This window comes from Mixophyes fleayi, chromosome 12, assembly GCF_038048845.1.
Source record: "Mixophyes fleayi isolate aMixFle1 chromosome 12, aMixFle1.hap1, whole genome shotgun sequence".
Lineage (NCBI taxonomy): Eukaryota > Metazoa > Chordata > Amphibia > Anura > Limnodynastidae > Mixophyes > Mixophyes fleayi.
Genome location: NC_134413.1, coordinates 8,826,301 through 9,390,634, shown reverse-complemented (window position 1 = coordinate 9,390,634; position 564,334 = coordinate 8,826,301). Strand labels below are relative to the sequence as shown.

General features: G+C 40.9%; 5 protein-coding genes and 1 pseudogene across 15 annotated transcripts; 3 read left to right on the top strand and 3 right to left on the bottom strand.

Moving 5' to 3' along the window:
- The first annotated feature begins 82,633 nt into the window (after window positions 1–82,633).
- BEGAIN (brain enriched guanylate kinase associated) lies at window positions 82,634–446,091 on the top strand. 9 transcript variants are annotated; one of them, XM_075191897.1, is made up of 12 exons: window positions 82,634–82,716; window positions 155,507–155,634; window positions 241,219–241,324; window positions 282,533–282,623; window positions 310,259–310,287; window positions 367,423–367,512; window positions 398,634–398,795; window positions 407,089–407,155; window positions 440,617–440,724; window positions 441,458–441,541; window positions 443,245–443,268; window positions 443,365–446,091. In XM_075191897.1, exons 5-12 carry the CDS (start codon window positions 310,274–310,276, stop codon window positions 444,622–444,624), a joined length of 1,809 nt encoding a protein of 602 aa, XP_075047998.1. In that variant the 5' UTR covers window positions 82,634–82,716; window positions 155,507–155,634; window positions 241,219–241,324; window positions 282,533–282,623; window positions 310,259–310,273; the 3' UTR covers window positions 444,625–446,091. The 9 variants fall into 9 exon arrangements, with proteins under 9 accessions (XP_075047998.1, XP_075047992.1, XP_075047989.1 ...); XM_075191891.1 differs by adding an exon at window positions 141,003–141,119 and having other exon boundaries at window positions 443,245–446,091; XM_075191888.1 differs by having other exon boundaries at window positions 443,245–446,091.
- DLK1 (delta like non-canonical Notch ligand 1) lies at window positions 204,155–219,085 on the bottom strand. Its single transcript, XM_075191839.1, has 6 exons — window positions 218,634–219,085; window positions 218,454–218,539; window positions 213,157–213,217; window positions 212,103–212,233; window positions 210,018–210,159; window positions 204,155–206,163 (listed from the first exon to the last, which is right to left on the bottom strand). Exons 2-6 carry the CDS (start codon window positions 218,518–218,520, stop codon window positions 205,455–205,457), a joined length of 1,110 nt encoding a protein of 369 aa, XP_075047940.1. The 5' UTR covers window positions 218,521–218,539; window positions 218,634–219,085; the 3' UTR covers window positions 204,155–205,454.
- On the top strand, window positions 225,058–228,143 carry LOC142108469 (protein kinase C iota type-like; annotated as a pseudogene).
- Window positions 446,092–452,579: 6,488 nt separating the features above from the next.
- On the bottom strand, window positions 452,580–529,471 carry WDR25 (WD repeat domain 25). The gene is made up of 7 exons (XM_075191898.1): window positions 529,367–529,471; window positions 525,708–526,349; window positions 485,720–485,867; window positions 480,078–480,208; window positions 459,461–459,631; window positions 456,382–456,522; window positions 452,580–453,522 (listed from the first exon to the last, which is right to left on the bottom strand). The coding sequence occupies exons 2-7, from the start codon at window positions 526,323–526,325 to the stop codon at window positions 453,301–453,303; spliced, it is 1,431 nt and encodes a 476-aa protein (XP_075047999.1). The 5' UTR covers window positions 526,326–526,349; window positions 529,367–529,471; the 3' UTR covers window positions 452,580–453,300.
- A 232-nt stretch (window positions 529,472–529,703) lies between these two features.
- WARS1 (tryptophanyl-tRNA synthetase 1) lies at window positions 529,704–540,945 on the top strand. 3 transcript variants are annotated; one of them, XM_075191900.1, is made up of 11 exons: window positions 529,704–529,789; window positions 531,818–532,016; window positions 532,919–533,132; window positions 534,094–534,202; window positions 534,714–534,833; window positions 535,886–536,068; window positions 536,625–536,725; window positions 536,921–537,033; window positions 537,891–538,064; window positions 539,916–540,056; window positions 540,603–540,945. In XM_075191900.1, exons 2-11 carry the CDS (start codon window positions 531,903–531,905, stop codon window positions 540,759–540,761), a joined length of 1,428 nt encoding a protein of 475 aa, XP_075048001.1. In that variant the 5' UTR covers window positions 529,704–529,789; window positions 531,818–531,902; the 3' UTR covers window positions 540,762–540,945. The 3 variants fall into 3 exon arrangements, with proteins under 3 accessions (XP_075048001.1, XP_075048000.1, XP_075048002.1); XM_075191899.1 differs by having other exon boundaries at window positions 529,735–529,837; XM_075191901.1 differs by having other exon boundaries at window positions 529,768–529,811.
- A 1,112-nt stretch (window positions 540,946–542,057) lies between these two features.
- Window positions 542,058–554,191, bottom strand: SLC25A47 (solute carrier family 25 member 47). The gene is made up of 6 exons (XM_075191902.1): window positions 554,022–554,191; window positions 550,422–550,465; window positions 548,436–548,507; window positions 548,174–548,356; window positions 545,726–546,002; window positions 542,058–542,940 (listed from the first exon to the last, which is right to left on the bottom strand). Exons 1-6 carry the CDS (start codon window positions 554,050–554,052, stop codon window positions 542,660–542,662), a joined length of 888 nt encoding a protein of 295 aa, XP_075048003.1. The 5' UTR covers window positions 554,053–554,191; the 3' UTR covers window positions 542,058–542,659.
- Between the last annotated feature and the right edge of the window lie 10,143 nt (window positions 554,192–564,334).

The following is a 564,334-nucleotide window of genomic DNA, read 5'->3' as shown; positions in this document are numbered from 1 at the left end:
TTAGTAAACTGTTTTTCTGCTTTCAATTCAAAGGTGCAATGTCACATAGATATTAAGCATCAGGTGGTCACACAAAGTAATATGAAGCTATTAGTTGCAAAATCGCTCTATTCGGGACAGTTATGTGGCTACCACTGCATTTGGCTCCAGCACTCAAACATGTTAATGAATAGAGTGTAATCTGAACCAGAGCCAGTCAGTCAGGGAGCTCCTCAGTGGTAATGTGAAGGGAGGAAGAGGGATTATGCTGTAAACGTGCAAGCAGAGAAGAAGGGTGTTCCAAAGCTTCTCTGCTCTTTAAATCATATGTCACGTGACTGTGGTTGCCATAGTAGTCACATGAGACTTAGCAAACTGCAAATCAGTAATAACAGCTTGAAGAAAATTAGTTGTGGAAATAGTGGCGCTATATAAATAGCTGCTGCTTATAATGATCACCAGCTTTATAAGCCTGAATTGTAGTGAGTTGGAGTGTGGGATGCTGTGGAGTGAAAGCGCTGGTCTAGATTCAATGTTTGGCAGTGGCGAAAGGGTTAAACACAGTCCCTTTGAAAATTGTTTTTGTTGTTGCATAACAGTATTTTTAATGTAGAGTTATTCCAACTTTTCTTGGCCAACCTCTGTAACTGTTCCTGTGCAAAAACAGGAAAGTATCCCTTCTTATTTTTTCATTTATTTTGCTAAACAGCATGCCAAAAAAAGAACTCTTTATTTTCAATTTGTTTTTTGTTTTTAATTATGTATTTATCTCGCTGTGATGAGTAGATAGATATCTGTCAATTTTTTTGCACATTTTACTTTGGCATCAAAGGCTATACTATCATAGTTTATCAGTTTACTGGGGAACCGTGACTTGGGGAGGGGGGTAAATAATTAACTTCTATGTCAAGGCTGTCTTTTTTTTTTTTTTTTTTTTGCGGCACGCTCGGTTAAGCTAAAATTTAATTGCAGAGAAAAGTTGAAAACATGTTTGTAACAAACATCTCCATGACTCAGTCCTCATCTCAATGAACACTCAGTTTGTTCATGTTGTGTAATTTGGTATCGATCGCCAAACTACATGTTAGCAGTTGGCATGTCAGACATCACTGCTGAGCCAAACTCACCATTTTTTCTGACTATTAACCTTTGACTGAGATTGTTTTTGTTTTGTTTTTTTCACGTTCAAACTGTAGTAGAGATTTCAATACAACCTGAAATTGCTGCGTACTAAGATTTGGCCATCTCAATCCCAACAAATGTGAACTTGTCACCAAAGCTCTTGTCTGGAGATGTAGATTCCCGTTGAGATCTTTACATGCGGAGTGTGTGAAAATAGCATGGTTGGTTGAGCCATTAATTTGTGGGACTTTGGACAAAACACTATCTTCCCATGTCTTGGGCACTTAAATTAGGTAGCAAGCTCTTCTTCCGGCTCGTGTTCTCTACGCAGATTTTTAATAAGAACTGTTACATAATTAGTATTGTAATAAAGAGTCTTTCCTGTATAGGGTTGTTTGGAAAATTCCTGTCACATAAATGTATCAGTTTAAACCTTTTTGGGGGGGCGACAAAGGCCATACTCCCTTTCACAAAGTAGGGAACACTCCAGTTAATGCTCCCTCTTCAACCACTTGTCTCATTTAAATTATCCTGTTGGGCAACATTAAAATATTGCTTTTGGGCTTCCGCTCAAATGAAGGCATATTCAAACGTCTAATCTGCGCTTACCTCCCTCTACAAATCCTGCATTTGCCCCTGGAATGTGGACCTCACCAGCCAAGCTGAACGAGCAGAGGTGAGACATCAGATCCTGTGAATATTCTCGATCTCAGGACAACCCTAGCTCAATTCGAAAGCCCTGTGACATTTGGGAGATCAATCTGTCCTTATTGACAGCTAAACTCCACTGTGGGTGGTGAGAGCTATGTGGAAAAAGGTTTACAATATTCTGCGTAAGACAATAATGTGTGCATTTTCATGAGGGGATCTATCAAGACTGAAATTCCCCATATTCCTCAATGTGTTCCCTCACGCACACCCAGTCTTAACTAAGTAAGTAGTGACTCTGGTTTTATTTCCTATTTTATTTTCTGAAACCTATTTGTGCAACATATTGTATGTCTTGTTATTATTTTTTTTGCAACTAAGCCTTGGAAACATTTTTCAGATTAAATACATTTTATCTAGAGTATTCTCCATGATTCTTTGTGAACTTACGAAGCCCAGGGAGTCTCATGCTACATGTGTACGTGATTTAAGTGTGAAACATCAATAAGTGGTTTAAGTGAACATAAGGACACCATAATAAATCCTTTGTGGTGGGAGAAAAGGTGTATTCATTGCTAAGTGACTAAGGTGATGCTAGTCACGGGCAGCTGCTCAGATTGCTGTATCTGGGATAGGTTGGGCGTTCATGACAGCCTTCGATCCGCTCAACGTCTTTGTTCAACCTAATGGGGATATTCATTATAGATTCGTAAACAGAATTTGGCTCTGCATTACATACTCATCACTGTAATAGGCCTCTGCATTGTATACTGGACATCGGAATAGGGATCTGCTTTATAAACTGGTCAACAGAATGGGGCTATGTGATATATACTGTTCACCATCATGGGGTATGGTCTATTGGTGAACAGAATTTGGCTCTGCATTAAACATGCATGTCGACATGACCCAGTCCTCTCAAAACATGTTACTTTGCTCCTGAATGAGGTGTCATATTAATATAAAACTCTTTATAAATGCCATTTTGTTCATGCATTTCAGTTGCCATGTAAAACAGCTCCTACAAACCAGTAAGCCAGTCTTGCCTATATATGTTGGGCTTCGAGGACCGAACCGGTTGAGAGCCATTGGCATAGACTCAAATGTTACTGTGGACGCAAATATGCGGTCAGACAGTTCTGCTTCCCTGGTTTAATGTGTTCTTTTGGCTTTCACAGGATGTCCACTTTAATTTGCTATTATTGAATTATGATTGTTTTTGTTATTCTAAAAAGTACAGCTCGTTCAGTTGTACTATATTGTTATGTAACACAAACACTGTTCAGGTTGGAAAACTCCCACGGTGTGAATCTGGTAGTCTGGGGTGGTCAGTGGAAGCAACGTACACAGAATCACGAACAATATTTATTACTTTAATTTACAGATCATTTGTTATGTATTTGTATGTAGTACTGTAATTACTCCAAAGACTTAGATGAATGGGTGCTTGAAGATATTCTGTTACCTGTGTTATTTGTATTAGCTAACATTCATCTATATTAGACAGGCTGAAAATATCAATGGTAGAGAAAGTACACTAGAAAGCACTCAACAAAGAACATAAGGAAGCGAGAAATAGAAATACATAAGAAAGCACATAAGGAAACATGTATGTGGCAAGCACTAGTCTAGTTTTGTCTATCTGTGTTCCCTCAATTATACTTCTTTGAAGTTCTGTTAGAACCTAGGGCGAAGTAAGCAGAACACAGAGGTGATTTCACATGTTCAAATGTGAGGCACCCATACAACGTTTTATCTCCTGCTTTTTAAATCCTATCAGGCACAAAGTCAATGGTGAAAAAAAGCTCATAATAGGCTGTAGGGTCTTTATTTTTCTCTTGATATCTATTTCTGAGACAGGGACTTGTGTTTTAGGAATGTACTTCCACTTGCTGCCTCAACAGAAGGACTTTCAGCCTGTTCTGAAAAAGGGACTTCTACTTTCAACCTCTTCTGATCCAAGGACTGAGAATGTTATCCTATTTTGAGACAAGAACGTGGACTGATAGCCTCTTCTGGGGGTAGGACGGGCACTGTTGTCCACTTTTGAGACAAGGACTTGGACTGTTAGCATCTTCTGAGACAAGGACATGGACTGCTATCCTCTTCTGAGACAGCATGGAATGTTTTCCTATTTCGAGACAAGAACGTGGACTGCTAGCCTCTTCTTAGGTTAGGACTGGTACTGTTATCCATTTCTGAGACAAGGACTTGAACTGCTAGCCTCTTCTGAGATTATGACTGGCACTGTTATCCACTTCTGAGACAAGAATAATGACTATTAGCATATTCTGAGACAAGAACATGGACTGCTAGCCTCTTCTGATATAGGACATGGACTGCTAGCCTCCTCTGAGACAAGTGCTTGGAATGTTGGCTTCTTCTGTTGCAATGACTTGGATTTCTAGCCTCTTCTGAGACAAGGACATGGAATGTTATCCTATTTTAAGACAAGAACCTGGACTGCTAGCCTCTTCTGAGATTAGGACAGGCACTGTTATCCACTTCTGAGACAAGGACTTGGACTTGCAGCCTCTTCTGAGATTAGGACTGGCACTGTTATCCACCTCTGAGACAAGGACTTGGACTGTTAGCCTCTTCTGAGACAAGGACTTGGACTGCTAAACTCTTCTGTGGCTCATTGGAGGTTGAGCATTGTTATTAGTATTACATATCTACCAGTAAATGAGGATATTCAATGTTCCTGCTTTTTTCTTGCCCCACTTGGGCAACAGTGAGGCCTGAAAATTATTTACCTCAACTTACTGGTTCTAGTTCCCCATAAGCAAAATAAAAGTAACATTAATGTCTATTCGTTATCAATGAAAAATATGAATAGAAGGAACAGTTGCTGGGGTATAAATGATACCCACGGGGTAAATTCTTAATATGAAATGAAACAGCTTTATAAATTATCTCTCTAAATCGTAACTTTCCCTGACAGTACAGATCTTTGAGACTTTTATGTAATATATCATGACCTTGTTGGAACATATAATACTGTTTTACAAAGATTTGAAGGACACTCACGCTTTGCTCGGGACCTGGGGATAATTCAGTTTATATTGAGGGGAAGAGCAATTATAAGAAGGGAAACAAGGTAGTATAGATCCAAAGATTGAGGATAGATAACAGGAGCAAATGCAGGATTTGCAGAGGGGGGTTTCCACACCACGCTGCCAGTGGGCATGACCAGCATGCATGGGGGCATGGCCATAATTTTAGAGAGTGATTGGCTGCTCTCCAACTCTCCCCGTCCCCATAATATACATGGGCAATTCTGTGTGCACTACTGTTAGGTGCACGCAGCTCTCCCTTTTCGAGCAGAGCCGTGTGAAGTGGGGGCATGGTCCAGTCACCTCAATTATACAGTGCCCCAGGCTTGGAGGGGGGTTTCCAGGCACTAGAACCCCTCCCCCCCTCGGTTTTCCTACGGATAAAGGAGAGTACAAGATGGAGAACAAAGGGTTGGATGTGAGTGTAAGGGATGCTAAAAAGTTGAGGAAAATGGAAGTAAGTAAAATGAGGGAAGTAAATGGAACGAGAAAAAATAGGAGTAATCTCTCCATGGTTAAATAAATCGTATAAAAATTAAACTTAGAGCCTGGTTCAAATCCCAGCGTTGGCTCCTTCTGACCAGGAAAAATATAACGTTATATCCTTGTGATAAAAGCAACATAACTAAAGGTTAATTGGCCAGGAGAGTTGCAGCCAGAACGTTTTATTTATAGCATTGTAGAAAATGTTATACACTATATAATATATATATATATATATATATAAAAAATAACCATCAAATATTAACAATTCTAAAAGAAAGTTCCTAATTCCATGTGACATTTATGTCTTTATATTGTGCTACGATAACATTTTTTTCTTTCCTACTTGGTGTCCTTAGAAATGTATTTGTCTTTTTCCTGTATCCTTTCCCAGGTTGGTCTCTTCTAATATGTCTATGAGACAGATATTTCATATGGAGAGAGAGAGAGGGATTTTATTTTAAACAGGGGAGATGTCATATAGCGTTCAGGAATCTGTTTGATGTATGTAACAGCTCTAACGCAATCCATATGCATTACTCCCAGTATCTCGTTTTCTGTCTACAAATTCCCATTTGTATGCTTGTTCTTTTATATGTATATATTTCTGGACGCAGTTTGAGATTTGGCAGCCGGGGCAAATTATTTATTACCCTTCTGATACATAACAATGAAGAACTGACTGTAGCAATATGATTCTATACATTAAATTCGGGCGCCAACTTGATCCGGTTGAGCCAAGTTCAGCCCCCAAGGTACTTGGAGGGGTCCTTAGTCTGCCTGACCATGCTAATTTAATAGTAGTAACTCAGGAAGCTGAGCGCACTTTATTTTACTACTGAAACTTGTTTTTAGAATGTGAATGTGCGTAAAACGGGAGGAATGGGACGGTGGCAATATATGAGGTCAATAGGTAGGATGAGAAATACGGTTTCCTTTGTAAAGATGGAAATTTTTCCTTAATAAGATTTGCTGCTCTCCCTCTATTGTTAAACAACTCCAAACCAGTATTTTCAGGGGTCTGGCTGGGATGGGGTCAGGGGGGCATCTGTTCCCCAGGCCGGTCTGACCCCTACGGACTAAAAACTGCCAGCCAGTCCCTAATTCTCAGATATATACATTTTAGGGATACTTTTTTGGGGACATCACACGTCTTCTTGCGTGCTTACTCGTAGAGTACAGAAGAGAGTACAGTCCTTTTTGCACCAACTTTAAAAAAAAGAGGAGACTAATTAAATGACATAAAGTGATTTAGAAGATACAGTTACAGGGGGTGTTCCCTGCTTTTGAATAGGGAACAGCGCCATTTTCTCCCGTTCGCTTTTCCAACATTTCTGATGGGGTAGAGGTCGCCCCTATATCCAGCGCCGGTGCTAGGGTTCACGGCGCCCTAGGCAAAATAACGCCGCCGCCGCTCGCCCCCCGCCCCCCGCTCACCCCCCGCTCACCAGATAAAAGAATAATTAATTAAAATTTAAATGTTACTTACCTTTTCTTCCTCTAGCTGCTCCTCGCGATGCATGCTGAGAGGGGAGGGGAGAACGCAGAGGCGCCGCCGGACAGACTATCACATGATCACTGACGTCGATTCCATGACCTTATCCATGCGGAGTTTGTATGTTCTCCCCGTGTTTGCGTGGGTTTCCTCCGGGTGCTCCGGTTTCCTCCCACACTCCAAAAACATACTGGTAGGTTAATTGGCTGCTATTAAATTGCCCTTAGTCTCTCTCTGTCTGTGTGTGTCTGTGTGTGTGTGTTAGGAAATTTAGACTGTAAGCTCCAATGGGGCAGGGACTGATGTGAATGACTTCTCTGTACAGCGCTGCGGAATTAGTAGCGCTATATAAATAGCTGATGATGATGATAATGTTATCTCACTATTATGTAATTGAGTCTGGGGAAATGTGGCTGTATCAATTTTTTAAAGATCAGTAAGGACATCTCCTGGTAGAGCTTTAAAATCTAAAACATATGTTAATCCATTAGTTCATAAAGAAGTATTTTGATAATATATTCCCTTAGAAATAATATATGTACAAAAGGTGAATAGGGTTACTATCACAAATTCACTTTAACTGTTTGTGTGGAACTATATTAGAGTGGTGTTGTTGCCCGTAGCAACCGATCGGATTCTAGCTATCATTTATCTTGCACATTCTAAAAATTGTTAGCTAGAACCTGATTGGTTGCTATGGGCCACCTTTCCTCTTTAGAAAGTTTAATACATCAACACCCAAGTTTTTCTGAAGGGTACTCTAAGGTTACTTTTCGTTAAGTATACTTGAGGTCATCATTTCAGTATTTAAAAGAAAAAAATGTTCACAATAAGAAGCAATATCCCCCCTATTATAAATTATAAGGATATTAAAAATCATTTGGGAGTTCTGGGACATATAGAAAATAGTTCTTTATTGACTTCAACATTTTTAGTCGATGATCTCAGATACCAGTTAATTGTTTTATGATATTATATTTTAGTTTAGAGCTTTACTAATTAGCCATTTACCCTCCATTTTTAACTTTGCTTAAGCCAATGTATGTTATATATCGCCCTATACCTTTGTAGTTTTATACTTAATTTGTTTGGGCAGATCGGGTGACCCAAATAGTTCTTATCTGCTGAAATTTATGTATCTATCATGTTTCTCCCAAATTTACTGCATGCATATCGTGCCAAATATTTATAATGTATATGAAACACATTATGTAGATTAATCAAAATCAGCACTATAGTTTCTCCTAAATGAAACACAATGATTGCATCAAGATGTTTTCTCTGTTACCGGTTCACAGAAATTCACCCATGCAAGCGATTTGCAAAACAGAAAACCCGTGTTGGCATCCACCAAACTTCATTTTATTTTTCTCTCTATCATAGATAATGATTAACGCAGTACTGAAATATCTACTGTTTGGAAATCCACGTAGAGACATTTGCTTGTTTCATTTCATTTTCAGCCTTATCTCACTACTTAAATATTTATCTAAATGTTAAACTGGTCTTGCCAAAAGTCTTACTCAGTTCTATAGTCAGAGAAATTCCTGTCCAATTCTCATGGGCAGCGTGATGTAACGGAATCTAAACTTTCTCAATAAATGATCAATCGTTCTTGTATGGCGGTCTAGTCATTAAGACATTTTATGATCCTTGTGGTTGATTATATGCTTCAAAATAAAAGTTGGTTTTTTTTTGTTAAAAAATGTTTTAATATGTAACAGAATTACATCTAAGGGAACGAACCTTGAAGGCAAACCAGGAGAGCTAAAATAGCCTAAGTCACATGCTGTAGTTTTGATCTTTATAATATAACCTATATGTTTGCGTTTAGTTTACGGGAAGGTAATTCAAAATAAACAGTTACTTGCGATGTACATAACCGGGACTGATTAATAACCGAACACAACTTGCATGTAAGTTGGGTTTTAAAAACAGCACGAAACTTGTGCATAGTTCTGACTGTATTTGAATCCAAGTGGATCTCAAAATACTTTTTTATTTGAATTTGGGTGTAAGTACGCACTCTCTAAGCGGTGCTTGCCGTACCTAGAAAGACATAACAGAATGCAGTATAGGCACAAACGTATGTATAATAAATATTCACATCAGAATGCATAAAACTTTTATTTGATCATAAAGTAAAATAACAACTATTATCAGTACATATATGTTGATTTTAAAATATATTTAACTTATTCTTTTTACATTAAAAGTGTACTGTACATACAATACATTTATAAATCATCATCATCACCATTTATTTATATAGCGCCACTAATTCCGCAGCGCTGTACAGAGAACTCACGCACATCAGTCCCTGCCCCATTGGGGCTTACAGTTTAAATTCCCTAACACACACACACACACACACAGACAGAGAGAGACTAAGGTCAATTTGATAGCAGCCAATTAACCTACTAGTATGTTTTTGGAGTGTGGGAGGAAACCCACACAAACACGGGGAGAACATACAAACTCCTCACAGATAAGGCCATGGTCGGGAATTGAACTCATCACCCCAGTGCTGTGAGGCAGAAGTTGCGTTCATTGGCATAAGGTCTGTTTTCAGAGGATGCGCAGAGCTGTTTCATGCAAGATACAGCGCGCAGACGGACTTACATTCAAAGATGAATCGGGCCCATAATGAGCAAATCTTAGAAGCCAGGCTAAATAAGAGCTAATACTTGTGTTAAAAACAAAGCTAGTTAAAGCATAGACAAATCCTTGTATTTTGTTCTCGCTTTTAACTGAGCATTTGAAGCATGTTCCTAAAGCTTCCCTGCAGCAAAGTGCATTATGTACTAAGGGCAGAGGCAGAACACTGTTACGCGAGGCACCTTAGCAAAGTGTGGGTAGGGTAGCAGGGGTAACACAAGGGGCAAACACAAGATTTCTAGAGGGGGGTTTCCAAATATTTGGCTTCAGAAAAAAGCCTTTAAAAAAACAACACTTGCTGTAATAATAATAATAATAATAATAATAATATTAATAATAATAAAGAGCAATGTATATATGTAATTGTAATAGCATATGATAAATAAATAATATGAAATGTGGGCAGCACGGTGGCGTAGTGGTTGGGGTCATGAATTTGATTCTCGACCATGGCCTTATCTGTGTGGAGTGTGTATGTTCTCCCTGTGTTTGCGTGGGTTTCCTCCGGACGCTCCAGTTTCCTCCCACACTCCAAAAACATAATGGTAGGAAAATTGGCTGCTATTAAATTGACCTTAGTTTCTCACAGTCTGTGAGTGTGTGTATGTTAGACTGTAAGCTCCTATGGGGCAGGGACTGATGTGAGTGAGTTCTCTGTACAGCGCTGCAGAATTAGTGGCGATATATAAATAGCTGCTGCTGATGATGATGTAACACCTTGTAAAGTAATACAACTCTACAAACTGAATATTAATCTCCCCCTCAGATCCAATTAAATAAAACAACAATTACATTTAGTGTTACAGTTACTCACCCAACACTTAATATCTCTCTTAGCAGCCAGGAAACTGCAGAATATCACAAGTTACTGCATTCCCACTAGAGCCAAAAGTAAAAACGGTCATGGCAGCCATTTTGTTGAAGCCTAACTTCATTAAAACAATATTAGATCCCCACAAAAAATGGGTCTCAGACTTTAGACTTTGTTGTAGTTGTTTATGCAGATAGGAGTATAAGGTATCTATAAGTGATTCCATTTTCTAAGCCACAGAACTTCTGTAATTTGAGTGTCGGGAGGTTTCTGGGCAATTGGAAACTGCCCCGCTAAGAGCGTCACTGGGTCCCTGGCAACACAGCTGTAACCCCCAAACTTGTAATCCTGACATTCGCCTGGCGTAGAAATACTGCTGTATTTGAGCTGGAATTATCTGGAGAAATGTAAGACTCAACATACACGTGTAAAAGGTTTTTTTGCGACAGAATCTTTATATGTATGTTCAAATCAATCCAACAGAACACCATTGTATTTTACAGCAATAATGGTTTCAAATGCAGCGGGAAACGTCAGAACAGGCTCGAAACAAATGGTTGCCAGAAAGTGTTTGTGTACATGTCATTAGCTGACATTAGTTTTGGACTCTTAGGGGTATATTTACTAAACTATTTGGTAAACTGAAGATGTTGCCTATAGCAACCAATCAGATTCTGGTTGTCATTTTGTAAAATGGACTAAATAAATGATAACTAGAATCTGATTGGTTGCTATAGGCAACAACTCCACTTTTTTTAAACCCGCAGTTTAGTAAATATACCCCTTAGCATCATTAGGCTTTTTAAGAATTTGCATTAAGCATTGAAAATTAACACCTGTGTTACTAGGTCTAAAAGGCAGGACAGAAAATAATAAATGATAAACTTTGCAAGGCTGGAAAGAAGTTTTGCTCACTGCAGTTTCTCTAAAGTGTGCAAAACAAATGTGTTTGTTCAGTTTGTAAGAAACTTTGCCGTTCAAGTTTATGTGGTGCGGAAACTTAGCTCAATGATGGTTACTCATAAACTGATAGTTGGTCTCTACATGCGTATTGCTCCACACCACAAAATGGCTGCTCCACTCTGTGTTTACACAACAGATCTACTACTAAACCCAAAATAGAGATGTTTGACCGTTGACCAGGTCTCTTTTTCATTTGTTGCTCCTAATGTTTTTTATACATCATTATTCAGTTTGGCACCGAGACTTGGAGGTCACCGGACTCCGGCCACCAGAGACTGTCCATCTTGCAAAACACTGGCTTGTGACAGACAGTGACTCTGTCCTATATCATGCACGCTTCGCTCTATGGCCTGATTATCCGATGGGCTGAATAGGCTGCAGCCTAGGGTGCAAGGGCTATTGGGGAGCAAAACATTTTTTGTTCTAGACACTTTTAATTGATTGCATACCATCTCAGTGTAAGCCTGTCACACGGTCCCGGCTATATGGTTGTACTGTATATATGAATACTGCCATAGATTTGCTTACAAAACTTTAAGTGCAGACAACAGGTAATAGGAAAAAAGAGAATTGACCACCTGCTGGCTACAAGCGGTACTGCAACAGTCTTTGCACACGGGCAATGAAAAAAAAACGGCTCTTAAAAGTGAAGACAAAACCTTGTACCTCGTCCTTTGGTGATCGTTGCCGCCAGTGTTGAAATTGATGCAAAGTCAACGTGTGTCTATAAGTGCAGTCGCTCACATTTTTGGAATGTCAGGTCATTTAACAGGTTTTAAGAACACCCATTGAGCGCCTGATTCGAACGCCCATGTGTACGATCCTATACAGTGCTGAATTTATTTTTTGCTTCCGACACAAGCATTTTTTAGTTGAAGTGATTCCCTATAGTGATCTGTAAAAATGCATATGGGTGGCAGACTTGCATGTTCATTCGCTTGTATATAGTTTTTTGGGTATATCGTTAAATTTCCATTTGGACGACGTTTCCCATTTGAGAAGGGGATGCAACACATGTTTGTGATTAATTCCATATTTTTTTAATTACATTTTACATTGAAAGTGTGACCTTCATATTTATTAATAAGTGTCCAGACAATATTTTCTCTTGTAGATATGACAATTCATTACATTATTATATTGTGTAAGAGAGGGTAATATGACTTTAGACTTTACGCACATTTAAATGTCTGACGTACATTAGAGCTTTTGAGCTGATTCCAGCTTGACATGTGTCCAGCTTAATATATCCACTTTAATTTTTATGTGCATCTATTCCCAAATACACTGCGTCCACTTCTAAATAACCCTATTTATGTGTATATATAAATGTTCCTATAGATATGAATATTCGGTCATATCCACCTGATATGAACTAGCACTGCCCGACACTAAAAATGAGGGATTTAACCCCCATTTAAAGACTTGTGGACAGAGATGTGTAAATTGGTACTTATATGTCCTTATTGGTTAATTCCATATTCAGAACTTCAGGTATCTCAGCTCAGGTACAGCCAGATATGTAGATTTATGCAGAATACAGCACTTTAAGGCATATTAGATAGGGACCAAAATGTTTTACTGTGTATGCAAGTTGTAATTGTAGCGCACCTATATACAATAAGTGCCCGATTCATCAAGGAACGCAAGGTGAACGTAATTTGCAATTTTTTTCAAGTACAAGCGGATCTGAGGAAGCATGTCCGGATGAATATATTGAAGAAAAAAGTTAACATTTTTTTTTTGCATGAAATACATATATCATGGTGTTATTAATGCCTACTGTACATAAAATGCATTTATACAGTTGCTCTTAATTGCAAACACATGTTCTAGCATGTATACGGGACCGTCATCACTATCAATTGGCGCTTGCATCCGACCTGTAGCTGGTGCAACTGACACAGGTAATAACCGCTTGCCCAGAGCTTGAATGTGCGCGGCCTCAACCTTGGCACGCCATCACCGTACATTGCTTACGTGCAGACGCCCCTTCGCTCCCCCGTTCGGACCTTTAAGTTGTTGGCAATCGGAAGTGCCATTCGCTTCTGAAGATGAATTGCATGCACTTGCGTTCACTGGCGTGCAGCCGAATTTGAGCATGCGCACAGGAATTACGGCATTACAACGGGATTTGCTTTTCTACTTCCCCTAAATCTTTTAATGACTATAAATGAAACAAGTTATATTATATGTTTATAGAATATTTAGTGACTGACCTTTATTAAGCCAGTGCTGGGTTTTGAGTTAATAAATTCTAGCCTGCGCTGTGTGCATCCTCAGTATCAGAATCTGTTTCACATCTGTTCCTGTAATCATTATATTTCTCTGATGATGAACAACTTCCATGGAGCTGGGGAATATATTTGCGTGACTCGGTAACACTAAACAAGCGAACAGTCATGTTTAGTAGTAGGAGGTAATAAATAGTTGTGGTCGCTCTGGTTTGAATTTTTTCCTCCACTTTCTCTGTATCTCACACCGGCATTTAGCGATCAAAGACATTTTCATTCCATTACAATTAAACAGATGACCCCTTCTTAGGGCTATCCTCTTTGTACAGTGGGACTTGCCAAAAAGTATTACTTCATGGACTTATCTTTCTTACATAGTAAATAAATCACCTAACAAAGACATTCAGCAGACTTTCCATAGTATATTGTGTATGTTTCAATAGGCTCAGCTCGCCTATTGCATTCATTTTGCAAAACTGGTCACACACGGACAGGCGGTTAAGTGGGCGGGGCCAGAGCAACCGGAATGTTTACAGCAACGCATATTATTTGCAACTCAGCCAACTCATGTGTGTCCATTTGTAAGGAATAAGTATCCAAACTGAGCATCTAAACACATATAGCATCATAGTTACTAACATTTTACAATGTTTACAAGGTGGCAGGTTATGTATGATCCTGTTTTGGCTGACCTAGCAGCATGAAAATGTTAGGGTTAGAGAAAGTGTCAATAATGCACTTCTTTTGCACCAAGAAAAATTTCCAGGATCTCATAATATAAAATTATCAAGGAAACGTCATTGATCTTAAGAAAATAATAATAATGCACACAATAAAAGTACAAGAACAATAAAATGGAGATCAGTGGCCATTTTTCTTGGCCTGTCACAGTAAGATCTGGAACTTCTTTGCAGCGTCTCTGCACAGGGTTTTCCCTGGGTTCTAGTGTCTCTCCTATAATACCCTGTGACACCATCCTGCTCCACAGGATCCTAATGTCACACAGTTTCCAGGTATCACAAAAACACTAAAATGTGTGGTCATCCATTCAGCTTCCATCCTACACTCAATATCTGTACCCACATGGGGACGACTCACAATTTACAAGATACCCACCTGAGAAGGTTTCGGTCACAATGGCCCTCTATACAACTCTAAGGCATCATGAGACGTGAGACACAGACAGTGCCAGAAAATAAACCCCAATATCTATCTTGCTAACAGTTTGCCATTCATAAGATATCTGGTGGAGTGCAGACATTTAAAGGGAAATATATTACAAGTTCAACCTTTAAGGATAATATTGCAAAATTATGATGTACACTGTTAACTATAAAATATGTCAGTCAACTATAACACATACACTTGTTCTTGACTTAAAAAATATATATGCGGTGATATGATATTTCAAAAAATCATGAAATAATGTTGAAAAACAAACTAGGTAAATACAACTTGGAGGCAATGTCCATCTAAAAGAAGGTTTTCAACTAACCCCTTTCAAAGAAGGTAATGGAAGCCATTTCTGAAGACTGGTGCAAATTAAATAAGTGGTATTCCCCAACCTCTAGTAGAAAAATTACAGTAAGAATCTGACTGGATGCTACGGGCAACATCTCCTTTTTCCTTCAACCTCCAGAAGTTATGAACTATGATTTTGATTTAGTTTGCACCCAAGTAGGTTGTAATTCATCTCTGGTAGATCTTCTGCAGTGGATATTGAACTATCATGGCCAGGGGTAAAGAATTTTGGAGGCCAGTGCAAAATTTTGAAGGGGCCTTCAAAGCTCTACCCACCCCTCACTTACCGTAACGAGCTATCCGGCGCTGCAGTGCCCCTTATGAATGCCACTTCCTGCTCAAAAAGCTTTCCCTTCCTCTCTGAGCAGAAGTAATCTCTTGCGGCGTTGGTTTATTTTGCTCCCTGTTGACCGCCAAAACCATAGAGGAGAGCAAGGTCTGAAAGCAGCATGGGTGGCAGCTACACAGAACCCAGTAGATGAGGGCCCATGATGGGACCTCTCAGCTGCTGGGCCCCGTAGACGCCGTTGAGGCCCTTTATCAAGACCACTGTAGCATTACGGAGAAGGTGTTGTGGGCATCACGGTGGCTCAGTGGTAAGCAATTCTGCCTCATAGCACTGGGTTCCATTCCCGACAATGGCCTTATCTGTGTGGAGTTTGTATGTTCTCCTAGTATTTGTGTGGGGTTTCCTCCGGGTGCTTCGGTTTCCTCCCACACTCCAAAAACTTACTGATAGGTTAATTTACTGCTTTTAAATTGCCCTTAGTCACTCTCGGTCTGTGTGTGTATGTTAGGGGATTTAGATTGTAAGCTCCAATGGGGCAGGGACTGTTGTGAGTGAGTGCTCTGTACAGAGCTGCGGAATTAGTGGCGCTATATAAATAAATAGATGATGATGATGCCTACGTTGGCCGATCTTCACAACAGAGGCATCTGCAGAATCGAGCTAGGAGCAAAGGCGCAATGATGATGGGTACAAAGCATCCACATTAAGTTTACAAATCATTAAATGTGACTGTTTTTGTTACTACGGTGGCAAAAACTGGTTTTTTTTTTTAGTTTGTTAAACACATATAGCTTTGATATATCCGATAACATGATTGGGTACACAAACGTAATCTCCTTTGGCCTCCTGGATTTATTTTGGCCATGGCTGGCCCCCAAATGTTTAACTTTCCTTGTTTGCACTTTTTCTGCCCTGTTAAGAGAGCCTCATGTCTGCTAGACATGCCAGCAAACCAGCCGTTCATATCAAAGTGTTCTGTTTGTTCACACGGTATTACAGACTATTTCAGATAAAATATACTTCTTACCATCACTGCTGCCAGGAATCCACAGGCTGCTTTCATAAAAACAATTCTCTAGACTTATATTTTGTTTTTAACGGGGATGCTTATAAATCTTTGCACTTCGAACTCACAATGGACACATTTAGTTGTTCCTACTGCAATGTTGGCCAAAATAGTGGCATTTTATTTTACCAGCATGCTCAGCAGTGGAGTAATCTACACTGTACTTGTATGTATAATATATGTGTGTTATGCTGATATAAAAAGTGTGGTTTGGAAATGGACAAAAGCTAAGTTTGGGATGGAGGCGATGAATATATTTTGATTGCTCCTGTGATAGTTCCCCATTTCACTTCAATAGTATTTGTGTTGGGTGTGACGAGATGTTGTTGAAAAGAGGGATTTATCACCTGGGTCTGTATCCATAACCTCCTAACATATAGAATCCATCCAGAATGCAGCACGAAATAAGAACCACCCCATTCCACCCAAACCCTGCTCACAAATATGCATACATATATATTTATATATATATATATATATATATATATATATATCTATCTAAGAGATGTTCACTTAATCCCGTGTTTTGACTTTGGTTTTGGTTTTGGATGTAGATTAACTTCGTGTTTTGGTTTTATCAAAACTGCCCTCGTGTGTTTTGGTTTTGGATCCCGATTTTTTCTAAGATCCCTATTTTTTATTTTATTTTTATAAAATCACATAATTAAGCTCTTTTTTTATCCCTACATTATTATTAATCTCAATAACATTAATTTCCAATTATTTCCAATCAAGAACACTGCTACCCCTGTTTCTGTGTGAGCAATGGCGCTGGATCTCCTGGGGAGGGAGGTACTTATGGAATCCAAAACCCGCGGGATCCCACAACGCAACAATGACGTTTTGCCTCTATTCAGATCTGAGGACACCCAAAAGTAATAATAAAAAGTGTATTTATATTATTTTCTTTCAAAGGCTGGCAGCTTTACCTTAAAAACAAACAAACAAACAAACTTCCTTTATATAATATATATATTATTTTGTTTGTTTGTTTGTAAGATAAAGCTGCCAGCCTTTGAAAGAAAATAATATTACTGTTGAGGGAAGGAGCCACAGTGTATGTGTTTTTGTATGAGTGGTGGAGAAAATAGAGGAAATCAGATAGAAAAAAACAGCTAATGAACTGGAGTGAGACAACAGCAGGGAACAAGAAAATTGATAGAGTGACAGAGGAGCAGCAGTGAACAAAGCTGGTGAGATACAGTGGGAATGAAATCTGGCATTAAAAACTGTGAGAGAGATAGCATTATAAAGAGGAATTGATGCTTTTTCATGAAACTTAGTGATGAATAGGGTTTAGACCACAGCTGAAAGTGCGAAGTCTTTCCAGGTTATCATCATCATCATCATCATCAGTTATTTATATAGCGCCACTAATTCCGCAGCGCTGTACAGAGAACTCATTCACATCAGTCCCTGCCCCATTGGAGCTTACAGTCTAAATTCCCTACTATAGACACACACACAGACAGACACACACACTAGGGTCAATTTAATAGAAGCCAATTAACCTACCAGTATGTTTTTGGAGTGTGGGAGGAAACCGGAGCACCTGGAGGAAACCCACGCAAAAACAGGGAGAACATACAAACTCCACACAGATAAGGCCATGGTCGGGAATCAAACTCATGACCCCAGTGCTGTAAGGGAGAAGTGCCAACCACTGAGCCACCGTGCTCACCATAAAGATAATCCCCAGCTGACTAAAGTCAAAAGAAAATACAATAACTCTAAAGTTTGTGTTCCAATTTTGGGTATTCATAAAATGAATTACGTAAAAGTTCATCCCTGAAGTTAGCACCGTCTATATTCTCCTTGATTATCTTCATTTCCAACGTCAACCCCCATAATGTCCCCAACTGAACCAGATCAGTTTTTTTGGCCACAATTGTCAAATGAGCTGATTTGTAGCCGGATCGCCCCCATGCCTTTAGGGACAAATTGGAGAGATCCAGTAATTTGGTGGAGTGACACAAATATAATTATTCCAAATGATTAAATTGAAACCCAACCAGGATTTAATGGGCTGCTTGGCCAAAGATCTGGTTGGTCAATGACTCCTATCTGTGTAGACATCAGTTGACGTAGGAAGAGGCCCTTCCTATCTGCCTCCAACTGCCTGATGACAGCGCAAAAACGCCCATGGGAATCATTGACCAACTAGATCTTCCAGGAAGCTTAGTTAAATTTCATTGGATACGATTATTACAGTTTAACTGATCACACAATAAGCAGAATCTGGCTAATATGGCCAACAGGCTTATTGTTGAGACATGAATAACTCAACGGAGGTTCTTGAAGACAAGTTTATTCAATTAGACCCCAAATGAGAACAGTCGTTTCTTCAAAACCCTCATTTCAGTACCTGTAAGAGACCTCAACTCGAACTTGGACATTATTATTATTATTATTATTATTCTTAATATTGTATATGTCAAGAAAATGGGTCAATTGCCTGGGACAAATTAAGCATAATATCCTCAGTTGTGAGACTTGGAACCATCACTCATATCATCTGGATGATTTTGTTGCTATTGTTAATAGTTTGGCAAAGTCTGAATGCAGCTGCGGTCCTGAAAACACATGTTCGTTGGACCTTTTAATTAGTGATCTAGTCAAAGGAAACAAACAAAATTTATAGAGAGAATGACCAGCAGGGGGCAGGTGTCAATGATCCTAAGACGACTAAAAATGTCGCTTTGTCTACAAAACAATAAAGTAAGATTGCAAATCATGAACATTGCTGGAGGCAGATGAAAATTGTTTATCAGTTAGAAGTAGAGAAGCAAATATAGTTGTACAAATATGATAATTAAATGCATGCCTAACATCTTTGGAGATATAATATCACAAGGTGGCCTTGAAGAGACTAAGGGCAAGATTTACTAAACTGCGGGTTTGCGAAAGTGGAGATGTTGCCTATAGAAACCAATCAGATTCTAGCTGTCATTTATTTAGTGCATTCTACGAAATGACACTTAGAATCTGATTGGTTGCCGTAGGCAACATCTCCACTTTTTCAAACCCGCAGTTTAGTAAATATAGCCCTAAAAGCTTAATTTCACATTCATCTCTAGTGTGTACGTGTTTGGATCAATGGCTTGCCAAATATAAATGAAAAATACAAATACATGAAATACCCTATTATTTTTCCTGTATTTGTGTAATATAAATACTAAGAGAAATATACAATATTTGTGTTGCACCACTTTACCTAGCTTCTACAGATGTGTTATTAGCTCGAGGGAAGCTAAATTTTGCAGAGTACCATTGCTTTGATATCTGCCCTATAATTCCTTTATCACCTCTTACAACCAACCGGTTAGAGTTTTGCCTTTAAACACATTGAGCCTGATTCATTAAGGAAAGTAAAGCAAAAAAAATGAGTAACTTTGAACCTTGACAAAACCATGTTGCAATGAAAGGGTTGCAAATGGGTTTATTACTTTGCACATAAGGAAAATACTGTCTGTTTTGTCATGTAGGACACAAATACTTGATAGCTTTATTTTTACACTGACATTAAAAGGTTATCTAGGATATGCTCTACCCCAATTATAAATCTGTCCTCACATTTTAAATTTGCCTCCCCATCCAATACAACATGGTTTTGCCACTGTTCAAAATTACTCATGTTTTTAAATTACTTTCCTTAATGAATCAGGCCCTTTACCATTTTAAAATTGTCCGGCAAAGTCGCCGAATATTGGCGATTTGGTAGAACCGTAGATTAATACATTTACCCCCCATATGTTGTCACTTAGCAGATAAGAAAATTAAGGTCCAATGAAATTAATGTAAAACAAAAAACTATAAAAAGCTATCTTTCACTAGCAGATTAAAAAATGCTCATGAAAATAATCCTAAAAAAAATTTCAGCATTTGTAACCAGCAGAATTAAGTTACTTTTAAAAAAAACAGGCATGACATTATCCCTAAGGGGCTTGGACTAGTAACGAAAATTACAAGGGGATTTCCTAGCAAACGCCGGATCTATATCAGTTCTTTGGCATAATTCACATAAAGGAACATGGAGAAATACTATTTTATTTGATCGTAAAGTCTCAAAACCATTCCAACATTCTCTCCACAATGTTCTATAATCCCTACTTTAGGGGAATTTCAACAAAGTGGTTCACAGAAAACAATTAAACAAAAAAACATTAGCCAGATTAAAATAAAAACCAAAACAAAACAGAATATATACAGCTCTATAGGGTTTTTCTTCTCTGAAGTAGAGTACAAACTAGAACAGGGGATATTTAAAAAAAAAACAACTGAGTACAGAGTAAAATATTGCTAAATATGGATATACGTATTTAATAACTTTGGAGTATTTTAATCCATCTTTATTCCCTATAGAAATGGACCCAATTTACCGGGTAGATTTATTAAAACGTCTAAAAAGGAGAGGTGGAGGTGTTGCCCATAGTAACCAATCAGATTATAGCTATCATTTATCTAGTACATTCTAGAAAATGATAGCTAGAATCTGATTGGTTACTATGGGCAACACCTCCACTTTTATCGCATGAGACAATTCTCTGTAGGAAGGAATTCGTCTGTGTAGTCATGTGACACAATGGGTTAGGGATAGGGCTAGGGTAATGTGTAGGGTTAGGGATAGGGTTAGGGTTATGTGTAGGGTTAGGGTTATGTGTAGGGTCAGGGATGGGGTTCGAGTTATATGTAGGCTTAGGGATAGGGATATAGTTAGTGTTATGTGTAGGGTTAGGGATAGGGTTATGTGTAGGGTTAGGGATAGGGATATAGTTAGTGTTATGTGTAGGGTTAGGGTTATGTGTAGGGTTAGGGTTATGTGTAGGGTTAGGGATAGGGTTATGTGTAGGCTTAGGGATAGGGATATAGTTAGTGTTATGTGTAGGGTTAGGGTTATGTGTAGGGTTAGGGTTATGTGTAGGGTTAGGGATAGGGATATAGTTAGTGTTATGTGTAGGGTTAGGGATAGTGTTATGTGTAGGGTTAGGGATAGGGTTATGTGTAGGGATAGGGTTAGGGTTATGTGTAGGGATAGGGTTAGGGTTATGTGTAGGGTTAGAGTATTATGTAGGGATAGGGTTAGGGTTTGGAATAGGGTTAGGGCTATGTGTAGGGTTAGGGTTATATGTAGGGTTAGGCTTATATGTAGGATTAGGGATAGGATTAGGGTTAAGGATAGGGTCAGGATATGGTTAGGGTTGGGGAAAGGGTTACGGTTAGGGATAGGGTTAGGGTTAATAATAGGGTTTGGGTTAGGGTTACGTGCAGGGTTAGAGATAGGGTAGGGGTTAGAATTAGGGATAGGGTTAGGGATAGGATTAGGTGTAGGGTTAAGATAGGGATAAGGATAGGGATAGTTTTAGGGATATTATTGTCTACCTAATAATACTGACTACATTTCCATTGTTGACCTAATAATACTGTCTACATTTCAATTGTTGACCTAATAATACTGTCTATATTTCAATTGTTGACCTAATAATACTGTCTATATTTCAATTGTTGACCTAATAATACTGTCTATATTTCAATTGTTGACCTAATAATACTGTCGTTGTTGCTATTTTCAACTTTCCAACCCTGTCTATATTATGGTATTAATAGAAATATAAATGTCTATCATGTAACTGATGAACATCTGTATCACACAGGGGAAGTGTGTGCACCAGCATTATCAACCACCAATATTTTTTTATAGTTTATTTAAAGTGATCCAAGTCTTTTGCATACCCCATTGTCTGCCTTTCAGTCTTCCACATACCCCCTTATCTACTATTCAGTTAGGGGTATCTACTGTGATGTCACCAGATTTTCCATGTACTAAAAAAAGCAACATTCCGCACTAAGACGGCGAGGAGCCTTTATTTCTGGACTTAGGTTTGTTTTCACGGCTTTATTTAAGAATTTACACCTTTACTTAACATTTATAACTTACAGTTTGAATTCTAGCAGTTGAAATTGTGTAAATCAGTTTTGTTAAAGAGTCTCTACTTTTGTAACGCTAGTAAATTTACTACCAATTCATTTGTCTAACTAAGTCAAGATGGAATTAATTTCCAGTCATTGCTTTTCTGTGCTTTCCTTACAGATCCAAAGGCAAAAGCAATTCTAGTTTAGGCAGTAATCAGCACAACTCCATTGTCTAACTGATTGATTAAAAAAAAAAAAGAGGGGGTACAAATAGTACAGGTACTAGAATCAACATAGTAAAGTGATATGGTGCTTGCATACAGTCGCTGTCTCCAAAAGACTGTTTCTGACTATATTTGATTGTCTCTCTGCCTTTCTCTAAAGTCAGGGCTGCCAGAGTCAACCGCTCGCTAAGGAAACCTCTCCTACTTGTTTTCTGTATCCTGCCTAGGTTGGTACTACTGGGTGGACAGTCTCACACACCCTCCTCAGGATGCCACTCAGAGTGGACACCCACACTCCTAACATGCTACTCTCAAGGCTGACAGCACTTCCGAGGCTTGGATTCACCTCTGATCTCTCACCCCTATGCACAGAGGTATTGCTCATGTCTCTCTGCCTCTCACTGGGTCCCGGAATCATCCTCATAGAAGTCATACTGGCTTATACTTGTTACCCAGTGGCTGGCACTATCTCAACACACTACTACACTACATGCCCCAAAGGTGGTTCCATTTTTGGCACATCACTTAGAGGCATCAATGAAGCACATATATACTTCATGTTTATGTTTATATTTTATATTTTTACTAACCTGATTGGTCCAGCTTCCAGGATGCCCCCTGTATTAAAACAGGACTGCTGTCAGGGTGCCATGCTGCTAAGAACAAGCCCTGTCACCCAATTTAATTTGTTTATGCATGATTACGACAAAGTCCCTCACCGATAAATCACTTCTCGGCTGAGAGTATTTGACTGCGAGTCTCATTTATAATAAAACGTTCTGCAACTAATTAATCCACCTGGACATTGTATAACTATGTAAATTCTGGAGACATCAGCTCTTCTATGCCAGTGCCCATGACCATCCCTAAACCTTGGCATTGGTACGTTGCTGTCCAGGTTTAAGACACCACTGACCTGGTGTGAGATTCTAAAAATGACCACAGGGTCTTCTAAAGTTGAGTTTTAGAAGTTAAACTAAATTACTTTTGGAAATTTAAACCTTTCTGGATCATGTTCAGATCAATCCTGCTGAGTATGAAGTAGATGCTCAGGTGCCAGCTACCCACAGGTTGGGCACACAATAGGTCCATTGTTTATTTGCCAACCACAACAAACCAATTAAGCAAGAACATTAATTTCAGCAAAAAGGAAAAGTGATGTGATTGAGGCTGGTGGACTTGTACATGAGTCGAAATGAAATTTCCAAAGAACAGCTTAAAGACAGATGAACGAAAGCTTTTGTTTGCAGATAGCAGATCTTTGCAGTAACCGCTAAAGAATGTAACCTTGGCTCACAGCAAGAAGAGTGTGTGCGCTGTCCAGCACGCTTATCTAGAAGATCTAAATTAAAAAGAAAACAACTCACCAGTGATACTGAAGAAGGTCCTCAGTCAATTGCTTGTAATGACTTGAATGTGACTCTATAGAGCAATTGCAATTACTTAGAGAGCAATTATTGAAAAATATTACCAGGCTCTTGCCTTGCATCTCGGTCCTTGGTACCTGAAAAATGCAACCTAGTTTGCAGCAGACCCTAATCTCCATTACTCTTCGGACAAGACCTAAGTTCCCCAGCAGCACCCTGTCCCAACATATATCTACAACATGACCCTCACTCTTCAGCAGCCTAACCCTACTCATCTACCTAGATCCTAGACTTAATCTCCGCTGTACAGATTAACCTCTCTTAATGAAACCTGGGATATCTACGAGTGTCAGCTGGACAGGCGAAATAAGCAATGGTAATAATTTCTCATGAAAAAATGTCCCACAATTTTGCAAGCAACTTTCTTTGGGAACAACACAGGGAATTATCTGCAAGCTTGTAAAGAATGACTAATTTTGGAGAGCTGATAAGGTCTTTCAGTGCACGCTGGATACACACTACAGAAAATTTCTCAGCGATATCGTTAACGATTTTACCAACCACTGAAAGTCCTGATGAGCATGTCGACACACTATACACCTTCAGATCTGTGCTCTTCATCTGTCATAACCATCAGTTGAACAGATTATAGAGATCTGCCTATATTGCTGGCTGTGAGTGCCTACACACTGCAGAATTTGCCCGACATCATTCCATCTATTATATTTCCAAAATTCCACATAGTATAATTCCTCGTTTTGTATATGAGTGCAATTTTAATGATCTATTCTTATAGTTAATATTTATTGAAAAGGACTATAAAGAATACAGAAAAATGTCATTATAATTACATCTTGTGAACACATCAGTAAGGGGTTTGTAATACAGTCCACTTAGACCAGTGATAGGCAACAAGTGACACGTCCTCTGAGTCCTGCTGTAGTGTCAGATGTGTTTGTTCTATCTCAGGGGTCAGGGGACTATTTTACCTTTTACCCCAAAATATATTTAGATACGCTGACGTTACCCCCTTGATTTGAAAGGAAGGAAATCATATATTATTAATTACTAGAATTCAAAATTTTATTGAATCTATTCAAAATTTCTTTGGAAGCTTCAACTTCAAAACTTCAGGTTTTGGAGAAATGATGTTGCTTCATTTTTGATACAAGAGCATCAATATTGGGGCATTTTGATGTCAGAGTAATTTTGATACAGTCTTCAGCATCCAATAGATTTCTCTGCTTTGTTTTTATGTTCTTTAGAGTGGAAAATCTTTGTTTGCAAAGGTAGGTTGTTGCAAAAGGCAGCAACTTTTTGACTGCCTCCTCATGTGCAATTTTGATGCCTTTGCAGCTGTTGACATCCAAAAATATGACAGATCTGCTTTGTTTTCAAATGCAATACGTGCTTCATAATTGCATCGACGCTCAAGAAGTGTCTCTGCCAACCCTTGAGGCTCTTCTGGTACAACAGCAATTTCACATTTAAAGGGATCTACAATTCAACTGACAGCATGTGAATCGGTAGCATTACCCCCAGGAATTTTATTTTTACCCCATTTGGGGTAATTTACCCCTGTTCCCTGACCACTGTTCTAGCTCATAACATTTGTTTTAAATACCTGCTGATATGTTAATACCGATATCTCTTTCTCTCATTAAATGTATTGTTTCATCTTATTACTGAGATTACGGGTAATGTATTGCCCTTTTGAAAGTTGGGGGGCCGTACTGTGCAGCCTCTAAATTGTAATCACTGACCAGTCGGTACCAGCAGGAAAGTCCCTAGAAATGATTTTAAAAACCTCTCCATATAAATACAGTATAGCAGTGATAAGATGGTTTTACTGATAAATGATAATGTCCGTACACTTTTACTGACTGTCAGTAAATCTATATACATGGTTGGCAATCCTGTAAGGAGTTGATTAGACCTTTCTCTTTCTCTCTCTCTCTCTCTCTTTCTCTCTCTCTCTCTCTCTCTCTCTTAAGAATCTCTTTCCATTGTGTAAAAAAAGGTTACTGGCTAGATTGGAAAACTGAATTGTTTCGTGGAAACGACAAAGGGACTCGACAGATTGTCAAAACACGATTACACTTCCTGGTCTCAGCTGCTCAAGCACCGAGCACGTTCACACAAGGACACAAGAGTTGGCGCGCCCTGTAAAAAGAGGTCACCTGACCACGGAGAAGCTTAGCTATAGCTTAGTGATCTTTCTGGAATACCCCCGAGGTTGTGGATTTCTGAGAAGCTCGTAAGGACATCTCATTCCCGTGCTGTGTTGTTCGTACTCTCAGCTCGCGCCCAAACTTATCGTACCATGGATCTTGTGTCTCAGCTGCAATCACTCGCACCTAAAAAGGCATAAGAACCCACTGTACCATTCTGGAAAACAACAAAAAAAGAAGGATAGTATCATGAGAACACGATTAGGAAGGAAAATAAGTGTTACTCATGTATTGTCATGACAAATGAGAACACAGTGTGTACTGCTATAACGGATCTGTGCTATGTGATGACCTCACAACCATCAATTAATCACCTGTCCCGGACACGTTAGCTTTCTGCCCTAGCACCAGATTATAAACACTGTTGATATATAACAAAAATGACCACACAAGAAATAAAAACAAACAAACAATTTCTAACTTCAAATACAGATGTAGGGGTGAGATTTACCAAAGTGCGGTTGTTGCCAAAACGCATGCTTTATTGATGTGCGGTTTAGGAGCCGTGAATTTTACTGAAGGCCAAACTGCACATCAAAAAGCGCCGTTTAAAACTGCCGGACCTGAAACCGCCAGAATTCACACAGGCCTTATTCACTTAAGTTCTTCAATAATAGTGTTCCGCAAGCTGCCACCAATTTGTCACAAATAAGTCCCATCTGGGCTTCCATCAAGGGTGGATGTGAAAGAGTTAATCAAACAAGACCACCTGACCTGTCTGAAAAACGACTAAAGTCCTTCAAAATTATACCTCACACTCACTGTTAAGCAGAAAGTCCGACACCGCTAAAATCTAACAATCCCAACTGGATAATAAGTACATATTAAGTCACTCCCAGATTTGACCGAAACATGCCCTGACCCGCCAATGACACACACATTTCCTGTGAGGTCATACCCACTTTGATCTCTGAGAATTGGGTCTTTCCTGCAAAAAATGGGACTCTTGGGCAGTATTATAGAAAACTATAGTATATTGATTATTAGTGGCTGAAGTGGACATTTAGAAGTGGTGGTATGGAAAATTTAATGGGAATGTAAGTGAATGGAATTTGGAATTTTACCAGGAATGAGGGAGAGATTATTTGGCTGAAAGAGAGGTAGATGTTCAGAAACTGGGTCATAACTAGAGATGCTCAGGCTCGGTTGCTCGAGAACCGAACACACCCGAACTTAGGGGACCCGAGTCGGCTTGCGAGCCAGCTCAGTACTCTCGCACGCCCTCGGATTTGAAAACGAGGCAAAACGTCATTGTGACATAGTGGGATCTCGGATCTCGCCAGTTTTTAAACTCCAACATCACGGGGGGTGGGAGTTTGGGTGGACCCCCATTTATCTTTTCTGCCACTGCTGTGTGCCAATGTGTCCTAGATGTGCTAGGAACTGCCGTGTGTTTGTGTCGTTGCTCTGTCGCTTACCATCCAGCCAGGTCGCTGCAGTATTTGTCCAAAAGTGAATGAAAATAATAATGTGACCTGGGAGGTGGTCAAAATTCACTGCAAATGACTTGCAATTAGCGTTATTGAGGTTAATAAGAATGTAGGAACAAAAAAAAAGGAAAATTATGTCATTTTAGCATATTTTATTATTTTTTTTTTAAAAAATCCAAAACCAAAACACAAAGCTAATCCAGATCCAAAACCAAAACCACTTCACGGGGGTCAGTGAGCATCTCTAGTCATAGCCATGTGACATATACATGCAATCTCCAAATTGAAACACAACATAATCCCCGGCCCATACACAGAGAGCGATAGCATGCATAGAGGTTTTGGTTGCTTAATATGAATGTAGCAAAGGACAGATCAGTCCCCAGTGCAGTCTAGACAATGCCAGTCTGTTTGTGGCTACATGCCTGTATATGAGAATATGGAGGGCACCTAGATTTAATGACATCACCTCTAATTAAATAAATTGGAGTCTCTGGCATTCCCGTTGTCCAAGAGTGGTGGCACAAAGAGGCGGAACTAGGGAGTTGTGGGCCCCGCTGTAGTTCACCTGCTCAGGGGCAAATGCAGGATTTGTACAGGGGGGATCACACACTATGCCACCAGTGGGCGTGACCAGCATGCATGGGGGAGTGGCTATAATTTTAGACAGTGCTCGGCTGCTCTCCAACTCTCCCTATCCCCAAAATATACATGGGCAATGCTGTGTGCACTACTGTTAGGTGCATGCAGTTCTCCCTTTTCAAGCAGAGCCGTGTGAAGCGGGAGCAGGGTCCAGCCACCTCAATTATACAGTGCCCCAGGCTTGGAGAGGGGTTTCCAGGCACTAGGAACCCCCCCCCCCCCCCTGGGTTTGCCTAAGCTGCTGTACCGTTGGTAGTTCTGCCACTGGTCGCACAAGCCTTTTTCCTATGCCAGATGGACTGGAAGTGTCACGTGAGAACTGACAGCTCTTCCAAGTGATGACAATCTACTTATAATGGTTGTCAATGTAGGGAGGCAATAAAACCTATTACTTATACTGTGTTTAGAGCTGGGGCATTGTGATGCCTCCTTTCAAACTTATAGGATCAAGACTCCTGGCAAGGATGGGGGCAAGTCTGATGGAGCTTAGAGCCTAAGGTGACTGCTTCAGTATCCTTACCCACGAGCCCTTGCTGTAAACCCTTGCGTGTAAACCTGTTTAGATTAGATTACAGCAAACCGTTCTTCATTTCTCAGTGCAACTGATTGAGCTGGCTTTATGTTGTATTCTATTACCGAGAACAAGCTAATAAATACAGTGTTCTCTCTTCCCTTTGGCCAGTTCTCCTGCTCCGTTCATCCTGCCAGGTGTTTGTGTTGACAGTACACCACGATTGCACGTATCCTCCGTCCTCGGATAGTTCCTCACTCAAAGGAAGAGACAGAGGAATAGAACACAGAGGAATTATTTAGTGATATGTCCTGCCTAATATCCTGTGGGGCTTAACATCCCCATCTCCTTCATGTACTAAGTGCTTTCTATGACATATTACACATATTTAGCCACTCTTAATTAAAATCATTTTTTTTACGGGAAAGGATGTAATGTCGTCTTTTATATATCCCCTGAATAAAAATGTTTTCCGCAATTGCTTTGAACTGTGTCCAGACACTCTGCAGATGTTTACTCAATGCTATTCAATAATAGTCAGTAATGTTTGTTTCCAACTTCTGGCTATATTGTGATTTTTGCTTATCTTGTGACATAATTCATTTGGCTGATTGGTTCATTTTTTTGTGCCTAGTAGTGGCAAATGCCCTGTCTCTCTCCCGCTATCATGTGCATGTTAATATGAATAAGTATGAATTAGTATTTTAAATGAATGCATTTAAAAAAAAGCCTGTACACTGTTGAGCAAAGTTATACCATAACATCTGTATATTTTAACAAGATCTGCCCAGCATCTTGTTATATCCTTTCACTGAAGGCTGACATGGGAGGTGTGGCCTATGGCATTGTCTTAATGATTGGCTTGCAGCCTTTTATGAAACAGAAATGCTTTGGGCCAGCTGAGTTATCTATATTAATGTTGTTTAGATGTAACTTCACACCCTCCTGTGTTAGACAAGGAAAATGCAATGATGTATATAGACTTGGTATGTTTTTCTCTTTTGTGAATACTGATGGAAAAAATACATATTTCAAAGATCAGTTTGCTCTCAACCTCCTTCAATAATTTCCCCACTTTATCATGTAGTGGCTTAATATTCTAAGTTTTATTTTTTGGGCTGTTTATCTACTTGAAAAATGTTTTGGGATTAGACAAACTGGGCCAAATGTCAAGTTGACGCCAACTTGCGAAGTGTAAATTACAAACAATTTTGTAGAATGTACTAAATAAATGATAACTGGAATCTGATTGGTTGCTATAGGCAACATCTCCACTTTTTCAATCCCACAGCTTGTTAAATTTACCTCCTGGAATGCTCATCCATATCAGCTGAAGTTATCATAACTTCTGGTGAGTTTAATTTTGAGATCCTTCTATATGTTTGCACCAAATACCGAATTTTTATGGTCATGTCAAACTGACGACTGACCTACCATGTAATTTATATGCAATATGTGATGCACACAAATATTTAAAAGTGTCAATGATTAATTCTGTGTGATAATTAGTCACTGTCACAAAACTGTACGGGGCCAGTTTTTACCAGAAATGAAAAATGACATAATGATATAACGCTATTAATCAATAAACTGAACACCCACAATACAACTATGCCATAAAGATCTTCCAGGATTTGGAGAATAGAGGACAGTTAAAAATTCACCGTTAGGAATTAACGGGTTTCCTCCCAAGTGTCACATGATCTAAAAATAAAGACAATATTTCATATTTTAGCAAGCTTTTATAAACCTTCCCTTATGTGACGTTTATATTCAGATAATAAAACATTCATAGGTCTAATAGTGTTTCCAATGTAAATCTTACCAGAAGGACAAATGAAGCTCCAGCATTTGAAGCTCAAAAATCAAAAGGCGGTCAAAAAAACCAAAGTGATAGTCCAGGCTATCACTTACATTCCACTGCAGCTATTTATACCGCTTTCATACTGCCGCCCCCGGCAATATCCCGGGTTTATCAAGCTGGGTTTTTGCCGGGGCTCGGAGCGTCCCAGCTCAGAAACACCATTCATACTGCACCTCGGACCCGGGAATTTCCCGGGTTGACCCCATTCATACTGCACAAGTCTGTGCCCTGGCAATTTGTGGGAGTCATCACCAGAGTAGTTTTCATTGGCTGAAAAATGAAGACTGGATGCTGCTCCAGTATTTAAATCCTTGCAGAAAAACCTGAACTTTGCTTCCTTTCACACAATTAGTATTTCCCAGACTTTGTACCTCTGTAATGTGGGATATCAGCTACATCAGACACCCAAATAAATACACAGCACTGCACTTTAATCAGGACAAGTAACCTTTAAAGGGAAATATACTCTATCTATTAGCATGATTTATATATATAAAAAAGTACAATCGTGATGGTATGCCTTCTCTATATATCTCCAATCATGTATACCCAATGGTATATTTATGTATGTAATAGCCATTAATAAAATTTCTGTAAACTGCCCTTCTTTTCATATACATTCTTTGTATTCTCCTGCTTTAAATCCTCCAGAGACAGGCAGACAGCCAATCATCTTGTTTTCTGTGCAACCCGGGTTGAAAAACCCGGGTTGCACCATTTATAGTGCAGGCAACCCGGGTCCGACCCGGGAATTACCCCTCGATAAATCCCGGGTTGAAGACCTGGGGTTTTAGACCCAGGATTTTTGACTTGTACCATTCATACTGCACCAAGACCCGGGTCGTTTGAGCTCGCCCCGGGAAAAACCCGGGATTTTGGTGCAGTATGAATGGGGTATTATAAAGTAAAGTTTAATAGCGTATAACATCCCCACTCCATTACAGACTGCTGAAGCTCTTCCTACATCTTTAGGACAGTGTGCTAATGGGATCTAATTAAAGTTGTCACTCAGGGCTTTAATTATTGACACGTGTAAATTATTCGGGTTCTGTGGATAATCAGATACAGATTAGCTCCAATCAGCCACAAATCCCTAATAATCTAAATCATGGTTATTATATAATCTTTGTTTCATTGGCGCAGTGCCTGAATTGGGTCTCTCGTTTGGACTACAACGGATCAAGAAAAAAGAAAGAGGAAAAGAAGATTTTTTTTCCTCCCATTTGGACTATAATGGCTCAAGAAAGAAGAAAAGAAGATTTTATTATTATTGAATAAAGTCTTGAATGAGGATTTTTATTTCATTAAAGTTTATTTGAAAACTAAAAATATTCGGAAGAATTTTTTACTTTTTTGGGGCAGGGATCCTAGGGACCAATTATATTCAGATCTTCACTGGTCCCTGTCTTTATCAGAGAGGGTAATTTTGTAGGAAGTGTAATACATGTGCTTCTCCTCCAAACGGGTTTTATTAAAAGCATAGGGTAAAAACTGTCTTTGGCAAAGAAGTGCATTTTACATTGAAAAGTGTTGTACTAAAGACTTTGATATGGCATTTACATTTTTGTACACATCCTAAATATTTTTTTTCGTCTCTCCGCACATAAAGCCTCAATTTTAGTTGCAGGGTTGCTCTCAAGACTGGAGAGGCCAACTGGGTACCAACTGTGGAGCTTCAACGTTGCAAAACCAAGGCGTACTGCAGTCCAACTTGGATGCATTTCGGAAGTTACCTCCTCAGTCTCTTCCCCGCTGTTTGCTCATCGGATCTGTGTCAAGCTGGGATAAAATAAATTACATTTTATTGTAGATTTGGAAACCTATTTTCAAAAGATTATTCATTCACATTGTATCTAATGGAGAGTAAAAATGTTTTATTATTAAGATGTGTGTTTGTAATCACTAAAGCAATACTAGGTACATCATCCCATCATCCAAAAAGCACAAATCTTTTATATGTTGTGTCATTAAATCTTATGTTGTGGCGGTAAGAACTGGTTTCAACTACTTAATTAGTCTGTTTTACCTTCTAATATATTCTCTTTTACAGAATTGTTTGTTTTCAAATGAGTAATTGTTCCTCAGATCCTGTCAAGGATTAATACATTCAGCTCGAGAATTTATTGCAATAAAAATCTTTTATGTACTATTGGCAAAACATTTATGGTGTAATTCAATTCTTTGATTTAAAGTCAGTTCTACAGTGCCAAAGACTGAAATAATGGTCTACTTAGCTGTTATAGATATGTGTTATTGCTACGTTGTATCCTGTATCACACTAGATGTTCTTGACTCCAACGTTCCGTCTTCCAGTAGAATGGAACCATCATTTTACATGGTAGATGCTTCACCGAGCAGTAATATCATCTAACTCCTAATTCCAGGTTGGTGTACTATTTGCAGGGCATTTCCAAGGGTAATTGACCCAGCCTTTAACTGTTGTTACATCGTTGCTAATAATCAGTTTCAGAAATCTCTCTCCTTGATTAATGTTACTTACACATCCTGTTTTTGAACACGTCTTGGAAGAGAAATTCCCTTGATTTCTAGTTCAACTCTGGACGCTCAACGTAGCTACAAAGTACAGTTGAAAAAAAAGACAGGTCTGTCAAGTTCAACCTTTCATAAATCCATATTGTGTTGTTCCAGAGGAGGGTTAAACAAGACCCTCAGAGCGACAGTTGTCAATTTAGCCTGAAATAAATGAAAAAAAACCTTCCCAACCCCCAAGATGACAACCAATTCCTATTCTCATGGTGAAACCTCATTTCCACCATTTACAACTGTTCACATCTTATCCTCTATCTGTATGTACCACTGTTGGTTTTATTTCAACATTGGAAGCTGCAGTGATGATAACTTGATTACTTATCATTAGTCATCTCAACCCTTCCTGCATTGGAACAATTGTTAATGATGATGGGCAGCACGTTGGCTTAGTGGTTAGCACTTCTGCCTTACAGCACTGGGGTCATGAGTTCAATTCCCGACCATGTCCTTATCTGTGAGGAGTTTGTATGTTCTCCCCGTGTTTGCGTGGGTTTCCTCCGGGCGCTCCGGTTTCCTCCCACACTCCAAAAACATACTGGTAGGTTAATTGGCTGCTATCAAATTGACCCTAGTCTGTGTGTATGTGTGTGTGTGTTAGGGAATTTAGACTGTGAGCTCCAATGGAGCAGGGACTGATGCAAGTGAATTATCTGTACAGCGCTGCGGAATTAGTGGCGCTATATAAATAAATGGTGATGATGATGAATGTGTATGGACTTTTGAAATCCACTTGTTTCATGGCTGAACACAAACTATCGTCCCTCCACTGAAAAGAACACAAGAGAAAAAGGTAAATTGATGTGTTAATTAAAAAATATATAGCATGCCCCAATACTATATAAGGTTAGTAAACAAGTATATTAAGTGGCGACAATGAACTTGGAGGGTACAGATATTTGGCATCTTTGCTACTCTGGACGTTGTGACTATTTCTGCAGAATGGAATGTACCAAGGGATTACTTCACTTCTTGGCATCAAAAACGTTCCCAGTAGGATCGGAATTTGAAAGATGTAAGAAAAATACCTGATGGACCATGAGCTGTAAAATGCTGTTTTTGGAGGAAATCTTAAGATCCAACTCATCATTACGTCCCTTTTTTTTGTCATTAATATCTGTATTTTCTTCTAAGATGGACCGAAAACTTCCATTTCCAAAGAAATTTCGCAAGATGTCAAAAGTGTTCTGGTGTTATAAAAACTTTTAACACCTCTTAATTTTTTTTTTATAGTGCAGTTATTCCAAAGCCAATTAATATGTTCTTGACCTTTGATTGATTCTAATTTTATCTTTCATGTTTGTAAAGCAAGAAAAAAAAAAAAATAACATTTGGAGTGGAGATTTAAAACGTTGACTCACCACCGAAGCCACAGAGTGTGATTTAAAGATTTCATGAATGGAAGCAGTTACGTACACAGAGTAAACACAAAGCTATAAATATCCGTAGGTTTGAGCCAAACCCTAAATTCGCATCTTTACATCTTTCTGGAATGTGCTACATGCCGGATTAAATATCTAGCGTTATACAGCAGCCACGGAAATGCGTAATCATGTTTTGTAAAAGAAAACTTGGCAGATCCTTTTAAAACTTAATATATGGATTTTGGTTTGGACAATGATTGAGCAATTGCGCCAGAATGCCACACTTCCTCTTATAAATCTGCTATGGCCAAAATATTATTTTGCTGTATTACTTGTCTGTCATTTGAAGGTGTATACCCAATTCCTGGTCCCTGGTCCTAGAACAACCCCCCTTAATTTATATCAGCTTTTAAATTTTCTCTAATGATTCATTTAGTTTAATGTATGCCTTACTAAATGACTGCCATTATTACATGTGTGATTGTTAGAATAATGCTAATTCACATACTTATTGTAACAACTACTCTACTGTATGTGAATTGTAGTTTTCATAAGTTGTTAATAAAGCTTTATTTTAGGTATAGAATATAGGAAATTAGAACGCTTACATTGTATCTTTGTCCGGAATGTTGGCAGGAATGTATGGCTCACTGCTGCTCTGCATATCAATGTAGTTGTGTATGGGCAATATAGGAGAGCTTCAGTAACAAGCTATAGAGCCTTGAAAGCATTATTATGCTATTAAATAATAATTTAAAAATAATTTAAAAATAAAAATAAACCCAGGTGAGCTGAAATCTCTTCAGGTCATAAAATCCACCTAATATTCTTGAGTTCCAATTAAGGTAAAATAGCTTTAGAGACCTATCCCAATGTATCCTGTTCATTTAATTGCTTCAGGAGCATGGGAGGAACACGTCATTGATGGGCCACATAGGAAAATTTGGGTGAGGGCCGGCTTTTCCAAATGGAGCACCACTTGCAATGTCGGAAGTTCCAGAGGTAATCTGGAGTCGGATTAATGGGAAAATAGGGATTGTGAGTATACATTTTTGGTAAAAAATAAAGGGACTTCCCTCCAAAATGTTTGGGATTCCGCACTTAACTCACTCAATTTTTTTATGTTTATTTTATTTAAAAAAAAAGCAATGTGCACGCAAACCTGTGCGTGTTAAATGTGTATGTACGCTTCAGTGTGTCAATGTAGACATTCTTACACAGAAGGCATAGATTATATTTTATATTGTGCTTTCCTTTTCAGCTCAAATTGAATGGGTTTTAAATTAGACTTAAAGTGGTTCTTTGGAGCTATTTTTGAAAACATTGGTGCCATTAAGGTTATGTTGGTCTAGATCTGAACAGGGCTTAGTGCCCGCCATTGTGTAAGCTCTGGCACTCTCCGGTTATGGCCCACGCGCCCATGGACTGTTGACTCGTGTTTCCTGGCTTTCGCTCACTGTTTCCTCTAGCAGGATCCTTTGCTTGGCCTGCGTTCAGTTTGCAACGTCCCTCCCGAGTGTGTGAAATGATATAAGCAGACTGGAATTAAAATATTCTGGAAAAAAAAATGAGTTTATGAGACAACTGCTGGAATGCAAACACATGAAATCAAAGGTATGGAAAAAGAAATGTATCAGAGCGGCACCATGAAATGGAATGTTCCGTGTTATATGCACCAATACTCTGGTTGTGCTAAGATGCTACATGCCCGGGAGGAGCAATAGGTGCAGCTACACCTGATGATGTCATCAGGCCCCACCCTTTTAAGGAAGTACTGGAAATAAAGTCAGACAGAGGATGTCACATTGGACTGCTTGAGAGAGCAGGTAGCTGGCGTGTTTGTAATCAGTGTTTCAATGTTGCTGCAGCCTAGCAGGACGATATTAGGTATTCATACCTCCGGACATTTTAAAAGGGGGACAAAATTATTATCCACTGAAAACAAGACTTGATCTGCTCAAATCACGCCTCTATACAGCCAAACCAAGCTTAGATCCGCACTGCCATACCCACTTTCTCATGACCCACTCTGAGTCCAGGAATCTGGACAGTCCGGACAGAATCTAGACTGTTGGGAGAAATAGGTATTAGGCTGCTTCAGTACTAGGAACGCACCAGGCTAGCTGCCCAGTAAACAGCTCATTGCCCTCTAGTGAAGATATGGATAGATGTTTAATATAAGTGTATTATAATTATGCTCTTTTATGTGTCCAGAGACTCATAGGCAAACCGAAGGGGGGTTTCCTAGTGCCTGTAAACCCCCCTTCAAGCCTGGTGCACTGTATAATTGAGGTGGCTGGACCCTGCCCCCGCTTCACACGGCTCTGCTCGAAAAGAGAGCTGCATGCACCTAACAGTAGTGCACGCAGCATTGCCCATGTATATTATGGAGATAGGGAGAGTTGGAGAGCAGCTAAGCACTGTCTAAAATTATAGCCACGCCCCCATGCATGTTGGTCACGCCCATTGGCGGCATGGTGCGGAAACCCCCCCCTCTGCAAATCCTGCGTTTGCCCCTGAGACTGTATCACTACCAGCCTGAGACTCCCTATGCTGCATTACAGAGTATTACTGCCCTGAGAGACAGATCATCTGACAACAGCCTGAGCAAGTGAGGCATTGTTGGGAGGTCTTCAACCTACACATCGCTATCCGGTTGTAGTACTGGCCTGCATCTAGAGGTGGCGCCACACTAGGACATTTGAACACTGGAGACTTTTGTTACAGGTGCCCACAAGCCACAGGGGATGGGTGTCCCTAGTGGGATTGACATGCATTGGTGTTTATGTACATGTAGCTTTATTATTTTATGTTATTGGAATTGTACTATGGAGAGTGCTGGAAAGAGTAGAAACCTACCAGATTAAATATTAAATAAATAAAAGTCTATATTGCACTTGAAGTGATTTAAGGCTTAGTAGAACCACTGTTATCCGTACAGAAGAATAATGAATCAACTTGGTATTGTAGAGTTGCTGAAATTAAGGAGGAGGCCTCCAAATGCAAGATGAAAAGTATTGGATATATATATAAATGGCACTAACAATGTCTCTGTAGTAATCAGCATTTAGACATTCTCTGTTGTTTGCAGTAATTGATGATTCAGCCAGGATTATATAAAATGTAATAAAATTGATGTGCCAAACTTTCATTTTATTATTTTTATTTTAGAGAACACATTGTAACAACCTATTAGAAGTCTTTATAAATTATGATTGATGATCTTCCTACTGAACATCTGTTTAGTATGAACCCATTACCCAGGGACTGTGCCCAATATATCAGCCATGTGCTTCAATTACCCAACACGTACAAACATCTCACCACCTATACCCACTTCTGCACCATAAAACTATACATATCCCCAACAAACACCAGACCACATACACAACAACAATCTCCCTCCACGTCCACAACAGCCTATGAAACTCAAGCGTCTGGGGATATCAGCCCTCTACTTGCCCATCATCCTCTGAACAAAACTCCTATTTCCAAAACCTTTACGTTTCGGAATTTGCAACAATAATTTCCTAGTTGTCTTTCTTGTCTGTTATTGTTAACTTTTTATATACGGACAAAATGTTGTTTATTTTTGTTGAAGAAAAAGCATTTTTTTGGAAAAATATTTCATTTCTTTATATAAAACAATTAGTACATAATATTATTTAAACAAATGTACAATAATAATGATATATTTGAAAGTAACGTGTTATTATATTCCCAGGGTCAATGTAGGACAACACAATATGGGGCAGGTTTGTGGGTTAAGTTGAGTGTTTGTCTGTGATTCACATCAGTCGTCCAATTCTCTATGTATGGGCACTTCTTTAGCGGATGGGGAGGGGTTTCTGGAGACCCAGAACCCCCCCCCTGCGTGCGCCCCTGGTGAAGATACGTAGTTCCCAAATCACTTGGACATGGAATTAGGGGGAAAATAGAAGGATGATTTATTCTGCAGAACAGGATTAAATACAGCACGTCCCCGTAATGATAGCAGGTCCAACAAGTGAGGAAATCAGTTCAAATAAATCCAGTGAGATACCGTATTTCCCCATGTATAGGACGCTCCACTGTATAAGACGCACCTATATAAATCATGTGAAAAAATGAAGATAAACAGTATTTGTGCAGCTTATACAGAGGAGAGACAACGCTATAGTGAATTCTGATTTACCCTGTCAGATGATTTCTCTGTCTGGTAAAGTCTTCTGTCTTCTCTCTGTCTGATCCTGATGCTGGAAACCCGATTAAGGTCCTCTCTGTGATGTCCGGATGTCCTTTCAGGACCTTGTCAAGGTCCTGAAAGGACATCCGGACATCGCAGAGAGGATCTTAATCGGGTTTCCAGCATTAGGATCAGACAGAGAGAAGACTTTACCAGACAGAGGAATCATCTGATAGGGTAAGTGCTACTACCCCTGTATAAGACGCACCCAGTTATTAGACCCAACATTTTGGGGAAAAAGGTGCGTCTTATACATGGGGAAATACGGTATGTTCCACAGCGCATCTCTGGCAGAGCATCACCTCTTGGCCAAAAGTTAGTTACACATGTCCAGCTCCCAGGGTAGCCTCTTTTATCACCTCCTAATCCCACCTTGGGATCTGCCTGTCCAGGGGAGTTGCAAAAGGTCTCGATTGGTGGGCTGCTTACACTATCCAGCCCCCTCCCCTACCTCCCCAGGTGTCTTCTCTCAGGTGACCCCTGCTGGGTCCGGCTCCTGGCTGGCTGTAGAGCTCACTAGTGGACAATAGGGAGCAAACAGAAATAACAGAAATAACAATGATAGCTTAACTCACTTAACTCCTGAGTGTTCCCTGTGGAGGTGGAATTTAACCCCTGAAGTACTTTTCCAAGGATATGTTATAATTACATCACTGATACTTTCTGATAACAACATGGCTAAAAAGTGCAGTTCAGGTATGGATTAGATTAAGGGGTTGTAACACCATACACCATGCCCGTTGCTTAGTTTATAGTATACAATTTTAAAATGATAACAACTGCTATTCCAAGAATTGAAAATTATTTATTGTAGTTGTAAAACTTTGAACCACTTCTAATATCTGGATGTGATTGGAGCCCGATGGCATGACTGATAGCTCGCCACACATTCTACATAAGGACCTGGCATTACTTTGCTACCTCCAGATGGTTTGGATGTCTCCTACACAATCTCACAAATTGTCATCTTCCTATGAAGAAAGTGAAAACGGAGCGAGGTAAAACTTTCTTCGCTCATCAGATATCTAAAATGTAAAAAAAATAAGTTAAGAAAATAACATTTCTCTATTCACAAAAATACTTGCATAACTATTTTACTTCAACCTCCTTCCTTTCAGGCAAAGAAATACTGATTACTCCTCTGTGGTTGACACAAAGCAGAGGTCCACTTTGTATGGTTGCAATCAGAAGCACTGACAAAGGTAATAGCACTACAGAGAAATGTTTATGGTTCATATTGGTTCAAATTTCCACTCAGTCAAACTTAAAACCTAAATTCATTTTATTATATAACATAGCAACAATAGAACAACCTTGACAAAACCATCTCTTTTTAGTTTCAAATTAAATGTACTGTACAGAATCATGAATCTTCTAGGGGAAAATAAAATGAGACATCACTGCAGTCATTTAAGACTTTTAATTGAGAATGAGGGTAGATAGGTTATGCCTCTATTACATATGGCCCATTTGTGTGTTCAAAGCTTTCCTTACTCTGGGTAATGGGCAAACTATAGATATGCGCCATCACCGAAGTGCAACATGGGGCCACAAAATGGGTCCCATTCATTGGCTGGCTGTACTGGGGGGGGGGGGGGGCAGTGGGGCTACCTTGGGTGGGGTCACTGGGTTACCTGCATTTTTGTCCCTTTAAAGTGTTCCTAAGAGGCTGTTGAGCTGAGTCTCGCCCCCAGGCTAAAATTTGCCAGCCAGTCCCTGGTCCCATTATAAGTCCCGGTCTGTTGGCAAAGATGTGTCCGGGCCTCACAGATTTATGTTGGAGGTGTAATTTGGCATCTGGTTCCCCACTACACATTTGGGAATGCTCTTCGCTCCTTCCAGGAGGCAGTGATAGGCACATCCAAAGCTATCACCGGGAGTGAGGTCTTGGATTGTCCCAGGTTTTGGCTGATCAATACAACTAATACTACTACTAATACAAGAAATCTAAAGTATCTCAACTGTGATGTGAAGACTGTGATATTGGTCCATTGAAGGCCCCCAAGGCTTCTGTTCATAAAGGAATGGTTTCCAGTACTGGACTTGTATATACCCAGGGATGATTTGATCCTATGCTCCAAAGATAAGAGTTGCGACTATTGTGCCACATGGTATGACCGGACAGGATTCAAAGACACGTCCTTGTTTGCTCACTGAAACAGTTGAGTCTCGTACTCTATACATCTTGTTGGCTCTTTACCACTTTACCCTAGTTAGTCAATGTCAGAATTACTCTGTGGAATTGATGATACCTGCCAGCAGTTGGCGCTACTGAGTACTGAGGCGCGGAGTCTCACACGCCCCTGGTTTTCACCAGGAACCCCCGCAAGGAGGTATGGACTTCGCTGCATGGGACGCGCAGGTCGCGTCCCTCAGTATCAGTCAGCTGGCGAGGTAACAATTGAGGCAGCGGTGACAGCCCACCAGGGTGCAGGATGGAAGAGTAGTGAACAAGCCGGGTCACAACCAAAGGAACGGATATAGCCAAATCAGAAGCAGGAGAATGGTCCGGAAACCTCAAACTCTATTTGATCCTACCACCTCTGATGGGAGCTATTCCACTTATCCACTACCCTTTCTGTGAAATCGTTTTTTCTCCCATTTCCTCTGAACCTACTTCCCCCCAGTGTCAGTACATGTCCTCGTGTTCTAATACTTCTCTTCCCCCCAATGTCAGTACATGTACTCGTGTTCTAATACGTCTCTTCCCCCCAGTGTCAGTACATGTCCTCGTGTTCTAATACGTCTCTTCCCCCCAGTGTCAGTACATGTCCTCGTGTTCTAATACTTCTCTTCCCCCCAGTGTCAGTACATGTCCTCCTGTTCTAATACTTCTCTTCCCCCCAGTGTCAGTTCATGTCCTCGTGTTATAATACTTCTCTTCCCCCCAGTGTCAGTGCATGTCCTCGTGTTCTAATACTTCTCTTCCGCCCAGTGTCAGTACATGTCCTCGTGTTCTAATACTTCTCTGCCCTCCAGTGTCAGTACATGTCCTCGTGTTCTAATACTTCTCTTCCCCCCAGTGTCAGTGCATGTCCTCGTGTTCTAATACTTCTCTTCCCCCCAGTGTCAGTACATGTCCTCGTGTTCTAATACTTCTCTTCCCCCCAGTGTCAGTACATGTCCTCGTGTTCTAATACTTCTCTTCCCCCCAGTGTCAGTACATGTCCTCGTGTTCTAATACTTCTCTTCCCCCCAGTGTCAGTACATGTCCTCGTGTTCTAATACGTCTCTTCCCCCCAGTGTCAGTACATGTCCTCGTGTTCTAATACGTCTCTTCCCCCCAGTGTCAGTGCATGTCCTCGTGTTCTAATACTTCTCTTCCCCCCAGTGTCAGTACATGTCCTCGTGTTCTAATACGTCTTTTCCCCCCAGTGTCAGTACATGTCCTCGTGTTCTAATACGTCTCTTCCCCCCAGTGTCAGTGCATGTCCTCGTGTTCTAATACTTCTCTTCCCCCCAGTGTCAGTACATGTCCTCCTGTTCTAATACTTCTCTTCCCTCCAGTGTCAGTACATGTCCTCGTGTTCTAATACTTCTCTTCCCCCCAGTGTCAGTACATGTCCTCGTGTTCTAATACGTCTCTTCCCCCCAGTGTCAGTGCATGTCCTCGTGTTCTAATACTTCTCTTCCCCCCAGTGTCAGTACATGTCCTCCTGTTCTAATACTTCTCTTCCCTCCAGTGTCAGTTCATGTCCTCGTGTTCTAATACTTCTCTTCCCCCCAGTGTCAGTACATGTCCTCGTGTTCTAATACTTCTCTTCCCTCCAGTGTCAGTACATGTCCTCGTGTTCTAATACTTCTCTTCCCTCCAGTGTCAGTACATGTCCTCGTGTTCTAATACTTCTCTTCCCCCCAGTGTCAGTACATGTCCTCGTGTTCTAATACTTCTCTTCCCGCCAGTGTCAGTACATGTCCTCATGTTCTAATACTTCTCTTCCCTCCAGTGTCAGTACATGTCCTCGTGTTCTACTACTTCTCTTCCCCCCAGTGTCAGTACATGTCCTCCTGTTCTAATACTTCTCTTCCCCCCAGTGTCAGTACATGTCCTCGTGTTCTAATACTTCTCTTCCCCCCAGTGTCAGTACATGTCCTCCTGTTCTAATACTTCTCTTCCCCCCAGTGTCAGTACATGTCCTCGTGTTCTAATACTTCTCTTCCCCCCAGTGTCAGTGCATGTCCTTGTATTCTAATACTTCTCTTCCCCCCAGTGTCAGTGCATGTCCTCGTGTTCTAATACTTCTCTTCCCTCCAGTGTCAGTACATGTCCTCGTGTTCTAATACTTCTCTTCCCCCCAGTGTCATTACATGTCCTCATGTTCTAATACTTCTCTTCCCCCAGTGTCAGTACATGTCCTCCTGTTCTAATACTTCTCTCCCTTTGTAGAATGTTTCCCTCCTGTACCTTTGTCAAACTCTTGATATATTTAAAAGTTTCTATCATGTCCCCCGTTCCCTGCTCTGCTCCAAACTATACATATTAAGATCTTTTAGTCTTTCTGGGTAAGTTTTGTGCTGTAGACCATGCACCATTTTAGTTGCCCTTCTTTGTATAGTTTATCCTTCTGGAGATATGGCCTCCAGAACTGAACACAGTATTCCAGATGAGGCCGTACCAATGACCTATACAGTGATATTATTACTTCTTTCTTTCTGCTACTGATTCCGCTCCCTATACAACCAAGCATCTGACTTGCCTTCCTCATTGCTTTGTTACATTGCTTACCTGCCTTTATGTCACCTGAAATAGTGACTCTTAAATCCCTTTCCTCCTCCGTATTTTTCATTATAGTGCATTTTTAGTCATTATATTGTAGTTGCAGCTCTCATGTACATTCCTCTATGCACAAGTATTTCATGATCTAATTCTGCAGTTGAGCTAATGATATCTCGCATCATGATAATACTGTATTGTTGGTGGGCCTATGTGCCAACTCGTTCTTGGGTAATACTGAGACCGTACCACTTTCTATAAAAACAATAAAAAGCATAAAACACAATAAAAACAATAAAAACAGATTGGAAAAAAAAAAGGTAGAGACCCGAAGACTGCAGCTCAGAGCTGGAGAAAAATTCATCTCTTTTTGTACAGTTGAAACGCCCCTCCACAACGCAAGGAATGGCACTTAAAGAATATTATCTCATTTTAAGAATCTTGCTCTGCAAAAGTGAGGGTCTTTTTTAAATGCTCCTGAAGATTAGGATCTGTACATTGCAAGGAACGCTCTAACTGCCCAAACCCTCCTCTCAACCTGAGCAAACTTCCTCTCCTCCGCAAGCGCCCCCCATTTTGCTCTGCAGACCTAGGCACGTGGTCGAATATTGAGGTGCATTGCGGGGCCAATGCTAATTTTGCACGAGGTTCTGTGCTTTGCAAATGATCTATTAGGAGGGGAAAAGCTCTTTAATATAAATGTCTCTCAAATTATGGAGATTTATTTCAGAAGGAGAACAATCTTAGCACCACTCAGACAATGTCACCCGAAAGCTCATGGTCAGCAAGTCATGGCTAGCAAGATGCACATTATAAGCTGATTATCCTACATAATCAGTATATCATTTTAGTCATTTTCACTTATTTACAAGATGAAAAACATGTCAGGGTTATTGATGGCAAATGTACTTAAGGTGATGTACTCGGGGAAAGTTTAATTCCTCCCAAACTTTCCTATTAAGAAAGTTCCATTCCTCACATACCCTACTGCTCGGACAAAGTTCCAGTCTTTATATATCCTTCTTCTCGGGGAATGTTCCATTCATCACAAACCTTTCTAAGCACAGGATCCACCCCCCACATTCCCTACTCATAGGCAAACCGATGGGGGTTTCCTAGTGCCTAGAAACCCCCTCCAAGCCTGGGGCACTGTATAATTGAGGTGGCTGGACCCTGCCCCCGCTTCACATGGCTCTGCTTGAAAAGGAAGAGCTGCGTGCACCTAACAGTAGTGCATGCAGCATTGCCCATATATATTATGGGGATAAGAAGAGTTGGAGAACAGCCAAGCACTGTCTAAAATTATAGCTACTACCCCATGCATGCTGGTCATGAACTGAGCCACCGTCATAATCCGTGGTAAGACGGTTCACGGGTAACAGGTGATTCCGAGAAGGACCCTATTTGCAATACATGAGAGGCAATATTAATTAAGCAAGTATAGTGCACGACCCCTTTAAACAAGATGAAATGACAGCATGGTAAAACTTTCTATTTTGTCCAAGCTTTTCCGGCACCATCACTTTGTACGTGTTTAGAAATGTGTCTCAGCTGATGTATTAGTTATTTGTTGATTAGACGTTGCTGGTTTGCAGTTATTTTTTAACGTTCTATCTTGCTTTTTTTCCTTGTGCGAAGCATTGGAACAGTTTGTTTAGTCTGTGCGTGTTTTTTGTTTTTTTTTGTTTCAATACAGCACTTACAAATAATTTCTATCAGTAACCAGAACGCTTGAGCATAATTTTTTAATACATCATGGAGTCTGCAAGGATTCCGACATGGCAAAGGTACTGTAAGTCCGGCTAAGTCCTCTATCAAATTGCAATTATATATGCATTGTCACATTTTGTAGTTAATGCTTTGTAGGAGTCTTACTGCTCTGTGCTCTGTGCGATGCTCATTAGAAGCAGGTTCAGCTGAGGTAACAGACGTCGTCCCACCTCAGGCATTCATGCTGGTTTGCTGCTGTGTTGTAAGTACATCTACCCTGTCTTATTACCAAAATAGCAACCTCCTTAATCTTTTGCTGAGAGGAACAATGCTCCGATTCAGGCTACAGCAGAAATAGGATCTTATGAAAGCGCTGGCAAACAAAAGTGTTGTTATTTTTGTTAGAAAATGGAAGGGAAAAAAAAAAAAGGAATTCACTGATCTATGTTAGATTAAAGAGTTTATTGTTTTGAAATTAATCGGATTGGTTTGGGCCTCGGTTAAAATATTCCTTGATTTAAAATCCTTCTTTGGTTCGAGATAAAACAATTAGACTGAATCTTGATTTGGATGAATTAAAGAGCGTAAACAAAGGCAGGTCTGGTTGTATTAAGAAGGCATCGACGTTACAATTCAACCTCTGAGCGTGGAACAGCCCAACTTTTGTGCATCTACGATACGGTTCCTTTTCATGGGCTGAGCCACTGGGGCCTGGCAGAGGATGGCTGAGGTGCCAGTAAAGAAACAACTCGATTGTTAAATTGAAGGCATCACCTATGCAGAATGGGGGAATCCATTTTGGTTGGCTGAAATTATATTGCAATAGAGAAGGAAGTCTATTAATTCACTAGAAACTTCTGACATCGCTAAAACATGAGACGTTTTCATAGGCAAACCGATAGGGGGGGGTTCCTAGTGCCTGGAAACCCCCCTCCAAGCCTGGGGCACTGTATAATTGAGGTGGCTGGACCCTGCTCCGGCTTTACACAGCTCTGCTTGAAAAGGGAGAGCTGCGTGCACCTAACAGTAGTGCATGCAGCATTGCGCATGTATATTATGGGGATAGGAAGGGTTGGAGAGCAGCCAAGCACTGTCTAATATTATAGCCACGCCCACATGCATGCTGGTCACGTCTACTGGTGGCGTGGTGTGGAAACCCCCCTCTACAACGGTGGTAGTCAGCATATCGATGCTGACTACCCCGACACTAGTCACCCTGACGTGGAGAAATCAAAGGGCTCCTTCCACGACCAGCGTGCAGGACGACTTCTGTGTAAACCGCCTGGAAATCATGGCGATCCATGAAGAAGCCGGCGCCAGCTGATAACATCACTGATAACCGCGACGCAGTCATCGGTGCTGTGAAGGGGGTAATGTATTGGACTTTGGTTGTTAAATAAAAGGCTTGAAAGCTATGAGATAATTTGATTGGCTATGCTCTCCACACTCTGGTGATCTGATTGGCTAGAGGTTGTTCTATCATCAGATCAGCAGAGAGTGACGTCAAGGTGCTCAGACTCAAGTCAAATGCACCTTTTTATTTTTTTAAACAACAATGTGACATTAAACTATAGGTAAGTTATCAGTTTGGATATTACTCATGGGACAATAGCTATTGCATAAACCTAAATACTCGAAGCCCTTTGGACACGTCTGAGGTCTGGAACCCACAGGGGGCAGAGTTGGTTGTGAAAACTCTGGTGGATCAAATTGTCGAACTTATTTTCCAACTTTTGGTGTCATCTACAAAGAATTTCTCCTCCTCTAAGCGACCAACTCATGCACTGAAAAGTTAATTTAGGTCATAAATACCATTGACGAACATTGTGCAACAGACTTTATGTATTGTCATTGAAGCTGTCAGACTAACCATTATTCCCCTGCAAAATCTCTTTGCAAACATTTTCCGTCATCTGAATAAAATATTACTAGCAAGCAGAACATCATCACCAACACATTTTATCCAGAAGACAGAAAATATTGAGATTTAGTTCAAAGCACATCATAAATGTCTATCGGTAGGGGTAACTAAGCAAATGGAATCAAAAAAATAATAAAAATATATTGGATTTTGTTGTTTTACTGAGCAATTGAAACCTCATACTCTATATTTGACTTGCAAACTATGAGGTAGAATTTCTACACCAGGGGTTGGCAACCTTTTTCTATCGGAGTGCCGGCTAAAATCTAGTCAAGCCCAGGTGTGCCAGTTGTGTGTGTGTGTGTGTATGTATATATATATATATATACAAGTTAACCCGTGCATGATACTCATGCATTTTTTTGTCAAATAATGTCAGTATACCAAATTTCAGGTCATTCGGATGAGTCCATTCTGAGAAAATAGTTTTTTCCACAGACACACACACACACTAACACACGCCGCTACCCATGCAGGGGCGGATCTATAAAATGTTTGTTCCCCGGGGGGATGTTAGGGCGGGGCATTTTAGGCCCCGCCCCCTTTCCGACTTCTGAGGCTGCCGGGGGCTGCACAGTATGTGCAGGTCCGCTCGGCAGTGACAGGCAGGGACAGTGTGTTTAAAACACAATCAGAGCAGCCCGGCAGCACACTGTCACTGCCAAACGGACCTGCACATACTGTGCAGCCGTCGGCAGCAAACCCCTGCTAGGGGGGGCCGATTGCCCCGATCGCACCCCCCTGGATCCGCCACTGTACACATGTGTGTTCATGAGGTAAAATTACCTCACGAAAATGAGTTTGACCCCTCAACTCGTCAATAATGTCAGTATACCAAATTTCAGCCCTTTTTGAGTTTTTTTTCCCACACACACTAAGGGCTAGATTTACTAAGCTGCGGGTTTGAAAAAGTGGGGATGTTGCCTATAGCAACCAATCAGATTCTAGCTGTCATTTTGTAGAAGGTACTAAATAAATGAAAGCTAGAATCTTATTGGTTGCTATAGGCAACATCCCCACTTTTTCAAACCCGCAGCTTAGTAAATCTAGCCCTAAGAATTTAGTAGGTCAGTTAACCCGTGCATGATACTCATGCATTCTAGTCAAATCAAGCTACTTAAGGTGTTAAAAACTCCCCACTGTCACCCCCGGCAACCACCAACCACTCCCAACTGTCACTTCTCCTTCAAGAAATATATAGGTCAGTGTATAACTCTGCCCAGCAGGTGGCGATGCAGCTTGGTTTTTTTTTTCCCCACACGGACAGACTAACACACGCCACTAGACATTTATATTATAGATATATATATGCACACACACACACACACACACACACACACACACACACACATACAGAGCTGCCTAGAGAAATTCATGGCCCCAGTACAGCAACTCCATGGGTCCTCCCTTATAATTAAGCATGGTTAAAAAAAATGTTGTGCCGTCGCTTTGCGGCGGCACAACATTTTTTTACCATGCAAGTGGTCGTACAATTGGGGGTGTGGCAGTACATCATTGGGGGCATGTCTAGCAGGTGAAAGGGGGGTGCAGTGGGTGTGATGCGGAGGGGGGTGCAGTGGGTGTGATGCGGAGGGGGGTGCAGTGGGTGTGATGCGGAGGGGGGTGCAGTGGGTGTGATGCAGAGGGGGGTGCAGTGGGTGTGATGCGGAGGGGGGTGCAGTGGGTGTGATGCGGAGGGGGGTGCAGTGGGTGTGATGCAGAGGGGGGTGCAGTGGGTGTGATGCGGAGGGGGGTGCAGTGGGTGTGATGCGGAGGGGGGTGCAGTGGGTGTGATGCGGAAGGGGGTGCAGTGGTGTGATGCAGGAGCATATGTGTAATGAAGGGACATGTTAGGACCGTTCATTGCCTTTAACAAGTGCATAATTCATAGACTTATTGTGTCAAGTTTTTTGTTCCGAAATATAACACCTGGATACCTCCCCTCTATAAATCCTGTGTCTGCAGTGGAGTCTGGACAGCGTTCTGCATCAAACATCACTGGATCTGGACCACTGCAGGAGGTAAGGCTTATCTTTTTTTTCTTTTTTTTTAAACACAAAAGCACAAAGTCAAGTATGTAAAGGTCTGTGAGGGGGGTATTTGGTTTGTTTTCCGGGAGGGTGGGGTGGGGTGTATTTTGAAATTCTTCCTAGGGAGCCGAAAACCCTTGCACCGGCCCTGGGTAGGTCAGCCACTATAACCAGTCTAGATGTGGTCTTCTACTTTAGCCCACATCATCATCATCATCATCATCATCATTTATTTATTTATATAGCGCCATCATATTCCGAAGCGCCCACCTTCCCATACAACTTAATATGTTCATTGGTGCTCCGTTGCACTCTGGTCTTGTACGTGTAGCTACAGTAGCTGACCATTATGGCTGAAACCAATATCTAACAAAGTAGAGAATGGTCAGGTAAGCTGGATCGGGTTGGGTACGTCTAACCGATGCCGACATTGCCGACAGAGTAAATTCCTACAAATTAATGCCGATTGTAATAAACACGATAAAAAGAAAATGCAGACTTAACTTAAAAAAAGACACAGTACATCCCCGACATGTCCGGTACATGACTGGTATATTTTGCGATTGAAGGAAATGACAGGACTTGCTACTAACATCACTGATCTGCGTGACAGTTACAGTTCCCGACTTAAAATGCCAATACTATCACTGGCATCGCTCGCAAACATCCACGGATGTCCTAGATGTAGGACATATTTCATGCCCTTCCATCTTAATTTAATTTGCAATTTAAGGTTTGGATCTGATTTTGGTCTTCAGCGGGATCTTTTGATAAGAGGATTTGGTTTTGGTCCTAACCATATTATATGGGTTTGGTGCATCCGTAGATTATATAACTACTTACACCGTATTGGCTGCTGGATTTACAAAAGAGCTATTATTGATAATCTCATGTTATAATATTTTATATTCTATTCAATCATTACCCTCGGAAGGATATGCCATATTTTGCTGGATTTTGTAATGCTTTCATCAACTAAATCTAGACGTAATTATGTAGCCATAAGACATGTGTCGAAACTAAAGGAGGGGTAATTAATGATGTTGTTTTAAGATGAAACAGTTGAACTGAAAAAAAAATAGGACAAGGAGTTTATCAACGGGCAGTCTGTGAAAACTGATATTTACGCTAATAATTACTCTTTCTTTTTTTTAATGTACATCATATATTGTAATGCATCTGTAAACAATTAAATATGACAAACTTAACTAGTCACCACTTGATATCCTTAACTTGATATCATAACTTTAATACAAAACAGGAAATTATGTTCGTAGGCACAGTTACATAAGTGAGTCGTGGCTTTGTACACTTTACTAAGAAAATAGTTCCCTTAATTGGTTTGAGACATAGGGGAACAGCTTGGGTAAAATAAGTAGCTAAATCTGAGCAGGTTAAAGAATGAATAAATGCTAAAATTCAAATGTTCACATACGAACCTTGAAAAGCCAAATGCATTATCCAGTGTTAATTTTTTTTACAATTTAACCTTCCTCATTTCCTGACAGACAGCTAAAGCCCCCCACCCCATATTTTTAGGACAGTGTCCTGTTGGGATCTGCTACAGGTCAAAAAGATGAAAAATGCCAGCCCCACCCCCTGTCTCTCATCCAATCCAGGCTGTGTAGTTTTGTGAATCAAGACTGTCAAACTGTCAGTCACTGCTTGCCTGCTCCATCCTCCTCAAATAGCAATCTGCTGCAGAAAAGTGAAAGAGAGCATGATGAACATATTTAATATAAACCCTTCAGGCATTTCATGATTATTAGTCAGTATATATATATATATATATATATATATATAAATATATATATAGGGATATGCTTCCCCTTTATTCTTACTCCTAGCAAATTAATCCTATTTGCCTCTTTAGCTAAATAACTAATGAGCTTTTTCGGTGCCAAGACTTTATTCCTTCCCGGTCTTTGATCTTTTCAGCTTAATGTAATTTTCCGTTTTGTGTGACAGACAAACAAACAAAATTATCCTTAATATCTGCCCAATAAGTGAAGCACGGCGAAGAGCCCGCAAGGAAGATGACATAGACTGATTATTATTATTTTTTAAACTTAGCTTGTTTTGCAGATTCTGACATATTTTCAGTTCTCTCTTGTAACCACCAGTGTTAATGATCACTAACATTTATCACATCGAACGGAGTCTTATATCAATGTAATTCAGGCATCGACATTCAAATTCCAATAAAATGGAGAAAGATTTTAATAAGATGATATAAATTTTGGATGAATAACAATATTTTCGAAAGAATTGTTTAATTAATAGCACTTGAGAGCTCAACAATGGTTATTAAAATGTCTTAATACTATAAGTAAAATCCGTATAAATCTGTTGTATTTTACAACATAATTTGCTCTTATTTTTATTACTTGTGAATAAGTTTTTGATAATTATTTAGCATGTTTTTATTTTTTAAAATATGATTTAGAGAAAAAAAAATGCTGATGTTTTTTCATAGTAGAATATGTTCCGATGAATAAAATCATTAGTAAGGTGTCTTATGTGGTTCTTATAGTCACTGTGCTGGAAAATGAACAGATTATTCATCATTAGAAGAAAGTGCTGAACGGAATGTCTGCAAATTAGTATCTATTAACTGGTTATTTAACACAATTATAAAAATAAACAATAGAAAAACATCAGCAGGATTTTGATAACGATACAAAAATGTTATATAGGCCATTGAGTATGAATGGTACTTATTGGACTGTCAATATTACATGGAGCTATATTATAAGGACATACTTGCCCTTCAGGAGATAGGGAGGTATGAAATTAAAGAATTGGGCACGACGAGGGGGTACAATTTGGCTCATCAAATGAATCGGGGCAAGGCATATGAATTGAGCAAAAATTGCCTGCTCCCTCGGAAATCTGAAAGTCTCCCCTTAATTTCGGGGCTCCTGGAAATTCTGCGAGGTTAGGCAGCTATACTATAGGATCTGCTTAATAGTGACACACTACACAGTTTTCATCCAATAACCGGCTAAATCAGCTAACATACGACCGCTTGTTCAAAAGTCGGGTCAGTGTGTACAGTGACACGATGGTCGAAAGTCTGCCCAAATGGACGATTGTCGCCTCATTTGGTTGGTCGTACCGTTTAATATTTTCGTTCCAATTTCATTTTCGTTGTGTAGTGTGTATAAAATTCCGACCGATCAACAACAGTGAGTACGAAATTACAGTCATTGCTCACGACAACATGGCTGTAAAAAGTCGCTAAAGGGACTTTCGCTCTTCCCTTTATCGTCCTAAACAAGGCTAGTGTGTATGCAGTCCATGGACTGAGCGATCGGAACATCGATCGCATGTAAAATTGATCGGCATAAAAAGTTGGTGGAAAATTCTGTAGTGTGTACCCAGCTTTACCAATGCAGGAGTTAAAATGGGGGAAAGACTTACCAAAAAATATCCCACTGCTGGTTACCGCTGGTGGGATCTGACGAGGAGGGTGGGGTCTTGCTGACATCATCAAGCCCCACCCCATTCCCGACAGATACACTACAGACAATTCTAAAGAGCCATGAGGTGGGGGAGGGCACTAAAAGTGCCCTATCTCCCAGATCCTGGAACCCACAGACTCAAGGGTACCCTTGATTGAAAGAGGGGAGTGTATGCTTGAGCAATTGAGGGAAAAGTGGGAGCAAACCAGTATTTATCCTATATTAAAAGAATATCATTTCTTCTTGTTAGTGTGGATCATACCATGTGAGCCAAACAAGATAGAAAGCATCTACGGGCCATTGGCTTCTGTATCCAAGGGCATTTGTAGAGGGAGGTTTCCACACCACGCCGCCAGTGGGCGTGACCAGCATGCTTGGGGGCGTGGCTATAATTTTATAGAGTGCTTGGCTGCTCTTTAACTCTTCCTATCCCCATAATATACATGGGCAATGCTGCGTGCACTACTTTTAGGTGCATTCAGCTCTCTCTTTTCAAACAGAGCCATGTGAAGTGGGGGCAGGGTCCAGCCACCTCAAGTATACAGTGCCCCAGGCTTGGAGGGGGTTTCCAGGCACTAGAAAACCCCCCCCCCTCGGTTTGTCTATGGTATCGGGTGTCTCCACACACCCTCATTGTTCTGGAAGTAACCTTTTCCCAGATGTTTTATCCTTGTGAACAAAAAGATGATGGTCCCCGTGTCACGTGTCACGTCTGCGCTTCCTTGGCATATTCAAAATAAGAATGATATGTGTGTGTGGCAAGAGGTAAACAAACCTTATACCGGCAATATTATTACAATACTCTGCTTTTGTGGGTTTTATTTAATAACCTCTTTGCAGATATTTTCAACTTCAAATTTCCCTAAGCCATGGAAAATTTCCACTCTGTTGTGTAAACTGTAGTAGGAGTTAATTAATCACAATGTTAATGACTGAGCAATGTGTGAGACTCTAGCTGAGGTTACTGAGAAATATTTCAGCGTGTGTGGTCTCTGTAGTTGTGTCTGCGGCTATGGAACGGGGAGCAGGTGTGTTATTCAATTGTTTTCTTTAATTTATTAAATTAAACTGATACCGAATGTCACTTGTTTTAAAAATAATTGTGGCCATTTGCGAAAATTGGTGCCTAGGAAAAAGCTGCTCTACTGCATAGCAGCTAAACGAGCTGTTTGATTAATTTTCTAAATGTTACTTTAAACAATATATTATATGATTAGCTGATAGGGGGCCCCGCCAGCCCCTCTGAGCTGAAAAAAACATATTTTATTCGGCACCAGTGCCTGCCCCCCTTACCATCTGAGCCAGGGATTGGAATAGACACATAGGTGTGAGGGACTGGAGTATGTGCAAACTCTTGCAAGGCCAGCGATGGAGTTTCCAGCACCAGCTCTGATAGTACTGTATGATTTTCGGTCTCTCTCTTGTCGAAGTCAGCAAATTGGATAAAGTCATTTCAATTAATATCGAGCAAACTTGGTTGTCTTTGTCTGAAAATATGCGTAGAGCACTCTACGGTGTGGAATGGCTTATCCAGCCGCAACACGTAGCAATAACAGTTTTTACACTTTTATACATATTCACATGCACACAGTCATTTGTAATTAGTACACATTAATTGTAGTTGCAACACATAGTTATTTATGTCAGAATATAGCAGTATTTATGTTTAGTATTATAAGTTATATTCATGTTGGTGAAACATAAGGTTCAGGTTATAGGAAATGTGCTATGTTTGGTATAATTTTAATCCCCTATTCATCAGCAGTTGTTCGGTTCTATCGCCGAAGAGATCGCACATTGCATACTCTAGTTGGCGATATTAGGGAATAAATGTTTAAAGTGATACTGACTATAAAATGCAAATAGACTAGTTGAAACTGGATTCTTGGCGGGAAAGTCGGAGCACATCCCCTGGAGAGATGACCCCCACCTTTGGATATTTTGGTTTGAACTGGCCTATGATCTGTAGTACACTGGACCTTCCTGAAACCTGGACCAATAGAAGCAAGCCACATCATCTGCATTGTTTTACTGTATTCACTGACTGCATATAAGCAGGGGCTCTGGACCTAGTGACCAGTCTTCTTTGACCACAGACTTCAGACCTGAATGACTGTTCACTGGATCCAGGGCGCCTGCGATAAGTAACGGCTGTACTTCTTATTATTTCGCTTGAATTATTCTGATACTTTTGGATAATAAATTACTTTGTGCTTTGGAAACACAAATCAAGATTCGACAATCGTTATTGGATAGCGACAAAACGTGCATAATACTCTCCTCTCCAAGGGGAACAACTATGTACAAAGGGTTACTCTAACGTTTCATTGGTCCAAATAATTGACTCGAATATTCATAGGTAACAGAAATTATTTGTACTAATGATGTGGCTTTAAACCCATAGCTGCAGCCAGAGATGTCACCAAACATGTAAGAGGTCGGCTGTGTGGACATTGTTTCATATAGAGCCATGTTCAAAACATGTATTGAGGGACATTTATGGAAACTATTGGAAATAAAAATGTGACGTTGGTCGTTGCAAACAATTCAATTCTGAGGCGGATTCTATAGAGGAGGAGGAGTGGAAATTGTATCTTAAATCATCTTTGGAACTGTCCTCCTTTGTACCTCTGTCCTCCACATTCTATAATGTCACATCGCTATTTTTTCTGCCGGTTCCACCTCTTCTTTTGCTAGTTCAGTGTAATTTAGTTTACGCCAAAATAAAACATCACTTTAATATAATTATATGTAGTCTAAGTATTTTTTTTCTGTCAAAATCAGTATTTCAAATAACAAAATAAGGCATTAATCCTGTCTGGGGAGAATAGATGATAAAATAAATGATTTGATAACCTAAGTAAATAAATTTTAATATAATTTCTGATTTCTTAACTTCTATAGAAGACCCTCCTCCCTCCAGCTGTAGCACAATTAAGGAAGTAAAAAGACAATGTGATTTTTATTTTCATAAATATCTCCCATTAATTTTGGTCTTTCAATTGTCTATGACAGATTGATCTGTTATCATTTGTAATATGAATGTACTAATGCTGTGAAGTTAGTCTAGTCCTGTGAACATTCTAATGCTCTGATTGGCTACGTGCTGATCTAGTCCTGTGAACATTCTAATGCTCTGATTGGCTACGTGCTGATCTAGTCCTGTGAACATTCTAATGCTCTGATTGGCTACGTGCTGATCTAGTCCTGTGAACATTCTAATGCTCTGATTGGCTACGTGCTGATCTAATCCTGTGAACAATCTAATGCTCTGATTGGCTACGTGCTGATCTAGTCCTGTGAACATTCTAATGCTCTGATTGGCTACGTGCTGATCTAATCCTGTGAACAATCTAATGCTCTGATTGGCTACGTGCTGATCTAGTCCTGTGAACAATCTAATGCTCTGATTGGCTACGTGCTGATCTAATCCTGTGAACAATCTAATGCTCTGATTGGCTACGTGCTGATCTAGTCCTGTGAACAATCTAATGCTCTGATTGGCTACCTGCTGATCTAGTCCTGTGAACAATCTAATGCTCTGATTGGCTACGTGCTGATCTAGTCCTGTGAACATTCTAATGCTCTGATTGGCTACGTGCTGATCTAGTCCTGTGAAAATTCTAATGCTCTGATTGGCTACGTGCTGATCTAGTTCTGTGAACATTCCAATGGTCTGATTGGCTACCATTAAAATAGGTCCCAACCGCCGATAAAAACGGGAGGGGGGGGCGGGGGCAACCGCAAGTGGAAAGCGGGGCAAAACGCGGGCCAGCCAATCAGAGTAAAGGAGGGGCGTGATTATGCAAAATCGCCCCCCCTAAACATAAAGTCTAGGTCCGCCCCTGGGCTGCGGGTGGGAGTTACTTTGTACCCCCCCCCCCATCTCAAAGACTTTAAAGTTGTAAAATGCAGAAAATTAGGGCTGTATGGTTGAGAGTAAATGTTACAGTAAATAGTCAGGGGTGATATATTTAACCCCTTTAACATGGTGCTAAATTATTGCACTTATGGTGTGACAACATACAGTTGAATGTGCGCTTATTTCCTTAATTGGAAGCCGGTGAAGCTTTTCTCTTATTTGTATAATCTGTTTTTATTGAGGAGAAGATGTAACAGATGAAACAATTCCCAATTGTAATATCTGGGACAAATAGTTCATCCTCAAACTTTCAAAGAAGTCAAACAATGAAAATAAGACAATGGTAAGTAAACAAATTGGACAAAAAAAATAGGGAAAAGAAGTTAAGGGAAAGAAAGGGGGAGTTGGATAAAGGAAGACTCCTTGGGGCAATAAATAAATAAAATATAAGTAGAACAATATATGGGTTTTAATAATCCAAAGTCAACAATGAAAATTCCTATATTTACTCGAGTTAAGAGCCTCATTCACAAGCCAGGAGTGAGCAGAAGGGGATTCTTTAAATTCAATCCAACGTAACCATAGTGCTGGGTATTCTGGCAATTTTCCTTGATTGGACATAGTAAATTCATCCATAAGTCTATATAAATCAATCCGTCTAAACCATTCCTTCATACTTGGGAGATTTCTTTTGCTTTATTTTTGAGCACAAATTACTAACATTGCAACGAGGTGCACAATTCAACCAATCAGATGCTTGCTTTCATTGTTTAACTTGCACTAGTCAAACAAAAGCTAATTGCTGGTTGGCTGTGGTTTAGTGTAAATGAAATGCTATTAAGTAAGCCCTACTGACATCCTGGACTAGGAAAGGTGTCAAAATGCCAACACATGACAAGGATTTTCCCAAAAATATTCTGTCCGCTCCATATCCCTGTTTGCTCCAATTTGCCTAAATGTTCCCCACTATTTAACAGGATATTTATTTATTTGAAATAATATATTTTTTTTCATGGTGCAATGAATCTGCCTCTAAGAGACTTCTAAGAATTGAACAATACCATACATAAGTTACTTCAGCTCATAAATACTTTGCGTAAAGTTATATTTGCCTACTCACGAATTTCTGTGAGTCCTCCCGTACTACCGGAAGAGCAGGGCAACCTCTTGGCTCCCACCCACTTCGCTAGTGAAGTGGGTGGGGGCGGGGCTTAGTGATGCAATTCGCGCGTCATCATGGGCACAATGAGACCAAAACAAAGAGGTTATCATGTATGAGTAAAGTGGATAAAAATAACAATAACAGAAGTCATCTCACTAGGTTACCCTATTACCACCCTCTACACAGGTAACACAAGACAACAAACCACTGACCAACACTGCTACACACACAGCCCACTCAATACTTTTACCTTTGCATTCTAGCTGGTCCATTGTGCAATATGATGTAGCACGTGCCCTTGTATTTCAAACTCCCATAGTCCTATAGATTGTAAGCTGTGAGCAGGGCCCTCTTACCTCTCTGTCTGTATGTATTACCCAGTATTGTTGTATTAATGTTTGTTCCCAATTGTAAAGCGCTACGGAATTTGCTGGCGCTATATAAATAAATGTTGATGATGATGAAACTGCAAAATTGCGTCCCTGTTTTACGTCGCTATGGGGCGTATTCAATTGTGAGCGTTAACGCTGCAAAACGAGCGCTCGTAAAATATTACCGTTTATACGGTAATATTGCGCGCGCAAAGCGTTAATACGGTAGTTTACTCGCGGAATTTCAGCTCAGGGAGCGGCGAGCTGAAATTCCGCGAGTAATTACCGTATTAACGGTAAGATTTTTCGAGCGCTCGTTTGTTAGCGTTAATGCTAACAATTGAATACGCCCCTATGTGTCTATTTTTGTACAAATATTCCTGTCCGTATAAGGATTGATCGATCTACTCATTCAAGATGTGGCGTTGCGCATGTTTGTGCCGTGTGGTGGGCATGTGTCCGAGCGCCCAGTGGGCATATGCATTAGCGCAAAATGAGACATGCGGAGGGGTTGCATTTTCTCCCCCAGGTTCAGAAATGAGCCCCTGTGGCTGTTGAATTCTTAATTGAAAACAATGAGCAGCGTGCGCACATGCAAGCTCATTAAACGCGATGATTTAAATCATCTGAACATTATTTACATCTCTAATTCCCTTTTATGTGCATAGCTTGTCTGCATCACCCTTATGGTTCCCATTTACATTTTGCACGCTTATCTGCGTCGTACATCACTTAAAAGGGAAGGAAATGGTTGTGTTTGGATTATGAGACGTCAGGGGAGAGTTTGCCATATGGAGAGGGCAGTAAATTTCGGTATGTAATGAATACAAATAGCTAAGCCAGAGAGCAATATATTTTCGGGAGACATATGTACAATGTATAATTTGATATATATGTAGCTGTATCAAAATGAAAACAGGAGACACCTATTGACAAATTGCATTACCTTGCCATGTGGTCCGTGCAATCACTTTATAAATATGCTCCGCATTTCTGGAGAGTGACTCCATACACAATTCCCTCTGTAATCAGTGGGGGGAAATATTGTTCTGTCTTCCATCTGGTCCTTTTACTACAAAGCCGACTTCCAATACATGTGTGTGTATATATATATATATATATATATATATATATATATATATATATTGCTTTCAGTGTAATATTTGCTTAATCCAGTATTTGGCTGTGGGGTATTGCACATTTCTCCAGGAAAATTTGGCATTCCATACGAAATTTATTCTATCATTTTTGTTGCACCTATTGCAATTCTCATTTGCGTGACACTTGGGGGTAGATTCAGTGCTTTATTTTGTAAGAAAAAAGGTGCCGGAACTCACATCACATAGTCAATCACTGTACACACAATCACACACGTCAGTTGTGTAACGAAACATACCGGTCGCCGCCAGCAGTAAGCTCTCAGCGCGGGACCATGCGACCAATCACAAGCTGAGCAGCGCCCCAAGCCCAGCAGCGCCATCACAACCAGCGGTCAAGGTACGCATGCATCGGACTGGACACACAAGCAGCCCGCATGCACCGTTTTAACGATTTTGCCGCCGACCTGCTACGCTCGACAGGGTGATTCAAGTCCACGTGGACCAAACATCAAATGTTTAAAAGCTACTTTTAAAACTTGGAAAATCTGTTGAAAAAAGGTGCCGGAACTCGGTTCTGTGAGTTCTATGACACAAAAAGCACTGGATAGATTTATCAAACCATCTAAACCATCTCTTTGGAGGTGATGCCCAGAACAACCAATCAGATTCTAGCTATTATGGGCCTGATTTATTAAGGAAAGTAAGTCCATTTAAGTGGTGTAATTTGCATATCTTGATTCTGCACAAAACCTAGGGCCTGATTCATTAGTGATCTTATCTTGTGCAAAAGTTAAGATGCTTATTTTAAGAAGAATCAGGGAGATAAGAGTGAAGTTAAGATGATTTTCATCTTAACTTAAGAAATTCTTCACTTACGCAGTGGATTTTGATTCTTATATCCCTTTTCTGGGCATGAACAGAGTGGATTTGCTTAAGATAAGCAAAAAATGGCAGATAAGATCACTAATGAATCAGGCCCCTAGACTTGCAACAAAGTTACGCAATTCATGTACGCACGTGAATGACACTTATGACTGCTTACGATTTGAAGGGTGGAAGGCGGGGGCACTAACATAGGCAATGTACAGTAAGGGTGTGCCCAGCTCGAACCCATGCAGCAGCGTCCGATTCCAGCTTAGGGCATCTCTCAGGTTCATGTTTTTCAGTCGTATCACTTGCACCAGGTAGAGGTCAGGTGTAAGTGCCTAATGATACTGATGACGATCACGTATACATGCTAGAACATGTGTTTGAAGTCATTAGCAACTGTAAAAATTATTTTATATACAGTAGACGTTTATAACATCCGGAGAAATGGATTTCATGCAAAAAAGACCCCCCTCAGTTTACTTAATGAATATATCGTTAAACAGGTGTCAATCATTGGAAATATTTTTTTTCTCTGTGCTTTCTTTTGGGAATTTATGTTCCACGTATGTATTGTTAGTATTCTGCAATGTGTTGTGTCTGTCTTAATGCGGTAAGTACCTTATATGCAGAGAGTACCTAGACCCATATACAACAAGAGACGATTCTTCACATCTGTTTGTAGTTGAATATTGATATGTGTATACCAGAAATACCTGCATTTTGCATCCCTTAATGAAGTAGTGTCTAGGAGAGATGCTCACTGACCCCCGTGAACTGGTTTTGGTTTTGGAACTGGATTAGCTTCGTGTTTTGGCAAAACCGCCCTCATGTGCTTTGGTTTTGGTTTTGGATGTTTTAGAAAAAATCCTAAAATATGCTAAAATCACATAAGTTTGCTCTTTTTTTGTTCCTACATTATTATTAACCTCAATAACACTAATTTCAAGTCATTTCCAGTCAATTTTGACCACCTCACAGGTCACAATATTATTTTCATACACTTTCGGACAAATACTGCAGCAACCTGGCTGGATGGTAAGCGACAGAGCAATGACACAAACATACGGCAGTTCCTAGCACATCTAGGACACATTGGCACACAGCAGTGGCAGAAAAAAAACATGGTGCAAGATGGAATTGTACTTGGGCCCTAACAGTTATGTTGGATCTTAAAAAGGAATCCAAAAATTGCGAGATCTGAGATCCGATGACGTAATGATGACGTTTTGCCTCGTTTTCGATTCCGAGGGCGCGAAAGTACACATCCAGCTCGACTCGGTACTCGGGTCTGCTAAGTTCGGGTGTGTTCGGTTCTCGAAGAACCGAGCCTGAACATCTCTAGTGTCTAGTGTCTTCTAGAACATGATAGCTAGAATCTGAATGGTTGCTATGGGTAACACCTCTACTTTTCCTTTTTAGACGGTTTGATAAATCTTCCCCTTGGACCTCTCCGCTATCATACCCCAACTACACCACAGAGCAGAATGATTTGACACCATAGTTTTCCCAGCTCTATTTATATACTAAAAATTCTGAAATTTAGAAATACAATGCTGAATGCCTCAAACGTGGAACTCATCGATTGTACCACCGAAGCTTTGCGCCACCGGGAAACGCTGTTATGCAGCAAAATTCAACACATTTTGTGAAATTCCACTCCATCTCTAATATATAGGGGTTTTTTGTTTTTGCGTGATGTAGACACAGGAAGATACATTTCTAAAAATGTTGTATGAGCTATTTTGGAGTGATTAGGTTTTTTATTTTATTTTGCACTATATTTACCAACCGTCACCATTGTCTATACCATCATCGCCATTTATTTATATAGCCCCACTGATTCCGCAGCGCTGTACAGAGAACTCATTGATATCAGTCCCTGCCCCATTGGAGCTTACAGTCTAAATTCCCTAATCACACACACAGGCCGAGAGAGAGACTAGGGTCAGCCAATTAACCTACTAGTATGTTTTTGGAGTGTGGGAGGAAACCGGAGCACCCGGAGGAAACCCACACAAACACAGGGAGAACATACAAACTCCACACAGATAAGGCCATGGTCTGGAATTGAACTCATGACCCCAGCGCTGTGAGGCAGAAGTGCTAACCACTGGGCCACCGTGCTGACCATACCATGTGTTTAAAATTTGTACCCAAAAAAACTTCTGAGCTGGTATGATCCAGCGCAGGTGCCGTCCAGAGAAAACTCTGCTTTGGTTTTTTCAGCAAGCATCTAATTGGTTGCTACAATTTAGTGCAGTGCTCCTCAAGGGGAGGGGTGCCTGGGGGCGAGGGGAACAGGTATTACCACGCCCCCTCACCTCTGGGCTCCCTGCACCCACAGTAGTTCTGCAAATGAGCACTGCAATACCATTTATGTCATCTTTACTGAATTTCACTACAGCCTGTTTTGGGGGATTTTAAGGAAATTAGAGATAGTTGACAGAGACATGGTATCAAGACTTGTCTTGCAATGTCCTATTACCGTGTCTTATTTAGAGACACTTTAAAATGTCATTAGATTGTGTGATTTTTTTTCTAGACCCGAGAACATTTTAGAAACGTTCCTTATTATGTCTGAGAATTGTCTCTGCCCCTCTCAGTACTGCTTCTGCCCTCTAGTGGATCTACAGCTCCTGTTCTACACATTTAAACAAATGAAATATTTATGGACGTCTGCAAAGACATCGCTCTGCTTGGTCTCAGTCCGACAAAACCATTGTAAAAACACAACCAAGAAAAATGATGGCTTATACCAATCCCTTCTTAGTTTTACACAAATACGCTTTTCAGGATTTGGGCAGCTAAACTGGCTGACACAATGCCTTACAGTTTAGACAGTCTTAGATTACACGGCGCTTTCAAGTAAAGGCAGACAGAGGAGTTAGTTTATAGAAACAAAAACCTGATTGAGGACGGGATATCTAGGTAGTTTTCTAATCTCTGCAAATCTCGCAAACCTAGAAAAGACTTTAAATTATTCGGAAGCCTGCGTCACGCAACGACACTGCTGGCGTAAGAGATCTCCGGCAACTCTTGCGAATTAGCGATGAGTAAATGATGACTCACGGGGGGAAACCTGAAAATGTCGTTTTATGGTAATATTTATATTTGATGTTATGTTTATGAAGCTCAGTGGAGATGATTAAATCTACCCAAAGGCATGAAGATTAGAAAATACTGCCAGACAATTTCCTAGCATAGTCTTATAACGTCCTCATCTGTGAAGTACACATACATGGCTTGTACACTGAGCTGTACTTTCTAACCATTTAACGTGCATCCTTATATCCTATTTGGTGAACTTTGACGCTGATAAAAAAATGCAAAATTGATTCTTTATGAATCAGACCCTCTGTTTCTGTTGCAAAAAATGCATATCTCCATAAACGGTCAGCTGACAGCACAGCAGTATTCGCACTTCAGACGTACCAATGTCCCACGACAGCGTAGAACTGCGACTTGACAGTGTTCGCAGTCCATGCTAAAGTCGCATTACCCTACTCGTACGTAATATAATGCAATGAGGTGTGTACAGAAGAGAGAAGAGTGTATTGACTGTTATTAATAAGTGCCAAAGTCCCATTTTCCATATAAAACGTAATGAAATACAACACATCCGTTATTTATCACTTCATAAATCAAATGGAAATCTAACCCTGGAGTAGTCCAAACAGAAATGACAAATATATAATGTGAATCGATGGTCGAAACGTGACATAATATAGCCGCAATGCTGATGAATTAAACGCGATCAGCTGGAGGGGGTCAAAATGCCCTTGTTACATCTCTACAGGCGTAAAAGGCCACAAGTCTAAGTGCAGACAAGTCTAGGCACGGGCGCAGTTTGGTTTGAAAGCAGAGTACAGAAATGGCACAAAAATGTTTAAAACGACCAACTCCGAGGTCCCAAGTACACCGTACGCTATACTGCAGGGAATATTGAAGTAGAGTTAATAAATGCGCTTCTAAAGCTCTGCTGGAGTTAAGTTCAAGGTTTTGTCTACACTTTAACAACACGCACAGGAAAGCATAATATATACCCATGTGATGAAAGCACCAATCAGCATCAACGGAACATTCACAAACAGCCAATCAGCAATATTGCTGGTCCTCCGCTATTTAGACCTGGCCTTGACCATTTGCAAATAATAGCCCTCCTCTGTCCCGCGTCTCCAAGTGTAAGCGGGTGTAAGTGCCAGATTCACGAGAACCAGTAGTACTCACTCTCCATCGCCCCCTATGTGTCTATTATAAATATACATCGAGAGCATTTATAGATGGGCAAAACTGTTAAGCAGATTTCAAATTTAAAATGTTTAGCAAACAAAGAATAACTATGTGGATTAAAAAATGAAAAATTACTAGAAAAAATTCTGCAGAAATAAAAAAGTTTTAAAAAAAGTTACTTTTTAAAAACAAATTCTATAACAAATTTACGTTATTGATAACTTAGTATACTAATAAAAGGCATTCTGAAATTATTACATTTTTTTAGATATTTGTGAATCAAAAATAAGACTTTTAACCCAAAATGCCAAATCATTCCCTGTATCGAATTACAGGAGATTTTCTAAATTTAAACATGTTATAATATATGTTACATTTTAGTGCTACGTCCGAGGTTTGATATATGTGAATTTGAAGTAACTAAAGCTAAAACGTTAACTCCGGCTTAGATGTAATTGTTACACAACATTTTCCTAACTAGCAGAACTTTGTGGATCCATGGTGAGGACTCTTATAGTCCAGGAAAAGACTAAATTTTAAGTGCGCCTGGTTGTCAATGACCGGACAAGAAGCGTTTCTGCTCAGACAGGTGTAAGTTCTCCCAACTGTGGGGGTCCTTGGCATGGAAGTTGGGGTGAGGGGGAGTGTCAGGTAAAAATTACATTTTAGCCAAAGTTACTCCATGGCAGAGCATTAAAAGCCATAAGATCAACAGCCATGAAATATATTTAAAGCAATTAAAAGAACAGAGTACAGATAATTAATGCTTATTTTACTAATCTGAACTTTCCTTTGCTTGGAAAAGAAAAATAAACCTTCAATAAGATACTGATTTACTGTAAATGAAAATAAATCTTCGTCCTCTCTGTGCTTTTGCTTTTCCAGTAAGTTTCTAAGAAGTTACGTTATTTGACTGGAGAATGCAGATTAAACCATTTACTTGGTGTGGGAAATATAAGCATTTTACATAAGCTAAAAGGTCTTTGGCAGGCTTTGCGCCTTAGGACTAGAAATGAGAGTACAGTGTTTATCTAAGAATTTACGTAACTCTTTTTTTTTTCTCTTCTTACATTACTGGCTTAGGAAAACACAACTGTTGTATAATAAAAATTGGAATTTTGTCACGTGAAAAATTTGGAGCCTGTTGTATAGAATTGGGTGCCACAAATGTGACCGTTGTGTGCACGCAAAAGTGTGTGCAACTTTAAATCTAGCATCTGGATACATTTACCGCCAAGATGTGTCTGTCGTCATCATCAACACGGAAAATTATACCAGGCGCAAATATATGCATCCTATGTGTAAATCCCAATTGGACGCATCTCTAAGGGCCGTGGTTGACTTGTGTTCTGAACTTACACGTGAACACCCAATCACTGAAGCACAAGTCCAGAATGCACTCAGCTAAATACATGGACGTAAGTTGTGTGCATGCGCAGAGTGGCCAACTTTACATTAATCCCACTTTCACATGGCGCAAATGCTCTTGCATCTCTATATCAGGTTTCCTTATGTAGTGTATCATGGTATATTTGAGTGAATATGAAGTTTGACATGGGTACAGACAATGGATTTTTTAACATATGTCCTTTTGGTTAAATTTTATTATTGCCTCTGAATGGTGCTACTTTATACTATATGTCTATCTATATACAACCCTTTGGTTAATTATAGATTTTAAATGCACCGGATGTGTTGCCCATAGCAACCAATCAGAATCTAGCTATCATTTATCTAGCACATTCGAGAAAATGATAGTTAGAATCCGATTGGTTGCTATGGGCAACACCTCTTTTCCTTTTTAAAAAGTTTGATCAATCTACCCCCATGTACAACACTGCAAAGAAAGTCGCTGCTTTAGTAATAGAAAGCCTTTATATATTATGTTTTTACTATTTAATTACAACAAGAACAATAACGACAAAAGACCCGCATGCCAAAAAAAACATCATTTTGAAAAGTACCTTGGAAAGAACAGACCCATGTGTTATTTAGAAGCAACATTATTGCGTTAAATCATGGCACTATTACACATCCATGTGCTAAGAGTCATAAAGGGGAAAAAATACAACAACCACCAAACAAATTAGAACAATTGTAAATCTCATGTGTTACATATTTGCAGCAACCTTTAATAAAATCATTTTTTCCCTCTGAAAAGCTATTGAGTTATTTGAGGTAGGACTGCCAGCAGCCAAGCTGTATTGTCTGCGAGTTTTGTGGCCTTGTTTGACCTCGACTCTTACAGAGATGCCTGCTGACTGTATCAGCGCATATCCTACAGGGCTGGGAAATGTACTGAATGATTCAGAAATTGCTGAGGCATTATTGCGCGGGTGTGATGTGAAAAATGCATTCTCCCAATGAATTATACAAAATGTGGACAGTCACAGATATTTTTTTTTTTGTTTTGTTTTGTTTTGTTTTTAATAGTTGAATAATTGTTGAATTATAGCGCAGGCATTCCGCAGGAAGTAGTGTACAGTGGAACATCTAAATCACTTTGACATGATAAAGTACACATACTTGAGTCCAAAAGACTCGTTCGCTGCAAAAAATAATGCGTGCAAATTACATTGAATACATTTTTATGCATAAATCTTCCTTACAAGAGAGACTTTAAGTATACATTATAATGTCTGGAAGAGATTTCTGAGAGCAAAAGGCTAATCTTTAAATGCACTACGTCAAATGATACATGTTTTCGGCTATTAGCAAGCAAGTGTCTCAGAACCTGAAAAATATGACGATTTAAAAAATGCAAAATTTGTAAATGAAGTCTCTATTAGGACTATGTAAAACTATATATCATCCGGACAAATCCTAGATGCGGGACTTACAATCATATACACAGTATATAGTAATCTAATTTCAGTCACTTACACACAGATTATGCTATACATTCATACAGTGCGAATAAATACTCATATATACACTTAAAAACATATGACATATTATAGGGGCATAGATACTTATATCAGGAAAGACTGCACACAAATGTGTCTTTATTTGAGATGTTATATATATATTCTTATGGAAATCTTTAATAACAAGCTTACATGTAAAACAAAACAAAGTAGCACAGATGGTATAACACAACATCAAGTTGCTATGAATTCTAGGGTAAAAATGCTATATAAGCCAGGAATAGTACCCCAGGGACTTCAAATGCACATTTTTCTAACTGGGCAAATAAAGTTAACATTTTTATATGACCAGGATTACATGTCTATGTGATAATTGTCTGATATCTAGAGTATACATTTTAACAGAGATGTCTAGAGAAACAAACGATACTTTAACATTCAGCAAAAGAATATTCAAGATTACCAGCAGCAATACACTCCAGAAAGGAAGAACTAGATTTATAAGAACATTTGCACAAAATTCCAGCAGGTACTGTAATAACAATTTATCTTTATTTAAGAAAAACAGCTTGTCTAGATGAGCTTCCCCAGGCACATATAGGCACTGAAGTCTCCCTGTTCAACAAATTGGACTTTTCCTCCGTCTTATAAACCAAGATCCAAACAGCAGCGTTGTTGTTCTCTTCTAGTGTTAGTTTTGAGGCTCTGATCGGCATTGACGTTCACTGAGTTTACAACAGAACTGACGATTGCAGGATAATTGATAGTTTGCACAGAAAAGTATAACAAACCACGTTCCTGTTTCTTTCCTCTTGATCCTTTGCCAACTTTAATAGAAAGTTACATTGCCGACTCCAAAAATTCAGCCAAAGGGTGATGGACCAAACTGTCATTTATAGATTCAGAAAGACCTGAGCAGTTCTTGATGTGAAGAGATAAATTGTTCTAGTTGCAATCCATGACCCAACGATGGACTTTTGAGCTGTATCATGTGGTTTTATCGCCTTATTTATGCCAAAGAAGGATTGAGTCTCAAGTTTGAAGGTCTCCTATTAGCATGACCCCCACTCTTTGTCCCTCTGTACCAGAAGTTCTAGGTCTTAGTTTAAAGTAGAGTTTACAACTATCACTGAAATCTTTAAAAAGCTTAAATGCCTAGTGAATCAGTCCACTAGATTTATCTTGGTTTGAAGGACCAAAGCTGGGGATGGAAGATAATTTCGGATGGCATCCTCCTATGTGGCAACCGAGTGGAGAGCTCATTGACCATCTGCATCAGAACTTGGAGTTGGTAGCCCAAAACTTGAGCTGAACTTGTCTCCACCATAGCAGCCCATTATACTGTAATGCTCGACTAATCAAACCCCTTTCTATAAACACCAGAAATCAGAGATCGATAAATATCACTGGTACTTTGTTGCTCACAATGTTTCTACGGCACAGTTTTGGTGAATACCACGTAGGGTTACAGTATAGACAATGGAAGATACAATGCCAGACACTGTAGGGTCAAGCAGCAGTTCAATAAGGATTGTACAACAGCAGACACAAGCCAACAAGATGGCATCTGCACTGTATAGTCCGTGCTATTTCTAGCCTCTTCAGGCTACCAGGATCCTGGGAGTATAATGACTCAACCACGAAGCAAGTCTTGGACTTGCTGGGCAGCTCTTCATCGTCAGGCAACACCAACAGGTCCATGACTAATAATAGTAATAATAATATTGGATTGTCAGTTACTATTGAATTTATTAAGGTCTTTTAGAACCACCCTCTTTATAAAATTAAAAAAGAAGAAACAATGTAACCTACTGCATGCAGGGGAGGGTTGGGATATGTAGGAAGAGACAGGGTCCCAAGTCCGAAATTTTCACCAGGATCCCTTGGCTGCCAGTTACAACATTGTAGTTGAGACAGGTTCAGACCTATGTTTTCCCCACCTGCGCACCTTAGAGTACATCAAATAGACAGGAGAGGTGACATTTTGAAATTAACGTCCCCAGGTATATAAGGAATAGTCCTAAAAGTGATGGATAATGAGGACAAAACTTACTGTATCACTGGGGAAATTCAATTCATGTTCCAGCTGTGTTAAACAAAAATCCATCAAAGTGATGTTCCTTCCTGTTGCTAACTGATGGGAAGGCAGCGGGGCTGAAATATCCAGATAAACTTTAATTTATCATTAGGAGAGTTAAAACATTTGCAATTCCACAAAACCAGTCCAGCTGAAGTCTTGGAGGTCTTATGAAATTCTTAACAAATTGTTCTCCTCTTGAAACAGTAGGTAAACGTGTAACTTGTTGTGTTACGTATGCAAACACATGGGGATAGAACATGGAACAGGAAGGAAAAGAATGCAGATACTCAATAAAAACATCTTCCAGTGTAAATAGATTTTGTTGCAAAGCCAGCATATGTTTTCTATTACCTAACATCTTCCCCCTAAGTTGACCTTCTGTTGGGCCCTAACATTAGCGCTACGCATTACAAATTGCTATGTTCTCATACAAGGTATTATATAAGCCTCAAAATATCCTTTCCTAGACCAGCTCTTAAAGTGCTCTCACAATTATTCTTAGCTTTCCATTTATTTTCAAGTGGTCCAGAAATAAACGTTGCTCTTTATGTTACGTCTCATTAAGGCTGTGGAAGCTATTCAATCGGTGCCCTGTTCTGAGAACAAGTTTAAATGATACTTGATATTTAAAATACTTTTTTATATGCAGGTGATTACCTCAGTCATTACCTCATTCTACTATTTTGTTATTTGCAATGGGTTATTTTTAAGCAGCAGGTTTGTTGCAGAGGTTGGATCTTTCACTAGGTGGAACTTCAATTTCTCAGTAGCAGATAAAGTCCAATAATTCAGTAGAAGCAGAAATTTGATCGTTCATTAGCAGCAGAGATTTAATCATTTAGTAGCTTCAGAAGTTTGATGAGTGAGTAGCGGCAGACGTTTGTTCATTCTGGATTGAGTGGCGTTTGGTCATTCTGTAGCTAGAACTTTGATTATTCAGCAGCTGCTAAGGTCCGATAATTCAGTCGAAGTCGAAGTTTGATCATTAAGTGGCTGCAGTGTTTTGGTGTTTAAGTAGCTACTGAAGTCTGGTTATTGTTTAAGAGTTTAATCACCCAGAGGTTTCTTTATTCATTAGCTGCCAAACTGTTTTATAATTCAGTAACTGCAAAAGATGAACCATTCAATAGCTGCAGAAATTTGATAATTCAGTAGATGGAAAGGATGGATAATGCAATATCTGATGAGATTTTATCATTCAGTATAGCAATACCTAACTTACCTGATCTAGGTCCCCAGCGAGCACAGCACTTTCTCTTCGCTTAGTCGTGTCATTCTTGCTGGTCCTGGTTTTGCATACGGGCGCTCGTGTTGTCAGTTTGAAATGACATCATGCGATAGTCTCTGCAACCACTGCTCTGAGAGATTTTTGCAATCCTCCTGCTTTGAGCACTTATTTTCAGCAATCCTTGCTGCTACTGAGCAGTAGCTGTGAAGACTCCTCTGCCTTTGGTTATTCTGCTGCTGAACTTTGGCCTGATTGACCACCCTGTTTTCTCCAACTCTTGACCTTGGCTGATGACCTCAGCTTTTCTCCTTTTTTCCAATCCTGATCATGGCTTGTTACAGTGATTATCCTGCCTTCTCTGATTCCTGACTCTGGCTAGTCTTTTTTGCTATTCATCTCTTTGTATTTACTTTACCTGGATCATGAAACACTACATAGTTTCCAAGTCAATTATGATAATCGCTATGTGTGCTTGGTTAGTTCTACTCCTGTCTGTAATAAGCAGCATTATGCATTTAACATGGGCCTCATGCAGGTAGGGCCTGCTTTCTTCTCCCAAGTATAACTTCTGGGACTTCATGATTTCTTCATGCACTCCCTTGTGTTCCACATGATCCAACAAGGGACCTTTTACCTGAAACACCACTGCAACAGCCATTACAAGGGAACTTTGTATTCTGAAGCCTCTCTGTTTCCATGAAAACCCACATTCCTGCCGAGACGTCCTCAATCACTTCTCCAGCCAATTGAAGCTTCAGCCACCCATATTCCAGTCTCCCATTTCCCTTGTAGGATACACAATGTCGCTACTTACCAAGGAATCTTTGAAATGGGCATCACCTTTGTCGGAGAAAGACTGACCCCTTGTCAACAACTATACTGAAATACTGTTTACCTTTCACCAAGTCTTCACTGCCCCAATTTGCGCCTCATAAGTTGCTGCTAGACTCCTGCACATCAGTAAGGGGGACCTCACTGTGGGACAGTATACTTTTGAATTTCACACCCTTTATACTGAGACCATCTGGAATATTGTGGCCTTATTAGCTGATTTTTTGACAAGGACTTTCTTAACTCCTTAAGATTAGATGACCTGTAAAGATTGAGAGATCCAACGGTGAGAGCTTATTGCCCTTTTTAATTAATTAAATCTTCACGCCAGGGAAGGACATATCTAGAAGAACGTCTTGTATCCACCAGGTCCCCAGTTTCCAAGTTCACATGCCCACACTTTGCTTTGAGGAGGAACCTATGCATCTAGCAAGCATTCTATCAAAGAAAGACAGTACAGTCCTTCTTGGGACTTTGTTTATACTGTCGGCCTACAAGCCATCGTATTCTCACCTGCCCGACTTCCCAGCAAGAAACTTCCTGTAAGGAGACCACGCCGCTCTCTAGAACACTACTTCATATAATTTGTCTTTGTTTCTCCTATAAACACTTTCAAGCATAATACCATTATCCCATTATCAACTGATGCTCGGTCAAATTACCTCTTGGAGCAATTCTTGTACAGGATCCTGTTGGTAGGTCCCCATACATGTTTATTCCTCATCTCCGCCTAGAGCTTCCAGCTTTAGTCTTTTTCTTCAATAATCATCCTACCATCCATAACAATCCGCTGATGTTTTCATAAACAACAAGCAGAAGTTCTCCCACCACTGTGTTATTGACCTGTTGTCGGACTTTATTCCTCCACATTGTAGAACATACCCTCTTTCTGAGATAGAGAACGGGGTCATTGACAGTTATTGAGAACCTTGAAATGTTATTCATCCGTACCTCTGTGAGCAGAGGCTAGATTGTTTTTGTGAAAAAACAGAAGGTACACTCAACTCAACTCACCTAAACTTAGATATCTTTTCCCTCTGGTCACTGAGCCGTTTGACCATCTACATTGACTTTATTTCCTTGCTAGACTGGATTTAATAATATCCTCATTTACTTGAAGGATTTACATTAACATCAAGAACAGACCAGAGGAGTCCTTCACAGACTACAGGAGCATTGCTTATTTGCAAAAATTGAATGCCAATTCTAATAGGGAAATCCTCTTCTTGGGACACCATTTCTGAAACAAATTTCAGATGGACCCTGCCAAGAACTCATCAGATCTGGATTGGCCTACTCTTAGTGACACTAAAACTATGCAACATTTTTTTGGAGATTCATCCAAAATGTATCTAAAAGTAAGCTCCAATCACTTCCATCAATAAGCCTTCATTTGAGCCTTCCGTCTAGACTGTAGGTGCTGAAAAATATTTTCTCAAACCAAAGAGAGTATTTTCCTCTGCTCCTATCCAAATTCACCTATTTTTTTTCTTAGAAGTTGATGCCTTTGCCACTTGGGTTGGAGCTTTCCTCTCATAGAGCAAAGATCTTCAAGGGAAATTACAAACTTGTACCTTCTTTTCCAAGAGGCTTTCTGCTCCCTAACGAAATTACGATGTGAGCAACAGGAAACTCCTGGCTATCAAGAGTGCTCTGAAGTTGTGAAGGAATTCAATCCTGATAATAATCCTATTGTACCACAAAATATTTGAATACATCAAGAAGGTCGAGAGACTTAATCCCAGCCAAACTCCTTGGGCCTTTTGTGTATCTGGTTTAAATGTATTATTTCCATCCAGGTGCAATAAAACAGATTCTATCTCAAGATAGTTCTCTTGTCAGAATCTTCTTCTGTGGACTCATTAAATTCTCATTAACCCTCTTCATGGCTTCAATTCATTGCAAAATTCTGAAGCTCAACCTAATTCTCTACCTGCTCCTTATAGGAAAATGTTTGTTTCATTCCTAAAGACCCCAGTGGGCAAACAATTCTGAATTGGGAAAAAAAATCCATCCAGTATTCAGTGTGGTTCTCCTCAAAACACGCATGACCAATTCTGTTTTACTACTGACCATTGCCGCTCCTTCTCCTCTTCTAGTGGAATATCATCTGGAGTATGACGTACACTGACTCATGTATTCTAGTATCTCTTGGAGAAAACTTCACTTTTTAATATACTGGCCAGGTGACAGCCCAGAAGAGAAATTTTTGGTTGAGACCACAAATTGTCACACTCCTAAGTTGACAGGAGCGTTTCAATCCAAAAATATTATCGAGATATCTATAGGTCACCTGGAGGTTGCCCCTGGAGGAATAAGTGATGTAAAATATCTAATTACCTGCTTCTTTGCATAGTCTTGTTATCATTGCTAATCTTAGTGTAACAGTCGACTGTGACGTCAATATGTAATGACGTCGTGAGATAGTACCTGTAATTGTTCCTCTGAGAGTTTTCTATAATTGCAATGGGATTATCACATCACACCATCTACATTCCTCCTATTTAGGTCACCTATTCTCAGCACTTCCACCCTGAGCAAGGTATTCGTACTGAGCATTAACTGTGAGAACTCCTTTTCATGTGGAACTTTGGATCACTCTGTTTTGTCCAACTACTGATCTTTGCAAGTGACGTTGAACATTTTATTCTCTCCAACTCTCACCTAGGCTTGTCGCTTTGACTTTTCTGCCGTTGGCAGTTCCTGACCTTGGCTAATGTGTTCAGCTATTTTTCTGGCTGGATCTACTTCCTAGAAGTCTGATAGCTCAATAGCTTTAGAAGTCGGGTAGTTCAGTAGCTGCAGAAGTCTGATAGTTCAGTAGCTGCAGAAGTCTGATAGTTCAGTAGCTGCAGAAGTCTGATAGTTCAGCAGCTGCAGAAGTCTGATAGTTCAGTAGCTGCAGAAGTCTGATAGTTCAGTAGCTGCAGAAGTCTGATAGTTCAGTGGCTGCAGAAGTCTGATAGTTCAGTAGCTGCAGAAGTCTGATAGTTCAGTAGCTGCAGAAGTCTGATAGTTTAGTAGCTGCAGAAGTCTGATAGTTCAGTAGCTGCAGAAGTCTAATAGTTCAGTAGCTGCAGAAGTCTGATAGTTTAGTAGCTGCAGAAGTCTGATAGTTTAGTAGCTACAGAAGTCTGATAGTTTAGTAGCTGCAGAAGTCTGATAGTTCAGTAGCTGCAGAAGACTGATAGTTCTATAGCTGGAGTAGTCTGATAGTCCAGTAGCTGCAGAAGTCTGATAGTTCTATAGCTGCAGAAGTCTGATAGTTCAGTGGCTGCAGAAGACTGATAGTTCAGTAGCTGCAGAAGACTGATAGTTCTATAGCTGCAGAAGTCTGATAGTTCAGTAGCTTTAGAAGTCTAATAGTTCAGTAGCTGCAGTAGTTTGATAGTTCAGTAGCTGCAGAAGTCTGATAGTTTAGTAGCTTCAGAACTCTGATTGTTCAGTAGCTGCAGAATGTTTGATAATGTATATGTTGTAGAGCTTGAGTCATTTGGTAGCTGCAGAGATTAAATTATTCAGCAGCTGCAGATGTTGTATCATTCAATATCTGCACATAATATATCATTCAGTAGCTGCAGAAGTTTGATCACTCAGCAGATGCAGAGATTTGATAATTCAATAGCTACAGACATTTGATTATTCAGTATCTGTAGACCTTTAGGCATGCAATAGCTGCACATGATTGTATCATTTATTAAGTGCAGAAGTGCATTCATTAGCTGCAGAGGTTGAACCGTTCAGTAGCTAGAGAGGTTTGGTTATTCAGAAGCAAAGGGATTTTTTATTTGGTAGCTGCAGAGGATTGATTATTAAGTAGTTGCACAGGATGAATCATTCATAGCCTGCAGACATGTAACTATTTAGTAACTGTAGAGGTTTAATAATTCAGTCTATGCAGAAGTTTGATTATTCAGTAACTACACTGGTTTTATCAGTCAGTAGCTACTGAGGTTGGATCAATTTACAGATGCAGAGGTTGGATCATTCAGTAGCTGCAGAGATTTAAATGTCCAGTTGCTACACATAACTGATTACTCAATATATGACAAGGTTGGATCATTGAAAAGCTGCAGAGCTTTGACCATTCATTGGCTGCTAAATTATGATAATTAAGATCCTGCGACCATTCATAAATGGTACAGGTTTGATCATTCATTGAATCAGGCCCTCATTCATTAGAAGTTTGATAATGCAATGGCTGTAGAAGTTCCACCATTTACTGCAGGTCTGAGTTCTGATTGCTCAGCAGGTACAGAGGTAGCTGGTGAAGTCTGATTATTCAGTATTTATCATTAGTAGCAGAAGAAGAGTGATTATTCAGTAACATTTATTTGTCGGATCACTCACTAGCTGCAGAGTTTTGATTGTGTAGTGGCTGCTAAAGTCTGATAACTCTACAGAAATCTGAACATCCAGAAGCTGCAGAAGTTCAATAATTCCATAACTGCAGAGGATTCTCTGTCTGTTAGTTGCAGAGATTTGATTATTTAAGTAGCTGCAGAGGTGGTTGAATAATCATACCCAGGGCTGCCATCAGAAACTGTGGGGTCCAGTACTAATTTATCTGGCAGGGCCCCCCTCCCCATACATGTGCCCCCCTTCTTCTTCGCCATACATGCCCCCCCCAACAGTACATTCCCCCACTCCCTCATCACAGTTAATGTCCCCTCTCCCTCCTGAATCACAGTTAATGTCTCCTGCCCCCCCAATCACAGTTAATATCCCCCTCTCCCCCCTGAATCACAGTTACTGTCCCCCTCTCCCCACCAATCACAGTTAATGTCCCCCTCTCCCCCCTGAATCCCAGTTAATGTCCCCCTCTCTCTCCCCCAATCACAGTTAAGGCCCCCCTTCCCCCCCCCAATCACAGTTAAGGTTCCCCCTCTCCACCCCACAGTTAATGTCCCCTCTCTCCCCCCACAGTTAATGTCCCCCTCTCTTCCCCCCAATCACAGTTAATGTCGTCCCCCCACAATTAATGTCTCCTTCTTCACCCACTCCTTCATCACAGTTAATGTCCCCTCTCCATCCTGAATCACAGTTAATGTCTCCTGCCCCCCCATTTACAGTTAATGTCCCCCTCTCCCCGCCAATCACAGTTAATGTCCCCCTCTCCCCTCTGAATCCCAGTTAATGTCCCCCTCTACACCCCAATCACAGTTAATGTCCCCCTCTCCCCCCTGAATCCCAGTTAATGTCCCCCTCTACCCCCCAATCACAGTTAAGGCCCCCCTTTCTCCCCCCAATCACAGTTAAGGCTCCCCCTCTCCACCCCACTGTTAATGTCCTCTCTCTCCCCCCACAGTTAATGTCCCCCTCTCTTCCCCCCGATCACAGTTAATGTCCGCCCGTCCCCCACAATTAATGTCTCCTTCTTCACCCCCCTCCCAGGCACAGTCAGTGGCGGATCCAGGGGGGGGGGGGGGCGATCGGGGCGATCGCCCCCCCCCTAGCAGGGGCTTGCTGCCGGCGGCCTCACATTATGTGCAGGTCCATTCAGCAGTGACAGGCAGGGCCAGCGTGCTGCCCGGCCGCTCTGATTGTGTTTTAAACACAATCAGAGCATCCGGGCAGCACACTGTCCCTGCCTGTCACTGCTGAACGGACCTGCACATAGTATGCAGCCGCCGGCAGCCTCAGATGTCAAAAAGGGGGCGGGGCCTAAATCCCCCCCCCCCCTACATCGCCCCGGGTAGCAGTATTCTCTAGATCCGCCCCTGGGCACAGTTAATGTCCCCTCTTCTATCTGCCCCTCTCCTTTAAAATGAATACCTAATTAACTTACCTTCTTCTTCGCAATGCTGCAGCTCCCAGCCACTGATACACTGGGAGCGCGGCGCACAGTGATGATGTCACCGCACCACTCTCCCAGCCTATCAGAGGCTGGGAGGCAGAGCTGCAGGATCGCAGGTAAGAAGGGAGAGCACGTTCAGTCAGACTGAGAGTCTCGGACAGTCCAGGGAGCCCGGACAGATGGAGAGGTCTGTCCGGGCCCCCTACACTGTCCGGGTCTCTCACAGCAGTACTGGCCGTACCCCCATGATGGTGGCCCTGACCATACCTCCCAACATAGCGAATATCCAAAACGGGACACTGCTCCAAAAGGGGGCGTGCCTGTGTCAATTTAGGGGGCATGGCCACGGTGCAATAGGCATGATTACACAACCTGGGGGTGTGTCCTATGCTCTTAAGTGCTAGGCCACCCCCAACACCCCTCCCGTCCCCAAAAATCGCCCTTCACTTGCTGCAGGCACCAGAGACACTGGCTCACCATGGCATACCACCCAACTTTCCAATCTATCAGGATAAATCTGTCCCGATCAGGGTGGTGGGACAGAGCCGTCAAATCAGGACTGTCCCATCGAAATCGGGAAAGTTTGGGGGTATGGAATAACTGCGAAAGTGTCATCACTCAGTTGCTGCAGAGGTTAGATCATTACGTACCTACAAAGATTAAACCATTCTTTAGCAACAGAGCTTTGATTGCATAATACAGGTCTGGACAAACTGTGGCTCTGCAGGTGTTGTGGAACTACAAGCCCCAGCATGCTTTGCCAGCCGATAGCCAGCCAATAGCTGGGAGGATATGCTGTGACTTGTAGTTCCACAACACCTGGAGTGCCACAGGTTGTCCTGGCCCGATCTAGTAGCTGCCATGCTTTGATCATTCAGTAGCAACAGCAGTTTGATCTTTCCGTAGCTGCTATGGTTCCATAATTAGCAACAGAGGTTTGATTATTAAAAATCTGCAGAGTAGAGATGCTCACTGTCCGTACGTGAACTGGTTTTAGTTTTGGATCTAGATTAGCTTCGTGTTTTGGTCTTGGCCATACCGCCCTTGTGTGTTTTGGTTTTGGTTTTGGATTTTTTAGAAAAAGTCCTAAAACATGCTAAAATCACATAATTTTGCTCTTTTTTTTCTTCCTACATTATTATTATTAACCTCAATAACACTAATTTCAAGTCATTTGCAGTCAATTTTGACCACATCACAGATCTCAATATTATTTTCATACACTTTCGGACAAATACTGCAGCGACCTGGCTGGATGATAAGCGACAGAGCAATGACACAAACACACGGCAGTTCCTAGCACATCTAGGACACATTGGCACACAGCAGTGGCAGAAAAGAAAAATGGTGCAAGATGGAATTGTCCTGTGGCCCGCCCTCCCTGGGTCCGCCCTTCCCTGGGTCCGCCCTCCCTCCCACAAACCGTTATGTTGGATCTTAAAAAGGAATTAAAAAATTGTGAGATCCGAGATCCGACGACGTAACGATGACGTTTTGCCTCGTTTTCAAATCCGAAAAAGCGCGAAAGTACCGAGATGGCTTGGCTCGGTACTCGGATCTGCTAAGTTTGGGTATGTGCGGTTCTCGGGGAACCGAGCCTGAGCATCTCTACTGCAGAGGTTGATTATTCAGTAGCTGCACAAGTTTGATCACTGAGAAGCTACAAAAATCCAATCACTCAGTAGCTGTAAATGGCCGCTAAAGTTTAATCATTTGATAACTACTGAGAATGGATCATTTAGTAGCTGCTGAGGTCTGATAATTCAATAGCTACAGAAGATTTAACATTAGCTACTTGCAGAAGTTTGATCACTCCGTAGCTGCCAGCGCAGTATTCGCAGAAGTGTTATCATTTAATAGCTGCTGAGATCTAACAGTTTAATAGCTGTTGATCATTCAGTATCTTCAGAAGATTGATTATCCAGGGCCTAATTCATTGAAGAACGTAAATGACGTCACGTGCCGTATTTTGCATTAAATTGCTCTGCGCATTCTCTGAAACAGACTATACGCCAGTCAACGCAAGTGTATGGGATTAATCTTCAAGCGCAAAGGACACATACGACAGGCTACGATTTTATTGGGGTGGGGAACCGTCGTATGTACGTAGTCAATGTACAGTAAGGGTGTGCCAAGCTCAAGCGCATGCAGCAACATCTGATTAAAGCTTTGGACATCTCTAAGGTGTGTGTTTTATTGTCATATCACTTGCACCAGCTACAGGTCAGGTGTAAGTCCAGCGTTATTATGATGTTGCGTATACATGCTAGAACATGTGTTTGCAATTAGGAGCAACTGTAAAAATGCATTTTATGTACATTAGACATTAACAACATTATGATAAATTTAATTAATTATAAAAAAAGTTATTATATTATTAACTACATTATTAACAGGTGATAGTAATTGAATACTTTTTTTTCTGTGCGCTCTGTTGAGACTTTATATTCCACATATGTATTGGACGTATCATGCTGTGTGTTTTGTTTGTCTCAATATGACAAGTGCCGTATAAGCAGAGCGCACCTAGACCCGTAATCAGCAAGAGATGTTTCTTCAGATGCGCTTCTCGTGCGTATTCCTGTGCGTGCGTTTAAATAAAACGCACAATACGTTTGTTTTGTGTGTCTTAATGAATAAGGCCCTCTGGTCTACAGAAACTTGCTAATTCAGTAATTGCAAAGCATCGATTATTCAGTGACTACAGGGGCCCTATTATTAAAGCCCATAGGCGGAGCAAAAGGGCTATAGCCCTGGGACCCTAAAATATTAATCAATGCTGCTGAGCACTTTCACTGCGGTCCTTCCCTGACGCGCTGTATCCTCCTTACTGAGGAGATCTCATGAGTCTCACTCTCACGAGATCTCCTCAGTAAAGAGCGTACAGCACGCTGGGGAAGGAAGTAAGTCGCTTGGGGGCGGCTCGGATCACCGAGGGAGCGGCTCGGATCAACGGGGGGGGAGGTCGACCCTCACGGGGGAATGGAGGCCCTCTTAGCCCAGGGGCCTCCATCCCCTTAATCCGGCCCTGATTGTCACTGCATATAAATCCCTCCAAATTTCCATGTAATCACACATCTTGACCTAACTTTTACTTTAACTAGGAATTTTTCCAGCAAATATATTTCCTTGTTTCGTGTATCAGCAAAAATATGTAACATATGTAAGAAACAAATGTCACTTGTCTACCTTCTGTAAGCTCTACCGGGTTTATAAAAATGTAACAATGTAATAATTCTATTTTGGACATCAAATTGTAATTATTTTTCTCTTTGAGGAGTAACATTTATTTATTTTTTTAAACAATAACTTCAAAATCTAATCTTTGAAACCAGAACTAGCTTTTGAGACACAAACAGGCTCTGTCTCTCCTTCAAGGTCTGGACAGTCAATGTTTATGGACAGAAAAATCGTACTCTAAACATTCTTAACAGTTGATATCACTGTGTTCCAAAAAGCTTCAGATTCTTAACCTCACATCATCCCTCGCAACCATTTCACAAGAACAAGATGGAGATCAGCCCAGAGCAGAGACATCGAAGGAGGAGATGGTTGTGGCCATTAAAAATATTAACCAAACTGTGTTACATTTATGTTTATAAGGACAGCTTATTTGATTTTAATAAAGATAATAACAGCACGTAATTTGGTTTGGAAGACACAATTTTTAAATCAAACCTTAAAATTACTTAACAAACAAAAAGTTCAATACTCAGTAAACTAAATGTAACGGTTTAATAAATAACTTAACGGTCTGAGACCGATCTCCGAGAAATGGCAACTATTTCCGTTTTAATTTGCTGGGGGAGTAGCAAATGATTGTCAGAGTTCTCTCACCAGGCTGTAAGATATTCCTTTTGTCTGTGATACACACACAGCATGTACACAATATCAAAATGTCATTTGTTCTGCAGCCCACAGGATGGCCCTCACCAACTGCTCAGTTTAAATGTGCCAGAGGCGAATGCCTCATTCTTATTCTTCTTATGTATTTATATAACACCAATGCAGACAATGTTTATTCATTCCAATTCCATCCTGCTCCAATGGAGCTTGCAATATAATTTCCCTACTACAGACACACAAATGCACACAGGGCCGATTTAGTTAGGAGTCATTTCACCTAACGGATTTAAGCCCAAGGTCCCAGCGTTGTAAATTGGAAAAGCAATACCGAAAGAAGGGGTACAGATTTACACATGATATTCTCTAGAATTGTATGCAGGTGGCAATAAAGTATAAAACCTTTCAATTATGCATGACAGGTATATTTTATCTTGTTACATATCATCATCATTATCAGCTATTTACATAGCGCCACTCAGGGCTGGATTTACCACTAGGCAACCTAGGCAATTGCCTAGGGCCCAGCGGTCACCAGAGGGCCCTCCCAGGGCCGGCGGTGAGACCAACCTTTAAAAATGGGCCGCTACTTATGGGACAGTGCTATGTGCTTGCCCCCCTGGGCTAAAGTCTGCCAGCAGTCTGCTATGGATTTTTTCAGGGAGGGGGCCCCAAACCAGGCAACTAGGGCCCCATGAGGTCTAAATCTGGATCTGGCGCCATTGATTCCGCAGCGCTGTACAGAGAACTCATTCACATCAGTCCCTGCCCCACTGGAGATTACAGTCTAATTTCCCTAACATACACACATACTAGGGTCAATTTGTTAGCAGCCAATTAACCTACCAGTATGTTTTTGGAGTGTGGGAGGAAACTGGAGCACCCGGAAGAAACCCATGCAAACACGGGGAGAACATACAAACTTCACACAGATAAGATCATGGTTGGAATCGAACTCACGACCCCAGTGCTGTGAGGCAGAAGTGCTAACCACTAAGCCACCGTACTGCCCCATGTTACAATGCAAAGGGTGCAAATTAGTGTATTATATTGCACTCAAGTTAAAAACTGGCTGTCTTTTCATCTAACACATAAATACTTGATAACATTATTTTTACACTGAAATTTAAAGTTGATGTAGGACATGCCCTATCCCAACTATAAATCTGTCCCCACATTTTAAATTTACCTCCACCTCCAATGCAACATGGTTTTGCCCAGGTGCAAAAAGTAACTCCTTTTTTTTTATACTTTGCTGTCCTTAATGATTCAGGCCCTTTACATGATGAATGTGTTTTGCCTAGAGGCGTGTAGTGTGCATATCCAGCTCTGTGTGCTAATAATCTGGCTTTGAACACAACAGACAACTAGTATATACCTAATTAGCTGTTAATTTTATGGGTTCGTTTTTATTTTGTTTTATTTTGTATGGTATTTTTGGAAATGATTTGCTGACATTAAGGCAATGTAAAAAAAACCCAGCAATTTACATATATCTAATTATTTTACACCTACAGCAGTGTCTCCCAAGCCCAGTGACCAGTGATATAATTATATCACCTGTGGACCTGTTACAATGTATCAGTCAGTAATGAATAAAAACTGTGCTCCAGCAAGGAGATATGGAAAGCGACACTATTAGGGCTCTCTGAGGACCGGATTTGGTAAACACTGACCTACAATGTTTTAAGGAAGAATTGCCCCCAAAAAGTTAAAATGCATAATGTTTGTAACTGAATCTTATTCAAGTGCCATTCTGCAAAAGATTAAGACAGGTCATCCAGCACCATGTTTTATTGTGTGCCCAAATCTTGCGTGAGCTCCCCCTGGTGGCCAGCCACGGTATCTCACATACTGTCCAGCAGTGTTTTGACCCTCTGAGGTATCCATACTTTCACTGAGAGGAACACAAGTGCATCCTGGGAGTAATAAACTTTATTCTGTCAGACTGGGCTGTGATGAAGAAACAACGTCTTCCCTTGTGGCAGCATCGCTGGTAAGCTCATAGCCCTATATCTGTTACTACTACCTCTGCCAGCAGCTTTGGGAACTCTGACATTTAATATTAGTGCATCCCTAACCGCTCTGCAGCAGCCACACGCTGACATGTGCTCACTTATATTGGCTCATATGCTTATGTTACACATGCATCCTGAATTATGTTTTCTGCATGGTTTATTGTGATGTTCCCATGTTGTCATTGCATCTCCACTTCACTATCATCATCATCAACAGCATTTATTTATATAGCGCCAACATATTCCATAGCGCTTTACAATAAAGTAATAAAACAATACTGGGTAATACAGACAGACAGAGAGGTAAGAGGGCCCTGCCTGCAAGCTTACATTCTATGGGACAATGGGAGATTGATACATGAGGATAAGTACTACATTTTGCATATTGGTCCAGCCAGACTGCAAAGGTAAAAAGTGCTTAGTGGGCTGTATGATACAGCCACACGGCAATGTTGGTCAGAGGGTTGTTGTCTTGTGTGAACTGTGTAAAGGCTGGTAATAGTGTAACCTAGAGGGGTTAAAATATGGTTGAGGAATATTATAAGCTTGTCTGAAGAGGTGGGTTTTCAGAGAACTCTTGAAGGTTTGAAGTCTTATTGTGCGAAGAAGGGAAGGAAGTGGGTGCATCCTGAAAAAAGTCCTGTAGCCGAGAATGGGAGGATGTGATGAGGATGGATGAGAGACTCAGATCAATAAATTAAAGCAGAACTTCAAAATTCAGTACAGGCACAGTTCTTCAAACCTCTTCTTCTAGTCTGGGTCATTGGAGAGAAGGAAGGCTTACCTACATGTCAGTGTAGCGAGCGCAAAACAGAGCCATTGTTAAGAATTATCTGTAGACCAATATGTGGAACTTGGGGCAGCATGGTGGCTTAGTGGTTAGCACTTCTGCCTCACAGCACTGAGGTCATGAGTTTATTCCCGCCCATGGCCTTATCTGTGTGGAGTTTGTATGTTTTCCCCGTCTTTGCATGATTTTCCTCTCTGTGCTACGGTTTCCCCCCACACTCCAAAAACATACTGGTAGGTTAATTGGCCGCTGACAAATATTAACCCTAGTCTGTGTGTGTGTGTGTTAGGGAATTTAGACTGTAAGCTCCAATGGGTGCAGGGACTGATGTGATTGACAAATATTCTCTGTAAGTTTTTTTTCATGCTTCCCTAGACCCTTTATTTCAGTGTGGCTGACAGCAAGACAAATATACACCCTCGTGAATAATCTGTGCACTCCACACTGAGCAATGTATTACTGCTATATACGAAAAAAATGAAATACCCAGGTAAAAGGAATGCAACGTGTTCAAGACTGAAGTTTGAGGACACGCATAAAAATGGACCATCCCTGGGGGCTGTAAATGAAAGCTTTCTACATTAAAATAACCCTTGTCCAATTTGGATGATATTTAAACATGTCCTAATGAAATGCAGCTGTAAGTCAGGGTGGAGACCCCTCTTGAGCGTGTTGTCACCGCGTTCAATAAACCATCCCGGATTGGCAATAATTCTGCATGTCCACTGTTTATTGTATGTCCAGGCTTAGGTTACCTTTTGCAATTATTGCACAACAGGGTACATAATCATATACATATCTCTATCTCAGTTTGTCAGTTTCTGAATCTACTCCATCCTCTCTTAAATATCTGGCTATACCCTCAAAGCCCAAAAAATACAAACCTAACCCTTTTAAATCTTGGACGCCTGAAAACTTGCAGCTAAGGCCAGCCAACCTTAAAAATTCTCCTGATGCAAACCTGGCTCAACGATACAAAGGTTTTAGAGGCTCAAAGAACATTTTTCCTAGACATGAAAAATACATCAAGAGCAACAGTCTATTAGGCAATGATGCCTGGAGTGATTACTGTCAGAGTAGCAACGAGCAACGCATTCATTTCACTGCTTCGGCAGACAAATTTGTTTTCTATGTTTTTTTGGTATTGCGCCAAGGAGGATCTGATAGGGTGGCTAGTCGTACCAGGAAGGTAATATGTGTGTTTTCTGCAGCCTATATTCACTTGCAGTGAGATCCTTCTCAAACACTTTCTAGACATTCTGTGGTTTTTGGCTCTCTAGGAATTTTGGAACCTTCGATGAACTGCCTGAGTACTCTGGATTCTATACATAGAAAACCGCTTCTCAGCAGACTAGACATATTGTGGTTTTGATTATAATTGTGCACACATATTGCTAGGCTTCATTTTAGTATCAGACACTCTTACTGTTAATTTTATACTCAAATTTCAATCACATGGGCTGGCTTTGACTTTCAATGGATTTTAGAAGTTGTTATTCCAGTAGCGATTTTAGGCAGACAGATTATGCAGCAAAGGCACCTTAATTTGTTACATTAAATATACAGATTGCATAAAGATTCTATGGCTACTTATATTTCATTAAAGATTTACAATGCACAGTCTAGGGCAGGCATGGGCAGCCAGAAAAGTTTTGGGGAGCCGCATGGTGTGGCCCTCAAACCTTGAGTATAGCCACACATTACCCATATCCCAGTAATAAGTAAAATCAATAAATTTAATCAAAGAAAGAGGCACCTATCTGCAGTAATATATCACATACTTGCCAACTCTCCCTGAATGTCAGGGAGACTCCCTGAATGTCAGGGAGACTCCCTGAACTAGTGGTGATCTCCCTCACTCCCTGAAGAGTCTGGCATTCTCCCTGATGCTGAGCCAGTACAAGACGTGGTTGGCTTCGCCATCTGTGGCATGATGACACAGTTCAGAAATTGTTTCCTATGTCCATGTATTGATGCCTATGGAGGTGGCCATTTTCATGGAGACCAAGATTTAATCAAAGACTGACAGGTAAGACAACATGACTTCAGTAATGGAGGCAGAAATGTAAAAGACACTTCAGTCTCTGGAGATTCATTAGCTGCTTTTCTTTAATGCATAGCTGCCTACTCTCCCGGAATGTCTGGGAGACTCCTGCATTTCTGGGAGATCTCCCGGGAGAGCAGGGCAACCTCCCGGTTCTCGCCCCAGCAATAGATAAGGTGGGGGCGGGGCTTAATGATGCAAATATTGTGTCATCTTAGCCCTGCCCCTGCTGTAATTGGCCAAAACTGTGACAATTGTTTAGGGGTGGGACCAAAATGATGCAATTCATCAAGCCCTGCCCCCGCACGCCCACCTCCCCCAGGATCTCCCTGAAGCCAACAAAGAAAATTTGGCAAGTATGATATATCAACAATTATTTAAACGATTGTTTCAAGTTATAACAGACAAATTTGACAATAAAGCAGGAAGGAGCTGGGGGCCGTAGGGGAAGCTCGGAGGGCCGCCTGTTGCTCATCACTGGTGTAGGGTACGCACAGCCTACTAAGTCCAAACAGTATACAAACATCCAACATATTGTGAGAAATTATATATTTCTGAAGAACATATATTTTATACTGTAAATACAAAATAATCTACACTATTAGCATGCATGGCTGTTTCTAAGGCATAAAAGGTAACTTTTTGTATATTTTCGTTGTATAAAATGTGCTACTTGGAACCAAGAGATTCGCTTCAAGAACATTGAAAGAGGGTAGAGATATTATCAATGGGTAATTTTCAAATGTTCTCAAAAGTAGAAACTATCAAGTTTGTATTAGAGCAGGTAAGGTGATGCTACTTGTGTTATTTATGAATAAGTAGATTTTTAGTTCAGTAAGGTTTGGTAAAATATATGAAAATAATGTGAAAAATAAAAAATAAATATTAATGATAACACATTTGCAATATTTAGGAATTAATGAGGTTTGGGTATGATGGGGCGTCTTTAGGAAAGTTGTTTTTTTAAATCAAAAAGTGATTGATGATCAAAGGTTTGAGATGACATGGGGCAGCACTGTGGCTCAGTGGTTAGCATTTCTGCCTCACAGCACTGGGGTCATGAGTTCAATTCCCGATCATGGATCATGTGTGGAGTTTGAATGTTCTCCCCATGTTTGCGTGGGTTTCCTCCGGGTGCTCTGGTTTCCTCCCACACTCCAAAAAATACTAGTAGGTTAATTGGCTGCTATCAAAAAATTGCTGTTGTCTGTGTGTGTGTGTGTAGGAATTTAGACTGCAAGTTCCAATGGGACAAGGACTGATGTGACTGGGTTCTCTGTAGAGCGCTGCAGAATTAGTGGCGCTATATAAATAGCGGATGATGATGACTCTGGAAACGAGTAGAGTAGCTTCAAGTAGAAAGTAACAGGATTAACACTTTCCTTATAAGGTCTGGTACACCAAGGAGCTACTTTAAAATAGGATATTTTGAGCTTGATATTTGAACCAGTGAGGAAGATATTTATTTGACAAAAATTGCACAAAAGCTTCAATTGGAAACCTCTGAAAGGAACAAAGATACTTTAGAAAATTGGAATGTTGGTAACAAAGTCCAAAGTTTTATTGGAATTGGAAGAGAAAGGCAGGACCCACTGGAACTTGTCAAGGGACTTTCGATATGTACAGGACTAGCTGAGAGACATTGTTCTTTAAAATGGGCCAACAAATGATCAGATCTTGGTCTTCTTCATACCAGGATGACCAGAGAGCTTCAACTAACTGTGGCAAGAAAAGTTTTTTTCTCTAGAAGGTATTTTCCAAGTGTTGATGGAAAGTAGCTGTTGGTGTCCCAGAGTAGGATCAATGATATGAATAGGCTCTTGAAGCCAGAATACAAACCAAAGGTTTGGTTTCCGAGTCGAGAGGGATGGTCAGAAACAGGCCAGATTGGTAACGAGTGGTCAAAAATCAGACAGCAGGTACGACGATGGTCAGGAACAAGCCAAATTAGTAAAAGGTAATCGGGTAAGCACATAGACAGCAGAAATGGATAGCAAAAATGAAATAATTTCAAATAACCTCAGCCAAGACATTCACCAGAATGTGCAAGTTCTTTCTCAATGGATGCAGTAACAAAGCTTCAGTAGTGTTGGAGCACACCCAACCTGCCAGCCAGCCACTACTTCAGATAGAACATTATAACACTGCCCCACTTCCATTGGTGAACAATCTTTTTACCCAGGAGCTAAGGCATTGGTCTAGTTGCAGGGTCTTCTTGAGCCATTAACTGGTCTAGTTGTAGGGTCTTCTGGAGCCAAGTCACTGATCTAGTTGCAGGGTCTTCTGGAGCCAAGTCACTGGTCTAGTTGCAGGGTCTTCTGGAGCCAAGTCACTGGTCTAGTTGCAGGGTCTTCTGGAGCCAAGTCACTGGTCTAGTTGCAGGGTCTTCTGGAGCCATGGCACTGGTCTAGTTGCAGGGTCTTCTGGAGCCATGGCACTGGTCTAGTTGCAGGGTCTTCTGGAGCCATGGCACTGGTCTAGTTGCAGGGTCTTCTGGAGCCAAGGCACTGGTCTAGTTGCAGGGTCTTCTGGAGCCAAGGCACTGGTCTAGTTGCATGGGCCTTCTGGAGCCAAGGCACTGGTCTAGTTGCAGGGTCTTCTGGAGTGTATACTGATATGCTAGACAGGAACAACAATCCATAAATTCTACTGCAGCTTTTCGTTGGCTCCTTTTTTGTGCTCCTGAGATTCATGTACAAAGCATAACTTATGTGGAGTAACCCAATGACAGATGAGATTCAGAAGTATTCAGCAAAATTAGTAATTATACTAAATACGTTTTATGTTTGTGTTAATTTTACTATAGCCTGATTACAGTCAGAATAAAATAGTCTGGCCATTAGTGAAAAAAACATGTTCGGAAGATGGCAAAGCCTAAAAACAAAAAAAGCTGCTGTCAGTGATTAAAACTTTATGGCATAATCACCTCCCTAAAATGGTGTAGCTACAGGAATGTGACGTCTTGCAGTGCTGAAAGCCTCTTGCTGTACAATGTGTGCTGTACATGTACTGTGATGTGTGTGTCAAGTTTAGCACATTTTAGTTCTTTTTTTTTTTTTAATTTTATGACTCCTGTGTCTATTAATTGTTAAGTTGTGACGCACCAACATTGTCTCTTGTGTACTACAAAAGGAGGAGATGCCTGTAATTGCTGCACAGTGTGAGAATTAGACAAGAATGTGCCAAGAACCAGCAGCTCAACCATGTTCCCTAACTTGCAATTAATGCTGAATAGCCTAAAACTTGCTGAGTGAAATGTAAAGAAATTAACAGGACTGTATTAAATAGGTCAAACATTACAATTGTTTTTGTGTTAGGCAATAATGATTTTCTTTAGCTAATAAACATTGGGATTATAAATAATTTAACATACATAGGGCCTAATGCTGAGTTAATCTTATATTAGTTTGTGTAATGTAAATTCTGAAAATTTGCACGGTGTATGTCCAGAGAGAGAGCCCACGCCTATGCGTGCATGCAGAGTTGTACGTGTTTGACACTTGCTCCTCCTTACAACTGGAGAGGCGGAACGGTGGAGGGAATTGGCGGTCTAACGCAGGCTGAGTCCAGTAAGGGGCTTGTCCGTGCAAATGCAGCTGAGGCACACTGGCACGGTGATGCATGTATATCTGTCAGTAGCAGTATCTTTTGCACCTGCTAGCGTGCAGGTGAAAATCCATGCTGAGGAGGAAGGTGACTGGTACCATTAGCTAGTCACTTCTTATTGGATAATTATGGATTCACCCCTCTCATACCACTTCCTCTCAGCTATATTGCAGGATTGAACAGACACTTAGTTGTGACTTTTTATGGTCAGATTGGAGTTCTGTACAAGTATGTACATTTATTTTATTTGTGTTTTTATTGCGCCAAATAGTGAATGCATGTCTCATTAGTTAACATTTCTGCTTAGGGCACTACATTATAATTGTGTTTGCTATTTTTTTCACTTTGTGTAAAGCTATATGCTGCTGATAATAGCAGCTTAAATATTGTAGTATATGAATTGACATAATATATAAATTAGTGGGGGAGGGAATCACATATAGTACATACTGTGATACTGAAGCCCGGCAGATGAGAGACACAGACAACTTCTTGCTTGAATAAATAGTGCTTTTATTGTTGACATCAACAATAAGACAGCATACTTTCGCCAGGATGACACAAGGAGACCCTAACTCTGGCTAGACACGGTCCTTCTTCCTAGTCACCGGGCAACTAGCTGGCACCGGTCGCACTGCATAATGGAACAATACAGGTTTAAATACAATAAACTCCTCCCTTTGGTCTAATTACCTCATTAGACGCTGTCCACCACCTGTGTATGTTCAACCTAGGAGTCTGTAAGAACTTAACCCCTTGGACCTCACCTGTACCTGTGCAGGAGAGGTGTGGCAAATAACCCTCTTTGTCATAGTACATTGTACATTGACTACATTGTGAGAATAAGGATGACAAGTAAAGTACAAACCTGAACATTTTCTTTATTGTTTACCTTTATTCATTTAGTGTGAAGGCTGCTGGCCAACATACTTGCAGCTTCTCATCCCCAATCCATAGAACTAAAATTCTGCTCGCTCCAGTGTCTGTACGTTGGTGACTGTGACCGCAGAAGAACAAATGACGAAATCATAGGAAGGGCTGTTATCTGAAGACAATAGCTGAAGAAATGGGGGGGGGATGAATGAACAGCGCACAAATTAATGGAATGGATGGGTGGGCGAACAGTAAACCAATTAGTGGAAGGATATCAGATTAACACTACACAACTCTTTTCCTGTAAAGTTGCTCAATGACCGGGGGAGGGAAGGGGGAGTAGAAAGAGAACAACAGATTAATGTGAAATAACCTAGTTAGCATTACATGACAGGAATGAGTGAGCGACTAACGGAAGCCCCGAGCACTTGAGGTCACAGTACGGTAATTAATAAACTGTACACAACACAGAAACACGTCAAGGCACCTAACCACTTTCTTTAGAGCAACATTGCGACTTAGATTGAATGAGAGTTTTCAAACGTATCTATAACACCGCATCACCTGGCACAGACGTGGAACAATTCTTGGCAAACCTGTCAACAGCCGGCTCAGAATACACCTGTGGGATTCACTTCTCCAGCTAATAAGACTTCATATCCAGATTTGTGGATTCAGTATTCCTCCGGCTAACGGGACATCGCGTCCGGAGCTGCTTTAAAAATCAAGGGCCTGAGTCATTAGGACACGTATTCGCGCTCCTCACTTCAGTATTCTACCCATGTATTTAGGCTTTTCGAACTCACACATTCAACAAGGTACGGAACTCAAGATACGTGCGCTGATGAATTCGGGTGTGGGTCTGCTGTGCTCTAATACACAAGACGATGCAGGATAAGTCCAATTCCAATATAGATTATAAATTCGCAAAATGAACGTACAAGAAAAAAAAAAAAAATTGAATTAATGTCACATGGTAATAATAAAGCCGTTAATGATAAAACAGTTTAAAAAAAAAAGTGTTTTTTTTTTCTTTTACATTTTTTTTTTCAATGAAACACATTTATTAGAATGTTGTTAATGTCTGCTGAACATAAAAATAAAGTTTACAGTTGCTCGTGATTGAAAACTCATATTACAGCATGCATACAGACTGTCATCATTGATCGGGACTTAGACTCGCCTTTTAGGTGGAGCAAGAGATACAACACAAAAACAAGTAATTCTGACATGCGTAGGGCGTTTCAGACGTGGCTGCATGCGCTCGAGTTTTGGCACACCCGTACATTAACGACGGCAAAATGCCCCTTTCCCGTCCAGTTCACTCCCAGAAATCGTACAATAGGCTCAAAATCGGCAGAAACATAACTTGATGAATCAGGCCCCAAAAAGTGAGATTGTAGTTCTACTATAAGCCAACAATTTTGGTAATTGGATACAATTGGTTTACAACACTCACCGGTAACAATATTCTCTGTGAATGCCCTCCGGAGTAGTCTTTCTGATATGATCATATCCCACAAATTTTATATATAACAGCCTGCGCCTGTTGCCATAAAACAGAGTTCCAATACAGCTACATTCTTTATTCATATGTACCAATTATGCATTAATTGTTTGCTTTTAGCAAGTGTATAGTTTTGGAATATTTATTGTATTTTCCAATCAAGTCTCCTGCTCTTTAAACCGTATTCCTCCCTTCTCTAAGCATTCACCAATAGTCGCTGCAAGGGCTTCGACCATTTCTGTTTCTTTTCCATTGTTTGGACGATTCTCATGTCTCCCCATGATCGGTCCACCCTTTCTTCTTTACCCGTCCATATACTTGTATTCACCATCCTGGACCTCCATTCATGTAGATCATCATCACCATTTATTTATATAGCGCCACTAATTCCGCGGCGCTGTACAGAGAACTCACTCGCATCAGTCCCTGCCCCATTGGGGCTTACAGTCTAAATTCCTTAACATACACACACACACAGACTAGGGTCAATTTGTTAGCAACCAATTAACCTACCAGTATGTTTTTGGAGTGTGGGAGGAAACCGGAGCACCCGGAGGAAACCCATGCAAACACGGGGAGAACATACAAGCTCCACCCAGATAAGGCCATGGTCGAGAATTGAACTCATGACCGCAGTGCTGAGAGGCAGAAGTGCTAACCACTGAGCAGTTGCCTTGTTCTATCTATTTATAGCTGTTTCTAGTACAATGTTTCACTCAGATTTGTCTTCTGACCATACATCGGCTGTCAGTCATCCCTAATTCTATCCATTATGATCATGTTCTTTCTTAAATCTTTAATCGTTTCATGCATTTCCTTCTCCTACATGCATTTTAGGTTTCTTATTTCAAACTTATGTTTTCATTGCCTAATCATTCAATTTAACACTCCAATCTCTACAGTTCCCTCATTCATATATCCGTTTGATTCTTATATCAGTTCAAATGACCCTACTTGCGACATATAGGTCTATATTCCTCAGTCTTTCATTCTATGACATAACACTTTCCCCATCCCCAAGTCATACATGTCCTTCTCAGTCCATATTTGAGTCATTGTACCATTGCCTTATTCAATACCAGTGTCCCCTGTCCTTTATTCAATATGTATTCCAATTTAAACAGTATTTTATGGTATTAATATACTTGTTCTCCAGTCTCTTGTCTTTTATTTGCATACTTGTTTCATCTATTAATTTTTTTAGATTGACATATCCATTCCCCCCAGTCCTCATCAAATATATACCCATATAGGTTTACCCAAGTCCATATTCATTGTTTGCCAATTTTTTCCAGTCCATCACTCCATTCAAATACCAGTCCATATTTCATTTACACCCATTTCTTCATTCAAATTGTATACCAATTGCCCTAACCCTTAAAGTCTTTCATTCAGATTGTGTATCCACATCCACAGTCCATCTTTCGCTCTATATAGCAGTTTCTCTTCAGTCTTTCATTAGATTCTCATATCTATTGCTCAGTGTCCTTACTATTCCATTTCTATACTTTGATTCATAAACCTACTTTCCATTCAATGATATACACGATGGCTCAGTGGTTAGCACCTCTGCCTCACAGTACTGGGGTCGTGAGTTCACTTCTCGACCATGGCCTTATCTGTGTGGAGTTTGTATGTTCTCCCAGTGTTTGTGTGGGTTTCCTCCGGGTGCTCCGGTTTGCTCCCATACTCCAAAAACATACAAGTAGGTGAATTGGCTGCTATCAAAATTGACCCTAGTCTCTCTCTCTCTGTCTGTATATGTATGTTAGGGAATTTAGACTGTAAGCTCCAATGGGGCAGGGACTGATGTGAATGAGTTCTCTATACAGCGCTGCGGAATCAGTGGCGCTATATAAATAGTGATGATGATGATGATCATCCTCTAGTCCTTATTAATTCATATGGCTGTCTTGTCTTACTGTTATTCCTATATCACCAGTCCTTAGATTCATCTACCCACTTCCCCAAGTTTGTTTTTTTCTTTGCTCAGATCATTTACTTATCTTGCCATTCCTTTTCTACCGTAGATTGCTTTTTCAGTCTTAATCCTAATTTAAATCTCTACTTCCTAGGCTCCCGTATGAAGATAGAAAACATTGCATATCGAGATCACTTACTTCAGCAGATTAGGGACTTAGAGACGACACATAAATCCAACATGTCTAGGGACCTGTTAAACAAGCTCAAGGAGACGAGGGCGGCACTTAACAAATTACTTTATGATAAAGTGAAACTTGACTTCCAGAGATGTCGCCATCGTTTCTTTCGCTGGGGAAACAGCCCGGGAACAATGTTGGCTAGGGCTCTGCATAAACAGCGAGCTAAGGCTTACATTGCCATGATTAAGGATAACAATCACCGGGAGTGCAAATTAACTGCTGACATAGCTGGTGCATTCCACACATACTACACCAAATTATATAATCTCGAAACTCAAGAACCTGCCCCTATAGATGCCACACGCTCAGCTCAGATTGAGGCATATTTAAAGGAGATCAGTTTTCCCACTCTCTCAAGATCAGATAGAGATAAACTGGGACAACCTTTCACTGAAGGGGAGTTGAGGGAGGCAATTAAATCAACACCTTCGGGTAAAAGTCCGGGCCCTGATGGCTTTTCCATGGCATACTCGCACCCTACCCTAGGGCTCACTCTTATTAAATGGTCTAAGTTAAGAACTCTTACTCATATATCATCTTTAATATCCCCACTAACGCCATTGTTCAATAACCCTAAGTTCCCCCCTGGAACTACTCCATTAGCGTTTAACCTGTGGTTGCGAGCAGGAATCCATCGTGTCGGCCAGTTGGTGGGAGCTACTGGGGTCCTCTCATTTGTAGAGATTCAATCTAAGTGGAAACTACCGAATATAGAGATCTGGCGATATCTCCAGCTTAAACATTTTCTCTCCTTTAGTCTCTCAAAACATGATATTAATAGGAATCTGACAGTCTTTGAATCCCTTTGTAGCAAACCTCACCACACCCCACACTCCTTATCGACTATCTACAAACTCTTAATCGAGTTTCGCTTTAGATCTCCCCTGAAATTCCTCTCAGAATGGGAAAGGGATCTAGAAATAGAACTACGAGAGACTGATTGGTCGAAAATTTTCCAGGCAATCCATGCCTGCTCACCGAACGTCTCAATATTAGAGACCCACTTTAAGGTTCTTACCAGGTGGTACAGATGCCCGAAACATCTTGCAAAAATGTTTCGCGGACTGTCTAGTGCCTGCTGGAGATGTAGTTCAGGACCAGGATCTTTGTTACATATCTGGTGGGATTGCCCCGTACTACAACCCTTTTGGTCGCAGGTTATAGACATCACACGGAAGATGCTTGGCCAGGCTATTCCCGATACCCCGGTGTACTGGCTCCTCAATAAAGTAGATATGCCCATTTCCTGCTTTAAAAAATCTCTGTTAAAATTTGTGATATTAGCCGCCAAGGCAGTCATACCTGTGAGATGGAAAACAACCACGCCACCAAATGTTCGGGATTGGATCAGGAGATTAGAATATTACAGGTCCATGGAAGAATTATATTTGTCAGATAGGGACTCTTTTGTAACATAATATACTATATGGAGACCTTGGTTGGACTTTATAGATTCGCCAGAGTTTGCGGCTTTGGTTACATCCGTCTGAAACATGTATCTTTAGGTTACAAGGGTGAACCAGCCGTCTGTAATGGTTGGATTAGACTATGTTCTATATCTCCTCTGTATATGCTGTAGGCCTTTTATTATTATTATGATGACTTGCATCATGCCATCCCCCATTCTTTCCTTATGTTTCTTTGTTATATCCCCCCCCCTGTTTGTCTCTATGTTTTATATGTCAGGTCAGCTATACCCACCTTTCGTGGATGGGAATGTTCGCACTCTCTGACACATTTAGCCATCTTTGGCTTAGTGCTATGTTGTTATGATGTTATAATCTCTTTATCACTCGCCATCCAAAGCGAATACTGTTGAAAATTACATATATGTAACCTGTGTTTGTTGCTAAAAACCTCAATAAAAACTTATTTTAAAAAAAAATAAAAAATCTACTTCCACAAATCATTATTTGTCTTATATCTAAATCAACATTTCACTTTGCCCCCAGTAGACAAACCATTTCTACTTTACCATCCTAACAACTCTCCAAAGTTTTTGTTTCCCCTTCTGTCATACCCACATAAATCGGAAAAGACTTCTCAAATTAAACAGTATCAAATTTACTTTTCCATATACCAACCTGTGTTCTCCTCACTAGCATTTAATAATGAAATGTTTTTCCATGCGGGTGGTCTTGATTTGGCTGGCAGAGCACAGTGATTCTTACTAGGGATATCTGTGGCACGAGGGTCTGCAAGTTTGTGGCTGAAACACATCTTTGTGAAGTCAATGTACAATTAAATTGGAATTTTGTAGAACTGTTCAAACAATACCCCATAAATAACCAAACTTCACATCCACTCACATTCCATATTCCCGCTATACTTTACCATAATATATAGTCTCCATTTTTACCTGTCTAAGTCCCAGAAGGAGTAAGTACACAAGGATATAGTTCTTCACAGGTTTCCTCTCACTGCAGGTTCTTTCCTCCCCTGTGTGCCAAAAACTATCTATTTTTACATTCGTAACTTTTGACTTTTTGGCCTGGTTTTTATGCTGTCTGTTTAAATTGTTAGTTTTGGCCAATGTTTTAAAGTCATCTTCTTAATGCCACTCCCACAATTGGGGTAATGTTAGGGGCTGAGTGCGTTAATATACCCCCCCCCCCCCCCTCCTTCCTTCTCATATTGAAGTTTGGGGCAGTTACACCCTTCACCTATCTTTAAGTTTTCTTTGGGTCTTTTCAGACTGTTTGAGCCATTCAATTTGGCAAAAGGATTCCTTGTCCCCCCCCCCCCCCCCATCTTCTCCACTACTACTTCTGTGTATATTTGTGTTGACCCTAGGCCAAAATGAATGACTCAGACAGGCAGCTCGAAAAAATAGGCCACCCAGAGAAGTATTAAAGAGTAAGATAGAGAGGGAGTAAGATGTATGTTTTTCGTCCAGATCTGGCATTACCTCGAACGCTGTCATTTCTCATTAATTTTTAAAAATGTTACATTTTACATAAAAACACACTGCCGGAACTAAGATTAGTGGTAGCAATGTATTTTGCAGTGAACTGTACGTTTTCGTGACAAGTTTTCTATGTTAATATTCTGCTGAGATTGCCTTCACAACATATTTCGTGGTTTGCTTGGCTAAGAGAGTTCAAAACATCAATTTAATCACTTTCCGTGTAACTAGAAGTGGAACACATTAGCCGTTGTGGTTGGTCAGGAGCTTGTAATATTGAAAAAATATCACACTAACTTTGCCATGGAGCTGTAAGCCCCCACAGCAACATTTGGGGTTGGTCTAGGCACAGTAAAGCCCATATGGTATTGTCGGATCACTCTCCCTAGGCCACTGCTCTACAGTAGGGGCTTCTTCTGAGAGCACAGAGGGGTCCTCCGGAAGGGTAACCCAGCAATGCATGATACCCCTGTAAAGGCTGTACCCCCTGTAGGGTGGTCGTTATGGAGAGAGTTTCAAACAAGCAACAGTTTTGTCATTGACTTTAACATGTGAATTTCTCATCACGGGTGGATTATTTCACACATCTTTCATTACTTTCTTAAACAAAAGAACATTTTAAAAGCAACATTAGGGGATCAGACAATTTGTCGCTCTTTGTGGACAACCTGCAGCAACGCTTACAAACCCAGTCATCTAGGTACCTAACTTGGTTTTGGGGCAAACTTTCCAACTTCAAAGTAAGCTATACATAATAGTGGCCCTCAGTGTCTCTACCCTGAGTGGTTTGATGATCTGAAACAAGACTTTTACTTTGTTTGGCATCCATCCTATCTTAAATACTTGCAAGTCAGTATTACAAAGGCTCTTACCAAAGCCAATTTTTCACAGCTATTAACTAAATTGCACAGGGAGCTTGGCGGTTGGAAATCTAAAAGCTTTGCCTGGATCGGGAGGATCCGTATTGTAAAAACGAACTTTCCACCTAAAATATTATATTTATCACAGACCTGCCCTATGCATATCTTTTCAATGTGGTTTGTGTACATCCAGGAAGTGATAAGAAAGGTCATTGGGGTGAATAGAAACCACATTGCAAATTAAATGTGCTATACAGATGTAAACATCTGGTGTTCTCCAACTTCCTCACATACCAAGTTATTGCTATGTCAACATTCTAAATATAATTCTGGAGTGTACTAGGGCCATGGACACCAAGCATTGTATAGATTCCAGTTATGGTGGTTCCAAGGATACCAAACCCACCTCCACTCAATCACCCAATGGTTACGCCCACTCTTGCATGTTACAGGTCATTAGCATCTTGTCTGATGTCCAATGTGACTTGCTTGCATTTCCCTGTTGGGTCAGATTTATTGGCTTTTAAGAGGTAGCTGATAGCAGGGGTTTATAGGTTCGGACAGCATCAGACTTGGTGACATCTAAGCTAAATGGAAGCTTGCCCCGTCGCACAAAGACATTGGAGAGGGATCTCAAAATATTAGCCAATGAAGGAAATTTGGCCAAAATCTTTCAGATGGCAAGCTAGCTCTCTAAGCATGTCTGTGTTTGAAACACGATTAAAAATATTACCACGATTGTACATGTGCCCATGTATCTTGAGTATAATGTACCCTGGTCTTCTGAACTTTTAGTAGTCAGCACATCGATGCTGACTACCACGACAACACTTAGCCCAACATGATGACTTCGAAGGGCTCCTTTCCGATGAGGATCAATGACAACTGCTGTGGAAAGCGACTGCAACCATTCCCGATGACGGAAGAATCCGGCCCGACTTCATGACGTCACTTACATCCGCGACGCTGTTATTGCTGCTGTTAAGTGGATAATGTAAGTATGCAGCCATGGACAATCTACAACGCTTTGTAAAGTAGATTGTTTAGGGGCGCATACTTACATTACCCCCTTAACAGCGTCGCGGATGTAAGTGTTGTCATGAAGTCGCATCGGATTCTTCAGTTGTCAGGATTGGTTGCAGTCGCTTTCCACAGCAGTCGTCGTCGATCCTCGTCGGAAAGGAGCCCTTCGGAGTCATTATGTTGGGGTAAGTTTTGTCGGGTTAGTCATTGTCATTAGAACGTACCCCACCCTTCTGAATTCCTGCTGGAGGTGTAACAAGGCTCTAGGTAACCCAATACATAATTGTGGGAGCACCCCAAAAGGGTGCCTTTTATGGGTCAGTGTGAAAGGAGATATTTGGGAGGGGGGAATAAAGATCTAAGATGGGGATTCCCATGCAAGGGAGATACCCTTGACTATTACATAAAGATGGATGATATCTCGGTGGCAGGAGACAGATACGAAGCATCAACAGTTGGCTAGAAATCTGAGTCCTATAAAACAGTGTGATTTGATATGGTATATATTATCATCATTTATTTATAAAGCGCCAACATATTCCGTAGACCTGGGAAGATAAACGTAGTGAGACAGTGGACATGTAGAGTTTGGGAAAAAGTAAGAAAACATACGCAGTGATTAACTCCTGGGTTTCTGGATTGGCTTGCCCTGTAGATGCTACATTGTGGGAAGAGATCTGGGTAAGTTAGGCTAAGTCCTTTATCGGAAGGTGTCTAGACAGCCACCCCCCATTCCCCCTGCCAGCATATTCCATACAAAGACTATGGGGTATATTTACTAAACTGCGTGATTGAAAAAGTGGAGATGTTGCCTATAGCAACCAATCAGATCCTAGTTCTCATTTATTTAGTACATTCTGCAAAATGACAACTAGAATCTTATTGGTTGCTGTAGGCAACATCTCCACTTTTTCAAACCCACAGTGTAGTAGATATACCCCTAAGAGTTTTGTTATGCCGTTTGAGAAGAAAATTTACTCCGTTATATAAGTACTTGTAAACTGTCATGTGTAGAAGATTCAATAAAGAAAGTTTAAACAACAACGAAGCAACTCTCAGGGTACAAAAAGTCATTCACAGTGCCACGCATTTTACTTTTTTGAATAGGAATCATTTTTTAAAAAAAAAACATTTTAAAATACAATCTTGCTCCAATTTCTCAATTTTCTTTCAGTGTGACATTTCTGAAATGATTTGCTCTCTCTGAGTCACCGAAATTCAAGAAGATATTGAGTTGTGAGAAATCAATTCTTTCATCTCGATTCCTGAACCATTCTACTTATCTCTTGTAAATAGAATGTGTTACATCGCATCTGTGTTTGCCACAAAATGAAGATAATATCTGGAGCTAGCCTAATTACTTTTGTTTGCTGAATGGAAAAGACGCTTTGAGATGTAGTGTTAAAAAAAAGGAGAACAATCTTTGCAATCTCCTGAGACATTTGTTGCACAATTTGAAATGTTCAGAAAACACAATATGGTGGATCCATTTGCAAGTCCACTGAAAGCACTTAAACCCTGCTGGTCTTTTGTGATGTAACGTAAAGGGAATACTGCTGTTAATGATTTGTTTGCCATCTGTATTATAACCCACTTTGAGGACGACTATGAAGGCCTGAGTAATGATTTGCCATCAGAACCTACTCCTCTTGTTTTCATTTAATAGGGTTTGAAGAAAGAAAAAGCGATGGGATATGGAAAGTGATCATCTGGTAGACTAAAAAGACAACATGAAGTGATGACTGAATATTCATTTATCTCTCATCAAAGTAGTGTTTTCTTTTACAACTTTCCATCTTTATCTTCTGTCCCTGTCTGGGTGAAGAACAGAAGGATATAAACCATGAAATGAATAAAACATATTCTTTATTTTTCTTTTTACAACTGGATTTATAATTTTCACGTGCCGGTAGTCCTAGAAGCTATGTCCTGATTCTGAGGTGAACTTAACGTCACTTTGCGTAGCGTAAAAAATTACAAAATCTGCACTGTGCATGGCCGCAAAGAGAGGCAACGCATATGCAGGTTCAAATACATGGCAATGTTGCTGACAGTCGCCAGGGCTAGCTAGCTGCTTCTGATTGGCTGGTTGCAAATTCACCTCTGAAGCTGATAGGTGCTTTGATCGTGCTCTTTTACTCCGATTGGATTAAGCTGCAAGCATTGCACTGAATCTCAGTAACTAATCAACAATTGGCTTTTATCTGCCAAGTGCAAGTTAGACAATGAAAGCAAGCGCTTAATTGGTGGTTGTTCTGTGCAAATTTTACACCTAAGTGCAATATAAATGAGTCCTTATATTTCATTATTGACAGGTTGTTAATTACCCGATGCTTGGAAACATACTGAATAAATTGATCGTATACATTAGATAAGTAACATTAATGTCATAAGATTTCAGATCACACTTTTTGATTTAATATACTTTGGCCATCTGTCGACCTTTTCTGGTTCTGGGTTATACGTTCAACTCTTCCATTAGTTTGTGTATTTAGTTTATTTGGACATATTCACTCTTTGGGCCTCGTTTACATAGCACAAAACTGTGGAGTGATGGCACAAAATCCTCTTTGGTGTTGCTATGTGCTTCGATTTGTGTTAGGAGGACGAAGGGATGAATAGATACACTACTAGGTGTACATACACCCTTCACACACAAAAATACCACATGTAATAAAGCACTATTAATAATAATAATAATAATAATAATATTATTCTTTATAGGGCGCCACATGAGGTCCGCAGCGCTGTACAGAGGACAAACAACAAGACAGTACAGGGTATAACAGTACATTACAGTAAAACCAATAACACTATAAATCTCAACACAGCTACTGGGGTACAAGGGGTATATTCAGCACAGGCTGAAACCTGTGCCCATTAGCGTGGGCGCAACTAACAGGATTAGAGCCACTGACAGAGGTGAGAAGACAATGGAGGAGAGGAGACAATGGGCAGAGAGCCCAAGGAGGAGGTGCTCAGTGTAGATGGTGAGCAAAAGTTATAGGTAATAAGAACAGGAGGTAAGAGGGCCCTGATCACCAGAGCTTACAATCTAAAGATTGTATTATTAGCTTAAAGTCATAAATGCGGGAAAGCCAAGTAGTATTTTCAGAGAAAACCAGAAATGTTTCATTAATGAAAGCCCTAGTTCTACAGTGGTCAGAGAATAGACTTTGAATGTTATGTTTAATATTTTTGCACAGCCCACCCTTTGGGATATATCTCCATGCACCTATGCATGTGGTGAATGTCTAGATTTGTGAGTTGGCTTCAGAGAATGAGCAGGTGTGGGGTCTGATTCAATAATGGTCGCATACTGAGCGTAATGTGCATTCATTTTTTTTTTAAATGCACGTTCATCAGGTATTCACACGTCCAAATTCAACAAGGAGCGGATCTGACGATACGTGTGGTGATGGATACGGTTGTAGGTCTGCTCTGCGCTACTACGCAAGATTCTACATATGTGGAATATAAACTCACAAAAGAACACACACAAAAACAAAAACTATTTAACTACTGTCATTTGTTAATTAATCAGGCCCTTCTAATTAACAACAAGTAAAGAATGAATGTAGACTATTGGATAAGTGCCCTTTAAATGCCTCAGCCCCACCAGCTAGCCCTACAAGGGAACATACTTTTTATACATTAAGTACAGTATCTTGTCAAAACTTTTAAAAGCATAAAATATATATAAATATGTTTTTTAAATAATTTCTTTAAGCTTTTGTCTCTTTAATGAACATATTAGATTATCCTGTGTTACTTCTATTTCTGGTCCTAATATTATTTCCATCAGTTGACAAATGACTAATAATATTTTCTTAAATGATTTCATATTTTCTAAAAATGTGCTGATAAAACGGACAGCATGTTCCCTCTTCTGTTGTCAGTCCTGGGGGAGCCATAAAATTTCTGTCAAGTTTGGAGAATTCCCTGAATACGATACCAGAGGATCAGCATTAGAACATTTGTTTGCATTCCCGTCGTGTAAACACTTTATTTGTGTCTCTCTCCTTTTACTCTTCCTAATCATGAGCATGTTTATTATAGTGTAATAAGTGCTGCGTACACTGTAGGTTCTCATTGATGGAATTTTATGGAAGGGTCTTACTAAAATCTATATATATATATATGTATGTACGTACGTACGTACGAGGTATGTCTATTAAATAACGAGACTGATTAAATAACTTGCCTATATTTATTGGTATTACAAATTTAATGTTTGTCCCCTGCAATATACTCCCCATTTGCACTATGATATCGCTGTAGTCTTGTTTTCCACCGGTTGAAGTCATGGAGCAAATTAATTTCTGTCACTTGTTTCAACATATCTGCCGTTTTCTTCTTTACAACATCAACTGACTCACTGTGTCCCTTTAAGCACTGATTTAACTTTTGGGAAAAGATAAAAATCGCAAGGTGCTAAATCGGGCGAATATGGAGGATGTTCAAGTGTAGTAATGTGTTTGTCGGTCAAAAACTGCTTCACAGAAAGTGCTGTGTGAGCAGGCGCATTGTCCTGGTGAAGAAAGAAACCATTTTTCCACAGTTGCTGCCGTTTCTTTCTGACTCTTACACTCAGCTTTTGCAAAACTTCCTTATAATAATGCCGATTAACTGTTGTGCCTTCTGAAACCCATTCTTCCAAAATTACATATATCGAAAAAAACAATGAGCATTGCTTCAAATTTTGACTTGCTTTGACAAGCTTTTTTCATTCTTGGTGATGACGGTGTTTTCCAGTGCCTTGACTGACTTTTGGTTTCATAATCATTCTGGAAGATCCAGGTCTCATCACAAGTGATTACTTTATGAAACAGGTTTGGGTCTGTGTCAAGTTGCTGCAGAATGTCAACACAACCTTCCTTGCGACGTTCTTTTTGCTCTGGTGTGAGAACCCTTGGGACTATCTTTGCACAAACTTTCGTCATGTTAAGATCCTCACGCAAAATTTTCCATACGGTGTCTTTGTCAATGTTCAGATTCAGCTATCATTCGAACACTGAGTCGGCGGTCTTTTCGAACAATTTGACTGATTTTTTTTTTTTCTTCTTGAAGGTTCTTGAAGTGCAAGGTCGTCCAAGGCGTTCATCATCTTCGACATTCTCAATTCCCTCACTAAATCTTTTGTGCCACTCAAACATGCGCAGGAGACAGGCAGACATTCCCATAGGCCGTAGTAAGCATTTGAAAACATTCTGTTGGTGTTTTGTGCAATGTTACTAAAAATTTCAAATTGACACGTTGTTCAACTTTTAAACTTAGCATTTTTTCAGCACTCTACAGAAAATACAACCAAACTAAATGGCGACTCACAATCAACTGAACGTCATAGTGTTGCAGATTGTCATGCAGGTTCAGAGCGGTTCAAGGCCACTACGTATGCAGTTATAACCGGATCTGACTGCTTTGTTTACTAGGTGGAATCAGTCTCGTTATCTAATAGATATACTGTGTGTATGTGTATGTGTATGTGTGTGTGTGTGTATATATATATATATATATATATATATATATATATATATATATGTATGTATGTATGTATGTATGTATGTGTGTGTATGTATATGTGTGTGTGTATATATATATGTATGTATGTGTGTGTATGTGTGTATGTATATATATATATATATATATATATATATACACTCAAAGACATACAGCACCATTTACAATAGACACATTTTCTTCACTGTCTACATCAGAAACAGATTCAATAGATATGTTGGGGGGGGGGGGGGGGGAATTAAGACTTAGAGAATATTTCCCACTAAATATGGAAGAAAAAAACATCCAATCTAATTTGGGTCCAAAAAAGAAAAATAACAGTACATTTGACCCCCAATCAAATAATCCAAGTATAAAAACCTTTCTTAGATCATTAGGTCAGGAAATTAAGACTAAAAATAAATCTGATCATTATTTTGATAATCTAACTAGAGAGCAGAGAGTGGCCTTAAAGTCTCTTATAAATAATGAAGAGATTGTGATACCACCTGCTGACAAAGGAGGTGCAATTGTGATCCAAGGTATTAAGGATTATGATATGGAGATTTCTAAACAACTGGCAGATGTAACAGTGTATAAAAAAATTAAACTACAATCCTACACAAATGATAAAAACTAAGGCAGATCACCTTATAGACCAAGGGATACAATGTGGCTGGATAGATGAAATAGTTGGGGAATGTTTAAAAACTGAACATCCAAAGTGCCCGATCATCTATACAGTCCCAAAAATACATAAAACAATGGACCACCCTCCTGGTCGCCCTATTATATCGGCAATTCTATATTACAACCAATTGCAAAGCATTTAGATGCATATTTTCAGATGTATGTTAAAGAGATTCCAAGCTATTTAAAGGAAACAGCAGATTTACTCAAAAAAATCTATGAATTGATAGACATAGCGACAGAAGCCTGGCTAGTTACAATGGATGTAGCTTCACTATATTCTATTATACCACATGAAGCTGGCATTGAAGCAGTAAGAAAGATAATGACTGGTAGAAGAACAACTAACCCTCCAACTGATTTTTTTTATTAAATCTGTTGAAAATAGTTTTGGAATATAATTATTTCAAATATGGAGATACTTACTATATACAATTAGCAGGTACTGCCATCGGGTCTATCCTGGCACCAGCATATGCCAATCTATATATGTCAGAATTCGAAAAAAATCATATTTATCCTAATTATGGTTCAAAAATGCTATAATACAAGATATATATATATATATATATAGATGATTTTTTTTATTTGGTTGGATACAAAGGAGGAATTTATTAGATGTATAAATGACATTAACATGTTAGATACACCTGTAAAATTCACATACAATGGGGATAGACATAAAATAGATTTTTTGGATATCACAACTTTTCGAAAAACTATTGGTCTGGGCACGACACTTTATCGAAAACCATCTGACCGGAATACAATTTTACATGCTACCTGCCATCACCGCAAAGCATTGAAGGAGAGTCTACACATTTCACAGTTCATACGTGTATTAAGAAATAATACAGAGTTTGATATTGCAGAAGAACAACTTAAAGAAATGAGACTACGTTTCCTCCAAAGGGGATACAGTAAAAAAATGATAGAGAGGTGCCTCACCAAAACCAAAAAACAATATAACCTGTGAGAAAAAAGACATAATAAAAATAAAGATCTTACAGACCAGATAGTCTTTTCAACAGCCTTTGACACACAATCCTATAGGGTTAAAAAGGCCATAAAACAATACTGGCCAATTGTTGCCACAGATCCTTTACTGAAAGAAAAATGTAAAAAAACCACCATTTGTATCCTACCGTAAGGGCTCCAACCTTAAACAACAACTGATGAGACCAGAAATGAAATCTACTATAGAAAAAAAAACTAGAAACTGGCTGAGAGCTGGAAAGCCAGGATACTACAGATGCATAAATTGCATGACATGTGGAAGTATGAATATAGGAACAACATTCTCACATCCACAAAATGGAAGAAAAATCAGAATTAAACACAGATTGACATGTACAATGGACCATGTGATTTATCTTCTAACATGTCCATGCAGCCTAAGTTATGTGGACATGACCACTAGGATATTCCGTGAACGTATGGCCAATCACAGATCATCAATCAGACAAGCAGTGGACACGGGCCAAACTGATAAACCAGTGGCGAAACATTTCCTCCAAAAGAAACATCAATTGTCAACATTGAGATGTATTCTTATAGATTGGGTGCCACCACTAACCAGAGGAGGTGATAGAGAACTAATGCTAAAAAAGAAAGAGGCTAGATGGATTCACCAGTTGAACACTATAATGCCAAAAGGACTTAATGAAAATAACCCTCCTAAATGTATTCTTGAGGGATTAAGAAGTCTAAATCTGGATACACTATATTGTTTTCTAACAAGAAAGAACTTGGTTATGCATGGCTATTAGATCTACCTATAGAGTCCTATATATTCACAAGATTTTGTTCTATTGTTTTTAATGAAAAACATATATATAATAATTCCCTGACGAAAGAGTATAGATGACATGTTGAAATGTATAAAGGATATCCGAGAATATAGTGCTATCTGCTGAATGCTACAATACTTAGGGTTGTGTAATAATAAAGATCAATTGAATCATAGATATCAGAAACCATAATGGCAATTATTGGCTACTGTAATATTTGGGGCTGTGCAATATTTAATAATATAGTGTAGGAACCATAAAGGTACTATATTATATATTGGTGAAGAAATATGATGACACTATATACATTGCCAAATGCCACAAACTTTACTGTCAATTACTATTACTGTAAGTGCATTGTGATGCCCCCTACTGTGTATTCCAGGGTGGAACCCATAGCAATTATGCCTAGGATTGGATATTGCCAATTAAATGTGTTTCATTCATACTGATGTCCATTCCTAGTTTTTATTATTAGGATTAGATTCAATGCATTTGGATTATACATATAGGGTTTTTATTTGCAATATTAGATCATTTGTTCCTGTGGATACGTTCTGCTCTTTTCTTTGTTTACATGTCAAACAGCCTGGAGAAGTAATCGAGCAATGGTTAACTCCAGTGGGTGGATTAGATCTGACTTTATTGAAAGGATAGGCGGAGAGTGTAATCAATCAAACTAGTAAATATGACGTATTCCTCCCCCTATCAGACGACGACATGTCATACAAGTGGGAGTGACTTACTGTATAATATCCTCCCACAGCCAAGGAGGGCCCGACTTCCCTTTCAAAGCTCCATATATATGTGAATTTTTCTTCATTGGGTGGTAGATGTGGGTCCTCATCAAATTTTTGTTGTGGGGCCCACAAATGTTACCTTCTAATGTGATAATAAGCAGTAATGTGACTTACATTTCTAGAGTGTACACATAGAAATATGTAAGTCTTATTCTAAAAGAGCGCAAGGGTAAAAACATTACGCTCTTTGCTGTATTCACAAAAACAAAACATTCATGTGGAAAAACTTTTGCTGGAAAGCACGATTAAAATGACCTAGAGACTGAACACCATTGTAACGCTAAGAAAGAGGCCTGACCTACTGTATAAGAAAGAGGTAATCCACTTGTCGGCTATATCTTTACACAATCGCTTAATTATATATGACCTGCGCGTTGACATAATCCGTTGCATAAATATTCATCATGTGAGCCAGATTAGATTTAAAGCCATGGATAATAGTATGTAATAAAATATATGATGTCTAATTCATTCACCTCCAGAGCTTGACCTACATATTTTAGCCATGCCTAAGAAATATCTTACTAAATGACCGTGTTTTTATTTCTTATTTAATGTTTCTAATGTCTGTATCCATCGGGAGAAGTTTAAGAGGGAATATTATAAGTCTCCAAAGTTCTTAAACTTTTATGTGACTACTAAACAGTCTTACAAGCTTTGCCAGGAGCAAATGAGACATATTTGTGTCTAAACTTTTTCTGTAACTGCTGAAGCAGCTCTGAGATTTGCAGGTCAGCACTTTCTTGTTTGGCATGAGCGGAGGTGACTTTCATAGCTGAAGTTTGTAAAGGGGGGACCTGCAGGAAGCTGGTCTCAGTGTGTAGGTCTTCCAGCATGTAGTTTATTTTCCTGTCTGATTCGGATTGGCTGGGGTGACCCAATGGGCCATGTATCTGAATTACACATATTACATGGCTGCACTGCTATTGGCATGCCTGCATAGAGCAAACTGCAGGGCCACCAAGAGGTACTGAAGCTGCAGCTCCTTGGCCCCACCCCTGAGGATCGCGCAAACTGGGAAGTGTGTCACGACCAATTGGAAGCCACAAGCCCTCTGCTACAGGCCAGAGTGGTACCTATCCCTGTTTTATTTATTCAGCCTCTACACAACCCCATGATGAATGGGACCAAAAGCACTGGACCCTCTACTGCCACCGCTGTGGGCCTAAGATTGGATTAGGTTTGAATATAGGACTTGGGGTGAGGATGAATACAATTCTAATAGGTGTGTGTTTTTTTAATTGACCCTTCGGGTCATCTGGGTCAACCGGCTCATTTGAAAGAGTTGACTCCTCTCTCTCTGGGGGTTTTTCAAGGCCACCAAGAGGCAGTTTTATAGCCTCTACCATCTAGGCTCCATTGGTCTGATGGTGGGACTCCCGATGCATCTGGGGAGCCTAGGGTCGAATGCTATTTTTGCCGCTTGATAAAAACATCCCTCTGGCTTCTCTCTTTCACAAAATGCATGCAGGTGTACAGTAGATAAACAGCAGCTGGTAATGTTTCATTTTTTAGAAGCGCTAGGTAAGGGGTCTGTTTAACCCTTCCCACATTTTAAAAGTGTGTTAACGTAAAACACAGGAAAGTGAAATAACTACATTTCTGGAATATAGATAAAATATGATATACAGATTTAAAGTTCAATTTATTTTGCTACTTTCCTTATACATGATGGGGAATATTATGTCAGATCCCAGAGGGGACTTGAAGCTGCAAAGGGGAAGGGGGGTGGCAGTGCTCTGCAAGTTGCATCATTTGGCCTCACCGTGCTGTGATGCAATACTGCAATTGTGAGATTTCACTGCGGGGGCTGGTCCAAAATGACACCATTCCCTATGAATCACATCATGGCGGCCTCCACGTCGCCCGCTAGTAAGTTAGCAGGATGCGGTAGAATTGCTTACTCTCCCGAGAGTCCGGGAGACCCACCTGGAATTTCGTGAGTCTTCCTTTGGCAAGTATGGTGTATGTATGCCTGACGTAAACCTGATGCATATGCTACTAACGCAGAGATGGATCCATCATGCAGTGCGTACGTGCGTGTGGGTACCCTTGGCATGAGAGACGTAAAAATACGTTAATTTCACATGCAACTTTTTAGAGCTTAATTATTGGATGCATCCATCTAATACCACGCATGCAATAAATTGGGTCAGTGAAACACTGTGAAAACACTCACTTTATAGAGATTACATTTTATATCTCATAAATATCTTTGGCTGATCCATCACAAGAAACAGAATAAAACTGATGATCTTTATTCTAAAATAAATGTTATATGTATAGTGCAAAGTCTTCTATATACTTGGAATAATGAACTGTAAAAGCCCTTACATAAGACTAGTAGAAGTCAACAATACACAGAGAGTTTGGGCCCAGAGCCGGATTTAGACCTCATGGGTCCCTAGGCAGGATACTGGTTTTGGGCCCCCTCCCTGAAACAATCCATAGCACTATATTTTTGTAGCCTACCATATACCCCTATAGTTAATATAAGTGAAAGTATGTGCTGCCGCCAAAGGTGGTGGGGGCGTGGCTTGCATCTTTGGGGGCGTACCTAACATGTGAAAAGAGCAAGGCTACAGAAAAAGGCAGCCGATAATTACCGAGCAGTCCCGGTTTTTAAGTAGTTGGGTCAAAACAACCTAATAAGTATTTAAGACAGAAATACTTATTAAGTTGTTTGCAAAAATAATACACATAAATCCAAGGATGTGCCCTTGTCACTTTTGTCCATCAATCATCAAACTATGCCCATTTATTGCCACTTTTGCCCCTTCATTGTATTACCCCTGTGCCCCTTCACTGTATCACCTCTGTGCCCCTTCATTGTATTACCCCTGTGCCCCTTCATTGTATTACCCCTGTGCCCCTTCATTGTATTACTCCTGTGCCCCTTCATTGTATTACCCCTGTGCCCCTTCATTGTATTACCCCTGTGCCCCTTCATTGTATTACCCCTGTGCCCCTTCATTGTATTACTCCTGTGCCCCTTCATTGTATTACCCCTGTGCCCCTTCATTATATTACCCCTGTGCCCCTTCATTGTATTACCCCTGTGCCCCTTCATTATGTCACCTCTGTCTATGTGCCTCCGTTTTACTTACCTGTCTTTTTCTCTTTTGTATTCCTCTTTTCTGTCTTCTGGTCTTCTTTCTTCTCCCGCGCAGCTCCTCGATGTTAGTCCTCCTCACAGTGGCCGGAAACAGACTAAAAAAAAACAAAACAAAAAAAAAAACAGTCACGTGATCGCGCGACAGGTCCCGGCAGTCTCTCCTCCTCATTTAGTGGGAGCAGAGAGCAGGAGAGACTGCCGGGAGCCGGGCATGCGATCACATGACTGGTTTGTCTTTTACTCTGTTTCCGGCAGCAGCTTACTTTAGTATGTCGGCGGACAGAGAGGGATGGCAGGCGGAGGGGAGCGCCCCTCCGCCTTGCCTACCCCGCTCACTGCCAGTCCTGACTGGGCCCTCTGGGTACCGCTTGGCCCTAGGCAGTTGCCTAGGTTGCCTAGCGGTAAATCCGGCCCTGTTTGGGCCTCACTAGTACTTTGTAAATAAGCGTTGTAGGGAACAGATCTCTCCTCTTGGGATACGCAATATTTTAGGAGGAAAGACCTGGAAATGTTTCATTTTAATAAAGGGGGTTACTCTGATGTGACAGTAGACAATATTTTACTGTGGTATCTTTTTAATTTTTGTCAATATCTTCTTTACAGTCACAGACCGTAAATCTAGAAATTGTCACACCAAGCTTCTACTTATACTGAGCAAGACAAATGCAGAAAGGGGTATACACCCATGTGTGCCCTGTGGACTGAAAGGGCATTAAAGACATGTACTGTACAGCTGTATTTGTTTTCTGTTCATAAATGACCCCCAGGGAATTTTCAGCAGAACCCTTGTATGAACATTGGCAACTACAGCCGTTACAGTAAGTGGCACTAAGTATTCCTGCACACACTGGATCGGATTCATTAAGGAAAGTAAGGCAAGACAATGAGTAAGCTTTCTCCTGGACAAAACCATGTTACAATGTAAGGGGTGCAAATTAGTTTATTATTTTGCACATAAGTTAAATACTGGCTGTTTTTTCATGTAGCACACAAATACTTGATAGCTTTTTTTGTACACTGAAGTTTAAAGTTGATCTAGCACATGTCCTACCCCAACTATAAATCTGCCATCACATCTGCCTCATTGTCCAATGCAACATGGTTTTACCCAGGTGCAAAGTTACTCCCTTTTTTTTTGCTTTCCTTTCCTTAATGAATCCATTCCAAAATGATTGTGAAACAAGGAAATATTAACCCCTTCACACAATAAAGTTTAGCAACATAAGGTTAGATTTAATAAACCTTCTAAAAAGGAAAATAACATTCTAGATATAATTTTCTACAATTTTAAATGATCGCTCAAAACTGATTGGTTGCTATAGGCAACACCTCCACTTGAAGGTTTGATAAATCTACCCCATAGAATCCAATGTTATTTTTTAATGTCATAAAGGAGATGAGGGGAAAGCCCTCCTTTGTGATCGCTCACCCCCCTGGCTGCAGGCGTCAGTAAGAGGGGCCAAGAACTTTGTAATTCAGTTCCTGTTCCTTTCATGAGTACAAACAGCTGAAACTGAGTTCAAAAACTGAACTGTTGTTTGTACAATTCAAAAGAATTGAAGTGTTTCCATATTGTCGAAAACAAACAAACAAGATAGATCCAAGGTCCAACAAAGATTTTCTCCTTGCAACAATCTTGCATGGCATATCTGAATCAGCCATACCATGCAAGGCAAGGCATTACTATTGGACTGATAATAACATGATCGTTAGTAATAGTTACTCTTATTGTAGTTTTTAATACATCCAGTTTGTATTTGATATATTGGTAACAAAAAAGGGGCGACCTACTTGAATCTCTGACACCTTGGGGTAAATGTATTATAGTCCGATTTCTGCAAGTCGCCGTAAATCGGCGACTTTGCTGTGAAAATTTAAAGGGGCGATGGCTTGTAAAGGCAAAATTACCTTTACAAGCCATCGCTGCTTTAAATATTCACTGCAAAGTCGCCAATTTCCGGCGTGTTGCAGAAATCGGACTATAATACATTTATCCCCTAGTGTCTTCCCCAGGTCAAAAAATGTGAAAAATTAAAGTAAAAATAATAATATTAAAAAAAACACTTTCTATCCCTGTATCTCCCCGAGACGTTGATTAAAAGTACACATATTAGTTTACAAAATGTCAAGGCCCTCAGCGGATTGATTTGGAGGCCTCCTGCTGTCGTATATCGTCATTAGGTTCAACTTAGGGGTCCCAATGGGCGCCAGATCCCTCTGGCTGAGATCTCACCCTGTGGCCCTTTTCACATGTCAGATTTCGGATTATTGCAAGCTTCACTTCAAGACTACCTCCACTCATTCACCTATAACTCCTCTCTGGGAAAATCCCACCTTTATCCCAGGGCAATGCTCCTCTCGTTTCAAGGCCTGGCAGGAGAGGGATATCAGGATGGTGGGGGACATCTTGCATGCAAACCAATGTATTTCACTGCCGATGCTACGGGAGAAATTTGACTTTCCTAATGTTATCCGTTTGCTTATCTCCAAATGAAACACTATATTGACACCCTTCCTAAACCTGATATAACAAGACCTTTAACCCCCCTGGAATCCTTGTGTGCACACTCGCCTCTTCAGTGTGCACGCAAGGATTCCACACCTTATAATCTCCTTATCTTGGGCAGACCACCAGATGTGGGCACTTGGGCAACAATTAGAGAGTCTCCAAGACATCCATCTCATCTCTTGTGAAGGAAAATGCCTACAAAATATATTATCGTTTGTACCTTGTCCCCACCAGGCTGAAAATAATCTATGATCTATGGTTCCACTTCTGACTTATGTTGGAGAGGTTGTGGGGAACAGGGGTCCTTTCTCCACGTCTGATGGTCCTGCCCACAAATCACCTCTTTCTGGGGCAAAGTCATTAAGGAGAGCAAAGCATAAAAAAGGAGTAAGTTTTAACCTGGGCAATACCATGTTGCATTGGAGGGGGAGGTAAATTTAAAATGTGGGGACAGACTTCTAGTTGAGGTAGGGCATGTCCTAAATCAACTTTAAATTTCAGTGTAAAAATAAAGCTATCAAGTATTTGTGTGCTAGATGGAAAAACAGCCCGTGTTTAACTTATGTGCAAAATAATAAAACTAATTTGCACCCCTTGCATTGTAACATGGTTTGTTCCGGATAACATTTACTCATTTTTTTGCCTTACTTTCCTTAATGACTCCACATTGCATAAATAGCCCCCACTTGCAGACATATTATATCAATATAATATTAATATAATACCCTGATTGGGATTTATTAATACCCCCATTACATTAATATCCCCCACCAACTGCCACATTGCATTATAACTCCCCACCAGCCTTGACAGCATTAATAGTACCACTACAATAATACTCTCCGAACACACACACACATTGCATTACTTCCCAAACACAACATTTCTATTAATATCCCACTTAAAAATGACATTAATAAACTTACACACACATATATAAATACACTCCTCCACACATTACATTAATAGCCCCCACACACACATTACATGAATACCACACCACTACCACTACACTTGCCTGATCTGCAAAGCTTGATTGTTATGGAATGCAGACTCGTCTTCTTCCTGCAGGGTGGCTCATCCCAGGCCAGGGTCACTTTTTTCCCCCCCTCTTAATTCCAGCAAGATTGTGGGTGCAGGGTGGGCAAATAAGTCAGATGTCTGGTGAGGGGCCCCTTGCCTCATGGTCCCATGTGCACAACACACTCTAAATCCATGGTTAATACGCCACTGTGTTTATTCATTTTAACATCTCCAGCATTAGTGGGGGTTGAACTTCCCAGGCACTGGACCCCTGCAGTTTTAAAATTTGGAAAGATTGGGGTTAATCATTTTAAAATAAAAAAAATGTATATTTGAAGTGCTTCTTTATACTATTTCTCCTTCAAATACAATACAGCTCTAAAAAATCTGGATAGCAAAAGCCTCTCTGTCACAGATTCCGAGTACAGTAGTTCCCATATGGTAACTTTTACATTTGCGGCTTCTATATATCAACTAAATTGACTGGTGATCAGTGATATTTCAGGATTGTGCAATTTAGTTGATCCCTGATGAAAAGAAAAGCAAAGTCTTGTGATATAGGATCTGGCAACTGTCATTCATATGCTCCAAGCATTATCTAACCGCAGCAATGAAACAGATCAGTAGATGCCCAATAGTTATTTTTAGTTTAGATTGATATTTTTACCATCAGTCACTTACATGTTTACATATATTTGTAGCTGGAGGTCAGTAACTGGAAACGCTTATTTTCTAACCATGAATTGCTGATACAGGTAAACTCCTAAGACCATTTTCCTATATCACAATCCTAGAAAATAGAGAGCAATCATGGGCCCTGAAGCTAGAGATTGTTCCAGACCACACTCCCCTTTATCATCCACGTATATAGTCTTAATCGCTCTCACTTTCTTATATATTATATTATATGACTAAACATCACATTAATAGTCTTCACCAGCCGCCACATTACATAGATAGCCAAAGACATATCACATCAATACCCCGATTGAGACATTTCAGGATTGTGCAATTTCCACCTCATCGGACCTGCTCTGTCAAATCATTTCAACCATGCAGCTCTAGCATACAGACAGGTTTCCAGTGTCATACTGTATTCCAGCATAGCATAGCTGTCGCTTGCAGACCAGAACCGCTTTAATTCACATATACACGAACACGATGGGTTCACACACGAAACATTATTTTACCTTTTATTCAGATAATTATTAAGGGACCTCTGAGTTCTAGCTTGAAGGCCCTTTCCTGTCAAGCAGCAGATTTGGGGAGGTTAGCAGCAATGTACTATAAATATTCTACTATATATAAGGGGTAGGAATGTGTCATTGAGAAGTCACCATAGATAGACTGCAACCATCTCTTATATATTCAGCACAATCTTGGAACGGGCTATACAAGAATTAAGAAGATCTGGGTTTAAGTAGGAAGGCATTGACATTGGGAGCTTGCAGACATGATGAATCGCATTCCAGCAAAGATGCTCCAGAAATGAGCAGCAAGGATTTAAGAATTAGGATTTCTGCCTATATGCCAGAAGATCTGGATTTAATCCCCTGAATAGATAAGGATGATACGGCAGCATCTTGACCCATAAATTATTGCTATCAAAACCTCCTGTTAGTCTAGTGCTCTGAATATTAAATAAACTGTCCGTGACTATTTTCATTATGGATATAAGGAGTACATTTTTCATGCCTTCTAAAATGAAAAAGTGGAGGTGTTGCCCATTGCAACCAATCAGATTGTATCTGTCATTTGTTTGATAAATGACAGCTACAATATGATTGGTTGCCACGGTCCTGTGCTAGATAAATGATAACTACAACCTGATTGGTTGCTATGGGCAACACTTCCACTTTAGAAGGTTTGCCAAATCTAAGTAATCTATACATCCTGCTGAACGGATCAGCAGAATTTTCCAGGGGTTGGATGCTGTTAAAAGAACCTCTAAAACCTAAAGTTTAAGCTGTCTTGTAGAAGACATGGGCAGATATTTATGTAAAAGTTTCAGGAGGTTATTATAAATAAAAATACCTGACATGAATCCACATTCATCAGGAAAAAATTTCCCTGTGCTCACCAGGCTTCTAGCGTTTAAATCTATTTAAGACCACAGACTGTTGTTCTCAAATTATAGATTGTACTGACTCTTGTATTCAGTAGCTTTATAAAGACGAAAACATTGGCAGCCCTATTACTGTATGCCAACTTCTATGTACATATTAGATAAGATTATCTGTAGTTTAAGTAGGATAGTCCTGCTGCTACTGCATCTTTAGTTATTGAGCTAATAATCACTGTGTTCTGTCACAGTACAGAAAAAGCAGCATTTGAATAGAACTAGCAGTCATTGCTGGCAGTAATCTGTGTCTCTCTTGGCGCCTTCTAAAATACTTTCCCAGAACTGTTTGTTCTTGTGTGAAAATTACCTGTATTGATGCCAAGGTCAAACCCAATATCTTGAGTTTCTAAAGCATAATTAATACACATGTTTGTAAAACTCTGCTTTGGAACCATCCTGACTTATTAACTGTACTCTCAGCACTGTCTCCTTATCTCCTGTTTTATTGGCACCCCCTTTGCCATATCCCAATATTCAGTTTGGCTCCTACAGCTAAGCAAATACTTGATCCTTTGCAAGGAGTAATAAGTTCTTCCAAAATCTGCTTGGGTTTTTACGTATCCATGTAATGAGCTGAAACTAGATGAATTAATAATGTTCCCGTGCTGTGATCTCAGCCTTGTTTCTGTCTGCTCTTCAGATATCTCCGTGTTCTGAATTACCGCAGATATTTACATTTACAAATGAAGCTGCCATTGGTGCCCACATCACAGCTGCGCCCATTCATTCCAGGGGAAAAGAAGACTTAATAATCTCTTCTGGAGGTGATGAGATGGGTGATGTAATTATTATAACCTAACCTGTTTTATTTGCATAATACAGTTTAGTTCAAAGAAGCTAAACTGCTAATCTGTAGGTGGCATGAAAGCCCCATGGAGCTATGCCTTTAGAAAGACTCAGCAATACCCTTTAATGACAAAAGATATAGGAGGGTTGACGGTAACTCATAATTACAGTACAAGCACCAATAAATATTCCCACAGCATGGCAGATGTTCTCTAATTTGCTCAAAAGATCTTATATTCCATGGCGGAACTACAAGGGTGCGACTGCAACAAGGCCCATTGGTGGGGGGTGTCCGCCAATGCAAGGTATAGCCCCTCTAATGCCCCTGCTCCCCCTAGACTCCTGTTCTGTTGTTCATGCTCAGAAGAGGTCCCCCAAATTTTATTATGGAGCTTGGTGGTTTACTCCTCTGCTACTGTTTATATTACAGGTATTACATCAGCTCCGTGTGTATGTTACGTTGCAAGTTCCTGATTTGTCCACTCTAAGGGGGAGAATCAATTCAGCGTGATGTGGGCATCAGGGTGGCTCAGTGGTTAGCACTTCTGCCTCACAGTGCTGGGGTCATGAGTTCAATTCCCATCCATGGCCTTATCTGTGTGGAGTTTGTATGTTCTCCCTGTGTTTGCGTGGGTTTCCTCCGGGTGCTCCGGTTTCCTCCCACACTCCAAAAACATACTGGTAGGTTAATTGGCTACTTTCAAAATTGACTCTAGTCTCTCTCTCTCTCTCTCTCTCTCTCTCTCTCTCTCTCTCTCTCTCTCTCTCTCTCTCTCTCTCTCTCTCGGCATTGACTGATGTGAGTTCTCTGTACAGCACTGCGGTATCAGTGGCGCTATATAAATAAATGATGATGTGTGTCTGAACATCCACGGAGACCCATCGCGCAGATGTTATGGCGGGAATCTCTGATCAATTTTTCTCCCACCACATAGAGGTGCACAGAACAATGACTGGAGATTCCTACCCTTATGGCTGGCAATGTGTCCGCAGCTGGACATCGACAGCAATTCTGTCTCCCCCTTAATGCCTGGTCTATGTAGGTGGTTATGCATCTAAAGTATATAGGGACAGGTTTTGCTGGCAAAAACCCAGACGCTTATTTTCACTTTCACTCAATACATCAAAGGACAAAAAATCGTTTAAAAAATGCTTCATACTTAGAATAAATTTGCAATTTCAGTACCGCAGAGCAAGTTATCTTATATAAAACAATGGTAACAAGCCTGGCAAAGCTGCAAATTACCTCTCTGGGGCAATATCGCTGGGCAACGGAGTACTATTCAGGTATCGTGGCAATATTTTTTTATTTTTTTTTATAAAATATGGTGATAAATTATTTTTATCACTGCGATAAGTGCAGATAAAATAATCCTATTATTGCCACGATCGGGCACATTTTCATACGTATGCTACATAGTTAGAAAATACCCACTTAAGTTTTCTAGCTTAGTTTCAGTTAGATTTTTAAAAGATGGGTATAATACAAGTTCTCATTGTGTGAAAAAATATTTGTTTTAATATACAGTATGTTAATTATGTTACCACTAGTAAAATGTGACCCAATTGTTAAATGCTACAAAATCATATTTGTAATAATGTAACTATAGAATAATTGTAGTTTACTACGGGGTCTATTTAACAAACTGCGATAGCCCAAAAAACCAATAATGTCTATAGCAGGTCTTTTCTTAATTTATCAAGCAGTTAACATTTCTCCGGCATTAATCTACTCTTCATTGGTTAACGCAGCCCCCATGGAACTCTCTGGGGATTGTAATGTAATTTATCAAACAGAGAAAAGTAGATATGCATAGGATAACTGAAGAGAAGTATAAGTAAAACTATAATAAGATAAATGAAATAGAGAAATATTAAATATGTAAAATATAAAAAAAAAAAATTGAATCATTTTGAAAATAAATAAAAATTTATTAAACAATTATTATTACATAAATATAAATAGGCAATAATAAATCAATCAATGAATAGATAAATAATAATATGCAAGATAGATGAATAAATAAGTGACAATAAGCATGATAACTCAGACTTGGTTAGGAGTCTTCCTTCCTTGTTCATAACGCGTTTCGCCACAATAGTCAGTTACCCTGTAAGCAGTTAGCAATTAGCAACTGATGCACTTACATACACACACATAATAATATATAAGTGCAAGTAACAGGTTTTTTTACTGACATGTTAAATGTGGATTCTTTTTATTGGGAATTACACAGCAATCATGACACATACTAATTTTCCAAATAATCATTTTGCGTTTTTTTTACATTTCACGATTACTGATCGATGAAAGAAGAATTACCCTGTACAATAGCTTTTACTTCCTACGTGTAGAAAACAATCTTACTCTGCAACTATCAGGAGAAAATATAAACTTTGATTTTCACTTACCACCAAATTGGTTTTAAGGAGAAGGAGTGTACCCCATGATATCTTAACACCAGTCATGACAAAATATAATACCACTAGGTGTTGCGGATGAAGAGTAACCAACAATGAATATAGATTTTCAACTTTGATATTTCTAAAATGTATTTTCAGACTTCATAAAAACAAACACTTCTTTTTTTTTCCACAAACAGAGGTTAGAATAAATTCTATGGACAATTTTTTCAGACAGTGGAGAACTTTTCTGGACAGCTGAGTCCATTTGTTAAATTTGGGTCACATATGACATTCCCACCACACTCTGCCTTTCCGTCAAATAGTTTTCTCATTTCCTGAAAGCCAGAGAAATTCCTCACCAGCTATATTCATCTAGTAGTCGATTTCTTGGCAGACGAATTCTGCCTTTTTGCTTACCATGTGCTGGATGAAGTAACTCCCTTTCCAATAGCTGTAAAAACATTGCTCTGTTTTAATAGTTTCTATCAGGAATCCCCCTACCCTAAAGGACTGTTGCTACCCTGACATAGCACATTACTAAACTCCTATTAACACTTTATAAAAAAAATAAAAAATGTATTGGGTTTTTGTTGTCGTTATTCAGAATACATTTTGCAAAATGTTTTAGATTTTTAGTTTTCCTAACTGTTACATACTTTTGTCCCACATGAGAGCTGGGACTAAGCACTTTCTGTAGCCACATAACACATACTAATCCAATCAGAGTACAGCTCTGTCCATTTGTTGTTTTTTTTTTTAGGTTCTTGGTCCAAATACAAATTTGAAATGTTGGAAGCTATAAATGTGGGTTTAAACAGTCAGAACATGCTGTACAACTGAAGTGCTAACAGAAAACGTAAACAGTTACAATCTGCTATTGGGAAATACTACCGTTGCTAGTTCAAATGTTATGAAGCAAAACAAAAAAAATAAAATACAATATTTGTACAATATCACACTAATACTAATGGGCTAGGACCAGGCTGTTGTCACATTTCTAAGTGCCAGACACTTCTCCCAGGAACATCTTTAATAAAACCATGAAAATCACAGAGGAGGAAATCTTGCTTCACTTGCAGGTTAAGCCAGGACACTGGGTTTTATTTCCCCCCGCAAAGTGGAAAATACTACAAATAATAGCATTCACCTCAAAATACAGGCTGAAATTGTAAGTGGGCATTATAAAATGAGATTGGTGGGCACTTTTTGAGCCCCCTCCCGATATGGATGACTGTAACAAAGGAAAATAAGATAGCAGTATTTCGAAATAACCCAATTCCATGAGAAACAGACGTACAAGTTTAATGCTTGCATTTTACAGGTTGTACTTTGGCCAATATATTATATACTATTTATAGTTTTGCAGAAAACGTAGTGCTTTTCCAGTACTGTAAATGAGAAATGTACATCAACAGTTTTTGGCTATTAAAGTAGTTTCCCACTTTAAGTTGACTTTATAGCCTTGAATATATACACTACTGCAACTTTTACTGTAGATTGCATTACTGTGCTTTTAAACCTTGCATATATATTATCAGGTCGGAGATGTTTATTGTTGTTGCCCTAGTATATGATACAAAGTTGCTCTCTGGGTACAACCGTATCCAATGCAAGCATCATTAAGGTCCCGTCCCATCGCAAAATAAAATACATGACAAATAAATGGTTCATGTAATGACAATTCATGGTTTATTATTTTAGCATATCTATATAGCGTGTTCTGGGTAACTGACGTAAACTAATCCACGTTGCTAACATATGATTACGTAATCCCCAACATTTACTTCTGCTAAACCAGACACAGCCACTACAGCTCGGAAAAGGCTGCGTGTCTGCATTACATTGGGGAGTAATCCAACGTCGCAATGGGCGTGTCCGCACAAGCAGCTGTGTCTCTAGAGCTTTTGAATCTTTTCTGTTTGGCCTCATTTGTGTCTTAAATCGGTTATGAGGAGAGAGGACATCAGGTCTGTCTTTATTGCACGTGTGTCACTATTGTTTGTTTGAGTGTTTTTATTACAATGCACGACACAAGTGCAACTGGAAGGTAGAAAATACGTCCCCTAATACCGGGATGAATTTGGTTTTCTGGCACCCCGGACAAGCCGGAGAATTTGAGTTGTTTTGTGGTGAGGAAAAGGCCGTTTACCTACCCCTAAAATGGAGGGCACCTCCGAAATGCACCTTCTCCACTCCTGCCGGATCTATCAAACAACCCCATCCTGCAAAGTTAAATGTCTTTTTTCGACTCAAGCACAAAACTAGGCGTGGAGAAGTGAGAATGGTTAATTGCACCAATTTCAAAATCTACGGAATCAAAGCAATCAACTGAAAACTAAACAGATTAGCCCACATCTTGATGGCCTTAGTGGAAAACAGATCAGCAAAAAAATTGGTAGAGGATTTGGAAAGTGTTGTGATTACAGAAGTGTAGCATGTTAAGTTTAGCTTAGTGCCCTGTCATCATGTCACCAAGACACCAATTCTTCATCAATAATCCCCCTCCATATCATCATCATTATTATCAATCCCCCAAATAAAATAATCATCAATCAATCTTAATATCCCATTAAGTCCTACATCAATCCCCATCAATATTATGATGTTCTCCATCTAATCTCTTACACCAAACCCCATATCAACTTGTCCATCATCACTCCAATATAGCATCATGTCCCCATTGCTCCCCAACATCACCAAGTCACCCATCTATCATCCATATCATCATGGCCCCATCAATAGCTCAACGTGTCAGGTGGCGGTGTATTGTCAACAGTGACAACAGGACATTCTTTTTCACCTACTGATATCACCACCTTGGTAATAGTCAAGTTAATTTGGGCAAAGAGACCTCCGCTGTATACAGCCTTTATAAGGTCCTCACTCCTGGCAATGTTTGCACGAACGAAGATGAAATTTAGTTTCTCTGCTGGTTCTTCTAGAGTCCTGTTTGGTTCGCCTGTTTATCGACTTCGGTTTCAAGATTCTACCTTCTCCAACCCATCAACTTCAGATTTCCCCCCCCATGACTCATCCTCTCAAGACTAAGCGACTTTGCTGGTTGTGGTGTGTGTCTGATAGCTCCCCCTGCCAAGTGGGAGTTACCAACACCATGATGATATGGTACAGATACAAGTAGAAGATTAAAAGAAAGGAAGGAAAGGAACAGAACTGCAAAACATTGTTCAACTAGATGGCAAGCTCTGGTCACTGCACAATTATAAAATGCAAATATTCATACTGCGTATTATTATTAATATTGGTCTATTTTCTATTCTTGAATAGAAAAAGCAAGTTGTACACAATTTTTGATTTCCTGAAAAACTATAAGAATAATAGTATAAAACAATTATTGCCACCCGGGTTACACAACACAATCCTCTCGAGAAAACACAAAGAATCTGACATTATTAACGACGCAACATTAAATATTATTCGTCATAAGCCCACTGCATATAGGCAACGATACGCTTTAATTAGAATTGATAGCAGGAGGATACACATGTAGAATAAGGGATTATATTACAGTGGACGGAATAAAACATCCTGGAAATGTTTAGTGCAATAATAAAAAAAAAAATGCTTACGTGCACAAGCAGCTGAATAGATAATGAAAGTTTAACGGTGATAGATTGAGAATCTTTATAATAGGAAACCATATGTGCTCCCGGCGCTGTGTGCCGGACTGCTGATTAATGCTGACACGACTGTAATTATCAGTGTGGTTTCACTGTGGCAGTAACAGCTGTGTGAGCCAAATGTTCGATTGATCTTATGTACAAATAAGCACATGTGTTCTCTTCTGGAAGTTTTGCATGTATTTATCAAGGGTGTTTTTTCCATACCTACTTAGCTGCGTTTGATCCCACTGAGTAGACATGTAGATGACTGCAGAGTTGATTTTAATCATTTTGGATGTGGAGACAGAGAGGCGCATCTCATTTGTATCTAGATTAATTCAACACACATTATGGATTCTACGAAGCCTTGGGCAAGACTATCATGGAACGATACGGTTACGGTACTGGTCTATTATTTTCCATTGGAGACAAGACGACGTCTGTCACACGGACTGTGTAACCTCTGGTCATTTTGTTAAGACATTCAGTCAACATTTCCGAACATAGAAAAGCGTCATTGCTGTTTTTATTTATCTTTGGCGATGTCATGTGGCTATTATTGTGGGATCTAATTTCTACTGGTACATGCGCTGTTTAGAGCATCAAAAGCTCTCTTCATCCTGAAAAACCATAAGACAAACTTAACATAAGAAATGAAACGCTGAAAAAACAAGGGGGGTTTATTTCCCTAATATAACTACAGTTAACGGTCAGTTCACCAATACCTAAACGTACGGCCTCACCCCTGCTAACTCCACTCACGTATGCCTTTGCTGCTATCCCCAATCTGCTGCCTACACAGAGATCACAATTCTCAACTCTATGCAGGGGACCACTCATTTTGGGTGCGAATGCCGGGGAAGCAAAAGGACACTTCAACTAAACTTGGCACGATCACCTGTCACTGACTTTTCTTTCTACATTTGCTGTTTAGGGTTCTATCTATATATCTCCCAATATTCTAGATTTACCTAATAGGGGTGGCCATGCATGGGAAGGGTGTGTGTCCTGCTACAGGGGGTGTGGCCGCATTACTTTGTGGCATGCCACATCCCCTGGGGTTGTGTCTAACATTTCGGAATCTCTGGGCTATCCCCATCACCCTGTCATGATGCTAGAAGCTCCCAGGAAAGAGCCACTTGACTGGGGTAGCTATTAGAGACGAACCATTTCTGGCAAAGATGCTTGGACCGGAGAGGATTGTTCATGAGATACAAGCTGAAGTCCATGTATTGTAGAAGGTAGAATAGTGATGGATAAAGCCGAAGTCAAGGGATTAGAAAAGGTGCAATAGTGGGGGGCGAAGCCAAGGTCAACCGATTGGAGAAAGTAGAATAGTGATGGACAAAGCCGAAGTTAAGACATTGCAAAAGGTATATTAGTGGGGGGACGCTAAATTCAATGGATTGGGGCGGTAGAATATTGGGGAGGGGAAGCCGTGGTGGAATGATGGTAGAAGGTAGAATAGTGATGGACAAAACCGAAACTGAGGTCGAAGGATTGGCAAAGGTAGAACCGTAATGTACAGTCCAACAAAACAAGTCTTCTTCAAAGCACAAAATGAAAAATACAAAATAAACTTTGTTCCTGCAAAGGTTTGGTAGAACTGAGGGACTTTATAATGGCTACAAATAGGTGAGATGAATTGTTCTGATTGACTTGACCCTTTCGTTGAAGGACTGATTGCAGAGTAAGGATAGTTGTGCAGTAGTCCAGGTGAGGAGACTAGCTAGATTGCTGTTCTAAGCAGAGTGCTAATTACAGGAATTGAGAGCAGGTGTTTGTAGCTGTCATTGTAAATAGTTATCTGACAGCTGTCATCTGGAGCTAGTGTTGTGAATCCTCACAGTAATTGTTTTCTGTCAGCTGGAGCTAGTATTGTGAATCCTCACAGTGACTGTTCTCTGTCAGCTGGAGCTAGTGTTGTGAATCCTCACAGTAATTGTTTTCTGTCAGCTGGAGCTAGTGTTGTGAATCCTCACACACCCTTTCCATCCCCTAAAAACACCATTTTAATGCTGCAACCACCTTCAATGCTACGTGCAGCACTGAAACAGCACCTGCTAGTGGCACACATCTCCTAACTGTCCTGGAATTGGGACAAAAGTTCCCAATGTAGCCCTAAAGTGAATCTAATGCTTCAAAGAATCCAGCGCAGGCCGGCCCCAAAACAGAACAAAAAACAATAAGGTGTCTGACATTCAAAGAAATTTGATCACACGTATTTTCAGCTCAGGAACTCGCCTATCATAGATATCAAAAACATATTGTACACTGTGTTAGGAGGAAATCTTACTTGTGAATAAATATCCACTCACCTCGTTCAAGGCGAGAAGCAAACCTTTCATTTTTTATTGGTGACGCTACATGGTAAGTTGTTGTGTTGCTATTGGCTTATTTCTGTGCATTTTCCTGGTTTGATTCTAAAAGTGAATATTTTTTTATTCGCTAGTTCTCCAAGTCAGTCCTGATTATTATTTCTGTGTGTCCAATTTTATGACATTCATTCACATTTCAGCTTTGGACATATAAATGTGCTACACTCTAAATAGACTAGTGCTCAGGATTTTGCTTCCTATTTTAAGGACAAGATTGATAAGACCAGAAATGGTATCATCTCCCTCGAAAAGGACTCAGCTCAATTCCTTTGTAGCACCCTCTGACACCCTCTCTTCATTTGATCCCACAAAAGAAGAGGAAGTTTCTACTCTCTTTTTATCTTCCTCCTCTACCTCCTGTCCTCTTGATCCCATAACTTCACAAATTGGTAGGTTCCTGCCTCCTGTGCTCATTCCACCTCTAACTAAAATCTGTAATCTCTCTCTCTCTCTCTCTCTCTCTCTCTCTCTCTCTCTACTGGTATTTTTCCATCACTATTCAAGCACGCAGTGATTACTCCTATTCTGAAAAAACAAAATTCTGACCCAAGCGCTCTCTCAAAGTACCGCCCCATCTCTCAGCTCCCATGCCCCTCCAAGATTCTATAGAGAATTGCCTACACTCGCCTCACACACTTTATTACAGCAAACAATCTACTGGATTCCCTTCAGTCAGACTTTCGCTCTCAACACTCCACAGAGACTGTGCTGATCAAGTTTGTCAATAAATTGATCACAGCTAAAACTGAAGGCCATTACTCTCTGCTAATTCTCCTGGATCTCTCTGCTGCATTTGGCACTGTTGAACACTCTCTCCTTATACAAACGCTACAATCCCTAGGTCTTGAAGGCAGTATCCAATCCTTGTTCCTATCCTATCTAGTCGCTCTTTCAGTGTTAATTTCTCTGGATCCACCTCAGCTCCGCTTCTTTTATCAGTTGGAGTACCACAAGGCTCAGTCCTAGATATTCTGCTATTCTCTATCTACACCACTTCTCTTGGAAAAGTAATAAGCTCCTTTGGATTTCAGTATCATCTCTATGCGGATGATACACAAATTTATCTATCCTCTCCTGATCTCTCACCATCTGTGTCGTCTCGCGTTACTAACTGTCTTTCTGCCATTTCATCTTGGATGTCTTCTCGCCAACTCAAACTCAATCTTTCAAAAACTGAATTAATAATATTCCCACCCAAAAACAGAAGCTTACTGCCTGACATTTCTATTTCTGTTGATAACATGACCATAAATCCCACCCCGCAAGCTCGCTGTCTAGGTGTAATTCTTGACTTGCAACTATCCTTTGTTCCCCTCATCGACTCTATATTTACATCATGCTGTATATATCTAAAGAACATTTCTAGAATACGAACATATCTCACACAAGACACTGTAAAAACCTTAATTCATGCACTCATCATCTGACGCATCGACTATTGCAATTCCCTCATTATTGGTCTTCCCAAAATCAGACTCAAACCCCTATTTTGCACGCAGCAGCTAGATTGATTTTCCTTGCAAACCGTTCTTCCTCTGCTGAGTCACTCTTGTCAGTCTCTACATTGGTTGCCTGTTTTTCAACAAATCCAATATAAAATTCTTCTACTAACATACATGGCCGTCAACAAAACTGCACCAACATCTCCTCACTTGTCTCAAAATATCTCCCAACTCGACACCTCCGTTCTGCACAAGATCTGCCTCTCTCTTCCACTCTCAACACATCCTCCCATTCCCGGTTACAGGACTTTTTTCAGACTGCACCCACTTTGTGGAATCCTCTCCCTCGCATAATAAGACTTTCCTTTGGTCTTCAAACCTTCATGGTCTATCATTTTTAGAGCGTCATTGCAAACAGAACAGTCCAGTTAGGATCCGTATGGAAAGGAGAACGTTGGGATCTTATTGAATCTGTTATGCTAGGCATAAGGCCAACATAATCAGCAATTAAAAACTATCAGTGTGAAAGGAACGGTAACCGAAAGATATCGTCTTACTTCTAAGGCAGACACCACACTTAATATTGGAATTACACGGCCATAAAACAGTGGGAATTTGGAAAAGGAGATAGCGCTGTCAAACATGAAATACTGGAACACTACAGCTTTCTGAGCTGGCAGTGAAAACGCTGTAAAACTGGAAAGAGAAAAAAAAATAACTTGAAAAGACAATAAAGAATGTACATCGCACAGTGCTAAGTTGTCATATACAGTAAATGTTATCATCTTGGGAAATATTTCCTTTAGCAATATAGTTTTTGATCCGTAAATGAAATCACATCGCTTCTCCAGCTATTTACGCCGTGGGATCAGATCGTTTTTCCAGATGTGTACGACATCTAAACAGCTGACCAGGGTCATATAATACCTCCTGTTATTTCATTTAGCAGATTTCTAGGTACTGTAAAACAGAACATTTGGCAAACAGGTGTTACCAATAGTTGCTATGTACATGACTTATCTAGTTAGATGTTATTTGAGTCTTCAGTCCTTGTTTTATAGTATTTGCACCTTATCTTGATATCTGATCATTACCAATTTGTTCCTCATACCAGCACCTCATTGAGATCTAGGAAGTCCTCTTTATATTAGTACATAGACAATGACTTAAAAGTACTCCCGCTTTCAGGCAACATTAATTTATTGTTTTAAGATACTATTGCTGCATTTACTAAAATATATTGCTAGATATTATTAGCATTCTATGTCCTTAGAACCTGAGACAGAATTATTTATTTATGTGTATTATTATATTGAATACAAGTAAGCTCCGCTCTGTGCGCTGAATACAATGTTGTTTTCACTGTGTAAACGGAGTAGCTTTGTGTTGTATCCAAGGGCTGTCAGATAAACTTCTCTGGGCAGCACAGTGGCCTAGTGGTTAGCACTTCTGCCTTACAGCACTGGGGTCATGTGTTTGATTCCCGACCATGGCCTTATCTGTGTGGAGTTTGTATGTTCTCCCTGTGTTTGCGTGGGTTTCCTCCAGGTGCTCTGGTTTCCTCCCACACTCCAAAAACATACTGATAGGTTAATTGGCTGTTATCAAAAATTGACCCTAGTCTCTGTCCGTCTGTGTGTGTCTATATTAGGGGATTTAGACTGTAAGCTCCAATGGTGCAGGGGCTGATGTGAATGAGTTCTCTGTACAGTGTGGCGGTATATAAATAAATGATGATGATGATGACTAGAATATATAGGATGCGAAATAAAGATGGAAGTCCGAAAGATGATGTAACATTATATTTAGTCAAAGTTAAAGGAGGCCATGTACAAACTAAAAATGTAATTGTCCTCTAATAGTGAACAACCCCTGGCAGGATAATCTCCTAATTGTTAGTATAAGAGAACAGTCTTTTTGCGCCGAATACTGTTCCCACGATACACACACCTCTGTAACTTGTGATGCTGATTACTTAGAAAGCACACAGAGATAGGCGAAACGCGTGGGTCCCAGCAGAGCGCTTGCAGCCCTCTCTTACCTCTTCATTGGTTTACCCTTTGGCACCTCAAGAAGTAATATACAGATGAAGTAATTTGGCCACTTGACTTGTCACCTTTTTAAACCTCTTATTTAGTATTTTATACTTCATACTTACGCTCATTTCTTTTGTGATAATTTCTTAATGGCTGTCTTCATCATTATTCAAATCATTTTGCCCCTCTCATTCCCATCCAGTTACTTCTGTACTCCAAGGGTTTTGGAAGAAACTGTAAATACTTTAATACCAAGTAATCAGTGAAATCAAACATTATCTACATCTCTAATTACAAACATTTATGCCACACTTCCTAGAAACATGGCACCCATGGGAGCTTTGTAACGTGCTTATGGAGCGATATAGTCACAATTAGGAACTCAAAACCACCAAGCGCCTCTACGTGACAAATCAGCAGCTGCAGCAACAGTGATGATTAATCTGGGAAGCTGTGTCTGCAAAATCTACATCGTGTTTCAGTTTTGTGTAAAACTTTAAATGGAAAGGAGCCTTTTGGCATAAAAGTTTAAAAGCAAATGAACAAAACAAAACAAAAACAGCTTCCGAAAGTGAGAGGTAATCGTTAAATAAAATAGGCGATGCAGGGAGGCCAGATCGGGTCCAAATCAATGTTGTGACCAATGGTTTATTGTGATTTAGCGCTGCTTGTTGTCCATAACTGTGGTAGAGTCTCAATTGCATCTTCAGTTTCAAACAATTCATTATTACAGAGAACAGCATGTTAAAAAAACAATCATAACGGATAATTAATTTAGAAATGTTTGGTTCACTGTGTTTTATTCTATCTAATTCTAACCGGGCAGCACAATGGTTAAGTGGTTAGCACTTCTGCTTTACAGCACTGGGGTCATGAGTTTGATTCCTGACCATGGCCTTATCTGTGAGGAGTTTGCATGGGTTTCCTCTGGGTGCTCCGGTTTCCTCCCACACTCCAAAAAACATACTGGTAGGTTAATTGGCTGCTATCAAATTGACCCTAGTCTGTGTGTGTGTGTGTGTGTGTGTGTGTGTGTTAGGGAATTTAGACTGTAAGCCCCAATGGGGCAGGGACTGATGTGAATGAGTTCTCTGTACAGCGCTGTGGAATTAGTGGCGCTATATAAATAAATGGTAATAATAATAATTGTATTTCATTGTAGTTGTTTAAATGTATGCCATTGTAGTCAGGTATAGTCAATATTAACTAATTGATTAGGCTACAGATTATAGTCACAAGAAACCAACATAGGTCGGGTGGTTACTGCTTTATAAGGACTCCTGACAAGGACTATGATAGGTAAGGCTGGGTGCAAACTACAGAAAACTTCTCCAGATGCGATATCTTTAACGATTTTACCAACGACTGAAAGTCCCGATCAGCATGCTGATTCATGTGTACACTATATACATGTTTTACACGATTTACCATCAGATCTCTCCCCTTCATCTGTCATAACCAGCGGCTGAAAAGATCGTGACTCTGCACACTCCATATAGGTCTATGGACACTGCCGGTCGTGAGTGCATACACACTGCAGAATCGGAACGACATTGTTCCATCGTTGAATGACATTTTTAGTCCATTTATAAAGTCAAATGAAATGATACGATGTGCTTTGGAATGATTATCGTTCATCGCTGGAGTGTACACACGAATGCAATATCTGGCCAAATGGTCGTTTATCTTGTGATTGTCCTGATAACCAGGGGGAAAATCTGTAGTGTACACCCAGCTTTAGCAATTATCTACCATTATCATGAAAGCACAATTTTATTGTGCATTTTTAAATAATAGTTAATTACCACCATTGTTTTTGTTTTTGATTGCCACCAATGAAACGTTTATTTGATAAGTGATTACATTTAGATACATCAATATTTTAGTTTGATTGTACTAATCTGTTTGTTTATTTGCATGAGCCGAACGCCCCATTATCTTATATTATGCAATTGTTTCCTTTGGACCTGACTGGAGTTTGGAATCACGGAAGATGCTGACAGTTTTGTGAAACCCTTTAGCGATGCTCCCGATTCATGTACTTATATTGTACTTTAATTAAATTACTTTTTCTTTTAAACTATGTTCTTTATTCTCATCACGGCATCCTAACTTGAAAGGGTTTCTGTGCAATGTTGTATTAATCATGCGTCAACCTAACCCAATTCTCCTTGTGGATATCTGTCTGTTCCATACAAACGAACTTGTGACCTAACCCGGGTTCACTACGTTAATTAAAGTAAAACACGTCTTTGGAAGGAAATGCCTCAGAAATTAGAGAAACACAAACATATTACCCAACTTATAATAAGACATCTTGAACTTTATTTTTATTATTTTTTCTGCTGAATGCTGGTAGAAAAATCTGCACATATGAAAGTTTCTCTAAAAATATCCGCTTGTTGTTACGACTTACACTGGAAACCAGATAATCTCTTAGAACGAGGCAATGAGTGGTTAGAGCAAGCTAGCTGCCTTTCCTGTAGAGAGCGATAAGCTCACAGGTACTCAGATGCCCCCAGGTCTTGTACTCAGAGTTGTAAGAGTTTAACTTGTAAACCAGGTAGCGATGGATAATGGAGGCTAGGAATAGTAGTGCACCAGATGATATACAGAGAATAACCAGAAACGATGTAAATGGTTGCGGGCAGTTGGCAAACAAGAATACCAAGGTCAAGCCAGAAGGTCAGGGCAGGCAGCGAGCAAGGAGATTCCAAAATGAAAAACCCAAGAGTGGAGACGAGCAGTGGGTAATCAAGCAATGGAGTCAACACAACAGGATTCACGCAATGCAGGGCAAAAACTATATAACTGGCAGGGAAGCCTTTTAAACTGATAAGGGCCAACCACAACGCTCTCCTGGAGCCGAGCCTCCCCCCCCCCCCCCCCACAGCCATAGGTGATTGCAGTCGCAAGACTGAAATCCGGATGAGAGCGGCACGGAAGCTCACCAACAAGCCGGCAGAGAGAATGTAGCGCCCCAGGCTGTTTAGCAACAGCCGGGACGAAGGAACTTGGTGTGAGCCATTGCAAGTAGGGTGACGGGTCATAATACTTGTGAGCTGGAGATTTCACCTGTCATTTATCAAGTGAGTTTGAAAAGATATCAGCGCAAGCTCTCAAAGTTGACATCTCTTTAAACTTGTCAGGGCTACAGGTGCACATGAATAGACATGACATCGATGAATCAGCCTAGAGGTAGACATTGATAGATTAAATACCCACAAGCTGATCACAGAAACGTTGTGTGATTTCAGGCGCACTCTGTTATTCCATCACCGAGGTTTGTCAACCTTCTCCTAAATCCCAAGATGAAAACATGAAATGTCAACTCGGAACTGTCAATGAGCATCTGCAGCACTAAAATTCAGACTTAGCAGGGAATCTGACTCTGCGTTCTGTGTGCTTAATTTTCATAAACTTAACAAGTATACAAATGCAACTCCTTTTTGTTAATAGAGATTGATTCAAAACAACAGTAGAGCTGATGTGCTTTGCCGTCCAACAGTGTTGCTTCACTCTCTGTCATTGAGAATTCCAGAACACAAGATTGTTCTCGGACATTGTGTACTAGATGTATCTTCCAAGCTGCAATTTATTGAGGGGGATCCGGAAAACAAGAGCGAGGAAACAAAAGACAGTAGACTCTAAGGGGTTTGGTGAATTATGCTTTTGGGCTGAATGCTCATTTTTTTGGCAGTTTTCATTGGAGCGAAGGTTTCCTATCGGGAGTCAGTGCAACATTTTGATATATTTATTTCAGTGAAATATGTTACTATATCACTCTCCAAAATGAGTTAATAATCACATCCAGCAGTACATTTATCTGTGTAGACATTACATGTGATAAAAATTGAATGACTTTGTGAAAACTATGTGGCTTTGCAAAGTATATTGGTGCTGTACACTCATACATGTGGCCCTGATTTATTTTCGGACATAAGTCCCGTTGCGTTCCGTTTCTTGCCTGAAATTACACTGTGCATGCTCCGAAAAGGAGCATGCACAGTGCAATTTTTGGCACTTTTTGGCAGTGAACGCAATTGCATGCCCACGTTAATGATGGAGGGAAGCGGACGTATACATGTCGACAATGTACAGTAAGGGCGTGCCGAAGCCGAGCGCAAGCACATTCGACCAACTCAAGCTCTGGGCATCTCTTAGGTACATGTATCACTTGCACCAGATACAGGTCGGGTGTAAGTGCCGACTGATAGTGATGACTATACAGATGCGTGCCAGAACATGTGTTAGCAAGTAAGAGAAAGTGTAAAAATGCATTTTATGTACATTAGGCATTAATAACATCCTGATCAATAAATTTTATATAAAAGGAAATTAAATCTTTTTTTTGTGTTTTTATTAATGATTATAGTATTAAGAGATGTTAATGTGTATCCTGCAGTCAGTTGTGTCTATTTGCATACAGCACGTAACAGGGCCATCTAAACAGCATTAGCAATGTAATGGGGCCCCAACCTACAACTAAAATCAATGTTTGAACATTAAAAAACATGCTGTACAACTCTTACCTCGCTGCTATATCCAGCGGAGGAGGGTTCAAAGGGCGACATATAGTCTCTTCATAGTACTTCGCAATCGCTGTGGAGGGAACTGTTGAAGTAGGGATATAAAAAGTCATAAACGGCCAACATACCCATCATTCCGCTCCACATGCCAAGGAACCTAACTAATTGCCCCTTGCATGCCCATCGGATCTCTTCATATGCCCCTTGCATCCACATCAGCTGCTTTTGCTCCCCTTCATCTGTCTCCCCTATTTCACACTGTGCCCTCCATTATGCTTCTTTTGTAAAAAATCATCTTTCTTGCGGGCCCCGTCCATGGGGCGTACCCATGCGAAAAGACAGTTTTGCCAAGTAATATAGAGCCAAAGCGTAATGGAAACATTTCTTGAGATGCGCTTGTACTTGAATACAGGCGTACATGCGTGCAATTCACGTCCTTTCACATTGCATTCCAAGATGAATCAGCCTGTGTTATTTGAATATAAATGTGTAAACATCAATCGATAATGGGGTTGAGACATATTGTTCTGTGCTGTTGGGACAAAATTGGTATCATCTTCCTTTGTATATATTTTTATATATATTACCTCAAGAAGAAAGGCAGAGACAGATCAGGCTGTTGCAAAATAGGAGCGGAGGAGAATGCCCTTTTTAAAGACTAGAAGGCACTGAGAGCCTTATGAGAACATGATTTGGATCGTCCCTTGCAGGTGAGAGCAGGTATTGGGGAGATGAGAGAGGAGAAATCTTGGATAAAATGCCTATAATAATTGGAGAACCCAATAATACATTGAATCGCCTTGAGACCCAAGGGTTGTGGCCAATTGAGGAAGGCGGCAACTTTTCCCGGATCCATGGATAGGCTGGCATGAGACACAATATAACCCAGGAAATGTACCTGAGAAACCTCAAAGACATACTTCTCCAGTTTGCAATATAGATGGTTGAGACGTAGTCGAGAGAGCACTTCCTTGACGTGACCTCGATGAGACCCTAGATCCTTGGAGAATATCAAAATATCATCTAGGTAGAGAGATATAATAAATCTCGCAAAATTTCATTAATGAACTCCTGGAAGACCGCCGGGGCATTGCACAGGCCAAAAGGCATCACTATATATTCGTAGTGGCTATCCCGGGTGTTAAAGGCGGTCTTCCATTCATCATTCTCACGGATCCTAATCAAATTGTAGGCCTCTCGAATAAATCCTTTCAGGTTCTCAGAGACATATTTAGTCGTAGCTCGAGTCTCGGGAAGGGAAAAAGAGTAGGTTCTGCCCCGAAGAACCTTCTTTCCCAGAATAAGCTCAATGGGACAATCCCGGGAGCGGTGGGGTGGAAGAATCTCAGCGGCAGTCTTGCTGAAGACATCTTCGAAGGAGGCGTACTCTGACAAAAGTCTGACCTAGGTTTCAAAACTTGACATCCACTAGGGAGGGCACGTAAACATCGATCTCTGCAGAGCGGAGCCCAAGAGGTAACTTGAGCTCGTTGCCAATCAAATTGTAGTGAGTGATCCCTTAACCAAGGTAACCCTAAAATTATTGGATTAATAGTCTGTGGAAGAACCAGAAAGGAGATCCACTCAAAATGGAGAAGACCAAACTGGAATTGAATAGAACGAGTGGTCTGAGAAATAGATCCATTAGCAACTCTGTTGCCATCCACTGCAGCCAGAGCCAGGGGTTGCAACAATGGTTCCAGGGGTAAGAATTCTCTGAAGGGTATCCAGACGTGTAGTTAATCCCTGTAAACACTGCACGAGTTGCTTCTGATTAGCCTCCTGTTGATCGACACGTCGTTCCAGGTGCTGCAGGAGATCAGCTGTGGAGAGGTCACCAGTGACTTCGGTACTTGACATGGCCAGAGTATACTGTCACAACTACGAGGATGAAGATGGTGACACCTACCAGCAGTTGGCGCTACTGAGTACTAAGACGCGGAGTCTAACACGCCTCTGGTTTTCACCAGGGACCCCCGCAAGGAGGTATGGACTCTGCTGCAAGAGGCATGCAGGTCACAGCCCTCAGTATCAGTTAGCTGGAGTGATGTCCAATGAGGCAGGGGGGATGGAGCACCAGAGTACTGAAAGAAAGTCTGGATGCAGCAGTGCACAGAGTAGTCAGCAAATCAGGATCAAAATCAGAGAGACAATCACAGCCAAAATCAGAAGCAGGAGAATGGTCAGGAAGCCGAGTCAGGACCAGGAATCACTCTAAGACAGAATCAGGGACCAAAGGAGAAGTCGGGAACAAGCCGGGGTCAGAATCCATATGTGCAAGATACACAAGAACAAACGCTGGAGCAAGGCAGAAGACCAAATACTCTGGAACCCAAATGGAGTCAGAGTGATCTTTAAATAGAGGGAAGTGTTCCCTGATAGGTGCTGCAATTTTCGGCGGGAGGAAAGCAACCAACCGCTAGACAGGAAGAGAGTGTTTCTTGTTGCTATGCGACAGAACGCGATGCCCTGTGCGTGCGTTCGGGTCAAAAGTGAAGAAGGTCTCTTTTCACTATGCGAAGGAATACCAAGCTCTGCGTATGCATGCGAATAAAAACAGAGAGTGTCCCGTCGCTATGCAACAGGACGCGGGCATCGCAAGTGGGCAGGCGCCCGTCTAAAGGCAGAAGCAGGACGACGCCTTACAACTGTTTAGAATTTGATTGAATCATATTGTTGCGTGTGTACTGTAATCGTACAATTAGTCATTGTAATGTGCATTTTCTGCAAAGATTAATAGCAAAATCTTTGCATAGGTGGAGTAATGTTTTTAGATGCTATCCAGTTCTTTTCTAATTAAATCTCATAAAACCGTAGCACACTGTGTGAGGGGATGCAAAACAATTGGTACAATCCCAAATGTTCTTTGGTTAAGGATTAAGGATTTTTACACTTATTCATTAACTTGTAATATTTGTGTTTATGAGTTTCGTATTTTTGTTACATTTTTGGCATTGTCTCATTTTAGTTTCCATTTAGTAATGTAGTGAAAAATAGGGCTAATCTCAGCAGTCCATTACCATTTCAGTATACTGTGTATTTTTCTATTTGTGTCTGCATCAAAGACAATTTCCAATGAATTATTTACGAACAATAAAAGTAGGAAATATATATTCATAAATATTTTACCTAGTTACTGCAATTGGACCGCACATAATGATACTTATAATTTGTGATAACGTGTCAGTACATTTTGATCATTTTTGATAACTTTTCAGCAGAACATATTTGAAATGATTGGCAATCGAACGGTCTTTGGAAGCTAATCATCATCATCATCATCATCATCATCATCATCACCATTTATTTATATAGCGCCACTAATTCTGCAGTTCTGTACAGTGAACTCACTCACATCTGTCCCTGCCCCATTGGGGCTTACAGTTTAAATTCCTTGACACAGACAGACACAGACGAGGGTCAATTTGTTAGCAGCCAAATAACATACCAGTATGTTTGTTTTTTTTGAAGTGTGGGAGGAAACCGGAGCACCCGGAGGAAACCCACGCAAACACGAGGAGAATATACAAACTCCTCACAGATAAGGCCCTAATCCTTTGCTAATGAAGTTGATACTGATTTAGTTACAATGGAGGAGTTATAACAGTATGTACCAAAATCCAGACCCTGGACATTTGCAAACTCTACTGGATGCAACTGGCAAATCACTTTCGCACTAGTATATCTAAATGATCTTCCCAATGCATTTTAAGATACACCCCAGTTCTACACCCTCTGCAAGCTGCAAGTGTACATGTGTTACCGTCACATCAAAGTGCAGCCTTCTATCCACTTTAAAACCATCACTCCCATTAAATGTAACTTCAGTTTTTCTTATGCTTGGTTTAGACAAAGTAGAAATTCTCCGCCATGGTGCAACATGCTACCCCCAAAATGTGAAGGTCGAGGCCTGATCTCTACCAGTTCACAGCTGGTACAATTTTTTTTAGTAACCGCAGTCTACAAAATGAAATCTTATTTCTACACTGCTCCTCAAAACTGGGCACCCAAGAAGTCTTGAACACCCTTATTGTAGACTGTCAAGCTAGACATGAGAATCGGGCTCACCTGCAGGTATTGTCGCAGCTAGTCCCAGGAGGCGTGGAGTCTAACGTGCCCCAGGTCTTCGCCAGGGACCCCCGCAAGGAAATTTGGGCTTCCCGGCAGAGACACGCAGGTTGCGGCCCTCCTGGGCAGCCACCCGCGAGATGAGAGAGAGGTCAGACAAAAGAGCCGTGCAGGAATACAGAACCAAGGGAGCAGGCAAAATCAGAGTCAGGAATGCAGGAGTCAAGCCGGGAGATCCAATATGAGCCAAAAGGGTATTCCAGAAACAGGGTCAACAATCCGGGTCACGAGCCAAAAGTAGTCAGGATCCTAGGAAGTACAGAAGCTAGAGACAAGATGGACCTTAATACTCTGGCCCAGAATGGTGCCAGCGCATTCCTTAAATAAGTGTGAGAGAGCTGTCATTGGTGGCGGTCAGCGGAGGCCTGGAAGATGCGTCCCGTTGCCTAGACAACGGGACGTGACTACTTAGAAGGGAAATGCGCCTGACATAGACGACTCCTACTATTGGACGGTGCAAACTTCTACCCCCTCCACAAATGGAGATACAGATTTAGATGCGTTTCACCCCAAAAAATGATTTTACATTCTACCTTGACCTTAGCCAGAAATTAACAAAAAACAAACCTATGTAGACTAACTGGAATGTTCATTATACTAGCAGTTTTACCCCATGTAAGACTTCTGTGCACGACTTAAAGGTGATGTTTCCTTCAGGTCAGTCCTGGCCCTCCCATGTAACAATTCCGGAAGGCTCAGGGAGGGAACATAATTATCATCGGACTGTGGTGTTGGAGAAGGATATTCCTCGCATTTCTACTCCTGAAATGTCGCCCCTTTCATCCCTTATGCAAACTGCCATAAACATTTTCATAAGAACTGAATGCATTTTAAAAGAAAAAATACTGTCATGTCTAAGCATTATTGTATCTACAGACAGGGTAAATGTCAGCATATTTAATTCCCTTTATTCTGCTTTATTTACCATTTTTTTGGCCTTGTATAGAATTTGTTTATGTCATTGTCCCCTCAATGTACAGTGCTGTGTAATATGTCAGCACTTATAATAATAATAATTCTGTTAACCCCCCCCAAAGCTGGATGAGACAGCTGCCTCTTTAAAGATATATCCCCCTGGTCAGAATTCACGTTTCAGCGGTAGAACACACTACGGGGTGGGCGAGTTCAAACCACTTATGAACAACAGGTGTGCACTGAACGTGGTCCCTAATTGGATGGCTGCAGTACCGGTCCAATTAGGTGCACTATTCACCTGTACGTTCATGTCAAAAGCAGAATCAATCCCAGTTCCATTTCCCTAATGTAGACCTCTATCTTCTGCCCAGTGTGCGTTGCTTTTAATTATATTGTGCTAATCCTATAGAATTGCTGAATGGGGCAGGAAACGATAAACTGCAGAAGGGCGCGTAGTTGTCCAAAAATGGACAACCTCTTTAGGTCAATGAGAATATTGGACTTGAAGTAGAAATAATCTCAAGGGGCCTGATTCATTAGTGATCTTATCTTGTGCAAAAGTTAAGATGCTTATTTTTAAGAAGAAACGGGGAGATAAGAGTGAAGTTAAGATGGATTTTCATCTTAACTTAAATTCTTTACTTACGCAGTGGATTTTGCTTCTTATCTCCCTTTTCTGAGCATGCACAGAGTGGATTTGCTTAAGCTTAGCAAAAAACAGCAGATAAGATCACTAATGAATCCGGCCCAATGTCATTAATATGAAATACAAAATATAGATGAATTCTGTTTTAGAGGGTGAGAGTTATCCTGACTCTTGTTAGGTTCATGATAAAACAGTGCTGCGAATTAGTATTACATATTTCATTCCTATGAAGTGCTCTCGAGACCACCTGTTTCCCACTTATTCCGCAGCAGGCTGGATGCGTTGTCCTACGTGTGAAAATCCGTGTAACGATCAGTTCCCCAGAAGGACGTTTCATAATTGACCTAGACAGCATACTAATGATCGTTTCCCTTTGTCTCCAGAGTCATAAATAAATCAATTCTTAAATATTTCATGAACCCTGTCTGACATGTTGCGATGGTACAGCTGGAATAATGTAGAATAGGGACACCGTCTCCCAGTGATAAAGTCAGTGATGAAATGTATGCAGCCCTTTGTGTAGCTTCAGCAACACTATATCTCTCGTCATAACTGGAAACAGACATGGTAGCAATAAATGTACACTGGACACAAGGGAAATAAGAATTATAGTAGCCGTATGTCCATTTGGGGAACATTTGCCACAGCAGCGTGAGAAGGCCGAGAACAAACTTGACAAGGAGGAATCAGCATCAAAAATTCATGTGGTGTCAGTCTCTCCCCGCCAGACAAATTTTTGTGCCAAGCAAAACCACATCAATGTTAGGGATGCTCTTTGCTCTGACACTAGAAAACATCTGGTTTAATATTTAATTTTTCTGCCAGACAAGTGTTTTTATTCATAAAACATGTGGATGGGGATGATCTGGGGGACAGCTAGAGAACTGGGTGGTCACTAATCTCCATCTCTTGGACATTTGAAACCCAAAATGGAAAAGTCATAGTGTAAAATTAAAGGACAAGTGTAGGTGTGGCCCATAGCAACCAATCAGATTCTAGCTATCGTTTATTTAGTACATTTTAGAAAATGACAGCAACCAATCAGATTCTAGCTATGGGCAACACCTCCACTTTTCCTTTTTGATAAATCTACCCCTAAGGAGTAAGTGTAAGACAATATACTTGGTTTCCATGTATGAATGTATTAAGAAACTGATTAACTGCAGAGGTTCAAAGAGATTACTTTGTCTAATAATGGAGTCCTCCACTTTGGTGCAGCCAGTGCTTGCACAAAAACATTAACCCCCCCCCCCCCCTCTCAAAACAGCCCCGAACACAAACATCACAGCTCTTTGGATCATAAATGTTTCATCCATGCTACACAGTTTGAGGCGGAGGAATGAACATATTTTAGTAGACAATCGGCCTAACTACCTGCCCAACATTGTATCACAAAGAGAGATATATGGAAAATCATAGGCAAAATTCACACACACACCGACATGTTCAACATTGAGGATGGGCCCAGGGTTGGTGTAAAAGATAACAGGATATGTGAGGAAATCATTAGAGGTATGAAATTTCGAGATCTACACAATAAGATCAAGGTGGGGGCACACCCAGAGGTGTGAGATTGAGGGCTGCAGGTGAGGCAGTGTCTGATCATGTTACCCATGGTTCCGTGTTTGCGTGGATTTCCTCCGGGTGCTCCCGTTTCCTCCCACACTCCAAAAACATACTAGTAGGTTAATTGGCTGCTAACATATTGACCTTAGTTTCTGTCTCCAATGGGGCAGGAACTAATATCAGTGAGTTCTCTGTTCAGCGCTGCGGAATTAGTGGCGATATATAAATAAATGGTGATGATAATACATATGTGGGTGCGACCTGGATTTGGTGATATAACATCCGCTAATAAAAGAAGAAAGATGATTATAAGATGTGATGATTATAAGCTGTGGGACCTTTTATGTCCTGGCGACAGGGAGAGGGTGTTCGAGTTAGTGAATATAGCTAGAAAAAAGGTTAATGAGTAGAGGGGAGAGTCGTACAAATAACATATTCATTATTGGTATATTTTAATAAATATTTTAATAAATGTACTATGGGAACACTTGCAGAAAGCATTACTAATGAACCACAAGTGCTGAAGATGACAACGAGACGAGATTTGAGACTCCGGAAAAGGTTTAGAACTCCGACACTGCGGCACGAAGCATAAAACATTCACTATAAAGGTAAGAGATGACATCAGAAGTCACTGTTTATACATATATCATTTATAGAACTTTATATATACAGTATGTTATCAGCACCTATGCGCTATACTAACGTATACTAAAAATATTTAGTATGCAAAAAGGATGTTCCTTTCAAATTCAATAAACTTGACATGCTGGGTATTTTAGTTCTCCATGGTACAGCAAAAAGGTTTGGCGTCTAACTTCCTGCGATGCATCGGCTCAGAGACTAAGGCATTCAGCGGTTGACACGTAGCAGCAACAAATCTTTTTTTTTAATCTTGAACACCCAATATTAAATGTTTTGGTTGGGGGTTATTTTTCAAGGATAATAGTAAAGATAAATTGAGCAATTGTCTTCTACCTGGAAATTAATCTGTACACAGTCCTTTTCTGGTCAATTAAAATAGGGTTTTTGTTTTGTTTTGTTTTGTTTTGTTTTGTTTTTTACTATTTTGTTTTTCTCAGTCAGAATATTTCCTGACGGCGCTTCTAGTAGTAGAACAAGAGGGAACCACATCCTCAGTTCCGTGTTTACATTTCTGTGGTTTTCAAAGGCTGACATACAGGAGCTGCCAAGGGGAACATGATTCAGAGAAATCTTAACAGCTTGTCATTTACATGTATACATTGTACTTATGTGGTTGAGAGTGATTAGGCGCTATCTTTCCTGTCAGATCTCGGAGACTAGAGACTAGAAATTGTGGGCACAGGTGCTGAAGACAATAACTGCTGAGTAGGCTATCAAAAGTCACTTTTTAGGAATGTATGAACATCACATTTAGTGATTTGCATGGCGCATTTTGTTTATTTTATTTTGTATATATTAACATAGCAAATATCATAACCCTACAACTGAAATTCAGAGGAAACATTATTATCAATATTAGTTACTATTATTATTATTATTATTATTATCTATGTATTAATAGCATAAGTACAACTTTCATGAGTGGCTTATTTCCATAATGCTGTTGTCTGAGCATCATATATCAAATTAAAGGTCTTGGTATGTAGATTTGCAGAATATTGGCATTGTAATCGCTTGCATCGTTTCAGAGTTATTTCACAAAACGTCTGCCCACCATTTACAACAATGCATTACCATTGTCCTCTGGAAAATGTGACAGTTAGCAATACACCTGTGCACTCGCTGGTTGCTCTGGAAACTGTAACAGTTAGTGAACTCTCCCTGTGCACCTGCTGGGTAACCTTGAGCATGTGACCTGCTGGGTGGTCTGGAGACTGTGAAAGCTATTTGTAGCCACATATATCAGCGTGTCTTGCGGGGACCATTCCCTGCAATGTAACTTCGATGGAAGAACTTATACATATATTGTAGTGTACACAGGAATTCTTTAGTTCCTATAATAAAGTGATTGATAATATAGTTATTTATTCATTAGACTCCGTTGTTAAAATTTCTACATGCAATGTAGTGTATAAACATATAATTGAATTCTGTTAACAAAAGTACTTAAGTCATTACATTTCCGTTTAATTTAAGGCGGTTACCGCCAGGTTTCTCTAGTTCTTCTTATTATTATTTATATGTACTTCTATAGTGACTTTTTTTCCGTAGAACTTAACAATCGGCAACAAACACAACAATAAAACAAGACTGGGTATTAACAAACAAAGAGGTTTGAGGGCCTAGCTCGCCAACTTACAAGTGTATGTAGATATACTGTATTTTGCCATTGTTAACACTTTTTCATGTAGTGATTGAATTACTGTAGTTAAAGTGGCTACTTACATTTTCCACCTTCACACAACTTAATTCCCTCCAACAACTTGAGCTAAGTGCAGTGTTTTTCAGCAAGGCTTTCGTGTCATCCAGGTAAAGCGCTTTGTTGTCATTGACCTTTGACACAACACAGAATTACTCTGAAGATCCAGTGCTTTTTAGTGCAGAGATCAAAACTGATCTCCATGACAGATGAAAAGGTCTTGGTGAAAATCATAGGAAAGTCAGAAAGATTCAAATAAAATATTTGGTAAAAAGGTGCAAATGCAAACAACTAACTATGTGGATTGACGGTGCAGTTCATTCTGACAATAATTCATTAGCTTTAAAGCAGCCTATCCTATGATCTTTTCTGTTTTTAAATTGCATAGCTTTATATAAATATGTGACAATTAGCAGAATTAGACACCAACACAGTGTAACCAAATATTGTGTGGACTGAACCAATATTTTGGAGAATGAGGCCTGTCAATTCACTATGAACCAAAGCTTCAAGGACAATAATAAATTCACTTCCATCCCCATTACATTTTTCATACCGCCACTTCTCATTTTCAAGTTCGACCGCTGAACATGATCAATTAGTAACCAAATCATAAAAGTGTATGGAAGACATATCTAAAATTTAAGATGAGTAGTTTTAGGATTGGTCCAATATTCAAGGACATTCTTGAATATTCAAGTTGTTTTAAAACTTTGCGGTTTAAGCAACTGATGTTTTTAACATGTATTAGCACTGGATAGAAAGCTATGTTTAAACCACTAACTTCTAACTTGGTCTGTTTGGGCAAAGTTGTGTTCCTGGCTTTTTCAAACACTGGGAATTTCGGAATGTTCAGACTGGTTCCCAAATTCGCCCACCTCATTTTGTGGAATGTACATATTTTACTGTCAACGTAACAGAGTTTGTTTTGTAACAACATAAAAACACAGTAAGAAAAAAAGAAAAAAAAAAAGAGTTTGGTTTTAGGGACAGACTGATAAAAAAAAAGAGCCTGCATAATGTCACGATCTGATTTATGTTATGAAAACGCTCAACTCCGTTCCTTAAATCCTCTGCCAGGCCGATCCAGTTCTGTTTGACTTCCCTTCCTGCCCTCATATTTGAACTGGACGTAATATCTAGTTAAATAAATAGATAGCTGAAGTGGAAGTTTTTTACAGGATGGGGAATTCAGGGAAATATTTTGTTGTTGGCTTTGCAAAGATGTTTTTGTGCAGAAGTCTAATCTGCTCTAGTGATGTTCACATATTTTTATTACGCGCTCGCAAAAACAGTCTAGAAATTGACTTAAAAAAGAAATCCACCTAAAATTGAAAATGTAATTTTCACAAGACATCAGTTGGTGATATCATGTATATAACATTGCCTTTCGTGTTGGCAACCTTTATCTGGAAGGACCCCCGAAGACTTCAACGTTCTAGCACTAAAATCCTCTTTCCTACTACTGATTTCCTTTTTCAACCAGGCAATGGTGTCATCCATGTGATTGGGAAGTTAAGAGGTGTAAGGTATGGACACCCGCTCAATTCTCAATTGTCAGGTGGAGAACACATGAAAAAAATCTGTACAAAATTGGCCCAATAAAATGTAACTTGCCACATCTAATCCAAAGACAACTAGATATGTCTTAATCGGGCAGAGACTAACTTAATCCCCAACATCACTAGATAATAAAACGGGTCCTGATTCATTAAGGATCTTAACTTAGGAAACTTCTTATTTCAGTCTCCTGGACAAAACCATGTTACAATGCAAGGGGTGCAAATTAGTATTCTGTTTTGCACATAAGTTAAATACTGACTGTTTTTTCATGTAGCACACAAATACTTGATAGCTTATTTGTACACTGAAATTTAAAGTTGATATTTGTGTGCTACATGAAAACAGTCAGTATTTAACTTATGTGCAAAACAGAATACTAATTTGAACCCCTTGCATTGTAACATGGTTTTGTCCAGGAGACTGAAATAAGAAGTTTCCTAAGTTAAGATCCTTAATGAATCAGGCCCACGGTTTCCAACCTGTCATGGGAAATCTTAGGAAGATCTTATCACTTTCAAAGAAAATGGGATTCATATCTAATTCCTGAACTCTTATAAAGAGAAATGTCTACTTGTCAGGAGTCACCTCGGACTAGAATAAAATTCCAAAAACAGAAGTTTTTGAAAAATCACAATGTATATTGATAAAGAGATTCCCAATGTTTGGTTCACCATTTGGGAACCAAATTCTAAAATTACATAGTGACAAAAACGGGGAGAATTGTGTATAGCTGCTGCGGAATTTAGAGGATTTATTCCATGACAGTCTTCCGTCAATGTAGGAATGTAAACCAGGTGAGGGAAAAGAGGGCACATTTACCAACTGGCACACCTGGGTTATTTTCAATGAAAAAATAAGAACTCATTGAGGACATTGAAAACTTAGAAACTTCAAAATTAGTGTGCCAGCAAAATTGAAAAATAAAACAAGAATGTAACCAAAATACATTTGAAAACAAAATTTGTAAGATTTATTCCTCTCTTATAACTTGAGATGTTCACTGACCCCTGTTTTGGTTTTGGATCTGGATTAACTTCGTGTTTTGGTTTTGGCAAAACCGCCCTTGAGTGTTTTGGTTTTGGATCCCTATTTTTTTCTAAAAACCCTATTTTATTTTCTAAAATCACATAATTTGCCTCTTTTTTTTTTGTTCCTACATTATTATTAACCTCAATAACATTAATTTCCAGTCATTTCCAGTCAATTTTTGTCAAGTAAGAAGAACACTGCTACCCCTCCTGTTTCTGTATGAACAATGGCACTGAGCAATGTCACTGGAGAATGGAGAGTGACAAGAACACTGCTACCCCTCCTGTTTCTGTGTGAGCTATGGCACTGGAGACTGGAGAGTAACAAGAACACTGCTAACCCTGTTTCTGTGTGAGCAATGGCGCTGAGCAATGTCACTGGAGAATGGAGAGTGACAAGAACACTGCTACCCCTGTTTCTGTGTGAGCAATGGCACTGGATCTCCTGGGGAGGGAGCTACTTATGGAATCCAAAACCCACGAGATCCGACAACGCAACGGGGATGTTTTGCGTCAATTCAGATCCGAGGACGCGCAAAAGTACCGAGCTGGCTCGCAAGCCTATTCGGATCCCCTAAGTTCGGCTGAGCTCGGTTTTCAGAAGCCCGAGCATTTCTACTTATAGCTCATCTCACTGCTTCCTGTTTTCCTTACGGCACTGTTATGGGGACTACCCAAGGCTGGTAGAGATTTCTTTAAAAAGTGCTGCATCCAATTCAAGTTGTGGCTACTTACCTTTGTCCCATAAATGAAGCACTATATATTGTAGTGCCCTTAATTAGGTCTCTTCTCTCTAGGAACAAGACTATTATCTGATCTTATTTTATTTAAGTCTTCTGGACGAATCCTTTATGGCTTCCCAGTTTGCTATACACTAAGCTGGAGAAATGCCTAGCTCAGTCTACGGGCAGAACAGTCTGTCATTCCCAGGAAAGTGAAGTTGCTTTTTAGGAGGCCAGAATGTAGAATTTAGTGGTCACTGTTTAGCTGTGATTCTGTAACCGTTATAGAAATGATTAACTAACATCTTAGTTTTCATCGATATTGGGTTATAAATTATTTCAACAACTAAACTGGCAAACCTAATGTCTTTGCGGGCTGAGTAGGTTGCAGTGAGTCAGAGGTATTCTTTGGCAAAACATCTAATAATTTGAATAGGTTTCCAAGTCACTAAACATAAGAACTTGGTAGTCTTAAAAAAAAAACGCTGCTTCAGTGTCAAAAATTGCAAATTCTGTACCAAACATTCCGAGAAAAAGTCATGTGGTGAATTTTTAGAAGTTAGACCCTTTTCTAGGAACTCTGACTCCTGGGACGTTTTTCTTTACTTAAACATCTTCAGCCCAAGGCTTGGTCCAAGGATCATAAAATTAGTCAAACAGTTTTTATGAGATAATTATTCTTTTCAAAACAGCAACGGTAATTACTGTGCCTGCAGGTCACTTGTAGACCTCTGATCTAGGACATAATCCTTGCTGGGCAAAAAAATAAATAAATACATGGTTAAACTTATCTACATAAAGGCCATTTCAATTTCCCGTTTTCATACATGATAATGCTGCATATGTAAAAATGTGATACAATTCCTCTACTTCACCCGCTATCTCAGCCCAAAAGGACTTTTCGCACTTGTTATTTCCCCATAGGAAATTTAGGGCAAACGTCAAGTTCTTCTTGCGCAATATTTTGATGTGAAAACGGATTATAATTATCGAATTTTCTCACCACATTTCGGGTGGTAAAAATATTCAGGGATAGTTAGAGTCAAGCATATAATGGGCAGCACGGTGGCTTAGTGGTTAGCACTTCTGCCTTACAGCACTGGGGTCACGAGTTCAATTCCCGACCATGGCCTTATCTGTGTGGAGTTTGTATGTTCTCCCCCCGTGTTTGCGTGCGTTTCCTCCGGGTGCTTCGGTTTCCTCCCACACTGCAAAAACATACTAGTAGGTTAATTGGCTGCTATCAAAATTGACCCTAGTCTCTCTCTCTCTCTCTCTCTCTCTCTCTCTCTCTCTCTCTCTCTGTCTGTGTGTATATTAGGGAATTTAGACTGTAAGCCCCAATGGGGAAGGGACTGATGTGAGTGAGTTCTCTGTACAGCGCTGCGGAACAAGTGTCGCTATATAAATAGATGATGATGATGATACACATTTTGTTCCTGCGCATGCATACAAGAAAATGTACGTATACTTCCATATGAAGATTTTGGCACATCTTACACTTACGACTCCCTAAGCTTGGAGAGGAGTAATGGGGAAAGGAAAGGGCAGGCCAAGGTGAGCTGAGTACAATAAGGGCGCAATCAGATGGACGCAGATACAACTCTTGGGAGGAATATCTTTTTTTTTTTGGTGCGACGACGCGCAATGATGGTGATGCTGACCTGTAGTAATATCTAGCTGACACTGATTGGTTGATTGTCTATTGGCGCAACACCTGCCCACGGATGACTTATTGGGCCTGATTCATTAAGGAAAGTAAGGCAAAAAAATGAGTAAATTTTCTCCTGGACAAAACCATGTTACAATGCAAGGGGTGAAAATGAGTTTATTATATTGCACATAAGGAAAATAATGGCTGTTTTTTCATCCAGAACACACATACTTGATAGCTTTATTATTAAACTGACATTTGAAGTCGATCTAGGACATGTCCTACCCCAATTATAAATCTGTCCCCACATTTTAAATGTATCTCCCCCTCCCAAGCAACATGGTTCTGCCCAGGTGAAAAGTTACTCATTTTTTTTTCTTTCCTTTCCTTAATGAATCAGGCCCATTGTCTTCAGCTTTTACCATGGGAATACATCAAGATTAAAACCTTAATCATTTTTTTTTTCATTCTGAAGAACAACTATTCTCCTATATGTTAAAATGAATTTCAGTTTATACCTCTCCGTGTCACAATTTTGAGCCCCCCCCCCCCCCAAATCCTTGCGCTCTAGGCCGCATCCTCGTCAGCCTATGGGATAATCAGACCCTAGTTGCTCGTCTCCTGATTAAGTATATTCTGAAGTGTTTCCCAAGACATAGCTGGGAGGAAGCTCAAAGGCCTCAGGGGTCTTCTTAGAAAGAGAATAAATAATTTTATTTCTGAGTCGTTGGCCCAGTCACACAAGGTTTCCGAAATCATCCACGCACCATGTAGTAGTAGACAGAAATTTACAATATATCTGCATAGGTTGCATAAGGGCAATAAAATAGACAGCTTTTGCATAAAACCTTTAGCATAACCCACATTAATGTTGTTTTCTGAGATTCCTGGAAAGAACTTAGAATGTCACTTTCAGGTTGCTGATTTAGCATTTGCTCAGGAAACAGAGAGTATTAAAAGCACATGGCAGGACAGCTGTGTAAGGGAGTCCCATCTGAGATTACCCAATCTATATATACAATGATAAATTAAAGGTCGGGTATAGAGTTGCAGAGCAAAAAGCCTTTTCTCAATATGTTTATCGATTAAATGTCCTACAGGCAGACAATTGCGCATAATATTATACCACATATTTATTGTAATAAATCATTAAACCACACTTTCGACTCACCAGAAGTTTTGTGTCATATATAGCACATTTTTAATTTTACTCTATTTAAGACGGAGATAAGGCTTAATAATCATTGCAGCAAATCCAAAAATAAAAGTGCAGTGGGGTCTTTAAGTCATTAAATGAAAATGTATGTAATGTATTGTGTGTTTGCAACCGAAATCTTGGCCACCATTGTCATACAGGCTTTCAGCTTGCATCTGAATCTAGCCCCTCCCCCTCATTTGCATAGAGTGCCGTAGGCATTAGGAAGGCGTTGCAATTGAGTGTGGAATATCACACTTTCTTGTGAGGAATGCAGAGTTCCCACATAGGTTTTTGTTCCACCAAACACACCACAGAGCAGAATGAATTGATCAATTTCCCAGGTCTTTTTATAGACTTTAAATTTTGCTACTTAAAAATTTTACAAATACAGCCAAAAATTGGACTCGACCGCAAAGCAAACCTTTGCGAAAAGGCAGACAAACATTTTCTTCAATCTATCTACAGTGGCTGCAGATACAAGTCCATTCCATAGTTCTGCTCTTATTGGAACTTTTTTTGCAGTTGGAGATTGAATATTGTTTCCTCCACCCAAAAAGGGGTGACAATGATTCCTCTGCAGGGATCTATATTGCCAGAACATTTTCTGTATGAGCCACTACTGCAATGATAGATAGCGATTATATCTGAAAACCCACCTCTTCAGGCAAGCTTAAATTATTCCTCAACCACCCTCTTAACCTCACTATGTTACACTATTACCACCTTTATACTCTGGCTGGACCGAAATCCAATATGTAGCACTTAACCTCGTGTATCCAACTCCCATTGTCCTATAGCAGGCTTGGCTAATCTGTGGCACTCAAGGTGTTGTGAAACTACAAGTCCCAGCATACCCTTCCAGCAATAAGCAATATATTGGCAAAGCATGCTGGGGGTTGTAGTTTCACAACACTGTATTGTTTATTACTGTGTTTGTCCCCAATTGGAAAGCGCTATGGAATGTGCTGGCACTTTATAAATAAATGTTGATGTTGACATCTATGCTAATTGTCACTTCTTGACACAAACCATGGCAGTAGTGGTTCCTGTGTATGTACAACAGCATAGGGCCACTTATGTTGCTACAATCAGTCTGTATAGAAGGTTTTACAAGAGTTGTGTAATTTACTTTTGCTACACTAGTTTCCAGGTTGAAACAGGTTAACAGAGGGCATCCTAATGAGGAGTTATGTCATCACAGCTACCTGGCAACAGGAAGCAGCTTTATTGTATCTTCTGTATCAGATTTTGTCTTCCGATTCATCTCTTAAACATCAGATTAACTTTTCAGAGAAGAAAGTTGTCTTTCCAGTGTGTTCAGTTCAAGAAAGAGCTAGTTTAAGGGCCCCTGGAGTGAATGGAGAAGAGTGGGTGGGCCTCTATTGCTCTGGATCTGTTATGGTTTTCTGATTAGCAGGTTGCATTTATCAGCCAATAATAAAAGGGAAAGGCAGTCTTCTTTTTGTTTATGTGGAGGAATCAGGGAAGAGGATCCTGGTCCCCTCATAAGTTGAATGGAAACATTGTGCGTTAGTAGAGACCATGTGACCCTGGAGACGGTATCTGCTACATAAGGTCATCACACTATATATTGCATAAATATATGTCAATATTGCTTAAATCACAATATGATATATTATATACAGCATATACTGTATACTGTGTTGTGATTTATGCAAACTTCCACAAAAAAAAAATACAAAATAGACCACTTATGTTGTTAACTTTAAATAAAGGGAAATAATTCAGATTAAATACACTGTATAATTGTCTTATTTTTATTTCAGTAAAACTCAAGCAACTCACAAGGCTTCTTCCTCAGCAGATACATGTGTACAGAGTTGAAATAAGGACACTTGCATCTGAAAATCAATTTTAGGTCAATAAGATTTACCTCTTTCACTGCGTGATCCTCTGTGCCAGTTTCTAAGGAGCAATTTAAGTGATAAATTCTTTAAAAGAAGCAGAGAAGCTGAGACGCAGCTAATCCTGGCAGCAAGCTGCCAGGCTGATAGGTTTTAAGAGTGATTGTATGCCAAACCTTTGACACAATAAGTACAATCCCAATGGCTATTGCCAATCATTAACTGCCTCCCAGTTGAGATTCATCCTTTCCCAATGTAATATCCTGAAGTCTTTCCAGAATACAGGAAACAACTATTACTTGGATTGAAGGAACTGTAAGACGTATTATAATCTATTCCTATGCTTCCGATGACACTTTACAGGATAATTATTTTTTTAATCCTAATACCTCTGCACACGTCAAACTATATTGTGAGTTATGTTGGTAAAGAAACCCCACCAAATACTGCAACAATCATTTAAAAGAATGGTTACAGTATATGACTATTTTCACAGTCATTAATTGCAGGCTTTGTAAGCTGATTGGTCAATACAGTGACAGCTCACAGCCAATCATCTTACAGTATTTTGTGGCTCTCTCACAAATAACTAAGTAGGGATTTTGGATAGTGATCTCACTTTCAGAAAGAAGAAACATATTGCTTTGAGATGCGTTAGTTTTACTTGTTGTTTCTAGTTTAAAGGAAAGATTTGCAGATGACTGCCAATCAGGGTCGGGCTGGCAAATTTTACCCCAGGGGGGTGGGGGGCGAAACTCAGGTCAGCAGCCTATTAGGGACATTTTAAAGGGAAAATAAATGCATGCCCCCCCCCCCCAGCCCAGCCAGCCCCCAGCTGACAATCAGCTTTATACTGAGAATTATCTAGAGATCCATACTTAATATAGTCTAGGTTGAGCTGTGATGCAAACAATCCAAAACAATTTATGGAACCATTCTGAAGATTAACCTATAGGATATGCGCCCAAAAATAGAGCAGATGAAAAAGAATGGTCAAAAATGTCCCACAGTTTTAAAAACTGAACTGAAAATCCCCCCCAATACCCAAACGGTACTCTTTGCTAGTTCTAGCCAAGGTCTGACCTGATAGGGTAAGTGCCAGACTTCCACTCACAATTAACCTTTTACGACTCAGCTGAATGCTGTATTTAGTTTTGCCTTAATACACACCAGGGGCTAGATTTACTAAACTGCGGGTTTGAAAAAGTAGAGATGTTGACTATAGCAACCAATCAGATTCAAGTTATCTTTTATCTAGTGCATTCTACAAAATGACAGCTAGAATCTGATTGGTTGCTATAGGCAACATCTCCACATTTTCAAACCCGCAGTTTAGTAGATATACCCCCAAGTCTCCTGACCAGTATGCAATTTCCCAAAAGACACAAAATAAAACCCCTCGTTTTGTAGTGAATATTTATTTGATATAAACCTCAAAAATCACCAACCGCCCTTTTATTCTATATAGGACCATTGCTTCTTTCAAATAGGTGAAAGGCTGTACGAATCACGGTCGGTTGGGGACAGGGCTCTGGCACACTTATCTTATTCTAATTTTTTTCCTTTCAAATTGTGGGATGTAGGATCTCATTTAACTTTTCTTCATTAAAAGAAATGCCTGTCTTAGGGTGGTGTCGCACGGGTGCTTCTCAAGCTAGTGCCCTTCAAGCTTCACGATGCCTGTGCCTATGACCACTGGAAGAGAGCAGCAATTTTACCGCTTATAATGAGCTCTTCAAACGCTCTGAGTGACTGCAACTGCCCAGTACTGTATTTTAGCTGAAGGGCGCAGTTGTCGATCTCTACGGACACTTGTCCAAAATTCTGCTATCAGTGTTTTGAAAACCGCTCGATTAAAGGGCTTGTGTGACATAATCTTCGCTTAACTCACAGTAATTAATTAGTTCAATTTCGTAATCATTGTTTATAAGACACTGCAGCATTATACAGGATACATAAATACAATTTGAATCATTTACACGCTGCACTTTAAATGCGAAGTGAAAAGCACTAGGATGATACCACAAATTGGTTCCTACTGAACTGATAAGTTGCATTTCTAGAAATATTGGTCCTGCCCAGACAATGGCTGTCCCTGCTGTCTGCAGATGATGGGTACTTTTTATTAAAATTCCTTAAAATACTAATATTTTTTTATAAATGCACTGAACATTTACAGGAAAATCGGTGGTAATCGTTTTCATGATTACCACCATTCCAATACCGAGGAGTCCTACACCTAAAATCTGGGTATCTGAAAAAACAATTATAATATAATATAGGCAGGCTTACCTGGAAACCGACTCTGTAGATCTCCGATCTTAGGCAGGATGCTGACCGCAAGTTATTCCGAATAGACAGGTGGCCGTCAGTAGAGTTTCACGTCATCGCGACCTCTAACAATTTTAATTTCAAGCGGCAATGTTAGGACCCCGCAGGTTAAGTGTTTAAACACTTAACCCGACATTGCCGCTTTAAATGAAAATTGATAGAGGTCACTATGACGTGAAAGTCGACTGACGAACACCAGTCTATTCGGAATTACTTGCGGTCAGCATCCTGCCTAAGATCGGAGATCTGCAGCGTTGGTTTGGAGGTAAGTTTGCTTATATTAAAATCGTTTTTTCAGACATTTGGAATTTAGGTGTAGGACTCCTCTGTGTCGGAATTTTAAGCACCGTTAAAGTATACCCAACCCGGGAAAATAAGGTCATAGTAGAACACAAATAAAGTATTTCTTCCCCAAATACCTTTATCAAAATTGCTGATACAGACCAAAAGCAAAAGCCTTGTCAAGAGATTAATTATATGTTGAACGTGCAAAGACAGAACATTTCTACCAGTGGAACCCTTGATTTTCGAGGCATGGTGCTTTAAAACTATATATTAATCCTAACGCACAATATTTATAACATACTTCCATCTTAGCATTCTGCACTCTCAAAGTAATAATTAAGCTGTGATAAATTGTACGAGGATTATATTAGAGGAATTGGCTTTTTAAATGCTTCTCTTATGTGAACTGTGTGGAGTTCTATAAAGTTTTATTCTGTCCTTAAATAACCTCAAAACGTCTGCAGCGTGCAGCAGATAATATTCCTATTTCCATCTTTGCAGCAAGCCAACCCCCCTTCTATTAATTTGACATTATAATGATTCCTGACAGGTGTTAGGCAAATTAATTTTGCATTTTATTTTATCTTTCTGATGAACAATTTTCAACAATACACAAGACGATTTTCAATATGGCAGGATCTGGAATACAGCAAGAAAAATAATCAGGCGGAGATGACAGTTAACATTTTAAGTGTCAAGCTGGTGTTTTTTCGCTATTTAATTAAGACTGAGCAGTCACCAAAATAAAATGTGTTGAGATGTCTGCTAATTCTTGCCAATGTTCAACGCTGACGGTTGATGGCAAAGAGCTAAAGTTAGAAGGATTTGAGTATTATATAAATCACTAATAATATTTTTGGATTTACTGATTCATTCGGATTGACTAAATGACAAGATTACCAACAGGGTCTCTTTATATATGTGTCACCATAAACTAACTTTGGGGAAAAAAAGGTGTCATCTTATACCACGTTCACACTGACCTAAAGACCCGGGATATTGCCGGGGTGAGCCCCAAAGACCCGGCTCGTGGCTGCATCTACCTGGGTCTGATGACCTGGGACTTTTGCAGGGTTATTCCCGAGTCCGTCCCGGGTAGCCGCCAGTCTAAAACCGCTTTGATACTGCCGCCCCGGCAATATTCCGAGTATATCAGGGGCAAAGGCAGGATTTGTAGAGGGGGTGCCATGCTGCCAGTGGGTGTGACCAGCATGCACGGGGGCATGGCTATAATTTTAGACGGTGCTTGGCTGCTCTCCAACTCTTCCTATCCCCATAATATATATGGGCAATGCTGCGTGCGCTACTGTTAGGTGCACGCAGCTCTCTCTTTTCAAGCAGAGCCGTGTGAAGGGGGGGGGGGGTCAGGGTCCAGCCACCTCAATTATACAGTGCCCCAGGCTTGGAGGGGGGTTTCCAGGCACTAGGACCCCCCTGTTTGCCTATGTATATGAACACGGGATATTGCCGGGGGACAGAGGCTCCCACAGAGAGAAGTTCCCAGCTAGACCCTCTTCATACTGAACACGGGTCTCCTCGGGTCTCCATGGCCACATCACAAGAGGAGCTCTGATGTGTTTTTGTTTTTTTTTCAACTACTTTATAATTGTGTTTGATGAGACCCGGGTTGAAAAACCCCATGGAGATGAAATCTAATTAGACTTACAGACATGGTACTTTGTTCATTAACATTAAGATTATATTATATCAAGTCGCAGCCATCTATCTGGATTTTCTTTATTCCATTTAGAAGACTGCAGGAAAGAAGATTCCCATTGCATTTATAAATCCCGCCCACTTCAATAGATAGTGGGCGGGATCTGGGCCTGCCCCAGTGGAGTAATGACGCAACTGCAGCACCACGCCCCCCCCCCACCCCTGCACTTGCCCTCCCCTCCTGGATCTCCAACAATTATGATTTTATCTTGTCTCTATACTCAGCCCTATGCAGCATCTTATATTTATTCTGTTTTTATTATTATTTAGCTCTTTTACTTGTCTCTTGCAGCACTCTCCTCCAACTGTCAGTCATGTCACCATGGCAACCAAGACCGAACTACAGAGTCCCACGGGGATCAATTCTATACAGTATCTGCACCTAAAACGATGATTAATGATGGCTTCACCCCCTTACAAGTCAGTGTAAAAAATAATATATGTTTTTATTTAAATGATGAACATTTGCAATTCATAAAATACCAGCCTTAATAAAAAAAAAAACTATATGCCCGTGCTGGTCTTATTTTCATAAAACAAGTTTAACATAGCAATCAGACAGGTAATTTATTTTCCTGTAATACAAACAAGGAATGGTATTTTCCCTGGCGCAAATGGTGTATATGTTGCAGAGGTAGGTAGGATGTTATTATAGAAAACAGAGATAATGTTAAGACAATATTTAATTAAACATCAATAAAAAACTATCTGACAACCTAAATTTCAGGTCCAGACTGCTTAATGAATGCTAATAGTTTATACTTCATGGTACAGATTCTAAGCTCCTGATACCATTGTACTAAATATGCTTTGGATCACTACTAATTTTTGCTAGTGTGTTTTCCTGCACCATGAATATTTTCCTGGTATGGAATATGTATTTTATGGTCCGGACCCGAAATTGAGATTGTCAGATTCTTTTATTGATGTAGAATGTGAATGATTGTTTGGTGTTCACCACCCACAAGGAGGTAAGGGAATGAGACACAAATGTAGTAGAAACAATGTAGTGTAGGAAGACCAGGTACAACATCAACCAATGAACCGAAGGTCAGGGCCACGAGCTGACAGGATGGTAGAAACACAACCTGGATGAGAAATGGGAGATCAATGCAACAATTCAGAGGAGCGCACAATAGCCACAATTACCTGTTGCACAGGCATAGGGAGGTGCAATGAGTAAACTTTTAATCCTGGCCGTCAACATACATGAACCCATACAGAATAAGACAAGGTTGGGGGCGCATGCCTAAGCCGAATGGGAGCACGTTGGGATCCAAAAGTTGAGTAACTTCGAACCTTAGTGCCTGTTTTGACCATGATTTCAACTCCTGTTCTGTTCTGTACCACTTTTGTCCATTTTTTCTTAAACCTGACCTCTTTCACCCTTCTATTAATTGCTTATCACCTTAATGGTTAGCTCATAACTAAGCGCACAAGACCTCGGAGCACCTGAGAACAGGTGAACTAGAGATGTTCACTGACCCCCGTGTTTTGGCTTTGATTGTGGATCCTGATTAACTTCATGTTTTGGTTTTGGCAAAACCGTCCTCGCATGTTTTGGTTTTGGTTTTGGATCCCTATTTTTTTTTTCTAAAATCCCTATTTTTTTTACTAAAATCACATATTTGGGCTGTTTTTTTGTTCCTACATTATTATTAACCTCAATAACATTAATTTCCAGTAATTTCCATTTTCCAGTCAATTTTTGTCAAGTGACAAGAACACTGCTACCCCTCCTGTTTCTGTATGAGCAATTGCACTGGAGACTGGAGAGTGACAAGAACACTGCTATCCCTGTTTCTGTGTGAGCAATGGCACTGAGCAATGGTACTGGAGACTGGAGAAGGACAAGAACACTTGTTTCTGTGTGAGCAATGGCGCTGGATCTCCTGGGGAGGGAGGTACTTATGGAATCCAAAACCCACGAGATCCGACAACGCAACAATGATGTTTGCCTCGATTCAGATCCAAGGACATACGAAAGTACTGAGCTGGCTCGCGAGCCTACTATGGTCCCCTAAGTTCGGGTCAGCTCGATTTTCTGAAAACGGAGCCCGAGCATCTCTATGGTGAACACATTCAGCTCTATTGGCAAAGGAGCTTCTAAAGGCTGGAGAGACAGAGCCCTTCCCAGCACATTGTGGACAGAGCTTTGTCTCTCTTGTACTGATTCTCTAATGCAAATCCCAGGTCTCCTTACTGGTGTGAAGCATCAGGAATCCACTCTTCTTTTAATTTATCCACAGTCAGGCCAATCCCACCTTTACAAATAACTCTGACTCGTGACTTCAATAACATCAATTTATTCAAGTCAAATCCTGAAAGACTTAAACCAGTGAAAAGCTTTACACAACAGAAACAGCTGGTTAAATAGTGAACAATACAACATTTTGTTTCATATACACGTAAGAATGAGCAAAACCTTGTTAAAAACAAATTGGATCTGTCCTTAAATTAAAAAATATATTTGGATCAGGAACAGGTTTGGGAAACATGTAGGCGACCCGGTGACTCAAATCTTTCATGGCAACAGACAGCTTATGTTGATCGGATCATAAAATGCAAGTTCTTGGAAAGTTTCCTGGTACTGTATAAACAAATGTGCACGTACCTTGAAATTCCCACAGGTCTTTACATTAGACTCAGGCTGACTGACAGCATCGAGCACTGGGGCTCATTATTTTAACCCAAGTAACCACAAAAGTGTAGATAAACTTTTAATAATATTGCAATAGGGAATAGACACAAATGTGCTCAGGAAATTATACATATAAACTAGAGAGCACAAAACAGTGAAGCAAACATTCCTTTTTTTGACTTGCTGCACGAGTTTTCCATAGGGCAGTGATGACACATTGACTGGAGACGGGAGTTTGTTATCTTAGGAGAATTATATGTACAATTGGAGCTACATTTTTTAATGCAAAATGGTTTGTGAAATGCAGCTCTAGAACAGAACATTTTTAGTGTTCAGGGCCAAACACATCTAATAATCTCACTGAAAGTAACATCCCGATTTCCACCAAGTACGGGTATGTATAGAAATAATTCCTGCCCTAAGGGGTCTATTTACTAAGCTGAGATGAGCCAAAAAGCTGGAGAAAACAGCTGTTATATATCCAGAGATCACCCATAGCAGCTCTTCTTTTAATTTATCCACAGGTTAAAACTTGAGAAATCAGAGAGTTCTCATGCAGTAATCTGTTTAACGGTGTGGCCCCCGTAGACCTCTTTGTGGACTGCAATGTGACCAGCCTTAGCTTATCTTTTCAGTAGACTCCTACGGACTCCAGCCAGTGTTGCCAAATCTGAAATTAAAAATAAGCAACTGGTAAGTGAAAAACAAGCCCAAACCAATCCTAAAAATCCCCAATAAAGCTCCCCCCCCCCCCCTGAAAAAAGGACCCTTGGGGACTATAAGGGCAGGGAAAGGGGTGTAGGGATGCAGGCTCCCTCATATACTCTCATATATCCACTCACCGTTTATAAAGCTGCTGGAGATGGGATGGTGATGAATGATGAGGCTGCTGTGGATCGCTCTCTCTGTCTGTCCGTCCGTCCGTGTTATCTCTGTCCGTCCATGTTATTCCTGCTGCTACCTGATTAACAGTGTGCCACTGTCAAATTTACCATGTGTTTATACTCCAAGTGTATGTGATTTATTCCACGTCCTCCTCTGACTCCGTCCACCCACCAACAAAGCGCCGCTTCATAGGAGGAAATCCCTGCACAACCCGCCCACAAAAAAAAATTAATGCGCCAATCACAAAATGGAAGCAGACAAAACAACAGCAAAACAAAACGATTATGCAGCCTGAGGACGTGGAGATCGTGTCCAAGCTTAAAAACAAGCTACCCAGGGCAGTGAAAAAACCCCCGCAAGAAAAAAAGACGCCCAATTCCACTTGTTATAAGTGGAATTGGCAACTAAGACTCCAACACTGATGGAGAAGCCTCTATGCCTCTGATGTCGGGTCCAATTCTTATGCGCATGCGCAATAGCCTGACAGCTGTCAGGTCCTCCAGTGTCAGTTTGTAGTTACTGTAAGAGGGGGATATTCCGCTTTCAGGGAGCCAAGCTCCAGGCGATTGGAGCTGAGTTCTCTTATACCAGGAGGGACCTCAAGGACCTAGGACACAATTTCTAAACTGTGTCATCATGCCACAGATGGTGAAGCCAACCACGTCTTGTACTGGCTCAGCATCAGGGAGAATGCCAGACTCTTCAGGAAGTGAGGGAGGTCACCCTTATTTCAGGGAGTCTCCCTGACATTCCGGGAGAGTAGGAAACTATGCGTTAAGGAAAAGCAGCTAATGAATCTCTAGAGACTGAAGTGTCTTTTACATTTCTGTCTCCATTACTGAAGTCATGTTGTCTTATCTGTCAGTCTTTGATTAAATCTTGGTCTCCATGAAAATGGCCACCTCCATAGGCATCAATACATGGACATAGGACACAATTTCTGAACTGTGTCATCATGCCACAGATGGCGAAGCCAACCACGTCTTGTACTGGCTCAGCATCAGGGAGAATGCCAGACTCTTCAGGGAGTAAGGGAGATCACCCCTATTTCAGGGAGTCTCCCTGACATTCAGGGAGAGTTGGCAAGTATGAGCATAATTTTAAGTGCAATTTACTAAGACGTGAGTGTCGGTGCCTTTTTTCCTCTGCACGTCCATCTTTAAGCTCCCTTAATGCAAGAAGTGTCCATTGAATGCATTAACAGCCAACTGTTAGATATTTCAAAAAAGTGTGAATGGATCTGTACTAGTACCTGCCCTGTGCTGGGTTTACACAACATCACGTTCATGAACCGATTGTCATCAATACTAATACACAGCATCACAATGGAGAGGTTAACTAAATGTAATATATTACACTATCTCAATGCATAGTAATACCATTTTTAAAGCCCTGCCAGGTGATTTAGGAAATCTATTTATAAATAGATTTGATCTGAAACAATTTCCATACATTCATAGTTCTTATTGTCTTTTCAGATAAGATTTTCTCCCCTGTGTGTGCTAAAAATCCCTTCGCCCATCTCCATCACCCCTCTTCCATACTGCAAATAGAAGTGTTTTGCTTTCATATCTGACATTTGGGTAGAGGTGAGAAGGTGGGAGGGAAAGCAGAAGAGGAGGGGGAGGAACCACCAAGGACCACTTATATCTGACGGCCGGGTGGGAGCAGGACCCCTAACTCCCACAAAAGTGAATTTTTGTAAAGACAGAACATAAACACAGATGGAATTTACACATAGACTTTCCAGCACACAACACTAATAACGCATCAGGAAAGTCGTCAGGTGTATACAAGGGCACAAACATGAAAATAGCCTACACATAAGTAAAATAAGGGAATTTGGAAATGCTGCCACATTATTAAGTTAAAAAACTAAGTTAGTTGATATAATAAGAGCAGCGAAGTCCATATAACACTTCTCTGTGTCCTCTCTATTTCGGAATCTACGCTAATATTTTAAGAAATTAATTTCTGAACTGTCGTACATATCTTTACCAATTCCTCGTTTTAGCAGAGTGTAAGCAAGAATCCGGGCTATATGCTGCACTAATTAAAATGTATGTGGTCAAGTGGGGTGGGGTGAATTTGGTGGGTAGCTGGATCGCAATGAGGCAGTCACAGTCCAAAGAATTTTAAAGGTCTCTGCAATAGTCCATAAACACTTTATTAAAACGTAAGCACTTAGAGGCAGGTTTAGCACATTTTCTGGGCACACTGGCTGCCAGCATAGAGCTCTGTACATGTACAAAAAAAAAGTTTTGGAAAGAGTTGCACAAGAAATTAAGGTTTAAACCACAATTGTCACCCAATTGGCCTGCTCTTGTTTTGCCTATGCTCTTTATTGCTCTGAAATGCAAAAATGGGAGCTTGTGTTGTGGGATGAGCCATTTAAATGGACTTCAAAGGGGTGAGTGTTTATGAGCATCAAATGGTGTTTGTTTAGGTGCCAGAGAGGCATATTCCATATGCAAAACAGTTTGATTGATTTATGGCCTTAAAGATAATGGAGAGGTTGTCTTTGTCTACTTTCAATGCCCTTTGCATCATCTAGGAGGTGCATTTAAATGAGAGAGCAAATATACGAGTGTAAAAACAAAAATAACATATGCAAAAAAGGAAATAAAATGTACAAATTTGACACATGAAATAAAGACAGCCCTGGTACCCTCTTACTCTCATCACTTACATAAGGCAGAAATCAGGTTCAAGAGAGCCGAATTTTATGAAAAAAAATTGGGTTAGCTGAAATCTATTAAGTGCGTGGTCCCAAAGTGAAGAGGGGCAAGATGGTGAAGTTATATTTTGCACCACCCACATTTCCTTCTGGGACCACAATCCCACAAATGGTTGTTCAAAGTGTTTACCATGGAGTCATCTCCCGAAAGTGGAAGGCGCACGGCAATCAAACTAATGCCGAAATACGATGACTAAATTACCCTTATACTGTGGTTATGAGATAAGAGCATGGGTCAATACTAGAGATGCTCACTGACCCCTGTGAACTGGTTTTGGTTTTGGATCTGGATTAGCTTCGTGTTTTGGTTTTGGCAAAACCGCCCTCGCGTGTTTTGGTTTTGATTTTGTATTTTTTAGGAAAAATCCTAATATATGCTAAAATCACATCATTTTGCGGTTTTTTTTTTTGTTCCTACATTATTATTAACCTCAATAACACTCATTTCAAGTCATTTGCAGACAATTTTGACCACCTCACAGGTCACAATATTATTTTCATACACTTTCGGACAAATACTGCAGCGACCTGGCTGGATGGTAAGCGACAGAGCAATGACACAAACATACGGCAGTTCCTAGCACATCTAGGACACATTGGCACACAGCAGTGGCAGAAAAGAAACATGGTGCAAGATGGAATTGTCCTTGGGCCCGCCCTCCCTCCCACCCACCGTTATGTTGGATCTTAAAAAGGAATCCAAAACTTGCGAGATCCGAGATCCTACGACGTAACGATGACATTGTGCCTCGTTTTCAAATCCGAAAAAGCGCAAACGTACTGAGCCGGCTCGGCTCTTTACTCGGATCTGCTAAGTTCGGGTGTGTTGAGCCTGAGCATCTCTAGTCAATAGTATTTGTAAGAGTGCATACTGTATCCCGGGTAGTAATAAATGCCTGTGCTAGTGCCGTGATGGTACTGTGGGTCCCTTCACCTGTGCCAACCAACCAACCGCCCCATGGCTCAAGCCCTATATCTCCATCCTAAACACTGTTTACACACAAAACCCACATACAGAAAAAATATAGACAACCTGATACACTTCAGGAGCCACATGGGTGGCCTCTAACCTTCAGCAGGGCCGTTACCCCTAATCTCGGTAATAAGTTACAACAATACATTTAATCAAAGAAAACAACACCTATCTGTAATAACCTAGCAGCAGAATTCTAAACAAGTGTTACAAGCTGTAACAAACAAATCTGAAGGAGCTGGGGCCGCAGGTGGACACTCGGGGGGGCGCCTGTTGCCCATCGCTGATCTAGATTATCTTTCCCATTGTTGTGGAGTCTTTTCCCATTGTTGTGGAATCTCTGCTATCTTTTCCAACCTTGGTTCAGGCACTGTCTGTTACATTTCCCTTTCTGTCTCACTTGATTGCAATCCATACTTCTTAGTTAATTAAAAAGTTTTTCACGGTGGAAACTCTCCTTTATTAGATTCCTCTTTCCCTCTGTCTCTCAAGATTCACCTGAATACGGCTCTCGGAGTCACGTCTCCCCTCCTAATTCTGCCTCAAAGCTGCTGTGTCTGTCATGCTGCCAAACTTGCAGAACAAGGCTTTCATTACATAAACTTTACATCATTTTACAGCCTACTTTTATAACATCCTTATCCCAGGACAACAGCCACTTGCGTACACAGTAGTTTACAATGGAAAATGTAATCTAATCCTAGTTAAATCAGCGGTATCACTCCAAAACTACTTTGTTTTTGTTTCCTGAAAAGTTCGTTTTTGTTAGATTTTTTTTAATATATATACATCCTTTTTTTTAAATTATTCTTATTCCTAAAAAAGACCAAAATGACGAAGGAAACAGAAAGGAACAAGGCAATCAGGAGAGACGCTGAAGACAAATTGTCAGGGGTCATTTACATGGGCAGCAAAGTGGCTTAGTGGTTAGCACTTCTGCCTCACAGCACTGAGGTCATGAGTTTGATTCCCGACCATGGCCTTATCTGTGTGGAGTTTGTATGTTCTCCTCGTGTTTGCGTGAGTTTCCTCCGGGTGCTCCGGTTTCCTCCCGCACTCCAAAAAACATACTGATAGGTTAATTGGCTGCTATCAAATTGACCCTAGTGTGTGTGTGTGTGTGTGTGTGTGTGTATGTATGTGTGTGTTAGGGAATTTAGACTGTGAGCTCCATTGGATCAGGGAATGATGTGAATGAGTTCTCTGTACAGCGCTGCGGAATTAGTGGCGCTATATAAATAAATAAATGATGATGATGGTGACGAGTGTTTGTAGATGCATTTTGACCAATGTAATTAAAAACCTTCAAACACTTTAAAGACATTCCACTGACCATTGTGATTAATTAAGGACACAAATGAGGCAAAAGTGTGCAGCGTTTTAGTTGGAAAATGGAAACATTTAAATTAAAGAAGGCAGTGGCCCTAAAGAGGTCACAGGACAGCGGTGGGCAACAGGCTGGGCGCCGAGCCTTCATCTGCAGCCAGGGGCTGGCTGAGCTGGGGAGCAGCAATCTTCCGCGTCACGTGACATCCTCTGCACGGTGCAGGGAGGTCACGCGGCATACTCGGAGCAGTGGGCACTGCGCTGTGCTCTCCCTCCTTCCTCTGTGTGGCCCCTTTGAAGGCTGCAGGGCCACCACCTTTTTGCCTCTCGTTGTAATCGGATGATGACATTTTCACCTCACCTAGCAAATTTTCGGTGAGACCAGCAATTTCTCAGAACCAGGCTCTGTTTTGCAAAACCATACTGTTCGTGTGAACCTATGTCTGCACAAGGCAGATACATGGGTGTATGTACACACAATGAAAAGCTGTGGACGCCCGTACATTTTGTTCTATATCGCGTTTTTATTGTCTTAACATTTGCTATGCAGCTGCCTATAATTTTTATTCTATCTTGCCAGACATATTTTTTTACGAGAACTCCTACATATTCCATTTAAGTCAACGTCTACTATATATTTAGTGTTCCTTAAAACACATGAATATCTGTCCAAGTGAATATAATGAGAGGCCATTCCAGTACTCAATCCATAGTATCGAAAATGTTCTCACTGTAAAAACTAGTCCCACATGTTAAGAAAAAATCACAAATCACCAGAAAATCCCAGCGGCTCTCGTGGAGTTTGGCCACTTTATGGTGTTCCATAATTTTATATATATATATATATATATATATATATATATATATATTAACCTTTTGTATTTATTATTGTTGCGTTTTGATGATTTCTTCCTTTGCATTAATTATTGGCAATATAGGAGCATGGCATGTATTGCAAGGACACCCAAAGTGTAGTTGACATCTATCTATTCATGCCATGGAGTTTGGGATCCTTCCAAATAGGACTGAAAAGGGGTCTGTTCATACCCATCTGCAACTCAGTAGCAGGAGCAGACGAAGACTTTATTTTTAGGCGGGACGATTTAGCATAGTCACGCCCCTACTTCATTCTGATTGGTCCCAGTTGGCCCTGTCCCTGGCCTCGATTGACCCGGCCCCCTCCTCCGTTTTGATCTGTGCCTTGGTTGCAATTTAAAGGTATGCTTGTGCTGCTGGGGGGGGGGGGCATTGCCCCCCTGGATCTGCAGCTGCTCAGTAGGGAGCTTAGCAAACTGGTGGAAGTCATTTTTGTGAATGTATTAATCGTGACAAAAGATTGATCGACATGAAGATAGCAAATGGTCTAATGATGACATGCAGCAAATACTGACTTGATATAACACTGACAGCCAACAATCCAGGCAAGTATTAATACCGTCACTGACATTGACGTCAATTTAAAGGACAACAGTTAAATTGACGCTATTAAGAGGGCAATGCGAGGACCCAGCGGCTCGATAATGTTTTGTAGGAAGCGTTGCACTTTATCCATCCATCTGTAGATGGCTCAGTAGGGAGCTGTAGTGTGTCCTGCTGGCGGCAGAAGAGCTGAGAGTTGGGTTCAGTTGGAGACGAACAAGAGTTCTTTCCCACTTTAGTTGGATTCCAACAGTCATGCACTCAGGGGAGCCCTGTTCTACTGAAAGAGAAGTCACATTCCAAGACGTACGACCAGTTGGAGACAAAACTGTGTCTTGTCCCAAGTTGGATTCCACCAAACAGTAGTTCAGGCTTCTCCTGTGTTCGTGTGAGAGGAGAACCAGGTCAGTTACAGTGGCCAGTTGAAGACAAGAAGTTGTCCTGCTTGAAATGCTTGAACCACACCAAGTGACCACAGTGACCTCCTAAGAAGGGAGCTTCGGCAGTACAAAGACGGTTTATCTGTGAGTTACACAACTAGCGGTGATAACGGAAAGCGGCCTAGCTGCCCACGCAATGTAGAAATTTATGTTCATACTCTGAATTAGCTGTTGGAGCCCCATGTTTTGCACCTAAACACTAATTACTGACCCAAAGACTGCTGCTTTTGAGTTCTTTAAGGCTGATCCTATCACTGTATACAGTATATATAAGTTATAGCTTTGAATGAAAAATCAACTCATTACCATACCATAAATGGTATATTCTTTAATAGTCCCAACAACGCACTCCTCCATAGTGCATTTATAATAACAACTAAACATCATAAGCTCTTCCCTTCCCCTTTGAAATCATCAGGTAGCCCAAGTTTAACCTACAGCCAAACACTACGGTCTCCTTTTATTAATTTACGGATACCATCCAATCATCAGAAGCTCCTCCCCTCCACCTGAAATCATCAGGCAACACAAGCAATTCCCTGAGGACAGCTAGCGAAACCAGTGCCCCTCCCACTTTATATTCCAACAGTCATGCGTTTCTGCATCAACTCTATTTAGTTTAATAGTAACAAATCTCTAGATATCTTTGAATGGGATACAAGCCAAACTGTTAATATAACCCTAATATAACTCTTGCCCGGCCAACATAACTCCGTGTACATAATACAAAGATTACTTAACCAGACAGACAAAAATCTTTTTACGAGGTATAAAAAATATTGTCCTGCCACAACTCTCACATATATCTTTTCTGTGTTCAGTTGGACTATTGCCTAATTTAAGACACTTGAATTCAGTTGTAGCTGTTAAAAGATTTTTCAGGCAGTCAAAAAAAAATAAAAAATAATAATTTCCTTTCAGAAGACACCTTAATTTATAACAGCCATTTATATGTTGAAACACTCCTGTCCTAAATAGCATTCGTGTTGTGCCTGTACAGCAGTACAGTTGCTTGTTGTGGAAACCGCAAAGGCAGCGTCTGACTTCGGCAGCGTCCAAGTGTGTTGGCCGTAGTGAAATATGTACTATTGAGAACATTCCAATGGTTGGAAGAGACGAAAGTACAAAATGGAGAATTATTGAGATGCCACAGAAGAAAAACATGTTTTCTGCACAAGAATGTCATTTATGGGAAGCGTGTTCTCTACCGTGCAGGACATTTCCAAGCGAGAGATAACTAACATTTATGGACGGCAAAACAATGTAACTCACATTAGCCCACACAAAATGAGGCATGTGAAAAAATGTACATTTCAAAATATTGGTCAACCACAATTGCTGTTTGTGTGGCAAGTTTGAGTAATTTGCTTTACTGCTTGAGTGAACTGGATACCACAGCGACTAACAGTGATTGGAGATACTTTAGTTAGCTCCGGCTATTGATATAAAAAGTACCTGTTGCTAACTAACACAGCAGGCAGCCATTTTGTAGGTGGAGCTAGTAACCTTGATAAAGCAGATTATTAATTCACTAGGAACCACTGGCATCAGGCGCAAAGATTTTTGTTTAGGTGACAGGTATAATTTACATTCCCATACCACAGCACCTTCCACTAACGCAGTTATTTGCCCCCTACACATCATCATCACCATTTATTTATATAGCGCCACTAATTCTGCAGCGCTGTACAGAGAACTCACTCACATCAGTCCCTGCCCCATTGGGACTTACAGTCTAAATTCCCTATCATACACAGACAGACACACAGACTAGGGTCAATTAAAACTCACCTGTTCCTTAAGGCCTACCAACCATCCACTTAACCTCTCACCTCTTCTGTTTCTCCCCTGGCTCCTTTTCTCTACCCTTTGCTTCACTGGCTACCTCTTGTGCCTGATTTTGTTTACCCTCCCTTAGGATGTAAGCTCGTATGAGCAGGGCCCCTCTCCCCTCCTGTCTCCTCACCTGTTCTTCTGCTCAGTCTTTACAGTATTTGCCTGCCTGGAGTTTCTGAAGTTCTGGTACTTTGTGTTTATTGTTCTGTATTGTTTTACCCTGTATAGTGTACTGTTTGTGCCGTGTACGGCGCTGCGGAAACCTTGTGGCGCCTAACAAATAAACGATAATAATAATAATAATAATAATAATTTGTTAGCAGCCAATTAACCTACCAGTATGTTTTTTGGAGTGTGGGAGGAAACCGGAGCACCCGGAGGAAACCCAGGCAAACACGGGGAGAACATACAAACTCCTCACAGATAAGGACATGGTCCGGAATTGAACTCATGACCCCAGTGCTGTGAGGCAGAAGAGCCCTCCACTACGCCACCGTGCTGCCGTGCATCACAGTCTCTTTTCCCCTCATACTATTATTTTCCCCTTCTCCTGTAACCCCCTCTATAGTCCTATCTGCCCCCGGCCTCAGCATCCTTCTCGGTATTGTAATAGCCGCAATCCTGAAATTCTTGGGCCTGATTCATTAAGGAGCACAAAACGAACGTAATGTGCGTTTTTTTAAAAACGCACATGAAACGGGTATACGCACGTCCATGTTCAAAGGGGGGAATGTGAAGATACGTGTGGTGATGAATACGGGTCTAGGTCCGCTTTGCTATAACAGACAATACACTGCAGGATATGTCCAATGTGTATGTGGAATATAAACTCACAAAAGAACGATTGAAAAAAAAAGAAAAAACTATTCAATTATTGTCACCTGTTAATAATATAGATGTTAATGAAAAAACATTCAAAAAAATTAAATCCCCCCCCCCATGAAATATATTTATTAGGATGTAATTTATGTCTACAGTACATAAAATATATTTTTACAGTTGCTTCTAATTTCAAACACATGTTCTAGCATGTATACACAGCCGTCATCACTAGTAATTGGCACTTATACCAGACCTGTAGCTTGAGCAAGTGATATGGGTGTAAACAAGTACCTTAGAAATGGCCAGAACTTCCTTAGACGCTTCTGCATCCGCTCGAGCTTGGCGCGCCTTTACTGTATATTGTGTACAGGAATATGCCCCTCCCCTTTCCGTTCCCTCCATGAAATCGTAGACTGTAGTCAGTTTCCTTTGCGAAGGTGAATTGGAAGCTACTGCGTTCTGTGGCGTATGTTCTGGTCAGACGTTGGTAGATGGAGGCTCAAATTATTCAAACCAGTGCGAAACTGGATCAAATGTTGCAGGTTCAAGGACCTTGGACTTGTTTACACTTCGATTGTGGGTTTTGGGCCAGTTATATTTTGTGCGATTGCAGCTTGAAGTTCGAGTTTGCAGCTCTTAGTAAAAAAAAACAAATATTAATACAAACTATAAAATCTTGCACGTTGAGCTTACATGACTACATTTGACTTTTTGTTCAATAACTTTGAGTTTGAAGTTCGAGTTCACCATTCACAGGCTCAAACATGGTCAAACTCGTTTGCCTTTTTTCGAACAAAGCTCAAATTTTTTAGCTATAAAGTTTGAGAATTTATGGCAAGTTTTCTAACACAAGAGCCGATTTGCAAACTCGTTTTAGATCAACTATGCAGCAAATTTGAGCAGCTCTACATTGGCTAACATACATACTAGCTTTTGGTAGAGTTTATAAAGATATGATAAATTATAAACTTCTACTTACCTGGGGTGCAGCATCCCCCCCCTCCCCCCCCATTTTGAGCCTTCAGGGAAACCCACCAGATCATAGGAACAGTGCGTCCCAAGTAATTATAGATTTGGATATTACCATTATTTAGTGAAATCCACCAAACTGAGGTTTTGGGTACAATTTATTATAAGACTTTTCGGGTATTTAATTCAGTATCACTTTAAAATGGCAAAATGAGCCCCATCCATTGGAAGAAACACATTTTTGTCACATTGTAACGATATAACCTGTTTTCTATTTTATTTTTCTAACATAAAATTTGAGCATCATTTCGGAGCTTGCCCCTTTTCTCACGATTCGCTTTATAACTTTTTCACTTCCTTTTAGAAGTACCTTGCTTGAACTAATATAGATGGAAACCACCTGGCTATAGAACTGCACAAATTTCACAGATGACTTCTAATCCCGACCAGCAGCCCCGTCGTCAGTCTGTCCGTCTTCCTGATGCTGTCATTGGCCTTATGAAAGATTTGTTTTTCACAGAGTCCAGTTGTAAAACCAAGAATTATGCAACTCCTTCCTTTTTTTTTTTTTTTCAAAGGAAAAATATGGTGAAATTATGGGTTTGCTGTAAAGCGTTTAAACAAAAAAAGATTAACTTTTAAACTACAGAGAACAGTGTAGAGCAGACTGAAGCCTTTGTTTGCGACAACAAACACTAGAACAATGGAAATGAAAACTCTGAAAAAAAATTGGGGTATATAATTTCCTCTCCCCACTCTAGCAGTTCATGGGAAACATTTGTCTCTAATAAAAGTTGTCTAAAGCTGGGTACACACTACAGAAATTTCGACCAACTTTTTATGCCGAGAGATTTTACATGCGACCGATGGTCCGATCGCTCGGTCCATGGACTGCATACACACTAGCCTTGTTTAGGACGATAAAGGGAAGAGCGGACGTCCCTTTAGCGACTTTTTACAGCCATGTTGTCGTGAGCAATGACTGTAATTTCGTACTCACTGTTGTGGATCGGTCGGAAGTTTATACACACTACACAGCGGAAACGAGATTGGAACAAAAATATTAAACGGTACGACCAACCAAATGAGGCGATAATCGTCCATTTGGGCAGACTTTCGACCATCGCGTCACTGCACACACTGACCCGACTTTTGAACGAGCGGTCGTATGTTGGCTGTTTGAGCCGATTATTGGACGAAAACAGTGTAGTGTTTACCCAGCTTTAGTTGTAACAGGGCAGATAAGAGGAGTGCTCACTAGATGTCATACATGGCTAGTTTTTGGACTAAGGGGTAAGTGTTGCACGCCTCTGCTGTGCAATGACGTGACTTGCGACATCGGACAAGAGTTGGAGAAGTTAGAATTATGCGATTTGCCTCATCAGGCCCCGCCCACTTGGTTATTATGCAAATCACATCCTCACGTAGCAGAGGTGGAGCCTAATGATGCCAATCTCATCATTAAGGCCCTGCCCACTTCACATCAAAGAAAAGCTGGATTGGGGAGGGTGGATACTCTCCAGGAGAGGTTAAGTACGCTATAAATGTAAATAAAAAAGAACAAGAACCAAAAAGACCCAATTTAAAACCTGCCTCTAAAATGCTAACAAAAGCAAAAGTATTTTACATGTGCATAAAACACCTGTCTTTTAAATACCGGGCTCCAAAACATGCGCAAATTTTAAAACGATGCACAAAAGTCAATATTCTGCAATCATGTGAAAATAAATGCGTATTAAAATGTAATATTCACATTTTTAGATGTGTTATGACCTTAACATCACTTTCCATTCAACCATGCGTCACCTCCTTTAATGTCTCTAGAAGTGCTGTCTTAATAACATACTCGCCCACTCTCCCGTAATGTCCGAGAGACTCCTGAATTCCGGGAAGATCTCACAGACTCTTGGGAGAGCAGGCCCTTCTACCGCATCCCGCCCACTTCCTGGTGAAGGGCGGGAGCCTCTATAACGTGATTTGCGGTGAATCGCGTCAAGGCGTTGTTTTTATTGCATCGTGGGGGGAGGTGTAAAACATTAGTAAGAATGGTTATTAATTATGCAACAGTTTAAACTGCATTCAGCCGGCACAAAGTGACGGTGTTTAAAGTTGCATCCTTGTAAAAGTTTGTTTCAGGCATGTATTAATCCTATATCTTAAAACATGCATATTAGCATTCTCTATGTGTATTTATAAATCCCAGGTTTGTTCCACATCCATGTTTTTATGCATGTGTAATAGGCCTATAGTAAAACAATCATTTGCAAATCCGCCAATTTCAACACACTTCCGCTAATAGGTTGGCCGAACTCTAATCAGTGAGAGTACCAACACTGAGCACCATCTATCCTTTTTGTATTTTTAAATTGAGAATTAATTTTTAATTTGGGTATTTTTGCTTTCTGGCAGCAGAGATGTTTCTGTGTTTTTAATTTGCAGGGCACTTTTGCAGGAAAGGGCAGTTGTAGGCTTTGAGCAATATAAGAAGAACCATCACACACGAAAGTTTCACGTGTAATAAAGACACTTCTCGGGTCCCTCCACTCTCATGACAACATTAGGAAGCTAAACTGGGGAGCATTTCAGGAGGAAAATGGAAAAGTTTAAATGAATGAATAGACCAGCTGGTCTTTAATATGATGCTATTACAGTTTCACAATGCACAATATTCTTGGAGCATCCACGAAACCATAAACGTAGGTGAAGATTGATCTTATGAGAGCAGTTTCAAGGGCTTTAAAGCATTCACTGACTATGAAACGTGTTAGATAGACAGGATAGGAGCACGCATTGCAAGTCAGTGCATTTTGCGGTTCCCAAATGACAATTAGGGGTATATTTACTATACCCCTATTCCCGACGCTTTGGAGTCCTTTTATAAAACTGCACTTTATCAAAGATAAAGCCCATCGGGTAATGTCTTTGATAAAATTGATGATTGAAAATTAATTCAAAGCGCCGGGAATCGGCGGTTCCGTAGAATAGTAAATCTACCCCTTAGTGTTACAAATCCTGTGATTGATGGCCAACGCCCACAATTAGTAAAATCACCACCAATTAGGCTGAAAAAAAATCAACCATTTAGTGACTAGGGTTTACAAACAGCGATAATTATAAAATGATACAAATATATAACTACAGTTTATCACAAACATAAACAAAATAGGTAATATAGTAACTTTTTGTGAATCAAAATATTAGATTCATAAAATAAATAGACAAAGCTGAGATGCTACAAAATTAAAAATGTAATTAAAGCTTAATTAAAGCAATTTACTAAAATAAAGAAACCAATATTGTCAAACACAGCGTCTAAACCAAAAACATCACAAATAAATATGGTTAATCCAATAAAGCAACAGGAATCCGACATGTTTCTCATGTACACGTTCATTGGTGCAATTACTGCCTCTTCTGAAATAAGATCTCCAATCAATGATCAGGTACCTCTGTTGTGTCCATTTGTAGCAACATGACCTGCAACAAGGCAATCTCTCATTTTTAAATTTAGTCATCGTGACCAGATTGATTAGTGTAACAAGAGTGAGGTCTGTTATAACAAGTAGATCCTTCAATGTTAGTGGCTTTATGTAACAAGTTAAATGTTTCCTTCAAAGAGGGGCAAAAGTAGCTAACACAACCCAAGCTGTATTAATAGTATTAAAATGAATATACTCTAAGTATTATATAGGGCAAACACAAGGTAGACGATCTTGTATGTTTATAATACATTACTTTCTTTTGGATCAAGTTGAATTTGTTTGTAATCCAACTTTGGAGTAACATCAAAGTTGGAGGCTAAGCCCTCCCTGCCTTAAATACCTGAAATGGCCAATGGGAGCTGGAGGCATGACAAGCAGGCGGTAATGGGCCGAAAACTTGAAGTGACGCTCCGGTCGTCATGACGACGGCTGGGACTCGTCTGAGGGGCCATTGTGAGTCACGGCGGTGCCGAGCCGCCGCGGCTCGTAACAAGAACTTAGGGGTCTATTTACTCCTAAACCCCTGAAAATGGCAGATTTTGAAGAACAACCGCAATATTAAAGATAACAACTTTTTATAACGCTGTTATCCTATACAACAGCAGTCCCCATAGGTTTCTATGGGGACTGTGATATTAAGCGTAATTTACCATGTTCCAAAAATCAAAGATTTTCGGAACTTGTGCCCGATGGCTAACTCCAACTGAAGCTGGCGTTAGCCATTGAAGCCTACGGGAAGAGCATCGCAGTAGACGGATTTTCGGATCTCTCACTGTATCTTGGGCAACGTGGTGGCTCAGTGGTTAGCACTTCTGCCTTACAGCACTGGGGTCATAAGTTCAATTCCCGACCATGGCCTTATCTGTGAGGAGTTTGTATGTTCTCCCTGTGTTTGCGTCGGTTTCCTCCGGGTGCTCCGGTTTCCTCCCACACTCCCAAAACATACTGGTAGGTTAATTGGCTGCTATCAAATTGACCCTAGTCTCCCCCTGTCTGTGTATGTTAGGGAATTTAAACTGTAAGCCCCAATGGGGCAGGGACTGATGTGAGTACAGCGCTGCGGAATCAGTGGCGCTATATAAATAAATGGTAATAATAATATTCTTGCCTGCTCTCCTCTCCAGTTGCTATCACAAAGGTGACTATAGAAGAGATAGGAGATAAACTCTGTATTCGCTGGGACAGACGTTTATCATGACTGCTATTCCAGCAGAACACTCTTCGTAAATGGTCATTGCGATAAGGAATGAAAATGAACATGTCAAAATTGCAGTTATTGTTAAATATGCCCCTTGCTTTCTAATTTGAAAAAGAAAACACTAGTGGGATAAATACTGGAATTTAGAAGTTAAATAAATAAATAAATAAATATATATTTTCTTTTCATTATCCAAATGTTGATCAGAGATTAAAAAAGAATTGAAACTTTTTGCAATTCGTGTTTGTGCATCTCTAATTAACAAGCACTAGTACAAGCATTTCTTTATAAAAACCACAGCACAACCTAGTGTTGAAAGCTTGGATTGCAATTTTAGATTAAAACAATAATATATTTTTTGTTAACGCTAAACACTAAATAAAATAAAAGTCTGTGAAGGTTTTTCATACATTATAATCATATGTTTTCTATTATAATTTCAATATAAAAGATCAGAAGCTAATATATCTACTTCAACTGCGTTCAAGGCCCAATATCCTGTCTGGACGAGACTTGGCTCTGTATGAAGGCTAAATTGAGGGGCTTCCAATATTTGCAACCTTTATCAGATTTGTTCATTTAAATTGTGTTCTGCATCACTGATCCCTGGTTTAAGTACAAAGATAATCATAATTTAAAGTGCAGCCTTCACTTACACACCATAAAGCATAGTTGTCAACAGTCCCTGATATCCAGGAATAGTCCCTGTATTTCATTATTTGTCCCTGTAAATATTTAATTGCTGGCAATGTCCCTATTTTTGTAGCACTGATCTATGGTAGATGTCTTACAATCTATTCTCATAATCCAGGTTAGTTATCAGTTATTATTGTAAGTTAATACTAGTTTAAGTGGAGTAATGAACTCGAAAAAGTAACCATTAGGATCAAATTCAATAAACGCAACATGCTCTACGGCTCACCGAGACGGTGTCGCCATTGACGTGCCGAGATGCGACGGACTAGCATCAAAGTGTCCCTGGAAATTATTTTAGAATGTTGACAACTCTACGTGAAAGTAGTCACTTTGTGCTTTAGTGATGTCACATGGTCCAAGTGAAGCGATCAGCCTCCATCCAAACATAACGGCAACAGATGATTAACTTGGCACAGAAACTACCAATACTTAGTGCACCATGCATAATATATGTTCTGTATAAGGGAATACTTGGCATGTCAGATATGACGAAATATGGAATGAGTGGTATAATAAAAAGGATGTATCTAGGGTTGCGTAAAAACTAATACTTATTCTGCATGGACACCGTGTGTATACAGCGTATACAGGACACTGTAAATAGTATGAATATTCTGAGTAGGCAATTATTGTGCACATCAAACCCAACTGATGTATTATATAGTCCATAAATAATACTATAGCCAAAATTCCATTAGCATACTTCTGCTTACTTTACAGTTCTACAGCGCTGTACAGAGAACTCACTCGCATCAGTCCCTGCCCCATTGGAGCTTACAGTCTAAATTTTCTAACACACAATGACAGACTAAAGTCAATTTAATAGCAGCCAATTAACCTACCAGTATGTTTTTGGAGTGTGGGAGGAAACCGGAGCACCCGGAGGAAACCCACGCAAACACGGGGAGAACATACAAACTCCACACAGATAAGGCCATGGTCAGGAATCGAACTCATGACCCCAGTGCTGTGAGGCAGAAGTGTTAACCACTGAGTCACCATGCTGCCGCAGCTTAATAACTCCATGTACACAATACCCTTCCCCAGACCACCATATTCAGTCCCATGCTCTAAATCACAGGCCCCTGTCACTGCCCCCTGCGCTGTGCAGTACAATAGGGTCAGAATGCTTTTTGTCGGATTCGTAAATAACATTGTGAGGCCACTTATTGTAGTCACACAACAGCTGCGGAGCCACGATCTGTCCATCTCTGTGCGCCAGTCACTGTGCCCAGTCCAGAGCGATCCACAGCTGAATTGACCATGTGAACGTGCCCTGGCACTAATTGTGCCAAGCTATGTAATCATCAGAATCTGACCACCACTGGCTTCTCGCTACTGAGCCTACAGTGTATCCTGTACACAATGATATTATTGTGCGATCACATTTCTCAGCAATAGACATACCAGACATTACTGACCACAACTTCCCAAAATTCTACAAAGCATTTCCCATAATCTTTGGCAGGTTTGAAAGAAAATTTGGATTAGGAATTAATCACATGCGTTCCTCCCCCTCATTAGTCATTGTAAGATCCTGTACTTCACCTGGCATCTCTCCTCATTCTGATCATACACAGTCATGCTACTAAATACTGAATGTCCTGATGGAGATACAAATCAGAAAAGGTATTTTTATGAGGCAAAGGTTTAAATTTCCGTCTGATGGTACGCCTGTTGCAATGGCATAATCCAATGATATGTCACTATGCCTGGCAATATTCAGACATTGTACTTCCTTTTCTTCCAATCTTAATTTACTGTATTTCACCAGTCTGTTTGTTTATCAATTGGTTCTATGAACTTTGTTGTCTATAGAACCTGCCCTTACATCACTACTCTGTGCTGCTGGGGGACCCTGCTCCTTCCACTTTATAACTCTCAGTTTGTGGCTTCCTGCTGCCTCCATTCCCCTCCTCACATCATGTCACATGCAGCCATGTCCCCACACATCACTCATCTCCTGATATACTCTGTGCTGCTGGGGACCCTGCTCCTTCCATTATATAACTCTCAGTCTGTGACTTTCTGCTTTCACCCATTCCACACATCACTCATCTCCTGATATACTCTGTGCTGCTGGGGGACCTGCTCCTTCCACTATATGACTCTCAGTCTGTGGCTTCCTGCTGCCTCCATTCCCCTTTTCACATCATGTCACTGCCCCTGTCACATGCAGCCCCTGTCCTCACTAACACATCACTCATCTCTTGATATACTCTGTGCTGCTGGGGGACCCTGCTCCTTCCTCTATATAACTCTCAGTCTGTGTCTTCCTGCTGCCTCCATTCCCCTCCTCACATCCTTGTCCTTACTAATATAATCTTGCACAAAATCAGTACACTAATCTCTTGCTGCCATGACCATTCTGATGATCTGATTGGCTAGAAGCTGTTCTATCTCCATCCTCTTCAAAATAAAGGACATTTTGGATGTAGAGGAAATGTAGACCGAATATAATTAATAAGATTCTCAGTCTCTAATCAAATGCACTATATGATTAGACCACTCCCATTTTTCCATCTGACCACACCCCTGTTGATTGCGAAAACTCAGAACTGCCCTGGAGAAAACCAGGACTGTTAGCGGGAATGCATCATTTTTTGGGGAGGGAATTAAAACATAATGGACATTGCAACATCCTGACAATCTGTCTGCAGACTCTAATTGTACAGGACTGCACATTGATGGGCACATGATGCCCAGGATTTTGCATTGGCGTATGGCAGAAAACTGAAGCACATGGAGAACACAGAAACTGCACACAGATAGGATCCCAGTGCTGTGAGACAGCAATGCTAACCACTGTGCTAACTTAACCTCTAACAACCTCCTGACATATACTGATATCTACCACTGCTATCGAAATGCTCTGGACATTGCTAAACAAACTTACTTCCAATCTCTCATCTCTGCTCAGGCTTCTAACCCCTAACACCTCTTTTGATACATTTAAATGTCGTCTCCACCCCACCCACCAAATCTTGCTTCCTACTTCAAGGAGAAGACTTATAAATTTAGACATGAAGCAATATCCTCTTCCTCCACCTCCTTCCCTGCACCCTCCTGCACCTTCTCTGGCACCCTGCACCCTCTGGCACTCCACAAATGAAGATGAAGGGTATGATTCATTAAGGAACATAAATGCTGGTACTTGCCAATTCATCTTCGAGTGTAGAGGACCCTTACTACGATTTCATGGGCGGAATGGGGAGAGGACTGGCTGTATGCACATAGTCAGGGTACAGTAAGTGTGTGCCAAGCTCAAGCGCACGCAGCAGCATCCGATTCAAGCTTTATACATCTCTCACGAACGTGATTTTCTGTTGTATAACATGCACCAGCTACAGGTCAGGTGTAAGTGCAGATTACCAGGGATGATGGCTGTGTATACAGCTAGAACATGTGTTTGCAATCAATAGCAATTGCAAAAAATTATTTTATGTACAGTGGACAGCAATAACATCCTGATAAATGTATGTTATGGGTGGAGGGCGGACTTTTTATTTTTGAATGTCTTGCCATTAATGACTATGGGCCTGATTCATTAAGGAAAGGAACGCAAAAAAAATTAGTAACTTTGCACCTTTGCAAAACTATGTTGCATTGGAGAGGAAGGTAAATTTAAAATGTCAGGACAGATTTATAGTTGGGGTAGGGCACTTCCTAGAAAAACTTTAAATTTCAGTGTTCAAATAAAGCTATCAAGTATTTGTGTGCTACATGAAAAAAACAGCCAGTATATATCTTATGTGCAAAATCAAAAACTAATTTGCACCCCTTGCATTGTAACATGGTTTTGTCCAGGAGAAAACTTACTCCTTTTTTTGCCTTACTTTTCTTAATGAACCAGTCCCTATATTATTAACAGGTGACATTAATAGTTGTTTTTATTTCCTGTGCATTTTTTTGAGACTTCATATTCCACGTATGTATTGGACGTATCCTCAGTGTATTGTCATATCTTTACATCCGCTCCTTGTCGAATACAGACGTGCGTATGCACGAAATCTGTGCGCTTTTAAAACAAAATGCACAATACATTCATTTTGTGAGCCTTAGTGAATCAGGGGCGAAGTATCTACTCTCTTCTTATCTCCCTATTCCACTACCTGTCCTCTTGAACCTATACCCTCACAAACGAGTCAATCCCTGTCTCCTGTACTTATCTAAATCTTAACTAATATCTGCGGTCTCTCTCTCTCTCTCTTCACTGGTATCTTTAGATCATTATCCAAAAATGTGGTTATTACTCATATTCTGAAAAAGACTCATAGTGACCCAAACTCTCTCTCAGAATACCGTTCCATCTCTCAGCTCCCAAACTAAGCTTATTGATTCTCACCAACACGCGCTTCACACAGGTTATTTCCGCAACCTATTGGTCCCTCGTCAGTCAATTTCCTTCCCAACAATCCACAGACACTGACCTGTGGTGGTCATTGATTTCATCGCTGCTAAATCTAACTCACTATTATATATTCCTGATTTGACCGGCGTTCTATTCAAGTGTTCACGTTGACACTGTTATCCATTTTTGTATCATTAATATACTTTATCATGGCTAACAATATATGATTGTGATTTGTATAAAATAATTAATATGTTTGACTAAGATTATAAGCTTCTATTATACTAGTCTGTTCTGCCTGTTGATTCAATAATGATTACATTCGCTATTCAATAATGAACGGAATACTTTGTTATATTACACAAACACTTCCTCTTCCTTTTCTTTTCCTCTTTTTCACTTTGGCATTTAAATGCTTAACTTACTTATCCATCAAAAAGATCACAAGAGGTTATATCTGCATAAAACATCACTGAATGTGTGTTTTCTTATAAAATTCCCAAATATCTATCTATCTATCTCTACATATACAATACAATATATATATATATATATATATATATATATATATATATATATACATATATATATATATATACATATTATATCTGTATAATATATCTATTGTGTTTATCACATCACATGAATCTTTCATATGTTCATCCATGTATGACCTGGATACAATTTTCTAAATTTCAGTATCCGATTATAATATCTATATACAATCCATTTTTATGAATATTGCAGTATCCAGTTCTGAAGTTGTATTCCTTTTTCATTGCAATCTTAATACTACTTGAATTGTACTTAGCTGCAGGATAATAAATGATGTCCTCTGATTGGCCGTTATAGGTTTAAATAGCTCTCCTTGGACTTTGAATCTCCTGATTCATTAAGGAATGTAGTGTCAGAAGCCGTCCCCGCTGATCCCCTGTCAGTCGGGGACAGACGCCTGTCTTCCGGGCCGTAGAGCTCTGTTGCCTAGCAACAGACGCGCTGCGACTTCCGCTTCAGCTGCCTGTCGGACGCATGCTACCCTCACTCCTGAGTGCCGCCTCCTGGCTCCTCCAATCACTGCCATTCCTGCTCTATTTAAACCTGGCTCTGGCGCCATTAGGGTGCCAGAGTAACAGGTTCTGCACCTAGTGTTCCTGGTTCTTCCTGCTCTACTTCCCTGACCTTGCTCCCAGTGTTCCTGCTCTCCCGTTGTGACCCGGCTTGGCGACCATTCCTTTAACTGTGTGACCCATATTGTTCCTGCGACCTTGGTTTGTTAACTATTCCTCTGGATTCTCCCTGGTACCTTGCATTCCCGATTGGCTTGACCCAGACCGTCTGACCCTTCTACACTACACCGGCAACTGGCTAGTAGGACCGCGACCTGCGTGCCTTGTGCAGCGAAGTCCAAACCTCCTTGCGGGGGTCCCTGGCGAATACCAGGGGTACGTTAGACTCCGCGCCTGCTAGTTCAGTAGTGCTAATACCGGTTAGTATTCTGCTTCATTCACAGTAGGCCTACGGCCTGACACGTAGGTCTCGTTACATGTCATATTTTGCATACAATTGCTCTGTGTGACTGACTATACGCCAGTGAACGCAAGTGTATGCAATTTATCTTCGAACTCAAAGGACACATCCCACAGCCTATGATTTGAAGGTCGGAATGGGGGAGGGTAAAGGGCGTATACACGCAGGTACAGTAAGGGCGTGCCAAGCTCGAGCGCACGCACATCCATATGGTTCAAGCTCTGGGTACCTCTCAGGTACGTGGCTTTTAGCCGTATCACTTGCACCAGCGACAGGTCAGGTGTAAGTGCTGAGTGATAGTGATGACGTATACATGCTAGAACATGTGTTTGCAATTACCTGTATTATTAAAAGTATTTTTATTCATGACTATGTTATTAACAGGTGTCAATGTATTTATTTATTTTTATCCGTACCTTCCGATGGGACTTTAAATATACATATGCATTGTACGTATCCTGTAGTGCATTGTGTCTGTCTGTGTACAGCAAGTGCCGTATCCCCAGAGCGAACTTACATCCATATTGAGCAAGACGCGTTTCTTCAGAACTGTTTGTACTTGAATACAGGCATACTTGCGTGCAATTCCCGCTCCATTAAAAATAAATGCAAACTGCGTTCACTTTGCATTCCTTGATGAATCAGCTCCTGCGTCACCTCCGTAGAAACGTTCCAAGCATCTCTTTATGTGGATCAGAACACATCTGAATTTGAAAGCAAATGGATTTTTATCACATAGAAAATGAGAGATGATTCTTCGCTGGAGAACCTTGGAGCCTCATACTCAATAATTGGAGCGGTGAGAACTGACTGCAGCTTTGCATTCTGCTTCCTAGCTAATTACTCCGCAGGGAAAACTTCCTGATCTGCCTCAATGCAGCTCACCAGCGTTGTACACAAGGAAAATACCTGGCTTTCTGCTAACGATTGCTAATATCCAGGGATCTGTTCCTTATTCCTCTATCTAATATATCCACAATATAAAAAAGTAAATAATATGTATATAAGATCTATTCTTCTAATTATTCTTTATTGCTGATTCTAAATACTTTGCGCTTTCCGGTGTTTTTTAATCACTATTTGTGTTTGAATAATGTTTTATTATTATTTTTTTGAATATATTTTATATCTTTTCTTTTAGATAGATTGATTTGTGCAATAATTCTTTATTAATATATGAGGATTATTGTTTTGTAGAACTTAATCTAAGAGAAGCAGAATCTTTTTAAGTAACATCCAGAAGGTCGGGCCCCATGTGTACACCCGCTTCTGAACCCAGTTATCCTTGGGAGCTTCCTTTAAAGCAGGGTTTCCAAAATCCAATCCTCAGGGCCCCTAACAGTGCAGGGTTTCCAGGTGACCAGTGAAATAATTATACCACCTGTGGATCTGTTACATTGTATCAGTCAGTAATGATTACACCTGTGCTCCAGCAAGGAGATATGGAAAACATGTACTGTAAGGGGGCCAGGTGGACTGGATTTGGGAAACCCTGCTCTAAATCATACCTCCCAACTGTCCTGATTTTATTTCCGAATCCGAATTCCGGACTTCTGCAGAAATAGGTGGAATTTCACCTAGAAGTGTGCTTTTAGGTGGGGGCATGAGTGGTTCAGAAAATTGGGGGGGGGGGAGGAGCATATTGTGTCCCATTTCACAATGTCTCAGTGTTGGGAGTTTGTCTCACTGGGATAATTGGATGTTGACTACCTACCAGCATTTGCCGCTACTGAGCACTGAGGTTGCGGAGCCTAAAACGCCCTTGACATGCCAGCTACTGGTGAGGTAGGTGGTGAAAAAAGAGTCAGGCAAGCCGGTTGGTAACAGGAGGTCTTGTATGAGCCACATCAGGGATGCTTGGTCAGAACCGCTGCTGTTGTGTGACTACAATAAGTGGCCTCACAAAGTTATTTGCGAATCAAAGAACATTCTGACCCAATTGTACTGCACAGCGCAGGGGGCAGTACCAGGGACCTGTGATTTAGAGCCATGGGACTGAATATGGTGGCCTGGAGATAGGTATTGTGCACATGGAGTTATTAAGCTGGGGCAGCACGGTGGCTCAGTGGTTAACACTTCTGCCTCACAGCACTGGGGTCATGAGTTCGATTCCCGACCATGACCTTATCTGTGTGGAGTTTGTATGTTCTCTCCGTGTTTGCGTGGGTTTCCTCCGGGTGCTCCGGTTTCCTCTCACACTCCAAAAACATGTTGGTAGGTTTATTGGCTGCTATCAAAATTGAGTTTAGTCTGTGTGTATGTTATGTTTAGACGGTAAGCTCCAATGAGCCCGATTTATCAAGCATGGCTTGATAAGGTCATTGATAATTTTGTCTCAATGTTTTGTTCTGGGATGTTGGAAAGTGTAATCGTGATGACAGCCAAGATATCCTTGTGTTAAAAAGTATTTGGAGGATACAGTGATGGCAATTACCCAAAATCTGAAGAATTCTAAAATACAATAAATCATTTTGCTCATATTTAGTGTCTAACCTGTGATGACCAAGTGTCCTGTACTGGTGACTAGGATGCAGATTTACATTATACAGCTATTCAAAGTGCAACGCGACTCTTTATTGCAAATATATCTGGAATTATCATTTCTGAGAACTGGACAATGACTACGACAATCTGGACTTCGAGGAACTATCCTATGGATTGTAAACAAAACCTACAAATGATGAAATAAAGTTTCAAGGTTTGTTATGGACACTAGTTAGTGGAAGGTTAGTTATTTTAGCATATGTAGCAGTTTAGTTTGTTTGTTTTGTTAGTTTGTTACGTAGCTTAAGTGCATATTTTTTTTGCATGGATATTGCATTCATGTAGTGTTGCTGGATTATTTGGCAGGGTTTAGCTCTATATATAAAATAAAGGGTTATTTGCTAGCAATCTGTCAGTGTAGGCTGAGTGTAGAAAGTCCAGCAATATGGAGACTCATTTTCAGCTAGGAGCAGCGTAAAAAAAAAAAATATGCTGATTTGCTTGAATAAACCGTGTAGCAATGCAAAGGGGTGCAAAGGCATTTAGTGTTATATTTTATTAATACTGGTCGTTTTTGAATGCACAAATATTGCAGAACTCACCAATCCACAGAAATCTCTCCTGTTTCCTCCCACACCCCAAAAACATACTAGTAGGTTAATTGGCTGCTATCAAATTGACCCTAGTCTGTCTGTCTCTCTCTCTGTCTGTGTGTATATTAGGGAATTTAGACTGTAAGCTCCTATGGGGCAGGGACTGATGTGAGTGAGTTCTCTGTACAGCGCTGCGGAATTAGTGGCGCTATATAAATAACTGGTGATGATGATGATGATTTCATTTCATTAAATCTCTGATGCACAAAGACCTGTACGGCAGCCGACCAGAATAGGCACCAACCCATTGTAAGTATGTGGGTGATCAAGGGGACCTCCGAGAAAAGACTCCTACCAAATTACTAGTATGGTGAAAGGGTCATTATAAAAAAGCATACAAAATTCTACTGAATTAAAGTATTTGCCGTCTTACAAAGGCTCAGTTATTTATACTGGCTAGTGGGTCGCAGGTTGGAGTAGTAATGTTCAGGTTTCAGACAGCCTTAGAAGGTTAATTATTAAGTGTCTTTATATAAATTACTAAAAATAGACTATCTACAATACAGAAATGACTCACACAGCAGTTCTTTGCCCCTTACCTGTTTGTTAAGTAAAAGTTGATTGACAAAAAAAAAACTGCTTTCATGAATTGTTTGAAACGAAAACGTACATTCTTTGATAAGATTATCCCAAGTTCTTTTGTGGTTTGAAGGGGCTTTGTAGCTCAAAGTTGCATTTTCCAAAATAGCTAATTAATCAGGGATTTCCCCCTCCCCAAAACAACAACTGTTCTATATTTAGCTCTTCTATTAATACAAGGCTTAGATATTGTATAGGTTTTTTTCTTCTTTCACGTTTGAGGTAGACAATTAGTCCGATTTAATTGCCATTTAGTTGCTGTTTTATGCTAATGTCGAGAGCGGCTGGGAACGGAACAGATTGGGAGTTTAATTGAAGCTGGCAAGATTTCTGCTTCTTAGTCAACAAGAAAGGTAACAATCACCCCCCAAAAACTCCCTGCAAGGTTAATAATGAAAGATATTTGACACACGGGGAATCGGTATTACAAGACCTTTGGTAATTCTGCGTAAATCACAAGTTATTGTGTATTTTTAGAGCCTAAATAAATCACATCCATTCTTTCATGTTTGATACATCGACACACAGAATTTTGCCTTTTTTGTGTGTGCTTGGGAGCGGGGTTGTTTTGCAGTTTTTGTTTTTCATGGAAGGGGTCTGCTACCCACTGTGCCGGCGGTCATTGTGTGGACTTTAGCAGTGTTTGTGAGAGAGCAGCGCATGAACTCAGTAGCATCTTTTAGACGTGTGGGGCCTGATTCATTAGGGAACATAAATGCCGGTACCTGCCGTATATTGCGTAAAATCGTTCTGCGCATGCCTAAAACCGGAGACCAGGGTCGTAGGGTTCTTTACGTTGGTGTCACATGTACACTCCTTTGTTAACGATGATTCATGTAACCATACAAACTTCCTCCACCACTAGGTAGCTCACTGCCTTTGCTCTGTGCACCACTGAACTCACAAACGTGCGTTGTCAGGAGCGTTTCATACACTGCAACTGGGATTTCCTGCTCTGCGGAGTCTTCGTCGAACTGTTTTTGATGAAAGTGGTGGAGGTACGTGGTTGAATTTATACACAGACATCACCTGAGAGGCTGTTGCTTGTGAAACGTTAGCAAGTTAAGCTCTCTTGGTCATATAAGCTCTTGCCAAATGCACCCCACCATCGAGTCACTGAAGTCTCCACTTCGGAAGACCAGAGTGAGGGGGGGGGGGGGGGAGGCACAGTGATGTTGCACAGGAGCCAAAGGTCCGTAGGATGTTTAATGAGGAAGAGGAGTAGGGTTGTAAAGATGGGTAATGTCAGCTACTGAATGCACAAAGAAAGTCTATACCAGGAGAGGAGGAGGAAGATGTGCACTAATTAATTGATATTTAAATCATCATATGAGGGTAAGCAAAGGGGAAATAAAGGAAGCCAGGAGATGAGGAAAAGGGAACTGAAAGAGAGAAAGACAGTGAAGAAATAATAAAGAGGGAGATGGAGCAGGTTGGTGACTATTGTGGGAACTGATCTACAGTAGATTATGCATGTGGTATGTAGATGAATGAAGACCTATGGTAGGGCAGCACGGTGGCTCAGTGGTTATAGTACTTCTGCCTCACAGCACTGAGGTCATGAGTTCAATTCCCGACCATGACCTTATCTGTGAGGAGTTTGTATGTTCTCCCCGTGTTTGCATGGGTTTCCTCCGGGTGCTCCGGTTTCCTCCCACACTCCAAAAACATACTGGTAGGTTAATTGGCTGCTAACAAATTGACCCTAGTCTCAGTCTGTCTGTGTGTATGTTAGGGAATTTACATGAAAGCCCCAATGGGGCAGGGACTGATGTGAGTGAGTTCTCTGTACAGCGCTGTGGAATTAGTGGCGCTATATAAATAAATGGTAATAATAATAATAATAATGGTAGACAGAAAGAGAGGTATGATACGATGGGTCATAGGATAAGATGGACACAGGATCTGCTGGAGGGTGTGTAGTATATTTGAAGGCGGAGTGATACAATAAGTGAAATGAATTTAAATGAAAGTGATAAATGCGTCAGAGATGGAGCCAAAAGAAAATAAAGGACTTTATTTGTAAAATAAATAAGTGACTCAAAATGCATTCAAAGTGACTTCTTAAAATAACCGGTGACAAACCATGGATGAAAGAAAGAATTTCCTTCTTGTGCCTATCGATTATCCATTCTGTGTGCACGTAGGGATCAGTGATCCCAATGATCCCTGTTCACCTTCAGTCCACCATTAGATCACTTTCAGCCATTACAAAAGATTATGTTGTGTTTGGACATCTGTCATTTCTTCCTGTGCATTAAGGGAGTTTAGTTTACTAGAAAGATAAGGAGTCTATAATTACTCTATGCCAATACGCTGTTTAGAAAAGTTGTTCTTGGAACTTTGTATCTCAGAGAGAAAAAAACATCTGTTCCGGAAACAAATTGACTTGTCAGTCTATAACATTAATATACATGTATATATGTAATATATTGCAATATAAATACGTCAACAGCAGCAAATGGACGCGTTTGACCCCTTTTGAAAAATGAAGTCTGCTGATACCATTATTGTAATACTTTGGGATATTTCCAGAGCAATCATTTTCAGTGTGATTATCCAGGGTTGCTTTAAGCTCCATCGATCGACTCGATGATTGATCGCCTACTGCCGAACGCAGATCTGGTCATGTAACCTTTTCTTAGAAACATGAAATCATGATATCTGTATGGAAAAATCATTACCCTGAAGCTCCTTTTTGTTTTAATCCAGAACAGTGTTAGAATATAGACGTTTAGAAACCTAGACAATCAACTAACACACGGTATAAAGTGATGCAGCAGAAACAATTGAAATGGTTTAAAAAAAAAACAACTACAGGGGCACTTAATGACCAACTGGCTTATATAAGACGGCTACTGTTAATAATGTTGTATATATGTGTGTGTACATTTTATATATATATATATATATACGTTAATGTATATATATATATATTAGAGATGCTCACTGACCCCCGTAAGCTGGTTTTGGTTTTAGTTTTGAATCTAGATTAGATTAAAACCGCCCTCGTGTGTTTTGGTTTTGGATTTTTTAGCAAAAATCCTAAAATATGCTAAAATCACATAATTTTGCTCCTTTTTTGTTCCTACATTATTATTAACCTCAATAACACTCATTTCAAGTCATTTGCAGTCAATTTTGACCACCTCACAGGTCACAATATTATTTTATACACTTTCGGACAAATACTGAAGCGACCTGGCTGGATGGTAAGCGACAGAGCAATGACACAAACATACGGCAGTTCCTAGCACATCTAGGACACACTGGCACACAGCAGTGGCAGAAAAGAAAAATGGGTGTCCGCCCTCCCTCCCACCCGCAATTATGTTGGATCTTCAACATCCGAGATCTGACGATGTAACAATGATGTTTTGCCTTGTTTTCAAATCTGAAAAAGCACGATAGTACTGAGCCAGCTCGGTACTCGGATCTGCTAAGTTCGGGTATGTTCGGTTCTTGGCGAACCGAACCTGAGCATCTCTAAAATATATATATATATATCTTATATAAGAGAAACATATTGACTACTTTAACCATCTTCATAATTTAAAATGTGCCATAGAATCTGCATTGCAGACATCTATCAGATATTCCATACATAAATATTATACACATGCTCCGATACATGAATACAATTACGCATAATAACACTTACATGGAGAGTCATGAGCTAGAAATTACAGCTAGCACAGATACAGGTATGAATTCCAGGCATGTGAGTATAAAAACTGCAGAGGATTCAGCTTAAGACGTGACATCAAGGTCGTACAAGGTGGACAGACATGAGCGTAGAGAGGACTAAATTAAGTTAGTGGTCCTAACAATATATGTTTTGCATTGCAATCGCTGCTTGCAGTTTCACAAAAGGTTGTGCAGGGGGAGGGGGGGTGGTTCCCAAATCCAAAAGAATTAATGCACCTACAATGGAAAGAAGAATAATTTGGACATGTAGGGATAACTACTACCTTAGGTTTCCTGGAAGATAAGATGAACAACTGTGTTAACTGAAAAATAATTTTATATGTATACCCTTAAATGTCACTTGTCTATGTATAACAAATAAAGTACCTTGCCCAGAAACCATTCACCCATGTGTGCTAAAGGAACTAAGTTTAGTAATTGATCGCTGTTTCTTATTTTTATTGACTCGTTTTTGGACTCCTTCATAACGGTTCCTCAAGAAAAATGGGGGAAAAAATTGAAGTATCAAATTATAGACCTGTGAGCGTGACTACAGACTATTTGTAGGGATTCTTAGAGATGTAATTGAATTTTGAAATATATTGAAGAACCTAATTTGATAACCGATTGTGAGCATGGTTTCATTAGGGACTGATTGTGCCAAATAATTATGATTAGTTTTTATGATGACCGCAATTGTGATATATTAGATCTCGGTAGTGTAATTTATGTGGTATATTTAGATTTTGCAAAAGTATTCATTACTGGTCCATATAGCAGTCAGGTAGGTAAGAGGAGAGAACTAGGTCATGGAATAAAAATATCTAAGTTGGTAGAGAACTGGTTGAAGAACAGACGATAAAGGGAAGTTATCAATTAACATATTTAACTGGTGCAAAGCAAATAGCGGTGTATCACAAGGATCAATATTGGGCTTTATCTGCTTCAATGCTTTAATAATGACTTTGTAAATGGTCTAGAAAGAAAGGTGTCCATATTTCCCGATGACACTAAGCTATGTAGGGTTATTAGGGCCCAGAGCATTTATAAATGGATGCCTCTTACATAGAATTCTAAAATAAGTGTTTTCATATTTGCAATTAGCGCTTGAACTAATAAAAGCAAACACACATATACGCACGCACACATGCGCAAACCAACCACACACATGCACACACACAATAGATTTTGTAATAAGCTCTTAAATTATACTTACCCACTTTTAAAACCTCAGGGAGGGTAGGTCAGGTGACCAGTGCAGGGGGGGAGTGGTGATGACATTGCAACACCATGGCCCCGCCCTCTGTCATGAAATGCTGAACTCCACATGCACAGTGGGGGGCGAGGTTTGATTATGCAAATAGCGTCATTAAACCCCGCCTCCACCAAGACCCTTGAGCATGTCTACTCTTCCAGAAGTCCAACTCCTCGAAATTCGGGAACCTCCCGGAAGTTCCGGGAGAGTGAACAAGTATTTATAAATACACAGAAATATTTATTAGATGTATTTTATTTTATACTATTCGATATTTTTTCATGTAGAACCCAGAAATGTGGGGACTTCTGTTCTATCGTTGTTGCTGGATAGCTGACAATACATTTTTGCTCACAGGAAAACGCATGAGATTGTTTTTATGTTTTATTTTGAAATAAAAAACAAAAACCAATAAGCAACTAAATGTTTAGAAAGGTACATCCTGTACACCCGCTCCCAAACTAATGTTCCTTTCTAGCCTGCTACCTAGCAACAGGCAGCTATTATATCATTTGTGGTATTGTAATACATCGTAAAACCAGTAAATAAACACAAACATATAATGTAGTGTGATAGGTATTTCTAGGTTAATTCTGGGGAAACAAATAACTATTCTCTGCAATGTTAAAGGGATATTGTTCCCTTTACAAAGAGCAATGTGAGGATATTTACCAGCACACAATGTGCACACCAGGGGTATTGTAGTATTTGGGAGTGATACTACACTAAGATATTACTTGTATTCACCGATAACAACTGCATTTCATTGGTGTATATATTATTTCTTGTCATTACAAACAGAGCATAAATCCTCATTGTAACAACTAATATACTGTCCCCAACCACCAATTCTTATGACCACAACCGTACTGCTCACTACACTGTCCCCAACCACTCACTCTGATGTCCCCAACTGTGCTGCTAACTCTGATGTCCCCAACTGTACTGCTTACTCTGATGTCCCCAACCGTACTGCTTACTCTGATGTCCCCAACCACTCACTCTGATGTCCCCAACCGTACTGCTTACTCTGATGTCCCCAACCGTACTGCTTACTCTGATGTCCCCAACCACTCACTCTGATGTCCCCAACTGGACTGCTAACTCTGATGTCCCCAACCGTACTGCTAACTCTGATGTCCCCAACTGTACTATTAACTCTGATGTCCCCAACCGTACTGCTCACTACACTGTCCCCAACCACTCACTCTGATGTCCCCAACTGTACTACTCACTACACTGTCCCCAACCACTCACTCTGATGTCCCCAATCGTACTGCTCACTCTGATGTCCCCAACCGTACTGCTCACTCTGATGTCCCCAACCGTACTGCTCACTCTGATGTCCCCAACCGTACTGCTTACTCTGATGTCCCCAACCACTCACTCTGATGTCCCCAATCGTACTGCTCACTCTGATGTCCCCAACCGTACTGCTCACTCTGATGTCCCCAATCGTACTGCTCACTCTGATGTCCCCAACCGTACTGCTCACTCTGATGTCCCCAACCGTACTGCTCACTCTGATGTCCCCAACCGTACTGCTCACTCTGATGTCCCCAACCGTACTGCTTACTCTGATGTCCCCAACCGTACTACTCACTACACTGTCCCCAACCACTCACTCTGATGTCCCCAACCGTACTGCTCACTCTGATGTCCCCAACCGTACTGCTTACTCTGATGTCCCCAACCGTACTGCTCACTACACTGTCCCCAACCACTCACTCTGATGTCCCCAACCGTACTGCTCACTCTGATGTCCCCAACCGTACTGCTTACTCTGATGTCCCCAACCGTACTACTCACTACACTGTCCCCAACCACTCACTCTGATGTCCCCAACCGTACTGCTCACTCTGATGTCCCCAACCGTACTGCTTACTCTGATGTCCCCAACCGTACTACTCACTACACTGTCCCCAACCACTCACTCTGATGTCCCCAACCGTACTGCTCACTCTGATGTCCCCAACCGTACTGCTTAATCTGATGTCCCCAACTGTACTGCTTACTCTGATGTCCACAACCGTACTACTCACTACACTGTCCCCAACCACTCACTCTGATGTCCCCAACTGTCCTGCTCACTACACTGTCCCCAACCACTCACTCTGATGTCCCCAACTGTACTGCTCACTACACTGTCCCCAACCACTCACTCTGATGTCCCCAACTGTCCTGCTCACTACACTGTCCCCAACCACTCACTCTGATGTCCCCAACTGTACTGCTCACTACACTGTCCCCAACCACTCACTCTGATGTCCCCAACCGTACTGCTCACTACACTGTCCCCAACCACCAATTCTTATGACCCCAACCGTACTGCTCACTACACTGTCCCCAACCACCAATTCTTATGTCCCCAACCGTACTGCTTACTCTGATGTCCACAACCGTACTGCTTACTCTGATGTCCCCAACTGTACTACTCACTACACTGTCCACAACCACTCACTCTGATGTCCCCAACTGTCCTGCTCACTACACTGTCCCCAACCACTCACTCTGATGTCCCCAACTGTACTACTCACTACACTGTCCACAACCACTCACTCTGATGTCCCCAACTGTCCTGCTCACTACACTGTCCCCAACCACTCACTCTGATGTCCCCAACCGTACTGCTCACTACACTGTCCCCAACCACCAATTCTTATGACCCCAACCGTACTGCTCACTACACTGTCCCCAACCACTCACTCTGATGTCCCCAACTGTACTGCTCACTACACTGTCCCCAACCACTCACTCTGATGTCCCCAACTGTACTGCTCACTACACTGTCCCCAACCACTCACTCTGATGTCCCCAACTGTACTGCTCACTACACTGTCCCCAACCACTCATTCTGATGTCCCCAACCGTACTGCTAACTCTGATGTCCCCAACCGTACTGCTCACTCTAATGTCCCCAACCATACTGCTAACTCTAATGTCCCCAACCAGACTGCTCTATCTGATGTCCCCAACCGTGCTGCTCACTCTAATGTCCCCAACCGTACTATTAACTCTAATGTCCCCAACCGTACTGCTTACTCTGATGTCCCCAACCGTACTGCTCACTCTAATGTCCCCAACCATACTGCTAACTCTGATGTCCCAAACCGTACTGCTAACTCTGATGTCCCCAACCGTACTGCTCAGTCTAATGTCCCCAACCATACTGCTAACTCTGATGTCCCCAACCGTACTGCTCACTCTAATGTCCACAACCGTACTGCTAACTCTGATGTCCCCAACCATACTGATAACTCTAATGTCCCCAACCATACTGCTCACTCTAATGTCCCCAACCGCACTGCTAACTCTGATGTCCCCAACCGTACTGCTAATTCTAATGTCCCCAACCGTACTGCTCACTCTAATGCCCCCAAACTCTCAATCTAATGTCCCCAACTGTCCTGCTCACTCGAATGATCCCAACCACTCACTCTGATATCCCTAACCGTACAGCTCACGCTGATGTCCCCAAACATACTGCTCACTCTCATGTCCCCAATCACTCACGCTGATGTCCCAACCACACTATTGACACTAATGTCCCTTAACACACAACTGTCTCTTGTTTGAATAGCTAGTTTCTTTCCTTAGTTAGGGACCATGAGTGTTTCATATCACAAAGATAGACCTCCTTTGTCGCAAAATACAGAAGTTGTGCCAACTGGTTAAAGAAAGTTTTGGGATTAGGCTTGCAAGATCATGGGTGGAAAGGAATGAGGGAGCTCAGATTTGCCACAAGATATTACCATCTTGTCCCATGCTGCTGGGGTATCCAATATGCTCCCTAGCGTGTCGGCCCTCACTCATCCTATACCGGCGCATTTTGCACTTTCAGCACTTCTGCAGGGAAGTGAATTTCCAGGGGCTCTTTGACCAATGGAATACAAATATTCAACTCACAAGAGTGACAGGTGTAATGTGAAATGTCCCAATGTCCCCTCACTTGCACCTGTCTATATTAAGTGTTAAACTGGTCTCAGGTTTTATGAGTCCTACTGATACTAATTGTGTGGTGATCAAAGCTAATGGGTAATCAGTCATTGTGTGAGAGTTGTGAATGCTTTAAAGAAAGATTTGTGTGGGTGAGGGTGAGGGTGAGGGTATGAGGGTAAAAATGTGTCCAGATAACACAGGATACAATTTAACATGTTAATACTGGTTATGTAGCAGTTAATGTTATGTCGGGTTTGGAGTTAGGGGTTAATATTATATGTTGTCTGATGTGCGAGGGGTTAATGTTATGTGGACACTGGTGTTGGGAGGTTAATGTTATTGTAGGAACTGGTGCAGGGGAGGGTAATGTTGTATAGGGACTGGTGGGGGGTATTAATGTTACGTGGGGACTATTCATGTAATGTGCGGTTATGTATTTTAAGAGTTATTAATATATTGTATGGAATATTAATACAATGTGGAGTCTCTATATTCAATCTGTATGCTGTGCATTTTATGTTGGGGCTGGTTTGGGAGTAATAGGGAGCTTTAACACTAGCCTTAATGTTAGGCCTATGTTAATTTTAACATTATGTTAATTTGCTTGGTCAGATTGCCTTGTTATAAGAAGGCAGCTTCTCTAACACAGCAGACACCGAGATTTATGCGGATCACAGTTTGGGTACCACTGGGACCCTAGCTAATAACTTCCCGACATGCGTACGAAAAAAAATAAAAAAATCATCTTTGCTACAACACGCTCTGCAAATCTTAATCCATGGGCGAGCGACTGCTAAAGCCTCAGTAAGCATGTGGAAATCATTTGCAAAACTCTAATTACAAGAGGTTCGCTAGTTCGGGTGTTCGTCATCATCATCATCCTCCAATACAAACACCTGCCTCCGAACACCTGCAAAAGGAACCAGTTTTCTCAGGCGTATCTGTGATCACGTCTCAATCTGAACACAATTGCTCGAATATTCCCTCACTGAACAACGCGTACGTTAGAAATCAATTCCCCCGTCACGCCGTTTCGGGAGTAAGTAGACTCAAGTGGCAAAAAGTTGCAGGTCTGAATAGCCGTACTTGCAGACATTCACTTTCTTAGAATGCGTAGTGCGAATAAACACAAACGGGCGAACGCCTCACTTTCAGTCTCGCACAAAGTCCACGAAAGCAACTGTGAGTTGTTATAAGGACGTTGGCAGAAATTTTGCAATTTCAGTCATAAGATTATCACACCGGCAAATTCTGCAAAGTATGTCCGCTGAATTTGGCCGGGATTCAGATGGAGGTGCGTATGGGTACGTTTTTACTGGAGTTACACAGGAATCTGACATTGAACTCTTTGCTGAGGTTCCTATGCAGTTGGCACAGCTGACTGTTCACTGTTACAAAACCCAACATCTGGTTTACTGATAAGACCACCACATTTGTAGACGTACAGTAAACCAGCTGAGTCACACAGTGAATGAGTCACTGCAGTAACCATGAACTGACCTGAGAGGTCCCAATTAGGGGCCTGTGCATTTTTTTAATAGCTCAAACCTGATCTTTACCAGTAACTCTCTTTTGCGGGAATAAAATGACGTGAGAATACTTTGGCAAGTGCATTACAGAACACAGACAGGGCTGTCTGTAAGAATTATGGCCCCACTGATATTTCTTGATCGGGGGAGGACTTTGACAAATGTAATATCTCAACATCTAATTAATCAAATGAAGTTTCGAACAATAATTCGATTATATTTTGGAGTGGGTAACGCAAACGACTAGGGGGCAGGAAGATAGCCCCCTTTATGAATAGTTTCTGGCACATTCTATAGGTTTGGATGCTAGATCTGCCCCAATTAGCACTACTTCCAGCAAGGCGCGGAATCTAACGGGCAGAAGGTATTCACCGGGGACCGCCGCAAGGTGGTTTGGTCTTAGCTGCGTCTGCACCGCAGGTCGCGGTCCTTACTGGGAGTATCAGGCGAGATCTATAAGGGAATACAGAGAGGTGAGTTCGTTTAAACTCAGCAAGCTTACTACTAGATGGGTGGTGTAGTACACGATGAAGCGTCAGCTCTGCGGACAGCAGGTTACCACTGGAATAGAGGCGTAGTTCACAAAGAAGTGTCAGCTTTGTGGACAACAGGTTACTGCAGGAATGATGAAGAGTCAGCTCAGCGGACAACAGATTACAGGACGGAGTGCAGCGGTCAGCGGGGAGCAGGTAAGTGCGTCGAGCTTCGGTTATAGAAGCCGAAAGCCCAGCTTGTGACAGTTTCTACATTATGTAAGTTCTTGCAGTAATAGCCACAGGCCCCCTGAGATCACGCTCTACCCGACATCTGACCTCATTCCTCCGTCCCCCTCTGCGGGCGGCCTTGATGGGGTGATATATACACTGATCAGCACAATATTATAACCACTGGCAAGTGAAGTGAATAACATTGATTATCTTATTACAATGGCTCCTGTCAAGGGGTGGGATATGTTAGGCAGCAAGTGAACAATCAGTTCTTGAAGTTGATGTGTTGGAAGCAGGAAAAATGGACAAGCGTAAGGATCTGAGCGACTTTGACAAGAGCCAAATTGTGATGGCTAGATGACTGGGTTAGAGCATCTCCAAAACAGCAGGTCTTGTGGGGTGTTCCCGGTATGCAGTGGTTAGTACCTATCAAAAGTGGTCCAAGGATGGACAACCGGTGGACCGGCGACAGTGTCATGGGCGTCCAAGGCTCATTGATGCGCGTCGGGAGCGTAGGCTAGTCCCTCTGGTCCAATCCCACAGAAGAGCTACTGTTGCACAAACTGCTGAAAAAGTTAATGATGCCGATGATGGAAACACACAGTGCATCGCAGCTTGCTGTATATGGGACAGCATAATCATAGACCGGTCAGAGGGCCCATGCTGATCCCTGTCCACTGCCGAAAGCTCTTACAATGGGTAAGTGAGCATCAGAACTGGGCCATGGAGCGATAGAAGAAGGCGGCCTGGTCTGATGAATAACGTTTTCTTTTACATTATTTGGACGGCCAGGTGCGTGTCGTAATTTATCCGGAGAACAGATGGTACCAGGATGCACTATGGGAAGAAGCCGGTGCAGGCAGTGTGATGCTCAGGGCAATGTTCTGCTGGATTCCTTGGGTCCTGGCATTCATGTGAATGGCACTTTGAGACGCACCATCTACCTAAACATTTTTGCAGACCAAGTACACCCCTTCATGGCAACGGTATTCCCTGATGGCAGTGGCCTCTTTCAGCAGGATAATGCACCCTGCCACACTGCACAAATTGTTCAGGAATAGTTTGAGGAACATAACAGAATTCAAAGTGTTCCCCAGATCTCAATCCGATCGACCATCTGTGGGATGTGCTGGAAAAGCAAGTACGAGCCACGGAGGCCCCACCTCGCAACTTACAGGACTTAAAGGGTCTGCTGCCAATGTCTTGGTGGCAGATACCACAGGACACCTTCAGAGGTCTTGTGGAGTCCATGCATCGATGGGTCAGAGCTGCTTTGGCAGCACTTGGGGGACCTACATAGTATTAGGCATGTGGTTTTAGTGTTGTTGCTGATTGTGTATATCAATGATCAGCTGTTGGACATTCTTTTATTTTTTGTTTTTGCATGATGATGAGGCTGCGGTTTTTGGGAAAGAAAAGGCAGCAACCGTTAGAGGGAGCTAGAAACATTTCAGGTACAGTTAACTTATATTAGAACATAGGTAATAAAGCAGTTTATTATGTGGCTAGACAGACACATATTAATGGGTACATTACATCTTCCATGTTCCCGATGATTTTGTACCTTCTAACAAATAGATCAGTAAAAATAACACACCATTAGTGCAGTTATTATCCTTATTCTTCTTCTTATTACTATTATTATTATAATTACTGTTATTTAAATCATTAAACAAAGCTTCTAACAGCTTCTAACCCAATAGAGCGCATTTAAAATTGCATCTAGTGATAACATCACAGCAACCAATCAGCAATTAGCTCTGTCTGTCTAGTACATCTTAGACAATGAAATTTGTGCATAAACAGTTACTGTATCCGTTGCCCATTATTCCCAACACATAAACTGTTGTAATAATCATTAAGGTTCACGATCGGATTCTGATTTATGTTGAAATACTGCCACCAAGTGGACATTTATGCAACCAACATTTATTTAGCATTTCCATTTGTCGTTTCATAGTTTGAAACACAGGACAATACTGGAATTAGAGTGAGGATACTACTATTACGCCTGCCAAGACTCCCAACTGGAAAATTGGGAACAGTTAGGCCACACCCCCAATAATGGTGCTAAAAATCAGGACTGGTTTGCAAAAATCAGCACTATAGGTAGGTATGCTATTATAAAGACAGTGTCATATTATGTAAAGTATGTTGTAAAATTGATACCACCAACTTTAATACTCTTGGCGGGAGCTTGGAGCACTGTCGTCATGTTTTGTTAACAGAAGTGGATTACAATGCACTTAATTTATTCTAAGTATCCCTCTACAATTATTAAATTCAGGGCTATCGCCAGCTTTGGACCTACCCCCTGTGTATAGCAATTACCCCACACCCCTCTCCTCCATATTATCAAGCTGAATCTGAAAAAATCAGTACAGGTGGGGTGTCCCGAATTGGTCCCATGGGATGGAGAGTTGTACTTTTGCATGACATGTGATCACATTGGTCCTGATTACCCAACTTCAAACCCTGTTCATACTTAATCCAGGGTCTTACCTTGATGCCTCCCGATGGGTGAATTAGTAGATTGCTGGAATTGATTTTAACATTCTAAACCACCTAATACTAGATTGAAGATTTGGGTGCAATTATTTAAAGGGAAACTCTATTGAAACTTTAACATCCGTAAAGACCGTCTTATAAACAACACCACACGGACCCATTCTTACAGGTATCATGGACATCAATGTGGATCAGCTTCTTTTTTTTTTTTTAAATTGCCGTCTGAACAAACATTCAATTATTTTTTTTTGTACTTTGTTTTAGGCAGTAATCATGCTGAAGGGCACAGCTTGACACACCATGCCATCGCCTACCATTGTGGCATGGAAGACGATAATGGAAAAAATAAATATATTAAGGGAAGATTTATAATCTTGTTTCCTGCAGGTTCATAAATGTATATTTTTTTGCGTGGCTACGGTGTAAACGGAGACTTTTGTTTATTGCTACAAAACTGGAAATCACGTGCTCCCCAAATGGAAAAATAACTGTTCCTCAACTCTGTAACGTTACTCTTGCAACATCCTTTATCGTCATTACACAGAGTAATGACCTTGTTTCAACATCTACACAAAGGTGGGAGTAGAAGCATATGTTCTGTGTTTATTGGTTTAAGCATATAGACTGGGAGCTGTATAGCAAGCTTAGGATCCGTGGCCAAAAAATAGTTAAGATGTGTTAAAGTACAGCGTAAAATCTACAGCCTCACCAGCGCCATCTTAACAACATTATGGGCCCCCGGGCAAAGCAGTGCACCGGGGCCCCCAGATATAGATATATAGATGTATACAGATACAGATACAGATACAGATATAGATATATAGAGATAGATAGATGTACTTGCTCAGTGACCCTTGAAGGGTTTTTTTGCAGGTTTTTTTCTTTTGCAGGATTATTTATTCTCATTAAGAGCCCTACCTATGGGGCCCCCTTGCCTGTGGGGCCCCCGGGCAGCTGCCCATCGTGCCCAATGGAAAAGATGGCCCTGGGCCTCACTAATTCCTGAGCAGATCTATTTGCTGAGATAAACATTATTATGCCCCCTTGCCCCCCATCCTAGCCTGCCCCGCTGGTGAATAGATCATCCAATCCCAGAGTAACCCACTACATACAGGTACAGCTGTTATCCCAAGATACCAAAGAATAAATCACCTTAGCGATAATGACAACAATGTTCCTGTAGACGATTTATCGTATATTAAGACCTAAGTACATCAATATAATATGGTGATGGGTATGACCACTAAGAGCACATGGTTTTAATAGTCTGAAGGTCTGTCGGAATAAAAGGGCAGCACGGTGGCTCAATGGTTAGCACTTCTGCCTCACAGCACTGGGGTCATGAGTTCAATTCCAGACCATGGCCTTATCTGTGTGGAGTTTGTATGTTCTCCTCCGTGTTTGCGTGGGTTTCCTCCGGGTGCTCTGGTTTCCTCCCATACTCCAAAAACATACTGGTAGGTTAATTGGCTGCTAACAAAAATTGACCCTAGTCTGTGTGTGTGTGTGTGTGTGTGTGTTAGGGAATTTAGACTGTAAGCCCCAATGGGGCAGGGACTGATGTGAGTGAGTTCTCTGTACAGCGCTGCGGAATTAGTGGCGCTATATAAATAAATGATGATGATTTATTAAAATATTAACCTGGCGAATCCGCCATATTGGGTTTGGTAGATTGCAGCTGCTATCTATGTTTACTGACGACCTCAAGCCGTCCGCCCCTGTATAGCCTTTTATTGTGCGTGCTCACGAATGCCCCCAGCTTGGTCACAAACAAGGAAGCAGACACGATGAGGATCGTTTAAAAATCTGAATATACCAAAAATGGAGAAAAACTGACTTAAAAAGTTGCTGTAACTGTATATCATGTTCTGTAAATAAAAAATTACACAATTTTAAAGTATTTTATGTTATGATAAGGAGGCAAAATTGACCTTGTGTACATGACCGTACAGTTTAAACAAAAATGAAATATGCCAAAATAGTCTTTTTTTTGGAAATTCCGAACGTATCTTGAGACAAGTTCCGCGCACTTTTTAAAAACACAACTTACATGCAGGTTACGTTCGGACATGAATCAGTCCAAAAATGTATATTGTATAAAAACAATCAAATAGAAATTCGACTTTTATAAGTTTAGAGAAAAAAGTTTCAAACGGCTTTTAGTTTGTAGGTCATCCCCATTATGGTCTTAGAATGTTAAATACAAAAGAAGGAAAATGTTCTGTTTCTAAAACGACCCTCAATGACATGAAATTCTGTCCAGAACCACACAAAAGACCTGGTATATTTACGTGTTAGGAGTCAGGAACGCGGCATTGTGGGTTTTGACTTTTCAAAACTTCTTAATAAATTTAATGGCTTCATATTGCTCAAACCACGGAGCAAACACAATTATAGTAGAAATAATGCGTCAGAGGACTCAGAAAATATTCATCATCACCAACACGTTTTATTCTCTCTGGCGTCAATGCACAGAATGGGGCTATGAATCACGGTTCATTCTGCAATACAAGTCTGGAGGGCTCAATTTTAAATATTTAAAGCTGACTCATTCGTAAGTCTGCTTCTTTTGTTAATAAAAAGTTAATATTGAAGCACAAGGAATGACAGGACGAAATGTCATGCTATCTGAATGCTGAACAAATAGCAAACATGATAGAGTATGTCACAAATTTGCAAAAACATTTGCCACCTAGTGACATTGTGTTGAAAGAGGACAAAAAGTGAAATGGCAAAGCATTGCAAGCCAGTTATGCTTGCTGTAAGATGCCACTCTGTGCGTTTCCATCAATCTACACAGGGAGTTTCTGTTAAACAGGAAATTGCAAGCCGACCTCTCAGAAACGGAACTGCCTGAGAATAATGCAAGATAAGAAAACCCCACATTCCAAAACAATTATTGAATGTAACTGTTCTGTATATTAAAGGGGTTCTTCACCTAATTTGATAATTATTTACGACCCATAACCCCATCATTTGTTATTTATAATTATCCTGGAGATGATTATAGCGCTGAATGATCTGAACCTGCTAATGGATCAGTCCGCCCTAGTCTAATATGCTTGTAGAGCCCCCTCGTCTTAGATTCCAGGCTTTTTAAAATACAGCTTACTGTCTCATCCATTATCATTGGAATTCATCAAGATAAAAACCTTACTACATTTTTCTTTCAGGTTTTTAACTTTGGAGAACAACTATTCTCTTATATTTCGAAGACAATTTCAATTAATACCTCTCCTTGTCACAATCTTGCAACTCCAAAAATGTTGTGCCCCTCACATGCAATGTGCTTCAGCCTAGTTAGCCTGTTGGATAATCCGGGCCTACACTTTGGGTCTCAGCTAAGAAAGGTTGAGCATATTGCAATCTGTTATTTGGTATGGTGTCTCGGGGAGGGAAGAGAGCTGCATAGAAACAGAGTCGTACAGACCCATTGAATGTCCCAGTAGAGGGCGTAGAATGCCTATGTGTGAGCACTTGATCATGGAATTGTCGTCTGTAAAGATAGCAAATTAAAAATTAGAATAACAGGTTATTAACAGGCGGTAGCCAGAGAAAGCAATTGTTTAGAGTGGACAATTAATGTGCAAGGTAGATCTTGCTAATGTGATTCACAATCGCCTTATGGACCCTCCATTATTTTGCGGCTTAATCATTTTATTATTTTCCCTTTGCATTTGTCTGATATAAATATCCAATGCCAATTCTGAACTGCTTTGCAGTGCGATGTCCTTCAATGGCGCGACGCCATCATTTAATCGTCTCCATAGAGTTTACTGAGATGTCACTTATCAGTCACTCACGCTGGAGATCTTGGGGCAGGAAATGTTAATTGCACAAAATTTCATAATGTCGTCTGGTGTTTTTTTAAGCAATTTATTCCATGAAATTTAATTGCAAATACTGAAAATCACCTATACTGCGTAAGTCTTAGGGGAATAAAAGTAACTTGTAAACGGAAAAAAATGACCTGGTTGTGAATTGGTAAACCTGCGTAGATCAGCCGCCAAGTGGTACTTTGGATCACTGGCATGGCATGTATATGTCTGCTAGTAAATATGAAAATGCAGTTACAGTATTGCTGGATTTGAATGCCAAACTTTGCCTGTTCTCTGCTCAGTATAAGAAGAGAGTGTGCGGATGAGATGATGATGTGGGGTTATTGTACATAATCACTCTTTAAAGGTCATTTTTGGGACCCATGGAAAATGTGGAATCGGTAAAAATGTCACTACGAAGTCCATCCTACCACCTTAGGATCACCATCTCCATTCATTTCAACTTCCATTTTCTCCTAAAATACGGATCTAGAAACATAGAATTTGACGGCAGATAAGAACCACTTGGCCCATCTAGTCTGCCCATTTTTTAACCTATGGTAACCACAAACCTTATTTGATTCTTTATTCTTTGTAAGGATATCCTTATGTCTATCCCAAGCATGTTTAAATTGCTCTACTGTGTTAGCCTCTACCACCTCTGACGGGAGCTATTCCACTTATCCACTACCCCTTCTGTGAAGTAGTGTTTCCTCACATTTCCTCTGAACCTACCCCCCCCCCCCAGTGTCAGTACATGTCCTCATGTTCTAATACTTCTCTTCCCCCCAGTGTCAGTGCATGTCCTCGTGTTCTAATACTTCTCTTCCCCCCAGTGTCAGTACATGTCCTCGTGTTCTAATACTTCTCTTCCCCCCAGTGTCAGTACATGTCCTCGTGTTCTAATACTTCTCTTCCCCCCAGTGTCAGTACATGTCCTTGTGTTCTAATACTTCTCTTCCCCCCAGTGTCAGTACATGTCCTCGTGTTCTAATACTTCTCTTCCCTCCAGTGTCAGTACATGTCCTCGTGTTCTAATACTTCTCTTCCCTCCAGTGTCAGTGCATGTCCTCGTGTTCTAATACTTCTATTCCCCCCAGTGTCAGTACATGTCCTCGTGTTCTAATACTTCTCTTCCCTCCAGTGTCAGTGCATGTCCTCGTGTTCTAATACTTCTATTCCCCCCAGTGTCAGTGCATGTCCTCGTGTCCTAATACTTCTCTTCCCTCCAGTGTCAGTGCATGTCCTCGTGTTCTAATACTTCTCTTCCCCCCCAGTGTCAGTGCATGTCCTCGTGTTCTAATACTTCTCTTCCCCCCAGTGTCAGTACATGTCCTCGTGTTCTAATACTTCTCTTCCCTCCAGTGTCAGTACATGTCCTCGTGTTCTAATACTTCTCTTCCCTCCAGTGTCAGTGCATGTCCTCGTGTTCTAATACTTCTATTCCCCCCAGTGTCAGTACATGTCCTCGTGTTCTAATACTTCTCTTCCCTCCAGTGTCAGTGCATGTCCTCGTGTTCTAATACTTCTATTCCCCCCAGTGTCAGTGCATGTCCTCGTGTCCTAATACTTCTCTTCCCTCCAGTGTCAGTGCATGTCCTCGTGTTCTAATACTTCTATTCCCCCCAGTGTCAGTACATGTCCTCCTGTTCTAATACTTCTCTTCCCCCAGTGTCAGTACATGTCCTCGTGTTCTAATACTTCTATTCCCCCCAGTGTCAGTGCATGTCCTCGTGTCCTAATACTTCTCTTCCCTCCAGTGTCAGTGCATGTCCTCGTGTTCTAATACTTCTATTCCCCCCAGTGTCAGTACATGTCCTCGTGTTCTAATACTTCTCTTCCCCCCAGTGTCAGTACATGTCCTCGTGTTCTAATACTTCTCTTCCCCCCAGTGTCAGTACATGTCCTTGTGTTCTAATACTTCTATTCCCCCCAGTGTCAGTACATGTCCTCGTGTTCTAATACTTCTCTTCCCCCCAGTGTCAGTACATGTCCTCGTGTTCTAATACTTCTCTTCCCTCCAGTGTCAGTACATGTCCTCGTGTTCTAATACTTCTCTTCCCCCCCAGTGTCAGTGCATGTCCTCGTGTTCTAATACTTCTATTCCCCCCAGTGTCAGTACATGTCCTCCTGTTCTAATACTTCTCTTCCCCCAGTGTCAGTGCATGTCCTCGTGTTCTAATACTTCTCTTCATTTGTAGAATGTTTCCCTCCTGTACCTTGTTATAACCCTTCATTTATTTGAGATCCTGACGGGCGGTGCGGGGGCCAGTGCACGTTGGGCCGCCATCACATCACCGCCATGCAGTGGTGGGGCCACAATGATACAATTCTAGGAGAGCCACATCAACGAGGTCGGTGTTAGTGGGTTTCTATGAATACATAGATGCTCATGGACTCCCCCCCCACATGAATATTCCCTCCCTCCCTCATTTTGGTGTTTAGATTCCCCCAGATTATGCAAAAAACAAACATCAAAGAGTGTTGTAACAATTTATTATATCCTGTGTTGCATTGTACTGGACTTTAATTGGTTTAATAAAGTTTACAAAAAAAAAAAAAAATGAAGTACATTCATACGCCTATCCTGTACACAGCAGGGAACAAGCCACATCCACGCGTTTCCTCTTAAAAATGAAATGCGTGATTTCACAAAACGCTTGTTTTTTGCACTTGTACTTGTTATTCAAATGACCTGCCGTTTGTAACATACCAAAGCTTGAATTTTTATATCAAATGATATATAACTAGATATGTTTGCTGCTTGTCAGTGTTTGTGAGAACATTTAAATCTTCTATATATTTATTATGCTTAGAAGGAAAACATGGTGGATGATTAGCTGCAAGATACAAGTTACTAAATGCGACAAGACAGAACGGTGGTAACACAGCAGAGCACAGCTATTTACAATCTTCAAGTAAACTTGTTACGATCCCTTAAATTAAAGTTTCCCAAAAAGTGTTTTTTTTATGTTGACGTGTAATAGCCATTTGCATTGTCTGTATATCCATTAATTAAAAGCTTGTGATGGCATGGTGCATTGTAGTAATTGTTGCACGTGATTCAGTACTTGCATTTAGTTTACGATCCTTGTGTGCAAGGCAATATTTCTCTATTGTACATCCTGACACAAATACTTACCATTGATTTTATTAGCTCTATATGCTCTGCAGACCTGCAGAATATTCGTCTCTTTCTTGATGCACAATTTATATTTCTGTGGAGCATATGATGTGGTAATTCACATAAAAATCACACCTTTAACTCAAAATACGTTAATGTTTTGGCTTTGACAAATGAATGGACAGTTTATATTCATATAAACCAGGTGTAAGTCTTAACTTAGGCTTAGTTTGTTGTTCACTTCCTAAACATTTGCAGCACAAGGAAACTCTATTTCTGCCGAATCCTGACTGCATGACGCAGTGCTTTGGCCTTAGCTGCCTGGAACAGTTTGCAAAGTCCTGCTTCTTCTTTGCACAGTAATAATTTAGAAAGAAAAATCAACCACTTGCCTTTGTTCCCTGAAAAGATATTTTTTGTTTTAAGTTTAATGACACTTGAACTCCAGTTCTATCCCATCACGACCCATTAAAACATTCTGGTGACCCGAGGGGCCATGTAGATTTCCGCTGCTAAGTCCCCATTTTCCTTATACTTTGGAAGTGGGTGGTCTATCTTTTGCGCCATCTGAAAGGCTGTGGCAGAGATGGGAACTGGATGAAGCTGCAAAGAGTCAAATAACAAATTCAGAACGTCTGAAATCACGTATTTATTCTTAAATAGTTGTGTAACTCCTGCTATAGTTTGCGATTTGGACTTTTTCTGGGAAGATAATTTTGACGTCATTGCCCTTTTCTCTGTTGGACTTGATGTAGTAATCCTTTTTCTTGCGGATCAAGTGGCTGTACTTTGCGTTGGCTGCCCAAGTTTCACACTTGGAGAAGAAGACAATCCCGGTGGTAATGAGGACGATGAGGCAGGTTAGAAGACCCAGGACAATGAAGCAGATGATCTGACTTCTACTCAGTAGAGGATCCATGTTGTGGATTGTCTCCTTCATTGTGATCTTCAGAACCTCGTGACCTTGGCGTTGGAAGGGCTTGTGGTATGGTTGAACGTGTCCATCGACGTGGTCACTTTTATTTTTATGAGTAAAGGCACAAGTAGACCCTCTGTATTCAGGGAGACAGGTGCAGTGAAATCCATCCGTCTTCTCGTAGCATGTCCCACCATTGGCACACGGATTACTGCTACACACGGGAGTGACTTTAGTGCAGGACCCGCCATTAAACCCAGGTGGACATTGACATTGAAAGCCTGGGCCGAGATCGGTGCACTTCCCGCCGTTTGCACAAGGGTTGGGGTTGCAGTCATCTTTGTCCGCCTCACAGAATTGACCTACAAAACCAGCCGGGCACTGGCAAGACGCGTGGGTAGCAAGACCGTTGTCGTCTGCGCAAGTCCCTCCATTCTGACAGGGAGACCTGAATTCAGACACAAAACACAAAATCAGCCTCAATCACATGAACAAGAACAATTAACCCTCAATTACCGACATAATCTGTCTGGATATACTAATAAAATTAGCTGGATGAAGGGTAAAGGGTAATCTTTCATATAACGCTTCATCGGCAGCAGCAGCTATTTATATTGCTCCACTAATTCCGCAGCGCTGTAGAGAGAACTCACTCACAAAGTTATTGGACATTGGAATGACTTTGTCTAATTTATTTTGGATTGATACCTTGTATAAATGCAAATTGTACATCATGGGGTAAATGTATCAATCTGCGGGTTCTTCAACACCCGCGTGTTCAGCCTCTTCCGCGATTAAATTTCAAGCGGCGCTGCATTGTAAAGGGAAGTTAACCCTTTACAATGCAGCGCCGCTTAAAATTTAATCGCGGAAGAGGCTGAACACGCGGGTGTTGAAGAACCCGCAGATTGATACATTTACCCCCATGTGTGTGTTGAGGTGATGCAAGAGACTTCGATAAAATGATGGGAAAAAAGAATTGATTTCTGCCACCTCCAGGATTGTAAGCCTCAGGTTCATTCACAGTTAAGAAGCCCTAGTGCACCGAACAAATAATCACGACTGTCTTTAAGTATTCTCAATCTCCAATTACTTCCTCACACTTTAAACATCTTGGGCCTGATTCATTAAGGATCTTAACTTAAGAAACTTCTTATTTCAGTCTCCTGGACAAAACCATGTTACAATGCAAGGGGTGCAAATTAGTATTCTGTTTTGCCCATAAGTTAAATACTGACTGTTTTTTCATGTAGCACACAAATACTTGACAGCTTATTTGTACACTGAAATTTAAAGTTGATATTTGTGTGTTACATGAAAAAACAGTCAGTATTTAACTTATGTGCAAAACAGAATACTAATTTGCACCCCTTGCATTGTAACATGGTTTTGTCCAGGAGACTGAAATAAGAAGTTTCTCAAGTTAAGATCCTTATTGAATCAGGCCCCTTATCCTGAAATGTTGTTTTTTTTGCAACTTGGATGTGCGGTCTGTTTTATCTCTACATCTCTGCCGCAACAGCACGGACTCTGCCTCCCTCCTTTCAAATACTTCCAAGTCCATCTTTGACCCTGTGCCAGATTTGCCAACTTTGCCATGGATGCAATTTTTGATGTGCTAATGCAAAACCAATCCACCTAGGCACTCCAGGCACAATAAAGCTTCCCCATCACACAAAGCACCAGCTCATATCCGTGTACATAGCCAATGGTCAATGAAGTCTCCGACAGCTCAGTGATTCACTAGGCGTTTGGCGGCTGTGTGCGTCTATTTCCACCATTGAGAAGACATTGCAGCCCTAGAGGCCGGTGCCTTACTAAAAGTCGGACAAGCAGTCCATTTTACCCAGTCCAGGTTTGCCTCCGTAGGCCGAATCTGATGCCTGTCCCCCCCAATCGCTAGGCGGTACAGGTCTCCTTGGCCTCACCCACTGCCATGCGCCATGTGTCTTCAAGAATATGGACACTCTATCAGTATTTAGAACAAGTGTTGACTGTTTTGAGGCGGGTAGACATACATAGGAAAAAATATGATAATATAACGAAAAAAGCAGGCAACTCTGCCACTATAGCCCCAGAACTAAGTAACTTTTCCACCAGCCTTGTTCTTAACAAAAGTTTGGGAGCCCAAACTGGTCTGTTAATACTCTGTGACACAGCTGCCCCTTCCCCCCCATCATATGCCACAGTAGACCGATTGACAGCAGGACTTGTACCGTGAATTTTTGTGCTGTAATTGACCAGCAGAAAGTGACTATTAAAGAGCTTTTGCATCTGAACCATCCATTAATTCATAACAGACACAGTAATAAAGCAAAACTGGGTATCAACAGACAAAGTGCTGCTTGCAATCTATAGAATTGGGCCATACTAGTCAAATTACTTTATTTAAATATACAGACCCTGTGCATTTATTTGTAAAGTAGATATTGAACAACATTGTAATGACCGAACTTTCAAGCCCAACGTAAGCAGCAGCTTTGTGCGATTACCTTGCAATGTCAGACGATTGCTAGTTAAGCGTTTTAATTGCGCTTGTATAAGCCGCATTCTGCATAAATTAGATTATCAGATGAAAGGTATCCTGCTGTATTCTGCTGTCTGAGATACTCAATAAAACATAAGTAAAGGTATAAACTCTCTCTAGTAACCACAGCATGAGGCGTAGAGAGCAGCGCTGATATATCGAGACTGCGCAGGATATTTTTAGTCGTCTTTATAAGACGTTTTAATTTGATTTGAATTGCAAATCTCTGAAGCAATAATGACACTAACAGAAGAATCATCCGCGATACAGAGGAGAGCTGGTTAGATTTTCATTATAAGGAGCTGGTACTTCTGCATGTGAAACATCGCCGTCCCGATCTGCAAGAAAAGCAGACTCACGAGTGTAACAAATGTTTCCATGAATTATATATTATAATTATACATTTATACTTATTAAACTTTATATTATCCAAAACTAAAATAATGACGGCACCAATTTTATGGGGACAGTTTTCAGGAATAGACAGAAGTTTTCATTGAAGTGAACGAGTCACGTTAACACAGAGGTCACTTACACACCCAGGGCCTGAATAATTTTCGGACGTACGTCCAGTTGCGTAGCGTATCTTGTTTAAAATAGCTCTGCGGGTGCTCTGACCTTACGCAAATGAATCTTTATAGACTATTGATTAGCAGTTGCTAGATATAAAGAAGTCCAATCACACTGATTACACATTAAGTTTCGTCTGATGGTTCTAAACAATATGACTGATAGAATTTTCACTCTAACTACTTGGAAAATAGGTGGTGCGCTTGAACTGGGTTCAACAACTCTCACACTTTTGTTCCTGGGACCTTCAAATTCCCGGTTACGTGTGCAATACGCTCATCTTACCCCATACTCCGTACATTGACTAAATTCACAGCTACCAAAATAATTGTTACCTGTCAGAATGCTACTATTGTCCCAATTTTATAATTGGCATTAATCTTTAATTTTAATAAGATCCCCAAATTTAAGGTATGAATCTGAGGGTGCCTGGAAAGCAGATGGAGGAGAAAGGGCATTAAATGAGGCATACAACTTCACTTTTCACTATATGACCCTCTATTTATGCCAATTACCAAAAGAAATATTTAGCTGTCCCACATTTAAATTAAATTTGCTAAAACGACAGAAAATAATGGGTTAACAAAAAATGTACCCTGACTATGAAGGAATTAAAATATGTTTATCAGCTGGTTTGTTGGTTGATGAGACACAGTAGTGTTGCCAAAAAGAGGGTAATCATACCCAGGGGAGGGCTGGCGAATTGTAGCCTGGTGGGCAAGACTCGGCTCAGCAGCCTATTACAAACATTTTAAAGGAAAACAAGTGCAGATGGCCCAGTGATCCAGCCCAAGGTACCCCCCTATGGGACTGGCCAGGGGGGGGAGGGGAGATGCCCCCCAGCCCAGTCAGCCCCTAATTATGCCCCATCTTAAGTAGCCTAATTGTCCAACACATACCCTATTGGCATACTTGCCTACTTTCTGTAGGCGACGTCCGGGAGAGGGGCGTGACTAAAGGGCGGAGACCAACCCGAATTTCTGGAGTCTCCCAGACTTTCCGGGAGAGTTGGCAAGTATGCTTATTAGTAGACATCATTAAGTTTAAAATGGTGTTGCAGATTTGTGCGGTTTTCAGTTTCCTGCTCACTGTTCCTTCGTACTACTAAACGTAACCATTAAAGTAGACCCGCTGCCTCCACAGTAGGTATTATACCTTGTGTATTATGTATCACCTAAAGACTGAAGCTGTGAGAATGAAGTTACCCATTTGCGATGCACGGCCCTTTCTTAGCCAGACAGTTATTTCCAGTAAAGTCCGGAGCACAGAGGCAAATGTATCCGCCATCGCCAGTCTCAATGCAGGTGGAGTTGCTGGAACAGGGAGATGCAGCGCACGGATGGATATCTGTAAGAGTAGAATATATATATGTATATATATATATATCATTACTATAATAATGTAGTGTATGGCGCCACCTAGCTGTAGTCTGAGAAACTCACACCAATACACTGATCATATCTGTGTTACATATATCATAGGCGTCTACATTAAAAAACAAAATTCCAGGGTCACTTTGCTGTTTGGCCGGTAGACCTGCATGCATATCTATAAATATTTTGATTTTTGGAAGCTGGGCGGGGCAGTGGCCACCTTGTGGTGGGGCCGTGGTCTCATCATGATCTGGGCAAGTCACAACTGAAGCGCTAGGACCTACCACGAAAACACAGGAAGGCGATTCTAGGGACAATCCCACATAAATAGGGACAGTTGGGATATATGTGCCTGCGTGTGTGGGGGGTTTTTAGTTTTGTTTTTTAAATGGAAATGTCCAATGTTTTTTAAAATTAAATAAATGTTAATAATATTATCTGCAAACATTATGTTAATTGCCTGCTGCCTTAGGCTGTTCTTATTGATGATTCAATGAGCAGATTAAGATGGAACAGGAAACACCCTTAAAGCTTCTCTGGGGCGCTAAGGGTTAACAGCTTAGCAGAGAGCTGCAACATTGTTGCAGCAAAGTGTCTCACATTCCATGGTATTACATTGGGAATGGAGGAGGATGTCAGGTTTCAAAAGGGATTTAAAAGAGAATTGATACAAGCCAGCTGATATATGCAGCACACAAGAAGATTTGATATAAAACAACTTTATTTTATGTTTATTTTTCCACCAGAAGGTGGCAGAAGAGTTTAATTTTACAGATCATCGTCTTACAAGTTGCTTATATTAAATTTCTGTCCTATAGGGGTGTGATTAATACTGCATTGTTTCTGCATCAGCGAGACAGGAGCCTGATATCACTGCTTTGTATGTTGGGAGATCCTGCTCCTTCCACTATATAACTCTCAGTCTGTGGCTTTCCGCTGCCTCCATTCCTATAATCACATCATGTCACTGCCCCTGTCACATGCAGCTCTGTCCTCACCAGAGCTGGATTTAGACCTCATGGGGCCCTAGGCAAGATACTGGTTTGGGGCCCCCTCCCTGAAAAAATCCATAGCACTATAGTTTTTTTTAGCATAACATATACCCCTATTCAGGGGCTGGCTGGCAGACTTTAGCCTGGGGGCAAGCATATAGCACTGGCACATAAGTAGCGCCCCATTTTTAAAGGGTGGTCTCACCTCCGGCCCTGGGAGGGCCCTCTGGGGACTGCTGGGCCCTAGGCAATTGCCTAGGTTGCCTAGTGGTAAATCCAGCCCTGATCCTCACTAGCACATCACTGATCTCCTGATATTCTCTGTGCTGCTGGGGCACCCTTCTCCTTCCACTATATAACTCTTAGTCTGTGGCTTCCTGCTGCCTCCATTCCCCTCCTCACATCATGTCCCTGCCCCTGTCACATGCAGCCCTGTCCTCACTAACACATCACTCATCTCCTGATATACTCAGTGCTGCTGGAGGACCCTGCTCCTTCCACTATATAACTCTCAGTCTGTGGCTTAGAACCTAGCGTTTATAAAAATCACTTATACACAATTTCTAAAAATGTTTACTCCCTATAAAACTTTAAAGATTAATCTGCAATACAACAATGGTTTCCATGAAAATATATTTCTCTGTCTAAACTCTAGGGGGAGCTGTTGTCATTATTATAACATATCTGGTTATGTGATATGTACAAATCTCTACTTTACCTAGTTTTGTGCTGTTCAAGTATCACCATAAAGAGGGCCACATTGCTGTATTAAAGGGACAACCATGTTCCACCCATCCACACCCACTTATAGTAAGGCCAGTCTTTACAAGAAGGTTACACCCCGTTGGACCACTGGAAATCAGAAATAAGTTTAATTTGCACTTTATAATAAAGGGATCTTATTTTAATTGTAATTTCCACAAACCAATGTTGCAGTGGCTCCCGATCCATCCCTCCTCACAGATACATTGCCAGGGCTTGTTACAGCTGCCATGCAGACAGCCGGGGAATGGCACACACTGGTCACAAAACTGTCCTTTCCAGCCAGTGCGACATCTGCAGAGAGTAAATATTGTATTACTATATATCATCCTTCAGCGTCCTGCTGTTGTAGAACTACAAATCTCAGCAATCCCCAATCTGATTTATAAGCAGTTCAGTGATTTCATACCCATTATTAAACAGCGTATGTGAGTGCAAGAGGCTGTATATGAATTGATTTTATTTTCAGCTATCCAGATCTCTAGAGCCTTATTCATTAAGGATCTTAACTTGAGAAACTTCTTATTTAAGTCTCCTGGACAAAACCATGTTACAATGCAAGGGGTGCAAATTAGTATTCTGTTTTGCACATAAGTTAAACACTGACTGTTTTTTCATGTAGCACACAAATACTTGATAGCTTATTTGTTCACTGAAATTTAAAGTTGATATTTGTGTGTTACATGAAAAAACAGCCAGTATTTAACTTATGTGCAAAACAGAATAGTCATTTGCACCCCTTGCATTGTAGCATGGTTTTGTCCAGGAGACTGAACTAAGAAGTTTCTTAAGTTAAGATCCTTAATGAACCAGGCCCCTAGTTATTGGATTAAATATCCAATCACCCTATTCATAGATTCATCATTTTCATTATTGCAACAGCTTCCACATAAATTTTTGCATCGTCAAATACTTGCATAAGTTTATTATGCTATTTAATAAAATTACAACCTATACAAATGTGCTAAATTTTACATTAAAGAGAGGAAAATCTGCTATTCTATGGGCCGAACCAATGTTTGTGTTTCCACAATGTTACAAGTATACTGTAAGCGCCTATGGGGAAGGGACTGATGTGAATGATTCAATATTCTCCATATAGCACTGCGTAATATGATGACTCTGTATAAATAAACCATGATAATATAATTTTTTCATGGTATAATGGAAAATGATCTTCAATAAGTATATAATGTATTCTGCAACATCTACATTACCTGCATTCTCCAGGACTCTCACAAAACCCATTTTTAGAATGACAACCGGGTCTGCAAATCCCTAGAAAATAAACAAATTGTGTCATTTGTATCATTAGTTTTATTTTAAAGTTCAGACACAGGCTTCTGAGCTCCGGTTCACGGCGAATGAATGTAAACATGGAAACTCGGTCATCTTTGTGGTAAATGCATTGTTAATACACACCTTCACCTTAAAGGCCATAAAACGCAACGAGGAAGGTTCATGGCGCATTTTTCTACTATCATGCATTTACAATAAAAAGTATTGAACCTCCATGGTTACCTCCGTCCAAGGTGGAAGAGGTCGCACTCGGGGCAGAAGGAAAATGTCACCCAGTCCATCTGGGTAAATGTTTTGCTTCTCGCTGAGCGTGTGGGAGTATATATCACTCGTGTTAGCTGACATTTCATTTGTGTATTCTGCTTAGTGCAAGACATGATTATAAACTGCTTTAAGTCTCCTGCTAGACCATAAGGTACTTTATATATATGACAAGAAAGTAAAATTTAATGAGTTATTGTTGTCTGCAATGTCTAAAGTATGTGCCATGACTTTAAGGAAATTGTAGTATTTGTTTGAATGTCGTTGGATAATGTTATGTCACTTTTATATAAATTCATAGTTGCCGACTGTCAGAATGTCCGGAAGACTAACGAAGTAGTTGAATAATAGAGATGCTTCGATACGATTGGTCAGAGGAATGTACCTATAGGGTAGATAAAGGTCTAAGTGAGCGTGTCCAAAATAATAGTTTGATAAGTTCCAGCTTCCCCATGGTCACCGACTGTGCTGTTGGGTCAGAGGCAAAAATTAAATTTACATAATTTTCATAGTGGGCAAATAAAACTAAACATAAAGCATTTTTCTTTGACAGCTTCAGGTACTGTTGCATGGCCAGGAATCGTTATCTAGGGTTCCTGGCCACTGGATCTCTGTACTCCGCTCCAGGGCTTCCCCGCTGATCACAGGAAACCATGTGATGTCAGAACTGTGACATCAGGGATTTCCTTAAGTTTTGAGGGAGCTGCGAGATGTCTCCTGCCTGTCAGCACTGATAAATCCAGTGTAACCTGCATCACATCTCAACTGCTAGTAGATCCATTTTACACTGACTCTATTTGCGCTAACAATAGGGGAGTCATGAGGTGTGCTCCTTTCTTAAAAAAAAAAAAATGACCTTTGTAAAAATGACCTTTGTTTCTAGACCCTATAAGGCACAACATATTGTCTCTCTATTTTCAATGTGGACAGAAGACTTCAGACTCCAGTTTAACCATCATGATGAAGAGCAACTAAGCCAACTATTGTAGATTAACACAAATTAATGCCCATGTATTACTGAGCTTAATCCTCTGTTTCACCCTTTTGCTAACTATTGCCGTTTATAAAAGCGGATTCATAGGGTGAGGATTTCATCCTCTGTTCCTCTGGGGCAGTGCAGATGCCACAGTCTCACCCAGGGGAGGGTCAGTGCATCGCCAATAGCGAAATTAGGTTAGGATCTCGGAGATGCCGTACTCGTTTCCTGCCCACCCCCTCCTGGCAACCCCTTCACCTCCAGGTCTTGTAGCCACAGCACCCCCAATTGTTTCATCCTCTGATTCAAATAACATTCTTGCAGTCTCCTCGTTAACAGAAATGCTCTGTAGAATTTGGTAGGTCCCTACAATCTTGAAAGACAATAGCTGATATAATTTTGATACAGACGTATCCTTCATTGATTCACTTTGCTAACTTAACACATGGCACCAAATCTATCAGACCTGAATACCGACAGGCTGTGACGTGTACATTGTATAACACACAACTTTTATTTATTTTTCGCCCTGGGTAGTTCTTTGCTGTTTGGAATAGAGGTGGGAGGAGATACTCCATGCCACTTTAATTAGTATTTTCAGTGGAAGAACGCCAGAAGACAAATTGGTTACCGTGCTATTTTTTTCTTCATCTAATCACTTAAAGTGTGACATTGTTGATTAAAGCTCTGTCTTGTCATATATAGTGAATTATTATATGTACGGTTGTGCTCCGGTGCTCCGGTGCTCTTGACCTTACATTCAATGTCATTGGCAGAGCTATAAATAGTTATAATGATTGTTTTCCTCTTATTCTGGTGGAAGAGAACACACTGTACGTTTCCACACAGATGAAAGTGGCTCTTCTCCAGACGAAAGTGTTTTTATTCTCTTTATTTTACTGTAAATCACCATCAAACACTTCACATACATGGTAACGACATTACACAGATATATAGAGAATGGCCATAATAGCATTGATGGAATAAGAGTAAGTGTATTGATTTAGAGTGCTCGGAATCCAGTGTTCAGTTCTGCGGAATCCTGTGGCTCATTAGCAATATCCAGGTTCCAAAATTAGAATGAACTGAGACTGTTGCATAAAAGCACAAATAAAAGGTTATTTATGCAGCTGAAACATCCTGAACCAGCAGCACGGATTAGATTATATATGGAAATCAGTTGTGGGAAACGGTCGTGTACAGAGCCATTTCCAAAAAGCAGAAATGGTCATGGACCTATAGATTTACAATTAAAACTAAGCACAATTGTGCTGCACCTACACATATTTATATAGTTAGTAAAACTATGTGGGCCTTTGGTCTTACCACATAGCAGATAACAGAACATTTAAGCCACTCCTACTTATGTTAGTATGCAAATGATGGTTTATAATTAGGTTGGTATCCAGACAAATCTTTTCCTGATGAAACACAAAGTCTTAGATTTAACACATGCAGGACATAATTTCAGGGTTCATAACCGTAAACTCATTAAATGTCCTTATTATTTATATAATAGCAAATGCGTTTGATTGACAGATCTCTATCAGAGGTTATTAAAGAAAGTGGCTCAGTGGTTAGCACTTCTGCCTCACAGCACTGAGGTCATGAGTTCGATTCCCGACCATGGCCTTCTCTGTGAGGAGTTTGTATGTTCTCCCCGTGTTTGCGTGGGTTTCCTCCGGGTGCTCCGGTTTCCTCCCACACTCCAAAAACATACTGGTAGGTTAATTGGCTGCTATTAAATTGCTTTAGTCTCTCTCGATCTGTGTGTATGTATGTTAAGGGATTTAGATTGTAAGCTCTGATGGGGCAGGGACTGATGTGAATGAGTTCTCTGTACAGTGCTGCGGAATCAGTGGCGCTATATAAATAGCTGATGATGATGATGAAGAAGTTATGTCAGCTGACTATATAATGCTCCTCGTTATAAGGTGGAGATGTTGCTATAGGCAACATCTCATCTTTTTCAAATCCGCAGTTTAGTAAATACACCGCCTGGACTATTTGCAGACGTTTTCTGCATTGACTACAGTTGCTTCTTAAGAATGTGTGCTGGAGATTTCAGATGAGCTGTACGTAATAAGGGGTTTATCATTGGTGGATAGTTGGTAGCAGTAAGAATAATTTTGTATCATACGACATATGTATCAAACGGTCCTGCTTTTGTAATTTATCAAGCCAAGGCTCATTGGCCTCCTAAAGTATCTAAAAACTCTTTCACCACTGGCAGCCTAATGCTTTCTCTAAATTTAATAAATAGCAGACTAGGCTCCCCCCCCCCCCCTCCTTATCCACCAAACCACAACTACTTGGCAGAAAGCCAACACTACAGTTTATTGTTACTTTGTTGAAACAATGTTGCAACATTCCACAAAACAGTTAACCTTGGGGCATATTCAATTGTTGGCATTATAGCCAAAAATCTCACAGCGCGCGCACTATTACCATCATTACGGTAATAGTGCACGTAAATACCGGTATTACGGTACTCGCAGCTCAGGGAGCTGCAGGCTGAAATCCAGCTAACTACTACCGTAATACCGGTAATAGTTTTAACGCCGCGAGTATATTCAAGAATTGAATATTAGGGGCGTATTCAATTGTTGAGAAATCCCGCCGCGTAAAAACTACTACCGTTATTACGGTAGTGCTGGATTTCAGCTCGCGGCTCAGGGAGCTGCGAGCTGAAATCCAGCGAGAAAACTACCGTAATAACGGTTTTTACGCAGTGCGTGCGAAGAGCGCAAGATTTTCGAAGTTTCCGCCGAGAATTGAATATGCCCCGTAGTGTTGCTGAGGATCCGATATTTACATTAGTATAAACAGCAGAAAACCGTGTTTGCAAATCAGCTAGGGAACATAAATTTAAAAGAAAAAAGTTTGAGTAGACCATTGGCTTTAAAACATTTAAAGGAGACCATTGGCAGTTCCAAGATAAATGAGACCTAGTTACACTATACAAGATTGCATTGGATTTCAATGACGTGGCTTCAAAATAAAGAGTGAAAAACAAATTAAATGTCAGGATCTGTGTAATAAATCATCTGGGTTTGTACCTGCAGCACCAAATAAAACGTTCCTCTGCTAGAAATTAAATTTCTCAAGTGTATCAGGTCGGCTGTTATAGAATCTTGTGCAGCAAGTTAAGATTAAAAATGCAGAATGACTAATATCCTGAAGAGAGAAGAAAAACATTAATTTTAAAAAGAGCATTGATCCTGTAGATAGATAATGACGCTCTAGAGGATTCTATATACATCTCCCCATCAGTGACTCTTTAAATTATTTAAAATCATTTTTTAAATTGCTTTAATTAAAATAATTTTTTAAATTGCTTTATTGTCTATTTCATTGTGTGTGTTTGTTTCATCCACTGCACTGATCTGTCAAACATATTAAATCCATTCAACAAAATAAACAGGAAACAGTTTATAAACATTTTGCTGTGCCAGCAATATCCTCCATAATATTTTGTCTTAATGTTTATTTTGCTAGTTTGTTTAATCACCTGCAGATATAAAATTAAATTAGATTTAAATGTGAATTTCTGTGGGCGGTGTTTCAGGTGAAAAAGATTTAACCCAGATTTGCAGAACAAAAAGTCAAAACTCCATTCTGCATGCTTAAATAAGATTTATACCCACTGGATTGTATTGTAAATAAATGATTTAAGTATAGTAATAATAAGTGACAGTTCTGTTATCCACCTCAGACTATAAAATTCATAAGAACACATGAGAAGTGAGGAGAGAGGGTTATAGGGTTAAAAAGAATTCACATTTATCAAATAAGTATCTTGTACCCTACACAAGAATGACATGGTCAGAGATAGGCTACCTGTTGTGGAACCACAAACCCCTTGATTTCCTGCCAGCCATTGTGCTGGGACTTGTAGTACCACAGCAGCTGGAAAGCAACCTCTGAATTAGATATCGGAGAAGATGAGGTGGTAAAAGATAATCATTCAGCATTTACCTTGAGTGGCTAAGACGAGAGACTGAGACAGGATGAAGCATAACGCACACACAGATGGGATTTCCATCACTAGTTCCTCAGAGATCCTGCAACAGAAGACACGTGTCATTCATCCTTTTCATAAAAGTGTCCCGACCCCCATATATGGTCTAACACAGGCACAGAGCAGATATAACATACCGTGTACATTGAATCTCATGACACAATCCTTCAGCTTGCACCGATGCACTATCCTTGGTCTCACCGATTAATACTTGTCAGGCTTCCTCTCTATCTCCATTCATTATTTATCTTTACTCCAATCAATAAAACTGCAGCCAAACTTCAGGAATCCTTCTAGTCTGATGTCCGCGCGATTCCAGATTCCCAATAGTTTGTTTTAGAAATAGAAGACAGATCAGTTATTGCGAAAGATCCCAATATATATTTAGGGATCTTCCGGTGAATATCAGGAGCTCTCCAGAAGTAAAATGTTGGACTCCAGTGAGTTCAGCGCCATCCAGTCTTGTCGGATTTATGTGCACAGAAAGCGAATCTAATCACCATTGTGCTATAATGTATTAGCGTATGGTGATCCCTGCTCTGCATCAATTCTTCCCAAGCCAGTAACTCTCCATCTCTTCGCAGTAACAACTGAGCTCTGGATTATTCTCCACAGCTTGGGATAAGCACGCCTCCGACACTGCTGTTAGGCTCTAAGCTCCATAGAAAACGTGAAGTGGATCTTTAATGCCCTTTAAACATGTGTATTACACATATGCCAGTAGAACATACCTGAAGGTTCAGCAAAGCATTGAAAGTGTAATTTTAAAAGATCCACCTGTTCTACCTTACCAAAAAAATAACTTTACATTTATACATAAAAAAGTCACATTGCTAGAATGGAATTGCTGCTTAACTAAACAGTGCTAGCTTCAAGCCAATAATTAAATGTTTAATTAACGGCAGTAATTGCTGTGCTGGTTGCTATAACTGGAATGGCTAACTGGATACTGCTAATTATCCAACATAACTCGTTCAATTGCAATTTGGTAGGGGGTTAGGTCTCTCTGGACTTCAAAGAGTTAATAAATGTTACAATGTCAAACTTTAGAATAATTCACATACCAGGGATGTAGCTCAAACAGTGCATTGTAACAGGGATTCTTTTTAAGTATTCAATTTCAGGGTATATATGTTATAGAGACACTGATCCTTATTCAGGGCCGAGAGCAGGATTTTATAGTAGGGATTCATAATTAAGACACAGGTATTTTTAACAAAGAACATGTTGAGTCATATTCGAGATCCATGCAACCATTATTCTTGATTACTGGAGATTAATGAATTTAAGATTTTAATTTTGCTGTGTGAATCCGTGACTCTACCTTCCAATTCCCTCCGCTCCAACCTTTTCATTTCACAGAGAGATTATTATCCAATTTCTGTAAGATTACTGATAAAGTGCTGTCTGCAGGGTTAGAGTAAATTGAAAAGAGCTGGTTATGACTTATTATAAGACAAATCTGTCCTTGGAATTTTCTTCCATGCCCTTAGAGCCACTCAGGGAGCTGTTGAAATCTGGCTGTGCAATCCTCCTACCCACCAAGTGACAGTAGCACTTATCAATTCCAATTCACAAGTGGCAATATTCAGGGCCACCAAGTGACAGTAGCACTTATCAATTCCAATTCACAAGTGGCAATATTATGGGCCCCCGGGCAAAGCAGTGCAGCGGGGCCCCTACCTCTATATATGTGTATCATATATATATAGATATATATATATACATATAGATATAGATATACATATAGATATATATATATATATATATATATATATATATATATATAGATATATATATATATATATATATATAGATATATAGATATAGATATATTTGCAGGATTTGTTAGGGTTTTTTTTTTTTGCAGGATTATTTATTTTACTTAAGAGCCCTGTCTATGGGGCCCCCTTGCCTGTGGGGCCCCCGGGCACCTGCCCATTGTGCCCAATGGAAGAGATGGCCCTGGCAATATTGGATCAGTGGACCAGTATGCAGTATATAGCATCCAGCATTAGGGAAGAAAATAAACATTGTGAACCTGATTCATTAAGGAACGTAAATGCCAATATGTGCTGTATTTTGCATTAAATTGCTTAAATTGCCCAGAAGCAAACCATACGCCAGAGAACGCAAATGTATGCAAGTCATCTTCGAACGCAAAGGACACTTCCAACAGCCTATGATTTAATGAGCGGAAAGGTGGGGGGGAGGGGCTTAGGGGCATATGCACGTAATCAATGTACACTATGGGTGTACCAAGCTGGAATGCTCACACCAGCGTCCGATTCAAGCTTTGAGCATCTCGAAATGCTTGTTTCTCAGTCGTGTCTCATGCTCCAGCTACAGGTCAGGTGTACGTGCCGATTACTAGTGATGGTGGCTGTGTTTGCATGCTAGAACATGTGTTTGCATTTAGGAGCAACTGTAAAAATTTATTTTATGCACAGTAAGCATTCATAGCATCCTACATCCTACATTCATAGCATCGTACATCCTACATTCATAGCATCCTGATATACTGTATGTATTTAATAGAGAGAAAAAAATGAAAAATATTTTTTTTTAGAAAAAATATTTAATGTTTTTTTAATGTTTACATTAATTGAATACTGTTTTTGTATGAGCTCTGTTGAGACTTTATATTGCATTATATATATATATATATATATATATATATATATATATATATATATATATATATATATTTATTGTTTGTATCTAGCAGTGTGTTGTGTCTGTCTCAATACATCAAGTGCCGTGTATGCAGAGCGGACCTAGACCCGTATTCAACAAGATGAGCCTGATTCATTAAGGAAAGGAAAGCAAAAAAAAGGAGTAACTTTGCACCTTGACAAAACCATGTTGCATTGGAGGGGGAGGTAAATTTAAAATGTGATGGCAGATTTATAGTTGGGGTAGGGCATGTTCTAGATCAACTTTAAATTTAAGCGTACAGACACAGCTATCAAGTATTTCTGCCCTACATGAAAAAACAGTCAGTATTTAACTTATGTGTAAAATAATAAACTAATTTGCACCCCTTGCATTGTACACATGGTTTGTCCAGGAGCAAATTTACTCCTTTTTTTGCCTTAATTTCTTTAATGTATCACGCACAGTATTCACTAGCACACAGCAGGCTGGAATGAATGGAGAAATATATATATGGCAGATTTACTTGATTGACAGAAATTACGTACCTAGAACTACAATCTTTGTGAAGACCTGGAAAAAATGCAGATTTGAATGGTTGGCAACATTACCCATCATGGAAACTCATTAATATTTTGTGGATTGAGCCATTAAATAAGGAATGTATTCCCATTGTCCAGTTGTAACTAGCCGTATAAGAACAGGAAAGTTGTTTATTTCTGTATATGTAAATATATAAAGTAGCAAACAAAAATAGTGCAGAAACCCTTGAATTTTTGTTATTGTGACATACCTGTGTCATATGATTATTATTATTATTATTTTTATTATTATTATTTAGCAAATATAAAATATTAATGTCAAATATTACAATCAAATGAAAGCCTAAATATTTATAAATATGAACTTATTTGAAAAGCAAAGTGAATGACCACATATCATTTAATAATAGATTGCGGTTCACATGTACTTCGGTGGCACGTCATTTCTTTAATCAGAAATTCTTGTGTCACATCCAGTCTGATGTTTATGTAGGTAGAGTACCTGTCACATATGATACCACAACTAACCAATTATCAAATGCATATGTTGCTATCAAAACAAAAGATTAAAAAATTGAGTGTATATGTGCCTGACATAAACCTAGCGCAAATACTACCTGCGCACAGCTGCACGCATCTTGGGATTCGTCCTACTTAGCCTATTGGCGCTTTTGCATTTTAATTTATTTTTTGTGAATGCATTTTATGCTGGTGTTTTTTGATGCAAATGCTACCAAACTCCGCCTAATCCCCATGGTGTATAATTGTGCTTCAACCAGTAGAATCCAAATAGTTGCTTTCATTAGCTAAACATTTGTGCTTGTGCTATTTACATATTCATGAGAATGCCAACTAGCAATTCACTTCACACCTCTGTGATAACGCCAAGTCCTAGGGGAATCATGGGCGGTACTCTCAGAAATAATGGCTTGTCTCGCACAATGGCTGCGTAGGTGGCAAGTACACTGTACATACGTTTATAAGATTAAATGTAGATCTTCTAGGACTGGAAGAGATTTGAAACATCATAGTCCCTGTCACAATATCCTCTGACAAACTTACAGGACTGGAGGTGTTAAACATGGACTCTGAAATGTCAATTCCCTTCTGAGAGACAGAAGTGAGGTTGATATTTGCTCTTCTGAATTAAACACCAAGAAAAAAAAAAAAAAATGGGGAAAAAGTGAAGATATCAATCTGCTGCAAGGAAGAACAGGAGGAACGAGGAAATCAAAGAGAAAACATTGTGTGTGGTTAAACAGAACACAGGAATATCTGCAAATGAATATTTCTACTGTATGGGTAAACTATAACAGAGTGTTAGAGGCGCGTTCATTAATGCATCTCGCGGCTTTCCTACAGCACAGTGTACTATATACTTAATGATCATTTCCATAGATCTCCATTCATCATCATCGTCATCGTTTATAAGTCAAAGTTAGAAACCATGGAAAATACAATTGCACATAAACAGAGAAAGAACAGATGAGGGTGAAGATGATGAAGGAGGTGCAGACGTGAGACAGAGAGGATCCTGTTCGTGAGAGCTTACAGTCTAGAGAATTGTATTTTACTGAGCACTAACGCTGCTGAATATTGCAACGCAAAAATGGACGAGAAACAAACAGTAAGCAAAAATGAGCGGTTTACTTTATCTTATCAAACTCCAATAAGTCCAATTCATATATTTTTATTTTTGCTGTGCATTTTTTTTTTTATTAGCAATTGATTACAAATTATGTATGTACAATTGAGGAACAGGATATGACTTTTAAAATCCTCTAAATAGAGCGTGTGTATATATATATATATATATATATATATATATATATATATATATATATTTGGGTCTATACACAGCAGCATAAATGTGTCCTGGTCATTATTATTTTTAGTGCTATCCCCAAAAATATACTCCTAAATTCATTCTACAACTTCAAACATTTAGAGGAATGGGAAATATAGGTACTGGGGGCTCACAATTGTATTTTATTTTATTTTATTACATGAGCATCAATATGTCACTGACTTTTAAAACTTACATTAGAGCATGTTCACACATGCTCTAACATATGCTCTAACACATGCTCTGTGATAAGAGGTGGTCTTACCAGAATATGGATAAGGCCTGATGGATGATACAGGAAATAAATCTGTATAAAATACTAGTGACTATTTAAAAGAACAATAATTAAGTAAGCTCCTCCTCCTATAGAATCCCAGTGATAACGCCCCCTCCAATAGGATGCAGAGGCGTGGCTACAGACTCACATTCCATCTTATTCAAATAAAAAGGATATTAGAGGTCACCAAGTAGTTTCTTTATATAGAACATGGAAAATGTATCAGTTTTCTAATATTCATAATATTTTACATCATTCCTTATAATACATCCATTTCTAATAATGCTAATGTGATGGCATCAGACCTCACGGATTATAAGCAATGACATCAGAAGTCAACATTTATACAGATATAATTTACAGATAAATATACCTATATCAGCATCACCTATATTATAGCCATGATAATCTGGCAGAAGGATAGGTTGCTAGCTCTTTGTGAGTTGCGTCCTCAGCAACTGTTCCCATAAGAACTTGTAATGGTAAGCTGGACAATCATGTCCCCGGTCGGGACAGAGCCCTAAAATAGAGACTGAAAATGGGGACAGTTGGGAGGTATGACATTTCTCGTCCTTGCTATTATGAAAACATTGAATATTTAGTAACCAGAGAAGTTTTGCTGTGAGCATTGCTGTCAGTGGGGTTTCATTACATCATTACATGGAGTCAGTCATATTTTAGGAATGCTGCCCCTGGAACAAGATCTCTGCACTGGAAGATTATGCCTGACAGTTGTGTCATCGTATCACCTATGGTTTATCAAGTGAGTGACTTCGGCTATTACAGGGTTGTCAAGCAAAATGTATGTCTCAATTATATTCCATATAAATAAACCAGAGACAGGTTAGTCACTCAGGTTAATTTACTTGCAGTTTATTTTCCTAGGAAGGAATGAGTTTGACCTTTCACTGAGTGTAAAAATATTCTAACGTGAAACAGTAAATGCTTTATTGCAATGCCTGTGAGCTACAAGCAGGAGATGTGTAACACTTGGGAAAAAGAGCCGCAAATGCAGGTTTATCACGTTGGAACGGTGACGTTTGTTAGTGATACTGAAGGAAGAAAGTCATTGAGGTTTCCATGTTTCCATTGATGTTTTGGATCCATTCTTGTTGCTTTTGGACTTGGCCGGGGATCTCCGGTGTTACGTGGACCGAACTGCGGCGGTTCGCAAGACTACGGATCTCTTTGTGCTCTATGATGCGCAAAAACGTGGTTGGCCGGCCTCTCGCCTTTCACGGGACATGTGCTCCTTTGGCAAGGACCAGATATTCAGCATGATTGATGAAGAACAACATCCATGTACTCTGTCCTCACAACTGGAGCTGGAGGAAGCTCTCCGGTTGTATGAAATCTATAAAGCCTCTGAGTTGCCCATTTACATCTTCTGCGGCACTCCTGAGAGGCCTGGAATGTGGTGCCCTGGAGAGCTCACGTCCGTCTATCGACGTGCAGCAAGAAAGTGGAGTAAACTGTACTATGCAAACGGGCACGCATTCCAAATAAAGAGGTTTCACAGACTAACACACTGCGCTGTCGCCACAGACAGGATATGGGGGCTTGGGCGCAAGTGTTACAAATGCTTGCACTGTAAGCTGATGGTACATAAGAATTGCCACTTATTTGTCAGCTCAGAGTGTGCGCAGCATAAAACATCTGAACCATCAGACGCGGCTCCTCATCAACATCCAGAAGGAGCTGCAGAGACAGTGACAACGACCGCCTCCATACCAGTCTTGCAGGATTTCCATCCAGTCAGTGTGTTAGGAGTTGGCACCTACGGAAAGGTGCTACTGGTGCGGCGTGTAGAGACTGGAAGCATCGGCACCATGAAAGTGGTCAATAAACAACTGGCTGATGCTGATGACAGTATGGACTGGGGGTGCAGACCGAGAAGAGTGTGTTCCAGCGAGGCTCAGAGCACCCATTCCTTGTTGGACTACACGCCTGCTTCCAGACAAATACCAGACTCTTCTATGTCATCGACTATGTGAACGGAGGAGATCTAAGCTTTCACATATAGTGTGGAAGGAAGCTATTTATGAAACATGCCAGCTTCTATTCCGCTGAAGTCAGCCTTGCCTTGAACTTCCTGCACGAGCGAGGTATTATCCATCGTGACGTAAAGCCAGATAACATCCTACTAGATTCTCAAGGGCACATAAAGCTTACGGACTACGGTGTGTGCAAGGAAGACTTGGAGCCTGGAGGAACAACTAGCTCTTTCTGTGGCACACCCCATTACCTCGCTCTGGAAATGTTGCAAGGCAAAGGCTATATTTTCGGCTAGGATTGGTGGGCGCTGGGGGTTATCTTGTTTGAAATGCTGACGGGGAGGCTGCCCTTCGACACTGCAGAGGAGTCTGAGATGCCAGACCACGATATGCTGTTCAAAGTTATTCTAGAAAAAGATCCTTGCATTCCCAAATCACTGGCTGTGAAAACAGCCAGTGTATTAAACGGCTTCCTAAATAAAGAGCCAAAGGAGCATCTAGGCTGCAATCCACAGACAGGGTTTTCTGACATCCGGGGTCCTGCGTTCTTCAGCAGCATTGACTGGACCCTCATGGAACAACAACAAGTGGTTCCCCCATTTAAACCCCAGGTCTGAGGAGAGTTTGGAATGGAGAATTTTTATGATGAGTACACAAGAAAATCTGTCCATCTAACGCCTGATGAGGAGGATGCATTGTGTAACCAGGCTGAATTCAAGGGATTTGACTACAACAATCCCTAATTGATGGCTGCAGAACAAACTGCAAGAGGTCCATTCCTGGAACATATGCAGAAGACATTTATCATGTCTCAATAAATGTATGGGTTATTTGATATGGGATATTCTATGCTAGAGGTGCTAGGTTGTCCTAGCTGCCTCCTTTACGTGTTTGGGGAAACTCAAATAAAACACTTTAATAAAGTACCTTGTGTCCATTTCTGTATTTTTACATATCATTATTTATATAGATAGATTGGAGCCCTGGACAACATGGACTGTACCTAGGGCAGGTAAGAACAGCATTGCATTGGGCCTCACTGATAATCTCCCACAGCATTACAATGGGAATTAATGTAGAGTAAGAGATGGATGTACAATAACATGTTACTAATACAATTATAATAGTACATCTACCCTTCTTCCTCGTAACTCATCTGGAGAAAAGAGGAAAACATAAAGCAACTGTTAGGGCAGGGTTTCCCAAACCCAGTCCTCAGGGCTCCCCAACAGTGCAGGTTTTCCATATCTCCTTGCTAAAGCACAGGTGTATTCATTACTGACTGACACATTGTAACAGATCCACAGGTGGTATAATTATGTCAGATGTGATCCAGAAAACCTGCACTGTTGGGGAGCCCTGAGGACTGGGTTTGGGAAACCCTGTGTTAGGGTGTTTTGTTGTTTTTAGCATGAAATCTATAAAAATCCATAGTTTATCTCATCCAACAATTTAACAAAGAGCAACATTGAGCTTTATTAAAGAACTTACAATGGGCTGTCCAGAGAGTCCTATAAAACCCCTTTTATTCCCTCCTCCTTACTATCTCCACCTGACTCCATGGCTCCATCCTTCACTTTATATCATATGTGTAATAGAAAGAAGTGTAGCCTACCTCATTGTACATTATCAGTGCTTCTTGGTGTTTCATTGGTAGAATAGCAAGGAATAAAATGTGATAAGATAGTGAAACTTTGTCTATATATAAGGCCTATGTAGCCATTCCACAGATCCTGGTGCTTTTGTACCCACCTAACCCCTCTCCCAGCTACATACACAGTTATAGGATGGGTAGCAACTTGCCAATATCTACATTACCATCCCCATTTCTACCGTCACAGAAGCGGCATCATTACACAGTCTCAGCACTCTGCAACACTGACAACCCAATACCATATCCTCAAAAGTCCATTTAAAGTCAGACATTCCAGACCAAAACGCAACCGATTTGCTGTTCAAAGTTATTCTAGAAAAAGACCTTGGCATCCCCAAATCATTGGCTGTGTAAACAGCTAGTGTGCTAAACAAAGAGCCAAAGGAGCATCTGGGCTGCAACCCACAGACGGGGTTTTCTGACATCCGGGGTCATGCGTTCTTTAGCAGCATTGACTGGAACCTCATGGAACAATAATGAGTGGTTCCACCATTTAAACCTAAGGTCTGTGGAGAATTCGGACTGGATAACTTTTATGAGGAGTACATAAGCCAGTCTGTCCAGCTAACACCTGATGAGGAGGATGTATTGTGTATCCAGAATAAATTCCAGGGATTCAACTACATCAGTCCCCTATTGATGGCTGCGGAGGAAACTTCTTGAGGATTAGGTCCGTTCCTGGGCCTCTTACAACACACAGGACACTACTAGAAGGACATCCAAGGACAGGCAGCTGGGCACAACTAAACATTGTGGAATTCAAACCTGTTTGTCATTTAAAATGAGACTTATTTAATGCATGTAAATAAAGATTTGGGTTTGTGCTCGCACTCCCCTTTGCTGGCAGAGGTACAATGTACAATGTGTCCGTTCATGTTTCTTTACAGGTCACTATTTAATATAACTTTCAGTATCTGAGAGTAATATTATTTCACCTTCCATGTATGAAATTAAACGATCATTCAACAGAGATTGAAAATGAATGCTAAAATAACAGTGTGAGTTATTGGGGGAGAGGGACACATTAACTGTGATTGGGGGGGGAGACAGGGACACATTAACTGTGATTGGGGGGGGAGACAGGGACACATTAACTGTGATTGGGGGGAGACAGGGACACATTAACTGTGATTGGGGGGGGAGACAGGGACACATTAACTGTGATTGGGGGGGAGACAGGGACACATTAACTGTGATTGGGGGGAGACAGGGACACATTAACTGTGATTGGGGGGGAGACAGGGACACATTAACTGTGATTGGGGGGGGAGACAGGGACACATTAACTGTGATTGGGGGGGAGACAGGGACACATTAACTGTGATTGGGGGGGGGGGAGACAAGGGCACATTAACCATGATTGGGGGGGAGAGGGGTACCTTAACCGTGATTGGGGGGGAGAGGGGTACATTTACTGTGATGAGGGAGCGGGGGGAGGCATGTACTGTGATGAGGGATAGGGGGCACATATATGGCGAAGAGGGAGGGGGGCACATGTATGGGGAGGGGGGGCCCTGCCAGATCAATTAGCACTGTGCCCACAGTTTCTGATGGCAGCCCTGGGCGTATGTCTGTAGTCAACGTACAGTAAGGGTTTGCCTATCGCGAGCGCACGCAACAGCCTCCGATCCAAGTTCTAGGCATCTCTCAGGTACTTGTTTTTATTTTGTATCACTTGCTCCAGCTACAGGTCTGGTCTAAGTACAGATTACTAGTGATGACGGCTGTGTATACAGCTATAACATGTGTTTGCAATCAGGAGCAACTGTAACAATGTATCTTATGTACAGTAGACATTCGTAACCTACTAATAAATGTATTTCATGAAAAAAATAAAAATTAAACTAGTGTCTTTCAGATCAGATCAGACCGAGACCCATATTCATCACCACAGGTATCTTTACATCCGCTCCTTGTTGATTTCGGACGTACGTATAACCGATTTATGTGCGTTTGAAAAAAACAAACGCACATTGCGCTGAGTACGTTGCCTTAATAAATCAGGCCCCATATGTCTATCAATCTGACACACATAACTCTCTGTTATATTTGTTTTCTATTGAAATATAAGCAAATGAAGTAAAGTTAAAAAATCAATTGTTACGGCAGAAACCTTTCTTATAATTATACCAGTGTGTGTATATATATATATATGAAGATAATTTATTTTTTTATTACCAAAAATACTAATATTTCTAATTAGTTTTGAGCAATTAATACCTGACAATGTTTCTTTTGGACAATCTAAGCCAATTGTTCTATCCTGTTTCCAATCTGTTCCTGAACACAGCATTTCAAAGTCTCCATAAATCTAGAATACAAAGCATGACTCCAGTTTTCTAAGTTGCTTCATTATATAATGAGCTATTTGCCTGACACCTCTGAAAATAGCCATGATTCACCAAAATCACGCGCTTCTGACACAATTAGTTGTCAAGATCAGATATTAAATCAGAACAGCATCTAAACACTCATTGACATTGTGACTCAGACAAGTCACAATGTCAGGGGAATTATAGAAACTATGGAAATCTTTTGTTCAGGAGAAATATCATCATCATCATCAGATATTTATATAGCGCCACTAATTCCACAGCGCTGTACAGAGAACTCACTCACATCAGTCCCTGCCCCATTTGGGCTTACAGTCTAATTAGATAGCAGCCAATTAACCTACCAGTATGTTTTTGGAGTGTAGGAGGAAACCGGAGCACCCTAAGGAAACCCACGCAAACATGGGTATAACATACAAACTCCACACAGATAAGGCCATGGTCAGAAATCGAACTCATGACCCCAGTGCTGTGAGGCAGAAGTGCTAACCACTGAGCCACCGTGCTGCCCATTGCATTTTAAGCAGCAATGAATTGTAGTGTGGAAGCGAATTAATGATCTTTCATTTATACTATTCTGCTATAATGACCTGCTAGAGGGCCTAGTTTGTTGGAGAGAAGACAGGTGCGAGGGAATATATGATTATTATTATTTTTGCACCATTGCAACCTTTTAATTGAACGCAGTAAGATGCTACACTACACGCGGTTCAGCAGTGGATGGAAATAAACTTGCATGTCTTCCTTTGGCAAATAAATATTGAATATAACTGGAAAGGATAAATATAAGATATTTTTGGGGATAAAGGGTAAATAGACCAATCATTTATAATTAAAGGACCACCAAACATGAAATTCGTTAGAATACATTGAAATACCTGTAACACCCCCCTTCCTCGGCTAGGATGTGTGTACTAGTCTTTGTGTGTCCTGTCTGCAGATGGACTCTTTACCTTGTAATTAGTTTCACGCAGTGCATCCACCTTGGTCTAAGTACTGCAGGCTCTTTGTGGGGTAGTGTTTTGGAATTGGCAACAACATATAGAGACCAAGGAACCCTTCCTTCCCCCTACACTGGACCACAGGCACTCACAAAGGAAATATTATCACAACAAATTGGTCTTTAGAAGCCACACCGGCAGGTTTATTAGTGGAGCATGGACCTCTAAAGGGTTTTTTTTAGTAGATTGTATATCAATAATAGATTACTTTGGTTCATACATATGATCACAGATAGTTTTAAACAATATTATATATCTTTTAGTGTCTCTCTAACAATGATAACTATCACTAACAATATACACTAAACTATCACAACTGCTTTAACTTTGCAAACTTGTAGCATGAAAGTACATTTGGATGTTAAGCAGAGGTCTATGGGTCTGCAGTCTCTATACTGTGACAGTTTAAACAAAGTTCACTTCTTCTCTTTCCCAGTTCGAACAAACATTCAGTGGCAAAGTGCACAGAGCAACGTCACAGCTCCCTGTATTCCTCTATTTGAATTTAGCACCGATAATCCCCACACAGCGACACTTTGCAATATTACTCTCCTCCAATGAACAGTTACTTTTTTCCAGCCAATTTGACAAAGCAGCTTTATTGTCTGTTGTTACCCCAATTCCACACGAATGCAAAACACAATGTACAACCCGGCTGTGCTCTTTATTCCTCTTAGGTGTAAGCATAAAGTCACTTTAATAAAAGCTGGCTCCTACCATGCAGTTATCTGGCTGTCTTACAGAGAGCAGATAATGCCAAAGTGCAGGTTCTCACGGTTCAAACTCAGTCTCTTTCCCCTAACTGACTTCACCTTAATTATTATATCTGAGTCCAGCAAAAGGGCATAATCAGGGCCGGACTGGCCATCTGGCAGTTCTGGCATTTGCCAGAAGGGCCGAATGCCAGATGGGCCGGTCCGGCCGCCCGCACCTCTTCCTGCTCAGAGCGCCACCCATCAAGCAGAGCGGAGCTTGATGGGCATTTTCATAGTCGCGCGGTAGCGCTATTACGTCATGACGTTGCTGACGTCGCGCGTGACGTCACTCGCAAGCGCGTAGTGGTTAGGAGGAGCTGGGTACAGAAGCGCGTGGAGCCGTGGGCTGTGAGTGACGAGAATAAAAAGCAGCAGGCAGCCAGCAAGCAGGTAATTCAATTGTACTTTTTGCATGGTGCTATGGTGATTGTCCTCTCTTTTCTAATTAGCCAGCAGCTTAGGATTTGTATATTATTATTGCCTATGTATTATTTTACACTTATTAGATGTTTTTTATTCATTATTCATTATCCATTCTGTGTTGTATTGATATTATATTGATGGATGCGGGGTATCCCTATATAATCACCTACTATGTGGCATCTATTACAGGGTCCACGTAGTAACCACTTTTATTGGTTCACCTTAGACCTTATCACCTATGAGGTCTTGTTATTATCTTTATAGTGTGTTCGTTACTTTACATATATATATAGAATATTGTGTTTTGTTAATTAATTATGTATGACACTTTTATGGTGTTATTTATTTTTTTCCTTTCTCCTCATTATGATGGGAGTAATTCTCATAATTGTGTCACTATGTATTGCAATTATTGATCTGTGTTAGCTATATTTAACTGAACAATTCAGGCACTCTTACAATGTGTTATTATGTTGCACTGTGAGTTTCCATACTGTAGGGCTTGGTTGAACATTTTAGGGTATGCATCCATACATCTATGTTTTATGTATACTGATCGTTTGGTGCTTTAAGATTTATCTCGATTCTGATTCGCTACTCCTATATTAACTATGAGCTCATAGCCTGTTATCACGCATGCGCCGGCTCACGGAACGCATCATTATACGTCATCACGCTAGCGTTGATAGACGCAGCGTGTTTCAGGGAGAGTCCCAACATGGCGCCAACTAGTATAAAGTGTGGCTCCGTTATTACATCCATTCTATTGAACTTTCTGCTCCTGATGAAGTCCTTTTAATCACATGGACGAAATGCGTTGAGGATTTATCATTTTCTACACTTGGTTATCGTGGTATGATCGCAGCAAGGCCGCCGTGGAGACTGATTGTTAACTGGCTGTCACAGGTCCCGCGAGGAAGAATGCATGCTAGATGAGTACCATAGAAGATACCTTTATATGCACTACATGTTTGGTTTTATGTATGTTTGATACTTACTTTTAAATAATAAAATCTGTATCATACAGTATTACACTATTTTAGTTTTTTTGCGCCTATGGTTCTGAGGTTCCAGTTGGATCCAGTGTTCCCCTTTTTATGAGGAGTGGTGATATTGGAGACACCTAGCAGTGTTGGAGATACCATCAGTTACACAGATAAACCTAGAAGGCTCTATATCTGGTACGCAGACACATTACCAGTGGTGATCTCACCTTGGATTGGTTGCAACGTGTTTACACAAGTGCTTTCTCTAACCACCATCTTGGTTTTTACTGTGAGAGTCACAGAATATATTCTTAGAGTGTATCTAATTTACCACATTCCATTTTCTCTCACATTGTGGTATAATATATACTGTGGTAATACACTATGTGGCGCCCTGTTCCCTTTATTTCCTTTTAGATATTCCAGATTCACCGTCTGTTACTGGGACCGGCTGCCTCCTGCAATTTGGACTGGGTGTTTACTATTTTTATATTTAAACAGTATTTCTATACAGTGACCTTTTTATATAGAAGTGGGTTATGTGCCCCTTTGTTGGTATCTGTTGTTTGTACATATCTATCTATCTATATATATATATATATATATATATATATATATATATATATATATATATATAATTTTATTGTGCTTGTTTGTTTTAGTTTGGAAATAAGCCCCGCTAGAGTATTCTGTCCAAACTTTTGTGTGTTTTTTCTTTGATGTCATTCCTTTGGGAAATATAGGTACAGTAGTTAAAAGCCCGTTACCATGACGGGTAAAAAATAATATAAAGATAATATAACAGGGGCAGACCTGATTTCACCGAATTAGACTTTACCCTTGTGGCAGCATTGAATGAATAGTTTGTCAAATGGCTGCTCAGCCACAAAATGCTCAGCGTGGCAAGATTCACAAATACTGTTCATGTGACCACAGTTATGAGCAATAATATTTGTTTAATTAAAGTCACCGACATCAAAAATGGGGTGGCATCTTGTTCACCTACTTTGTAGGCGTTGACGTCATATTATCTCTGTCCTGTTAGCACTTTGACTGTTTTCTCTGTTACGGCAACTTGCTGAGGAGTCAGATTTGCATGGCAATGACGAACATGTGTTGTCTTTGGTCATAAGTCATAGTTTGTCACAGGCTTTATCCTGCTCCACCTCACCTTCATCACAAAACAGTCATTTATTAACGTTGTACCCATTTTTTTGTGTGCATTTAAATGTGTGGAGCAGTGTTACATATATATATAATATATATAATAATTTTTTTAAAAAACATTATAGTCTTGTGCATTTTCACGGTGCTCCAGGTGATTTGCACAAGAAGGGAATTGATCAGGATGGGCAGAAGACAAAGTGTAATACATAATTTTGTGCTGATGCTTTATGTTGGACTGCACCAGCAACGCCACCTCAGCATGCAACAATATTGTGCATGGAGCCGACAGCAGGTGGGCCTGTGTGTTTTAAATGCCAGGGCTGATTTTTAGTCCCAGTCCGGCCCTGGGCATAATACAATATTCTTCAGGCCTCCCCACCTGTTCCCTATCTTACTAATAATATGGCTCAGTCCATTTATATGATCAATATAAGATCAATGTAAGAAACGTTGGTGTTTATCAGGCTTTCTCTCTCTCTTTGCTCCACTGTTCATATCTCTCACAGCAGCCCAGCTTATAGTGCCTTTTCTTATGGCACCCTTACAGCGCTGGTCTCTCTCATCACCGCCGTAGCCCTTGTACTCCGTTTCCTCTCCTGTATGCTCCTTCGCCTCTTCTTCCAACTGCCACCCTCCTGGCCTCTCTAAATGCTGTTTTTTAACTGCTTTTTCACCAGCTCCTCCACCCCACTGCATGCTGGGAGATGTAGTTCTCTGCCTGCAGGGGAGGTATCTAAAGCATGTGTGGCCTGCTCAGATCGCCAGGGCTACTGTCCTTTTGCCTTTATGGTGCCTTTGACAAGGGTCAGAGCACCTTTTGCGTTCATTCTTCGAAGCAGGGGGCACACGGACTAGAGCAACCTGTCGTCAATCAGAGCATTAGAATGTTAACAGCGGCCCAATTAACAAGTAATACAAGTCTTTAAGCTAAGCCATGTATGAAGTTGACGAGAGAGGGGCCAGGGCCCCAGGTCATTCCCAACTCCAGTCCTCATGGACCCCTACCAGTGCATGTTTTCCATATCTCTTTGCTGGAGCACAGGTGTATTCATTACTAACGGCCACATTTTGAAAGATCCACAAGTGGTACCTGGAAAACCTGCACTGGATGGGGTCCCTGAGGACTGGAGTTGTGGCCAACATGTGGCCAATCTGAGCATCCAAATGTTAACAACACCACGGGGTAATGTTTTAAGGCCCCTGTCAAAATGATCAAGGAAGATTGTGGAGTTAATCTATATTCAACAACATTCATACATCCTACGTGTTACGTGCAAATCTGTGAATACTACATGATAACATTTATTCCTGAATCAATCTGTATTGTAGGTTTAATGTTACACTAATTAATAAATCTCATGAAATTCTTCTACTGGTTATATTTGAGTTTCTTCTGCTACATAATAATAAGAAGCAATACTGTAAAAGTAGAGTAGAGGATCAGACTTGTGATCCTATAAACAAAAAAACTATTTCTGTACCAGCGTTGCTTACATGTATGACAATGTCACATCCTTTCAGCACCATAGACAGCTGCCGTTTAAAAGGCAAATTCTACATTAGCAGTTGAAAGTAAAACTGCATCGTTTAAAACATGATGTTGGCTGATAGTTGCTAGTTGATTCTTGTTAATCTGCAAATCAGGTGCTGACCATCCCGTGTATGAAAACATTTAACGAATTAGATAGTAGAAACAATCCATATCATTAACTTGTATCCTTAGCTATTCTTTTAACAAGTCTTTTCTAACAAGTTGTCCAAGATTACTTATGGGCAGACTGACAAAAGGCCAAAGTTGTTCTTTTTCGCCCTTTGTAAAACATACATATATGAGCATGTTTTATTTTTAAACCTATTATTACAATTTATCCCAAGTGGACACAAATATAGCTTATAGGACTTTGTTTACATGTATAAATTTTTATATCGCATACAACTCTAAATATAACCGTTTTCTAAGGTAAACTAAATTTTAAACTATGAACAATAAGGGGTTAATCCAATCTGATTATCCATTGACCAAGAGACTGAAGTGTAGGGAGCTCTTGACCAATAAGGGCATTGTGTGATTGGACGCAAGCTGATCACATGATACTCACAACCAATCGTAGGAGACCTTTTGGTTCGGAAAGCACGCTACTAGATGGTCTGGAGATCAACCTTTGTAGTCAGGAGTTTTACAGCGCATTTTATCATTAATGATCATTTGCAGATTATTATTATTAGTAGTGGTATTATATTATTGTAATATTTTTATTATAACCCCTCTAAAGATCTGTAGAATATTGCCTGTTGCCAACTACCCCTTCACATGTATATACTAATATCTTCGGTGCAAGGTTTCATCTGGACTTGCAAAATGCATTCACATTTTTGCATTTCTACTTAGAAGCAGACGCCTCACTCTGCCCGCATTCAACATGGAATGTCGTGATCTGGATGAATCTCCTGACAACTCCTTCCACTCTAATGAGCAAAAATGTAGTACCCTCACAATCAATGTCATTCTGAAGTTAGAAAACAGCAATCGGAAGGCTGCACAGAGCTGTTACTGAAAGAGAACCTGCCATATTTTGTTAATACTTGTTTCATATAGGGCTTAAGTCAACTATGTAAGTGTACAGAAAAAAAAAAAGTATAAAACGTGTCCCACATTCTGCACCATATTCGTTGCTGGGTGACCGTCTTGTTACATCATAGCTTCCCTGACTCAAAAGCGCTTGTAAGGGTGGGAACTGCATTTTTTTTCTACACCTACATTGAGCACTAGGCCACACGTAATACAAGTATTAACTACAGTGTGATAGCTTTTACCCCCTGTTGGACAGATTTGGTGAAGTACAGGGGTGTAACTAGACATTAGTGGGGGCCCCATGTCAAAATTTTGTAAAGGACCCCATGTATAGCCCAATGGTGAAAAAGTCGCAATTACACATAGAGCTTTCACAGGGAAGCCCCCCCCCCTCCCCCCCCCTACAGCTTTGGACCCCAAAACAGCTGCATTGACTGCACCTATAGTAGTTATGCCCTTGGTTAAGTATAAAAGCTGATTATTTTAGGACTATTTAGCTCAGTAATTCTCCTGTTTAATTGCAGTGTCATATATTTTGCATATTCCATGTATGCATTGACCCTGCAATATATATATATATATATATATATATATATATATATATATATATATATATATAGTCTAATGCTTATATGTTTCAAGATTTGTCTCAGCAGCAGGGATACAAGCCCTATACAATAATGTATATGAATTATGTGCAGGCATATATATTAAAAAGTATTTGACATTTTTTGCATATAATTGATAATTTGTTTTATCTACAATACACTTTTTTCAGAACTGCCAGCAAGACTGAAAATCAGCTGTTTTACAGTAACATTTCCAGAACTAAAAAAGGACAGGGCTCATATATTAAAATCTTTATGGTTCCACAAACCCAGGGAATACAAACAACCATATAAAACAAAAATAATAAAAATGTTCAATGAACACCATAAAGTATACATTTCTGAAGTGTGATTCACAGGCTGCTTCAACGGTCATAAAAGATGGATATGGGAACGGCTGCACCTGTTGCAACCACAGAGTTCAAACAAATTACTTTGTTTTCATCAGGCAAATGGGAAAGAGAAGACAATAGTGCCCAGATTACCCACAAGGCTATAGGATGGGTGAGGTGAGGTATAAAATTCACTTCGAGTTTTGTTTGTTGGAAGAGTGCTTCGATGATAATATATACCCATCCTCTGCATAATGGTATAAATCATGGCATTGCAGAAAAACATCTGACCAATGAAAATGGACAGCAGAGTAATTTTTGTTTATTGATTGAATGGAACAATAACTCCACGCGTTTCGCTATAACCAAACCTCTTCGTCAGGAGATAAATTGACTTATACATAAAAGCATCACAGTGATTTGCTAAAAAAATACCAACTTATATTAAAAAAATTAAATTCAAATAGTATTGCTTGATCTGCTGAGGACAATTGGGTTTAATCAGTGTTCAATTGGGTATCTGCTGTCCCTACTAGAAGTTAAGTGGGATTATTAAACCTAAGTGTCATATTTGCACTGAATAGTATTATCATACTCTCTCTGTTACTTCTGAATATCAATATCTTACTTCTATCTTCATTCTTTTTACTCATATATTGTTTTATTTGTATTTTATTTCTATTGTTTTGATTTTCATTTATCACTCCAAGCACTAATATTATGTCATATTTCATTCAAAACTACACTTGACTGTTAAATGGGAACATCGAAGCATTAAGAGTTTGACCAGAAATAAATCAGTGCTTTTAAGCTCTTAGTCTATTCCATATGTTGAATAAATTACCTAGTAACAAATAAACACTTCAAGGTCTTTTAACTTCTATAAACCAATTATACGTTTAGTAGGAAGAGCAAATACACAATTGAACAATGAGATGTGTCCTCAGTAGACACTTGTGTAACAAATCTAATTGATTTTATTATCCATTTATAATGTTAGTCAATCGCTGTGACACTTTAGTGGGCAAATATTCAAGCAATCTTTGTGCTAGCAAAAGACAAAGAGGTTTGGTGACCTCGAAACGCGTTGAGACTATTGTATCATGCGTTGAAGAAACAAAGTTTACTGTTAGTCATTGTCATCGCTCAGATGCTTTTGTGCAATACCAGGATTTATTCCACTGTGCAGAGCATTGAATATACTATCCCCAAAGCGCATTTGCTTGTACCTGACCTATGTCATTCCTCACCAATGTTTTACCGAGAACACCAAATAAGCCTTGAAGCAGAGGGGTAAATCAGCTGAGCCAGAGAATCAAGCCTTTATATCATCCAACAGATGTGTTTTCTTTTTGCTGCCTTTGGATATGATGCAGATCAGCTCTGCTCTGCACAGAGGTGCAATTGCATACACATATAGAAAAAAAAATTAATGAAAAAATAAACATCTCTGAAGACATGCAGAAGCAAGCCACAAAAAAGAGAAGCAATTAATAAAATTTGCAGGAGGGCATCTACAAGTCACTAAATTCATCTGACGGGGGAAAGGACTTCAGCAGATTGCTACTTCTCACATTACAGGTTCTCATTGGCCATTTGTCAATAATAAAAATGTAACTTTATTAACAATGTATGTTGGCAACAACTTTTCATAAAGCATAACATTGTGGAACAGTATTGTACATAATCCATTTACCAAACCTTCCACAATTCAATTCAGAACAATTTAAATAACTGCAGCACTGGCAAGTTTTGCTTCCTCTTGAGAAAGTTCTAAAACTAATGTAATAAACTGCGGGTGGTTGACAAAATGAATAGCCAGGTTTAAAAGAACTTTTATGAAAAAAAATGCAAATCACGTAATCAGAAGCCAAGTATCCTAGAAGATTTATTTCCAGCAGAACATTTAATACAGGCAGACTGTACACAGGGTCAAATCAAAGATGGTCCTTAAGATATTCTGTTCTGGAACAGTAAAACTACTTTATATATTATCTTAATACGATGTATATCTATGTACAACCTAAAGTAACAAGATGTTCTTTAAAAATGTTTTTAATTTATGCAACTTAGTCCAGCCGAAGGAATTTTGCTATTGTTGGCCACATTGTTAATTATCAGCCACTATTTAATTTGTTATAAGGAATGTTATAGAGTGAGAGATGGAGATTTCATCCTGTACCGAGCCTGCATTAAAGGGAAGGATTCTCCTTGCAAACTGCGGGTAAGCCCCTGCCTCTCACGCCTGTTAACTGTTTCATCCCAGTGGTCCCGCTGAGCTGGAGGAGAGATAACCATGCTTTGCATGATCTAAATACTAAGGTCTCCTATCAATACAAATGTTCTCTGACAACGAAACCATGTTCATTACCACCTGTCCGCTTCAGCTTTCAAGTGATCATCCATTTGAACCTTAATAATACCCAACAGCCGGCTCTTGCCTTAACAACCACCTACAATCTCTTTTATTGTGGAGTCGCAAATAGTGTCCCCTCTTTTGTGTTCCTTCTGTGCAAATGCACCTAAACCAACACAGCACAAAATGAAATAAATATTAAGCTATAATTTCAAGGTCAGATTTCTGCAGATTTTCCATTCCTTGTCAAAATATTTAAATATTGTCAAAATATTCAAACATTCTAAAACACTTTCATTAAATCCTACAGAGGAATGTTTTTTCAATACTTATTCTTTTTAAAGCTGCTAGACTGTCCACCGCTTCTTTCAGCTTAAAGTCAAGGATGAAATCTAAATCTTTCTTAACTCCTCCTCCCGTAACTTAGTTACATATTTGGAACCAATTATACTCTGTTCTATAGATGTCCTCTTTAGAGTATTTTAACATTTTTGCATAAAGTTTTTAGCTTCCTGATCTGAATTCCCATGTATCTGAATGAGTATTTAATTTAAAACATTTTCTCTATATTATTCCATGAACCATTGTATACATAATAGCCGATTATCATAAATACTAAAATTCCATAAATCTGGAATCTTTACATTTATGTGCCTGTCTATTAATCCATTCTATTACACAAACACTTAGTTCTCTATTTCTGAATAAATATAAAATTAAAGTACACCAAGGTGATTCAAAGTAAGATCTGCCTGTATTTAGACTGTTGTAGGGTACGGCTGTGCTCCCAATCTTTCCAGTCTCACTTGTCCTTTCCCACTTTATATCCATCCACTATTTATTCCTCTCCTTGGTGCTTTAGATGGCTAGCAGCAGGTAACATTTACACTTCCACAGGGCACATGTATTTTTTACTATACCCCTCCTGGCTGGCTCGCCATTTGCGTTAGAAAATCACACAACCAAAACTCAAGAGTTCTTGAAAATAGAGAGCTTTATCTTCAAGCCCAACAGAGCATATGATACAGGCAGATGTTTCACAGAGCAAAATCTAAGAAAGTTAAAGACATATTTCCGTTCTGAAACTCAACAGTAGAAGTTTTATACAATATTTAGACAATGTATTTTCACGTAAAACCTAAAGTATCAAAACGTTCTTTCTTACATGATAAAATGATCATCCACATTCCTATTTCATCATATCCATTGGTATTTTTACAGGAATACATATTTTGGCTAAACATGGACGAACAAGGACAGGAGAGCAACGTTGGATTCTTACAGACATCGGGGGCCCACCCAGATCGGCAGGAATGACAATTACCAGGTGTGTAAATATTCCATATTATTGTATAACTTACTTAACTCCTCCCCAAAACCGAATTGACTTGTCTTTTAACTGGACACTCTAATCCTCGCTCCTAACATACAGTATGAAAAATACTCCACATTTAATATTAATCGACCACTAAATAGTCTGAGACATTATAAATTATTAAACAAATGGCATGAATGAAGAGGTGAATCATTCATAGCCTGTCTTGCTGGTTGACAATGCCTAATTGGCTATAATCACCTTCATGCAAATTCATGCTGAATATTTAAAACCACACATTTACGACTGATTATACATAGTAGCAATTCTTCCTGATTAAATTATTTATTCTAACATTTGTATTGTTCAAATTATGTAATAATTACATACTGATTCTGTTTCACATTGCACCGCCAAACACTCTTAAAGGAGTATTCAACTTAAAACTTCAAAAAATATATAGTTTTGGGTAAGATTAGGTGAGATATGTAAAATAAGAAAATAATTGCTGACCTCCACTGATCCCACAATGCCTCTAATTATCCAAACAAGACTGTTGTCAGAGAGTTGTCATGGAGTTGTCAAAGTCCCTCCCCTTCGAGCTTTCCACTTATTAGACAATTAGAGACATTATACCGGTTGACATATTTTAATTTAATAGTTACCTATTTAAATGGTTCGATACCGTAATGACATCTTCTGACACTTAAACTGCGGGTGATCTTGGCTGAAGAAAGCACGGCGTAATTGAGTAAGAGCCAGCGAAGCACTGATCACATCCAATCACGTGTCACCCTCTTCGGCCGGAGTCAGTCCAACTCTTTTAAGCAAGACTTCAGTTTTTCCGCTTTGGATCCATAACCATCGTTCTACGTTATCATTCCAGAATGGACGATAGTTTACCCTTATTTCAAAGGAACACTAAACCTACAATATAATTTATCTTATATAAAAGAACTACTAATAACATTTACAAATATATATAAACTTTATGAATCCTAGTTTTGCGCAGATGTGTCTATTTATATGCGAAGTGCGTGGATTAGGGAGGTAACATGGTGCCATCTTTGGGGGCTGCATAATTGTAGAAGTTAAAGAGATCGGGGCGTTCTTGGCAGAATTTGGACTTGACAAACTCATGCATCAGACATTGGTCAAAAATTAAATGAGATTTAAAGGGGAGAGAGCGCATACAAGGGCATTCCTAATTTAGTAGGTAGCAACAAAGGATCGTTCCCTGCTCCACCTCTGTAGGTACCATATACCACAAACGTGTCCTATACGTTAGATGGGATACTACAAGAACCAGCCACCATGTGTTAGGACAGTGTCTTCATTCTGAATTAGGCCTGCAGTACCTCTGTGCTACCAGAGGTGCTGCTGTAGCACCTGGACAGTTTTTCCTTGCCTGCAAGAGGTTAATCCCTCATCATCTGGGCAGCACAGTGGTTTAGTGGTTAGCACTTCTGCTAATTCCCAACCAGGGCCTTATCTGTGTGGAGTTTGTATGTTCTCCCCGTGTTTGCGTGGGTTTCCTCCGGGTGCCCCGGTTTCCTCTCACACTCCAAAAACATACTAGTAGGTTAATTGGCTGCTATTAAATTTTCCTTAGCCTCTCTCAGTCTGTGTGTGTATGTTAGGGGATTTAGACTGTAAGCTCCAATGGGGCAGGGTCTGACGTGAGTTCTCTGTACAGCACTGCCAAGTTAGTGGTGCTATATAAATAGATGATGATGATGATAATGAGGATGATGATCTGATCAGGATCGGAGTCACCTGTGTCTGGCCTTTATTAGACTGCTTTTTCCTACAGACTGGTGCCAGTTTGTTTGTCTTTGCTGCTGCTGGTATCTCTGCGAAATTCCTGTTTGGATCTTGACTTTTCCCAGGCTTTTGACTTCTGCTTTGTTCCATCGTCCTGCACTGTTTCTAGTGATCCAGACCCCAACTATGTTTAACCTTGCTTTTGCTCACTGCCTGGTATATTGTGGATCTTCCAGCTTCTGGCCCCTGGCTTGCCTGACCATCCTTTTGCCTGATTCTCCAATGGATCATCCATTGCCTCGTGCCTCCTGACTGAACCTGGTAACCTGAATCTGAAGTTCACCATTTGTACCTGGTAGTCCAGTGTCTCCTGCTTCATCTGTCCTACCTGGACATCAGTCTTACCTGCTTCAGCTGCCCAGCTAACCTGGTTACCCTGGCACCTGTAATTGCATTGTCACCATTGATTGCAGCTATTTATTACCTGTGTGATTCTTGTATATAATAAAGACAACAGGCCTGAGTCATTAATGAGAGCAAAGAATAGAAATGGAGTAACTTTACACCATGTGCATTTACGTGTAGACCAGTGGATTGGACGGCGTAAAAGGTGGCGTCGAGGGTTCTACAGAGAATGATGCTAAACGAGTAATAAAGACGTGCACCTGTCCGTATGATTGATTCATAAAAAGGCGCGTTCGTGCATAATGTGTCGGCATTGTTTATTCCTTTCCTTTTCTAGCACAATATCATTTTTATTTTCCCTTTTGTATTTGTCAATAAAAATATTTAGAGATAAATGTATAGAACATATTGTAGCGCTATGGTCTGACATTATTTTTTCTCTCTGCCTCATATCCCCCTGATCTTCTCACAGAGCCCTCCTGTTACTCTTACTCATCCTTTTACAGTACAATCCTTCAGGCCAAGTGGTGGGTGAGATAACATGGGGGCAACGGCCAGGGTCTGGGGTGGTCAGAACATGGAAAACAGGAATAGACGGGAAACACATAATCCTAGATTTCCATCCACTTGTTCAGGGTAGAATTAAGTTTCTGAGACTAGAGTTGCTTTTACCTCCATAGATCTGAATACACCATTTGTAGGACACATCCTCTTTCTAATATCTATTTCAGAGACGAGATTGAAATGTTGACTACATGAACCCTATTCTTTCTCTACTTTCTACTATGGTTGCTATGGTATTTCCAAGCCAACGGGCTGAGTTTACTCAACTACGCATTGTCAAATGTAATGATTCAAAATCCTCTTTCTAAATTGTCAACATAATGTTCTTCATAAAACTCTTTCATTACCGCTCGGCTTGTTGAAAAGTCTTGTAGCTTCCAAATATCACTGCTCCTTTGCTAATGGCACTTCTGCTACATGAGCAGGAAATCATTTTCTTCTGCAATATGCCGGGTACATTATGAGTATTATTATATTACTCATCGCAACAGTAGATTTTATAATAGAGTGACAGAGAACGGAATATCTTGCTTACAAACTGAGGTACTAATACATAGTGGCTTCTATGGGGCTTTAAGACTTATCAAGCACATTGACGTAGATAGGTTAAATGTTAAACAATTTTGAGCTTATTCTTTCTTAAACTAAAATTAGGCTCATAGAAGCTACAATAACAGGTTATTTTATTATAAATAAACATTTTACATTGATTTCAGTTTAACGCCCTTTCTCACGGTATGGTATTAACAGACAGAGAAGCTGTTTGTACACGCTTTATGTACCTCTGTAGTCTAAAAGACCCCAAACCTCCCCCCAAAATTTTTTAGATATGGATCATGGAGGTAAAACACACTGTTCAGTGTTACCCTGAAACAGTAGCTCTTTTAAAAAGCAAATTATTAATTTCTCAATTCATTACAGACAGCTGAAGCTCCTTTCACATCTTTAAGACAAAAAGTTGAGAATGCAGTCACTTAAGCTGCTGTGACATCACTGGCCCTGCCCTGCAGGTGCGCTTTGGCTTTAGAGTGCTCTCTGTATTTTAAATGGGCCACTAGATTGCTCTCTGTATTGATGCCAGTTTAGATATATAGATAGGGGACAAACCACGCCTCCCATGTGGTATAGATGCAGCCTCTAGTTAATAAAGTGGTAGGGGAGGGATCCTACCCCTAATAGAAGTAGCAATTAAGGTGGAATTACCTGGCGCAAGAACAATGATGGGAAATGTAAATCAGTACAAAACAATTTATTAATACAGGACGACAACGCTGGTCAGTACCAGCAGAAAAAAGGTCTATAAGATAGTTCACAGTCCCAAAAAAAAAAAAAAAGGATAAATACTGATGAATGCTTGGAATTATGTATGGGTAAAAAACATGCAGAAAAACAGAATCCAAACAATCAAAAATATAGAAAAAATGCAAAACAAAACAAAACGAGAGAGGGGGTGGCAATGGGTCCAATATGAATGTCCAGAGTCACATATAAATATTTCACTAATTTCATGTATATTATTCAGCCTTTGATATATATTTATGTATATTAATGCCTTTAATTAATCTTTAATCATTGCTTTCTCCAAAGAAAATATATCTTTTTTTATTATTGCATACATTTGTAACCCTGCTTTGAGCTAATAAAAGGTTAGTTCAATAAAACACAACAACACCAAGCATAGTATCAAACATAGATTTTATAAAGGCAATGCAAAATGGCTGTCTAAATGTTCTATTTGATGTTAGTTGTCTAGATGAATTCACCATTTATTGTGAACGATTTTCCAGCCTTGCAAAAATATATATGTATTTTATTTCATCCAAGATAAGAGAAAGTATGGAGATCCTCCATTATGACCCTCTCAAATTATGTCCATCATTTTAGGAGTGAAATTTAAGTTAAAACCTCCTATCCTGGCCTTTAGTACTGCAGTTTTCTATCAGGTCAAAAACAAAAGAAAAACTTTAGAAGGGCTACACAATAGAGATGGAGGACAAGCTGGATGTATGAACTTTGTATCATATGGAGGTGCATTTGATGCTGCAGCCTTCTTGCACTGATTTTGTGGGAGCTTCAGCAGGGGCAAACGCAGGATTTGTAGAGGGAGGTTTCCACACCACGCTGCCAGTGGATGTGACCAGCATGCATGGAAGCGTAGCTATAATTTTAGACAGTGCTTGGCTGCTCTTCAACTCTTCCTATCCCCATAATATACATGGGCAATGCTGTGTGCACTACTGTTAGGTGCACGCAGCTCTCCCTTTTCAAGCAGAGCCTTGTGAAGTGGGAGCAGGGTCCAGCCACCTCAATTATACAGTGCCCCAGGCTTGGAGGGGGGTTTCCAGGCACTAGGAAACTCCCTTGGTTTGCCTATGCTTCATGATACTACCCTGTGTTGATGTTAATGTTTAGATCCTTAGATTGTCTACATGTTAACCTTATCTCTCACTCCAAACTCACAGGGGCACTGAATTATCTGAGGTAAGAATGCTGCTCTTAACTTTCTAACACTCTGATTTGCCCAAGGTTTTTCTAGCCCTGCCCTTTGCAAAATTGGTTACACACGGACAGGAAGAAAAAAAGAATATGTGCTCTGGAGACCACTTAATAACATTTCTGTGGTTTGCAACATGTAGCATTCTCCTGTCCTCTATATGAGCCCTCCATGACCGATGGAGCATTAGTTATCACAAACATTCACCGTACCATGTCAACTATCAATTATCTAAACCTGAGACTATCCCAGATAGTAATCGCTTACACTGTTTGCTAAATTGTGCACCTAAGCATAAAATAGATTACGAGAGCTGAAAATAACATGAACTATTTGGGGATATCTTGTGATAACTAGAGTTCCGTAGCCTTGAACTTCTAGAGCAGAAAAATTATGCCATGATTGGCAATTAGTGACACCACTGTCTGTTAAAAAGAAAATCTAGCCAGTCATGTCTTTTGAAGTCGATTCCCATATGTCTGGATGACATTAGAGCTGATGGCTGACATGAGAAAACACTGACATGTTTTGTGTGAGCTCAGGTTTAGAAGATCCATTTAATTCCTGAGGCTGGCTCTCCTCGGAGAGAGTGCAATGTGGAACAGCTGTCAGTGCTTACAATCCCCACAGAGGGATCTGTGACAAACACAGAAAACTGCAAACTGCGACATAGAAGATATTGCTTTTCACTTAACAGATGAGAAGAAATTTCTACCTATCATTGATGCAGTGTTATAATTTCTATGTTTTTTTAATGTATTATAGCAATGGATCATCCGTGCAGTCCTTGATTTCCATTTTTACCTCGCCATCCCGCATGTATGTGTATGTACATAAATAAACAATTTAAAAGATTGGTAACATGATCCCCGCAGGTGAACTGGTGTCATGAGTTCGATTCCCTACCAGGGCCTTATCTGTGTGGAGTTTGTATGTTCTCCCCGTGTTTGCGTGGGTTTCCTCCGGGTGCTCCGGTTTCCTCCCACACTCCAAAAACATACAAGTAGGTTAATTGGCTGCTATCAAATTGACCCTAGTCTCTGTGTGTGTGTGTGTGTGTGTGTGTGTGTGTGTGTGTGTTAGGGAATTTAGACTGTAAGCTCCAATGGGGCAGGAACTGATGTGAGTGAGTTCTCTGTACAGTTCTGCGGACAAAGATGCGTTATGACAGTAACTGTGAGTAATTCCCTTCACCGATAGCCAATCACAAGCAGCTCTTTGTGAAAACCCCTCTGATGGGTGTCAATGAAGGGGAGTTCTGGGATAATTTTGCATCAGACATACATAGTGTGCAGGTGATTATTTTTTTTAAGACTGTTTCGGGTTCTTTATTTTTGGGCTGGTTGAGGATTTGATCAGATACTCCCTGCTTTATTTTATTTTATTATTACATAGTACATGGGTACTATTTGCTGGAAAAAACTGATAGAGGTATTCCAGGGGGAATAAGATAAATGATAGGCGGAACTGAATACATGAATAGCTGAAATGTGCAAAATGGTGAAGCCAAATGTGAAATGAGGCAACTATATTGCGGAAAAGTTTAAAAAATTAAGGTCATTTCTGGTTACTATCAACATTTTACTTTGAGATCTCCCTCTAAAAACCTACACTTTCCTCTAATAATACATAATAATATAATTCCTATTAAAGACATTGCACACGTGGACTGTGGGAGGATTCCTGTAATGTAATGGGTTTATCAAGATTATGTAGTGAGGCTTTTAGTGCAATGTGTGGCTTAGTGGGGCTAGTAAAGTAATGGGGGTATAGCTGTAATATAGTGAGGTATAAATCAGTGGCGGATCCAGGGGGGGGGGGAGCGATCGGGGCAATCGCCCCCCTTAGCAGGGACTTGCTGCCAACGGCTGCACAGTATGTGCAGGTCCGTTTGGCAGTGACAGTGTGCTGCCCGGCTGCTATGATTGTGTTTTAAACACAATCATAGCAGCCAGGCAGCACACTGTCACTCCAGAGCGGACCTGCACATACTGTGCAGCCGCCGGCAGCCTTTGATGTAAAAAAAGGGGGCGTGGTCTAAACCGCCCCCCCTAAATCGCCAGGGGTATAGCAATTTTCTAGATCCGCCCCTGGTACAAATGTAATGTAGTAGGAGCTATTAAGGTTGAGTGGTGGGGCTATTAATGTATTATGGGAACATAAGGCTATTAATGTAATGAGAGGAGTATTAATGTAATGGGGCCTATTTATGTAATGGGGCGGCTTTTCATATAATGTAGCAGCAGGAGGGGCTGTAAAGGTAATATGGCTTCTCTTTATTAAATGTGGAATCTATTCATGTAATGTAGGACTGACAGGGGCCATTAACATATTTTATGGGCAAATAATGCAATGTGGGTTCTCTCTCTTAAATGTGGAGGCCTCATAATTTAATGACACATATGCCTATCCCACTGTACCCTTGTCACATATGTCCCCCCACCATTCTCTCCTTGCCATATATCAGTGGGGGTACTACTCTTGCACACAGGCCCATAAAATTCATAAAACACCCTAGTTCCCAATTTGTTAATTACCCTGCCCCCCCCAGCCCAAGGGGTTCAGAAGAGAACAGGAAGCCTCCGGTAAGGGGGCACATGGTTTATTTTGCTTCCCCCATAGAGGTCTGCAATGAAAACCTGGGGCTGGTTTTCACACCTGTGGTCTCCCTGTTAGAGCGGAAACCAGCCCAAGCTGTCTAGCACGTTGGCTGATGGAAGATTTAGGGGAGCGTACTGCCCATCATGAATAACATTTCAGTCCACAAAATGCCCGCTTTCTCTGAGGTACAAAGTGGCTCATGCCTCAGTCATATCACTGGTTGCTATTAAATAGATAGGACGCCTTGTCTTGAATGTTGGTTTAGCCCACAAAAAGCAATTTATCATTTAGCTAGGGACCAGTGACATGACACACATTGGAGGCAGCCATTTTGTGAATGAACCAATATCCATCAGAAGGAAGCCAATCAATTCACTAGGAACCAGTGACATCACTGAGACATGAAAAAAATTGATGGGCTGCTTTCTTGCTAATATTGGTCCAGGCCACAAAATGGCTGCCTTCACTCTGTAGGCGACAGTTCCAGTTTAAACACAAAAGTCTGTGAGGTGGATTGAGCATATATTACATCTGTATCAGTACTAAATATAATACAATATCCGAGGCTACAGAAACACTGCAATTCACAGGTTTTCATACATATTTCATCAAACCATCTGAACCGATTTTGTTTGATGAAAAATTCCTTTTTAAAGCTCTGAATTTTACTAACAATGTGTTTTATGACAGATTCCCATTAAATTTTCTTTTTGTATTTTGATCACGCACTGTTGATATGTTCCCCTACCGTGTTCTGCCTACGGACCGAATTGTTAAAAGAAAATGCATAAAAAGAAAAATCTATCTGTATCGCGGCAGGATATTTCCCCAGCTTGCTGTAGGAACAAATTTTATGAATGATGCTCAACTCACTGTTGATTCCCTTGTTTGTATCCAGGCTCTGGATCCATTTTACATTTTTATAAAGATTCATATTTTGATTTCAGCCATTTCCTGACGGAGTTTATTGCATTGCATGGTGTACATAGGGGGTAGATTTAATAAAATTCTACAAAATGGAGGTGTTGCCCATAGCAACCAATCAGATTCTAGCTATCATTTGCCTAGTACATGCTAGAACATGATAGCTATAATCTGATTGGTTGCTATGGGCAACACCTCCACTTTTTCTTTTTTAGAAGTTTTAGTAAATCTATCCCACAATATTTTGCAATTAAATTGAATATGCCAAGCTATTTGCAGTTTAGCTAAAGATAAATGTAACATCTCAGTATTTGGGTGTGTGGGGCGGCCGTAGTAGTCTTCATAAAAGTCCTCGCTACATCTCCTGAAATACTCTGCGCTGTGGTGATGATCCTGATGATTTCATTGGCTACAGGTTGCTATAAACTTGGAATTTCACTGAAGAGAGAAGCTGGAGAATCCTGGTAGAAAGATCCTCTGACCCCAGGACAATGCACCTTAACATTATTGGATATGTGGTGTGTATCTGCATGTGCAGGGGCAAACGCAGTATTTGTAGAGGGAAGTTTCCACACTACGCCACCAGTGGACGTGACCAGCATGCATGGGGGCGTAGCTATAATATTAGACAGTGCTAGGCTGCTCTCCAACTCTTCCTATCCCCATAATATACATGGGCAATGCTGCGTGCACTACTGTTAGGTGCACACGGCTCTCCCTTTTCAAGCAGAGCAGTGTGAAGTGGGAGCAGGGTCCAGCCACCTCAATTATACAGTGCCCCAGGCTTGGAGGGGGGTTTCCAGGCACTAGGAACCCCCCCCCCCCCCCCCTCGGTTTGCCTTTTAACTTACCTGTACATTAATATGAAGTACATTTAAATATTAAATCTTCAATCAAAATACTTTTTTTTTTGCAATACAATAACTTTTCAGAAGTACATTTTATTTTTTTTAGAGTTATGAAGTTGAAAATAATCTGGTCCTTATCATCTTGTTCAATTCTAAAGAAAAATTCAATAGAAGAAGATGAAAAGAGGCATCCAAAATTGTAAAGATCTCTTAAACATCCACCTCCACACTTGCTAATGAATGCGAGGAGGGGGCAGAGCGCTTCCCTAGCTCAGCTTCTGGCTTCCCAGTGTTCATAGTAATATATTCAAAAGAATATTTATCTCACAACGCCAGAGGAGGGATGCATACAGCTCTCAATTAACTGATGCTGCACGAACAACAATGTATTTTCTATATGGTGGTTTGTTGGTAAGTTTCTGAGACGATTTATTTTGCAAAGCTGTGCAAATCATTTGGGCAGGTGTTTGCAGAGCTGGATTATAGACCCGGTAGATGATAGATGCGGTAACCGGTAGCTAACTCTAAAGCCCCCTCTGCAACAGGGGCTCACGCAAACTAATTGCCCCTCCGCCCCTGGCCAGGCCGGACCCTCTGACCTCCTCATGGTGCAGCTGCTCACAGAGGGAGCGCATGATTCGCTACCAAACGCAAAAACGAATGTCATGTGCTATACGCACGTCTGTATCCAACAAGCAGCGGTTCTGAAGTGACGCGTGGTGATGAATATGGGTCTAGGTCCGCTCTGCTCTAACAGACAATACACTGCAGGATACGTCTAATACATATGTGGAATATATATGTATATAACTCACAAAAAGAGGCACAGGAACATTGTTGTGTGACAGGATCATTTAGCTTATGAGTCACTTTTACCTTTGCAGTCTGGCTGGACCGAAATGCAAAATGTAGACTTAACCTCATGTATCAAACTCCCAATGTCCATAGATTGTAAGCTTGCGAGCAGCCTTCTCACCTCTTTGTCTGTTTTACCCAGTTTATTTCTTTCGTACTGTATTTGTCCCCAATTGTAAAGCGCTACGGAATATGTTGGCGCTATATAAATAATGATGATGATGAATCGGACTCTGCTGCCTGCGCTCGAGCTTGGCACGCCCTTACTGTACATTGACTACGTGCATACGCCCCGTCCCCTCCTCATTCTTCCATTGATGTCGTAGGCTGTAGTAATGGTCCTTTACGCTTGAATATTGATTAAAGGCTGCTGTGCTCGCTGTCATATGGACCGCTGCTGGACACCCGCATTCTACGACACGAATGGCCAGTTACGCTCCTTAATGAATTAGGACCAGAGAGACGCTCTGGCAGCGTTGGACAGTATTAATTGCCAGCAGTTAGTGCTGTGTTTTGTTAACTTTTGTAAAATATTGTCCCTTAAAATAAGTATTTTGCTAGATTACCAGGTTCAGAGACCTTTTATACACTTACATTGCACTTTGTACAGCTACCAGTGCTGCTTAATCTTCTCATTTATCTCAGTCAGTGATAGGAAATAAATTGCTAATTAAGTAATACAATACCTACTCTACTTCTTTATTATTCTCTAATACCCCAGAGAATACAGATTACTGTTTTGTCACATCAGAGAGAAGATCAGCAATTGTGTTTTTGTATTTCATTATAATTTTATTGTAGGAAACTTTGGCTGACTGTAGACGTGGGAATTCTTCAAGTTTCAGAAAGAACAATTGGCTGTATATATGATTAGATACATTTTCAGATACGGAACGCATGCAGCAATCCCATTTTTTGATAAACGATCAAGTTTTATTTTAATGATTAGATTAAAATTGTAACAATGTTGCATGATTAGAATACACATGCTTGAAATAACTTCAATTCAACCACTTCAGATTATTATTTTTTTAATTCAGAGACATCAAAATCTCATCCCATTTAACCAATTGTCACTCGCACACAATTGATTTTATTACAATTCAATTAATAACTATTGAATCTTAAGATTGGGTTTTAGCTGCTGCGACCAGGTTGGACTCCATCAAGATATAAGTTTAGGATACGGAATTTTGCACATATTTGCCTTAAGAAATATTTTGGTTGCTGTATGTACAATTGTTATCTGAAAGTTATTTTTCCACTAGTGTTAGCATGCCAAAAATGTTTTCCTCTCATAGGGGTATATTTACTAAACTGTGGGTTTGAAAAGTGGAGAAGTTGGCTACAGCAACCAATCAGATTCTAGTTATCATTAAATTTAGTACATTCTACAAATTGATAACTAGAATCTGATTGGCTGCTATAGGCAACATCTCCACTTTTTCAAATCCGCAGTTTAGTAAATATACCGCATAGTCAGTACCCAAATAGTTTCTTATTGGTCCACAATAAGTCACCCCCATAGGCTGAGTAGCTAAGTTTCCTGTCTGCACCCTTGCCGTTGAAAAAAAACATATAATATGCATTGTTTAACATTTTCTTCATAACTAGACTTGCTTTATTTCAGATGGAACATATTGACACAGTATCATTTTGTTGTCATCAGGATTAAATGCAATGGTTCCAACAGACCAGAGAGGCGTGGCTTATCGTAGACCACTAACAGTCCCTACTTAGGCAGAACTGTCCTGATTCGCTAACTCAGAAATGGGTGTGACTTGGCTGTGATGTGAATGCTGTATGTTCAGAACTGGAATTTCAATGTCAGGGCGTGGTGTGGGTGGAGCTACGCATGGTTGGGGTGGGTCTGGGTGTGGTTTGGCCAAATCATGGGAGGGGCTAATGTGTGTCCAAAGTTTGGTTTTTACAATGCTGGAAGATATGCTCTGGAGTGGTGTGTGAGGTGCGGCTGGGTTGAATTTGATAATGTATGTTTTTTTTCCATGCATTCTCCAATATTTAGTGAATAATTTTAGATGATTTCAGACTGTACTCTGTTCCTAGGGTCTGATAAAATAAGAAATTGAGCTATGTCTTCTAAATAGTGTTTTAGACCATCTGTGTCTTTGTTGTGTTGTCAGATTCAAAGATTGAAAATTATACTATAACAGTAACTAACGTTGTATATATATATTTGCACTGGATCACAGTAACCAATCAACCAATTGCTGTTCTGTGGGAGATATAGATAGATATATATATATATATATATATATATATATATATATATATATATATATTATAGTCGAATATGCACGTGGCAACGAATAAGATAAGTAAACACAACCTCTGTTGTGTACGCAAATGAACATGACACATTTCATTGCACAATTACTTTTGCTGATCAGATTGAACACATCCAAACGTAATTGACTTGTTGGGCCTTAAGGCAGGAGCAGCCAATTCCAGAACTGCATAAAACACTCTAACATGGCAGGAAATTGTGCCTGCTCTTAACATCCTTTAAGCAGCTGACTGAGGACTTGTAAATAAACATAATTGACTATTACAAAGCTGGGAAAGCTATAAAAGAAAATAACACTTCCAGCTTGGAATTTCTACCGTCAGAAAGCATCATTAAGAAATGAAAGTGAAGGGCAGCTGTTGGCAACCAGGCAGGATCTGGCAGGCCCTAATAAAAAGACTCGGCCAGATATGCAAAACTAAGTAGTAGCATACTTATCTCCTCCTTCAGTCTTCAGTATCACCTTTATGCTGACGACATTCAACTCTACATCTCCTCCCCTGATCTTTCTCATACTTACTGACTTTCTTCAGCTCTCTTCCGGGAGCCAGCCAGTGGAGGTGGGCGTGAGGGGGGTGGGGCGGCCAAAATTGCGTCATTTCGGCCCCGCCCCCTGTGACGTCATGACGCAAACACGTCATTTGAATCATCAAATGCCGTGATTCACCAGGAATCGCAGCGTTTGTCATCTAATTCTGCCCACTTCACTAGGAAGTGGGGTACTTCCTAGTGAAGTGGGCAGAATTTGGGAGATTGCCACACTCGCCCGGGAGTCCGGGAGACTCTTGCAAAATGCGGGAGTCTCCCGGACATTCCGGGAGAGTTGGCAAGTATGATCTTTCTTCCACCCTCCTCTCTCGTGTATCTGACTGCCTCTCCGCCATCTTCTCCAGGATGTCTGCGCGCTTTCTCAAAATCAATATCTCTAAGACGGAACTCATTGTCTTTCCTCTGTCCAGACTCCCATCTCACCATGACCTCTCTATTGTAGTCAACAACACCACCATCTCCTCTGTCACCCAACTCCGCTGCCTGGATGTCCCCCTTGACTCCTCTCTCTCTTTTGCCCCCCATATTCACTCCCTTGCCCAAGCCTGTCGCTTCCAACTACGCAACATCGCCCGCATCCGTCCCTTTCTCTCTCAGGATGCTACCAAGACTATTATCCATGCACTCATTATCTCCCACCTGGATTACTGCAACCTCCTCCTCACTGGCCTCCCCCACTCCCATCTCTCCCCCCTCCGCTCTGTACTCAATACGGCCGCAAGACTCATCTTTCTCTCACGCCGCTCCTACTCTGCCTTCCCTCTCTGCCTTGCCTTACACTGGCTTCTGTTCCCCTACAGAATCCTTTTCAAACTCCTCATCACCACTTACAAGGCTCTCTCCAACTCTACTGCCCCCTACATCTCTAACCTTCTTTCCATTCACACCCCTGCCCGCTCCCTGCGCTCAGCCAATGACCAACGCCTCTCCTCCACTCTTATCACCTCTTCCCACTCCAGAATCCAAGACTTTTCCCATGCGCTGAAAACCCACCTCTTCCTTAAAGCCTACCAATCATCCACATAACCCCTTCCCTATACTCCACTCGCTCTCCCCTTGCCTTATCTGGCTCCCCCTGTGCCAGTCTGTTTTCCCTCCCTTAGGATGTAAGCTCACATGAGCAGGGCCCTCTTCCCTCCTGTCTCCTTACCGTTCTTCTGCTCCTTGTTTACTACATCAGCCAGCCTGGAGTTTCTGAAGTATTGGTATTTTTGTTTATTGGTTTGTACTGTTTTACCCTGTTTAGTCTACTGTTTGTACTGTGTACGGCGCTGCGGAAACCTTGTGGCGCCTAACAAATAAAGGATAATAATAATAATAATAATAATACTTGCCAACTCTCTCATAATGTCCGGGAGACTCCCGAAATCCGGGTCGATCTCCAGGATTCCCGGGAGAGCAGGCAAATCTCCCGCATCCCGCAATTCCTTGGCCAAAGTAATGCGATTTGCGGCGAATCGCATCATTTTGGCCCCGCCCCCGCGGCAAAAGTCATTTCCGGTGCAGGGCCAAAATTATGCGATTGATCACGCCCGCCCCTCTCGCCCTCTAGACATGCCCCCAAAGATAACGGCATTGAATAGCAGGGCTTAGTGACATGAACGCGCCATTAAGCCTCGCCCCCGCTATTCAGTACCCCCCTCCACAAGGATCCAGGTGATTGCCTACTCTCACCGGAATCTGGGAGGAACTTCTGGAAGGCTTCCGAATTTCGGGCAGAGTAGGCAAGTATGAACTAAACATCAACAAATTCTAGGAGCTAAAGTAAAGAGTCATTGAAGAGATCGAAGCTGAGCAGAGATTGGATCTTTGAAGACAACGGTCCAAAACAAACTTCCAAATCAACCATGAAATACTTACGGGCATGAAAGATTAAGGTTGGAATAATCTTCACAGTCCTCAGAATTTATATATTATTGATAATTTGTGATAAGATCTCAGACATGCAGTAAATGCAGGAAGGACTAAGAATATTTCAGAGCTAGAAGAGTTCTAGAAAAATGGGACGGGGAAAAGTGGGGAAAAATCCTAAAACTAATAGAATTCTCTGAGCTGGATACAAGAAATGTTTGGAAGCTGTGATTGACGGGTGGGTTATTAGTAGGTTCTTCTGACTGTCAGGGTGCACAAACTTTCTTAGATGCCACATTCACTGCTTAATTTTTTTTAAAGTTGTTATATTCAGCAAATAAATAGTCGTTGTGCATAATATGTGTAGAAATATCAGCACAGAAATACCCAAGGGTACAGAAAAAGAAATGTTGGCTCATCATAAACTACCAAGCAGGGTCATGTTTAATTAGCAATCAGCTGTTACAGGCACCTTTCCTGATTGAGTCAAATGATTCCTCTGATATATCTCTAGATCTGCAATAGAAGGGTGAAACATAAGGAAAAATGAATCATGAGGTTTTTTTACAGCAGTATCTGTTGAATATTTCTTTTGATTTTTTTAGTCTTTTTTTTTTTCCTTTAATATCACAAGACTCTGCTCTGCGGACTATTAGGAACAATTTAAAGGAAAAAAAATGCAGATAGCTCAGCGACCTAACCCAACAGCTACGGAAGTCCAGCACCTATAAGATGTTTTCTTATTTGCATATTCCTCCCACAAATTAAAAAAAAAAAATTCTGGAACCCCTTAAAACAAGTATTTTCTTTTCTTAATTTAATAAACAATAATGACATTATACTCCATACATATCAACCTCCAGCTATAATTGATATATTGTACCGCATTGACACTCCACAGAGGACACTCTCTTTTCATTTAAGACCTTCTGCTGTACTTCTACAATTATTTTGATGAAATCTTTTTTTTTTTGTAAATTAGATTGTACATTATCACAATTAATTAATTACATTTCAGGGAAACGAAGAGGCTGCAGAAGCCAGGTTAGTGAGTGGAAACTGATGTGGCATACAAATAGACGCCTATTGATTCATCGCTTTCGACGTCTCTAGCACGTCCGTACATTTTCCAATTAAAAAGGGCCCGCGTCCAGGCGTCAGGTTGAGAAGTAATGTTTTGACAGTACATCGGGCCATTGTAAAATAAATAAGAAAGACCGTTACAGTACTTAACAAGGTTCTACGATTACATTAATTAACCGCTATCTTTTCTCATGTAAGCTTTGTCTGATCTCGATTCACGTTACACCCGCAAAAATCCACTGGTCTGGATTATGTTGAAGCTAATAATTAATTTCATAAATAATAATTAATAATTTGGTGCGAATTATAAATGCAAAGTTAATATCGGAGTCCTATGTGTATGTTTTCAAATAATGTGTGTATTTTAAATATTAAATGATAAAACCTGGAGAATATCAATAGATATTGATAAATCCATGCAAGGTGTAGAAAAAGAGGAATTGTATTGTGCTGTCAGTCAGTATTGATCACTGGGGGACAAACATTTCTAGGGAAAATCCCTAAACCCTAGTATGGGCTCTGGGAATCAGGGACAGATGACAACTATGTGTAAAGGATGCAATTCTTTTAGTACAAATTATAATATTAATGCCCGTTTCCAAGGGCGGAAAAAGCATCACTGAATATCGACGTCAGTGACAGCTGCGGGAGAGAGGAGGCTGCTGGGTCCCGGCGCCCGGCGGATTGGTAAGTTTATGTGCTCTTTCTTTTTTTTATGGCTGGGAGAAGCGGAGGAGGACAGCGGGAAGCGGAGGAGGGCAGCGGAGGAGGACAGAGGGCAGCGGAGGAGGACAGAGGGCAGCGGAGGAGGACAGCGGGCAGCGGAGGAGGACAGCGGGCAGCGGAGGAGGACAGCGGGCAGCGGAGGAGGACAGAGGGCAGCGGAGGACAGAGGGCAGTGGAGGAGGACAGAGGGCAGCAGAGTGACAGAGGGCAACAGAGTGACAGAGTGCTGCTGAGGGGGGCAGCGTAACAGAGGGCTGCAGAGGGGGCAGAGTGCCTGGATGCAGAGGGGGCAGTGTGACAGAGGGCAGAGGAGGGGGGCAGAGGAGGGGTTCAGTTTGACAGAGGGCAGAGGAGGGGGACAGCGTGACAGAGGGCAGAGGAGGGGGACAGCGTGACAGAGGGCAGTGAGAGGTGACAGAGGGCAGAGGGGGCAGCGTGACTGGATGCAGAGGGGGAAGTGTGACAGAGGGCAGAGGAGGGGGACAGTGTGACAGAGGAGGGGGACAGGGTTACAGAGGGCAGAGGAGGGGGACAGAGGGCAGATGAGGGGTACAGCGTGACAGAGGGCAGAGCAGGAGGACAGAGGGCAGAGGAGGAGGACAGCGTGACAGAGGGCAGTGAGAGGGGACAGCGTGAGAGATGGCAGAGGGGGCAGCGTCAGAGGGGGCAGAGTGACTGGATGCAGAGGGGGCAGTGTGTCTGGATGTAGAGGGGGCATTTTTGCATACAACTAAATAAGTATTTCTGTCCTGACCTAAATACTTATTACATTTTTTTGACCCAACTACTTCTAAAACAGGACTGCTCAGTAATTATTTTGGAGGGGTGCCTTGAAAAAATTTGGAGACTCTAAGGGTGCCGTGAACTGCAAAAGTTTGGGAACTACTGCCCTATACACTTAGGGCTAGATTTACTAAACTGCAGGTTTGAAAAAGTGGAGATGTTGCAACCAATCCGATTCTAGCTTTCATTTATTTAGTGCATTCTACAAAATGACAGCTAGAATCTGATTGGTTGCTATAGGCAACATCTCCACTTTTTCAAACCCGCAGTTTAGTAAATCTAGCCCTTAGTGTGAATATATTTTTCTCCTTTTGTTTAGTAGATTGTGTAATGTTATAAAACTATGTTCCAGGGCTTCCAACCTTTATGTTTAATTTATTTAAGACGCATTGTTATTCATCGGGAGACACAATTTAATTTTATTCTTATCGTTGAAAAGCACAATCTCCTTCCTAGATCTATGCAATCCACCCGACCTATTCCCTTGGACTGTTAATACAAAGCCTCAATACCTCTGACCATTACTGTAAGTCCTGGTAATTATTGTACTGATTTCTCAAGTCTTTGTTTATTGATTAATGTAATGGGGATGAATAATCACTTATCTCTAGTTATCCTTTATCTCAAGTGTCACCTTGGATGTGATTTCTGAGTCCTTGCTTCATTTCTACAGCAGTCGTTCCTTTTACAAGTATTCACCGTCATTTCTGCAGTGTAAAAGGAAGCAGTGATAATAATTGTGTATAAAGTAACGGCTAGCTGAAATTTTCAATTTTAGGTGGAGTTCAATAATTTATACTATATAACAGAAATTTAGAATATATAAAATATTACAAACAAATCTATCCATAGGGTGGTCATATATGGAGAGATGATATCACCCACTTAGCCATTGTTGGGTATGCCATGAAATCCAATTAGCTGGTGACGAGTATTGGTGCGTGCTGGCTGCCCAACTGCTCCTTATGATATGGTCAATCCTCCCAAACAGCTGTGATATTTGGTCTCCCAAAAATAAACGTTAGAACATAAAATGACCATGCTCTATCCTCCCACAATCCAAAAACATACTGGTAGGTTAATTGGATGCTAACAAATTGACCCTAATCTGTCTGTATGTCTGTGTATGTGTGTTAGGGCATTTAGACTGTAAGCTCCAATGGGGCAAGGACTGATGTGAGTTCTCTGTACAGCGCTGCGGAATTAGTGGCGCTATATAAATAACTGGTGATGATGATGATAGAGCCATGTTCTCATTTAACTGAGACAATGCCCCTCTCTCCCCCAAAACATTAAGCCAAACAATGCCCCTTTTGGTCACTGAAAGTAGACTCTGCCCCATAAAAATCATTATTGTTGGGAGGGTATGTACGTGTACGGCCAAATTGAACATATATTTGGCTTTTCAGCATTTAAGCCACATGTATCTAACCGTGGAGGTAAATGAAAAAGGATTGTGATTTAACTAAAACTCAGAGTGGCCTCACAATTTAGGATTCTAAATTAATAGTATAATCTGCTTTATACCAAAACTCACTTTTTTGTTCTTGTCTTTTTTTTTAATTTAGGAGAGAGAATTAAATATGGGTTACTGATACAGCAGATAATAATTGTCCTTAAACTTTAAATGCACATTGTATTTTACACAGTGGGCAAGACTGCTCTCCAGCTTTCAATAGAATGGCGTTCAATGTTTTCAAGAACCACTAGTTCTACATCTGGGAACTTACACATGACTTACAATAGTGATAGCTACTGGAACTAATTAAATACTGGATTCCAGATTATCTACTGGGCCTAAGATTATCTACTGGACCCAGAGAATCCTATAATTATCTACTAGACCCAGATAATCCTATAATTATCTACTGGACCCAGATAATCTCTAAAAATGACCTGATCTGTCATCTTGAGTTAGAACAACCAGGTGGTTTAAATATGAAACTATATTTGCAGTATCCCATTTCTATTCTGACCTACTGGGGGATACAATGATAAGATATAATAAATAAAAAACAGAACCTTAAATTCATTTTAAAGAAAATGTAAAAAAAATAAAATCGACAGAAGTACCCCCCATTGACTTCCCTGAACTGCAGTGAACTATGTATGTTAGGTATCAATAAAACAGGGGAAATAGTGGAACACATTCTCTGATGTAACGTTGACTAGTATCATGAAAAAAAATTATATTTTGCTATCTATTTGCTCTATACAGCCATAAAAAATAAATAATTATCACGAAAAAAAATAAAAAATAAAAATATATATATATATATATATCTATAATATAAAAGCCTAGCGGCGTGTGTTAGTCTGTGTGTGAAAAAAAAAACAACAAGCTGCAGCGCCACCTGCTGGGCGGAGTTATACACTGACCTACTAAATTCTTAGCATTATCTAATATTATAAAAGTAAAAGCCTAGCGGCGTGTGTTAGTGTGTGTGTGTGTGTGTGGAAAAAACTATTTTCTCAGAAAGGGCTCATCCAATTGACCTGAAATTTGGTATACTGACATTATTTGACAAAAAAATTAGAATAGTGAAGTCAGTTAACTTCCATCATCCCCCCTTCCCCCCGTGGGAGGGGTAGTAAAGGCTAAATTTACGAGTTGAGGGCTCAAACTCATATTCGTGAGGTAATTTTACCTCATGAACACACATGTGTAGCGGCGTGTGTTAGTGTGTGTGTGGAAAAAACTATTTTCTCAGAAAGGACTCATCCAATTGACCTGAAATTTGGTATACTGACATTATTTGACAAAAAAATTAGAATAGTGAAGTCAGTTAACTTCCATCATCCCCCCTTCCCCCCATGGGAGGGGTAGAAAAGGCTAAATTTACGAGTTGAGGGGTCAAACTCATTTTCGTGAGGTAAGTTTACCTCATGAACACACATTAAAAAGGGCCCTTGCGTCGGGAAGTAACGCTCTTCCCCTGAGGAGGCCTGGGCTAGGCCCAAACGCATGACAAGAACCTTTTTAAGACCTTAAGTAGCTTGATTTGACTAGAATGCATGAGTATCATGCACGGGTTAACTTGTGTATATATATATATATATATATATATATATATATATATATATAAAATATGCTGCATAAATAAAAATAAAAGTTATTTTCTTTTAAACAGCACATACCATTATGCTCAAATGTATCAGGTCACATAGGTAGACAGTAGTCCCAGTCATTAAGAGAATATATTTATTTATTTGTTGTTTGTAGGTCAGTATACATTTTGACATGCAATAAATCATATGCGCTGTACTGGGACAGTCACTCTCTGCATTGGGAGCTCAATAGAAATATTAGCTCATACCATCAGATGTGCAATAATTCAGTAGATGAATAACAGAAAGGTAAACGCTCTAGCGCTATACACAGTGGTATAAAGGGTTGTGGGTTATACTATACTGTCTGTCTCACCTGTCACTGACGCTTCTTCTCAGTTACAGTATGCATGAGAAAACAACTCTCCATTCCAAGTTATATATAGATCTGGGATTCAGCACTTCGTACAGTTTCAGGTGAAAAGATGTAACACAGAAACATAGGTGCATGGGAACTTTTCATCTGTACATTAATAGCATAAGTACGACTTTTATGAGTGACTTATTTGTATAATGCTGTTGTCTGAGCAGGGCACATATACCAAATTAAAAGTCTCGGTCTGTTGATTTGTAGAAAAATATTGGCGTTGTAATTGGTTGCATCGTTTCGGAGTTATTTCACAAAACGTCCACCCGCCATTTACAACAATGCATTAACATTGTCATCTGGAAAATGTGCACCTGTGCACCTGCTGGTTGCTCTGGAAACTGTGACAGTTAGTGAACTCTCCCTGTGCACCTGCTGGGCGACCTGGAACAGGTGACCTGCTGGGTGGTCTGGAAACTGTGACAGTTATTTGCAGCCTTGCTGGGTGACCTGGAACATGTGACCTACTGGTTGGTCTGGAAACTGAGACCGTTATTTGCAGCCATATAGATCAGCGCGTCTTGCCCAGCAATGTAACGCAGATGGAAGAAGTTATACATATATTGTAGTGTATAAAGAAAGTCTTTAGCTCCTTTAATATAGTGATTGATTATATAGTTATTTATTCATTATACTCCGTTCTTAAAAATTTCTACATGTAATGTAGTGTATAAAAAGTTATTGAATTCTGTTAATAAAGTAATTTAGTCATTACATTACAGTTTAATACAGTTTAATTTAAGGCGGTTAGGGAATTTTCTTATTATTATTTATTATTATGTTATGAAAACTACACATATGTTGGTATAATTTAATTTAATTTTTTCTCCTTTAAGAACTGAAATGCTGTATATGTTTCTGAAAAACAGATTGACTCATATGGTAGTCAGCTACAGGTGGCTTGCTTTAATTGGCTGGTAAAGGCTAGTAACTTATGACACCTTGCTTATCTCTTTTTCCTATCTATTCTTGCTCTACTGCCGTCTGTTGGCTAAAGTCATAATTGTTTAGTGTTATTTAAATCTATTCATGACTTGAAAGAGAGGCGGAGCTACTATGATATAAGCCATGGACTGATAGAAAGTACATAGAACAAGTTAATCCCATGTAGATGGGCAATTCTTTGTTTACTCACTAATTGGTTAAATACATTTATTTGTTGTATCCAGTTCTAATCACATTCTCTGCCATTAAGATAATGGATGTAACAGATGCATAGATCTACTACACAGTTATTTATCAGTTTGTATATTTGTGGATATAGACACCACGAGCTAAAACTCTTCAATGCAAGCAACATGTAAACATATGCTGGATATAATGTATATGTAGAACAATCAGGTCCGGTCACTCACAGGAGACCTAAAAATCTGTACACTAGCACTGTTACATGAGGAGAGGTGAACACAACGCCAAGGCATCTATTTAAGACAAAATTGATTTTCTTTTTTTCCTCCTGCAAGAATGACAATAGTCCTTAAATGGATGGCAATATCGCCTCCCGCAGTTTGGCTGCGGATACAGTTACTCAATAACCCCTTTCATATTAGAAAATGATTTACAGAAATGCAGCGCCCTGAAAAATGTTAAGTCTGAGACGAATTGACAGCTTCTCTCTTAACACTCATTAGTAGAGAAAAGGATGTCGGCCCCCCACATACAAAGCTGTAACAAGGAAACTGAAGCATATACTGTTTAGAACAAAATGATATTTGTGCACATGTTCTATCTGATATGAGATCTGTTATGTGATCTGGTATGTGATCTGTTATGTGATCTGGTATGTGATCTGAATTGTGAACTGATATGTGATCTCTTATGTGATCTCTTATGTGATCTGGTATGTGATCTGGTATGTGATCTGTTATGTGATCTGATATGTGATATCTTATGTGATCTGTTATGTGATCTGATATGTTATCTCGTATGTGATCTGGGGGTAAATGTATCAAGCTGAGAGTTTTCCGGCGGGTTTGAAAAGTGGAGATGTTGCCTATAGCAACGAATCAGATTCTAGCTGTCATTTTGTAGAATGTACTAAATAAATGATAGCTAGAATCTGATTGGTTTTTCAAACCCGCCAGAAAACTCTCAGCTTGATACATTTACCCCCTGGTATGTGATCTCTTATGTGATCTGGTATGTGATATCTTATGTGATGTCTTATGTGATCTGGTATGTGATCTGTTATGTGATCTGGTATGTGATCTGTTATGTGATCTGGTATGTGATATCTTATGTGATATCTTATGTGATCTGTTATGTGATCTGATATGTGATCTGTTATGATATTTGCTATGTTTGTAACAGATTTGCTTTGTAACACATCCACATAGGCAAGGAGGATCATATATGAAATGCAGTAAATGCAGACTCACGATTCTTCATTGGTCGTGCATCTATTATTTAATTTTCGGAGTGTTTTTTTAGCAAAATTTAAAATTAAAACAATAAAAAATTGATTTGTACATGAGAATGAGCTTTACACCCGCTACATTCAGGGGTTTTATTTTATTTCATTTCAACCTAATATGGAAAGCATATTTGGCTTTAAAAACAAAAGTTTTAAAAATTGGGAAGTGTACCTTTGATTAAATCTTGGTCTCCATGAAAATGGCCACCTCCATAGGCATCAATACATGGACATAGGACACAATTTCTGCACTGTGTCATCATGCCACAGATGGCGAAGCCAACCACGTCTTGTACTGGCTCAGCATCAGGGAGAATGCCAGACTCTTCAGGGAGTGAGGGAGATCACCCCTATTTCAGGGAGTCTCCCTGACAATCAGGGAGAGTTGGCAAGTATGGGCTAAACACTGCTAGTTACACCCCCATCTACCTCTGGGAGTCAAAGGACCCCAGAACTGATCTAAGAAATGATGGAATGTTGTCACTTTTTACTTTTCCTCTTTGAAATACAACCATGCACTGAGCAATGGCAAATTCCCTATAGTAGTATCCTTGTGTGGGTTTATATATATATATATATATATATATATATATATATATATTTGATTATAAATAAAACTCAATTTGTAATCTGTTTCTGTAAAAGTGTCCCGCAGCTAAAACGTTCTCTCTTTCAATTAGGCAAAACGAGCCCCGTTTGCACATTGAGAAAGCACTCCAAGGTAAAAATAGACTTGATTAATTTGATAACACTTGAGAAAAACAAATCAGAAGGTTCTCTACATCTTCCGCTGACAGGAATAATTTATCAGTTACTATATAAAGTGTCTCTTGACACCCACCTCAGTACTAACAAATTCAACCCAAAGGGGCCGCGCATTGCCGAGTCTCAGAAGTAGCGACTTATTAAACCGCAATGGCGCCGTACGTTTAATCCGGCTCTTACCTTTAGTAGAGTCTCTCCTTGTCCCAGTCTTTTTTTTTATATTTATTTTTACATTTATTATTTTATTTTTTTTAATTATGTTCGCTAAACCAAGTTAAGGGGCAACTGAACTGAACCTAAAAATTAAATGTTCCTATATTAAGTATGACTGTAAATTGCATTAGTAGAGGGGTGGAATCCACCAGATTTCTTAGTCGGAGAACATTTTTATTTAATATTATGGGGGAGATTTAATAAGCCTTCTAAAAAGGAAAAAGGTAGGTGTTGGTCATAGCAACCAATCAGATTCTAGCTATCATTTATGTAGTACATTCTTGAAAATGATAGCTAGAATCTGATTGGTTGCTATGGGCAACGCCTCAATTTTTCCTTTTTAGAAGCCTTAGTAAATCTACTAGTATAAGTGATAGATTTTAAAAGATGTGGTTAATACTAGAGATGCTCACTGACCCCCGTGAACTGGTTTTGGTTTTGGTTTTGGATCTGAATTAGATTCGTGTTTTGGTTTTGGTTTTGGCAAAACCGTCCTCGTGTGTTTTGGTTTTGGAAGTTTTAGAAAAAATCCTAAAATATGCTAAAATCACATTATTTTGCTCGTTTTTTGTTCCTACATTATTATTAACCTCAATAACACTAATTTCAAGTCATTTGCAGTCAATTTTGACCACCTCACAGATCACAATAATTTTTTCATACACTTTCGGACAAATACTGCAGCGACCTGGCTGGATGGTAAGCGACAGAGCAACGACACAAACACACGGCAGTTCCTAGCACATTTAGGACATATTGGCACACAGCAGTGGCAGAAAAGAAAAATGGGGCAAGATGGAATTGTCCTTGAGCCTGCCCATCCTCCCACCCACCGTTATGTTGGATCTTAAAAAGGAATCCAAAAATCGCAAGATCCGAGATCCAACAACGTAATGATGACGTGTTGCCTCATTTTCAAATCCGAAAAAGCGTGAAAGTACCGAGACGGCTCGGATCTGCTAAGTTCAGGTATGTTCGGTTCTCGGGGAACCGAGCCTGAGCATCTCTAGTTAATACAGGTCTTCTCTTGCTTTACTTTTCATAGCAAGTTTGTAGCTCCGGGAGAAATTCTCCGTATGATTAGCTGCCTTGTATTAGTACAATATGTCTTTTTTTTTTATTAATGTTTCAGTAAATGTTTTCTATGGAGACCTTTTAAGTTTTTGTTGCTTATTGTGCATAATCTAGGAAAGTTATCATATTAGTCTCCTGCTGATTTGCCGTTTCACATTGTAATAAGTCCCAGCATGGGGTCAAATGTTTCACAAGATGCATTTAGCTTTCATGAAAGCCGGAACAGAAATCGTCTATTCATTCAAGATCATAAGACTTCTGTGAGTTGTAGCTATTCTCGGTCTGTACCGAACCGTCTGTGCTTAACATAACAGCGCTTCTCTGACACTTGTAAGTCTGCCCTGCTTGCAAGGGATATTGTTCCAGGCACCTCTGTTCGTTGAACATATAATAGCTAATAATTATTACTGACTTTGACTTGGAGAAGTTAATAAAAAAAAAGCAGGAAAGTGACTGCAGAACAATAAGTTGAACAGTTGTAAATCTGAAGAGTGACTTTTATAGTTGAGTTTTATTAAAAGCTATAATTCTTTCTAATGCCTTATTTTGGAGAGGTTGTGATTTGCTTACTTATATCGGCACAGAGCACAGACTGGGGCTCTTACTGCGACCATGGTGTCCTTGTATCTGCAGTAGAAATGCTCAGGCTCAGTTTTCTGACAACCGAGCCCATCCGAACTTAGGGGATCCGAGTAGGCTCGCGAGCCGGCTTGGTATTTTTGCGCGTCCTCGGATCTGAATCGATGCAGATTTTTATTGTTGCGTTGTCGGAATTTGCGGGTTTTGGATTCCATAAGTACCTCCCTCCCCAGGAGATCCAGAAACAGGGGTAGCAGTGTTCTTGTCACTCTCCATTCTCCAGTGACATTGCTCAGTGGCATTGCTCACACAGAAACAGGAGGGGTAACAGTGTTCTTGTCACTCTCCAGTCTCCAGTGACATTGCTCAGTGCCATTGCTCACATAGAAACAGGGGTAGCAGTGTTCTTGTCACTCTCCAGTCTCCAGTGACATTGCTCAGTGCCATTGCTCACACAGAAACAGGGGTAGCAGTGTTCTTGTCACTCTCCATTCTCCAGTGACATTGCTCAGTGGCATTGCTCACACAGAAACAGGGGTAGCAGTGTTCTTTTCACTCTCCAGTCTCCAGAGACATTGCTCAGTGTAATTGCTCACACATAAACATGAGGGGTAACAGTGTTCTTGTCACTCTCCAGTCTCCAGTGACATTGCTCAGTGACATTGCTCACACAGAAACAGGGGTAGCAGTGTTCTTGTCACTCTCCAGTCTCCAGTGACATTGCTCAGTTCCATTGCTCACACAGAAACAGGGGTAGCAGTGTTCTTGTCACTCTCCAGTCTCCAGTGACATTGCTTAGTGCCATTGCTCACACAGAAACAGGGGTAGCAGTGTTCTTGTCACTCTCCAGTCTCCAGAGAACATTGCTCAGTGCCATTGCTCACACAGAAACAGGGGTAGCAATGTTCTTGTCACTCTCCAGTCTCCAGAGAACATTGCTCAGTGCCATTGCTCACACAGAAACAGGGGTAGCAGTGTTCTTGTCACTCTCCAGTCGATACTTGCCCCCCGGGCTAAAGTTTGCCAGACCTCCCCTGAGCAAAACAGTGTAGTATCTTAGGTGCCTCTTCAAAATTCAGTACACACTCGGTTGTCATTGGTACATCCTGTCAGGTACCGGGTGAGATACACTGACACACCTTGGCAGGTCCAATTTAAATACCTAAAGTAACCATGGTTTACTTGGCTATTTTAAAAGGAGAAAGTATTAAATGAAAAATAGATAACTAAACCTAGGAATGTAAGTGTTGGGCTCTAAAAAAGCACAAGAGGAGGATTGTACATCTACAAGTACACTTTGACCCTGTATGTTTTCCCTGTATTTCTTTGGGTCTCCTCCTCCCACAGTCTGAACAACGTAGACTGGTAGATAATATGTCAATGGTCCAAATTGCCCCTATTGTTTGTGTAGTATGATTGTATTGATTTAACGTTCTCTGTAAAGTGGTGTATAGTATACTGTCGCTATATATCACCATCATCTCCATTTAATTATATAGCGCCACTGATTCCGCAGCGCTGTACAGAGAACTCATTCACATCAGTCCCTGCCCCATTGGAGCTTACAGTCTAAATTCCCTAACACACACACACACACACACACAGACAGACACAGACAGAGAGAGACGAGGGTCAATTTTGATAGCAGCCAATTAACCTACCAGTATGTTTTTGGAGTGTGGGAGGAAACCGGAGCACCTGGAGGAAACCAACGCAAACATGGGGAGAACATACACACTCCACACAGATAAGGCCATGGTCGGGAATTGAACTCATGACCCCATCGCTGTGAGGCAGAAGTGCTTAGATAAAGGTGAATAATATAAATAAGAGTATATGTGACAAAGACAATATTTCAGTTCAGCATTTAACCTTGGAAGTAGATATTTTCTATATTAAATGATCCACCACATGTCTGTAATATGGTTCTTGTTATCAATACTTTATATGTTTCTTCTCTTTAGAATGTCTGTTGATATTTGCTGTGCAAGTGTAAGTTTAATGATGTACTGGTCATGCCAAATTACTGTTGTAAAGGTATAAAATTCCTGCATTAATTATACTTTTAATAAAGGAACCTCTGGTCATTCTTCACCCTAAAATATATCTGGTATTGCTTCTAAAAAGGAAAAGTGGAGATGTTGCCCACAGCAACCAATCAGATTCTAGCTTTCATTTTCTAGAATGTACTAGATATATGATAGCTAGAATCTGATTGGCTGCTATGGGCAACACCTCCAAGTTTCCTTTTTGGACGCTTTAGTAAATCTACCCCCTGAGGTCTTAAAGAAGGATGATGGATAAATAAAATAATGAACCCTTTCATGCATCATGGCAAATTGAAATATCATATCTGGTCCTGGCGTAGATGGGAGTACTCCTGTTTGCTCCCCCTCACACCCATCTACAGACCGTCTTCAAACCATAACACGATGCGAAGGCTCCAGAGTGCTTGATGGGAAGTCCCTTATGATGTCTCCATGTGATGTCACTACTGATGTCCTCCTGGTAGCCATGCCAGGTCCTTGCTTAAATTCAATAACAAGAAGTCAGGGGTATATCACAGCAGGCGCGGGGAGAATGGAGAAGAGAGCGCGGCGGACAATATGCGCAGTGATTGACAGCTAGATTCCTGGTTCACCTGACACTATTATATCCAGTCTGCGAAAATTGTGTGATGGGGGTTGCTAGCTGATCCTCTAATGACTTTTACCATGCTTGAAATGAAAAATAAAAGTTGAAAAACAATAAAAGTTGAAAAGAAAGTTGACTTCACCGTGAAAGCAACTCTTAGAAGTAGTATGAAAAGTGTAACTTTTTGTGATGTCTGTATGTTTTTCTATACGCTCCAAATAGAAATTCCTGTATGTCCTAAAAATGAATATAATATTTGCTTTATGTAGTTTAAGAAATTAAACACGTTATTCCTGGCATCCCCCGCAGCGCAAAACTTTGACAATGGGTCTGATCATAGACGTATTCACTGATCTGGGACCTAAACTAAACATTCTAAAAAGGGAAATTGGAGGGGCTGCCCTTACCAACCAGTAGAGATTTTCATAAACCTTGTCTTGAAGGTGTTAAATAATAGAAATAGTATTTTTTTTCCTCATAACCAAACCATCCAAAATTAAAGAACAAAATATTGTATTTTTATCCTTTAGATTTTTCAAAACATGTGAGAACCGCTAGCTTCAGATGATGATAGATCTTGGTGGATGGGGCTCTGTCTTTCTGGTAGAGAATTGTATGCTTCCAGAGAGAGATAAATTAGGTTTTCTCCGTTTAGGATGTTGCCAGGGACACGCTGAGAGCAATTATAGGTAATGAAGTGATATGTCTAGCCGTACGACCAGCGTGTATTAATCACCTAATAGATCGATATGATCACTGTGGTTTTGAGCACTGGGATCAAATAACCAATCTTTGAAGTGAGCCGATGCAGTTATTTAAAGTACCGGGCGCAGGTGCTGTGTTCATCAATCAGGTTTTGCAAATATGTGTTACCTGGCCCCACAGCTTGTTTTATTATAGGAGACTGAAAACGTCACCGCTTGTATCCCTGGACTTACATCAAGCTCAGAATGGTGTTATTTACCCAACTTCGTATTGTATCTGCTGAACTAGTCAGGAAATGAAGGTAATACACAACATGATATAGCCAGAACCAGGCAGTGAATCCTATACTTGTTTTCCATGTGGATCTTTTGATTTCAGGATATTTACTGAAAATTGCTTTGTTCAAATGTTCTTCTATTTTTTTTTGGAAGGAGAATCTTGTGTTACACTTTCATCACCCCCGAACCTCTTACCACTCTCAGCTCCAGGACCTTTACTCGGGCTGCTCCTCTCACACCCTATGATGTGTTAGCCTCTTATTTCCAAGGCTTCCAGCGAGCCCTTTAGACTTACCAGCCTCCTGCTAACTCCTTTGTACCGGATATCACCTCCACTCCCCTACTCAGTGCCACCCTTGTTGTGTCTTCCCAAGCCCTTTAGGATGTAAGCTCTCAGGATCAGGGCCCTCTTTCCTCCTTCTACTATTCCATCACCCTCTGTACCTCTAGGCTGCTTCCCTAACCTTGTTTTTTTTGTGCCTATATCACATTGGACATCACCATTAATCTCACTTACTGCCCTGGAAATAACGTGATCTGTATTACCAAGTTATCTGTGTAATATTTGTTATACAATAAATATCTGGCTTGTATTTTTATGTTTTGTCTATTAATGTATCATGCAATGCAATATGGATCGTTCTCATCTGTGTATTGTATACTACTGTATATTCCATGTACGGTGGGGAGACTTCTTGTGGCTCCTTGTAAATAAAAGATAATAATGATCAATATTATATAAATATATATATATATATATATATATATATATATATATATATATATATGAAAAAACAGCCAGTATTTAACTTATGTGCAAAACAGAATACTAATTTGCACCCCTTGCATTGTAACATGGTTTTGTCCAGGAGACTGAAATAAGAAGTTTCTCAAGTTAAGATTCTTAATGAATCAAGCCCTAGAATCTGATTGGTTGCTATAGGCAACATCTCCACTTTTTCAAACCCGCCGTTTAGTAAGTCCAGCCCTTAGAATCACCTTAAGAAGCCTCCAACATTCTATGGCACATTTTATTTCAATCACCTGGTAGCATAGATCCTTTTAAACATCAATCCTCTAAAAACATATTATTTTTCTCAGCTTTCTGCATGAGATTCCCCACTGATCACTCTAGCACCGCTGCGTCTGCCAGCTTCCTTTCTAACAGACTGAATGTGCCTGCCAACCATTATTAAACAGTTGTTCTTCACAGTTTGTAGTCTTGTCCTAGATATTGTTGAGTTACCTCACCCCCGCATCAAAAGAAGACAATAAAAAAGAAACAAAAATATATGTATTGATTTTCTCTCTCCCGTTATATATACAATGTGCTGTGAGCTGCTTTTCTTAATGATTGAAACAAAGGCGAGTTAGTATTGCCCGGCAGTGGCCTAGCCGTTTCCTTTTTGCAAACTAAACAAGAGATTCTAAAGCAAAAGAACAGATGTGGGAAAGATAACAAAGGTTGATGCGCAATGTTGGAACAATGTAACGGTAATGTGCTTTATTTCATAGCGACAAACGTTAATAAACTCTCGTATTTTTCTTCATACAATCAGATTCTAGGTACCATTTTCTAGAATGTACTAGATCAGTGATAGTTAGAATCTGATTGGCTGCAACACCTCCACTTTTCCTTTTTAGAACGTTTGCTAAATCTAGCCCCTAGTCTCAAAACATATGTTCCAAACAATCCTAGAAAGTACTCACCAGTGATTTAAAATTTAAATGATGAGTAGCATAGGTCAGAGAATGGCATCAGTGCATTTATTTTTAAATAAAATGTAGCAATATCAGTCTAGTGCTTTTTCAAAGGAATGTAGCAGTATCCATCTTCAGATGATAGTGTTTTCCTCAGTGCAGGGCAATAATGTATCAGCGAGATGTAAAGACATACAAATTGGTCACAATTAGTGCAACGCAACCCCCCCCCCCCCCACCGAGTCCGCTGATTAAACCGCTTACAGATACAGCGGAGAAACGCGTAAGGTAGTTAAAAAAGTTCAAGGCTGAAATATGAATCTATAGAAATACTCCTCAAAGGAGACCAAGTTGTGGTTACTATAAGACCTGGGTCAATTTATAAATTGTACTGCAGGGGAGAAAATTGTGATACACTCACTGTGACCGATTTGTAATATTGCTCTCTGTATTAAGGAATACAGTATCGTCTAAAGTTGTATACTGCTACATTCCATTTAAAAAGCAAGACACTGGTATCACTCTCTGACCTATTTTGCTCATCTCCTAATCTTTAAACCAGCTGGGGATTCAGTAATCTCCATCCCGGAGCAGCAGAGTAAACGTTATACGTGTGAGGTTTTACATTGGCAGTTTATATTTTTCCAGTTGTGCGCTTAATGTTTCTTAATTTATTCTGGTAATTGATGCAGCCTGGGGGACACTCAACCAGAATAAAAGCTTGTCTTAGGTTTTATGTTTAAAGTTAAAGGGTTGTGCAATGCCTGGTGAGATAGGGAGAGGGTCTTGGTCAGTGGAGTCATTGAACTGACACCTGTACTGGCTTCTCTTTGCTGGTGTCATGCCCAATGACACAAGCTTAGGCTAAACCTCTAGAACCAGCCTCTAGAGCTGAACCTACTCACTGATACTCAGTAGCCCGCCAGGCCTTATACGCATAGTTTTTGGAGAAACTAGTTCAGGAATGAGTACATGTAGGCAAGCTAAAACAAGTACTAAGTTCTATGCAGAGTGGAGGACTCCCCAGCTAGGGATAAAGAGAAAGACTCCAGTGGTCCAGACACCGGCGGAGATCAAGGTCCGTGCAGTGGGCATTGCAGTGTGGGTTATTGACCAGGCAGAGCTCAGGGCAGGTAGCAAACAGCAGAGTTAGGGTCCAATCCAAGCCGAGGTCAAGGCAGCGAGAAAGTAGGAAAGCCCAGAAACAAGCCACTCACAGGGGTTCAGGACACTGTACTTATAATTGGCACTGAAAGGAATAAATACCTACCTAAATTGATGTAGGTAGCCAATAGCCCACATTTCCAGGAAATCACATGTTCCCTTGAAGTAGCCAACATCTGCCATGCAGCTGCCAAGTGGTCAGATGACCACTATTCAAAATACCTGCGCTGCTGCTCTGAAGCATCCCTGGTGAATAAACGTGGGGGGTTTGAAGCATTCAGCGTACTATGCCGATTCCTGAATAATATACAGCAGGGCAGTGTAATTTGTAGGCTCTTCCACAGCACAACTTATATGCAATTTTGGTAACATAGAGTATGCATGTGCATAGCACATGAATGTTTTAGTGAACGACAATCCACATGTCAAAATACTGCTCTTGCCCCTGACAGCCCATTCAATCCCTAAATCATTTCAATGTCCCCATTTCCCTGACTTTCCACTACCATTGTGCATTACTGTCAGCATTCAGTACAGCATGTGTTTAATATGCTCAGATAAGGAGACATTTGCGACTCTGGACTTTGAAGGTTTGAGCCTGAGTGTATCTCACAGTTCAGTGCCTCCACCTAAAGGCTAAACAAGGTTTGCACAGTTTATATCACAACAGTTTTATGTTATAACTATATGCTCATTAAGTAGCAAATAAAACCATTATATGACAACAGTATATATCAACAGTATCTGAAGTGTACTTAACTAAATATATCCATCATGCTCTCTTTCACTCTTCTGCAGCAGGCTGCCAGGTTAGGAGGGAAGGTCTGAGCAGGCAGAGTTTGAGTCACACCTTTGCAGACCTGACCTGCAGAAATGTACTACGTGGTTTGGTGATTTCCTACACAGGGGAGAGCCAGTGTCTAAAATGGACAAATTCTAATCTTTCTTTTTTTTCATGTATCAGAACCTATGAAGACACTCTCCTAAATATGTAGGATGATCTGCAAATGTATGTAATGAGGAAGGTAATAGCTTACTTTATAAAGGAGCTGTAGTAGTTCATTTCTGAAATGTTCTTTGAGGGCCATCCCACCACGGAACGTGTACATGGTCGTCAGCCAAACATAGGGTAAAGCGAAATCAAAGCCTTTTGCTCTCGTGTTCTATACTTAAACAACTTTTTTAGTATGGCCGACTGCTCAAGGGCCGGTGTAGTGGGCTTGCCGCTTCCCCCCACGCACGGCTAAAATTCGCCAGCCAGTAAATAATTAGAGGACATCAGTTGTGCCCAGATACGTGCTGAGCGAGCATTAGATAAATATCAGCTGGCAACTTTTCTTCTAGGCATCAAGGACAAAACGTGCAAAGCCACAAAAAGTCCATCTCCTTTGCAAGAGTACCAGAGCAATTCTGGAGGGGGGTATGGAGGAAAAAAAAACACAACTATCCAAGACCGTAATTATCTGCACTGTCGGCTAAAGTAACGTCTATGGCCACGCTTCCAAGAATTTAAAATATCTATATTTAAATACGTCTAATTCATGTTGTGGATAAGACAACAGGTTAATGTCTTGCTGATTAGCATTTAATTGCTTCAATTAATCATACGCCTGGCTCAGTGATGGATGAAATCCATACTGTCTGTAGTTAGGTAGAAATGTATTTTAGTGTAATGTGCCAAATGGCTCAGCTACAAAACTAACTGCTGTACGCAGTAAAAGTGGACGCCGACTGTATAGAAAAATATTGGGGTAATTTAAAAAGTATAAAGTATTTGCTTTTGCAGGTTTTTGACATTTCACATGCTTTTATGCTATAACGAGTGCCCTTCATTTGTGAAGGATCTGCAAAAACATACTGCTAGACAGGGCCACCTTAACTACATTATGGGCCCCCGGGCAATGTAGTGCACTGGGGCCCTTAAAATATATATATATATATATATATATATATATATATATATATATATATATATACACATGTAGTGTGTGTGTGTAAAAAAAATATATATGTTTGGAAAAAAAAAGTGATTATATATATATAATCACTTTTTTTACATATATATATATATATATATATATATATAGGGGCCCCCTTAACTTACCTTAAGTCCGATCCCCTTCTCTTCTTCTTTTCCACGCCGCTGAGTCTCTTCTGCACTCTTCCGTGCTGTGCTCGTAGTGAATGCTGGGCACGCCCAACATTCACTGTGAGCATAGCACGGAAGAGGGGACCAGGGAGGGAGCCGGATCGCCGCTGACGTGACCGCAAGGTAAGTATTTTTTTTTCAGGATTTTTTTTTATCCAGCGCTGCCTCGGATGGGCCCCATTGCCCGCAGAGGCCCCGGGCACCTGCCCATTGTGCCCAATGGAAGAGATGGCCCTGCTAGTAGGTTGGGGCAGCATGGTGGCTCAGTGGTTAGCATTTCTGCCTCACAGCACTGGGGTCATGAGTTCAATTCCTGATCATGGCCTTATCTGTGAGGAGTTTGTATGTTCTCCCTGTGTTTGCGTGGGTTTCCTCCGGGTGCTCCGGTTTCCTCCCACACTCCAAAAACATACTGGTAGGTTAATTGGCTGCTATCAAAATTGACCCTAGTCTGTCTGTCTGTGTGTGTGTGTGTATGTGTGTGTTTGTTAGCACTGCGGAATTAGTGGTGCTATATAAATAACTGATAATAATAATAATAATAATTGACTGCTAACAAACTGGTAGGTTAATTGGCTGTTATCAAGTCTGTGGGCTACATCCCCATTTTTTCAAACCCGCAGCTTAGTAAATCTAGCCCTGTGTGTCTTTCTGTGTGTGTGTGTGTGTGTGTGTGTGTGTGTGTGTCTCTGTACATCTCTAAAGTATGTTATTTTCTGTTGTGTCACTCTCATCTCTTCTAATCAGCATCTACTCTCCTCCTGCCTCCTCTCATCTCTTCTAACCAGCCTCTACTCTCCTCCTGCCTCCTCTCATCTCTTCTAACCAGCCTCTATTCTCCTCCTGCCTCCTCTCATCTCTTCTAACCAGCCTCTACTCTCCTCCTGCCTTCTCTTATCTGTTCTAACCAGCCTCTACTCTCCTCCTGCCTCCTCTCATCTCTTCTAACCAGCCTCTACTCTCCTCCTGCCTCCTCTCATCTCTTCTAACCAGCCTCTACTCTCCTCCTGCCTTCTCTCATCTCTTCTAACCAGCCTCTACTCTCCTCCTGCCTCCTCTCATCTCTTCTAACCAGCCTCTACTCTCCTCCTGCCTCCTCTCATCTCTTCTAACCAGCCTCTACTCTCCTCCTGCCTCCTCTCATCTCTTCTAACCAGCCTCTACTCTCCTCCTGCCTCCTCTCATCTCTTCTAACCAGCCTCTACTCTCCTCCTGCCTTCTCTCATCTCTTCTAACCAGCCTCTACTCTCCTCCTGCCTCCTCTCATCTCTTCTAACCAGCCTCTACTCTCCTCCTGCCTCCTCTCATCTCTTCTAACCAGCCTCTACTCTCCTCCTGCCTTCTCTTATCTGTTCTAACCAGCCTCTACTCTCCTCCTGCCTCCTCTCATCTCTTCTAACCAGCCTCTACTCTCCTCCTGCCTCCTCTCATCTCTTCTAACCAGCCTCTACTCTCCTCCTGCCTTCTCTCATCTCTTCTAACCAGCCTCTACTCTCCTCCTGCCTCCTCTCATCTCTTCTAACCAGCCTCTACTCTCCTCCTGCCTCCTCTCATCTCTTCTAACCAGCCTCTACTCTCCTCCTGCCTCCTCTCATCTCTTCTAACCAGCCTCTACTCTCCTCCTGCCTCCTCTCATCTCTTCTAACCAGCCTCTACTCTCCTCCTGCCTTCTCTCATCTCTTCTAACCAGCCTCTACTCTCCTCCTGCCTCCTCTCATCTCTTCTAACCAGCCTCTACTCTCCTCCTGCCTCCTCTCATCTCTTCTAACCAGCCTCTACTCTCCTCCTGCCTTCTCTTATCTGTTCTAACCAGCCTCTACTCTCCTCCTGCCTCCTCTCATCTCTTCTAACCAGCCTCTACTCTCCTCCTGCCTCCTCTCATCTCTTCTAACCAGCCTCTCACTCTCCTCCTGCCTCCTCTCATCTCTTCTAACCAGCCTCTACTCTCCTCCTGCCTCTTCTCATCTCTTCTAACCAGTCTCTACTCTCCTCCTGCCTCCTCTCATCTGTTCTAAGCAGTCTCTATTCTCCTCCTACCTTCTCTCATCTCTTCTAACCAGCCTCTACACTCCTCCTGCCTCCTCTCATCTCTTCTAACCAGCCTCTACTCTCCTCCTGCCTCCTCTCATCTGTTCTAACCAGCCTCTACTCTCCTCCTGCCTCCTCTCATCTCTTCTAACCAGCCTCTACACTCCTCCTGCCTCCTCTCATCTCTTCTAACCAGCCTCTACTCTCCTCCTGCCTTCTCTCATCTGTTCTAACCAGCCTCTACACTCCTCCTGCCTTCTCTCATCTCTTCTAACCAGCCTCTACACTCCTCCTGCCTTCTCTCATTTCTTCTAACCAGCTTCTATTCTCTCCTGCCTTCTCTCATCTCTTCTAACCAGTCTCTACTCTCCTCCTGCCTCCTCTCATCTGTTCTAAGCAGTCTCTATTCTCCTCCTACCTTCTCTCATCTCTTCTAACCAGCCTCTACACTCCTCCTGCCTCCTCTCATCTCTTCTAACCAGCCTCTACTCTCCTCCTGCCTCCTCTCATCTGTTCTAACCAGCCTCTACTCTCCTCCTGCCTCCTCTCATCTCTTCTAACCAGCCTCTACACTCCTCCTGCCTCCTCTCATCTCTTCTAACCAGCCTCTACTCTCCTCCTGCCTTCTCTCATCTGTTCTAACCAGCCTCTACACTCCTCCTGCCTTCTCTCATCTCTTCTAACCAGCCTCTACACTCCTCCTGCCTCCTCTCATCTCTTCTAACCAGCCTCTACTCTCCTCCTGCCTTCTCTCATCTGTTCTAACCAGCCTCTACACTCCTCCTGCCTTCTCTCATTTCTTCTAACCAGCTTCTATTCTCTCCTGCCTTCTCTCATTTCTCCTCATGATTAGTTTTAGACAACTCAATATAATAAATAAGTTTGTGTCCTTAGGGTTTCAGTAACGCATAGTGGACATAGCTGTCTAGCCACTTACACAGCTTTCAGGATCAGTTGTCGAAGTGGAAATTTACAAGTGACTGTATGGAAAATATAAGTGAATGGAATTTGATAGTGTTACAATGAAGGCAGTAGGAGAAGTGACGGTACGGCTAGAGACGTTCAGGCTCAGTTCCCTGAGAACCGAACATACCTGAACTTCGCAGATCCTAGTGGCTTGGTACTTTTGCGCGTCCTCGGAATTGAAAACGAGGGGAAACGTCATCGCTACTTCGTCGGATCTCGGGAGTTTTGGATTCCTTTTTAAGATCAACATAACGGTGGGTGGGAGGGAGGATGGACCCCCCTTTTTCTTTTCTGCCACTGCTGTGTGCCAATGTTTCCTAGACGTGCTAGGAACTGCTGTGTGTTTGTGTGTTCCGCTGCAGTATTTGTCCAAAAGTGTATGAAAATAATATTGTGATCTGTGAGGTGGTCAAAATTGACTGCAAATAACTTGAAATTAGTGTTATGGAGGTTAATATTAATGTAGGAATAAAATTATGTGATTTTAGCATATTTTAGTATTTTTACTAAAAAATTCAAAACCAAAATCAAAGCCAAAACACACGAGGGCGGTTTTGCAAAAAACCAAAACCAAAACACGAAGCTAATCCTGATCCAAAACCAACACCAGTTCACGGGTGTCAGTGAGCATCTCTAGGTATGGCATACCCCCGTATACAGGCCCACTCCCAACACTGATGCGGAACTCTCCAAGTATTACTCTGTTGCACAGGAATAAAAGAGTTACAATTAAAAGTCTGTTGGCTGTAAAGCCCAGAGATGCATAATATTCTATGCTAAACAACTTGGGATATATGTGAACATGGAAGCACTATTTATGCAACCGGTACATGCCCAGCCAGCTTCTCCGCGCTCTCATTCTGTATCCGTCACAGCCGCTGTTATCTCTCGCACACCGCTCCTTCCAAGCTCCGGCTGGCAAGCCGCTATGCCAACTGTTGTGTTATTATCCCCCGTGTATAAAGGAATACATAACGCATCTGAGAATAAGAAGATTACAGCAAGACGTTACCAGTCGCAGATTACTGAAGCGTAGCTGAAAACATGAATACAAAGCGTGCTTATATACTAACCCACGTACTGTTCCCAAGGATCTGCCCAGCATTGCAGAGTACGGTTGTGGTTTTGATCACAGAAGAAAGTAGCGTTTTATTACAATTTTAACTCATGTATTATATTATGGATTTCAGGCAGCAAAAAGTCAATTGTTTGAGGGAAGGGGATTTGTGTTTCATAATTTTAGGTTTAGAAGTACTGAGCAAATGCAAGAAGCTCTTTATTTAAAATATTAATATTGCCTATATGGATTAAAATAAATATTCCTAGCATTTTTTCAGATTATTGTTTGGTTTAATTATGTATCGCATTGCTTGCCAGTGTTGGGTTTGAACAAAGCTTATGTCTAAACGAAAGAAGTCAGGAGGGCGAGGGAGTGCTAATTGGATAAGTTAAATGTTATGCTTGTATCAAGTTGTAACTGACACCTATGGCTAACAAGCTTTGCCGGCTGCAGAGATAAGGCACAAGCAGAAAATGAAATATTCCTGCAAATGTGCTGATACCTGCAAAACATGTTCAACTTCACTTTTGACTATAAACTTCTTAATAACCTTTGTTAATGTCTATGGAGTCATGCATTGAACAGGTATTGTGGGTATAAAACATACTTGCCAACTCTCCCTAATTGTCAGGGAGACTCCCTGACATAGGGGTGATCTCCCTCACTCCCTGAAGAGTCTGGCATTCTCCCTGATGCTGAGCCAGTACAAGACGTGGTTGGCTTCACAATCTGTGGCATGATGACGCAGTTCAGAAATTGTGTCCTATGTCCATGTATTGATGCCTATGGAGGTGGCCATTTTCATGGAGACCAAGATTTAATCAAAGACTAACAGGTAAGACAACATGACTTCAGTAATGGAGACAGAAATGTAAAAGACACTTCAGTCTCTAGAGATTCATTAGCTGCTTTTCTTTTACGCATAGTTGTCTACTCTCCCGGAATCTCAGAGAGATTCCCGCATTTCTGGGAGACCCCGGGAGAGCAGGGCAACCTCCAGGTTCTCTCCCCCGCAATAGATAAGTGGCAGGGACGGAACTTAATGACGCAAATATTGCGTCATCTTAGCCCCTCCCCTGCTGTAATTGGGCAAGTTTATGGCTCAGTTTCCACCTATTCTGTAGCTTTAGGGCATGTGTTGATAGGCAGTGACCTTCCCACTCAAGTGATTGTATGAGACAGAGGGGTAGATTTACTAAAATTTCTAAAAAAGGAAAAGTGGAGATGTTGCCCATAGCAACCAATCAGATTCTAGCTATCATTTACCTAGTACATTCTAGAACATGAGAGCTAGAATCTGATTGGTTGCTATGGGCAACACCTCCACTTTTTCTCTCCTGAAGTTTTAGTAAATATATCCCAAGGAATTAGATAGCCGAATGAGCAGGGTCCTCCACCAGAGTAATTTCCGTTTTAGTTCTAATTTACAATAAAAAAATCTGTGCTGTTATGACTGACTGATTTCATATTCTTGTAACAGAGTCTCAAGAAGCAATTCAATAAGATATTCCTGAAAAAAAAAAAAAAAAAAGAAAAGCCATCAGTTGCTTTCAATACAACCATTTGCAGGCATGCCTGTAATCACCTGCTGATAATGTTTGTTCAACTGCTGTATACGAAATCACAAGTAATTGTAAAAAAAAAATAAAACCTCATACACCAGCACCTGAAATGACTCATGCAAATCTGCCCTTTAATGAAAGAGGCCCTTTGGAAAATAGCATACGATTTGCAAGAAGGCAATTTTCCTGTATGCATAGGGAAAAATAAAATAATTAGCTTCAAATTCCGTTTGAATCATCTGTGATTTTCGGAAATAAAATGCCCAGAGTTCTACTTTAATCTAAATTACAGGTTGAATATATAACGTTGAAGTACTAAATCACCTACAGAAGTCTTTCATAAAGTGTAATCAGCCGGTGAAAAGGGGGTGAGATCTGCAATGTTTTAGTTTGCATAATTATCCGCAGTGTACCAATGGGTGTATTTCTGTAACAGCTGATTACAGGTTTGGTTGAAAGTGTTATTATAAAACCATGTAAACTAACTTTTAGGAAAATTCCACTGAATGGGCAAAAATACACAGTGCTCATTAGCACTCCAGCGATACTTGAGATCTGCCGCCCTGTTAATAAGCTGCCTTGTGCGCATTTTTTTCATGTGTAACATAATAACGTGCTTGATATATAGAACAGACTATACTCGTAGCTGTTTGTTTTTGTTTTTACTAATAATAATTTTATGTCCTTGTCTAATCCCAGGATGTTTACGCTTATATCTCCATGTCCATGTATTGATACCTATGGAGGTGGCCATTTTCATGGAGACCAAGATGTAATCAAAGACTGACAGGTAAGACAACATGACTTCAGTAATGGAGACAGAAATGTAAAAGACACTTCAGTCTCTAGAGATTCATTAGCTGCTTTTCTTTAACGCATAGTTGCCTACTCTCACGGAATGTCCGGGAGACTCCCGCATTTTTGGGAGACCTCCCGGTCTCCCGGGAGAGCAGGGCAACCTCTCGTTTCTCACCCCCATAATAGATAAGTGGTGGTGGGGGGGCTTTATGACGCAAATATTGCATCATCTTAGCCCCGCCCCCTGCTGCAATTGGCCAAAATTATGACAATCGTTTAGGGCCAAAATTATGCGATTCATCAAGCCCCGTTCCCGCACATCCACCTCCCCCGGGATCTCCCTGAAGCTAACGAGGAAAAGTTGGCAAGTAAGACATTATATATCAACACGCACACAATTCCAAATTCATTCCTGCACCACTTGGTTATCGCTGGCGTTGCCATAACTTTTACAGGAAAATAAAAAAAATCTTCTCTTCAGCCCTGCTACACTACCCATGCACAAACCCCCTCCGCCAGCATGCTGTGCCCAGTAGGGTCCAACGCGGGGTGCTCGAAAAACCCCCGGGTGGTGCAAGATGCGCCCATGGTTTGGGGTAGACACACCCCTTATGCGGAGCAGGACACGCCCCTTCACCATGGGATGATGGACAGCGCGTGCAGCTTAATTGCAGACTGAAATAACAAAGGCAATAACACAGGGGAGTTACTATTTCTTAGCTTTCATGTTACATTTATAATTTTATGTATGCACTGCATATTTTGATAAGGAATTTTACCAGGAATTTTGATCTTTTGACAACAAATTTGGAAATCCAGAATTTTAAAGCGGAAACACTGGCAGAGAATAAAGTTTCCTGCAGTGTTAATGACAATGGTGTCCTCTTGGTGGGCTGTCAATAAAGTTAGGAAAAAAAACAACAACAACCTGAGTTTAGCTTTCCAGCTCTCCCAGGAAGAGTCACATGATCTATTGTCTATGTATGTATATTATATATATATTATATGTGTGTGTGTATATGTGTAATGTGTATATAATATGTGTAATGTGCATGTTGTGTGTGTGTTTTATTTTATGTGTCTATGTAAAGTGTTTATAGTGGGCATGGTTATGCATTTGTGTGTCTATTGAAAGCTTGCAGTGTTTTTGTTATGTGTATTTGCATGTAAAGTTTTTATCTGTGTGTGATTTTTGTATTTATATGCCTATGTAAAGGGTTTGTACATGAGGTAATATATATATATATATATATATATATATATATATATATATATATATATATATATATATAATTAGTTTAAGCGTGTGTGTGTGATACAGGGTATAATCTATGAATAATGTGAACATGACCTGTACATATATATCCATGTATGCTATATCTGATGCGTACTGTATGTTATATGAATCTGTATATATGGGTATTCTCTATATAATGAAGGCTGAGGCAACATGTGAAACTACAAGGGCCAGCATACCCTGTCAAGACCTGCTGGGCCTTGTAGTACCACAAGAGCTGGAGAGACACAGGCTGTCAATCAACTTTTTAACGTAGATCTATTTTACATGGAAAAGGGGGAAGGCTTTAGGGAACAGCGAATTAATTATTTCCCATGGAGCCTTTAGCCTCGCTCAGTAGCGGAACTACCATTGGTGCACTACCATTGGTAGCTAATTACACACACTGCTAAATTTACCTGTGCCAAACTATGCAGCGAAAACTAAAGTGCAAGCTCCTCAGCCAGCAGTGTATTTAAATGTTTCTTTCCATTTATGTAGCACAAGCCAGGAGGTAATTTTGTTTCTTCTGCCTGTAAATATTCCTTACGAGTAATGTGGGAAGTCATAGCTGCTGTAGAAACTGTCTCTTTGTGAAGGATTGAAGTGAAATAATGGTTTAATTAATATAACAACAATCGCAGCTGCTTAATACAATAGCTTTGCTTGACGCTGGCTTGTTTTTGTATTTCCGCTAGTCTATGCAGTTTCCTTTCAGATTTGGTACTAAAATGATCCCCTTTCTGTTGGTGTCATTAGGGCAAGAAAGGTTTAATTCGCATCTTTAAGCTATGGACGCAGCACGTGGTAAACGCTTTGCATGGTTCCATTTCAATACGCCGATTCTTGAACAGAGCCTTCAGAATTTGTATGAGTAAAATCTGAATCTGAAACTGAATTAAGTAGTATAATTTTACATGCTTCCTAACTGCAGCCAACACTTCTCTATACAAATAAAAATAGACCCTGACCGCTCTAATATGAGTTTTGTGGCACTACTTATAAATATGCTTTTAAGGGTTGGATATTTTGAAAGTGCATTGACTGTACTGTAAATGGGATGTCGCTATTGGCTGATAGTGGTATGGGCAGCACGGTTGGCTCAGTGGTTAGCACTTCTGCCTCACAGCACTGGGGTCATGAGTTCAATTCCCGACCATGGCCTTATCTGTGTGGAGTTTGTATGTTCTCCCCGTGTTTGCGTGGGTTTCCTCTGGGTGCTCCGGTTTCCTCCCACACCCCAAACACATACTAATAGGTTAATTGGCTGCTATCAAATTGACCTTAGTCTCTCTGTCTGTGTGTGTGTATATATGTTGGGGAATTTAGACTGTAAGCTCCAGTGGGGCAGGGACTGATGTGAATGAGTTCTCTGTACAGCGCTGCAGAATTAGTGGTGCTATATAAATAATTGGTGGTGGTAATTAGATGCTTAGTTATAGTTACAATGTCATTAATGAGATTATCCAATATATTTATTAACTAGGGAAAATCCCTATCTATCTCGAGGGAAATTTAAATAATATTTTTGCAAGTTATAGAATTTTTTTTTTATTATTATTATTTTAATTTTTATTAAAAGTATTTATCATACCGCTAGAAATTAGTAACCTCACTGATTTATCCAGTGTATTTATATACTGGTTGCCTCTACTTTAAGATAGTGAACACCTTGTGTAGAGGCAGCGTATACAGCAGACAGAATCACTTGTAGGGTTTGCTGGCGTAACTAACAGTGTGTATTGTGTATGTACATAAATTTGTATAAATGATAAATATAAAAATGGAATTCTATAAATAAACTGCTTATTTTACTGTTCATGCTGATTTACGTAGGAGCCCATTGCTCGCCTGTAATTGTGATCAGCCTGTGTTGGTTATGTAGTTTTAATTAGTATTCATCTGTTTGTGTTCCAAAACCCTGGTTAATGCTGAAGAGTTATTGCATTTGTATACACTTTGATTCTTTTGAGGCACTATAGATAGAATATTAAAGGAAACCTTCAGTAATCGAATAGCATTCTTGTAGACCAGGGGTGCCCAAACTTTGTTCAGTTGGCACCCCTAGTGTCAATGTGCCATTGTTGTGGGACCCCCATCCCGCCAGGTGTCAGTGTGCCGTTGTTGTGGGACCCCATCATCATCATCATCACCATTTATTTAGTACAACACACTTGCCATCAAATAAATGTTCACGCTCTATTAGTATATACTCCTCCTGTGGGCTAATTGAAACTGATAACAGACGACACACTTGTTAAACAAATATATACCGCATCTACTCATCATCATCATCATCACCATTTATTTATATAGCGCCACTAATTCCGCAGCGCTGTACAGAGAACTCCCTCACATCAGTCCCTGCCCCATTGGGGCTTACAGTCTAAATTCCCTAACATACACACAGACAGACAGACAGACACAAACACACAGACTAGGGTCAATTTGTTAGCAGCCAATTAACCTACCACTATGTTTTTGGACTGTGGGAGGAAACCAGAGCACCCGGAGGAAACCCATACAAACTCCTCACAGATAAGGCCATGGGCGGGAATTGACCTCATGACCCCAGTGCTGTTAGGCAGAAGTGCTAACCACTGAGCCACCGTGCTGCCCCATCCCGTGTCAGTGTGTCATTGTTGTGGGACTTCCCCCATGTGTCATTGTTGTGGGACTTCCCCCATGTGTCATTGTTGTGGGACTTCCCCCATGTGTCATTGTTGTGGGACTTCCCCCATGTGTCATTGTTGTGGGACTTCCCCCATGTGTCATTGTTGTGGGACTTCCCCCATGTGTCATTGTTGTGGGACTTCCCCCATGTGTCATTGTTGTGGGACTTCCCCCATGTGTCATTGTTGTGGGACCCCCCCATGTGTCATTGTTGTGGGACCCCCCCATGTGTCATTGTTGTGGGACCCCCCCATGTGTCAGTGTTGTGGGCCCCCCCATGTGTCAGTGTTGTGGGCCCCCTCCCATGTGTCAGTGTTGTGGGACCCCCCCCATGTGTCAGTGTTGTGGGACCCCCCCCATGTGTCAGTGTTGTGGGACCCTCCCATGTGTCAGTGTTGTGGGACCCCCCCATGTGTCAGTGTTGTGGGACCCCCCCCCATGTGTCAGTGTTGTGGGACCCCCCCATGTGTCATTGTTGTGGGACCCCCCCATGTGTCAGTGTTGTGGGACCCCCCCCCATGTGTCAGTGTTGTGGGACCCCCCCATGTGTCAGTGTTGTGGGACCCCCCCATGTGTCAGTGTTGTGGGACCCCCCCATGTGTCATTGTTGTGGGACCCCCCCCATGTGTCAGTGTGTCATTGTTGTGGGACCTCCCCCATGTGTCAGTGTTGTGGGACCCCCCCATGTGTCATTGTTGTGGGACCCCCCCATGTGTCATTGTTGTGGCCCCCCCATGTGTCATTGTTGTGGCCCCCCCATGTGTCAGTGTTGTGGGCCCCCCCATGTGTCAGTGTTGTGGGCCCCCTCCCATGTGTCAGTGTTGTGGGACCCCCCCCATGTGTCAGTGTTGTGGGACCCCCCCCATGTGTCAGTGTTGTGGGACCCTCCCATGTGTCAGTGTTGTGGGACCCCCCCATGTGTCAGTGTTGTGGGACCCCCCCCATGTGTCAGTGTTGTGGGACCCCCCCATGTGTCATTGTTGTGGGACCCCCCCATGTGTCAGTGTTGTGGGACCCCCCCCATGTGTCAGTGTTGTGGGACCCCCCCATGTGTCAGTGTTGTGGGACCCCCCCATGTGTCAGTGTTGTGGGACCCCCCCATGTGTCATTGTTGTGGGACCCCCCCCATGTGTCAGTGTGTCATTGTTGTGGGACCTCCCCCATGTGTCAGTGTTGTGGGACCCCCCCATGTGTCATTGTTTTGGGACCCCCCCATGTGTCAGTGTTGTGGGACCCCCCATGTGTCAGTGTTGTGGGACCCCCCCATGTGTCAGTGTTGTGGGACCCCCCCCATGTGTCAGTGTTGTGGGACCCCCCCCATGTGTCAGTGTTGTGGGACCCCCCCATGTGTCAGTGTGTCATTGTTGTGGGACCTCCCCCATGTGTCAGTGTTGTGGGACCCCCCATGTGTCATTGTTTTGGGACCCCCCCATGTGTCAGTGTTGTGGGACCCCCCCATGTGTCAGTGTGTCATTGTTGTGGGACCTCCCCCATGTGTCAGTGTTGTGGGACCCCCCCATGTGTCAGTGTTGTGGGACCCCCCCATGTGTCGGTGTTGTGGGACCCCCCCCATGTGTCGGTGTTGTGGGACCCCCCCCATGTGTCGGTGTTGTGGGACCCCTCCATGTGTCAGTGTTGTGGGACCCCCCCCATGTGTCATTGTTGTGGGACCCCCCCATGTGTCAGTGTGCCATTGTTGTAGCTGGGGCCGACATGACACCGTACCTCACCATATTCCTGACTCCCCCATATCCCCCAAACCAATCCTCTACCCATGCACGCCACACCCAGCTCTCATGAGGCCATACCTCTTTTTGCAACCTGTACACTGTAGGACGATAGTTTATATGTTGACCCTAAGTAATCATCTTGTGTGGTACGGACTTCCAGTCTGGGTGATTACAAGATGCATACATTATTTCCTGAGCAGCAGGCTGTTACATGTGAGAATTATTTATAAAGCACCATTAAGGAAGGTTCCTAATGTGTTCTTTGTATCATGATCGTCATGAGCAGCCGGGGAAGGGGCTCTCGGCTCTTTCTTTGGGTTGGTAACGCTAACAGCTGTTCTTCCCAAAAATGGAGAAAATGCTAAGCAGTCTCCGCGGTTCAGCACAAGTGCTATGTTATTACAGCAGTCATTTCACAATGCCCTCAAGTCTATATCAGTATAGATGTTTATGGCTTTCTCCTAATTATTACAAACTTTTCCTTATACCCCAATCATGTTTATAAAATGTTGTGGGGTAATCCTGATATTTACCGTTTTATCACCTTGTTATTAAGGTGAAATGGTTCCTATGTCTTTAATAGATGTTTGATCGATCTGAGCATCTCTTAGGTACATGTTTCTCAGTCGTAACACTTGCACCAGCTAAGGGCAGGTGTAAGTGCCGAGTGATAGTGATGGACGCACATCACTGCTACAACATGTGTTTGCAGTTCAGAGCAACTGTAAAAATGCATTTTATGTACAGAAGGCATTAAGAACATCCTAAAATATTTATTTCATTAAAAAAAATAATAAAACATTTTTTATTTAAATTTATTTTAATTAACAGGTGTTGAAGTATTTTTTTTATGCGTTCTGATAGGACTTAGTATTGCACATATGCATAGTGCATATCCTGCGCTGTCTATCTGCATACGGCAAGTAGTGTATAGCCACAGCGTACTTATTCCCGTATTCAAATGGAAACGTTTCCGTGCGTGCAAGTTACGCGCCATTTTAAGAACCACAAACTGCGTTGACGTTCCTTAATAACTTCGGCCCAGGAAGTTTATTGGGGAAGGGCGTTGATAACACCGCACCTTCGTTGAACAGGCCCACCTTAGAAACGCTGTGGTGTTGGACCCACTGGCCGGACCACCCATCAATCTTCGCATTTTATTATAACTCGTCATAGCAAATATATTAATATTATAACTTGGAGAAGTTCCACCCAAATCAAAATTTTAAGCTTTGGGTAGAGTTGCTCTTTAACTGTTTGTGATAAACCGCTTTTAATAGACTGAGAACTCTTCCCTTACACAGACAATCTGCCGATCAGTGGGGTTATTTCCAGATAACTGAGCTTTGAGGGAATGGGGTCTAAGACACTAACAGCCAACGATGCAGCAATGGATGCACGCATAGGCAAACTGAGGGGAGGTGGGGTACTAGTGCCTGGAAACCCCCCTCCAAGCCTGGGGCACTGTATAATTGAGGTGGCTGGACCCTGCTCCCGCTTCACACAGCTCTGCTTGAAAAGAGAGAGCTGCGCCTAACAGTAGTGCACGCAGAATTGCCCGTGTATATTATGGGGATAGGAAGAATTGGAGAGCAGCCAAGCGCTGTCTAAAATTATAGCCACGCCCCATGCATGCTGGTCACCCCCACTGGCGGCGTGGTGTGGAAACCCCGCTCTACAAGTTCTTGCGTTTGCCCCTGGCACGGACTGTTTGTATTCACGGTTCTGTCTTTCTATTTTTTTTTATCTCTTATTAGAGGGACTTCATTCATGGAAGCAGTATAATTATGTTCCTCTTGCAATAAATGAAATACAAGCATTAAAAAAATATTTTGGCACAATGAGCTATAAACACGAAATGTGTTTGGTTCATGCCACCCTAGGCTAATAGGCTTGTAGTGCCTCCTCGCCTTCCATGCCAAGCTACACGGTAGGTAAAAAGAACAGGTCCTTAATTTATAATCCAGCTTCCTTCACCCTCCCCTCCAATGTTTTTGTTCCTGTGTTTTCGAATCTCGGCTCCAGTTGGCTTTCTTAAAGGGTCACCGCATTCTATGTCACTCATTCCATTGTCATTAAAATCGGATCTGTATAGCAAAATGGAGGCATGAATGAGCGCTACTGAGGGTGAAGGGAGTGCTGGTGTGCCTGCGTCTGTCGCCATTCTCGTCTCTTCCACTCGTTCATCCTCGGGCGGCTGCGATTGAAGCCTCAGTGGACCATTTGTTGCAGTCAGGGGCAGAGCTAGACTTTATTTTTATTATTTTTTAGGGTGGGCGATTTTGCATAATCACGCCCCTCCTTTACTCTGATTGGCTGTCCCGCGTTTGGCTCTGTCCGCGATTGGCCCCACCCCCTCCTCATTTTGATCGACATCTAGGACCCATTTTAAAGGTAGGCTCTCTGCTGCTTTGTTCTGTGGCATTCTCCTTTACCTATGCTTCAATCTGAACTTCTGTAAAACCGTAACAAATGTTGTTTGCATTTTATGTTATAATACAAAATCCGGGCGCATCTGGCTTTCTCTAATATTACTCAGATAAAGTACGTGTAATTTAAACAATAGCACCTCTGGCTATGCAGCGATGCCCATTTTTTAAAAAGGGAAAGTACATGGAATAAGAGACAAGAGAAGTAGGAATGCCTGGCACCAAAGAGCTTACAATCTAACTATCAAGTTCATTTCAACATCATTCTTCATTGCTATCATCACAATTATTTTTTTATGTAACGGCATAGTATATGTTCCAAGGAGCTGCTTCCCTTCAATATCACATTATTGGATACCATTCAGAACTACTTCTCGTTCTTTAATTTAATTTAAATAAAAAAAAAAAAAAAAGTATTCACATGAGACGATTAGTGGATGGCAGCGGTTTTGTGCCGAGCTAGGTAAAATATAGACTTTTTAAAAGGAGAGTGTAACCTCTATGGATGATCGGCGTGATTTTATTATGGCAAATTGGTTTTAGAGGAAAACATGTCATCCTATTTAAGGACTTGGAAAATTAATAGGATATGTCCATCAAACTGAAGAACTCACGTCTGTATTTAGAGATCATGCTGCCCTCGGCACTAATGAATGATCAGACCCGTCTTGCATTGCTAATTCAATGCCTTGGTGGCACAGCACAATGTGATTGCTGCAGATCAAATAAGAAATATCAAGACGTGAACAAAAACGCATTATTTTAACACGTGTATCATATTTTACCATGTACATTTTACCACCAATGCCCCAAAATTGGTGGATGATCAGTTGCTTATATTGTGTATACAAAATTCATTTTTTATATAGACAATTCGCCAATTGATTGTAATAGATTTGCCTCCAAAACTGTGCCCCTAGTGTGTTATACCTGTATTACCCTCAACTTCATTATACCAGAAATGAATTACTGATAAATAATAGGAATGGAAAAATATTCAGTATTAGTTAGTTGCAAACATGTCAAATGATATATATATAGGTGTTGTTCTCCCCAGCCAGCTTAATGCCATCAATATTTATTTAGCTTTAATTTGTGTTTTGGGCAACAAACTTAGGCTGAGGACACACTGCAGGCTTTTTAGCCAATTATCGCGCCAATTACACAGTTCGGGCCGATTATCGCATTAGTGTGTACACTGAGACGATGAACAATTATCGTTCCAAAGCACATCGTATCGATTCATTTGATTTTTTTTAAACCAGACTAAAAATCTCGCTCAACGATGGAACAATGTCGTTCCAATTCTGCAGTGTGTACGCACTCAGGACCGGCAGTGTCCATAGATCTCTACGGAGTGTGCAGAGCCAGGATCTTTTCAGCCGATGGTTATGATAGATGAAGAGCACAGATCTGAAGGTAAATCTTGTATAATGTGCGTAGTGTGTACACATGAACTGGCATGCTGATCGGGGCTTTTCTTCTTTCTTTCTAGTAGTTGGTAAAATTGTTACTGATATGGGACCGGGAGAAATTCTCTGTAGTATGTCCCCAGGGGTGTAAGTATCAAAGGTAGATAAGTCCTAAATCCTGCAAAAACAGCATCCACCGGTTTCTGCCTATATACTAAAGCCTCAGAGTTAGTGAAGACCATAGTCAGCATAGTCGGCGAGTAGACATCTCCGGGTGCATCCTGGGATTTTTCTCCATGCAAAGGGGATGGCGTTAGCCGGGGTGTCTGTAGGAAATGATGCTTTAGCATTACTTTTTCTCTCTAGGTTTCCAGTGTGCAATGCCTGAGCACACATGCAGGCTCGAGCATGAGCAGATGGCCCCAGGGCCGCTGCCAGCCAGTCTCATCGGCAGCCTGAACAGCGCTTACCTACCCCGGTGACATTTTTTTAATAAATGCTTCAAACTTGTACCTGTACTTGGGAAGGGGAGTGATTCAGATTAAGGAGGGTGGTGAGCACATATAGGAGGAGGTCATAGCTGCAAAGCCTTTCTATAGAAGTATGTATATACTGTATTTTTCTTTACAGCTCCAAATATGGTGTTACTGTACCTTTCAATGTGAATCCATCAACTCAGAATTATGATTTATTAATGTTATATTATAAAACATATTGGGCCTGAATCATCAAGGAATTAAAATGCTGATATGTGCCGTATTTTGCATAAAATTGCTCTGCACACGCCCAGGACTGGACTATAGTGACAGCAACATCCAATTCATCTTCCAACGCAAAGGATCCTTACTACAGCCAATGATTTCATGGGCGGAACTGGAGGGGAATGGGCGTATGCACGTAGTCAATGTACAGTAAGGGCGCATCACTTGTACCAGCTACAGGTCGGGTGTAATTGCGGAGTGATAGTGATAACGGCTGTCTATGCAGCTAGAACATGTGTTTGCAATTAGGATCCACTGTAAAAATGCATTTTATGTACAGTAGACATTCATAACATCCTAATGTATTTAATAGGGGGAGAAAATGCTTTTTTTTACTGTTTGTCATTAATGATTATATTAACATGTGACATTAATTGAATAGTTATTTTTTTTGTCTCTGCATTCTTTTGGGACTTCAGGGTATTGTCTGTCACAGCAGAGCGCATCAACAGACGTATCTTTACATCCACTCTTCATTAAATATGGATGTGTGTATGTCCAATGTACATGAGTTTTCTTTTTTTTTTAAATGCACATTACGTTGGTTTCGCGTTTCTTGATGAATGAAGCCCATTGTGCCTTGTATTGTTTTATGGTTATATTTTGTTTGGGCGTGTTTTTTTTTAATTTATTTTTTATTCTCTTCAACTTGTTTACTTATTTGAATTGTTGCCAGATCCAATTGATTGCCTCCAGTACAGACAGCTAATTGCATTGAGTCACTGAGACTAATTAAAACATGACCTTCTCTAATATCTGATTTTAAAAAGCCAAGTGACAGTTTCCCGCACTGTGCCAAAGAATTGATGCATGCCTAGTGTGTATATTTGCCTACAGTTCAATGAGCTTGTACGCACTGTCTGACATTGGGGATCGATACATGCACACAGCATCTGCAGAGTTTGATGGCTAGGTGTCATTTGAGTCGGAATTCCAAGTAGCAAGTCTTTTCTCACTCCTATCGGCAAGTTGGTGAAGTTAGCTGAGCCCTAATGGCTGTTAAGATCAAATGTTACCTGTTGTAAGTTAGCACTTGTCCCAGATGACCATCTTGCACCTTCTTGAATGCAACAGAGAGGTATGAATCCGATTCATACACTGAATGACAGATTTGAACTTTAGAAAGCGTGAATAGCTCTGGTTAAGGAAGCCAAGTCCAGCGTTGTTTTCATACTCTCCAGTAAGATCTAATGTTCCATTTTCTAGTCCATGAAAACCTCTCCAATGATGGCAGTTATAAATCTTTTTCAATCTTGAGAATCTGATATTTAACTGAACAACTTCAAACAGAGCTATCGTAAGTACACTCTGGATTGGATTTCCATCCAAACATCGGTTGTGATCAACCTAAAGATTGTAAAGATTACTGGGGATCTGTTGTATGAAAGTGAGATAAAATTAACAAAATGTTTCTTAAAAATAAAAGAGGTAAAATCAGATTTAGGCTAAGCTCTTCTTCCTCGGACATCCGTCAACAGAGCCAAGATACGTCGAATTTAAGTGCCGACCGAGAAGAAGGCTGCACTAAGGTTCAGTTTTCTAAATTTCTTGACGAAGTTACAGCCAGCGTTCTCAATCCAATCAGTCCAAAGGCATTTGGTGCTGGGCAATATAATGATACTCTGAAGTACAGTGTAAAAAGCCTGGATGATGTACACAGGACCAGAAATACTACCAAGTGGAAAGAAGAAGTCGTTTGTAAAGGTTATCTTGAAAACGATACGGGCGATGTGAGGATTGATGGTCCCCTTCAGGCAATATCCATGTCCCAGTCTAAGCAGGTTTTAAACAACAGCCCTAAATTTTTCCAAGGGAGCTTAACTTCAAAGCGAAATCTAATCGGAGACATGTGCCTGTTGGATGGAGCCTATGAAAATCATACCCTCCCAGCATATAGCTGTACTTTTATCACTGAAAGTCCAAATATGGTAAGTTTAAAGATGATTGTTGTTTGTACACAAGTTTTTGCATGTTGTGCATTCCTAGAGCTGGGATTTAGTATACTGGTAAGTTGTAAGTGACCTGAAAATGCCCACTTGATGATTGGCTTTTTTTATATTTCTACAAATGTGCATTTTATTGACTATACAATTCACAAATAGGATTGTTAAAGTAATAGGCCTACATGGACAGAAGATGTTTTTGTATTTTCTTTTGCTGTGCAGTTTGTGTACAAACTATTGTTCTCTGTCGTCAGCTATTTCCTCAGAAGGTGGATAAAAGAAGCCGGTGGCAGAGTATTTTTATAATGAGATTAATGGCGGCAAGTCTGCAATTTGTAGGAAAATAAATCCTTAAACCCAGTGGATCGGAACTTTATCTGAGATATCTTCAGTTCCGGCAAGCTCCCGAAACATTTAGACACTTAGATATCTCATATTTTAGCTTTAATCCTTTTAGTGCCATCTTTGATCATCGTCATCATCTATTTATTTATATAGCGCCACTAATTCCGCAGCGCTGTACAGAGAACTCACTCACATCAGTCCTTGCCTCATTGGAGCTTACAATCTAAATTCCCTAACATATATACACACACACAGACCGAGAGAGACTAAGGGCAACTTAATAGCAGCCAATTAACCTACCAGTATGTTTTTGGAGTGTGGGAGGAAACCGGAGCACCTGGAGGAAACCCACGCAAACACGGGGAGAGCATACAAACTCCACACAGATAAAGCCATGGTCTGGAATCGAACTCATGACCCCAGTGCTGTGAGGCAGAAGTGCTAACCACTGAGCCACCGTGCTGTTGAATTTGTCTTTGCCGTCTCACACTTAGAACGCCATCAAATTAAATTCTACATCATGTAACACTCGGATCTATTTATCAATGAGAGAAAAGCCCTTTCTCTGGCAAAAACAGGAGTTTTAACAAAGCCTTGGACTGGTGAAGAGTATTGCCCCCTGGCCGATATAGACTATTGCCCCCAGGCTGGGGGGAACTATCACTAGGGTCTTTGGTGAAGCTTTGCATAGGGAAGCTTATATTTCATGGTCAGCACCGGAAAATGTCTGCTGTCCTCCTATCGACTTCTAAGCTGCTGTTAGATGTTGCAGAATAACATAAGGGGATTAATAAAGTAAAAGTCTCTAAAGGAATAACTAAGAAAAATAGCTACAAAAAACAAATACTTATTATAATGCTCCTAAACAAAATACATAATAATGTAACTATGGTACTAAAGGGAATTGGAATGAGTAGAGTAAAAAAAAAGACAAGAAGTTATTTCTTTCTTTGCGAAACAAACGCAGCATGAAAAATACTGGGTTATCCTGGCGGAGTAAGAGTTAAAATAGTCAACACGGCAGATGAATAATAATCAGCACCAAGTCAAGTGATTGCCCCCCAATTATTTCCCTGTGCTCCATGTTAATTTTAGTATTGATTATTTAATTGAGAAACTTACTGGGCACACCAGTGTCAGAATTGTTAATAATTGCCTGGTTTATGGGCGGTGTGAAATGTAATCGGTTTTATATAAAATTCATCTGTGATCAAAACGATACAACCAGGAAGCCGACAAATCTCCAGCCTGCCACAGCCAACTCTGTTTAATTTGTTGCTCTCTGTAGTTTTCCCACATGCCCACGAGGCAGCTTTATTTCCTAACAATGACACCAATTATTACAACCTGCACAGATTTATAGCATAGTGCAGCCATAGGAAACCTTTCTTCATTTTCAGACTCCGTGGCTATAAATCTAATGCATAAAAATGTACTTTCCACTTAGTGAACTTTTTTTTGTGCTAGGTTTAGTTTCTTCACACTGAACTATTATAGAAATTACTGTTTTTGGTCTTGAGCTTCCCACTGAAAACCCTGCCGTAAAACGGTACATTATAATTCCTCTTAAATGGGGCAATGTTCCTCAGGGGCGTGTCCAACGGCTCTGACACCCTGGAACTCCCCCAGCCCAAGTCCACCCAAATCGCTGTTTTACTGCTCCCACCAGTGACATGTGAGCCTGGCACCTGTTCACCCCTTCCCCCAGGACGGCAGGACAGAGCTCTCAAATCAGGACTGCCCCACCTAAACCAGGTGGTATGCATTAGTGGTCAAAACATGTAAATTATCCAGAAATGCACACTTTTGATATTGTGTATATTTTGGTAAGGGAAATCTTTAATTTCTGAGACCAGGGGAAGAAATTGGTTTCTTGTTTATTAACCTGGCTAGATGAGATGCTTTATTTCTTGCGGTATATATCTGATAAGTAAGCCTTTGTGAATGTAGGTCTTTTGTGTATTGTGATGTGCAGAAATGGCTTGTTTAGGGTTTGTACCTTTCTTTGGGAATGTGTATTCTGAACTATCTGAAGAAAGGCCCTATGCTAATTAGATCTTTTGTTGTGTGAAGGTCCAACATTGAAGGCAAGAAGGTTTAATTAAGACTGGCTCCTAAACTCTCTGCATCTGAAAACCAGATGCAGGACATCACAGCATCTCTAGAATTTCATAGATAAGTGTAAATATTGTTGGCTTGCAATGCATGTAAATCCATGTTTGTGTAAACACATTGCATCCTGATTCTAAAAATAGCTTGTGTCCAAATCCGTATAAAAAGCACTATCTTGTACACTGAGATGTTCTTCTGATTTCATCTGACCTGATCACTGGTACCTTTTAACCAGTGAAGAGCAAATAAATATCACTTGCTTCAAAGACCTGCTTGAAAATATCTTCCATGTTGAAAATCCTGTGACCTACCGATTAGACCCAAAATCTAATCCGTTCCCGGCTGTTTCTGAGGTTGGACCCAGCTTTTCCGCTACCACAGCTCTGCCTGCTACCCATACAGCCCTGGTCAGTGTGATAGGCCATGGGGGATCCATCCACAGCAACCCTGATCCAGAGGAAGAGGTCCGGAGTACCAGCCCAGATACGTAAGTAACGGGGTACAATCGCAGAGTCAATTACCCAGAAAAAAAACGGTACTGGATGCCGGTAAGGAGTCCAGTGGTGGCAGCATTTGTAAGCTCCTCCTACTGCGGCAAGAAGGCGCATTTGGGATAATGAAAGGGAACGGTGGCAAAGTAAGCCCAGCCACTTCCCAGCAGCAACAGACAGGGTGGCATAGGCGGTCCATCCTGTCACAACGACCCTATTACCTAAAATAAAGAGCGATCTCGTACCATATTCTGGACCAGGAGGTCATAGCACCCTAAATGCAGTGATCTGTATTTCTGGCTGTCTTCTGTGTCTTCTAGCAATGTATTTGTATCATCAGGGACAGAAGTGTATTTATGTTTCGCTGGGATGCAGAACTGTGTCGTACCCCGGTGCAAAAATAAAATAAACCACTCTGCCTGATGTTAAACGTGCGTTGAGGCAGCTAGATTCCTCTCCTACTTTAGCTGTGTCCTGGACGCCTTCCTTCGATTCATCATCATCATCATCATTTATAGCGCCACTAATTCCGCAGCGCTGTACAGAGAACTCATTCACATCAGTCCCTGCCCCATTGGAGCTTACAGTCTAAATTCCCTAATATAGAGACACACTCACACACAGACACAGACAGACAGACTAGGGTCAATTTTGATAGCAGCCAGTTTACCTACCAGTATGTTCTTGGAGTGTGGGAGGAAACCGGAGCATCCGGAGGAAACCCACACAACACAGGGAGAACATACAAACTCCACACAGCTTTTGCAAGCATCACAATCCATGTTGGGCAATGGGAACCGCCCCCTCCAAGTGCGCACTTGTGAGATGTCCTCAGTTTTTAAGTGGAAGGGGATAAAAATGACCCATAGCCAATCAGAAGGGTTACATGAGATGAGCTGTTAATGTGTGAGGCAGTGACCTGTCCACTGGTGTTATTATGTTAGCGAGGGCAGGGCTGCATGTGACAAGGTCAGTTCTATAATGTGATGATGGGAATGGGGATAAGCAAGAAATAGCATGCTAAATTTTAAATAGTGAAAGGAGCAGAGTCCCCCAACAGCTCAAATTGATGATGAGAAGCTCCTATCAAATTAGTTTTGCAAAACTTTTTTGTAAAATGCACCTTCATAAAAGAAAGACGTTTATACATTCACCCTGTTTAACTTGATATTTTTGTTAAAATAAAAATAAAAAAAATAGCTACAGGAAATCGTATTTCGTCTAGTGCCTCATCTAGTATCCAGAAAGATTCACAGGAGTAGAGTAAATGTCACACCTGGAAATGACATCTTGTAGATTCAGTCAAACAATAAATTACCACCAAACTCAATTTACTGCGATGACCGAGGCATCAAACTAAAGGTCATGAATTGCCAGCAAGCCTAAAGGTACATTGTCGATATATGTACCCATCAAACCAAGGCGTGCCACTGCTGTACGGAAAAATCACTCCTGTACAGAACGCATTGTTCAATGCTTCGAGTGAGAAGCTCGTACATAAGACAGGAACAAGGTTCCACAAAGGAAAGGTGACTCTTTATTCTTTCCATGTTCTCGTATAATTAGTTTAGACAAATTAAATTATAACTAGAACACGGATCGTACAAAGGGTAGTGGAGTGCGATATTTCAGTACACTGCGTTAAGAATGAAATGGTTACATTTGCTTTATTGTGCACTTGTTGTCTGCAGACTGTGGGTGTGATTCATGTTCATACGTAAAACCCTTTGTGTGCCATATCTTGCATGTCATAGTTTGGAGCATGTTCCAAAATGGACCTTGCGCCAGCGAGCGCAATTGCATGACATTCATGTTTGAAAGCAAATGACACTTACGACTTGAAAGAGGCAGAATATCGTACAATGTGTACAGTAATTACAACACAGATGCAACCAATTAAAATCCGATGTTAATCGTAAGTACGCCTAGTCATTTACGCTTGCTATAGGGCAGGTGTAATAGCCGACTGATAGTGATGACTGACACGCCATAGTCTGTGATTTAAAAACTACACGTATGCGTGTCACTAGATAGCATAAAATGTGTATACACGTTAGATAGACTATAAAAATGAACGCATTGCACTTACAGTACACATTAAAAGTATCTTTATTTGATGTAAATAAAATATATATTAGTACTTTTACTGAAGTAAAAGTATCACCTTTCTCTAAGGGGCAATTTAATTATGTTGCTGTTTTTATGGTAGAGAAATCACTGTTCTCTTTTTGGTGTGTTAACATAAATATATTATAAAATTATGTAAAACAAGCCCCCTCCACAAATATTCCGATATGTAAAAATATAATAACTATAACAGTTAATACAATATTAGATATAAATATGAATAATAGCAGATCTACACTGGGATCTTATACATTGTTCATAGAATATACAATACACACATAAAAAAATATCCCTCAGGTAGATAATTTCTTATTTGCACATTTCTACTAAATATAGTCACATAATCATAATTGTATAATTAGCGCCTGTATTCAAACTTAATATTCCCCACGGCTAAGAGGATTCTAGAATCTTATAATCAGTATAAAGTTTTATATGTAATGACCAGCACTAAGAGGAGATTAAATGGTTAGATCACCGTGCACTGTACGATGTCTGCAAAGACAGCGGACTTTGGTCTAACCTCCAATATAATGGTTCTACGATATACATGCTTATCCGCGGCTCGTGGGAGGTAACTCCGCTATGTCATTGGTTCCGCTGGATGGAATGGAAGAGATGGCTGCTGAAAAAGTATCACCAAGATCCTGTACCTTGCAAAGAGAAGGTTCCGCTGATTATCAGCCCCACTGTCTTGTTCTATAATGCCGCAGTTGCAGCCGCACTTGTAAATGAGTGAGCTAACAAATAAAAATAGTCTATCCTTTTAGATCATATAGAAAGTGGGAGCAAGCTGATGCAGACATGCGCTATTTTGGCACTTGCATCCGCCGGGAGGGAAGGGAAGGGGCGACCTAACGTAGACCGAGTACAGTAGACACATGAGTATGCAAATACGTTTCTTGCAGACCTGCAGAAACATGCATATACTCCAGAACAGGCTGATGATGATGACTTGTCATTAACCAAGTGCATATTGTGCTGATGTGGAGGAGGAGGTATCTCAAGATGTGCATAAGGGCTGATATATATACTAGTTTACTGTGCTCATCTGCAACAAGCAGCAGCCTCCAAAATCTCTGGATTCCATCTTGCTGGAGACTTGGCCCGCCTAGGCTGCCTTTCTCTGGCCCCGCTGTCATGATCACTTTACAAAGCGTTTCTTTCCACACTCGTCTTCCTAGTGGCACTCTTACTTTTTATCTACTTATTTACATCAAGGGGATTTGCTCAGATAGATAGAAAGAATTTGACGGCAGATAAGAACCGTTTGGCCCATCTAGTCTGCCCGTTGTTTCATTAACCTATTGTAACCTTAAACCTTATTTGATCCCTTATTCTTTGTAAGGATATCCTAATGTCTATCCCTAGCATGTTTAAATTGCTCTACTGTATTATCCTCTACCACCTCTGATGGGAGCTATTCCACTTATCCACTACCCTTTCTGTGAAGTAGTTTTTCCTCACATTCCCTCTGAACCTACTTCTCCCCAGTGTCAGTGCATGTCCTCGTGTTCTAATACTTCTCTTCCCCCCAGTGTCAGTGCATGTCCTCGTGTTCTAATACTTCTCTTCCCCCCAGTGTCAGTGCATGTCCTCGTGTTCTAATACTTCTCTTCCCCCCAGTGTCAGTACATGTCCTCATGTTCTAATACTTCTCTTCCCTCCAGTGTCAGTACATGTCCTCGTGTTCTAATACTTCTCTTCCCCCCCAGTGTCAGTACATGTCCTCATGTTCTAATACTTCTCTTCCCTCCAGTGTCAGTACATGTCCTCATGTTCTAATACTTCTCTTCCCCCCAGTGTCAGTGCATGTCCTCGTGTTCTAATACTTCTCTTCCCCCCAGTGTCAGTACATGTCCTCATGTTCTAATACTTCTCTTCCCTCCAGTGTCAGTACATGTCCTCGTGTTCTAATACTTCTCTTCCCTCCAGTGTCAGTACATGTCCTTGTGTTCTAATACTTCTCTTCCTTTGTAGAATGTTTCCCTCCTGCACCTTGTTATAACCCTTGATGTATGTGAAAGTTTCTATCATGTCCCCCCTTTCCCTTCTCTGCTCCAAACTATACATATTAAGTTCTTTTAGTCTTTCTGGGTAAGTTTTGTGCTGTAGGCCATGCACCATTTTAGTTTCCTTTCTTTGTACAGTTTCTAATGTATTTATATCCTTCTGGAGATATGGCCTCCAGAACTGAACACAGTATTCTAGATGAGGCCGTACCAATGACCTATAGTCTTCTATGCCAGCAATAAAGTCTCACCAATGCTCTGATGCCATAAAGTGTAGGGGGTGCAGATTTTATGGGTTTCCAGGAATTTAACTTATTCTCTGCAAATATAAAGTTAGGCCCATTTTGCTTAACCAATGGTTATTTGTAAGACCCCTGAAAACATAAAATCCCACCACAAAAGTAGGCAGCTTGTTGGTTGTGTTGCCTCCAAAAAGCCACACAATTGTGGTCGTTTAATAAAACTAGTGCTTAGGAACAAAACGTTGTAACTATACCGACAAATCAGACACAGAATCTGAATGGTGGAGCCGGACGTAAAATAAATTCCTTAACCGAGGCAAATATGTTTACTGTGTAGAACTATAACTACTGTAACCAGCAGAGTGTATAAGTACAGGAATAAACTGTATTTTATAAATTGAGAAATCCTGTGTGTATCAAGCAGTTTACCCTGTTCTAAAAATATGTCAATTAATTGAATTCTTATTTTAGACTGCTGACATGCCGGTCTGTGTCCTTGGCATTTTTGGCATACACAGTACAGTTTTAAACACGTGTCGTGTTCACGCCATGTGATTATTGGTACATTCCTAAAATGTATTTCTTAAGCCATATGAGTCACTACAGGCATGACAATATTTTTATTCCATGGCCTTGTAGCATATGTAAATAAATACCTAAGCCCACAAACATTAAGTAATGTATCACTACATCTATTCGCTTCTCTGCCTTTTGGCTAAGATCAAATGAGTACCTGTCTGAGTAGGGATTCCTGCACCTGGAAGGGCCATGGGAAAGCTTGGTCTGGCCAGAAGGCCGGTGGCTGGAAGGCCTGAGATAGTGCCCCTGGAGTGGTGACCCAGGGGTGCCTGAACTCACTTGAGGCGTGGTGACCCTCACTTGACACTAAGGCACTCTGCATGAACCTCACTTTCCGCCACCCACCTTTCCTTGCCCCGGCTTTTGGCTAGGCAGGTATAATTTTTATCATCTCGGCCGAAAGGCTGGGGCCGCTTTGCACGGCACTATTTATTTTCTCACTGTTTTTGTCACTTTCACTTATTTTTATGTTTTTTTCTCACGCATTTTAGGGGTGCGGCTAGGCCCTTATGGTCTCTGCCCCTGAAAGATCTAGGGGGGCTGTGTGGCCCTGAGGTTCCGGCCCCCCTGAAACCATCGGAGCTCCTCCCCTTAGGGGGTGGACTAGCTGTTGAGCCCTGGGTGAAGCCTCGGTGGATCCCAGGGACAAAGGGACCCCCCTAGCCTTGCGGAAAAGGGGGTCTGAAGACCCTTGCCCCCTAAGGGTCCTTTTGGATCCGGGGGTCGGGGACTAGGGCCCTTCCTCTCTTGAGGAGGGCCATGTACCGTACCCGTGTGCACGTTTTTTAAAGTCACGCACTTTTTTTCGAGCACTTGGGTTAGAAGCACTGCTTTTCAGGCTTTCAATAAAAAAAAAATCAAAAAAAAAAATCACTACATCTGTTTTTCAGGTCTCCTGCCTCCTGTTATCGTAAGATGCTAAATAAACATGAAGTATCGGTTACTCCAATATTACATCGCACAGATCAACGTGCAGATATTGCCACTACATTTATCCTAAAATAATATTGCCATGTTTTCCAATGACATTTGTTATAGGGCTCTTTTATTTTTATTTTGTACATTTGTGAAGTAGGTGGGACTAGAATAGCTTGTAACCAATCTGATTGCTGCAATGTTCACAGCAGCTGAAGGCAGTGGCCTGTTAGAACAGAGCTGCACATAGTGAGCTGTAGACTGAAAGTTAAATAGTGAAAGTAGCAGGGTCCCCCAACAGCACAGAGTAGCCATGCGAGGCTCCTGTCAGACGCAACTTTATATACAACATGATCCATACATCCAGCTTCAGAAAACAAATTATTCATTTTAAACCGTTTTGTAGTAAATATTCTTCAAAAGGGTATATGGTCATTGTTGCATAGTAAGGTTAAAAAAAAAGACACAGGTCCATCAAGTTCAATCTTTAATCAAGTCCAATTGCGTTCTGGAGGAAGATGAAACATTTCCCCTGTGTGACAATTGCCAATTTAATTTCAGTAAATTTACCATCACCACTTCAGAATTCCACAGCTTTACCACCCTTACAGTAAAGAATCATTTCCTATGTTGTCATTGAATGTGTCTCTTCTTCCATTCACAGCTGATGACCCCTTGTCCTCTCTATGGCCCTTTTGTAGGAAACGATAATTAAACAAATCTTTCTATTGACCTTGCATATATTTCTATATATTAAGTCACATCTAAGGCTTTTTTTTCCTCCAAAGTTAACGTACATAGATTTTCTATCCTCCTTTTATAATATAATAATTAAATTCCATTTATTAATCAGTGTCACGGTCACTAGAGTTCTTGACCCAGTGTTCTGCCAGTTGTTATCACTACTCTCGAGGCGTGGAGTCTAACATAGGGACTGGTCTTCTCCAGGGACCCCCGCAAGAGGGTTTGGGTTTTTGGGGCGTCACTATGCACAGAGGTAATGTTATCCCATCTGAGGCTAAAGGGGTCAGTCCAAAAGGAGAGACATAGCACGGGCTATGATTATCAGCCAGAGGTAGATATACTATTGACAGATTGAGAGATGGCCAGCGAATAATTGGAGAAACAATAATGGAACAAAGTCAATGAGTGACAGGTTTACCACGGATGTGGTGGAGAAATATCCGGCCAACAGGTGAGAAGCAGCGGTCACCACAGCATACAGCGGGAGGCAGGTTTACCACGGATGTGGTGGAGAAGTATCCGGCCAACAGGTGAGAAGCAGCGGTCACTACAGCATAAAGCGGGAGGCAGGTTTACCACGGATGTGGTGGAGAAGTATCTGGCCAACAGGTGACAATCAGCGGTCACCACAGCATACAGCGGGAGGCAGGTTTACCATGGAGGTGGCTGAGAAGTGTCCAGCCAACAGGTGAGAAGCAGCGGTCACCACAGCATACAGCGGGAGGCAGGTTTACCACGGATGTGGCTGAGAAGTATCCGGCCAACAGGCGAGAAGCAGCAGAATTAGTCAAAGACCAGTGCAATGAGGCAGGAACGCTGAGAGAAACTGCAGCCACACGAACGGAGTACACAGCTGACACGAGGAGGTGAGAATCGAGATCAGACAATTAAGGAGGGTTCAGAGGTGCTTTAAATAAGGAAAAGGCTAATGGATAGCCAATACTAATAAAAGGAAAGTTATAAAGGACCCTCCTGGTTTGCACATGCGCAGAAACACAGTCAAGATGGTGGATGGCTGCTGCGCAGCACAGGCATTGGCAGAGGGGCAATTGGCCCAACTCTAGGTCTAGAAGTCCGGTGAGTGACAATCAGGTTCCCACCTCTGAAGCCTCTGGAGGTCTCCAATGTCCTTCTTACAATGAAGACCCCAAAACTGTACCCCGTATTCAAGGTAATGTCTAACTACTGACAAACAATTGCAATAGTATGTCTGCATTATATTTATCCCCTTTTTATGCAACACAGGATTGTATTTGTCTTTGCAGCTACTGCCTTTCCCATCTCAGTTTCCCCATTGATATACCATTTAATGCGTACGAAATCATAATTATTACCATTTGCTAGGTGATATAACCCTGCATTTATCTACATTAAATTTCATGTTTTATATAACGGTCAGGGTGCTATTATGTCTTAAATCTTTCATTTCCAAGTTGCTATCCTGTTCTGTCTTAACAAATACATCACGAAGTGCCATCAGCCAACATGGAACAATATTAGGTGCTGTTTCAAAATCCAGTTCAGTTGTAATATCAGAATTCAGTTTGAACTGTAACTCCTCAGAAAAACGAATCCTGTTTGTTTGTCATGAGCACTGTCACGTCTGGGAACACTCCGTGTTGATAAACACTAGTAACCAGACCCCCTGTTGTGCCTACCAGTACTCAATTGCCCTGGACTTATTCATAAGTCAAATGTTTTGTCAGCAAGTGATGCAGGGGTAGCAGATGTAGGGGATAAGACAAGGGTTCATGTTCAGAGACACAGTAGGCAATGTTAGGCCAGGTTCAATAAAGGGCAAATGCAGCACACTATTGAAAAAATAGTCAAAATCCAAGGTCAGAACAGGCTGAGTTAAACAGAATCCCAAATACCAGTGCACCCAGGATACAACCAGAACCTATCATGGCCACCACCCAGCTACTTATACAGCTATATAATGCCTATCCATTACTCACAAGCGTGCCCACGTTGGTTCATCCCAGAATGCACAGCCTCGAGGTCGCCTGCCAATCATTCATGGACCGCCATGCAGTCCTATGTGTATACCAGGTTTATGTGTAGCTCTTATACCCACTCAGCACTAGCTGGTCAGTCTGAGCCAGCCCTATGTGCTCCCTCAGGGTACCCGGTACGTTCGTGAGTTCGGAATCACTTAGGCAAAGACAGCTGGAAAGATGCAAAATACCCTTTATTTTCTATTAAAAAAAAATCTTTAAAGGCACTCACCCGCTTTATTTGGAACCATAGACCTCCTAGATTCTCATCCAATATCTTAAAACGACCAATCCCTGGAGGAGGAAGAGGCCTTCCCGACATCAAATTATACTATTTGGCATCCCACCTTTCGCAAATCGTTGCCTCCTACGCTCCCTCTGGCTCCACTGCATGGCTTGATATAAAATCGGCCCATCTAGCCCTGCCCGATCTCTCCTCTCTCTGGGGCGTATCTCCCGCCCGTCGCCCCCCTGCTGTTAGAGCACTGCTTTCTATCAAATGCTACGATGCTATGCTCTGGGACTCCAACTCCTTCAAACTAAAACTTTCAACTGCAATATCTCCTTTAACCCCCATCTGGCATAACCCGGTGTTCCCTCCCGGATCTGCCTCTACGATCCACCGTAACTGGTCTCGTGCAGGGCTTAAATTTCCAGTCAATTTTTCCAAACAAGGCCGCTGGCTTTCGCTAGCGGATCTCCAACCCCAATCCCCGTCCCAAATTCTCAGCCCCTTTGAATTCTTCCAAATTAATCATTTCTTGCGATCCCTGCCCCCAACCTATGTTCTTAGGGACCTTACTCCATTTGAATCTCTTTGTAGAAAACATCCCTTGGACAAGGGCATGATTTCTCAAATATATAGCATTCTTCTCACTTCTGCCCTTCCCTCTCCAAACCCTCATGAAGACGAGTGGGAAAAGGACCTTGGTCCTCCCCCGGATGAAGAGGCTTGGGAGGACATGAGACTGGGGATAGCTAAATGCTCTATATCAGCTAAACTCAAGGAAACCTCTTACAAAAATTATTATTGTTGGTATTACACTCCCACAAGACTCCATAGAATGTTTCCCTCTTCCTCGCCCTGCTGTTGGCGGGACTGTGGCCAAAGGGGTACGATGCTTCATATTTGGTGGTCTTGCCCGATTATCACCACCTTCTGGGATTCAGTCCATAGTTTCCTAAATACCCTTTTTGAAGCCCCCATCCCGACAGATCCCTGGATATTTCTTTTATGTTACCCTCCCCAAGACCTGGACAAATTCTCCAAGAAATTAACTGCCCACATCCTGACAGCAGCCAAATCACTCATAGCCCTTAATTGGAAAAAGACCTCACCTCCATCCCTTTTGGCTCTCAAGAAGCAGATTTGGCACGTGGCCGCTATGGAGGAGATTACGTACTACCTCCACGATAGAGGCCACGTCTTCAGTCAAGTCTGGGCTCCATGGCTAGCCGTGGAACTCGCCTTCCCCCCTCAACGCTCCGCATCCTCCGACCTGACCCATGTGCGATGACCCTAACTCTTCCCGACACATATCTCCCCCTCTGCTATAGGCTCAACACACCCTAGTTATCCTCTAAATACTTACAGTGCTTATCTTTGTGGTCCTACCCCCACCCCCCCCACCCCTCCCCCACAATCCCTTTTGTTCCTACACCCATTTTATATTACTCTTTAAAAATGTAAAAACCGGTCATTTTTGTCTAAAGGTTTCCTAATATGCGATACACCACAATAACTGTTGTGATTTTACTGTGTATGCTACACAGTGTTATCGTTTTGCTGTCTGTATTTTCTTGATTGACCACTGAAAATAGAAATATTATAAAAAAAAAAAAAAAATCTTTATTTTACAAAAATCTTACAGGAGTACAAGACAATTACCAATAGCCACAGGGTTCTGGATTTGGATTTATTGTTACCCATTCCCCTGAGCTTTGCTTGAACCAAGATTATTATACTTGCTGCCGACCCTGACCTCTGTCTACACAATGACTGTTCTATTGTTTGCTGCCTGCCCTGACCTCTGTCTACACAATGACTGTTCTATATTTTGCTCCCTGCCCTGACTTCTGTCTAGACAATGAATGTTCTATATTTTGCTGCCTGCCCTGACCTCTGTCTAGACAATGAATGTTCTATTGTTTGCTGCCTGCCCTGACCTCTGTCTACACAATGACTGTTCTATTGTTTGCTACCTGCCCTGACCTCTGTCTAGACACTGACTGTTCTATTGTTTGTTGCTGCCCTGTCTAGACCAGTGTTGACTAACCTGTGACACTCCAGGTATTGTGAAACTACAAGTCCCAGCATACCCTTTCAGCAATAAGCTGCTATATATATTGGCAAAGCATGCTGGGACTTGTAGTTTCACAACAGCTGGAGTGTCACAGGTTAGCCAACACTGGTCTAGACAGTGACTGTTTTATTGTTTGCCGCCTGCCCTGACCTCTGCCTGGATATTTGGACTTTTGTAAATTATTGTCTGTTTAGGTAACTGCATATTTGATCAGCATACACAGCCATTGGTGTATATTTGCTTATCTCTACTTGGGCCAATATCATTTCAGTGTAATATCTCCTAATTGTTTTTTTCTAAGAGTAAGCCTTTACTACTGCTTTCAAAAGACCAGAGAGCAGCTAAGGTCCCAGTGAGCATGTTCACTTATATAAACAGTTACAGAATTATAAATATTTATTTTTCATTCCCTCGAGACTTGCTGCTTGCAAACCTATTGGGGAACACTAGGGGGTGCCTGATATGGCTGATAACAGAGAACAGCAGTTTGTATTTATCTGAGTGTCAGGTACAAATACAATTCTAGATATAGCAAGTTTTCTCAGGATATGGCTATAAAAAGCCACTGATAACAATATAGTGTTTCCTCTTTTATAAAGCCAGCCGAAAACACAGGCCAAAGCTTGTCAGAGCAAAGGTGGATTCATAATGAGAGTGATATGTCTATGTTTTCATACCTTGACAGAAGTTTTCTTTGTATTTACATTTGCTACCCTGTGTCTTTTTAAGTGAAGTGTGTGTATAAAGATTTCTCCCCCGCCAAGTTCTTAACAACGTATGTAAACATGGAAATGGTGCAGTCGATTGTTTATTTAAATTGTTACAGGTGACGTTAGCCTCTACGGTGTATGTAGGGGTTAAGTGCACTTTAACATTGGTCAGAAGTTTCCAGCTGCAAAAAAACAGTGGTCAGCAAATTTCATCTACATGTGTCTTCCTAACAAGGTGCAATAGCTCTGCAATGATGGTACTCCCAGCTGCCTAACACCAGAGGTTTGCTCTTACAGGTGATATATTATTAAGTAAAAAAAAAAGAAAAGAGAAGGGTTGGTCTCCATTTCAAGAATTTTAATTGTGTTACCAAATCCATTTAGATGTTTACAGTATAGGAAATATGTATTGCTCTGTGTATAATATACAATGTATAATATTGCCCTAAAAAAAAATAATAAGCTTCAACTTTTCTCAGAGCAAATCAGCAGGCACAAAACCTGTTACTTGGTATCTCTCTCCCTCTCTCTCTCTTTCTCTCTCTCTCTCTCTCTCTCTTTTTTTTTCATATTCAGTCTTTGCTCTACAACTGAGTCATACTGCTGCTTTTGGCTGATAGGTATAGATGGTTCCTGCACAGTGCAAACCACTAGTTAATCGTTCAGTTCTGCCGTCTGCTAAAGGCAGATGTGATTCTTTTCCGTGTCGCTTTATAGACACTAGCTTAAAAAAAAAACAACACACAATAAGGCTTGAGCTATGCATTTATCTGAAGACTGAACGCTTTGACTATCATTCATGAGACTCCTGTTTCGTTTGTTGTAGGCCTCTGCTGAAGAGATGGAAAAAATAAGGTAAGTGGTAGTTTATATACCTATTAAGCTATGCTGTAATTTCCCTTGCAACTGTCCATGACAGCAATCCATTTCGTGGTGATGTTGAAGCAGAATTAAGGATTGCATTGACTGGCTATGCAAAATCGCTGGTCTCTCTAGACAATAGACAATTGTGTAGATTTGTTAGAATAAGTCCGGTCTGCAGCAGCATTCAGCTACAGATTGGTTGATTGCAAAAAATAAAAATAAAAAAATAGACCAATTCCTTCTATTGATCTTTCCCATCATCTCAGATAATGCAATAAATTGTTGCTGTTTTTTAGCTAGAAAATCACAAAGTGTTTCAAATGAAATAACATAAGCAATGCAGACCCTGAAACAACAGATTATGTGGTCTGCTTGCACCCAGTGCACTGCTTGCTGGCATGTGATACATGTTTTATGTATATTTCTGCAAAGCAACATGTGAATGTTTCTTTGTGTGCAGCTGGCTTATTGTATTGTAACAGTTTTGTTTTATCCTCTGTGTGTTGAATGAAAAAGTGAAGCTCCGCAGGCATATTTGGGGTTCAGAGCATTGCTGTGTAAATCGCCCCTGCGCTGTTCCCAGCTTCCACTGCTAATTACCTTATCTGCAGGCAGTTGACTGACTCTACATTAAAAAAAAAAAATTGTAAGCAAATTGCCTGCAACAGCTTCTATGGTGGCGCTGAGACGCAGTTTCTAGTGGATCCCGGTGATTTATGACCGGAGAGTTGGAAAATTGCATCTCGCTAGGTCTTTAGAATTAGGAAACAAAACATAGTGCTGGTAACTTTAAGGCTTGCAGTAAAAAGATTTAATGAAGGATATCACACGTAATGCACATTGTCCTGGGTAAAGGGTGTTCCATACAATCTTGTAAGCCTTAATAAGTATCAAAAGGAATGTGTACAAATGAGGAGTTATGTACCATGTAGCATAGCAAATTATATCCCAATGACCCTCATGCTCTGAAAGGACCACTAATCTCCTACTTCCACTGACATTCGTTTTATAAGGGCTTGTAAATATAAATAATTGCATTGAATGTAACTAGCATTGTTACACATAAATACAGAAAAACAATAAACATACACTGATACACATGCACACAAACTATGGTTACATTTTTGGCATGTTTACAGTTTGTATTTGTCTATTAGACAGTAAATGCAAAATAAACAGGCACTCCCGTAATGTTCATTAGGGTTGTGTATGCAACTTTATATTCTGCTGTTCTATAGTTTATTCATTTCATGTTTATTTGTATAATGGCATGCTGGCATGTTCATTCACCACTCTGAAATGTCCAAACTAAATTATATCAATAATGTTTCCTTTCTGCCTCAGTTATACTGGTTTAATGCACAATTTTGAAGCTCAATATAGATCCCCTGATGTTGCATATGCACTGTAGGACTGGCAGCTGAAGAATGCTCTTGTTCATTGACGTTTTTTCAGACATAGTTTGCACCTGCCGGTGGAGGCTGCCATTTTGTGCGATGAACCATCATCCGTGAGCCTATCAATTCACTAGTAGCCGGTGACATCACTGGGGTACAAAATGGCTGCCTCCTCTGTGTGTACATTTGAGCTACTTCCTATTGTATTGTGTGTGTGTGTGTGTGTGTGTGTATAGTCTTGGCAGAGTTACGGGGTTCACTTCCTGTTTGATTTGTGGGAAGATGCTACTTCCTGTACAAAACTGAGATCACGGTCTACTGGGACTGTTTTCTGCAATACCAGGTGAATGGGGTGTGACTGACATAGACATTGCGGAATAATTTAACATTTATTGTCTGTGAGTGCGCTTCAATTTGAACTCTTTATTTTAGCTTGTGAATTTAGTCGTTTCCGTTGATTATTTAGCCAGTTTACAGCATTCAGGGACTATTGGGAAAAGCAGAATCCAACTGTGTTACCTGCCTACTCCCCCAGAATGTCTGGGAGACTCCCAAATTTCAGGGACACTCCCGGAAGAGCAGGTACCCTCTCCGCTCCCACCAATTTCACTATTGCAGTGGGAGGAGCCAGGACTTGATGGCCTCACCCACAGAGCATTGTATAGCGGGGGGGAGGGACCACGGTGATCATGCCCCCTTTGGCACTTCCTGGGATGATTGCAAAGGTGTCTCGTTTTGTATCACATGATCTCTCGGCTGCAACCCTATTCATTGAAATTTGCACAACAAGCCAATAAAATACATTTGTATATTTTTATACATGCACATTATATATACATATATTAACAACATTTTGGAGTGAACACCAATGTTAAAACTTGGGAAACTTTTACCTGCTTCCTTTTCAGCAATTAGTGAGAGGAATTTAGAGTTCAGATGTTGGGTAAAGAAGCAGGGTTTGTTATTAGACAATATAGAAAGTTCAATGAGTGAGAAAAGCCGTCGACATTAATATGTTACAGGCTGAGTTACTGAGCTGAATAACATACGTGACATAAATGGAGCGTTTGTGCTCAGCTACATGTATCCGCCATGCTTTCTTTATCTCCTCTGCAGCAGGTTTGCTGTTTTAGGGGGTAGGTGCTTTGGTATCACGGCTAACATACAGGGGATGACTCGGCGTTGGTGGATGTATCTATCACTTGCGTCCCCTCGTGCTTTGACTGTCAGATTAGGGGTGTGCAGATGCAAGTTGAGCACGCCCATTTGCTATGTGTCTAGTGGGTTACACGTTTCTTTGAAACACAGTCCTTACCAAGAGTAATCTCTATGCCTACACAAGACATGTGGAGTCTTCAGGTTGATGGTATATTTATTAAACTGCAGGTTTGAAAAAGTGGAGATGTTGCCTATAGCAACCAATCAAATTCTAGCTGTCATTTTGTTGAATGAACTAAATAAATGACAGCTAGAATCTGATTGGCTGCTATAGGCAACATCTTCACTTTTTCAAACCCGCAATTTAGTAAATCTAGCCCACGTTGTTTTGTTTTTTTTAAAAAATAGACTTGTTAAGCTGCTAGTAGTGTACAGTTATATTCATGTTATTTTGGACAAATCAAGACTGTTGTAAAATGTTGCTGAAATCAGAGGCAAAAACTCTTACTGAGAAGGAAAAAATTAAGACCGGAAGTGTAGCGCGTAGGTGGAACAGAAATTTGTAAAGTCTCAGATGTTAGTTATTGTATAGCATTTTTTAGATGTGGCCATCCTATCTGGTATATACATGGATTCTGATTATAAAAATACTTTATTTAGGTGTCAGAGGAAATGTGCCCGATGGTCAGTGGCAGGATTACACTACACGTGGATCCGAGTGAGGTCCCAGAATCTTCTCCTAGGGTCTCCTCATTGTCATATAGGCAATACTTTCCTCTGAAACCCATCTCTTTTGGGATCCTGTAATATTAAAACATTAGCAAACTGATTCAATTCTGGGCTAGTAGCCTGTAGGAGTTGATCGAAACCGAGTCCTATTTTCATAAGGATTCGATTTTGTAGGGTCCAGGCATTAAATAGCTCCCCTGACTTTGGGCAAGTCGCACTGAGTTCAATCACCCCTTGAAGTCTTAGGACAATGTCACACTCACTCTTTAGAGCCTTAACTTTAAAAAAGGTTGAGTACCAGGTTGGTACGTGTGTCTCCAAAGCTACATTAGACAGATTCTAGGGGTACCTTCACCTACGTAATATGTTGCCGCTATATAAATAAATGATGATGATGAACTGAAGATAATAGTTTAATATGTGATGAATAAAACAGAAGTAAAAAAAGAAGGGGTGTTTTTTTTAAATAAAGACAGAAACAGTTACTATATTTATACACATTCAGGGGTACTTTGATAAACAACACTCAACTGAGCCTGCGTGATGCGTGTGTGACACAGGGTTAATCAAAAAAACAACCACCTGGTCTGTCTAAAAAGATGAAATCCTTCCCTATCTATACCACACACTAGCTTTGCGGTACTAACTTTGCCACCACTAAGGTTTTTTCTGAGAAGAGCTGACACTCTTATTTAGGAAACCTTCGGTTCTCCCTAGCATTAATCTAGCACAATTTACTTTAATCAGAGTTCACATAAACCACAATGTTCCTCCCGTTTCAATTATGTAGCGTCTTGACCAAATTGTAGCGTGAATTCGTAAGAACACAGAGACTTGACCTTATTAAGTGTAAGTTAATATGGAAAATACATCCACAATGCTCAAGATAAAACAGTTAATAAAAAGGCATACAAATATAACGCAATTGTTTCTTATAAAATAAAAAGGATAAAACACATAATTGATACCTCACTTATAATCAAGTTTCTGGTGCTGGGAGAAGCAGGAAAAATGGGACCCTCTTCAATCTCAAATTGACTACCCAAGAGTCAATTTTTACTATCATTAGCGGACATATGTGTCAATAGAAATTGTGGTCTAGACAATCGGTGCTCAACTTATTTTTAGTTGGGACTCAGTGGGGGAAATTACCTTAGCTAGAACGTACGTGAAGCACTTTGTGCCGGAGTTTGGATAGATGTGCGTGGAAATATGAGCCGAGATTTCTACCGTAATTTCTGGCAATGTGCATGGCGCGATACCGTGTGCCACATCGTCTGCGATTGAATTCTCTCCTAGAGGGTCTCTTCACAATCTTTCCGGGACCCCAAAAGAGGTAGCTCTCAATATCCGTTATGCAAAACGTCTGAACCAGGACCCAAAACTAGATCTGTAATAGACTTTGGCACGCAGCAACATTTCTACAATATAACTGGCTTCAGCCCCCCCCTCTCCTTTTGTTTTGAATAAAACTGCATTAATGGCAGAGCAGATCTTCTCCTCAGCCTAGTTCTCATGCCCCCCGGCTGCCTCTGTTTTCCTGCATTAAGAGAACCGTTTAACACCCCGCCTGTTAGACCCATGCTCGGTAAATCAAGCCTGTTTTCTGGGTTAGAACCCTTCAAAAAAAAAAAAAAAAAGGCCACAATTATTTTGTGCTTGCAGAAAAAAAGAAATACCCTTAAGATAGAAGAAGAAAAAGAAATGTAATGTATACACCCGCAACAGGTCATGAAAAACATGTTTCTAATGAAGAGTCTAGTGGTGCAGCTGCAGGCGAGATTCTTTCTCCAGTAATGATCCACACGTGAGCGAGTGTGCAGCGTTACCATGGAGATAGCTGTCACTAAGCAGTAAAGAACCATTTGTTTATGCTGGATGGATACAGTTGCTGCTGTAGAATGCACGATGGTATTTTACTGAGACATCATTATTGGTCAACTGTACTAACTTATCAAATGCCAGCTTAATTGCACCTCGTCTGTCACACAAAAACCACACACAGCTTTCTGCAGTCCTCCTAGCAGGTAATCTCTGGGGTAAAGATTTTATTATTTAATGTTACCATACATGCCTGGGTTATGTCGCTAGTTCCTAGTGAACTAATAGGCTGAATGTTGGTTCAGCTCAAAAAAATTATCCAATGATTCCTCATTTGCAGGGGGTTTAGGGCCCTGAGTCTCCATTTTTCGGCTTAATAATTTGCAGGTGATTTATTTGATAATCTCTCTAGGGTATAAGAAGGATGCCTTTGCCTCTCCAGCTGTTGGGGAACTACAAGTTCCAGCAGTTGATACAGAGTAACATATGTTGATCTAGTCATTTTATAGTGAAACAGGGATAAAAATGGTCTATGTTTTGCTTTCCTGTGTCTGTTATCAGTCCTGATATTAGCCAGGCTGTCTGAAGGAGGCGTGGTCTAAAAGGACTGCAGCATTGTCAGAAATTGGCGCGGTGTGTCAGGTATGGGTGTGGTGTTAGCGGGTCAAGGAACTAATTTGGTGGGAATGCCTTCAGTAAATAGGCATCATATGCACCTGTTTTCCAACAACAATAATAGACTATAAAATACACTATTACAAGTATGGATTGTAAGCTTGCGAGCAGGGTTCTCTTACTTCTCTGTCTGCATGTATTACCGGTTTTGTCTTATTAATGTTTGTTCCCAATTGTAAAGCGCTACAGAATTTGCTGGCGCTATATAAATAAATGATGATGATGATGATTACATGTATGACTTGTTTCTTATGTATTCAGAATATATACCTTCTTATAGTGGACATATCAAGATTGTTTTTTTCCCCCCCTGTAAACGTGCTGTGACTTGTAGTTCTACCATAGTTGGAGAGCAGCCGTTGCCTAACTCTACTCAAGAATATCTCATACTTGAACCCAGAATTTGTACTAAAACAGGATTTAATTGTTTGGTTTATTTCCTGGACATTTGCAGTTCTTAAACGGACACTGTTCCAGGAAATAATTTCTTGCAGGTACTTCAGTTCTCCTTGTACTTGTTTACCAATGGGTGCTCCCTGTGTGCTGGCATGGTTTATGTCTGAGGCTTGCCCTCCACTCATACCAGTCGTATGTGGTCAGTATTCTCCTAAACTCGGAGTACAATGCCAGATCAGATAGACAGCTCTCCGTATCTCTGAGAACATCTGTCCCTCGTCAAGTCTCTGACTTGTGTCACTGACTTGTGTCCTATATATAAGCTGCTTGGTAATACCTCCACCAATTTGTGTTACGATTCCCATTTTTTGAACATTGACCATTTTTCCTCTCTCCTTTTTAAATAGCAGCATTGTCTGCAGTTCCACCGCTGCTTAAAATACTGAAATATGGACATTAAAGCCTTTTGCATCCACTTAAGCACCCGCTTATTTAATGTTATTAGACAGTCTCCAGTGAGATTCAAAAGAGTTGGTCCTAGAGGGCCTGATTCATGTTTCAACGTAAGTCTGTTTGAACGTATCTTGCGTGTAATAGCTCGGAACATGCTCCGACGCCAATGAAAGCAATTGGATGCAATTCGTATCCAAACGCAAATGATACAACTTGAGAGACGGGATGGGGAAGGGAAGGGGCAGATTAATGTGGGCCATGTACAGGATGGCAGTGTCGACGTAGGTGCAAGTCCCGGGATTCTCGTAAGTGTGTTTGGTTTTATCCATCTCATCTGCATCAGCCACAGGGCAGTGTAAGTACTGACTGATAGTGATGACTGATGCGGGATAGTCTTACTATTAAACACTGCATGTATGCATGCTACTATCTAGCACAGTACATGTATATGAGGATTTAAAAACACATCGGGCCTGATTCAATAAGGAAGGCAAAACGAACAGAATGTGCTTTTTATTTTTTAAAAGAAACCCACATAAATGGGGCATACACACGTCCATATATCAGGATGTTATTAATATCTACTGTACATAAAATGCATTAATTACAGTTGCTCCTGTTTGCAAACACATAATATAGCTGCACACACAGCCGACATCACTGTCACTTACACCTGACCTGTATGAGTGATACGACTGAAAATCATGAACCTTAGAGTTGCCCACAACTTGAAAGGGATCACGTCCTTGCGCTCCTGCTTGGCACGTCCTTACTGTACATTGACTACGTACATACACCCAGTCCCCTCCTCTTTCCGCCCAGGACACCGTAGGCTCTTAATTGTCCTTTGCGCTGGAAGATGACTTGCGTACACTTGCGTTCTCTGGAGTATAGTTTGCATGGGCAAAAGCAATTTAGCGCAAAATACGTCACATATTGCATTTACGTTCCTTAATGAACCAGGCCCATTGTATGTACAGAATGCATTACAAGCATCTTGATTAATGTATTTAATGTAAAAATGAAAAATCTAAAAATATATTTGTTAACGATTATACTATACTGAGTTTATAATATAATTTTTTGTGTGTGTTCTGATGAGACCTTATATTGTACATACGCATGTGCATATACTGCAGTCTGTTGTGTGTATCTATGTACTACAAGTACTGTGTAGGTAGAACATACTTACACCCAGATTCAAATCGAAAAGCATCTTGAGATCTGCTTGGGTTTGAATACGGTCAGAAGTGCAGTCATGTTCTGTGCTCTTGTGTGCAGTTTGCGTCCCAGCATGAATCGGGCCCAGAGTCATCAGTTATGCATTTTTTTTATTTTGGTTTACAAGAGCTTCGTGTGTCATACCTTTATCTTGTACCATCCTGTACCCAATAGTTCCCATTTACGGTTAAGCATAATTTCCTACTCTCCCGGAATGTACAGGAGACTCCCGGATTTCTGGGAGTCCTCCTGGAGAACAGGGCAACCTCCCAGTTTTCTGGCTCTAAATAAGCAGTGGGGGCGGAGATAAGATGCAATTTGCGTGTCACTGTGGCTCCACCCCCTGCTGTAATAGGCTACAAAGTGTGATGTCATTGTAGGGGAGGGGCCAAATAATGTGATTCGTCTAGCCCCCCCCCCCTTCCCTGATCTCCCGGTGCTCTACTTGCCAAAGTTAGCAAGTATGGGTTAAACCCACTACCACACATCATGTATAATATAATAGGTGATTCTGTTTGCAATGTCACTCAGCCACCTGAACCTTAACATGACCCCAGATAAAGCCGCCATGTGCCCACTGACTTCTGTTTCCACCTTCAAAACCCGTCTTTCACTTAGGAGATTTATACTGTCCACATATATTCAGCAAGGACAAATTTGGTTAAAAGCCAGAGCAACAATTCTGTGCCCTTGTAGAGGTGCAAAATATTTCTGAAAATTCCAATACATTCATGAAGGCTGCGCTGGCCACAAAATTGTCATTGCAAGCACCCTTTTTATACCCTTTAAAACTTTTTTTCAAGCTTATTTTGTTTTGTTTTGTTTAAATCCGTAGTAAGAATAATTTTTTTTTTCAACAAAATATTAACTTTTTGCCCAACATACTTTTTTTCCATAGACCAAATCGTTAGATTCGGGTAACGGTATGTCATATTAATGGTCCAAATTGTCAGTCTTCTTTCCATATCTCTGAGCTATATGATTACGATACATTTTCATGATGGTAAGTTAACCATCAGAGATCTAAAAACCAGAATCCTAGAACACATAAGGAACATAAACAGAGGAGTCTGAGACCACAGCGTCTCGGAACATTTCAGGACAAACCATAATCAAGACCCAACAGGACTCAAATTTACAGGCATCAAACAAGTCCCAAAACCATGGAGAGGAGGAGAATTCATAAAACTTATCTCAAGGGAAGAGGCTAAATGGATCCACACGGTGGGAGCACTTACCCCGAAAGGACTCAACATAGACTTCGAACTAGGAACCTTCCTATAAGTATCATATAAACCCCCCCATCCTACATAATCCCCACCTCCCGCCCCCCAAACCCCCATAATTTAGGTATACATTTAAAAACAAGCCCCCCATTTTACAAATGAGTCCGCCTATAGCCTCTCAGTCACCTCCCTTTCTTAATCCCCCTCCCACATCTCCCAATCATACAATACCTTACCTATAATAATTAACCTATCAATCCCATATATTTCATCTATACCCTCCATTGGCCAACACAACATCTAATCCCTCAGACATCTTACCCCCTGTACACGCCCATAAATTTCCAATTCTACACGAGCCGGGACAGGTATACTAACCCCCCTCCCCCATAACCACGTCCCACACATTATCCTTTTTCAGCATACAACATTAAACACCCCATACCAACACTTAGATTAAACACTCAACCCCTTTAAAGCCCTATTATCCACCATAGCACCCCAAACTCTGAAACTGCCTCTATAAACAATTGACCATTGTTATACACCCCATTCCACCAAGCCCATATTGGAAATCATTATTTCAATACATCTTCAAACCACGCCCCCTAGCTCCACCTCCCTTCCCCATATAGTTAACCCCTCCTATTTATATCAATTAACTTTTATACTAGATACCTATAACTAGTTAGAATTTTATAGCTAGATATTTAGAATAGCCATAGTATGCCGACCCCCCCCCTATATATTGCGTTTTTTCTAAATGGTTCCAAAAAACCCGCAACGTACACATCTAAATACACACAGCCTATCACAAAATAATACTCTATTAGCCGTACCCCCCACCCCCCTCCATAGCACACCAATTGTCCATTCCACCGATACTTCCTGCCCCATTCCCAAACCACTTCCATACCTCAAGCTGATTGGAAGGCACATCGGAATCCAGGATACATAAGACCCGCACCACTGCCATATCCCTGACGAAGTCCACGGACGAAACGCGCTGGGTAACTCACACCAGTTGTGATCAGAAGAACCCACACACCACCACAGAAGCACGGACCGACCTCTTCACCAGTATAAACTCCATACCTCTAAAGAGTAGGACATCCGAGGCCTGCACAGCAGTGGAACGCACCGGCGGGTGTGCGTTCCACTAAGAACCTGGAAGTTCAGCATTTGGATTGCAAGCGTGCGTTCCAATCGCCGCCTGAGGAAGCCGCTCCACCATAGCCACTTCACCGCTTACCACTAGCGAAGAGGCCCCCTGCCCACCTCGCTCTCACTACTAACTAGGTGGACAAGAATCCAAAACTGCTCTTATAAGAGCAAATCGCAAGAGCATTAATCCTTTTGAGCATAAACATTGAGCTATAATCTTGGAGCTATAAGCATTGTACCTCCTATCCACACTTAAATCACAGAGCAATAAACACCGAGCTTAAACCCCTTACTGCATACAATACCATACACTCAGTGTTATATACATAACATTAGAGCTATAGACAGACAAAGCAGAGAGCTATAACATTTAAAACCGCCAAAAGCTATAATCATCTGCTGCAAGACCAGCTGCCAAAATATGTTGTCTGTACCGGTTTATATTGCATATCCCACCCCTCTCTCCTTCCCCAGAATATCCCCCGCTCCCCTTACATGCACCCCAAGTTGCGTCACGGAAGAACAAACAAAAAAGAAAACCTGGACTGTACTCACTGGGAGGTTATCACAGCAGATGCCATTCCGAAGATAATGATCTATCGATCAGTCTTACAAGGGTTTTAAAAAATAACCTGGGTACAAACTTTTTTCGAACGTGCTGGGAACTTTATAGAGAAAACAATGTTGCAAACTTAATCTGTTCTATTTAACTGTTAGTTTTTTTTTTGTGTGTGCCCATGGCAACAAATGGCTAAGTACTACTTTTTTAAAGTTGAATTATGTTGGAAAGTTACAGTGTTTGTAGTGCACATCACAATTGCAAACGAATAAAGTGCATAGGTGAACCCATTAGTACTGATTCATTCGTTTTAAGCTCATACATTCGCATTCAAAGTGTCCGTATATGCTTACTTCAGTATAGTTGCAAACATTTATAGAAATGCTGAACAGATCGTGGATGCAGCTTGAAAACTTCAGAAATAGTTTACAACAGTGGTTCCCAAACTGTTCGCCAGGCTCCCTGGGGTGCCTCGGAGATCTCACAGGGGTGCCTCAGCCAGAGCCAGTGGTAAGCAAGGCGGGGGACTACTTGGTAATTATTTTGGCTTAGGGGTGCCTTGAAAAACTTTTGGAGACCCTAAGGGTGCCTTGAACTGAAAAAGTTTGGAATCCACTGGTTTACAAGTTGCCTGATGCCTGCTTCCATATCCCGAATCAGTGAACTTTTATTGTCTCGAAACTTGAGTGGGTGGAGAGGGTGGGCATTTGCCAATCTGCCCTCATTGGAGATAGGGTTAATTTTTCTACCGCCTATTGCTGGATCGGACTGTTAAGGGTTAACTTACTGTATCGCCAAGTCCCAAACGAGGGGGATATCACTTCTGCCTCACAGCACTGGGGTCATGAGTTTGATTCCCGACCATGGCCTTATCTGTGTGGAGTTTGTATGTTCTCCCCGTGTTTGCATGGGTTTCCTCCGGGTGCTCCGGTTTCCTCCTACATTCCAAAAACATACTAGTAGGTTATTTGGCTGCTGACGAAATTAACCCTAGTCTGTGTGTGTGTGACAGGGAATTTAGACTGTAAGCTCAGATGGGATAGGGACTGATGTGAGTGGCAAATATTCTCTGTACAGCCAGGGGCAAACGCAGGATTTGTAGAGGGGAGTTTCCATGCGGCCAGTGGGCGTAACAAGCATGAATGAGGGCGTAGCTATAATTTTAGACAGTGCTTGGCTGCTGTCCAACTCTCCCTATCCCCATAATATACATGGGCAATGCTGCGTGCACTACTGTTAGGTTCACGCAGCTTTCCCTTTTCAAGCAGAGCCATGTGAAGCGGGGGCAGGGTCCAGCCACCTCAATTATACAGTGCCCCAGGCTTGGAGAGGGGTTTCCAGGCACTAGAACCCCCCCCCCCCCTCGGTTTGCCTATGACAGCGATGCGTACTTGGTGACGCTATATAAATTGATGATAATGATATGTGCATGTTGGATCTGGCTGGTGATTCGCGGTTGCACAGTGGAGCTGAGAGCCCAGGCTTGGCTTTTCAGTTACACTAATTAAAAAATTGTAAAAAAAAAAAAGTTTTTTAAAATATGGATAGGTAATTTACAAATGAAAACTGCTTGCTTTAAATAATAAAGCATTTTTTCATTGATGTTTTCCTGCTGTCGCCACCCTGGGACGGCTTTAGCAGTATATGGATAGCGGCGGTATTTGTACTGGTTTTGCGTGGAGGAAGCCTTCGCCGTGGAATCTTAATGCTGGCGAGGTCATAGCACTTATATTGCTGGTGGTCACCCCATGATATATAGGGAAGAGCCCTATCTGGGAGAATGCATCTATGGAGATAGGACTTTTTGCCCTATAATGAATAGACCTGGTACTGTCAAATCTTTTTTTTCTTTTTTTTTTTTTTACCAGGATTTTAAGCCACAAAACGAATACTTAAATCAGCATTTTGCGCTGTGAGGGAGGACTATTTTGGTCTGTAGTTCACGTTTTAGTCTAACAAATCACAAACCCTGTACGTGGCTTTTACAGAATCCGATGTGTTTGCTGATATGAACCAGATATAAAATATTTTATTTTACTACAGAGATGTGCTTTTACCACAAGTAGACATTCTACGTCGCATTGGGTTTTGTCCTATTTTTATGGTCCCCTGAAAAATATAAAACGGGGGGGTTGACTGTACTTGATGTAGTCATACATTTTTAACAATGAGAACTAAAATAAAAGACCATAAAATATAAACAAGAGCATGTACATATATAATGCTGGAAGGCTAAATGAGATACATTTCCATTTCCATCCAACCCCCCCCCCCCCCCCCCCTAACTAGCAGAACTACGGGAATCCCATGCCAGAGACCCTGCAGTGTGAGTAAAACTCCCTCCAGCCTTGTAATGCTTCTCGTTGGCACCCAAGAGCGTTTCTATCCCTACTGCGCTGTGTCCGTTTCCGATTAAACTGACAGCTCTGTTTGAATGTCCCCTTCTCTCGGTTGTCAGCGTTGTAGAGCGAATGGCGAGGGGGTTCTCTTGAACTGCAGTGGTCCTTGGCATAGAGACCCCCATAGGATTGTGGGAGAGGGAGTTCTTTCAGTAAGGGCAGCCCAGGGAGATGGAGAGATGAGATGTTGAGTAAAGATTACATTTTAGCTGCAGTAACCCTTTATAATTAAAGTTTATTGTAAATATTGACACATTTCCAAGCATTATGATGCAGGGTGGTATTCACATAAATGCCAATTGTCCCTATTTTCACAGTCATAGGTTTTCCATATCCATGGACATTGTTATCCTTATTTTTCAATATTGTTACTGCACAATAAAAATACAAGTTTTTTTTGCAATTGTTACCATCTAGTTGTATTGTTTTTGTGCTTTTGCAAGCTAATATTAATTGATGAGTATTTAAAATACAAAGTGGCATAACTATATTCAGTAGACAAGACATGATGTGTATTGTAGTGCTTCAAGGTCCGCTTCGCCAGTATCGCGACTGACGTAATTGGACTCAGCGGCAAAGCCTTTCCGTCATTCATATTAAAATGTTGCCAAGTATAGCATAGAAACGCGTGTGTATTGACATGTCATCAATCCAGGCAGGCCTATTGACACGTCATTGCTGTGAATACTATCCGCAATATTTTAATGCGAGCGAGTTCATTTAAGGCTGATAAGAGCGTTCTTTAGAGAATAACAAATTATTATAAAAAACCAAAATGACCAATTGGAACGTTCCAGGGCTTGGAAGCGAGATCTGACAAGTCCCAGCGCACAGTGAGCTATTTGCCTTCTCAAGGGGAAGTAAATTGTTTTGCTGCTTGCCTTACCATAGGGAGATCAACAAAACAATGAGTAATTTGGTGGAATGAAAACCGGGGGACTAGCTCTGCCTATGGCTGTCATAGACAAAAAGCTTTTGTTTGTGGTTTAATGTTAATAAAAAACATAGATGTCTGTTTTCCACATCCCATGTGGAGTTATAATACATTTTCAGACCAGCGCATTTTTCCTGTTGACTGTGATGTGAGAGATGCTCTGTATACAACACTTGGCATGGATGAAACATTTCTGTATGCAAGTCACAAAGGAAGCCTTAATTTAGAGAGAGAGAGGTTTTAAATGCATTAAATGAGATAGTTATAGGGAAACACATCTCTATTACCATTATTTTAAATCCACCTTTTATTAGCTATTTATTTTAAAGTGGACTTGTTTGTTACTTTTAAGGAAATAGTTATTTTATATATTGACTGGTGCCGAGGTGGGCAGGCCTTGGGCTGAACAGGATTTAATTTAAGTACGCCGTTTATGGCGGCTGTGTGCCACGGCCCCTTACAGGAAGCGCAGAAGTGGCCGGAAATGATTACTTCCGGGTCCTTACCAATCGATTACAAAATGCTCATTAGTGATGTCTTTGGAGATTTCTCTATGGGGAGCTGTAAGGGAGTTCCTTCTTCTGTCCCGTGCCTGTCAGCACTGATAGATCTGGCAATAGTGGAAACCCAAGACAGGTTCTCTTGGTTGAGTAATTGTAAAAGAATATACCCCAAGTTTTGACGAACTTCTCTAGAACCTTTATCTAGTAGTTTGTGTTTAACTTTTACCTGAATGTCTAATGTTTGTTCTCTGTAATTCCAAAAGTCATAGAGAGCCATCCCCCCTACTACCGCTGTGAATTTCATGTAAGCCACTCTACGTCAGGTGCATAGACTTCTGGGTAATGGCACTTACATTGCAGCCCTATGAGTCAATGTCTTACCTACTAGGTTTTCAGAGCATGACTTGTGCTGATATAGAATTTCTAATTACATGAAGCCTGTTGTGTTCTTGTTAGGACTCCTCAGTGCAGGATCAATATTCTGGTCAGCTTGTGAAGCTCTGTAGAGACAGTATCGCTAAAAACTAAAAATGTAAACTACTGAAATGGGTAATGCTTTGGACATTCGTTGGGTCGGGTATTGATCCAAAAGGCCAACCATGATGTTTGTTCTCCGACACGCTTACTTGCCTACTACCTATATCAAAAGAAAAAGTTGGCGTGAAATGATAACACCATTTGTGTCATCAAGTAAGTAGGGCTAGGCATTTGATGATGCTAATGGCATCCTCACGCCCATTCATGACGCCATTTGCTTCATCAAGTGGACAATATAAGTAATTTGCATCGTCCGGCAAATGTCTGCCCAAGTAGAGTTTAGCTTCAGAAGCTTAGCCTGATCTTTGCATAGTGTACTTAGAGGTATGTACTTGTAGTGTTGCTTGTTATAGTAGGTAATGAATTGGTCTTCAGTATTTGTAAACTAGGAATGCATCTATTAAGAATTTGCTTTGTGATTTAGCAAGAGTCTGATTCAGCCAAACCCTTAGGATTCAGACAACCCGATCTAAAACCTGTTTTCATAGCAATATCATGCACAATATGTTTCCTCAGTTTCCAGAGCTAAAATGAGGAAACGATCGTTATATAGACCCCTCCTGCTTAATCTGAATGAATTATTCCACAGGATTTGGTATTTGGCTGGATCCTAAAATATAGATTTGGTGCATTCCTATTTTATTACTGATTTTGTAATAATCAGTATTGCTAACAAACAGCTATGCTGATACAATTTCATTATAGTTTTGAAGGTCTAGTTGGTTCAATCTTTGTCATCACTGGTTGAACCTTCAGATACAGCAGATTGAATACATACAAGCAAAGTGTTGGATCAAGGCTTTGTGTAGGCTACGTGTTTACGTGACCTTGTCGGCACATTGCACGATTTCCAAACCTTTCTCTATTTTTTATTTCAATAGAATTATGATGTTGGAAACCAACAAGTTGTGTATAAACATAATGGAACATTCCTGTAGACCAGTGATGGGCAACCTGTGGACCTCTGATCCTTCCTGCTTTATTTTGTTTGTTATATCTTGTAAAACATTTTGAAAATGATGTGTTATTACAGATAGGTGTCTCTTTCTTTGATTAAATGTATTGTTTTAGCTGATTACGGAGATAAGGGTAGTGTGTGTCCCTTTCGAAGGTCAGAGGGTCGCACTGTGCGGATCCCAAAGTGTATCAGGTTGCCTATCGCTGATGTAGATCATCTTCAGCAACCCTTCCTATTGCCTATTTCTGGTCTAGACCATCTACAGCAGTGATGGGCAACCTGATACATGTTATGTTCATCTAGTCGCTATCAATGAAAATTGTCCGCTGCAATTTGTGTGGTTCCAACGCACAAAGAGATTTAACAGCAAGATGCAACAAATAATAATTCAATAGAATAAGTACAGCCGATACATACGCAAGCGCTCTGGATCCAGCATACAGTCATTCAGTCCTGAAGTCTGTGGTCAAGTAGACTGTATAGTGTTCACAGAGCCTGGTTTTATATACAGTTTGTGATGCATAAAAGATCAGTAGTGATGTCTTGGCATGTTTCTATAGGTTCAGGATTCAGGTCAGTCCAGTATAATGCAGGTCATAGGTCGGTTCAAACAATGCCCTCCAAGGGTAGGGTTCAACTCTCCAATAGCTGCTTAAGTGTCTTCCCGCCGAAATGCTAGTTTAAACGGGTCTATTTGCATTACACACACAATATCATTCTGATCATTATTCCTCTATCATCCATAACTTGCATACGCAAGATGCGACCGTTTAGCCGATAGTAGTGGATGTCTGATGGTTGAAAGTGGGTTAGAATGACACTAAACATGATATGTTTTCAATATTATGAACCTTGGATATCAACAAAGTAGTTTTAACATTATTGTATTAAACTATTAAATCTATTACACTCTATTATAAAAGACTGTGTGTTGGAACTTTATTAAGGAGAACTATTTACAAGTGAATGTGTGAGTGTAAGTGTATGCAGGAATGTTCGCACGTGTTATTGCTAAATACTCCATTACACTACATAGCGTGCTATTTGCATATTTTCACATAAAATCAAATTAAATTGATGGTTATTAATTGAAACGACTTCACCTAATTATTCGACTTCCACATACACTTCAGGGACCACATGATCCGGCCCTCTAATTTTTAAAAAAGGCCAAATATCACCCTTAATCTCATTTATAAGTTAAAACGATTCATTTAATCAAAGAAAGAGACACCTATCTGTAATAACCTATCAGCGGGCATTTTACACAAGTATTACAAGCTATAACAAACAAATATGACAAAAAGCAGTGAGGCGATGGGGGCCGTACCATGAGTGGCCGTTCTGGGTGTTAATATGGAGCGCTACTCTCTCTCCTCCATCTTTGTAGTGGTGTCCCCTGTAATCTAGTGAAGACAGGAAGTGGGGCAGTCTCCAGCCATCTGCATAGATCTACTGATCATGTACAGGCAAGAAGTTCAGCTCTCCGTAGGTTCTTCCAGTGACAGTTGAACTGAAAAGATGTCATAACTGGAGCTGCATCCTTTTTGCGTAACCTTACTTATATATAGATATATAAAGTGAGCATAGGCTACAAAATATATATGAGCAACCTGTTCTCTGACATTGCCCAATATATAAGCTTACCTTCTGCATATATGAATGCACTATAATAGAGTTAAGTACATTAACTGCATGAGCTTATCATACTGCCTGCCTGTTGCAGTCAGTATCAACTGTGAGCAACTGTGTGTGTATATATATATATATATATATATATATATATATATATATTATCACAACAAGTTCTGAATAAAACCAACAAATTGGTTAAGCTTCTTGTGGTTCCACATCTACCACCAACGCCGCTAACACTTATTACCTATAACAACACAAGTGCCCTGATAATAGGTTTCTTACAATACCGGGCACTATTATATTGTTAACAGATTCATATCGGGAATACCATCACCAAGAGGTTGTCTGTGTGTAATCTGCACCTATCATTCTGTTGTAAACTACACGACTTTAATCCATCAATCTGCCGTTGTATTCACAGTACTGCACTATTTGCATCCTCCTTCTGTGTTCTATATTCCTGTCTACAGGCAGATCATTTACAGCCTGGGGATTTTGAAAAGGAATATCTGCATTTACTGAACTAATTTTATATCGTTGTCGATATAATTTATATAGAGTTATTACAATATTTGTTTTACATTGGAATTTGGAATGTTTAGTTCCCTTTTTAAAGGATTTGGAATATATATTATAAGATGCTATAGTATAATATTTCTGTATACAAATCTTTAACGTGGTTCTTTACAACATATCAGCCAAGGTGATTGCTTGGTTCCCTCGTTGTCCTGTAATAATTGGTGCCAGGGTTGGAGCTGGAACACAGGATGACTCATAAGAGAGAGAGCCAGGCTTCCCTTCTGCATCCTCGTTCTCTCACTGCAGTCAGGCTGGAAATGAAGATCCAGGCATGACTATCACGGCTAAAACCTGACGGTCTCGCATTGGTGCTGGGTAAGAGGGGTTCTGGCCTCGTTGCTGGGTGTTCAGTATTCACATCACATTGGGCAACATTTATATACAATTTCCAGTACTGTTGTACTGTATTGCTGGGTAGGTATGATTATATCTACATATATAGATATTTTACACCCCCTCCCTCCCCCCCAGGTGTATTCCTCCTCTCTCTCCCACCCATCCACTCCGAGGCTCCAAAAAATAATAAGGGGTAAAAAGGTAATTTGTCCTGGGTCCACCGAGACAGGGGGCCCATAATTATACGTATTCATTTTTAATACACACATTTCTCCAATTCTGAATACAAACGTAAGGGAGACCTTGTGAAATATATATATTTTGTTCTTAAAAATATATATTTCTGAATCAAACCTTTTCAGTAATAGATATTATAAATACCAAAGACGGTTGATCGCTTTCTTAACGGCCTGTTGCTGTAGGGATTTAGTGCAAACAGCATGCAAAGTGCATTGTGAGATACGCTACATTTAACATTGACAGTTCTTACAAATCTCCACCCTATTGCACGAATGCTGGAATTATAGAGTAGAGAGAGGAATCCCAAGCACTCAGTAATGGGGGAATTATTAGACATAAATTATATCAGTGTGTCAGCTGCACAAGCTGCATGGGATTGTAAAGATAATTACTATCATGCTTACATCTTATTATAAGATCTGGAGGTCTGATGAGTTCTACTGATATACATTAACTTCCCACATCTAACATCACAAGAGCACGATCAACTAAACGGTGTCCTGAGCCAGTTGTAGAAGGTTGCATCAAATTTTAAGAACTGAAGTATATAGTATAAATGCACAAGTGTAAGGCCATAGACTGTAAGGTTACGGTAATTTCCGAACAGCAAAAAATATGGACCCACACAACTTCTTTATTGGCGCAAGAATTTTATTCTCTAAGCTATGAGCACCTATATACATAAACTGAAGGTATTTCTGCTTTTCCTAATCCTTGTGGGGGCGGGGCTCTGTGAATCGCCCCTTTACTCCCCGCCCCTTAGACAACATCACACTTTTTTTTTTTTAGCCTATTACAGCTAAGGAATGGGCTATAATGACTTGTGGCTCGCGTCCTAAGCCCTGCCCCTGCCAGTAATGAGGAGACCAGGAACTAGGGGGTTGCCCTGTGCTCGGGGGAGTCCGAGAGGACTCCCAGAAATTCGGGAGTCTCCCGGACATTCCTGGAGAGTAGGCAACTATGCTCTATAGAGGTGTGTTGGGCAATAGTTTGGTTTTTACTGACTCATTTCCCCGACCCCTAGTCTAAATACTTACTATTGAATCCTCTGGACTGTTCACATAAGTTGGGGGTCACTTCCGTGTTAGTACAGCAACGTTTTACAAGTGCATGCTAACAAAAAGGACATACCTAGTCGCATATTGCCTAAATGTCTCCTTACGCCTATAGAGGCAGATCGGGGGAGGCAAGAAGTGTCGTGCAAGCATAGGCAACGTACTGGCATGCTTAAGTAAATGCGACCGATGTAGACCAGTATGCAGGTGCCAATACGCCCGTCAGGAACCAAATCCATTGCAGGTGTTCTAACCCTTTGCCTGCCTGCCTGTATATCTACCCCCCTTTCCGTTCTCGGGGCCTCTGTGTGTCCCTAAAGTTACCAAAATTATCACCGCTTCACGCTATCACCTACATTCCTTTGTCAGGAGGGAATTCTCATTTGGACGTCTAATGGTAACCTTAGGATACAGTTTGGAGGAAGCAACATACATTATTTAATGTTGTGTAATGCAAATGAAGGACAACTTTTGATATTCAAAATAAAGACACTTTAGGAAAATTACTTTTTTCTTTATTTGTGTTTAGTCTTAATAGGAATAAACAATACGCACAAGAAAAAATTTGGAGTCAATTTATTATTTATGTATTTTTTTCATTTATTTTTAATTCAGTTCATTAGAAATTCCAGGAAAAACAAAATGTAGTTTTAGTTTTCCATTCCATAGATTCTATTTTTAATTGAAGCAAAACACTTACAGATTTAATTATGCAAAATTGCTACTGGCTACATTAACAAAACACTGTCTGTAAAAGTTCAGAATCTTGTCACAAAGGATTCGCCACCAAAAAGACACAAAGTAAGCCAACCGTGGTTGTTAAGGATAACGTGACATTCAAGTGACAAGAGTTATCCAAAGTGCCATCTCCCAGATAAGACAGTAGATAGATAAGCAGCCTTTCTTTTGGTATAAGGAGACATTTGTATTTGTTCTACTATCTTGCCGAGCTGAATCCTGCTTATATATTGAATTATTTAGAATTGTCTGCCTCTCTTCGGCTCATCTCTTCCCCTTATCTCCTTGATAAGGATTGAAAGTTTCCGGCAATGTATCACCTCTTCATCGCAGTCTCTTCTCATCCTCTCTTCTTCGGAGGAGACCTCCGAAGAACGGTGTGTTGAACTTCTTCTTCTGCTTTGTTAGTGCGCATACGCCGACCGAAAACCTCGGGCATCCGCACTAACATCCTGGATGGCAAGAAGGTGTCATGTGACAAGGAGGGATCACATGATCCTGCCACACATGCGCTGTCCAGTTCTGCTCTTCGGAGCAGAGCTGATAGCTGCGAAAGACTTTGTTTATGTTAATGTACGCCAGCTTCAGGTGGCGTACATTAACATGTAGAAAAAGAGAACAATTTCACTAGGCAGACTTTAATACATAGCGGTAATGAGCACTCCCCATAAACTGTTATGGGGAGTGCTCAGAAAAACTATAGGAATTGCAAAGCAGCAGATATCTGAGATATCTGCTGTGATGCTGTAATAATACATAGTGATTTCACGGTAAATCTCCAAAAACTGTTGTTTTCGGGGATTTAACACGGGGGAAAAGTTTGATTTAAATAGGCTCCTTAATGAGCCATTATTATGTTTTTTATTGAAAAGTATATTGAAAAGAGGACTCTTTAATTGTAAACTCTGTTGGACTCTCGAACGCACGGTGTGTTGTTTCTCATTGAGTGGAGCTTAGTGCGCTCGGCATGAACGTGTATTTGTACAACTGATCACTATGAGAGAGCGTCTCATGTGCCCAGAATTCCTACTTCGGTGTCATACAAAATTCATTTTGACATTTCCATCCACTCCTACGGTTACATTAAATTGGGCGATTAGTGTCTTAGTAAACATTGTAATCCCAGCATTTTAAATATTTGTATTTAAGACAAACATAATCCTAGGAGACATTCCCAGTAGATAATGAAAACATTGAGAATTGTGTTGGTTTGTTTTTACGTTGGTTAATTTTTTATTTTTCCAGTGGTAATATCAGACGTGAACTATTCATATGATTATTTATTGTAAACAAAAAGGAAATATTGGGGGTGGGGGTCTGTAGTCCCCCTTGTACACATTATTATTGGTTGTACTGTTTTCATTGTTCTCTTTTAATAATTTGTACAGATGGAGCGGAACTGTTTGCAATTAATGATCTCGCTAATTGGTTCACTGCTACATCTTATCCAATCAGTTGAATGGACGTAGCTCTGAAATGCTGGGTTAAGTGTGCACTGAAGTATGCTCCACCTGCATCTAAAGATTGCATTGTCAATGGCTGTGTATAAATCCATAGGCAAATCGAGGGGGTTTCCTAGTGCCTGGAAACCCCCCTCCAAGCTTGGGGCACTGTGTAATTGAGGTGGCTGGACCCTGCCCCCCGCATCACACGGCTCTGCTTGAAAAGAGAGAGCTGCATGCACCTAACAGTAGTGCACGCAGCATTGCCCATGTATATTATGGGAAAAGGGAGAGTTGGAGAGCAGCCAAGCACTGTCTAAAATTATAGCCACGCCCCCATGCATGCTGGTCACGCCCACTGGCGGGGTGGTGTGGAAACACCCCCTCTGCAAATCCCGCGTTTGACCCTGAAGTCTGTCACATTTTAAAGTTATTAAGTTTAACGTTTAATATCACTAAGCTTCCAATTAAATAATATTACACCCCAGATAAATAATCGGATTCCAACATGTTAAACCACAATTGAATAATTTCCGTCTGGGACATTTAGTACATTTCATTGAACATCATGGGCCTATGAGGTGACCAATATATATCCTGGAGATCTACTCTGTGTAAAGTGTCCTGGAGACTGGGTGGAACATCCACATTCAATGACGACCTTGCTTGCATTTGGACCACTAATTGAACTCCTTCATGTAACATCGCAGACACCGATCTCTGTGAGACACAAAGCTTTTTTTCCCTTTATTTATAGATCAATTTACTGTACAAAGCGTTGCACATGTAATGTATGATTCTGTCACCTTGCAAGGGAAGACTATCTAACCGTCGTTCATTTGTCTTGAAATTTCCAGGAAGGCACCAACTAGCTCCCGGCTTGAATAATGTTAGCGATTTAGGCTACAATTGTGTAGGTGGAAAGTAAACTATTAAAAAATAGTATTATATTGTGTACAACTTACCAGAATGTTCTCTGTATTGTGTCATAGTCAACATAATGGTCTTTGCATTGTATATTGGTAGCTAGAACTGGCTGTGTAAAGCATTTGATCACTAGAACAGATTTCTTGTTGTTAGATGGAGGTCTGCATAGTATATTGATTAGGGGCTGGGGCTGTGTTTTATTTGATTGTTTTCAAAAATTTCCCTGGTATATAAAATCATGCCAGCAACCAAATAGGTCTACATAATTTCACTGTAGGTCGGCCTTTCGGCAAAGGTCAAATGTAGTATTATCTGTGTTTTTGTTCTCCACTTTATATGACGGGGAAGCAGGCAATCGTTTTAGTTTAGAGTTGGGAGCTGAACATTCAGGTCCTTGTTGAAGCTTTGGGTTTCCTCTTTAGGCTTATATTGGCCACTGGCAAAATACACCATTAACATTATAATCTGGCACTGCATGCATGGCAACATTTAGATCCTGTAGGAGAGGTCAGGTGGCGATTTGCAGAGGGGTTGTGGTGATGCCATTGCGTCACCATGGCCGTGCCCTGTTCTACGTAATTTAGAGATTTACGGCATTGTGTAGCAGGTCCTGATGATGCGTATTACGTCCTTAAGCCCCACCTCTGTCAGGATCCAGTAGGGTACCTACTTTTCCAAGAGTTATGGGCCGTACTACCCGAAATTCCAGGAGAGTAGCAAGGTATGACACAGTTTCATTCCACACTTGAGACAAAGCCAGAGAAGAATTAAGCCGGTGCTCGGTATATCCCATATTAAATATGGTACCAGTTGCATGGTAATATAAATGCCCATATGTTTATACAAAACAAAAAGACAGTTGTTGTCAGCGCTTATCCTTAACACCGCATATCTGTGTGTGCCTAGCAAAATTAAGACATGAGGTATTGGTTCATATTTTGTATCATGCAGGCTTAAATGTTTTGATCAAAATATGAACCACTAACTCATGTTTTCATTTTGCTAGATACACACAGATATACAGTGTGAAGGATAAGCGCTGATAACTGTCATTTTGCTTTGTATACATATATGGGCATTTATATTGCCACGCAGTTGGTACCATATATAACATGGGATATACCGAGCATAGGTTTATATCATCTCTGGTTCTGTCTCAAAAAAGTGCCTTATGTTGTCTTAGCAGCTGTCTATCAAGTCCATTGCACATTTTATTTAGTTGCCCATACAAGTAATAATGTAGAAACATTAGTGCAATCCTTAGACAGGACCAACGTTCCATTTCTCACACTGTGAATCTCTAGAGCTTGCTGACAGACGACCTGTATTGTCAGTGCAGCAAATCAGTTTATTACCGCTAGATAATGTAATTGGCGTGCACCTTCTCTCTCCTTCTCTCTGCTCATAGTTCAAACCTGGCTCCTCTGCCATCCCATAGTGATCTATAAATAAACTGCACTGATGGCAGCTGAGGTTATATTGATGAGTGAATCCAGAGTGATCTATATAGCATGATATTCTCACTTTGTGATCCTATTATCTTCCACATTGTCAAAGATTGTCTGGATGATCTTTAATCCCCATGAATAAAAACTTCAGGTCTTTTATCCTTTATCCTACTTCCTCCAAACTCACATTCCGATTTTTTTTTTTGCCAGTGCATTTGCTTATTTCTATATCCCACTGTTATTTTTAAAATTTGAATCTAAATATAAATATTTGATTTCATTCATCAATAGCAAAAAGCGGTACACCCATTGCCCTATTTTTTTGTTTTTTGTTTAATGTTTGGACCTGTAAGATAAGACTTGTTCAATTAGACCAGAGCTATGTGCGTGTGTGTAGAATTTATTAGTCTTTGTGACATACCTCAAGGCAGCGGAATTAAAAAAGAAATATATCGCAGCTTGCAGAAGATGCAAATGGCAAAGTAATAAATATTTCACACCAAGAGCAAAAATAACACAAGAAAAACAATAAAAAGAGAGGGAAATATGTAGGATAATATGATTAGAACCAAATAAGATCAGAGGAAAATATGATATATAAATATTAGAAAACACATATGTAAATGTAAGCTATTAGCGGTGTCCAAAAAACACACAAATGAAACAAAAATCCAGCAGAAGCTAAAATAAGGTAATGAAACATAATAGATTCAAAGTATACAGTTACTAAAGTAAAATGTTGCAGTAGAGAGAGGAAATTGGGACTCCAGGTTTCTAGCTCACTAATAGCAATTATAGTTTTAGAAATCACTCGATCAATGCTGACTAAATTAATTTGATTCTGGTTGGCTGGGCAGGTAATTTCAACATGTCTGCAAGGCTTGTCATCACGGTATGTTCAAAGGCCTTTAAGGCAGCTATAAAGCACACACAATAACAAATTACTGCAAAATGACATTCTGCGCTGTATAGTAAACATTATATATACATATATAGAACATTATATTATTATCTTTATTATTATTATTATTATTATTATATTTTATTTATAAGGCACCACAAATGGTCTGCATCCCTGTGCATGAAGTCTACAGTAGTGTACAGACAGCAATGTTACATAATTCATTATTTGGGGGGAATTCAATTCCCCCTAAGTACCGCCGCGTAAAAACGATTACTGTTATTACGGTAATATCAACCCGGCTTTCTGCTCGTAGCTCAGGGAGCTGCAAGCAAAAAGATGGCGTTAAAACTGCCGTAATAACTGTATTTACACGCAATAACGATAATAGTCCGCAGGCCGTGTTACTTTTTCAAGTAATGCGGCCAATTGAATTTCCCCCTTTTGACTGAACATAAAAATAAAAAGACCAGACGTATATTTATTAGAAGACTATACACCGGTAACTTGGTAATGCAGATCACGTTTTAGTTGCAGGACATTGAGTAAGGGTGATGGTCATGTCCAATGTAAAGTAGTCCTGGGCTGAAGAAAACAGGGCTAGGGAAGCCTAGAGGTACAGAGACCGATGGAATAGTATAAGGAGAACACAAGAACTTCTCGTGAGAGCTTACATCCTAAAGGGCAGGGGAAGACGTACATAGGGTGGCACCATGTGGAAGAGATAACAGAGGCAACGAAGTCAGGAGAAGGGCTGATTGGCTTGAATAAAGAAATGAGTTTTAAGGGCACACTTGAAGCATTGGCGGGAAAAGGGTTATCTGACGGGCGTAGGAGATCTTTCCACAGGTGAGGAACATCCGGGCCAAGGTCCTGGAGGTCGGAGTGGGAAGAGGTCATCTGCATCGCAGTGAGGTGGTGGTCACTGGCAGAGCAGAGGGGATGGGAAGGACCATAGGTAAAGATGAGGTTGGTGATGTGGGGAGAGGGGGGATTGGCTGAGGGCTTTGTTGGTGAGAATGAGGGTTTTAAATGTCATTCTGTAGGCCGTGGGGAACCGGTGTAGTGACTGGCAGAGAGAGAGAGCGACGAGAGAAACATGCAGTGGCTTTGAGGATAGACTGAAGAGGGACAGGGTGGGATTTGGCAAAGCCATAGAGGAGGAGTGTTCAATACAGGTGAGAGTTTATAAAAGAGTGCATAAGAGTTTTGCTAGCGTCCATGGTGAGAAAGGGATGGGTCTTGGATATATGCCGGAGGTGGAAGCAACAAATTTTGGAGAGAAACTGAATATGAGGTTTGAAGGAGAGGGAGGCGTCAAGGATGCTCGATCTGTATGCAACAAACTCACCGCTATCCACGACCTCTTCTTGTCTAACTCTTTTAACCTTCTTGCCATTACGGAAACCTGGCTCTCTGACTCTGACACCGCCTCCCCCGCCGCCCTCTCCTATGGTGGCCTCTCCTTCACCCACTCCACCAGACCTGGCGCCCGCCCAGGCGGCGGTGTGGGCTTCCTCCTCTCCTCCGCCTGTACTTTCCGTGTCATCCCCCCTGAACCCTCCCTTACCTTCTCCTCTTTTGAATCCCACTCTATCCGTCTCTTCTACCCCATCCACCTCAGAGTCACCGTCATCTACCGCCCCCCTGGTCCCACCTCCCTCTTCATCGACAACTTTGCCGCCTGGCTTCCTCACCACCTCTCCTCTGACCTCCCCTCCATCATCCTCGGCGACTTTAACTTCCCCATCGACAACCCCTCTGACCCTGCGTCCATTAAGCTGCTCACCCTCTCCTCCTCTCTTGGCCTCACACAATGGACCTCTTCCTCTACCCACTGCCTTGGTCACTCCCTTGACCTAGTCTTCTCCTACCTCTGTAATCTCTCTGATTTCTCCATCTCTCCCTTTCCTCTATCCGACCACCACCTCCTCTCTTTCTCTCTCTCCTCCCCTCCCGCTCCCCACCCCACGCCCCCCACTCCTGCTCAGTCCAGGCGCAACCTTGACGCCCTCGATCCGGCCACCCTGTCTGCTACTCTCGATACTCTCCTTTCCCCCCTTTCCTCCCAGGCCTGCCCCAACCTGGCGGTCTCCCTCTACAACCACGCTCTCACCTCCGCTCTTGACGCCATCGCCCCGGCCCACTCTGTCAACCCCCGTCGCTCCAAACCCCAACCCTGGCACTCCAAATTCACCCGCTTCCTCCAAAAATGCTCCCGCGCGGCTGAACGATACTGGAGAAAATCCCGCTCCCTGGCTGATTTTCTCCATTTTAAGTTCATCCTCTCTTCCTATAGCTCCGCCCTCTCTCTAGCCAAACAATCTTTCTTTAAATCCCTCATCTCCTCCCAGTCCTCCAACCCCCGCCGCCTCTTCGCCACCTTCAACACCCTCCTGTCCCCACCCGCCCCTTCTCTCCCCTCCTCCCTTACCGCCACCGACTTTGCCTCCTTCTTCTCCTCGAAAATTGAGGCCATCCGACTCGAAATCACCTCCTCCCATCTTCCGCCCCCCCCCACACTTCCTCCCTCCCCCACCCGCCACCGCCCCCTCTTCTCCTTTCGCCCCACTACGGGCGAAGAAGTACACTCTCTTATTTCATCCTCCCCTCCGTCCTCCTGTCCCCTGGACCCCATCCCCTCCCACCTACTCCGCTCCCTCTCCCCCGCCACCTGCTCCCACCTCGCCCACCTCTTTAATCTCTCCCTCTCCGCCGGCATCTTCCCCTCCTCCTTCAAACACGCCCTTGTATCCCCCATTCTTAAGAAACCTAACCTTGACCCCACCTCTTTCTCTAACTATCGCCCCATCTCTCTTCTCCCCTTTGCCTCCAAACTACTTGAGAGGCTCGTCTGCAGCCGCCTCTCCACCTACCTCTCTGACCACTCCCTCCTTGACCCCCTTCAATCTGGCTTCCGCCCCCTCCACTCCACTGAAACTGCCCTGGCCACAGTCACTAATGATCTCCTCTCCGCGAAAGCCAGGGGCCACTTCTCCCTTCTCATTCTCTTGGATCTCTCAGCGGCCTTCGACACCGTTGACCACCCGCTCCTGCTCCTCACCCTTCAATCCTTTGGCCTCTCCGGCCCGGTCCTGTCATGGTTCACCTCCTACCTTGCTGACCGTTCCTTCTCTGTCTCCACCTCTGGATCCCTCTCCCCCCCTCTTCCCTTCCAGTAGGGGTCCCCCAAGGCTCTGTTCTCGGACCCCTACTCTTCTCTCTTTACACCTCTTCCCTGGGGAGACTCATCAGCTCTTTTGGTCTCCAGTACCACCTTTATGCCGATGACACCCAACTCTACCTTTCCTCTCCCGATCTCTCTTCCTCCCTCCTCTCCAGGGTGTCTGCCTGCCTCTCTGCCATCTCCTCCTGGATGTCCTCCAGATTCCTTAAACTTAATCTCGCTAAAACCGAACTTATTGTTTTTCCTCCTGCTCATTCCCCCTCCCCTTCCGATCTTTCTATCTCTGTCCTCAACTCCTCTATTTCCCCTGTTCCTCAACTTCGCTGCCTCGGTGTCATCCTTGACTCCTCTCTCTCCTTTGCTCCTCACATTCTCTCTCTCGCCAAATCCTGCCGCTTCCAGCTGCGGAATATCGCACGCATTCGGCCCTTCCTCTCCCAAGAGGCCACTAAGGCTCTTGTCCACGCTCTTATCATCTCCCGCTTGGACTACTGCAACCTCCTCCTTACCGGCCTCCCCCGCGCTCATCTCGCTCCCCTTCGCTCTGTACTGAATGCAGCCGCTCGGCTCATTTTCCTTTCTCGCCGCTCCTCTTCTGTCTCCCCCCTATACCAATCCCTTCACTGGCTCCCCTTCCCCTACAGAATAGTGTTCAAGCTCCTTACACTTACCTTCAAGGCTCTCTCCAACTCCACTGCTCCCTACATCTCCAACCTTATTTCCATCCACGCTCCATCCCGCCCTCTGCGTTCGGCTAATGACCGTCGCCTCACCTCCCCCCTGGTCACCTCCTCCCATGCTCGCATCCAAGACTTCTCCCGCGCTGCCCCCCTTCACTGGAACCAGCTCCCCCGCTCCATCAGAACATCCCCCAACTTGTCCAGCTTCAAACGGGCCTTAAAAACCCACCTCTTCCTCAAAGCCTTCCAGTCCCCCACCTAACCGACCTCCTTCCAGCCTCCCACCTACCGCCGTCCCTATCCTGCCCTCCTCCTGCCTCCCTCCTCTTAATTCTCCTCTCCCCCCTCTCCCTCTCTCCGTTCTCCCCCTTTCCTCCTCCCACCCTTGTGTCTCTGTCCGTCCTACCCTCCCCTTAGATTGTACGCTCCTTTGAGCAGGGCCTCCTCTCCTCCTGTTCTCCACCACCTTAACTCTGCTCTCCAGCTCCTTGTCTCTTCCGTGGGGTCCTCCTGCCCCTCTAGCTTCACCGCAGGGGGCTCTCACCTTTCATCTAGCTGTACTTTGAGCTTCTGAGTTACTGTGCTTTTTGTTAACTGTACCGTGCTGTCTCACCCTGTATCGCGTCTCTGTATGTCCCTGTACGGCGCCACGGATACCTAGTGGCGCCTTATAAATAAAAATTAATAATAATAATAATAAAGGATGACCCCTATACAGCGGACTTGAGGGACAGAGAAGAGGGGAGTGTTATTCACGGAGAGAGGGAGGGAGCAAACTGAGCTCTGTTGGGGGTAACAATGATTGCAGGGAACATAAAGAAATTGGCACAGAAATTCAGTACAAATGTCTAAAGTAAAGTGTATTTAATAGCTAAATCCCGTAAAGACTATGTTGATATTGTGCTATAATATGAAGTACTTTATTCCTCAGAATGTAGCATTTTCCGTTCCACTTCGTCAATCCATGAGAAATCGAGGTTGGTCTCCTATTTTCATACCAAATTTAATATAATATTCAATATATCTACCATTTGTTTTAATTAGTCTTATATCCCTAAACTGCCCCCGTCTTCTCCCCTCCACGAATCTAGGCACCTACCCCCTAATTAAGGGCAGCTTCGCCACCTACTTTAGCACAGAGGCTTCACCGCATCTCTGCAACACTAAGATTTTCAGTACACAATTGTTTCCGCTAACACTGTGGGGTATATTTACTAAACTGGTTGTTTGCGAAAGTGGAGATGTTGCCTATAGCAACCAATCAGATTCTAGCTGTCATTTTGTAAAATGCACTAAATAAATGAAAGCTAGAATCTGATTGGTTGGTATAGGCAACATCTCCACTTTTTCAAACCCACAATTTAGTAAATATGCCCCAAAGAATATTATTCCCTGAACAAAAGAAAAGTGTCGCTCAAAACATGCCGGGACTATAAAGTAGATTTTATTGTGCTACAGTGGACCTACTTCCTGGTGACACACCCTATATGCGCCTCTCCGTTACCAATTTCTCCAGAAGTGTTTCTCCAATGGGCCTGCTAAGCAGAATGGTGTAGCCATACTGTTTAATACAAACATTTATTTTGCACTACAGAGAACGGTCTCCGACAAAAACACTATAATGTCTTATTTTGGATGGACAACTCTTCCTACACTCTGGTCAACTTGTATTCACCAAACACAAATCAAATTAAATTCAATAGGCAGCTTTTCATATATATATATATATATATATATATATATATATATATATATATATATATATATATATATATATATATATATATATATATATATATATATATATATATATATATAATTTCTTCTCTTTTCATCTATACAGTCAGGACCATTTATAATCGGAGGGTCCTTAATACATCAATAAAGGATTATACTTTATTATCTTGTGCATAATGCATTTTATTTTTTTTTAGTGGGTAGCAAATTGTCCAAGAACATGGAGTTTTAATGATTGGTTCTTAAATGGACCAGACCTATTAGACCATCATATAACCCTCTTGGACAAGCAGATGTTGTGTCTGAAGTATGATTTTCAGCTATTCAACTAGCCTCCAGATTGAAAGAAAATAAGTCAAGCAGTCTTGTTTGGATTACAAGAACAGATAAGTGATTTCCCTAATTATGAAAACCACCAGAAAGTTAAACAGGATACAATATAACTCACTAACCAACAGTGAAGAATAAATCACAGGCCAGAATAACAAACAAGTTCTACACTAGAGGAAATAAGGCAGGCTGAATACTTACCAACAAACTCCGCAACCAACTGACCCATGTCCCAATACCTTCTATTTGCAAATCATCGGGAGCTAAGGAAACCAACCCACCAATATAACTAGCACATTCTCTAAACACTACCATTCTCTATACAGTCTTGAGGCAGACTCCTTGACCACTGAGCCCACCACAAAATTAATAAATTACTTCCTCAATTCAATACACCTATTGCAGCAGAAAATTAGGTCCACATCTAACTGCCTTAAATTAAGATTCCTCTTTCTTCTCCTCCTTCCTAACAGAGATGCTGGAGGCCCAGATATTGACCATACCCAAACCTAGAAATAACCCCACACTGTCATAACATTTGAGATCAACAGCATTAAAACGGTATAGAATCTTAACTCCATAATGGACAGCACGGTGGCTCAGCGGTTAGCACTTCTGCCTCACAGTGCTGGGGTCATGAGTTCAATTCCCGACCATGGCCTTATCTGTGTGGAGTTTGTATGTTCTCCCCGTGTTTGCGTGGGTTTCCTCCGGGTGCTCCGGTTTCCTCTCACACTCCAAAAACAAACTGGTAGGTTAATTGGCTGCTATCTAAATTGACCCTAGTCTGTGTGTGTCTGTATGTCTGTCTGTGTGTGTATGTTAGAGAATTAAGACTGTAAGCTCCAATGGGGCAGGGACTGATGTGAATGAGTTCTCTGTACAGCGCTGCGGAATCAGTGGCGCTATATAAATAAATGATGATGATGATAATGGAAGATGGGTGTAGATCCATCATTTCTCATCCATGTTTTCCATTGAAAGATGGATGAGAAAGGCTTTTAAAATCCTTTGGTGTCCTATGAAGACAAGAGATACCTTGTTTCAAAGAGGAGACTGTCTTCTTACAAGGTTCTTCTGAGTTAAATAAAAAATGTATTAAGAATACTAACCTCGACCTTCCACAACCCTTTTATCCTAACTTTAAGCTTTGATGAAAAGAGCTCAGATTTTTCTTCCCCATTTCCTGTCTTGCATTGAAATTGTTGCAAGTTTCTCTGTATATTTTCCGTAGATGTATGGGCCTCATTAATGTGATCTTAGATTTGTATCCATTAAAGTTTTGAAGCAATCAGGATGGATCAGAATAATGACTTCTCAGCAAGTCTGTTATACTAGTTCTGTCACTATCGGAACAACAATAGCGTTTACATACCAGGGGATGTATTAATATTACCTTTGCTGCAGTCATTTTGGCAAGTGGTGACATGTACCAAACCCTCTATAGAGTGTACAAGGACTTAGGGACCCGAAAAGAAATTATGGTCAAATTTACTGCAGGCTTCATATCTGTTAAGCAACAATAAATGATTTAATCACCAGTTATCTTGTTCCTATAGCATAGTCACTTAGTCTGGTCACCTTCTGTTGTGAAAGTTCATTTTAAAACTCCTTTTATGTAACATTTGTTTATAGTATTCTGAGAATTGTTTATACTTATATTTTACAACATTTGCAAATATTTTTTGATTTTATTTCTTCCACTGTATTGTCCACATAGAAATCTCACATTTATAGAATTTTTATATATATATATATATATATATATATATATATATATATATTTGTATTTTGTTTAGATGACTTTTAGTTAGAAATGTGTTATTTTTAGTTTTATATTCTAGATATTTTTGGTGGATAAAGACGCTCGGATTGGGACCATGTTGATCCTTGTTAGAGCTGGTGTAATCTATAGCTTGGTAGCTTGAAACAAAAATAAAACTAGCATGAAACAGGATTATATTTTCAAAGTGTTATTTGTTCTAAAAATTAAACTGTGGAGAAAATATCTCTTTAAGCTACCCGGGATAGAAAAACATCTGCCTCTAATTTCATGCTCAACAAGTGCATCGTACCTGCAAATCCTTAGTGAAACACACTGATCATATCTTGGAAGTTTATGTAATAAGAAAAGTAAGCTAAAACTATCTGAAAAGTACAGATCAATGTTATTATGTCATGACTGACTGAGTCGTGTAGTGAAAAAAGACAGAACAACAATGAAAAGGATCAAAAACAAGGCAAAGGCCCCTGTAGAAAATAAAAAGGATATATTTTAAAGGAATATAGGAGCAGTATGAATCATAATAGTACTCTGTTAGGGCAAGCAATATAGCATGTTAAAATGCATTGGTTGTCCCCACACACTGGAGGCTGCCATTTTGTCAAAGCCAAGCGCCACACTCCCAGCCAGTCTGTGGAGTCGAGCATATGACCCAGTGGCGGATCCAGAGGGGGCAATCAGGGCACAGCCCCACTATACATACCTTTAAACTGAGCGGCCAAGAGAGACGATCAAACTGAAGGAGGGGGTGGGGCCAACCAATCAGAATCTAGCTGTAGGAGGGCTGTGGTTATGCTAAATCGCCCACCCCTAAGAAAAAGTCTGGGTGTAGCCCTGTTGCAATCCCTTCTCCCGCCTGCCAAGGAGTGTAGGCGTACCTCACAACATTAGGAGGGCTCAGTACTGATCGGTGGGAAAGTTGGGGGAGATTCTGTCCACTACTGCAATAAAGGGGTTTGGAGGGGAGGGGAAGGACAGAATGGGGCAGCCTAGAGCTTCAAAAGCGCTAGATATGCCCCAAGGGGTGTGGTTATGCCCCCAGCATGCCATGGCCACGCCTCATGCTGCTGCCGAGTGACAAACGTTTGGCCTATGTGTAGGGTTGCCACTTCCGAGTCCAAATTTGTGAGTAGATTGGATCCTTATCTTCCACCAAACCACCATGTAAACATACCCATGTTCTTAAAAATATGACTGATGCAGCCGTTGTGGGTAGAGGAAGTGGTTGAAACCATTGCCTACCAGTATGGCCGAATTGACAAGAATGAAGCTTGCAGACGCACACCCTTTGGTATATTAGGCACTGGATCATCTACTAGCCATACCTTTTCATATCTCCCAACATTGTCAATAACCAAATCAGGATGCCGCTCCGAAAGGGGGCATGTCTGTGTCACATTAGGGTTCAAGTAGTCACGGTGTAATAGGCATGATTACACAACCTTGGGCCATGTCCTGCGCTCTTAAGTGCTTGTCCAACCCCAACATCCCTCTTGTCCCAAAAAATCACCCTCCAATTGACACGGGCACCGGAGACACCTGCCTCTGGTGCCTGCGGCACCGGCTGACCATGGTACCTCCCAATTTTCAGCAAGTTGGGACAAAGGTGCCGACTGCGGTACAGGAGGACAATCTGCTGGAATCGAGACAGCTGGGAGTTACGCCTTTTACACAGATTTGATTTATAGCTCTGTAAGAGCTGTCATAGATCAGAATGCAATGCCAAGCCAGTACACAATCATGCATGCCTACATCACATTATATTTTCCTTTCGTCTTACTTTGCCGCCGTAAGAAAAAAAGTTTGACATATGCGCTGAGTAGTGGAAGAGTCGCCTCTCGTCTTCTGAAACCCCTAGGCACAGATTTTGTGCTGTATCTTCTCCCTATGTTGTGTTTATAATAAATTATATTCGAGCCTGCAATGTTGTTTGGCAGTTACAGTGTGCCCAAATGAGAAATCAGTGGAGTTAAGAATATATTTAAGCTCCTTAGGGCAGTCTAAAAATATAAAAATACATGGCAAACTCTTCGGTTTAGCAAAGTTTGTGTGTTCAGGCTGATCTAACTAGCATGCAATTAGTTTTGTATCTTCACTGTGCACAGGACATAAACTGAAGCCATAACTTGATGGATGCTTGTAAAAATATGCAAACCTTGGGCAGTTACAGGCAGGACAAATTGGCAATGAAAAGCCCAGGATGTTATTTAAATATAAGTCAATGTGATTTCATGTTAAAGTAGCAGAGAAATTCCAAAGGTCTCACAAATGTAAATACAATATAAAAGTTCTCGTACTTTGAGGAATGTGAGAAGTTTCTTTGCACAGTTAGTGCCCTGGCTTCTTCCTGTCTATTTCTGTGTCACACCGAAGTTCTTTGTTATAAAGGGGCAAGAAAGCCAGTTGCCTTTGGCTCACCAGGACAAGGTTCTTACCATTACACTCCCTAGTAAGGTATTAGAAAAAAGTGTTAAACCAAAGAAGAGATACAACACAATCTTTTAATTACGTATTCAGGGACACACTGCACAGATCCTACTACCAGCCGCACTGCTCACCCTCCCTTTCCACCTATTGCCAGCCACACTGCGCGGACCCATCTGGTTGCCAGCCACACTTCGCGGACCTATCTGGTTGCCAGCCACACTTCGCGGACCCATCTGGTTGCCAGCCACACTGCACAGACCATCTGGTTGCCAGCCACACATAGAAACATAGAATTTGAGGGCAGATAGGAATCACTTGGCCCAACCAGTCTATGGTAACCTCAAACCCTATTTGATCCTTAGTTCTTTGTAAGGATATCCTTATGTCTATCCCAAGCATGTTTAAATTGTTCTACTGTATTATCCTCTACCACCTCTGATGGGAGCTATTCCACTTACCCACTACCCTTTATGTGATGTAGTTTTTCCTCACATTTCCCCTGAACCTACTTCCCCCCAGTGTCAGTGCATGTCCTCGTGTTCTAATACTTCTCTTCCCCCCAGTGTCAGTACATGTCCTCGTGTTCTAATACTTCTCTTCCCCCCAGTGTCAGTACATGTCCTTGTGTTCTAATACTTCTCTTCCCCCCAGTGTCAGTACATGTCCTCGTGTTCTAATACTTCTCTCCCCCCAGTGTCAGTGCATGTCCTAGTGTTCTAATACTTCTCTTCCCCCCATTGTCAGTGCATGTCCTCATGTTCTAATACTTCTCTTCCCCCCAGTGTCAGTACATGTCCTCGTGTTCTAATACTTCTCTCCCCCCAGTGTCAGTACATGTCCTCGTGTTCTAATACTTCTCTTCCCTCCAGTGTCAGTACATGTCCTCATGTTCTAATACTTCTCTTCCCCCCAGTGTCAGTACATGTCCTCGTGTTCTAATACTTCTCTTCCTTTGTAGAATGTTTCCCTCCTGCCCAGGCGACCTAATTGCCAGCCACACAGCACAGATTATCACATTGCTAATTAAATAAATAGATCCAAATGTTAGGAGATTTTTATATTATATTGCATACCAAGCAATAATTGAAATAACCAAAAAGGGCATTTTCCAGCTATTATAGACCCGTGCAAACATCCTTATCTTTTGTATACATTATCCTAAAACACATGCGTACAAATACCATCAAGCATTAATAATTTACAGGCTGTTAAAAATTTGGAGTGAAGTAATGTGTCTGTAATTCACATAAAACATGGACAGTTTGGAAACAATGAGAGAGGAGTTTTGCCCATAACAGTAACAATAGGGAAACTCAGTCCTCATGATATGTGTAAGTGTAAGTTGTGATGTCACTGCGCCAGGCGGATGTGCGTTGGAGCGCAGTGACATCATACCTCTTTGTTTTTGTCCAGACAGTGTGAGTGAATTCACCCCAGCCAAACTCAGTAGCCTGGGGTTGTGACATCATCTGTGATGCTTGGGAGGCGTTGGAGCGTGACTGAAGTGATCCGTAGGGGGTGAGGTAAGACTTTTTTGAAAATGAATACATGTCTTCTAGTGCTCTATGGTTGCCATGTTGTGTATTTGTTTTGTCCTGGAAAACCTACAGATCACACCGTCCTGCACAAGGACTTCTCATCTGCTAACATCAGATCTAAGGTTATAAACAGACTATTTAGTATTTCTGCTCTAGACTTGGGTGTTGAGACACCCAGAGTCCACCCTACGCTTTTCTTTGGCTGTGGGTAATTTGGTTATTCTGACTCACCTATATGCTTATATAATTCTGGCATACGCCGCACATCCGTATTCATCTACAAGCGGATCTGAAGAAGCGTCTCTTGTTGAATACGGGTCTAGGTCCGCTCTGCTCTGAAAGACACAATACACTGCAGGATAAGTCCAATACATATGTGGAACATAAAGTCCCAGGAGAACGCCCAGAAAGGAAAAAGGATGCAAATATTGTCACCTGTTAATAATAACAATAATAATAATTATTATTATTATTTATAGGGTGCCACAGTGTCCCTAGTGCCGTACAAGAACAAACAATGGCACAGTACAATGTGCAACATACAGTATCATTAACAATAAGCACTATAACTCCAGAAGCTCAAAGCGCAGCTAGAGAGATAGGGTGAGGGATATTCAGCACAAGCTGGTAACCTGAGCCCAAAAGGGTGGACGCGGATGACAGGTTAAGAGCCACTGAGAGGTGCAGAGAGAAGTGGGAGGAGTCGGAGGGCAGTAGGTCCAAGAGGAGGTGAGCTGAGTAGCTGGAGAGCAAAGTTAAAAGTGGTGGAAACAGGAGGAGAGATGGCCCTGCTCAAAGGAGCTTACAATCTAAAGGGAGGGTTAGACAGACAGAGACACAAGGATGAGACGGAGAAATGGGTGACACGGAGACAGAGTCATGGAAGGGGGAAGAAGGGATGAGAGGTAGAGGTAGCTGACAAGGTGGGTAGTTAAGCGGATGACTGAAAGGCTTTTAAGAAAAGGTGGGTTTTTAATGTCCGTTTTAAACTGGACAGAGTAGGGGATGTTCTGATGGAGAGAGGGAGCTTGTTCCAATGGAGGGGGCAGCCCAAGAGAAGTCTTGAATACATGCGTGAGAATAATATAGACATTAATGGTAAAACATGTTATTTTTTTAATTTACCGCTTTTCCCTCGCTAATGCATTAATCAGAATGTTATTGACGTCTACTGTACATAAAATGCATGGTTACTGTTGCTCCAGATCGCAAACACATGTTCTAGTAGAGATGTTCACTGACCCCTGTGTTTTGGTTTTGGATCTGGATTAAATTTGTGTTTTGGTTTTGGCAAAACCGCCCTTGTGTATTTTGGTTTTGGATCCCTATTTTTTTTTTCTAAAATCACATAATTTGGCTCTTTTTTTTTTTTTATTTTGTTCCTACATTATTATTAACGTCAATAACATTATTTTCCAGTCACTTTTTATCAAGTGACAAGAACACTGTTACTCCTGTTTCTGTGTGAGCAATGGCGCTGGATCTCCTGGGGAGGGAGGTACTTACGGAAACCAAAAGCCACGAGATCCGAAAGTGCAACAATGACGTTTTGCCTCTATTCAGATCAAAGACGTGCAAAAGTACCGAGCCGTCTCGCGAGCCTACTCAGATCCCCCAAGTTCGGGTGGGCTTGGTTTTCAGAAAACCGAGCCCGAGCATGTCTAGTGCTAGCATGCATGCGTGACCGTATTCACTATCACTCGGCACTTACACCTGACCTGTAGCTGATGCAAGTGATACCACAGAAAAATACGTACCTAGTAGATGCCGAAACTTGAAACAGAAGCTGCTGCAGCCGCTCGAGCTTGGTACGTCCTCACTGTAGACTGACTACATGCATACGCCCCTTCCCTTCCACTTTTCACCCATGAAATTCGTAGCCTGTCTTAATTGCCCTTTGAGTACGAAGATGAATTGCATTATCTGGCACATAATTCTGGCAATGCGCAGTGCAATTTAACGCGAAATACGGCACATATCGGCATTTACGTTCCTTAATGCCCACTGTTGTGAATGAGGGCAAAATGGGCAGCATATTGGGATAAAGAGATTTAAAGTGGCAAGTAACGATTGGGCGGTCTGAATGTGATAGAAGAGCGTGTATTCTGCTGTTGTTTCCACTTGCACAACTAATACACTGTGCAGTCTAAAATTAATTCCACAGTGATCATGCATATTGCATATGAGGTTATTTTACTGTGGGTGTAAACCTATGTCAGCGCTGTAGTAGTTGCGCATATCTAGAGGAAGCCCACAGCGCAATTCTTGCTTGTTGTAGAGGTCCTCAACCCTCCCCCCCCTCCTCCAGGCACACACACACTCACACAATCACACACTGTCTACCTTGTACTAAACATAAAAAGGTCAGTTACTGACCGGTTGCTATGGGATACTACACGATTGTGCTTTGTTACTAAGTGTCTCCCAGTGTGATTACGTTCTATATACTAAGAACTCACATACCCTGTTAACAGGTGCCCAGCGTATATATCTGGAAAAGTGCTTTTCTCTAGGAAAAATAGATTAGATCAATAAGGTGAAATCATGCAACATATATCCTATAATGATTTAAAGTCGCAGCAACCACCCAGGTTAACATATCTTTTATTAAATCAATGCTGTTGCTGCGGCGTTTTGCCAGCTCGCTGCCATTAAGATGATGTATCGCGTAGTAACAGAGATTAGTATTCAGCCCCGCTTCTCCCAGACTGGAAGATGCATGATATTGATTGAATCATAAATAGTTAATGAGGAAATCATTTTAGCACCTGCTTTGGAGCGCACACACTGCAATCCACGAAGGACTCTGAAAAGTAACAGCGTTATCAATGCAATCCATATATATTAATTGGATGTTACTTTGCATGAAATGGGATCAATAATTTATTACTGATTTATCTAAAGTGGCCGTCACGTCTGAACCCAGCTTTGTGTGATATGTGGAAGTACTCGAAAAACCTATTAGTACTATTAAGGAGCGCACGCGGGTTTTTTTTTCTACTAATTTACTTTTTTTGCTTAGTTAATAATAAATAAACACCTCCCAATGTCAATAACAGGCAAAATAAAGTTGTTATAGCACAACTAAAACTTGTTAAAATTCAAACTAAGCAGCTAATAAAGTTACTTTACTATTGGAAGAAACAAAATAATAATAAACAAAATACCATGTGTTCTGTTTGTTTGGCTATAATGTTATTGTAACTGAAATATTATCAAAACTGACTTAAAGTTAATTTTACATATTTTTCTTTAACTTGTCTTATTTATTTGAGTAACAGCACTATGAATCTATACTAACTATATTGCATGTTTTTTTTATCAAATTATCAGCTGAATTACTGGTGTACATTTTCTCTTTTCACAAATTGTTCCAGCGCTCCTATTATTTAAATCACATAGATTCTTGTGAAAGTGCCTTAAGTCAGATTGGAGAAATATTCATTTTGACATCTCTTAATGGTGTTAATTTTGTGATAACCATTAATATATCTTGAGTGTAATTTAAAATCACAAGGAGGACTGTTTGTTAACGTTGCACTAAACTATAGAAACGGAACACACGTTTTTTTCATTATCTAACTTGCAAAACGTGCAGGGCCTGAATCAATAAGGAACGTAAATGCTGATACGGGACGTATTTTGCGTAAAATCGCACTTCACATGCCCAGAACCGGGTTGGGTAAGCTTTACCTATTACCAGTATTCTGACACGGAGAAGCCCTACAAATAAAATCCGAAATGATGAAAAATCGATTTGAAAATAAACAGACTTAACTTCATCCCGACGCTGGACATCTCTGATGAAAACACCAGGCTGACAGCAAGTGATTCCGATTGGAGAAGTGTTCGGCACTGCAGGCTGACGTCATCGCGATGTCTGTCAATAGAAATATAAATCGGCAATGTGGAGACCCCTAAGATTAAGTGTTTAAACATGCCAAGCTCAAGTGTACACAGCAGTTTCCTATTCAAGCTTTGGGCACCTAAATGTTTTTCTGTCGTATCACTTGCACCCGCTACAGGTCAGATGTAAGTGCCGATTTTTAGTGCGTGATAAAGGCTGTGTATACAGCTAGAACATGTGTTTGAAGTCAGCAGCAACTGTAAAAATGCATTTTATGTACAGTAGACATTAATAACATCATACTAAATTTATTTTATGGACGGAAAAAATGAAAAACAAACCCTTTTTTTGTTTCATCATAAATGACTATATGATTAGAAATTGACCATCATATTTCTGTGCATTCTTTTGTGACTTTTTATTCCCCAAATGTATTGGACATATCCTGCAGAGTGTATTGTCTGTTGGAGCAGAGCGGACCTAGTCCCGTATTCATCAACATACGTATGTTTACATCCGCTCCTTGTTGAAGACAGACTTGCATATGCAGTAGAATATATTTGGCTCCTTAAATCAACATCAGTCATTTGTTTTGGTTATATCGGACATTACATTTCATTGGCCGACAAGAGAGTTGGCCTATGTGTGTTGTCCATCTGACAAAAGGAAACATCGGAAAATGTGCAGGATGTTTATCTAACCTACTGAACTGTATTTGTCTAATTTTGTATTTTCCAAATTACAAATTGGCCACATGTATGTTTATTTGGTTATCAGGCAAACAACCAGATTGTAGTGTCTCCTGATAGGTAGGAAAAATCATAGTCTGTCCAGGTAGCTCTATACTGTCTGGTCAGCAGGCAATTCACTATAGGAGAGAGGACTGGTCGGACACTCTCATTGTGTGCTGCGAGCTCACAGCTGTATGGCTAGCACGCTATTCAGCACTATGGGAGAGGACTGGTCAGACACTCTCATTGTGTGCTGCGAGCTCACAGCTGTATGGCCAGCATGCCATTCAGTACTATGGGAGAGGACTGGTCGGACACTCTCATTGTGTGCTGCGAGCTCACAGCTCTCTGGCCAGCACGCCATTCAGTACTATGGGAGAGGACTGGTCGGACACTCTCATTGTGTGCAGCGAGCTCACAGCTGTTTGGCCAGCACACCATTCAGTACTATGGGAGAGGACTGGTCGGACACTCTCATTGTGTGCAGCGAGCTCACAGCTCTCTGGCCAGCACGCCATTCAGTACTATGGGAGAGGACTGGTCGGACACTCTCATTGTGTGCAGCGAGCTCACAGCTGTATGGCCAGCACGCCATTCAGTACTATGGGAGAGGACTGGTCGGACACTCTCATTGTGTGCTGCGAGCTCACAGCTCTCTGGCCAGCACGCCATTCAGTACTATGGGAGAGGACTGGTCGGACACTCTCATTGTGTGCTGCGAGCTCACAGCTGTCTGGCCAGCACGCCATTCAGTACTATGGGATAGGACTGGTCGGACACTCTCATTGTGTGCAGCGAGCTCACAGCTGTATGGCCAGCACGCTATTTAGCACTATGGGAGAGGACTGGTCGGACACTCTCATTGTGTGCTGCGAGCTCACAGCTGTATGGCTAGCACGCTATTCAGTACTATGGGAGAGGACTGGTCGGACACTCTCATTGTGTGCAGCGAGCTCACAGCTGTATGGCCAGCACGCTATTCAGTACTATGGGAGAGGACTGGTCGGACACTCTCATTGTGTGCAGCGAGCTCACAGCTGTATGGCCAGCACGCCATTCAGTACTATGGGAGAGGACTGGTCGGACACTCTCATTGTGTGCAGCGAGCTCACAGCTGTTTGGCCAGCACACCATTCAGTACTATGGGAAAGGACTGGTCGGACACTCTCATTGTGTGCAGCGAGCTCACAGCTGTCTGGCCAGCACGCTATTCAGTACTATGGGAGAGGACTGGTCGGACACTCTCATTGTGTGCAGCGAGCTCACAGCTCTCTGGCCAGCACACCATTCAGTACTATGGGAGAGGACTGGTCGGACACTCTCATTGTGTGCAGCGAGCTCACAGCTGTATGGCCAGCACGCCATTCAGGACTATGGGAGAGGACTGGTCGGACACTTTCATTGTGTGCAGCGAGCTCACAGCTGTCTGGCCAGCACGCCATTCAGCACTATGGGAGAGGACTGGTCGGACACTCTCATTGTGTGCTGCAAGCTCACAGCTGTATGGCTAGCACGCTATTCAGTACTATGGGAGAGGACTGGTCGGACACTCTCATTGTGTGCAGCGAGCTCACAGCTGTCTGGCCAGCACGCCATTCAGGACTATGGGAGAGGACTGGTCGGACACTCTCATTGTGTGCAGCAAGCTCACAGCTGTTTGGCCAGCACGCCATTCAGCACTATGGGAGAGGACTGGTTGGACACTCTCATTGTGTGCAGCGAGCTCACAGCTGTTTGGCCAGCACACCATTCAGTACTATGGGAGAGGACTGGTCGGACACTCTCATTGTGTGCAGCGAGCTCACAGCTGTATGGCCAGCACGCTATTTAGCACTATGGGAGAGGACTGGTCGGACACTCTCATTGTGTGCTGCGAGCTCACAGCTGTATGGCTAGCACGCTATTCAGTACTATGGGAGAGGACTGGTCGGACACTCTCATTGTGTGCAGCGAGCTCACAGCTGTATGGCCAGCACGCTATTCAGTACTATGGGAGAGGACTGGTCGGACACTCTCATTGTGTGCAGCGAGCTCACAGCTGTATGGCCAGCACGCCATTCAGTACTATGGGAGAGGACTGGTCGGACACTCTCATTGTGTGCAGCGAGCTCACAGCTGTTTGGCCAGCACACCATTCAGTACTATGGGAAAGGACTGGTCGGACACTCTCATTGTGTGCAGCGAGCTCACAGCTGTCTGGCCAGCACGCTATTCAGTACTATGGGAGAGGACTGGTCGGACACTCTCATTGTGTGCAGCGAGCTCACAGCTCTCTGGCCAGCACACCATTCAGTACTATGGGAGAGGACTGGTCGGACACTCTCATTGTGTGCAGCGAGCTCACAGCTGTATGGCCAGCACGCCATTCAGGACTATGGGAGAGGACTGGTCGGACACTTTCATTGTGTGCAGCGAGCTCACAGCTGTATGGCCAGCACGCCATTCAGCACTATGGGAGAGGACTGGTCGGACACTCTCATTGTGTGCTGCGAGCTCACAGCTGTATGGCTAGCACGCTATTCAGTACTATGGGAGAGGACTGGTCGGACACTCTCATTGTGTGCAGCGAGCTCACAGCTGTCTGGCCAGCACGCCATTCAGGACTATGGGAGAGGACTGGTCGGACACTCTCATTGTGTGCAGCGAGCTCACAGCTGTTTGGCCAGCACACCATTCAGTACTATGGGAGAGGACTGGTCGGACACTCTCATTGTGTGCAGCGAGCTCACAGCTCTCTGGCCAGCACGCCATTCAGTACTATGGGAGAGGACTGGTCGGACACTCTCATTGTGTGCTGCGAGCTCACAGCTGTATGGCTAGCACGCTATTCAGTACTATGGGAGAGGACTGGTCGGACACTCTCATTGTGTGCAGCGAGCTCACAGCTGTATGGCCAGCACACCATTCAGTACTATGGGAGAGGACTGGTCGGACACTCTCATTGTGTGCAGCGAGCTCACAGCTGTCTGGCCAGCACGCCATTCAGTACTATGGGAGAGGACTGGTCGGACACTCTCATTGTGTGCAGCGAGCTCACAGCTGTTTGGCCAGCACGCCATTCAGTACTATGGGAGAGGACTGGTCGGACACTCTCATTGTGTGCAGCGAGCTCACAGCTCTCTGGCCAGCACGCCATTCAGTACTATGGGAGAGGACTGGTCGGACACTCTCTCATTGTGTGCAGCGAGCTCACAGCTGTATGGCCAGCACGCCATTCAGGACTATGGGAGAGGATTGGGCGGACACTCTCCTTGTGTGCAGCGAGCTCACAGCTGTCTGGCCAGCACGCCATTCAGGACTATGGGAGAGGACTGGTCGGACACTCTCATTGTGTGCAGCGAGCTCACAGCTGTTTGGCCAGCACGCCATTCAGTACTATGGGAGAGGACTGGTCGGACACTCTCATTGTGTGCAGCGAGCTCACAGCTCTCTGGCCAGCACGCCATTCAGTACTATGGGAGAGGACTGGTCGGACACTCTCATTGTGTGCAGCGAGCTCACAGCTGTATGGCCAGCACGCCATTCAGGACTATGGGAGAGGATTGGGCGGACACTCTCCTTGTGTGCAGCGAGCTCACAGCTGTCTGGCCAGCACGCCATTCAGCACTATGGGAGAGGACTGGTCGGACACTCTCATTGTGTGCAGCGAGCTCACAGCTCTCTGGCCAGCACATTATTCAGTACTATGGGAGAGGACTGGTCGGACATCGTAGGCTACAAGCTCACAACACAATTGACTCCTAGTGGCTGCATTCTTCTGATAATTGGGTGGCAGTTTCATCATAGGAATCATCATTTTTTCTAAATATGAAGATAGCTAACATAGAGATGGACTTGTGCCCTCTTTTGGACATCTTAATATGTGATTATTTACCACCAAAAGACATCAGAAAAATGTATTAACAATAACTTCAAAATTATCTTATTAATGGGGAAAAGTGTTTTGTTTTTTTTGTTTTTTTTTTCAATTGTCTACTTCCCCTCTTGGATTTGTGGGGTACCCTTATCAACCAGCTAGTCACATAACTATATTAGAGTGAAGATTAGAATGGGCCTCCCGTTTATTCTCAGATTCATCTGCAAGAACATGTTGTTGGCCAAAATTAATATTTATTTCTAACTTTTATTTGTGAAAGGTCTGAAGACCCGTGTTGTAAAGTATTGAAGCTGTCACACATTAGATGAGTTGTAAATGGATCAGGCTGTACTAGAACATTAGAATTGTACTAGAATATTATTAATAATATTCATATGCTCTTCCAGTAGTTAGCTACGACTTTCCCCGAGCCTCCAGCGTCTTGGATTTCAGCTGTCTAAGCAGTCCTCCCCCGGAGATACCTGTGACTCATATAATGCAGTCCTGTGTCAGTGACAGAGCAGCATTCAGGAAAGAGTCACAGCCAGTCCACATTCATCTCTATGTCTGTCACTGACAACAAATGTGACTCCAGCCTATGGCAGTAATGAGGCTTCATGCAGGAAGAGCGTACACTTCAGTGTATTGTACTGTTTGCTTTTGATTACAGATTTGGAACATTTTTAAATCTGTGTGTCGACATAATTTGCGCACACTTTCCAGTTGACTGTAATTTAACTGTTACTCTGTGTTTATTTTTAGTGTTTAACTTAGCAGGAACTGGACGTGGGAACTCTGCTGCGGTAGTAAATAGACACTCGCTGTTAAATTATGTTAGAGAACCTGATGCCTAGACGCGGTGACGGCGGCTGCCGTGTCGCCTGAGCCAATGTTCATGAGAATGCAACCAAGTGGCGGAATAAAGGTCCCATGGGCCCTGAAGAGTGAGTTAGGGCCCCACTCAACAGCCTTTATTTTTATTAAATATTTTTGTTGATTTTACAAAAGTTCTATACAGCCATGAATCGTATAATCATAAAAATTAGTCAACATCGTAATAATATACACAATCAAAATATGGTTAAGGTGTAGGAAAGGGGAGGGGGCTATAGAATTATAGGGGTTTCTGATAGAATTATCAAGAGTCGGCAATTTGAGGAATAAAGGATCCAATCTCTCAATCTATTGTCAGGTTTCCATGAAATATACAGGTGATATTTTGTCTCCCCTCCAGATTCAAGGAAGATAGGTAAAGAAAAATCCTATAAACCCCTTTTCTATATCGTCTGTCAGGCCGTAGGATGGTGAACATTTCTGTTTTCACTTCACTCGTCTATGGGGGTTGTTTTTCAACGCAATTCCGCAAAACGTTGTTCATAGCAATGGGGAGGATCGTAACTGTGACTGGAACAAACTCTGAGGACGGCAGCATAGGAATCCAGTTATCTAAATTTCACAATAGAAGGGATTTTGTGTTCTTGGACACCAGGATTTAAAAAGTGTTAATTATAACTCTATATATATATATATATATATATATATATATATATATATATATATATATATATATATATATATATATATATATAGTGGTGGAAGTGGGTGGTATACGGGGTATGTCGTACCGCCACTTCTCCTGCTGCCTTCATTGTGAAACTGTCAGGCGCCGTTCCGCGCGGCCGCCTGTCTGCCCGCCCGGCGCGTCTGGTTGCTTAGCAACCAGACGCATCACTTCCGGATCCCCGGCCAGCCGACCTCTGTAGTTACAGCGCGCCCCGTTGCTAGGCAACGGGACGCTATAGTGATTTTTGGCACGGCGGATGACAGCGCTGCCGCGCTGATGCTCATTGGTCCCTTCTTGTATTTAAACTTCCGCTGGCCCTCCTACCAGTGCCAGAGTATCAGGTCTTCCTGCCTCCAGCGTTTGTGTGTACCAGTTGCTGTATTTGTTCCTGACTATCCTTGTGCTGCCTGTGACCTTTTGACCCGGACCGTTTGACCACCTCTATTTGGATCCTGCCTTTGTACTGCGCTACCTGAAAGTTACCGACCCGGCTTGCCTCACCACTCTTCTGGATATCCCTTTGTACCTCTGCTACCAGAACGTTACCGACCCTGCCTGTTTGACTCTTCCTTGTATCTCGCTGTTGACTCTTGGAAGGACCGCGACCTGTGTGTCCCTGCAGCCGAGTCCATACTTCCTTGCGGGGGTTCCTGGTGAATACCAGGGGCACGTTAGACTCCGCACCTTCCTCTGAGTTGTGCCAACAATAGCAGGTACGCTATATAGTTGTGACAGAAACTATCCAATACCATCACTTCCACTTTCCACACCGTCATTGAGCAGAGTATCAGTGGTATTAATATCTGGGAAGTCCTGTTGTTCTCCTTAATGCAAGTTTCAAATTTGTTTCTTTAGGTCCCCATATAAAAAAATGAATACGGCTTCTCTCTGATCTAGACAGGTGGAGAATTATTTCTAGACCATGAAGTTGTAGCATATTCAGTTGGGATTTGAATAAGAAATGAACCAAATGACTATAAATTACGCAGAGTCATTTCCAGACTGACAATTTTTCATTTGATTTGTGCATATGGAATAAAGGGTTTTGTCTGTTGAATGATTTAATGCTTCTATTCCTCCAACTCTTCAAGGCCGGGATGTGTAAACCTCTCACTCTGTACAGACCGTCGGGTATATTCTGTACCATTGGCATAGAGAAAAATGAAAAATTATATAGAGAGGTAGCGGTGAAACAATGGAAACACCAATATAAAGTAGTTTTATAATGCATCAGCCGAAACGTACGACCTATATCCATTGTGGCGTTTTCCAGTGTCTGGAGAAGCGAGGAAGCAACCTGGTTCCACAAGTGACACCGGCTTGATGGTGCTGGGAAAACACACCTGTCTCTGGTGTCGTTCCAGAATATCCCATAAATGCTTAAGTTGGTTCCAATCTAGTAACTGAGGAAGCCCCGGGATCTGGATAACATCATAAAACCATTGGGACAACCACATGTGCTCTGTGTACGGGGGGCATCATCATCCTGGAAGATGTCCCTCTTGTCAGGAAAGAAATGCTGGAACATGGTGTGAAAATGTCACTCATTAAGCTGCGAGTAACATTGACCTTCTCCCCACAACTGGACAAATCTGCCAGAACCCTTCACTGTTGAGAAGGATCACTCTGGGCTCTAGAACCTTTTATCTTTGGTGCCATGCATGCACTTGTCTTTCCATCCAGAACATGGTGAAGGATGAAGCATACAACCACATCACCCTCCACCACCCCTCGGTAATACATCGCCTGTGCTCTCTGCACCACCTAACCTGCAAATGTACATTTCAAAGTGTGATGAGCCGTTAACGCACAGCAACCCGATCAAACCGTCCGCTCGAGCCAGAGGAAGAAATTTGCAGTCCGTTACTCTCCAGTTGCTTGCCTTGCTAATGTCCCTCCTTTACTCAAGTGTTTCCAATTTTCATATGGAAACACTTGGGCTTAGCCAAAACCACTTAGCTGTATAAATGTGATTTGTTTACCAAGGGTGTAAAGAGAATTTAAAGAGATCCCCAGAGCACAGTTTTTAGGTGTATCGGTCATTTCTAGATACAAGTTTTAATGCACCAAATAATATGTTTAGGGTAATAATCTAAATCTTCATGAGGAATGAATGTTGAGTTTGGGACAAGGGTGCGGTAGGGATAATTCTGCCTTATGCTCTAGTAAGCATTTTGGGGGATTTTCAGATATTTTACGTGATACAAGACAAACTAAAGCTGATGACCTGCACCTTAGCTTGAACACTAACACTTGTCACTGCTGTATATATTGTGAGGGATAAATCACCCAGAGAATATACTCATTTTTTTAACATTATTCAAGACACCTAGGCGACCTGCAGCAGGGAGATGAGGGTCTTTGAGGCAGAGGATACTGGTAGTTGACGGAGAGAGTTGTGTGTAGCTGGAATTACCAATGCTGTGATGCGAAGAAATTAACATTGAGTAAGTGCCATTGAATCGCGTCATCAGTCAAAGTGGCCTGCCACGTCTCTAGTCTCCGTCATTCAGTCCTTATGGTTTGTCATCAAGATAAAGCCACATCTCTCTCTACCTTGCAGTAAATCTAGGAGACGGCTACAGCAGTATTTACTTTCTCTTTATTTCTCTATAAATTACCTGTAACGTCATGGATTATTTTGCACAATGAGTTATATTTATTTGCATACAATACTTGTAATTAATTACAACCGCGCGCCCAGTTATCACAAGAGAATGGTAAATGATTAAAATATGAGTAAACCTCAAAGGAGTCGTTAGAACAATCTTTGGGGATACATGGCAGAAGTCGTTTAAGAGTAGTAAAAGCGATCAATAATAGAGATTATTGAATGCAGGTAATATTTTCCAGATTGTACCCATGTCATACAGGATTACAGATTGCATTGTGGAAGGGTCTGGATTGTTCCATGTGTGTCAACTGTCGGGAGCGATCTGCTGATTTTGGCACTAGCCTATCTGGATGCGCGGAGTCTAACGCACCTCTGGTCTTCACCAGGGACTCCCGCAAGGGGGTTCGGATTTAGCTGCAAGAGAAGCGCAGGTCGCCGTTCTCCAGGAGGGTAATCAGCGGGATAGCTAAAGATGATCGGATGTTCAGGAGTGCCCAGGTCTAGCCGTGCGCTCAGCGCAGTACACAAGGAGGTATAAGAATAGGCAGGCAGGGATCAAATACCGAAGCCAGAAAGAAGAGCCAAAGGGAGAATCCAAGAGGAGCATCAGGAGTAGCCAAGTCCAGAACCAGGAAGTCAGACCGAACATAGTTGAAGCACATAAATGCCTTGAGCTAGGGGACCTAATACTCTGCCACACCTAATGCTGACGTATCATATCTGCAGAATTATATCAAGCCTAAGAGCGGATTTTCGCTATCAATGCAATTGTTAACAAACTTTACTTGTGCTTATGACCTGGTTGTGTGTATCAGACTATTCCCTGGAGTAACTAACGTACATTGGTGGCCACATAGGATCTGTTAGGACAATGCCCAATCCTTTCTTTTACTCTTGTGGGGCATTTTAAGGATACATCAGAATTCTGGTTTATATATCGAAGACCAAAAATAAACTGCACGCCCACTACTGTCTAGTAATGTTTGCTGGCTGTTGTCGCCTATCTGCCGGTTAATGAGGTAACGCTGGGAACCAAACATGACTTCAAATGTGTGAGTAGTGTGTAGACAAAAATGTGACTCACTTCACGGGCAGAAATTTAATAGCAGTTCTTTTAAATACGGATCAGATCTTCAGCATAAATTGTAACACCTCGGGAAAATACTTCAAAGAAAATTTGTGACCAAAAAAATAATGATCTTGAGTTTAACCAGGCAGACATGGTAAAATATTGTGAATTTGTATTCTCTTAATAAGGCGACCAAAGCTCCATACTTGAGCGCTGATAACTAATTGGCTGGGGTCATGCACTTGGGACCACTGGATAAGTCATTCAAGAAATCTTCTGTCTAAATCGAAGTATAGTATTTAATGATACATATGTTACATCGATGCATACATGTGCTATGGTTGCATGCAAAGGGTTAATTATGTATCTGTTACCCTAGAGACAAGTTCAGTGCACAAGAAGTTTGTGATGTTGGTTCATTAGTTCTGTGTTTGGCAAATTGATTCACAGATCTTTTCTTATTGGTTTAAAGCAAAAAAGTTATTTAAAAAGATGTTTGAATCTTTTTTTTTTTTTTTTATCCTATGGGCTGTTGGAAACGGCTGTTCCTGAGAGTCCAAACCGTCAAATGGCCAATCATAAACGGCCGTTGAAGATGACTGACACTCTATTTTGAGAGTTCTGTTATTATTGGACTTCTGTTGTCAATAGTGGACAGTCTTAAGACCAGGAAACATTTAATTCAGTTCCTGGCCCCACAATCACTATACACTGTATTCAGAATGAAGGAATATATCAGTACAGCAGTGGCCTTGCATATGGAGCTTTAGGAGTCTTAGTAGTACTTGTTTATTGTGTGCTGTTATACCTTGTAAAGTCTATTGTTTGTAATCTTGTGGCGCCTTATAAATAAAGTAAAATAATAATAAATGGCAAATGTTAATGTCACAATGTTATGCATGCTGGGAAAGTCACATTGCTGGACTGTCTGTACTAATATATTCAGGAAAACTAGAACTAATAGTATTTGGCTCTCTCCAGTTACTTTTATATACAGTTTACATTGGATCTCTAAGTGCAGGTAATGGGGGAGACCAATTGGAGTCACTTGTAACTTTTACAGGTTGTCCATGGTTAAAGAAAAAATTTAAATGTTCAAAATAAATAAATACTCTGATATAAATACACATTTTTTTTAGCAAGACACTTATATTTCTCATTTGTTCAGTTCTGTGGATGTTTTTAATATTCAATATAATCATCTTTAATTGGTTAATGTGCGAGGGGGGTTTGGCCAGAATACCAATCGTAGTCCTCAAGTGTCTGTGGCTTGTGATTGGCCCTCTCGCTCACAACCTCCCCCCTCCCTCTGCTGCCATTTAATGTTGATCAATAAAATGAATTTGCCCCGGGAGTGGGGTGCCCCCCTGCATGTTGCAGTCTCCAGGTCTCTGGCTACAAGGAAGGGGGCACCTTGAGAAAATGTTATCATTGGTGGGTAGTGAAGTTATAATATAGGTTCATTTTCATTTGCTACTTTGTTACTGTCACTATTGGTATAATTATAGGAATTCTTAAACATATCTTCATGTTTTAAATTAAAAGTCTTAAATTTACATTCTTTATAACCTCGAGCTTTCAGTCTAACAATTATTTTATCTGCTTCTTCTAAAAAGATATTATCTGTAGTACAATAATAATTTGACTGTAAGTAATGGATTTTATCACGGGCTTAGGATGACGACAGTCAGCCGCCAGAATCTCATTATCTGATATAGGTTTACATATAGTACTAACCTCTACGTGGCTATTAATACTGATACCAAGAATAAAATCAAGAAATTATATTTAATACATGCTATAGTTAACCTTATTAACATAGAAACGAAATCCTCAAAATTTGTCTTCCCTGCCACTCGTAATTAATAATTATTTTTTTTCTACTAACCTACAGCTTGTTCATGTCCCACTTAAGTCATGAGAGTGAATGAACATCACCTATATACCACGTGTCACTTGTGTACATTTTACGCCTGATGCGGTGTTGGATGCGTTTGCGTTTAAAGACTCAGGCGCAAAATGTGTTCACACCGCAGCACGCTATTTTGCACATATCCTGAGGCCTAAGATCCACGCAACTCAGCATATACGCGTTATTGCGTGTCAATCCATAAAGCTTGGCCATACACTATTAAGCCAATCACCAGTCATCAAGATTTTAATGTGTTAAAAAATATATATAACAAGTTAACCCGTGCATGATACTCATGCATTCTAGTCAAATCAAGCTACTTAAGGTGTTAAAAAGGTTCTTGTCATGCATTTGGGCCATAGCCCAGGCCTCAACCACCAACCACTGCCCACTGTCACCCCCGGCAACCACCAACCACTCCCATTGTCACTTCTCCTTCAAGAAATATATATATATTTTTTTTAAAATCTTTATAAACACTTTTAACAATTAACAAATTAAATTAACAAATTAAAAACATCTTAGTATACCAAATTTCAGCCCTTTCTGATTTTTTTTTTTTCCACACACACTAAGAATTTAGTAGGTCAGTGTATAACTCCGCCCAGCAGGTGGCGCTGCAGCTTGGTTTTATTTTTTCCACACACACACACAGACAGACTAACACACGCCACTAAGCATTTATATTCTAGATCGTACAAAAAACCCACATTGTTATTTCAATTATTAGTTTAATAGTTTTTTGTTTTTTTAAACACTGCAGAGGTGTGCGCTGATGGTCATTCTCAGCATTGGATCTTTGCATCAGCCTGCACCCTCGTAAGACACGGCCACAGACAGGTATATCTGGGTTTTCCTCTAGGTCAGCCGGCCGCAGGTAGGCCCAGGCGCCAAATGCTACAAGCTCTGCAGACGGACGTGTACGTCCGCTATTGCGTGTTGGCACGCGAAGTGAACATTGTGTATTTTACGTATAATCACATGGGAGCGCATACAACTAACCATCTGCCCCTTTAATGTTTGTATTACATTGATATTTTCTGTATAAAGTGTTCCTAGAAGGAGGAAATGTTGTTATCTCCACTTTCTATCTCTTGATTCCGCTGCAAATTTTCCTGAGCCGTTACTGCCTCTTCCATTCTGTGCAGCTAAAAGCAACGTTCGGGGGAGTTTTTCTTTTACACGTGAAATTTTTATATTGATTGGATGGATTCTAAATATAAATTAGTGGGAAGGAACAATGGAGAGCTAAAAACCAACGGGGTGCGCTTAAAAACAATTTGTACGTTATACATTACAAGCGCTGGCAAGCTGCGGGTAGGGATCAATGGGAGAGATTTTAATCTTTGTTCATTTCAACAGGGAAATATGTTATAAATACATTTCATTGAAAACGTGTATGAAAGGGTGCTGGTTATGGCCGCGTATTGATCTCTGGGAACTGTTTACTTTTGGTATCTAAAAGTATAAAAAGAAAATTTATTTTATTTTGTTGCAAAAAACATTTAAGCTAGCGACTGACTGCTTGTGATCTGCTTATAATGTTGGTTACACCTGAGCTGATTCTTCTGCTCAGCCTGCAATATAGCTACACATTTTTGTGGTCAAATTGGGTGCGATCAGGAGCGAGTAGCTGGTAGTAGACTGCACACACGGGACAATGGCTGTTGTCTTACAATCATTTGAACATGCATTTTAATCATATTATTTTGGGGGATCAGACATGCTACAATATCAGGCTAATTGCTTTATATCGCTATCTATATGACAGCATGGATGGCCAACTTATGAGGGGAACAGCCCATGATGTCCGCTATTTATATAGCGCCACTAATTCCGCAGCGCTGTACAGAGAACTCGCTCACATCATTCCCTGCCCCATTGGAGCTTACAGTCTAAATTCCCTAACATATACACACACACACACAGAGAGACTAGGATCAATTTTGATAGCAGCCAATTAACCTACCAGTATGTTTTTGGAGTGTGGGAGGAAACCAGAGCACCTGGAGGAAACACATGCAAACACGGGTAAAACATACAAACTCCACACAGATAAGGCCATGATCCAATGATTCCTTATTGCTCACTGGACAGAGTCCATTAAATAAGTATCTTAAATAGTAAAGGTCCTTGAGGAAACTGAGACACACAGGTTTGAAAGTTGTTAAATCCTTTCTTAAGCAACTGAGCCATGATCACAAGACCAAAGATTCTCCTATCACGAGTTATCACTCCAAGACAGAGTTCAGTCATAGTGCAGACACTGTTTAATGCACCCTCCCAGCTGAGCAGTTTGTGCTGGGACCCTGTCTTAGAATGATGGATGTAAAGCATACCTCTCAACAGTCCCTATTTTGGCAGGACAGTCCCGAATAGAATTGCGGACCTTGAAAGAGGCGTTGATTATGGGAATATGGGCAGAGCTTCATCTTCAAACTGGGCGTTTTGGGGCAGACTAGGAATGTATTTTTGGCTAAATAATTGTATTGTTCTCGAATGTATGAATGTTGCCAGGTGTGGTTCGGACACAGCGCAGTCAGTACAGAGCGCACTGTTTAATGTACCTTCACAGCTGAACAGATTCTCCTGTAACTAGAGGGGGGTGAAAACTGGGACACTCTTGTGAACTAAAATTACCTAGGCTACATAATCCACCTTTTGGATGCCCTATAAGATAAAGCATCCAACTCATCCCATTAATTTGGGTATGAATCATGGTAAAATTAGCCTTTTGAATTAAAGGTTTTTAGTGGAAAAGAGAGAACCTGGAAAATTAGACCGAATGGGAACCTACATCCATCACTGCGAGACAAAGTTCAGTCTTGGCACAGACAGCACCGATCTGCACTGTTTAATGTACCTCCAAGGCTGAGCAGATTCTCCTGTAACCCAACATCCATCATTCTGAGACTAAGTTCCGTCACAGCGGAGGTGGCACAGAGCACACTGTTTAATGTACACAAGTTCTCATCCTATCAGCATGTGCCTGTGTCTTGTCTATGGACCAGCTTGAAATCTATGTGGCTTTGTTTGTGGCATATTATTTGTATATAAATGTTTATGAATATAAAGAATGAAAAAAGGGATCTTGTTTTGTTTTATCAATTTATGGCCAATGTAATTTTGCTAGAAAACTTCCCTGGTCTTAAAAACATACAATTCAGTTCCATGCTAGGTTGGTGTCACCGGTTATCATTATATAAAGTGATGTCACTACCGTTTAATTAGAACTGTTGACATCAGCACTGACTGATAACTATCAGTGAGCGGTGATGTCATCAGTACTAATTAAATGGTAGTTACCTCATAGTTTAAAAACGAATACACTGTACTATAATTAATATTAAACAAATCTGCCTGTAAAACATTGAGAAGTACTGTACTAGCAAAAGTTTTCTGTGAATGTATTAATTATAAATGTTGTTTTATTATAATATTATTAATCTTTGTTTGCAACACTATTGTTGTGGTTGTTTAAAGGGTCATGTTACCTAAAAGCAGTGGAGGAAGCTATTTTATGGGCTAAACTAATATTTGTGAATGGAGCCGCAACTCACTAGTAACTAGTGACAACACTGTTGGTAAATTGACAGACTAAATATTAGTTTAGCTCACAAAATGGCCTGGAGTACATTAATAACACGTTTGAAAAGTAATTGTGCGCTAATGCAAAAGAGTAAGGATTTCTGGGACTGTATCCCGCATATTACTATATAAACTGTGGTTAAAGAGTATCTGTCACCTACACGCAGTGGAGTGAAAGCGCGTACTCACGTTATTGTGGCACTAGTTTGAGCTGAGAGGAACGAACTGGAAATCGTAGGTTCGGAAAAATTTAGATGGTCAAAGCTCTCAAGACATCATGCTGAACTCTTGATGCCTCGTTCTACCGCACACCCGTGTTGGAGAACGTGAATGTTGACTTGTTGAATGGGCAAAGTGGGGATTAGCTCTTAACAACATAGCCCATATGAAGAAGAACATTAAAACTGACTTATTCTTCCATAATTAAAACCACCATTAATCCAGTATCAGTTGCTTCAGGTTTTCATTTTTGGGGCACATGCTCTCACACAACCGAGATCTGGTTAAGTCAACTGTTTAATATTTTCCTGTGCTCCCCACTGAGTTACTGGATACCTGGAAGCAGCTTTTTTCCGAGCCATTTTAATTTTCATATCATTTTAGACCATCAATTCATTGGGAATGAGTGACATCATTGGGGGCATGGCTTTCTCATGAATATTGATTCAGCCATCACAATGCCTCGACTAAGTGTAGGTGACCGGTGCAATTTACCCACAGCAGATGCATTGAGATGTTTTGCCATCTAAAGTTTATGGTAGGTCCTGGTGATCTGATATTTGTCAATGTATGAGCCCAATCTAGCCATGGTTTATCCTTTATGCTGCAGGGTACGAAATTCCTGGGTGCCCGCCTGTCTGTGGCAACCTAAAATTCTACAAGACAGTCACGCAAAATCTTCTCCTATCCTCTGGGACAGGTAACTACATGTAATGTTATGTCTGTGTATTTTTGTGACCCTACAATAATGTAGATGGGTCTTCTGATATTAAAGATGAACACCATTCAAGAAACTTTCTCCCACCTAACGCCTCCCTTCTCCGTGGCTCCCCACCCTTACCTCACAGTGCCCCTAGAAAATTTGGGTGGGGACAATTGAACCAGTTGCTAGCTGTGTATTCTTGTTGGTGCCTGATGTGTCAGTTGGCCGTGCAATTTAACTATGTAGCACATTCCACTCCCCAGTGGTGAAAATCTTGTATGGAGCTGAAGTGAAATTATCCTTTAATCTTTCAGTTCAATCCTTAAAGACGAATCTCACCCAAAAACTAAAAATGTAGCAATAGACAATCTTCAAAATACCTGGGTTCTGAAACGGTACCATAGATCCAGTTTTGTGGCAGTTGATGGTCTCTATCTCGACTTCTTATTAATGATGATTGATAGTCCCGGGGTTATTAATGAAATAATACCGGGACTGTCAATCATTTTGATGTTGCAGTATGTAAGTAAAATATAAACAAAGCTGCAAAGACTAGCAATCGAGAGGTCACAAGCTGTAATAAGAAAAGAATCAATGAGAAGATTATATTTAGAAAAATGTTTTTTTAGTATATGTAGAGAATAATTTTAAAGGACATGGCCTATAAGGATTGCAGTCCCGCAGGGGGAGACAAATCCTTGCGTGAAGGTTTTCATTACAGGGTAACTGTACTCAGAAAAGAGGTAAACAAATTATTAGGGCTAATTAAAATCATTATGCAGTGTACCAAAACTTATTGGAAGCCTTCCTGATACTTGAAATAAAACTTGTACCCAAACGCATTAGTTGAATATCTGATACTCCTTAGCAATATCTGTAACCATGGAAACAGTCATTGCAATCCCAGCTTATTTCCATGGTTACGTATGTTGCTATGGATTGACTGATGTTTACAGCATGTCTGCCAAATGGCAGCAACAACCCTGTCTGGGTCTTTCAACTGCAATTTCAGGCTCAAGTCTAAACGTCAAGTTGCATGTGCTATTGCCGTAAACCCTAGTACACTGCTTATCAGTTTTCATTAGGCAAATATTTTTTTTAAAATCATTTTTGAGGGAGTTTAATGGTTTCTGAACAGTGAAAATTAGTTTTTATTCATTCTTGATTTCCATTTTCTTCCCAGCACTACAATAAGAATGCCCATTTCTCTCTCATTAAACCCTCTTTATTTCTTAACCCCTTTTTTCTATTAGTGTATCCAGTTTTTTTTATAATTGTTACACTAACAGCTGAATTTCTTGTACATTCCATCTCTGGTACAACTTAAACAGTATTTAATTGATCCCATTGGTAAACAGGTTTGGAGATATCTGTTTTTCCTGTGTTTTTAGATTTTGCATGAAATTGATGAGTGTGTTTTTGCTGCCAGTTAAATGCGTTGCACTATTTATTTTAAATGATCTGTAAATGCTATACAACCCTATATCCTAGGAAAAGGTTTAGGGTTTAAACAAAGGGACAATTTTAAGGCAGGACAGACAGGCCGTTTCCTCTGGAACCAATAACCGCAAACTGCACTCTGAACTATGATTCCAACTCCATCCTAGTCCTACTATTTCCATGTCTGCTGCCCAGGGGTAGAAAAGGTTTTTTCAATCTTGTATTGAACTGCCAATGTATCTGGGTAAGATGACACCAGATGACTTCTATAGTGAAAAGTCACACATGTTAACAAGATGTTAGACCAGTTAGAAATCTCAAAATTTAGCTGAAGTTATGAGGATATCAGGACTGTCCAGCCATTGATCCAATGTACAATTTTGACCTTTAGGTGGAGGAAAAAATAGTGTCCTTTTACCCAGGAGTTCTCATCTGGGGCTGGAAGCATGGTGGGCATGTGACTGGCTCCCCGTCTGCGAAGTTATCATCTTCCTCTGGTTGGAGAGATGGCATTCTGAAATTATCTCCGTCGCTGTGTTTATGCCAATGGTGTCGTAGTTTCACTGTATGCACATGGGAACAGATGGGTCTGGGTTGTGGATGGGGGATGAGATTGGGGCAGGAGAATGCATCGTGGAAGACCTAGGACAGTTGAGTATATGGAGAAGAAGAGGGAGCTGGGCAGTGCATGGGTGGGGGAACGCCGGTTAGAAATGACAGGGAGAATAAGGAGTGTAGGAACTGACCTAGGGTTAAGTAATTAAATAATTGTTGAGTTAGATGTTAGGAGGTGACAGAAATCCAGAGTTGGTGGATTAAAACACTGAAGCCTTAAAAGGCTGCTCCATTTCCCCCTATTTATGACTTGAATGAATGGGAGCAAGTGGAGCTGGAGACTTTCTATATTGCGCATGCCACTTTTGTGCGTTTGAATCCTTTTATTGCATTGGTTTTAAGTGCGACTAGAAATTCAAGTTGTTTTGTGGGTAGGAAAAAACTGTGCGCCAAATGTCCCTATTAACGAGCCCCCCTTTGAACAGTTTGATTTAAATAATCCCGCCCCACAAAATGAAATCCTGTTTTTTGCAATCCAGTGCATAACTAGGTCCATTTGCTGCCATAATTCGTACTAAGCAAAGAACGCCCAACTCCTCCCATCGGCCATCGGTGCGCTTCCGCGTAAAACTAGATGCACATGCGCAAATGTAGACCTGCAAACCTCACAAAAGAGCATTTGAGCTGCCCATTTGTAAATTGTAAGTAAATGTTATAGTTTTACTTTATCCCCTCTATGCAAGCTGTGTGCAAAGTCAGTGTTGTGTCTGCTACCTCTTTAAAAAAAAGGGATTATGGGAAGTCAAACAATGACATTCATCTCTATAATATTCCCTTTAGGTAAAGGGAAAATAAAAAGATGAGGTTAGGATCCCTTTATTTACAGAAACGTAATATGTTTTTTAGTATATTTTTTTCCAGAAGGAATAAAGTAATAAAACAAATGATACTGTTCAGTTATGTTTAACGTATCACGATTTAATCAAAAATTCCATCCTGCTTGTTTTGTTTGACAAGCAGAAAGTCACCTTGACCGTTTCACACAATTAGTTGAGTGACCTTGGTGTGCAAATACTAGTGATTCACTTGATTTGAGAATGAAAGTCTTCTCATTCTCCCAGGAACTGAATCTCAAGGCAAGATTCCACAACGAAAATCAATGAGCTTTAATAACAACTCTGGAATACAGCTTTATAAAGGCGCAGACCACGAGCAGAATACGTGGAATGTATCCAGAGACACATTATATCCCTTTAAGCATCAAATCGATGTTTAAGAGAGAGATAGGTTGTTTTGTACAACAAAGAAACAGCTTTGATCAGGTCATCCCTCTTAATGAAGCGGGCTGGCTAGCCTCGAATGTCTTAGAAATTCTTCTCTGAACCCTTGATGAGTCACCTAGGAGAGAATGGTTGGGAATGAACAGTACCCCTCGTTAATCCACAAAGCTGACCTGTATAGCTGGCTCGCAAGTAGGAGGCTTTTAAGAAGGTTAACATTTTAATTCCACCCTGAAGTGTCATACAAAGTATTAGGTTTATGGGGAGAAAGGAACAATGTTTAACTTTTTTTAATTCTTAATGCAAAAAGTTACATTTGGAACCCAACGCAGGAAGTCGGTTACAGCCAGAGTTTAATGTCTTAGATGACAAAGTGGAACCCAGATGTGTATCATATGCGCTGGGAGGGCATTAAATATAATCTTTTATCATTAAATACAGCAGGGCCAGAAGAAGTGCAAGAACTGCGTTCCTGTGGCTTTCAGCACAAATTAAGCCCTGGCAATAGCAGCTCTTGACCAATCGGTTCTTCCCATGAGAATTCATCATGTGTAGGAAGCATCGGATTAAACGTTTCTCTTGACGTCCAGGCTAGGAGATTTAGGGCCTCCTGTAGAGTTAAGAGCAAAGATCTTAAATAAATAAAAATAGCAATTTTTTATCCTGGACAAACCATGTAGCAATGCATGGGGGAGCAAATGCATTTTATTTTTTGCATGTAGGGAGAATACTGGCTGCTTTTTCCTTATCACAAATACCGCACAGCTTTATTTTTACACTGTAAGTCAGAGTTGAGCTAGGGTACGACCCTTCCCAACTCTAAATCTGTCCGCCCATCTTAAATTCCCCCCCTGCAGTGCAGCCTGGTTTTGTCCAGGTGCAAAGTTGCTCCTTTTTTTTTTTTTAATTTGCTCATAACTGTAAATGAGGCCCTTTGCTGTTAGAGGGAGTACTGCAAAGACCACGGCAGTTCTGCTACTTACTTGGGGGGGGGGGGGCTGGTTAATATTAAAACGCTTTTGGTAGTTGTCCCCATGTATATAAAAAAATAAAAATCAACACATTCAAATTATATTTATAGTTTAAGGTATGCCCTTTATATAACAACCTCTTATGGTGCTAAAGTGCAGATAGAAAGGATGATAGTGAATTTGGCAGAGATCTGTCCGTTTGGCCCTCTAAGCAGCCAGGTTATTTCCAGCGTCACTTGGTGCTGTGGATGATTAGCAGTCATTTGGTGTCACCTCCCAATCGCTTTCTGCCTTGTGTATATTAAAACCCCAGGAAGATTGTTTGTGTGGGAAAAAACTTCCCAAAGTGTGTTTCTCAGCTATAAGAAAAACTGGTAAGGGTCAATGGGGTTATGAATGGAATGAGAGGGCGGGCTCAATTCATCTCACCTCCTGAGAGACTCTGCAAATGGTGAGCAATTACCTCTATGTTTTCTATGTGTGTGGGACATAAGGTTCTTCACAGGAGAGATGGTCTTCCTGTGTGTTTAGTGTTCCTAGTGACCGCTATACAATGCAGAGGGCATTCCTGTGACCGCCATACAATGCAGAGGGGGCGCTACAAGTCCAGCCCCCCTACTGCGCTCATTGCCCCGAGTCCTGCCTCCCCCGCTCAGTTCATTGCCCCAAGCACCGCCTTCCCCCCGCTGCGCTCATTGCCCCAAGCGCCGGCCCCCACCCGCTTCAAGTGTCGCCTCCCCCGTTGCACTCATTGCCCCAATTGCCTCCCCCCACCCGCTGCGCTCATTGCCCCAAGTGCCGCCCCCACCCGCTCCACGTGTCGCCTCCCCCTCTGCACTCATTGCCCCAAGTGCCGCCCCTACCCACTGCGCTCATTGCCCCAAGTGCCACGCCCACCCGCTGCGCTCATTACCCCCAAGTGCCACCTCCCCGCCTGTGCTCATAGCCACAAGTGCCGCAGCCCCCCACCATCCCTGCTCATCTCGCGTGGGTATAAATTAAAAAATGAATACCATAAAAAAAGTACAATGAACCATAATAATTAAAAAAAAAAAACAACAAGAAAACAAAACACAAACGTGATACACGAGGCAGCCTCCAGGTGGCCTTGTTAAGCCACCGGCCTAACGGGAAACTTCCAAGTACGGTCTATGCCCAATCTGCCCCTGTGCTGAGTGTTGGAGACCAGTGACCTAAGACTGCTGGTACTGACACTACTAGGACTGGACCTGGACTGATCCTGAAGGAGTTCTGTATTCTGCAACATCTGAAAACAACTTTCACACATCTAGTTTTAAGTCTGCTGATGTTTTACAATAATGTCTAAGTACAGTACAATGCAGCCATCACTAACATGTCGTACTGCGTGTCCTGGATCACATATTCTCAGCAGCATGAATTTATTGTCAACAAAATTCTTCCCGTCTGTTATGCCTTTATCTTCTTCCCCTCTGCTGTCCTTGTAAGTGGAGATTCACTTAAAATCATCCGTTATTGAGACTCTCAAATGAGGGTGAATCCCACAGTTACCTAATCACAATCTCCTGTCACAGGGTGTGGAGCAGTGTGTTTTCTGTGTATGGGTACTGTGGAAGGCGGATGTGTTGTTGGATTGGCCTAGGCTCCTGTCCAATCAGGTGCAGAATTCATTACACACCTCCAGGCCCAGCAGGTTTAAAGTATCCGCCTGGTCTTGTACATCAAGGGACCAATAGACTCTCGTTGATTAATTTTCCTCTCTTCTCCTCCTTCCTATCTCTATAGTATTGAGCGTTTTTTACGACATCTGTATAGAATTCACAGCGGGTGATACAATGTAATCACCAGGAAATGACTTAGAAATGTTGGCGGCTCTGACTTACGTGTAGAAATACAGTTCTGTGTCTGATCCTGAAATGCCTCCGTAATCTTCCCACTTGATCTGCATGGCTGCAGTTCTCTATAGTTAATGTGTACTGAGAGCTGGGCGGCTCTGGTTTGGGAGGAAATCTTTAAGGGACTGTAACCTCAAATGTCTAGCACTGGGGCATAGGCAAACCAAAGGGGGGGTTCCTTGTGCCTGGAAACCCCCCTCCAAGCCACTGTATAATTGGGGTGGATGGACCCTGCCCCCGCTTCACACGGCTCTGCTTCAAAAGGGAGAGCTGCGTGCACCTAACAGTAGTGCACACTGCATTGCCCATGTATATTATGGGGATAGGAAGAGTTGGAGAGCAGCCAAGCACTGTCTAAAATTATAGCCACGCCCCCATGCATGCTGGTCACACCCACTGGAGGCGTGGTGTGGAAACTCCCCTCTGCAAATCCTGCCTTTGCCCCTGTGGGGGAATATATAAACTAAAAGAAAATTGCTGAATCACCGTTTGTATAAATGTGGGCAGGTCTAATTAAGAGCCTCATAGAAATGATCAGGGCTGGATTCATACACATTGGCGGGTAGCTGCGTCATATCAGCTAATGATTGCTCCAACATTCTATGGTTAACAGCCCAAATGTACCCCCAATAATAATCCCTCCCCCATCCCAGATGGACCTGCTGTACACTCACAGCCCACCCCCCAATAATGTCATACATCCCTCTAGTCCACACCCCCAAGATATTCTATTACAAGAGGATTCTTGCACCGGAGAGCGGCTTATGGGGGAAGAGAAGGCGATTAATGGAAACTGTACTGATGGTCACTCTGCATGCAGACTAAGTAGCTCTATTGTGGAAACCAGGTAAAGTCCTGTAACCAAAATATTTTTTACATGTTTATCCCTTAATATTTACAGTAGAAGTGAAAAAAATGTAGTGTTAGGGCCCCAGAGACCTAGTGAAAAGCCTTCATGGAGATGAAGATGTGTAACGGTATTGATGTCATGCTTTTCCCACTGCGCGCTGTGTTTGACTCATCTGAGCCCTGTATTACGTATGGGCAAATGTACATTTCTAGTGAACGGTGCTATTAGTCAGCCATCTTTACATGGCCATTCCTGCCAGCGACTACCTTGTCTCTGATTCCGTCTCCCTCCCTCTAACTGCAGCAGGACCCAGAGATGGTGGGATCTGCTATTGGGTCTGATGAACGTATCCACCTCACTCAATAACGGTGTCTTCAGTAGATGTATGCGTATACATAATAAAGGTTTAAGTTGTCTTTAAATCATGAAGTAATATAATGTTCTGTATTCACATTGAAAGGACCTATAACCTGAAAAGAAACATAACGATGTGAGATATTTATCTCCTTAAAGAGCTATTACAGATGGGACTCAATTTAACACATAGACAAACGTCCAGAACAGCACAGTTACATCATTTATTTTAATTGTTTTATAAGTGAAACTTCTCTGCCAGCATTTCGTGGAGATGAAGGTGTCCTGCACTTCCCCTGTGCGATCTGTTTGAATCCTCCGATCCCAGTGATCTGTGTGATCCGCGCTGTTACACTGTTATCTGCCGTCCTAGCCCTGCTGCCTTCCTTGTCCGTAGTCCTCACCACACATCTCCCCTGTGCCCCCCCCCCCCTTTGCCTCCACCACATAGTCCTCAGCTGCGCTGAGTCTTGGAGCCGCAGGGAGAGAGCGACACATATCTGTTCAAATTAGTCCTGTGACCTCATGTCCGATGGTCATCCATGTCAGAGTGACGTTCAAGCGCTGTGCGCCTGGTGTCTGGGGTAAAATGTCCAATTTAACCCATGTATCTAACTTTAGTTTATAAGTCATTTGTATCCTGTATTCCCACTGAGTATAAGAAAGAGCAAAATAATGGAGTCCTAAAGGTCTTTAGTGTAACCCAAATCAAAATACATTTTCAATGACTAGAGGCAAACGAGTGTCACTTAAATTTCACGTGTTTGGCAAACATTACTTTATTTCTTTTTAAACAAAATATGCTGTTTCTCTGTTGCTCTAGTGGGGGACACTGCCGACCTTTTCTCCTCGTTCATGGTCTTCGTATCCGTCCTTGAACGGGCCATTAAACCCACTGAAACCGGCCTAGCCGGTTGAACGTAGGCCAGTCTAATAGTGGAAGTGATCCATCTTGCCAGCCACAGTTGAAAGGCCGGCCAACCACGTTTTTGCGCATCATAGAGCACAAAGAGATCCGTAGTCTTGCGAACCGCCGCAGTTCGGTCCACGTAACACCGGATATCCCCGGCCAAGTCCAAAAGCAACACGGACGGATCCGAAACATCAATGGAAACATGGAAACATCAATTACTTTCTTCATTCAGTAACATTAACAAACGCTGAATTTATCTAAAACAGCGTCACTGTTCCAACGTGATAAACCTGCATTTGCTGCTCTTTTTCCCAAGTGTTACACATCTCCTGCTTGTAGCCCACAGGCATTGCAATAAAGCATTTACTGTTTAACGTTAGAATATTTATACACTTAGTGAAAGGTCAAACTCATTCCTTCCTAGGAAAATAAACCGCAAGTAAATTAACCTGAGTGACTAACCTGTCTCTGGTTTATTTATATGGAATATAATTGAGACATACATTTTGCTTGAGAACCCTGTAATAGCCGAAGTCACTCACTCGATAAACCATAGCTGATACGAAGACACAACTGTCAGACATAATCTTCCATTGCAGAGATCTTCTTCCAGGGGCAGCATTCCTAAAATATGACTCCATGTAATGATGTAATGAAACCCAACCGGCAGCAATGCTCCCAGCAAAACTTCTCTGGTTACTAAATATTCAATGTTTTCATAATAACAAGGACGAGATATGTTATACCTCCCAAATGTCCCGATTTAAGGGCTTTATTCCGACTGGCAAGGCGGGTTGGGAAGTTAAAGTGACCCTGAAAAAAATCCTTAAAGTAGCCTCATGTGGGTGGGACCAAGTTAACTGGAGGTGGGGCCAACACAAAAGTAGGCGGGAATTTGGTTGTAGTAACATTTAAGAAAATTTGGATGTGATGACTTCAGTCACAGTGGGTCATCTCTAAAGCAATGCAGGGAAAAAGCTGCCAGTCCTGTGTTATACAAATACATGAATCCTTTTGCCTGATCTGAGACTGGTTTATCCCTCTGTGCTCCAACTTGTTTAGTTGCTTACTAACATATCCTTCCAATATTCCTATCACAGAAACATATCTGATTTTGTTTAATAACTATAACTATTACGAAACATTTTAGCACAATTGTATTTGATCAGTCTGCCAGAGCAGCATATAAGCACTTTACCCCACTCTTACATCATTCCCTGACGTCCTGAGATGCAAACTACCAGTCAAATTTCTCTATCTATAATATATGAATGTGTACTGTGTGTTTCAAAAAAGACATTAACAATAATCCTTATAATAAATGGCTATTCAGTACGATCATCACAAAGCATCTGCAAGAAAAATCTTCTTTTGTAACAATTGTGTATGAGCCCTAAATGTGCCCAGTGATTGGGGGTGATTTGAATTAATAACAGTGCAGGGAGGGTTGGCAGACAATGGCATAAGTGAAGGAGAGAGCTATTCCAAGGGTTTGCTGGTGATATAGTGCAAAGGAGGCAGGATTAATGATATTGTCAGTGCAATGGGGGCTGACCATATGTTCTACAAAGTGATCTGAGAATGGGACCAGTGCAAGGTAGAGGGCAGGCAATGGAATCAATGCAAGAACCACTAAAGTATCACTGGAGCTTAAATAAGGCTCTGGGGGGCCTGGGGCACTTAAGAGAGGAGAGTTATCATTTTAGAAAAATACACAGCCAAAACTGTGTGCACTACTGTTAGTTGCACGCAGCACTGCCGTCACGAGCAGTACACGGCTAAGCGGGACTTGCCTCCCAACTGTCCTTATAGTCGGACCAAATCCTGGCTAAGCAAGAGAGCCATCCAAATTTGGGACTGCCCCACCAGATTCAGGACAGTGGGCAGACTGTCCTGCTCTCTCCTCTTGTCACTTTCACCACCTGTGGCTGCTGGATCGATCAGTTGCTGCTTGTCTGGATCCTGGAATGTTGGAGACCCTATTTGGAAAAAATAAAATGGGTAAATGAAAAAATTCCAACCAATCCCGGCATTAAATCAATAGCACCCACATTTAATAATTAGGCCTCCCTCCAGTCCCAACAATAAAATAATAGTACTCACATTTGATAAATAGATCTATTTCCCTCCAATCAGCCCTGACATAAAAGTAATAGTATTCCCTTTTTAATAAATAAACTTTTTTCCCTCTGTCCAAACAGCCCCAGCAATAAATAATAGCATTTACGTTTTAATATAACAATTTCCCACAACCAACCCCATCATTAAATAATTAATATTCACATTGAATAAATAGCGCTCCTTCCTAAACTCAGCCCCACCTTCGATTACTAGCCCCAAACCACCCCAGCATTAAATGAAAGGTCCTGTCACTCCATCTTAATTTAATAGGCCCCACTAATAAATTAAATTGCCCCACCATCATCCCACAAATAAAATAGCACCCATTAAATAATTAGCCCCCACCTAAACTCCACCATTATATTAATAGCCTACCTCCCACCGAAATGCCATTAAGACAGCCCCCTCCCTTCCCTCTTATCACAAAATATGTTAAGACCCCTCACTCCCTCACACATTATAGCAACGTACACCCCTTTTCGCTCACACATTATAGCAGGCTCCCCACCCTATAGTTTTGTATGGCAGCCCCTCCTCCCTCACTATAGTTTTGAATGACAGCTTCCACCTCTCTTCCTATAGTATAATATAGACAGCCCCCGCCCCCATAGTTTAGTATATGCTACCCCCCCTATAGTTTAGAATAAGCTGCCCTCCCATAGTTTATAATAGGCAGCCTCTGCTGCTAACGTACCTTTAGCTGCTCTGGCCAGCGTCGCTCCTCACATCAGGCAGACAGGAAGTGATGTGAGACTTCCTGTCTGCCGCATAGCACTCTGGGACCCTGTATAGCAACAGGCAGCCTAGCGATTGGCTGCATGTTGCTATTCCCTGACCACCAATGTTTTTGATCGCCCCCGCTGGCAGTGTTCTTAAAAGTCTCCAGTGACATTCTACTATACTTTGCCATAGCTCACCCACAAACAAGAGAGGTGACAGTGTTCAGTGCTGAAACAGAAGTTCTAATAATAGGGCTGGCAATGTTCTTAAAAGTCTCCAGTCACATTGCACTGTGTCATCAAAATTGATTCACATCAGTCCACAGAAGACCAGGAGCACCAAGCAGCTGCTGACACCAGTCATGATGATAGTAATCCCTCTACGTCATCTGCTAAAGCCTATGTTAAAGTGCATAGTGTTTTTTAATTCAGGGAAACAAAAATGTAAAATAAAAACACCTTTTACCTTGGTAAAGAAAAAAACACCTGTAATCAAGGCAAAGTTAACTGCAGAAAAAAATAAAATTGCCAACATGCCATTCTACACACGCAGTGGCAAGGAAAGAATGAGGCTTTTGCCTTTCTCTCTGAGTGCTAGTTCTGCAACTGTCACTGAGGCATCTTCTTGTAAGGTCAGTCATGACCAAACAAGATCTTGTCATTCGGACTCCAAAAGTGGTGTCCAAATACTTTTTCGTGTAAAAGCCTAACTGGAAGAAAACAGTAAGGCATTAGAAGAAAATGTATGTTCAGATTCAGAAATGACACAAATCCCTGGGGAGAGTCTATCCACGAGTGCTAGGTGTAAGCCTGACCTTTCTGATAGTGTACTCATAAAGAAGCCTCCTTTTAGCATTTCTGCAGATGTGTGGATGAGCAGCCCAAGTGTAGCCGCTGATACACAAATTGAGGATGCCATTTTGGAATTGCAACAGGATGAGGGGAATATTTATGTAACGGACGACTGCGCTAATGAGGATGTTGATGAGGATGATGTTTGTGTAAGTACTGCACCAGTGGAAGCAGTTCTTGCACATGATGAGAAGAAGGCCATTGTCATGCCTGGACATAAGACCAAAAAATCCATCTCTTATGTGTGGAATTATTTTTACCCAAATCCTGACAACAGTTGTATAGCCATTTGTAGCATTTGTAAAGCCACAGTCAGTAAAGGTAGGGACCTTAATCATCTAGGAACCACATCCATGTTACGCAATTTAAAGCGAGTTCATGGCAAGCTGTTGGGAAAATCTGAAATTATGCTAAAAAACTAACAACAAGCAGTCCAGCATCAGCTAGGTCCCTTCTCGCAGCTAGATCCCGACACCTGCAATCTACACCCACAACACCTTCCTCATCAATATCCTCAGTAGCAATCGGAGTTAATTCTGCATCCAAGTTGCTAAGGCTAGATGACTCCTCCACTATACAGGATTCCTCAGAAGAATTCTTGAGCATTAGTCCCGCTACTGCTGCTGGGGGTGGATCATCCCAGAAGCAGACCAAGAAGAAGGCTACTAGTAGTTTACAACAATTGACTGTTAAACAATCCTTTGCAAGAGGAAAGAACTATGAAAGCTGTCACCCAGTCACAAAGCGATTCACAGACGCCATGGCGACTATGCTAGTATTAGATCTGCGTCCAATATCCACTATTAATGCAGCTGGTTTTAAACAGCTAATTGTGGTCTTCTGTCCCGTTACCAAATGCCATCAGGACACCATTTTACTAGAAAAGCTATTCCTCACCTGTACAAGAAGGTTTGTAAAAATTTAATTATTGGGCTACAAAATGCCATTCTACCCAGTGTACACTTAACCACACATATGTCCACACACATATGTGGGCAAACTAAAGATTATATGGCTGTGACAGCCCATTGGGTTGGTGATTCGCCTTCACCAGCAGGAACAGCAGCAGCATATACCCAACTACGTCACATTTTTCAGAGGCAGACTACTCTGTGCATCACTAAGAGGCATACAACTGATAATCTGTTACAAAAACTAAGGGATGTCATTGCAACATGGCTTATCCTGCTTGGACTCTCCCCAGGATATGTCATTTCTGTGCGAGCATTACAGCTGGGTGAATTCCATCACATTCCCTGTTTTGGTCACACAATAAGCTTGGTGGTGCAGAGCTTTTTGAAAAATGACAGGGACATGCAGGAGATGCTGTCTGTGGCCCGTAAAATATCTGGACATTTCCAGCATTCGACAACAGCATGTAGGAGATTGCAGCAGCTACAAGAACCATTTATTCCACCCTGTATATGCTTCTGAGGATGGATGAACAGGGCCGGATTAACCCGAGGTCTAACTGGGCTATAGCCCAGGGGCCTCGGGCATCCAGGGGGTCCTTCAAAGTCCGCAGCAGCATTATTGATCGGTCCGGGGGCGGGGGCGTCCCCAGCCCGATCAATGCTGCTGAGCACTGTCAGTCCAGTCCTCCGTCCCCGGCGCTCAAAACTCTGCTTACTGAGGAGATCTCGCGAGTGAACTCTCGCGAGATCTCCTCAGTAAGGAGCTTACAGCACGCCGGGGACGGAGGACTGGACTCACAGGTAAGTGCTTTGGGGAGGGGGGGCCCTCACGGGGGACGGGGGTGGCGGGCGGCTCACAATGGGGGCCTCACGGGGGAATGGAGGCGCCCTTAGCCCAGGGGCCTCCATTCCCTTAATCCGGCCCTGTGGATGAACAGTGAAAAGCAATCCACGCTTACTGTACAAGCCTTGACATTGGTAAAGGAGGGAGTTATGTATTTTACTCAAGCGGAGTGGAGAATACTTTCCGTGTTGTGTAAGGTGCTGAAACCATTTGTAGTCACCTGTGAAGTGAGTTCACACACTGCTAGCTTGAGCCAAGTGATTCCTTTAATTAGACAGCTCAAGAGTTACGAGATATAACAGCGTCTACTCCTTCAGTTTATCACTCAACTGCTGCTAAGAAAAAACTTAGCTTTCCCAAGAGTCCCAGGGATGATGCAGATGAGTCAGCACAACATTTTGAAATCTGGTCTGGTCTAAAAGAATTGACCAAAAACCGTGGCCCGAGGACAATTCCATCTTTTCATTTTAGCTAACGCTGTGTGCCAATCTTACCTACATGTGCTATATACTGTTGTGTGCTTTGCAAAACTCAAAGAAACCCATTGATGATGCAGATGACTCAGCATAACATTTTGACATCTTAGTCTACTGTAAAAGAATTTACCAAAATTAGTGACACCTCTGTCGTAACTCCACCTGATCCTACTATCAACATTCAAAGAATGGTGGAGGATTATTTATTTATTTTTTTAAAGGTAAAAAGACAACAGTTTTATTAACAAAGAACAACGTTGCTTGCAGAAGTAATGCAAGTATGGATGTCTAAATAGACGTGTATATGTATTACTCAAACCTTCCACTTTGCTGCTATTTCATCAGTATTGCACAAAGTGTTTGTAATCGGCACTTTACGTCAAAGGTACTTGGCTATATTTTAATTTTTGGGGGATTGGGGCCGATTCGAAGCTCAGTGATGACCTTTCTTCTTGCTGTGAATGTCAATGACTCTCTTTTTTGTGCATTGTCTGGAACAAGATCCAATATACTCATGCCAGAGTGATCACAACCAATTTTGGACACCTGGCGGATTTACCCTTCTGAAGTTTGTTTTCAATCAGCCTTTCAATTGCTTCTCTCTCGTACGTGTGACCACATACTTTGTTTTTCACTGGGTTCACCATCTTCAACTGTGTTATAGGAGTGCTCTGGGTTACAGCGATCTCCTCATCTTCATCTTCCAAAGCTTAATCTGCAGGGACCGGTGACACACCCATTTGTTTTCTCAGGTCTCTTGGCTGTTCTTTAAACCGGACATATTTATCGTCCTGCCTCAGGGCCTCCTCTGTATTAATTCTTCTGAAGCGCAGTGTATCTCTCGTGTACAAGCTCTCTTAAATCAGGGATCTTATCCGGTGGGTCACGTTTTAACTTATGTACAGTCTGCTCAACTGCATCTATATATTGGGTTAAATCTCTGTTCAATGCAGAATATTCCAACATGACAGATTCCATGCTGCCCACATGTCCCGTGTCACAGTCAGTCTGAAGCAGGTCTAATGCCACTCCAGTTATAATATCCATTCCTGTGTCTACATAAGTTTGACAGTTCTTAAGGGATGAGAGGGAGGTATCCACAGAGGAGAAGGAGATTAAAGATGCAGCAGACATGGTTTATTAATGTAGAGTTCATTGACAGCACTGTTGGGCTTAAGGCAGCTAAGCTATTGGTAGCTTGTTTTGTGGGGACCCAAACAAACCAGGCACTTCAGCCACAAAAGTACCACTCCTTGTCGCTGGAGCACTTGGTTTGTTAAACTGTACAAGTCCTTTTCAATATCTTACATAAGGGTGGGTGGGAGGGCCCAAGAACAATTTCATGTTTCACCACTTTTCTTTTCTGCTACTGCTGTGTGGAAATGCTTCTTAGATGTGCTATGAACTGCCGTGTGTTTGTGTTGTTGCTCTGTCGCTTACCATCCATCAAGCTCGAGAGCAGTTTTGCCAAAACCAAAACACGAACTTGATCCAGATCCAAAACCAAAGCACGGGGGTCAGTGAACATCTCTATTCATAAGATGGTATCACACCTGCGTTTTGTGTGCCAGTGACAAGCTGGTGTCTGCTGTTGATTTATGTCACTAAAGTCTCTAGTATCTATTTGTTGTTTATGGCAAACTAGCTGTTTCAGCATATCTGTAATTGTAGCAGCTTGTTATGCTCATAGATGTCGGTTTAGATTTGGTGCCCATTGAGACGAGCTTAAAATGAGCGTGACAGTGTTTATTATTCATAGAAGTCAGGCTCCATTGACGGAAAATGAATAAGGTTTATTGACTTTCTGTAATTCTTCTCTATATGCAATTTTTTTTTCTGAAAACCACTATAATAGTCATTTCGCAGGACTGTAAAAGGGGTTGGTAAATGTGGTTTCCACTTTTGAGTGATCTTAATTAGTGGCTTGCCCATGTGAATAGGGAAGGGTTGGAGCATGTCGGAGTCCAAGTTGATATCTACTTAGCTTCAAAAAGGTTATTTTATTCTCCAGTTACTTTTAGGCGCACAGACGTTGAGTCCTTGGAGACCAGCACAGGATTATGAGACAGGGGACTTCCACCCTTCACCAATATAGTCTAAATATTGTGTATGCATACTCTATAAATCCGACGACCCCTGATACTATATCAGGTTGAAGCATGCCAGTACCCTAGGTAGGTGCTTAGTGCTTTTGAAGGGCTAAGTCAACCCCAACTCTCCCCTAAAAACACCCATGTACATCCATGCTCACCAAGGTGACTGGGACACACCTCTCAATAGTCCCGACATTTAAAGGCAAACCTGGACAGTTGGGATGAATGTATGGTATACTATATATAAAGCTCATTCTATACGTGTGTCCTGTTCTGGAGAAGTCTACAAATCGCACCGCACCAGAGTACAGACAAACTGAAACACTGCAGCCAAATGCGTCAGTCAGATCCACGCGTTTCACTGTGAATAGCAGTAATCCAATCACACTGCATTGATCTATTCAGAGCAGCCTTAACCGTTTTAGGATCTGTAAAGGTTATTACAGGTATCTCATTGAAATAGCCACCTGGAAAGTTTTACTGGATGATTATTGTGAACAGTACTGGATATTGAATGGGACATTTTCATGTTGGGGAACTTTTGTTGAAAAGAAAAAAGTTTTACACTGAAAGCAAAATACATTCTGAACTTGATGTAGCATATATAATTGTTACAGTAGTAGAAAAAAACATTTCATCTGGAGGTCCGTATCACATTTCTTTTTTTTTTCGGGTTTATTTTGCAGTTATTTCTGTTAACTTTTTTGTTTGTTCCTAATGTCCTAATTCACTACAGATTGTAAATGTTCTAATGCTCTGATTGGCTACAGTTTAGACTAACCTTGTAAATGTTCTAATGCTCTGATTGGCTACAGTTTAGACTAAGCTTGTAAATGTTCTAATGCTTTGATTGGCTACAGTTTAGACTAACCTTGTAAATGTTCTAATGCTCTAATTGGCTACAGTTTAGACTAACCTTGTAAATGTTCTAATGCTCTAATTGGCTACAGTTTAGACTAGCCTTGTAAATGTTCTAATGCTCTGATTGGCTAGAGGTTGGTCTAGACTTTAGACTTTAAGTTATAATATTCTTCTTGGCTATGCAGTGGTCTAGCATTGTGAAGGTCGTAATCTACTGAATTGGATAGGTTGGTCTAGTTTTAAAGACATCCTAGTGCTCTGACTATGGGCCTGTGAAGGTTTAAATGCTCTGCCTGGCTAGAGGTTAGTCTAGCAATGGTAATGGTCTAGTTCAATAACCCACCTGCTTCAAATACAGTTAGTTACACATGGACATTTCTGGGAGCAAAATTAAATACAATAGGCCCTTGCATGCCCTCCTGCAGAATGCATTTTTAAAACAGGGAAAAAAACATGACACTGTACATCATTGTCCCTTTAATTGAAACAATACAGATATAGGAGCTAACAGGGAGTGTCCCAAAAAATAAAAAGGGCCTTAACAGATTATTCACTGCAGGAAAAATATACTTATATCATGAAGACAAAAAGCAAAACAGTACACGGTGCATCCATTAAAATCCACTGAATGTTTGAACAAGTGCCCCAAACACAATCAGGAGCCCTTTCATAACCAGAGTCTGTCACGTGCGATGATGGAAATCACTGATTCATACAAACACTGTATATATATCATCATACAAATACTGTATACATATCATCATACAAACACTGTATACATATCCTAGTAATAGGATTGGCACATGTCATAGACAGCTCTGGTATTTGTGTCCTAGAATTCTAGGACATGGAGGCTCTGCAGACCTCTTAGTTAATCACATCATTAGATCATTTACACGGCTAGACCTCTTCGTCTCTAGAGCATTCCTGTCCTAGTTATATTAAAGGGATCCCAGCTCGAATCGCCTTGTACTGGAAAAGAAAATCATCACCATATTATACACAGTTCCCATTTAGAACTAAAATTACCATTTTTCCTGAACGGACACTAATTTATTGGATTATTATTTGTATTTATCCTGATAACCATATTAATTGAGGCATAAATGGGGTCTCCTGATTATGCAAATCAGTCCCTACATTCTTACAGTTATATGACCGGGTCACCAGAATATTGCACATAACATACATTTATGTGCTAATTAGATACAGATTTAAGCTAGCCAGCTTGTCATTAATAAATGATAGTGTGTCCTGTGTTCTTCCTCTTACGTCCAGCATTACCATGGAACAGATATATCTCTAAACTCATAAACACTGGGAGTCATACAGCGGAGAGCAGAAACAATACATTATTGATAATCGCGCACACATTTATATACTGAAATGCTTTTGGGCTTGTCGCTCCTTATTTAGAAATTATTCATCTATTTTGGAGTAAGCAATTACCTGCCCCCCTCCCCTCTTCTTAATGTGTTGTATCATCATGAACGCAACACTGCACATGAACAGATCTGCAGAAAGGGGTTGTTTTCAAGTAGTCTGTGCCTGTTGTGATAAAGTTATATCTTCTCCCCACTCTTCTATGCGCACAATCTACACATCACCCTATAACAGCAGCACCAGATTGTACTTATAATCAAAGTACAATGCATATACTTCAGGTGTGATTCTGTCATTAATTAGGTGCCTGATTGTTACTTTGTAACAACAGTATTGTAGCAAATCAACTTTCAATTTCCTAGTGGCATAAATTAAAGCAGGAGCTCACCTCAATATACTTCTTTTTACAACTTTGTTACATTTATTTAAAGATATCCCTTTCACGCCCAATCAGGCTTTCCCACAACCTTCAAATCTTTATACATTCTCTGAAAACCCATCTCTCTTTTTTTTTTTTTTTTAGAACTGGCCTTATCCCCGATGATTCTATTCATCCTAATACACCATCACAGCTGTCCCAGTCTCTACTCTAAGCCACACTTGCTCCTCGTTTCAGCTGTGCCCTCTTACACTCTAATGAGCAGGGTCCTCCGTACCCTTTTGTTGTCATGTCAGCATTTATTTTGTCTACCGTCTATGTCCCTGTTTTATGTTTGTCCCTGTTTTCCCTACTGTACGGCGCTGCGGAGCACTGTGGCTCCTTGCAGATCTACGATAATAATAATGTCAGGATTAATGATCCCTTTAACTGTTCTTTTACTTCTGTTCTTTTGCATATGTTAAATTTATATGAGTGCTGTTTATGTGCCATCATGAGGTTTTTTTATGTAACATTTACTGCTAGGGAACAATGGCCATTACCACTTCTGAACCTGAGCCTTACTGAAGGTGTTGATATTTAATATCCTAAAAATATTTACAGAAAATTTTGATATTTCATTAGATATTCAGTTTGTGTAAATGTTCAAAATTGAGTCATTGTATCAACTAAAGATCAGCTGAAATAAGAGAAGATGAGACCGGGGGACAGGATCCGTCTAAAAAGTGCGGAGTGCCCTAATATGGACTAAGCGCAACAATGGTTCACACCTAGGCAGGTATACCGTTGTTATAAAGTATAAACATAACCTTTAATAAAGACTGAGCAACAAAACGCAACACCTCTTCAAAATTATTAGGTCTTTATTGACAATTAAAATAAGCCACACTAACAACCCAGTTTGTCCAATTGAAGACTACGACAAGATAGGGTGGAGAGCCTTAACATACCAGGCCGTCGGCATGAGTGAGCAATTCCTTAGTGCAGCAGTAGTTAAGTCTGTATATTTCTCTGCCACTCCGACTGCAAATCCTGGGATGCCAGATGATGACCACATCGGTGCCTCCCTGCTTTCGGACGGAACATATCATTCAAGAGCGCAATGCTTAGGCACTGCCACTGGACTAGGTGCTAAGTATTCTTCTTTTATGCTGACTGTGAAGAGCGGACTCCCATCCCAAGATCCGACTCAAACTGGACTCTGCTTTGTGGACTTATATCCTGCTCTTCTGTGCCCACCAGTTCCTTCCTTTTCTGGCACCTTACTGTAGGACAAAGACAACCATGAGGTAGTTTCCTTCTTGGGACCATGAGTCCGAAACGGCAGTAGATGCATCTGAAGTCATAGATCTACATGCCGAACTTGTGGCTCTCCTGTCCCATACATAGAAACATAGAATTTGCAGGCAGATTAGAACCACTTGCCCTATCTAGTCTGTATATTTTTTAACCTACGGTATCCTCAAACCCTATTTGGTCCTTAGTTCTTTGTAAGGATATCCATATGTCTATCCCAAGCCTGTTTAAACTGCTCTACTGTATTAGCCTCTACCACCTCTGAGGGGAGCTATTCCACTTATCCACAACCGTCTCTGTGAAGTAGTTTTTCCTCTGAACCTCCTTCCCACCAGTGTCAGTACATGTCCTCGTGTTCTAGTACTTCTCTTCCCTCCAGTGTCAGTGCATGTCCTCGTGTTCTAATACTTCTCTTCCCCCCAGTGTCAGTACATGTCCTCGTGTTCTAATACTTCTCTTCCCTCCAGTGTCAGTGCATGTCCTCGTGTTCTAATACTTCTCTTCCCCCCAGTGTCAGTACATGTCCTCGTGTTCTAATACTTCTCTTCCCCCCAGTGTCAGTACATGTCCTCGTGTTCTAATACTTCTCTTCCCCCCAGTGTCAGTACATGTCCTCGTGTTCTAATACTTCTCTTCCCCCCAGTGTCAGTACATGTCCTCGTGTTCTAATACTTCTCTTCCCCCCAGTGTCAGTACATGTCCTCGTGTTCTAATACTTCTCTTCCCCCCAGTGTCAGTACATGTCCTCGTGTTCTAATACTTCTCTTCCCCCCAGTGTCAGTACATGTCCTCGTGTTCTAATACTACTCTTCCCCCCAGTGTCAGTACATGTCCTCGTGTTCTAATACTTCTCTTCCCCCCAGTGTCAGTACATGTCCTCGTGTTCTAATACTTCTCTTCCCCCCCAGTGTCAGTACATGTCCTCGTGTTCTAATACTTCTCTTCCCCCCAGTGTCAGTACATGTCCTCGTGTTCTAATACTTCTCTTCCCCCCAGTGTCAGTACATGTCCTCGTGTTCTAATACTTCTCTTCCCCCCCAGTGTCAGTGCATGTCCTCGTGTTCTAATACTTCTCTTCCCCCCCAGTGTCAGTACATGTCCTCGTGTTCTAATACTTCTCTTCCCCCCAGTGTCAGTACAGGTCCTCGTGTTCTAATACTTCTCTTCCCCCCAGTGTCAGTGCATGTCCTCGTGTTCTAATACTTCTCTTCCCTCCAGTGTCAGTGCATGTCCTTGTGTTCTAATACTTCTCTTCCTCCCAGTGTCAGTACATGTCCTTGTGTTCTAATACTTCTCTTCCCCCCAGTGTCAGTGCATGTCCTTGTGTTCTAATACTTCTCTTCCCCCCAGTGTCAGTACATGTCCTTGTGTTCTAATACTTCTCTTCCCCCCAGTGTCAGTACATGTCCTCGTGTTCTAATACTTCTCTTCCCCCCAGTGTCAGTGCATGTCCTCGTGTTCGAATACTTCTCTCCCCCCCCCAGTGTCAGTACATGTCCTCGTGTTCTAATACTTCTCTTCCCCCAGTGTCAGTACATGTCCTCGTGTCCTAATACTTCTCTTCCCCCCAGTGTCAGTACATGTCCTCGTGTCCTAATACTTCTCTTCCCCCCAGTGTCAGTACATGTCCTCGTGTTCTAATATTTGATTTCTCTTCCTTTGTAGAATGTTTCCCTCCTGCACCTTGTTAAAACCCTTGATATATTTGAAAGTTTATATCATGTCCCTCCTTTCCCTTCTGTGCTCCAAACTATAAAAGCTTATAAAAGTGCCCTCACGATTTTAGTTCACGCTTTTCTCTGAAGAAGGCTGAGGCTCCGGAGGTGGCAATTACCAGTCTTTGTAATTCTATTGTTGCTAAACACACACAATGCATCCCATACATTACAGTTTATAATAACACCTGCATACTGAACATTTGTGGCATGGAACATTAGGTCAAAATGCCAGTCCATATACCCGGAGAACACTTGGTCCACAAAATGGGGATAAGTCCATACAATTTTTCAGAGGGCGGAGGGATTTTGGAGAAAACAATGGTTTGAGAACTATGCCCCCAAACTGGCAGGAGAGGGGGATTTAGTGTGTGTTTAATCTTAGAGATGCCCGGTATCTCCATCCCACCACAGAGACAGCCACATTCACTAAAGTTTTTAAGGGGGTGGAGGGTTAACAAATACAGATCGCAAGAGAGTGGTGTTATCTTGTGTGGTATTTTTTTTTTTTTTTATACAGCTATTGAATATTAAATTTCAATGGTGTTAGTCACGAGCAAGCATGGATGTAGTCTCACTAACTCTGAGGATTTCAGTATCAGGCTCAGTAATTTTCATTCACTACCGTTCCAAGGAACTGGAAAAGGCACCAAACACACAACGCAGGAGACTTGAAAATGTAAAACACATTACTGGCAATTCTCCATAATTGAAACACTCCCCTGGGAAAATTGGTTGCCAAACAGCGAGCAATTGATTTCCAGGATAATTTCTTATGGGGAATGGGCACAATCGAACTCCCACTTCCTTTGCCTATTGCTTCCACTACTGGTAGGCTGCAAGACAAGTAGGAGGGGGTGTTAGGTTTGGACAGCAGGGGACATTAGTGTTAAGAAGAGGGTTTAAGTTTATACAACAGAGGCCATAAGCTGAATGGGCAATTCGGGGTTAGGCTGGAGAAATTATAGTTTAGTTGGTGGGGTTAGACTGTGCAATGGAAGGAAAATATTCAAGAGAGAGCATATTATTATTATTATTATTATTATTATCATTTATTTGTTAGGCGCCACAAGGTTTCCGCAGCGCCGCACATAGTACAAACAGTAGACTATACAGGGTATAACAGTACAGAACAATAAACAAAAGTACCAATACTTCAGAAACTCCAGGCAGGCAGATGCAATAGACACGGAGCAGAAGAACGGGTAAGGAGGCAGGAGGGAAGAGGGCCCTGCTCAAGTGAGCTTACATCCTAAGGGAGGGTTAAACAGACCAGGCACAAGAGGAGCCAGTTGAGGGAATGGGAGAGAGGGGAGAATGAGTGGAGGAGATGGGGGTTAAGTGGATGGTTGGTAGGCTTTGAGAAAGAGGTGAGTTTTGAGTGCACATTTGAAGGAGCACAGAGTAGGAGAGAGACGGATGGAGCGAGGGAGGTCATTCCAGTGAAGGAGGGCTGCACGGGAAAATATTCCGTCAGTTTTAAGACAAGGGAGCAATTGCCCAAGCACTTTATCACATAACAGCTAATGTGTTTTGGAACCCATCCAGCGGTTTTAATCTATGAGAGTTCAACATTCTATCAATGCTCCATGGCTAAAAAAAAGACGCCTTATATATCCAGTAATAATGTGAAGTGCTCAATAAAATGCTGTCCTCAGCTGCAATGCTTTCTTGGGTGGATAAGCTTGTTGAAGGGGAGGGATGGATGAATCGGTGCCGGATTATCACTTATAAATGTAGCGCTAGGATATTCCGTAGCGCTTTACAATTGCATCATGAATGGGTCTTTTTTAGACAGACAGCAACAACATGTTGGTTGCCAGAGTGAGCGCAGACTGCGCATAAGTGCATTTCGAGACCAGGTTTAGTTTTACTTTGTATGTTCTGCTTAAAACTGAATTTACAGCACATTGCTGATCCATAAGATGTATTATAAATCTATTAAATACGGATACATTTCGCCCTTTTTGTCCCTCATCTTCACTCTTGCTTTGCACACAGATTAGACCTTTCTCCAAAACATACCCTGCCACACTACACAGGATCACAATTGATCTGCTCTCTCGACTTTGATAAATAGATCACAATATATTCTACACTAAGCATTTCAGTCTGACGTCCCAACTTGTCTTCCATTCTCTGTGATGTATGAGGGCTATTTACAGCTAATTCTCTTGTGACGGGAGAATACCAACCTATATCTGAGAACGTGACCATAAATTAATGCACCAGATGTTCTGATTAATTGGGGACGGATATTAAAAACACATTCAACGTGGCTCTAGTACAACTCAAATGCAGTTTGTAGTCGGTGTAACCTTGCAAAATGCATGTTTTGGGCATTATGTATATAATTTCCTCATCCTGTTTATTAAAAAAAAAAACTAGGATTTTAAAAATGCTAGGTATATATATTGCCATCATCTATCATAGTCTCTGATTTTAAGAGTTGTCAGGACTTTAACACCCCACATGTAAATTTTTCATATATGAATGTGAAATGCACTGTTCAGTGTTACCCTAACATTTCAGTGCCCCTCTGTTTTAAAGTATTACCTGCCCTCTCGATTACAGATAGCGAAACTGAAGCATAGGCTCTGATACAGGTGACACAGCTGAGAGTGGAGATGGTTCAGCCTCACTGGCTCCGCCCTGTGTATGAATCGACCAATCCACACATTGCATTTCTGCCAAGCAAGTGTGCCTAGCTGTCAGTCACTCTGTCTGCCCAGTTACAGACGAAGCTTCAACCTAATATCGTTTTGTGGCTTTCCCTGTGGATTTTCATGCAGTTTAGACACAATACCTGACTGGCTGAAGCCTTTTTGCCATCTCTAATAACAGCGCACATACTGACCAGCCATTTATCACAGATCACTCTACTGACAAATTTATATATCAGGGGCAAATGCAGGATTTGTAGAGGGGGGTTTCCACACCACGCCGCCAGTGGGCGTGACCAGCATGCATGGGGGCGGGGCTATAATTTTAGAGAGTGCTTTTCTGCTCTCCAACTCTCCCTATCCCCATAATATACATGGGCAATGCTGCGTGCACTACTGTTAGGTGCACGCAGCTCTCTCTTTTCGAGCAGAGCCGTGTGAAGCGGGGGTAGGGTCCAGCCACCTCAATTATACAGTGCCCCAGGCTTGGAGGGGGGTTTCCAGGAACTAGGAAACCCCCTCGGTTTGCCTAGGTATATCTATGTTTGGGGTTAGCAGTAACCCTAGATTTATATGCGGCAAGCGTCAATGTAATTCTATTGGTATTTTGTCTAAACGGGTTTACCAGTGTCCTTTAAAGTTATAGTATTCATTTTCTAGCGCCTGGTATTTTTGTCTGATAAGCTTCGAGAGAGTATAGAAAAAATATCCTACGCACAGGGATCCCCGAGTGAGAGAAGCATCAGAGCGACAGCAGACCTGAGCCATCCTCATTACTGCTTCTTACGTTGTACTGAAGGACAAATAATATTTCTGTTACTCTGTATTTGGGAAGAAAGTGTCAGCATAATTTCCTTACATTGCAACAACTTCACAGTACTATTTATCATGTCCTGTTTACAGTTATTCGTGCTTTTTATTATCATTTATGTACAAAACGGGGCAAAGTACTTACAAATAATTAACCTATGATTCTATATTGATATACATATAAGACTATGTTACTAAATAATATCCTTGATTTCAATACAGTGTTCATCCGTAGTTGCTACTATTTAGCATACTTCATTTATTTAATTCACTATCTGTCTAATGCCTTGAAGAAAACATGAGAAAAAGTTTTGGATGATAGTGTTTCTCTTTTTGCAGCATCCTTGAACAGAAAGAAGGATCTCGGCCAGAGATTGGCTTATAGTCTCCTAGGTTACAGAAATACCATGTGCAGATTTGCACATCTGATATCCCCACACTAAGCATTAAAATTCTACAGTTAACTTGATAGGATTTCTCTAACTGCAGAAAAGTTTGGGAGGAATTCCAAAAAATTTGTATTTTTTAGGACTTTCCCTGATTCCTCCTTATCTAGTGCCATACAATGTATTTAATGTAATATGATAACTAATAAAAGCTCTCTCTCACTATACAAAAATAACCAGCACAACATTTGCTTAGTTTGGCTTGGAAGTAAGAATGTTATTCCGGATGAAACGAACGCCAAAGTTGTTCCACTAATTAAGGGGCAAATTATCCCCTATAATGAAGGGGGACTAAAACTTTTAGTTGGGGTAAAATGATGATTGTGCCCATGTATGTAAAGTTTCTGATTTAGTTGCCCTTTAAAGTTAAAGTAGAAAGTTGCATTCAACTGTCATTGAAATGGATGCTGCCAATCAGCCGTCGGGCGTGTTGTGGCCCCTTGCCAGTAAGCCCACAGGGGCCCCTGCTCCCAAACACTTCTTGTCTGTTCTATACACAGGATTTTTCTCTCATTTTTATTTTTTGCTTGGTAAAAATGGTAGAGATTTTAGTACATACAGATGTAGTCAAGTTGCAGTAACCGCGCCTAAATTATATATTCTAATTGCAGTTTGTCTTGCACAAGCCCATGACTTTACATCAACTTGGGATGTGTATGCACTATTATCCACTTTATGACATACAGCAGAGACTGTCCTTCACAATCTGACCTCTTAGTAGTGGCCAATCTATGGATAAATCGGCACCACCTCAGCAGATTGTATTCAAGATATTAGGAATGTGAAATATTGAGTCGATATATTAAGGCCCCTTCGATAACCAGACTATATATCACTGTGCATGGCAGCCAGAGAAAATCTTTTATTGGGCAATCTATTAAGGAAATGTCACGCTGCCAGCGGACTGATGCTCAGCTCCATGGTAATACCGGCTAGCTGCCGTCTTAACGCTTGCCAAGCCAGTCCTGAGACTTTCTGCCCAAGCTTGGGCCGGCTCAGCCGGCCACACACACTGGAACTGGAAGACTTTTGCATCCAGTTCCAGATTCTCTAAAAAAAAAAAAATTTAAAAAGAAATATATATATTTTTTTTTATCGTTCACTAAGAAAAATTATTTAAAAAAAAAAAAAAAAAAGTGATTGGACAAAAAACAAAAGGAAAAATGCTTTATTTTAATAATAAAGTGTTTTGTCCTTTGGGCATACACCTTGGTAAATAGGTAAAGCCTTGTAGGAGGCCATGGCTCCCCGCTGGTGATCGCCTTTGAAGGCGGGGGCTTTGGTAAGTAGGGAAAAGCCTAAAATCCTGTTAAAACTCCCATTTTCGCAAGATAGAGAGTTTATCTCCCTTTAATACGTGAACTCATAAAGGTGATGGACATCTGTCTTTCTTCATCCTCATTGACAAAGTAGCTGTGTGCTCAGTACCACTTCCTTATTCCAGTAGGCTACTTAGCGCTTTCCGTTTTCAGTTCCTATTCTGTGTGCCATATGGACGAAGATTTGTCGACCAAGATGGTCTTTTAACCACTGATACCACAAGAAAGGGTCTTGCATGTTTGTGTCCCCCATTTTTATTTAGAACGAGGGATCAATTTTTAAATGCGTCTGCAACAGCATTTATTTTAATTTAATTTTGTATATTCATCATCATCACCATTTATTTATATAGCGCCACTAATTCCGCAGCGCTGTACAGAGAACTCACATCAGTCCCTGCCCCATTGGGGCTTACAGTCTAAATTCCTTAACACACACACACACACACACACACACACACACACACACACACACACACACACAGACTAGGGTCAATTTGGTAGCAGCCAATTAACCTACCAGTATGTTTTTTGGAGTGTGGGAGGAAACTGGAGCACCCGGAGGAAACCCACGCAAACACAGGGAGAACATACAAACTCCACACAGATAAGGCCATGGTCGGGAATTGAACTCATGACCCCAGTACTGTAAGGCAGAAGTGCTAACTACTAAGCCACCTTGCTGCACTGGATCACGACTGCTTTCTCAATAAAATGTTAATTACTGAAATGAATTGAAAACTATATAACCACGTTTAATATGAACTAATTGAATGAAGCAATATATTAATTTAAAATCAAAACCAAGGCTGCAATTAGTACTTTGTTACTGGATGAATACACAGAGGACTGAACTTAAGAAATCACTGATGGCAGATGGTCGATTTGTATTAAGGTAAATTGTTTTAGGAGCATTAAGATGGATTTGAATCACGTCTCCCGTGGGATACAGCATACTGTAAGAATGAAATATTGTTTTTATTTCCAGAATGAGGCAGCCACAGTTCAGGAAATAGTCTGTTGAAAGCTCACCTTTGAGAAAGTTAATAACTAAATATTATAGCAATGTAGAGCCGGTCTGTAATGGCTGCAATCCCCAGGGTCGGTGAGCATGCCAGATTATATTGTAGAAGTAAAATTGATTTAATGACTGGATCAGTACGAGTATATTTTGAAAACATGGCTAAGCATTTAGACGTCAGGTGTGTCTACAAGTATCTTTGTGTGTCGTTGTGCTGATTGTAACCCACAATCTTAAATATCTATAGTATTCTAGATAATGTAGATAATAGATGTTCTATTTATATGATAGGTGTATTCTAAAAATGTTAGTTTTATGTTTTGCTGGATAGACATAGGGTTAGTGTATTATATTGTCCATACACACATGTTGTGTGCTAGTACCTATTAAGTATGACACATTTTTCTTAGCTATCCTCCTACAAATCATTTTCTCCTTTCAAATGCTCTCTGGTTGGCAAACAAAAATGGACACCAGGCACAGTGAGCCTGCTACACAGACACATTCTCACAGCTCTCAGGGTGTCATGTGATGGCAGAGGGATGAGAAGGGGGAGGTCACACTGCAGACAGAGCTCATAGGGGTGTTCCAAACCGGCTCACTATATCATGTGTCATGCGACTGTGGTTGCCATGGTAGTCCAGCAACATAAATCATTAATGGCAGCTTAAAAAAAGGGGAGTAAAATGGGAAAAAAGCAATTCTTTGTATAGCCATAGTGATTTAGGTTAAAAAAAACAAAACTGATTTTTTGGCTTAGTTGCATTTGGCTGAGTTGCATTTGCATTTTCTTCTGTTTTGTTAATGAAACTAGCAACAATACAAAAGTATGGCGCTATGTGTTTTGTAATAAAATACTTTTGAAATAATATATTTAATGAATATATATAATAAACTATAAACATATATAATAGTCTAGGTAAGTGGCAGAATTTAAGGCACATTCAAATAAAATAAGTAAAAAAATAAAATTTTACTAAATAAAATCATATATATTTAAAGATTGTATTAAGATGAGGAACTAAATTGATGAATATATGAATCAAATAAAATTGAGGGAATACGATTCTTATAATAGGTCTCCATTGCTCAGTTAGATATAAACCATTCTATGCTAGAAAGCAAACTAGTCGATTGACAATAAAAATAAGTGGTCATTCTGAATACATAATCTAATTGGACAATCGGAATAAACGCCTCGATACATTGCCCAGATAACTCAAATACCCCCCAAGTCCATCATGGATAATACCCCAAAGATATTAATTGTATGCTTATTAGGATACAATTATGACCATCCATATAAAAATATACAATACAGCTTTATAAACCTATTATGATTACATGGATCTTAATAGGGGGAGGGTTGTTTAGTAAGTAAAAATTGAGGTACAGGATAATTATGGAGAATAGAATAAACTAAGGGAGCCTACATTTAAGTAGCTCAATCCAACCAGTAATACGGAGACAGATATCATAAATTGCCGTCGATAGAGTAAAACCACTAATATGATTTATCTTTCCCCAAAAGACACTCTACACATATTGCACCGAAGACCCCTCAAGATTTACTCCGAAACTAATAAATCATATTGTGAAATGCTTACCCTGTAAAAAAAACCTAGGCAGGAAAAACATGGACATCAATCAATAGTTTTATGCAACTCTCTGCAATAAGAAAAAAGAAAAAGATAATGATATTAAAAATATATATAAGACCTGATTATTAGATGAAACCGCTGAGCTTAGTACTCACATTGAGGTCCTCTAGATGCAGCTTAAGTAATCTGAACTCCCCAAGACACCTAAAGCTGTCTGAGTGTGTTTTATGTGTTTTGCTCCTACCTGTTTTAAACCTGAAGAATTAGTGTTGTGAAACAAATTAAGATGTGTTGATTCCCTGTGTAGCTACCTTGTTAGTTTGAGAGGTATATTGGTCCAATTTCTGGTTGTCTTCTTATGTTAATGAATATGTCTCCTGGTTTTCAAACCTTGACTTTTTCAGAGAGACTGGTCATAATTCCATAGGACATGTAGATACTGTTCAAATGGGAAATTAGATTAGTGAGGCAATTCTTAGACTAGATCATAACAGATTTTCAACTAATTAAGTTATATGCATAGGTGTGAACTTCCCATTCAGAGATGTTGGCAGTGTATTACACTGGCCAATCAGTGAAAGGGAGTAATTATTATGACAATGCTTGTTTTACTTGTTAATGTAACAAACGCCCACACCTGGTGCTGATAATTACTTTGTTAATCCCTGCCTGTGTTTCTTTCATACGGCTTTAAATCTTCTGCTACACCTTATTATCCCTTGTCTAGTTATTTGGAATCTTTGTCAGTTTTCTGGGGATATACCAGAGGGATAAGAAAATTGTTATGGATATCATGATGCTCCTTGCACATCCCCAGAGACCTGTCCACAAAGTACTGAATCGGTAAACAGGACATTGTGCAACATAACTGGAGATTGGGGAGTTGTGAGAATTTTAACAAGGAATAGTAAAGGAAACATTAAAGACACCTTATTTCAGTGAAGGTTTCAAGATAATCTTCATTTAAAATAATATATACTCTCTATTTCTGTACAGTATATATTTTTATCATGTCTCGATAAATGCATTGTCCGTTACCTATCAGTCTAATGTACAGTAGGCTTTGCTTAATATATGTTATGTTAGCAGTTATGCTAATTATCTATATTGTGTACAGTGTAAGTAGTATTACAGTTATATTTTCCATTTCCTATGCACATGCAGCAAGACTTAAATTTTTTTTAAATAAATTAAAGTTAAGGAAGGTATGAATAATTAATGATCATCTGCATCACACAATGTGTAAGATCAAAGATGATTGTGATGGAACAGGGAGGGAAGTTTCAGTCCGTCTTTTTTTCTTGGCATTTTTTGCATATCCCTTTGCATCGCTGATAATCACACTTAGTGGCAAATTTATTCTTTTAGCAGCTTGCAAGACCAGAAGGAAGAGTTGCAGAAACGCCTGTCATACACAACCCAGAAACTGGAGATGCTGGAAAGCGAGTTTGATTCCACCAGGCAGTACCTTGAAACAGAGCTGAGACGAGCTCAGGAAGAACTGGAGAAAGTGACTGAGAAGCTGAGGCGGTCAGTTTGCTATTTCACCATCATTTCATTTACTCTGGTCTTTGTCACTTTGTAGTTGTATTTATTCCTGGGTGTAGGAACGGCAATGGGCACCCCTTCTGCACCCTTTCTGTTCAGGAAGACATAGTTCAGTAACAGTTGAAGCGGGAGATAGATCTATCTAAATGTTTAGAACGTGGGTTAAAAGAAACAGGATTGTGGTATATTATTAAATGCAAATGTATCTATCATATTTTAGACAAATGGTACATTCGTAAAATCAGACCGATTTGTCATTTTCTTTGCACACAAGGCATACAATTATATCTATCTGCCTTTTTATCTGTTTTACATTAGTATAAATCACAGGTGCTATAATGCTATGTTACTTTTTTGCATTGGTGCTGTATAAAAGCAATAACCCATATTCCGATATCAAATACATGTTTGAGGGTCTCTGCCATTGACAAGAAAGCTGCAGTCCCTATTGAAAGTCCAATACAACCCTGCTTTTATTTGGATGGTGCCACAACTCACTGACTAGCACAGTGCACATTATAAATCTAACCTAGAGGACACCTTATAGGAATATGTAATTGGTGGTTTGCCCTCGGTTTCCTAGCTGACAGCCTGTGTGCAAATGATTACATCCTTTTATAACAGAAGCCTAGGGTAGGAATTTTTCTCTGTCCCTTGTTTATTTATGTATCAAATGCAATTGATGATATGATCTTATTCACATTAATCCCTTAAATCTAGCTGAATTTTCATGCAGCTAAGAGTTAATATAGCTGATGTCTTCATTTTACAAAAATAAGAATTCTGAATGACAGATTCCACTGATTGTCTTGGGAAAACCAGTACACGTGATATCCCGCTAAACTGGTTTGAAAACATTCTCAAAGTACACTATACCAAAGGGTGCAATAATTTATATACATTGGGTTTTATTGAGAGGTGGATGCATTTGCGCTCCGTACGTACGCAGGAAAAGACACGCGCATAACAAAGTGTACTTACAACATATATATGTGGAGTCGGATGCATCTCATGTGCCCAGCTCAAAAACAGGATTAGCATCAGCGTAGAGATTGCAGCTTGACAGTGTTAGTAATACATGCTATAGTACCCTATTTGTACACAATATAATAATGCAAGGAAGTGTCGTATACACAAGAGACCGTTATTTATAAATGTGAGCCGTATTTTCAATATAAGATGTCATTAAATACAAACACCTGCACATCTGTTTTGTTGCCCCTAATAAAATCAAACGGGGATCTTCTTTACTGTAGTAGTCCAAATGGAAATGGAAATGATGTAAACTGAATAGACGGACGCAAATTGACGCTAATGAGTTAAATACTCACAACTGAAGGGGTTAATAAGCAATCAGCCAATCAGAGGGGCTAGATAGTGCTGCAGATAGTTGTCATCATTATTGCGTATCATCGCAGGATCCCCCCTGTACCCACAACAGATAAAAAAACGGATTTGAGGGTGTCACAGTTATGTGAATGCACTTTTACTGTACTGGGCTTACGCTTGTCCACCCAAGACCCGCCTCTTCAGCCGTGGGAGGATGCAAGTCCTCAGTGTACAGGAATCAATATCCCGACACATGCATACGCATTTCTTGTGCACATGTGCAGTACAGAAATACATATAAATATCTTGCATAAAAAATTTACATCAAACTAAATGAGCCCCATTGTGTGTTTGTGTGTGAGATCTCTTTAGATCTGGATGACATTTTAAATTGTACAGGATAACAAAACATACTGACAACTGCACTGAGCAACAAAAATAATAGAATGTATCTCTACTTATTATTGTGTCTGGAGTATGTATCTGTACAGGTTATTACTGAGTCTGGACTATGTATCTCTACAGGTTATTACTGAGTCTGGACTATGTATCTCCTCAGGTTATTACTGAGTCTGGAGTATGTATCTCTACAGGTTATTACTGAGTCTGGACTATGTATCTCTACAGGTTATTACTGTGTCTGGAGTATGTATCACTACAGGTTATTACTGGGCCTGGAGTATGTATCTCTACAGGTTATTACTGGGTCTGGACTATGTATCTCTACAGGTTATTACTGGGCCTGGAGTATGTATCTCTACAGGTTATTACTGGGTCTGGACTATGTATCTCTACAGGTTATTACTGGGTCTGGACTATGTATCTCTACAGGTTATTACTGGGTCTGGAGTATGTATCTCTACAGGTTATTACTGTGTCTGGAGTATGTATCTCTACAGGTTATTACTGTGTCTGGAGTATGTATCTCTACAGGTTATTACTGTGTCTGGAGTATGTATCTCTACAGGTTATTACTGGGCCTGGAGTATGTATCTCTACAGGTTATTACTGGGTCTGGAGTATGTATCTACAGGTTATTACTGGGTCTGGAGTATGTATCTCTACAGGTTATTACTGGGTCTGGACTATGTATCTCTACAGGTTATTACTGTGTCTGGAGTATGTATCACTACAGGTTATTACTGGGCCTGGAGTATGTATCTCTACAGGTTATTACTGGGTCTGGACTATGTATCTCTACAGGTTATTACTGGGCCTGGAGTATGTATCTCTACAGGTTATTACTGGGTCTGGACTATGTATCTCTACAGGTTATTACTGGGTCTGGACTATGTATCTCTACAGGTTATTACTGGGTCTGGACTATGTATCTCTACAGGTTATTACTGGGTCTGGAGTATGTATCTCTACAGGTTATTACTGTGTCTGGAGTATGTATCTCTACAGGTTATTACTGGGCCTGGAGTATGTATCTCTACAGGTTATTACTGGGTCTGGAGTATGTATCTCTACAGGTTATTACTGGGTCTGGAGTATGTATCTCTACAGGTTATTACTGGGTCTGGAGTATGTATCTCTACAGGTTATTACTGGGTCTGGAGTATGTATCTCTACAGGTTATTACTGGGTCTGGAGTATGTATCTCTACAGGTTATTACTGGGTCTGGAGTATGTATCTCTACAGGTTATTACTGGGTCTGGAGTATGTATCTCTACAGGTTATTACTGAGTCTGGAGTATGTATCTCTACAGGTTATTACTGGGTCTGGAGTATGTATCTCTACAGGTTATTACTGGGTCTGGAGTATGTATCTCTACAGGTTATTACTGGGTCTGGAGTATGTATCTCTACAGGTTATTACTGGGTCTGGAGTATGTATCTCTACAGGTTATTACTGGGTCTGGAGTATGTATCTCTACAGGTTATTACTGGGTCTGGAGTATGTATCTCTACAGGTTATTACTGGGTCTGGAGTATGTATCTCTACAGGTTATTACTGGGTCTGGAGTATGTATCTCTACAGGTTATTACTGGGTCTGGAGTATGTATCTCTACAGGTTATTACTGGGTCTGGAGTATGTATCTCTACAGGTTATTACTGGGTCTGGAGTATGTATCTCTACAGGTTATTACTGGGTCTGGACTATGTATCTCTACAGGTTATTACTGGGCCTGGAGTATGTATCTCTACAGGTTATTACTGGGTCTGGACTATGTATCTCTACAGGTTATTACTGGGTCTGGACTATGTATCTCTACAGGTTATTACTGGGTCTGGAGTATGTATCTCTACAGGTTATTACTGTGTCTGGAGTATGTATCTCTACAGGTTATTACTGTGTCTGGAGTATGTATCTCTACAGGTTATTACTGTGTCTGGAGTATGTATCTCTACAGGTTATTACTGGGCCTGGAGTATGTATCTCTACAGGTTATTACTGGGTCTGGAGTATGTATCTACAGGTTATTACTGGGTCTGGAGTATGTATCTCTACAGGTTATTACTGGGTCTGGACTATGTATCTCTACAGGTTATTACTGTGTCTGGAGTATGTATCACTACAGGTTATTACTGGGCCTGGAGTATGTATCTCTACAGGTTATTACTGGGTCTGGACTATGTATCTCTACAGGTTATTACTGGGCCTGGAGTATGTATCTCTACAGGTTATTACTGGGTCTGGACTATGTATCTCTACAGGTTATTACTGGGTCTGGACTATGTATCTCTACAGGTTATTACTGGGTCTGGACTATGTATCTCTACAGGTTATTACTGGGTCTGGAGTATGTATCTCTACAGGTTATTACTGTGTCTGGAGTATGTATCTCTACAGGTTATTACTGGGCCTGGAGTATGTATCTCTACAGGTTATTACTGGGTCTGGAGTATGTATCTCTACAGGTTATTACTGGGTCTGGAGTATGTATCTCTACAGGTTATTACTGGGTCTGGAGTATGTATCTCTACAGGTTATTACTGGGTCTGGAGTATGTATCTCTACAGGTTATTACTGGGTCTGGAGTATGTATCTCTACAGGTTATTACTGGGTCTGGAGTATGTATCTCTACAGGTTATTACTGGGTCTGGAGTATGTATCTCTACAGGTTATTACTGAGTCTGGAGTATGTATCTCTACAGGTTATTACTGGGTCTGGAGTATGTATCTCTACAGGTTATTACTGGGTCTGGAGTATGTATCTCTACAGGTTATTACTGGGTCTGGAGTATGTATCTCTACAGGTTATTACTGGGTCTGGAGTATGTATCTCTACAGGTTATTACTGGGTCTGGAGTATGTATCTCTACAGGTTATTACTGGGTCTGGAGTATGTATCTCTACAGGTTATTACTGGGTCTGGAGTATGTATCTCTACAGGTTATTACTGAGTCTGGATTTGATAATTAACCATTCTTGAGCATATTCTGTGACTGGACTAGTTCTTATCATTTCATCTTTGTTGCTTAGTGAGCCAGTGGCTACATAATGATATCATAGAACTGTGTCACTGTATTGTGCTTTGTAAGTAGCCGGTCGGTCGGACTGTAGAAATGTTAGCGGGTGATTTGCCAGTGATCATCAGCAACATGCTGTTCAGCAGTCACATAGATACTATATATAACAGAATTAGCCCAGAAAGCGCACACACAAGCTTTATACCACCCCTGGCCCACAACAATCTGTCCTACTATTATTAGATCCTAATGATTCCCGTCTGCCAGAGTTTTTGCAGAGTTATCAGGCTGACAAAAACAGCTCTGATTCATTGTTTCTGCAGTGTTAAGAATAATTAGAGGACACAATAACCTATTAAGGAGGCGACGGGCGGTATCACTGTCTCAACCCTGTTACATTATAAATATTCATAGTGTGCAGAAAGTCGCCCACTATTACAGTATAGTACACAACCATGGTACATTGAGATAAGTCAGTAGAGGGAAGGATATGAATATGGGGATATGTGCCGACTGGCTCAGCTGCATTTGCGGTGAATCTACTCCCAAGCTGGGTGAAATATAATGTATCCCGAGACAAGTTTCTGATTGGTGTCCTATTGTGAATCAACCCCCAGCCTGGGGCATGTTTTTAAAAAATATACCAATTCTCATGATCATCATCAAGTGGAGAATCATCAATCTCCTCTTGGTATTAACAATGAAATAGAAAGTAACAATTATGTGCTAATCAGTGATTCATCAATCGCCCTTTGTTTGGGTAAAACTGACCTTAAAGAAAGTGTGATGCCCACCCCATGCCAGGCTATTGCTCCAATATATGTAACACCTTTATTTGTTTAAGTATGTGTTGCTTTCAACAGCCAACCAGTGTTTGGCTTGATCACACACAGCTCTGGGACACGGCATGAAACCCCCTAATGCAGCCAAAGAATTAGGATGTGTTTTGGTTGTAGTATGGATGTAGCAACTTGTGTTTAAAACCCAGGAATCCTTCCTTGTTCCGGAACACATGACACACCACCGATACCGCAGCCAGATCTGACCTAACACCTGCATTCCAGCTAGATGAGGCCTCCCAACAAGGCTATGCTGTAGGCTACACCATCACCTGATACAACTTCCCAATCTGGATTACCTGGACACCAAACCTCATCTGGTCCTGATGCTGTCACCATTTACGTGACTATTTCCCCATATTCACCACCTTTGCTGCCAGTTCTGCTACTCAACAATACTCTGCCACCTGCCGCTGTCTATTTCCATACAGCTCCACCATACTGCTTTACTGTCCTGTAATGCTCACTACTCCTGTATTCTCTCTATGTTGTAACTGCTATCTGCATCTCCTTCAAAGCCCTGTACTACCTTCACCAACTGTAACCCTCCTCCCTCTTATCACCCACCCCTCTTATCCAACATACATCCAATTCTTCTATACCACCCCTTCCCCTCTACCTGCCTTCTCTGTCTTCTACTGTCCCCCACCACACCTCCCCTGCTAATGTTTCTCTCCAATTTCCTACTTTCTCCATCCTCCGCTAACTCCCCCTCAGGGCCGTAACTAGGGCTGTGCGACAGGGGTGACCGCCCAGGGCACAACGCTGAAGAGGGGCACAAATTAGGGATATTTTAGGTTCATTTGGTTAAAATTGAGGGCTAGGGGGGCGGCATTTGTCTTTCTCGCCCCAGACGCTAGAATTCTAAGTTACGACTCTGCTCCCCCTCTACCACCCCGTTTACCCATCTAAACCAATGAAATGTCCTGCTCCCCACACTAATCTCACTCACCACAGTCCTGCGCAAGCCAAAATAAACCCTCCACCCACAAATCATCCACCCAGGCTCCTAAATTCAAGCGCACCAGACGTCACCTAAATTCTCTGTGCTCAGAAACATGTTGCTATAGATGCAGCTTTGGGGTAGACTCATTAAACAAAAAATACATGTGTCCAGGGTTTGGGCACCTTATTTTATTTAATGTTTATCTCCTGCTGGTCTGGCATGTCCTCCAGTTTTGAAGTGGGCGGAGATACAACAGTTTGTAGCTAATCAGATCATCGGAATGGTTGCAGTAATGGGAGGCGGTGGCCTGTCCTCTTACTGAGGACCTATCACAGGACTTCTGCATGTTTTAGGGGGCGGTGTCATGATGTGATAAGGGGCAAATGTGAAGCCACAGTCTGAGAGTTATATAGTGGAAGGAGCATGGTCCCGCAGCAGCAGATTATGCGAGAAGACTATAATGTGAATTATACCTTTTACATGAAACAATAAATACAACTTCTTGTGGATTTTTGCATATTTTTATTGGTACATGCATTACATTGTATATGATATACTTTATAAACTCAGTAAATGTTTTCTGTAGAAAAAGAGAAGAATGCAAGATAAGTGCTTGTTTCATCTTGACAACGCAGGTATGAGCTGCAGTATTGAATTAAAAGAATTAAGGTTACAGCGCTCGCCGCCACTTTAAAGGCTAATTCTTAACATTAAATGTTAACTTAACATTTTGTTTTGTATGGAATAAACTGAGCGAAAATACCAAATCCCTACGGTCTGTCATTCTGCCAGTTCTGATTGGATGCAGCAGGGGACTGCGTTGAAAGGCTTTCAATATTTTTTTTTACTATTTAAATATTTTTAATCTATTTTTATTAGTGCAACAGAAAGCCCAAAAGCTTTCAGCTCCCCAGAGCAGGAGCTGGCCGGCATACCCATGACTGGCTTGGTTAACCCTTGTCACTCTGGACCGGTATGGAAGGGTAGCTGCCTTATCGCTCAGCTGATTCAGTAACATTTCTTTGATAAATTACAGAGATAAAAAAACAAAGGGTATAAGTCGCCTTTTAGTGGTGGTGAACACTGTGAGGACATCGGAATTGGAACCAAAGCTCACTAGATACCCAGTCCTCTAGGTTTTGTTTTGCGGGGGTAAGATTATTTTACATGGTTGGAAGAAGCGCCTGTCTATCCAGCGTGTCCATTTCTAGCCTAATCTCCAATCTCGCAAAAGTAGGTGCAGGCTGATATCCCGGGGGCAGGTCCCAAATCCGGAATGTGTGTGTGCACCTATGTACGAGCGACGGCGCCAAATGGGCGCATTTATACAAGGTGAAAGGTGCACTTGCATATTTTGCGCTCCCTTAAATCCCCCTTAATCTCTACTTACATGTGAGTTGTTAGAATTCCTGTCTTATGCCCATGATATTGTATATGTGTGTTTTCCCTGGGTATATATTCTACGTGTGAGGTCTGCTGCGTTCTGGTGTTTAGCTGAGTATTAAGTGGCATTAATCCCAGTGCCGGTATGCTATTTTCATGTGTATATTAGAAGGGTAGAACATTATCATAATAGAACAAAGTACACCATTCGGTCCTAGTCCATCTTGCCGATAGGTTAATATGTATCTGCACGGGATCAGTCAATGTTTGCAGAAAATTTCTGTTGTGCATTAATTCTTTGAACACACAGCCCAATCTACAGTTTCTTATCTTTTATGTTTTGTTTATTTTTTTCTAGAATACAAACCAATTACTTGTCTTTACAAAGAATAAATTCAGAGCTTGAGGAGAAGCTGCACAGAATGGTGAGTTTTTAAGTCTTTAAAGATTATCATTGCCTATAACAGCCGCGTACTATGTAACTGTATGAAATCTGCTGCAGATTGTTCTCAGGTCATTCTGGGATTATGACAATGAAAATATAAATGTCTGTATTAATTTACATGTTATTGGGAATCGCTGTATATGAGAGGAACGCCCAATTTGTGTCTCATGAGCTCTGGTGTGTTCTTGGTAATTGATGATTACCTTAGCAACACTACGGTAAGTAATGCAATATTCTATAGGCTATAATCAGAATAATGATTACTATATATATATATTTAGGAAATTGACATTGTTTTCCAGTATGTGTAATGACTTTAAGAAATTCATATAGTTTTGGAGAATGTACATATGAAACCGGAATCCGGCTCCTTGTTGTATATTATTAGTACAAAGGGAAACAGTCCCGTTATTTCTCAACTAAATCTGAAACTTGGCTTTAGGTAATGAAAGTATCAAAGTGTAGAAGTGATATATGTGATCTTCCAGGGATGAGTAACTGGACAGAAGATCCTGTTAGCTTGGTGCATTTTCAGAAAAAGTCAAAGATCATGAAAGCTCCGAGGTATAAATCTATATCTGCTTCAACAGCCAGTACCTAAAGCTTCATTCATTCTCATCACACAGGAACTGCGGTTTCCTGTTTTGAGTTTTTTTCCTACATGACATGAAAATAATGAAAAAGCCAAAAATCTTAGACTTCTGTTACAGCTCAGTATTTATTGTTTTATTTGGTTTGACCATGTGGTCAATGTCTTAAATCATTGTGTCGTACCTGGTTCTGGAAGGGGTTGGGGCATTGGGAACTAATCTACATTCCCTTCTCTTTTACCCCTGCTGTACTTAAAGATTCAACGCTCATCAAGACTCACCTCAAACTGTTCCCCGTTTCCATTAATGGTCCTTGGAAAGATTCTGGCCCCAGTTGGATCTTAAATAATAGAAATGTTCTTTCAGGAGACTTCTACTTATTAACAATATGTTATTGACATTAGAATACATTTAGAACTTTTTGTTTTTACATGACTTTCTTTACTTTGATCTATTGTATGATACTGTGCATGACGTAGCAGGGAAAGGACTTTCTCATCTTCTGAAACTATGCACCTACACTGCAAGGTTCAATACAGCTCATTGCCAGGTCTTTCCCAGCCTAGAGATAGGACATATATAGATATGTGATACGTTAATTGGCTTCTGACATCTACCAGTATGTTTTTTGGAGTGAGGAGAGGAAACTGGAGCTCTTGGAGAAATCCTTCATACACGGGGAGAACATACACACTCCACACAGATAGGGCCTTGGGTTGGAATTGAACCAATGACCCCAGTGCTGTGAGGCAGCAATGCCAACCACTGTGCTGCCCGCAAATATGAGATAGACAGATGGATAGATATAATATAGATAGATAAGATGGATAGATGAGATAGATGAAATAGCTATGTGGATAGCTATAAGAGAGATGTGATTGATAGCTAGACATGTAAGATAGATAGATCAATAGATATGAGAGATAAATAGATAGATATAAAATGAATAGATATGAGATAAGTAGATAGATGGACAGATGAGATAGATTTGATAGATATGAGATAGATAGATAGATAGATAGATGGGTAGCTATAAGAGATATGAGATTGATAGCTAGACATGTGAGATAGATAGATCAATAGATATGAGAGATAGATAAAAAATGGATACATATGAGACAAGTAGATAGATGGATAGATGAGATAGATAGATATGAGAGATAGATAGATATGAGATATATCAATAGATAAGAGATAGATAGATGCGATAGGTAGATGGATAGATATGAGATATAGAGATATATAGATAGATATGAGAAATGGATGGATAGGATATGAGGGACATGGGAGAGATATGATTATTTTTGGAATAGAGTTAGCCCTTAAATCTTTATTCATTTAAGTACTGAATTGTGTTTCTTCCTGCGCTCTCTGTACGGCACTGCGGACCCGTTGTGGCGCCCTATAAATAAAGGATAATAATAATAATATTACTGGTTTACAATCACCTTTCCCTAGCTCTACTTTGTACGGCAATTTAACGTTTGAGCTTTTGTTGCGACATCTTAAACAGATGCACAATTACAGATGACAAGTGCGTTATATGATGATGATAGTGTACAATGGCGCTGCTTGATGTACGGGCCTCACGCTTTTATTTGTTCCGTTTGTGAGGAATTGTATAACTGCAATTTGCAAAAAATTAATTCCTTTAAAGATTTTTGTGACGGGTTTACTTAGGGCAGCTTTGTACAGGAATTTAAATACGTGCACTTAAAAATATAAAAGCATTTCTGAAATGATGATGGAGGCGAAACGGCAGCGCTCCTGATCTGTTGCTGAAATAGTATGTATTTATAGCAGGGGATGAGTGGCTGGGTTACTGTCAGGGGATTTTCTCTGTAGCGCTTTGTGGCTGGCATTATAATAGTACTTGGCTTGATTTGATAAATGGCAGTAACAATGGCACAGTCACCAACAGTAACTAAAGATTTGCACCTCAAAAAAAAAAGATGACGTAAATTAACTGTTCCTCTGGACGTTTATAAGTGACAGCAATTATAACTGTGGAATAAACTAAATTCCTTGTACACAAGGGCGTTTTCCAGCTGTAGTCTTTAGGTTAAGGGAGGTTCAGAGTTACAATGCTTGTCCTGATCTGTAGATACAGGTTACGGATGTATTTATGGAAGTGGCAAATGTTTATTGCACAATCTTAAATATGATCTAATTTTGGTTAAATCATATCTCCAAATATTTGTTTCTTGGTGGGATGGAAGTGTGTTCACCCCGGAGAGTGCCTAGCAGTTTTGAAGTGTTAGACCTCCTCGTACCCCCCACCAAAAACCATTTGCTTTACCCGTTCACCGCTGCTCTGCCATGTACGGCAGCAGTGGGACAAAGTGCCCTCAAATTGGGACCGCCCTACCTAGATCGGGATAGATATATATATATATATATATATATAGATAGATAGATAGATAGAGATATAGATATATAAATATTTTTATACATTTGTGAACTCATCGTAAGCAGATTTTGGGGGAAGATTTGGGAGTAGACCACCTAAGAAGGAAAAGTAGAGGTGTTTCCCATAGCAACCAATCAGATTCTAGCTATCATTTGTTTAGTAAATTCTAGAACATGATAGCTAGAATCTGATTGGTTGCTATGGGCAACACCTTCAGCTTTTTTTGTGGGAGGTTTGATAAATCTACCCATTAGTTGTGAATTCTCGATGGAGTGAGGTGACAAGATGTTATCACACAGTGGACCTGATTTAGAAATGGTTATACAGAGCATATACTGCTGTCCTATGTCACACAGTGAGGGGTCCTACAAAGCAGACAAGAGATGGCATATTATTTTGGGGTCAGAATAGGGCCCAAGGGTCTCAGTGAATCATGGAGGTTGTATAATCATGTTGAATTCTGTAGCCAGAAAGGTGCTTATAGGAGTCAGTGAATGGATGTACTGTATATTAATTGTGGAGCTCCGCAATTCTCGCCCATATAGCTGTCCTAAAATGAAACGTTTGCGGGGAGTTGCAACCTCTGCTTTGCAGTACCTGGCTCTGCAGAGAAATGATCAATGCAGCTTATTTTGGCATCAGCTGTTCCCCATAATAGCTCAGTAAGTTGGTAAATGTGTGCCAGGTAATCTAAATGAGGCTTGCTGCAGAGCCAGCGATTCAGATTCACATTGTATGGCTTCTCCCCTGTGGCTTTGATGCCCGAGATCCTCCTGTCTCTCCACCGACACCCGGGGGGAGACTCGGTGCTGGAATCTTACAGCTTATTGTATTATACAAAGTGCAATTTCCAGGAGCATCGTTTTTCCTGCTAGTGTTTGCACACAACACGATAACACATCCCCGGTGCTTTCAGAGATGCACATACCCCCAGTAATTGCTTTGTGGCTGCGAATGCTGGAGGTTGCAGGATCCCGGGGCCTGGTGCTATCCATGCTGTGAGTATATAAAGTGATTGGATGCGGATTCACTGCTTTCCCAGATACTAGCGCATATATTTACTGAGCCCACTGGAGAGAGGAATAGACAACTCTCCTGAACTGGAGATTCAATCATGTTCCCAGCGTAGGCAGAACTTGTTCTGTGGCTTATGTACAAACATAGGCTGTATATTGTATATATGCATCACAGCACACTGTGTATAACACGGACGCTCCAATAGGAGGGGGATGAAAACTCGCCCAACCCCCTAATTTTTGGCTCTCATTTAGGTCTTAAAAAAATTCTTTATTGATTACAAAAAAAAAATCAGTCCTGCCTATATTTCAACCGTCCCCATTTTCCAATACATTCGTTTATCTATATATATTTACTGATGAGGTAATTATTTGTCCAGATTACAATTCAGTACCATTTATTTATTGCAATAATGTATCAGTGATGGCATAACTGTCTCTGCAGAGCCAATGAAATTTTATTATATAGTTATCTACAAACTACATGATCATATAAGGAACACAGAATGCTCTGTGAGCCTCATAACCGCTCAGAGGGGGGAGGCTGGAGCACCAAGAAGAGATATCACAAACCTACTAATAAGCCCCACTGAGGATTATACACAAAGAGATTTCTCGACTGTAAAACACACTATTATGAACATTCCGTTAACCTTACTGCTGGCGGTGCTGTTAGCAAACCATTAACCCTTTAATTCACTTCTCATTACTAACTTGGGGAATGAGAAAATGGACATTGTTTGGATGGATTTGGGAATATTGTCAGGTTCGATATTATGGTGGCGGTGCTTTCCCTTTAAAATGCACCTAGAGTGTACATTGAGGTGCTGCATTGAAAGTAATTTTCAAAGTGTTGTAGTGGCTACATAGGCTGCACAGACTTATGCTAAATCTGCAATGCCTTCACCCTGTATTATTACATTATAATAGTCTGTCCAGAGCTTAGTACAAGGCCAGAATAAGATTTGTGGGAGCATCAGGGAAAGCTCAGGAGCTCAGCCACCCACTCATTAAGCAGTAGAAGAATAGCACCGCCCACGAGCAGCATTAATTCCCCCATCCAGCACACATAGGTCTGGTGAACACTATAATAATTGCCAGCTGTTAATGCTGTCTGGCCAGAGAAAGACAAACCTTGGACTATCGAAATATGGGATCCCATCAATCAATCAACCAACGCTCCAGCAAACCAAGCCCTCAATGCAGCTATTACAGCCAGCCAAAATCACTGGCATAATAGAATTCCTAGTTGTCTCAAATAAGTATAAAGGAAACATAGAAGAATCCTTCACTCCTTCTACCAGCTCCTCTGCCTTTCTCTCTGTGTATTCACACATACTTCCTAAGAGAGAACCAGCCTCCCAGCCAAAATCATGAAGGTGTTGGCTGTCTGCCATGATGAAATTGTGTAGCTCCTGCGTCTGTCAAACCAGCACCCGTAGCTTTGGGTCAAGAAGTGTGGAAAAAAAAATCATTTATTGAACTTCACTTACATAATTTTTTACTTTTTCAATCATACATGCAATACCTTATTAAATACTGCAACTTTTTCTCACTAGATGGGTTATCTGTAATGTCCGACTAAGTACGCCATAGTTACTTATATTCTGCACATAAAATATACGTGTAAACGAGAACAGCTGCTACTTTCTATTCTATGCAGAATGCAGATGGCTTTCATGGAGCAATGTGAAGCTGATTATTTGTTAGAAGTTCTACAGAGAACAACCCCCTTTTATGGAGTCTGGGAACAGCTTTATGCAAATCATCCTTCATAAGAAGGTTGGCGGAGTAAGACATGAATATACAAGAAGCAGATAGAGATGTGAAGGAAAAATAACGCCCCGTAGAACTTAATTGGATGATAAGCCTCCTCTCTGTATAAGGACGGCACAGCTGTGCAGAGACGAATGCTGTCACAACAAAGACTGAGCAAATCACCACCGCGCTATAGAAGTGTGATAATTCCACGGAATGTTGGGTTCCTGGCGGAAGCTGACTGAATAAGACTCGGTCTATCTCCAGTTCTGCAGGACCGCAATGGGACAATGCATCTGAACAGACATTCATGATTTCTATATTTCTACATTTCTGATCTGAGACTGAGCAAAACGAACATAGGGAAATACAAGAGAAAAGTTACTTTTAGTACTTTTTGTGCCTCATTTATTACCAATGTTAATGGTTACCCTTGATTTGACTGAGTTGTCACACATAGTGGGGACAACCGTTGTTTGAGAATCATTACCTTTCATTTATATAGCGCCACTGATTCCGCAGCGCTGTACAGAGAGCTCACTCACATCAGTCCCTGCCCCATTGGAGCTTACAATCTAAATTCCCTAATATACACATACACACAGACACACACACACTTGTGTGGGCTATATGGAGAATTGTATGTGCTAGCCATTGGGCTGTTTACAATAGTCCATTAGGCCTGCCACACCATGTATATTAAATATGTATATACCTAGAAAAAGTATCTTATTTTTCCTATTGTGCAAATGATATATTCATTTTTATTCAGCAACAAGTCAATCCTTTATTATCATACCGCCAATGTTGTAGTGGTTTAGATTAGTTTAAGGCCATGAGAGCGCAGGATAACATTTATATCCCTGTTATTTGTTATGTTATATTTGGCCATTATGAGGGATGTGCTCAGTATTGCACCTTAGTCTTAGATGCCTACGTACATGTTCTCACCCAGTGTCTATCTAGTAGTGTGCCCAATGTTCTTGCCCTGTTCAACCACATTTACAATCTGCCCTACTATTTAATTTAAAAAGCAAGAACTAGGACTGCTGTCTACAGGATTGTTATTGCTCGTGAAAAAAACCAAGTGAGATGATGAAGGTAAATAGCTGGACTATTTAGAGGTCATTAAATTCATCTTCATAGCTGAAGCTTTTCTAGCTTGAAGTGGGGCATGATATTATGACATTATGCAGATTAGAAGTGGAAAAATTCATTACTGAATGGAATTTCGGAGTCACAAGTTGTGTCCTTGATATTCAATTAAAAGCCATTAGCGTTTTTTATTAATGCAGTGAGACCATAACCTTAAACCGACTTTGTAACCTACGTATCTCAGCAGAGGGTGAGGTCAGACACACAGCAGACACTTTATCTCTTAAATGAATTAATATAAATGTAGAAAATAAAATGATGGTTATTCACAGTACATGTAGAGTACAGTTGATGTAGCAATACCCTGGTTATTTTCATCCTATTCAGCAATCCTGAACTTTATCCTACTTTCCATTCCCTTAAAGTATAACGATCACCTGCACACAGTAGAAACATTTTGGGCCTAATTCAGAGTGTAACTTGTGATGGACAAGTTGTATGCAAGTATTCAGAGTTGAAGACATCTGAATGAGTAGCAGATATGGCCTTTTGACAAAACACAACCAGGGCCGGATTAACCCGAGTGCTAACTGAGCTACAGCCCAGGGTCCTCGGGCATCCAAGGGGCCCTTGAATCCCGCGAAAGCCGTCATTTGGCCCCGCAAGTGTGTCATTTTGCCATGGAGGGAAGGGGCCAAAATGACAGGATTCGGGACAGCTCGCGTCATGGAGGTCCCCATCTCTAGGAAGTGGGCAGGACGCTGGGGAATTGCCTACTAGGGAGACCTACCCAGAATTCAAGAGTCTTGCGGAAATTCCGGGAGAGTTGGCAAGTATGTGTGGGCGGGAATGTACTGCGATACGGTGAATTATATAATTTAGCCCCACTCAACTCAGTAAACACGAACAAAGAAACGTATCAAATGTAGGCAAGTACGAGACGCTGTTTGTTTGTCTTTGGAACTATAGGGGTATTTTTATAAATGCATTCATCTTTTCCGAGTTATACATGTGCAGATGCAAAATGATTTGTTGGTGACCCTAACTAGACCCGTAAAGCAGGATATACACGTTCACATCGCACAAAGGAGGATTATCTGAAAACAGTGACACGGATTATGAAGGTGAATCCAATTGAGAAACCAGGACAAAAATAGAGAAGGGGCAATTAATCTGTAGTACTCTTTATTACCAATGTGTAGGAATTGAATTGTGTTCTCTTTTGTTGCGGTTGTTGAGGGGTTTCCCGTACAGGGGAGATACAACTAATACTGATGGTGTATTGTTAGACGCAGCAGAAAGTCCCTATTTATAGTATACTAAGTCTAAATCTCCCAGGAAGAGCAGAGTCTGTAAGAATCCACCATGGAAACTGACAAGCAAAGAAACGCAGACACCTTTCATTAAATTGGATGAGTCACCTTCTCTCAATGGACGGAGAAATTTGGGTGCTCAGCCAAAATGTATGAGAAAGTCTTGTTAATTCAGTAGAATCAATGATGTCATTCGCTCCTAGTAAACCGATCGGCTATTAGTTATGTATTATTGGTTCAGCACAAACTGCTTATGTTTTGAAATTGAGAAATTTTAGCCCATAACCAAACCAGACCTCTAAATCATGCGGTTTCACCCCTAATCGTGAAGCCCCATCCCATGTTGACGGTGAAGATTAGGGTGCCCTACCCAAATGTTTTATTGACAAATTTATAGACATTTACTGATGGGCATAATTCGTTACTGACGCACTGATACATTGTATCAACCTTTCTCCAAAAGGATACCTCTGAACATTCTAATTTTTGGGATGGGAGTGTGGCCACCTCGTAGTTGCAGTTGGGAATTCTACCAAAAGAGAAGGAAGATAGCTTTTATTTCTTATTGACAGTTTAAAATGTTGCTAGGTATTTACTGATAGTCAGTATATATACCGACCGTTGCTATTATGCCCAGCTGGTGCCTGTTGGCGGGCAATGCCACCTTGTCTCAATGACTAGAACATAAAGCCACAATATTTTACAGGATTTAAATGCTTGTTCTCTTTTTTTTTTTTTTTTTTTTTTTTTTTTAAGTATTCATTTATTGTTAATGTGTAGACACGTAGTTATTCAATGAATTCACTGCAATGCAAAACCCAGCAAACCTCAATTAGATTGGAGCGTGGGCGTGAGTGTATTCCAGCGCACAGCCTCTGATACCGTGTGAATTGAAACTGCCACATATTTACAATCTTTTTCATAAAAGTGCTTTGGAATTTCTAAAACGATTTTGTTACAGAAGGAGAAGCCGGGTGAGGTGGGGAGGGGGGGCCTCATCTGTGTGATATTAATGTGGCCCGAAGCGTAGTTCCGCTACAACTGTCAGCCAGATGATAAATTGTTCTAAATAGAGCAAATCTAATAAACAGTCCGCTCCTAGCGTCTGTCAGTCAGGCTTTTACTCTTCTATTTCCGATACATGAGGTTTATAACTAGTCCTGACTAGTGGTTGTGTATATGTGTGTGTATGTATATATATGTGTGTGTGTGTGTATATATCTATAGCTACATATATATCTATATGGTAAGCAACACAATAGACCCTCTAGCACATTACCTTTATCGCCATAATAATTTTAAAACTATGGGGCATATTTAATAAAGCACGATAGTGCTTTTAACGGGTCATTAAGGTCCCACAGTGTCCTCCGCAAATTTATTAAGGGGGCATCGCAGCAGATATCATGGATATCTGCTGCTTTGCACTCCTCTTCATTTTTGGGAGCAGTCACCATTCAACAGAATGGTGACTGCTCCTGGCCGCAATCTAACAAGTCCCGAAAAAACATTTTTCGGGAACTTGTCATGTTAATGTACGCAGCTGGCGTACATCGGAATTGAAGAAATCTAATGCTGTCAGCTCTGCTCCGGAGAGCAGAGCTGGACAGCGCATGTGTGGAGGGATCACATGATCCCTCCCTGTCACTCACAGCTCTCTCTCTGCAACTATCGTTGCAGAGACAGAGAGGGGATCTGTGTGCGCATGTCCAGTTCTTGGAACTGGACATGCGCACTTGAAGAGTGAAGAGAAGACCCGAAGACAGCGCTTCCGAAGAGGGGGGTAAGTATGATTTTTTTTTATCACTGAAACAGCAGTTTTTCGGAACTGCTGCTTCTGTGCAGGGCTGTACATAAATGTGAGAAGTAGTTCAATCCTTATCATTGCGATAAGGATTGAAAACTACTTTTCACTTTATGTGAATATTGATAAATGTGCCCCTATACATTTAATCAAAGAGAGTCTTGCGTTAAGTGGGCAAGGACTGCTGTGAGTTCTCTGTACCACGCTGCGGATTTAGCGGCGCTATATAAATAGCTGATGATGATCTGCTCCCAAAGCCCCTTTCTTCACTCTTATACATTTGTGATAATACCTTTCATAATATAACATTGTGGGGACGGATTGCAGACACAACCTCCTAAGCTAGTTTCAGCACGCACAAAGAGACCATAAAATGTGTCTAGAATGTGCGTCCCCTAATGATGGGACAGACGATTCGCTGTATTAAGGCAAACTGTCCAACGTTGAAAGAGAGCAATTTAATCTTCAGGCACACGGACCGTTAAACAGAAATATTCTCCCATTGGATATTGGTGCTGTAAGACATAACTAATACTAAAACCTTGAATCATTGATGTGACGCCTGAATTATTTAGCTGAGATACTGCCTCATTTTATCCTGAAATATATCACATCTTACAAAAAGGAGGAAGTCAATTTAAACTAATATTTAAGGTTTGAAATAGTAATTATGCTGCGCTTAATAAATAAAATGATCCCTGCTAGGTAATTATAAGTGTTACTGTGATTCTAATGCTGGGAAATGTCACACAGCTGCCGGACAGTGAAATAAATGGTTCTGTTTTTCCCTTAAATTAACCTCCGCTTAATTATGTAAATTACATTGTAACATATTATACCAGCCAGTGTTTTATTGTTTTCTCCTTTTTTATCTCAGTAAGTTGGGGGGTTGGCTCGTTTTTTGCTATTTTTGGGGGGTTACCAACAAAGCCTTTCACATTAGTTATTTAAGTTTAAAGAGCAAGTTAAGCCACTATTTGAGATTTAAATATTACTAAAGGCTGTATATTACTGAACTTCATAGTATACATGAAATAAGTGTTTATAGCACGCTCTCTTTCAGCGGGTTGTAATGTTAGGAGTGAAGAGCTTCTATAACACAGCAGACACAGAATGACTGACAGCTTGGCAGACTTGCTGTGCAGAAATGTCCTATGGAACTTCATGGGTCATATCTGTAAAAAAGGCAATTTCAGGGTTCAGTGGCCCTTTAAACCGGTTTGTACATTACACAATACCTTTATAATAAGAATATCTGGCATTAATGCAAGTTTGGTTTATAGAGGAGCTATCACCTGATACTAAAATACCATAATTACTTACTGGACAGTGCTCCATCTCCATAACTGTTCTGTGCATTCACCTGCAGGTAACCGGTAGACTGAGAGCATTTTTATACTCCCGAGATGGCACCGTAAGGGATATGTGAGATACCCGCACACTACCAGGGCCATTGAAGAGTTTAAAAAGTAATTAATGGAGGGGCGGGGCTTAGGGAGACTGTTTGGTAGTAAAGGCTGCAACTCAGGGACTGAAATGCATGTGGGTGGATGTACTGTGTTGGAGGGCATGGTATAGCTGCTTGCGGCACAATATATGTTTTTGTTACCTTCTGTCTTTATTGTTATTTCTCTATGTGGCTTTTTATTGTAAATTAAAGCCTGTGTATTATAAAGAATAATGTGCCCTATGTTAGTTACTATGGATATTAGAAGTCGGGTTCCATGCCCTGTATAAAAGCACTCAGGGTCATGAAACTCTGTGACCTCTAATACTCTTATAATCTACAGAAGGGGGTACATTATTCTATATATAATATACATCTGAATGCAGCAAGTGTCCCAGCAGGTCCTGTGGTTGTACATTGGTAGCTGTGCCCACTGGTCACGTGGCAGTGCCATGACACCGCCTTACTGATCAGTGAGGAAATAGTGTAGCCCCATATTGCTGCACACAGCGATTATCACATGTGACATCCGCTGCGCTGTTTACTTATATGAGACACTGAAATAGATTCTCTTCGCCAAACTGTCTTAAAAAAAACCTGTATAATTTTTCAATATCTGTCATTGGGAAATCTATAGTTTTTAATTAAGTAATGATTCAGGGTAATGTTCCTTTGATGGTATTAGAAAATCTGCTTCTTACTGGTCCACCATCACCGACTCCAGCATTCTTACCCCTGCTACTTACTGATCCTCCATCACCGACTCCAGCATTCTTACCCCTGCTCATTACTGATCCTCCATCACCGACTCCAGCATTCTTACCCCTGCTCCTTACTGATCCTCCATCACCTCCTCCAGCATTCTTATCCCTGCTTCTTATTGGTCCTCCATCACCGACCCCAGCATTCTTACCCCTGCTCCTTACTGATCCTCCATCACCGACTCCAGCATTCTTACCCCTGCTCCTTACTGATCCATCATCACCGACTCCAGCACCCTTACCCCTGCTGCTCACTGATCCTTCATCACCGACTCCAGCAATCTTACCCCTGCTACTTACTGATCCTCCATCACCGCCTCCAGCATTCTTACCCCTGCTTCTTATTGGTCCTCCATCACAGACTCCAGCACCCTTACCCCTGCTCCTCACTGATCCTCCATCACCGACTCCAGCATTCTTACCCCTACTCCTTACTGATCCTCCATCACTGACTCCAGCATTCTTACCCCTACTCCTTACTGGTTCTCTGTAGCCTATTGGTTAAGTAGGAACTTGCTTAATTGGCTGCATGCTCATGAATATTGGTTACAAGATGGCTGCTTCCACTGTGTATTGGCAATGTGTACATGTTAAGAGGTTGACATTGATAAATTGTTAAAGTGGGACAGATTTAATGGAGTAAACACTTGTATATGGCCTTTATTTGTAACAAGCCCAAACCAGTCTGGAAGCAGCAAAAATATAAATCCAATTATCTTCTAAATTCTGTTCTCCCGGAGAATGCTGCGCTCGTCTGACAGCCGAGAATTAAAACATTCTAGTTTTAGGTATGTGGTTAATTAGATGTAATAAAAATTTACAGGTACATTTAGAAAAATAGATCCATAATATACACATTTATATCTACGGAGGGATTATGAATGTGCTTTGCAGGGAACCGATGAGAATAATTCAATGATTAACAAAAAATATAAAATAGTTGTTTCTTGTTCCGCTCCGAGCACAAGTGTGAATTAATAAACAGATTCCAGGAGAGAAGCTAATTTTAGCCATCAAGACTGACATGAGCTTTTGGCAGAAGAAAAGCATTCGACTTCACGGGAGGAATACAAAACAAATATTTAAATGACACGTTTATGTATTTGGTTAGTAAACAGTGAAGAGTGATGGTACATAGTGTGCAGGCTGCACAACTGTCGGCGTTATCGGGCGTCCGCGGATAATGTCCTGAATTCTGGAGGCAAATTTATAGGGAAAATAAGTCACATTAGAAAAGCAACATACTGTTTTTTTTGTGTTTTCCCTTAAAAAAAAAAAAAAAAAAAGAAGCTATACACTCTTTTAACATTTGCATTTTTTAGTGTAGTTTGCATATACAGAACATTAACAAATGTCTGGTCAGACATCAGATTGAAGGACAGCCCCGGCCCCGATACAGGCTAGACTCCAAGTCCGCATTGCATGCCACGCCCCTGCCGCACCTGTATACAGTGACAGATGGAGTAGCTTGTAATTCATCATCATCAACATTTATTTATATAGCGCCAGCAAATGCCGTAGCACTTTACAATGGGGAACAAACAGTAATAAAACAATACTGGGTAATACATACAGACAGAGAGGTAAGAGAACCCTGCTCGCAAGCTTACAATCTATAGGACAATGGGAGTTTGAAACACAAGGGCATGTGCTACATCATATTGCACACTGGACCAGCTAGAATGCAAAGGTAAAAGTATTGAGTGGGCTGTGTGTGTATAGCAATGTTGGTCAGAGGGTTGGTGTCTTGTGTTATCTGTGTAGATGATGGTAATAGGGGAGATTAAGATGGTGGTTGAGGAATATCATAAGCTTGTCTGAAGAGGTGTGTTTTCAGAGAACGCTTGAAGGTTTGAAGACTAGAGGAAAGTCTTACTGTGCGAGGGAGGGAATTCCACAAAGTGGGTGCAGCCCGATAAAAGTCCTGTACCGGGAATGGGAGGATGTGATGAGAGTGGAAGAGAGACGCAGATCTTGTGCAGAACGGAGGTGTTGAGCTGGGAGATATTTTGAGACAAGTGAGGAAATGTATGTCGATGCAATTTTGTTGATGGCCTTGTATGTTAGTAGAAGAATTTTATATTGGATTCATTGAAATACAGGCAGCCAATGTAGAGACTGACAGAGTGGCTCAGCAGAGGAAGACCGATTTGCAAGGAAAATCAATCTAGCCGCTGCGTGCAAAATAGATTGTAGGGGTTCAAGTCTGACTTTGGGAAGACCAGTAAGGAGGGAATTGCAATAGTCGATGCGGGAGATGATGAGTGCATGAATTAAGGTTTTTTTGTGGTGTCTTGTGTGAGATATGTACGTATTCTGGCAATGTGCTTTAGATGTATGCAACATGATTTAGATATAGAGTTGATGTGGGGAATAAACAATAGTTGTGAGTCAAGGATCCCCGCACACTTCAAAACTGAGGACAGCCCTGACTACAAGGGAATAGAGAATGAATACAATAAGGCTCATACCATAGTCAAACGCTTAGAAACACACAGTAACCTGGCTACCAAATTTTTCTTATTACAAATACAGAAGTGAGGACGATGGGAGAGCTCAGTTTAATGCGTTTTTATATTTGAATGGATAGATGTGGACTGAAATCTCCAGCTCACAAGTAAATAGGTTGGAAACAACTTTGAAACATGCTTATTATACTACCAGGAGGCAATAGAATAGTTAGTAACAATAATGTGTCAATCATGTGTTTTATTAATTGAGGAATTTGAATTTGTAAACAAAATGATCTGTCAATCTTTGAAACCACCAATATTTCAAATGTCAGCTAAATCTGTAACTGCTAATTGGCCATGGACTATTAACTTAGCTGGTATAAAGGTTGAGTTGGGATTGTCTTGCAGCAATGCTCGTTAATAGTCCCACTTGTTCTTACAGTAGAGAGTTTTAAACACCTCAGGAGTAATCTGTCATCACTCGCTGGTAATTCTGAAACAATCACAAACCAAACTCCATTGCAAATTGCAGGATCAAGGCAGAGCACAGCAACCGCAAAGGGGAACTAATTATTATTATTATTATCTTTAATTTATAAGGCGCCACAAAGGGTCCGCAGCGCTGCACATGACATATACAGAAAACAGTGACCCATGACACAACATGATACATAAAGAACAAAAATATATAAATATATACACACACATACACAGGTAACATGGTAATGGAAATCAGATTATTTCTGATTTGATTACACTTTTCAAACTGTTTTTCTTTAAAAATCCTAAACTGCTTAAAAACTGTATTTTATTTAAGCAGTTTCCTGGGGCGCTAGTGTGGCTTCAGCTTCATATGTATTTCAACGAATCCAATATAAAATTCTTCTACTAACATACAAGGCCATCAACAAAATTGCACCGACATACATCTCCTCACTTGTCTCAAAATATCTCCCAACTCGACACCTCCATTCTGCACAAGATCTGAGTCTCTCTTCCACTCTCATCACATCCTCCCAATCACGGTTACAGGACTTTTTACAGGCTGCACCCACTTTGTGGAATTCCCTCCCTTGCACAGTAAGACTTTCCTCTAGTCTTCAAACCTTCAAGTGTTCTCTGAAAACCCACCTGTTCAGACAACCTTATAATATTCCTCAACCAGCATCTTAATCTCCCTAGGTTACCGTATTACCACCCTCTACACAGCTAACACAAAACAACCACCCTCTGACCAACATTGCTGTGAGACTGATCACACAGCCCACTCAATACATTTTACCTTTGCATTCTAGGTGGTCCAGTGTGCAATATGATGTAGCAGGTGCCCTTGTGTATCAAACTCCCATTGTCCTATAGATTGTAAGCTTGCGAGCAGGGCCCTCTTACCTCTCTATCTGTATGTATTGTCCAGTATTGTTTTATTACTGTTTGTTCCCAAATGTAAAGCACTACGGAATTTGCTGGCGCTATAAAAATAAATGATGATGATGATATGTAGACGCCTGTGCTAACTTTTCTTTTAAGAGGTTAAGGGGTCAATTCGCATTGGAGGTACATCTCTTTTCTTGCATAAGATATGCATTTCTGTACTGTGCTTCTCCTTCCTTTCCCTACACAATCGTGGGGCACACTGACGTACACATTGTGCTAATGCTACTGTTTTTCAGAAGCGGCATGTGCACGTGTATATACGTTTGTTTGTTTTTTTGGGGGGTTTATAACATACAGATTTTCCTAAGTACATTCTGGCCCTATCTACGTCCAAATTTAAATTACCCTTTAAACATTTATTTGTCTCTAGCAGAAGTTTATCACAGTGTTAACACTTAAGAATTTTATCCAGATATAAAGTTCTAGTTTGAAAGTATTTATACTAAATATTTAGGTAGAAGACATTAACAGATACTTTGTATGGCTCTTAATTATGTATCCAGCAGTCAGGAATCATATAATGCAGCTGTAACATTACTAATTTATTATATTTTACAATGTGCAGAACAACTGTCTAACTAAACACAATAAAACCACTTTGTGAAATGCGTATAATTTGCAGGTAGTTATTTCCCAATAGGGGAATTAGCGGAGACTTCTGTAATAAGTGCAAATTAGATTTCTCACTATTCAACACAAAGTGAGAAATTCATCCTATTATTTCATTTTAAGTAATTAGATTAACAGCTGTTCTAAGATTATGGAGATTCAGATCAATTGTAGAAACATACTGAACAGAAGTTACTGCATTCAAACAGTAAGGTAGGTATACACTTTGTAGGATATGATTAAAGGAATTGTGCAAAAATGTATAAATATAAAACTACTAGAAAACACCTTTTTCTATATATTTCCACAGAATAATAATATAGTGGAAGTAAGACCAGGGCTGTTTCCTGTCATTGCACAATATCCAGTCTTCAACGCGTTTCCCCAAATCTCAGATACAGCTGTAATAGATAGGAGCTAGCAAACTGCGTTAAGAAAAATAATTGTTGAGGATTGGTACTTATGTTAGAGGAGGGACTATGCAAATTAGCAAGTGTGGTTTATCAGATAACGAGGATTCAGACACCTATCCAGTGAGTTCAAGATTTCATAAATTCCAATTGTGTTTATCCAGAGACAAAACAATCCCCCAGGGTGACTGTTTAGGCTCACAGCGGGAGGGTGGGTTCCTGACCTCAAGGAAATGCTACAGTTTAACCACCCTTACAGTTAAGAACCCTTTCCCATGCTGATGGTGAAATTGTCCTTTCTACCAGTCGCAACTAATGACCCCCTTGAGCTCTGTATGTTTTCTTTGTGCAAAACATTTTAGACAACTCTTTATATTGCTATTATTAATATAAATATTTATTCAAGCTTAATATGACTACTGAGAATAAGAGGCCCATCAGTTGTGAGTGAAACAATGTTTTACCATGGGTACAGGAAGGATTCTTTACTGTAAATGTGGTTTAAGCTGTGGAATTCCTTACAACATGAGGCAAGGATGGCAAATATGCTTATATATCTATCAATTGCTATATACACATTGATGGCCATAGCAACATTAATAATGCAGATGTGAACCTGTTTAGAGTTTGTTTATTTGGAATCTGATAGGTATTGCTTTACCTCCATGAAAGCATGCTGACACTGTGTCCATAATATCTTTCTGAATAGCATCACTCGATATTGGTGGCAAGCAGATGTAGAACCAATCTTGTGACTTGGTTATGCGTCAGTCCATAAAGCTAAAAAGCAGTGGTCTATCAATTACTGAACTTAGCTCCTTTAGCACACATGGGTGGGGTGCTTAATACAACTTAATCTTGTTTAAGTGTAACTGTCCCTCCACCTGTGTTAGACAAGTAACATTTAATGGTGTCTATAGGCTGTTGCTACACAACCTATTTAGTGGCAAAAATCCCATATGCAGTGCCTGGCCATGCTTCAGTCTCTGACTGTCTTCTGCAGCTGATTGCAGAATGAAGAGGGGTGATATAGTCACCAGTGCTTCCTCCGGCAGTCTATGCACTAATGACACAATGACATTAATAGAGTAACGACGGAAGAGGGAGGATAATTCCTTTCCGGCTTCTCCTCTATTACTGCTGCCTGTCCGCACTATCGGAGTCTGGTTAGACAGGGTAGCGGCACGGGAGAAGTCTTGTACTCAGGAGAGTGATTATCAAAGAGGAGGTGAGGCACAGGCCAGCGTTAGATCTAGGAGGGCATGTCTGGTGGCGTCATTCTCCAAAAAGAGAAGGTATTGTAAGGACTAAATAATGGAAAAACAATTTAGAGGCACAGTTGCACAAATCTCGTCTATATGCCAACCATTGTGCATCTTTTATATCTGTGCTGAAATAACAGAAGGGACGCCCTGTACAGTTCTCCCTTCCATCTCGGAGACCCCACTTCTCCGCACATTGTACTTCTATTCTGTGATCACCTTGACGGTCCCACATCATTCAGATTCCAATCATTGTTTCCTTCCTCGTGTCACCCTGATCCCTTCTCACACCCACCGCTTTTTTCATTCGTCATTGTTTCCCCCGGAATTTCTTTGTTGTCCATGTAATGTCATGTAATTCCACTTGCATCTAAAGCTTGTTATATAGTTCGCTGCGAGTCATAACTCTATTATGAGTCATTTTTGGCTGAAATATGTTAAGTGCAAAGGACGTTTTATGTGCATGGAGGAAAAGCTTATGTCAGATCTGATAATGTCTGAAACTTTATTTTTCTAATTCTACTAACAAAAGCCAACTTGCTTTTTATGTTTAGAGGTCCTTAGTATAATGAGTCTGGGCATGTTCTTCTCAAGGAGATCTGTGAGCTGTTCTCCCATTGATTTAGCGCGCCATACTGTCAGCCAATAAGCTCTACGCCTAGTATTAAAAAGCTGTAGCCAGAATGTTTTTGCTAAATATATAATTAGGAAGGGGTGTAACAATCCACCACATACCTGGCAACATTCCTAATAGGAAAATCCAGATCCATTAGCATCCCCCCCCCCCCCCCCCCGATCTGCACCTGATTTGCCCATCCCCCGTCAACACAATTTTCTAGTATTCCCAACGCTCAAGTGGGGTTCGGAATATGGGAACTGTTGGCTGGTGTGCATACTGTTTACGGAAAATTGTGTGTCTGTACCGAGAAACGCAGAGATGTGTAATTCTTGCATACTTTGCCCTTTAATTATCTATATTAATATAGTACAATGAAAAAGTCTTTAATCAGCAGATTAGATCATGGCTGTGTTTTTGAATCATGTTCCTAAACCATACCGTATTAATGACCAGTTATAAAACCCAGCAGATAAAGAAAGACCTGAGTGGGTTATAAACACTGTTATTATTTTGCTGTATCAGATCTGTGATTACTAGAAGAGGTATAATGATTAATGATACACAGAGTTTTCTCAGAGTCGGAGAGATCGGCTTGAACTGAGTCAGCAGCTAAAAAGTCAGAATTCCCTTTATCTTTCTGCACCACACTTTTACATTTTCAACTATAGAATACTTTACATATACGGGTTTTATTCCTTTACATGGATTAACCCATAGTAATGTTTATACCAGACGAAAAAGTCAATGTTGTTATTTGTTATAGTACATTTGGGCTTTGTTTAAAAAGATGTATTAGGGTATGTCCACATAGTTTTCACTCAAAAAGGCATATTGTCATTATCTGCATATTTGCAAGCCTTGGATGGAATCTTTTTTTGTTTTAATACAATGGCAAACTTTTACGCTGCTTTTCAGTTTTATTTTTAGGTCCAGGTCTCCTAACTTCCTGCTTCACTTTAGTATCTGTTCAGAAACGTTTATAGAGGGTTAATACAGAGATCTTTCATGGGAACTTTTTACCCCAAGGACTGTACACAGGACACGCGGTCACCCCCTAAGGTTAGAGGAGAGGAAATTTCACAACCAGCAAAGGAAGGGGTTCTTTACAGTAAGGGCAGTAAAGATATGGAATTCACTGCCAGGGAAGGTTGTAATGGCAGATTCAATAGATATGTTTAAGAAAGGGTTAGACAGATTTTTTGCGGAAAAGTGTATCCAGGGATACGACCGTTAATTAAAATGAAGAATAGTAGTGGATATAATATATGGTAAAAATAGGACTGCGATATTGGGTCTGTGGGATTTTCACATTTGAAACAGATTGGCGGTTGCTTAATCTGGATCAATTTCAAATATAAGTGAGGGATCTCAGGAGATCCAAAATAGGTTGAACTTGATGGACCGGTGTCTTTTTTTCAACCTCATCAACTATGTTACATCTCACAGTGGAATCCCCCAGAAGTTCCTTCTTTTTTTGTGAATTTATTATTTCCGTCAGTGTGCATTGTGTTATGTCTTGCAATTTCCAATGTAGTCGGTGTTTGTGTTGTGCATTTCTGCCCTGCAAGTATGAGTTAGTACACGGGGACAGTTTAATTACAGATGGCACATGCACCCAACAGGTGTTCCGCGGAGAAATGAACACCTCTCCCGTTCCCTTCTGTCTCGTGTCTCTCGGCCATTTCATCTTGGACGCTTCCTTAAACTCAATATTTCCAAGACTGAACTTATCGCCTTTCCCCCTTCCAGGACTCTCCCACCTCCCCCCCTTTCTATTTCTGCTAATAAAACTACCCTTGTTTCTGTCCCCTAAGTCCGATGCCTTGGGGTCATCCTTGATTCCTTCCTCTCCTTCAAGCCTCACATTATGTCCCTCTCAAAATCCTGCTACTTCCATCTTCAGAATATATCCAAAATTCGCCCCTTTCTCACCATGGAAGCTACGAAAACCCTCGTTCACTCGCTTGTAATCTCTCGCCTTGACTACTGTAACCTCCTTCTCTCTGGCCTACCTGATTCTCGCCTTGACCCTCTTAAGTCTATCATCAATGCTGCTGCCTGACTCATTTTTCTCTCCTGCTGCTCTATCTCTGCAGTCTCCCTCCAACAGTCACTACATTGGCTCCCCATGGCCTTTAAAGCTCTTAATCAATCCTCCCCTCCCTACACCTCCAATCTCATCTCTACCTACTCTCCTAGCCACCCCCTCCGCTCTGACTGTGCCCGTCGCCTCACTAATCACCTCTTCTTACTCCCGTTTACAGGACTTTGCCCGGGCTGCTCCCCAGCTGTGGAACGATCTTCCACGTTCCATCAGGTTATGATCTACTCTCAAAGGCTTCAAGCGTGCCCTTAAGACTTCTTTATTCAAGTCTATCAGTCCTCCTCCTAACCTCCTTGTCCTGGCTCTCTCCCCCAGTTAGTACCACTCTATTTGTGTCTCCCCCTTTCCTATAGGATGTAAGCTCTCGGGAACAGGGCCCTCTTTCCTTGTGTGCTCCTTCTACTATTCCATCACCCCCTGTACCTCTTGGCCTGCTTCCCTAGCCCTATTTTCTTAAGCTTTGGCCTACTTCTCTCTCCATCACTTTCACTCATTGTCCCAGAAATAATTTGATTTGCATTACCATGTTACCTGTGTCTGTGTATATATTTTTGTATATTATTTATTTCTGTATCATGTTGTGTCATGGCTCACTGTTTTTGGTATGTTATGTACGGCGCTGCGGACCCTTTGTGGCGCCTTATAAATTAAAGATAATAATAATAATAATAATAGTAGAAGTGTTTTGCACTGGATTGTGTAAAGTACAGGAAACCAATGCAGGGATTGCCAGAGAGGAGTAATGGTAATATTATAGCTGTGGAAGCAGTTACATGTATGAGTGCTGTGGAATCTCACAGACTCTGGGTAAGTTATACAAGATGCTTCCAGGACACATTGTAACTGCTTGATGAGACCATCTGGTAGCCGGCTTCATGGGTGCAGAGCCAAAAAGGATTATAAGCACTGGGAAAGTGGGATATGTTCCCTTGTTTTAGCTTCCTATATCAGTTACCATGCCTGCCAAGCCTAAACCAGCTGCCAGACAAATGGGTAGGATTGTACAATCTACTATACTATGCAGTGTGTGCTTCATTATTTATATATAATATATATTATAGTATAGTAATTTATTTATTTTTATGTTTTTTCTTTTGCCATCGTATTAGTAAGAATTCCTATTGGTCTAAGTTGCCATCTCCATTGCAGCGGTGTCATTTTTGGGGTAACAAGAAGCCGGGGTGTCCTGCGTTCCATGCCTCGGGCTACATAGTTAGCAGCCACACAATGTAGTGCATGATGTCATCGCTACCCACACCCTGTTACTTCTAATAAACATTATATATTATCAGGCAATCTATATTTATTCTATATTTCTCCAGTGATTCATTTATCTGACATGTAGATCTGTGTAATATGAAGACTTCTGTGGAGGAATGTTATGCAGTCAGCTTTGTGACAAGGTTACGCATTAGGAGATATGAAGCGTGTTTATATGATGGAGAAGCCATCGATCGATAGAATTGTGACAGTATCTGCAGTTTGGAATATTTCCACCGGAAACAATTGATAGTTGTAGAAGTTGTAGATTTTCTGTACATTTCGCCAGGAAGATCTTGCTGCAGTTTTCATAGAGAACATATATTTGGTATAGTCAATGACAATTAAGAAAACTCACCGACTGATTGACTTCCCTCTGATTGACTTCCCTTTAAAGTGCATCAGTTCAGTATTCTGTCCGAATGTTTTGGTTTTAACAGTTCAACAGATTTTAGATCCTATGTTGGGCCCGGTGCATCTGAAGAATCAATTTTTATGGTTAGGTTACTTCCTACAATGGAAACAATTCAACATTATTTTCGATGTGGGAATGATGCTTTTTCTAAATTAATAAACCCCTGCCCTAGCATAAATCAACCTATATTAACAGTTTGTCCACAGAAATGTTACAGGTTGTGAAATGTGTGTGGAGTAAAGATCCCCTGTGCCAAGGGGAGTATAAAGAGTATATTTGAATGAGAATGCAAAGTGCCACATTGCAAGGCTAAGCTGCACTCACATGGCTCCGCCTACAATATGGCTGCCTCTGCCGTGTGTAGAGGGGAGGTCCTAACAAAAGTACTGGACGGTAGAACTGTTATTACATGTGTGGCACAAAAAAAAGATTTAAACAGTAGCCTTAAAGTGACCATAAAATGGTGTAAATGTGACATACCAGAAATAAGAGGGTGCATTATTTTACGGTTTGTTCCTAAACTCCAGATTAATGATTAATCTTTAAAATGTGTCGTCTTTGCAGTTGCTAGGCAGCCTGGAGACTCAGATAATATATATTTAATTCTGTGTAGCTACACTGTGCTCCTCACTGTTCTGTTATTATTCTGTGGTATTATTAACATGTCTAAAGGTTTTATTCCTTCCTAGACAAATATTCTTCACCACCTACAATACCACAATAAATACATTTCAAATGCTCCTTTAGGCCTCATTCACACAGTTACATTTTTGGGCGGGGAGGGGCAGGGGGTCAGTTTTCCCCCTGGGCCCTGTTAGAGATGGGGGCAGACACTGGTAGAACGTTGTTAGTGCATTCTTTGCCGGAATCGGCTGTGCGCAATCACTGTACGGAGGACGGTTTACTTCAGTGATGGGCAAAAGGCATCATCATCATCATCATCATTTATTTATATAGCGCCACTAATTCCGCAGCGCTGTACAGAGAACTCACTCACATCAGTCCATGCCACATTGGAGCTTAGTCTAAATTCTTTAACATACACACAGACAGACAGAGAGAGAGAGAGACTAGGGTCAATTTTGATAGCAGCCAATTAACCTACCAGTATGTTTTTGGAGTGTGGGAGGAAACCGGAGCACCTGGAGGAAACCCACGCAAACATGGGAGAACATACAAACACCACACAGATAAGGCCATGGTTGGGAATTGAACTCATGACCCCAGTGCTGTTAGGCAGAAGTGCTAACCACTGAGCCACCATGCTGCCCTAATCATCATCTATCTATATAGTCCTTGTTCCATGTGCGGCCCTCCGAGCCGTCCCCTGCGGCCCCCAGCTCCTTCCTGCATTATTATCAGATTTGTTTGTTATAGCTTGTAACACTGTAGATGAAAGCAAATGTGTGGGCCTTCTAGAGGTTAGTAGGCCGTTATCAGTTTGCCTATTTCTGGTTTACTTGATCTCTGCTCCATACAAGAAGCCGCATTGATTTTTTTTATTTGTTACTTTTTTATTGAAAAAAAATAAATCTATATATTTGTTTTTATTAATTCACCAGGAATGTTCTTCCTGCTCTCGATCCCTCTCGCACCCAGCTGTAAGTGAATACCAGCTTCTACTTACTGCCGGGAAGATAGAGCTGGGACCTGACACCATCTAATGAATAGGATAAGATTTAGTAATTTGTGTAGACTGACTGTGATGCATAGGCAAACCGAAGGGAGGGGGGGGTCCTAGTGCCTGGAAACCCCCCCTCCAAGCCTGGGGCACTGTATAATTGAGGTGGCTGGACCCTGCCCCCGGTTCACACGGCTCTGCTCGAAAAGGGAGCGCTGCGTGCACCTAACAGTAGTGCATGCAGTATTGCCCATGTATATTATGGGGATAGGAAGAGTTGGAGAGCAGCCAAGCACTGTCTAAAATTATAGCCACGCCCTCATGCATGCTGGCCACGCCCACTGGCGGCGTTGTGTGGAAACCCCCCTCTACATATCCTGCGTTTGTTTGCCCCTGTGATATGTTGTTATGGGAATATTATAGATATCAGCTAGCGTAATCATGTGATAGATTGTTACAGCCGGGATACAGGTACCTTCAAAAAGCAAATAGAATTTGGTACGCATATAAAATGGAATATATGACCACTATTGTTAACAATACGCTTAAATCGTTTAACAAAATATGGGTACCATGGGCTTGCTACTTCCATATCTAAAATCTCTTCTTAACTATAATTGTTTAAGCTTTTGGTCTTGATCCTCCTGGTTCCTTCTCCCTACCCCTCCATTCCCTTTCTCCTCCCCCCTTTTTTTCCCCTTCTTTGTTTCTTCCTTCTTTTCCCCTATTTCTTCATAGCAGCCGCTCTTATATCTAAACTCTTTTTCTTTTCCTTCTATTGAAAACAATGTTCAGCACCTACTACTATAGGACCTTTTAATTGAAAATTCAATTCCATGTCAATAGTCCTTCATTCCTCTTATTCACTACAAATATTATTTACACTTAGTACTATTATATTTGAATGCTTATGTATTGTCTTGATAATGTAGTTATTTGATATTACCTGCTGAACCTTGAATAAATAGAGTTGGTACAAGAAAGTAAATCAGATGCAGTAACGTGAAGACATCTTACAATCGGGGGAGATATGTCAGTGAGATAAAATGTGTCCTCAGCAACAAATGTTGAAGACTTATGGGTCTAGGTAGCATTGCAAACATGGAGGAAAAAGCACTGTAAATCCACTCACGCCTCCATATTTGCCCTTGAAATGGCTTCTGCCTCACAGCGCTGGGGTCATGAGTTCGATTCCTGACCACGGCCTTATCTGTGTGGAGTTTGTATGTTCTCCCCGTGTTTGCGTGGGTTTCCTCCGGGTACTCCGGTTTCCTCCCACACTCCAAAAACATACTGGTAGGTTAATTGGCTGCTATCAAATTGACCCCAGTCTGTGTCTCTATCTGTGTGTGTGTATTAGGGAATTTAGACTGTAAGCCCCAATGGGGCAGGGACTGATGTGAGTGAGTTCTCTGTACAGCGCTGCGGAATTAGTAGCGCTATATAAATAACTGATGATTCTGATAAGAAACCGTGGTGGTCACCCAGGGAGATCAACCCGGATATGGAATCCACTGTAAATGATATCTAAGCTTCCTTCAATTTTGGAAAAACAAACCCAGGAGATTATGGAAAGTGTGTACAAATATCGCCTACAATACATGATAAATCCACTGAGGTTTCTAAATATATTTCTCTCTTATTAATCACATGATTAAAATTTCAGGCAAAGTCTTCCAGCACGATTCACCATTTGCACAGTGATTCATAATCCACACGATTGACGTTGACAGTTCACAGAACATGACTGGTAATAATATAGTATGAATTACCGCCATCCAGTCATTGAATTATTCCAATTCCATTAAACAGTGCCCGGGGTGGTAATTACGAGTATCAATTCCTATAAAGAATGAAATAATTAATTTAATATGGAGAGAAAAAATATTAAGTGTCCAGCGCTGACTTCACAGAATCTGTCTCCGCAAAAATTAATGTAGCAGAAACATCAATCAGTCCTAGTCTCCAATCCGCACAAAACATAGTTCTACTTTGTTGAAGTTTAATGAGATCAACCCTTGATCTTTTATTCTGTCGTATGATTTTTTTATACTCTATTGATCAGTCGTTTCTCCCGGACAGTGAGAGGCATCCTCTGCCAAGTACATAGACATTTTGGGAATACGATCTTCTTGATATGATTATCTTGTCCATGATAGGATATGAGCAGATGCCACCATCCCCTTATCTATTGTATTGTGGCTTTAGTAATGTTGTCATTGTTAAGCTTCTATAGGTTCTAAATGTTTTTTGGAAGTTGAATAACTAGATAAAGGAGTGTTTTTGCCCACGTAATATGGTGCTTCTAACTTCTTGTTGGTTGAGACTTTCTAGATTCATGGTGAAACCCGAAATTACTCTAAAGTTTTTAAATATCCAGTATTGGTTTTAAGGATCGTTATAGGTTAGAGATGTTTAGATGACGGCCATCTGTGAAAGCAGTATTTTCATGTCTCTAATAAAAATCCTTTAAAGACCTGTCTGGATTGTGGTATTCGGAGAAGTGGAACAAAGACCAAATTTAATAGGAGTGGCGAAGGGAGATTTATTTGCTGTGTTGACCACAAATTCCATTTATTAGTAGGAAGGTGTTTGGTTCCATGCAAACGTGAGGACGAGAGATTTTGTCAAATGCTTTCTTATTGTCTAAACTAAATAATATGTCTCAGGATTTCATAGACGGAGCAGCCACTATAGCGTCCTTATGCCCTTTACTGAATGCCTATCATGAGAGATGGAGTTAGGAGTATCTGGGAGAGAATGGATTGCAGATGACCTGCAATCGTTTTTCCCAGAATTGTGAAATCCTGATTTAATAGTGTGATAGGTTGAAGGGGAAAGGTCTATAGAAGAAAATAGATTTCAGGGTTTTTTGTTCAGCTTGAGAATACAAAATAGTGCCAGCTTGATTGAATTTGGGGAAGGTTAGTTGTTCCTTCTAAATATTTTAGTAGAGAGTGGTTAAGAATGACATATTCATTTTTCCTAATGCTCCTCTTTCCCCAGTGTGCTGCTTTATTGTTATATAAAGTATAATGACTGATTGGACTTCCGTCATACCTGCATTTAGTTGTTCTCTTTGCATAGGGGGTGATATAGGTACTATTGGTTCTGTTAATAGCATATGGTGCAGTGTTTGTTTGTCAGGGGTTGCAGTATATAATTTATCATAAAAGGCTTTGAAATTATGTAAAAATTTAAAGCACTAAGTATATCCAATGCCAGATATGTTATCTTATATAACTAAAATATATTGTTTATTTCCCCAATGAATTCTGGCCATATCAGCAATGATTTCTTGGTGCAATCAACCTTGATTTGTGCATTTTATAATAGGAAACTTTGTTATTCTTTTGTGTATACAAAGCAGCCTGAAACGGCCGTTCCAATGTTCTAAATTATCATTCACAAATTCCAGGCATTTAATGTTAAGATATTCACTAAAGTTGTCCTGCCCAGGACCAATGGGAAACGTCACAAGCTGTGTGTAATTAAAATAACATGGTCTGAAATAAGAATATTGCCAATATTGTCATGTCCTGTGGAATACGTGGTTTAATACCAATAAATAATATATTAAAGAGAATGTTCTATCTGTGGGGTTGTGGCTTTTCCATGGTCTGTGGATGTTGGGGAGATTTATAACTTCACAGTGTGCACTTGTTGTCTGTCATGTAACAGAGTTAGAGAATCTGGAATTGTCCCAACAGCTTTAAGGGAACAAAAGTTGAAAACGGAGGTTTCTTACAGACCGTTAGTTTACATAAATAGAATTAGGGCTTCTTTGAGAGCTGTCTTAGCTTCCAACAAAGTTAACAAATAATTGGTAAGGCGCCTTGGGCTGAGGGTGTAGAGGATTGTGTGCGTTTTCAGGACCACATCAGAGGAACATGGTCTGACCACATTGTCGGATGGATTCACATTTTTTAAGGTACTTTGTAACGTCCATATGTCCGCGAGTATAAAATCGACATGTGACTGAGGAGAAAGATGTATAATCTCTCTCCAAATGTCATATAGACCATACTGAGCCATGAGTTCCCCACATGCTAGTGAGGTTCCTGTAGGATCTGAAGTTGTGATAACTGTGTAGAGGGTCTACCCAACTTTGAGTCCAGGGGCAAACGCAGGATTTGTAGAGAGGGGTTCTATGCCACACCTCCAGTGGGCGTGGCCAGAATGCTTCGGACATAGCTATAATTTTAGACAGTGCTTGGCTGCTCTCTTCCTATTCCCATCATATACACGGGCAATACTGCCTGCACTACTGTTAGGTGCACACAGCTCTCCCTTTTCGAGCAGAGCTAGAAGGGCCGATGGCTAGATGGGCCGCTCTAACACTTCCTGGTGGCTGGCTCCTCTCCAGGAACCAGCCACCTCTGTTGCGCGCCGGATGAGGGCTTCTCTGCTCCCTCATCATCTGCATTGTGCCCTGCAAATGGTGCCGCGATTTTTGTGCGGGGGGGGGGGGGTGCAGGAAGAGGATCGAGAGAGCCAGGGAAAAAGGGGGTGCAGGAAGAGGACCGAGAGAACCAGGGAAAAGGGGGTGCAGGAAAAGGATAGAGAGCCATGGAAAAAGGGGGTGCAGGAAGAGGGATGAGCCATGGAAAAAGGGGGTGCAGGAAGAGGGATGAGCCATGGAAAAAGGGGGTGCAGGAAGAGGTGTGAGAGCCAGGGAAAAGGGGGTGCAGATAGTTGGGTGAGAGCCAAGGAAAAAGGGGGGTGCAGATAGAGGGGTGAGAGCCAGGGGGCAAAGAGGTGCAAGGAGAGGACTGAGAGCCAGGGGGAAGGGGGTGCAGGAAGAGGGGTGAGAGCCAGGGAAAAAGGGGGTGCAGATAGTGGGGTGAGAGGCCCCCCCCCCTTCGGTTTGCCTATGAAGTCCGCTACAATATTTAAGGGTGTCATCAACAGGTAGGGAAATGGAAACAACCCAAAACATTGGGTTACAGTGTTTGCCAGAAAAGGTCCAGCACAATGTGTAACTCCAGGGTTTATGGCTGGAAAAGGGAAAAGCCGCCACCCATATATAAATAACAAGTATAACATAAAGGAACTGATAATACCTAAACCGTATTGTTGTGACTGAGCGTAACAAGGTGCTAGTGAAGTACAGACACGGTACCTGAGACATCAATGTAAAAAACTGTTCAGAGGTGTTACTCACAGACTTGTAGAAATTCTTCGTGGAGTAATGATAAGAGTTTGAAGGGGAACGAGGAAAACTTGCAGATAGATAAATTGTGAGATAATTGCACATATAAAATATAAAAAGCAGCCTGAAGAATGGTAATGGCGTGAATGTGATATCGCACTGATTATCTAATCATTACAGGTATTCTAAGATGAAAAGCGTTTTAACCTCGCCAAGAAAGAGGCTATAATATAAGTAAGACTATAGCTATAACTAGTCACCAAACATTGAATAACAACATTAAAACACTTTAAATTAAGGACTTTATATGAAATCGAGAATGTTCTAGGTTGTAACATGTCCGGAACATACTTATAACTGAGGGACTAGTGGAACCATTTCAACTAAAGTTGGTCTAATTATAAGGAAAGAGTAACAACTTGTGGGTGTGTGTAGTCCATCTGGATATGAATAGTAAGATCTGCAGAGAAGATTTAACGTGGGTCAGTTTGTTTCTGGTTTGGATCATTCATTTTAAATATGGGCCTGAAGTTTGGGATCAGCCCTCTAAGTGACCATGTTCCAGTCCATTAACAGCTTCACTTCTTCCACTGTGAAGATGTTCTTGTGAATTAAGAGCTTATCATTAAAATGTGTTCTATATTTACATGAGCCACATTGAATCAAACTATAAGAGTCAGTTTTGCTAATATAATGTCATATTTGGCTCATTTGGTTTTACAAAGTAGATTATAAAAGTATAGTTGATGGACTACACCCTTAAGCAGCAAGAAAACTGAACTGTCCAGGTAACCTGTGACTGACTCAGAACAGGCAGCGCTGGCAGCCATGTTGTCCATTGTGCACTTCTGTACTACAGTTCATAGCTCTGAAGTCTTTCTCCTGTATTCCATTAGCCGGTATAAGTGAAAGCTGCTATATATAGGATTTCTACTGTTTTATACAAGAAACAAGGTTCAGCAGGAGACCAGGTGATGTAACAACCTTCCCCATTTATTTTTCACTTTGCGTTCAGAACAACACGTTCACCAGTGACCTATTCTCAGCCGCTGTAACTCTGAAGATTTTTCTCTCTGTGCTGGAATCAAGGACACGTCGCTCTCCGCTTAGCTGCAAACAAAGTGCAGCACATTGTGTCAGCTCTAAAACGCACAACAGTCAACTTGAGGAACGCTAAAAAAAATAACTACAAATAAAATGCAATCTCGGTACTGCTCGGTGACGTTACCCTTTATCTCTGTAATAATTTAAACCAATATATTTTGCCAAAGAAATACACCCATCTGTAATAACATAGCAGATATTTTAGACACGTTTTACAGGGTGTAAAAAACGAATCGGACAATAAGCGGGAAGGAGCTGGGCACCGCAGGTGAAGGCTCAATGGGCCTCCTGTTGCCAATCACTGGTCTAAGCTTATAGCCTTGTACCACTGGATTTATGATTTAAATTGCACAAAAAACAACTTTGAGACAAAAAGAAAATGGTTCTTCATGTTTGTATACACCTGTGTGAATCTATATAGCTAAAGTGGAAATATTGATATTATTCTCCAGATTTTGACCAATACATATAAGTCGGGTGGTACATTGGTTTGCAGTGTATGTTCTCTCCCTGTTTACGTGCGTTTTCTCATATAATCCAGACACATACTGGCAGGTTAATTGGTTTCTGACACAATGGACCTTGGGGCACGGACTGATGATTACATACTCTCTGCAAAGCGCTGTGTAGTAGGTTTGCACAGTATAAAGGATATTAATAACATAAGTGTCTATGCACAGTTATCACTGCTGCTATACACTAAATAACACTGAATTATACATTAAATGAGGTTTACTTACTCTGCACAAAGAAGCTGAAGTTGGAATGTGGGCGGCGGCTGGGTAGATTGGGACATAAATTTATAGGTCCTGGTTCGGGAATGTTGAGATGTACGAAACACTTGTTACCGTAAAAGTGTCAGTTGCTCACAGACCTGCTCATATTTATGATCACAGTAGATATAAAAAATACATACACTGATCCCATCATTTACCTACACTGGTCAACCAAATTGTCTGATCTGACAGATCAATATTGTGAACAATTTGATTGGAAACTATCAAATTTTACCAGTCATTTTAATCACCCACACATTTTTTTGTTAAATCTATTCATCACCATCTCTACACAAACAACACAATGTGCCAACAAATCACAACGTGGGTACGATAATATTAAATTCGGGGGAATGGCTCTCGGCAACCAGAAAACAGGCCGACCACTAAGATCTGTATTATAAGGTTTATTTGAGATTTGTGGCCATGTGGCCCAATCCTTTTACTGTGAAATTTGTAAACCAGTTTGGAAAATGCTGGTAATTGTAAAAAGAAAAAAAAACTGTCTAGTTTGCTGAAATGTTTACCTCAGAAATTAAAGATATAAAATAAAGACTTGGAGAGGGGAGGAGGGGGAGCTATGTCTCTATGATCATTATCGCCACAATTGATCAGGAAATTATATTCGGCGAAGCTGTGAGGTACGGCGTTACCCTGGCGATCTTGGAGAGGGAAGCGTTAACTTGGCACTTAGCTAGGTCACTCTCTGTAGATACGAGAGCCGGCTTGTGCATGCGTAGTGGACCCTGAAGCCCAGGTTCAGGCTTTCGGGTTCCACGAATGTAGAAATAAAAGTTTAAATATCGGTTAAAAATACTATAATATTTAAAAATAGATAATAGATGTCATACATAACAAATATATTTAAATAATAAGTTAGGTAGATATTCAAAATAAAAATCTAATATTTAAAAATAGATGAAAAAAATTGGTAGAAAATGCCTTTATTCAAAGGATGAACCATAATTTTAATGATGTTGATCTGTTATTACCAAGTGTTACATGTAAAGTAATAAATACATAAATAGATATAAGTTAACTAGACTTCCCTATTGAAAGGCGACCTATTGGGAATTATTGACAATAACAGAGCAAAAAAAACGCCCATCACTGGTGATAGAGCCCATTTTCTCCAGCAATAGGGATTTTCTTATATATCTGGACACTGGTTCCAAATTATCATAAGGCAACTCACCTTATTGGAGGGGTAAGTACACTGAATATACTGTAGGTGTTATACTACCTCTGCCCCAAGTCTTCCCTCGTGACCATTAAATAAATAAAGAAATAAAATTAACGTGTACTTGTGGCTAATTAAAACGGACTGCTGAAAACATTTATCAAAAACATATGGACACAAGTCAAACCGCAAAGAGAATTTTACATCTTTAAATCATTGTGTTTAGAACTGTAAGGGGGCAACGGGGTACAACAAAACATGATCAATAGACTCCGATGCAACAGTGCCCCCGGTGGCCATATTATGGAAAACAAAGCTCGCTGACACAAGCGATAGCTGTTGTACTAAGCTTCTCTCAGACATAACAGTAGCCTTGACATACCTCTAACAGGCCAGGTTTACCCAGGACAGTCATGAATATTTATAAGCAAAAGGGGTGTGGTCTGGGAGGACTGGGTGTGGTCTGTTTAGCCAGGATTGTTTATTTTGTACTTGATTTTATATATTGATTTACTCATCCGTCATACAAAACATCTGATCTTCAATGTAATGGAGAGACCTACAGTGAGTTTTCAGTGAGTTCTACCTTTTAGTAGACAGATATTATCGTTACTGCTGTTTGGTCACTAAATCCTTGACTGTTATTTAAGGTTTGATTAGAAGCTTTGAGACGAGTCTAAGCGGCTGTTCTTCATGTGTACAATAATGCGGTAAATGTGCCTCAAGTGGCTGCAATCTTCTGTGCATCACCTGGAAACACACTTCCGTGTTACTGATTAAGTACACCGATTACTGCAATAACCAAGAAACGCGTCGGGCACTGAGTAACGCCAGCTGTTTCTTTGCAGGGACAACACTACGAGGAAGAGAAGAGGGCGCTGGGCCACGAGGTGATAGCGCTTAACAACCATTTGCTGGAGGCCAAGGTGACAATTGATAAATTATCAGAGGATAATGTAAGTAACTGGCTGCTGAGACAGTGCATGGTAACCACTGTGTAATATAGTACAGATACCCGACCATGTCGTAGTCCCCATGCTAATCTCTATTCTGTGTAATACAGAACTTTGTGTACACTGTAATGAACACGTGTGGCGATAGCCATATCAGATATTCAGATATGTGGCAGATTCATATTAATTGGGACAATACTTCTTCTCTAACATTTAGTATATGGGGAGAACAATGTACATGTAGCGTTGGTGAGAACCAGGGTGGAGTTTAAATAACAACTCTAGAATAACAATTAAGCTTCAATGACCATATTTTGAAGTTGTGATATGTGTAATAAGCAGCGGATATTGTGTGTGTATGTATATATATATATATATATATATATATATATATATATATATATATATATATATATATATATATATATATATATATATATATATATATATATATATACATATATATATATATATATATATATATATATATATATATATACACACACACACACACACCCACCTATTGTTATCATGTAAACATATGATGTAATAAGAGTTATATCTCAGTGGTTCACGTGACATAACATTCGGGAGCGATGTGAGTACAGCTTTGTACTGTGGCCACAATACGTGGAAGATAATAAGTATTTACTGTAATAATTCTGTTATGTATTTCTATCAGATAAATGCAGATAACTTATTAATACACACAGCTGATCCTTTGCATTTATCTTAGGAGCTGTACAGGAAGGACTGTAACTTGGCTTCACAGCTGCTACAATGCAGCAAAACTTACTACAGAGCACACAAACTATCTGAGGTGAGTTACACGCGTGTACACATGTTGTCCCACCGGCTTTACACATAGGGGCCACATATACACGTTGGAAGGGCGTCTATATAAGCAAAGCTTCCTATAATAGGTATTTAAGTTGTGTGAACACAGTCTATGTATCTGGGGGAGCCATTCTTTGTTATTCCACCATTATAGGCCCTCTCTTTCAACAGATTTTCAGACAGGAAGTCTGACGTGCGTCTAAAAAAATGTTCCCCCTCTGCATCTCCAGCTTATCTGAACTATCTTCAGATCTAACAAATGATGTATGTTAAATAATATTATTATTAGCAATACTGTGACAGAGTATGTCCCTCCCTATACTTCATTTTACTACTTTTCATAAAACAATTGCTATAATATTATGTATTCTGGTATAAATGATGCTACACAATATATGACACTTTTCATGTCAGAATTAAGACATTTCAATCTTTTGAGTCCCGAAGGTGAATATGAATTGTAGTAAATTATTATTTTAGCACTTCAAGTCTATCTATCACCTATACACAGAGCAGCCATAGTGTGGGCTATCGATGCACTAGGAACATGTAGAATATTTAAAAAATGAGACGGAGTATCACAGTGATGTCACTGGTTCCTAGTGACTGGTTAGGCTGCATTCTCAGTGATGTCACTGGTTCCTAGTGACTGGTTAGGCTGCATTCTCAGTGATGTCACTGGCTTCTAGTGACTGGATAGGCTGCAGTCTGATAAATATTGATAAAGTAAACCAATTCCCACTAATCCTTATAATTTAGGTGCATTAAGAGTTGTAATGTTCCTATACCTGCCCACTGTAACTGGCCACACTCCTAATTTGCATGATGCAAGGATTATCACATATGAATAAAAAATTTAAAAGATAGTTGTAGATAACGGTACATGGGGCAGGGGCAATAGCACTCCAGGAGTAGTAGGCAAGCTTAAAACTACCTGCCTAAAGTCCTACCACATAAATAATGTTATTCAATACTTAATAATTACATTAGACCAGTGTTTCCCAAATAGAGCACCCAGAGACCCCTAACAGTGCATGTTTTCCATATCTCCCAGCAGGAGCACAGGTGTAATCATTACTGTCTGATACATTGTAACAGATCCACAGGTGGTGTAATTATATCACTGGTCACCTGGAAAACCTGCACTGTTAGGGGTCCCTGAGGACTGGGTTTGGGAAACACTACATTAGACAAATACAAAATAAAATAGTCCAAAAATCAGGACAGTTCTGAACCCCACTGTGACGGTAAATATCGGTACAATGACCCATTCGAAATTTAACCATAAAAAAAATACAAAATAATGCATCAGCAATGGGACAAAGTTCAATCCAACAAACAATATTTTTATATGAATGAATAAGTGCTGTGTGTTTTCAGACTGCTCTAATTAGTGATGGTTTTAAATATCATGAATCAGAAAATACATTTTTGGGAGCTGGCAGCGCTGGATTCCAAACACGTGGGCTTGAATGTCTCCTGGCCACACGTCGCGAGACATAACAGCAGATAGGAAATTAATCATCACTGTGTGGGCTATAAAAACAACCTTTTAAAGGCGATAAAAATGTTAATTGAAAAAATCGAAATATTTGTTTTCAGTAGGCACACTCCCAAGAGACGTTCTATTAGTATAATTAATGTAAACGCTTGAAATGATTACCTACCTTCTCCTTTTGTCTACAGCTGCCAACTGACTTCCAAGAAAGAGTAAGTGAACACTTGGAAAATCATGGGTGTAAACTAACTGTGCCCCTCTCTAACACCTCATATGCTGATAGCATTCCCACTTGTGTCATTGCTAAGGTGCTGGAAAAACCCGATCCCAGCAGCCTGTCTTCACATCTATCAAGCGCTTCAATGAGAGACCTTAGTTACGAGCAGGGAGGTCAAGACTCCGAAGAGAAACTCTGCCAGAGGCAGCAGTTCAAGCCGGAGATCTACTGCAGCGACACCGCCCTCTACTGCCCGGAAGAGAGGAGACGAGATAGGAGGCAAAGCTTTGACGTACAGGTTAAAGAGGAGGTCTTCTTAAGATCTCAGAACTCTACCGACAGCACGGTAGAAGACGGGTTCCACTCCAGTTTCTCACACGAAGCCTTCAATGAATATGTAGCATCCTTACCGACGTCCAGTTCATACTCCAGCTTCAGCGCTACTTCAGAAGAGAAAGAGAACAACCAGACCAACACTTTAACAGCCTCGCAGCAGGCCATCTACATGGGAAACAGGGATGACCTTTTTGAGAGGAAATCCACCACTGGTTACGAGACTACAGCAAGCCCTCGGTTTGTGAAATCTCTATCTGTCCAGCACATGGAACGCAGCCCTGAGAACGCATCGTCTCCCAACTTCACGAGATCCTCTTCCTACGTGGAGGAACCTTTTCACTTCTCCAGAATCCGCACCCAACAGACGTTAGGTGCTCACAAGTCGCACAGCGAGTGTAGGACCTCCCAGCTGTCAGAAGAAGACTTGCCAACACAGTGGAGGCAACTGAGCGTAGAGGATATTGGTGCATACTCTTTCAGCAATGATGGACGAATATCTCAGTGTAGTTTCACAGAACAGTATTTTGCACCCAGCCCAGTTAAACAACTAGAGAGCAGGATGAGCCCCTTGTATGCCAGCTACAAACAGGACAGCTTTTCCGAAGGGGAAGAAGTTTGTCAAAGCAGAATGGGCGACTCCTGCTTTCTAAGAACAGACTCTGGCTTGAAAATCGACATCAGCGCTAGCTGCAAACAAGAAATGCTATCATCTAGCTTTAAGTCAAAAGAAGCAAGAGACCAAAAAAGCGAGCGGATGTCAGTTCAGTTAGGGAATAAGAACGCGGACACAAACGCGGCAGCCAAGAGAGAATACGTTGACGTCAGTCCGAACAGCTCAGCGGAATCTCTTAGTCAAAGCCCTTTGGAGGCATCGGACTTACTCCAGTCTTCCATTGACCAAGGACTTGCGAGTTTTCATGGGAAGCCCCAGCAATTCCAAAGAACTGGGAGCATTGGGTTAACTAGGAAAGATAGTCTTACAAAAGCACAACTCTATGGGACCCTTTTGAATTAATGATCTTCCAAATCGCAATAAGCAAGATTACGGAGAGCGTACACATCGACACAAGGGATACCAGAAATGTGGCCTGTTTCTCATTGGTTCTCCTGTGCCAGTATTAATTCTTTATTACGTGTTTATGTACTTTACACTTTGGTGAAAAGCTTCCAATATATCAAAAAGTATGCTAAAGACCTTGTACGTATAACAATGTCCTCATTACGTAATTGCACAAGGCTATTTGAAGTAAAAATAAGATATATTCGTACAACGATTTTTTTCTACACAATGTACAGTCACATTTATAAGGCCAGGTAGGGTTACATGTATTATAACCAAAGTCTAACATCAGGACAAAAGTACAACAGTTTTTGCTAAGCCATGGAATCTAAGCATACACTGGAAAATATATTATAATGGAATATTACTGTCCTACAGCAGGAAAATAAGATGATTCAGGTTTCTACTTCTGTAATTCGAGTTGTTCCCAGTTTACAGGATTTGTAAGCATTATATCATCGATTTAGCTGTTTATACCTTAGATCAGGGTGGGACAATCTGTACTTCTCCAGTTGCAAAACTGTAAAGGACTTCCAGTATAGCTGGAGAACCACAGGCTGCCTACCCATGCCGAGAGTCCTACCCATGTGTACCATTTATTTTTCTCCCAATGCTGCATTAAACCCAAGCAAATGTCTACTACAAATAGTCATTGCTAATATCATAGTCAAATTAGTTTAGGGCCTCCTAGTTTTTCAAACCAAACACATTAGAATAAGCAGATTGCATTTATTTGTTAGTTATAGTTTTGGACGTAACTATAGACCACATTCGTACAAAACATATGGCACAGAAAGTTATCTGCAGGGTGTTGGCGTGTACCAGTAGGCTTGGCATGTGAATGGGTGTTTGATGCCACAAAAAGCCCCTAATTTCTATTGTCAAGATGCAAGAAATGACACTAGTGCAGAGGAAAAGAGGAGGTCTCCCGGCGAGAGCGTCTTATCCAGTATGCTTTGCTCTCTCCCGGGTAGGCTGCTTCCAAACCCGCACAGCAGTAGACTGCGAGATGTAGAGGAAGCCGAGCGGTGAGCTCTCTGGTCTGTCAACCCGACTCTGCTTCCAAGACAAGCTCCCGCCTTGGATCCTACACATCGCAGCTCTACCTCTGTGGGGGTCCCCCCTTTGATCTTGCTAAATTGTAACTTAGGTCATTGTTGCAATGACATATGGAACTATTAAGGGGACGAGTGAGGCGCCATTCTGCCCTTCCTCAGCACTGAGTACACACAAGTCTGCAGACAGTTAGGGTCTGGGCATCGTCAAGACGGAGGCGTCCGGATGCTTGTTGGCATCTTGTGCCTTGAGAAGTACAGTCCTTATTGTCACTTAAACAGGCTGGCAGGAGATGCTGAGACTAGTAGTTCTGAACTATACAAAGTTACCAACGGCACACAGCCTACTGTCTTCAGGACCAACAGATTGGTCCACACCCCAACTGCTCCTCACGTACTACCTCAAAAGTAACTGAGGGGCTCTTTGTTAATATGTTTCTATGAGCTTGCATTTATATTGGTAATAACGCATGAACTGTCCTTAATAGTGTTGTATTTTGCATTACTCGATGAAAGCAACAAGTTGAAATATTTCCCTTTTTTTTTTTACGAGGATGTGTTTCTAAGAACCCGTTTCTAACCGCTAAATCGTCACCTTTATTCCATGTCTATGAGGACAGTTTCTTCCTGCATTACGGTACCCAACAGCTAGATGTCTCTGTTCCGATATCGATAAAGCTGCGTGGATTCAGTGCAAGCTGGCGCCTCTGTTAAAACTCTTTTCTCAGGAATACGACCCCCCCTTCAGACATCTGGAATGACATTAATGACAAGATATGAAACAAATTTGTATTAATATAATTTCTGCCTTTTCCAGGACACATGGAATCTGTGATGATTATATTAGAATCTTTCTGCAGGAGCGCTGAGCACATTAACGGCCCCTTGTTATGGGCGAGATATATGCAGCTGCATTACGATTATCCCAGTCTTTGCCTTGTAAACTGGTCCATGGAAAACAAAGGATAGATTCTACCTTTTTTCTTCACCCAAAAACAACCCCCCAAATCGTCTATTCTTCTAGTCTTCTAACTGTGAACTTTCCTTCTTCTTTTTTTTTGGAAAAACAAAACAAAACATGACGAATGCATTTTGAAACTTTTTGTAATTTTCAATGATGAAAGCTCTTAAATGAATAAAAAAAAAAAAAAATTCTGAATTGTTGATCAGGCTGTTTGTGATGATATTTTTGGGGGATGATTAACTGGGAATCTAACACTTGTGACCTCGTCTGGAAACCAGAAAAAAGGTAAATTATGTTACTGCTGCGGTTCGGTGAATTGTCTCATATACACTACGGGCTAGATTTACTAAGCTGCAGGGTTTGAAAAAGTGGGGATGTTGCCTATAGCAACCAATCAGATTCTAGCTGTCATTTTGTAGAAGGTACTAAATAAATGAAAGCTAGAATCTGATTGGTTGCTATAGGCAACATCCCCACTTTTTCAAACCCTGCAGTTTAGTAAATCTAGCCCCAAGTGTAGCTTCAGTTACTGATACAGTTGAATTAGAGAGGGGATTACCAGGAGAAGAGGGGGTACATTTTGAACGTCTGCCACTATATTTTAGGCAATGGGCTGCAAATTATGGAAACGCATCTTATCCTGAAAACCCAAAGCATTCCAGATATTAGATTGCATAACTGTCCTCAAACAACAAGCCACACCCACTGATCACATGACTCCATTTGATGTAATACATGACAGGTAGTTATATAACTAGATATGTGGATCAGTTCATACAACGAATGTGCGGCTATATTACATCCAATAATGCAGCAAAAGACTGTTAAACACCAAGGGGTCTATTGTTAAACAATGCTGTGTTTCTCTTCCACAATTGCCAAGCAATAAAGGAATATATTTCTCCTTCTCAGACATAACTGACCATTCTCAGCATTCCTAAGACAATAGAACAGAGTTCTATTCCTCCTTTCCTAACATAAAGCAAATGTCATTTACACAATGCCTCAAATGTCATCGAGTGCTCATCGCTTTAATCCCAAATGCTGGTCTCCCACAGCAACCGCAGATAAAGTATCCTCATCAGACTCCCTAGTGTAATGCCTACACTGTGCCTTTCACCCATAGAAATTATAATGTCATTACGTGATGGTTAATGCTGGAGCGCCACGCTCCATATCTCGATGTAAGTCTATGTCCCGCTGTTTGTTTAAACCTCTGCGTCTCGTGGGTCTTCCACAGACAGATGGTAAAACAAAGTGAATCATTTTTGCCTGGTTACGCTTCGCTGGGGTGTTGTATCCGATGAGGTTTTATGGTTACTACAAAGACATCCCTGTATCCTTCATCTCTCACCGAGGATAGCTTGTGTTTATACGGCAGAAGAAGCATTGCACCATGTCTGTACTCAGTCAGGCAAACTGGTTATAAATGTAAACTTGTGTTGTTATAATGTACCCCAATCATACAATCAAACGGATATTAGAAGCCGGCTGAGAGTTTCATGACCCATATTGTAGCGCTCAGCATGTGGCATTGTGTCCGTCCATATAGAATTCCTCACTGACCTCTAATATCCTTATATATTTTTCAGAAGCGATACATTATTCCCATTCTATTTATTGCTGCAATTTCCTGATAACCGAAGCGATAATCACATATAAATATACAACAGTTAAAAGTGAGGACTACAAGCAACAACCTGGATCCTTTAAATACAGAATCTGTGTTTGTCATCTCTCTACCGGGACAATGTAACCTGTATATATCTCTCTACTTACTTTGCTTATCAGACCCTTGCTACATATTCCGTAACCCTATAACTCACACTGTAACCAATATATATTTTCTGACTATCCGTCCCTGACATTATCCCTCACCCACATACACATCTCCCATACATATCACTCCTACTAGGAACACTATAGAAACCCTAACCTCAAACAAACACCCTGTTCTACCCTCACTTTCCAAAACCTTCAAATGTGCCCTATGGAGTGAACGCTCTGTTAGTAACCAACTAACCTCTAACCTCTTCCCTTCATCCTTCTGGCAATAACAGAAACCTGGCTCAGACAATCAGACACTGCCGCACCTGCAGCCCTTTCACATGCCGGACATTTACCCCAGACCTCCAGGCCTGGAATCAGACAAGGAGGGGGTGTTGGGCTACTTCCTTCTCCACATTCACAGTTCTACAAAAATGTTCCATCACTTATGTTCCCATTTTGAAGTACATACTGTCAGGATTTTCAAAACCATCTCTCTGGGTGTTGCTTGTTCTATCGTCCCACTGGCTCCCTCATTTCTTATCCGCTGACATCCACACCATCATCATGGCTGATTTCAACATCCCCACTGGTTATCCGCATTGTTCTTGTGCCCCCAACTGCTCTCTAACCTCCTCTCTTGGCCTTTCCCAGGGGTCGACTCTACTACTCATCAGATGGCCACTGCCTGTTGCTTTAATCCCCAGAATTTATTCATTTTCTGATTTCTTTAACACTCCTTTACCATCACCTGCAAGCTGTCCTCAACCACATTAAACTCTTCGCATTCTACCAAGCCTTCACAAACTCACAGAGATTTCAACTCTGTTTCAACATTTCAATTCCATTTCATCCCTGTTCAATAAATGTCCACCTCTCTGCAACAACTTCTCTCTACAATTTCTTCATTTTCATGTCCTGATCGGGTAGTACTACATCATGATCAAGGGCTGTTGCTAGGGCTTGATTAAGTGGCCATGGCACAGTAAAGATACATGCTGCCTTCAAACCAGGTGTCATCCTTGACTCAGATCTGTCCTTTCTTTCCCACATGCAGTCTATATCCAAATCCTATTACATACATCTAGGAAACATTTCCAGAATATGCATTTATCTAACACAAGTTACTTGAAAATTGTTACTCATAATCTCTCCCATTGACTATTCTTTTCTTACCGGGTTTTCCCCTAAACTACAATCCATTTTGAATGCAGTGTTTAGGCTAATTGTCTTTGCTCAACGTTCTGCTACCCCGCTGTGTAAGGCCCTACATTGGCTGCCTGTATTTTACAGAATCAATCATAAAACACTCCTAGTAACATACAAAGCCATTAACAAAACTGCACCAACATCTCTTCTCTTATCTCAACATATTTTGAACACCAACCCCTTTCACTCTGCTCAAGATCAGCTGCACCTCTCATCCACAATCAGTACCTGCTCCCAATCCTGATGTTTCAAGGCTGCACCCACTCTGTGAAATTCCCTCCCTCTTCCAACAAGACATCCACCTAGACTCCAAACGTTCCCTGAAAACTCACCTCTTTAGACAAACACACCAAATTCCAAACCCCTTTTCTTAACATTCCTATACATCCTCCAATCTACACCGTTCACTCAAATTGACATTTATACTCCTTCTATTTTTCAAAAACCATCTGACCCCTGACATCACATAGCCCTAATCACTTTTTCCCATTGTTATCTGGCTGCACCAATATGCGCTACGTGGCACTTAGTAAATGTATAAGTCAACACAGGACGACCCCTGCACTAGCCGTCTCCAGGGGCATTGGAATATTAATTGGAAAGTCACTCACCAATGGCGTTACGGTGCTTCCATCAAGGTCGTCTCGGTAGGCTTCTTGCTGCAGACGATTTCTTGCTACCAAAGGTTGATCCAGGAAGTTACCTGCCCGACTTACCAGACATAAGTAATGTACACAAATACATGGGGAAAATACATTAATGGCACGATTATTAGAGGGACATAGGTTGGTGATGTGGGAATATAGGTAACGAAGTTGGCTAAACAGTCACAGGGAAAAAGTAAAAAGTACACTTCATTCTGTGCACTGTAGTACAACACACTTACCAACAACTAAATGTTTACACTTTATTAGTATATACTCCTCCTGTGGGCTAATTCAAACTGATAACAGACAACACACTTGTTAAACAAAGCAATAGTGCATGTTCTCTTACTGATACAACTCTCCTTAGTTTAGGAAGATAATAATATAATGCAGCCGTTTTATTTTGGTGGTGTGCTTATAAACTGAGAACACGCGTCTGGTTCAGTCGAGTGGTCTAATTGGGAGCATCGCCTGCTGCTTACCATTTTTGGGGCACTAATAGCAACTCTAGGAGCAGTTCCATTAGGTACAGTCTTAATATCGCCATTGCGATAACATTCCGCAATATTTGAAGTTTACATGCAACTGAATTGTAATCTTTACTCCGCACCTATTGTGCTTTCAACTTCTGTCCTCTGCTAGACATGAAATATGTACATGGCCGGGATTAGTCTGTGAAGAGACCACCCATCAATATTCATTCATATCTATAGCAAGTTGCCGTAACACAGCCTGTCAGAGAGATGTGTATTGAGCTTCTCTTAACACCTATTGAAAATTCACTTGCATTTCAGACTTGTAGTGCACCAAGCAACACTCATATAGTTTTTTTCTATAACTGAATGAAAAAAACCATGCAGGAATGAGAAAGCATTCTTATACACTATATTTTATATATTAGATAGGCGATGTTACATACAGCTAGTTACATTATAAAAAACTTTTAGACAACAGTATAAAAAATTTCTAGACAAGAGATTGACAAAGCTAAAAAAACAAATATTGGAGCATTGACTAAAGCTGGGTACACACTACAGGGTTTTCGTCCAATAATCGGCTCAACCAGCCGACACACGACCGCTCGTTCCAAAGTCGGGTCAGTGTGTGTAGTGACACGATGGTCGAAAGTCTGCCCAAATGGACGATTGTCGCCTCATTTGGTTGGTCGTACCGTTCAATATTTCCGTTCCAATCTCCTTTCCGTTGTGTAGTGTGTATAAATTTCCGACCGATGTTGCTTAAGTGTTTACAAAATTAAAATTATTACTCATGACAACATGGCTGTAAAAAGTCGTTAATGGGACGGCTGCTCTTCCCTTTATTGTCTAAAACACACGTATGCAGTCCACGGACCGAGCGATCGGGTGTAAAATCGATCGGCATAAAAAGTTGGTGGAAAATTCTGTAGTGTGTACCCAGTTTAACTCATTGTTTTTTAGGTGCATTTTGTATCTAAACCACCTTTATTATCGCTGACCATAGACAGTAAATGCATCCACCCTGTGACCAGAATTCAAATTTCTGTTCATTCCCAGTCACGGAAATCTGTGACTTTTTATTATCTCACCCTAAGTACTCGAGACGATCCTTAAACGTTCACTCCTGGCAAGCTTTTAAACACTTTCAATTCCTGACGACCTTTACTGGGAGAGAAGATTTCTGCAAACATATATTTCCTTTGGGTGTAATTAGAGAGAATGCTACGAGCTGTAGATGATACGTATGACCTTCATATTCAGTAACTTGTCAGATTGTGTTACATCTTTACCTGCTCAGTCTCCAGCGAGATAGCAGGGGCTACCTGGTCCTTAATACACGCTGCCCAAAAAAACCTCTCTCACCTACATCATTACGTATTATTGTATATTCCCAGAGGTCTCATTTTTAAACACACTGCAACAAATACAGAACCTAGCTAGACAGGGAATGTAACAGGTTAAACGTGTATCCGTTGTATCCAGATACAGCCTGAAGATCTCCAAGCATTTCTTTTAGTGAGGTCAAAAGTTTATTGGAATAAACTCGTCATCAGGCAGTGGATAAAGAACTCGGTGGAGACCAGAATATTGTGTCAAAAAGCCAAGATAGTAAAAATGTTTCTGTTTTGCGGATCCAGGAGATTACTGGATTAATATTAGATTAGACTCTGATAAAAACAAATATATACCTATAGTGAACCTGAATGGTTTTCTAAGTACACAGATTCTTTGGAGTTGGTTAAACCAGAATATAAATTATTAAAACTGCAAAAAAGGGGGATATAATCTGTTTCACACTAACCATGTGTTTAATGTTTCACTTTATAAAATGTATACTTGTCACTATATATAATAGGGAACATGCACTAAGGAGATGAGAATAGAGTAAGGTAATGTATAAAATATACAGACGTATATACAATTTGTACACACAGCAATGTCGACTACTGTACAACAATGTAATTACAAATGATCACATAGAGACCTTTCGTGAGCCCCGATAAGCAGCACTGACTTTTATCAGACGTTCTAAAATAGAAATAAACCTAGCTGTAGGTAAGTAGATTTAAGATGGGAGAAAAGCACAAAGTATGTAACGGAGTCGCTTCGGTGGTGACAGGCCAGTGAACAGGAACGGCTGAGCGCTGTAAACTGAGCGCTCTTTGAGCTGGAAAAGTGCTAGAGTTAAAGGCGACCGTGTGACACCAGCCTAAAAGTTCTTGGTGTCTGGTTGTAGTTTTACGGTTCAGAGGGGTTATTTTTCGGGATGATATATTTGAAGCTTCAGATAGGCTCCTAAATCACCTCTGAATAAACAGGAATGAAAAAGGAAGACTGTGCGAAGAAAGAAAAGATTGATGGCGTGTTTAAAAAGTGTAAAAGAGAAAATATATTCTTATCCTTTATATTTTGTATCCCAGAGTTCCCGATATCTCATCCGATTTATAACAAGGTAAATAGATCTTATCCCATGCTGCTCTGTCACCTGTGGCGTAGCCGGCAGGGCGAGGTCACTGCCAAATTCGGATCTGTCCGTCCCAATAAGATGCCGCCAGAAGCGATGTCAGAACCGAGTGGTAATTGACGCTGACGCAAGCACTCCCATCGCCGGGGACAGAGCGGATTATTTTTGCCGTATGGTAGCTGTAGAAGAAAACGCTCCCTTCCGAACTTCCCGTTACAATCAGGGATCCGTCCGGAGAGAATTCACATCCCACAGAAAATCCTTCCACCTGTTTGATAAGAGACAGAACAGACCGTGAGAGGGACTTAATGAGTTTTTCTGTGTACATAATCCATTCTCCTCGCTCAGGGACCACTGCAAGATCATTTCTACATTGTAAACAAACATAAAACATCTTCACTCCCTTACCTCAGCTGCTTACACCGACAGAGTAATAAGAAAATGTTAAATTCAATCTGTTAAACAACTTGTGTGCTGTTTTACAACACGGTGGATATATAAATATGATACACACAGGGAACAATCTCTGCGCTTTTTTAAAATGAGTAAATCTTTACCATAAATCTCAATGCACAAACAGAGCTCACGAACATCAAATCTCCCAACTGTCCTGATTTAAGGGCTCTGTCTCGCCATCCCGAAAGGAACAGTTTTGGTAAGTGGGTGGGACTGTCTGTTCACTGCTCGTAATGATTGGTGTGTGGAGGGCAGGGGAGGAGCCTAGAACTTCAAAAGGGCTAAGCACGCCCCCAGGGGTGTGGCCACACCATACTAACCAAAATAAAATTGAATATGCCCCATTGTGCCAGTGACATTGTTTCACTAACGCTTCACATCCTGAGCAGAAACTCTCTATCCTGCACTAATGACCCCCAGCAAGGGTGATAGAATCCCGCTCATGAACAGGCTCTATCTCCGCACAGGTTGCTGTCTTCCTCTGAATACTCGCTAAACAAAGCAACTATTCAAAGGGCTTTGACAGGCTGAGAATAAACTGGGTGTTCCTAGTTCTGCATTTAACACGCGTGTCCAATGCCACACGCAGGTACAGAAGCCTTAGATCTGCTTGGCGGGACATTAGTATGTATTGCAATTAAAGTTATTGTAAAAGATTACCCACAGCAGTAACCATGTTTATAGAGGGACATACAATGTAGTGTTACTACTAGTGGCATTAAATCATTATTATTCCAATAGTTGCTTATAAGAACGTCCTGTAAACCTCTCAGGAGAAATCTCTTCACTTAAGCAGATGCTTAACCCTTTCTGCTGCTACAGGCTAAGCACTAACCGAGTTCTGCTAATATTATGCTTTGTTTAATAGCATTGGGCTTTCTTCCCAGCCCCCAGAGTTCACTAGCAGTGTGCAGGGACAATATATCATCATGCGGACAGGAGATGTCAGTAATGCAGATGCGGACAGGAGGTGTCAGTAATGCAGATGCGGACAGGAGGTGTCAGTAATGCAGATGCGGACAGGAGGTGTCAGTAATGCAGATGCGGACAGGAGGTGTCAGTAATGCAGATGCGGACAGGAGATGTCAGTATTGCAGATGCGGACAGGAGATGTCAGTATTGCAGATGCGGACAGGAGATGTCAGTATTGCAGATGCGGACAGGAGGTGTCAGTAATGCAGATGCGGACAGGAGGTGTCAGTAATGCAGATGCGGACAGGAGATGTCAGTATTGCAGATGCAGACAGGAGATGTCAGTATTGCAGATGCGGACAGGAGATGTCAGTATTGCAGACCACAGTTGTGAGAAGATGGGCAGAGGTGATAGGTCACAAAAATGTGTAAACTGCTGACCACAACTCTTTTATGCACTCTCTGTATACTATGTTCACCATCTGCCTAATTAAGGAGGCTCCGTTCAGTATATGTCTATCACACGTCACCATTAAAATGGTAAAAATACACTAAATGCAAGGGATCAGCAAATAAACTGTTTTGAATTAAACATATTCAAGTCAATCCATCAAACTAAACATTAGTTTGTATTACTACACCAAACACGAGCAGCTCCACAGCCACAGGTAAAGGAGAAATTGTAATGCACACACGGAGCTTTGCATGAATAATAAATGACCCAGACACAGAGCGCAGAACTTGCATTTACAAAGTGTCGCTTGTTGGATGGTTGCTGGTTTTTATCTATAACCCCCGGCAGCCACTTGATGTATAGAGCACTGGAATCGCACAAAATGCTGCCATTATACCTCAGTCTGACAAATGGAGGACTTTGCTTTTCCATACAGACGATGAAGGGACTTTTCAGCACACACGGAAAATATATAAATACAACAGGAGATGTTTTGTGAAATCAGAATTGCTGTGTTTGTGTGTTCTCTCAAAATCCAGCGGGTGGCGCTATTTTGGCAAATTAAGAGCACACGTATAAGATATTTTATCCTGAAACCTGTCATCTTGAAAGTTATGAAAACCTAAAGGTATAGAATTGCTGTTCGGTGTCAGACACACGCACTCATCAATTGCCAGACAGTGTAGAGAACAGATTTTTTTTTAAGACTGTAACATTATATTTTAGGGATATTACTTATCCATAATTTATACCTTCCTAACCTTTATCCTCTCTTTCCTGCTGGTATGTCCTGGTTAGTGTCAGTGGCCCCAGTATGCAAATAAGTGGGAGACAAATTCTGCAGCATTCTAATAATATGGAAAGAAGCTCCTCCCACTTTACTCTCAGGGTTGTATCACACCAGCAAAATATTTCTTCTGCGATTTCCACTGTGGAAGAAGGCTGGGTTCATTTTCATGATTTAACACTGCTGAAAAGCGCTCCTGTCATCACCGAGGACCAATCTGACGATTTTAAGAGACAAAGAAGCTACGATTCACAGTTTAACAGCAGTGAATGCGCTCTGTGTGCCAGGTAATTGTCAGATACCATTGATTTCGGCAGAGCTGTATTTTTCAATAGTGGTTTATCTGCTGGGCTAAATCACTGTCAGTCACACGCTAGAGTACAATCGCTGGTGTGACCTACTCCAATAACATTAATGAATTTCTATGGGAATAGATTTGATCCGGACATCACCAGTATGACATTACCCTAATATTATCATTGTACTACCCCCAATACACAGACTGGGCAACTCATTACCTTGTGTCCTTCAAATCGCTTTTTCTTGTTCATGGTGTAGGGGCGCTGGGTAGAAAATAAAGCAATGTAGTTTCCGTTAGTCTGTGCCACAAATACGCGGTCCTTCGGGTGCAGGGCAAGGCTCGGGCAAGTGTATCGTTCCTAAAAAGTAAATGTTTATTCTCTGTTAAACAGATTTATTCATGGAATTTATATTTGACACATTCAAAACAAAATGTTCAATAAATGGACCATGGAATTCTAGAATATTTAAAAAAAAATCCAGTTTTCATTTTTTCATTTTGGTGTAGTGTAGTTCATGCTACATCCTGCAGGTGGCATAGTCCCTTTTGCTGTCTATGAAAGTTTAGTGGTCACCTCCACAGATAGCAACAGTGACATCTATAGGGTAGAAGAAGCGACTACATTATAATACATTAAACACATAGGAATGATCTTTACAGTACATTCAATAGTAGACAGAATATAAGCAACTGTCGGGTCACTAAGGAGATATCTAGAACCTATATAGCTTATATTGGAATAATAATGAAAATAAAATGATATATAAAATGGTCTCCGCCCTTTAAAAAAATACTTAAAAAAGTATACTCTCAAAATAAGGTTATCCTGTTTATTTTTACATGTCCATTTAAATATTTAATACTGAGCAAGTATGTATTTAAATTAGCTTAGCCTTTACCCCGATTGGATCATTGGCTGCCAGTTTCACAGAGAAGACCAATGTTCACTTATCTAATCTAATCTACAATTTCATCTATCCCACATCTGAATTTCAGGAAGTCCCTTTCATTCTAGTTTGAACAGGACTTGGTCTTAGCAAGTTAGCGTTGGTGTATATATGATGCTTAAAACAAATTTTTAAAAAGGTAAATAAATTAACTTTTTATTAGCAAAAGACATAAATTCCCCAAGTTGTTCTTCTCCCCAGGAAGTAGAAAGATAGGGTCCCGTCACCTTTAACACCATCAAAAGGTGGTAGACTGCGGTAATATATGGATTTACAGACAGCTGGCCTAGAAAGCCAAGTAAGGTGTCTAAGAGTAGGTGTGTTTTTGTAAGTGGCACGTGATTGGATGCCCACTCGTCCAATCAGATGCCACTTTACCTTAGACGCCACACTTGATTCTCTAGTCCAGGTTGAATGGAGACCTCCATACTGTGACACTCTACAGTCACTTGGCATGCTCTCCCCACTAACTATTTTATGCATCAACAACTGTGTCTATGGAGAAACTTATTTTAAGCAAAATAAAGGATCTACATGGGAACAAATCCTGAAAAATCTCAAAGAACTGTTAAAAAGACCTTTTAAAAAGCCACTTTATGATAGACAAGCTTTAAAAAGAAAGCAATCCTTGTTTCAAATTACAGTGATATAATGAAAGTCGAGTGCTTCTTATTCTCTACTTCCCAGTGACATATTTGAATATACATATTTAATAGAATCTAATGAATTACAACCAATAAAATCTTGCAATAGTATCGAGCTTATCTCTGTGATGTGGGAATATTAATAGGTTGTACTTTCCGCATGGCAGACTCTGCTGTATAGCAGCTCATTATACAGAGAACTATCAAGGCATTATGTAGGTGGCACTCAGCCCTGCGTGAAGCTACAATTCACAATACTGGATCTTTAGTTGTTTGCGTTAGAAGTGGGATGCTCTTAGAAATGCACAATAAAGCTTACACCTGGCACATTGATGTGCTGTAAACAAGGACGATTTACCCATCTCGTCGTGCCAAGAACCATTTGTACCACAATGTGAGTTCATCACTTTAATGTGACGTACGCTCTATTTATAACACAGGTGTATAATTCAATATATTTTCTGTGATTTTCAGCAAAATAATTATGTACATAAATCAATTCGTACACTGAACCTTATTTCTCTATACTATTATTATCAATTTTACGACTCCACTAAAGTCCACAGTGCAGTACATTGGGGAAGTTGGGCATATTACAAAGATGTCGAGGACAAACAGGCAAAATACAGTACATTCAGGAAGCTGAGCACAAAAACTACATAAAACATAATACGAAAGGTGTACAACAAAAAAAAGTGTTGTACAGAACATGTAAGAGCCATGATTCAAGGACGCACAGATGGACCAGGTAGGAGCAGAGAAGACAGGAGGAGAGAGGGCCCTGCTTGTGAGAGCTTACAATCTATTTATCTTTGCAATAAATAATGTAATTGTGTGCTGTCCCCTTTTAATGACCGAGTTCCACACCTGGAGGCAGGACAATATGTTTCGACACCAAAGCCAAGTAGCCTTAATAAACCCCCTTCCCCACTGTGAACAAGCCCTAATTAACTATTCTGACCAATAGTACTTCAATGATATCCTCACATACTAAACCTAGTCGTGACCACATACAATATAGCAGAACAGTGACCCAAGGAATAAAACAACTCAGTGGCCCTGTGTAGAGGGCTTCATCTGTGATACTGACCCCATTCTCCGCTGGCTAGTAAACAACACAGGCCCCATTCAATATTGGCCACTGTACAATAAAGAACATATTCTCTGGTAGCTAGGTTAACTTACCAAGCCCATCGCAGGGTGGACAATATACCGTATAAAGCCCATTTCCTGGTGGCCAGAGACGTTTGCATGTTGGCCAGGGTACTATACAAGGCTCTGTGCCCAGTGGGCTCTGTATGGTGGCCAAAGCCCACTCACTAGTGCCCAGTGAAAAACTGAGATTTCATCTTTGGTGGCCAAAGTCCAATGCGTATCTGATTGTTTGGTGGGCAGCGCAGCATACAGAGTGACAAGTGCACATTATAGAGCCAAACCTTTGGTTGCCCACTCTCTGGTAAATACGTGTATAATACATATCCTATTTATTCGATGGTCATGTGAAAAATATAGAGCTCGTTCCCCAATAGCCAATTTAAATACAGAGCTCATTGCCTATTGTACATCTACCAGCCCCTAATCCCATCCGTTGCCGCTTTATTGTCTTGTACTCTGAACTTCAGCAGCCAATCACAATGCAGGGGTACTCACAGATCATGTGACCTCACCAACGTCATCACTGGGACAACACGGCAGACATACGTACATGGAATATCTGATTGGAAATCTTGGCAGCGGTGGCAAAATCCCAGGCGATGATGGTGCGGTCGGCAGAATCCCGACTCACTGAGTCCGTGGTGCTCACGAATTCGTTGCCGCCGGGGAGGAAGAGGAAGTCAAAGTGCTGCTGCACCGCTGCTTTATACTGGCGGATCACCTACATAAACAACATATAGAAAAGGACCTTTTATTTAGGACAAAATAAATCCGATTTATACAGATCCAGGCTTACATTTTATCCACCCCCCCAAGTCATGTTTTTAGTACCACACCAGCCCCACTTTCCATTGCGTACCCAATAAGTCTTATGAATAAAGCAAATTTATTCTAATTGATTTTGTCTTTCATAAGGAGATGAAATGAGGGGTGTGCTTATTCCCCTCCCGCAATGGGTGCATTTTGCATAGCCACACCCGCTTATTGTCTTAGCCCCTCCTACAATGCGTGTATTTTGTGAAGCCACACCCACTTGTGGTCTTAGTCCCCCTCCCTCGATGGGTGTATTTTGCATAACCACATCCACTTATGGTCTTAGTCCCTCCCACAATGGGTGTATTTTGCATAACCACACCCACTTATGGTCTTAGTCCACCTCCCACAATGGGTGTATTTTGCATTGCTGCACCAGCTTATGTGGATATACCATTCCCACTGTTTTAGTTATGACATTTTTGCAATACACAACTGCTGCTTCCTAACACGTGGTATAACTTTTTGGAGTAATCTGTCCAGATCTGCTTCAAGAACATCCATATGACATACACACAGTTATTTCCATGTGTGGTGTTGTGTAAGAGAGATTCTAGTTTTCATATATACATAGCACTAAATAGGATAGGCGCCCATCAGATACTTTTCATCCAATTTTTTTAACTTTTGTATTGATCGCAAAATACGCCTTCGCTATTAGGGTGAAATAAGCCTTTTACAAACACCTGTCAAATGCAGTCTTCAATCTGCCACTTAACGGTGTCTGCGGAAGCTGAAGTATCCGCAATTGGCCTAATACCGCTAAGGTTGGATACAAAACGAGCGCAATACTGGATCCCGCCCTGTGCGGGGACAGCCTGATATCCATCATATGTCCTAGGGAACTACAAAAGCAGATATTAGCTTTTATCACTTGAGCTATTCCTATTGATAGACTGTCTATTTGTTCATGTAATCAATTAATAACGCTGTACACGTTTGTACATATATTCACACTTCTATTGAGGTTTTAATTAAGTACATTTTTTAATACCCTCCTGTAATCCTTTCACATGGAGCAAAAACTGAATTCTCCCATAGGCTATTATTTTGATATATTAATTAGTGCATGCAATTAAATGCACAACAATACTGACTTAGCTCCTGGGTTTAATGAGCCCGTATCACAAGAATTGATAATGTTTGCATAGTGACTGTTACAATTATTATGTTTTTCTCATAGTCGAAAAACAAACTTACTCTAATAACAAGTAGAATAAAAATAATTGCCATATAGTAAAACAAATAAATAATAATTTAACGCTGTATAAAGCTTTAAAGGAAGTTTGGTTAATGAATTCTTGCACTGATTCAAACTATAATTCACTAAACACTAATCTCTGTTCTTGCATTACACATGTTTATTTATAAAACTATACATACATATCTATCTCTCTCATATATATCTATCTCATATATATATATATATATATATATTTCTTCCCTTAGAATGGCTTATTTCTTTTTTCATTTCTATTGTAAACCAGAAAACCTTGCACAAAGGATATAAAATAATCACTGATTAATAATCCACTTTCTATACATTTAGCTCATTTACAAATGCCCAGAAAGCCCTTCGGCCAAGATACTAACGCATTTTGTAAAGCCGGCGTGTCATTAAATAAACTCTAGAATCCGGAGTACAATAGATAAAATACTCCCATTGTTAGGTGTGCTTTTAAAACCGGAGCCTCAATGGTGAAAGTTACAAATCTTGTACAATCGCTTCATTAAATTTCCGAGACAAGAAAAGTCTCATTGAAACTAAACTCCTACAGACGAGGCCCTAAGTGATGACAAATGGCAGCCTTCTAAATGTTCTCAAGTGAGGGGATGATATTCCCAGACTGCTAATAAAGATGTAGCTATATTACAATAACTATTTCTACAATAATCCAGAGAGTAGTGTGGATTGAAATTAACAGATACATCTTTCAACACTCCATTTGTGCAAAAGTCTAAACAGAGCATCCGTATCTAGTAGAGATGCTCAGGCTCGGTTCCTCGAGAACCGAACACACCCGAACTTAGGGGATCCGAGTACATAGCCGGCTCGGTACTGTCTTTTAAAACAATACCAACATGATGAAGTTCAGTTTGACTTTAATAAATAAACCTTATACCAACCACACACGCTGCCAAATAAAAAGACGGATTGGTCATTTTAAACCGAACTGGTGTGAATCGGTGATGTATGTGGGTTAATTGCATGAACCAAACAAAAAATTGTATCCAACTTGTTACGGGAATCACGTAAAATCTCAACGGGATATATGGTCGGTCAACGGCTGTTTTCATGCATTACACTCTTTATAATTCAGCAATTGAACTTGACTGGTCAGCAACAGATTTGTGTATTTTGGTCATACCCTTGTGTGAGCATATTGTTCCGAGATACTTGATAATCGTGATAAGTCGGCCAAGTTTCCTTGACCAATGGGTCAAGGTCCCACTCGCTTTTATTAAACTGGTCCTTGTTCTTCGCTGTTTATTGGTCAGGCTCCCACCTGGAGGAACTTAATCAAAGTGTTGCTAAAACAGAACCAAAACTAATTTGGATTTTAGGTTAAACAAAGCAGCGATCTGTCCCAAACAGGCGGGATCTCCCGCTTTACCTTTTTCATTTAAAAAAAATGTTTAGCAAAAAATAACTTAATGCATAATTTGAAGCGATTCCCTTAGGCGCTAGTTACCACGCACGTCATCTTTCCGTGCGTAATGTACCAAAGAGCAATTCAATTACAAGACCAGTGGAGCTGATCACGACTGGCCATAGGGTTTGATTTCTATCATTTTTGTTCGCAACGACTCTCAACAAAAAACAATTATACTAATTTTATATTGAACATTCACAGTATAGAAAATAAAATTAAAATACAGCGACATAGACTGGCTTTAAACTTAAGTAGAGCGGTTATCTAAAATTTTGTAGGACATGATTATAATAGTTATACTAAAGCAAGTATGATAAAAAAAAAAAAAATGATTAAAAATCAGTATGTATATATTTTAAACTTATTGCACCTCTTGCTGATGTGTTGCTGTATAAAGAAGATTGGGGATCCATTATTCTCACTCCAATAGAATCTTACCAACCTCAGGATGCACATTTTCATCTTTTCATGAGTTTGTCAAACGGTTTCAGTCGGGTGCTCGGAGATATGCCATGTGTTCTGTCCTGGCAAATTAGCGGCTGTTTGAAATCCGACACGGGCTGTTGACCTTAATGAAAATGGTTTCTGTAGGGAATTACAGGACATTTCCATTATATGAATGGAGATGAACTCTATTATTGAGCCCCCTCTCCGTGTACAGCAGCCTCACATGTTTGCCAAAGCCAAAAGATCTTTTATTGCCGTGTATCACACATAATACATTAGTGATAATTCAAAGCGGCTTTTCAGGATATCCCTGTTTCATACTCGCCACCAATTTAAAATAGTTTGAGGACATTTTGCATCTAAGCCATCATACTGAATGTGACTAACACACATTTTGCATTTTAAATACGTCTCTTTAATAATAACTTCTGCAGCCCAGAGAGCGAAGATAGAATTGCATTTCTTATTTAAAAACGGTAACATTTAGGAGAGTGTTTCCATGCAGCTCTGCTCCCTCAAAGTAATGTGGAGTATATAGCAGAATCTAGAATCATCATATATAGCACATTAGGACTTGCCCACACAAGCAGGTATACCGTCAGGTAAGTAACGCTGGCAAGGGATCTAATGATCACTGTGCAGTGCCGTGTAGGCTGTCCACACACACAGGCAGCAATGAAATAGAGGTAACATCAAGTAAATGATAAAATGAGGCAGACACTATGAGGCATCTAAGAGGAGATATGATTACTATGTAAAAAATACATTAAGGGTCAATACAGAGACCTTTCATGGGAACTTTTTGCCCCGAGGACTGTACACAGGACACACGATAACCCCCTAAGGTTAGAGGAGAGGACGTTACACAACCAGCAAAGGAAAGGGTTCTTTACAGTAAGGGCAGTAAAGATATGGAATTCGCTACCAGGGAAGGTTGTGATGGCAGATTCAATAGATATGTTAAAAAAGGGTTAGACAAATTGTTTGCGTAAAAGTGTATCCAAGGATACGACTTAATTAAAATTAATTGAAACAGATTGGCGGTTGTTTACTCTGGATCAATTTCAAACATAAGTGCAGGATCGCAGGAGATCCAAAATAGGTTGAACTTGATGGACTGGTGTCTTTTTTCAACCTCATCAACTATGTTACTATGTTACTGTGTTACTATTCTCTTGCAGTCTCCTCCACACCGTGTGTATAATTGCTGCCCGTGTGAACAGTGTACGTGGCACAGGATACCGATCAATAGATTCCTTGCCAGCAGTATTTACCCAGGAGTATACTTGGCGTGAATTCCACTAACGTGAACCAGTCCTCATAGTGTAACAGAAAGGCCAGAAAGCAGGACAGGGCGGCCGAGAGGAATTTTGGGCCCTTCGATCAGTCCTGGAATTGGGTTGATTTAAATTTGCACAAAAGTTATGAACATTAGAACACTAGAAGACGGTGCTGTAGCCGACAGATACTTTCATCTCCTGATGGGTGTTACAGCCCAGGTTTACTGTTCAATAGCTTTCAAAAACAGCCCCTGAGTATCTTATTTATGCTAAAACATGGAAAGTCATGCAGACATTGCAACCTCTATAACCATTCAGAACCTGAGATGGTAGATAAGAGATAATGCAGATGTCTCACACATCGCTGTGCTCATAAGACTGGTCTGGATGGAGGAAAACAATATTATCACCACACGGCAGAGCTATAGAAGCCGCTGCGTTGCTAAGCACACACACGGCGGCCCAGCCCCTGACAACGAGCCCTTTGGTCTTTGCGGCTCTTGCCGTAAGCAGTTCACCTGAAATGAGCCGCTGATATCACTGCAGATTCCCTGTCCTATCAGGTGAGAAGAAAGAGATGGTTTAGCCGGACTGGTCGTCTCTGCGCGGGAAAGAATGTAACCTGCAGATTGAGAGAGCCAGATAAGTAACTGTAATATATATATATTTGTTATAATAGAATGTTTTTATTTTTGTATTTATTTTTAGCACCAAGTGTGTCTTCGATCATACACTGCTCCTATAATGGTTCGGTAAAATCTAAAGGCATGATTGGTTGTGCACAAGGAATTAAAATCTCTGTACATCTGGATATTTTTTTTATCGCAGCCAATATCGGATGAACAGACACAATAATGCTGTGTTAATGGGCAAGTAATGTGGTCGGAAGGTTGGCGTGAGTGTGCAGTCACATCTCCCGATGCGCCACCAGGCGCTCGGGGGCTGAATCGGTCTGTTTGCAGCTGGCTCTAATTAAACTTACACAACCAAGATAAAGAGAAATGTCAGGAGCATCGCCCCCTAGTGGCTAAACCAGTGATAGACGACCTGATACACATCAGGGGCCGCACATTCCCCTTAATCTCAGTAACGGATTAAAACAATACATTTAATCATAGAAAGAGACCCCTATCTGTAATAACGTATCAGCAGGAATTTTAAACGAGTGTTACAATGACTATGGGAGAAGACGTCCCTCAGCTAATGACCATACCCGGTGTGATGAGGAGAGAGGCCTCACAGCGGTGAATTCAGCGTTCTGGTTCAGATACTTCCCTTTATCTTCATCCTTATAGCCTAGTTAATTTTGGAGAGTGAATTGCGGGTCCATGACACAAAAGTGAAAGGAATTATTTTGATCTGCTCCCCCGTTACCTGAAGCCAGAATCCTATTAGCTCTATGAGCATCAACGATCCTTGATGTTCCGCTGGAAGCTGAAAACAGTTTTGTACTTTACAGAAATCACATTTCACAAATGAATGCAAATGAAAGAAAACACAAATCCACTTAGGTATACGGTTATGAAGTGTTCGGTAATAGAATATTAACGTATAGTTATATGTCTAGGATTTGTCAATGCCAGGAATATAATTAACTACCTGTAAAACTGCTATTATTCTCGTGAAAAAGGTCGGAGCCACTACTTCTACTGTACTTACTATATTCCTATTCTATATAATACTATTATATTCCTATACTATCTAATATATAAATGCTTAGTGGCGTCTGTCTGTGTGTGTGTGTGTGGAAAAAAAACCCAAGTTGCAGCGCCACCTGCTGGGCAGAGTTATACACTGACCTACTAAATTCTTAGTGTGTGTGTGGGAAAAAATATTCAAAAAGGGCTGAAATTTGGTAGGGCTCAAACTCATTTTCGTGAGGTAATTTTACCTCATGAACACACATGTGTAGAGGCGTGCGTTAGTGTGTGTGTGTGTGTGTGGAAAAAACTATTTTCTCAGAAAGGGCTCATCCAATTGACCTGAAATTTGGTATACTGACATTATTTGACAAAAAAATTAGAATAGTCAAGTCAGTTAACTTCCATCATCCCCCCTTCCCCCCGTGGGAGGGGTAGTAAAGGCTAAATTTACGAGTTGAGGGGTCAAACTCATTTTCGTGAGGTAATTTTACCTCATGAACACACATTAAAAAGGCCGCTTGCGTCGGGAAGTAACGCTCTTCCCCTGAGGACGCCTGGGCTATGGCCCAAATGCATGACAAGAACCTTTTTAAGACCTTAAGTAGCTTGATTTGACTAGAATGCATGAGTACCATGCACAGGTTAACTTGTATAATATATATACACTGTAGCCAATCAGTACTGCAACCCCTGGGAGAAGGGGCGGGTCCCAGGATTTCATTGACAGGGTGGGTGCAGTTACTAGCAGTAAGGGACAGTGTACTGGAAACTAATATTCCCACCATTCCCGAGCTGTAAGGAGCCTTGAAGTGACATGAGAGACCTTTGATAGCTGAGCTTTAACACCAGTGTGGGAGGAAGACAAGGAGAAACAGCAGACTGGCAGAGGGGGACGGAGAGGCCACTGTAGGGCCTTATCCACTCAAAAGAAAGCGTCTTTGAGTCCGCAAAGGAGAGAAAAACACATAGCAAGTGTTTAGGAGTCCTGTAGCCGGCCAGCGGAGCAGAGAGCATTTATTATTGCAGCTCCTGGGGAAGAACACACAGGTGGTGCGAGTACTGTGTATATGAAAGTCTTAAAGCCAAACAGGAGACTAAAGAGGCTTTATCATTCAGAGACTGTAAGAAATGAGAAGGGCATTACACCATATAGATCGGCATTTCTGCAGTTTAAAATGTACGCGATCGAGGCAATCGGGACGACCCATGATCCTTCAGGCTCAATGCCAGGAGACGATCAAGCGTGATTGGCTGTGTGCATGGTGGTAGAGAGGTATGTGGGACTTTCTTAGATATACTCAGTATATGAGAATATTGCATTTTCATACAGAACTTATTATTTTATTTCATTATAGGCTGAAGAGACTAAACCAATTGAGTATTCCAGTTACCAAAAATAGGATCCTGCTCACAAAGCAGAAATTATCACATTGGGGTAGATACACAATCTCCTTTTCCAGGTTATATTCTGTGTTTGTGAAGATAATATTTGCTTCTCTGTGTTTCCAGGTTGGTACAGGAAAGGGTGATGTCCGTTCGCTTCTCGCAGTAAACTATATTTAGAATCCAAAATGCATCAGATCTCATTTTTGTTTCCACTTTGTTCATGCTGAGCAAAGAAAATGCCTTTGGAAAGATAAAAGTATCTCTTCCCAGGGAAGACGTGTTTTGCAATGTGTCACAGGGAACCGAGTGCTGAGAAGGTTAAGTAAAAATATCCTCTGTGATGTGAGGGCTGATTGTAGATATCTGTTTTGGTCCCAGACATGTGTTTATGGTCTCTGTGGCTCTACAGGGTGTTTTTCGTTTGGCAGGAAGAACTCGGTGATGAAAAGAAGCACTGATTAAAGAAACACTGCAGATGTTAATTGGGAAAACTAAGTTTATAGATACATAAATGGCCTCAAATATAAATTGGGTCACTTATACTTGCAAATGGAGGAGACAGGACCCTTGTCTTTAGTAGATCAATCCTATGCTAGTAATTCACCAAGGAAATACCTGAGCTGTCTGTCAGTCTATAGGTACTCAATAAGACTCTATCCACACGTAGTATGACACCACTCAGCTTCACAATATATTGCACCCTATAAGAAAAAGGGAGCAATATAACTATATTCACGGTGGTTTTAAGAAATGCTGGATGTACGATGATGCTGTTTGCTACATCTGTGAGTACAGTTCCATTGCTTGCCAAAGTGATCTTGGTTAGTGTAAAATGGAAGGACGGTAAACCAACTATGAGTACGCACCCTTAAGCCCCCATAGATGCAACGATTTAGACCAAATTGGCCCCCAAAATGCAATACGTGTCCTAAATGACACTATCAACATCCGACAAGGATCACCTAATAATATGATGATCTGTCTTCCCCTCTCTTTAGATTGTTCGCTCCTTTGATCAGGGCTCTCCTACCTTCTGTTTCCATCACTTTTAACTGCGCTCTCCAGCTACCCAGCTCACCTCCTCTCAGTCCCTCTGCCCTCTGTCTCCTCTCGCTTCTCTCCACTCCCCTCAGTGACTCTCAACCTGTCATCCGTGCCCACCCTCTTGGGCCATAGTTACCTGCCTATACTCACTCTTCCCCTCCCTCCCTCTCTTTCATGCTGTGCCTGAGCCCCCAGAGTTATAGTGCTTACTGTTACTTGTACTGTGCCATTGTTTGTCCTTGTACGGCGCTACGGATACTTTGTGGCGCCCTATAAATAAAAATTAATAATAATAATAATAATAATGATCACCATGTGTGTGCAGACTGCTATTGGTCTCCACATTACCCTTTCTCTACGATCAGGCCCATCCCAGTGGTAATCATTTTCACGATTACCACCATTCCGACACTGAGGAGTACTACGCTTAAATTCCGAATGTGGGGAAAAAACGATTGTAATATAAGGCAGACTTACCTCCAAACCGACGCTGTAGATCTCCGATCGTAGCAGGACACTTAACCTGCAGGGTCTTAACACTTAACCCGACATTACCACTTTAAATTAAAAGTGATACGGGTCGCGATGACTTATAAAATCTACTGGCGGACACCCGACTAGTTGGAATAACTTTGAGTCACCATCCTACTGCGACCGGAGATCTACAGCGTCGGTTTGGAGGTAAGTCTGCTTATATTACAATCGTTTTTTTCCCACATTCGGAATTTAAGCGTAGTACCCCTCGGTGTCAGAATTATCCGAACCGTTAGAGTACCCAACCTGTCCATCCAAATTGGTCACATACACAGTACACAGACCTGCCACAGATTTACCCTTCTGTAGGCTGTGGTAGGCTGCTGAAACCCAATTTTGTAGTTTGTACTTTCATGTGTATATTACTTTAAGGCTTACGTAACTAAGCGATTTTGCAAAGCTTCTATAATCAAGGTATTTCTAGAAACTCCTTCACATATTTTGTCAAGGAGTTGTCTTTGGGCCTACTGCACATGCTCAAGTTTCTTATCAGTATTAAACCAATAGAAAAGTCCAAAATCATATTTATACCTCATATGCAAATGATTTTAGGGTCCTGGCAAATAAAAGCAAAGTAATGACAACATAACGTCATCACTCAAGGAATGCCAAGTACTCGGTTTGTTACCAGTTTATTTTTCCTAGCTTTCGAGATAATGTACAGTCAGTGGCACGGAGAAAGACGGGCTCCTAGGAGTAATCTATGATTAAACATATCTACTGGAAAATCTATTGGCAGCAGCTAAATATTTCATTTATTTATTCTTTGTACTAATTTCACTTTCTTTTGATATTATATTTACTCTTTTATATTAATTCTTTACATTAAATCAACTATACATCCGTTAGACAACCTCAGTGTCACGTGTTATTAATTCATTGTACCGCAAAACCCATTATTTCCCACTGGAAACATAGGCAATCCTAACACTAAACTCTACAGTGATTGCCACTGCAGCTCTGCTGCGTAGGAAGATTTATTCCAATAAGATCACAGTGAAACCATAATTGTAAAAACTGTAAAAATGTTATCTAAGGAAAACAGATAAAAACTATAAAAGCCTTTATCGATCTTTATAACAAGGGTTGCGTTTGCTTATGGCCCTATAATTAGGTACAAAACAATTTGCAAGTACCTTTGTGTCAGCAAATAATTAAATGGACACATTGATTCTCCTGTGATTGTAGGTCAGTGGTTTAGTGTTGTGGCTAATTTTAGTCAAGGACACAATTTAAATCTACTATTTTTAAAGAACATTTCACGGAACAATAAATATAATATTGTGATCACATACATTAACATCGCCTTGATGGTCAGAGGTCAGATTTCTGCATTAACATAGGTGTGACATGTCTCTGTGGATGTTCCAGAGGCACCCTGTGCCAAATTTAATCTCCCCCTAATATACCAACTCTGTGATATTATATCATTCAGGTCCCATAGTGTACGCTAACACAGAGGCGGAACAGTGCATCGGAATAGGGGCCAACAACGCCATTCTCGCCTCACATGCCCCATTTCAGGAGTGGGGGGTGCTTTTGAGCAGAGCAGGGGCCTCGGGGGGGAAGGGGGGACCTGGATGTAGGGCGATGTGACATTGCCCTCCAGACCCTGCACCCCGTATTGATACCCAAGTGCGTCTACCCACAGTGGACCTAGCCCCTTTGTGAGCTGAACCAATTGTATCTAAGAAAATGTGTCTGTCTTTACTATGTATAGGCAACCAGTGTTGTTATTGTATCTTTATAGAGTTCCATAATATTCCACAATACCGTTCAGTGGCAATTAAGCAAAATACTGAACTCACTAAATAACAAAAATACTGGACAAACAAAGCATAACACGGAACATATAAGAAGCAAATACACGGTGGCTCAGTAGTTAGCACTTCTGCCTCACAGCGCTGGGGTCATGAGTTCAATTCCCAACCATGGCCTTATCTGTATGTTGTCCCCGTGTTTGCTCCGGGTGCTCCGGTTTCCTCCCACACTCCAAAAACATACTGGTAGGTTAATTGGCTGTTATCAAAATTGACCCTAGTCTCTCTCTGTCTGTCTGTGTATGTATGTTAGGAATTTAGATTGTAAGCTCCAATGGGGCAGTGACTGATGTGGGTGAGTTCTCTGTACATCGCTGCGGAATCAGTGGCGCTATATATATATATAAATGGTGATGATGATGATCTTGACAAGACTGGAACGGACAAGACTGTAGGAAAGAGGGCCCTGCTCCGGAGAGCTTGCAATCTAACGAGGAAGGAAGGGGCTGAAACTGTTAGGTATTGTAAACATTAAAAGAGGGTTCCGTAGTGCATAAAAAACGCATTCAAAACGCACACAGACTTCATCAGGAGTAGGCTCGCCACAAATCAGCAGCCCTCTCTATCTATCTATCCAATAGGAGGGGAGCAGGTGTGAACATTACACTATTTATCAACACAACTAAACAAAGTAAAAAAACAAAGGCATCATTCCTATTCAAATAAAATGTATCCATTAAAATATAAAATAAACTAACAGTCCCAGAACACAGGAGCCTATAAATAAATTATAATAATATATAACGGTAACTGACAGGTTTGCAGACTTACCCTGTACAAATGCACTGCATGGATTGATGACTTCATACACATTGGCTGGGCTGTTTTTAGACAACAGGTTAAATGACTGAAGTTTCAGCTTTTTGACCTGTATCAGATTCCATTAAGACACTATCTGAGAGATGTGGGAGAAACTTCGTCTGTCTTTAATGGCATGGGGAGGTAATACTTGACTTTAGTACTGTTGTGTCGCAGGCTAGCTCTGAACAATGGACTTTATCATTATATATGAACATTTTATTTTAGGGTTTAGTGGTTTTAGAATTTATTTATTTTTTTGTTTCCAAGCACGATTATGGTGAGTTTAAGGTTTCAAGATGGGCTACTGGCTTATCTAAAGCAGTTATGGGCAACCTGATACACACGGACGGCCCGCTGACCTTCATAAGGGCCGCACCTTTATCTTAACCCAATAATAAGTTAAGACAATACATTTAATCAAAGAAAGACACACCTATCTCTAATAACATACCAACAGGCATTTTAAACAAGCGTTGCAAGTTATAATAAACAAACCTGATAATAAGGGAGGAAAGGGGGGGGCAGAGGTAACGGCTCTGGGGGGGGGGGGGCCACAGGTAACGGCTCTGGGGGGGTGGGGGGGGACGGACGGACGCAGGTGATGGCCCATCAGTAAACTGAAGCCAGGAAGAATCCTGCAATGCTAATTTAAAAGTGAACTGGACACAGGGCACAGACTGTCATACGTGGTTACACTTCAGTTACACGGTCTGTTGATCGAGGCTATTTCTTGTATATCAGAGCTTCAGCTGCCTAAATGTAATGACGTGTAATGTAATGATGACACGCAGTAGTGTTGCAAAAATGATGCATGATTATTCTGCCATATAACAAGGTGTAAATTCCACTCATGTTCCATAAAATGATTCCTTAAGATTCATAAAATGAATTGTTAAGAAACAGAGTTATCCTTTTTTAAATACATTTTGCATATCGGTTGGAGAAGTGAGTCACGGACACGGTGAATTAACTTTTTGTGCCTTCTTTGGTAGATTTTAATGGCAAATTTAATTACTGTGACAGATGGAAGTGCTGTGGATTATAAGGTCAAAAATTGATGCTCAAAGGGTTTACTGTAGGCTCGTAACAAGAGACAATTACCTCAAATGATTTAACTGAGGCGGAATATTATTTGCTAACGGACCCTAATGTGCACAAATGGTTGCCATGGAAACTAAGGATTTGGTGCTCTTCTTAGTAAACAGTTATCCTGTTACAGTCGTTAACATTCATTGTAATGTTATAAACTACTGATGGTTAGAGCCAACTTTTTTTGTTTAAATGTTTCCTTTACGCAAACCGTCAATGAGGCTGTCCAGTATACAGTATTATACGATGGGTTGCCAGAGAAATAAATAAATATATATATATATATATACATATATATATATATATATATATATATATACATACATACATATATATATATATATATATATACATATACATATATATACATACATACATATATATATATACATATACATATATATACATACATACATATATATATATACATATACATATATATACATACATACATATATATATATATATACATACATACATATATACATATAAGCATTTCACAGGCCTATAATGAAGCTATATACACACTGGAAGGCGGTAAAATCACACATTCAATTGCTTTTCCGAAAGTCTTTCTGCAAATTACCTTCCATAACAATAACTTTGTGCACATTTCTCCGTGACTATGAGGGAAGAAAGAAACGCATTATCTCCTAGCTGGAAAATAATCAACTGTGGAGAGTCAGAGATGGATGTTAATAGTTGGGACAAATTCCCAATCTTTTAATAAAAGACATTAAAATAAAATGTAAAACAGGATTAAGAGATGACGACATCTTGGGGTATTTTTACTAAACTGCGGGTTTGAAAAAGTGGAGATGTTGCCTATAGCAACCAATCAGATTCTACGTGATCATGTTTTTATGAAGTTATTACTAGATGATAAAAAACTTAGAATAAACTTGGAACAGAATATTCAGCACTGCACAATGCTGAAGCAACAGATTACATGACGATCCTGCATATAACGCACCATATACTCTACCAGCAGCACATTGCTGTTCCCATCATCATTTATTTATATAGCTCCAACATATTCCATAGCGCTGTACAATTGGGGACAAACATAATAAACTAATAAACAAACTGGGTAAAACAGACAAAGAGGTGAGAAGGCCCTGCTCGCAAGCTTACAATCTATGGGACAATGGGAGTTTCACACATGAGGTTAAGTCTACATTTTGCATTTCGGCCCAGCCAGACTGCAAAAGTAAAAGTGACTCGTAAGCTAAATGATCCCGTCACACAACAATGTTGGTCAGGGGGTAGTTGTCTTGTGTGAAATTGTGTAACGGATGGTAATAGGGTAATATAGTGAGGTTAAGAGGGTGGCTGAGGAATATTATAAGCTTGTCTGAAGAGATGGGTTTTCAGAGAATGCTTGAAAGTTTGTAGACCAGAGAAGAGTCTTATTGTGCGAGGGAGTGAATTCCATAGAGTGGGTGCAGCCCGAATAAAGTCCTGTAACCAGGAATGGGAGGATGTAATGAGGGTGGATGAGAGACGCAGATCTTGTGCAGAACGGAGTTGCTGAGTTGGGAGATATTTTGTGACAACAGAGGAGATGTATGTTGGTGCAGCTTTGTTGATGGCCTTGTAGGTTAGTAAAAGTATTTTATATTGGATTCGGTAGAAAACAGGCAACCAGTGTAGAGACATACAGAGTGATTCAACAGAGGAATAATAATTTGCAAGTTCCCAAGTCAATAAAGCCGCTTGGGCCACATGTAGCCGACACCTCTGGGGTTTACCCCCAGCCTTTACGCCAGGACTTCCGCTCTTCATTTTATCCACAACCACTGGCTACATCTGGGATATTTTATTCTTTTTCCTACAACCCTCACGCCTCAATAATAACAATCACGGTTTACATGCCATATTATAGAGGTGGGGTCTGTACGTGCTCACATGCTGAGGGTACGGCGCAGGTCCACGGCGCTGCTGCATGGAGCAAGTCATTGTTCTAAGGGGCTTTCAGGAGGTAATGCTATAGGCGTCCTGGGAGGTAGACAGTAGAATCCAATATTAGAAATGTATAAAGCAGACGGTTTGCTGACTTTTTGCTGTTTTAAAATATTTAAATGTACAGGAATATTTGCAAACAATAAAAGCTGCCTCTCTCGGTTCTAAGACGTACCTAAAGTGGCACTGATGTAGGACAAAGCATTTATTTAAATATGAGCATCAGTTATTTATATCATATAAGTGTCAGTAATAGATCATCTTTATTTGTTATATTTGCCATTATCTAGTTATAGGACATTGTGTATAATCCACTTAGTTGAGGAACAGATTTTCTACACACACAGACTGAGATACTTAGATAGACTCCTACGTTAAGAAAGGAAAATTCGTTCTACTGAATCTGCTGCTTCAAAAGATTCAGCAAGGTCCATATCAACTAATTAATCTCCTCCTGCAGAGCGCGGCTGTCTGACTAAATACAGGATGTGGCACCTACAATATTGTGTCATCTAGTCCTGATTCTGCTATAAGCGCACACAAGTCCTCTATATATAATCCAACATGTTTTCTATCACAGGAGGTGACATAATAAGGGCCAGTCGGGTATATCTAGGGCCCAGCAAATCTTTTGAGGAGCAAGAGAAGACTACACTGAGAGCAATAGAAGTTACCCAAAAAGATAGCTGTGGCAGCCATGTTTTAAGGTGCATTGGCGACCTAGCTCCTGAAATTGTCTCAGTCCTGTTCGGTCAGATGTTTCTCGAGTATCAGGGTGTAGAACACTTTGACTATTCACCAGGAAACAAAGAATTCAGTGTGTCATTGTGTTATAAGCTGTGACAGTGATGTCACTGGTTCCTAGTAAATTGATTGGCTGCATTCTCATGCATATTGGTAAAGAAAAAAAAAATCTGTGTAAGTGACAGGTGCATTTTAATCAGGGCCAACGAAATCAATAGGTGAACCTAGGCTGCCTAGTGTGTTAATGGTTAGGGGGTGTCTTAAACACTGAATGTTACTCATCCAGCGATATTTAATGCCCCCCAACAGATCGTCATGAAGGACAAGCAGCTTAATACATGTGACGGTGTCGGCTGAGGCTCCGCCGTGTCAGTGTACGTTTGGGAGAGTGGCGCTTGGCTATGATGTCTCAGTCTTTTAGTGAAGAACATTCTGCAAAAATGGGCTAAAGCAGTAAACGTACTCAGTGAATTTATATTGTGTCGGGAAAGCGCTAATGTTCAAAGGGTAGGATTACCAGTAAGAACAGAAGTTTGTGGGAGTGCTAATAAAAAATTGGCGTGGTTCTAAATAACATGGGCCTCGTTTAAAAATATGCCACAATATAAAGCTTCCCTGAGAGCTAACTAATTGAAAGGTCAGGTGGGACAAGCCGATCCTTTATTCAAGTACCTTATAAGCCGCACACTGTAACGTCCCCTCCCAAGGTTCTAAAGTGGGCGATAATGTGGCAACAACAAAGATGATGTCATAGACCCTAAACACTTTGCTTCAAAATATTAAATGCAATAAGTGAAGCACAGCAGAAAAATACTTATGCAACACAAATCTGGTATCAAGGTACTTTACACAAACACATGGCTGCATTTGCTATGCAAGACAACAACTTTATCCAAAAGCTTGTGGAACACTGACAAAACGCTTGTTGAAAAGGAGTCTACTGGGAGATACCCCAATCTAGGTTGCATACCCCATCCTTCGGGTACTGTAGGGAGTGATCCCATCCCTTGCACCCATTAGTTTCAGACCAGGAAATTCTTAAAATTTTCAGACCTCCAACCTGGAGGACCCAAGGTAACAGATAGGCCAGGAATGGTGTCCCTGGCTCCCTACCAAACAGACAGTTGTATGTTTGAATAAAAACACACAAACGTTGAATGTTTAATTTTTTCCTACTGGTTTCAAAAGGAATCTGATGAATAACCGAAACCGCGTAAACATATTCTATTAAAGCGTTAACAAAACCATCTGAACAGGAACTTAGAGTGTAAACCAATCTACTTGTTTTGTCAAGCAGATAATTATGTGCAGTTCAGTAGTAATTAATCAGAATTATTCCTGCAAAACATAACATGTAAATGAAAAATCAGCTCAGGACAGTGGCCAAAACACTGTATACAAACATTCAAGCGTTATTCATGGACTGATATTCATCATTTAAGCAAAACAAAGACAAGCATTCACAAGTCTATTGCCAATTGCTTCCTGGCACGCGGAGAGTCAAGCGCGTAGCCCTCGTTCATCTGTAACTGGCAATTATGGATGGAAAACGGGACAAAGAGCATTCTGAAAAACACTCCTAAATTGATAATTATATATATTTACAACTTTACTGGATGATAACAGGTGGTAGCTGTCTCTTTGCAATATTTTAGCATAACAATGTGCACTGAGATCAATCATTTAACATTATAGTTGGCTTCTCTCCCAGAGTACCCAAAAAACTTCCGAATTTGGGGAGACCTCGCTGACTTTTAAGGAAGCAAGCAAGTTTTGCAGGATCTTTATTGGTGCAGTTTTGTTAATGGCTTCGTACGTTAGTAGAAGTATTTAATATTGGACTCGGAAAGGAATAGGCAACCAATGTAGGAACTGGCAGAGCAGATAAATATTTTGCAAGAAAATTTAGCCTAGCTGCTGCTTTAATAATAGATTACAATTTTAGTTACGCATTGTGCATTGTTTTACCCATTGTAACGATTATGTAGTATATCTAACGACTGATTGCTATTTTCTGTTGAATTCATGCATAACAATGTATATTGTATGTAACCTTGCAATGTAATCTCAACGTGTGCTTTCTAGATGACATGAGTTTGAACCTATGCAAGTCTTTTGAAACTAGCCAGACCAAGGATAGATAAGGATCTTGGAGGAGTTTGAAGCCCAAAGTTGTAAACCATCTAGCTACTAGAGCAGAGGTGGGAATTCAAGGTCCTGTGAACATTCCCGATCTCAGGACATCCCTAGCTCACTTCAAAAGCCCTGTAACATTTGGGAGATCAATCTGTCCTTATTGACAGCTAAACTCCAAAGGTGAGGTGTGAGAGCTATGTGGAAAAAGGTTTAAAATCTTCTGATTTCGACAATAACGTGTGCATTTTCATGAGGGGGTCTATCAAGACTGAAATGTCCCAAATTTCTCATTTGTGTTCCTTCCAACATCAAGTCTTAACTAGTAAGCAGTGACTCTGATTTTATTTCGTATTTTATTTTCTGAAACTTATTTGTGCAAACATATTGTCTTGTTATTATTTTTTGTAACCAAGCCTTGGAAGCATTTTTCAGATTAAAAACATTTAATCTAGGGTTTTCTCTGAGATTCTTTGTGAATTTATGAGGCCCAGGGAGGCTCATGCTACATGTGTATATGATTTAAGTGTGAAACATTAATAAGTGGTTCTGGTGAACGTAAGGACACCATAATAAATCCTTTGTGGTGGCAGAAAAGGTGTATTCAGTCACTTAGTGACTAAGTTACGCCAGTCACGGCCAGCTATTCAGATTGCTTTATCTTGTACAGGCTGGGCGTTCGTGACACCCATAGTTATGTTTTATTGATTCACTTCTGCCTCACAGCACTGGCATCATGAGTTCGATCCCCGACCATGGCCATATCTGTGAGGAGTTTGTATGTTCTCCCCGTGTTCGCGTGGGTTTCCTTCAGGTGCTCCAGTTTCCTCCCACACTCCAAAAAACATACTGGTAGGTTAATTGGCTGCTCTCTAAATTGACCCTAGTCGGTGTGTGTCTGTCTGTTAGGGAATATAGACTGTAAGCTCCAATGGGGCAGGGACTGATGTGAGCGAGTTCTCTATACAGCGCTGCGGAATTAGTGACGCTATATAAATAACTGATGATGATGATGATTGATTATTAAACACTGTTCGATATTGACAAGCCTCAATCAGATCTGTTCAGGCTTTTGCACCCTTCTGTATGACATTCATTTAGCTATATTTCATCTACTAGAATATATCAAGCTATACTGATTTATTAATACAGATCATTACACAACGTCACTTCTTAAGTGTGGATTGATAACTAAAATTTTGACCTATATCAACAAGACATAGGATCATCTTGTAATCCAAGCTACTTTTATAATGAGACGCTTATCACCTGTCTTTTAAAATAGCTTGAAGAGGTGAACATCTGGCAAGGTGAAGGCCAGTAACGTGGGAATTGCAAAATTCACTGTGGTAGATTGTGAGTGCATGAATTAGAAAGTTTGTAGTGTCCCAAGTGAGATACATCAGTATACTGGAAATATTTCTTAGATGCATGTAATAGGATGGGGCTACAGATTGGATGTGGGGAAGAAAGGACAGGTGTGGGTATTGTCTGCACAGAGGAGATACTGACATCCCTCTTCACGTAACATGAACTCTGACATATAACAGGATATTATTTGCAATCTCATAGTTGACAACATTCTAAGATCATTTCCTGGCAGAATTTGCAGGTGGGCAGATGCAGTAATAAAGCTTCCCCATTCAATACCTATAATGACTTCTCTACTGAACCTTATTACACTGCAATTGTCTGGATTTCACAACACAACGTCAGTGAATATTAAATAATACATGTAGAAAATAAAGCAGTGATAATTGCATTCAATATCAAGAATAAAGAGGGATTTGCACTGTGCAGATGGTCAACATTAAAAATAGGGACAATGCTTTACAACCTGGAGGCACCCTGGGGAAAAAAACAGGGACGGTTGGCGACTATACAATCTAGTTAGGATCAATGGCCCTAAATTAGCCAATCAAGTATGAATAAAATGTAATTAACAAAATAATGTAGAACATGTAAAAATAATAATGACAGCGTTTGACAAAACAGCAATTCATTAGGAAAGTGGTTACCATGAGAACATATTCCGAGGTAACAATGTAACAATCTGCATATCCTGCAGGGAGGGGCACTTGTCAACCTTTTCATCTCCTTTATTGCATAGATCGCATATAAAGGAATTATAACAGAGAGGAAAAAAATATTTAAAGATGTTTTCAGTTGTACGTAAAGTCATAAAACTGTAAAACATCAGGTGCTATGGAGCCTTTCTTTCAGAATTAACCAGGTGTCGCCAAGGTTGTTTTAATAAGGAAGCAACTGCCCTGGGAGAGCCGGAACACAGGTCAGTGATACAATGGAGGTTGGAAAGTGCCCTCTGAGAATCTCTCTGTTGTCCAAGAAAGACCCCGTGTTTCAAAGACAAGAGGCTCTTTCAATGAAACAAAGTGACAAGAAAAATCACCTAAACTGCATAATCCCCTAACATTAACCCAAACCTTAAATCTGGAAGTATATTGAGTTTTAACCCTAGTACGGACCCTGGTCCCATTTAACACCAATAATCCCAGCTCCAAAACGGTCCTGAATCCTAAAATATCTGATCTTGCTCCTTATACGCTAAACATGTAATTTATAGTAATGGAAATAGTTCTGCTTTCAAGTGAGCTAGATACAGTCTTAATTTTAGGATACAGCCAAAAGCACCCCACGCATTTTGCAAAGAGGATTGCGTGATCTTGGCCCACACCATTATGTACCTAAGTGATGGGGCGACTTTAAGTACTAAAGCTTCCAAAAAAAAATAAAAACCTCCCTAAAATGCACAAAGTAAATTTAAAACGTAAAAAGCATGTGGAACTTGTGTCGTACCTTATCGGTCCGCACATCCCATGCTGATATTACTGGAGAAAACCCGCCGCATATAAAAATATTAGGATCACTGGGATTAAATCGGACAGCGCTGATCTTGCATTCGTTTTTCGCACTGAATAGGTGCTTCCCTAAAAAAAGAAAAAAAAAAGAAGCAATTTTATTATCAATATAATTAAAAAAAAAAAAAAAGACGACACAAATGACTGATTAACGTACAGCGACTCCCTTGTAATTATTGCATTGTTAAAATAGGACATGTGTAATTTGGGGCTCCTCTTTCAAACACCTAATTAAGAGTAAATTGCATGCATTCTCTTGTTTAATGTACGACACAGAACGTGGCTTAATTTCCCCACGGAAAATAACACAGGGATATTAAAGCGAAGAAAACAGGGTTACCATGACAACACCGTGTGAGGCGTAATTATGTATGGAATTATGATCAGTAGTTATGCACAAAAAAAGTTTATTAACAAAACCTTTAGCGAACTGTCTGACAGCTGAGAAAGATTGTTTGGTGTAAACCGCTTTGTGCGACTTCCAGCCCACTGTAATTTGAAAAGATTTTCTACCCTAATTACAACTTGTGTTGAGAGTGACATTCTGAAGTCACAATCCCCCTCCTCTCACTTTTATTAACTTCTTCTATGATCTACCAGAATAACAATGTATCTACTACCGAATGTATAACAATGTATCTCCTATAGAATGTATAACACTGTATCTCCTATAGAATGTATAACAATGTATCTCCTATAGAATGTATAACAATGTATCTCTTATAGAATGTATAACAATGTATCTCCTATAGAATGTATAACAATGTATCTCTTATAGAATGTATAACAATGTATCTCCTGTAGAATGTATAACAATGTATCTCCTATAGAATGTATAACAATGTATCTCTTATAGAATGTATAACAATGTATCTCCTGTAGAATGTATAACAATGTATCTCCTATAGAATGTATAACAATGTATATACTATAGAATGTATAACAATGTATCTCCTGTAAAATGTATAACAATGTATCTCTTATAGAATGTATAACAATGTATCTCCTGTAGAATGTATAACAATGTATCTCCTGTAGAATGTATAACAATGTATCTCCTGTAGAATGTATAACAATGTATCTCCTGTAGAATGTATAACAATGTATCTCCTGTAGAATGTATAACAATGTATCTCCTGTAGAATGTATAACAATGTATCTCCTGTAGAATGTATAACAATGTATCTCTTGTAGAATGTATAACAATGTATCTCCTGTAGAATGTATAACAATGTATATACTATAGAATGTATAACAATGTATATACTATAGAATGTATAACAATGTTTCTCCTGTAGAATGTATAACAATGTATCTCCTGTAGAATGTATAACAATGTATCTCCTGTAGAATGTATAACAATGTATCTCCTGTAGAATGTATAACAATGTATCTCCTGTAGAATGTATAACAATGTATCTACTGTAGAATGTATAACAATGTATCTCCTATAGAACATATGTATGTTGTTACACACTAAAGTACAATGTTCACTCCCCACATAAATATACAATGATGTCTTTAGAAGATGAAATACGGAATTGTCCACACAATGGAGTAATTAAATATAAAGGAATTGTTGTAATTATTGTCTCTCTCCCCCCAGCGCAGTAACAGGTGCTATGTTACAGGTTTACCCTAGTAGGATACAGCAGAACAGGTCATCCCTCAACAATAGCAATCGTCAGACAGGTGGATCATATCAATATATTTCCATTCATTATATATAACCCCGGCCGGGGTGCTTACCAAATCTGGAGAGAGATATATGGAGAACATATTGCATCATATGTCCCACAGGATATACATAGATACATGACAGATGTCAGCAGTGTGTATGTACTCAGGACCGGCAGCGTCCATAGATCTCCATAGAGTTTACAAAGTCACCATCTTTTTAGCCGATGGTTATGAAAGATGAAGAGCACAGATCTGAAGATAAATGGTGTAAAACGTGTATAGTGTGCACACATGAATCTGCAAGGTGATCGGGACTTTTTTTATTTTTATCGTTGGTTTAGGATATCGCATCGGGAGATATCTTCTGTAGTGTGTACCCAGCCTAAGCTCTGATCTCCTCTTGTTTAATACTTTCCTCCGCAGTGAAGACCAATGACAATGGAACAGTATATCTTCATTTTCAAAACACATTCCTCAATTACATTTAGAATAGAAGTTACTTAGGATGTAGTTTACTGTCATTAAAATATTTGGCACAATTTCACCAACATTTAAAAGAGGAGCAAATACAAATTTAACAAATAAGTAAAATAACAAACAAACAAAAAAACAAAACAACAATCTCATGTAATGAATGTGGAAGATTTATATACTGTGGGGGAGAATCAAGCAGAAATAAATACACGCGTTGTGTCTCTGGATGGCCTTGGAGACACCTTGCATATTTTTTTAGTGAAATCCCCGCTGATTTTTTGCTTGCGCCCCATGGAGGCACGAGCAAAAAGTAGGGTACATTTTTACCGCACTAACTGTGCTAATTCAATATGGAATTTACGCCCTCGCACCACAAGACTTTCCTCTAGTCTTTAAACCTTCAAGCGTTCTCTGAAAACCCACCTCTTCAGACAAGCTTATAGTATTCCTCTACCACCCTCTTAACCTAGGTTACCCTATTACCACCCTCTACACAGCTAACACAAGGCAACAAACCTCTGACCAACATAGTTGTGTGACTGATCACACAGCCCACTAAATACTTTGCAACCTTTGTATTCTAGCTGGACAAATATTCAATATGATGTAGCACTTACCCTTGTGTATCAAACCATTGTCCCATAGATTGTAAGCTTGCGAGCAGGGCCCTCTTACCTCTCTGTATGTATGTATTACCCAGTAGTGTTTTATTAATGTTTGTTCCCAATTGTAAAGCGCTACGGAATCTGCTGGCGCTATACAAATAAATGCTGATGATTATGATGAATATCCCCCTGTACGTTGATTAAATCAACCGAATGTGGATTTAGTTGCAGCTTGCTTTGCATTCGTACGCACTGACAGGGGTATAGCAACCGGGTGGGGAAGGGCAGAGGGGGCAGTTGCCCCCCCCATGATTTCTATTGGGTGGGCAAAGACTGTGTTTTGCCCCCCACGAACTTCTACACAAAAGCCTTCATGCTACTTTCTGAAGTCATGGTATCTGCTCTAAACTTGTGAAACTTTAAATGGATAGATTGTCTTAGTATAACTACCAAACGTTCTTTAATATTAATAAAGATTGCCTTATTATATATTTAACAGATTGATTGAATTGTTTATTTAAAAAGCTCCAAGTCTTTCGTTCATAAACATTTAATAACCTGTATTGATCATGAACAACTGTTCACTTTACTTTTAACCTGAAATTCGCGCGGTGCGTCCAGTAACAAACATGAGATATAGCAATTTAAATTTAAAGCAAATATCATAACCAGCGAGGCAGTGACTAGAGATTTAAAAATACTCCCAGTCAAATGAGATTAGGCTGTCAACGAAATCTGGATAAAAACTAGGTTGAGGACTATGAAAAATGTACATTTTTAAGATGAACAATTGAATGTATCTATCTTTCTAACAGTTATTGTAGTAATTGGTAATTAATATTAATAATATTATATATTTAATAATGTATAATACATTTTTTGCCAACCCCTGAAACACTGACAAAAAATTAACACAGGATTGTGAGTCTTTGTATAGCTACAGTCACTGTTACAACTGTTGTAAAATGAGATTCGAAACGCAAGAGAAAGGGGCTAAAAGCCCTATAGTAGTCATTGGCCTTTTGCCCCCACATGAAAATCTTCGTTCCTACGCCGCTGAGCACTGACAATCTGAAGCGGGTTACAGATGAGCAGGTATAAAAACACAAAAATAGACTTTCTTTAAATTCACAAAATGACCATATGTGACAACTTTGTAATCTCCCGGTGGGGAGGTGAAGTGACAAATGCAGTGGGAGGGGATAGTGATGCCGCAAATCACGTCACTTTGGCCTGGCCCCACCCGACTCAATGAACCATCGTGCCGTGGGGGGAAAATGACGCAATTCACAGCGAATCGCGTCATTGACGCCGACGCCCCAACCACTTCTCTGGGACGTAGGCGATACCTTAGAAAAAAGGCCTACTCTCTCATGAGTCTGGGAAAACTATCTGAAATTTGGGAGAGGCAAGCATGAAAAGGAGATTACTCAATGGAAAGATTGCTGCACTGCTATAAGTGGACATGTACAGTACAGACACACATATGTGGACACTCTTGAGCTCAAGAAAAGAAGTGTGAGCAAGTCATCATCATCATCACCATTCATTTATATAGCGCCACTGATTCGCAGCGCTGTACAGAGAACTCACTCACATCAGTCCCTGCCCATTGGAGCTTACAGTCTAAATTCCCTAACATACATACACACACACACACACACACAGAGACAGAGAGACTAGGGTCAATTTTGATAGCAGCCAATTAACCTACTAGTATGTTTTTGCAGTGTGGGAGGAAACCGGAGCACCCGGAGGAAACCCACGCAAACACAGGGAGAACATACCAACTCCACACAGATAAGGCCATGGTAGGGAATTGAACTCATGAACCCAGTGCTGTGAGGCAGAAGTGCTAACCACTGAGCCACCGTGCTGAGCAAGTGTGTAAACAGCCACTTGTGCTGAGCTTAGTAAATGAAAATTATATCAGACTAAGTCCTTTCCAGTACAGTGCTGTGTAGGGATTTCTCCTTGGCATTGCTACATCATGTTCACATTCCTCCAACAAGCTCACGTCCGATCATGTTTTCAAGCTTGGCGTTAGAGTGATGTCCAATTCAACAAATTGTACCTGACATAGTAATTAGGATAACTGCGATGCCATGCAGTGAGGACAGACATTGAGATAGGAACGGTAATTGTGTGCATAAAATTAGAGGTTATCAGATGCGACTAGAGATAAAGAAAAGCAGAGTTAACTGTTTCTGTGTTAAATTAAAAGCACAATGAAGTTTAAATTCGTAAGATCCAAGGGCGGAACTGCCCTGATAGCAAAGGAAGGGGGGGGCGGGGCAGCTGCTCTACGGCCCCTCAGCTTGTGTAAGAGAGTGGGACTCATCCCCTGACAAAGATCAATGCAGCAGCGGAGGAGCTGCAGTCAATTTCTCACATCCTCTGGCTTACTGAAGCTCCCTCTAGTGATCAGGCCGTGACTTCTGTCATAGTAACCAAAAGGAAGTCTGTGATTGGTTAACAGTGTAGGCTGCTCCCTATTGGTTACTATAACATCAGCTGCGTGCTGATCAGTGGAGGGAGCTTCAGTAAGTAGGAGGAGGTGAGAATGTTCCTATGGGGCCAATGACTGTTATGTCTCTGCTTAGATGCCAAAATGATGAATGGAAAGCCATGTACCCTGTAAGCAGGACTACTGTACTTTGTTCAATCGAATGACAAGTTACTGCATAAAAGCAAAATTAAGCATAAAAGTTACTCTTTAAAAACCTTCACTTTTCTTTATTGTGACGCTAAGTTAGGACATTTTAATTATTTAGGGGGTTGGATACTAGTTTGACCATTCATTGAGATGAACTCAACTCACCTGATTCAACGTCCGTTAAATAGAGAAAGGAGTCAAAGCCCCCAGTGAGGATCTTCCGGCCGCACGCAGACCACTGTGCGTCACGTACCGCTGCGCGATGGCAAGAAAAAGCGCGCAGACATTTCCCAGAATCCACCGCATCCCACACCTGAAAGACAGGAAGCAGATATGTAGCAGTATAATATGCAGAAAAGGGACATGTGGATAAACGATATTGTGTAAAGGGGGTTGTACACATTCCCTCGGGCATTGTATCATTACTCCTCTGCGGGGATGAACGGCATGATTGTCCAGCCCACTTGATGATGAACCGTATCCACAAGCACCACCCACCTCGTCTCCGCGTCCCCAGAAAGCCAGGTAGCAAAAAGTAGGCAAGTCTGTTGTGAACGCTCAAAGCCTTTTCTGCAGCTGATAATTAAACCTCTTCTGTCTCACATGCACATTAGCTAGTTAATATATAAATCACAGTGTCTTCTGTGTAACAAAAAAACAACAAAACAAATGAATGAACTTTATTCAGAACATTTTCACAATTCCGGCATGAGTCTGACATCACGCTTGATGCTCCCAGTGGCTGAATGTTGACCTAGACCCTCCCAAAATAGACCTGCAAACATTAACATGCAAGAGTACGTCAACCTTAATACTCTGGGGTCTATTTACAAAGGTACGACTAGCCATAAAAACGGCGAAAACAGCAGTTTTCTCCATAAAAGGGTCATCGTATAATTCATTAAATGCTTCAACGCAGACATAACCCATTTAATGTTGCTTAACGTAGGACGGCGTTACCTGTTATTTTCAATGGGATCTCTCCGGCTTCCCCTGGATCCGCCCCGGGTGGAAGTGCGACGCACATAGCACTTTCTCATTTACCGGTAGCGTTAGGATATAAAAAGTCTTCATAGAGGAGGGGGGGTCAAATTGCATCAGTACTTTATTATGTATCACTGTGATACATAATGAATGGTACCGCTCTTTAATAATAAATGGAATCCTCTTGTCTGCTGTTCAAATTCTAATGTTCTAATTGGCTACAGGTTGTTCTAACACCACCCACTTAATTTCCTGATCATCTTGCGAGTCCCCTGAAGAATGAATATTCTAGGCGCTCTTTCCCTTTTCAAACTGCACTTCAATAAGGACAGAAACAATAAAAATATAATGAAATAAAACCTCAAAATTAAAATGTCAGATGTTACTGCACATTAATTCCCATGATGCACGTATAACCCGTCTACACACAGACCTATATAGTGTAGAACAGCGATACAACTACAAACAAGTCTCCATAAAGAAACAATAATTAAGGGCATTGTGTGTAAGCATTTGCCATCCAAGTTTTGATGAACTGAACATAAGATTTATCTCTTTATTCCGGTTGAAGCAACCCAGCTATCTGCGGCCCGTGCGCTCCGAGTACAAACTGTGGCTGTTCTTGCGTGACATAAATAATGTAAACACTCATTTTGTTTGTTCAGCTGTGTGAAATACAAAATGTTCTGCAAGTCAAGACAATAAAAAATTCTTAACAGGCGTAAATGAAATAATAAGCTCGAAGGGGACGCTGGCAGAATATCAACGCACTGACTCCGGGTCTCACTGACAGTCTGACCGTTTCTGATCTAACCTCATTCGATATCAAACACGCAGAATAAATTCACAAACAATGATCTCCTCCATATGCATTGTAGCAGCTGGAGAAGAATCCAGCATATATCGAGGAAACTTTTGCTTTCTTCTAGAGGAGAGTTCTGAGGATTCTCAATGTTCAAGTGCGGTGTTTAAACCCAATCTCAACCTCCCAACCTACAGGATGCACTCTCAGCGCAGACGAAGCTTCACCTCCTAAGCTTTTATTTCTCTTCTTTATTCAGCATGTTTATACAAAGGTGCACAGCTATATTCCGGTTTTAGGAAGTGCCACCAGAAAAACAGCTATCTGGGCTAATATACGTTGGAAATGCCCTAGTTGGGGAGAGTCAAAGGGAGAGATTTAATTCAACGCAATGTGTCTCCAGAATGGACCGCGGAGACACAAGGAGCCAATGATGAGGCTGAAATCTCTGCTCATTTTTCCTTGTGTCTCACAGACGTGCGCAGAAAAATTGGCAGAGATTCCTTACCGGAATAGGCAACAATGTGCGCATTGGAACATCAACGCTATGTCCAGCGGGACTACACGGTGAACTGAATCTGCCCTTCAAGGCACTTTAAGTTTATCATCATTTTAGGACATCCTTCATTCAATTTTAGTTTGATACTGTTGTTCATGAGAGGGGAATAACAGGGCTGTTTTATTTTCACTATTGTAAATTTAAATGTTTGAGTTTTTTTACATTGATAGAATGAGCATAAAAAGACGCATTCCCGTAGGTAGTGCGCACAGATGGTGCAATTGGCGTCGTATTGACAGAACAATCTCAACCTCCTCTGATGACCGGTAGCAACAAAAGTCCCTTTGTAATGGGAAAGGGTTCTGCAGTCGCTGTTACACAGGAAACACCCCTGTACATAATAACAATAATATAGGTTTTTTTAAATATATAGGACTCAAAGTGCTTTTACAAGATAAACATAAAAGTGTGGTAGGATTGTTAGGCTGTAGAGGGTTCTGCAGCCACCTTGGGCGCACTCAAGTTATGGATAAAGAACATAAGGAACAGAGATACTTCCGATTCACACGAGACCAAGAATAGATGTGATAAATGTGCCCTCTCTCCAGCCCTTGAACCTCATTTAAATATCTCGTCCCAAAAAAAATATCTCGTTGCTGCAAATGGGCTTAAAATAAGGCAAAACAATTAAATTGAGGCCTCCAATCAGAAACTGCAAAATTATCTAGGCGCTGCCATTTGATGTGCAGATTCTGGACACTATTTCTTGGGTTGGAGAGAATTTAGCACCTGTAATAATCCTCTAAATACGTCAGTGCTAAATAAAACAAAGCATTATTATACCTCATAGTGCCTGCAGCCAACACTGTGGAAGAGATCTTACTGCTATTTGCAAATTTGCAATTTTTGAAGTCACTCACTTTTACCTATGGAGTTATTCCCTGAAAAGGCTGCTGTGTATGTTGAGCTATTGGCCCTTTATGCTGTACTTTATTTTCTTACAAAGCTGGTGAAAAGCCATTTCAGTCATACTTGCCAACGCTGTGTCTTTGCTGTCCAGGAGAACCAGGTGGAAGGGCGGGGCGGGTCATTTTGACCCCACCCCCTGCGGAAAAATGTCACTTTTTCCGCGGGGTGGGGCCAAAATGATGCGATTCACCGCAAAACGCATCATTCTGGCTCCCGACAACCAGGTTGCGGGAAAATTGTTCCTTAAAAATGTGATCTCTGGATAAAACTTTGCGAATCAAGAACACAATTTGGAGCCATGTTCAATATCGATCGAGAGAGAGATGGAGAGGGGGAGAGAGAGGGAGAGAGAGGGAGAGGGGGAGATGGAGAGGGGGAGAGAGGGAGACGGGGACAGATGGAGAGAGATGGAGAGATGGAGACTCATATTCTAAATCTGCCTGATACAGTTTTAAAGACGAACAAGCCAAGCTTTATAGCAGCTACTTTTCCCCTGTTCCTTTCAGGAGACTGTATCTTGCTGGTGTATACACAACATTTTATTTGATCTTGTAATTTGTTGATGTTATTTAACCAACATTTCCCTGCCGGTGGTCGAGCAGTAATTATTCTAAAAACTGCTAGACAAATGTAATTGTAAAAATTCAAGACATGTATAAAGAAATCATATTCTTTGGTCATATTTATTAAACAAAGTTTTTGTTTTCTTTTTACAAATCAGAGCTTCCTGGCACTTTAAATTAGGTGTCAATTGCAGGAATCATGTAGCAGGTAAGTACTATTTATTTACTTCTACAGTATTACAGTGATTCTTTGGTTAGCACTTCTGCCTTACAGCACTGGGGTCATGAGTTCGAATCCCGACCATGGCCTTATCTGTGTGGAGTTTGTATGTTCTCCCCGTGTTTGTGTGGGTTTCCTCCGGGTGCTCCAGTTTCCTCCCAAACTCCAAAAACATACTGGTAGGTTAATTCGCTGCTATCAAAATTGACCCTAGTCTGTGTGTGTGTGTGTGTGTGTACGTTAGGGATTTAGACTGTAAGCTCCAATGGGGCAGGGACTGATGTAAGTGAGTTCTCTGTACAGCGCTGCGGAATTAGTGGCGCTATATAAATAACTATGATAATAGACATAATCTTCCTAAAAATACATTACTTCCCATTTCCATTCACAGCTCCTCCTTACATTTCCTCCTCTTTGCATCCAGGTCCCATGCACAAGGTGCAAGCTATTCATACATACATACATACTCTTACAACGTCTTCTTCTGATACAGTAATTACAGCTGCCGCCGGCTCACAGGATCAGTACTACCAGATCCCGTGGGAAACATTATGATATAAATCTCTGGCACCGCCGGAGCAGTCAATGTGTGCCACCAGACAGATGATAAGGAAAGCGCTGACCCAGTGTTTAACAGAATCCTACTGGATTTCTCTCACAAATGTCAATCACTCGACAGCTACAAAGTATACACTGAAAACGCTTCTTACACTATGCAGCCAGAGAAGCTACAAAATGAAACATTATTTTATTATATATCGCAAATAAATATACTTGTCAGTTGATGTGATGAGGATGGATGCTGTGTTTTGGCTTTGGGATACTAATAAAGTCATAAAGTTGCACCTTATATTGAAGTAAAGAACTTTCCTTTGTACTGCTGCCTCTGCCAGTTCTCAGTGTTCTAGTCTATAGCCGTACAACATAACTTTCTCTGTTCGGTTTTGAAATGAAGATAAAAAGAAAGGAAAAGCCATGTCTCAGATGTACAGGAGGATTCTCTCATACGCACAAAAACGACATACTAAGAGCACAATATTAAACAACTTGCTGTTTCTCACTAATAATCTCATAAACACAATCCATACTAAGAAATATTAGGTGGAGTTGTTGATACCACCCTCTGGGCAAGTAACGTTTGATTAAGTCACCACTCTTAATATTGCTGCTGTGTTCGTGTGCTCAGGAAATGAAATCTTTCCTTTCAAGAAGAGATTGAACAGAATCTCGGAGAAGGTTGTACGTCCGTATTCTCTGAAATAGGGAAAGTACGAGGAACCTTACCTGGCAAGCAGAGATGTGAAGGGCAGCATGCAAGTCCAAAAATAGAAAAATAATAGAAGCTTTACAGTGTGATTATCTAGCACGTTGTCAGATAGGAGCATTGAACTTAGTACCAAGCTCCATCTAAGTACTCGCAGCCTATTGTTACACAGTAAACGGAACTTCAGATTGGCAATGGATGGATGGAATGTGCCCACTAATCTAATGTCTTTCACAGGAATAGTAAGTCACTGAAGTGATGGAATCAGAACACATTTTATACATATATTATTTGGGAAGGTTGTACATATATTAGAATCACTAAAAAATTATGTTATAATTTTCAACTTTCAAGGTTTTAATTTATGGGATTGCGCATTGGCTCTTGCAACTAAATACATCGCTTCACTTTTTCTTGTTTCCTTCTGTGTGTTTCACTAAAGTCTATATATCAACTAGATGCAAGAATGAGCTGTATCGCTTTGCAATGGCTCAGTGCACTGGCTTGCAGGTTAGGATGGCGGCATAGAAGTTTCCGCTGGCCGATGGGGGGAGATGGCCGTAGTGAGGGCATTTCTGACCAGATACCTGCGCGCCTAAGTTTTGCAGAGCACTTGGGGAAAAAAAAAAAAGTTTTAATTTTGCTAAGCAAAACGATTGAAATGAGATAAAAGGATGAATATGGTGCATTTTAGGCTGTGCTGGAGATTGCATAACCATTTTCGCTCTGCACAAACACTTGAATTTCCAGCAAAGAACAGTATTTCCAGCCGCAAGTTGAGCGATGTAAATCAAAGCTTTCAACACACAAAAATGCTAAACCACACCTCCCATCTATCCAGATTTGATGGCTGGCAAAGGGGTGGAGCTTAACCAAAAGTAGGTGGATTTTAGGCCTATTAAGTGAATTTGCGGGCAGAGTTTGCCGCAATGGGGGAGGAGCTTATTTCATCCTGATTTTGCAATACTAAATGTTGGGAGGTATGACTAAACTGGGCAGAATTATAGAAGGAGAAACGTTTAATTTAATTAAAGTCATAGTTCTAACGTAAGAGGTTGGACATTGATCTGACGTTCACACGTTTTCACAGTGCGCCTCTTCGGATTTTTCTGCCCCCCCTGCCAACGTAGGAGCAGGTCTACTTTGCAGACGTAACTCCAATGACCATATTATTATTATTATTATCATTGTTGATTTGTAAGGCGCAACCGTGCTCAACAGCGCCGTACAGTAGGGACGACAAGGACATACCTAAAACAGTACATACGTAATTAAAGAACAGACAAGACAAAATGAATGGAGACATGAAAACTCATTAGACAGCTTACAATCTAAGTGGAAGAGGGCACAGCTGAAAGAGAAGGAGCGCGTTAGTGTGAATAGTGTTATCGGGGATAAGGTCACCTCTAAAAATAAAAAGATGGGTTTTCAAAGAGCATCTAAAGATTTGAAGGCTGTGGGAAAGTCAGATTGGATGTGGTAGGGAATTCCATAAGTGGGGAGCAGCACGGGAGAAGTCTTGTAGGCAGGAGTGAGAGGTGGTTATCAGAGATGAGACAAGGCGCAGGTCAGAGGTAGATCTAAGAGGGCGGGAGGGAGAGTATTTTGATATGAGATTTTAGATGTATTAAGGGGTGGCGTTGTTGAGGGCTTTGCAGGTAAAGGTGAGTAATTTGAATTGGATTCTGGAGGACACAGGGAGCCAGTGTAGGGATTTACAAAGTGGTGCAGCAGATGTGGAGCGGCGAGAGAGGAAGATCAGTCTTGCATCAGCATTTAGGATGGATTGAAGTGTGGATATATGGGTGTCAGGAATGCCAGATAGCAGGAGGTTGCAATAGTCAAGACGGGAGATGATGAGAGAATGGATAAGAGTTTTGGTAGCATGTTGAGTAAGAAAGGGACGTATTCTGGCAATGTTTTTAAGTTGGAGTCGACAGGACTGGGAGAGAGTCTGGATGTGAGGAATAAAGCAGAGGGTGGAGTCCAGTGTGAGACCAAGGCAGCGGGCTTGGGAGACTGAGGAAATTGTTGTGTTATTGACAGTGAGTGAGATTTGAGGGGAGGTGGTGGCTCTGGCAGAAGGGAAGATAATAAGTTCTATTTTGGACATGTTGAGCTTCAGGTAGCGTTGGGACATCCATGTGGAGATAGCAGAAAGACAGTTGGTTACACGAGATATTACAGAAGGAGAGATGTCAGGGGAAGAGATAGAGATTTGGGTGTCATCAGCGTAGAGGTGGTATTGGAGGCCGAATGAATGAATTAGTGCCGCAAGAGAAGAGGTGCACAATGAAAAAAGTAAAGGGCATAGAACAGAGCCTTGTGGAACCCCAACAGATTGTGGGAGTGGAGGATGTGCCAGAGGTAGAAACACTAAAAGGAGCCGTTCGATAGGTAGGAAGTGAACCAGGAAAGGACTGTGTCACAAAGGCCAATGGAGTGAAAGGTGTGTAGGAGAAGAGAGTGATCAACAGTATAAAAAGCAGCAGAGAGGTCCAGGAGAATGATTGTGGAGAAATGACCCTTAGACTTTGCAGTAAGTAGATCATTGGTCACTTTTCTGAGAGCAGTTTCAGTGGAATGTTGGGGACAGAAGACGGATTGCAGAGACTTGAGAATGGAATGAGAGCAGAGAAAGTGAGACAGGTATTTGTACATTAATAGCTCTAGTAGTTTGGAGGCAAAGGAGAGGAGAGAAATAAGGTAGACATGCACCTTAAAGCGCTCTGGGAGAAACTTAGGGGCACACCAGAGAAAATCCATACGTCAGGCAGCGAGAGGGGGTGTGGCCACGTCTCGATGGGGTGTGGTCACCTGACAATGGGGGTGTGGTCACTAAATGTCCTTTGTTTGCAGAATATTGGAAAGTGCCATGGAAAATGTGGAGGAGAAGCAACATTAAAAACAGCTGCATCTCCAATGATTTGTGTGTAAAATAGCTACAGTAGCAATTGCAAGCTTTTAAAATTCATGTTTAAACTAAGCTGAAAGATCTCGTCCCTTTAACAAAATGTGTTGCTTTAAAATACTATACAAATTATAATACAAACCTGCAACCTAAGCTAGTTTCCTTTGTTACTTACTATACAACAGCTGCTCCAGTGTCATTGCAAGCTACAAACGTCTATACTACAGGCAATTAAATTGGGACATTTTCAGATGAATGTGCGACTTCTGCCAAAAAATGGGTTAAATTGTCTTCAAACAGAAAATTAAATGAACTGAACGGCTCCCAGGAGATGAAAGAGACACAGAAGCCATTTAAACTTGAAGCTTTGAGATTAAAAATAAATTCCCCTTAGCATTGTGGCTTCCTTATTATCAAGCCAAAAATATAAGCCACCCTTATATAACCATCTGACAATACATCCCCCCTACTATTTCCAATACCAGCGCTGGTGTCCTTTACTGTCAACGGCGAGCAGCTTAACATCAGCTTCAAATGTATCAACTTAAAATAATTACTGACACCTCGTTTGAAGGTTTCGGTTACGCCATTACGTAAACGCGTTCCGTGGGTTCTGATGAAAGATGCAGGGTGCACTTAATAAAACAAAAATTAAAAATATAAAAAGAACAAGAAAAGGAAACAAATTGAAATATAATTAGAGTTTAGTGATTATTTCCATTAGGAAAAAATAGATCATGTTTCCTTATATTTATAGTAGTGATATTAATCTCTTATTTTTGGGCTCAACCTCTTCTACAGCCTACAGATATCACAGATTACACCGGTTTCTGGAGAAAGTTACTGTAAATAATGTATGCTCATCACAATTCATCATCATCATTATCATCAGCTATTTATATAGCGCTACTAATTTCGCGGGCACTGTACAGAACTCACTCACATCAGTCCTGCCCCACTGGAGTTTACAGTCTAAATTCCTTAACATACCTCTCCTTCAGGATCTTCTATTATTATCGTAGATTTGTAAGGTGCCACAATGCTCCGCAGCGTCATAAAGTAGCGAAAACAACATAAATAAAATAGGGACATACAAGGTAGACAAAATAAATGCAGATATGAAAACAAAGGGTATGGAGGACCCTGCTCATTAGAGAGCTTACATTCTAAGTGGAGGAGGGCACAGCTGAAACAAGAGGAGCGAGTCTGGCTCAGAGTGGAGATTGGGACAGTTGTGAGGGTGTATTAGTGTGAATAGTGTTATCAGGGATAAGGTCACCTCTAAAAATGAGATGGGTTTTCAAAGAGAATCTAAAGATTTGAAGGCTGTGGGAAAGTCTGATTGGGCGTGGTAGGGAATTCCATAAGTGGGGAGCAGCACGGGAGAAGTCTTGTAGACGGGAGTGAGAGGTGGTTATCAGAGATGAGACAAGGAGCAGATCAGAGGTAGATCTAAGAGGGCGGGAGGGAGAGTATTTTGGTATGAGATTTGAGACTCTCCAAGAAGAGAGTTACAAAGATGGTAAGAATGATTCTCATATTATACCAACATTGTGCAGAAGGAGAGAGTGTACATCATGGGGGTAAACTTATCACGCTGCGGGTTTGAAAAAGTGGAGATGTTGCCTATAGCAACCAATCAGATTAATTTCTCAAAAATGTATTTTTATTAGTTTCATCTTTGCAGAAGAAATCTGCAATGCAGCCCCTACTATGAACGGCGCAATCTCATTTCTGTTTCGTTTCTGCCCTGTACATAATACTGGTAGGGAGTCTCATTTATTACAGGGTGGATGTCAAACCTAATCGCTAGACAGAAAGAAAAGAGAGAGATTTAGTCCACGTACCCAAATTTGTCATATTTATGGAAAGACACATTCCGGCAGTCGCTGACTTTACAAAATACAAAACAAAAATGCAAGAGCACACTTTATACACTAATCATTCTAAGCTCCGAGACAAACCGATCACAATAGGAACATTTTGTACAAGACTCTGTAATGTTGCTATATGATATAATATCTGAAATAAACATTATGTTCTTAGTGCCCATTTTTATCAAAGTGTCGAGGGGACCTCATTCAGATGGGTGCATACACTAAAAATTTATTTCTATAACATGGACACATGATGGTAATTAAAACCATCTACAGGTTGGGTGGGGTACTGGGCCAAATTGACAAATTTGGGTATGTGGAGAGAAGTATGTACCATGGTATAGAGACAAATAAATTCAGCTTTTATATTATACAACCCTAACTCCTACACATATAAAACTGGAGGCGATGTGGTGTCTTACCGCCCAGTTTGGAGAAGATAATGGACTTGAAAATAAGAAAATCAGTTTTTTAGCTCCAAGGGGGTCAAAAGGAGATTTAAAGTAGGATTTATTTACTGGGGTATCTTTGAACTTTCACCATTGACACCAGAGAACTTGTGAAAACTATCTATCGCCGTCAAGGTGATTTAATCCGTGGACAGATAAAAATTTATACGACCAAACCATTCCTTAATGGAAGGAGGTGAGGGGGATTTCCCATGTACTGGAAGGAGCGCCTTAGCGGCATTATTTAAACGTGTTAGAAGAGATTTCTTGTAGTTAGAGATGGATGAATTAGGAAGCGTAAGGAACCAGAACTGCGGGACTACTGCTTCACCTCGATCCACGTTATCTCCCTTGGAAGACTAAACTCTGTTTGCCAATATGCAGTGAGTTTGGGGCAATCCCACCACATATGGAAGAAGGTCCATGTAGCCAAATTGCATCTCCAGCAGGAAGCAAATACAGCTGGTGAGAATGTTTGTAGTAGGCTAGGCGTCCTGTAACATCTTCCATCTCCACAACTGAGACACTAAGTGAGCACGCATGAGAAATCCGAATTCTTTTTGTGTCCATTCATTGTCCATTAAAGGCCGATGTAGATCTCTTTTCCAATAGCCGACAAATCTGGGCGTGGATTGACTCAGGTCTTCCAGAAGCAAGCGCATGATTGTTATACAGTATAAAGAACATCTACAAAAGATATAATAAATACCTCCCAGACATTGGCCTCCTCAGTATCATGACCATGGGTCACGGTCCACCACTTTGGAGGCCACATTGTGTGGGGGCATGTCACGTCCTCCATGGGCGTGCTTGGCGTTTCAGAACCGCCAATCTGTTCCCAATCACCCTTAAATTGCCACGCACACCAGAGGCAGGTGCGCTCGGCACACTGGAATGATGGTGATGACCCCCACTTACCATGGTGAGGGGGAACATAACTCCCAACTTCCCGAACGTTGGGACAAAATTGCCAACTTTTCAGGACGACCCGACAGTACCTTCAAATTGGGACTATGGAAATCAGGATTGTTGGGCATTAGGGGTAATGATGGACATTTATGAAACTTGGTGCCGCCCATAGCAACCAATCAGATTATCAGTTTTCTAGTGCAGTAGAAAATTAAAGCAAACATTTGATTGGCTCCTATGGGCATCATTTTTTTTTTTATTACTCTGCACTCATTATTATAATCTCCTAATCATTTTGTAGAAATTGTGTTGCTACGTTCTCAAAAGTCCAGGGGCCGGTTCTTGCAGTTTCTCCTGCAATGGACACTGTATAAAGTCACACTAACAAAAGGGGACATTTCTGTATATGTTGCTCCCGGCTGTCAATCATAGATGGGGCGGGGCTCACAGGAAAGTGGGCGGGCCTTGCCAGCAAGAGTGTGCTTGGCTGGTCAGAGGGTGGGTGTGGTTGGGGCAGATTGGGGAGGGGTTTCCGTTAAATGGGAGCATCATTTTCATGGGCTTATTTTGCCTCCAGTTTGCCTGGATAAATGGCAGGAAGTATACTGTATATAATAACTATTCTGTTGTTTAAGCCACACAACAATATAAAGTATATCATTTAAGTTACTCTAAATAAATTAAAAATATGAATTAAAAAAAAAATGTAAACCCTGCCCAGGCTCAGAGCTCGGGACCTTGGCTCTTACAATCATGTCACAAACACCCCACACACTGTGATTGCTTCAATATTCCTAGAAGTCAGCTGTGTTCCGTATGCAACTCAGCACCACACATTCAAACACGCATCCAAGCCTTACAAAGTTGGCTGCATTTTCACTGTAAGGAGACAGGTGCTGCGAGATAAAACATATCACACCGACATTGTTCTCACAAAGCATCTGTTCACAGCCGTGATCACCGGTAACGTTGACACGTGTTCTACTGCACGCAACGCGCCTCATCTGTATAACAACGCCACAGGAGCGCTCACTGCCGCTCTGAAGGAGTTGTCTTGGTGATCAGCCTTAGTTGGTGTCTATTTTAAGGCTTCTGCCCACCTATAGACTCTAAGACACACTGCAGGCCTATTATTAACAGCAATCTACTAGCAACTTTTATAAAAGCAGCGTGGCTGAACAAACTGTATGTGCAGTGCGAGATCATGGAAAATTGTTTTATTTAATCTTTCTTTACAGAGTAATATCATCACCATTTATTTATATAGCGCCACTAATTCCGCAGCGCTGTACAGAGAACTCACTCACATCAGTCCCTGCCCCATAGGAGCTTACAATCTACATTCCCTAACACACACACAGACTAGGGTTAATTTGATAGCAGCCAATTAACCTACCAGTATGTTTTTGGAGTGTGGGAGGAAACCGGAGCACCCGGAGGAAACCCACGCAAACACGGGGAGAACATACAAACTCCACACAGATAAGGCCATGGTCGGGAATCGAACTCATGACCATAGTGCTTTGAAGCAGAAGTGCTAACCACTGAGTCGCCGTGCTGCCCTAGTAATAGTACATAGAAACAGTAAAATGTCCAATTATCAATCATTATCTTTCCTAACCTATTATCCCTACATCCCCATCCCACTTTGTATTTGTTGGGTGTAATATATTTAAATAGAACGCAATGCACTATACATATGTTATGCAAACATGGAAAAAGAAGCACGCTACACTAAGCTCATCAACCATCTCTAAAGCAAAGCCCCGTTTCTACACTACCTGACAACAGGCAGTAATTTTTCCCCAAGTTATTTGCTGTACACAGTAGCTACATCACAAACAGAGAGCAGCAAAGCGTGGTTTAAGCCTCGTCAACTTTTCAAGCCCTTTTACACACTCCGGCGTAAAGATCGCAAAAAGGAAACATGCAAACGAAACGAAACACAACACACGCTGCATAATTGTTGTGCAGTTTTCTCTTTGCTCTGGTTTTGTCAATGTCACTCTGTATACGAGGGGGGAGTAACGCTGACAATGTGGCAGCTATTTAAAATCCGCCTGTAAATTTCCTACAGACCTGTTGTCAGCGTGTTATGCAAAAAACGCTGTTATGCACGGGATCTATTTTAGAACTGACATAACATCCCAGGGTACCTGCTTTCAAAATCAAGCTAGCAAATAAAAAGGAATAAAGAAAATGCACACAAAAGCCGTAATAATGGATTAACACCACCGGATCCTTAGCCGAAGGCTAATAAAAGAAAGTCACGGTGAAATAAAATCTAACAAAGTGTTTGGCCTTATTTGACGTCCCTGGTAGGTAAAGTTTACTTTTGTCTAATGACGTGGCCTCTGGCCGACCCCACGCGTTTCTAACTGCTGCTGCCATTGTCACTGTTCCTTTTCCAATCCTCCATCCTCTTGTCTTACTGTGTCGAATAATGAACCGTCTTGATTGATATGCTGGGACTGTTATACAGCCAAAAAAAACCTATATATCTTATTTTCACTCCTCTCAATCAGCTCTGTGCCCTTTCCAAAGAATTTGACAGGATCTGGGTTTTGCGCTCTGCATGCTGTTATTGCAGAGGGGAAAAAAAATCTGTATTCATTGCTCCTGGATTCTTCCTATTAATCACCACCCCTCCTCTCCACTTGACAAGTCATTTTATTAGGGATGCAAGTCCAGCTTAAAAGTTCTGCAAATTGCTTAAGAGGGTATGGATTCACCGGTACGGTACACCGATGAATCTGTCATTAGGGAACAGCTTCAGAATGCTGAATAAATACCTTCTGCAGCCTGATCACCGAGCTCTTCAACAAAGGACGGATCTCCAAATATTATTTCCCTCACTAATAATTATGCAGCATTATAGTTTGAGTGCTCCTGGCCGGTGTAGAGACCTGTGTGAGCTACAGATTTTATTGTTGGCGGCTGACTGACTGATTACCTCTAATTCATGGGTTTACACTATGATGGATGGGCAGGGGGGGTACAGAAGCTGCGGTTCACTAGGGTGGCCGCCACCCCTCCTCTCCTCCGAATCACCCGCTCCCTACCTCGGCCTGGCGATGGAAATTTAACCGTTGTCTCCTGTGGCTGCGGATTTAGTACAGTACTCATCAGTTATTACATCACCGAGTCCTGCAGCACCAATGACTTCTCATCTACAGAGGGGTAAAGGAGCAGCCAACATCACCTTTTTTTCTCTTTAATGTGCAGGTGCAAATGGGGAGGGGGGTGGACGTAGCGAAACAAGTCATTCTGGCCCTGCAAGTCAGCAAATCATGTAATGAAGGCCCCTGTCCCGTCCATTTCACTAGCAAGTGGGCAGGATGCGGGGGAATTGCCTGTTCTCACGGGAGTCTGAGGGACCTACTCGGAATTCAGGGGTGTCCCGGATATTCCTGGAGAGTGGGAAAGTATGGAAAGGTTATCGCCCATATGGAAGAACACGGCAGAGCGATTAAAATAGGGGTGTAAAGCTACGCAACAAAGCCGTTATAATTACGGATAAGTGTCCTGGTAAACATGTGAGGTTACCCGTGTAACGGACATAGCTTTTAGATGCCTTAAAATTGAACGTGGCTTAAATCAAGCTGGAATACTACAGTATTGTCTGTGTATGAAATAATGAAAGAAATACATGGACAGAAATACAGAAACATTTTGGATAGAGGAAAAGGTGTGTAATATCCAAGAGGAGCATTGAAAGTCAGCCTTTGCAGTGTTGACCCTTCTTTTTGAAGACCTCTGCAATTCGCCCTGGCATGCTGTCAATCAACTTCTGGGCCACATACAGACTGATGGACGCCCATTCTTGCCTAATCAATGCTTGGAGTTCGTCAGAATTTGTGGGTTTTGTTTGTCCATCCGCCTCTTGAGGATTGACCACAAGTTCTCAATGGGATTAAGGTCTGGGATGCTTCCTGGCCATGGACCCAAAATTTCGATGTTTAGATTCCCGAGCCACTTAGTTATCACTTTTGCCTTATGGTAAGGTGTCCATCATGCTGGAAAAGACATTGTTCATCATCAAACTGTTCTTGGATGGTTGGGAGAAGTTTCTCTTGGAGGAAGTTTTGGTACCATTCTTTATTCATGGCTGTGTTCTTAAGCAAAATTGTGAGTGAGCCCACTCCCTAGCCGAGAAGCACCCCACACATGAATGGTCTCAGGATGCTTTACTGTTGGCATGACACAGGACTGATGGTAGTGCTCAACCTTCCTTCTCCGGACAAGCGTTTTTCCAGATGCCCCAAACAATCTGAAAGGGGATTCATCAGAGAAAATGACTTTACCCCATTCCTCAGCAGTCCAATCCCTGTACCTTTTGCAGAACATCAATCTGTCCCTGATGTTTTTCATGGAGAGAAGTGGCTTCTTTGCTGGCCTTTTTGATACCAGGCTATCCTGCAAAAAACTTTGCGTCACTGTGCATGCTGATGCACTCACACCTGCCTGCTGCCATTCCTGAGCAAGTTCTGAATCACCTTTAGGAGATGGTCCTGGCGCTTGCTGGACATTCTTGGGCACCCTGAAGCCTTGTTCACAACTATTGAACCTCTCTCCTATCTCCTGGATTTGATGCCCTAGTTCTGGTATCTCATATTTCTTGGATTTGATCAAACTTATCAAGAGTTCTGCTGAAATCCCTTCTAGTGTTATTTCTAAACTCTGTCTCTGTCGTCCCAGACATGTTTATCCTGCCTTATTTTTGGAGATACTATTTGAGGAATTTTCTTTTCAAATCTAATAATAAGCTACACCGCATGGACTTTATATCACCGTATATATTTGTCTGTAATGCTCTTAAGCGTGATTACAAAGGTAATATGAGCTCATTCTAATTTTCTGTTTATTATCTTGTATTTCTATATTGATATTTTAATAAAAAAATGTACTTATTTGTATCTCGTTCCAGCGCTCCACCATTTTTTGTACACTTGTTAGTACTTGTGGGTTCAGACCCCCGTTAGTTAGAGCCGCGGTCCACATTTCTGCAATGTCCAATTGGTCGTTAGCACCCTGTAGTTTGATTCTTTCCTGTCAGAACGCTGCAGATTAATCTTGGACACTACAGGAAGAGCAGCTCACTGCAGCGAACAATTCTTACTTACTGTCCCTGTTACTGTAACAAAACATGACACAACACAACAAAGAGCGCAAACCGACAAGCGCAATAGCCAGAACGTCAACACTAGTTAAAATAAATTTTTTCCTTAAGGCAAGATTGTATAATAAGTTCACCTACGGGGAAACTATACAAATGCAAAAGTTGTGCAGTGTATTGGAATATGCAAGTATAAATCAAAAAATAATTACCATTATGTGTAAGGAGGGGTGATAAAGGTGGGCGTTACGGGCAGGAGGTCATCACCCTATGCATAACGGTAATAAATTAGATTAAGATGCCATAGTTACGGTGGGGAGATATACCATACCTACCAACCGTCCCGATTTTGGCGTGACAGTCCTGATTTTAGGGCACTGTTTAGCCCGGAGCCACAAAACGAGCGAGGGGTAATAGAAATTGGGTGGAGTTTAATCCAAATTTGCCTGTGCGTTGGTGGAGTTTGGGTGTAGTGAGAGTGGGACTTATTTTTCCCCACTTTTGGGATTCTAAATGTTGGGAGGTACGAGTTCATAGGAAGGCAGCGGTGAACGGCTGCAGGGCACCTGCTACTGGACCGTGCTGCATGTTTGGAGGAGAAGGGAGGTTTCTAAGCTGCAATTCAGAGCTTTGCAGCGCTAGGCTGCCCTCTGGGGGAGGGGCCACCTGCCCACCGTGACACGGCCTCTCCCCCGCTACGATGCCGGAAACTGAAATGTTATATGTTTCAGAGTCGTTTCCAGTAAGCATTTCACGTATCTTATAATACGCGAATGGTCCAAATAGCTGCAAAATATAAACTAAACCAAGTAATAAAACCAAGTACAAAGGAAGATTTTTATGAGAGTATTGGTGATAATATAGAAGCATTGTGAGTGGAAATAATCAGTGGAGGAAAAAGTTCAGAGAAGTTGTTGATAGGGATATGCTATAAACCGCCAGATATTAGTATGGTTGAGGAAGTCCAACTTCTACAGCAAATTGAAAAGACTACACAACTAGGGTAAGGTATAATTATGGGGGATTTTAATTATCCGGATATTGATTGGAGTACTGAGACCTGCGGTACAGCTAGGGGAAATAGGTTTCTGACCACGCTAAAAATCCATTACATGTCCCAATTAGTAGAGGAACCAACTAGAAACCACACTATACTGGACCCAGTAATAACAAATAATGTAGACGTAATATTAATTATTCAACTAAGGGAGCACTTGGGAAACAGTGATCATAATATGGTCTCATTTGAAATTAGTCTCCAGAAGCAACAGTATAAGGGATCAACTAGGACTTTAAACTTTAGAAAGGCAAATTTCAATATGCTAAAGGAGTCTATAAAGTGCATAGACTGGGACGCAGTTGAAGTAAAATATACAGAAGAAAAGTGGGCTGTCTTTAAAATGTTGTTGAAAAAATACACGTATAAGTTCATTCCTATGGGAAATAAATGCAAAAGAATTAAGTCTAAACCAATGTGGCAAAATAAAAAGGTAAGGGAAGAAATGCAAAGGAAGAAGCGTGCATTTAAATGGTTTAAGTCTGAAGGCTCTGAGGAGTCTTTCCGTAGGTACAAGGAATGTAATAAAACATGCAAAAAGAAAATTAGATCGGTTAAATTAGAAAATGAAAAACAAATTGCCAAACAAAGTAAGAGAAGCCCTTAAAAAGTTTTTAAGTATATAAATGGCAAAAGAATTAAAAAATATAGGAACCCCAAGAAGTCAGATTGGTGGGTGGATTTATTAATGATAATAAGGAAACAGCAAAAGGTATTAAACAACTTCTTTTCTTCAGTATTTACTAGAGAGGAACAAATGGTAGGAATAATACATAATGGAAATGCAATTGTACCATTAATACTTGGCTGACAAAGAAAAAAGTCCAAAGGCGACTGAATATAAATAAGATCAATAAAGCTCCAGGTCCAGATGGCATACACCCAAGGGTTCTTATGGAGCTAAGCTCAGATATAGCTAGACTGCTATTGATTAAATTTTCATAGATTCAATCTCATCAGGCTCAGTACCAAGGGATTGGCGAATAGCAGATGTGGTGCCGTTGTTTAAAAAAGGAATGAGATCACAACCAGGGAATTATAGACCTGTAATCCTGACGTCAATAGTGGAGAAACTACTGCAAGGTATATTAGGGGATAGTATTCAGGATTACTTGGTGCACAATAAGATTATAAATGGGAATCAGCGTGGATTTGTGAGGGATAGGTCATGTCAAACTAATCTAATTCGTTTCTACGAGGAAGTTAGGGAGAACTTAGACCATGGTGGTACAGTAGATGTGTTCTACTTACATTTTCCAAAAGCCTACAAATACAATGGTAGAATTATATATTTTGCAAGTAACTATCTACTTTGAAGCACTGGGGTAACATCAGTGAAATATTAATCCAGTTATGGGTGGATGACACATTTTCTAAACCCACACAAAATTTCAATCAGACAAAAAAACATTTTCTTTATCCAAGAACTTCAGTTTGTGATTTATTCTATTTGTGTTCTTCAAAAAGTGTTGGATTTAAGAATTAAACCGAACATGAGTTATATTGCTGTACTTCAGTGACCTTTCCATTCAAGACAGAAGAAAAATTGTTTGAGGCTGAATTCCAATTTCCATCAGAGGCCGCAATACTAGAATTTCTCTCAACACAGAAATTCTCCTTGTATTATAACGGATCCTTCTGTGCTTTATATCACAGCGTACCAGTCCGTCACACCTGCGCACGGTTGTGGAAGCCATTTTTTTGTCTGACCATGCAACCTATCCATTCTCCAGGAAACAGTGACATCACTGAGGATGAGGTACTCTGTGCCTCATGTCTCAGTGATGTGAATGGTTTCTAGCAAATGTCTGTTCAGCTCACAATACAAAAAAAAAATCACAATACACTTAAGGACATCAATCATTCTATGTTTAGCTCATGAAATTAAAAACTGTCTCTTGAAATGATTGCAGATGCCATAAATCTTTGTACAATTACTGATTTCATAAGCATCAGACTTAAACTCAGTGTCTAATTTGCTTGGTTATTAAAGTAGCCCACAAACAGGTAGGTTTGATTATTTAATCTCAGCAATCTTAATACTTTAATCATTAATAAAAAGAAATGAAAAACTTTTGAGTCCGGACATGAATCGTATCCAGTTGCGTTCACTGGAGTAAATTTCGTTCTCGCGCAAATTTAATTTACGCAAGACGCAGCGCGTAATTGGACTTACGTTCCTTGCTGAATCAGACCCTGCGTTTGACATACATAAAATGGCCGCGTCATCTGAGCACCAAGCAACCAGATCTGTCTTCGGTTTGAGTGGTTCCACTCATTAGCAGAGATACAAAGTCTATTAGTCCGCATTGCACCCTCAGCTTGAGCTTTAACGGAACAGTTTGCAGCTCCAACGAAACTTTAAAAAAGGATTATCGATCTCCATGGCTTGTTCACACAGCACAATGCGTGGGGAACAGCCCGTGTAATTCTCACAGGGATCAATGATCCTTGCCAAAAAGCTAAAAATAATAATACTCAGATCTGGAGAGGGGGCGTGGCTAATGCCATAGGGAGGTGTGGCTAGGCTCCCAGAAGGGTGTCTAGTGCCTAACATCCTCTTCTAAGATGTCGCACACATTTTGTTCCCACTAGGTGCCTGCTGCTTCCTGTTGGTCCATGTGGCCACACTCCAACCAGGTTTTTACACATCCTGACATGCGTGTGCACTTCTAACGCTCAGATTACACAGTAAAAAAAAAAACCAGGAGAATGGACATTAAGCACAGGACCCTGGGACAACGATGTCCACCCCTCAAAAACTAGACCTTTGTCTGATTTTGGGAATCACAACACGGGGAGGTAGTCTCGCCTCTTGATGTTTGTCCATGACAATGAGAAAGATATTTTAATACTGTTTAGGCTGTTATAGGTACCGGGAACGTAAGGAGTTAGCATAATACTAAAATAAAAGTGGAAAATGATTAAAGGTTGTAATATACATGGAGGGCTGGATGCTGCTTTATATTAGGGAGACCAATAAATCCAAAAATATTGGACCAGAAGAAGCACTTTGGATTTCTCATACAAAAGAGCAAAGTTCTCTATAGAAGAGAGACCGGAAGTGATCGTCCCAGAGAAAGACGTACGATGCATTGGAAGCATAATACAGTCTCTGCGGGAAATATGAAGTATTAGACATGAAGAAGCTGTACAATCCCCAACCATTTAATGTAAATGTATGCATTCAAAGCAGTGTCAGTAATGATTTATTACCCCGTTCCATACTTCCAGTGATGAGAGAGTAATCTAATGAAACATTACCATGATTAACCGGAGACTGGAAACTAAAATACTGTATAAGACAATTAGGATAATGTGAGTGGAGATGAGTGTGACACAGCTGACAGGTCGGCTTTGTTATTCTCTATGTTAATGACTCACACAGGGGGTGATTTACAGATGGGCACATGGACATTTTCTGTGTTAGAGATTTGTTGCACTGAACATTTAGCCGTAGTGTCAGCAGCTGTAGCCTCTCGTCACTTGTAGAGCTGCCGGCTTCTATCTGACCTCTGGTGGAAGCCAATTACAGACTGTCAGAGCAACCCTGGCATCACGTGGAATGGAGAGAGAGGGAGTGTCCCCAGGGCTCAACCTGACGATGCCAGCAGCTGGATAGGGAAGAAAGAGGCGTCAGCAAAGCAGAAAGGATAATTATTAATGATGGCCAACTGCTTGTGACTCGTTATTGGGCATTAATACTGTGATGCCACATTACCGGGCACTACCAAGGTGGCACATAACCAGACACTATTAGTACAGCGGTGGCACATAACCAGACACTATTAGTACAGGGGTGGCACGTAACCAGGCACTATTAGTACAGCTGTGGCACATTACCGGGCACTACCAAGGTGGCACATAACCAGACACTATTAGTACAGCGGTGGCACATAACCAGGCACTATTAGCACAGCGGTGGCACATTACCGGGCACTACCAAGGTGGCACATAACCAGACACTATTAGTACAGCGGTGGCACATAACCAGGCACTATTAGCACAGCGGTGGCACATTACCGGGCACTACCAAGGTGGCACATAACCAGACACTATTAGTACAGCGGTGGCACATAACCAGACACTATTAGTACAGCGGTGGCACATAACCAGGCACTATTAGTACAGCGGTGGCACATAACCAGGCACTATTAGTACAGCTGTGGCACATAACCAGGCACTATTAGTACAGCGGTGGCACATAACCAGGCACTATTAGTACAGCGGTGGCACATAACCAGGCACTATTAGTACAGCGGTGGCACATAACCAGACACTATTAGTACAGCGGTGGCACATAACCAGGCACTATTAGTACAGCGGTGGCACATAACCAGACACTATTAGTACAGCGGTGGCACATAACCAGACACTATTAGCACAGCGGTGGCACATAACCAGGCACTATTAGTACAGCGGTGGCACATAACCAGACACTATTAGCACAGCGGTGGCACAGAACCAGATACTATTAGTACAGCGGTGGCACATAACCAGGCACTATTAGTACAGCGGTGGCACATAACCAGGCATTATTAGTACAGCGGTGGCACATAACCAGGCACTATTAGCACAGCGGTGGCACATAACCAGATACTATTAGCACAGCGGTGGCACATAACCAGACACTATTAGTACAGCGGTGGCACATAACCAGGCACTATTAGCACAGCAGTGGCACATAACCAGGCACTATTAGTACAGCGGTGGCACATAACCAGGCACTATTAGCACAGCAGTGGCACATAACCAGGCACTATTAGTACAGCGGTGGCACATAACCAGACACTATTAGCACAGCAGTGGCACATAACCAGGCACTATTAGTACAGCGGTGGCACATAACCAGACACTATTAGTACAGCGGTGGCACATAACCAGGCACTATTAGCACAGCGGTGGCACATAACCAGACACTATTAGTACAGCAGTGGCACATAACCAGGCACTATTAGTACAGCGGTGGCACATAACCAGACACTATTAGCACAGCTGTGGCACGTAACCAGGCACTATTAGTACAGCGGTGGCACATAACCAGACACTATTAGCACAGCGGTGGCACGTAACCAGGCACTATTAGTACAGCGGTGGCACATAACCAGACACTATTAGTACAGCGGTGGCACATAACCAGACACTATTAGCACAGTGGTGGCACATAACCAGACACTATTAGCACAGCGGTGGCACATAACCAGGCACTATTAGTACAGCGGTGGCACATAACCAGGCACTATTAGTACAGCGGTGGCACATAACCAGACACTATTAGCACAGCGGTGGCACATAACCAGACTCTCAGTCAGCAGTGATAATGTTTCTGTTTAGAGGGTCACCCTGGTGAGGGCAGAGCTGGCAGCTGATAGTTACGACAGGTAAAGAGCGGCTGCATCTAATGCCAATCAAATGCTTGGAAAAAAATGATTTAAAAGTGACGGCGCTTCTATAAACCAGTCTCTTTATAAATATCTTTTTTCTTAGCAAAGTCTTGTTTTTAAATTATTTATGGGAATGATTTATTAAAAAGAGGGGCTGGTAGGTCGTCTTTAAGTATTCATTGTTTCTTTGCACACGGTTGGAACTAATTAAATCCTACTAAACCAGGATTATAACAAAGCTGATGCATCTTGTATGATATTTTCATGCTACACAAAAATAAACTTTGAATTCAAACTAATAAATGGAAATGAAAGATACAATTCAAGTTCCCTATAACATTACCAAAAATATTTGCAAAAACAACCTTTCCGTGGCTCAACAGCGCTCGTCTCTACCCCCCCATTGGCTGGGTGTAAACTTGCTGCCATCGCCGTCTATGTGAGCTACATTCTATTCCCAAGGCTGCAGCTCCTGCAGAATATATTTGCAGGTGTAAATATATAAAACGGGCCCAGAAGACGCACCAAAGATTTAAACACATTCACCACAGCAGCAGGAGAGGTAAAAACAAAGGGAAAAGGGACTTCTGCATATTTGTTTTGATGGCACTGAAGATAAGAGACAATAGATATTTTCAGACAGACAAATTGCACAATGATTCCTGTTACCAAGACAACAGCATCACCAGAGCGAGGGAACAGTATCCTGTACGAGATGCCCCAGCTATATGGAACATATGGTGATATCGGAAACATGTTCACGCATATTCATGATGTGCTTCCACTTGTGTTCCTGCATGTTTAACTCCTGCAGCTCTGGAACGTGATACAACTCTTCCTTACATTATATATTACATTATATTGCTTTATGACTGGACACAGAATATCAAAATATTTTTTATTTGTACAGGGATTGGCTTGGCAAAAACTGGTAGTAAGTTGCTTTGCCACAGCTAGCACTGCCCTCTCCAGCTCGGAACGCCATCCCCGATTTAACGCTCCGGTTAAATGTTAGGAAGTGGTAAAACTCTTTTCACCATACCTGTCGGAGAGTACCAAGTTTTAGAGGGACGGTTACAATTATTCAGCACATAAGGGGGACATTGCCATGCTCAAAAATGGATGCACTCACACCTGGAGTGCATAGGCAAACCGAGGGGGGTTACTAGTGCCTGGAAACCCCCCTCCAAGCCTGGGGCACTGTATAATTGAGGTGGCTGGACCCTGCTCCCGCTTCCCACAGCTCTGCTTGAAAAGAGAGAGCTGCGTGCACCTAACAGTAGAGCATGCAGCATTGCCCATGTATATTATGGGGATAGGGAGAGTTGGAGAGCAGCCAAGCACTGTCTAAAATTATAGCCACGCCCCCATGCATGCTGGTCACGCCCACTGGCGGCATGGTATGGAAACCCCCGCTCTACAAATCTTGCGTTTGCCCCTGAAGTGGGTGCGGCCCGGGAGGGACAGGGGCACGGCCTAACGTGGAATGCTAGCAGATATGTTTTAATTAGTGAAATAAGGATAATTATGACACATTATATTTGAGAGAAACATTTAAATATCTTAACAATCCAGGAATTGAACGATGCCATATATCTATGAGAGTCTGGCCCATGAAACAAGAGGAGCGAGTGTGGCTCAGAGTGGAGGTTGGGATGGCTGTGAGGTTGGGTAATACAGATGGGTGCAGACAAAGCTTTAATAAAGAGATGGGTTTTAAAGGAGTATTTAAATATTTAATCAGGCGTGGTAGGAAATTCCATAAGTGGGGAGCAGCACGAGAGAAGTCTTGTAGGCGGGAGTGAGAGGTGGTTACCAGAGACAAGACAAGGAGCAGGTCAGAGGTAGATCTAAGAGGGCGGGAGGGAGAGTATTTTGATATCTTGATATTTGAGATGTATGAAGGGGTGACGTTATTGAGGGCTTTGTAGGTAAGGGCGACTAATATGAATTGGTTTCCAGAGGAGACGGGAATCCAGTGCAGGGATTTGCAGTGATGTAGCAGATATGGAGCGGTGAGAGAGGAAGATTAATTCTGCCGCAGTGTTTAGGATGCATTGAAACAGGGATAGATGTGTGAGGGAAATGGCGGGTAGGAGGAGGTTGCAGTAGTCAAGGTGGGAAACAGTGAGAGGGGAGAACAGGTTTTGTAGCATCTTGAGTAAGAAAAGGGGCGTATTCTGGCAATATCTCTAAGGTGAGAGTCTGAATGTGAGAGATAAAGCAGAGGGCAGAGTAAAGTGTGACACCAAGGCAGCGGGCTTGTATATATAGCATTATGCTATGAAGCAACTTGAATTTTAGGCTGCATGCTCACTGACTAATAACCAACATTATAACAAGTCCCACAGCCCGGCCTCCTGTAAAGTAATCTTGTTTAGGGTAGTAACAAGCACTTCAGACTACATTCTGTGTTACCTTCTCTGCAGCCGTTCGCTCTGCGAGTCAAACTCTAGCTGCTCCTACAATCTGCACAGCCCCGATTTGCAGATCCTAATGGGAAGGGGCTTTGCGATGGAAGTGGGCAGGGCTTCAATAGAAAGTGGGCGTGGTTAGGTGAATTAGTGCTTATACTGGGTAAAAAGGGGCGTGGCTTGCACAGATCAGGGGCTGTACTTATTTTGCATTGATAAATGTTGAGACACAGGAGACAGAGTTTAGAGATCCTATTGTATGATCATCATCATCATTTATATAGCGCCACCGATTCCACAGCGCTGTACAGAGAACGCTTTCACGTCAGTCTCTGCCCCATTGGAGCTTACAGTCTAAATTCCCTAACACACAGACAGACAGAAAGAGAGACTAAGGTCAATTTTGACAGAAGTGCTAACCACTGAGCCACCGTGCTGATCAATGCATTCACATAATGTATGATGGGAGTTGCAGTTTATGGTCCCCATCATTGCACCCGCTGCAGACTGCCCGCCCCCTACCAAGGTACAAAGTCATGAAAATGTGATTGGGGTTCACAGAAGCTCCTGCAAAAATGTATCTTTGGGGGGGTCACAAAATATATCAAATACAGACCTGTCTCCTGGGCCAATGCTGGTTTTACTGCAGATATTCTTAAAAAGATTGAGTTCATCTTTTAATAAATACCTTGTATTCTTTTTAAGTTTCTGAAAATCAGAAGCTGGAGATGTGTTTTTAGACAAAGCTACAGAATGGTAAATATTTCCATGACGGACTCAAGTTAGGCTGGGTACACACTACAGGTTTTTCACCAGATTATCACGCCAATCACACGATAAACGACCGTCATGTTTCATCTCTCCGGAGCTCATTGTATCGTTTCATTTGATTTTTAAACTGAACTAAATTTTTCTATAAGCGATGGAACAACATCGGGCAAATTCTGCAGTGTGTATGCACTCAGGACCGGCAGTGTCCATAGATCTCTATGGAATGTGCAGAGTCACCATCTTTTCAGCCGATGGTTATGACAGATGAAGATCACAGATCTGAAGGTAAATCTTGTAAATCGTGTATAGTGTGTACACAGGAATCGGCTGCTGATCGGGACTTTCAGTTGTTGGTAAAATCGTTAACGATATTGCATTGGGAGAAATTTTCTGCAATGTGTACCCAGTCTTGGATAAATACTGAGCAGATCAAGTTGCAGTGAAATTGTCAGCAGGAAGTCTGGTAGAACTAATAGGCAACCTGATAGATTAAGGGCAAGGTCCGGCCCTTGAAGTGTAAGTAACTTAAATCAACACATTTAATCAGAGACAGAGACACCTATCTGCAATAACATATCAGCAGGCATTTTAAGTGTTACAAGCTATAACAAACCAATCTGACAATAAGGTAAGGAGGAGCCGGGGGCCGCAGGGGGAGGATCGGAGGGCCGCAGGGGGAGCTCGCAGGGGGAGGCTCGGGGGGGGGGGGGGTCGCAGGGGGGGGACTTGGGGGGCCGCAGGGGGAGGCTCGGAAGGCCGCCTGTTGTCCATCACAGGCCTAGGAGGAAAGACTGACTCATCAATAAATAAGATAATAATAAGCGATTGCATGTTAATGGCTGGGTAAGCTACTGTCCACCTCTGCCTACAGAGTTAGGGGGCAGCAGTCCTCTTATTATTGGGGGTGTGTTATAAAATTGCATCCTTGGCACAGACACGGTTAATTATTCATTCAAACTGTTCTAGGTGCTATAAATCTTTTAGCAACTGTAACAAACACGCAGCACAACATATGTTCCCACCGCGCTCTACCCGTGTACATTTCTGCCCCTTCACCACTTCGTCTCCCTTCATGGGTTTTAAATGTTCACGAAACCGTACTGCCATATGGCGCCGACGAGCTGCTTTAATCAGGCAGTACAAATGGTTGGCGGTAATGAAAACGTTGCCTTTAACTGTTTAGGCCCCGCTCATCATATTAAAACAGCGATGGATACACTTCAGGGGCCCATGGTGCAGCCCACTAGCCCAAAAAGGGTCGCACATTACCCTTAGGTAACGTGCAGAAATAGAAACCTATCTCCTGTAATATATCAGCAACATTTTATACAAGTGTTACAAGTTATAACAAATCTGACAAAGCAGGAAGGAGCTGGGGGCCGAAGGTGAAGGCTCACAGGGCCGAAGGTGGCCCTAGGGCCAAATGTTGCTCATCACTGATTTTAAACAATGTTTCTGTAATAGTTACATTATTAGGCTGAAAATAAGCTACACGTCCATGGACATATAAGCGTCATAATCCAAAAGCTCCTATATCCATCCATAACACCTTAATTGTCAAACGGAGAGCGAAATTTGTCCTTGACTTGCAGCAGAGCCAGTTACCGACGCTGTCCCTGGATACAACACAGATCAGCTCTGCTTTGTGCAATGAACACAGTTATGTCCACAGAGCTGTTCTGTATTGTAACCAAGGGCAACAAACGTAAACACCTTTCCCGGATGACAAAAAGGATTTAAATGAAGTAAAACAAAAGTAATAAGATGAAGCAATGTATTTGGTTTAAGTTTTTCAAGGGAATACACTGTCTGATACAGAGGGCAAACTGTTCTGGTTACCAATCTAACAAATCCAAACGGAGATCTGTCCTAACCCAGAGGTAGGGAACCTGCGACTCTCCTATGCTGCAGTTTATTAACGGCTGAAGTGTCGCAGATTCAAACCAAGCAATTGATAGGACAGTGCTTTAATATATCCTCAAATAAAACAACATTAACAATCTCATTCCATATATGTTTTCTTTCTTCCATCTTTCATAAATGAGCGAACACAGGTTGCTTATTAAACATAGAACTTAAACCAACCATGAAGAATAAGTCAGATCCAGCTGAATTATATAAATTATGTATATTTTTACCAATACACAGATTGCACACTGTATTTTTCTGGAAAAAGATCTTGTAATAATGCAAAATAAAAAACACAAGAAAATAACTTCACCTGATTTCAGCTGTGTTTTTTACTCATTAGGGCCTTGTTCAAGCCGTGTTGTTATTGTTACACTGCACAGATTTAATTGATAGAGCTAGTTTCAGAGACTGCCTGGAATGAGGATGCTGTATATGAAATGTAATTAGAGGAGCACTGTGGAGTTATTGGCAAGAACCAGGCATATACTGCCCTCTAGTGGACAGAACCTGCGCCAACGGTCTGTGTGCCAACGATGCTGCAAAGGAAAAGTAGAATAGGAATTCTTGTGTAACCTTGACGACAAGACTTTCACACTAATACAGCATGGCAGACAATGGGATTAAAAGGCTTTCCTACATTGAAAGCAGAATACTGTGCAAATACAGTATATCTATATATTATGTATATTTATTGTGCGATTATTCAAGGAACACAACCCTGAGCTGAACTAAACTGCACAGGTGATACAGCGATGGACAGGTAAATGTTTAGACGCAGTGGGAGGTCCGACGCTTGCCTATAGCCGAAGCAGGAGAGATCCGACACAAAGACTGTGAGTGAACGCTGGCTGCTGATTGGACAACCACCAAAGTCCTAATTTAAGAAAAGGAGCGGAATTGTACACAAAACTATTTATGCTGGAAAAACCTTTAGGGGACAAACACCCACTAATGGAGGAGGTGGGTTATAGACACAATACTGTATACAGTGGAATTGCCCTATAATATATCTGGACACCAAGATCGGAGACCAAAATAAAAATGAGAGTTTGTATATGGATCACATGACAAATATATATTAACAAAACAAAAACAAAAAACCACATACTAGTAAATACTAATAATGTTTACTTAAAATTTTAATATGTGAAACATTTTCTGAATTCCATGATGGTATCTAAAAAGAATATCAATAAATCAGAACAATATCCAGATAAATATGATAAAGAATGTATACAAATAAGATTTTTATAATTGTTCAGATTTATTACATATTCACAAACACGTCTTAGGCTGGATACACACTACAGAAAAGTTCTCCCGATGCGATATCCTTAACCATTTTACCAACGACTGGAAAAAAAAAAACAGTCCCGATCAGCAGCCGGTTCCTGTGTACACACTATACACATTTTACACGTTTTAACCTCAGATCTGTGCTCTTCATCTGTCATAACCATCGGCTGAAAAGATCCTGACTCTGCACACTCCATAGAGATCTATGGGCACTGCCGGTCCAGAGTACTTACACACTGCAGGATTGGAACGACATCGTTCCATCGTTGAATGAGATTTTTAGTCCGTTTATAACATCAAATGAAAAGATACGATGTACTTTGGAGCGGTATCCGTTCATTATTGCAGAGTACACACTAATGCGATATCGGTCCGTGGTCGTTTATCGTTTGATTGGCCCGGTAATGGGCTGAAAACACTATATACCCAGCCCAAGCAGTGACTTCAAAGATAAGATGAGGAGGAGAGAAGCACTTAAGTCGTTCAGTTCTTGCAACATATTTCTTTGCCGGTTATATTGTCTCACTGGACGGTGTCTATTGTGGGCTGAGAAATGATTTGTGAAAGGCAATGGGTGGATTAGGGGGTTCCACACAGAGGGCCCGATTCATTAAGGCATGCAAAATGAACATATATTTTTTTTTTACACTGCAGGGGGAAAAAAATCTCGCTGACAATTGGATACCCCCCATACAGTTGCTCTGAATTGCAAACACATGTTCTAGCATCGAAAACGTGTCCAATAGATGCAGCTGCCCTTATCTCTGAAACATTATCTTATCCTTGGCTTTTAATGAATGACATTTCTTGGCTAAAAGCAGGACACTGAGGCCGTGTTGTAATAGCATTAAGCGAACTGAAAATTTGCAAATCCATCCGAACGAAACGCTCAGATCTGACAGTGATTGGCAGCCGCGGCTCCAGCCTCGCACAGTCTAAGGGCGTAATTGGGCCTCTCTAGGGAATTAGAATAATGCTCCTTTTTAATTATGTTTGGAAAAATCTCTGGTATCATCTCTGGAATTCAAAGGGCTAAATTGATAACGTCTCGCCGTGTTTATTGAACAGTCGATGAGGCTTAACTACCGATAATGACTTTTTAACCCTAGGACGCTCACGATTATTGAAATTAAACTAAATACGTGGCGTATCCAAAGTTTTGGCAATAAATAAAATAAAAATTTAGCTTCGGTGGGAAAAAAATATATACTTGTATTATAGAGTGCAGATGTTTTTGATGTTGCAAAATTTGGGGTCTGAAAAGCGACACCAGTTCCGCTGAGGAGTACAAAATTCGGGAGGGAGGTAAGAGGATAGATAGATAGAATAGTGTTAAGGAATTTAGACTGTAAGCTCCAATGGGGCAGGGACTGATGTGAACGAGTTCTCTGTACAGCGCTGCGGAATTAGTGGCGCTATATAAATAAATGGTCATATGTTAGTGCATGTCTCTTTAAGAATCAACCTTATACTATCATATCACCTAGAACGATGTAACACTAACATCATGTGGCTTCTTGCAGAACATTCTGTGTTTGTAGCAGTTTCTCAGCATCTGACAATATTCTGCTAGAGAGACTTGGCTAAGTGCCTTCTTTATTACATTACTTTATATACGGAGACTTTAGCACTAGTTCTTCAGGGTGCATGTGCCAGGCTGCTGTGATTGACCATCGGCTCTCAGGGCCAATTACATTGGGGGCTCCCTGCGTTTAGAAGCCTGATCTCATAATCAAAGCCGGTCACTAATCAATAAAATCTGTGATTTATAGCGTGTATGAATTGTATCACTGCAACAAAACTAACCATCATTCACAGTACAGCACTGTACATTTGCAGCCAATTACGTGTAAAACAGCCTAACTAGATCTCAGTATGTATAGAAAAACTCCTTATCTGATAAACCAGAGGTTCCCAGCATTCTGGATCATAGATCATATACCTGTATACAGTAGCTGTTCAATAAAGATTATTACTTCCTACTCCATCAGTCTCCCAGCCCACCGAAGTACACAGGGACTCCTTAAACAGATGATAACAGAGAGAAATAGCTAGAGCTCCACTAAATAACACCTTCAAACATCAGATTCTGTCTCAGTGTGACAAATGGTACAAGATGCCGTTTCATATCAGCTCAGAGTATATTAATATACTACAGCACAAAGTCATCTCTATTCCAAATGCAGACGAGAAGCAGCCTGGCCTATTCTAATCACTCTTCTCTTTTGCCATCCACCACCAAAATGACAGAACGCGCTATCTGCATTTATATCAGGACGGAAATAACAGACGTGCAACTGTGAACAGCACAAAATAAAACAGAAAAACATAAAACGATCGCTGAGAATAAACATCCTTTAAAAGACAAAGCAAACATCAAATCAACGTCATCTCCCCAACAATCAGGATTAAGATGAATCAGGGAAGAAAATGAAAAATGACCCTAAAAGCTCTTTAATAGAGGATCTGTAAGTGGACCTGTCACCGACACACAGCGGAGACGGGTAATTCGTAGGGGGGAGTAATATTCACAAGGATACAGTGTATCTATTATCCAATCACTGGGAAACGGAGAAGCACGGGTACAGGACTCTCCTCTGTCCAGCTTTGAAGATAATCTTCTTTTAGGAATATCTCTATTTTCAAACAAGGAAATATGTAGGAAATTGGAGACTGACGTACAGGAAGAAACTGTTTTTTTCAGGTTGCGCTTTAATATCGAAATAAAATGAATGTAATACGGGCACATAATTCACAGATGGAGATTAGAATTATAGCTTATTACAGTGGGGCCCTGGCACTCAGAATTGTATTACAGAATAAATAAACCCAATACAAAATGGCAATTACTTAAATGTAACATTGCCGGATGCTAGTGTGTTAATAGAATATAATATATATATATATCTATATATATAGCGCTATCTATATATCCGTCTATGACAATTTATTTATATAGTACCACTAATTCCGCAGCGCTGTACAGAGAACTCACCCACATTAGTCCCTGTCTCATTGGAGCTTACAGTTTATATTCCCCAACATATAAACACCCACAGAGACAGACTAGGGTCAAAAGTTTGATAGCAGCCAATTAACCTACCAGTATGTTTTTGGAGTGCGGGAGAAAACCGGAGCACCCGGAGGAAACCCACACAAACATGGGGAGAACATACAAACTCTGCACAGATAAGGCCATGATCGGGAATCGAACTCATGACCCAAGTGCTGTGAGGCAGAAGTGCTAACCACTGAGCCACCGTGCCATATATATTATAAAAATTAGATGATCATGGTCATGATCACTACCATATTCCATGAATGTGCGGCCACAAATCATCAATCAGACAAGTATTGGCCATGGGCCAAACTGACAAACCAGTGGCGAAACATTTCCTCCAAAAGAAACATCAATTGTCAACACATTGCGATGTATTGTTATAGTTTGGGTGCCAGCACCATCCAGAGGAGGTGATAGAGAACCAACTTTAAGGAAGAAAGAGGCTAGAGCAGTGGTTCCCAAACTTTCTCAGCTCGAGGCACCCTTAGGGTCACCATAATTTTTACAAGGCACCCCTAAGCAAAAATAATTACCGGGTAGTCCCGTTGTTTAAGTAGTTGGGTCAAAATAACGCAAGATGTATTTAGACCCCTTCACCATCACATTGTGTCCTTTTATCATATCACTCTGTATCCCCTTCGCCATCTCACACCCTGTGTCCCCCTCTTCGCCATCTCACACCCTGTGTCCCCCTTTTCGCCATCTCACACCCTGTGTCCCCCTTTTCGCCATCTCACACCCTGTGTCCCCCTTTTCGCCATCTCACACCCTGTGTCCCCCCCTTCGCCATCTCACACCCTGTGTCCCCCTCTTCGCCATCTCACACCCTGTGTCCCCCTCTTCGCCATCTCACACCCTGTGTGCCCCTCTTCGACATCTCACACCCTGTGTCCCCCTCTTCGCCATCTCACACCCTGTGTCCCCCTCTTCGCCATCTCACACCGTGTCCCCCTCTTCGCCATCTCACACCCTGTGTCCCCCTCTTCAGCGTCTCTCTGCCCTCCTCCTTCAGCGTCTCTCTGTCCCCCTCCTTCAGCGTCTCTCTCTGTCCCCCTTCATGGTGTCTCTCTCTGTGTCCCTTCATGGTGTCTCTCGGTGTCCCTTCATGGTGTCTCTCTCGGTGTCCCTTCATGGTGTCTCTCTCGGTGTCCTTTCATGGTGTCTCTCTCGGTGTCCCTTCATGGTGTCTCTCTCTGTGTCCCTTCATGGTGTCTCTCTCTGTGTCCCTTCATGGTGTCTCTCTCTGTGTCCCTTCATGGTGTCTCTCTCTGTGTCCCTTCCCTTTAGGGATCGCGGCACCCCTGTGACAGCGCCACGGCACCCCAGGGAGCCGCGGCGCACACTTTGGGAACCTCCGGGCTAGAGGGATCCATCAATTGGACACTATAATGCCAAAAGGATTTGAAATAAAATAACCCTCTAAATATATTCTTGAGGGATTAAGAAGTTTAAATCTGGATATACTATATTGTTTTCCAACAAGAAAAAGTTTAGCTATGTCTGGCTGTTAGATCTACCTATAGGATCCTATATTCACAAGATTATGTTCTCTTGTTTTTAATAAAACACATTTTATATATAATAATTCCCTGACAAAAGATTTGTCTCTCTCGGTGTCCCTTCATGGTGTCTCTCTCGGTGTCCCTTCATGGTGTCTCTCTCGGTGTCCCTTCATGGTGTCTCTCTCGGTGTCCCTTCATGGTGTCTCTCTCTGTGTCCCTTCATGGTGTCTCTCTCTGTGTCCCTTCATGGTGTCTCTCTCGGTGTCCCTTCATGGTGTCTCTCTCGGTGTCCTTTCATGGTGTCTCTCTCGGTGTCCCTTCATGGTGTCTCTCTCTGTGTCCCTTCATGGTGTCTCTCTCTGTGTCCCTTCATGGTGTCTCTCTCTGTGTCCCTTCATGGTGTCTCTCTCTGTGTCCCTTCATGGTGTCTCTCTCTGTGTCCCTTCATGGTGTCTCTCTCTGTGTCCCTTCATGGTGTCTCTCTCTGTGTCCCTTCATGGTGTCTCTCTCTGTGTCCCTTCATGGTGTCTCTCTCTGTGTCCCTTCATGGTGTCTCTCTCTGTGTCCTTTCATGGTGTCTCTCTCTGTGTCCCTTCATGGTGTCTCTCTCTGTGTCCCTTCATGGTGTCTCTCTCTGTGTCCCTTCATGGTGTCTCTCTCAGTGTCCCTTCATGGTGTCTCTCTCAGTGTCCCTTCATGGTGTCTCTCTCAGTGTCCCTTCATGGTGTCTCTCTCTGTGTCCCTTCATGGTGTCTCTCTCTGTGTCCCTTCATGGTGTCTCTCTCGGTGTCCCTTCATGGTGTCTCTCTCGGTGTCCCTTCATGGTGTCTCTCTCGGTGTCCCTTCATGGTGTCTCTCTCGGTGTCCCTTCATGGTGTCTCTCTCGGTGTCCCTTCATGGTGTCTCTCTCGGTGTCCCTTCATGGTGTCTCTCTCGGTGTCCTTTCATGGTGTCTCTCTCGGTGTCCCTTCATGGTGTCTCTCTCGGTGTCCCTTCATGGTGTCTCTCTCTGTGTCCCTTCATGGTGTCTCTCTCGGTGTCCCTTCATGGTGTCTCTCTCGGTGTCCCTTCATGGTGTCTCTCTCGGTGTCCTTTCATGGTGTCTCTCTCGGTGTCCCTTCATGGTGTCTCTCTCGGTGTCCCTTCATGGTGTCTCTCTCTGTGTCCCTTCATGGTGTCTCTCTCGGTGTCCCTTCATGGTGTCTCTCTCGGTGTCCCTTCATGGTGTCTCTCTCGGTGTCCCTTCATGGTGTCTCTCTCGGTGTCCCTTCATGGTGTCTCTCTCGGTGTCCCTTCATGGTGTCTCTCTCGGTGTCCCTTCATGGTGTCTCTCTCGGTGTCCCTTCATGGTGTCTCTCTCGGTGTCCCTTCATGGTGTCTCTCTCGGTGTCCCTTCATGGTGTCTCTCTCGGTGTCCCTTCATGGTGTCTCTCTCTGTGTCCTTTCATGGTGTCTCTCTCTGTGTCCCTTCATGGTGTCTCTCTCTGTGTCCCTTCATGGTGTCTCTCTCTGTGTCCCTTCATGGTGTCTCTCTCTGTGTCCCTTCATGGTGTCTCTCTCTGTGTCCCTTCATGGTGTCTCTCTCTGTGTCCCTTCCCTTTAGGGATCGCGGCACCCCTGTGACAGCGCCACGGCACCCCAGGGAGCCGCGGCGCACACTTTGGGAACCTCCGGGCTAGAGGGATCCATCAATTGGACACTATAATGCCAAAAGGATTTGAAATAAAATAACCCTCTAAATATATTCTTGAGGGATTAAGAAGTTTAAATCTGGATATACTATATTGTTTTCCAACAAGAAAAAGTTTAGCTATGTCTGGCTGTTAGATCTACCTATAGGATCCTATATTCACAAGATTATGTTCTCTTGTTTTTAATAAAACACATTTTATATATAATAATTCCCTGACAAAAGATTTGTCTCTAAAATAAGAGTAAAGATGACATGTTGAAATGTATAAAGGATATCAGAGAATATAGTGTTATCTGACGAATGCTACAATACTTAGGGTTGTGTAATAATATATAACAGAAACCATAATGCCAACTATTGGCTACTGTAACATTTGGGGCTGTGCAATATTTAATAATAAAGTGTAGGAACCATAACTGTAATATATTATATATTGGTGAAGAAATATGATGATACTATATACATTGCCAAGTGCCACAAACTTAACTGTCAGTTATTGCTACTGTAAGTGCATTGTGATACCCCCTACTGTGCGATCCACAGCAATGCTATACATGAGTCCCAATTCAATTATGCCTAGGATTGGGGCAGCACGGTGGCTCAGTGGTTAGCACTTCTGCCTCACAGCGCTGGGGTCATGAGTTCAATGTATCATCTGTCACAAATGGCAGAAGAAAAATCACCTAGAACAAATCTGCAAACGGTATTAATAACAGAACATTTATTTAGGATATATTAATAACATCATGTAATAAAAAAAAATCCCATACGAACAAAAGTAAAAACACGATCACCATAAACTTTTCAGTGGCGCTATATAAATAAATGGTGATGATGAATTAAATGTGTTTTATTGTGGGAAATAGGATAGATAAATACAAAGCTTTAAAAATCACAATACAGTTGGCTTAAGTACTAACCAGAAGTCAGTCCGTTCAATTCCTGTTGTTCGTTCCACAGTGGAACGCATGACGGAATTAGAATTACGAACTTGTATTAAAGAATTTATAGATAATTTGTTGTGCAGCTAGAAAGAGTCTGAAGAAGGTGACTCATTGGTGGAGTAATGGGAGATGATATTTACCGTGTAGTGGTAGAATGTAGTATTTAGCAGTAGTTTATCAACAGAAGTCTGAAACCATGTGACCTTCATGTGCGTTCCAGGGTGGAACACAGATTGTTTGTAACACTGTGGGAGGTGAATACATGCACTAGGATTGACAATTTCCTAAAATAAGCTACAGTAGACAGCCCTTTGGCACTATATATAGTCAGCTAATTATAATGTTGTATTATCTATGTTTGTTTTGTCTGCTGTTCAATAAAAATCTGTCTTGAAAAAGGTCTGGATGTAAGAGTGAAACGTTGACTATAATATAAAGAAACTGGATTGAAAATATAGAATAATCTATCTGTTTTAAATGGTGAGGGACCCTCTCTACGTTTTATATATATGTACTAGCTACTATGGAGATGGGAGCTATTGTGGAGCACCCGAAAGAGGATTTACTTGAAGATGTGAGTGCCGTCTTTTCCAATAAAATGATAGAGATAGATAGATATATATATATATAATATATAAACATTTTTATATTTAACACACTAGCCTCCGACAATGTTAAATTTAAGTAATTGCCATTTTGCATTCTGTTCAATTATGTAATATAATTCTGAGTGCCAGGACCCCATTGTAATAAGCTATAACTTTTCTCTAATCTCCATCTGTGAATTATGTGCCAGTATTACATTCATTTTATTTCAATATTAAAGCACAACCTAAAATAAGCGGTTTCTTCCTGTAGACCACCCTCCAATTTCCTACCTATTTCCTTGTTTGCAAATAGAGATATTCCAAAAAAAAGATTAACTGCAAGGCTGGACAGAGGAGTCCCCTGTTCCCGTGCTTCTCCGTTTCCCAGTGATTGGATAATAGATACACTGTATCCTTGTGAACAATACTTCCCCCTACGAATTACCCGTCTCCACTGTGTGTCGGTGACAGGTCCACTTTCAGATCCTCTATTAAAGAGCTTTAAGGGTCATTTTTCATTTTCTTCCCCGATTCATCCTTATTGTCGGGGAGATGCCGTTGATTTGATGTTTGCTTTGTCTTTAAAGGATGTTTATTCTTAACGATCTAAGACCACATACACAGTTCTTAATCTCTGATGAGGTGCTGATAAAAATACTGAAATAAACACAACAAATGCTTGCAACAGTCTGTGAATCCACAGATTTTATTTCCGTTACCTAGAAGACTGCAAACCCCATTTAATGTCCACTCGCAGACCACTATACTAAGGTTCATTTCACTCTAGGGAATGGCCCAAGTAAATTAGCAATACACACAACTTAGAATTCTACCAGCTGCCCCCGAAATCTCCGACTAGCGCAACAGACTCCCGTCCATTTACATGGACATATCCTTTAATCCAGTGACTAAGTTTACAAATGCAATTACTATTGTTGCTCAGTTCCCACGTCCACTTAAAATAAAATTGGATCGTTGTATCCAACGGCTTCTCTTCCGTCTACTTCAAACTTGTGTCTATTGGAGATATGCAAAATATAAACTCACAAAAGCCAGAATCGTATCTCGGATTCTCTACATTTACGACTTCTGGATTATAAAACACAGTAATAGTCCCCGGTTTTCTATTACCTCTCATGATGCGACCGTGACATTTATTAGGACAGGTATTAAATCATCCTTACAATGAGATAGAGAACCATTAAATCACAAGTCCGTGTGCATAATAATACCAGGCTTATAGAAATACACTATATCCAAACCTCACAGCCGCTGTTGTGCAATAAATACTGTCCCATCAAGACATTTACTAGATATTGTCACAACATTCTGAACAATGTATCACTTCCAAATGACTTCGCTACTATGTAACAATAAATAGATCGTAGTAGATAGAATGATCTTGCTTAATGAGGGGCGCCCATACCTGTGTCAGGGTTCAAGTGCAAGAGAAAAAGGAGGGAGGGGAGGGGGGAGGAGTTTCTAACAAGTGAACAATCTAAGTATAGCCCCGTTAATGAATAAATACCAAATTTAAATAAACAAGTTGGATCTCAATGTGATTATGTGACGGCGCTGATGTTCCTGCAACCATTAGTAAATGGCGCCCTCATGTGGTGGAAAGTGAAAGCGCATCCTCTACACAGAATAAAAATGTGCAGTTAAGTTGGCTACACACCTATGCAAACTTACTTCAGATTCAATCTCTGTAACGATGTCACCAACAACTGAAAGTCCCGGTGAGTACATTTACACACCTAGACGATCTACCTTCAGATCTGTGATCCTCATCTCTCATAACCATCTGCCTACACTGCTGGCCGTGAGTGCGTTCACACTTTCACATTTGCCCGACATCGTTCCATCGCTGACCGTTATCTTTTTTTAGGAAGTTTATAAGACCAAATCAACAGACTCAATGTGTTTTAGTATGATAAACTATGATCGTGGGAGCATATATACGCCTGCAATATCTTGTGATGTGGTATCTGCACGATAATTACATAGATGTGTAGCCAGCTTTACTAAGAGAGCACTATTGATGTTCTATGTCCCTCCCTCTTCAGAATACACACAACTAAGCAAGAGGTGCACCTTTTAAACATAATACTTAAGGTGAACTTGTTCATCAAATGGCGCCCTCATGTGGTAGAAAAGTGAACTTCCCTTTAGTTATGCATCTTTTCACTGGGATCATCATCATCATTTATTTATATAGCGCCACTAATTCCCCAGCGCTGTACAGAGAACGTATTCACATCAGTCCCTACCCCAATGGAGCTTACAATCTAAATCCCCTAACTTGCACACATAGACCGAGAGAGACTAAGGTCAATTTAACAGCAGCCAATGAACCTACCAGTATGTTTTTGGAGTGTGGGAGTAAACTGGAGAACCCGGAGGAAACACGGGGAGAACATACAAACTCCTCACAGATAAGGCCATAGTCGGGAATTGAACTCATGACCCCAGTGCTGTAAGGCAGAAGCGCTAACCACTGAGCCACCGTGCTGCTCAGGATACCGGCTGCAAGTACCAATATGTATGAACAACTGAATGTGAATGAATGTCCCTTTTAAATTTCAACACCGGCCTCCCATGCACAGTAAATGACCTAAAGGACTGTCATTAAAAAACAACATTATTTTGCAATTAATTATGTTCTGCTCGTTACTCAAACAGTTTGCTCAAGTGACACATACCTTTCCTACATCAATGTATCTCGCTTGAAGTCGCGGGCAAACGTCATACGGCAAAGTGGGCAGATGACCCAAAGACACCCTCCATGCCCTGAGTTCGCCCCCACCCCCATACATTGTAAATGTATGCATTATTTTTTCCAATAAAGTTTATATAATTAAAATAAAGAAACTTGTAACTCACGGTTATTCTTTGCAAAAAGTCAGTTCTCATACACAGAAATAATTGCAAAACCCACAATAGGATGATGCTTAAATGTCCGATCGTTACCTTGAAAGTTGCATCCATTGAAGCGGAGAGAAGCAAGTGGCTGGACTGCTTCACCGGACACCACTGGATCCTGTTCACAGGTCCTGTGTGTTCTCTCATCTGGAATATCACTTTCTGGGGAAGCTCAGTGTTTCTGTATTTTAAATGTAAATGGGGCCCAAGATATTCAGATACCCTGTAGATGTCCCATGACTGGTGCCTGGTGTGTTCGTGGGACCTTCCCGAAATGTTACAATCAACCTCTTCCGCCATGTTGGATTGTTCCTGTCTGAGTCTCTTAGGAATATAAGGCTTGACCACATTTTCATCGCTCGGAGGTCTCTTTTGTCCATCCTGCTGGACCGGTTTCTCCAACTTACTTTCTGAAACGCTCATATTTCTAGCCATAACATTATTATGTACACGATATTTGCTTTCACTCTCTGTTGCATTTAAATCTTTCCCAAAAGGTGACTCTGTCAACCTGTCCATACCAGAAGGACGTCTGTTAAAGTCAGTTTGTAAACGGCTCGGGACTAGAGGCATAGTGGATATTTTGGCAGCGAGAGATGTAGGAGGAATCCCGCCGTCTTCTAGATCGTCGGTCTCCGAATCATCGTAGGCTACTAATGAATTCATTCTTGTAAAGTGCAAGAGTTTCACCTGGGCAAAATGACAGCGTGGAGTTAGCTTTACACTCAATACTGCAGTATTTAGTCATGATACAAGACAAAAATCCAAACATCGTTCAGATTTGTGATATTTCTTGGTATATGGATCACTTGCTAATTAAACTTTTTTTTTTTTTTTTTTTTTAAAAAAATGACAAACATCGCAGGCGACGTTGGGGACAATTTTTGTGTGATCACTAACATAAAAGTGAAATCACTAGTGGCATAAAAGGTGAAAGCACTGGTGTTATTTGGCAGCAACTGGGGAAATATTTTCCCTTGCACTCAGCACTTCCGGAGCTGTAAAGACAGCCTTTAAAGTGTTTTCTGCAAAATGCCCGAGATTCCCACAGGTAACATTAATTTCAAAAGCAAGATGCATCTTCATTTCACGGGCACTGCTATAAATCTTTTACTGGAGCAATGTATTCCAGCTTGGATCGCACCTATGTTATAAATAAATGTTTATGGACAGGATTCCAATAAGAACACTGTATTATCTGATAAAGACTACAGCGGACTTACGGAAAGCAAGGAGCAGCATCAGTAGTCATAGTAATATAAAATACACATACTCTGATGGCCCTGTAGACTGTGTCCAGCTAAGCAAGAAGCAAAGAGAAGTCATCACTAAACCTCAACACTCACATGATCGGTAGCAACAGTTAGAATTCTCTGATAAGAAAAGAAGAAGATAAAATGTATAATTGGCAATTCCTGAAATAAGAACATGCCGATTATAAGGTCCTTCAGAGGCCCTCATGGGGAGGGAGGATGGACATCCCTAACTTTCCTCGCTATTATCTCTCTGCTCAGCTAGCTCAGTGTGTGCTGTGATGTGGTTCTGAATACTCTAGAGTCTGGATACGCATCAAGGCTGAGGGTCTGGGATTGCTGTCGCTGTCTTCTCTCCTATGGCTCCCACGGGCTCGTCACCCAAAATTAATTCTTCTCCATCCTTTCACACTCCCTGGCGGATTGAGACAACTCCTCTCAACGGTTTGGTCTCTCTCCCCAACTTTCCCCAGTGCTACCACTGTTTATCCCCCCACTCCCCGAATTTTCCTCCGGGTCTCATCCCCTCTATGTTTCTGCCATGGCGCTCCCGAGGAGTTAGATAGCTTAACAACCTCACTACCACTGTAGTGTTTCCTCAAACTTCTGATATCCACACGCATCTCAACATCCCTACGAAATGCTTCTATCAATACTTACAACTCCACTATTTTCACAAGTCTATTAAGCTCCACCTATCCGCCGGTCCCCTTACCACCTTTGAGGCTCTCTGTCTTCGGCATTCTTCTATGAATGGTCTAATTTTCACTACTCCGAACTAGTTCTGTCTATCTCGGACCTCCAAGATCCTCAAGAAAAGGCCTAGGAAAGAGACCGTGGCGAAAACCCTACTGGACAAGGAATGGTCGGAGATTCATGAGAATGTTGCCTTCAGCTCCATCTGCGTTAAAATTAAAGAAAATGTCTATAAGGTATTATTCTGATGGTACTTCATGCTCCTGGACTCTTCTGATCGATGTTGGCAGAGGTGCTCCCAAGAGCGTACCTTCCTCCATATAGGGTGGGCATTTCCTAAACTGACCCGCTTCTAGTTAGATATTAAAAACCTGATACAGTCGGTCCTCCAAATTGATGTGCCTCTCGAATCTAAATTTTTGTTACTACCTCTGGGGGCCCCCTTGGCGACAATACTAATGTCAACGTAGACGATCACAGCTTATTGTATCATTTATGACGAGATCGGTTTTCCAATATGATTCGTTTTAGATCATGTGACTAGTAGTTTGCTAGTATAAATATACTCAAACACACATAGCTATCATCTACCTTGAAAAAGACAGACTGTTGGGCGAAACGCGTTGGAGGTGATAGCTTAGTGGAACCGAATAACCTGCCTGTAACTCAACATCTTGATGGAAAACTTTGCCCAGAAATATCTCGGTACATTGTAAATACCTATATTCTATGTGACCATTTGTGTTAATTAATTTTAAAAATATTGCACTAGACTCTTTTCTTTTCCTTTATAAATTCCATATATTTGCATTGCGATGACTAAATGAAAGACCTCTAACTGGTGATTAAAATTCCTACTGGAAATGATACCTTGGGAGCTTCTTAAAAGGATAATATTTCAAGAGCTAAATCCCAAGAATTAATCTATTAAGTGTAATATCCTCAGGGAACATCCACTCAGCAACTGATCTTAAAATAGTTATTGACATTATGAAAGAATTCAAATAGTTTTCCTGTAAGCTTACCCAGAAGAGGGGATGTACATCTACAATGAACATTTTCATTTCAAGATATTCCATAAAGGAATTTTGAATTGAACATGTATTTATTGTTTGATTTAGTTATTTATATAATCACAAGGCACTCTATATATGAATGCATTGGGTAGTTATATACAATATCACACTATTATTGTTTTTTATTTTTATTTTTTATTTGTGATTTGTTTACATCGCTGAGAACTTCTGAAGATTATCTGACATATCGAATTCAAATGAATTATATTTTATTTATCACATTACTCACTTGGTAGTTTCTGAGGGATAGATAGCGCCGGACTATTAATATATATATATATATATATATATATATATATATATATATATTCAACTGGTGTATTAGTTGTTCAAGTTATTTTTGGGCTGCAATTGAAAGTGGGGGGCTTTTAAAGACGCTTGCTTTAAAGGTACATGTATATTTTATGTACAACCTCAACATAGCATGGCAGTACAATAGAGTACTGAGCAGTCTCAGCATGACATTCAGTGAAGCATTTACAATTATTCTCCTGTCAGTGTCACATAGGTTATTTAGACTATGTGCATAATGGAAATTAAATCATACAATGTGCTAGAACAGAAATACCACAATGCTAAGTAAATTGCAGAAATTTGAGATTGCTTTGCCTTGTTTTTATTTTGCATTGTTATGTAAAAACATTATCAGCAGCGTAATAAATAAACAACATATGATATTTACCCTCCCAGGGTCCTGAGCACAGGTCTATATAGAGTCCTCCTGGTCAGCCACTGACAGCGGGCGCGCTGCATGCTGGGAGTCCCCCCCACCAGTCCATAACTGAAGTCAGCAGCTCACATCGGGTCCGTCCGCAAAAACCATCCGCCGACAAATGAGACAGGCATCATAGGTTCCACCCGGAAAAATAAAAAAAACTATAGAAATCGGCGACAATCAGTTTAGAGTCCTCTGACAGGATCAGTATTGAATCATAATGTCAGGTTAACAGCAGTGTTTCTAGGGAGCAGCAGTGTATTCGTCCGGTCAGGCTGGGTGGAGGGATGTAGGAGGAACCATAGTGTAATTGTTTCCGGGGGGAGTGTATTGCAGGTTGCACGCTGGGATTGCAGCATCTGGATGTCTGTATAACACGCTGGAGACCAGGTGAATAGAGCAACACCCGGGGGTGAGGGCTGCTGAGGTTTGACAGGGGTGAGAGGTCCTCTCTTATTCCCGATAATAACCTTTATAATAACATGTGAACTGACAGACTCGACATCATCTCCATATGGTCCTATTGGAATCAGGGAGAGACCTGAGGTCTTATTGTCTATAATAATCATTTTAATAATGTAATATATAAAGTGTCAACCTCAGCATAATCTTCCATATGATCCTACTGGAATCAGGGTGAATTCTGAGATCTTATTGTCTATAATAATCATTTTAATAATGTAATATATAAAGTGTCAACCTCAGCATAATCTTCCATATGATCCTACTGGAATCAGGGTGAGACCTGAGGTCTTATTCTCTATAGTAATCATTTTAATTATAATAATGTAATATATAAAGTGCAGGGCTCAGCACACGCTACAATTTTCCAATAGCAATAGGGGTGAGCTATGAGATCTTCATCTACTTAATAACTTCTATAATAGCATCGCATATACTGACAGACTCCACAAAACCTCTCTATTGGAAATATGCTGAGATCTTATTACCAATAATGATCATTTTAATAGTGTAATATAAAGAGCAAGGCATCCCACACATTTTCTATAGGAATAAAGGTGAGATATGAGCTCTCAGTCTCCTTAATAAGCTTTATAATAATGTAATATATGAACTAACGAACTCAGCATAACCCCCATATGGTTCTGTCCAATTTCTGTGTGAGATCAGAGCTCCAATTATGTATAACAATACGTGAACTGGCAAACTTAGAGCCCTTATTCTGTAGATATATCTGCCAAACTGAGCTTAAACTATCATATGGTTAAATAGGAATCATGTGAAATCTGAACGATATAATATATGAAATGACGAGCTCAGTATAATCTTGTGTGTCGCTAAAGGACAAGATATGTGTGTTTTGAGAAAAGCTTCATTGCATCAGGATACACAAAATGTAACTTTTAATTTATGTCTCTTTAAAAAGGTTTTTATACCATTATTTATTAATTGTTTCAGAAAAATATTAAAAAGTATCGAAAAAGATATTATAAAGTGTTTTAAAATGATTCGTATCTGTGGGTGTCTGATACATAAAGGTTATAACACCAGATAGCAATTCACCTTAGTACTTAGATAATGATGACAGAATAGTTACTCTTATCTAAAAAATAGCGTTAAGCTAGGTACACACTGAAGAATTTTCCGACCGACCTGTTATATCTGAAACGATTGTACCTACATCTGAAGGTTTGATCAGTCTGACGATCCATCCATACACACTGACACAATTTACCTTCAGATCTGTGCTCTTCATCTGGTCCTCTAGTCTTCAGAGAATGACAGCACTATATTCATTCATTATTGTCCCACTGATTATAGCTATCCACATGTCCTAACGAATTTTGTTCCCTTCTGTGACTCTAAAACGAAACATTCTGTCTCAGAACGAACAAATGAATTATTCCTTCTACAGCTCTCTCTACATTTATTCACCGGGACATTCATCGCTAGGATCGGCTGAAAAGAGCCCGACTCTGTAAACTCTATGGAGATCGTGAGCATGATGAGTGCATACACACTACATGATTGGTTCGGAAAGTATTAAACAGTACAACCAACCAATTGAAACGGTACTTTGGAACCACTTTCGACCATTGTGTTACTGTACACACTAACCCAACTTCCGACCAATCCGTATGTCGGCTGATTTGCCCGATTATTGGGCAAAAAAATGCTCCAGTGTGTACCCAGCCTAAGGCTTAGATATAGATTACCCCTCACGCCCAAGTCACCAAGCAGGTGAGCGAGGAAATGGAATTGTAATGGCATCTTATAACTACCGCTTGTACACGACATACAGCATTATGAACCCTTGGACGGAAGCTCCATTCATTACTGTGTTACACAAGTTCTACAACTATACACACACGATACAATGAAGGGCCAGCTGTTAGATATTGTTTCTTTCCCACCAGAAATCAACACTCTGGCTGATATGTTATTTATGTCTCTAAGGTCTTCCGCTTTTTGGGACTCTCCTGGAACGCGGATTTAATTCTCAGGATAAAGGCACTTTAACGTCCCTGTCCCTCGCTACGTCATGGCGGACTCTGAAGCCTGTCAGTGTGGGCCCCTCGCTCCCATCGAGCTGTATAATCAAGTGACCAGGCAAGGGGATAAAGTCCGAGTGTTGAAAGTCGAGAAGGCACCCAAGGTATGTACTTCATATGTCTGTAATTCATATGTACCATGCACAAGTGTCATTTTGTTGTATTACGGTCATTAAAGGCCGAGTGCACACAGATGTGAGGATCTCATGCAGACGACTTGTTTTTCTATTTATCTCTTTCTTCATTTCAGTTAGATACAAGCTATTGCCAATGGGGTTCTATGCAAATAATAGGGGACAGATTTAGCAGATATTATTATTATAATTTTTATCCTTTATTTTTTACCTCTTACTCAGCTCTGTAAATTTCGGGGATCAGGACACAAGCACTATGACTGTAAGCAGCAATAGATCCTCTGCTGAACCGATGAAAATATTATTTAAAAGAGCATTTGCAATATAAAAATGACATCATTTGTCTGTGATGACCTGTTATCGATTACCAATAAAGCTGGGTACACACTGCAGGTTTTTCACCCGATTATTGTGACAGTCACACGATAAACGATCGTTATGTCCGATATCTCATTAGTGTGTACGTTCCAACAATCATGTTTTATTGTTCCAAAGCACATTGTATCGTTTGATTTTATAAATGGACTAAAATTCTCTATAAACGATGGAACCATGTCGGTCCGATTCTGCAGTGTGTATGTACTCAGGACCGGCAGTGTCCATAGATCTCCATAGAGTGTACAGAGTCACCATCTTTTCAGCTGATGATTATGACAGATGAAGAGCACAGATCTGATGGTAAATCTTGTAAAACGTGTATAGTGTGTACACAGGGATCGGCTGCTGATCGGGACCTTCAGTCGTTGGTAAAATCGTTAACGATATCGCATCGAGACAAATTTTATATTAATATACCTTCATGGGTTTACATGTTCTTGCATTGTCCTATCACTGCTTGTTACATGACATATTAGTGATTTTCATATTTTCAGGAAGAAATTGATGCTGCGGTGAAGCTGCTTCTGGCTCTGAAAGTGGACTATAAGAATGCTGCAGGGCAGGATTACAAGCCAGGTGCACCCCCAACAGACGTCACCCCCGTCGCCAACAACGGCCTGCCCGCTGCAAGCGATGGGGACGACTTCGTTGACCCGTGGTCGGTGCAGACCGGCAGCGCCAAGGGGGTGGACTACGATAAACTTATAGGTAAGTGACTGCAAATACAGCACAGAGGGAGGAAAGGTGTCCAGGATCCATTATTTACAGAGACTGGGGGGTGGATTTATCAAACCATTTACAATGGAAGAGTGAATGTGTTACCCGCAGCAACCAGTCAGATTCTAGAATGTACTAGATAAATGATAGCTGGAATCTGGTTGCTATGGGTAACGCCTCATTGTCATGAATACCTCACATTCTAGAAAAGATATTCAGGGACGGTTATGGAAACTGGTGCATGGGTAACTGCAAAATAGGCCGTGTAACCCATAGCAACCAATCTAATGTCATTGTTTAAACTACTCCAGACGTGACATGTACAATCGTATTTGTTGCTATAGTTTGCAGGACTTTATTTTTGCACTTATGCTTCAGTTTTCATAAAGATCACACATTATTCCTCGCGTAATGTAACATAGTTAATAATAATTCAGAGACAGGCGCTACCGGCAAATGTCTGGATGATGTTATTTATTTTATTCTAGTTACTAATAAGAGTTGATTTGCACCTACTGCCATATAAAATCATCATTTTTCCATGGGTAATGAGCAGACTGCTAGCGATTAGCATTTGTTAAATAGACCCTAAAGACATTCTTTCAATTAAAAATAAAACTTGTTTTAACCACTTGCAGATCATCCATGTTTTCCTAATGTTTGATGATGATCTAAAACTAAAAACCATAAGAATATTATTCAGTTGTTTAATTTTTGGTGCCTTTTATGTGACCTCTGATTATCTCCTTACTTTTGAGCATTTTATTTGGCAAATTGGACGTATAGCTGAAAATACAAATATCGTGATCTTGGCCGTCCTTGCGTAGCGGGAGCATAACAAGGAAATAATTGGAACACTATCCTGTAGTAACTCCTGCTTGTGATAAAATCTCCTCTAATGTCACTGTAAAAAAGTGGCAATTTTAATTAATCAGTTTCCTATCTTCCGTAGTGCGGTTTGGAAGCAGCAAAATCGATCAGGAACTTATTGATCGAATAGAGCGAGTGACCGGTCACAAGGCGCATCACTTCCTACGAAGGGGGATCTTCTTTTCGCACAGGTATTCGTTTGTCTGCACAGAGAACAATTCTGTTCTGTACCTTTCATATAAAGTAACATTAAGAAAGTGTCAGATTTTCCTGTCACAAGAACTTGTATGATGAGACATGTTTAAATATGTAAGTGAGAGTAGCCATAACCAAAATTGCATGTTTCATATTTTCAGGCGGTATCTTATTCGTTGTTAAGAAATACATAACTGTTCCCCAACAGGAAACACTTTTCTTTTATTGCTATAAACTATTCAAGGCGTGAAGGCAGTATTCAGCTGAACACCATTGTTTCACTCATTGATTTTTATTTTTTTTGTCTAAATTCATCCTCTCCTTTGTCCCCAAATGACTTCTTGTTGTGGGTGGGTGATTAAATATTTGGCGATGGTGTTTTTCAGACAGGGGAAGTAAACTAGCACTGATAGGACAAGTCACATAACGCATGTATTGTATTTGTGTGTGCACAAGCAGATTACATTACTGCTGTCTGAACCAGCTGATGTGGCTTTGTTTCCTTAGGGACATGCACCAGATTCTGGATGCAGTTGAGCACAAGAAGCCTTTCTACCTCTATACAGGAAGAGGACCGTCCTCTGGCTCCCTGCACGTCGGCCATCTCATCCCGTTTATCTTCACCAAGTAAGTGCCCTTTCCTCTGACAATGGAAACCTCTTTATGGCTGTCGTAAATGATTCTTCTTTTGTTTTGTTAAACCTGGGTATGTTGACTGTCTGTCAATTATGCCTTTTAAGGGGAATGACACTCTGTTCAATATAACAGTAAGATTACTTATTATTACATTTTACAGAGGTTTCTGAGATGCATGATTGGAGCGATGATTGTATCACGATGTACATTTGGTTATTAGTCCTTTACCTATTGAGGCTGCTTTGTAGCTGACGGAATACACATCGGAAGTGTCATTGATAGAGAAAATAATGAAATAATTTTGCTTTCTGTAACATAAGATCTAACCAGGATAGGCTGCAGTCTGAGGGCGGGAGACTAGCCCTAATAACTGGCTAGATGATTGATATTTGGGGAATTCTACTACTGATGAAGAGATGGGGTCAACTTCATGGTAATTAAGAGAAGAAGAAGGTATAATATAACAATGTGTGTTTCCTGGATTATCTATCTCTACTAAAGCAACACACCACATAAGCAGCCTGTGCTTTAACAAGCTAAATATCTTTGTTTTTTAATTGGCTGCCTCTCCTCCCTCTTGTGTTTAGTGCCCTCTCACCTCCAAAAGTTTCACCATCCAGTGCAGTCATTATAAGAACTTTTTTTTGAGCTTTAAATTGGGAACCATAAAATGAGCTTAGTATACATATAAGTGCTAGTGAAGTCTTTATTTTACTTTTTTCAAACATTCTTGGCAACATCCAGGATTCCTGTAAGAAATCCCAGCACACTATTCCACATAAGGGAAGGGCGCGCCTGTCTCGCGGCGCGTAAGGGAAGAGCGCATTTGACTGTCAGTTGTTTTGTGTCTAATCTACGAGGATTTGGGGCTAATGTAATGTAAAATTACTGATTACAATCCACTGTGTGTTTGGACAGCGTTAGAGCCAAGAGTACAGTAGTTACAGATACAGACATCTGTTTAATCTGGAATTACTTTAATTATGGGTTTTGTACCTTGGAAGTTCTTATCAGCCCTCAAAGCTTTTCATTCCTGTTTCTAGGTGGCTACAAGAAGTGTTTAACATCCCGCTTGTTGTCCAGATGACCGACGATGAAAAGTATCTCTGGAAAGATTTGACCATAGAGACAGCTTATCAATACACCATAGAAAACGCCAAGGACATTATAGCGTGTGGCTTCGATGTCAATAAAACCTTTATCTTCTCTGACCTGGAATACATGGGGTGAGTGACATGTCTTCTGGTGTTCTGCACAGAGCTGACACTTGGTATAATACATACAGATAGATATTTAGCGCTGTTTCCTGTTTATTTTATCTCTGTGACTAATAAAAAGAAAAGATAAACTAAGACAAAAATAAATCCTATGCCTTCATATGCAGTTGACTGGCATTTACAGATCTGTCAAATCGGTCATTCTGTGTATTTTAACATGCGTCTGTGGCGAAAGCAAAGTTTACATCTCCCTCTAGCCAAATGCAAGCGGTTCTACACAACGCATTCTCACGGAATCACTTTTTCAAACGCATTGACGCAACTGAAGATAAACGTAAAAAAAAAAAAAAAAAACATGTATGGTCACATTGAACAGAATGGGTTTTTTTTTTTCAATGGTTTAAACTGGTCTAGCGCTACTAATGGCATCATGTCAATACCAGTAGGTATGAGGCCAGAGAGAGAGGATTTCGGAGGGAGAAGTTGGGGGTTAGTTTTGTTTTTTACAAGTAACAAAAAAGAACAAACTTTTAATGCAATTGAAACATTATTTGTTCATTTTAAGGATGAGTTCAGGGTTCTACAAGAACGTTGTACAAGTCCAGAAACACGTAACGTTCAACCAAGTGAAAGGAATATTCGGCTTCACCGATAGCGACTGCATTGGTAAGTTGACTTGTCTTTTAAAAACTTGCTTATGCAATTAAAGCCTGGAACCACCGGGGGAGGGTGGGGGAGAAGAGGGGGAGTTATCCCATGTGGGGGGGGGGGGTGTAGAAGTTTGGACTACAGATCTGTGCACACAACTGCCACTTACAAAATACCATTAACGTGTCATGCCCTACATGTTTTCTGTTCTAGGTAAAATCAGTTTTCCCGCCATCCAAGCCGCACCGTCCTTCAGCGGCTCTTTCCCAGAAATATTTAATGGTAGAAAAGACATCCAGTGTCTCATCCCATGTGCTATCGACCAGGTACAAACGAATGATAATTGGAGAGCTTTGACTTTTATTTATTTATTTTTATTTTTACTATTTTGTTGCATACAGATCGTTATTTGTTAACAAAGTTTTGTTAGTTCTATACAAACTTTTCCAGGGTCTACTCAGCCAATGACAGTGTCTCCTGCCTCAGTGATGTCACCGATTTGTAGGGAGTTGATTGGCTGCTTTCTTATGAACATGGCTGTTGTTATGTTTAGAGGATGGGTACACTGAATAATAATGTCAGATATTTTTTTTTTTTTTCTCATTGGTTTTGTGCAGTTTTTGTTTTGAATCTGAGGCTACCAACACATTGGCGTTTCCAGTGTGTTCATCACGTGTTAAAACACAAGTAAAATTGCTTAGAAACTGCTTGCTGCATTGACAACTGCATTCAGTCTGTGGGTTGTTTTATTTGTTTTTGTTTTTTTAAACGTGGCTAACAAAACAATTAGTTGTTTTCGTTGCCTGTGAGCCGAACGCATATGAGAACGATTCATAACCAACTTTCACTGAATTTATAATGTGTTCCCATTGAGGTGAATGTTCATTTTAATTGTTTTGCCATGTGCCAGAGGCACTGAAATAGAATAGAAGCGTTCAGAAAAAGCGTAGTTAAGCGCAACGCATGTTAAAAGCGTAAATGCGTATAGTCTCATTTCGTGCAATGATTTTTATTTTCAGATTTACTTACATATGTTTAGAGAAACGTCTTATAAAAACGATGTGTACGTGGCCCATCCAGTGTATTATTTACACCGTTTGTAGCATAGGACGTCTCCTAACGTTTCTGTTTATAAAGTACTGACAGCGCTGCAGGGTGTAACCACCAGCATTCTCTGTATCAGGATCCATACTTCAGGATGACCAGAGATGTCGCTCCCAGGATCGGTTATCTTAAACCCGCCCTGCTGCATTCCACTTTCTTCCCGGCGCTACAAGGGGCGCAGACCAAAATGAGCGCCAGCGACCCCAACTCCTCCATCTTCCTGACGGACACAGCCAAGCAGATCAAGACCAAGGTACGGGACCGGACAGGTACCCATTCGCCCACCAAACGGGAAAATCAACTTTTTATTTTATTTTTTTAATTAAGAGGGTTTATTTGACTGCATTAGTATATAAGATAAGTCATTCTGCAGAGACAACCTCATTCCAGTGATGAAACAGCCGCTGTCACCTGCACACACTGGAAGCCGCCAATTTGTGGGCAGCGGTTTACTTTGGTCAGCAGTAACGACCCCAGCACTGCGCTGGCTGCCATGGTGAATTTAAAGAAAAGAGTAACCTTCCCTGGATCTTATTCCATGTCTGATGACAAATGCACAGTACCACTTCTCTCTTTCTGTATGCCGGGGTTTGTGACATTCACAAATCCCATTTGTAAGCTCATGCTAGTTAAGCATTTTCTACATGATGCTAGCCTCGCCTTCTGTTAAGCCACACCCACTATTTTGCATGACCAATCAGACTGCTGTCCCCATAATAGACTTTACAAGTCCGTGTGCACATATTTCTGATTCGTATAACCCTGACACTTCTTATGGGGGGGATTTCACCACGGAAATGCATCCCTATTAATTCAACGGAGCCAGTGATGGCTGCATTATCAGGAATATTGATTCAGTAAACAAAAGGACTATTCACACTGTCTGTGGGTGATGGGTACAGTCTAACATGTTGTTTGCTGAGCTGACCAATGTGCTTTAACCCCTTCCCCCATTCCCTCTGCTTTAATGCTTCTTTACCACTATTAGGGTTGATTGTACTCTATACTCTGAATGGGCAAGATTGGTTATGGTAGGTTTCTCATCCTCCCATTCCCGGTTACAGGACTTTTTTCGGGCTGCACCCACTTTATGGAACTCTCTCCCTCGCACAATAAGACTCTCCTCTGGTCTACAAGCTTTCAAGCGTTCTCTGAAAACCTACCTCTTCAGACAAGCTTATAATATTCCTCAACCACCCTCTTAACCTCACTACATTACCCTATTAACATCCGTTACACAATTTCACACAAGACAACTACCCCCTGACCAACATTGTTGTGTAACAGGATCATTTAACTTATGAGTCACTTTTACCTTTGCAGCCTGGCTGGGCCAAAATGCAAAATGTAGACTTAACCTCATGTATTAAACTCCCATTGTCCCATAGGTTGTAAGCTTGTGAGCAGCGGCCTTCTCACCTCTTTGTCTGTTTTACCCAGTTTGTTTATTAGTTTATTATGTTTGTCCCCAATTGTACAGCGCTATGGAATATGTTGGCGCTATATAAATAAATGATGATGATGATGAACCCTTAGGCAACTGGTGTTAAAGCCGTATTAGAAAGCTTTGGACACGAGTAACACTCCATCAGAGAGCGTGTAAACATAGACAATCTGTGATTTATCGGTTCTGGGGCTGCGATGGGATGAAGGAACTATCGGATGATCTGACCTAGGGACAGATTTCTATTGGCTGGTAACTGTAGATCCTCCAGGAAGTCAAATGTGTCCATTATATCAGTATGGAATTTATATAGGAACAAGATCTATTCCCGGAGGCCCAAATGAAATACCCTCTGTGACTTGCCCTATCCGTTGGTTCTTCTTGGTGAGACATCAACTGGAAGTGTTAAAACAGGCGACAAATAAATATGTTATTATGGAATCACCCCTTGCACCCTAGAAATAGGCTTTTATCCAAGTATTAGCTTTATGTCCCAAGTCCTGAGTATTTATAATGGCAATTCGTCCCCTCTGAGAGCAGTTTGATCCGAATTCCTTCTGGTGGCTATTAATGTGTGTCATGCTACATAACACTTAAGGCATTGTTACTTCTTAGTATTATTAGGTATACTGACTTTACTTGGCTTTCCCTGTCTTCCAGGTTAACAAGCATGCGTTCTCTGGGGGGAAAGATACTGTAGAAGAACACCGGAAGTTTGGCGGCAACTGCGAGGTTGACGTCTGCTATATGTACCTGACGTTCTTCCTTGAAGACGACGAGAAGCTCGAGAAAATTAAACAGGTATGAGAAAACGATGTTCAGCTATAACTACAAATCTGCTTGCCGTTCATCACATTTACATATATGTATATAACGATTCAGGAATTCATTAGGCTTATAGCTGTCCGACTTATAGATGTCTACCCATATCTATTTTTTAATTGTTATTTTAATCCCCCTCCTCACCAGTACATCAGTAATCCGACTGAAAGTACCCAAGCCATTGGAAAATTATTCACACCTTGTACCAAATGCTTTGGAAGAAAGGGATTTGCCATTAAAAAATGTCCACACCGTAATACATCTTTTTAGCTGGGATAGTAAACTAAAATATCTGTCACTCGTCTAGCTAACTCGATATAAAATGTATCCTATATACTTCAACATTTTCATGGTTTGGAATTGGATTGAGTTCATTTAAGACATTGAACGTCGATTAACAATTTAGATGTCAGTAGAGCTTCTCTTTCCCATCATTTCTGCTCCTGAAACGGCAGATTTTCTGTGAATAATCCAAGGCCGCGTTATGTGATCACATCGGTAACTTGTGTACGTTTTGTGTTGCAGGATTACACAAGTGGAGCCTTACTGACGGGGGAACTGAAGAAAATCTTAATAGAAACCTTACAGCCCATGATTGCCGCCCACCAGGAGCGAAGGAAGCAAATCTCGGAAGAGGTGGTGAAGCAGTTTATGACTCCAAGGAAGTTGGCGTTCAACTTTTAACATCTTTTAAGGAAGTTTATCGTGTTGGCATCCGTGTACTGTAATTTATCAATAAACGCATTCATTCTTAGTCTGCGTTGTCCAGGGTCAAACTAACATACCAAGTAACGTGGATCCGTGATCCACTTGCCAGCTTCAGGGTCAGGTATTTAAATTATTCCAATAAATGTATTCTAATAATATGCATCATGTATTGTATGATTTCCTTATTCTGAACTGATTTCAGTTCCATATACTAACTAATTGATTAAGGGTTAAAGGGAAAATATTTAGATAATTATCAGTATGGTTCAAAAAAAAAAAAAAAGCAATGTAAATTACACAGCTCATGTGTTTCATTTACAATTAAAATGATTTGATTAATATTATTGGCCCATCTTCAGCTTATTGTAGTATCTTTAATTTGTTTCTGAAACAAGCTTCGGAATCTTAACTTTATGCTTTGAATCCTTGGTGACCAACAAGCAGCCTTACTGTATAGTACCTGTGATCCTGGTGCATATTGTCATGACGGAGGCCGTTGGGATATGTTCCTTATCTCACCTCTACCAGCCATAGTGTAAACCTAGTGAACAGAAGCAGCAGGTAATGGACTGTGAGTGGGCAAAGCTAAACTGTCTTTCTCCTTTGGCTTTGCCCATAAGTTTAAGTGTGTGCGGTAATAAAGCTGTAATTTAAAAAAAAAAAAAAAAGTGGGTTTGAAGGAGGGGCCTGGTGCCCACCACTGCACGAATTAATATAAGTGGGAGTTCTATAATAAGAGAATAAATTAATGCTTTTGCAGACTGCAGTGAAATAGTGCCCCCTAGTGGTCATATTATGATAAATTACTGTAGAGATCAAAAATCATCATCATCATTCATTTATATAGCGCCACTGATTCCACAGCGATGTACAGAGAACTCATTCACATCAGTCCCTGCCCCATTGGAGCTTACAGTCTAAATTCCCTAACGTACACACAGAGAGAGAGGGAGACTGGGGTCAATTTGATAGCAGCCAATTAACCTACCAGTATGTTTTTGGAGTGTGGGAGGAAACCAGAGCACCCGGAGGAAACCCACGCAAACACAGGGAGAACATACAAACTCCACACGGATAAGGCCATGGTCAGGAATTGAACTCATGACCTCAGCACTGTGAAGCAGAAGTGCTAACCACTGAGCCACCGTGCTGATCAATAATATTTTTTTCTACCAGCTGCAAGGCTGCTGTGACCGAAGGTTAAACAACAATCCCACAGGTAATAAATAATCACTCATGTGCATCTACCTTAGAATCTCAGCGCAGAGGAACTTGTATCTACTAGACATTTTATTATCTATAATAGTAAAGCCGAAATCTGTCAGCTAGATTCCTCTCCTATCTTCAAATCTGAATCCCAATAATAGCCAATGGGAGACTTCACAGGGCAGGAAAGATATATTGTATATCGTTCGCCACAGCATATAATGGACATAGATGTGCTCGCACGCACCACAGTATATACACAGATTTACATACTTTTACTAACACATATATATTGTTACAATGAGCAGATCACTCTTCCTGGTAAAAATTAACCTTGTTTATGAATTATGTACATTTTTTTAAATATATCTTGAAACCAGGGAATCATGAGTATATAAAGGATTACTTTAGTCTTTTAAAAAAAAAATACATTTGAATATTCCTCTGGCCACATCTAGAACAGCAATGATTCCTGGACCGCGAACGGCGCAGTTTGACAGATATTGACACTGGGATTTCCCTGGTACGGTGTATGCAGCGGTCTTCGGAGAAATTTCTAAGTGGGTGGCCATGTGCTTGATTTCACAGCCAACTGGAAGAGACATTCCAAAATATATATTTATAACTGACTATTACCCTGAGAAGTGTCTTTGCGTAAGATAAAATCTTCATATGGAAAAAGGTTTGATTTGTTTCAGTATGGTTTCGTAGGTGAGGAAGACCACCATGTTGACGGGGAAGGCTCTCAGGCAGTTCAGTGAGAGTCCTTTAAAGAGCACGGTGCCCCCTTCCTGTCTGACACTGTCGGTGATGCAGTGAATCACTCCTCTGTACTTCTGTTGTGTGACCCCGTCCACCTGCAGCCGTGACTTAATGACGTCCATCGGCGTGGCAATGCTCCATGCCACCACCCCGGCAAGACCACCGGCCAGCAGGATGCCCATTAATTCTGTAAAACAAAAAAGGACAGGATGTGGTTACTAAAGATCACTTACACAGTGGCGGCAGCTATTTCGCGGGCTGAACCAATGTTTACCTGAAGACAGCCTATCAATTCGATAATAGCTGGTGACATCACAGAGGATGCAGCCTATCAATTCCCTAGTAGCTAGTGACATCACAGGAGGATACAGCCTATCAATTTCATAGTAGCTAGTGACATCACTGGAGGATACAGCCTATCAATTCCCTAGTAGCTAGTGACATCACTGGAGGAAACAGCCTATCAATTCCATAGTAGCTAGTGACATCACTGGAGGATACAGCCTATCAATTTCATAGTAGCTAGTGACATCACTGGAGGATACAGCCTATCAATTCCATAGTAGCTAGTGACATCACAGAGGATACAGCCTATCAATTCCCTAGTAGCTAGTGACATCACAGAAGGATACAGCCTATCAATTCCATAGTAACTAGTGACATCACTGGAGGATGTAGCCTATCAATTCCCTAGTAGTTAGTGACATCAATGGAGGATGTAGCCTATCAATTCCATTGTAGCTAGTGACATCACTGGAAGATGCAGCCTTTCAATTCACTAGTAGCTAGTGACATCACTGGAGGAGACAGCCTATCAATTCACTAGTAGCTAGTGACATCACTGGAGGAGACAGCCTATCAATTCACTAGTAGCTAGTGACATCACAGAAGGATACAGCCTATCAATTCACTAGAAACCAGTACACACAAAATACAACCTATCAAGCGGGCACTTGCTATATTTATTCAGAAGTGTAAAAAACCTGTAGCCAATCACAGAATTAGAACTAGACTAGACAAACCTGCAGCCAATCAGAACAGTCACAACATCAAAGTTCTCTGAGCCAGCTGCAATATATAAGTTTACATAGCAGGACTCTAGAGACATAAAGGTTCATACACCCAACTCGTGTTACACCAGGAAGCTCAGGTTTCCAGGTTAACATTTCATTTGTCCAGATACAGCAAGTGAAAGTCCCAGCTGGTACATTCCGGGAATATGAAGGACAATCTAGAACAGGCTGTAGTTTTCCATTCATCACTATTCAGCAATTCATGAGGATACATTTACACTGCCAATGTCCCCTACATTCCTGCTATCTACATCTAAGCAGCGTTAACCCGTGCATGATACCTACAGCAAAAACAAGACGTTCCTTGTGTAAGAATAGAATATAAAGTACATAACAAGCTGTGTATCTGCACACACCACCTCCCATGTTGTCAGAAGGACTGTCCTGATCTTATAGCTATTAGATTGTAAGCTATTAAATCAGAGAAGCTAATCTCACATTCCAGTAACGTCACGTCACACAACTGAAACAGTTAAGATCAAAGCCTAAAAGTTAAAAACATGACAAGCTCTATTTCCTCCTTGGCAAACACTTTAAAAACATTGTTTCAGATCTTGTCAGGTATTTGGGGTGTTGACAGACTGGGGACATAGACTAAGACTGTCCCGATTTCCAGATGAGGACAATTGGCTGTTATGTATATTCATCTCACATCGAGGTGTGTTTCACTTTATTTCCCTGATTGTTGATTAAGGGTAGAACCTGTTTCTTAAGTACATAAAGACAGAGTAACAAAGCTAGATCAGTTATGACAAATACAAAGTTATCTCTTTGCCAGTGTTTCCCAAATCCAGTCCTCAGGGCCTTCTAACAACAGGTCACACGTGAAATAATTATTCCAGCTGTGGATCTGTTACAATGTATCAGTCAGTAATGATTACACCTGTGCTTCAACAAGGAGATATGGAAAACCTGCACTTGTAGGGGGTCCCTGAGGACTGGGTTTGGGAAACCCATCTTATACCCTACACTCAACCTAAACCTAGCGTCCTATCTCACCGAGCTCAGTTCTGCTGTCTGTCCCAATCAATGTGACCCACATTTAACACAAGTCTCACATCAGAAACCCCTCACACAATGGGTGGAATTTGATATTAACACCCAGCTCGGTAAGACAGAACCAACACAGGTAAGCTGAGAGGGGGGAATATGAGATAAATGTCAAATTTATAAATAATTTAGCTGTTCAATTAATGATTTTAACTGTACAACTGATCCCATTTTACTTTCAAAATGAGCCATGCAGTAAATATATTTTTCTTATAAAAGACCTGACAATTAAGTTATAATTATTATTATTATCATAGATCTGTAAGGAGCCACAAGGCTCTGCAGCGCCCTACAGTAGGGAAAACAGGACATACATAAAACAGGGACATACAAGGTAGACAAAAAAACCACAGACATGACAACAGAGTATGGAGGACCCTGCTCGTCAGAGAGCTTACATTCTAAGTGGAAGCTGAAACAAGAGGAGCGAGTGTGGCTCAGAGAGGAGATTGGGACAGTGGTGATTATTAGATTATTTCTACTAAAATAATGGCATCAATCTGTCCCTAAAGATGGGTGGGTAGTAATTCTTGACATATCCCATCCCCATTGCTAATGTTCTCATGATTCTCCCAGTTACTACAGCAGTGTCAATCATTATGGTACTGCTGAATGAAAGACAGAGTATCAGGAATCAGGTGATGGGGGAGGGGGGGGGGCTTAATGACCTTAATATGAACCATGGTCTTGTCTAGTCATCACTGAGGGGGGGAGATCTCCTGACAGGGTATGCTGGGACTTACAGTTCCACAACAGAGGGAGCCCAAGGCTGCCCACCTGCAACTCATACAGTAGTTATTTAGAAGTAACTTATTTGGAATTGCTGTCTGTCAGCCCACAGTCACGTACCTGAATTACGGGTGCTTTGCTCAACCGGCACGAACCATTCCCGAAACACGGCATAGGACAGGAAGTAGGTGGCAAACGAGTGGCAATCTCTGAACATGAGAGCGAAACACCCTCTATACAGGCCCAGGAACCCTTCCTCCTTGGCTATTGTCAGTAGACAATGGACAGGGCCGGTGTACTTTGGTCGAGCCAAGAGAGAGCAAGCGCTGGATTGGTGGGGAGATACCTGCGTCTGTAGCCGAACTTTCGCCATGTCAGCAGGAGATGACACTAAGACCTAGAAACAAAAGTCATACATCACACCTGGGACTTTCTCACCCATCATATTTAGCAGCAAATTAAGAGGGTGTTGGTGGAATTTAAAAGTTCAATTCAACGTGATGATCAGCCGCTCGCTTTTCCGGGTACTATGGTATCCAACATTGCGGATTTTCCAGCGCAGCCTCTATGGAGCATGAGGCAAAATCCGCAAGGTTGCATCGCTGCGAGGACACTCGGCGGAACATTGAGCTGAATTGAATCGCTCCAATATGTAGGTTATACAGATATTTTAGGAATGCGCCATCAAACGCTGACAATCACTGTCAGTAAAGAGAAAATGTTCAATTTATCATCAATAACATTTAGCTTTTTCTATAAATCTTCAGCAAAATAAGTGGGTGTCATCCATTTTTGGAGAGAGAACCTCAATTGAGTCAGAGTTAATATATTGAGGTTCCCTTGACGCTGGGATGCAGGCTTACATTTTTTGATCAAAATATGAACTAATACCTCATGTTTTCATTTTGCTAGACACACACAGATATGCAGTTTATAGGATAAGCGCTGACAACTGTCTTTTTGTTTTGTATACATATATTGGCATTTATATTGCCACACAGCTGGTACCACATACAATATGGGATATACCGAGCGCAGGCTTATTGCCAAGCAGCTGGTACCATATATAATGTGGGATATACTGAGCGCAGGCTTATTTTTCTCAGAGTTAATATATTGATGGTTTTCGTGGAGTGATATAAAATATCCTAAAAGACTTAATTGCAACAGTGCCCCGATTGTAACATTTTAATTAATTACAATTTGATGTAGAGTTGGTCGCAAACTGAGCACACATTATTCAAGTCCCAGCATATACCAAAGTGTTTCTGAAATCCAGTCCTCCAGTGCAGGTTTTCCATATCTCCTTGCTGGAGCACAGGTGTAATCATTACTGACTGATACATTGTAACAGATCCACAGGTGGTATAATTATATCACTGGTCACCTGGAAAACCTGCACTGTTAGAGGCCCTGAGGACTGGGTTTGAGAAATCATTTAAAATGACACATTAAGTAACATTTGAGGAATGTGGCTGGAAAAACAGCAATATCAAGATTTTAAAATGTTGATTCCGCAATAAACCTTAGTGTTCCTATGTTACTTCAATTTCTAAAACAGGAACGACCTCTCCAACAATTACTCCCAGCAGGGACACATGTTCATGTAACCTACAAATATTAAAAAAAAAACCTGACCCACTCAGGTAGCTGTGATATCAGTTTTAATGCTGCAAAAATATAGATTATATAATTCTCTAGCGTACATGATGTCAGCACATATTGACAATTTTCAAACTAGATAGATATAGAGATCAATACTATTTATTTTACCTGACAGCAGAGGCCAGGGAAGATATAATGTATAACGTGCACCACCGCAAATAATGGTGATAGAACAACACTATAACCACAGATATACATACATTCACAGACACACGTAATAAAACAAACAATCTATTTCTACACCTACACAAAATACAGATATCTGCAACAATCTTGTACACATCACATCACTCTTTCCACAACAGTTTATACTTATCTATAGATAATTTTTTTTACTATCTTGGAAACATGAACAAAGGAATACTTTAGCCTTTAAAAATATAAATTTAAATATTCCTCTGTCCAGAGCGTAGAACCGGAAGGATTTCGCCACCAAGAACAACCGCCACTTGACAGATAATCCCACCCGCATTTCCCCAGCGGTCTTTGGAGAAATTTCAAAGTGGGCGGGGCATGCATTCCATATCTCAGCCAATTGGACGAGACATTCCAAAATATATATTTGTAACTGACTATTACCCTGAGAAACGTCTTTGATTTACATAAAATCTTCTAAATCTTCATGTGGAAAAAGGTTTGATTGTTGCAATATGGTTTCATAGGTGAGAAACACCAACATGTTTATGGGGAAGTTCAGTGAGAGTCTTTTAAAGGGGACCGTGCCCCCTTCCTGTCTACTCTGTACTTCTGTTGTGTGACCTGGAAAACCTGCACTGTTAGGACCGGATTTGGGAAACAATGGCATATATGTATTTGCAGGTTCAATCCCGAAAGACGTGTTTTGCTGTCACAAGTTATACAAATGAATTGCAAAATAACGAATTATAATTAGACGATAAATACCTGTACTCCTCCAGCTACGTAGCCAGACACGAAAATATCCAACTTTGATGGTTTGACATTCGGCGTCCCATATTTCAGTTTGCACAGATTGTAAAGGCAATTCCTCTGCACCCCGAACACGACGGATGAGCTGACGGCCACAGTAGAAATAGGTATTGTCATTCCTTTGAAAAATCCAGATACCTTTGTAAGACAAAGAACCATTAAATGGTACGCAAGATGCAATGATTTACAGTGCCTATAAAAAGATGGCAGTTCTTACTTTCTCATTATTGTAAGTAGAGCGGATACAATGCCAGATTCCATTGTAGCTTCTCTGAGTCTGGATTCGTACCTAGAGTGGAATATTGAGATTATCAGTGGTTTCGGTATGTACATGTATAGACAGTAAAGATAATTTAGGAAGGGCTTAAATATAAAGTTGCAGAGAGCTTTTTAAATGTACCTATGGGAAAATCCTAGAAAATCAATCGGCACCTCATTTTGTGGGATTCAGAGCATGCACCTGATGTAATTTTTCTTAGCTCCTACAAATCATTATTTCCTTTTCAAAATCTCTCTATGTCTGTATCTGGCAGACAATATTGCCAACAGGTTAGTCTGTAACCCCGACACAGGCTCACAGCTCTCAGCATGTCATGTGATGGCAGAGGGAGGAGAAGGAGGATGTCAGAGTCTAGACTGAGCTCAGATAGGAGTATCAAAGCCTCTCTGCCGACTACAACATGAGCCATGTGACTGTGGTTGCCATGGTAGTCCAGAATCATAAATCATTCATTAAGGGGAAATGATAAATACCAAAAAAAATTCTCCTAGTCTGCCACAGTGACTGTGCCTTTCAATAGTTTTTGGTGGAATTAGCCTGTAACATTCTTCTTATAGAATTTGAAATCCATGAGAGTGGTTTATGTGGGACCAAAAATAAAGAAAATCTAACTGAAATAAAAATTACACCGTTTGTATAGAATAGGTTATTATTCTTATTCCCACAAAGTGATACCTTTTTTACTCCAAGTATTTTTTACTCCAAGTTATTTTTATAGAATAACCCCCAACGTCTATTGAGATTAGAGTTTTAGATCTGATCTGTTGGTCACAAGTAGACTGCACTGAGCCACCCAATCAGGGCTAGAATTGAGTCGGACAAAGGGCAGGGATTTCTGGTCATGTGCAATTCATCTCTGCCCTAGTCTGACGTGAGGACGTAGCCTTCCCTTTGTTAGTAGTAAAACTTTCAGCATACTAATGTCTGGTGGCATCTGGGTATAGTTCTGATTCTGAAATGCAGGGACATGGGGGTGTCTAAAAGTGGGATTTTAAAACCTTTTACAGAATTTACTTATTGCCTAATAAATTAATATATATATATATATATATATATATATATATATACATACAGGCATAGTTGGGAAGCACGGTGGCTCAGTGGTTAGCACTTCTGCCTCACAGCACTTGGGTCATGAGTTCAATTTCTGACCATGGTCTTATCTGTGAGGAGTTTGTATGTTCTCCCCGTGTTTGCGTGGGTTTCCTCCGGGTGCTCCGGTTTCCTCCCACACTCCAAAAACATACTAGTAGGTTAATTGGCTGCTAACAAATTGACCCTAGTCTCTCTTTATGTGTGTGTGTATATTAGGGAATTCAGACTGTAAGCTCCAATGGGGCAGGGACTGATGTGAGTGAGTTCTCTGTACAGCGCTGCGGAATTAGTGGCGCTACATAAATAAATGGTGATGATGATGATGAGGATGGTCCACCATTGGCATAATCTCCCTGCCCCAGCCCCCCTCCCATTCCAATTTCAGCCGGCAACCTCAACAAAAGGATGCAGATGCAAAGGTAACACTCCCCCCTCCCTCCTCCCCCACCCACCCACACACACACACACACACACACACACACACACACACACACACTTCTTGTGCTCAGGGCAAATACCTAATACTTAAGCAGGCCTCATCTTGTTGCAATTACCTTAAAACATGTCAGCTATTTTGTATGCAGAAATAGAGACATACACCGGTACATGTAAGTGGGTGTCATACCTATATAAACATATCACTGCCATAACATTTATATATACACGGCACACGGACAATGCACATAAACCATTTCCCGTATTCCGCAGAGGTTGTGTAAACTTCTGTTGGAGATTTAGTGAAACAGGCGATTTGACCAGGGGTATCTTCACGTTTGTAGCTGTACACAAAGGGATCATTCAATGCAGATAAATCAGAAGATTATATACCTTTACTGTATCCAGAGGGTATCCTACCATAACGCCACAGGCCCCTACAAGGAAGACATGAATGTATTTTAAAAATTGCATGAAAATATAGCAATAAGTTCTTTGCAATAACTTCCTACCACCGCCTGCGCCGGACGGCTCTAGTGCGCTGGTATCTGGGTCGGGTTAGGATGTATCGGCAACCAGCGCTCTGTGTCTCACTTATGCAGCCTATCAGAGAAGCCCTCGGGGTTATGAAGGCCTACACTACTTAATGATATCCTAAAAGACTAACGCAGAGACTGGATAATGTTAAACAGCAGAAAAATTGCCTGTTTGTTAGTCAAGCTGATAAATACAGAAAACTAGGAATAGAATGGGGAAGAGGTCACCTTGAATCTAGAGGACCTGGAAAACCGTGCAGGCAACCAAAACCTTGGTGGGCAATTGCCCGCATATGGGGAGTTTCTAGTTGCCCAGGGACCCCCCCACCTCCCCCATCACATGATCTGCCGGCTTCTTGAAACCTCTCAGGAAGTGCCTATGTTAAATAAACTATAACACATTGTCTACAGTCACAGGATAACTTTCCTGAGTATCTGACTATGCCTTCATCAACTTTGGCCTCAACAAAATGGCCGATGTCACGATCTTATTTTTAGTTATGTTTCGATCTTTGCATGTAAGGAAAATACTGGCTGATATTTCATGTAGCACACAAATACTTGATAGCTTTATTTTTAAACTGAAATTTAAATCTGATCTAGGACATGCCCTACCCCAACTATAAATCTGACCCCGCATTTTAAATTGACGACCCCCTCCAATGCAACATGGTTTTGCCCAGGTGCAAAGTTACTCCTTGTTTTGCTTTGCTCTCCTTAATGACTCAGTCCCCATGGTGTGACTCCTCAGTAGCTGATTCTGTACAAATACTACAAACCAGATAATTGGGGACTAATATTAACTACCAGTGGTTATTAGCTAGCATCTTACACTTTGTGAATAAGCAACACTTTGTGACTCAACCGAACTTGTTATTTACAGTAAAACAACATGACTACAAAGTGTCTGCTGCAGGTTTTTTCCAGCAAGTTTTTTTGATTTGCTTCCGAAAATCAAGCATTTGGAAACCTCCCCCTCTAGAAATTCTGTGCTTGCCCCTGATGAGGTCCCCGAAAATTTTCACTGACTGTATGGCACCTAGTGACCTAAATGAGGCATGAGTGCCTCATGCCTCAGTAATTTCAATCGTCCCCAGAGAACTAATGGCTGCTCAGAAATATTGTTTTCTTCTACAAAATAGCTGCCTTTATTCTGTTGTAGTGGACAGGTCCAATATGAGTATCTGAACGGTAAGATTACAAATAAAGTTTAAAGAAAGTATCACACAATAGTTTTAGAAGAAGAAGTTCTCAGAAGCCCAACGTAACCAACACAGGAAGTCATTTATTTTTTTTGGGAGGGGGGGTACAAAGATAATCAGTGTTCTATATCTATGTTATGACCTTGGGTGTATGCCGGGTCTCTTACTATGAATGGATTATATGTCACCGTGATGTCAGGAAGGAACAGAAAGCTTAATAAAATCAGCTTTGCTGTCCTGGATATCTGCCACCACTGGTGTAATGCACTTAAGCTTGATGTTGACATGCAGAAAGATGTACGACTGGGAATAGTAAGGTCGCGTACCAGTTGCCCTCTCTGGACTAGAATATCAAACTTTCTAGTTACAGTTAATATTTAAGTTATTTGATTGTTTTCGTCATCGATAAATCTTTTTAGTTTAATTGTCTGTATGTCCTTTGCAGGGCTCTTTGTCCCATGCAGTGATTGTAGAAACTCATCTCCACTAGCATAATTATAGACGCAGCGGGGTCACGCTCTTCTTCCTCCTCATTCATCGTGTTTAGTAATTGCAGGAGGAAGAGTAAGGTGACATCATCTGAGCTTCCTCCTGCACACGTTGTAATCGCAGAGCGGTGACTGGCAGTATAAAGGAGGGAGAGGATGCTTCTTCTTTCTGATATCTCTTACTGCCACCACCAGAAATGGAAGCTGCTGTCACCCTACGCTTCATCCTGCTATAAATGATCCAGGTCACAGCAGCCGTATGATTAGGAGGGGAAGAGTTTTTACGTGCGGGTGGACTTTGGGTTTACAGAGGTGATGCTGCAAATGCCACTCCTGTGTATGTGTAATGCAAGCCCCTACCATGTGATATCACAAACAGGCTCTCTAAATTCTTTCTTGTAGAACATGGGTGGAGGTCAGATGAAGCTAATGTGTCCACTTGAGTGACATCATATATGGGCCGCGCGGTGGCTCAGTGGTTATAGCACTTCTGCCTCACAGCATTGGGGTCATGAGTTCAATTCCGACCATGGCCTTATCTGTGTGGAGTTGGTATGTTCTCCCTGTGTTTGCGTGGGTTTCCTCCCACACTCCAAAAACCTACTAGTAGGTTAATTGACTGCTATTAAATTGACCAGAGTCTCTCTCTCTCTGTCTGTGTGTGTTATGGAATTTAGACTGTAAGCTCCAATGGGGCAGGGACTGATGTGAGCGAGTTCCCTGTACAGCACTGCAGAATTAGTGGCGCTATATGATGATGATGATCAAATCCAGAATATCTCAGCCCTGTTCCTGTGAACAGCTCTGTTTCAGGAGATGACCTCTGATCTGGCCTCAGTCCCCTATATAAAAACAGGGACCTCACAATTATTGTTAAAAAAAAAATCATCAGTTATGATTATGATATCAGTAATATCATAATAATACTTTTTCATTTACTTTTAGTTTTTATTCCACTGCATATAAAAATAACTGTTAGATTAAGAAGACTGATATTTTTTGTTTGTCCTTGTGTCTTGTTTCATACTACAAGTACATAGGCTATAATCATCATCACCAGAAATATGACACTGTCCAATGCAAACGTTCATAACATTTTCGTCCTAGAACCCAGACTAAAGGTTATATTTACTAATACTTTCTAAAAAGCAAAACTGGAGGTGTTGCCAACAGCAGCCAATCAGATTCTATACTTTTCTATACTGTACTAGATAAATAACTAGCTAAATAGCTACAATCCGATTGGTTGTTACTGACAACGCCTCCACTTTTCCTTTTAAGAAATTTTAGTAAATCTACTCCCTAAGTATGGAAAATCAAGTTAGATTGTTAGTTCTACAATTCTGCATTTCCTTTCAATGTGCTGTTGTCTACAAGTTAAAAAATATTTAAAAATATGATGAATAGTTTTGGGGGGGGTTAGATTACGGGAACTCACACTAAATAGCTCAGTGACTCTTTTCTGGAGCTACTGATGAAGATGAACTTGAAAACACAGATCAGTCTATAGTGCAAGTAAGTCAAAAGCCAGTAAATACTAATTGAGCAGAAAGACCTTCGACACAGGAGTTAATCCAACAATCTTTACACATATCCTATATATAATTTGCACCACACATATTATATAATATAGCCGGTCATTATATACAATATATATGTATATATATATATATATATATATATATATATATATATATATATATATATATATATATATATATATATATATACTTACACACACATGAACATATATGTCTGCAAGCCTACCTCCAAGAGCTCCAGCAATGAAGTCAGCCATCTGCCAGTGTATTTCAGTCTGTCACACGTCTCTGACTGTGTCCTGTGCTGCTCAGCTGGTGATTGTTATAATAGCCTTTAGCCCCAGCCAATCAGCTGATATCTCACTCTGCATTTACATCCACAAATCCACCTGGAATGGAGTCAAGATAAAGCAGAGAGGAGGTTAAAAACTGACCAGCGAGAAGAGTAAATAAATATCATTTGGATTGCCTGCATTGATGTCACACGTCAGGCGACACACAGACTTAGTGTTATAAAGGTAAACCTGGCTGAAGGGCACTGACGCTGATGTTTGCTGCAGACAGAATAATCCATCCAGAACATCTGGCGTGTTGTACAGCAAGACAAATGTGCTATATATGTGTAAACTGATATACATTCTTCCCATTAGTAATGTGGCTCAGTGGTTAAGTGCATGGATTGCAACACAATGACACAGGAAGACCTCCATTCAGTGTCAGTTGGTTCTGACCTTCATATCGTCTCTCAGAGTCTCAGTCGACAAACTTAAATTGTAAACTCAGCCAGGGGAACAGTGTTTTTTAGTGTTTTTAAAAATTTTATGTACGACAATATAGTTACATTGGATAGCAAGGTTTCATTAAATTCCTGTTATGAATTCTAATTTGTATTTAAGGCAAAAATAAACATTTGGCAATTTAGCCACTTACGGGGGTAAATAATTCCTTTCTGAAGCCAAAAATGGCGATCGGATGAATTTCCTGGATCCCTCACCCCCATAATGTCCTCTATTAAATATACAGTAGCTACAGGTAGCAACCCTCGTTACAATAAAAAGGGAAAAAAAACATCACAAAATTCAATTTTGTTCTTTTAGTGAATTTACCATCATGGGATTAGCAATCATACAGCTTAACTACTCTTACAGTAAAGAACCCTTTCTGAGCAGCTGGAGAAACCAAAAATTCCAGGTACTTTCTCTATATTCCCTTTATAATTGAACCCTCCTGTTAACAAGTTTGCCCAGCTCTGATCCTTCTCGAGTTCTATGGCCTTCTTACATCGAGATGTCCAAAGGTGTACCCCATGTTCAAGATGTGGTCTAGCTACAGTTATTTTATACGCCTTTGCAGCCACTGCCTGGTACTGTGCTACTTAGTCCTGTTCCATCTCAGTTACCCCCAGTTATATTCCATTTAATGTATAAGAACCATAGTTATTACCAGAGCGTTGGTATATAACCTTATATTTACCTACATTAAATTTCATCTGTGGGCAGCACAGTGGCTCAGTGGTTAGCACTTCTGCCTCACAGCACTGGGGTCATGAGTTTGATTTCAGACCATGGCTTTATCTGTGTGGAGTTTGCATGTTCTCCCCGTGTTTGCGTGGGTTTCCTCCGGGTGCTCCGGTTCCCTCCCACACTCCAAAAACATACTGGTAGGTTAATTAGCTGCTATCAAAATTGACCTTAGTCTCTCTCGCTCTCTCTCTCTCTCTATGTTGTGTAATTTAGACTGTAAGCTCCAATGGGGCAATGACTGATGTGAGCGAGTTCTCTGTACAGCGCTGCGGAATTAGTGGCGCTATATAAATAACTGATGATGATGATCTGCCGGGTGGCGAGCAGATTGTGTGGTTTTGTCTTGCTCTGTAATAATCACCCTACATAGTGGATCTTTATTGAATTAATAGGAATGTACTGTTTTGTAAGAGCTTAATGGGCAGAGTTTATCAGGTTAAATTTATATCAAGCTGGGAGTCAGGAGGGGCGTCGGTAGATCTTGTGGCTCTGGTTTTGGAATAGCTACTTTGTGTTTAGTGGCCTCTTGTGTTGTGGGGAGGGTCCCTGATGCACTGGATGATCTGTATGCAGGGAATCCGATTGCCTGGACAGCAAGTGAGAATATAGTCAATCGGTCGACGCTGAACCTGTCAACAGACTGCGGACACCAAAATCTCAACAGTCAGGAATGTCAACAGGTTTAGTGTGTCCACGTGGTTAAAACGTCGACATTGTGGCTGTTGATAGGTAGTAACGTTGACAGTCATAATATCGACATCCAAACAGCAATGTCACCGACAGCCGCTTGACCTGCCGGTCCCGGTTTTCAACACCAAAGACACATCTCATGCAACTGGGTACTCCCCAGCGATCTACAAACCCCTTATAATTTGATGAGCAAAAATTAATATATGATGTGGCGTCTGGACGAAATTAGTGAGTAGTATTGATTTTGTATCCCACGGTTGGTTTAACCCACGGTTGTCCATCCCTAATTTCCAGCGACAGCCCCAGGTTTTAAAGATTAATCTCTGGAAATGTACATATTTTTTCAATAACAACCAACTATCTAGTACAGTTTATTTTTTATCTATATAGGTCTCTTTCTCTTTAATTATTCCATGGGCTTTGTATGTTAATATTTATTTAAAATAAAGAGCATTTTAAAATTCCGTAAATAACATTATAAGGGGCAATTCCCCAAATATCCGGCCGAGGTATCTCCAGAACGGCTGTGAGACACTATAATACTCACTTTTACTCGCACCCCATAGAGGTGAACAAAACATATTGGGACAAATAACGCATTTCAGCCTAATCTCAACCCAATACACTTATCTCCAAAATGTTCCTCAGAAATGGAAGCTCTTAAGTCTTTCAATTCTATTATAGCTTCTGGGTAGATTTGGAGATTGAACTGAACAACTAGGAATAACTGATTGAGAACTAGGGTAAAAGTTAGGGAAATACCTCCAAACCTGTCGTGAATTAGGTTGAGATGGACGTGCATATTATTTGGACCTAATCTCCGGAAGAACCTGTAGGAGGAGTCCAATTGGTGAGTGTGGGTACCGCCATGATGTGATTTGTGTCATCAAATGGCACATTTGGCAATGACAGAGTTTGCGTCATCACTCAAAGGGGCGTCGAGTCATGGTGACGCCATTTGCAACTGCAGGTCAATAGTTCCTCTTGAACTTAACAAAATGGCTGCCGGCACTGTGTTTAGGCCACAGCTCCACTTTGAGCTGAACTCAGGATACTTGGAAATGGCCGAGACTAAATATATAAACTGCGCTTCAGCTCCCTGGGGGGTATTATCTCTTCACCTGGCTTGGTTAGATTGTAAAATAATCAAAAAAATCATTAACAGATAGAGCCACCATCACACAATTATTAATCTTTGCCCTAGTTGGACGGCGTTAATCGCATTACAAGGTCATAGAGCTCCTCTTCCAAGAGGGCCGCTGTCCAAGTGGAATTTGCACTTCCCTTAACAACATAACCGTGAATTTCAGCAGCTTTGTCCTCTTTCCCAGCCTTCCGGGGCACAGAGTTCGAACCCATATCGTTTTATTTATTTTTTGTGGTTGGTATTATCGCTGCATTTGTTTGTGGAACGAACATAAAATTAGACATTTCTGTAAGGCAGCGGATACAAGCTGACACACTCTATCAGTTTGGTGTTTAATTTAAAATATTATATACAGAAAACAAGGTTGGTCAAGTGATGCGAAAGCCACAAGTCACACATCACTGAGTAGATAAAAGGGTTCTTGGTGGGGTTGGGATACAAAGTCTCTGGACCAAGCGATTTCTTGGTTCCCAGCGGTGATGGATTATAACGGGAATGGAATGGACGACCTCATAGTTCCCAATGTTCTCAAATCGGGACAATGGGCCATTGTCCTGCCCGTAGACACCTATGTCCCATGGATAGGAATTTTGGGAGGTACGACTGTTCTTTGGTAAACGAGAGCCACTTGCACCACTATCAATGAGTGGTCTATGGAGCTGAGGAGCTTAAGGGGCTTAGGTATTAGGTATACTTATGTGACCACACCCCCATTGTGATGTGGCCACGCCCCTTTACCAGGCTGTCCCGATTCAAGGACCGGTAAAGCTGGGAAATATGTGACATTCCAGGGGCTCACGCTTCCGGCCAATGAGCCGTAGGGATGTGCAGAGCCAGATTATTGGAGGGTTGCATTGGGTCAGGTGATTGTATTACCAATAGCTTCTTATTTTCCTATTGGTCCACTGACAATATATGATGTTTTATCGTCTTAAAAATTTTGTACGCTGGGTTTTGCTGTTCACATCTTGCGGATGTCGGGTTGAACTTAGATTCTCAGTTGTAAAGCTGATTGAAACATTACTACAATCTGCCTATTGCTGGACTGTTGTATAGCTCCACCGTTATCTTCAAAATGATATATTTCAAGCAGAGATGATAAATGTTGTAACCCATTTATTATAAGTGGACCATCGCATATAGAAATATGTATTAAATGATCATTAAACCTCAAAATTTTATTTTTTTAGCCAAGAAGCATCAAAATAAAATATATTGATCAGTTACCATGACATTTCACTGCAATTCTGTTGAAAAAGTTTATTTAAATAGAGAATAAAAGCTGAAATTCAATCAGAAATGTAGCGTGAGAATCCGCCGTAATACCAGATAGAGAGAACAGTTGGTTACACAGATAATGCAGATTCAGCACTTCCACTAAAGAGGACGGGTCGCTCACGATGTGGTGCGTCTCTGATAGCTACCCCAGTCAAGTGGTTCTCATCTGGGAGCAACCAGCCTTGTGACACGTAGCTGCAACATCGTTGGCATTGACCCACCAATCCACACAGTTCATTTCTGCCGAGCAGGACTGGAAGTCTATCACTCACACACTGCTGACTCAGAAAAGCAACAGAGAACATAATGGACCTTTTAATTTTAATTTTGTATAAACACTTAAGGCAAAGCTCAAATCCAGTCCTCAAGAGCTACCAACAGGTCATGTTTTCAGGTTTTCAGTCTGTAGAAAAAGGTGGGATAATTACTCATTATGGGTATGACCAACTGGACCCCATGTAAGTAATATCTTGGGAGTGGGTTTGACTTAGGATATACCCAAATGACCCTTAAAAGACCAAGGGCTAGATTTACTAAGCTGCGGGTTTGAAAAATTGGGGATGTTGCCTATAGCAACCAATCAGATTCTAGCTGTAATTTTGTAGAAGGTACTAAATAAATGAAAGCTAGAATCTGATTGGTTGCTATAGGCAACATCCCCAATTTTTCAAACCCGCAGCTTAGTAAATCTAGCCCCAAATCTCAAATAAATTGTGAAACATATATATATATATATATATATATATATATATATATATATATATATATATATATAGACAGATACACACACATATACATATATATATATATATATATATATATATATATATATATATATATATATATTACAATTTTTCTGTCTACACTAATATCAAATATTATGACATAGTCGTCACAGGAACAGTCAGTATGTTCCGTAGTGTTTGAATGTTTAGTTATTAATGTGCATTCTGATCAATAGCTCGTTGACCTTTCACCGTCTCTCTCAGCTCAGCAAATTGACAAGTAAACTGACTGTTCCCAAACACAATACACTCGGACGCTGCTGCAAAGGTGACTGCACTAAACATCACTGACCACATCCGCCAACACAGTTGTATGTTCCAGGGAAAAACCTCTATATCTCACCCCCCTCAGAACAGGTTCAAAATATTGACACGTTTAACGTGCAGATATGAAAGCACAATATTGTGTTTGTGAAGGGTTCTGCAAATTATATTTAAAAATACCCCAATCCTCTTCTAAACTGTACTAGAATATGTATATATCTGATTGGCTGCTATTGCGATATAATATAACTAATAACGTCACAGATATATATAACTTCATACTAGTAAATGACATCGTAATGCGCACTGTGGGTCTTATGTAAAGTTGGACGCAATTAACATTTAAACGTAAGTCGAATTGTGTCCGTTTAAAATCTTATCTTCTATTCACAGTCGCACTAACCTTTATCTACGTGCGATCCTGCATGGTACCCAAAATGTGTTCATGTCAGTAAGATATATTTTAAGGGTATTAAACACTACTCCCCATAAGACCGACAAATATATCATTTAAAAAAAAAAGAACAAACAAACCACCCCTCGCCCTAACAAAAAAATATCAAACCAGCCCTAGTGTCCCCCAGACTAGGCTAGTATCGACCAACTCCGGGGGGAAGGGGCGTAAAGCAAAATTGCCAATTCCATGACTAGACTATGCCAGCCAACCACAAGTGCCAGCATGCCCTGGCACCCAGAGAAAAATGAAGATGAAACACACATACCAATGTTAATGTAATTGAGAAACAAAAAAAACCACATTCACACTTTTTATTTCATCACAAGTGGTCAATGGGACCGTTGGCATCTTGAAAACAATCCCAGTCTTTGGAAAAAAAAAAATAAGCTAGACTAGACGAGCTCTTAGTGGGTGTGCAATTATATTGATAATAAGGGGATTTCCAGTGCCCTTTTTTTTTGAGTAGGGGGGGGGTAGAGAGGCTCAATGGGGATACGACTCTGCTTGCAGACTGAAATATAATCCTTAAGTAAGGAAAATCGCATTTTGTGCTTCTGTAACGGACTTACGTTTCACTTATTTACAGGCCGTTACTAGTGGCTTAGTGGCAGCTGCTCTGCACAGTTAGATGTTGTTGGAGGGAACAAAATTTAAACTTGGAAAATTAACTAAGGTCGGGGGTTATGTAGATATATAGACTTATAGAATGATGTGATTGCAGCCATGTCAAATGTCAGTGTAAGGTCTTTTTTTTTATTTTGAATAAAGTGTTATTTTGAATAAACTGCATTAGTTTTTCCAACACACACAAAACACATAACATACACTTAGCTATCTAAACAAAAAACATTCCTATTTTTACCATGTGCCGTGTGCAGGGCCGGATTTACCTCTAGGCAACCTAGGCACCTGCCTAGGGCCTAGCGGTTCTCGGGGGGGCCAGCTGGGGGGGAACAAGAGAAGAAAAAAAAAATTGGGCCCCTCCCCCGACTCACGGTACCCCTGCGCGAGTCGGCGGAGGGGGAGGTCGGGTTCCTGCGAGACTGGGGGGCCCAAACCAATAACTTGCCTAGGGCACCATGAGGTCTAAATCCGGCTCTGGCCGTGAGAAGTCAGTGTCAGGTTTTGACGAGTTACAGGTATGTTTGACGTCAGCAAAGTGAAAGAGAACAATACAGACGCTGCACAGTCATGTTCCTAATAATTACTACTGTACACTGTGAAGGTCGCAGTGGACGGTAACTGAATCAAACCCTTAAGTAATGTTTGATAAACAACGCAATGTCCTGTATGTCACTTGTTGCCATGTTATCTATAAACTCCTACAGCCTTCTCCTTAGGGGATATTAATGTATACTGACCATCTATCACTATCTAGACCTCTATCTATTCTCTACACCAGTGGTTCCCAAACTTTTTCAGTTCACTGCACTCTTATAGTCTCCATAATGTGTTCAAGGCACCCCTCCAAAATAATTACCGAGCAGTCCCATTTTATAAGTAGCTGGGTCAAAAAATGGAATAAGTATTTGGATCAGGACAGAAATACTTACTTAGTTGTATGCAAAAATAATACACATAAATCCAAGGGAAAAGAATATTTTTAAATATTTTTTTTATATATTTTTTTCAATTATATTTCTGTCAAAGAATAATTTACAGCTAACTCACTCTGTGCCCCTGCATCATCTCCACACTCTGTGCCCCTCTGCATCCACACACTCTATGCCCCCTGCATCCACACACTCTGTGCCCCTCTGCATCCACACACTCTGTGCCCCTCTGCATCCACAAAATCTGTGCCCCTCTGCATCCACACTCTCTGTGCCCCCTGCATCCACACACTCTATGCCCCCTGCATCCACACACTCTGTGCCCCTCTGCATCCACACACTCTGTGCCCCTCTGCATCCACACACTCTGTGCCCCTCTGCAGCCACAAAATCTGTGCCCCTCTGCATCCACAAAATCTGTGCCCCTCTGCATCCACAAAATCTGTGCCCCTCTGCATCCACAAAATCTGTGCCCCTCTGCATCCACAAAATCTGTGCCCCTCTGCATCCACACACTCTATGCCCCTCTGCATCCACACACTCTGTGCCCCTCTGCATCCACACACTCTGTGCCCCTCTGCATCCACACACTCTGTGCCCCTCTGCATCCACACACTCTGTGCCCCCTGCATCCACACACTCTATGCCCCCTGCATCCACACACTCTATGCCCCTCTGCATCCACACACTCTGTGCCCCTCTGCATCCACACACTCTGTGCCCCTCTGCATCCACACACTCTGTGCCCCTCTGCATCCACACTCTCTGTGCCCCTCTGCATCCACACACTCTATCCCCCTCTGCATCCACACACTCTGCCCCCTCTGCATCCACGCTGTGCCCCCTCTGCATCCTCGCTGTGCCCCCTCTGCATCCTCGCTGTGCCCCCTCTGCATCCTTGCTGTTCACCCTCTGCCCCCTCTGCATCCACGATCTGCCCCCTCTGCATCCACGATCTGCCCCTCTCTGCATCCTCGCTCTGCCCCCTCTGCTTCCTCGCTCTGCCCTGTCTGACCCCTCTGCATCCCGCCAAGGCCAGGAAGAGAGAAAACGAACAACAAAAACTTACCAATCCGGTGGCGCCTGGAACCCAGCCGCTTGTCTCTGAATGTCGGGAGTGATGACGTCATGCCCGACACTCAGTGAGAAACGAGGAGGGAGGAGGATGCTAGGTCCTGGGCGCCGCCGGATTGGTAAGTTTTTGTTGTTGTTTTTTTTTTATCTCCTCCTGTCCACGGCACCCCTGACACAGCGCCGCGGCATCCCTGGGAGCCGCGGCGCACAGTTTGGGAACCTAGGCTCTACAATCTGATTATAACTCCATGGTGAATGTAACTTCGGTGTCTTCGAAAGTAAAGGCTTTCGGTGCCGTGTCTGCTCTGTTTTTATTTATCAGAACTCTGGGTCAATAACCCTCAATTGTTAAAATTGAAAGCCTAGACCAAGGGGCTTCCCGCTTTTAGTATGTGACCAGGGGCTAGATTTACTAAACGGCGGGTTTGAAGAAGTGGAGATGTTGCCTATAGTAACCAATCAGATTCTAGCTTTCATTTTGGAGAATGCACTAAATAAATGATACCTAGAATCTGATTGGTTGCTATAGGCAACATCTCCACTTTTTCAAACCCGCCGTTTAGTAAATATACCCCCCGGAGTCAGAAATGTTTGATCCTAGGGTATAAAGCTTGTACCTCAGAATGGACGTTATGTATTCTTGTGAAGGCCTCAACACCGACAGTCAGCTGGGCGCTATCCGCTGGCTGTGATTGTATCGTTGCTATTAGATTTCATATTTCTTATTTATCTTTTTAAAATCTTTATCAACCTTATTTGACCATCTCTGGACATTACCATTGTTAATTTTTACTTTATTAAACTAAACGTAATATATTATCTTAAAAAAACGATATTAATATAACGTTAGTGTTTCCTGTACGGAGCATTTTGAAAATCTCCTCTTGGTGACGTTCTCAAAGTTTAACCCTCAAAACTTGGCCAGGTTAGCTGAAGAATATTCCTTATTAAAATGTACTGAAATGTAAAATGATTGTGAAACACATTCTTACAAGATTAGGGGGTATATTTACTAAACTGCGGGTTTGAAAAAGTAGAGATGTTACCTATAGCAACCAATCAGATTCTAGCTGTCATTTTGTAGAATGTACTTAATAAATGACAGCTAGAATCTGATTGGTTGCTATAGGCAACATCCCCACTTTTTCAAACCTGCAGTTTAGTAAATCTAGCCCAAGGACTGTTGGCTTCTACTGTTGTGCAGATGCTCACTATTATTATTAAAATATAAAAATGATAGGTTATGTGTCCGCATAGCCCACGATGTTCATATTCTCATCAATAGTAACTATGAATGCTGTCCTAAACAGAATTTACTCTGTATTGTACAGGCTCATATCAAAAGTACATATTCTGTATGGTATTTGTACAGTATGTTCTCCTCTCGTTTGTGTGTATTTCCTCCAACACTCCGAAAACATACCTGTAGGTTAATGGGCTTCTGACAAAATTAACCCTAATGCCTGTATTGTGTGGAATTTAGACTGTAAGCTCCAATGGAGCAGCAACAGATGTTAATGATTACAATATTCTCTGCAAAGCACTGTGTAATGTGCATGTGCTATATAAATAAATGTATTAAGCTATATAAGGGGCTGAATTATTTGTGTTGGGAGATCTTAATGCAGAGGGGGGGGGGGGGGGGGGGCTGTGTAAGATTGTTCCATAAATTATATCATGTATACTTTGCCTTTAATTAATGACCACTGGCCAGTCAAAGGAAGACGTTAATGTCTATTTAACTTAAAGGACCACTTAATCCCAGAGT

Excerpts from the sequence above, each read along its gene's own strand:
- DLK1 (XM_075191839.1), bottom strand. The coding sequence starts at position 218,520 with ATGGAAATCCCATCTGTGTGTGCGTTATGCTTCATCCTGTCTCAGTCT. Across the intron at positions 213,218-218,453 it reads TCTCGTCTTAGCCACTCAAG|GGATTTGCAGACCCGGTTGT; the intron begins GTAAATGCTGAA and ends TTTATTTTCTAG. Across the intron at positions 210,160-212,102 it reads CGGGAGCCACTGCAACATTG|ATATCCATCCGTGCGCTGCA; the intron begins GTTTGTGGAAAT and ends CTACTCTTACAG.
- BEGAIN (XM_075191890.1), top strand. Across the intron at positions 407,156-440,616 it reads AGGAGAAGCTGCACAGAATG|GGACAACACTACGAGGAAGA; the intron begins GTGAGTTTTTAA and ends GTTTCTTTGCAG. Across the intron at positions 441,542-443,244 it reads GAGCACACAAACTATCTGAG|CTGCCAACTGACTTCCAAGA; the intron begins GTGAGTTACACG and ends TTTTGTCTACAG.
- SLC25A47 (XM_075191902.1), bottom strand. The coding sequence starts at position 554,052 with ATGGCTGACTTCATTGCTGGAGCTCTTGGAG. Across the intron at positions 548,508-550,421 it reads ACCCTCTGGATACAGTAAAG|GTACGAATCCAGACTCAGAG; the intron begins GTATATAATCTT and ends ATTCCACTCTAG. Across the intron at positions 542,941-545,725 it reads GCAAAGCACCCGTAATTCAG|AATTAATGGGCATCCTGCTG; the intron begins GTACGTGACTGT and ends TTTGTTTTACAG.
- WDR25 (XM_075191898.1), bottom strand. The coding sequence starts at position 526,325 with ATGAATTCATTAGTAGCCTACGATGATTCGGAGACCGACGATCTAGAA. Across the intron at positions 480,209-485,719 it reads TTTAACGGACGTTGAATCAG|GGAAGCACCTATTCAGTGCG; the intron begins GTGAGTTGAGTT and ends TTCTTTTTTTAG. Across the intron at positions 459,632-480,077 it reads GGGATGTGCGGACCGATAAG|GTGATCCGCCAGTATAAAGC; the intron begins GTACGACACAAG and ends TTGTTTATGTAG.
- WARS1 (XM_075191900.1), top strand. The coding sequence starts at position 531,903 with ATGGCGGACTCTGAAGCCTGTCAGTGTGGGCCCCTCGCTCCCATCGAG. Across the intron at positions 534,834-535,885 it reads ATCCCGTTTATCTTCACCAA|GTGGCTACAAGAAGTGTTTA; the intron begins GTAAGTGCCCTT and ends TCCTGTTTCTAG. Across the intron at positions 536,726-536,920 it reads CACCGATAGCGACTGCATTG|GTAAAATCAGTTTTCCCGCC; the intron begins GTAAGTTGACTT and ends TTTCTGTTCTAG.